At 45.1% G+C, this 551485-nt stretch overlaps 126 protein-coding genes across 126 annotated transcripts; 60 read left to right on the top strand and 66 right to left on the bottom strand.

The window, feature by feature from the left end:
- Positions 1-136: 136 nt before the first annotated feature.
- PVX_090285 (Pvstp1, putative) lies at positions 137-3339 on the top strand (the record flags this gene model as incomplete). Its single annotated transcript, XM_001615099.1, has 2 exons — positions 137-1646; positions 1790-3339. The coding sequence occupies 2 exons, from the start codon at positions 137-139 to the stop codon at positions 3337-3339; spliced, it is 3060 nt and encodes a 1019-aa protein (XP_001615149.1).
- A 2835-nt stretch (positions 3340-6174) lies between these two features.
- PVX_090280 (PST-A protein) lies at positions 6175-7422 on the bottom strand (the record flags this gene model as incomplete). The annotated part of the gene is made up of 1 exon (XM_001615098.1): positions 6175-7422. One exon carries the CDS (start codon positions 7420-7422, stop codon positions 6175-6177), a length of 1248 nt encoding a protein of 415 aa, XP_001615148.1.
- Positions 7423-11407: 3985 nt separating this feature from the next.
- Positions 11408-13102, top strand: PVX_090275 (tryptophan-rich antigen (Pv-fam-a); the record flags this gene model as incomplete). Its single annotated transcript, XM_001615097.1, has 3 exons — positions 11408-11705; positions 11898-11999; positions 12152-13102. Exons 2-3 carry the CDS (start codon positions 11931-11933, stop codon positions 13100-13102), a joined length of 1020 nt encoding a protein of 339 aa, XP_001615147.1. The 5' UTR covers positions 11408-11705; positions 11898-11930.
- A 3822-nt stretch (positions 13103-16924) lies between these two features.
- Positions 16925-17995, top strand: PVX_090270 (tryptophan-rich antigen (Pv-fam-a); the record flags this gene model as incomplete). Its single annotated transcript, XM_001615096.1, has 1 exon — positions 16925-17995. The coding sequence occupies one exon, from the start codon at positions 16925-16927 to the stop codon at positions 17993-17995; it is 1071 nt and encodes a 356-aa protein (XP_001615146.1).
- A 3662-nt stretch (positions 17996-21657) lies between these two features.
- PVX_090265 (tryptophan-rich antigen (Pv-fam-a)) lies at positions 21658-23479 on the top strand. Its single transcript, XM_001615095.1, has 3 exons — positions 21658-21974; positions 22142-22347; positions 22571-23479. The coding sequence occupies exons 2-3, from the start codon at positions 22174-22176 to the stop codon at positions 23375-23377; spliced, it is 981 nt and encodes a 326-aa protein (XP_001615145.1). The 5' UTR covers positions 21658-21974; positions 22142-22173; the 3' UTR covers positions 23378-23479.
- Positions 23480-26683: 3204 nt separating this feature from the next.
- PVX_090260 (tryptophan-rich antigen (Pv-fam-a)) lies at positions 26684-27978 on the top strand (the record flags this gene model as incomplete). The annotated part of the gene is made up of 2 exons (XM_001615094.1): positions 26684-26863; positions 27118-27978. 2 exons carry the CDS (start codon positions 26684-26686, stop codon positions 27976-27978), a joined length of 1041 nt encoding a protein of 346 aa, XP_001615144.1.
- A 2246-nt stretch (positions 27979-30224) lies between these two features.
- Positions 30225-31907, top strand: PVX_090255 (tryptophan-rich antigen (Pv-fam-a)). Its single transcript, XM_001615093.1, has 2 exons — positions 30225-30605; positions 30888-31907. The coding sequence occupies exons 1-2, from the start codon at positions 30429-30431 to the stop codon at positions 31689-31691; spliced, it is 981 nt and encodes a 326-aa protein (XP_001615143.1). The 5' UTR covers positions 30225-30428; the 3' UTR covers positions 31692-31907.
- A 4665-nt stretch (positions 31908-36572) lies between these two features.
- On the top strand, positions 36573-37541 carry PVX_090250 (tryptophan-rich antigen (Pv-fam-a); the record flags this gene model as incomplete). The annotated part of the gene is made up of 1 exon (XM_001615092.1): positions 36573-37541. One exon carries the CDS (start codon positions 36573-36575, stop codon positions 37539-37541), a length of 969 nt encoding a protein of 322 aa, XP_001615142.1.
- Positions 37542-39886: 2345 nt separating this feature from the next.
- On the bottom strand, positions 39887-40744 carry PVX_090245 (Phist protein (Pf-fam-b); the record flags this gene model as incomplete). The annotated part of the gene is made up of 1 exon (XM_001615091.1): positions 39887-40744. One exon carries the CDS (start codon positions 40742-40744, stop codon positions 39887-39889), a length of 858 nt encoding a protein of 285 aa, XP_001615141.1.
- A 3769-nt stretch (positions 40745-44513) lies between these two features.
- PVX_090240 (hypothetical protein, conserved) lies at positions 44514-45840 on the top strand (the record flags this gene model as incomplete). Its single annotated transcript, XM_001615090.1, has 2 exons — positions 44514-45130; positions 45357-45840. The coding sequence occupies 2 exons, from the start codon at positions 44514-44516 to the stop codon at positions 45838-45840; spliced, it is 1101 nt and encodes a 366-aa protein (XP_001615140.1).
- Positions 45841-46438: 598 nt separating this feature from the next.
- On the bottom strand, positions 46439-47329 carry PVX_090235 (hypothetical protein). The gene has a single exon (XM_001615089.1). It carries the CDS (start codon positions 47276-47278, stop codon positions 46820-46822), a length of 459 nt encoding a protein of 152 aa, XP_001615139.1. The 5' UTR covers positions 47279-47329; the 3' UTR covers positions 46439-46819.
- A 3399-nt stretch (positions 47330-50728) lies between these two features.
- PVX_090230 (early transcribed membrane protein (ETRAMP)) lies at positions 50729-53938 on the top strand. Its single transcript, XM_001615088.1, has 2 exons — positions 50729-52326; positions 53001-53938. The coding sequence occupies exons 1-2, from the start codon at positions 51945-51947 to the stop codon at positions 53054-53056; spliced, it is 438 nt and encodes a 145-aa protein (XP_001615138.1). The 5' UTR covers positions 50729-51944; the 3' UTR covers positions 53057-53938.
- Positions 53939-57344: 3406 nt separating this feature from the next.
- On the top strand, positions 57345-58350 carry PVX_090225 (hypothetical protein, conserved; the record flags this gene model as incomplete). Its single annotated transcript, XM_001615087.1, has 2 exons — positions 57345-58197; positions 58334-58350. The coding sequence occupies 2 exons, from the start codon at positions 57345-57347 to the stop codon at positions 58348-58350; spliced, it is 870 nt and encodes a 289-aa protein (XP_001615137.1).
- A 1160-nt stretch (positions 58351-59510) lies between these two features.
- Positions 59511-64581, top strand: PVX_090220 (hypothetical protein, conserved). The gene has a single exon (XM_001615086.1). It carries the CDS (start codon positions 59941-59943, stop codon positions 64045-64047), a length of 4107 nt encoding a protein of 1368 aa, XP_001615136.1. The 5' UTR covers positions 59511-59940; the 3' UTR covers positions 64048-64581.
- Positions 64582-65566: 985 nt separating this feature from the next.
- On the bottom strand, positions 65567-68046 carry PVX_090215 (hypothetical protein, conserved). Its single transcript, XM_001615085.1, has 2 exons — positions 66209-68046; positions 65567-66051 (listed from the first exon to the last, which is right to left on the bottom strand). Exons 1-2 carry the CDS (start codon positions 66891-66893, stop codon positions 65621-65623), a joined length of 1116 nt encoding a protein of 371 aa, XP_001615135.1. The 5' UTR covers positions 66894-68046; the 3' UTR covers positions 65567-65620.
- A 1872-nt stretch (positions 68047-69918) lies between these two features.
- Positions 69919-70776, bottom strand: PVX_090210 (hypothetical protein; the record flags this gene model as incomplete). The annotated part of the gene is made up of 1 exon (XM_001615084.1): positions 69919-70776. The coding sequence occupies one exon, from the start codon at positions 70774-70776 to the stop codon at positions 69919-69921; it is 858 nt and encodes a 285-aa protein (XP_001615134.1).
- A 3581-nt stretch (positions 70777-74357) lies between these two features.
- Positions 74358-75155, top strand: PVX_090205 (hypothetical protein, conserved; the record flags this gene model as incomplete). Its single annotated transcript, XM_001615083.1, has 1 exon — positions 74358-75155. The coding sequence occupies one exon, from the start codon at positions 74358-74360 to the stop codon at positions 75153-75155; it is 798 nt and encodes a 265-aa protein (XP_001615133.1).
- Positions 75156-76067: 912 nt separating this feature from the next.
- PVX_090200 (hypothetical protein, conserved) lies at positions 76068-76633 on the bottom strand (the record flags this gene model as incomplete). Its single annotated transcript, XM_001615082.1, has 2 exons — positions 76068-76438; positions 76573-76633. 2 exons carry the CDS (start codon positions 76631-76633, stop codon positions 76068-76070), a joined length of 432 nt encoding a protein of 143 aa, XP_001615132.1.
- Positions 76634-77120: 487 nt separating this feature from the next.
- Positions 77121-77961, top strand: PVX_090195 (adapter-related protein complex 4 sigma 1 subunit, putative; the record flags this gene model as incomplete). The annotated part of the gene is made up of 2 exons (XM_001615081.1): positions 77121-77489; positions 77703-77961. Exons 1-2 carry the CDS (start codon positions 77308-77310, stop codon positions 77959-77961), a joined length of 441 nt encoding a protein of 146 aa, XP_001615131.1. The 5' UTR covers positions 77121-77307.
- Positions 77962-78149: 188 nt separating this feature from the next.
- PVX_090190 (hypothetical protein, conserved) lies at positions 78150-79962 on the bottom strand. The gene has a single exon (XM_001615080.1). The coding sequence runs from the start codon at positions 79913-79915 to the stop codon at positions 78668-78670; it is 1248 nt and encodes a 415-aa protein (XP_001615130.1). The 5' UTR covers positions 79916-79962; the 3' UTR covers positions 78150-78667.
- A 1026-nt stretch (positions 79963-80988) lies between these two features.
- On the bottom strand, positions 80989-82168 carry PVX_090185 (hypothetical protein, conserved; the record flags this gene model as incomplete). Its single annotated transcript, XM_001615079.1, has 4 exons — positions 80989-81237; positions 81357-81562; positions 81726-81848; positions 82000-82168. The coding sequence occupies 4 exons, from the start codon at positions 82166-82168 to the stop codon at positions 80989-80991; spliced, it is 747 nt and encodes a 248-aa protein (XP_001615129.1).
- A 377-nt stretch (positions 82169-82545) lies between these two features.
- On the bottom strand, positions 82546-84670 carry PVX_090180 (hypothetical protein, conserved; the record flags this gene model as incomplete). Its single annotated transcript, XM_001615078.1, has 7 exons — positions 82546-82619; positions 82803-82852; positions 83059-83118; positions 83276-83360; positions 83477-83518; positions 83630-84043; positions 84166-84670. 7 exons carry the CDS (start codon positions 84668-84670, stop codon positions 82546-82548), a joined length of 1230 nt encoding a protein of 409 aa, XP_001615128.1.
- Positions 84671-85852: 1182 nt separating this feature from the next.
- PVX_090175 (eukaryotic initiation factor, putative) lies at positions 85853-87019 on the bottom strand (the record flags this gene model as incomplete). The annotated part of the gene is made up of 1 exon (XM_001615077.1): positions 85853-87019. One exon carries the CDS (start codon positions 87017-87019, stop codon positions 85853-85855), a length of 1167 nt encoding a protein of 388 aa, XP_001615127.1.
- A 1264-nt stretch (positions 87020-88283) lies between these two features.
- On the top strand, positions 88284-88694 carry PVX_090170 (hypothetical protein, conserved; the record flags this gene model as incomplete). The annotated part of the gene is made up of 1 exon (XM_001615076.1): positions 88284-88694. The coding sequence occupies one exon, from the start codon at positions 88284-88286 to the stop codon at positions 88692-88694; it is 411 nt and encodes a 136-aa protein (XP_001615126.1).
- A 759-nt stretch (positions 88695-89453) lies between these two features.
- On the bottom strand, positions 89454-98091 carry PVX_090165 (u5 small nuclear ribonucleoprotein-specific protein, putative; the record flags this gene model as incomplete). Its single annotated transcript, XM_001615075.1, has 1 exon — positions 89454-98091. Exon 1 carries the CDS (start codon positions 97479-97481, stop codon positions 89454-89456), a length of 8028 nt encoding a protein of 2675 aa, XP_001615125.1. The 5' UTR covers positions 97482-98091.
- Positions 98092-99030: 939 nt separating this feature from the next.
- On the bottom strand, positions 99031-100702 carry PVX_090160 (40S ribosomal protein S19s, putative). Its single transcript, XM_001615074.1, has 2 exons — positions 100309-100702; positions 99031-99972 (listed from the first exon to the last, which is right to left on the bottom strand). The coding sequence occupies exons 1-2, from the start codon at positions 100309-100311 to the stop codon at positions 99457-99459; spliced, it is 519 nt and encodes a 172-aa protein (XP_001615124.1). The 5' UTR covers positions 100312-100702; the 3' UTR covers positions 99031-99456.
- Positions 100703-102998: 2296 nt separating this feature from the next.
- PVX_090155 (tubulin alpha chain, putative) lies at positions 102999-104759 on the bottom strand (the record flags this gene model as incomplete). Its single annotated transcript, XM_001615073.1, has 3 exons — positions 102999-104168; positions 104320-104440; positions 104698-104759. The coding sequence occupies 3 exons, from the start codon at positions 104757-104759 to the stop codon at positions 102999-103001; spliced, it is 1353 nt and encodes a 450-aa protein (XP_001615123.1).
- A 6716-nt stretch (positions 104760-111475) lies between these two features.
- On the top strand, positions 111476-125070 carry PVX_090150 (erythrocyte membrane-associated antigen, putative; the record flags this gene model as incomplete). Its single annotated transcript, XM_001615072.1, has 2 exons — positions 111476-121532; positions 122109-125070. The coding sequence occupies 2 exons, from the start codon at positions 111476-111478 to the stop codon at positions 124694-124696; spliced, it is 12645 nt and encodes a 4214-aa protein (XP_001615122.1). The 3' UTR covers positions 124697-125070.
- Positions 125071-126023: 953 nt separating this feature from the next.
- PVX_090145 (hypothetical protein, conserved) lies at positions 126024-127951 on the bottom strand (the record flags this gene model as incomplete). The annotated part of the gene is made up of 1 exon (XM_001615071.1): positions 126024-127951. The coding sequence occupies exon 1, from the start codon at positions 127167-127169 to the stop codon at positions 126024-126026; it is 1146 nt and encodes a 381-aa protein (XP_001615121.1). The 5' UTR covers positions 127170-127951.
- An 807-nt stretch (positions 127952-128758) lies between these two features.
- On the bottom strand, positions 128759-130290 carry PVX_090140 (steroid dehydrogenase kik-i, putative; the record flags this gene model as incomplete). The annotated part of the gene is made up of 5 exons (XM_001615070.1): positions 128759-129067; positions 129204-129334; positions 129445-129535; positions 129701-130033; positions 130186-130290. The coding sequence occupies 5 exons, from the start codon at positions 130288-130290 to the stop codon at positions 128759-128761; spliced, it is 969 nt and encodes a 322-aa protein (XP_001615120.1).
- Positions 130291-133142: 2852 nt separating this feature from the next.
- Positions 133143-133866, bottom strand: PVX_090135 (hypothetical protein, conserved; the record flags this gene model as incomplete). Its single annotated transcript, XM_001615069.1, has 1 exon — positions 133143-133866. Exon 1 carries the CDS (start codon positions 133560-133562, stop codon positions 133143-133145), a length of 420 nt encoding a protein of 139 aa, XP_001615119.1. The 5' UTR covers positions 133563-133866.
- A 1999-nt stretch (positions 133867-135865) lies between these two features.
- On the top strand, positions 135866-142707 carry PVX_090130 (hypothetical protein, conserved; the record flags this gene model as incomplete). The annotated part of the gene is made up of 6 exons (XM_001615068.1): positions 135866-141043; positions 141190-141296; positions 141453-141725; positions 141943-142073; positions 142267-142423; positions 142584-142707. The coding sequence occupies 6 exons, from the start codon at positions 135866-135868 to the stop codon at positions 142705-142707; spliced, it is 5970 nt and encodes a 1989-aa protein (XP_001615118.1).
- Positions 142708-142808: 101 nt separating this feature from the next.
- PVX_090125 (hypothetical protein) lies at positions 142809-144248 on the bottom strand (the record flags this gene model as incomplete). Its single annotated transcript, XM_001615067.1, has 1 exon — positions 142809-144248. The coding sequence occupies one exon, from the start codon at positions 144246-144248 to the stop codon at positions 142809-142811; it is 1440 nt and encodes a 479-aa protein (XP_001615117.1).
- A 933-nt stretch (positions 144249-145181) lies between these two features.
- PVX_090120 (hypothetical protein, conserved) lies at positions 145182-146623 on the top strand (the record flags this gene model as incomplete). Its single annotated transcript, XM_001615066.1, has 6 exons — positions 145182-145383; positions 145560-145618; positions 145786-145907; positions 146065-146189; positions 146299-146356; positions 146557-146623. 6 exons carry the CDS (start codon positions 145182-145184, stop codon positions 146621-146623), a joined length of 633 nt encoding a protein of 210 aa, XP_001615116.1.
- Positions 146624-146911: 288 nt separating this feature from the next.
- Positions 146912-147736, bottom strand: PVX_090115 (ribosome recycling factor, putative; the record flags this gene model as incomplete). The annotated part of the gene is made up of 1 exon (XM_001615065.1): positions 146912-147736. The coding sequence occupies one exon, from the start codon at positions 147734-147736 to the stop codon at positions 146912-146914; it is 825 nt and encodes a 274-aa protein (XP_001615115.1).
- A 1615-nt stretch (positions 147737-149351) lies between these two features.
- On the bottom strand, positions 149352-159419 carry PVX_090110 (hypothetical protein, conserved; the record flags this gene model as incomplete). Its single annotated transcript, XM_001615064.1, has 1 exon — positions 149352-159419. The coding sequence occupies one exon, from the start codon at positions 159417-159419 to the stop codon at positions 149352-149354; it is 10068 nt and encodes a 3355-aa protein (XP_001615114.1).
- Positions 159420-167365: 7946 nt separating this feature from the next.
- PVX_090105 (holo-(acyl-carrier protein) synthase, putative) lies at positions 167366-168901 on the bottom strand (the record flags this gene model as incomplete). Its single annotated transcript, XM_001615063.1, has 1 exon — positions 167366-168901. The coding sequence occupies one exon, from the start codon at positions 168899-168901 to the stop codon at positions 167366-167368; it is 1536 nt and encodes a 511-aa protein (XP_001615113.1).
- Positions 168902-171101: 2200 nt separating this feature from the next.
- On the top strand, positions 171102-175541 carry PVX_090100 (hypothetical protein, conserved; the record flags this gene model as incomplete). The annotated part of the gene is made up of 1 exon (XM_001615062.1): positions 171102-175541. One exon carries the CDS (start codon positions 171102-171104, stop codon positions 175539-175541), a length of 4440 nt encoding a protein of 1479 aa, XP_001615112.1.
- Positions 175542-176145: 604 nt separating this feature from the next.
- On the bottom strand, positions 176146-178077 carry PVX_090095 (hypothetical protein, conserved; the record flags this gene model as incomplete). Its single annotated transcript, XM_001615061.1, has 1 exon — positions 176146-178077. One exon carries the CDS (start codon positions 178075-178077, stop codon positions 176146-176148), a length of 1932 nt encoding a protein of 643 aa, XP_001615111.1.
- Positions 178078-182069: 3992 nt separating this feature from the next.
- PVX_090090 (CW-type zinc finger domain-containing protein) lies at positions 182070-192302 on the top strand (the record flags this gene model as incomplete). Its single annotated transcript, XM_001615060.1, has 1 exon — positions 182070-192302. One exon carries the CDS (start codon positions 182070-182072, stop codon positions 192300-192302), a length of 10233 nt encoding a protein of 3410 aa, XP_001615110.1.
- A 1382-nt stretch (positions 192303-193684) lies between these two features.
- PVX_090085 (phosphatidylinositol 3- and 4-kinase, putative) lies at positions 193685-207782 on the bottom strand (the record flags this gene model as incomplete). Its single annotated transcript, XM_001615059.1, has 6 exons — positions 193685-193817; positions 194220-194324; positions 194430-194553; positions 194666-207252; positions 207429-207550; positions 207750-207782. 6 exons carry the CDS (start codon positions 207780-207782, stop codon positions 193685-193687), a joined length of 13104 nt encoding a protein of 4367 aa, XP_001615109.1.
- A 2361-nt stretch (positions 207783-210143) lies between these two features.
- PVX_090080 (ribosomal protein L7Ae-related protein, putative) lies at positions 210144-211388 on the top strand (the record flags this gene model as incomplete). The annotated part of the gene is made up of 1 exon (XM_001615058.1): positions 210144-211388. The coding sequence occupies exon 1, from the start codon at positions 210735-210737 to the stop codon at positions 211386-211388; it is 654 nt and encodes a 217-aa protein (XP_001615108.1). The 5' UTR covers positions 210144-210734.
- Positions 211389-212426: 1038 nt separating this feature from the next.
- PVX_090075 (hypothetical protein, conserved) lies at positions 212427-213178 on the bottom strand (the record flags this gene model as incomplete). The annotated part of the gene is made up of 2 exons (XM_001615057.1): positions 212427-212450; positions 212477-213178. The coding sequence occupies 2 exons, from the start codon at positions 213176-213178 to the stop codon at positions 212427-212429; spliced, it is 726 nt and encodes a 241-aa protein (XP_001615107.1).
- A 1435-nt stretch (positions 213179-214613) lies between these two features.
- On the bottom strand, positions 214614-217893 carry PVX_090070 (ran binding protein 1, putative). The gene is made up of 3 exons (XM_001615056.1): positions 216996-217893; positions 216429-216613; positions 214614-216056 (listed from the first exon to the last, which is right to left on the bottom strand). Exons 2-3 carry the CDS (start codon positions 216495-216497, stop codon positions 215253-215255), a joined length of 873 nt encoding a protein of 290 aa, XP_001615106.1. The 5' UTR covers positions 216498-216613; positions 216996-217893; the 3' UTR covers positions 214614-215252.
- A 1655-nt stretch (positions 217894-219548) lies between these two features.
- PVX_090065 (hypothetical protein, conserved) lies at positions 219549-221267 on the top strand (the record flags this gene model as incomplete). The annotated part of the gene is made up of 1 exon (XM_001615055.1): positions 219549-221267. One exon carries the CDS (start codon positions 219549-219551, stop codon positions 221265-221267), a length of 1719 nt encoding a protein of 572 aa, XP_001615105.1.
- Positions 221268-221946: 679 nt separating this feature from the next.
- PVX_090060 (hypothetical protein, conserved) lies at positions 221947-229313 on the bottom strand (the record flags this gene model as incomplete). Its single annotated transcript, XM_001615054.1, has 4 exons — positions 221947-222268; positions 222471-222919; positions 223127-223480; positions 223608-229313. 4 exons carry the CDS (start codon positions 229311-229313, stop codon positions 221947-221949), a joined length of 6831 nt encoding a protein of 2276 aa, XP_001615104.1.
- A 1530-nt stretch (positions 229314-230843) lies between these two features.
- PVX_090055 (hypothetical protein, conserved) lies at positions 230844-232122 on the top strand (the record flags this gene model as incomplete). Its single annotated transcript, XM_001615053.1, has 2 exons — positions 230844-230923; positions 231201-232122. 2 exons carry the CDS (start codon positions 230844-230846, stop codon positions 232120-232122), a joined length of 1002 nt encoding a protein of 333 aa, XP_001615103.1.
- A 438-nt stretch (positions 232123-232560) lies between these two features.
- Positions 232561-232971, bottom strand: PVX_090050 (Got1 domain containing protein; the record flags this gene model as incomplete). The annotated part of the gene is made up of 1 exon (XM_001615052.1): positions 232561-232971. One exon carries the CDS (start codon positions 232969-232971, stop codon positions 232561-232563), a length of 411 nt encoding a protein of 136 aa, XP_001615102.1.
- Positions 232972-234778: 1807 nt separating this feature from the next.
- PVX_090045 (hypothetical protein, conserved) lies at positions 234779-236375 on the bottom strand (the record flags this gene model as incomplete). The annotated part of the gene is made up of 2 exons (XM_001615051.1): positions 235703-236375; positions 234779-235245 (listed from the first exon to the last, which is right to left on the bottom strand). Exons 1-2 carry the CDS (start codon positions 235995-235997, stop codon positions 234779-234781), a joined length of 762 nt encoding a protein of 253 aa, XP_001615101.1. The 5' UTR covers positions 235998-236375.
- An 86-nt stretch (positions 236376-236461) lies between these two features.
- On the bottom strand, positions 236462-239106 carry PVX_090040 (hypothetical protein, conserved; the record flags this gene model as incomplete). Its single annotated transcript, XM_001615050.1, has 10 exons — positions 236462-236606; positions 236748-236830; positions 236984-237083; positions 237219-237335; positions 237515-237606; positions 237713-237772; positions 237964-238224; positions 238404-238712; positions 238838-238915; positions 239020-239106. The coding sequence occupies 10 exons, from the start codon at positions 239104-239106 to the stop codon at positions 236462-236464; spliced, it is 1332 nt and encodes a 443-aa protein (XP_001615100.1).
- Positions 239107-240645: 1539 nt separating this feature from the next.
- On the bottom strand, positions 240646-242790 carry PVX_090035 (hypothetical protein, conserved; the record flags this gene model as incomplete). The annotated part of the gene is made up of 4 exons (XM_001615049.1): positions 241461-242790; positions 241223-241339; positions 240950-241036; positions 240646-240744 (listed from the first exon to the last, which is right to left on the bottom strand). The coding sequence occupies exons 1-4, from the start codon at positions 242271-242273 to the stop codon at positions 240646-240648; spliced, it is 1116 nt and encodes a 371-aa protein (XP_001615099.1). The 5' UTR covers positions 242274-242790.
- A 1063-nt stretch (positions 242791-243853) lies between these two features.
- PVX_090030 (hypothetical protein, conserved) lies at positions 243854-246530 on the bottom strand. The gene is made up of 9 exons (XM_001615048.1): positions 246232-246530; positions 245832-246041; positions 245612-245678; positions 245236-245399; positions 244983-245081; positions 244757-244776; positions 244604-244647; positions 244433-244494; positions 243854-244274 (listed from the first exon to the last, which is right to left on the bottom strand). Exons 1-9 carry the CDS (start codon positions 246347-246349, stop codon positions 244243-244245), a joined length of 816 nt encoding a protein of 271 aa, XP_001615098.1. The 5' UTR covers positions 246350-246530; the 3' UTR covers positions 243854-244242.
- A 679-nt stretch (positions 246531-247209) lies between these two features.
- Positions 247210-248643, bottom strand: PVX_090025 (hypothetical protein, conserved; the record flags this gene model as incomplete). Its single annotated transcript, XM_001615047.1, has 1 exon — positions 247210-248643. One exon carries the CDS (start codon positions 248641-248643, stop codon positions 247210-247212), a length of 1434 nt encoding a protein of 477 aa, XP_001615097.1.
- Positions 248644-249675: 1032 nt separating this feature from the next.
- On the bottom strand, positions 249676-254775 carry PVX_090020 (hypothetical protein, conserved; the record flags this gene model as incomplete). Its single annotated transcript, XM_001615046.1, has 1 exon — positions 249676-254775. The coding sequence occupies one exon, from the start codon at positions 254773-254775 to the stop codon at positions 249676-249678; it is 5100 nt and encodes a 1699-aa protein (XP_001615096.1).
- A 1584-nt stretch (positions 254776-256359) lies between these two features.
- On the top strand, positions 256360-258066 carry PVX_090015 (trafficking protein particle complex subunit 3, putative). Its single transcript, XM_001615045.1, has 7 exons — positions 256360-256558; positions 256759-256856; positions 256988-257087; positions 257215-257397; positions 257511-257594; positions 257737-257818; positions 257987-258066. The coding sequence occupies exons 1-6, from the start codon at positions 256499-256501 to the stop codon at positions 257773-257775; spliced, it is 564 nt and encodes a 187-aa protein (XP_001615095.1). The 5' UTR covers positions 256360-256498; the 3' UTR covers positions 257776-257818; positions 257987-258066.
- PVX_090010 (hypothetical protein, conserved) lies at positions 257963-259078 on the bottom strand (the record flags this gene model as incomplete). The annotated part of the gene is made up of 3 exons (XM_001615044.1): positions 258614-259078; positions 258286-258415; positions 257963-258090 (listed from the first exon to the last, which is right to left on the bottom strand). Exons 1-3 carry the CDS (start codon positions 258698-258700, stop codon positions 257963-257965), a joined length of 345 nt encoding a protein of 114 aa, XP_001615094.1. The 5' UTR covers positions 258701-259078.
- Positions 259079-267091: 8013 nt separating this feature from the next.
- PVX_090005 (hypothetical protein) lies at positions 267092-270410 on the top strand. Its single transcript, XM_001615043.1, has 2 exons — positions 267092-267771; positions 268191-270410. Coding segments are annotated over exons 1-2 (2136 nt in total). The 5' UTR covers positions 267092-267770; the 3' UTR covers positions 270326-270410.
- Positions 270411-270667: 257 nt separating this feature from the next.
- PVX_090000 (hypothetical protein, conserved) lies at positions 270668-272703 on the bottom strand. Its single transcript, XM_001615042.1, has one exon. The coding sequence runs from the start codon at positions 272190-272192 to the stop codon at positions 270888-270890; it is 1305 nt and encodes a 434-aa protein (XP_001615092.1). The 5' UTR covers positions 272193-272703; the 3' UTR covers positions 270668-270887.
- A 2070-nt stretch (positions 272704-274773) lies between these two features.
- Positions 274774-278478, top strand: PVX_089995 (hypothetical protein, conserved; the record flags this gene model as incomplete). The annotated part of the gene is made up of 1 exon (XM_001615041.1): positions 274774-278478. The coding sequence occupies one exon, from the start codon at positions 274774-274776 to the stop codon at positions 278476-278478; it is 3705 nt and encodes a 1234-aa protein (XP_001615091.1).
- Positions 278479-279554: 1076 nt separating this feature from the next.
- Positions 279555-294117, bottom strand: PVX_089990 (hypothetical protein, conserved; the record flags this gene model as incomplete). The annotated part of the gene is made up of 10 exons (XM_001615040.1): positions 279555-279644; positions 279773-279850; positions 279999-285066; positions 285184-287579; positions 287697-289832; positions 289965-290161; positions 290365-290483; positions 290617-290729; positions 290850-292900; positions 293061-294117. The coding sequence occupies 10 exons, from the start codon at positions 294115-294117 to the stop codon at positions 279555-279557; spliced, it is 13305 nt and encodes a 4434-aa protein (XP_001615090.1).
- Positions 294118-294740: 623 nt separating this feature from the next.
- PVX_089985 (hypothetical protein, conserved) lies at positions 294741-297205 on the bottom strand (the record flags this gene model as incomplete). Its single annotated transcript, XM_001615039.1, has 1 exon — positions 294741-297205. Exon 1 carries the CDS (start codon positions 296886-296888, stop codon positions 294741-294743), a length of 2148 nt encoding a protein of 715 aa, XP_001615089.1. The 5' UTR covers positions 296889-297205.
- A 1587-nt stretch (positions 297206-298792) lies between these two features.
- On the top strand, positions 298793-300631 carry PVX_089980 (cdc2-related protein kinase 1, putative; the record flags this gene model as incomplete). The annotated part of the gene is made up of 1 exon (XM_001615038.1): positions 298793-300631. One exon carries the CDS (start codon positions 298793-298795, stop codon positions 300629-300631), a length of 1839 nt encoding a protein of 612 aa, XP_001615088.1.
- Positions 300632-301234: 603 nt separating this feature from the next.
- On the bottom strand, positions 301235-303843 carry PVX_089975 (hypothetical protein, conserved; the record flags this gene model as incomplete). The annotated part of the gene is made up of 4 exons (XM_001615037.1): positions 303424-303843; positions 303047-303307; positions 302662-302764; positions 301235-302313 (listed from the first exon to the last, which is right to left on the bottom strand). The coding sequence occupies exons 3-4, from the start codon at positions 302684-302686 to the stop codon at positions 301235-301237; spliced, it is 1104 nt and encodes a 367-aa protein (XP_001615087.1). The 5' UTR covers positions 302687-302764; positions 303047-303307; positions 303424-303843.
- A 4839-nt stretch (positions 303844-308682) lies between these two features.
- Positions 308683-311705, top strand: PVX_089970 (hypothetical protein, conserved). Its single transcript, XM_001615036.1, has 12 exons — positions 308683-309043; positions 309295-309376; positions 309548-309616; positions 309731-309843; positions 309956-310076; positions 310231-310301; positions 310435-310513; positions 310655-310715; positions 310834-310882; positions 310965-311035; positions 311163-311216; positions 311369-311705. Exons 1-12 carry the CDS (start codon positions 308992-308994, stop codon positions 311435-311437), a joined length of 891 nt encoding a protein of 296 aa, XP_001615086.1. The 5' UTR covers positions 308683-308991; the 3' UTR covers positions 311438-311705.
- A 193-nt stretch (positions 311706-311898) lies between these two features.
- PVX_089965 (hypothetical protein, conserved) lies at positions 311899-325629 on the bottom strand (the record flags this gene model as incomplete). The annotated part of the gene is made up of 3 exons (XM_001615035.1): positions 311899-321683; positions 322083-322302; positions 322615-325629. 3 exons carry the CDS (start codon positions 325627-325629, stop codon positions 311899-311901), a joined length of 13020 nt encoding a protein of 4339 aa, XP_001615085.1.
- Positions 325630-326558: 929 nt separating this feature from the next.
- Positions 326559-328215, bottom strand: PVX_089960 (hypothetical protein; the record flags this gene model as incomplete). The annotated part of the gene is made up of 2 exons (XM_001615034.1): positions 326559-326637; positions 326843-328215. The coding sequence occupies 2 exons, from the start codon at positions 328213-328215 to the stop codon at positions 326559-326561; spliced, it is 1452 nt and encodes a 483-aa protein (XP_001615084.1).
- A 2965-nt stretch (positions 328216-331180) lies between these two features.
- PVX_089955 (hypothetical protein, conserved) lies at positions 331181-333803 on the top strand (the record flags this gene model as incomplete). The annotated part of the gene is made up of 4 exons (XM_001615033.1): positions 331181-333099; positions 333233-333288; positions 333443-333537; positions 333744-333803. The coding sequence occupies 4 exons, from the start codon at positions 331181-331183 to the stop codon at positions 333801-333803; spliced, it is 2130 nt and encodes a 709-aa protein (XP_001615083.1).
- An 874-nt stretch (positions 333804-334677) lies between these two features.
- Positions 334678-336557, bottom strand: PVX_089950 (bifunctional dihydrofolate reductase-thymidylate synthase 1, putative; the record flags this gene model as incomplete). Its single annotated transcript, XM_001615032.1, has 1 exon — positions 334678-336557. One exon carries the CDS (start codon positions 336555-336557, stop codon positions 334683-334685), a length of 1875 nt encoding a protein of 624 aa, XP_001615082.1. The 3' UTR covers positions 334678-334682.
- Positions 336558-339862: 3305 nt separating this feature from the next.
- On the top strand, positions 339863-341739 carry PVX_089945 (RNA-binding protein of pumilio/mpt5 family, putative; the record flags this gene model as incomplete). Its single annotated transcript, XM_001615031.1, has 4 exons — positions 339863-340962; positions 341153-341239; positions 341437-341582; positions 341699-341739. The coding sequence occupies 4 exons, from the start codon at positions 339863-339865 to the stop codon at positions 341737-341739; spliced, it is 1374 nt and encodes a 457-aa protein (XP_001615081.1).
- A 738-nt stretch (positions 341740-342477) lies between these two features.
- Positions 342478-343903, bottom strand: PVX_089940 (hypothetical protein, conserved). The gene is made up of 2 exons (XM_001615030.1): positions 342979-343903; positions 342478-342852 (listed from the first exon to the last, which is right to left on the bottom strand). Exons 1-2 carry the CDS (start codon positions 343610-343612, stop codon positions 342551-342553), a joined length of 936 nt encoding a protein of 311 aa, XP_001615080.1. The 5' UTR covers positions 343613-343903; the 3' UTR covers positions 342478-342550.
- A 2173-nt stretch (positions 343904-346076) lies between these two features.
- On the top strand, positions 346077-352873 carry PVX_089935 (hypothetical protein, conserved; the record flags this gene model as incomplete). Its single annotated transcript, XM_001615029.1, has 2 exons — positions 346077-352568; positions 352823-352873. 2 exons carry the CDS (start codon positions 346077-346079, stop codon positions 352871-352873), a joined length of 6543 nt encoding a protein of 2180 aa, XP_001615079.1.
- Positions 352874-353928: 1055 nt separating this feature from the next.
- Positions 353929-354920, bottom strand: PVX_089930 (small GTP-binding protein sar1, putative; the record flags this gene model as incomplete). Its single annotated transcript, XM_001615028.1, has 3 exons — positions 353929-354425; positions 354663-354724; positions 354892-354920. The coding sequence occupies 3 exons, from the start codon at positions 354918-354920 to the stop codon at positions 353929-353931; spliced, it is 588 nt and encodes a 195-aa protein (XP_001615078.1).
- A 2196-nt stretch (positions 354921-357116) lies between these two features.
- PVX_089925 (hypothetical protein, conserved) lies at positions 357117-357380 on the top strand (the record flags this gene model as incomplete). The annotated part of the gene is made up of 1 exon (XM_001615027.1): positions 357117-357380. One exon carries the CDS (start codon positions 357117-357119, stop codon positions 357378-357380), a length of 264 nt encoding a protein of 87 aa, XP_001615077.1.
- Positions 357381-358196: 816 nt separating this feature from the next.
- Positions 358197-359337, bottom strand: PVX_089920 (prohibitin-like protein, putative; the record flags this gene model as incomplete). Its single annotated transcript, XM_001615026.1, has 1 exon — positions 358197-359337. The coding sequence occupies exon 1, from the start codon at positions 359106-359108 to the stop codon at positions 358197-358199; it is 912 nt and encodes a 303-aa protein (XP_001615076.1). The 5' UTR covers positions 359109-359337.
- A 2407-nt stretch (positions 359338-361744) lies between these two features.
- On the top strand, positions 361745-362602 carry PVX_089915 (hypothetical protein, conserved; the record flags this gene model as incomplete). Its single annotated transcript, XM_001615025.1, has 1 exon — positions 361745-362602. The coding sequence occupies one exon, from the start codon at positions 361745-361747 to the stop codon at positions 362600-362602; it is 858 nt and encodes a 285-aa protein (XP_001615075.1).
- Positions 362603-363401: 799 nt separating this feature from the next.
- On the bottom strand, positions 363402-367454 carry PVX_089910 (hypothetical protein, conserved; the record flags this gene model as incomplete). The annotated part of the gene is made up of 2 exons (XM_001615024.1): positions 363402-363458; positions 363525-367454. The coding sequence occupies 2 exons, from the start codon at positions 367452-367454 to the stop codon at positions 363402-363404; spliced, it is 3987 nt and encodes a 1328-aa protein (XP_001615074.1).
- A 3414-nt stretch (positions 367455-370868) lies between these two features.
- On the top strand, positions 370869-374801 carry PVX_089905 (DNA replication licensing factor, putative; the record flags this gene model as incomplete). Its single annotated transcript, XM_001615023.1, has 1 exon — positions 370869-374801. The coding sequence occupies one exon, from the start codon at positions 370869-370871 to the stop codon at positions 374799-374801; it is 3933 nt and encodes a 1310-aa protein (XP_001615073.1).
- A 704-nt stretch (positions 374802-375505) lies between these two features.
- Positions 375506-376162, top strand: PVX_089900 (hypothetical protein, conserved; the record flags this gene model as incomplete). Its single annotated transcript, XM_001615022.1, has 1 exon — positions 375506-376162. The coding sequence occupies one exon, from the start codon at positions 375506-375508 to the stop codon at positions 376160-376162; it is 657 nt and encodes a 218-aa protein (XP_001615072.1).
- A 313-nt stretch (positions 376163-376475) lies between these two features.
- On the bottom strand, positions 376476-378188 carry PVX_089895 (glutamyl-tRNA(Gln) amidotransferase subunit A, putative; the record flags this gene model as incomplete). The annotated part of the gene is made up of 1 exon (XM_001615021.1): positions 376476-378188. The coding sequence occupies one exon, from the start codon at positions 378186-378188 to the stop codon at positions 376476-376478; it is 1713 nt and encodes a 570-aa protein (XP_001615071.1).
- A 2925-nt stretch (positions 378189-381113) lies between these two features.
- PVX_089890 (RAD protein (Pv-fam-e)) lies at positions 381114-382315 on the top strand (the record flags this gene model as incomplete). Its single annotated transcript, XM_001615020.1, has 2 exons — positions 381114-381405; positions 381575-382315. Exons 1-2 carry the CDS (start codon positions 381292-381294, stop codon positions 382313-382315), a joined length of 855 nt encoding a protein of 284 aa, XP_001615070.1. The 5' UTR covers positions 381114-381291.
- A 2647-nt stretch (positions 382316-384962) lies between these two features.
- Positions 384963-385900, top strand: PVX_089885 (RAD protein (Pv-fam-e); the record flags this gene model as incomplete). Its single annotated transcript, XM_001615019.1, has 2 exons — positions 384963-385049; positions 385292-385900. The coding sequence occupies 2 exons, from the start codon at positions 384963-384965 to the stop codon at positions 385898-385900; spliced, it is 696 nt and encodes a 231-aa protein (XP_001615069.1).
- Positions 385901-387688: 1788 nt separating this feature from the next.
- On the top strand, positions 387689-389491 carry PVX_089880 (RAD protein (Pv-fam-e); the record flags this gene model as incomplete). The annotated part of the gene is made up of 2 exons (XM_001615018.1): positions 387689-388411; positions 388652-389491. Exons 1-2 carry the CDS (start codon positions 388325-388327, stop codon positions 389489-389491), a joined length of 927 nt encoding a protein of 308 aa, XP_001615068.1. The 5' UTR covers positions 387689-388324.
- Positions 389492-396145: 6654 nt separating this feature from the next.
- Positions 396146-396957, bottom strand: PVX_089875 (RAD protein (Pv-fam-e); the record flags this gene model as incomplete). Its single annotated transcript, XM_001615017.1, has 2 exons — positions 396146-396772; positions 396892-396957. 2 exons carry the CDS (start codon positions 396955-396957, stop codon positions 396152-396154), a joined length of 687 nt encoding a protein of 228 aa, XP_001615067.1. The 3' UTR covers positions 396146-396151.
- A 2147-nt stretch (positions 396958-399104) lies between these two features.
- On the bottom strand, positions 399105-399927 carry PVX_089870 (RAD protein (Pv-fam-e); the record flags this gene model as incomplete). Its single annotated transcript, XM_001615016.1, has 2 exons — positions 399105-399737; positions 399862-399927. The coding sequence occupies 2 exons, from the start codon at positions 399925-399927 to the stop codon at positions 399105-399107; spliced, it is 699 nt and encodes a 232-aa protein (XP_001615066.1).
- Positions 399928-402133: 2206 nt separating this feature from the next.
- On the bottom strand, positions 402134-402952 carry PVX_089867 (RAD protein (Pv-fam-e); the record flags this gene model as incomplete). Its single annotated transcript, XM_001615015.1, has 2 exons — positions 402134-402766; positions 402887-402952. 2 exons carry the CDS (start codon positions 402950-402952, stop codon positions 402134-402136), a joined length of 699 nt encoding a protein of 232 aa, XP_001615065.1.
- Positions 402953-405193: 2241 nt separating this feature from the next.
- On the bottom strand, positions 405194-406475 carry PVX_089865 (RAD protein (Pv-fam-e); the record flags this gene model as incomplete). Its single annotated transcript, XM_001615014.1, has 2 exons — positions 405937-406475; positions 405194-405823 (listed from the first exon to the last, which is right to left on the bottom strand). The coding sequence occupies exons 1-2, from the start codon at positions 406000-406002 to the stop codon at positions 405194-405196; spliced, it is 696 nt and encodes a 231-aa protein (XP_001615064.1). The 5' UTR covers positions 406003-406475.
- Positions 406476-415374: 8899 nt separating this feature from the next.
- On the bottom strand, positions 415375-416204 carry PVX_089860 (RAD protein (Pv-fam-e); the record flags this gene model as incomplete). The annotated part of the gene is made up of 2 exons (XM_001615013.1): positions 415375-415998; positions 416130-416204. The coding sequence occupies 2 exons, from the start codon at positions 416202-416204 to the stop codon at positions 415375-415377; spliced, it is 699 nt and encodes a 232-aa protein (XP_001615063.1).
- Positions 416205-420080: 3876 nt separating this feature from the next.
- PVX_089855 (RAD protein (Pv-fam-e)) lies at positions 420081-420341 on the bottom strand (the record flags this gene model as incomplete). The annotated part of the gene is made up of 1 exon (XM_001615012.1): positions 420081-420341. One exon carries the CDS (start codon positions 420339-420341, stop codon positions 420081-420083), a length of 261 nt encoding a protein of 86 aa, XP_001615062.1.
- A 1919-nt stretch (positions 420342-422260) lies between these two features.
- On the bottom strand, positions 422261-423225 carry PVX_089852 (RAD protein (Pv-fam-e); the record flags this gene model as incomplete). Its single annotated transcript, XM_001615011.1, has 2 exons — positions 422261-422985; positions 423173-423225. 2 exons carry the CDS (start codon positions 423223-423225, stop codon positions 422439-422441), a joined length of 600 nt encoding a protein of 199 aa, XP_001615061.1. The 3' UTR covers positions 422261-422438.
- Positions 423226-425027: 1802 nt separating this feature from the next.
- On the bottom strand, positions 425028-426763 carry PVX_089850 (RAD protein (Pv-fam-e); the record flags this gene model as incomplete). Its single annotated transcript, XM_001615010.1, has 2 exons — positions 425934-426763; positions 425028-425777 (listed from the first exon to the last, which is right to left on the bottom strand). The coding sequence occupies exons 1-2, from the start codon at positions 426027-426029 to the stop codon at positions 425028-425030; spliced, it is 846 nt and encodes a 281-aa protein (XP_001615060.1). The 5' UTR covers positions 426030-426763.
- Positions 426764-427802: 1039 nt separating this feature from the next.
- On the bottom strand, positions 427803-429666 carry PVX_089845 (RAD protein (Pv-fam-e); the record flags this gene model as incomplete). The annotated part of the gene is made up of 2 exons (XM_001615009.1): positions 427803-429328; positions 429580-429666. The coding sequence occupies 2 exons, from the start codon at positions 429664-429666 to the stop codon at positions 428702-428704; spliced, it is 714 nt and encodes a 237-aa protein (XP_001615059.1). The 3' UTR covers positions 427803-428701.
- A 3298-nt stretch (positions 429667-432964) lies between these two features.
- Positions 432965-434392, bottom strand: PVX_089840 (RAD protein (Pv-fam-e)). Its single transcript, XM_001615008.1, has 2 exons — positions 433977-434392; positions 432965-433700 (listed from the first exon to the last, which is right to left on the bottom strand). The coding sequence occupies exons 1-2, from the start codon at positions 434064-434066 to the stop codon at positions 433089-433091; spliced, it is 702 nt and encodes a 233-aa protein (XP_001615058.1). The 5' UTR covers positions 434067-434392; the 3' UTR covers positions 432965-433088.
- Positions 434393-437260: 2868 nt separating this feature from the next.
- Positions 437261-438438, top strand: PVX_089835 (RAD protein (Pv-fam-e); the record flags this gene model as incomplete). The annotated part of the gene is made up of 2 exons (XM_001615007.1): positions 437261-437314; positions 437488-438438. The coding sequence occupies 2 exons, from the start codon at positions 437261-437263 to the stop codon at positions 438436-438438; spliced, it is 1005 nt and encodes a 334-aa protein (XP_001615057.1).
- A 4335-nt stretch (positions 438439-442773) lies between these two features.
- On the bottom strand, positions 442774-443616 carry PVX_089830 (RAD protein (Pv-fam-e); the record flags this gene model as incomplete). The annotated part of the gene is made up of 2 exons (XM_001615006.1): positions 442774-443349; positions 443524-443616. 2 exons carry the CDS (start codon positions 443614-443616, stop codon positions 442774-442776), a joined length of 669 nt encoding a protein of 222 aa, XP_001615056.1.
- Positions 443617-445376: 1760 nt separating this feature from the next.
- Positions 445377-446509, bottom strand: PVX_089825 (RAD protein (Pv-fam-e); the record flags this gene model as incomplete). Its single annotated transcript, XM_001615005.1, has 2 exons — positions 446189-446509; positions 445377-446033 (listed from the first exon to the last, which is right to left on the bottom strand). The coding sequence occupies exons 1-2, from the start codon at positions 446279-446281 to the stop codon at positions 445377-445379; spliced, it is 750 nt and encodes a 249-aa protein (XP_001615055.1). The 5' UTR covers positions 446282-446509.
- A 3239-nt stretch (positions 446510-449748) lies between these two features.
- On the top strand, positions 449749-450387 carry PVX_089820 (RAD protein (Pv-fam-e); the record flags this gene model as incomplete). The annotated part of the gene is made up of 2 exons (XM_001615004.1): positions 449749-449832; positions 449977-450387. 2 exons carry the CDS (start codon positions 449749-449751, stop codon positions 450385-450387), a joined length of 495 nt encoding a protein of 164 aa, XP_001615054.1.
- A 57-nt stretch (positions 450388-450444) lies between these two features.
- PVX_089815 (RAD protein (Pv-fam-e)) lies at positions 450445-450618 on the top strand (the record flags this gene model as incomplete). The annotated part of the gene is made up of 1 exon (XM_001615003.1): positions 450445-450618. One exon carries the CDS (start codon positions 450445-450447, stop codon positions 450616-450618), a length of 174 nt encoding a protein of 57 aa, XP_001615053.1.
- A 2622-nt stretch (positions 450619-453240) lies between these two features.
- Positions 453241-454918, top strand: PVX_089810 (RAD protein (Pv-fam-e)). The gene is made up of 2 exons (XM_001615002.1): positions 453241-453442; positions 453580-454918. The coding sequence occupies exons 1-2, from the start codon at positions 453383-453385 to the stop codon at positions 454378-454380; spliced, it is 861 nt and encodes a 286-aa protein (XP_001615052.1). The 5' UTR covers positions 453241-453382; the 3' UTR covers positions 454381-454918.
- A 5517-nt stretch (positions 454919-460435) lies between these two features.
- PVX_089805 (RAD protein (Pv-fam-e)) lies at positions 460436-461945 on the top strand (the record flags this gene model as incomplete). The annotated part of the gene is made up of 2 exons (XM_001615001.1): positions 460436-461191; positions 461313-461945. The coding sequence occupies exons 1-2, from the start codon at positions 461132-461134 to the stop codon at positions 461943-461945; spliced, it is 693 nt and encodes a 230-aa protein (XP_001615051.1). The 5' UTR covers positions 460436-461131.
- A 1441-nt stretch (positions 461946-463386) lies between these two features.
- PVX_089800 (RAD protein (Pv-fam-e)) lies at positions 463387-464418 on the top strand (the record flags this gene model as incomplete). Its single annotated transcript, XM_001615000.1, has 2 exons — positions 463387-463661; positions 463792-464418. The coding sequence occupies exons 1-2, from the start codon at positions 463602-463604 to the stop codon at positions 464416-464418; spliced, it is 687 nt and encodes a 228-aa protein (XP_001615050.1). The 5' UTR covers positions 463387-463601.
- A 2795-nt stretch (positions 464419-467213) lies between these two features.
- Positions 467214-468296, top strand: PVX_089795 (RAD protein (Pv-fam-e); the record flags this gene model as incomplete). The annotated part of the gene is made up of 2 exons (XM_001614999.1): positions 467214-467310; positions 467431-468296. 2 exons carry the CDS (start codon positions 467214-467216, stop codon positions 468294-468296), a joined length of 963 nt encoding a protein of 320 aa, XP_001615049.1.
- Positions 468297-471218: 2922 nt separating this feature from the next.
- Positions 471219-472485, top strand: PVX_089790 (RAD protein (Pv-fam-e); the record flags this gene model as incomplete). Its single annotated transcript, XM_001614998.1, has 2 exons — positions 471219-471302; positions 471454-472485. The coding sequence occupies 2 exons, from the start codon at positions 471219-471221 to the stop codon at positions 472483-472485; spliced, it is 1116 nt and encodes a 371-aa protein (XP_001615048.1).
- A 2249-nt stretch (positions 472486-474734) lies between these two features.
- On the top strand, positions 474735-476040 carry PVX_089785 (RAD protein (Pv-fam-e); the record flags this gene model as incomplete). The annotated part of the gene is made up of 2 exons (XM_001614997.1): positions 474735-475296; positions 475414-476040. The coding sequence occupies exons 1-2, from the start codon at positions 475231-475233 to the stop codon at positions 476038-476040; spliced, it is 693 nt and encodes a 230-aa protein (XP_001615047.1). The 5' UTR covers positions 474735-475230.
- A 5290-nt stretch (positions 476041-481330) lies between these two features.
- On the bottom strand, positions 481331-481905 carry PVX_089780 (hypothetical protein). Its single transcript, XM_001614996.1, has one exon. It carries the CDS (start codon positions 481815-481817, stop codon positions 481494-481496), a length of 324 nt encoding a protein of 107 aa, XP_001615046.1. The 5' UTR covers positions 481818-481905; the 3' UTR covers positions 481331-481493.
- Positions 481434-482583, top strand: PVX_089775 (RAD protein (Pv-fam-e); the record flags this gene model as incomplete). The annotated part of the gene is made up of 2 exons (XM_001614995.1): positions 481434-481733; positions 481930-482583. 2 exons carry the CDS (start codon positions 481434-481436, stop codon positions 482581-482583), a joined length of 954 nt encoding a protein of 317 aa, XP_001615045.1.
- A 349-nt stretch (positions 482584-482932) lies between these two features.
- Positions 482933-484304, bottom strand: PVX_089770 (hypothetical protein). Its single transcript, XM_001614994.1, has 2 exons — positions 484234-484304; positions 482933-484046 (listed from the first exon to the last, which is right to left on the bottom strand). The coding sequence occupies exon 2, from the start codon at positions 483646-483648 to the stop codon at positions 483076-483078; it is 573 nt and encodes a 190-aa protein (XP_001615044.1). The 5' UTR covers positions 483649-484046; positions 484234-484304; the 3' UTR covers positions 482933-483075.
- Positions 484305-484438: 134 nt separating this feature from the next.
- On the top strand, positions 484439-486714 carry PVX_089765 (RAD protein (Pv-fam-e); the record flags this gene model as incomplete). Its single annotated transcript, XM_001614993.1, has 3 exons — positions 484439-484617; positions 484712-486599; positions 486676-486714. The coding sequence occupies 2 exons, from the start codon at positions 484439-484441 to the stop codon at positions 485913-485915; spliced, it is 1383 nt and encodes a 460-aa protein (XP_001615043.1). The 3' UTR covers positions 485916-486599; positions 486676-486714.
- Positions 486715-490338: 3624 nt separating this feature from the next.
- On the top strand, positions 490339-491332 carry PVX_089760 (hypothetical protein; the record flags this gene model as incomplete). Its single annotated transcript, XM_001614992.1, has 1 exon — positions 490339-491332. A coding segment is annotated over one exon (502 nt), but the record flags the coding sequence as incomplete, so codon positions are not given.
- A 2997-nt stretch (positions 491333-494329) lies between these two features.
- On the top strand, positions 494330-495670 carry PVX_089755 (RNA binding protein, putative; the record flags this gene model as incomplete). Its single annotated transcript, XM_001614991.1, has 4 exons — positions 494330-494416; positions 494566-494655; positions 494787-494850; positions 495043-495670. The coding sequence occupies 4 exons, from the start codon at positions 494330-494332 to the stop codon at positions 495096-495098; spliced, it is 297 nt and encodes a 98-aa protein (XP_001615041.1). The 3' UTR covers positions 495099-495670.
- A 2900-nt stretch (positions 495671-498570) lies between these two features.
- On the top strand, positions 498571-500852 carry PVX_089750 (60S ribosomal protein L15-1, putative). The gene is made up of 2 exons (XM_001614990.1): positions 498571-499596; positions 499808-500852. The coding sequence occupies exons 1-2, from the start codon at positions 499505-499507 to the stop codon at positions 500331-500333; spliced, it is 618 nt and encodes a 205-aa protein (XP_001615040.1). The 5' UTR covers positions 498571-499504; the 3' UTR covers positions 500334-500852.
- Positions 500853-501486: 634 nt separating this feature from the next.
- PVX_089745 (hypothetical protein, conserved) lies at positions 501487-503679 on the bottom strand (the record flags this gene model as incomplete). The annotated part of the gene is made up of 1 exon (XM_001614989.1): positions 501487-503679. The coding sequence occupies one exon, from the start codon at positions 503677-503679 to the stop codon at positions 501487-501489; it is 2193 nt and encodes a 730-aa protein (XP_001615039.1).
- An 894-nt stretch (positions 503680-504573) lies between these two features.
- Positions 504574-506252, top strand: PVX_089740 (hypothetical protein, conserved; the record flags this gene model as incomplete). The annotated part of the gene is made up of 1 exon (XM_001614988.1): positions 504574-506252. The coding sequence occupies one exon, from the start codon at positions 504574-504576 to the stop codon at positions 505990-505992; it is 1419 nt and encodes a 472-aa protein (XP_001615038.1). The 3' UTR covers positions 505993-506252.
- A 477-nt stretch (positions 506253-506729) lies between these two features.
- On the top strand, positions 506730-507791 carry PVX_089735 (adenylate kinase 1, putative; the record flags this gene model as incomplete). Its single annotated transcript, XM_001614987.1, has 1 exon — positions 506730-507791. Exon 1 carries the CDS (start codon positions 507096-507098, stop codon positions 507789-507791), a length of 696 nt encoding a protein of 231 aa, XP_001615037.1. The 5' UTR covers positions 506730-507095.
- A 400-nt stretch (positions 507792-508191) lies between these two features.
- On the bottom strand, positions 508192-509226 carry PVX_089730 (nuclear cap-binding protein, putative; the record flags this gene model as incomplete). The annotated part of the gene is made up of 2 exons (XM_001614986.1): positions 508881-509226; positions 508192-508746 (listed from the first exon to the last, which is right to left on the bottom strand). Exons 1-2 carry the CDS (start codon positions 509034-509036, stop codon positions 508192-508194), a joined length of 711 nt encoding a protein of 236 aa, XP_001615036.1. The 5' UTR covers positions 509037-509226.
- Positions 509227-510211: 985 nt separating this feature from the next.
- Positions 510212-510838, top strand: PVX_089725 (Coatomer zeta-1 subunit, putative; the record flags this gene model as incomplete). The annotated part of the gene is made up of 1 exon (XM_001614985.1): positions 510212-510838. One exon carries the CDS (start codon positions 510212-510214, stop codon positions 510836-510838), a length of 627 nt encoding a protein of 208 aa, XP_001615035.1.
- Positions 510839-511496: 658 nt separating this feature from the next.
- PVX_089720 (Protein kinase domain containing protein) lies at positions 511497-516344 on the bottom strand (the record flags this gene model as incomplete). The annotated part of the gene is made up of 2 exons (XM_001614984.1): positions 511497-513912; positions 514126-516344. 2 exons carry the CDS (start codon positions 516342-516344, stop codon positions 511497-511499), a joined length of 4635 nt encoding a protein of 1544 aa, XP_001615034.1.
- Positions 516345-519351: 3007 nt separating this feature from the next.
- PVX_089715 (hypothetical protein, conserved) lies at positions 519352-524907 on the top strand (the record flags this gene model as incomplete). The annotated part of the gene is made up of 1 exon (XM_001614983.1): positions 519352-524907. The coding sequence occupies one exon, from the start codon at positions 519352-519354 to the stop codon at positions 524905-524907; it is 5556 nt and encodes a 1851-aa protein (XP_001615033.1).
- Positions 524908-525091: 184 nt separating this feature from the next.
- PVX_089710 (hypothetical protein, conserved) lies at positions 525092-526594 on the bottom strand. Its single transcript, XM_001614982.1, has one exon. It carries the CDS (start codon positions 526442-526444, stop codon positions 525137-525139), a length of 1308 nt encoding a protein of 435 aa, XP_001615032.1. The 5' UTR covers positions 526445-526594; the 3' UTR covers positions 525092-525136.
- Positions 526595-527329: 735 nt separating this feature from the next.
- On the top strand, positions 527330-528454 carry PVX_089705 (arsenical pump-driving ATPase, putative; the record flags this gene model as incomplete). The annotated part of the gene is made up of 1 exon (XM_001614981.1): positions 527330-528454. The coding sequence occupies one exon, from the start codon at positions 527330-527332 to the stop codon at positions 528452-528454; it is 1125 nt and encodes a 374-aa protein (XP_001615031.1).
- Positions 528455-529363: 909 nt separating this feature from the next.
- On the bottom strand, positions 529364-532094 carry PVX_089700 (hypothetical protein, conserved; the record flags this gene model as incomplete). Its single annotated transcript, XM_001614980.1, has 11 exons — positions 529364-529423; positions 529581-529661; positions 529918-529993; positions 530132-530198; positions 530358-530483; positions 530639-530693; positions 530822-530895; positions 531147-531246; positions 531360-531490; positions 531774-531849; positions 532065-532094. 11 exons carry the CDS (start codon positions 532092-532094, stop codon positions 529364-529366), a joined length of 876 nt encoding a protein of 291 aa, XP_001615030.1.
- A 2438-nt stretch (positions 532095-534532) lies between these two features.
- On the top strand, positions 534533-535424 carry PVX_089695 (hypothetical protein, conserved; the record flags this gene model as incomplete). Its single annotated transcript, XM_001614979.1, has 1 exon — positions 534533-535424. The coding sequence occupies one exon, from the start codon at positions 534533-534535 to the stop codon at positions 535094-535096; it is 564 nt and encodes a 187-aa protein (XP_001615029.1). The 3' UTR covers positions 535097-535424.
- A 286-nt stretch (positions 535425-535710) lies between these two features.
- PVX_089690 (GTP-binding protein, putative) lies at positions 535711-537621 on the bottom strand (the record flags this gene model as incomplete). The annotated part of the gene is made up of 1 exon (XM_001614978.1): positions 535711-537621. The coding sequence occupies one exon, from the start codon at positions 537619-537621 to the stop codon at positions 535711-535713; it is 1911 nt and encodes a 636-aa protein (XP_001615028.1).
- Positions 537622-539039: 1418 nt separating this feature from the next.
- Positions 539040-540016, top strand: PVX_089685 (hypothetical protein, conserved; the record flags this gene model as incomplete). The annotated part of the gene is made up of 2 exons (XM_001614977.1): positions 539040-539126; positions 539279-540016. The coding sequence occupies 2 exons, from the start codon at positions 539040-539042 to the stop codon at positions 540014-540016; spliced, it is 825 nt and encodes a 274-aa protein (XP_001615027.1).
- Positions 540017-541234: 1218 nt separating this feature from the next.
- On the top strand, positions 541235-543946 carry PVX_089680 (RNA binding protein, putative). Its single transcript, XM_001614976.1, has 8 exons — positions 541235-541488; positions 541790-541900; positions 542036-542133; positions 542293-542427; positions 542600-542727; positions 542980-543121; positions 543260-543333; positions 543509-543946. Exons 1-8 carry the CDS (start codon positions 541302-541304, stop codon positions 543717-543719), a joined length of 1086 nt encoding a protein of 361 aa, XP_001615026.1. The 5' UTR covers positions 541235-541301; the 3' UTR covers positions 543720-543946.
- A 349-nt stretch (positions 543947-544295) lies between these two features.
- Positions 544296-546118, bottom strand: PVX_089675 (hypothetical protein, conserved; the record flags this gene model as incomplete). Its single annotated transcript, XM_001614975.1, has 3 exons — positions 544296-545344; positions 545708-545776; positions 546019-546118. The coding sequence occupies 3 exons, from the start codon at positions 546116-546118 to the stop codon at positions 544296-544298; spliced, it is 1218 nt and encodes a 405-aa protein (XP_001615025.1).
- A 1532-nt stretch (positions 546119-547650) lies between these two features.
- On the top strand, positions 547651-548877 carry PVX_089670 (hypothetical protein, conserved). The gene is made up of 4 exons (XM_001614974.1): positions 547651-547855; positions 548052-548094; positions 548227-548411; positions 548636-548877. Exons 1-4 carry the CDS (start codon positions 547787-547789, stop codon positions 548669-548671), a joined length of 333 nt encoding a protein of 110 aa, XP_001615024.1. The 5' UTR covers positions 547651-547786; the 3' UTR covers positions 548672-548877.
- Positions 548878-551485: the final 2608 nt, after the last annotated feature.

Below are 551485 nucleotides of genomic sequence, written 5' to 3'. Positions count from 1 at the left end.
TTTTTATAGTGTATTAATTACTTCCTCTATAGATCAAAACTTATTCAGTAAATGATCTTTGTGGAAATACACACATTATCAGTGAAAATTTAAAGGGCGAGTAAGAAATAAAAGGGAAATAATAATATAATATATAATGGCATACGCAAAAATAATTAATTTTGAATCATTACCATTAATCAGTGATATAAAAAATAACGAACAGTATAAAAGCCTCATTACCGAATATGAACGGATATTTGTTGATTATGTTAAAGATATTGTTGAAAAAGACAAAAATACTGAGTCACGTATCAAATGTATTAAACTGAACTATAAGCTAGATGAACTGAAAGATAAATTTATAAAAGTTGTAAACTCTTTATCCAGTGAAAAAGACGCGGAGGAAAAATGGAATAATTTAGTTGAGAATATTATGTTAAAAAGTTTGGGTACGATGACAAATAATAGTTGTTTTAGAAGCACTAAATATCAATATAGTTCAGAAGTAAGGGAATTAAGGGAAACTATAGAAGTGCATTGTGAAGAGAGGGATAAGTTTTATTATGAATTGAAGGATAAAGAAATGAAAGAAAATGATGTGTGTAAAGAATTTATTCCTTGGCTCATGGAGAGAATGGTTACCTATGTAAATGGTTATTTATGGAGAAAATATGTTACACAAAGAAATAAAATTGATGAATTTATAATCGATGAATGTAGTATTGTTAATATGTTTGACAACAAATTTGACTGCGCAGGTTATTATTCAGAATTTCGTCATCATCTTCCCTATAGTTTGAGAAGTAAGTACCCTCCAACTAATAAATTTAGTACCGGTCAAGATTTCGAGAAAATTATTGGTACAGGTCAAAATGGCGAGCCAGTTAAAGTATTAAATTCTCAAGTAGGTGAAAGTGTAGACCCATTAATTTCTAGTCCAGGTTTAGCTAATAAAAGACAGACCTCAATATCACTTGATAAAAACAGAACATATGAAATTAAACTAGTTACAGAAGATAAAAGTAAACCTAAAGCCCAAATTGTTCAAGATCCAAGTCATGTACGTAAAGATTCAAGTGTTCATGCAACTCAACCCCAAACTGCAGATAATACACAAACTGTATCTCCCCAAACTATCCTTGGGCGCAGTGTGAGTTCATCTGACCCAATTCAAACTGTTTTTTTGGCACCGGATCCTGCAGATCAGGATAATTCGACCACATTTCAGTTCCTGGTTAAGGGAATACCACAACCTATTGCAGTACCATCAGCAGCAGCAGCTGCAGCTACAGCAACACCACCACCACCACCGCCACAACAACAACAACAACAACAACATCCAGAACCAGTAGCAAGACCATCAGTAGGCCAAGCACAAGCACAAGCACAAGCACAAGTACAAGTACAACAACAACAACAGCAACAACAACTACCACCACCACCACCACCAGCATCCGTTTCCGCTAGCAGTAGCCATGTTACTTCTGGTGCAGGACATATCAATCCTAAAAAACTACAGGGTGCAGCTCCTGGAACACACGCTAAAGTTGTAAACCAACCAGTAAGCGTAAGTAGAAATACTCAATTGAGCGGACAAAATAATCGTGGCCCAATAACTGGTATAAATATTCAAGGAACACAACAAGTTGTAATGGCAGAAGATGGTATTTCCTTAAGTGAAGTCGCAGCTATTGTCTTAACAGTCGCTGGCTTAGCTACAGCGCTTAACATTCTTGCTAAAGTAAAAATATGTGTATATGTATGCGCATGTGCACACTAAAAATATGATTTCCTGCACCATCGTTAGCTTTTAAAAAGGTGTTCACAAATGAAACTAACCTTTTATGCCATTTGTTCCCATTAACGCAGTACACCTCCTTAGGATCTCTGCTTGGAATTAAAAGAAAGAAGAGATACTCGAAAATAATACACAAAATAGCGGTAAAGCCTGCCCATGACAAAGAAAAAAAAAAGGATATATCATATGATAGTTTGGACGTACCAGTGCGAGACATAGAATATGAATACTTAATACGTAACCGTGACATCCTAAAAGGGTTACAAACGCCAAAGAAAAAAAAAAGTGGCTCAAAAACGATTGTAGAGATACATATGGAAGTGCTAGAGGAATGCAAAAGGGAAGAGTGGGAATTGATCAGGGAAGATTTTCTCGAAATAGTCCTCCAAGAATTTATGAAAAATGAAAGTGACACGTGTGAAAGTACCTCAAGTAACGATTTGATCGGGGCAGATTCACACAATAGCGATGAGATGTACATACAAAAGCATCTGTGGCATAGTTGGGAAGATGAACATAAGCACATCTTCGATAAGTTGAAAGAGAAAACGTGGTTCCATAGTTTAAAGAAGGAATGGAAAAGGGAACAAGAAGGTCTCCAAGAAAATGAGCTATCAGAATGCGACCAACTAAACGGGGAACAATATGTTCCCTTCATAGAAAGGCAAAAATGTGTATGGGCAAAGTGGGTTTCAAAACAACGCATACGCATGGAGCAGTACGCCGAAGTGGGATGGTTTGACAAACTGATAGAGCAGTACCAAAAGGAGACAAACCATTACGTAGAAAAAGCGACCAACAACACATCAGCACCAAAAGTGAATAAAACAAAACATGAGGCGGATAACCACGAATCGTGCGTACTTACAAAAAAGGAACTAATAACAAAAGTGTGGATGCTCATACTCATGATGGTTCTGGATGAATGCAAAGAGGAAGATGATCTGCAAAATAGGGAGTTGTACTTGGATGACCACATAGGAAAATGTTTGAAGAAAGAAAATGAGGAAACGTCCCAAGACATATCAGATTTGGACAGAAACTTTTTCGAAAGACCAAAAAAAAAAGAAACTGATGAGTACAAAGCAGAAATGTTTAAAAATCTCATAGAAGAAGCGATACACAACAAATTACACAAAAACGATCAGCGTGATGATAATGACGTAGAGGAGGAAGACCCCATGGAGAAATACAACACGGATACATACATGTTACACCTGAATGATGATCATACGAATTCGTTAAATGGCGAAGATGAGGAAAGTTTCCTAAATGGGGAGTATATAAACCCTGAGGGGAATTACCATGCTGGAAGTGAAGGGGACACCTCCTTGCCAAGCGAACAAGACCAATTAGGGGAAATCTTTAACGAATTAAAAAGCGAATCAAATGAACTGCAGAGCGATAACGGAATGGGGAAAACACATCAAATGGAAGTGACAGATTCAGACTCATCATCTGATGAAGATGTAGAGGGCAAAAAATATTTCATCTACAGTTCTATGCCCAATTCACCCGAAAAGGGAGGAGATGAAACTTATGCAACATACAACGGGTAAGGAATGGTAAAATGCAAAATGTAAAATGTCTAATTTGTAATGCTCCCTTTAAAAAGGTGACTGAGTGGAGTCCAATTATTCCTCCTCTTAAATAACCGTTATTCGCAAAAAAGGCAGCACTTATGAAGCGAAAGTAGATCACCACGCAGTTTTTTTATTTAATAATGACCATGGCATATGTGGTACTATACTTCCCTTTACCTACTAAATTAATCCCATCGTTCTACAAAGCAGAGGGGAAAAAATGGAGTAACAGTAAAAAGTTTTAACCCCAACCCAATGCAGTTGCAGAGAATGAGGTATAACCCACTCGAGGAGCCTCACTAAAAATAACATTTCGATAAAACATCCCAAAAAAAAAATCATAAGTTGAGGGGAAAAAAAAAACATATAAGAACCACAAAATGGCAAACTCTAATTTGTCCACTACTTATATAACAGTTCAGCCTGGCGCAATATTGTAATTACAAAAACTGTCTACCATTCGTTTAGAGGCGTAAATAAAAATTGTACCATTTGTGCAGGCATGTACTGTTCTAATGAGAGGAAAATCATGTAGCCGCTAACGTAGCCGCCAATGTAGCAGTGGAGGGCATTCTCAATGGGATAAAACAAATAAACTTCCTGGGCACACATTTGCAAAACGGGAACATTCAAAAATGTGGTGTTTCTCCCGGAAGCGTATCTTTTCCTAAATGTGAGCATAATATAACGTATGGGGTAAATCACAACCCTTTTTGTCCACATTTTTAAGTAATTCTAGCAGCATATATATATTATGGTAACCCTTACGTTATATAGAAACGTGTGAACGGATAGGGGAAACCCCCCTTTTAATTTTTCTTATCATCAGTTTGTTGTCAAATAGTGTATTCGTATGCACGTCAAAAGTGACCTTTTCCCTTTTTGTTACATTTTTTTACTGGCTACATTGTTTAGTAAAGTGCTATTTTTTTAGACCCCTAAGTAGGCATATTTTGAATATGCCCCTTCTTATTCCCCGCACTTATATGTTCGTCGTATACGAATGCATAGTGTAATAGAGGCGGAAGAGGACGTCCTAATTATTTATCAGATGAACCTGTTAGATTCCCCCCCAAACGGTCCCTACTTATATATACATATATATATTTTTTAATTTGATGTCCTCTTTTTTTTTTTTTTTTGTAATTTTGAATTAACTAAACCTTTTTAATCTTATTGTTTTTAATTCCATTTTAAAGGTGCATACTTTTTTATAAATGAGCCAACATGTTGGGTCTCCATGGGGGTCCATATTCCCGCGCGTTGAAAACGAACCAAACGTGTGTTCACTGCGTCGTAGTAAAACAAAATAGAAGAACTGTGCAACCGAACCGCTCACCGTCTTAGCTTCACATTTCTCCACACCATGTGCTAAATGGGCCTCCTGTGTAAGCATAATTTTGTTGTGAAATACTGTTAATCCATTTCTACGCTACTGAGAAGGGGGAATTCAAAAAGCTCACTCTGAGCATTCACCCCTAAAAAGGTAGATCACAGTGGTGATGTAATTAAATCCCTCAAAGATGTACCTTTTAATTCAGGCAAATATCTTCTCCCCTTACTCAAACGTACAGTCCATTTATAAAACAAAATAAACTGTTTAATTCTTTAACAAGCATTGAAGAAAATTCGGCACGACTGGACAAACACTACCTCCACGCTTCTTACTATCTGTCTTGTGGAGCAATAATGCCTGTGCAAAGTCAAATACAATTATATTTTAAAAATGTGATGACGCTTTTGCAAAACCTGCGTCGAATGGCCGATCGATGCGGTTACAACTCGTTATGACTATTCCACCGGTGATGCCAATTTTACCATTATGAAAAGAGTAACCTCCTTTAAGTATTAATAGATATATGAGTTTCCCCCTTTAGTTGAATGCGCCAGTGTTATAGGCAGTCATTGCAATATGGTGACACAGTCCTTAGAGGGGATCTAAAATTAGAGGTAAAACACAGTAAATGGAACCCTCCCCTAATTTGTCTCACTTATTGAAATGTAGGAAGCGCGCCAACAAGCCGCACAACAAAAGAGGTTTAATTGCAGAGAAAAAAATTAACTTCTATCTCCGTATGGTGCTGTACAAAACCCTAGGGCACGACAAAGTAGGGGCACCTCCACCGTTGTGATTCATCAGGTCGACTCTACTGAATCATAACGAGAACAACGAATAGTAATTAACATTTAGAACTAACAATTCGGCACTTCCGCTGAATGCCTCTCATTAGCGTTTCCCTTACACATTTTGGAAGCATCTGAGAGGCATCACCAAACAGTGCTGGTGTAACACCCACCGATTGGTAAAAATATAAAAAGGAAGATGTGCACATGAGGCACCACACCTAACTGTAAATTCTTTTGACGTCTTTTGCTTCATCCACGAAATGTGAACTGGAAGGCATCAAAAAATGAGCCAAACGGTAGAAGCGTTACTGCTACGCTATTGCTACTTCCACCCACCCTACATCTTCAAACGAACTTCTTCCCTTTTAGCATTTCTCATTTTAACGTTAAAGTTAAAGTATCAGGAAAATAACCCCCAAAGCACATCTTAAAAAAAGAAATGTGCCAATCGGAAGATTCCCCTTTTAAGGCATACAGTGAAGAGCTTAAAATGAACATAAAAAAAAAATTAATAATACACAATAAAAATGATCAACAATAGGTAACATAAAAAAAAAAAAAAATCCGAGTCACACAGAATGTTACTCCCGGAGTGGACACACATTCGGGTGATTATGAACACCCCTGTGTTGGTAAAAAATTGATGCATATTTCCTCAAAAAGGAAACGTGTACATTTCTTTCCTTAGAGAGAGGCGCTTCCCATGCTAACCATTTCAGATGTGCTGCTCCCCTCAGATGTGCTGCCCCCCTCAGATGTGTTGCTCCCCTCAGATGTGCTGCTCCCCTCAGATGTGCTGCTCCCCTCAGATATGCTGCCCCCCTCAGATGCGGCGCCCCCCTCCGATGACAGACCCATAATCCACTCGACGATCTTCTTCGAAACCCTCTCATTCCCGGGCTCCCAAGTGAGGATATGCTCCATATCCACCAGTGTGTGCATCTCCTTATTCTTTACATCGAGTCGGTTGTAGAACGATAGGGATCCTTCATAGTAGCACAAAATGTCCTTCTTAGAGTGAATAATCAGCACAGGAATGTTTTTAGGCATGTATTTTATATCATTGTCTAAATTGTCGATTGCTTTCAAAAGCTCATAGCCAAATCTACACGTGATGGCCTGCTTAGATTGAATTTTATCATACTCAATAAAATATTTAATATACGGATACATTTTATAAGGATACATGGCAATAAGTCTGACCGTTGGGATCCGATCAGCAATGAACTTGGACAATGGGAGACAAACGCGCTGAAATAAAAACGAATTTTTGGATGGTAGCTTCTCAACAGTTATCATTGGAGAGATGGAGATGCACCCTCTGATGTTTAGTCCTGTATTTTCATTTTGCGACTTTCCTAATATTTGTAGCATCCTTAAAGCGATACTTCCACCCAGAGATAAACCGACTACATAAGTGGGAAGCGGCTTCCTCCTCTCACATATCTTGTCCTCTCCAAATGGCAAACTACTACCCCCATCGTCAACAGTACCATCATTTAAGCTATCCTGAATGTTCCTAATGTACTGCATCACATCATAAGCGAAATCGTCAAACTCTTTTACATTATGGCAGAGATTTTCAAATCCATCTGATAAACCGTGGCCTTGTAAATCTAACCCAAAAACGGAATACCCATGTTTATTAAAATATTCTACCCAGCTATCTTCATAAACGTAGTAATTATTTTCATCCTTCACTATAACCTTATCGTTGCTTACTACCTCTACATTGGGTTTTAAAAAGTTTAGTCTCGCGTGAGCTTTAATTCCATGAATTAGTATTATAATGCCTATGGCGTTTTTTACTAACCATCCGTAGCTTCTTAATAGCAACCCATCTTTATTTAAAAACGAATCATGCTTTGGTGCCCCATCAACCCGAGTTCTCCTCAAGCATATTTCTTCATCGCGCGATGCATTATCGGCCATTATGTAAAGTAAACAAAAAAAAAATAAGCCTACGTAAAATTAAAAAAAGGGGAGCACAGTTAGAAGCAACAAATGAGGCTTCCTACTTTGCGCAAAATCAATTTAGACAAGCAGCACTTAAATGCGCTCCTCTGCAAAACTGTTTTAAAAACAGAATTGCAAAATTAACCATATCACGTGTGTACGAAAAGGTAAAATTATTAGGACAAACTGGCATTTAAACAAAAAAAAAAAAATTCAGTTCATCATAAAACGAAAAAACAGACGAATAAACAAAAATGGACAAAACATTTAAGAAATGCGACTTAGTATAACGTCACGGGAGCTCCTCAAAGGATTGTAAATATATACCTAATGCAATGGTGATACTTAAAAAAGGGGTCCTTTTTTCTGAGGTGGGAGACACACCTGGAATTACGCTGCTACCCAGTTCTATTCTTAATAATCACCCAATTGGGGTTGCTTAATCAAGGGTAAAAATGGAGTACCTTGTTATTATCTCAGCCCTGCTGAAATTTCTCCACAATATTTCCCTTACTTGAATAACTCCACTGATCACTTCTCTGAAGGTGGAACTTTTATTTTGTTCCCTTTCACCGTTTCTAGGTTTGGCGAATATACGCTAACACAGCTATGTGCTAGGATGAGGGCCTAAGCGCATCACATGCGTTGCTTTGCCTCCCCGGTCGCAGAAAGGCACTCTTGCATCTACTCCTACAGTATATTACCTTATTCGCAAGGTAAATAATGCTTCCTCGAGAAAAAGCTATATTTTAAAAATGCAAAATTTTGATATTTACGCGAAAGTCACATTCACATGGGGCTCTACAAAGGTCGTCTTCTAATTATCTACCCCGCTGGCAAAGGGGTTCTGCATCCGTCTTGCAAATACAAGCAAAGGTGGCCTTAATTACTCTGACTGGTCTTTAATAAAGATCGGAGTAGCTCACAAAATATAGGTAGTATAATAAGTAGAGGCCTCCTCGTAAATAGTTAACTTAGAAAAAAAGGAATTGTTAGTTTTGTTCTTATTATACCATTAATCCACTGCATAATGGCAAGTTATTTCTCCTTTAACGTTTAGTTTAATCCAAATCGCAGATATGTATATATTTTATATGTACATTGCTGCTCCCCCTTAAAGGTGAACAAACTGAATATTCTTGTATTGCACTATCATACCATAATCATTAGCATTAAGCTACATCGAAAGATGTAGGTCACGTTCAAATTGTAGGCGATGCGTTTAATTTATTTTATTTTTTTTTTTTTCATCAATGAGCACTTCATTATAGCACCGCACGAAGCGCGCGCATATTATAAGCGTTGCTCTCGTCCATTTTTTAAAAAAAAAAAAAACACTGTACATGAAAATTTTTAATAGTGATGACTCTTCCTATAATTACCAAATCGATCGTTTATTTTTTTTAAAATGTCATATTTTGCTAATCACAATTTGAATGAGAGTTTTGCGTACTGGCGCGAGCCTCTCGTGTTCTCTCAACTGCGTCATTTTTAAAGCCCATTAAAAAGGAAAAAATTTGAACATAATATATTTTTCGCCATTAACTAAAAAAATGTACATCGCATACGAGAGGGAGATTATTATATAATGTTTATGTTGCCAATTCATCGTTTTGTGAATCCTTCAGAATTGGCAAGTACATTATGCCATCAACAAATAGATTGGCATTTGTTCATGGGCGCGCATCGCGCATCCTCAGTGGGCATATTCCAAATGAATATTTTACTTCGTACAAACTGAACTCGCAAAGGGGCAATTAGCCGTATATACACCAATATGATCGGCAGAAAAAAAAAAAAATAATGTATGTATAATAACGTCATGTGTATTAAACCCTCTCCGCCATTCGTTCGCTTAACGCACCGTTTATTATTTAAAAAAATGGCAACGAAGTTTACGTTAAGAAGAAGGTTTTCATTCTATACGTGATGCGCTTGGGGTGGATTCTTCTCCTATTCCAAAAGACGTACACACAATAGGAGGCTAAAGAACAGCCGCGTTTTTTTAGCTTTCTCTTCCGTTGCAGTGAAGTCTTTACCAGTACGCTTTGGCATCCATCCCTTTAGCAATCTTTTTAAAGCACGTTTTTTATTCTAAGCAAACTACTTTTTTACACAGCTGCTAAAGTGAGGTGAACGTCTTTCACCCGCATTTCGCAGCATCGCTTCGTTATACATACATATGTAGATATATAAGATATATGTACACGCATATACTACATTTACCTTTTATTCAAAAGATTCGTAAAGGTATAATAATCCACATTGTGCGTAATAAATGTTCTAACCGAGGCAGGCGGAAGATCTCCCTATAATACAAGTCCGCTCTTTCGGAAAAGATGGTACATATGTGACGATGGGAGGTACCTATTTGGAAACGTTTGCCAATAACTCATCCTGGCTCTACAATCCTTCTTAAATAATGCCCTTCATGGCAGTATACATTTTATACAGCCATTGTACAATTCTCAATCTGCGCTCTTTTTTTCTTTGCGCAAAGTACCTTTTTTCTTTTGCCTTTATTTTTCCCCAACCGTCATCCATTCCCTATTTTAATCCATCTGCTCGCAAAATGAGCAACATTCACGGACGCGGAAAAGAAACAAAACAGTGCGTTGTGTTTCTACATTTATCCCCCCTTTTGGGAAGAAAATTCTCCCCCTTATTTAACTCATTTATTGTACAAGAAAATGACGCATAATGGGGAATAAAAATGTATTAACAAAGCGGAAATAATACTGTGCACAGGTCTATATATTAATTTTCCCCTCTACGTAAACAAAATAAGTGCCCTTTTTTGGCTAATTTTTTACTTAAATTGCAATAAGTAAAAGGACGCAGCTTTCCTCTTTTGTACAGACATATTTATTTCCACTTTATTAACAGCATGTAAATAAGATTTAAAATAAAAGGCGAACCGTGCTGACCCCAATTTGGAAAATTTTCCAAATAACGTCCATAATTTGACTTAAAACAAAAAAAAAAACATGCAATTTTTTTTTACATTTAATTAATATTTTCCGCGTAATGATTTTTCTTTCTTTTTTTTTTTTTTTTTGCGCAGAGGAATATTACTTAAAAAAAAAAGAATAAATCTATAATGATGAAACAATGCCTAAGTAAAAACACCAAAAGAAAACAAATAATTAATAAAGCAAAGCCATGTAAAATGACTTATTATTACTATGAAGAAGTTAAGGTTACATTTCATTCTCATTATCATCCTCAGTCCCGAGTTTTCTTTTATTTTTCCCATTTTAGAATGCCCCCATTTTAGTAACAAATATATGCTACAAATATAATAATATTGAAAAATTTTTGGAAGTTCGAAATTTTGCCGAAAAGGAAAAAAAACAAAGGCATAAAAACCATTTTTTATGAACATTCTCGTTAAATTTTCCTCCGCGTTTTCTTTTTTTTTTTCATTTTTAAAAATCACCTTAAATGTCTAATTTTTTTGTTATTTTTTATTAAATTGGAACATTTTAACGTATGGCTGGTCCATTTATCAGTAAACTACCATTCCAAGAACGACTCATACCTAGTTCAAACAGTGCAGTAAACTAAATTTTCACCTTGAAAAAATTAATTTTACATGTAAAAAAAAAACATATATAATATATATATATATATATATATATATATATATATATATATATATTTTCCTTATCCCTTAAGCCACCACCATTTATCGTTATTTTACCCAATTTTACCACCCATTAAAAGGCCATTATTTATAAAGTAAAAACTCCAGAAACGGGAAATTCAAAAAATAATCCTATTTAATTTAACAAATTGGTTATGGGAGTATAGTAAAATAATAAAACAATAAAGCGTATGGGTTTTTACCCTCTAACTTGCTACTCTTTTTAATTCTTTTTTTTTTTTTTTTTCTCCAAAAAGTAATAATAAAATAATAACAATATGATAAAAAATATACAAATTTAAAAAATTACCACCTGATTTATAAAAAAAAAAAAAAGTAACCAAATTTCCTTATGAAGACAATTTAATTAATTAACATTTTTGATCTAATTAATTTTTTTTAAAACTGTAAAATTTATACAAAATAGGAACTTTTGAACATTGCATGACAAATAAAAGTGCATGTATATCTATTGTTGAAAATATATTATTTATAACATTTTAATTTTCCATTATTTTTCCTAAATATTTTTTAATCATCTAAATAGCGCATTCTTATCCGAACATTTTCCGATTAGTTTTTAATTTTTGTTCTTTTTTTACTAGCTTATAGCGTAAGTAACCCCAATAATTTTTAAAACTACCACTAATTTGTTTAGCATCATTTTATTATATTACATTGTATTATTTTATTTTCTGTTTTTTTGGTTTTTTCTGTTTTTTCTTTTTTTTCCTTTTTTTTTCTCTCTATTGAATAAAAAAACACGAAGCATTCTTCTACTCTTCCTTTTAAATCCCCCACTCAGAATATCCATCCTATTAAACAAACCAAGATCAAAATGGTTTCCAGCGTATCTATTGCCGTCCTTTTGTTATCCTCGGCCCTTCTGAACAATCCCCTCGTTGACGTACGAAACGGAAGCTGATAAAGCTTTACTTTTTACTAAACCAGCGCGATGCTTAGATCATTTTACATATGTATAGTTACATGCATATGTTTAATCCACTCTTATGATGATTGAGTACAAATGTTTATATTTTCATTTTTCCCTCTTTTAAGGCTGCCCAAAAGAAGGCAGGAAAACCCAAGGGAGCTGCTGCTACCAAAGCCGCCACGGCCAAAGGTACAGCTGCCAAAGCTGCTACCGCCAAGAAGCCTGCCGCCGCTAAGGCCGAACCATCATCTAGTCAAGAAGCGGCCTCAACCCCCGCAGCTGCTGCTCCTGCGGCTGCCCCCTCTGCTGCCGAAGCCGTCAAAAAACCCAAAGCTGCTGCAGTAATTACCGCAGCTAAACCAAACGAATACGTAGAGGAATGGAGAGTTAAACCACTCGAATGGAAATTGAATGAATTTTCCAATTGGTTAAAGAAAGCCGAAGAAGACTGGAAAGAATTCCACGTGGTCCTTGAAGATGAAAGAACTAAATGGGTTGCAAATTTGGGAGATTTAGAAAAAGGATGGTTCGAAACCGCAGAAAAAAAATGGAACAACTACAACCCAGGTTTGGATCTAGAATACAAAAGCAATATATTAAAAAAAGCAAAAGTCTGGAAAGAGGGTCAATGGAAAGAATGGATTGATAAAAGTTTAAAGAAATACATTACAGACGACTTTAAAAAATGGATGGACGGCCACCAAGAAAACTTAAATGCAGCTCTTAGTGTAAACTGGGAAACATGGAAAAGACAAAAATTGTTAGAATGCAATTCGGTAGGATGGAGATTAAAGGAAGATAAGCACTGGATCAGATGGACCTTCTTCAGCCCAAACATTGATGATATTCCAGTACCTAAAGAATTTAAAGCACTTTACGAAAACTGGAAAGTAAGAAGAAAGGCAGAAACAGACCAATGGAAAGAATGGACCGATAGAATAGAAAAGAGAGTTATCTTTAAAGACACCCCTGCATGGACCAAATGGAAAAATGATAAAACTGCCGCCTTCGAAAAATGGCTAGCTGCCTTCACTAACAAATTAGTTGCTCAAAAGCAGTGGACCAACTGGGTCTAAAATATTCGAACACTTTTTAACTAACTTTAGGGTGGAGAAAATTACAAAGTGTTAAGAGCTAAATTAAGGAGGTTTTTGTGCCCCTAGCGAATGAAAAAAAAAAAAAAATTTGCTTGCGGATTATATTTACCTCCCCCTTCGAAGTGTAGAACAAAAAATGCACTTGAAATAAGTAGATGTTAATGTAAGAACTGCATATAAATTTGTACAAAATGAGTATAAAAAAAATGGAATACCTTTTTTTTTTTTTTTATCTTTATTTGCTTCCATTTTGCTGCGGAGTCAAAACGAAAAGGATGGAGGTGCACCCGGAGAGAGAGGGGAAAGGATAAAAATAAAGGAAAAGTTGAGAATCGTCTAATGTTGGAACAAATGGGAAACGCTAAATTAATTCTTTAAAAATATGGCAGACGAGCATTCTTTAATTAACATCTCTGCATAAATAATATACACTTTTTTTATTTTTAAATAAAACACCTTCCATCAATATTTTGCTCATTCAATGATTGTTTGTTCTTTTTTTATTTTTTTTAACTAAACATTATTGTCACTACATGGAAAATATTAATTTTTAAAATGATTATTCATTCCTAAATGTTTTTTTTTTTTTTTTTATGTTCAATATTAAACTTCCTTTTTTTAATATTTCTTTTTTTTTTTTTTTTTTTACATTTTAAATGTACCAAATGCACATGAAAATAAAAATATGCTATAAATTATTTTTTGTGAGTAATACTTTCCTATTTGTTCTATTCATATAATTGAAATATGTTTGTCTTGAAAAACTTTTTAGTATAACAGACGCTTATGTATATTTTCCCACAGATTTAAACACTTACATTAGGCTATGCTTTGAAATACGAAAATTAATTCAAAAAAAACTTTCCACAGAGGAGTGAGTTTTTTTTTTTTTTTTTAAACACCCACACGAGTCATCATATTTGCTATCATTGTTCGATGTAAACCGGGTATGCATAAGCAGACAGGTTTTCTCTACTTATATTTACATACTCTTTAAAAGAAAAGGCCTCCCCCCATACACTTTTTTTTTTATAAGAAATTTTATCCTCATCCTCACTTTAATTTAATATCCCTTCTGAGTACATCCCCCACTGCTTACGTTTGTGCGAATGAAGTCGTCATGAAGTGGGCTGTTCAAGCAGCGTTACGAAAATGTTGTACATACGCATGAGGTTTTATTTGCTAATACGTCTACATCTACGCAGAAGCGTAGGCGGAAAATGATTCGCATTTTTTCGGACGCCATGAAGAAAAAGTAGTGTGGTCTACGTTTTTACAATGACGTTCTCCTCCTTGGGGGATAAACCAAAAAATTTATTCCCCTTTGGATAATCTGTGAGACACGTTAACACATACCAGAAAAGTCAAAAAGAGAGACAATGCAAAAGTGAAGCCATTCAAATGTAAGTATTAAAAAACGAATCCGTAAACGAATTAGAAATGGAGATGTGTCATATGAACTGCCACAACCACCACAGAACTGAAATTATCCCCGTGAATGATCCATGCCAGAAATGTTCATTTGTTTTGATGTTTTTCCATCCTTTTAAAAAGGGAAGAAAAATTCTATCATGATGGATAGACAAAATGGAAAGAAAAAGAAAATATGCTATCCATCCATCGTACAAATATGCATAATTGCGTGAAAAAAAAAAAAATGAACCTCTTTCGATAGACCCCCATAATATCATTTTATTGACGCGTTCGTTTGGGACTGCTTCCTATTCAATTTGAACGAAAAATAAAAGAGACAAAAAATAAGAAAAAATATATTTTTTTTTAAATTGGAAAAAGCTGCCATTTTTAATATTTTTTTTAAACTTTAAACTCGTTATAAATTTTATTTTATTCTGTCCCTTTATTTATTCTCATCATACGAATGAGAGTGGCCTTTTTTCTCAGTTCATCCCTTCATCCATAGATTTTTTTTTTTTTTTTCCTCTTACCTCATTTAACACGTATAATTTTGCATAACCTCGTTATATGCTAAAATAATGTAGGCATAACGCGGTAGCACTGTCCCCGAATAAAGCCCCTTAACCTTTCGCATAAAAGAGAGCCCCTTTATTTTTATAGCATATAAGAAGTATACTCTATAAGCACTTATGCGTACAGTACATATTAATTATATGAGCAATGCGAGTATAATGCAGTACCCCGTAAAAAAAAAAAAGGAAGAAAACGTCGAAAAAGAACAAAACCGTGGCGGCATTGTATTCGTACTTACTGGTAAACAATACCAACTGAACTAATCATTTTAACTGAAAAAAATAATAAAACAAATTTTTTCTACATTTTCTGTAAAAAACGACTAAATATTTTTTTTTACAAACATAAAAATATATCCTTCATGTTACGACTTTTTGGGCAAACAATCGCTTATTTTCAATTTTTTATTAATATAAATTATTCTCATTTTTGATGAAAAAAAAAAAAAAAAAAAAAATGCAGGACGGATAAATATAAAAAAAAAAATTGTAAAAAATAGATAAAGATAGGTAATTATTCCCGTAATTTTCTTCATTGCAATTTATTTTTAAATTTATTAATTTATTACTTGTATTGTAAAAAATGGATGCAAATAGAGAAGACCGCGTCGTATTTCATGCATTCAATGTTTGGTTTTAATTTACATTTATTTGTTCCTGATATTTTTTGCATAAACTATGTATATTATGTATATATATATATATATATATATATATATATATATATATATATATATATCTTTGCATACCGTTTATATATTTTACTGCTTTCTTATTTTTCTGTCATTTGTTTCGAATGCCATCGCGCATGAAATTTTAATGAACGATTAATTGGCTTCTATTTAGCATTTATTTATTGTTCAACTGGCATTTAAATTATCCCTCGACTTGGTTTCATTTTGTCCATTTTTTGCTGCAACCCTGGAAACACTGCAAAAAGTATTCATCACAAAAGTATATATATATATATATATAATGCTATGGTTACTATTTGTTTTTGCCACCCGTCGTGCTAACCACAAATAAATCAAAACCATTCTAGACACCCATCCTTGTATATGCGTATATATTATGTATTCATTTGTGCTTCAGTATTCATAATCAAAAATAAGAAAGTTTCCCCCCCCCTCCCCACGTTTGTGTCATTTCATGCGGACATTGCTGCTATGGAATATTCTTCAAGCAGAAGTCTTAATTTTTTTTTTTTTTTTTTTTCATTAAATGGGCATATGAACTTCCCGGTTGATGGACAGATGAATGGATAAACAAATAAATAAAAAAATATCCGAGCGCATCCAGTACATCATATTTGTCCTTATGCAAACGAGTGGTTGCCTATAATACTAATATATATATCCATGATAATTAAATAAACCTTTAATGTAATTCCATTACTAAAGACGCGTCCTTCATGGTTTCATGCACGTCTCTCTGTTTATACATCATATACTCGCTTTTCCTTCTGAATAATGTTTCTTTAGTAAGCAAAAAAAGAAAGAAGCGTACAATGCTGGCTTCTGCCTCTGTATAGCAAGGGGGGAACCCACGTGTGCCCCCCAGCATATACGCACATGCATATAAATACATGCATATACGTACGTGCATATACATACATGCATACACGTAACACGTGTACACCGCTGCGCGCTCATATGCTGATCCATTACTTTTCCTCGCTTCTCAGTCCATACAAGTGAAAACGAACGAAATTAAAAATGGGCAAAATGGCTCCGTACAGCTGAAGGAAAAAGGGGGGGGCGTCAATCTCGCCCCCAAAGTAGGAACAAATATTACCCAAAAGAGGGATACTAAGATGGCTAAAAAAACAGTTACAAAGGTGGCTAAAAAAAAAGTTACAAAGGTGGCTGAAAAAACAGGCACAAAAGTAGCCGACAAAACAGGCACAAAAGTAGCCGACAAAACAGGCACAAAAGTAGCCGACAAAACAGGCACAAAAGTAGCGGAAAAAACAGGTACAAAAGTAGCCGACAAAACAGGTACAAAAGTAGCGGAAAAAACGGGGACAAATATTTCCCAAAAAGAGGACGAAAAAGGCCCCCCAAAGGAAGACACACAGGGCACCCAAAAGGCCGACGCAAAGGCCATCCAACAGGCCGACGCGCAGGTCTCCGAAAAATGGAAAAAAAAAGAGTGGAAAGAGTGGATAAAAAAAGCGGAATCCGATTTGGACATCTTCAACGCCCTCATGGATAATGAAAAAGAAAAAAAGTGGTACAGCGAGAAAGAAAAGGAATGGAACAAGTGGATAAAAGGTGTAGAAAAAAAGTGGATGCATTATAACAAAAATATTTATGTTGAATACCGATCCCTAGTTTTCTGGGTAGGTTTAAAATGGGTAGAATCACAATGGGAAAAGTGGATTCTATCTGATGGGTTAGAATTTTTGGTGATGGATTGGAAAAAATGGATCAAGGAAAATAAATCAAATTTCGACGAATGGCTTAAATCTGAGTGGGATACTTGGACAAATAGCCAAATGGAGGAATGGAAATCCAGTAACTGGAAACTTAACGAAGATAAACGCTGGGAAATGTGGGAAAATGATAAAAAATGGATCAAATGGTTGTACTTAAAGGATTGGATAAATTGTAGCAAATGGAAAAAGAGAATACAAAAAGAATCGAAAGAATGGCTTCGCTGGACGAAGTTAAAGGAAGAAATGTATAAAAATAAATACGGCGATAAGTGGAAAGAGTGGAGAACCGATAAAAGTATCGTCTATGATGACTGGAAGGATGACCTCGCAAAGAGGATGATCAAGAAGAAGCAGTGGCAAGTGTGGCTTAAGGAGAGGACTGCCCTTATAGAGAAGAGGAAAGCCGCCTATCCCGCCATCATGAAGGATATAAGATTTATTGAGTGAGGGGGAAAGAAATCACCAAATGGTTCATTGGGCAGCTGGTTAATTTTCTAGTTTGTTGCTGGGCATTTTTCTAGTTTGTTGCTGGGCATTTTTCTAATTTGTTGCTTGGCATTTTTCTAATTTGTTTGCTTGGCCAATTTCCTAATTGGCCTACTTTCCCATTTGCCAGTTTGCGAAGTTTCCTCCCCACCCGCACACACCACCTATGTAAGCACCTCCCAACCGAAATGATCTATGCAAAACTGCAGGAGCGCCATGGATGCAGAAGCAGCAGCAGCATAGCTGCAGTGAGCTATCTGAAGAGCGAACCACAGCACTGTCGCATCTGCACAGCTCTTATTATAATATGTTATCCATTCGAACATTTTACATTTGGCTTAAAGAGAAAAGACGGGTGTGGCACGAAGACTGATCACTGGAAGAATCCCCAAAGAGAAAACAACATATCATTTGTAAAAATTGACGTAGGTAGAGAAGACAATAGGAACAATATTTTTTAAAAGGAAGATTTCATCCTTCACTAAATTTTACGTTCCTGATGTCCTTCCAATTGTGTATATCGGTATATATGTGATTTTATGTGCATGTGTTTACGTCCCCCCTAGTTATACACGCACGCGGTAGACACATATGCTCAAGCATATGCATCTAGGCGTCACCAAGTCATCACAACGTTATTTTATATGGCCCTTCGAACAGAGGAAGGAGGAGAGGAGAAAAAGGAGAAGAAGAAGACCATTTTTTTTTTATCAGTACCCATTTTTTTGTATTTTGCCGAGTATGTTATAAATGCTTCTACTATGCTGAACGTTTGTAGCAGGCCAAATGGGTTAAGCGCACCAAACGGTTAAGCATATCAAATACACATGGCTCATATTAGATGTCTAATCATGATTTTTTTTAAACCAATATTCATCAATGCTTTGTTTGGTATATGCATTTATTTTTTTCATTATTTTCTTTTTGCACTACGCAAAAACGTCTATCCAGTTTGTTATCATAAAGTTTGTAAAAATATTCCCGCACTGCTTTTCTTTGAGTTTGAAAAATGAACACTATTACGTGTGGTGCTATATATAACAGCACTACAAAAAATTGTTGCCTTGTAATAGTGTCTTCCGTGTATATTCATTCGTGGAATTTTTCTACGCTTACAAAAGCAGGGTTATTTCATGCACTTAGTTCAGTTTGACATACGTACATACACGTATATATTTATATACACAATTGATGCACTTCTTACACATGTATCCTTTGTTGTTTTCGTTTTTTCCAATTATTATTTTTTTTTTTTTTTTTTTTTGTTTCCGCGCGTTTGTTAATTTTTAATTATCACCAATTTGACTCCTTCATTTGATTACATTTTACATGCTTAATCTTTCCACGCAAAAACTCGAATTTGTACGAATGCTGTGCTGTACATTTGTACATCCTTTTATCTTTCTGCCAAACTCAACACATAAAATATATCCCAAGTGACAAAAAAAAACCTCCCGTTTTTAATTCCATTTTGAAACAGTAATGCTTGAAGTTACGTGCAGCTGTACATACAAGTTTTACTTTACCTGGACTAATGGTTATTCCAACGCGAATTGGTAAAAATGGTGAGCAACACATATGCGTGAAATAGTTCGTCACATGGGTCCACCCATCGTATGACTAAAGCATGTGACGTACACATAACCTCCTCTCCTTTAATTACATCAGTTTTTTCCCCTTTTTACTTTATTTTTACTCATCAAATAGCTAGCCGTTTAATTTTTACATTTTAAAAAAAAAAAAAAAAAAGCTATCTGTTTATACGTTATACACAGGTTAGCTAGCTAATTTTATTTATCGTTTTTTTTTTTTTTTTTTTTTTTTTCCTTTTTTTTGTTCCACTGCATGGAAAAGAAGCAGAATTACAAACATTGTAAAAACAGTTCAACGGAATGGCAGAACTATCATTGTGTTCGCACCCCCATGTGTTGCCCTTCTTTTACTACCGCATAAAATGGGGGCTACATGCCGCAAAATATTTTTTAATTCTCTCCGTTTTTAAAGAAAGAGCCACTTTTGCAAACATCCGTACAAAGGAGGCATCACACCTGTGCGTGTTTCTCTATACATGATGGTGCGAACAGATCAGAAACGGATTTATCTGTCTGACGTAGCTCTGCTCGGTGATGCCCTCAAAGGAGCATATAACATATGGCTAACAAAAATGAGCAGTGCAATGTATGTGCGGGGCCTGTTCGCCTCCTTTTTTCCACCTCAATATGATACTTATTTTTACAAAGGCAAAAAAAAATATATTTCGACGTAATCATCACATTGATTAAAATAATCACGAATGGGTAACTTTGCACCAATTTGTTTAAGTAAAATGAGAAAATGTGAACATTTTAATGACCAACCTTTTTGCAAATAAGTAAAACATGCTTAAGTGAAGAGGTCTTCTCCCCTTCGCTAGGGATTCAACGCAAAACGGAAATTATAAAAACGGATTTAAAAAAAAACAAACATACAAACAAACACACGCAATGTACTGCTTAGCAAAAAAATAGAACACACATAGAGCGGTATCTTTTAATTTAAGAGTACTCCTTTTTGCTACCTTTCATTTTTTACCCATTTGCCTCGTTTAAGTAACGAACGAACACGTCATGTCAATTCTTCCCTTCAGCCTCGATTTAATTCAGCATATAATTTAGGCAACCCCGTGGGATTGGGCCATACATAATTCTATTTTTTATTTGATCGTTCCGTACGTACCCCTTTTATTGAAAAAACTACTGTTTTTTCTTTTTTTCTTTTTCTTTTTTTCTTTTTTTTTTTTTTTTTTGCTGACTTCCAATGTCACTTTTCTTCGTAGCAATGTAAATATCGATAAAAAAGATAAAACTTTTAAAATTATATATTTTTTTAATATGTACCTTAAAGTAAAAAAAAATTAACATTTGAACTGTGGCCGAGTTTTATTCCATTCCATCCTAGCGTACGAATTAATTATATTTTGCGTCTCAGAAGAATATGGTATTTTTTTTATCATTTTAAATAAGACGATTAATAAAACACAAAATAATATATATAACATATGGGTAGATAAATAAATAATGATGATATCCGCACGCTGCTTAGGCCTGATTTACTACCCCGCCAGCGTGCATAAAATAACGGCAACAAATTATTAGGCCACAAACGGATATGCCTACCTATATTTTGTACCCTTTTTCTTTGCATACGGGTTATAACGCGGCATAGTATGCATATTTATATCTTCACATACGTACGAAAGTATGCTTCTATCATTCTAAATTATAAATTATATATCCTAAATCATAAAATATAAATTCTATGTGATGAGGCCCTTTTTTCTTAAGTACTCCGCTCCGGTCGAACTTCAAATCTTTTCTCCTTTTAGCGAAGCGACAAAAAAATAAACGCAACAAAAAAATAAATATATCAATCAGTTGACCACGGTGTTATTTTTTCGCGATTTTATTTTATATTATTTATTATTATTTCTTGTATCTACCTGGATCGGTATCATCCCGTTTTTTATTCACTGTTATTGCCTCGTAGAAGAATACAAAAATTGGATAAATAAATTATGCGCATATCATTTTTTACCGACTCGCGTCATTTTTTTAAAAAAATTTTTTTTTTTTTTTTTCATTTCTACTTCAGTTCATGTTTATATTTATATTGACACTCGCATGAGAGAACCATTTTAGAAAAATAAAACATTTAGATGTAGATTGATTCTTCAGAAAATGCATTTTTTAGAATAACAAGAATTTCATTCCAGTTGAACTCTTCTTCTTTATTTTACGTTTCCTTGCCGTAGTTTTTTGATTTTTTTTTTTTTTTTTAAAATATAGGAAAATAGCAATTTTTTCTAGTTCTCTTTTATTTTTTTCATACATCTCATAAGAGAGAAGTCTTTAGAGGCACCGCCGTTCTTAATCGATTATTTTTCTTTCCCCCCCTACCTTAAGTAAGAAATTTAAAAATAAGTGCCCAATAAGATAGATGCAACGGGGCGATATGGAAATGTATTCCTTTCGAATACGCGTATAGAATTGTTTCTAATTCGGAGCAGTTATTCTGCTTTTCCAAACCGCTCACTTCGCCCATTTTGCCCCCCTCGCTAACCCCCTTCAGTTAACCAAACTAACTCGCCAAGAATAGCCACCATGGAAGCAGCTAGAGGTGTCAGCGGCCTCGTGCCAAGTTCCAACTCTCTCCAAGAGATAACCTTAAGGTACAAAGATAAACTCCTAAATATGGATAAGGAGCAGATGATCCTAACTTTGGGTGTCACCATGATTGCCATCACATCCGCCGTTGCCTTTGGCGTTCTTGCCACGGTAAGATAAAAAAAAAAACAAAAAAAAGAAAAATGTACATATACATATACATGTGCATGTACATGTGCAAGGGGGGATAGCAGCACTCCTCTGTACTCCCCCCCCTGTGAGTGTTAACCCGCCCGCATGCCCGGTTAGCTATATATGCCCACGCATCTCCGCATATGTGCCCGTGTACACCACACGTCCGTCCATTTCTTCCCCCTCTCCCCCCCGGTGCCAGCATGGAGATATCAATGACTTCCTAGGAGTCGAATCCGATGAGGAAAGCGAAAAAAAAAAAGAAATCGTAGAAAAATCTGAAGAGTGGAAAAGAAAAGAATGGAGCAACTGGCTGAAAAAATTGGAACAAGACTGGAAAGTATTCAACGAAAAGCTACAAAATGAAAAAAAAACTTTTTTAGAAGAAAAAGAAGAAGATTGGAACACATGGATAAAATCAGTAGAAAAAAAATGGACCCACTTTAACCCTAACATGGATAAAGAATTCCACACCAATATGATGAGGAGGTCTATAAATTGGACCGAGTCTCAGTGGAGAGAATGGATCCAAACTGAGGGAAGACTCTACCTCGATATCGAATGGAAGAAATGGTTTTTCGAAAACCAATCTCGTTTAGACGAATTAATTGTAAAAAAATGGATTCAGTGGAAAAAAGACAAAATCATCAACTGGTTAATGTCTGATTGGAAACGAGCGGAACAAGAACACTGGGAAGAATTTGAAGAAAAGTCATGGTCCTCCAAATTCTTTCAAATTTTCGAAAAAAGAAATTATGAAGACTTTAAAGATAGAGTTAGTGACGAATGGGAAGATTGGTTTGAATGGGTAAAAAGAAAAGATAACATTTTTATTACCAACGTTCTAGACCAATGGATAAAATGGAAAGAGGAAAAGAACCTTCTCTACAACAACTGGGCGGATGCCTTTGTCACCAATTGGATAAACAAGAAACAGTGGGTCGTCTGGGTAAATGAGAGAAGAAACTTGGCCGCAAAGGCGAAAGCTGCATTAAATAAAAAAAAATAATCACACAAAAAAAAAGAAAAAGCGCTCAAAATGAATAATGTGCGCACTACGCCCTTTTTTGTTCTGCCGAATGGACACCTTACCCGCTGCGCGACGGGTCACCGATAACTGAGAAGGCTAAAATGGAAGAAGTAGAAGGAGAAGAAGAAAAAGAAAAAAATAACACTTATAAGGAGGAATTACCCTTTTTTTCCACGGATGCCCATTTGCTCACTCCGAATTAGGCCACATGCTCCATTACTGGGAAGTGCATTTTTATCCAGCGTTAGATCAGCCCCGACGAGATGACACCACTGGGGGGATACGTTCCGGAACGGGACTGCAGCGATTCGCTCAAAGATTGAAAAGGCAGCAAGGAAAAGTAACAGCAATGGTAACAGCAACAGTAACAGCAATAGTAACAGCAATAGTAACAGCAATTGAAATGGTAGTACCCCCAGAGGGAAGACACACACTGATATGCCGCCAGCGCAGCCAACGCAGCAACGCAACAACCCAGCCAAACTCTTAGCGCTGTTACAAATACGGCTCAACGCGCCGAATTAACCATGCTTCCAAATCGACGTTTTTACGAATGGTTCATAGCTACATAAATATTCAAGTGCAACTTAGTATTTTTTTTTTTTTTTTGCCACTGTTTTATTGTAGCCCACCTTTTTGCGCGTGGAGAAATCGTTTTTTCTTTTTTTTTTTTTTTTAAATAATGTTCCTTCTTTGTCTGTGATTATACATATGTGTAAGCCCATGTGCGTTATCACGTACAAGTGTCAATACAAATATAATTATAAAAATGAACATAATACAAATAAATATACTATACTACCTCTTTGCATATTCCCCAGCAACATTTTCTCCCCCGCTCAAAAAAAAAAAAAAAAAACATTCCAAATATAAGTTATCGTGTATGTAGCCACTTTCGCGTTAATCATAACGCTGTTTAAGTACACGCATATTTTATGGGAATAATTTCTCACCTTTTTTTGAACTTCAAAAATGTGTGGTGGGAGACTTTATCCGAATGTTACAATAATATACGTTCGCTTTCCCTGAGCAGACAAGAAAAACTGCGCGCGCACTGCAGAGTTGCGCTTTTACGCATCATGTAGTAGCGGTGTAGCTTCATAATCAGCACGAATTAAAAATGAGGGATCGGCTTTGCCAATGGGGATTCTTTTTTTTTGTTCTGTGTCATCTGCTTGGAGAAGCGCACTATATATGGGTTAAGTTTCACGCTACAATCCTTTGATTTATCTCCTTTATGTTAAAATCGACATACACACAAATTCACCTTTGTCGTTTTTGTTACGCGTTCCTCTTTTACAGGAGTGATCATTCCCCACCCAGCAACGGAAATGCCCCCCAAATCACATTTACCTAATTTTTCTTTTTTTTATCAAAATTGGTAAATACGTACTGCACACATATATACATTTCTCCCCATTGCGATTACAAAACCTTTTTTAACACTTAAGCAACGCAGATGGGGGAAATGCCACAACGCGCTAAGCACAGCGAAGAGGAAGAAAGAGGGCAACATCCATCAGCCCCATCCCTCATGCGAAGGGGCACAACATATTGTGCTACTCTTTACCACTAATGATAACCTAACGAGCTGCACTTTTAACTTCTTATAGTGTGCCCATTTTTTCGAAATGACCCTCTCGATCATCACACACATGGCGCGTATCACTTTTTGTAGGCATCTCTCTATTCCCCCCTTTGCACATCTTTTCGGTAACGTTCCTTCAATTCTTTTCACCTTCCTAATACTTCTCCACATTTGGCCCATTTCCCCTTCACGAGAATGCATTTAAAAGAAATTCCCCCTGGTTTGTATACACTCTAAGCGAAGCAGACAATTTTTCACCAGAGAGATGCTACGCAAGGGTACATATATGCACATATATACATACGCATATACACATGTGTGCATTTCTTCTCGCAATTCTCCTGCCTTCCTTTCAGCGAGCGCGCCAACAAGCTGATCAACATTTTACGCAAAAAGGGCTTCTCTTCCCCTCAGAACAGTTCTCAAAAAATTGTAAAATGAAGAAAAAAACATATAACATAAGGGGGCAATAAATGCGGTAAATTGGTACAGCCTTCGGACAATAAAAAAAAAAATATAATATAATAAAATAAAATAAAATAAAATAAAATGGACAACTGGGTAAATACATACACATGGGGGGGAATAAACAAAAAAAAACTCTCCCGAATTAGACTAATTCTCTTCCCATAATACTTATAAGAAAAACCAAATATGAGAAAAATAAATAAAATAATGCTAAAAAAAAAGGGCCCCAATTTTAGTGCCCAATTTTGCCATCTTATAAAAGGTCATGGCATATGAAAATTTTCCGTTTCTTTTTCTCTCCCTCACTTTTAACAATTATTTTTGAGTGGAATGATGCCTAATTCGAGGTGTGCACTCAAGCGATACATGCACACATGGGGAAGTGGGTAAGTCATTTTATGCCTAAAGAATCAACGCAAAAATGCTTTTAACAATCATTTCTCTTAGTTTCATTCCTTTTATTTGAATAAATTTGTGAAAAAGAAGTGCCCTAATATAGGGCCACTAAAAAGAATACACATTATACGCCTTAATGCGCCTATCATCCAAGTTGCGAAAAAGGAATGCCAAAAGGCATAAGCAGCTACAAAAGAACCATTTTTTCTCTTTTCATCGCTCGTTAAGCCTACTCTCCTAAGTTTATTCGTAAAGATGAATTGGGGGAAGCCCTACGGGAAGGGAAAAAATAAGCCACATGAAAATTGAGCGGCCTGCCGATCAGCTGCTTTGCCAACTCGTTCGCATCAGTGAGCAATTTTTTTAAGTCACCTTTTCGGAAAATCAATCTGTTGGTTAATTGAAACGGTGACCTCGCGTGCGCCTTGCACATGTGCATTCGTTACACAGTTGCTTTGCACCCTCCTGAAAATCGCATAAAGCAGAATATATACCAGTTATACTTTTTTTTTTTTTTTTTTTTTGTTACTTGTTCTCTGCTTCCTTCCCGATCTGCCGCCCCTCCTGCTGCAACTTTCGCAGTTGGGCCGTGTGCACTTCCATGGCCCTGCGCATTGGACCTTCTTCCTAACTCGACACAAAATGGGATGCGCGGGGGGGAAAAAAAGTGGGTCACGCGGAACCAGCAGGCATTGCAAATCGTCGCAAATAATCTCAACTTGTGTGTACCCGTTTTTCCCTGAAAGCTGATATCTTTGGCGGTATCGGACTGGAAAGGGAAAATAGCAATCCGGCTACCCGCAAACGGAGCGAAACGTTCGAAGCTGGCCAACATGGAGCTAGATAAACACCAAAATGACAGCACCTCTCAAAGCAACTTCCTTTCAAAGTTAAACATACAGGGGAAGGACCACATCTTGTCGGACATTAGCGAGGACTTTTTAATGGCACTCATATACATCAGCCTCTTCATGTTCACGTGCTATATTCTGCTTTCCATGAGTTACTACCTGGTAAGGCCTAAAAATGGAGTCAATTCCCCCTCCACGGGAATCATAATTGGTGGACTGCTAAACAGGGCAATAAGTGGTGGAGCTAAAACGCTATGGGGAAAACACACCCATACGCCTTTTTCCCCACCCATACGCCTTTTTCCTCACCCACACGCCTTTTTCCCCACCCACACGCCTTTTTCTTCACCCACACGCCTTTTTCCTCACTCACACGCCTTTTTCTTCACCCCCTTTTTTTTCTCCCTTTCTTCCAGTCCGTTAATAAGAAAAAGAAGGACATGTACGACTCCATTGGAGCGGTCTACTTCGATCAAAAGCTGATAAAAAAATCGGAGGAACTAAAAAGGTACGCATGGGAAAACTGGATGGCCCGCTTAGAATTAGACTGGAAGCATTTTGACAACTCTATTAAAAGTAAAAAAGAAAAATGGCTAGAAGAAAGAGTGCATTCCTGGGAAGAATGGCTCAAACAAATTGAAGACAAGTGGGAGCATTACAATGCTCATATGGATATGTCCTATAAATTTTATATTTTCAAAATATCATCTGCATGGAATCAATCCCACTGGGAACAGTGGGCGAAGGCAGAGTTAAAATACTTTATCGATAGAGAATGGCACAACTGGGTCTACCAAAATGAACAGCATTTAAATAATTGGATTACGAATGAATGGTCTGAATGGAAGAACCACATAATTGCCGCTTGGTTAACCAAAAATTGGAAACTCAGTGAAAACGCATACTGGGAAAAAATGGCAAAGAAAAAGTGGGTCAAGTCTCTATTCAGAGTGGTCCGAAAAAACTGGCTCAAATGGAAGGAGCGAATTGATAGGGAATTCCAGCAGTGGGATGAATGGGTCGTTGGAAAGCAACATTTATACACGAACAATCACGAATGGGATGCGTGGGTTAAATGGAAGACAGACAAATACGCCTTGGTCAAAGAGGTGAGGAAATCCTTTGTCACAAAGTGGGTCACGGAGAAGCAGTGGAGGGCCTGGGTTGAGGAAAGGCACAATTTGATTCAGCAAGAAAAGTATCGAATGGGCATTTGGGGAGACCCGCAGATGGGGAGGACGGTGCCTACCTGGGGGGGTGGGCCGTCAACCGTCTAACCATCGCTACTGACACACGTTGTCATGACTACGTTGCTTCTCTCACTTTACTTCTCTCACTTCTCGCAATTCGCCTCTCCCCTTTTTGGTCACTCCCCAGCTAACTGCATTTCCCCCCAAGGGTTCTTCAAAATAGCGGAGAAACGCAAAAAGCGAAAAGGCTGTCAAATTTCCCGCTGACAATAACCCGGATGGTTATCCTAACGGTGACGCTGCCGAGCGTGGGCACATGCAGGGAGAGTAGCCACCTCTTTGGAATGCCCCAAACGGGTTAACCTCACAAGAAACGTTTCAAAGATATGCCCTCCACTCCTCATGCACGCACAAGGCCCCATCAAAAATGAGCACATTACAAACACTCGCTGTGCAACATGCAGCGTGCAAACATGGCCAGCGGTACGGAACCAGCTTCACTAACTAATTAATTCCCTACCGACATGACGTTTTCACAAAATTGATGGGACGCTCCTCCTCTTTAGTGAACACATCCGTGTGTTGTATCCCAAAATGTTTGTAAAAAAGTATTTGCCAAAATCGCCTTCTAAACAGCACCTCATCTGTCTGAATGTGCATCTTGAAAGCACGCGCCCATTGCATTTGCCCACCCGCACAGACGTACAACATACGCACGTGTGTGCCGCTCTGCTCCCCCTCATTTTTTTGTTGTAAATTTAAAATATATTTTTTTTTTTTTTTTTGTCTCAAATTAAGTACACATATGATATGGATAAAGTTGACTCCCCCATCTCCCCCCCCTAAATTTTCCCTTTTTACTAAAATTAACTGGCCATTACAAATTGCCATGTCAATTATTTTTCTACATTTGGGGGCATTCCTCTATGGACATACCCAAGGCAAACATGTCGAGTGCCTATACGCAGCTGCGCCGTTAAACGTCTAGGGGAGGGTCTCCCCCAATTAGTCTATCTCATTCGGAATGGAAAAATGTTTGTATTTTTTTTTTTTTTTTTGGAAAACGTACGAATTGGAAGAGAAAATATTTGTATATATTTTTTCCCCTCCCGATGGGTGAAAATAATTCTTTGGAAAAGGAACCTGGGAAGGACTCTTGCGTATGGTGAGCAGCCCATTCTGCAAATTTTCGATTCATCAAAAAGGTTATGATAAAACATAGCAGGATAGAACAAAAAGAATTACTTTTTTGCGTAGGCTCAACAAAAAATTTTCCTTTTTATTACTAGCCTATCCTGTCATGGCGGTTCCCAATTTTGAAGCGCATCAAATGCAAATATTTTACCTCTAAACAGTTCACCACATACCTTTTCATGGTTGGCCTTTTTTTCTTTAAATAACAGAACAGTTTGCACGAAAAAAAATTAAAAAAAGATGGTACCACCCCGCACAAAGGATTAGCTACCAAATGGGTGCCACAGAAAAGATGTCTTCCGCCCATTTAGGTACAAAACGGTGCCACCCACCGATGTGTATTCATCAGATGAGTTGATAAATATGCCTCGGGAAGAACCTGCCTAACGATTCAAATGGGGTCTATTCTAGATGTTCAAATGGCGACTAAACTGTGGCCCCGCGTAATGCTCCAAAGAAGGCGCTTAAACGGGTTCATAGGAAATGCAGTATGCAATGTTTATAATTCCTTCTGCGGGGCGTTCGCCCGTTTGTTCTTTTATATATTTATTTTTTATTAATTTTTTACATATTTATTATTTATTTTATTTTATTTTTTATTTATTATTTTTTTTTTTTAACCTCCGCGAATCGCTGCTACTAAAACGAGGGAACCACTTCAACCAAAGCAGATAACGCAACAAAAAACTTCAAAAACTCTCATCTGTATGCGCGAGGCCCATTTCGCAGAAGGGAGGTATTCCCCTGGGAGGGTATTCTTCCTTCTTCTCACCGCGCCGGCCCTTTTTAGGCTAAAATAAATAGGCACCTGAAAATAATTACTGCAGTGCCGTATTTTGCAAAAAAATATTTTTAAACCGGCGCATGACATCTGCAGGCACGACCTATACTCTTCTATTCTTCTAATTCTAATTATCATTCTAATTATCATTCTAATTACAATTCTGATTATGCTCCCAATTATGCTTCTTTTTTTTTTTTTATTGTAATCCCTTTTAGCCTAATTTTTTTTGCGTGATGCGATTAGCCGTACATTTATCCACTACCTTTTTTTACCTTCTCTCATTTGTCAAAAATTGAGGAAAAAAACAGGCCGCGCGTTTGTGCTCATAAGAAGAAAATTGTTATTTTATTTTTTTATATCAAATTTTTTTATAATCATTTTTTTAGATCCTATTTTTTTATATCCTATTTTTTTATATCATATTTTTTATATTGCATTTTTCTATATTATATTTTATTTTAGTCTATTTTATTCTATTTTATTTTGAATTTTTTTTGTGCCCAGAGCTCCCCTTGGCATCTGAACATTTTTCATTCTTCCATTTAGATGTAAAAGAAATATGGAAGTAGCTCCCGTAACAGAAGAACCCAGTTCGAATACATCCCTTTTCAACACATTTATTGAAAAGTACAAGGGTATTTTTTTAGCTCATGTTAAGAGGGAGTTCCTCATTATTGGAACAAGTTTTATAGGGCTCCTTTTAGCTAGCTACATTTTTTTAACCTACGTCAATTCGGTAAGGAAGAAAAAAAAGTGGCAGAAAAATAAAGCATAGAGTAAAGCACGTGCAGCCTTCTTTTTTATTATTATTATTATTATTATTTTTTTTTTGCGCCCATCGAATTAGCCTAAACGGGTTTACATGCGTAGAAGCGTTTGTAGCGGCGCGTATAGGGAAAATACCCCCCACGGTTGTGCCTTTTTAGGTGTCAACAGTACCGCTGCCCCCATGCCGCGTCAACCTAATCATCCTACCGTTACTTCTACACACTGAACTCTCCAACCCCCCCCTCCTCAGTCCGCCAAAAAAAAAGCCAAACAGAAAGATGAGCCCCCAAAAGAGGTAACTAACAAAGAAATGGAAGAAGAAAACACAAAAACGGATGAGTGGAAAGCAAAGGAGTGGAAAGCATGGATGGAACAATTAGACAAAGATGCAGAGATATTCACCACCTCCTTAGAACACAAAAAAGATCAATGGCTAGTTCAAAGAGAACTAGAATGGGGAGATTGGGTAAAATCCATGGAAGAAAAATGGAATCATTATAACGAAAAAATGGGTTCAGAATACTACTCCGTTATTTATAAAAATACCTCAGCATGGTCAGATGAACAGTGGGAAAATTGGATAAACACAGAAGCAAAACAATTAATGGAAATCGACTGGAGTGACTGGATTTCGGAAAGTGAATCCTATGTAGATGTCATGATGGTGAAGGAATGGATTGTTTGGAAAAATAACAAAATTATGGAGTGGATTATGAGAGACTGGAAATGTAAGGAAGACGAACAATGGGATGCTTGGGAAAAGAATAAATGGTCCAAATGGTTCTCCATAAATGAAAGGAAAAAATGGACTCAGTGGAAGGATCGACTCAGCAAGGAAACGGAAGAATGGACCGCATGGGTGGAAAACAAAGAAAAACAATACCTTGATAATGAAGACAGAAAATTAGTTGAATGGAAAAAGAACAATTACATTTTGTTTAACAAGTGGATGGAGTCCTTCATCAACAAGTGGATTAAGGAGAAGCAGTGGAAGCATTACTCCAACCAACCCACCGGTGTGGAGCCCCCAGCAGCGATGTCCCTGAGCAATTAGCCACGGGGAGTTCTTTCTGCTCCATGTTTTTACGTCTACTTTTTTTTTTTCACCTCTTTCCTTCCCTTATTTTTTTTTTCTTGTATGTGATTTTATCGTGCCATATGCCATGTGCGATATGCGATATGCGACATGCGATATGCGGCATGCCATATGCGGACACTAGCGCTGCTGTGCAACTGCGCGAATGAACAGAACCGCCGAACAACATCAACCGAAAAATTAAAAAAATTCCCAAAAAGGAATCCCCTTGTGGGATGCCAGTTGGGTGCTCTTGCTAGAAGATGGACGGCACAATGTGTGCCATGTGTACACTACTAAAAGGTGAAGCTCATATGCCATATGATAGGCTTAGGAAAAAAAAAACGCCATACTCTCAAGTACTCCCGTGTATTTTCCTCAAGGGGGTAATGTCACGAGCACAATTTAAAGGCACACCGTGGGCACTCCCCACATTTTGTATTAATGTGGGCCTTCCGCACCAGGCTGTTCCCCCATTTACAGCCGCTGATGAGAACCACCCCACATCACTATTGTTAGCAAAATGGCACTCTTATGACGACGTAAAAAATTCCTACCGTTGCGTCAACTCTTTTTTTTTTTTTTTTTTTCATTTAATCCGTTTGGTGTTAGCAAGATGGGCTTTTCCTTTCACACTTCTGTTGTGCTGCTCCAAAATGTGGTTAATAAGGGAGGCATCTCATGTGTGAGATAGCTGTTGGGCCAAGCAGACCCATGGGGGGAGGGGTGCCCAGAGGGTGTACGCCGCTCAATTTAGCTAACGAAGCGCGCACGCATGTAAGCATGCACACATATATCTCATACGCTCGTCCTATCGTATGCCCATTTTCCCAATGATGCATAGGAGGGGCGTGAATCCCCCTTTGCCTGCCTGAGAGGCACTTCAAAGTTCGCTCACCCCAAAAAAAGGAAAAGCACAGCTTATGGTGTGTATATAGCAGCTATACATGTAACAACTTATTTCTCTTTCCTTTTGTAGAAAAATTGTGATATTAGTGTAGCCTCATTGGAGCGCTTTTGAAGGAATTTTACTGTTCGGTGTGCGAATAGGGAAGGCACTACCAAACTTGTATGTATGGCCAACAACCCGGGTGGATGCACCTCTCCGAGTAACACTCATGCAATATTATCTCATGTACCCCTTTTGCAATTTTATACAAACGGAGGGAATATGTAGCCCATAAGGAAGAAAACAAAGTGCCCCTTTCGACGTTCAAACGATGGCAACTTTGAGAACACTTAACAGATTCTTTTTTTTATGAGTACCTTTAACTCCATATGGTGCTATACCATTAAGGAAAGGCACTTTTCGAAGAGGAGTATATACAGAGTGACCTTTTCTAATGGTGCACTCATGATGGGCACTACACCAGCGGTTTGCACCTACATGAACAGATAAATGTGCCTATGCGTGGTGCCACCTGGCGGGAACAGCGCGCCGACAACTTTTGCATGCACAAGTTTTGCGATTGCCCATTTGGGTGGACAGCCATTTTATTCTATTTTATTTTTGCAACTTTTAAGTGGTTATTTAAATTTTTTTTTTTTTCCTCCCTTTATATTTGTACAAAACTATGCTTTCATCTCACATGTTCAACATAACTATGTGGATGTTTTTTTTCGAAGGCATTAATGCCCCCCATCCGAATGCTAAATAGACTGGCCTCAAAAGAGCCATATTTTGCAGTGCCGCTTCACCGAACGTGAATGCAAATGAGCATCAGTGGAATTGGATAAATAAAAAAAAAAAATAAAATAAATAAATAAATAAGCACCACGCTACGTTTACTTTCACCGTTCAGTGGTTACCTTTTCGGAGGACTTACAAACGTTCAGGCGCATATTAACATACAGCACGACTTTGCTAAATGTAAGCAAATATTAAAAAAAACAGTTTTGCTCATTATGATCATTATTTGTTTGCCTCATTTAAAATTGGCTCATTTGGGACTTTCCCACCGGTTAATAAAAAAAGCAGTATTATATATTATCATCCCATTCACGTGCTATTATTATTACCGCGTATCTCGCGCACTGCTATTTTTTTTTTTTTTTTTTTTCCTATTATAAAAACAAAATGGTATTTTTTTAAATTATTGCATGCCAGTTCTTTTATCCTTTTTTTTTTTTTTTTTTTTTTTTTTTTTGGGGCCGTTTCGGGGCATATTTTTGCATTACCTTTTGGAGGAAATGACCTTTTGAAAAATGAAAAATTGGTACGTTATGCTATATGTACCAAGAGTGTACATATCGAAAATATGAACATTAAGAAGGCTTCTTTTTTGGCATATATGTACAATAGTATGGTATAAATAAATCAGCGCGTTTATATTGTTACATACATTCGCGGGATGTGGGAAGGGCGCCTTTACGCACGTCAGCCGTCTGTTACTTTTATAGGAGGCGCGCCAGGCTTAGTACTACCAGCAGTACTACTACTGACTGCTGCTGCCTGTATGGTGCCTCTTTTGTCAAAACATATTGACGGACTATTGATGAGCATACATACGCGCGTTCCTCATGGAAGCACACTTCCAACTCTGCATAAATAAATAATGCTACATCGCAATTTATCCCTCTGAGGGTGGTAAAAAGAGGGAACCCTACATACTGCTAATCAGTCAGAAATATAGAAAATGCCGAAATTTGAAAAATGAAAAAAAAATAATAAAATAATGCATCTTCTAAAAAGGCACAGGAAGGAATAGCGCAAAATAAGGCCTGCCTCTGAGTCGATTTTTTTTTTTCTACGTCCTTTTCCTGTTAAATCTGCTTAAATTAAATGAATAAAATGCAATGCAAATAAAAAAAAAAAATAATTATTATTATTTAAAAAAAGGCTCTCCTTGATGCGACTGGCACACATAATAAATTAGGTATATGTATCTACAAATTATTTTCATGTACATATAAAATATATGTATGCTCTTTTTTTTTTTTTTTTTTTTTTTTTATCCTTTTTTGCAATTTAAAATTTTTATTATTCACGTGGGTTATATTATAAAAATATATTTTGACATATAGGTAGTAGCAGTAGTAGTAGTAGTAGCATAGTGGTAGTAATTATACAGCCTCTTCTTTCTTCTTCTTCTTCTTCTTCTTCTTCTTCTTCTTCTTCTTCTTCTTCTTCTTCTTCTTCTTCTCCAATGGAATAAAAATGCAATAAAGCACGATACCATGCGAAAAGATCAGTGACAAATGCTCCCCGCGTATTCCGCTTCTTTTCTTCGAAAAAGTGAACATAAAAAAAAAATACGCAACTTCTCTGCAATGTATTTTATTATTTACATAAAATAGAATTAAATTTCTTTCTTTCCTTATTTTTACGTAAAATAAAAAAAATTCGGCTTCTTTCTTTTCTTATTTTTACGCAAAATAAAATTCAATTTCTTCCCTACTTTTATTCAATAAAAATTTTTAATTTCTTTTACAAAAAAAAAAATCGTTAAAAGTAAATAGCCAAAAATGCAATGCTAATATAAAATATAAATAAAATACTAGTTTTTATTTTTCCCTAATTTTATACTTTTTTTATTTTTTAAATTTATTCATGCTATAACGACAAAATAATTCATGCAAAATCTATGAAAGAAAAATAAAGGGAATTTTATATTTTTTTGAGAAAAGATAACTAGAAGAGACTACCATTTTTTCTGCCTTTTCAATTTATTTAATAATTTAAGTTTATTTTACCAAGCCAAGAAAAAAAATACCTGCCAATTATTTTCCTAGCGCTGTATATTTATTTATGTACCTATACAACATGTACATATATGAGCCCCCACGCCAAACGCTGAAGAAAAATGAATTCACCATTTTATAAATTTAAGTAGTACATGCCAACAAGAGTTTTTTTTTATAACATACATATAGCATAAGCGTAAAAAAAGCGTAACCTATTTCGTATACCGTGTTCCAACTTTGAAAGAAGTAGTGACCGAAAGAGTATTCCCATAAAATGAATCACTCTTAAGATCAAGCAAGCCGCAAATCCATTCACTTCTTAATTCCTACTCCGTTTGTTTTCGTTTTGCATTAAACACTTTTTTGAAAAAACGAAGGACAAATCATACGAGTAGCAGCCTCCGTTCCAAGTCTCCACCCCCTTGCTCTCCACGACGTCGCAATAAAGCATACAACCGCTATATGCTTATTTTCGTCTCCACGATAAGTTATCATTACATTCTGGTCAGATAAACGCAGCAGAGCGCTGTAGAGGATATATAGGCGGCATCACTTATATATATGTACGTACATACCTACTACGTATTGAAGCGCCCCCTCCTTTTTGTGCAACCAAGACGCATTTAGAAGCGCTGCTAACCTGCCGCCCTTTTGCCACATCGCACCCCCCGCATCATAATGGAGTCATACTACAAACAAGTGTATGATTACGTGCCCAGCACGCCCACACCTGGCCCCGTAGGCACCCACGCACCACCACCACCACAGTTACAGCCACAGCCGCAACCACAACCGCAACCACAACCGCAACCACAACCGCAAACACAACCGCAAACACAACCACAAACGCAACCACAAACACAACCGCAAGCACCACCCTCCAACGCCGCCCCCACAAGTACGCCCTCGGAAACACCTACCTTTACCCCCCCCACCGATGCCCCCATATACAATCCGGCACACAATCCACAAAACTTCACCCCTACTGGAGCTACAACCTTCACTCCAATTAGTGGCGCACCTACCTACACCCCCGCTGGGACCCACAATTACGCCTCCACAAATGCTTACAATCCCCAAATGAACTATGGCTATCCAATCCGAAACCCCCCACCCCAATATGCCTCTACCTCTCCCTTCGCCGCTCAAGTCCCCTATGGAAATATGCCTAACCAAATGATGGCCACCCAGATATACAACCCACCAGGAAGACAACTAATGAGAAGAACCAGAGCCCCACTACCAATGCCACCCACCAACAAGAACAACAGCAGCTTCTTCTCCTCCATCGTCTCTGCAATTATGTACCTATTCTCTTCATCCTCTGTCCTCTTCAGCAACATTGCACACCCACCACCAAACACAAACAACCTGCAATTTAACGCCCCACATGCAATTGAGTACCACCCAAGATTGCTAGACAAAACGGAAGAGTGGAAAGACAACGAATGGAAAAACTGGATGGGTAAATTAGAAGGAGAGTGGGTAGATTTCAACAACACAATTGAAAAGGAAAAAGGAAAGTGGCTCAATGGAAAGGAAAAAGACTGGGATGAATTTATACAATATATGGACAATAAATGGATGCACTACCACGATGGATTAGATGAAGAAGTCAAATCAGATATTCTGAAGAGATCCCTAACCCTAGACGAGATCGAATGGAAAGATTGGATCAAAACAGAGGGAAAAGAATTGATGGAAAAAGATTGGAAAAACTGGATCACCAACAATGAGTCCTACCTAGATGTATGGAGTGTTAAAGAATGGCTCAAATGGAAGAACCAGAGAATCGTCACATGGATTATGACTGACTGGAAATGTGAAGAAGATGAATACTGGTCCAAGTGGGAAGAATCATGGGCCAAATCTCCGAACATGCATGACAGAACCAACTGGCTCAACTGGAGAGAGAGACTAAACAAGGAAATGGTCCAATGGAACAGTTGGGTTATGATGAAAGAACAACAGATTAGGGAAAACCGATCCAACAACTGGTCCAAGTGGAAGAGCGACAAGCACGTCATGTTCAATTTGTGGATGGACACCTTCATCAACAAGTGGATCAACGAGAAGCAGTGGTTCGTCTGGGTCAAGGAGCGAAACCAGCTACGATCAAGGGGAAGATACCTGGCCTACAAGTAAATCCGCAGAGAAGGGGCACCATTAGCACCATCAGCGGCAGCAGCAGCACACGAGCCGGTGGCCACGGAGACAGTAACGAAACTCACTCCCTAACATCCCAATTGCGATGGAAAAACCGAGCGCGCACAGAAGGTAGCAAAAATGGGCACCGGGCCATGTAACAAAAGTACCAATTTTTTTTTTTTTTTGGAAAAAACCGATCCTTTTTAAAGAGCCCCCCAAAAAAATAAAACTTTTAAAATATTTTACCCATGTACCATCCTTACACCGCATGCATTTCTCCAAACAGCGTTATTTACCCTCTCCGTTCCTTTTTTTAATTGTGTATATTTTACATATATTTGTGTTTAAAAAAAAAGAGTTTGTTTTATGGACCTTTATTTCTTCCTACGGAAAATGATTGATTATTGTTTGAAACTCCTCCTTCCTCTTTTTTTTTTTTTTTTTCATGAGTATATAATGCTTATATATATGCGTTTATAAACATACACGATGCAGTTCCCCTTTTTTTGTCTCGGATAATGCATCTCTCTACATAGTAATATATGTATATACATATACATATGTATATATTTTTTCTTTTTTCCTTTTTCCTTTTTTTTCATCGCTATTTGCACATACGCATATCTGTGCGTCCCTGCATACATATATGTATGTACAGAATAGCCTTTTTTAAAGTTCCTTTTGATTACCACTTAAAATTTTTTTTTTTTTTTTTTTTTTTTTTTTTTTATATTGCTTATCGTGTGGGGCCATCACACCCCTCCCCCCTTACATGCGTATATAAAATGTGCACCGCCTCCCCTTACTACTTCCCCAAATGTTTCAGTATGAATTTTAAAAAAAAAACACACTGTAGATGCGACATGTAATCCTTTAATTTATAATAAGTTTAAGACTCGTGGTTCGATCGTATAATGTGGTGTCCTCGTGACATTTGGCTAGCGGGTCCTCAAGTGTGAAAAGCGGTCCGCACGCGATCACATCGGACGTCTGCAACTGTCTGTAGTGTACGTGTTATATGCACCCCTTCTGGAGGGACACCTCTTCGATCCAATTATTCCCTACGCAGCACACGCCCTTAAAAAAAAGGACATGCAACGGATAGTTCACCCCTCCTTGTGTGCTCCATTTCTCCAACTTGCGCGCGTGCAGGCACACCTCTTTACGCTCTATCACGTTAACACAATTTTGCACCACATAGCCATTATTACGAGTTAACCAACGTAATTGCTTCAAAAAATATCACGTGGCTTCCTCTCCCCCGTGGGGGGACAATTCGGAAAAATAAAATAAAATAAAAAAAAGTACCTACCTTAGCGACACTGCCTTAACACCGCCATGCGTAGGTAAGCCTCCCCCAAGTGGCACACTTCACTTAAATGCGCGAAGGGGTATGTTCACACCTACTCAAGTCCAGTTTGTCAAACATTATTTTGCACACCACATGGTGAGCATGTTGCAAAAGGAGCATTAACACAATGGGGCTACTCATCCAGGTAAAAAAAAAACCACCTATCCCCGCTCTTTAATTTAAGCACATGCCAAAATGGAGGCAACATGGAAAAGGATTAAAACCTGTTTAGAAGCCTCTTCCTGATCATAAATAGGAACAAACTTGCCTATTTTAACTTCCCCTTTGTGGTAATTTTTTTTTTCTTTTTTTCTTCACATGGGGCGCGCAAAAATATATGCACAACGCTACTGCGAAAAGAGGCACTCGCCGATCTCCAACATTTCATGAGCAATCGTGATAATACTTCTTCCCCTGTTGACCGTTTAAGCGGTAACAAAATTACTCTTGCGGTGTTCAAAATGGGGCACGTTTCCTCCCTGTGGGGAAACAAAACAGGTGGAAGCATGCCTCTCCTTCCACGTGAGACTTTTTAACTCACCAAAATTTTATTTTATTTTATTTTATTTTATTTTCAATTAAAAAAACTTTTTAATAAATAGTTGTCGAGTCTAAACAGGGGAAAAAAAAAATTATACATTCACTTCTTAAAGATGGAAACAATTCACTGAGCAGGGAAAACAAACCTAACTGGTAAGTGCATGCATTTTGGGAATTTCTAAAAACAACGCAAAAATGGACTCCACGTGAGGAGTTGCAATGCACATGGTGTATGTACTTTTCCCGTAAGGAAGTAAAAAAAAAAAAAAAAAAAATGGGGAAATAAAATACAGCAAAAAATAACAAATTGTTGTGATGTGGCGATATAACACACGTCTAAACTCAGGGGCTGACGTTTTTCTGCCCCCGTTTTCTTCTCCAAATGAGGGGAAAAACCTTGGCGAATCCCCATGGTGAGACCCCTTTCAAAACCTAACTTGATCGTTTCCCATCAAAGGAGTGACTGTTCCCTCCTCTTGGAGGGGCGCCTCGTCACATAGTCGTAGATCATGTCCCTGCCTGTGTCCTCCATATCGCTTAAAAAGAAGTTCCAAGAGGACTTCTTCGTTTTTATAAAATGTACATACTCATCAAGACTGCACTCTCCATTTTCCAGCAACTCATATAAAGATTTAAAATCTACAAAATCTTTTCTTAACAATTCCTGAGTCATGTAGGAAGAGATATGCGTCCATGCATCCTTTACATAGCTCTCCCTTAGATGTTTTTTTTTGGCCACATTTTCCAAAAAATTTTTTAAAACGTTTTGCATCATTTTAAATTTCTTTCTTTCATTTTCGTGAAAAGAATTATACACAATAAACATATCTTTGAATGGCACCGGGTCACTTAAATTTTTTATACTCTCGATTATATCCTCTTTCGTCATGTTTGCAGTAAAATCTGAGCCTTTGCAACCGAATGGAACCTCATCGTCCTCTATCACTTTATCATATTTGAGCGATTTTATTTTCTCGTAATTTGAGCTCGTCAATATGCTGTCCTCGAACACTTCCTCGCCAATTTCGATGTCTGCGAGGGACCCATCTGAGAGGTTCCCTGTGCTCTCGCTCCCACTGTCGCTGCTGATTTCACTCCCGAGGTCGATGCTTTCGCTGCTGCCTTCATTGCTGCTTACAACGCTGCTCAAGTCGCTGTACGAACCGCCAAGCGCAGCGTCCGTTCCGTTTACCCCTCTCACATTCTTCAGGTGGTCCACCATCCGTAGGTAACTGCTTCGCCTTCCGTTCCCCCTGGAATAGTTGTGGTGCGCATTTATTTGGTGCTGGGGGGGGTTAGGGATTCCCATTATGCTCTGCGGGGGGGGAAAAGAAAACCCGCCATGTGATGGTTGCACGCACAGTTAAATGAACAGCTGCATGCAGAGATGAATGCAAAGCGGAGGGGCAATCACGCGCACCGCTTCCCCCCCTCGGGGGAGGGGAGACTTACCTTGGAGGGGCTGCTGCTCAACAAACTAGAAAACAACGAGAGGGTGAAAAATTTAGACAAAACGTTTTTAGACCCCCTGCCACGGTCAATGCCACTCCCAATGCCACTGCCATATTCACAGCCATATTCACTGCCATATTCACTGCCATATACACTACCACCGCCGCTGCGCATGTTGCGCCTGTTTCCCCCTCTCTCTACAAAAGACTCAACATCGTCATCGTAAAACGTCTGCACGTGCCTCCCCTGATCGTGGTATATTTTGGGGCGGACAAAAAGGGACTCGCTAGAGCTGTAGGACATGGTCGGCAGCTTTGTATGGCCTCCTTTTCGCAGTAAGTTGCGCCTTCCTTCGTTAGGCAGTCCCTATTTCGCCGCCAAGTTGCCGCAAACGTTGGCTAACGTGACCCCTGTGAGGTTTTTCACCTGCGGAAGCTCCCTTCCTATTTCTGCAGTAGCGAAAGTGCCAAAGGGAAAAAATGCAACCGTGTCACGATGTGGGTCTCGCCCCGGTTGCAACTTTTGCGCGTAACAAAAAAAGGAAAAAAAAATTAATTTTAAAAATGAAAGGGGAAAGACTGTGTCTGCAGAGCCGCATCCAGATATGCTAACTACCCCCTGATGAATGCATACCTATTTTTTTCTCAAACGAGATGTCTAAAAAAAAGTGCCAAAAAAAGTGCCAAAAAAAATATACGCTGTGAGAGTTGCTCTATCGGCATGTCTCTCAATTTTGAAGAATGTCTCTTTTGCTGTTCAACTCTCCTTTGCAATTTTGGAAATTTATTAATTTAGACGTAGACGTAAATTTTCGTAGAAATTATTTGTCCTCTTCCAAAAACGAATTTTACTGGAACGTACCTGTCCTCCGTCTGGAAATCAGTTATTTTATTAATGGGAAAAAAAAAAAAAAAAAAAATATATATATATATAGCACCACTTTTTCTCCGGTTAATTAGGCACCAAGTCGACTCTTCCCCTTTTTTTTTTGGTGCCCTCGTTTTTTCCCCTTTTGCATTAATGAAGGGTCCAAAAGGAAGCGGGCCGCAGTGCATATACGTACTATATAGAATAAGTACCCCTTCGAATGGGGATGCTGATGCGGGTTTTTTTCTCTATTTAGATTTCACCTGAAACGACTTGATCCTCACGTGCAGCGTGTTTTCTTTTCCTACGCAAGTTACGCGGTACATTCGCAGCCTGGTTGCGGCACGTGCGCGGGCTGGTTGCAGCACTTTTTCGGCCACTTATTTGCCACCGCGCTGTTATTACCATTGCTGCTATGCTTTTTTCACTATATTATTTTATTTTTTATTATTTTATTTTTTATTTTTTTATTTTTTTATTTTTTTTTTACCTATTTTTTGCGGCTTTACCTCTACTTATGCTACGCGCGGGTTGCCACCAAAAAAGCGGGGCTCTTCCTTAGGTTAACATTAACGGGGGCGGTAAAACGGCAAACCCAAACTGTTCGCAGCAAAACCGAGGCGCTTCTTTCAACCTCCTTTTTGTCATTTTCACTTGTAATGGATTTTGCCCCTTCTCTACTTCTTCTGCGATTGCTGGCGAGCATTCACATACATGCAAGCACATGTACAAATGATTCCTGCTTCACTTTTGCTTACATCTAAGAAACTGGGCCTAACTCAAGATGCCCCCTGATCGCGCAGAATCAGTGGAGAGATAAAACGACGAACGAACGAACCATCACCCGATTTAGCACACAAAAGAGATACCCATAAACTCGATGGGGCAGAAAAACTCGGCGACATTATTTAAAGGGCATTTCTTCCCAGTGATTTAATAGCTCGTGAGAGAAATAAAGGGTTGCAACTTTGACCGATGCGGGAGACGCATATTTGTGTGGCCCCTTTGCTTCACTTCCTAAGCACAATTTTATTTGTCTCCATTAGGTTGCCTCTCCCTTTTGCCGCTTCGTTTGTTCCCTTTTTTTTTTTTTTCTCTTTTTGTTCAGCAGAACCCGTTTTTTCCACCAACTTAGTTGCTACTTCCTTTTAAGCACAAATCTGCGCGATGGGGAAGATCCATCGGCGCTTCACTTCTTCCTCGCGCGATTAGCAATAAAGCACGTCCCAATGGGTTTCCCCTCCGTAAAGCTCAGTTTAGTTCTGTTCTGTTCTGTTCACTTCACTTCTGTTCTTTTTTTTTTTTTTTTTTTTATCATTTCCTCCCCTTGCATAGTCATAAAAAAAATTAAATGCGCTATGACTCCTCCGCAAGTTAATGCACCCCCCTCCGGAGAGTCCCTCCCCGTTGGAGGATAAAAGGAACATATCTCCGAAAAAAAAAGGAAAAAAAAAAAATCGACTAAACCTGTGAGCGTAAAAATAAATTTCTCTTCCACCTACCGTGCGGCCTTTTTCCTCACCGCAATCGGTATTCCATAAAACATGTCCAAATGAACTTCACCAAAAAGGGACCCCCCGAATGGCATTACGGATTAGGAAACAATTCGCACAATCATTAAAATGGGGGAGCATCCCAAAAGGGTAGAAGCATGTCACTTCATCGTACTCACTTAGGAGAGCCAGTTTCCGTGCACCTTTTCTTTCCCCTTCAAAGGGCTAATTTTATGAAAAAAATGGAAAGTGCATTTTTACACCCCCAAAAGGGGCAATCATATAGACTAAATGGGGAAAAAAAAAAAAAAATGAAAAACGTTTTCCCTACTCGCAACATCAAAATAACATATTTTCCAACCATTTTAAAATTCGCCGCAAAATGTTAAACCAGTTCATCCGTTCTAAGTGGAAAACGGGGAGTTTAGCACCCCCTGCGAAATTTCTCCCTTTTTGCAAATAACGGTTTGGAGCGAGGCGGGGAAGAGCAAACAAAGAGGAAGCAACAATTTGCGGGGAAAAAAAAAAAAAAAAAAAATTACACACCCGATTGAATCAGCAAAGGTGTAGAAGAAGAAAAAAAAAAAAAAAAAACCCGCAGTAGAACCACCAGGGGAGGTGCCAAAAAAAAATCCCCTTTTCTCAGGGAAACTCTAACAATCTCTTCCTATTCCACAACGAACGAATCCCGCCTGTGTGTTACAGCCCTGTTGCGCATTTTCCGAAGGACAAATTTGTTTGCAACAAGGGGGTAAAATTGGGAGAAAATCCTTCACCTCGTTATTTGCCGTTTGACATTTTTTTATTTTCTAATTAGTATATTTTGCTTTATATTTTTTACTTTACATTTTTTACTTTACATTTTTTACTTTACATTTTTTACTTTACATTTTTTACTTCACACTTTTTATTTTTTTTTTTTCCGCGACATTTTTTTCCCTATGTTTCGTCCCCAGTAGCGCCCCCTTTGGCCTGCTCGAGGGGTCCCTCCGCGCAAACTTTGACGCGCTTTTACCCAAGTGTGCTGAAAAAAAAAAAAGCGCAACGTAACCAAACGAAACGTAACGCAACGAAGCGAAACGTAACGAAGCGCTTCCTTTACCCTCGCGGTATTCAGTTCGACCTGCCCGTTGCGTCTTTCCAGTCTTATTTGCCCCCTCACATCGAGTTCCCCAACCGAGCAACCCACCACCAGAAGAAGAAGGAGCAGCGGTGCAAAACCCTCCAGTAGCACATCCCAACTGAGTGACCGCCAAAGAAACAAAAATGATAGTCACCAAAATTGCAATTTTCCTCTTCTTCTTCCTCTTCTCCTTCCTAAGGTGCCTAAGCACCAACACACAGAGCAAAAACATAATCATCCTGAACGACGAAATAACAACCATCAAAAGTCCCATACACTGCATCACGGACATTTATTTCCTCTTCCGAAATGAACTATACAAAACTTGCATACAGCACGTCATCAAGGGGAGAACAGAAATCCATGTCCTCGTGCAGAAGAAAATCAACAGCACTTGGGAAACACAAACGACGCTCTTTAAAGATCATATGTGGTTCGAACTCCCATCCGTTTTTAATTTCATTCATAACGACGAAATTATTATTGTAATTTGCAGATATAAACAAAGGTCAAAAAGGGAAGGAACCATCTGTAAGCGGTGGAACAGCGTCACGGGGACCATTTACCAAAAGGAGGACGTTCAAATAGATAAAGAAGCTTTTGCCAACAAAAATTTGGAGTCATACCAGTCAGTTCCCCTAACAGTTAAAAACAAAAAATTTTTACTCATTTGCGGAATACTTTCCTACGAATATAAAACTGCGAACAAGGATAATTTCATTTCTTGCGTGGCCAGTGAAGACAAGGGAAGAACATGGGGGTAAGTAGCCTCCCAAGGGGAGAAAAAAAAAAAAAAAAAAAAAAAAAAAAAAAAAAAAAAGACCCTTTTACGCGTCCCCCATAAGGGAGAGACGCGTTTGTCTGCCATAACACCAATAAATTGGTCACTTCCCACAAACCTAAACCCTAACCCTAAACCCTAAACCCTAAACCTCCACACACTTCTTTCCACACCTCCTTCCCCACTCGCCGCTCCCCCCCCGTAGAACCAAAATCCTGATAAACTACGAAGAGCTCCAGAAAGGAGTCCCCTACTTCTACCTGCGGCCCATCATTTTTGGCGACGAATTCGGGTTCTACTTCTACTCCCGAATAAGCACCAACAACACGGCCCGGGGGGGCAACTACATGACGTGCACCCTTGACGTGACGAACGAAGGTAAGAAAGAATATAAATTCAAATGCAAACACGTCAGTCTCATTAAACCGGACAAGTCCCTCCAAAACGTCACTAAGCTAAACGGATACTACATAACCAGCTACGTCAAAAAGGACAATTTCAATGAGTGCTACCTCTACTACACAGAGCAAAACGCCATCGTGGTGAAACCAAAGGTGCAAAATGATGACCTTAACGGGTGCTACGGAGGCTCCTTTGTAAAACTGGATGAGTCCAAGGCGCTCTTCATCTATTCCACTGGCTACGGCGTTCAGAACATACACACGCTTTACTATACGAGGTACGACTGAGGGGGGTTCGAGAAGCGAACGTGAGGGGAACCTGTCACGAACGGGGATGCAGAGAGAAGCACGGGGCTGCACGATAGACGAATGGGGGAACTCCATCGACCCCTCCAAACTGACCACCCTTTGCCGCTTTCGCGGAGGGAGCTTCCCCACTGCGTGAGCCCCCCAAGAGAGGAAAGCAGACTTACACAAAAAATGAAAAACCAAAGTGACGTTAATTCCTTTTCTTAAATGCGAAGGGGAAACATGTGTGTGCATTCTATGCAGATGTAGAGCTTTCACTTCGGAGAGTCCGACTCTACCCATGTCATGTCTGGTCATTATAAACCAACATGGTGTTACTCATTTTGATTTTTCTCTTTTTTGAGCGTTTCATCGGCATGAATTTCTTCCCCTTTCACGTCCCATCACAACAGATATTACAGAAAAAAGGGGGGAAGGGTTAAAATGGCATCTTCTTAATTCCCCTGCACGGAGGACACGCCCTTCTGGAGAGTTGTCCTAACGACTTACATTCTTAAATTTACTTCTTAATTTTGCTTCTTAATTTTCTTAATTTTTTCCCTCCTTTTGTGGTTCATCGCAAAAATGTCACAACGGACGGGGAGAAAAAGTTTATTCACGTGAAAAAAGAAAAATGAGTCAACGGGCAGAAAAGCAAACCCTAAGTGTTTTGGCTTAAAAGATACAAAGGCACAAATTTGCTCAAACGGGGGGGGCCTCTTTGTGGAGGTTCCCAACAGGTCACACGGAACAACACGACGCAGAAAGGAACAAAGAAGAAAATGAAACAGTAAAATGAAATAGCAAAATATAATAATAAAATAGTAAAATAAAATAATAATAAATGATAAATAATAAATAATGATATAATAAAATTGCACCCCCCTGGTGGCGCGCTGCCCCCTCGCGACGGGCACAAACAAATCGCATCTCGTCAACTGGGTCCAGAGACCCAATTGACTCCCCTTCAGTGATCCATCTAGCTATCGCTTTGTTCCCTTTCCTCTGAATTGGGGTTCTCACCTGCGTGCTCTGAGTCCTCTACCACCTCTGCTTCCGCGGAGTGAAGACCCTCATGGCCCGCATTATCGTCTTCGTCAACTTCCAGGCCCATGATACTCTGTTCAACCTGTCGTAAAAGGAAAAAGTGGAGCGGGTAAGTTGGTGAGGCGCAAATGGGCGGGGTGGCAAATCGGTGTGGCGGCAAATCGGCGTGGCGGCAAATCGGCGTAACCGCGTCCCCCCCATGGACACGCCCCTTTGCATGCATTACCCCCATCATCAGGCGAAAACTGATTAGGTAAAAGAACGTGTACACGATAACCATGACGGCAAAGAGGAGCCCTCTCGTGCTCATATGGGGCATTTCCACGGTCCCCATCCTCCTAAAGTGGTCACTCATCCCCCCAGAAACCAATGAAATTACTCCCCTCGTCATGGCTGCACGGGTTCAGTAGGATTAGCCTTAGTAGGTTAAGGTTTTTTTTTTTTTTTTGGAGAGTTGGGCGAGACTGCCTTTCCAGTTAAACGTCTTATCGTTGCAAGTGAGTCGCGTGAAGCGCGATCGAAGAAAAATTATACAAAAAAAAAAAAAAAAAAAAGGAAGAAGATGGGAAGGGAAAAACACTTGTTAGCGCAAATTATTTCCCCTCTCCCCCTTTTAAACGACTAGAGTAGAGAATAACGGGAACCAATCTCTGCAGGCTGCACCAACGTATACAGGGTTGTCAAACGGAGCACCTAATTTTTATTAAAATGTACATTTGCGTTTCACTTCCCAAGGAGAGAAAATTGAGGACGCAAATAAAAAAGGAAGAACATCTACTTCGGTTTAGAAAAAAAGGGTACTTTATATTACTACTAATTTTTATCTGCTTGGGGAATTTTCTCCGAACATTTTTTGCTTTTTTTTTTTTTTTTGGCCAATTCTGCTTCCTACCCGGGGGAAACGACTTCTATCAGGGCGAGAGAATCGACTGAGGGGGAGAAATCTATATGATGGCACGCAATCAAACGAAGAATAAATTTACGCAAAGGAGCAAACGTGTACATAGCATGGAGTGGCACGAGGGAAAAAAAAAAAAAAAAAAAAAAAAAAACACAAATAAATAGATAAACAGATAAACAGATAAATAAATACATATATATATGGGTACATTTTTATGTGTTCTTTTTTAGTCGACCTGTTTTTTCTACCCCCTCGGTTGACTCTCACTACCACTCGACGCGCCACTGCCTCGTCAGAAAGTTTCAATTAATTCGCGCTTTTGTAATTCCTTCTTTTATGTACACCCACACCATTCCATGTTATAGATCCATTTGCGGGCCTTTTCTTTCGCTGATCTGTACGCCCGCCCCAATCGTGGTGGTGGCGGCGCCACTCAAAGTTGGCACTAAACAGTTTAGCGCACTTCGCCCACCCCGTTCAATGATTATATCCGCTTAGATTAAATCTCAAAAAATGGAAGTTACAACTTTTTTTTTTTTCCTACCTACCGGTGCTGACATGCGAACAAATTAAAGGCTCGAGCAACGGTTCGGCAACGCTGCCATTTTTCCGGACGACCCACCTTTCTCTTTTTTTTAAAACTACTCATGTAGAGGGTCATATAAATAACATTGTGGGTATACCCCCAGCAAAAGTGCAAACAAAAGTGCAAATGTCACAATTTAACATGCACATGCATGATCCGCGCGCGTGTTTCTTGGCTGGAAAAAAAAAAAAAAAAAATTCAGTGCCCTTCCCATCTGTACATCAACGCGAGGTATTCCCGTGGGAGACTCTCCCCCATCCCCCCCTAACTTCACCAATTTTATACTTCCCTACAGCATGCCAAAATTGCGATAAACACAAATGCGCCTTCCGCCCTTAACCCCAGTAGCGCTCCTGCCAATGTCGACTCCTCGGGGGATCAATTTGGGGAAGAACGCGGCACTTACAAAAAAAAAAAAAAAAAAAAAAATAATAAAATAAATAAAATAGTCCTTTTTTGATCCTTTTTGTTACTACCTCACTGCTTACCACGAATGGGCCGCTTAAAGGAACCCCAGCTTGAAAATCCCTCGATGCCAACCTGATGCTGCAATGGGGACCCTCCTACTCTGCGTTCTTCGCCCCCTGTCAGCAAACCCCCAATGCAAAGGAGTTTCTAATAGCTGCACACCTTCCCCGTACACCTCCCCTATGTACCCATCGCAAAATTTTCTCACACGATAGGATCAAATTTGGGGGAAAAATAATTATCTTAAAAATAGCAATAATGGGAAGTCCGCCTGGGCACATCTCACCGGATGGCCCAACGCCATGCCTACTCCTTCCCATTTTTTCTACCTAAATTAACCATTCCTTTTGCCAAAAAAAAATGTACCCTTTTATTTGCGCTAAGTAAATCATCTGCACATACGGCTTAACTAACCGCGTCGCCCAGTTGTTCCCTGTTGGTAGCGCTAGAATGGGTAGGAGTAGCCACGTAATCCGCTCAATCGATAAAACCGCTGCGACCACTCGATGGCCACGTGGGACCCGCTTCTAAAAGCAACGAACGAGCGAACGCCACACCGCGGATGCCTAAATGTTAGTAGCCGCTTTTCTCACAACATAGGGATTCACGTGCATGGTCGAGCCGTATAAAATATATTCCTTTTCATACCACCTTATCGAAAGGGGGGGTAGGTTAACTTCCCGCACACCCACGGCTATTGCAGCCAAGGCTTCGTTCACTACGCCGTTTTTTCCATTTGGTGGGGAGCCCAATCTGACTTACCGCTCAGCACATTCGCCCCTTGGCAAAATAAAATAAAAGAAGAGCCACAAAACAGAGCAGCCTCTCCACCTGCGCGATACACTGCAGGGAAGGCGTCTAAAGGGGGGCGCAACGCTCATGGCATATAAAACAGGAACACGCACACACATGCACGTCCCTCTTGCATGCACATACGTAACTTGGTCTCTCCCCAAGGTAGATTGAAAGTGCCGCCTCGCACCTTCCACAGTCGCAGCAACATTTCTTCCAATCGAAGCTGCAATGTGTTTACCCTATAATGGTACATTTTTAATGGCTTCTCCCGGTGGAACTTCCCCCGTGGAATTGCCAAAGCGTCGTTAAAGGGGCAGTTTACACCACCAGCGATGGTAGTGACACCTTTGCCTACCAAAGAAATGTGCCTCCTTCTCACTCGAGTGACCCATCCGAACTGAGCCCCAGCTCTTTTTAATTACCCTCCTCCGTAAAGCTAGCTAGCACAATAGCTTTCAAATAAACTGCTGGGGCAATTTCCCTCACCACCACCGTGGAACTCACCCCATCTCTATCGAGTCACATGACACTTAACGAAAGGCATAAATTTAAACACCCATCTGTGTTATAGCCCTGGGCCAACATGCAGCTCCTCCCCCACACAGTCACACCCCTACGTATGGATGCTGACCGATAAGTAGCATAACAGAACGCACCATCCATTTGGTAACCCTTGCAGTTTTTCCCTTTTCCTTTTTTTTTCCTTTTTTTTTTTTTTTTTTTCGTTCCCCCTTGTGACGTCCCTCCACCCGCATAATGCATAAACACATCTGGTATAAGTGATACACCGCATGTGGGGTAGCTGCTCGCGGTGACCACTGCCCGGGCATGCAAATGTACATACATACGCACATACATATAAATTATAAACGCATACGCACGTACATGCGTACATACTTACAAAGCGTGGCACCCGCACGGTCGAGGCTGTGTGAGGGGGGGTGCGAAAAGCAAGCACACAAATTGTGCTATCCCTCTCTGGGGGGGGCAAGGCGAAACGGTTCGCCGCTTATTAACCCTAAAGGGTTACGGTGCAAAGTGGGAGGGAAAAACTCCATGGGGGTATTCAGCGCGGAAACGGGGCTTTGCGGGGGGGGCGCCAAAAATGGCCCAAAAAAGGGTGCAAAAAATTGCCCATATTTTGCCTAAAAATTACCCAAAGTTTAGAAAATTTTATTGAAAAGATACCCCAAATTTACCGCCAAATTACCCCCAATTTACCCCAAATGGCGCAAAGTACAGCTAGCCAGAACAACTAAACATATGCAACGAAGGAGCGGGGGGAAAGGCGGCAAATACCCCCCCTAATTCCTACTCCCCCCTGCGCATCGCACATGCAATATATTTTGCGGAGGCACCGGGAGGGGAACAGCAAAGGAAGAGCGGCAGAGGGGCAACTTTAAATGAATGTCGCGACCCAAAAAAACGGCGCATACGGGTGCACCGTGCCATGTGCGCATACGTACGCATAGGCGCATGTGCATATAAACATAAACATAAACGCGTACATGTGCCCCACTACATACATACACGCACCGCACGTGCGCCGTGCGCGAGCTTTCCTGGGAAAAGGGCAGAGCCCCCGTGCGCATATATAATCATTTTTCTCCCCCTTTTTACTTAAAACCTTTGCTCACTAACGCAAATTTTTTTTTTTTTTGGCATCCTAACAAGTGAGCGATTCCTACGTATGCACTTGTGCGTATATGCCATGCGCAAACGTATACGTATACATTACATACATTACATACGTGTAGTATGTATACCCCCTTTCGGCTTAGAATTGCATTTTAAAAAAAAATTATTATATTATATTATATTATCACCCACCCACCGTGCAAGCAAATTGCCTCACTAAAAATATTTTCGAAAAATAGCAGCCGCTTTTTCCGCTCGATTAGCACATTCGCAATTTAATATAAAATCACGCTTCGAAAAAAAAAAAAAATATATTTTCATTTTTTTTTCCCCCTTGTTTTACCTAAAAAACTTTTAGAAATAACTAAACATTTTAGAATTGTATAAAAATTTAGAATTCTGATTTCTTCACAATTCATGCTATCCTAGTTTTTACGCATACCTTTCGTTTATTTCATTATTTTTTACGCTTTAATTTTTCGCCATAGTTTTTACTGCAAACGTTTGCGCGTTTTTTCCCCAACTCTTTAAACGCATCGGCATACGCACGAATATAATACTATATGTGCTAAACGCGCCAGCGATATTTTACCCTATCGTTTTATTTTTTACTAGAAAGCTTTGCGGCTGCCCTGAGATATACCTCTGCATCCCTGCACGTTCGCGAAAATGAAATTAGCCAAATTATTTTACTTCGTCGCCTTCCTCATAACCATCAAGGTGTTCGTCCCAGGAGTAAACAATGACGGCTTCGTACAAGCAAAGAGTGCTGGAGCTGACTCCAAATCTTTGAAAAAGCTCGACAATGATATGCTAAGAAAGCAAAGAAACCAAAAAATTATGATCATATCTACCATAGCAACTAGTTTAGCTTTACTGCTTGGTGGTGCCTTAGGAGGATATGGCTACTACAAGCAGAAGAAGAGCAAGGGACCCGACACCCCAATCATCACCAACAAACCCTTCGGAAAAGGAGACACCAGAAACTTAAGCAGATCACAGGAAGATATCTCCAAGATCCCACCATCATCCGGCCCCTCCAAAAATTACGGTTATTAAGCTTACCCAAATTGAGAGCGAGCAAAAAATATATGTGTAGAGAAAAAGTGTCATCTGCGCGTGCGAGTCACTTTTCCTGCATGTGTGGGGAACGTATGTGTGGTGAACTTATGTGTGGGGAACTTGTGTGTGCACGCCTGGGTATGTGTCGTTCGTTCGCGGTTATTCATCCGTAGAAAGTGTGCAAACGTGGCGAAAGTGTGTAAATATGTATATATATATATATATGTGTATATGCATATGGCTCACACGCGGAATCGCTCCATGCTTGCTTGTCGAAATGTGCTCGCCGATCACCCCACGCCCTGTGTGCATGAAATGCAAAGGAGGATAGCGGCGAAGGGTCCTTTTGAACTCCAAGGCGTCTTTCGGCACCTGCGCAAGTGAACGGAAAAAGGGAAAAAATAGCGAAAAAATGACGGAAAAATAACGAAAAAATGACGGAAAAATAGCGGAAAAAGGAATAACCGGGTTGATACATCATCGTTCCTGTGACATGCATTCTTCCCTGCACCTCTTTTTGTTCCACACTACACACAACATGGAAGAGAAGAAGGAAAAAAAAAAAAAAAAAAAGGAGAGAGCTGTTTTTTTTTTTTTTTTTCTTTTTTTTTTTTTTTTTTTTTTTTTTCAAGTTGTTACCTTTCTTCGCTAACCTTTTGCTAGGCATGGGAAATGACAGCATGAAAAATAAGAAAGATAAGACCCCCCCATCCAAATGAGAAGGGAACCTCTAGCCGAGCACGGAAGTTGCCAAGCAGCGAAAGACCGACGGAAGCAAGATTTGTGCAAAGGCGCTTCTCCGGAGTAGGCAAAATGTGCCAATATGGAAGATGAACAAGTAGGAGAAGCAGAAGAAGTAGAAGAAGATGAAGAAGAAGAAAAAAGAGAGAAAAAAAAAAGAGAAAAGAAAAGATAAAAAAAAAGAGAAATAAAAGAGAATAAAAAAAAGGAGAAAAAACAGCTTTTAACTTAATTTTTTCCCCGCCAATATATATGTGTCTATAGTGGTATTATAACATATACATGTGTATACTATACATGCGTATATTTATACCTACACATATACATACATATGTAGACGCCTTCACTTCCCCTTCGTGTGAGTTGCCCTGCCTGTTCTCGTTCGCCCCAAGTTGTTCGTACGTAGACGCAATATGTTCGTGAGTCCGTTGTAGAGTACGTTAAGTGTTCTTGTGTGTGTTCTGTAAAATAGTCCTTTCCGTCCGTGACCCGTGTGTTTTTTCGTGAGTCCTTCCGTGTTGCTCGTTCGCGATCGTCCGTCCGTCTGTCCGTCCGCTTTTGTTCCGTCCGCCTCTCTTGTTTCTGCCGCGTCCGTTTTCGTGTTCTTTTGTTCGCTTGTTCGCTTGTCCTCTCGTGTGTACGTCTGTGTGTTCGCCCGTTCGCTTGTTCGCTCGTTTGTCCGTAAGCCCCTCCGTCCGCGTGTCCGTATGCCCGTGTGTTTCCCGTAAGTGATTTTTTTTTCCTGTGCGTGTGCGTATGCACATGCATTGTATGTATGTACAAACGCCGAGTGACCAACTCTTTAAAAGCATTTCAGCGCTTGAATGTACATCAAGGGAAAATTAATTCTTACCGATTCAAAAGGGAAGCCAAAAGGGTGGTGCATCCCAACCGAGGCATTACGTTCCTGTGGGGCCTCACCCTGTAGCTTCATCCCAACCCTTTTATTACCCTCCTGTGGGTTGCCACCCCGTAGCATTCACCTACGCCCCACCAAAAAGTTTCACCTGAGCAATCTCGGGGTGGCGAAATGTGCCCAGAAGGGGACTCATAAAGAGGTGTAAAAGCCAAGGAGAGTAAAAGGTTACCATTTTGTATGTTCCTCTGCTCAGCTGGAGATGCCTTTAATAACAGCGGCATTTTTGCAACACGTTGGAGAGGAGGAAGTGGTTGTCTCACCCATCCACCAGGAGGTGTGTGCACCACCGCTAAACATTCGAATCATCCCATTGTGCCTATCTACACGTTGTGCATTTTTGCGAGCTCCTCTTATTAGAGAAGACGAAATGTGGCAAACTAATCCCTTCACTCTCAGCAAAGTGGCTACGCTTTTTATTTTTACATCCATTCGGGGGGACACTATTATACCCTTTCGCTTTTCCTCCCCATCTGGTAGGTCCCCTCCCCAAAAGGGAGGACATCTCTGCGCATATTGCACTCTCGACTAAAAAAAAAAAAAACCCCAAAAAAAATATATTCATGCTTTCCGCTTGTACCCATCACGCCATTTTCATCAACCGCGTAACCTTTTGTGGAACCCCTCTGAGTCAAATCAGACGGGGAAGGAAAGGAGAGGAGGGGGGAGAGAGAGAGTACAAACAGTGGAGGAAGAAGCAACTTTTTAATGCTCCCCAAAGTGTAACATTCCTCCCTTTATAAATGCATGCAAAATGGAGCTAGCAAAACCAGTGGGACTATTCACCAAATGCGAAACGAAATTTTGTCTATCGGGAGAGCAATCAGTTTCATCCGATGAATTGGCAAAAATTGATTCACCTACCCGCTTTTGTTTGTCCCATTTTTCAATCTCCCTGTTCGCCGTTAAGCAGCTAGCCAATCAGCACAGCTGCGTTGAACAATTTTTTTTTTTTTTAATATTCCCCAAATAAGCGGCAAGAAGGGGAGAGTAGCCAAAGGGAAGATGAATATGCGCTCATCTTTTTATGCTCAGCGTAATTTTCACAACAATGTGCATACATATGAATATATTTGTAATTTTTTTTTTTTTTTTTTTCTCCCTTTTTAATCGCCCCGCTGCTTTGCTGCAAATTCGGATGTTGTAAGAGCCCTTCTCCCACTCGCATGCGGATATGCACCTCTGTACATATGCCTATGCATACACACGCTAACGCATGCATGTGCGAATATGCGTGTAAGCAGATGAAAACACATTCAACCGCATGCATTTTCGCTCCCTCCCATTTGTCACTCACATCACTGCATGCTGTTCTGCTGCCCTTTGCCCGCGACCGCATTACACAAGGGGGAAACGAAAAAAGGTGAAGAACGCGGGAGGGGCAAGCGGAACGAACAGAACAAAATCGCCCCCCGCGGACCCGCTGAGGAATCCTCTAAGTACATGCAAATTAATTTTTCCGTGTGGCCCAACGCCGAACGAGCAAGCTACCATTTTTCACTTATTCAGTGCGCCCCCCAATACTGGCGATGAAAATACTTGCAAGAGGAAAGAACATATAAAGAAACACATATACGTTTGTATGTACAAGCAGGCACATGTACATGTGCACGCAAGTATAAAGATTTATGTTCATATGCATGCGCGGTTTTGCGCAGATATATATTAATACAACGCGCGTGTAGAGAGCGCCACTCGACCTGACAACAGATTTTTCTTAACTTGTGCGAGGGATGCCAAGTCCACTTGCAGCCCAATTCTGTGCCCGCTTCTTCCCCTGCCAATTGTGCCATCCACTTTTGCCATCCACTTTTGCCAGTCACTTTTGCCATCCACTTTTGCCAGTCACTTTTGCCAACCACTTTTGCCATCCACTTTTGCCAACCACTTTTGCCATCCACTTTTGCCAACCACTTTTGCCATCCACTTTTGCCAACCACTTTTGCGTATTTGTTTATATATCTGTTTTTATTTTCGCGCGCGTTTTATTTGCCATGCTGACCCATTTCTGCCATCTTTTTGAATTTTTTTCTAGCAACCCTCGCGTGTACTCTACTCCCACTTTTTTTCTCATTTGTTTTATCATTTGTTTTTTCATTTGATTTATCATTTTTTTTTTCATTTTTTTTTTCATTTTTTTTTCCTTTTTTTTTTCCTTTTTTTTTCCGCCCTCCTGATTGCCCGCTGCGCTGCGAGCTTCCCGCAACTCCGCGGTTTAAAACGTCACTTCGCGCAGCTTGCTTATTCGTCTTGACACGTGCCAATGGGCATGGCTCAATAGGCATTACGTGCATGATGTGAGAACATACATTTCTACAAATGTGATGATCTGTTTGTCGACGAGCCACCTTCTTTGTCGAAGCGAAAAATTTGTTAACAATTTTTAAAAAGAACATTTCGCGTTATATAGGAAGTATTTTTTTTTTTTTTTTTTTTTTCTGTGCAACGTGACGAAGCGCACCCACCCCGAGTGAGGAAGCGTCAACATAGGGAACCCCCCATGTGTAAGTCTATGCGTATGTGTAAGTGCATGTATATGTGTAGGTATATATGTACGTATATGCATACGCATATGCATATTCATATGCGCACTTATTCGTACGTGCACCTTTGAGAGGGCAAGGGCCACCTGGCCAACCCCCACACGCTTAAAGAAAAAAAAAACGCTTTTATCTTCTCAACAACCGAATTGGCCTGCGCGTAGACCACCTCATTCGGGTGTGCCCACGCATCCACAGCGTCTTCCACTGTGCTTTTTTTTTTTTTAAAGAAATATAGGCCCGCCATTTTTGCGGGCGGCGCTGGGTTCATCCTCTGCCCGATTGGCACGCCCACCTGTGTAATTAAGCTCGCTTCCACACATACGTACATGTGAGGAGCTCTTCCCTCGCCACGGCTGAAGATAAACATTTTAAGCAGCCGCCCTGGTCTTCGCACCAGCTTTCATCTAATTCGACAACTTTTTCGTTCAATCTGCCTCCCACACACTTCCTTATTTTTTTTTTTTTTTTTTTTTACGTTATCCACTTCGTGGATTTGCGGCCACCCACAAATTGAGCATCCTTTCAACCGCGGTGCTGCTTTCTTGCCTCCCAAGAAGCGCCGCCTAACCATCCGTTCATTTGTTTATTATATTTTTTCTGAACTTTTTTGTTTTTCGTGGCAGCTCCGAGTTGTGCTTCTCTGTTTATTTGCAGAAGCTGTGTTGCTGTGCGTGCGTCCGTTTGTTTGTTTGCCATTTTGCTTTCTTTTTTGCACCCTGTTTGCTTTCCTTAATATCTAGACCGTCCTGCTCGGCTGCACACCCTTTTTCGAATATCCACATGCGTACGCGAAGTCACCCCCCCATCATGGTTTGTGCCAAATTTGTCTTCCTCTTTTGTTTCCCCCTTTTAACCATCGTATGGCGGGATGTGGACGGCAGAGACGTCAATGAGGTTAAAATTGTAGTCGACCCGGTTGACTGGGGCGCGCCGGGGGAAGGGAAACGAGGCAAGGCGGACTCAGCAGACACAGCAGACTCGGAAGACACGGAGGAGGGAGAGGAGGGAGAGGAGGAAGAGGAGGAAGCGGAAGAGGAGGAGGACGAGCCAGATGATGACTCCGAAACGTCGGAGGGAGACCCCCCAGAGGGCGACCCAACTGCAGGAAACAACAACCAACAAAATAACATTGAAGATATAATAAACGATTATTACACAAATGTGCTCATCCCAAAGGAGTCGAAGGAGCAAGCCGAAATGGAAGAGGAAAGAAAAAATATGCCACTCATCACAAGGATTAAAAACTTCTTCATAAAAAAAAAGGAAGAAAAGAAGGAGGGAAAAAAACCATCAACCTTAATGGAATACATACGACAGAAGAATAAAAAAATATTGGAGCTCGAGGAGGAGGGGGCACGCAGATACACCACCAAAAATATTTACAAGTACCTCTTCTGGACCTCGGCGTATGTCCTCCTTAACGTGGCCATCGTCCCACTTATAACTTATTTTTACGTTTCCAAACGGTGTAAAGATGCCATTATGAAAGAGTATCAAAATAATAGAGACAGGCGGATTGTCCCCCACGGCTATGACTTTTCCTCCGACAGACCTTCGGTAAAAATTTCAGGCAATACGTTCCGCAACTGCAAGTATTACCTTCCTCAGCAGGGCGACAACTTCTCCTTCCTGGTCGGGATGCTCCGCGGGGACCCTTACGGTAGGAGGGAGACGCGTTGGCGTGCGCGTTAGCGTAGGCTTAAGTGTATATATGTACGCATATGAGCATTCCTACGTGCAACCTTTCCAGCCACGCATTACTTTACTTCCACCCCTTCCTTTTCCCCTTCCCACAGCGATTATCAAACTGTGACACTCCAAATTGGCACAAATCGAAGGGGCATCACAACGAAGGGGCTACCCTCTCCCTTCGGAAGCAGCCTGGATCCCACCACTTCACCCCCGCGTGTGTCCAAACAGCTGTTCACGTGATGCAATCGATGTAATCGATGTAAGTTGAGCCATCCATACAAGCTGTGCCAACCCAGCTGCCGCCGGCCACATACGCCTAAATGTACACCCCCCAATTTTACCATTAAAAAGTGCTAAGCAATTGGCGTTACTGACGAGGTGGCCCCCCGTCTGCTGACTGCTGTTTGCCGCCTCCCGTCTCCCCCATATGCACGGGGCGCGCATGGAGGGTAAAAGCTCCCCGTGCAGCAACGCCTCTCTATGTGAATCCCCAAACTGACTGATCAGTTAGCATTCCCCATTTGTTTCGTGTGGGCCATGCCTTTTCCGCAACAAACACTCTGCTTTGGCATCGCCCCCTCCCCCTTGCGTTGTTTACATGGTGACCCTCTCAATATATTTGCGTTTATAAAAAAAAAAAAACTTACACATAATGGCGATTTAATCTTTGTTTGTAATTTTCGTTTGTAATTTTCCTTCTCGTTGGCACGCAATGGTTGGCAGGTTGATCGCCTGGGTAACAAAATTTTTTTGTTCACTCTGCCCTTTTAGCAATGTGCGCATACCAACTTCCCCTCGCGGCGCATTTCCAACTCGACAGCTTCCTCCGCGTTCGTTCCACCCGAAGGGGCGACTAGCTAACTCCCCCCAAGCGCTCTTCCTCAAATTGCGTTTGCGCAGGTGGAAGGGGAAAGAAGCACGGTGGGAAATATTCCGACGAAATGTGCCGCTTAAACGTGCCGCTTAAACGCGCTGCCCACCCCGGCGTGAAGAAGGCAAAACGTTTCGCCCCCCTCGCAGCATAAACGTAAAAGTGACACTCCGCATATGAGCATGTACATTATGCAAATCGCACGCACGTACATCTTCGACGCGCCGTGCACAAAGCGGGTGGAAAAAGCGCAACGACGGCGCACTTGCATCGCGGTACTTGTTCGCCCCCTCGTGACGAATTAACCTCTGCTGACGCGCGACCCACGCGAAGTATTTGCAGCATAGCAACTTCCACCTGCGCGGAAATGGGGGAAAAAAAAAAAATAAAAAAAAAAAATCCCCAATGATATGCCAAACAATTTAATGTACAACTGCGAGGCAGTCAAACTTTGCAAAAAAAGATATGACTCCCAACCCCCCGGCGTGTTAAATCCGCACGAGGGACATGCCAAACGGGTGTTTATACACGCGCTGCTTAGAAGAAGAGAGGCTGGGTATGCATTGCATTTTGCTACATTTTGCTGTGCTCGCATCCAGAGTGACTCCCTCCAAGTGAAGCCCCCCCTGTGGGGACATGCCCAACTTTGCAGAGACGTGAAGCACATAACCGTTGTTTCGGGTGATCCACCTTTTCGGCCGACCACCAACCGGTAGGTTCTTCGCCGAACCGCTGCTTTGGTTCCTCTGTGCAGGCGAGCAACCAACCACAGCAGATTGCCCAAGCCAACCTGGCGCTGCGCGCTGCGGCACCCCCACTGCGAAGGAAGATTCTCCCAAAATGATCTTCAAACAAATTGCAGAGAAGGCCAGCCAAGTGCTGATGGGCTCGGACGCGGTGAGGCAGAGCGATTTAAAAGGGAAGGACCCAGCGGGGAAAGAGACCGAGGTGGGTAGCCCCCGCCAGTGCAACGGGGGTGACACCAATGGAAGAAGCACCTCTGTGAACCCCCAACGAGAAAAAGTGCCCACCAAAATGAACGACAAAAAAAGACTGCACGAGCGAGCAAAGAAAAAAGTGAATCTCTTTCTGAAGAGGTACAAACTGGAAGGACAAAAAAAAAAAAAAAAAAAAAAAAAAAACTCCCCAAAGTCGTCCACTTTACTACTTTCACAAAAAAAAAACAGTAAAGCAAAAAAATTGAAGAAAATGACCAAAATGAGGAAGATAAGGGAGGACTACCTAACCATCCATAATTTGCACAAAGAATTTACAGACAAGTACGCAGAGGAGAAGTCATTCCGGGAGACCACCAAAAGTTACCACTCGAATGAGTTGGCCAATGATTGTTCCTACGCGGTTTTTTTCTTTCGTCTTTTTGTGAGGGGGGAATACCTAAATGGGGAAACTCTCGCGGAAGCGCTGGCCAAGGACAATCGGAGGGGTGTAGAAGCGGCTAACCATGTGTCTTTTCCCCCCATGGATAAGTCTAACCCGGATCAGCACTCTCACATAGCGACGAAGAGGCTGAGGAACTCCGTCGCCTTTCTCAACGGAAGGAACACACGACTCCTCATGTGTGACTACCTAAAAGTTTTAATGAACAACATACAAAATGAAAATGAAATTAACGCGAACTTCCTCATCCTGGATTACGTCACTTCACATGAAACGAAGCAGCAAAGGGATTACTCTCACATTTGCAGCACGTATAAATTAAAGGGACCCACGAAGGAGGAGCAGTCCTCTTCACCCTACAGTGTCAATTGTGCAAAGGAAAGAGGTGCAAATGCCTCCTCGGGTGGGGGGCCCCTCCTGGAAAACGCAAAAAATGACCACATAGGCAAAAGTAAAGAAGAAAATGACGTACATAAAAATACGAACAATGGTAACAGCTTGGGTGACGCCACACCCAAGGGGAACGACTCCAAGGAGGGAGAAAAGCCACCCCATGAAAGGGAAAACAAAGATTGCGTCCAAATGAACGAACTCATGTTTAATAGAATTTTAAATAACTTCGTAACCGAACTGAGGAGCTTCTTCTTTTCCGTGATTGCCAAAATGCAGACAAGCCAAGTAGTCTCTCAGCTGGTAACTCGCTTCGCAGAAATTTGCCTCACCTTAACGCCCTACTACGTACACATAATCAACTGCATAGAAATTCTCTCCGATTTTGCTAGCATCATTCCGGTGAGGCATATGGACCACTTGATGAGCTTCTTCCAACGGAACAAAAATATTTTCATTGAAAAGTATAAAGAGTTTCAAAATTTTGTCATTTTTAATGACCCCATAAAAACGCAGTCGGTTGGAGCACGACTTATTGGCTTTATAAAAAATTTGCAAAAAAAAAATTGCCTAAATAGCAAGCAAAATTCCATGAATGTGTTTTTCCTTCACTTGCTACTTTCCGAGTGCCTGCCCATCAACCACCTGGGATTTTGCAACAGACAGTCGGCGAAAAATAATTTTCACCTTTTCTTTTACAACTCCCAGCAGCGTTGTAAGAATACTGCAAATGATGAGTCTTTAACTTTTAATAAATTCGAATTGGCCATCCAGGAAAATGTAAAAAATCATGCCAAAGTTAGGGAACTCATTTTGGCAGAAATTAACGCCCGCTGTTTGAAGGCGGCTCCCGGGGGGGTGGAAGCGAATCGAAGCGGAGATCGCGCGGATAACACAAATCGCGAGGATCACCGGGATGACCCCGCCAAGGGGGACTCACCCAGTGGGGATCTCCCCAACCACAGCGAAGAACGTGAAGACAAAAAACCGCTCCCAAATGGGAGGGACCCCACCAGAAAGCGCAAGAGGGACGAAGAGGACTCCCCCGACCAGCTCCCCCACAGTGACAAAAAGGATATGAAAAGGCAGAAGAGGAGCAAATTGACTGAAAGTCCAAATGATGAAAACAAAAACTATAAGGTGTACCTGGCCTACCTCTACCTCATTTCGTTTGTCCGTTGCCCCGAAATGTGTACCGCTCAAAATTGTGCACCCCTGGAAGAGGCCTACCACTCATTTAACCTCCTCCTGGCACATATTAAAAATTTGAAAAAAAAAAATCTCACCAGCGTCAAAATTGTGAGAGAGTACCTCTACAACTCGGACGTTGACCTTTTGGGAAACATACACATTTATAATCTGCTTATTCGTGACCAGAATTTCCTCAGCGTCTTCTTTTTTAACATCCTCCTCGTCCTCAACTACCTCAACGTCGAGCTGAACATTCTGACGCCCTCCACAAGTGAAGGCCCGTCCAGTGAAAGCAAAGCGGCTGATTCGAGAGGAAAAGAAACCAGCCGCTCAAACGTGTCTACTCATAATGTCGAACCCGGGAGCCAGTCTGCATCTGCCCACTCGTTAGAGGCAACGAAGAACAGCGAAGACAAAAGCGGCAACTCCCCATTTTCGCGCAACTCCTCAAGAACGTACTCGAAAAATGCCAAAGAGGGAGCATCCCACATGGGCAGCAACACCAGCAGTCTTAGCGCCAAGGGGAGAGACGTCGACTCCGCCCCCCCAGGTGTGGGAAGCAGCGGTAGGGGGGGCCAACATACCCCCAGGGAGAGTAAAGAAGGGAGGGACGGGAGAGATGCGAAAGATGCGAAAGATGCGAAAGATGCGAAAGATGCGAAAGATGCGAAAGATGGGCGAGACATCAACGCAAGCGACGCGAAAGCTAAGGATCACCAATCGGTCAGCGAACGGACAAAGCACACCTTCCATTCGTTCGTGAAGGACCTTTTACGTTACCTAGGGAACGCCAAAAGCTCGCAATTCTTTTTGAACCTCCTCTCCTCCGAGTACTGCTGGTACAGCTGGAAAAAACAACTCACCGGAAAACCGACCAAAGAAGGTTCCGAAGCGCCTTTCGAATTTAGACGCGTGGAAGACCACTCGAAGAGGAAGATAAAAAGCGAAAAGCATAAAACGAATCATAGTGGTGGCGTACTGCTAGACAAGGAACCTTTGGAGGACAACTCCTCCCCCGTGCAGAGCCTATTTCAGCTCGTGCACAACTTCGAGCTGCTAAATGAGAAAATGAAAAGTTACTATCTAGCCAATTTGAATAATCCCAATTTGAGAAAGAACCCGTACAAGTACACAAAACTGATTGGCAGTTGTGAAAGTGGCTCCAATCGGCAGATGCAGACAAGTAGGGAGGATCAAGATGGGAGGGAGACCAGCCACGTGGACGCCCCAACCGCGGGGAAAAGCGGCAGTAATGGGCAAGAGGAGGAGCAGAGGGGGCAGCCCCCCAAGGAAATTACCCTTGAAAATGGTGATGAACATGCCGCGGAGCTTGCCGAGCACGTAAAGACGTACCCCCAGAACCTGAGGGACATTCGCAAAGTGAACAACTTCCTGCTCGAGATTAACCAAATCTACCTGGGCAGACAAGCCGAGTTCTGGGAACTGGACGACAGCGACTCAGTCACAGACATGAAAAAGAAAAAAAACGAAGAAAAAATACTAATAGAAAAACTAATAGACAAACTAGAAGACTACAAACAGAAAATGCACATCGATAATGACCCCATCAACGAAATTGAGGAAAGTGAAAAAAGCAAAAATGATCCCGTCTTCAAATTCAGGCTAGCCAAATTGTTCATCGTCAAGTATATTGACCTGTACACCATCGTCAAGGATAAGGAGTTCTCCACGGACTGCGACTTTTTGTACAATTTGATGGTTCATATGGATAAGAACTTGGCCAAGAAGAAAATTCTGCTCAGCGCGGAGGTGAAGGCCGACGGGGAAGGGGTCGACGTGCAGGAGAAGGCGGGCGAAGAGGGAAAAGCGGATGGGGAGGAGAAAACGGATGGAGGGGAGAAAACGGATGGAGAGGCGAAAGCAGATGGAGAGGCAAAAGCAGACGGAGAGGCGAAAGCGGAGGGGGAAGAAGTTACAATGGAGGGCGAACCGGAGCCGAAAGAGTAACCGAACGATAGCGAAAAGGCATGCCCTCCGCAAATCTCAGTAAGCCTTTCCATTCTGTGTGAACACCCAAGACGCACACGGCAATTTTGCCTTCCCCTTAAATGGGAAAAAACAAAAGCGGCCCAAACTGCTCCCACAGCTACGCACATGTAAGGGTATGCACATATGCCATTTTTTAACTCTCTCATTTGAGGAACGTAGCAACAGCTCTCAAACGTATACCCTGTTTAGGGGGCACCTCCATGTGGTATGCGCGTTGTGCGTTACCTGTACAGGTGAGTACGCCACACACTTTTGCGCCTGCCCTGCGTGCTGCTCATTTTTTACCCCCGTGGTGAAATGTGCACACATAACTATGTAGCGGTTGGCGCCCCCCATTTTTGCCCCAACCGGGGATGCCCTCTATGGACATATTTTTTGTGAACCTCGAAAAGGAAAACTACCTTTGCAGGGACGTGTAGCCCTATTCCTTTCCACACAAGGTGTAGTTCACCCTGTGTTGTCATTTTGTCAATTTTTTTTTTCCCCCCTCGCCACTGCGCGATGCGGTCGGCACAAACGCTCGAACCGCTTTTACAAAACCAAAGCGAATTCGCTCCCTCGGTGTAGAAGAATCATTGTCTTTTTGAAAACAAAAAAGAGGTCCACTTCGCGTTTTTTACAAAGAGTGGTGTGATATATCTGCGTGCAGACACGTGTCGACAGATCTTTCCTCGCGCGCAGCCACGCATATGTGTGGCAGAATGTATGTATGGCTGAGTGTGCGTATGGCGGAATGTACGCATGGCGGAATGTACGCATGATTGCATGTACGTATGTACACACACAAACTTCACACACACACGGGGGCGCGCTACTCGTACGGAGAAATAAACAGTTAGTGAGCATACAGGTGCGGACGCGGTGTGCACAGCGATCTGTCTTGCCATTCTGCATGTCGAGTGGCCTCCGTCGATACGGTTCAACAGAGGCACACGTCATGGCACAAGTGGAAGCCTTTTATAACAACAAAATTGTAGAGAGCAAAAAAAAAAATCATAAAACATATTTACGCAGGGATAAAAAAATGCTGCATATATGTAGAATAAGTAAAATATATCTACAATGCATTTTCGCGTACAACAACTCATTGGTGGGCCTTAATTTTTGATGCGCCATCGGGGGGAAAAAAAAAAAAAATTAATAAAAAAAAAAAATGATCAAATGGGATGGATTAGCCAAAAAAAAAAAAAAAATGGCTACACAGGGGAATAAAATTATGAACGTTCATATGATAAAAAAAAAAAAAACAATTGCCATAAAACGGTCACTACTCACTACAATTTGCTTCTCCGTTTCCTCACCAATGCGTTCTCTCTACCGATCTCTTCATTTCTGCATCCGCTTCTTTGCCTTTTTCCAAATTCCCCCTCGGATGATTTACGCAGGTGCATATCTGTCCAATGTTCAGCCATCTATCTAGGTAGCTTAGCTAGCCAAATGTGTGCACTTTTTTTTTTTTTTTTTTTTCCCTTTTCGCCTGAACCGATCATACGTTCTCGCTTCTTCCCTTCCTCCCTTCCACGCGTCACCTTCAGAATTGACCACTTTTGGAGTAATTCTCTGAGACCCCCATTTCGGCGTTTTGCTTCACTTGACCTTCAATTTGCGAGTAATCATAGGTGGTTGGCATGCCGTTATTCTGCGCGTATATGTTTGGGTCATAAGAGTTTCCATTTGCGTACTTCTCGTTCATGTTTTGTGGAACCATTTCCTCCCCATACTCCATATTTTCCGGGTTTACATTGTACGGCTCATACACATTTTCTTCGTTATATCCCCCCTGTTCGTCCTCGTGTTTTACCTCGGGCAAGACGTCTGCGTTTATGTCTCTGCTGTGCAATTCGGGGGACCATTTTTCTAGCAGTGGTTCGAAGGAAAAGGCCCAGACGGTTGCGCACATGATCGCACCCAGGAGCAGTATCGAGAAAAAAGCTCCAAATCCGGAAAACACCATCAGTAGTTCTGCAGAGAAAAAAAAAAGTGGGGGGGAGGGATAGAAAAATCGCGCGGTGAAAAGGGAAAAAGTAAGTACCCCTAACGGTATACATATTTGGAGATATCCACAAAGTGGCACCCACGAAGAGTGCGCCAAAAGAGGCACCCCTTCCTGGGGACGTACCGGCCAAACCTGCCAACTTGAACAAAGTCAAGTTGGACCAAGCGAGCTCCTCATACGTTCCCTCATCGTGATAAGCTTCCATGTAAAAAAAAGCAGCTCCATAAATGAACAAAGCGAAGCTGTGCACAATGCTGCCAAAGTGTAACAGGGTCCAGTCTGACTTGGTTTGTTGGTATCTTGCCCACCATCTCATGCTCATATAAAAGTAAGCATACAAATACTGAACCAGTCTCAAAATGGAGGATAAAAGATCTAGCGTCACAGCTGCGGATAGTAACTTAGAACCCGCTCTGAACCCTCTGCACCACTTGCTGTTATCTGCTACGAACACTTGGAACATGGCTATGTACAAGGTGCCCAACAAATATATGGCCATCAAAATTGAAATGGTTAAATGAAATGCACTTGACACTTTTACACACTCTGGACCGGCATATAAATCAAACACAAAAATTCCTGTACCACCAAAGGCCCAGTAAAATATGAACATTAGCATTAAAGACACGCACTGGAGGAAGAACCCGGTTCTTAATAAATGGGAACTAAAATAACCTATGAAGGGGGTGTGGTTTTCCCCTCGAGGGCTTGGCGACTCATCATCTTGTCCATACTGATTTTCATATGGGGATGGGTACTGGGGCTGTGGCAAATAGGTGTCATCTCCTTCTACTCCGTATGTATACATTTTGTTCAGGCGGAAATTTGTACGTACTTAACTTTGTCTGTTTAAATGTAGGCGTGTTTGTTGTGGTTCTTCCCAAATGGCTATGCCAGCTGCCGATTTCAATTGCGCAGTTGGGGGGGATGGCAAACAATTTGCACACACAATAAAATAACGTTGCTCCTTCGCGATACCGCAAAATTTTCTACCTATGTGTGTGTAGACAAACGTTCGCGTGCGGGGGGACCTGCTGGGTGCGCGCTGTTTTAATTTTCACTCGAGTATTCCTTTTTTTTTGGGAAACATTTGTGCGATTGGGGAGCGCTGGAGTTAATTACGGGTCGCAGGGGGGGGGGGAAAGGAAAAAGCGCGCAAAATGGCACGAAAAAGGGGGATGCGAAGCGGCGACGCGAAATGGTCATGCAAAGCGGCGCATGCAAAAAAAGTGAACGCAAAATGGCGACGCAAAGGGGCGGAAAAAAAAAAAAAAAACTTCAAAATTCCTAACAAAACGGGGAATTAAAACTTAAAATAACATCAACAAAGAGTTCGCGCAGGGGACATGTCGCCGTATGTGCGCGCACGCATGTGTATGTTTAAAAACGCTCACACGCGACTGCATATACGGGGGAGGGGGGTAGCGGCAAAACACTCTGTCTGCGAAATGACAATCAGTTACGCGCCAAAAAAAAAGTGAGCAGTGCGAGGAACGCCTTCCGCGGTGAATGTTTTCTTTTGCGTATGCATATCAGTGGCGCTCGCTTTTTTAAAATTCGTTTGTTTCTTCCGCTGGGTCAAAGGGGGTTGCGCATTTGTTCGTATGTTCATATGTGCATTCGTTCATGTGCAATCTTCATGTGCGTTTGCGCGTTTGTACATTTGGACATTTGGACATTTGTACATTTGGACTTTGCACATTTGTACGTTTGTACATTTGTGCATTTATTTTTGCTTCTTCACAAAAGGGAAAAATTTTCCTTTTAAATAGAAATAAACACAAAGGGGAAAAGCGTGCGTTTCACAAGTTTGACGTTTAAAATGCCATCGCGCGGGGAAATGGGAAGGAAAACGGGCAAAGGAAATAGGAAAAAAATGGGAAAAACGGGAAAAACGGAAAAAATAGGAAACGAAAAAATCAGCAAAAAATGAACACATTCATGTGTACGCAATTCTGTGCGGAAGGAATTTTATCTTTTTTTTTTTTTTTTTTTTTTCTTCTTTTTTTTTCCGCCGAACTACAGTGACATCCCCCACGCGCTATGTATATGGCCTTTCCCAAGGGTAGAATTTTTTTTTCCACCACATCACGCAGCTTTTGTGAATGTACACACGTCTGCATATGTGTACGTAATGGTCCTCTTGTGAATTCCTCTTGGTTCCCCTCGCTCCCCCGTGCTGTGCCCCGCGTTTGTTTCGTCCTTCCCGCGTTTCTTCGCTCCTTCGCTCCTTCATTTTTTTGCTTTTTCCTTTTTTCCTTTCCACGCATGTTCCATGGTGCATCGGACAATTCCTCCCCCAAATGGGAAAGACGTTTGTTAGCACTTTTCCTGTCCCGCTTTATGTCCACACATGTCCGTTTGCGCTGTTCCTTTCGCTTCCCTTTGCTTTTTTTTCGGTGAAGCATTTCCAGGGGAAGGCCACCCATCCAGTCAGACGCCTCTGCAGTTATGCATACGTCTGCGTCTGTGTCTGCGCCTGCGTGTGTGTGCGCGTGTTGTAAGCCTGCCTCTACGTGTACCTCCGCGCGTTCGCACCTCCGCACATTTGCACCTCCGTATCGACGTTCCAGGCAAACTCTACTTAGCACAGGCCAACTTTTCCCATTTCGGTGTCCCCCAAAGAGGGGCCCTCACTGGTCGTCTGCTTCACCCCCTTGCAATTCTGCTTGCTCGCGCTGGGGGAAATAGGAAGTCAAGTTCGCAAACATTGTAGAGTACCGTTAAAGCGTCGCCAAAACGTTGAGGCATGGTAGACCAGTCACCAACATGTCGCCAGTGCGCTGCGGAAAAATTAAGTAAAACCCTTCTGGGGATAGAAAAAATAACGACGTGCCGCCCAACCCCCCTTCAGCCGCACCACATTTGTGTGTGTACATAATCGTATTAACATACAGGTAAATAAAAGGTAAAATAAAAAGATAAACTTTCGCAAAAAAAAAGTTGCACATAAACGGGCGTAGCTGCCTGCGGTCAGGTGAAAGGAGTAACCACTATGGAGGGCATCTCCCACAATCGCTCACATAATGGTCCCTTCCAACCACCTGTCACACACATTTGGGTATCCCCTCGCTTGCATACAATTCCTTCATACAGTACAATTTTGTAGAAGCTCCCTTTTCGTTCCCAAATGATAACTGTGAGCTGTATAAGCTCTGCGAGGGTGCACGTACGCATTCGTTAACATGTAAAACCCACTTTTACGACAGAACTGAACCGGGTCCCCAATTTATGTGACCCCCTTTGCACCTCCGTTAAGCCAAATATACGTAGCTAGCTGGTGAAAAAAAAAAAAAAAAAAAAAAAAAAAAAAAAAAAAAATCACTACTAAGTGTGCACAAGTCGGAGGGAGGCCCAATCAAAGCATACAACCTGTCACAGAGTTACATTACGACCGCGTCAGGAGGGTTAGTAACCCTGCCTCCTTGTTGTCTACATTGCTACATTACTGCTCTCGTAGCGCGGACTCTTCCCCTTTCGACTTGTCACCAGATGGAGCATATCCCCCACGTGAATCGCATAAACTCTTTAACCTCCTCCCCGTTGGGTGCTCACACACACCGCGCCCACTCGCTCACTCTCCTGGCGAAAAGCACACACTGGGTGAATCCCACAGTTGGCACTTTTGTCACGAAAAAAAAAAACTATTCCCTGTTCGAAAAGCTTAAAACAAAAAATAAAAAGTTTCCACCAAAAGGGGGGAATCGCACCAATTTTTTTACGTATGAATTTACATGCTCACGTGTGTACGATTTTAAGGCGATATTCACGCGGCGCGATTTTTTAAAAATTTAAAAACCTTAAAGAAAAAAAGTCGTATGGTTAAAGCAGGCCTACGGCACGCCAAACAGCTTCAGCCCAGCGGAGAAGACGTTTGACACGACGTGGCCGACGATGCCCGAGGGGGTCATGGGTGCAGGTGGGGGGTGGTGCACCACAGGCGGGGGTGGAGGCGGAAGGGCCGTAAAAGCGCCGTTGCCGTTCATGTTGTTGTTGTTATTGTTGTTCATGTTGTTGTTCATGTTGTTGTTATTTCCGTTCATATTTCCGTTCATATTTCCGTTCATATTTCCGTTCATATTTCCGTTCATGTTTCCGTTCATATTTCCGTTCATATTTCCGTTCATGTTTCCGTTCATGCTTCCGTTCACGTTTCCGTTCACGTCGCCATTCACGTCGCCATTCACGTCGTAGTTCCCGTTCTCGTCGGGGCTGTAGCCGTTGTGCAGGTGCTCATGATCACCTTCCGCGTGGTCCTTCTCGTTGTTATTGTGCTCGTCCTCGCTTTCGCTCTCGCTGGTGTCGTCCGTATGGTTATGTGAATTCACGTTGTTATTCACATGGTCAGCATTGTCGTGGCCATCCTCCTCCTCTTCCTCCTCGTCCGAGGAGATGTCTTTCACCTTCTCACTTAAAAGAATGAACGACCCATTTTTCACGTCCCCCAAATTACTCGTGCTTCCCTTCCCGACAAAGTGGCTACCCTTCGCATACACACCGTCGTCGTTGCTGCTGGGCGATTCCTTTGCTTTTAAATTGTCCAGGGGGGGGAACTTGATCGCTTCATCATCAGGGGCATTTAGCAAATGGGGGGAACCATAAATAATTTTCCTTTTTCGGAAAATACTTTTCCCATTTGTGTTGCAGCATACCAGGAGTACCGCCAAACTGGCAACCCTAATTATGTGCATCTTCCTGCAGGGTGATAAAAACAAATGTAAATTGTTTTTCTTTCTTTATTGTGCGCGTCTGTTGGGGGGGGTGACTGCCACGCTGTGGTAATTTTTCTTTCTTCCTTTCTTCCTTTCTTCGTTTTTTTTTTTTTTTTTATGCTTCCTCCTGTTTGCTATTCCACGTATGCACACATACGTGTGTGTAAACACATTGTGTCTATTTGTTTTTGCGGACGGGGGGAGAAACTCGGCTGCGCGAAGCAAAGATGGTCGTCTCTGATCAAATGCCAAAGGGAAAAACTGCTGACGGGCAACCGTTCCAGAAGGGCGAAGTTGTTTTTTTTTTTTTTTTCGTTTTATTCACCGGATTGCCACGCAGCGAGGGCAGAATAATTCAAAAATGAAGTTAACCATGGAGATATACCACACTGCGCATAAACATGCGGATGTGCACATGCCCATACCATCATGCATTCCCTCAGCAACGTTCGTACGCGCACCCACGCTCCTCTTGACGTTTCCCCCCATTTTGTAGAAAAGGCACCATGGCGCAGCGTCAAACGGGGGAGCGCACTGCCAAACCACGACGCGTTAAACATTTCACCAACGGTGCCATATAGGGAACTAACCTCCACACCATCAAAGGGAGAAACTTCCTTTTTTTTTTTACACTTTACCAAATTAAGAAAAACGGTTTCGCAAACTGTCGACTTTGTTAGCGGCGAGTAAATTAAGTACATGCATTGTACACATCAGACGAGAATGACTTTTTTTTTTACCCAAACAGCGGTTATCGCTTCATATTTCACGAAGGAATGCATTTTCGCACCACAACAGGGTTGCGCAAGTGGGACCATTTAACTTAACCATATTGTTTACCCCATCCTGTCCCTTCACTTTAAGTTGGCTAAAAATGGAACTTGGTTATGGGAGGCGAAAATAGTGGAACAGGGGAGAAAAAAAAAAAAGAAAAAAAGATTACACCTCACCAGGTCACGAGTGGCCCGCACACGTTGCCAACATCGTGACAACAACAATCAGGTCAATTTTCCACTCTTAAGGCAACGCGGCGATTACACACAGGGGGCTCCTCTCATATGAGGCAATTATCACCAGCAGGTAAATTCACCTCCACAAAATGACCCTTCCAAAAATCCCCTTTTTCGTATGAACCGTTCATGCAAAAATGGCAAAAAGTTCGGCATTCTTTATGAGCAGGCAAGGTATTTATTTATTTTTTTTTTTTTCCAAGCTAAAGCTTCGCTTGACTTTCTTAGCAGCACATCATTGGGGGACATCGACATTTTATTTTCCCCATTTGTGTTAAACAAAAGTGTGAGTGGCACTCCCAAGGGAAGGAAGAAGTATGCCTTTCGCGAAATGCCCCTCCATTTTGTGCTTCCCTCAACGGCAAAGTGAGATTTTTTTTATGGCTACGCATCTTTTAAGTGTTAAAAAATGTAGTAAATGTCCCGCTTCGTCGCCGAAGCTGCTCGTCTGTAGTTCTCACACGAGGAAAAAACTAGCAGGCACGCCTTCCAATTGAGACACAGTTAATTCACAAATGTGTCACGTCGTGTTGCTTCCTCCCTTAAAAATGACCTTCTCGCCACGGAGCATTTGTAAATCCCGCTCCTCCCCAGCGATATAAAATGTGTCTCCCCTTTGACAGCTTCCCCTTTTGTGAGTGTTCCCACGGGTGTAACATCAGCAAGACGGTAAAACATTTGGCGCTCATTTTTTCGATGCGTGATATGCACATAATGGAACGCGCGTGTAACTTTTATTTTTTACCAATCCGTTTCTTCCCCCCCGTGCTTTCTCCTTTATTAATCTCACAATTGAGCATACACACGAACGCGCATGTGCATTCGCATGTGCATACGCGTGAGCATACCCATGTGCATTCGTAAGTGTATACCCCTGTTCGCACTCATTCGCGTGTGGTTGCCCCCTCGCGTCGCCCATACAACGGCGCAGAACGATTGCGATTTGTTCTGGGGGAAAGAAAAAGGAAAAGTCTGTCTGTGCTGGTCGCACAACGCCGCGCGGGGAAGAGCGCCCCCCAAATGACTCCCCGGTTGGAAATGAAAAGAAGCAAAGTGGGCCAAACTTGCCAATAGCGATGGTGACAAAAATATGGGGGCGATACGAACGCTGCGGTGGGGGAAAAAAATTGCGTCGCGAATGGCTAACCAGGTGGCCGAATGGACAGGGGAAAAAAAGCGCAAAATGGCGCAAAATAGAGTAAAATAAATGTACAGAAAAAGGAACAGACAAACGAACAGACAAATGTACAGACAAACGCGCAGACCCGCGCCAACACAGCGGCAGTGCGCATCCCCTCGCTGGTGTGCTTTCCTTTTTTTTGAAATCTTCACCAATTTTTCAACGTAATTTGCGCCCCTAAACAAATCGCACATGTCACTCCCGGTAGACAGACATGCTGCAATTTTTTCATGCCACCAACTTCCTCCTCAGTAGAGAGAAAAATGAACAAAATGGAAAAGAGGAAGATGGAAAAGGAGAAAAAAAAAAAAAAAAAAAAAGGAGTAACACTCATTTGCATTTTTATGCGTACATTTATACCATTTAAAAAAAAAAAAAGTTATAAAAAATATTAAAATAAAATAACTTTTTAATCATTAAAAATGGTTAGTGTACGGCGGGGGTGCAATTGTGTATGCCGTCTGATGAGGAGAAGGCACTTCGCTGTGTTTTTACTCACTCTGGTTGGGTCCCTTGGCCAGACTAGTCAATTTTCTCTGATTAATGTAGCTCAACAGCTTACCAGCATTAGCGGCATAAATCTGACTAGCCATAGTAGCACCCTTAACCTCGGTTCCCACTTTTCCCTCCGTACCCTCCTGAACCTGTTCAATCTGTTCGTCCTCCTAAATCTACTCAGTGTGATCAATAGAATCGCGTCTTCCTACCGCGGTGGGGAGACAAACAGTCGTCATTACAAAATAGAAAAACATTTTCACGAACATGGACGTTTGCCCCTAACGGGTGGAAGTCTAACGGGGGGGGAAGAGAAAGAGGGGAGTTGTCCCACCTTGATATGCTCGTCAGATGGGGCAACCCAGTCATATGCAGTGCCCCAACTAACAACCCTGGGGAGGAGCCCATCCCAGAAGGGCTCAACAGCGCAATTGACCTATTTAGCAGATTCAGAAGACTTTCAAGGGGGGAAGTTTCAAACAGGGGACACACAACATGGTTACTACTTACCGAGGCATTTCACCCTTCTCTCTGGAGGGGAGACCTCAAAACTGGAGGAAGGTTCCATCCGCCATGGGAACGCACGCTCACTCCTTTCGCTGACCAGAAGGAAAAAAAATAAAAATCAAGATAATCCCAAGGAGTCCAAAAGGAAGAAGCAAAAAAAGAAAAAGAAAAAGAAAAAAAAAAAAAAAAAAAACAGAAAAAGGAACAGAAGAAGGAACAGAAGAAGGAGCAAACGGAGAAACAGAAAACGAAATAAGCGGAAAAACAAAAAAAGAGGCCGAAGGAGGAACAACAAACGGGGGAGAAGGCGCGAACTGAAGCGGGAAGCAAAACGGCAGCGAAAGCAAGAGCGAAAGAGAAACGAAAATATGAAAAAAATGAAAAGACAACAAAAAAAGATGAACCGAAGAATGGATGTCCAGGACATGGGAGATGAAGAGATAATCAGTGAGAGACGTCCCAAGAAGAAAAAGGCGAGGAAAGACGGCGACGACACGCCCAGGGTTACTTACATATCGGAGGATGAGCATGATGAGCATGATGAGCATGATGAGCATGATGAGCACGACTGGCACGACGATCATGGTGAACATGACGAGCACAGCCACGGGGGCCACCACAGCGAGGACGCGGAGGACGGCTTCGTCGACGAATACGCGTTGAGAAAAAACAGCAAAAGGGGAAAAAAGGGAAAAGGAAAAGGGAGACGCACAAAAGAGCCAAACAAAAGCGAAAAAAAGAGCTCACTAAAAGGGGCGAAAAAAAAAAAAGGACGAGGCAGTTATACGGATGACCTGGCGGAGCACGAAACCACTTGGGAAAATAAAAAAAGAAGACGATCAGCAGAAGGTGACAATCATGACGAGCAGGAGGACGACGAGGAGTATGAACCCAAAAGGAAAGTCCCGCGCAAAGACATGGACGACGATTACGAACACAACACGGATTATGAAAAATCGCTGAAAAACAAAAGCACAGGAAAAAAAAAAAAAAATCACCACGATGACAGCAGCACGGGAGACGAAATAGAAGAAAAAAAACACGAGTTGCAGGAGCTCAACGAGGTGGTCAGTGAGCTGTCCTCCAAAAAGGATCTCCTCCAAAATGCAGAAGACCACATGGAGGAGTTGCTGAAGACGATTCACTCGCTCGAGACGAAGAAGTAGTCAGCAGCCCCCCCCCCCCCCGCAGCGCCAAACTGGTCAACTGTGCACCCCGCAAAACGTCCGCGCAGCGCTTCTTCCTTTCCCCCAGCTTTAAAACTTCATAATTTTTTAGTCTTTAATTTTTAGCGAGCCACGCAAAAAAAACGAAAAATAAAAAACGAAAAATAAAAAACGAAAAAACGACCGAACATGCTTATAAACATGTAATCAACCAAATCATGCCGAAAAAAGCTTTAAATATCCCCCAACCTAAACTCTACCAACCGAACCTTTTAAACCTCCTTGACACTAAAAAAAAAAAAATCTCTCTCCTTGCTTCGTTCCCTCCAAATGGCGGCGTGGGGGTGTATCAATCCCGTCACCCGTTTGGCACGTCCCCCCGGAAGAGAGAACTCTTTGGAAACCTCAACAGTGCACATACCCCCCTGCACAGATATGAGCGGGTGCTCACTCTTTTCGCTAACCTAATTTCACACCCCAGGGGGTCCCATCTTGACTTGGTCCACCTCTTTACACACAGGTCCTTCACAGGGAGGGTAACTCCCAAGTACATTTACCACAATGTAGGTGGAGGCACACATTCTGTGTTGGGCACTACCACAAGGGACGCTCATTTTGATGGCATGTGGAATCTCCCCCGACAGCAGTCTACTACTTTAAATCAATTTTCTCCATTTCGACAGCATTGCAAGCAGGAGGGGTGGGGTGAAGGAGCTTCCCACGTTTTCCACCACCCGGTGTGCTCCTCTCTACATGTGCAGTAGAGCTACCCCCCACGTAGTCATCTGCCTACGTGTGATTCCTTTGCTATCACACAGGGGTGAGCTCCCCAATCGAAGGTAACTCTTCCTCCATTTGATGGCCAACTCGGGGAAAGTGTGCGCCATCTGCTCTGAATCGCTACTAAGCCCATCACGTCCCGGGAATACCACCCCCACCCTGCTCCCCCTCAAAGGCATTTTTCGTAACGATGAGCTTTATGGCCGAGAAGTAGCGCATCCAAAACTCGTTTTCGCTAAGGACCCTCGGAACCAGGTTGTACCGAATTCTTCGCAAGTTCCTATTTTCCTTCAAAAGGGATTGTGCCCACATGACCAAGTCGTCATCAAAGTGAAAGGGATCAATGCATTGCACTTGGGTCATCTTAAAATAGGTCTCCTCATCTGTCGTTATGTCTTTTATTTCTTCTATTGTTTTTTCGATGCCCGCGAGCGTCATGTCTACGTTCACATCTTGGCTGCCCCACTGGACGATTTCGTTCCAGGGGAACTTCACTTGGAACTCTGCGAGGGGGGGAAGGCGGCACAGTGGGTAGCGCGCTATAGGTAGCGGCACAGGGGGTAGCGGCGCTATTGGCAGCTGCCAGCACACACATGCACGCCTTTTTTTCCCTCTCGCTTTCCACCGCTCCGCGCACCTTTCTCAAATTGAAATTCACATAACTCGTAGTTTTTCCTCTTTCCGTGTTTGTTCCCCATCATTCGAAGGGTACTCGGACGCACGATGGGTAGCTTCTCCTCTGAGTGTTTTTTTTTTTGGGGGGGGAGTTCCTTCCCCACTACTCATAAATTTTAATGTACGAACAGTCGCTCAAGTTGATCATGCAAAGGAGGGAACAACCGTGGAGAAAGCCAAAAGAGGCCGGAAAAAAGGAACGAACGGGGAAAAGAAAAACCGATCGCCTAACATCGCGGCGAACGATGGTGAAGTGTACAATACTTCATTTCGCCAAAAAAAAAAAAAAAAAAAAATGCGAACAAATAGCAACATATTTTAGCAAAAAAAAAAAAAAAAAGGAGGGGGAACTTCTAAAAAGGCGAAACCTTTTATTTTATTCCCACTCCATCAAACGAACTTTGCGTCACATTCCTGATTTGAATTTAAGTCACCATTTTAGTTTCCCTGTGTCACCTTTATTACCCCCCGGGAGGTACTAGCTTTTTTTTTTTTTTTTTTTTTTTAACTGCACAACTTATGTATGAGAGCAGATCGATCGGAAGGAACATCGCGCAGGAGCGTATCGCATAGGGGTGACAAATAGGAGCGACGCATAGGGACTCCCGCCGCTTACCAACGCCGCCTACCTGCGAACTACTCAACATAGGAACGCCTCGCCCGCCGCTCACCCACCGCTTACCAGCGCTCACCCAACATGATCGAGTTCCTGCTTATGGTCAACAAGCAGGGGCAAACGAGGCTAAGCCAGTACTACAACAGCCTCAGCATCGAAGAGAAAACAATCCTCGAGGGGGAACTCATTCGGAAATGCCTGTCGCGAGTCGACTATCAGTGCTCCTTCCTACAGTACAGGGAGTACAAAATTATTTATAGAAGGTTGGATGCTCTACATGTGCACCACACTCCCACTGTGTACCAACGTGGGAGTTTCGGCACGTGCAAGGAAAAAAGAAAAAGTGCACACAAGAGCAAACCGCCGTCTCTTCCTTAACTTTTCCAATCTGCATTTGCAGAAATGCTGATGCACTTCCCCCCTCCACACAATTGCGCATACCGCCCTAATCCCCATTCCTTCTTTACACCCACCAGATATGCCAGCCTCTACCTAATCGTCGGAGTGACAAACCAAGATGTAAACGAATTCGCTATACTCGAAATGATTCACAACATTATAGAAATTTTAGATAAGTACTACGAAAATGTGTGCGAACTAGACATCATGTTTAACATTGACAAAACGCATTTTATAATTGACGAAATTGTGTGCAACGGTGAAATATGCGACATGAACAAGTCCAATGTCCTCCGCCCAATTCTGCTAATGGACAAATTCTCTCCAAAAATGTGAAATTAACAACCCAGACGTCTGCAGCACAGGAGTGAAGGGAACGTCCCAATCGCTGCCAACAAAATGTTAGATCACCACGTAAGTTAAAAAAAAAAAAACGAGCTAGCCAATGAAATGGCTAACCAAGTGGCGGGAAAAAAAAAAAAAAAAAAAAAAATATGAACAGGTCAGGTCAGGTGATTTTTTTTCCTGTAAACGCACACAACACACATGTACAGCGAAAAATGTGTGCGCATACCGAAACATCATACACATATAAAAATCTTTATATAAAGACAAATAAGCAAAAACGAGGGGGACAAAGAATAACTGCTTACGCAGGGGTTGAGTGGCATAACTGCGCCATTTCGTCACGCACATAATGGGGACAACATTTGTGTGTCCTACTATAGTGACGCATAAAAATTGCAAAAGTGGGAAAATCAGGAGGTGAATTATTTTATTATATTATGTTATATTATTGTTTTATTTTTTTTTTTATCCTCTTTCGCCTAACCACACAGGGAGGCACAAAACGTGTATATATTTTGCCACCCCATCATTGGTGATTTTTTTTTTTAAAAACGTTTTAACGGAATGTGGGGACTCACAGATGAAGCGCCGTCGAAACGGAGAAAAAAGTCAACCACGCCGTTGTGGCGCGCTACGTTATGGGCACTATGCCACTTCGCCTACACCGCTTCTTACCTCTACCGCTTCTCCACCACTACAACGTGTAATTTTCAACGAAGTTGCATAGAACCCCGTTTTGGCAGTACAGGCACGTGTGCATGTGAATCTTCAGCAGCACGGCCTTGTTTCGCGCTATGGAAGCTTCGCCGTATTTATATATAGGGAAAAAGTATTTGCGAATTTTATTTAGCTTGTTTTTAAATTTGCAGATATATATATTGTTCCTCACTTGGATTTCGTTAATAACTGAGCAGCTTAATTTTTTTTTTTTTTTTATTGTGTTGCTTTTTTGCTTTTTTGACTGATGCTCCTCATTTCTGGCTTTGCAACTTTTTACACGCCCCCCCTTGTTGGTGCGTTTTTCCCCCATCTCCGAAACTTTTTTTTTATCTCGATTTAAGTTAATTTGTTCCGTTTCCTTTTGGTTCATTTGTGCATGTGCAGAGTGGCGTGCTGCTGCGACGGACGTAGATTCTGCACTTGCTACTTCCTTTGAGTTGCTCTTTTTTGGGGGCGATAATTTCACAGGGGCATTCTTCCCAGGCGGGGAACCCGATGACTTTTGTTTTGCGTTATGGCTGGTGCTGGGTTTTGGTGCTCCCCTGTCTTTGACGTTTAGCTTTGTGTCCTTCGCGTTTAGCTTTGTGTCCTTCGCGTTTAGCTTTGCGTCCTTCGCATTCGGCTTTGCGTCCTTCGCATTTGGCTTTGCGTCCTTAGCGCTTAGCGTTGTGTCTTTACTGTTTAACTTTGCGTTTTTAGCGGTTCCTTTCGCGTCTTTTGCGATTGTCTTCACGTCTTTTGCGATTGTCTTCACGACCTTTGCGATTGTCTTCACGACTTTAGGGTTTCCCTTCGCATCCTTTGCGTTTTCCTTTGCGCTCCCTTTTGCGTCTTTTCTGTTCCCCTTTGCGCTCCCCTTTGCGTCCTTTTTGGCCTCTGCCTGTGTTGCCATTTCCGCTTCTCCCTCCGCAGGAACTGCTGCGCTTTCCACTACTTGAGCGCTCACGGTGAGACTACACTTATCCTTCGCTTCGGCTGACCCCGTCCCCCCGGACGATTTCTTACCACCGCTTTTGGTGTCATTTCCCTTCTTAGCGCTACTCTGCCTTTCAGTTGAGGCGTTTTTTTTCTTTGAGTCGTTTTTGCTACTCATTTTGACTTCGCTTCCCCCTTCTTCAATGTTGTTGCTACATGGGGGATTACTTACCGAACTGACACATTTTTTTTTGTTTTCACTTTTTTTCATTCCCGTTGTGGGTTTTTCCACCGCTAATTTGTTCATTAGCTGTGTGTGTGACTGCTATGTGGTGTATTTTGACGCCGCCCCAGCTGTTGTTTTTTTTTTTTTTTTTTTTTTTTTCACAGTTCAGGTTTTTTTTCGTTTTTTTTTTTCCTTCCCTTTAAATGGAGTAATTCCTTTTCTATGATTCTCCTTTTCTTTTAATCCTTAGCATTTTTAACCTTACCCCTTTTTCTACTAGCTCTTGTGAGCAGCTCAAATGTGGTATTGTTTCCCCCTTTCCGCAACCCAATTTAGCTCCCACTTCACTCAAAAAACTGAACTATGTACCGATGCTATCCTTCCTATCGTTTTTGCGACCGTGATTAGCTACAATTGTTTCTTTAATTTGCTTCTTATTGTTTTTTTTTGCCTAGTTCAGTGTTACGTGGTTTTTCCCCCCTTACGGCTTCCTATTCTGCTGGCTGCCTTCAGTGGGGGGTAAATAGATTAGTGCGCGTCGTTCAGTCGTTCGTTTGACGCAGCCACGCGTGTGTGCTATGTGTTATGTATTTGTTATACGTTTGTTGTGTGTTTTTTTTTTTTGGTGTTTTTTATTTTTTTTTTGTATTTTTTTTTTTTTTTCCCATATTGGCGTAAAATTTTCTGAACATTTTTGGCTGTTTACCTGCACAGGTCAGGTGCCAACTTTTTTTTTTTTTTTTTTTTCATTTCACAAATGTGTTAACATTTTGTATGCTTGGAGTTGATACGGTTCGTCAGTTCGCATTGGGGAAGAACCCATACGGGTGATACACCGGTTATGCATAAAGTGCGAGCGGAGTATACGCAGGGGTGTGCCAAAGAATCTCCAAAGGTTCACCCAACATGCCCACACACGCGCTTCGCCCATTTACACACTATGGTGAGCTAGCTCCGTGAACGTGTGGACGATGGAAGTAAAAAAGGGAACGAAGCAAAATAGCATAACGAGAAAAAAAACAAAACAAATAGCAAATTGCAGATTACAGACTACATATTACACATTACATATTACTCATAATGGATAACAAATGGTATCCGCCTCGCGACATATTTAAATACACACAATGCGCGCGAGTAACGGGGGGGGAGAGCTACCCCTTGCGCTTCTCAAAAATGTATATGCAATTTTTGAGGGCATCGTTCCTGCAGTTTTTCCGGAAGAGCGCACTGCTCTTTTCATCATAGGTGTAATTATAAGCGTTCAAAAAAAGGTCAAGAATTTCCTCCTCCCTCTTTTCATTTATCGTCCCCGTGTTGAAGGTGTTCGGAATGTCCCACGATAAAATAATTCCCCTGCTGTTTAGTCTGTCCAAGTTTTTGAGGAAAGTTTCTTCTTTTTTCTGCAGGCGGGAATGAGTCGGTTGTATTGTAACCGCAAGGTCATCTCTCAGCGCGCTAATCAGACATGTAATGTAGACGCATCTGCCTATGTGTGTATCTTCCTCCTCTCCAAACTCACCTTGGGGATGTACTCCCCCACGTTCAAGCATAATACGTAGTCAAAGTGGAGAACGCCCCTGCCAATTTCTGCGGCCTTTTTTATGGCTCTGTTCACGTCCAAGCATCTGTCCTCCTTCGCATGCTCCTTCCTATTCGAGTCGTTAACCCTGTTCAGTATTTCCGCTACGAAGTATTCATTCGTGGCGTCCAGTGGGAAGATGTCCTCTATCGGGGGGGAAAGAAAAAAAAAAAAAAAAAACAACCTTAACAGTGAAAAAAAAATAAAAAAAACAACCTTAACAGTTAAAAAAAAAAAAAAAAAAAAAAAACTACTCCATGTGTGCATGCTCCACTGCGCTGAACACTCACTGTGAACAAAAAAACACACCATTTTTGAGAAGATTGACCAGCTTAAAATTCCCGTCAACGCCCACTGCCCTTATTTTGTGGAAATTTAATTCGTTGACGTAGTGCCCGTAGCCACACCCTACGTCTATAACCGATTTGACTTCTGCAAAAGGGGGGAAACAGTTGTGCATGTGTGTGTATGTGTGTGGTTGGGGGATCCCTGCCCGTTAAGGTGTACACAAGTGAAGACCCCTACGTGGGGGTTACTCTAACGGAGCGGTGATATACCCCTCCAAAAGGATCGCTCTACTTACTCTTTTCCTTTAAATATTTTATCACTAAATTGGACAACATATAGTCGAAGGAATAATTCAGGTTAGTCAGCCAGTAGCCATTTTCGTGAATCCCCCACTTTACTGTAAAGCCTAAAAAGCGTAACGTTTCGCTCAGCAGCTTATGTTCATACTTTTTCACATAATACATATTTTTTTCGGGGGGGAGGCGGAAAAATTCGTAAAGTTGGCAAACTTCGTAAAGCTGGCAACCTCCCTACAGGTGTGCGGTCCACTCGCGGGGGAGGGCCACACAACGGTTGCCGCAAATCTGGGAAATCTCACAGCATGAACAGTTAAAAAGACTCGCACAACACAAAAAAAAAAACAGTGGAGCAGTGCAAATGTGTACCGATTAGAGTACCGCTTCGCAGCAGACGAAATGGGAAGGGGGAGTAACAAAAAAAGGGGAGCTTCCTCCCATCACCATGCCGCGCTTGAGGGAGGGAAAAAAAAACCTTCACCTGCCTATGCCATTAACACGTATGGTTCACCTCGGTGAGAACATTCCAGCTGATGCGAAAGAAGTCACTTCATATCCAAGTAGGGGTGCCTGGATTCCATGGCTTCGTACTTCTTCTCCGAAACGACGTGCACCAAATCTTGAAAAGAGAAGAGAAGAAAAAAAAAAAAAAAAACACGCGGATGACGGAGCGCAGTTGCGTAGATGGCATATCATATGGGCATGCAAGCGCGGACTTATGCACGAGTAACTGCAACGGGTCTGCATAGCTCCGCCGCTGAACGGCTCAACCGCTGAACCGCTCCACCGCTCCTCCCATTACATATCAAAATTAAAAGGTTCGAGAAGTGCACGTACAGGTGGGTAAAATGGCTTCGGGAAAAAAAGGAAAAAAAAGTGAACAGTTCGCTGCGTACCCCTGGAGGGTCACACCGGAGCAGCTTCTTCTCCCTTTGGGGGGATGCCCATACGTAGGTTTTATGCACTCTCTCGATGGGACAGTGGGGGGCTCAACACATCCCACTCATGCCTCTACACCCCACAACAAGAGTGGAGCAGCGTCTCTCCCTTTTTTTTACACCGAAGCTTGGCTCATCAACAGGTAGTACGCGGGGATGGCCAAAATCCAGAGGTTGTATCTGCAGTGTTGAGGGGCCCCGTGGAAAAAGGAGGCAATTTCTAATGGGGGCATCTGCAAAGGTTGGGAAACAATATGACGGTGGATTATACATGCCACACACTGGGAGACGCACCCGAGGAGGTAACTTCCCTGAGTTACACCCCCAATTAACTAACAGAAACATTTGGAGCAGGATGAAGAAGGTCTCCTCCCCCGGGGTCTTCTCCATCAGCAGTCGCTTGCAGTTTCGGTAAATCATTGCTGCGGTGGGTGGAACGAAGGGGAAGGGATGCAAATGGGCAGGCCAGGGGAGGCCAGGTGAGGCGGTATCACCTGTGAAGCACCCCTCCCAGGTGCGCCGGAGAAGCCAAGCCAACCTGCTGTGACCACCCGGTAAGCCACAAACGGTAGAGCCACAACTGCAAACGGGGAGAAAAAACAAATCGACGTGAAATGGGAAGAAGAGCGCAAAGGCGTGGATTCTCTCTTCACTTCGGAAGGAACCATCCGATTGTTTGCCGCTCCCCAACCTGAGTGCAACGATGCGTAGAGATTCAACTCCTGCTGGTTTTGCATTTCGACCAGAAGGTACAAAAATTTGAGGACGCCATAGGTGAGCGACGTTCGGAAGGTGTCTTCCCTCCGTCTCTCCTTATCGATGGTACAACCCATAATGTAAAAAATGATGGTCAGCATGAGGCAGTCGTAAATGGATTCATTTATCTGGCTGAACACCTTCAGTGAGGTGAACCCTATTCCGTTGAAAGCGAAAGAAAAGATATGTATAAGGTAGCATATATTGGAGAGGGCAAAAAAGATCACTGCCATGTGGAGGGCCTCCTTCAGGGCGCCGTGCGCTCGGCTTAACGACTCCTGCTTCGCTCTGTACGCGAGGGAGAGGACGCCTAGGATGACCACCAGGAGGAGGTGGATCTCGATCAGCCCTGCGGGGGGGAGGTGGAGATGTGGAGGGGGGGAGCGGTGGTGAGGCGGAGAGGTGACAAGGCAGAATGGGCGCGGCAGTAACGCCGCTTCAGCACCGCTTCGCCGCCGCCTGATTGCGCACCCTGCTCCTCGCAAGAAAAGTGGTTCCTCAAAAAGTGCGTGTTGTTCCTGAATTCAATTTTATAGGCGTTCTTCACTTGGCGCCCACAGGCCAGCAGGACGAAGCTCAACTGGGTGCCCTTCAGATGGTCACCAACGTCCCCCTCATAAACAAAATAGGAGTCTTTTAAATCCCCCGGGGGGATGTCATCAAAGGGGTGCAGAAACAAAGCCTTCTTCTCCAAATCGGCACACGTGTTTCCGTTCTTCCCATCCACATAGCTGTGCATCTCCTGCTCCGTCTGCTCCAAAATTAACAGCTTCGCATTGGGGATATAAAAGTTCGTAACAATGAACACCCCCTTCTTCCCCTTTTCCCACCGACCCCTACTGTAGCAGAAGTGAGCGTACACACTGAAGTCCTTGTCCTCCTTCAACCCGTATATGACCTTCCCCTCTGCGTAGAGGCGGCTTGCCTTCGTTCTTCCTTTAATACGCGAGGGGGGGATAAACCTGTGTGGCCACATCCCCCATGTGCAGCTTCCCCCCTCGCTTGGATGCACCTGCGGGCAACCATGTGGGGAGCTCCTCTCCAGGGGTGGGAACCCCCCATCCCAGGGCGAAGCCCACAGGAGGAGAAGCACAAGCGTTAGGAATGCCCCCTTTGGCATCGCCATTTTTCACGTCGGTGTTAGTTACTCATTGCATGGCAGGAAAACGAACACACAGGTGTGTACGCTGTAAAGCGGCGTAAAAGGGGGGCGCTGCCAACGGGTTGAAGTGCCCTCCATGCACGGGCTTCCCCACGGTGGAAAAAAAAAGAAAAAAAAAAGGAAAAAAAAGGGAAAAAAAAGGGAAAAAAGAGGGAAAAAAATGACCTCCCTGTGTAAGTCACCAAACGGCTGTCCCTTCACCCAGTGCGGGGCACGCGGGGGGATTTTTCTTCCCCTGGTTCGGTGCTTACGTAAGTGCAGATTAACCGCATGGTGAACGTGGTGCACCTGGACAGGTAACCCGAACGTAAGCGAGTGGGCAACTTCACCCCCCTCTCTGCTTGTCCCCCGTAAATGCCTCCCCCCACCAGCGGGCTAACTGCCCATTCGTTGACCACTCCCAACGAGCCAAGGGGGGACACACCCTCTTCTCAACGAACAAGCGAACGGGTTGTTTTTCTTCCCCTGCTGTTTGCATCGCCCTGTTGGCTTGCCGACGCGGGGAATGCCTCGGTGGCAAAGACTTTGTGACAAATCGGGTTGCAAAAAAGGAGAAGCAAAAAAGGAGAGGCAAAAAAGGAGAAGCAAAATGAAGTGACGCAAAATGAGGCAAAATTAGGTGACGCAAAATGATGAGGCAAAGCAAAGCAGTAATTAACCCCTTAGGGGGTTCCCCCCGCCCATGAACACCGCGGACTCATAACGAGGCGACGCTTCCACGAATGCAGGGCAAACCAAGGGGAGGCCCACCCGTTGGAAGCTGCCACAATGGGAATTAGCCCTCAGGGGAAAAAAAAATAAAACTATCAACATATTGGAAGCACATCTTTACACATTCGCAACACCGGGGAGGGTAGCTTTACCGGTGTTTGTCTCTTCACCGCATCGTTGTGTATACCGCGCAGGCAAGGGGCACAGAGCACCCCTCCTGCTTCCGCGACCGCTGCCGCGACTGCTTCCGCTCCGCTACTCCCCTACTCCGCCGCTCCACCGCTATCAGAGCAACTCCGTGATGTTCATGGGCATCTCGTCGATCTGCGTGGAGTAGTACTGCTCGATGTCCCGCAGAATCTTTATGTCGTCGTTTTTCACAAAATTGATGGCGACGCCCTTGCGGCCAAAGCGGCCACTGCGCCCGATGCGGTGGATGTAGCTCTCTCGAGAGTTGGGCAGGTCATAGTTAACGACGAGGGAGACCTCCTGTACGTCGAGCCCCCTTCCCCAAATGTCTGTAGATATAAGTACGCGGAATTTGCACTGCCTAAATTTGAGCATAATATCGTCTCTTTCACTTTGACTCATCCCTGCGTGCATTTTACAAACGGTGAAGTTAGCCTCCTGCATCTTCTTCGTGAGCCAGTCAACCTTCAATTTGGTGTTGCAAAACACAACAGCCTGTGTGATGGTCAAACTCTCATACAGATCTGCTAACGTTTCATATTTCCACTGCTCCTTTTCTATTGAAACAAAGAACTGTTTGATTCCCTCCAAAGTCAGTTCGTCTCTCTTTACTAATATTTTCACCGGCCTATGCATAAACTTGTTTGTGATTTCTAATACCTCCTGTGGGAGGGTGGCTGACGAGAGGACGATCTGCGTGTTGGGAGACAAGAAACGGTAGATGTCATAGACCTGTTCTTTGAACCCTTTGTTTAGCATTTCATCTGCCTCGTCAATCACCAGCTGTTTTATATATTTACATTTCAAGTGCCTCAAATTTAGCATGTGGTATATTCTCCCTGGGGTCCCACTAATGATATGCACTCCATTGCTTAACGCCTTTATATCGTCGCTCATTTTCTTCCCCCCTATGCAACAGTATATAGTTACGTGGATGTAATCTGCCAAGGCGAGACAAACCTTCTGCGTCTGCTCTGCCAGCTCCCTCGTAGGCGACAGGATAATCACCTGCGTTTCGCTCAAATTCCTATTAACGCAGTTCAGCGCGCCCACGGCAAAGACGCACGTTTTTCCAGTCCCACTTTGGCTCTGCAGAATGACATCTCTCCCGCTAAGAATCGGTTTGATGCCCCTCTGCTGGATGGCCGACGGCTTTTCAAATCCGTACGCGTAGATCCCCCTCAGCAGCCCCTCGTCAATTCCTATGTTTTCGAAGCTCGTGCATATTTCGTGCTTCTCCGAGCTTTTGTAGCTCTCCTCCATTTTGCGGCGCTGAGGGAGCGGTTGAGGGAGCGGTTGAGGAAGCGGCTGAAGAAGCGGCTGAAGAAGCGGCTGAAGAAGCGGCCGCAGCTACTCACTGGTGACCCAAATGTGGCTTATCTGCTCACTCGGTAGAAATGGGTTGTCTGTCAAAATGGCATTCTTTAAGGGGTCCTCTTCTTCCACCACCACCTCCACTGGGGACTCCTCTCTTTAACCCTCCTGCAGTGGGATGCTCCGTTTGCTCCCTTTGGACCGCTGACCGGGGAACAAACTCAAAATTTCGCCACTTTCGCGGTTGACTCTTCTTCCACTTTTCGGTCACTCTCCAAGTGGGAGAAGCACTGCTGGGAGGAGCAGTTGTTGGCGGGGGGTCCACATATCCTTCGGTGCGAGCGAGGTAGCTATGCCGCTAAACCACGTAGCCGCTATCTATGTAGCCCCTCCCGGTTTGGCAGCGGGCCCTTCAGGTTCGCCTCTTCCTTTTCGCTGATCGCTTCTTCCTCTTCCTCGTTACTCCCTCAGCACGGCCGCTCACAACATGATGTATGCTCTGCTGGCGAGCCGCTACCCTCGAGATGTCCCAGGGGGAAAAAAAAAAGAAAGAGAAGCAGGAAAGTAGGAAAGCAGAAATGCAGAAAAACACAAAAGTAGGAGAAGAGATAAAGCGCAAAAAAATGGCAACAATTGGGGGCCAATTTTAAGCCAACTTGGCGATTCGGGAACACTTCCAACTTTTTTGGGGCGCTAACATTTTCGCAACCTCGGTAGAGAGGCCGCGACCTAAAAAATCGCCGCGCGGGGAAAACTGCTTTTATTTCTCTCCCTTCCACGTTTTTTTTTCCCTTTTTTTTTCCCTCCCTCGTTTTCTTTTTTTTTACCCCTTTTTCTTCTTTTCTCCCCTCTTCGGCTCCGCGCCCCTTTTGACAAATCCTACGCAGTTGCGCTCCCCGCGAGAGAGGCAGAGCAGTCATTCTCCACTTCCCCCCCGAGGAGCAGCCCCAAGCGCGCACGCCTCCCTAGGCGCATTTACATAGACCCATAGCAGCACCTATCTGTATTAACCTGCGCCTATCTTTGTCCCTCTTCCCCCCTGTCTGTGCCTGTGCCTGTACCTGCATTTACACGCACGCACGTGCTGAGGTGTAGGCAGATAAGGGGCCCCCCGCAGGAAGTTGCTCAAGCCGCTCCATTTGCAGTTCAGCCGCCCCTTTGAAGTTCAGCCGCCCCTTTGAAGTTCAGCCGCCTACGTCACCGCTCCCCCCCCATGGCGCTGACCACGGACTACTCCAAGCTGGGCGAGCTGATCCACCAGTCGCCCGAGTCGCCCTCGCTCTACAACCAAGCCAAGTACCACACGCAGAAGCAAAATGACTCCTTCTACGAGATAAAGCGATTCATGTGTTTGGGAAGCACCATCCCCGACGATGCCCAGTACAGCGTGGACCTCTTAATCGACCGAGGAGACAAAAAATGTAGAGACGTTCTCGCGGAGTCCTTCAGGGTGGAGGGATACAAGTACGCCACCACGAACAACGACGATAACGTCAGGTTCGCCAAGCTGTTCTTTGACCACTACGCTAACATGTTTTACTGCATGCACCTGCACGGCGACGACAGGAAGTGCAACTCCCTCTTCAGGCACTTTTACGAGGCGGTGGGGAAGCAGACGCGCTAAGGAAGCGGTAGCGCAGGAAGAAGCGACAGCAGAACAAGACGCCGAAGCGAAGCAGACGCGGTAGCAGAACAAGACGCCGAAGCGAAGCAGACGCGGTAGCAGAACAAGACGCCGAAGCGAAGCAGACGCGGTAGCAGAACAAGACACCGTAACGAAGCAGACGCGGTAGCAGAACAAGACACCGTAACGAAGCAGACGCGGTAGCAGAACAAGACACCGTAACGAAGCAGACGCGGTAGCAGAACAAGACACCGTAACGAAGCAGACGCGGTAGCATAACCAGCCACCGAAACCGAAGCAGTGGCTTCTCCTCAGCGGTGCTCCCCACTGCGCCTTTATAGGTATGCCACCTCGGAGCTACCTCCCACGTACACCTCCGCTTCTTTTTTTTTTATCTTCTTTTGTAAAATTGAAAGAACCACAAAAGGGACGCGGTGCTCCCTGCACAGTTGGACTGTGCTCCACGGAGGAAGCCACCAACCAGGTTGGCATGTTTAAAAAAAAAAAAAAAAAAAAAAATAATCCCCAAATGGGTCCTTCTACATGCAGCAAGGGGGCATCCAAGTGCCCTCCTTCACACTGCTAATTAAGCAGCAACGTACGAGTGATGCACCCCCGTTTTTGGAAGCTCTCGAATTCGCCGGGGAAACGCACCGCACGCTCTGCGCGAGTTAAAAAAAAAGGGGGTAAACACTCCCGTGACTGCTCGACTGCCACGTTTGCCGCTCAACCGCTAAACCGCCGCTCCTGCCGCTCCCATCACGGGGCGACCTCCATCGCGAACTCGTACTCCTGGTCGCAGCCCACGTAGCAGTCGTTGATAACGTAGAGGACGACGTCGTAGCGGCCGGGCTGGTCGGGCAGCTCGAAGCTCACCTTCACGTGGTTCACGGCCTTGAGGAGGGGCAACTTCTTTATGGAGAGCAGCAGGTTCATCCGCTTAATGCCAATGACGACCCACCACAGCTCCTCCTTCTCAAAGGGGAGATACAACGAATGGGCAAAGCAGTTGGCAGTCGCGTCGGGGTGGTCTTGCACCAAGTCTCGCTCTATGGTCAAATTGAGGGTAGCTATTTCATTCACTTTGTAGCTCCTCTCCAGGTCTACCTCGTAGTGCACCTCAATAACTGGGAAGATGTTACACACGTTGGCAATTTCGCTTTTTTCCTTTTCAGTCAACCGGCTGAGGAGCTCCTCCCTCTGGTCATCCTCCGCATTAATCAAATCGTATACATCTGCCAGGTCCAACTCCTTCGCCTTTTTAATTAAACTCTCATCGAAGTGGGGCAACTGCAGCAGGTTGGACTCATCTGTACTGCTCATACTCTGCGTTAGCATTTGCGAAATCTCCATGACGAAGAGGCAGAAATTTAAAATGTTATTACTGCTAATCACGTCGATAAGCGCATTGATTAGGAGATACGTTTTTTGGAGGACCCTTTTCGTTTCTTCGACGTAGTTCACTGGAATGCTATACCGATTGATGTGTGCCAGGAGTATGACCAACGCTTTCAAGTGGGGCGTAAAATACATCGGGTTGGAAATAAAATTTACCAAATTTATGTACTGCTCTTTTTTGTCATTTTCACCTGACTTGTTCAGGCGATTTGATTGTTCATCTGGGTCATCTCCTGGGAGAAGGCCATTTTTTCCCGTAACTGATTCGCTACTTATGGAGAGCTTCAAAAACTCAGAGGTGACCTTCATGTTGCACGTCTGGGCAATCTTCACGCAGAGGAGCACATCATGGCTGCTGATTTTTACCACCTGGGGGATGACGCTGGCGAGGCAGACGATCTCGAGCACCCTATTCTTTTTCAGCCCCTTGAGGGATAAGACGTACTGGTTGAAGAAGTGCACCACGTGGTAATCCAGGTTGTAGTAGGACGCGATGATGCCGAGGTTGCACGGCTTGATGGAGGCGGAGCCGCTGATGGGGGGTTCTCCTCCTGCGGGACCGTCCCCCCTGTGCGTGGAGTGCGTGTCCCCACTGCGCGCCTTTCTCTCCTGCCTGGACTGCTCACCCGCCTCGATCGCCACGCAGTTCGCGAAGGAGAGCAGCTCCATGTTGCTCTCGATCAGCTCGGAGAGGTAGTCAGAAATATGCTCATTGGACACCCCCTTCAGCCCGTAGTAATTCGGGTTCTTCTTAACTCTCCTGTAGAAGAAGGTCCACGTGAGCCAGTCGATCGCATCCTGGTAGCTCTCAATGGTACTCATCACAATTTCGTTGTTCAAAAAATTTGGCAAATAATCCTCCACATTAGACTCTACAGTCAGCGGCTCGTAAATAAAATTTTTATAATAATCCTTTTTCGTGATGTACGTGTAGATGTAGACGAAGGATTTGGAGTCTTCCCCCTGGCGACCTGCATAGCTGAGCATCTGCAGGACACTTTGAATGGAGTAGTCCTCCTCCTTCCCATCAAAGTGCGTGATGATGGTGTCCAGCAGGATGACCACATTGCCATACACATTCAGCCGGTATACATAGTCGTGCGCCACGATGAGTAGCTGTATGGCCTTCTTGTCGAAGAGGCCCTCCACTAGCTTCCTCTCCACCTCCCCCATGTTGGTGTGTAGGAAGCCCACTCCCTGCTTGAGCAGCTCCACGAGCATCCGATCCTGCAGGTGCTCCTGCAAAGTGTCCGTTCCGCTGGGCCCCCCCAGGTTAGAGACAAATGAGTACCCATCGTTACACGCGGAAAGGATCAGGTCAAGTGCCAACGTTTTGCACATCCTATCCTCCGTCACGAAGATGATGGCGTTTTTCCTCTTCAACTTCCGCACCGTTTGGTACACCTGCCTCTGCATGGAGAGGTACCTGTTCTGCTTGTTCATGATGCTGACCGCGTGCAGGTAAATTTCGATGGGGATGCTCCTCACGCTGGAGAGGAAGTTGTAGTAATCGCTCTTCTTGCACCCGATCCACTCCCCCACGTCTCTGCAGTTGCTGATGGAGCAGCTGGACAGGCACACGATTCGGTTCACCCCCACGTTGTCCTGGATGTCCTCCATGCTGAGGTTTTGCATCAGGTTGAGGTGGCGTGTTGGGTCGGGGGCGGCATCTCGCGCCGCAACGGAAGCGGCATCTCGCCCCCCATCTGCCGCCGCCCCCCCCTGCGGGTTGCCGCCAACCGGGCGCTCCCCTAAGTTGAGCTCAACAAAGGGGGGCAGCCTCGACTTGGCCTCCGACGAAGCCGCGCTGCCCCTGCGCCCCCGCTGGGCCCTGCCCAGCTGCAGCTGCGTGGCTATGTACCTGACGCGACTGATGACGACCTCCATGATGGCCCCCTGGGCGCTGTCCAGCAACTCCATGTGATCAAAAAGGTATAAATTAATCGACTGGAAGATTTTCTTCCTCCTCCACTTTTTGGCCAAACTATTAAACCTATCTGGGGTACACAGAATGATGTTGTTTTTCTGCAAAAGTTTAGTGTCGACCTGGACGTCGCCCGTCAGGATGGCCATCTTCAATCCGAAGTAGCTGGCAAAGTGGGTCCAATTCTCGAACGTTTTCAAAACGATTTCCTCTAACGGAGCTACATACACAGTTTTTATAAAATCCACCGGGTTGTTATACGCAACAGAGGCGATATTCCTATCGCGTACAATTTTGTGAAGATCTTCCTCCCTCTTGAGGTACCTCCTAATGAAGTGGTGCAGCTCCTTTACGCATCTGACCATCCTCAAAATGGCGAACTCGGCCGGGGTGAGGTAGTACCTCCCAGGGGAGCTACAAACGATGACGTTGTCACCAGTTTCGTATAATGAGGGGAAGACCTGCGTGTGGACTGGGTTAAAATGAGCCATATTTCGGCTGAGGAAGAACTGCTTCGCCTCCTCAAACTTGAGGGCGTTCACCGGGAGGGCCTGCAAATCTAGCAGCGGCGTAGAAAAGGAAACCTTCGAAGGTAGGATGATATCCTTCAGGTACAAATTGATGGTACTCTCGCATTCTAACCATTTGTCGGACACCACCTTAACGATGTAAAAGGGGTTTTCGTTGATCGGCACGAAGAAGGTGAGCAGGTGATCATCCAGCGCATCCGCAGAGTGGCCCCCGTCCTCTTGGAGGAGCTGACCAGACGCATTAACCGCTTCCATACTGGCTGAGCTGCCCACCCCCCCCCTCCTCAAACTAAACAGGTCATAGTGCAACATGCTCTCACTGGAAATGTCAAAAACGAAGAGCCAAAAGTGCATAAAACTCCCGTGGTACTTTGGGTTGTAAATGAAATCTGGGGTAACATTCAACTCGACCTTCAACATCCTATGGTTGATCGGCTGGATGTACGCACTCAGCTCAATCTTCGGAAAGTGGTGCACCAATTTGTATACATTTTTTGCAATTTTTTTGTTCTTAAAAATGGTTACATACTCATTCAGACTCATGTTGAGGTAATTCCTAAAGGTGATGTTCTTCTTCTCCACAATTTTGATGAGCTCATTGCTCAGCAAGCCAAACTGTCTCAAAGGAGACATGGTGGCCCACATCTTCCTCTCAACCATTTTGCAAAACTTCAGCGTTAGAGCAGTTAAGTGGTAGGAGTTCTTCTTCAGGGAAATTTCGAAAAAGGCGCGAAAAAGCCTCAAGGCGTTCTGCTGTATATAAATCATATCCGCGTTAATGACATACCCACTTAGAGTCACATTTGAAAGGTACAACTGCAGAAGGATGTTTATCTTCGTGTATGGGATGTTTATGGACTCTTTCAAAGGGATGGGTAGCTTTTCCATGATGAGGGACAACTCCACCTTCTCCTCCTCCCTCACGAAGATGTTCTTAAATTCGTCACTCATGCCAAACAGTTTTAATAATTCCGTTTCGTTTGTGTGCCTATTTAGCTTCTTATTATACATATCTATCGAGCGGTAGTCCACGTAGTAGTAGCTGCTGATCTTCCCCACGTAGGTGCTGCTCACGGTGTTCAGCTTCCGGTTGTATTTCACCAACTCGTACTTCTCCAGCGTTACAAAGGCGGAATAGACGATGTTGTAAATTTTTCTGTTCAATTTTTGCATGAACAGGTCAGGCGAAATGGTGCCATCCTTACCGCGTTCACCGCGTTCACCGCTTTCCGAAGAAAGGGAGTCCATCTGCTGGTCGTTCCGCCCCAGGACCCCGTACAGCCGGGGGTTCTTCACCATGCGGATGTACAGATACGTGTAGCGGAACCAGTTCACGGCCTCCTGGAAATTCTGCACATTCCTCAGAACGATCTCCGCGTTTAGCACATTCACAATGTTCCTCATGAGGGTGGACTCAATGGACAGCTGCTCATTATTTAGGGACAAATACAGCTGCAAATTCTTGTGGTCCGTTATGATGATTGCCTTTCCGCTCCTATCGTACTGAGGTCTTCCTGACCTTCCCACCATTTGAAGCACATCCATGGGGGATAGCTCATCGAAATCCCCCACGCTGATGTTATACACACTCGTCCCCTTAATGATGACTGTATGTGCGGGGAGATTAATTCCCCACGCGAGGGTACTCGTTGAGACCAACACTTGTAAGTGCCTATCGGAAAATAAATCCTCTACCAACTTCCGGTCCGTCCTCTTCATCCCCGCGTGGTGAATGCCAAAGCCAAAGGAGAGGATCTCCTTCAGCTCCTCATTCACTATAGCTTCCTTTTCGGAGAGTAAAATCTCACTTGATATCTTTTTCCCCATTAGGAACTTACCCAAATTGTCGCTCTTAAGAAACTTCTCCATCAGCATCTTCGCCGTTCGGTAGGTCTCCTTCCTGCTGTGCACGAAGATTAGGATTTGATTTTTGCCGGCCTCCTCTAGGACCTTCTCGTAGGTCAGCTGGTTCATAAGGGCGTACTTCTTTATTCCCTTTTTCTCCTTGATGCCGATGTAGTGCTGCTCCAGCTGCACTGGCCTGAAGGAGCGGTCAAAGTAGAACACGCCCGTGCGCAGGTCCGCGCGCAGGAACAGCCCCACGTCTTCGTAGTTCGGCAGCGTGGCGGACAGGCCCACCAGCCGGATCTTCTTCCTCCGCACGGTTAGTTTGTCCTGAGCAGGAGCGTGCAGCGCTTCAGGCGGCGCTTCAGATGATGCACCCTTTGCCTCTACCGCTGATCCTACCGCTGATCCTACCGCTGATCCTACCGCTGATCCTACCGCCGACCCTACCGCCGACCCTACCGCCGACCCTACCGCTAGCCCCCCCCCGTCGTACACCAGCGCGTTGTCCACGTACCGGTTGACCCGGCTGATGATGCTCTCCAGGACGTTCCCGCGCACCTCGTTCAGCAGGTGAATCTCGTCGAAGATGATGAGCCTGATCTTCTGCAGCAGGATCTTCTCATCCCATTTCCTGCTGATCACCTCGAATTTCTCTGGGGTCATCACGATCACCTGGCTCTCCTCAATCTCCCTGCTGCTCAGGTTGACATCCCCTGTCAACTCGCTCACCTTTATGTTTAAGCACTTCAGTCTCAGGGAGAAGGACTGCACCTGCTCATTCACCAGCGCCTTCATGGGGGAAATGTATATAACCTTGAAGCTCTTCCGGTCGATGCCCCCACTCCGCAACCGGTAGCTCCCAATCACATTCAGAATGCATAGCAAGGCAATGTTCGTTTTACCTGACCCTGTTGGAGCGCAAATGAGCATATTCTCCTCGTACCTGTTGAGGGCTACCTGGTGCACCTTAGACTGTATGGCGTTCAGTTTGCTAATCCCTACGCAGGTAAAAACTTCTTGTGCCCACTCGGGGAGCTCGGACACACTCACGAGGGGAATCTCCTCCGGATTGGTAAAATAATTCTCCTTCCCCTTTGCCTTTTCACTATCGAGGGACCCCTTCGCACCGCTACCTCTACCACTAGCACTCGAGATGACAATCTCATCGTAATCCTTTTTCTCCACGCGGGTGCTGTCCACTGGCAACACAACCTCTCCGTTGAATAGATCTGCTCCCTTCTGTTTCATTTCTAACTTCTCTAGGTCAATGTACTTGGCCCTAAACTGCTCAGCCGCTTCCTCGTCTTCTTCGCGGCCGTCCGGGCGGTCCCCCTGGGGGTGCTTCACGCGTAGCTGCTTGTTTGCGGCGGACTTGGCGTTCTTCGCAGGGGGGTTCGCGTCCGCGTCCACTTCGTCTGCTTCCTCCCCCTCTTCTGCTTCTTCCTCCTCGTCCGCCTCTTCCCCCTCCTCCCCCTCTTCCCCCTCGTGGATGAACCCGCCCCCCTCGCGCGCCTGCTGCTCCTCCTCCGCTGCTTCCCCCGGCGCGCCGCGCGCGTAACTCCGCTTGCCGAACAGCTTGTCCGCCTCCCTCCGCATGGTCTTGGCGAACTCGCTCTGCCGGTTCCTCTTCACAGCCTTGAAGTTGGACAGCTCCTCCAAAATCTCCTCCCCCTCCTCGCTCTTCCTCATCTCCTCCATGATCTTCTTCTTCTCCTTCTCCGTCTGGGCTTGCCCAAGCATCGTGCAGTAATAAACCTTCCACCTATTCTTAATGAGCAACTTTGCCATGTAAAAATGCTCGTATTTTAAAATATGAACCAACCTATTTTCGCATTCTTGCATGTCATAGATCCCTAGGACATCCAGCACTTCCTTCTCCTTCTCTAGACAGAGGGACGGGTCTGTGAACACTTTATTTAGCTCCCTCTGCAGCCAGTGAGCGTCAATCGAATTGGTCTCCAACTCGTAGTCCTCCTCGTTTTTTCTCTTCTCATCTGAGTCTTTTTTAATGCCTTTAAGGCTCAGGTGTTTTTCTTGCTTCTCCTGTTTTTTCTTCACAGGGAAACCCCCCGGGGTGATGACCATGCCTCCTTTGGCGCTCTTCCTCCCGCTGGTTCCCTTCCCCGAGGTGGACTGCCTTCCGGGGCGATTCTTCTTCCCCAATTGGGGTTTCTTTTTCTCCACTGATTTTTCGCCAGAGGGGTCTTCCCCCGCGTCTTCCTCTTCCTCTTCCTCATCCGCCTCGTCTTCCTCCTCTTCCTCTTCCTCGTCATCCTCATCCTCCTCGTCTTCCTCCTCTTCCTCCTCCTCCTCTTCTTCTTCATCCTCTTCTTCTACCTCCCCACCCCCGTACTCATCGCTCAACTCGTTCGTGCTGGCCATGCCCTCCTGGCTCTTCACACTGTCCCGCCCCCTCGTGCTGCTCCGGTAATCCAAATACTCGTCGTCCTCCTCAAAGACCACGGCGACCCCCTCCTCCTCGTCCACCTCCTCCAAAACTTCCTTCCGGTTGAAATCATAAATTTCCCTGGCGAAGTTGTTCATCTGGAGAAACTGCTCATCACTCATGGAGCTCACCTCCAGCGCCTCTTCCACTTTTTTTTTTTTCTCCTCACTGCTTATCTTTTCGTTTTTTAAAATGAAAAGGATCTCATTACATGCACTGTTAATAATATCCCCCGTGTGGTCTCCAATGATGCTTCGAACCAACCCCATCACATTTGCAAACATTTTTTCCGTGTATTTCGTGCTCGGCTTGTACATAAATATATCCTGAAGGTTAATATTTAAAACGCTCCTCTCTTTGATTCCCCCACTGCTTCCTCGTCTCACTCTCTTCCTCTTCTCATCGAAGATAAGATCCTTTCTCTTGTTGCTTCTCCTAAATGCTTCTTCCCTTCTGCTGCTTTGGCTAGTCGGCTTCGTGTATTCTACCTTGTCTCCCATCTTATGCTTCAGCTTCCCCACCAGACTTTCGCTCTCCCCCGTCGGCTCATTAAAATTCGGGATGGGGCCCTCCCTCTGGAGGACCAGGTTAGAGTTCATGCGGTACTCGAACCGCTTGTACTTCTCATATTCCTCCGCCATGGTGCATTCGGGGGGGGGGTGCTACAACGGGGTGGTCCCTCCGTAAGAAGCGCTGACTGGCAGCCGATTAAACTTCTCAACCGCGGCGTCACTGGGCAGCGCAAGGCAGCGCAAAGTTGCACCCCCTGAGCAATGCGGTAAGCAAGCGTGTGCTATTGTATGTGCCTTTCCTCCGCAAAAAGGGAGGAAGTAGTGCCCTCAGATAGCGATACCCTCAATAGCGATGGCCTCAGGTGACGCTCCAAATGGAGCTGCCCTAAAATGCCCCTCGAACAAGTAGTCACCGCGGGCGATGCTCCCCTTTCCATCCCCACGCGCGAATAAGCAAAGAGGTACCTTCAAATAGGCCGCGCCAGCTGAACGGAAAATGTTTGCTCAGCAGGCACGTAACAACTGCTCGTGCTTCACCGTTGTGTACTCTCTCACGCATGCGCTGCTGCTGCGGCGGCTGTCACTGTTGCCATTCCCTTTTTGCGTTTACTCCTTCCGGGGGAGGAGTTCATATCGATTTGGCGAAACGCGGGGGAACTGTCAAAGGTGAAAGTTTATTCCCAAACGGGGCTCCTCTGCATCACGAAATCTGCGGCATGTTACCCTACGTATTATGCGCGCTTAAAAAAAAAAAAATTACCTCTTGGAAATGCACTGGGGTGGAGTGAGTCCTTCGGGCACGCCAACTGCCTCGTCCCGCGAATTGCCCCTTCCCGCGAAACGTTGCATACAGTGGTGCGAACCTCGCGTGGGTCAGCGCCTTCGTCGAGTTATCTCCTCCCCGTTTCGCTCACAAAAGCGGTGTGGCTACGTGCACGTCGTATATATATATATATATATATGTGTTTTTTTTTTTTTTTTTTTTTTCCAAAATTGCCTCCCCTTCGCCCATCGCGGATGTACCCGCCAAACGGAAACACATGCCAACATGGGTCAGTAGGAACAAATTGAACAGCCCAGAGGGAGGCGAAATTTCGCTGACGTGGAAGGGAGCCACCTCTCCAGTTATTCAATGGGGAGAGGCATAGGACAACGGCTCGTTGCAAATCGTGGCCACATTGGACCACGACGCGCTTCACCAACCACATGTGCACGCCTTTAAGAAGAGAAAACTACAAAAAGGCAGGTCAAAGCGCGAAGGAAACGACGCTGTGTGGAGGCCACCCAGTGGGACTCTTCCTCCCAAAGGAAGTGAAGTAAGTATTTGTGCGTCTCCTTTCACCCTGCTGGGAACAGTTTAACTCCATGAGGAGATGTTAGCCCTGCATAGGGACGCCAACCCCCCGTCGTGTTTCACACAAGCGGTTTTTCTGTCAGCAAGGTGTGAAGCGAACTTTGGGGGGAAGGAGAAAGCATTTTTCTTCCATCCTTCATTCCATCCTTCATTCCATCCTTCATTCCATCCTTCATTCCATCCTTCATTCCATCCTTCATTCCATCCTTCATTCCATCCTTCCTCCCTCTCTTTTTTCTTTTTTTTTTTTTTTTTTTTTTCGCCTGACCGTTCAGGCAATTTTCCCATTTGTGCCGCGCACCCAGCGCGCTTCGCTCAATTTTTAAAAAACTTAAGGCATAAAAATTAAAGCTGCAGCTGTCACTATCAGGGTCACACAGCTGGGGTTCTCTCCCCGCATGTTGCCGTGCCCTTTTCGCAGTCGACGTGAAGTTGCTTAAGCAGGGTGGGGTACCACAACATTGAAGTGTTAAAAAGGGGGAATAACGCACATACGTGTAAATTCACAAGGGGGAAAAAAAAAAAAAAAGAAAAAAGAAATATAAGAAATGTAAGAAGGAAAGAAAACAGTATGGTGCATCTCGCTGATAATTGCGCCTATCCAGGGGCAAGGCCTCCTCCCACACCGATGCAGCAGCGCGGGGGGTTCTCACATTCGGCGAGTCTGCACACGTGATGCAAGTTCCACGTGATGCAAGTTCCACGAGATGATTCGCGTGGTCCCTCTTCCTCATTTGCCCCTCCCCCCAATCACTCCTTATCCAGCTTGTAGACCTTCTTGTTGATGTACCTGGCAAAGTTGTTGATGGCATTTTCCCCCTTGGTCGTGAGTCTCCTTCCCTTTTTCTTTGGGTTCTGCTCTACATAGCCGAGGTTTTCTAGCTGCTGCAAAATTGACCTTAAGATCTTTCCGCTAGCCAAACTGGTGTGGTTGGGGGCAACACCTCTTCTCTGCTTGTAGCTGTAGTGCCTTCTGAGGAAGCCAACGCCAATGTCTGGGCTAAGGTACAATTTCCTCAAGATGCTCGACGCTTTCACAAAATACCAGTCCTCATTTAGGGGAGCCAACTTTCTTCCCTTTCCTGTTTTAACGAAGTTACACCATTTTGGGAAGGTTATTTTGTTGTGCAGTTTTAAGTAACTTGCATATGCCTTAATAAACAGCTCGGAGTCTACGTCCTTGATGCAGTTATTCGTTCTTACAAAGGGCACTGGCTCGAGTAGCCTCTTGTTTACCACTCCTATATCTTCTGTGAATTCTTCCGCCTGTAGGGAAGCAAAAATGGGGAGGGGGGGAGAAAAAGCCACATGGATAGGAGTCACACGGTGCGTAAACGCGGCGCGCCGACAGGTGCCTCCTTCTCACGAGGGGCTTCCAACTTCCCATCGTTTCACTCGCCACGGCAACTCCCTTTTTTGCCTCTTTGAGCGCTTCGGTCGCTCCCCCTTCTGCGCTACGTAACGGATTCGCGCAACTGCACGGTACACTCAAACGTCGCGTTGGCGCGCTCGCCCAGAATGCCGCTCCTAACTCCCGCATGGAGAACACAGAAGGGGCTAATCCAAATGGGAGTTGTTCAATTATTTCATTTTTCACTTTACCATTTTTCCTCAATCGAATGCAAAAAAGATGACAAATTTTTGTACGTCACTCCGTTGGGGACGTTAAAACAGTCGCTGGGGTATCTTCCACCGGTTGGCAGATTGTTCCTCCTTCCTCTAAACGTGCAGCTTTGCGAGCATATACATGCGTAAACATGCGTATGCATACGTTTACATACACGTATGTGATATTATATGCCCCTTTTAGCAGCTGCGGGGGGGGGGGGGGGAACGAACACTAACGAATGGCTTGCGAAGCAGCAGTAAAGTTAGTGAGTGAGTGAGCGAGTGAGCGAGCGAGTGAGCTTCCTTTTTCCGTTCTCGCGAAATGTAAAATTTACTTCACGCGGAGGATGGCAGTTTATCTTTGTAGATCTTTGTAAACACTTTTCATAAAAAAAAAAAAAAAAAAAAAAAAAAAGCGCAGCAGAGCAGAGCAGATTATATATTGTGCTATTTTCGCATACCTCGTGCAATTTTTTTTTTTTTTTTTACTACTGTTCGAAGGCTCCTCGGGGAGGGAACGCAGTTGTGCCCGCTGGCAAAATAAAGCATATTCAATCGCCGCATACGTTTGTACCTTGCGCATATGCCGTTTGGAGGAAGTGCCCCTCGAGGAATACATATAATATATATATATCCCGCCCACTGTGCGGTGGTCATTTTTTTTTCCTTCCCTTTTTTCTCACGCGGAGAGTTCATCCCCAGTGCGTTAGCCGCCGCCATGTTTTTTTTTGTTGAGGGATATAACACGACCGCACCGCTACCGCTAACCCCAACGGCAGTCACAGTTACGCAGTGTGGTTGCCACGACGGGGGGAAAGGCCAACCACAGTATGCTCCTCATCACGCGTAAAACACTGCTTAGCAATGCGGTGAAGCGAGGGGGCGTTTTATTAGGTGGTGATAATTGCCCTCCCCCTACTTCTTTTTCTGCTTCTTTCTCTTCCAATTTTTGCCCGTGGCTGGCGCACCCTTATGGTGCACTTTTCGTTGCAAGCGCGGATACGGCATATCGTTTACCTCACCTGCGCGAAGGGACCTTTTTCCCCCCTTCTTATGGTTTGCGAGTAGGTAGTCATCAAACAGTTTATCTTCCCCCCTCATACGTGTTTATCTCACGTTTGGCTTCTTCACCGCATAGAGGAGTGGCCTATATAAAAGCCTAACGTACGCGGACCTCTCCCGCATAGGAAGAGAGTGTACCGCCCCCCGGTGGGAATTTTATTTTTGAAAACCCCTCACAACTCCACAACGCGGGTATGACGCCAGAGGGGGGAGCGTTGCCCCTATACGCCGCATGCTCAGCACATTTTTCTTTACGGCATTTTTTTTCGCACAAAGGAGATTATACCATCCTGAAAGGAAAATGGAGTGGTACCCCTCGTTTTTTTTCCACTTGTTCGCTCTTTTTCCTTTTACAGTCGGGAATATGCATTTCTCCCTCTCCATGCATGCGCCAGAAAAAGGGCTATAATTTTTTTTTATACAAATTTCGTCAACATGGCATATGCCCACTTGTGTAGATAATTAAGGGAAACAATTTTTTTTTTCATCTTTTCATGGCAGTCACCCATAAAAGCGGCACTGTATATGTTTCCCCATTTTGACATACAACAATAGGTTATGCGGCGCGTTCTGTGGGAATCCCCCCCGTTCCCTTTTTTTGTTTCCCTCGAAAAAAACTGCCAAAAAAAAAAGATACATTTTTACCTGAACAGGTCAGCATAAAAAAGGGAAAAAAAAATGACCAATCTTTGCGTATTTACCATTCCTCCACGGGGGCCGCTCCCCAAATTGGTCACACGACCGGTGAATGTTACAAAAAATGGACTCCGCACTTGGGGGAGAGGAACGCCGGTTTACACGCTAGAAAAGAGCTCGCCGAGCGGGCCAGAGGGATGGAAAAAAAATGTAATCATAGCCAAATGGCGTTCCTCATTTGCATGAACGGCAATGTAAAAATGAACCTCCGTAACATAATTAAAGCAATTTTTGACCAATCACGGGAACAGGTGGACCATATGGAGCTGCTTTCCTGGGGTGGAGAAACACATCAACCACGCCATCCACATTTTGCGAAGCGTCAAACGGGTGAGATCTTCCCATTTGTTTCCCACCCCGAATGACGCATGCACACCAGTAACTTTTGCAATACTTACAGCACTGCTCTCCGTTCAGGGCGCCTTTTTGTAAAAAATGTAAAAGTGTGAAATGGTCATTCGAGTTCGCCACAGTGTTTGCGCTAAAAGGGTGTATTCATTGGGTGCGCGCAGGGGGGATATAACTGCACGGTATATGTCAGCTGGCATTTGGCTTTAATCCTGCCGTCCGCTGGTCGGCGGCGCCAGGGGAAATCACGCACACGGCTGTGCATCGAAATGTGAATATCCACGTAGTGCGGGCGGTCACGTGTGGGGCGCACTTCTCCGCTCAGTCAAGCGCGTTAAAAAAAAAAGGAAAACACCTCTCCGCAGGTACAACGCTGTGTCGCTAACGCTGTTGTGCCGCTTCGCCGGTACACCGATTCACCCCCCTGCTGCCACACCTCCATGTAAAGGCGCGCAAATCAGCAAGCAGGGAGCACTCTGCGGAGCGCACGGTTCTTTTTTTTGTTTTTTTTTTTGTTTTTTTTTTTTTTCCTTTGAGCGCCCCAGTGTGAATACTTCTACACACTTCCGACGCGCAGCTCATTCGTAGCCCTCGTCTTCGCCTTCTCCCTCGTTGGTCTCGATGCCGACCTCTTCGTAGTCCTTTTCCAAAGCGGCCAAGTCCTCCCTGGCTTCACTGAACTCCCCCTCCTCCATACCTTCTCCAACGTACCAGTGTACGAACGCCCTCTTAGCATACATGAGGTCAAATTTCTGGTCCATTCGAGAAAACACTTCAGCAATTGCAGTGGAGTTACTTATCATGCAGACGGCTCTCATCACTTTGGCCAAATCTCCCCCAGGGACAACCGTCGGTGGTTGGTAGTTAATACCACATTTGAATCCAGTTGGGCACCAGTCAACAAACTGAATGGACCTCTTAGTCTTAATAGTCGCAACAGCAGCATTGACATCCTTCGGCACGACATCACCCCTGTACATTAGGCAGCAAGCCATGTATTTGCCATGACGAGGGTCACACTTGGCCATCATAGAAGCAGGCTCAAATGCAGAGTTTGTAATTTCCGAAACGGACAGCTGCTCGTGATATGCCTTCTCAGCGCTAATGATGGGGGCGTAAGACGACAGCATGAAATGGATACGTGGGTAGGGCACTAAGTTCGTTTGAAATTCAGTAACGTCTACATTTAAGGCACCATCAAAACGGAGAGAAGCCGTCAACGAGGAAATGACCTGAGCTATTAATCTGTTTAGGTTTGTATAGGTCGGCCTTTCAATATCTAAATTCTTTTTACATATGTCGTAGATAGCTTCATTATCTAACATAATCGCTACATCTGTGTGTTCTAGAAGAGAGTGGGTAGACAGAACCGAGTTATATGGTTCCACCACAGCTGTGGAGACTTGAGGGGAAGGCCAGGAGCAAAAATTCAACTTCGATTTCTTCCCGTAATCTATGGCTAGCCTTTCTAACAAAAGACATCCCAGACCACTTCCTGTTCCTCCACCCACGGCATTGAACATGAGAAAGCCTTGAAGCCCTGTGCAATTGTCCGCCAACTTTCTCACTCGATCTAAACAGACGTCTACGATTTCCTTCCCAATTGTGTAGTGCCCCCTGGCGAAGTTGTTTGCTGCGTCTTCCTTGCCGGAGATTAGCTGCTCTGGGTGAAACAGCTGGCGGTAGGTCCCCGTTCGCACTTCGTCCACCACCGTGGGTTCCAAGTCCACGAACACGCAGCGAGGCACCTGGCAAAAAGGGGTCAGGCGGTAAGCGGTAAAGCGGTGAAGCGGTAAAGAGGCAAACACGCGTCAAACACGCGTCAAACACGCGTCAAACACGCGGCAAAAAGTGGGGCAAAACGCGACGCCGCGCCCCCGCAACTGCTCCCCCGCTTACGTGCTTGCCCGCGCCCGTCTCCGAGAAGAAGGTGTTGAAGGCGTCGTCTCCCCCGGCCACGACCTGGTCGCTGGGCATCTGGCCATCCGGCTGAATTCCATGCTCCAAGCAGAACAGCTCCCTGAAGTGAAGCCGCGTGGGGGAAGCGTTTATAGGTGTGTATGTATGTGTGTAGGAGCGTGTGTAAGCGCGCGTAAGGATGCTCTGAAGCGCGTGTACAGGAGTAGACGCGCGCGTCGCTAGTCCACCCGCGCTGCGACGCAAAGTTGGGAACTAAGCCCCGCTCGATCAGGCAACCGTTCATCGGCACGCATGCGGTAACCAGCACGGTTAGAATTTTTATTTTTTTATTTTTTCTCTTTCCTCTCATCCCATTACCAACAAGCGTTTCCAATTTGAATACCAGCCTGACCAACGTGAATGCTAATAACTTCTCTCATTTTTGGAATGCGTTAACTGCATCGGGGGGTGGGAAGCAAAACGGGTAGCATGATGGGTGTGTGTGTGAGGGGGGAAAAAGGGGCAGGCATCTATCAAAGTACGTGCAGCAGAGGGGAGCACCCCGTAGGAGGACACCCATTGGGTTATCTCCCCCTCAAAAAGGTGAACCCCTCAGTAGGGCACGCCCGCTTCTACACCCCCACGTGAGTCCTGCAGCGCTGCAGGGCCGAGTGAGCCCAGGGGTAGAAGCGAACTCGCAGCAACTGGCTCTCTCAGAAAACACACTGGAGAGAAAGTCCACGGCGTAAGGTCGCCTAGCAGCCCAGCTGCCCAACAGCCCGGTTGCCTGCTGAGTGTGTGCTCGCGCCTGAAGCCCGCCCCCCAAACACACTCACGCGAAAGGTGAGGCGAACTGTAAGGCGAAATGTAAGGCGAAATGTAAGGCGAAATGTAAGGCGAAATATCTGCTGCAAACTCTACTGCGAACTCCCCGTACCTCTTCACAAGCAGTGGAGGGGATCACAAAGCAGCGCAGGCGAGGAATGGCGAAAGGCGACTGAACTCTCTGCGGCGGGGATTTAATTGCCCAAGGGATTCTCTATATTGCATGCAAGTAGTTTGTTTTGTTTCTTCTTCTAAACGTGAAATGAAGAAGTGAAGCAGCAAAGCAGTGAAAAGGTGAAGAAGTGAAAAGGTGAAGAAGTGAAGAAGTGAAGAAGTGAAGAAGTGATGAAGTGAAGAAATACACCTAATGACAAAATGTTTAATGCCAAGAGGAAGAAGAAAAAAAAAAAAAAAAACCTTGGAGAGAAAAAAAAATCACAAAAAAAAAAAAAATAAAATACACATATGATTTACGCGCACATTTATACAAGCCAAACGTATGATGCACCTTGATGGCTGTTTGTAAAAAAAAAAAAAAATTCACTCGTGGGAAGAAAATGATCCCACAGCGAACTTTAGAAGCTCTTCATTTCCTCCTAGTCGAAATGGCGCAGCTGGGCATCGCTATCAAATCGCCAAAGACAGATGTGCACTTTGGCAGGTAGCCACAGGGGACCTCCCAAGCGTCCCGCTCCCCGAAGGACGCACACACGTATGCACATATATATAATTTATGCATTAATTTATACATTAATTTATTTATTTATTTATTTATTTTTTATATATGAAGCCACCCGCGCGACGCGGAGGGACGATTAGCCAAATGAGATGGTAAAAAAAAAAAAAAAAAAAGGCAGGTGCGCAAAAAGAGGGACATCCAAATGGATAACTAACGTGATGGAGAAAAAAAGGCGCACGTACTCCCACATCTAAGTGCACATGTAACCGTCTTTTTTTTTTTTTTTTTTTTTTTTATATCGCCTTTCCGTGTCGCCATACTGCTAATTTGTTTGCCTACCCAGGTTCCTAGAGACAAAGGTTATAGAGCTAAGCGCAACGTCAAAAAGGGATTTTTTTTTTGCACACTTAAGGGTGATATATATGAAGACACACTTTTCCCAGGGGTGGAAATGGAGCCGCTTTTTTTTTTTTTTTTTTCTTAATAATGATATTTTCCCAATTATGATAGCTCGCTGGGGGAGGTGCTTTCCCTTTTGCAATTTTTTCTTCTCATTTGTGCACCCCTCGGCAATTTTCTTGTTTTTAAAAAAAACACGATGAGGAGAAAGGAAAGGGGTAGGGGAAATGCCAAAAAATGAATTCTCATAAATACGTGTGGGGACGCGGTGCACCCGGAACGGCGGAACGTTACAAAGGGAAAAAAGCAAAACGCAAAAATGGTAGGTCACATATGCAAGCGCCATATGGTAAGGTTATAACAAAACAAACGCGCGCTCCAACTTTGCCTCCCCATTTCGGGGGACCTAAATGAGGGAAATTATTTTCTCGCTGGATGTGGGAATAGCCAAATGGGAACTCACCACGCGGACGTATTCCCATGTGCTATCTAATTTGTTCCATTTGTTTTTTTTTTTTTTTGGGGGATCCCTACATTTTATCAACCTCAGAGCGTGTCCGCTTCCACACTTGGCTAACAATTTTATAGGAAAGGTCCCCCACCCCTCCAAACATAACACGGGCAGTGAGTACCATTTTTCGCATTTCTCCACGTGGTCGCTTTTGCAAAAAAGAAAATCTGACGTATGCGCCCCATTAAGGAGTGCAAACTTATTGACCGTTTTTTTTTTTCTTTCTTTTGAACGGGAAATTGGTTGACCTGTCCAACGGAGTTCCTCTTCCCCTCCCCTGTTTGTACCATTTCGAGTGCGCCCACTTTTAGCCAAGTTATTCAAATGGCTTCCACACTGGAGTTCGTTGCGAAATGGCGCAAATTGTGTTGTGCGTATTGTTGGACGTGCTCTACTCATTTTTTTCCTTCTTTTTTTCCTTCTTTTTTTCCTTCTTTTTTTCCTTAACGTTCGCACGAACAAACGGACGAATGGTTAGCAAAAGGAAAGAGAAAAATCATCCCAATTGTGAAAACAGCTACTTCCAAAACGAAGTGTTTCATTCACCCCTTCAAATGACTACGTCACTCTATCAGCTGCCCCATCTCAAATTGTTCCCCTCTTGTCCATCACCTCAGTTGCGCAAAACAGCCAACATTTTTATGAACGTTCAGGTAATTCTCTAAAATTGCCTTACCGAGCAAGGTAAAAATGGGAAAAGAAAAAAGAACAACTTTTACCCATTCTGGTAAAACTACACAACGAAATGTGTCCATCAGGGGAAAAACCGCACTTTGTAAAATGCTACCATTTGAGAGGCCCACAATTTGAAAAGGCTAACTCAAATTTGCGCGAAAATTGATCGAAAAGGGGCCTTTCCGCTGGCTAGCTAAAATGCAACACTTTCGTTAAAAAAAAAAAAAATAAAATAACCATGAAGGTTTTCTAAGTGGGTACTTTTCCGATAGGAATGTTGCACTTGGTTGACATGCAACTGTGTGTGACTTCTTACCCCATATGAGGGCACCCCCACGGGAAAACACACCACTGTGCTGCGCTTCGCTCTGACATGGGCATTTTAAAAGACCCATTTTATTCGCCCTTCCCAGCTGCGACAACATCACAAGGGCGCAATTCGAATGGAATAAAATGCTTTCCCTATTTGGGGCCTTCTTTCAATTCTCCACCCCCCGTGAGGGCAAATCTTACTGGTCATTTATCTCCCCCTCCGGTAGGCACTTCCACACAAAAACGGAGTGACCAAAGAGCCCCCGCTGTGCAACCCATCACACTTATTACATTTTACATATGTTTCGCTACCTCTTTTCACTATTTTGAGTAGATCAACACCAATGGGGGGGATGGGTATGGTTCACCATGCGTGTTCATCCTCATGAGAGGCGTGTCCCATTATACACAACCTACGCACACAGACGGGGGGAGGATTAAAAGAAGGTTTCCTTTTCCTGTACACAAAAATGTGACATTTTTTATGAAGCTTTGGCTTGGGGGTGGGCACACATTTTCCTGCGTGTGTTACCCCAGGGAAACATCTCATCTGGGTGTCTTCCTCCACCTGCCATCCTTGGCTCTACTCCATTCTGTTTCCCCCGTTGTGTTATGTTGCCATCTTTTGCCACGTTTTTTATTTTTCATTTTTTCAGTTCATTACCGTTTCGCCTCCTCCCTACCCCCGTCCATTTTGTGGACGTTCCCATTTTAAGGTGATAAACATTTGAGGTAAAGCGTGGTGGACGACTAACCAATCGCAAGCCAATCCGGCACATGCCTGTACAGCTCTATGGACGGATACACGCCGCTTTACTGGCAAACGTAAGGCAATTTCTACCACTCCGCACATTCCTATGAGTGTTTTTTTTTTCTTTTTCATTCCTAGTTCAGTTCCACCTGTGGGTAACTGCTTCGCATTTTTTTTTTTTTTTTTTTTGAAGGGGCTGTTGTGGTGCTCATGTTGCCCTCCCAACACAACGAACTTTTTTTTTTTTTTTTTTTTTTTTTTTAACGGGCAAGTGCACACTAACCACTTCTTTTTAGGAGTATAAATAAAAATGATTTCCCCAAACTGGAAAAACGCATTGATGCGTGCTATTCCTTATGGATACCTTTTTTACGTTTTTTCCATTTCATCGGAATAATTTTTTTTTTTTTTTTTTCCGCGTCTTTTTATGTCCAGAAATATATTCCCGTGTTGTACGTTTAGACATACTCTTTTTTGTGCCTTCCACAAATTGAGAAGTTCGAAGGACGTGGGGGCAACTGGCATGGAGGGGGAACACCTGCATGAGATATATGCTCGACGCTCACCTTGGCAGGTGTCCCCCCTCCCCCTTCGGGTTGCCCCTTCGGATTACCCTTTCGCCAAAGGAACGTAACATAGTAAGCTCCTTCTTTCGCATCGCGCGAAAGGGGAAGTAAACCACCGTTCGCCTTCCCCCCTTAACCGCTTTGTCACTCGATGCATTTTTCCACCTCCCATTTGGGATGTACCATCTGGTGGGATCCAACTGGGCCAGGGAATATCACAAAGGGGGGTCTCTACAAACGGGTGAACTCCCACACAGGGGAAGGCTCCTCCAAAGGGGGTAATTCCACTTTCCATTTTTCAACCCCATGCCACTGCACAGGAGAACTACACAGTTGAACCGCACAGCGCCTGAGGGGATGAATAACCGCGCATGAGCCAACCTGCGGGCCAAACGGATGGAGACTCCTACCTGTTGATTTGCCCCCATTTTTAAAGTACATTTTGGTCGGACCCAAAATTCAACTCCCAGCAAAGCGGCCTTCTCCACAGGAGGGACAGATCGCCTGTAGGCCCACCCCACTCTCAGCCATCCGTAGAATACACAGCTCTGCCCCTCCCCATTTGGGTACAAGGCGGGAATGACCACTTATCACACATCTGACTGGTTACCTTACCCCCTCCTGCAGTTCCCCCATCATGCATCTCCTTCTTTGGCTCGCCACCCCCTGCCTCATTTCTTTGCCCCCCCTCTCGCAGGCCCCACAAACAACAGCCATATGCGCGTTCCCCGCGAATTAACACTGCTGTGTTGCTTCTGCACGTGGGAGGTAACTATTTGTGCGTATCACCACGTATCATTGCATATCTCTGCGTATTCCTAAGTATCACCACGTATTCCTAAGTATCACCACGTATTCCTACGTATTCCTACGTATCTCTATGTATCCCTACGTATCTCTATGTATCCCTACGTATCTCTATGTAACCCTACGTATCTCTATGTATCCCCGTGTATCCCCCTGTTCGCGCTTCTCCCACCCCGACGGGCGCGCATAAACCCACCGAAGGAGGGCCTTTTCTTTAAAAAAAAAAAAATTCACCGTCGAAGTTTTCCCCGAAGGGAAGCAAACCCACTTTCTGACGATCACCCCTTAACAGATGATGCCAAAAAAGAGGAAACAAAATTTTTTAACAGAAAAATAACGTATACATTGAGGCAAACAAATCGGGGGTGCAAAAAAAAAAAAAAAAAAAAAAAAAAGTACGGCTGGGAGGTGCGCATGGTGGGGGGGAGCTACGCACAGAAAAGCGACGAAGGGTAAAAAAGTTGCGGCGGGGCGACGTCATCCGACTGACTGTGACCGTGACTGTGACTGCAACGCTGAGCCGATGCGACGAAATGAAAATCGACGCAAGCAACAAATTTTAAGTTAGCAAAGTAACGGGAACAAGTTGCAAAAAAAAAAAAAAAAAAAAAAAACTCAAGAAGTATCAAAATTGTAGCGTTGAAGGTTTGGCGCCCCCAATTGGAAAGGCCCATTTCTTCATTTTGTGAAACTGTTAAGCACGTTCGAGTTCGGGGAAGGGAGGAAAGGTAAGAGGAGCTTCAGTTGCAGGGGGGGAGGACCAACGGGGAAAGCGACAGCGGAGTGGAGCGGTCACTGAGCAGTCACTGAGCAGTTACCTAGCAGTCGCCGCGCAGGACGCACCCAAGAAAGTGCTCCCCCCGACAGCACAATCCCCGCTCCTCCAACCGGGCGGCCCCTCCCCCAAGGAACGCCGTGCCCAGTCGACGGAAGAACAAAACTGACGGGCGAGCTGGTGAAGGCCACGCCACACAGGTTATGCCTTCCCGGGATGCTCCTTCCAGAGCAACCTACTCCCCCCACTGAATGAGAAGGTCCCATCAAACGCTTCTACGTTAACCCCCTTTGCCGAAGGACCCCTTCAATTTTACACCGCAGCAAGCCGAAGGGGAATCACTAAAAGTAGAAGGTGGAAATTGAAGGTAAAAATTGAAGGTAAAAATTGAAGGTAAAAATTGAAGGTAAAAATTGAAGGTAAAAATTGAAGGTAAAAATTGAAGGTGAAAGTTGAAAGTGAAAAATGAAAAATGAGAAATGAAAAAATAAAAAAAGAGATAACCCTATAAAGATAAAACGAAACGGGAAAACCAACTGACCTCCAAGGGGAAGTTCCGCACAGAGCTCAGCTGGTCCCCCCTCGGAGGAGAAGAAAAAATAGAAGAAAAAAAAAGAAGAAACAAAACGTGGGTGAACCAAGCCGAAGAAGCAGCGACAGCATGTGAATAGCCGAGCAGCCACTGCTCTCACCGGCGGCAAAACCGATCCGTAAAGAAGTCACTCCCCTTCCGGTAGTCACTATAATAAACCCCAACAGGGAAAAAAAAAAAAAAAAAAAAAAAAATGAACGGTTCAGTCGCAACCCTCGATGATACAAACCCCTCTTTTTAACCCCCATACTTTTAACCACTCGTATGAGAAAGCACAAACATTTTAATTTAATAATGGACAGCGTAGGGGGGGACCTGCACTCCGCCGCCAGCCGGGATAGCGGTAGCCACACCGGAAGTTTGACGAGCGAGCGGAGTCGTCACGCAAGCCGCTTCCCCAGCCACACACCCAAGGGAGGAGAAGCCCCCCAAAGGCGTCCACAAGAACCGCCTCAGAACGCACACGCGCACAGCCACCGACGTGTGCTCAAGTGTGTGCTCAGAAGAGGCATTAAAAGAAATTCCTCGGGTGCCTCCACGCACAAGGAGAAGGACGCACACACGTCGGAAGCTTATCCGGTGGATGAAGCGACGACGAATTGTATACCGAGTGGGAGGAACGGGAAGGATCACCCCGATTGGAAGAACTACAATAAACAGGCGAAACAAACAGTCGATGTGGCGACCCACTCCACGGCGCCACAACAGGCACCAGGCTACGTCAGCGATGAGAAAGACCATGTGTTGCCGTGCGCCGAGGGAAGGGGGAAGCCGAAGGACAAGCAGAAGAGGAGAAGGGGGAAGGCGCGCCCCCCTGCTTCTGAAGTAGACGCGCATGCGTCGTTTGCGGCCAACAGGGGGGGTGATAAACCCGCCGATGAGGGTTGCGGCGGTGAGGACAGCAACAGTGATGGTAACAGCGGTGATGGTGCCGACGATGGTGCCGACGATGGTGCCGACGATGGTGCCGACGACGAACATGGCAGGCACCACCCCGACCGCTTACACCCCCCCCGTGGAGTCGACCCGAGCGAGGAACGCAGGAGGAAGCTGAGCATTCACATAAAAAAAGTGAGCCAAGTGAACAAAATTCTATACAACCTAAATTGCTTCAACAAGTTTAGCAGCCTTGATTTTAGGAAAGGGATGCCACAAAAGAAGAAGCAAAGTGAGACGGAGGTGGTAGAACCCAGCTTCACCTCCGTAACCCCTCTCTCGAGGAGTTCGCAGAAGGAGAGCCCCACTTCGCTCGTCACCTACACGCTCCACCCGAAGCAGCTGCCTCTGCATAAGGAAGGAAAGGCAAGCGGCAAAGACAAGCGACCGAGTGAGGTGCGTCAACCCGTTCGTAACATCCATAAGGGGAAGGACGCCACCGCGTTAGGTAGAAGCTACCCCGCGATTCACGCGGCGTGCCACCCCGATGGTGAGCCAAGTGCCGAGGACTCGCCCCCCCTCAACCAGGTTAGCACCAACCAAGTTAGCACCAACCAAGTTAGCACCAACCAAGTTAGCACCAACCAAGTTAGCGGCAACCAAATTAGCGGCAACCAAGTCAGTGCCAACCAGTTCCACCGCGACAGTGACTGTGAGGAGGATGCCGCCCCGGAGGCGCGCCCCGGGGCGCACTCCCAGCTAGCCAAAATTAAGCAAAAGAGGCTAGAACACAAAATGCATCTGAAGTTACCGATTCTGCTTGACATAAAGGATTTCCTCAAGAAGAAGAAGAAGAGGAAGAAAAAAAAAAAGAAAAAGAGGGAAAGCGGCGATAGTGAAGCGGGTAGCGAGGTGAGTAGCGAGGTGCGTAGAGAGGCGGGTAGCGATGCGGATAACGGAACACAAGCAGACCTTCCCACCAGCCGCCACATGCAGGTCAACCAGGAGGAAGAATCCCCCCAAAATGGCAAATCAAAAAGGAAGGGTAGCAAACACAGCACTGCCTTAACGAACGGAGAGAGGATGCCACGTCCAAGCGAACGGTATGAAGAACCCCCCCAACAGTTAGTAACCCCAGAGGGTATCTCCCCATCAGTGGTTACAAACCGAAGCGACTGTGAGATGGATGCCAAAGGGAGCGGCTTGCCAAGTGGAAGTGGTGAAGCTGAAACGACGACTCTACTACTCATGCCTGCGGTAAACACAACCGACAGGAATAGTAAAAATTTCTCTAACAGAAGGAACACCACCCGCAAAAAGGAGTGCATCTCACAGGATGGGAGGGAAGACAAGCTGGTGTTCACCACAGGAACGAGTGTGGCTAGCCAAGCACTTGGTGGCAGTCAAAAGACAAATAAACGAAGACCTAAAGGAGGAGAGAAACATCCCCATTTGAGTAAATGCCAAGAGGTAGGCAACCCAGATGGTCCGTCGGAAGGTATTTATGAAGAACCAAATGAAGACCCCCATTTTGAGAGTGCCAAGCGGGATAATGGCTCACGTAGGGTGTTGCCAAAGCGGGGGAGTCAACCAAGTGTCTCCGTAAGTGATGATGATGATGATGCAGCTGGTGAGTCCACATCTAGCGAGTCCTCCCCATCTAGCACATCTCCTCCACTGCTAAAATGTAAAGTTACTTCAAAGAAAAAAGCGAAGAGGGTGATTAATCAGGAGAGGGAGAGTGCTGGTGCCCCTCGGGGGGGAGAACCCACGCCAACCCCTTTGAATAGAGCTAGCCAAAAAAAACGGGATCAAAATGGCACCGTTTTTAAAAATGCCAATGATTCCATAGGCGGGGTCGAATTCGATGCTTTGGCCGCCCCACACATTAACGGTGGAACGAACGGAGGAGGGGAAGCCACGCAGAAGGGTGCGAACAAACGGGGGGGCAACAAAAAGAGGAGGAAGAGCAAGCGCCCACCCCCCTCCAACGGGGAAGACAGCGCCAAGGGGGGAGGCCTCACCAAGGGGGGGAGTAACCAACCTGAACCGCCCCAACTCAGCAGGGATGAAACGAACCAGCCGCGTATCCCCGTAAGCACCCCAGATGATCACGCGAGGGCTCGCCCCAATGCGCGTGCTGCATCACCCACGAAGAATGTAAAAAAAGCAGACGATATTACGAATATGAAAAGGAAAAATGGAGCGGAAGATCAGCTGGAGGAACTACCACCAGGGAGTTGCGACGAATTAACTAATGTAGAGCACCTCACCAATGCAAGTGGAACCAAGAAGAAAAAAAAAAATAAAAAAAAATATAAAAAAAAAAATTGCACTGAAGAGGTGGACCCAAACGAGGGGCTTAAATCTACCGTCCAGCTCGTCAACCCAAATGAACAGAACGAAATGGGGGAGTCTCCCGAGGGGGAGACACCCTACCTGCTTGAAAAGGAGGAGGAGAAGGATTCACCTCCCATGGGGAGTGGCCCCCCCCAAGTTGAACCTCCCTTCGACGAAAAGCGCAGTCCCAAAAAGGGGGTCAAAAAGGGGGCCAAAAAGGGACCCAAAAAGGGACCCAAAAAGGGAGACAGAAAAGGCTCAAAAAATTCTCTTACGCGGAAAGGCAGCCAGGGGGGAGAGGAAGCGGCTCTCGATTCAGCGTCCAGCGCGATTGTCGAGGAGGTGGACCGGAGCCAGTCGGGAAGTACCCCATTGGGTAGTAGTCAGCCGAGTAGCAACCAAGCGCACGCGAACGAACTGCCCCCCAACCAACCGCTTCCCCCGAGGAAGGGGACGCACCAGGAGAAGCAGCGAAATAAAGACCCGGCACAACCCAATCAGATTGACGCAAACGACGCAGCCGCCGCTGAACCCATCATCTACACATCCGTTAGCTCGTTTGCCAACATGATCATGGACCCACTTCCCATCAGCCATGGGTTCCTCACCCCCAGAAACTTATGCATTGTGGATGATGCAAAACTGTGTAGATTCACAAGCGAAGGGAATTTTTATTCCCAAAATGGTTTGGCGGAGGAGGAGGAGCAGCAGCAGAGCAATCTCTCTCGGGGGGAGGAGTCCTTTGTTAATGTGCCCCCTGCTCGTGATGGCCATTTTGAGGGGAGGAGTGTGCACGTAGGAGAGGGCAGAAGCAGCCACGGGGGCGGTAGCCAGAGGAGCGGCAGCCCAAACCGCTACAACGGCGACGACCGCGACGACCGCTACGACCTCTATCATCACGACGAGGGGGACTACTCGGTGGACATGCTCAGCGACCACGTGAGCAGCTTCGTGTCTAGGGACTACCCCCACTATGCAAACCACGCCAGTTACGCTAACTACGTAAACTACGCAAACCACGCGAACCGCCTGGGCCGCGCCAACAGGGCGCTCCCCCAGCGAACTCGCAGAAAGGGCTTCCCCTCGAGACACCTAAATTGGAACTACCCCTACGGTTCCACCACGGCCTACGGGGAGGATCTGTGGAAAAGCGAATATGAAAGTGCCAGATTCAACAGGGAACCCTACTTCAACGGGTTTAAACGTGGCTACGCGAATTACATGTTTCGCACGGGGGGCTGGGGTGGAATGAGCAGCGTCAGTCGAGTGAGTGCATCCCACCGCGTCAGTTGGTATGGCGGTGCCCACAACTTTGGCCACCCGAACAGAGTGGACCGCGTGAATCAGTGGATGTACGGGCACGGAAGCTTCTTCCCGGTCAGACAATACGACGCACGTAGGGGCAAATATCGTCGGCTAGTGCAGCAGCATTGGAGATACCCCCAACAGTATAGTAGGTTCCCCCAACAGTATAGTAGATTCCAGCAGCAGTATAGTAGGCCTCCTCACCAATCTGGTCGGCCCCCTCACCAGTATAGTAGGACCCCCCCGTATGGAAGGCAGCACAAAGTGAAGCCCCTCCCCAGTGGCGGAACCGATTGGAACAATTACACCTACGTAGGCAGCAGCGTTATGGGAATGCACGAGGAGGACGTGGCCTCTGTAGAGGCATCTCTTGTTGCCGCGCCGGAGGAAGCGGGGGGCTATGCCCCCAGTGTGCATGACCATCCAAGGAGAAACACCAGCAGCATTTCTCACAGCAACGATATTGACTACAGCATTTGTACCTCCGCCAGGAGTTCCTACAAACCTTATAATAAAATTAGCCCCCCTCAAAGTGACTACCATTATGTGCATGCAAAGGGAGCCCCATCTGAAGACGCCAGAGGGATACATCGCCAAATGAAACATGAGCAGTTGCTATGCAGAGATGTGGGCTACTTAGGAGGGTACAACCTCGGGGTGAAGGCCCCATGGGATGGTCTCCATTACGGCAACCACTTGGTTGCCCCTTTTAATGAAGTGGGCCTCTCCCCGATTGGAACCACCAACAGAGGGGCGCAGCATTACACCGACTGGGGCAGTCACCTCGGCGCGAGCCGCGTAAGCGTAGGAGGTAGCTTCCCCCCTGGGGGGAACAACCCCCCAGGCGACGAACACCTAATGCCGAACGCACAAGGAGCAACCCCCCACCTGCACCCAGACCGAACCCTTTTCCACCAAACCATCCAAGTGAACAAAGAAAAAATGAGCTTCCTCTCAACCCCCAAGTGGGACATCTACGCCAAAATGCAAACAAGAAAAAAAAAAAAAAAAAAAAAAATTTCCGATGAGCTGTACACACAACAGAGCATGTGCCATGCAGATGGGTATTTCTGTTTGTCAAATGAGATGGACAATCTTAGTGCCATGTACCCTCGTGAGTATAACCCTGTTGTGAGTACCTTTCATGGCTCCTATGGCAACCCCTCCGGCGCCTTTTACCACCACCCCCCCTATGGCGTCATCTCCCCGATGGGCATCCCGCTACGATATTTCCACTCCGTTAGCAGCGCGCCGCACTTGGCTAATCTGACCAACGAGGGGGACTCCCGCGGTGAAAATTGTGCAGCCTCTCAGCATGGGGTGCAGCAGTATGGGGAGCAGCAGCATGGGGAGCAGCAGCATGGGGTGCAGCATCATGGGGGGAGTTCTCACGGGGGCTACCCGCAGGGAGGACCTCCTCCAGACCAGCCACACACCTCAGAACGTGCCAACCACCCCCCCCCGGGGTGCACAGTTAAACCAGAAGAAGACACCCAACCGGGGAAGAGGAACCCCCCCAGTATCACTCTGCCTAATGGAAGTAGAGCAGAACGAGCAGAGGTCCCCGAGAGGCAGCATCGAAGTGGAGACCAAACAGATAACGAAACCAAAAGGGAGGCAATCCACCCGAATGACCAATTGGCTTATACAAATGAGTGGAAAGAATCCCCATCTGGTGATGACTGCAGAGTGCCTACCCAAGAGGACCTACCGAACAGCTACGAAGGCACCGACAAGGGGAGAGCCCCCCCAGTGCAACCCCAGAAAGGGAAGAAGCAAATGTCTGCCCTTTCGAACATCAATCAGCAGGATGAGGATAAGCCAAACGATTACAACGAAATGGTGAGGAAGTACAACCAACTTAAAATGTGTAGCCGTGGAAATGGCTCATTGGGGAGAAGTGATGAGGAGGACTGCTCCCTAGGCGCGTCTGCCATGGGTGGGCCCGTTTGCGTGTTCCCCAAAGTGAAGCGAAGGAGTGCCAAGCAGGCGAAGCGGGCGAAGCAGCAGAAGCAGGAGAAGCAGCCGGAGAAGTCGGAGCATCCGGAGCAGCCGGAGCGGCCTGCCAATGGGGAGACCACTCCCATGCAGGATATAGAAAACGAGGAGGCGGACCCCCGAGAGTGTCCCCCTCATGACGCGGAGGGCTCCTGCGGATACGGGCCGCAAAACGGGCAACAACTGACTGATAAGAGGAGGAAAAAAAAAAAAAAAAAAAAAAAAAAGAGGCAGAAAAATGGAGAGGAGGCGGCTCCAAATGGGCAGGCCGCTCAACATGGGGAGGTGGCTCCAAATGGGCAAGCGGCTCAACATGGGGAGGCCGCCCCAAATGGGCATGCCTCCCAACGTGAGAGGAACCAAAGCTGCGTCACCATCAGCCACTACGATAAGATAATCGCGCGCAGAAGTCTCCTGCCCCTCCGAAACGGGAGGAGAAGTGTATCCCTAAATATGGATGACAAACCAAGGGTGCATCTGCTGCCCCTCCTCCATCGAGCATTTCAGAGGGGCAGCGCCGTTCAAGTGGGTCCCCCCCCCATGACACTTCCCAGAGGTGATAAGGGAATGAACCCACCACAACACATCGCCCTCCAGGAAGACCTCTCCCTCCTGTTGCGAAAAACAGAAGAGCTACTAACCGATCTGCTGAAGAAGGTGAAGCCGTCAAAGGACATCAAACGGACGAAGCGAAAGATCTTTTCCCTCCTCTCTAAGCTCATCAAGCATTTGTTCCAGTGCGACATCCAAATATACACCGTGGGTTCTAGTGCCTACGGGGTGGATTCTAAAACGAGCGACCTGGATATTGTCATTCAGGCAAATCTGCACAACCCGAAGTATATCCTCCGCAGCATCTACGACTACATCGCGCAGATGAAGAGGGAGCAGGGGGGAGCGGCGAAGCAGGGGGAAGTAGCGGAGAAACAGGACGAAGCAGCGGCGAAACAGGACGAAGCGGCCGCGCCCCTAGACCCAGCCGAATGTGCCTTCTTCGACGACGTACAGCTGCAGCTGGTAGACTCCGCAAGAGTGCCCATCCTGACGTTGAGGAAGAATCACATCGTCTGCGATGTGTCTGTTAACACCAATAACTCGCTGAAGCACACGGAATTCTTTTCGAGCATTTTAAAAAGATTTCCCAATTTAAAAAATGTCATGAGGATACTGAAGCTCCTTCTTAAGGTTAGGACCCTACCCTCGATGAAGCAGGGGGGACTGCCCACCATCCTCTGGATGATGCTGTCCGTTTGTTATTGCAAACTCCCCACGGAGAGCATTTCGTTTAGTAGATCTGTTGAGAGCTGCCCGGTGAGGAAGGCCCAGAGGGGCGTGAAAGGCGGCCAGAGGAACGGCAAAGAAGTGGGGGTCTCCATCGGCCCCGGCGCGCCGAGCTCCGCTCCCACGGTTAGAAGTGATCGAAGTGATCGCTCCGCTAGCGATGAAGCGGGTGCACTGCCCCCCTGTGCCGCTCACCCGTCGAGGGATCTCTCCAAGGAGAGACGCGCGGACCACCTCGAAGGAAGAGACCCACCAGATGAGCCACTCTACCCCCTCGAAGGAAGAGACCCATCAGATGAGCCACTCTGCCCCCTCGACGGAGAAGAAGATCAGCTCCTAAACGGTGGGTACTACCCCGAGGGGGGGGCAAACTGCATGATGGGGAAGCAGCCCATGGAGTGGAGCCCCGGAAGTGATACGGAAGAAGCAGAGAAGAAAGGCAACCAATCGGATGCCCCAAAGAAGGAAGATACCAACAAGGGGATCAGTGGAGGAGAAAAAAATGAGAGCGAATGGTCAGTCGACGTACAACAGGAGAGGGGACTGAATGGTGTGGAGACTTCCCTTGGTTGGGTCTCTCAAAGGGGTGAACTACGTGGCGGCGTTATTAGAAACCCAGGGGGGGGAAGTGCCCCCCAATCGAACGATCCAAGTAACTCCCTTGATTGTAACCGCACCCCTGAGGGCCGCCTACCCGGAGGACTCTCTCCCCACTCAGCTGAGAATGACGGTGAAAGAGGAGAGGCCCCCCCCTGTGGGGAACCCAAATGCAAAGTGGAAGAAATGCACATCGGCACGTCGAGTTCGTCTCCCTCAGTGTGCAGCAGCGGGGTGAACGCCGCCTCTTATGGGGAACCCTTGGAGGGGGGTGAGAAAGGGGCCCAACAGGAGGAGAGCAAAGAAGCGGGCCAACCAAGACAGACGTGCGAAGCGGGAGAAGTGGAAGAAGCGGACCACCTTTTCAGCAAATCGTGCCTCCTAGTGGAGGAGATATTTTCCCAAAACGAGGACGAAGAGTCGAGTGCCAAATCGTGCTGCCATCACTACGCGGAGTTGTCTAGGCAAAATTGGGGAAGCAGCAAAGGGGGGAGCGACAGTGAAGGAGGACCCGATCACGTGCCGCTTTTTTCGATCCACTGCCCGGAGCGACTCCCCCGCGGCCACCATCCCAACTGCTTCGACTCATTCGACTGCCTCGACTGCTCCCTTACGCAATCCACGAGGGGAACCCCACCACACACACACCAGCAGAAGCGGAAACGAAACATCCTAAAGGTGATTCACCGAAATGGTAAAGTCCTCTCCCTGTTCGAGCCCCCCATGGGAGTCGCACCGAGTGACGAGGGAAAAAATGAAGAACCTGCAAAGTGCGTAATGAACTCTCAAAGTGGAGGAAGAAATGGAGGAAGAAATGACCCCCAGAGGGACACCAGTCCGGGGAGATACCAACCTGGGGAGAGCAACAGCGCAGTCATAGCAGTCAGTCCAGTCAGCCCAGTCAGCGCAGTAAGCCCAGTCAGCCCAGTCAGCCCAATCAGCGCTGTAAGTGAGAACCACCTGATGGCGCTGGCCCCCCTCTTTTACTCCCTCATGATCCTCTTCAACGAGCTGAACTCCCGAAAGAAGTTAACCAAAACGATAAACATCATCGATGAGGAGAAATGCCACCTCAAAAATCGGGACGAAATTAACCGAAGGCTGCTGTCGTCTGTGTGCCACGGGGGCGTTTGGGACGAGCTGCTCACTCTCTACGACCCCATTTACAGCTTTAACTACGACAGGTACATTAGCTGCCAGTGCGGCGGTGTAAGCGGCGGTGTGAGCACTGCGAAAGGGAGCCACATGTACAGAGAGAACTTCGGGCCGGACACCCACCAGACGAACGAAATCACGTCTTCAACTTGGCCCAAAAAAAAAAAAAAAAACACAAGTGAGTCACTCCTTTCAATGCTCGGGGAGGTAACTTCGTTTTGTAAAGCGGACGGGAAGAAGCAGTCCGCCAAACATGAGAGTGCATCGAATGGTGCTGTTCATTTGGTGAGTGTAGATCGAGCCTACTGTGATGGCCACCCACATTGGGATCTTCTCCCCTCGAACGAAGAGGAGGAAGGTCCCTTCTTTGGATATGCTTTCAAGACGTGTGGTGCTGCCCCCCCAGTGGATGAAATTAAAACCGGCGAAAGGGTTGCCAGCGGGTGCTCCATCTCGATCGAGAGTAGTAGCAGTGGGAGCGTCATCGGAAGTGTCGCCAGAAGCGTCGTCAGAAGCGGCATCATACGTGGCAACGATCGGCACTCGAGCAACTTGCGGAAGGAGCAAAATCGTGAGGGCGATTCTTTCAGTAGGGAGAAGGGGACCCCCCCTCCTGGTGGAAGGGCCAGCCGTACGGCAAATATGGAAGTGGAAAGTGAAGTAAAAAAGGAAGCAGAAAACGAAGCAAAAAATGAACTACAAAGCGACCTAGATGCAATAGAAGGAGAGGGCGAGACGAACCCGCCCCTTCCCCACTGCAACGTCACAGGTGGGCCGCCCCCCACGAGGAACTCACATGGGGATGTGGAACACCCTAGGCTGCTTCTCGCACCCCCCCGAAATGGTAACACCGAAATGGGGGGAACACTTGGGGGGGGGTATATCCCCAGCGTTTTTAAAGCCCCCTCTCAGGGACCACTTCGCAAAGGAGATCGCCCCTCCATCAGCGAAAATCCCCCAACGAGAAGGAGAGAGCACTACATGAATGACGACGACGTAACGACAGTCAGCATGGATGCAGTTCGTCCGAGCGGTGGAAGAGGTTCCCACTTCTCCGCGAGCTGTTCGAACGTTGCCTGGGGGGGTCTCCCTCATTTGGATGTGCATAACCCCACCGCTGCCTCGTTAGGAAGTTACTTTAATGGCGTTCTCTTGGCGAACTCCCTCTCCTCCGCGGACACCAGATTGCCTAACAGTTTAGATGCAAAACTGCGTATTTGTGATGGGCACCTCCACGTATGCCCCCACCAAATGAGCACCTACATGAGTCAACACAGGTGCAGTGTCACATCAAATGAGCAGAGTGCAACCCGCTTCAAACCCAACCAGAATAAACACCCCGCAGATAACGGTTTGGCGAAAAAGGAAAAGAATAACCGAGCGGGTAATCGCTTAGAAGGGGGGACAACCACCCAACGGACGGCTCTTCAAACCAAGAAAGGCACGAGGACATTCGAAAAGAAATACGAGCAACATATAGACTTGGCAGGAAAGGTCAGCAGCGCCACGTGGTTGATCTACCTGTATGAGCTGAAGCGGGCTAGCTTCTTCATTAACCATTACCTGCACCACCTGCATCTGTTCATTTGTTTTAAGAGGCACTTCAGTGGGGGGGGCCAGGGGGCGCCCCAAAATGGGGGGAAAACCACTCCAAGTGGGCCGCTAACCAGCACAGCTAAGCGGCAAACCACCACTTCCATACCGCAAACCACCGCATCCGTGCCGCTAACCCGGATCGCCAGAAACTACGAGGCCTTCCAAAAGAAGCAGTGGCTCACCATCAGGGTAACCCCTAGGGACGAGCTGCCGCATGCAGAAAAACAGAGCCTGCGAAGGGAGGCCCTCTTTCCGAACGCCACCTTTCCGCTGCTCGGCCAGACGGAGCCGCCCATCATCGTCGACAAAGGTAAAGGTGCCCAATTGGATCTACCCAAGAGAGAGTCACCTCAAGAGGGGAAGAAAATCCACAGCGATGAAAAGGTGCAGGTCAAGGAAAACACAACACTCAGCGAAAGGATGGAGCAGACGAACCACCTGGACCCCAAATGGCAAATCATGTTGAAATGCATTTTGCAGAATCTAAAATGCTGCATCCATGCGCTGTTCGAACGGACAAAAGGAGAAATATATGTGCTTCCCTTCCGTCCTCAATTGGGAAGTTCGCGCGTGTGCAGAAGCAGTAGGGAGGAGGTAGTACCTCCCAAGGGGGGGAACCACCTCAAAGGTGCAGAAAGGGAACAACGAGCAGGACCATATGAAAACATAAGAGAAAGCCCCGAAGAGTGTAGCCACATAAACGCCCTTCCAACGGATGGAGAAACGACTAGCCAAAAAAGCACCAAAGAAAAAAAGCATAACCACGAAGAAGAACCTGTAGAGGACCCCACAGATGAGGAGAACCAATTCGCCCTTGTCCTGATAGAGGGCAAACTGGTGTTCGTTAAATTTGTAAAAATTTGCATTGACCGAAATAAATTTTGGGACGAAAGCTTTCTCTGCAGGAGGGACATCAGGACAGTCATCCACGCCAAGGCCCTGGATGTGCTGTTCATTTCGAACAGGGTGATTAGGGCGGAGGACGGGGGGAAAAGAAAAAAAAAAAAAAAAAAAGAAAACCAAGATGGTAGTGGTAATGGCAATGGTAGTGGTAATGGCAATGGTAATGGCAATGGTAGTGGTAGCCGGGCTCACCCCGACAGTGACGCAAACGCCAGTGGAAATCTCGAGAAAAGAAGCCCCCCGTCCAGCGATACGTCTCACTTTGACCAGATGCTGCTGGAGGATAACTCCTTCGAAGAAGACGAGCGTTTTTCCAAGAGGGACTCCACGCTGAGTGATGATTGCCCATGCACTGCTAGTGAGAACGTCCAAAAGGAGGCGCCAACCCCCGGGGGGGGCATAAAAGGAGAAAAACACCCTTCGAATGAGCCCAAACGAAGAACGAATCATCCACCCGACGGGAAGAACCACTGCCTGGTGGAAAACCCGAGGAGGGCCATGAAATCCTGGGATTATAAAAAACAAAAACGGAAGGCAAAATGCAGTAATTTTATTTACAACTCGAGAAATGACTACCTTGGCCTTTTGGTGGAGAAGAACGGGGGAGGCAGGCACAGGATGGTCAGGAGGGGGGCAGGTCTTCCGGCTCAAACGAGAGAACAGTGCGAGTTGCCCAAGCAGGAGGAACCGCTCAATCAGGAAGAGCAGCCCAAACAGGGAGAGCCGCCCAAACAGGGAGAGACATCCAAACAGGGAGAGACATCCAAACAGGGAGAGACATCCAAACAGGGAGAGACATCCAAACAGGGAGAGACATCCAAACGGGGAGAGACATCCAAACAGGGAGAGACATCCAAACGGGGAGAGACATCCAAACAGGAAGACATCTTCCTCATCAACCCGTGCAACTTCGTAACTCGCGTGAATGTAAAAACAGTGTACCTACCCCGCAGGGATGTGAAGGACGAACTGACGGACACCATTTGCGAAAGGGCCCACCTGAAGGAGAATCAAATGAGGAAGATTTTCAGGCTGCGCCAAAAGGGACCACCCCTCTCGGGAGCGAAACGAAGGGGATGCCAAACGGGCTGCCAAGCGGACTGCCAAGCGGAAGAACCACCAGCAGAGGACGATGACATATGCTGCGTACGAATCATCCCAAGAAGTGAAATCATGAGATACAAAGAGCTAATCCGGATTACCAAAAACAGCCCCTTTTATCATAAGAAGGCGAAGCACATTTCGAACCATGCAAACCCCCCCCTGCAGCAACCTGTGAGTGTGTGTAACTTCTGCCAGACCAGGGGAACCTTTAATGTGAAAACGAGTCACTTTACGCTTTCCCACGTGGACACCGACGTTGCGGAGAGCATCACCCAGTTCCTCCGCCAGTTGATACATGGGAGGTGCGTCTCCCCGCAGTTGGAGGAGTAGCCTCTGGAGAAGTAGCCTCTGAAGAAGTAGCATTGGAGTAGTGGCATCTACCGCAGTGGCAGCGCAGTGGGGACTCCTCCAGTGCGTACAAGGGGGACGCCCCACATCGCCGTTGTAATTAATGAGAAAGCACATCTTGCATTTTTTTTTTTTCTTTTAACATTTGTTTGTCTTCCTTTTTTGTACGCGTTTGTTTGTTCTTTCGACCGTGTGGTATTATTTTGTTGTCTTCACCTTTTCGCCGTTTGGAGCTAGCCACGTCACCCCCTCTTTTTTTTTGTTCCCCCGTTTTTACTCACCTCGGAGGAGGCAAACAGGATTACAAACAAATGCACAAGAACGATTAAAAAAAGTGCCATAAGGGGCTAACCTGCTAATGTGTAACTTGCCTACCGCAATTGTATGCGTGAAAAATGCACACATGATTGTTCTCCAACCAGCACGCAAAAAAAATAAAATAAGTATAGCCCCTCAACACATTCAGACGCATCAAAACGAAGATATACCGAGGAAAACACCTTGTCGTAGCATCCCAGTGGGGGAGAAAAACCGCTTCGTTGACGTGCCCCATAAGCTTCACCCAAATTAGGGTCACTCGAAATTGCCCCAACATAAAAGCGAACGTGTCGGCAAAAGTGCCCAACGGGGTGGGGCAAATCTCCAATCGGAGAGGTGAGCTTATTACTCCCCCTCGGCTATTCTATTCTGCGCGGCTACCCGTGAATTTTGCCTCCACCCCTTCGTACCGTTAAAAAGAGTTTTAAAAAATGCGAAACCGCTATTTTAAGTTGGGTGCTTCAAAATTGGGAAAAAACGGGAGTTGCAAAAATGCGCATGCACATGTGGGGCGCACACCACAAGTACCCATGTGTACGCATAACTGCATGTACACACAAGTACCTATGCGCACGCGCAACTTCACTCGGCTCATGCTTGCCTTAAACAGCTCCAATGAGGGAAATGTTTATCACTTAAAAAAAAAGATACTCTACAAATAACTTCACATGTGTACACCTGCCCCCTTCGTTTCTTTTCCCGTTTGTGTGTTAACCCAGTGGGGGCGCTTCCAGTCTGTCGGCGGTTCGCCCGCACCTTTGGCGAAAATGACCCGTCTGCTCATAACGTTTGCACACTTCTTCAAACAAATCGCCTGACCGTTCATAAGGTTTGCAAACTTTTTCGCCAATATCACCTGACCGTTCATAACTTTTGCGCACTTCTTCACCAAATCGCCTGACCGTTCATAACTTCTGCACACTTCTTCACCAAATCGCCTGACCGGTCATACCCCTCCCACACAATGAAAGCTCCCCTGCGCAGGGCCAACTCAGAGGACGCGCTTGTTGGAGACCAAATTCTTGATGTAGTAAATGGTGAAGAGGGATAAAAAGACGAGCACAAACAGTTTAATGAAGCAGTAGAGAAAAGCCTTGTTGGTGATTTTTTTCATTTTCTCAATATGCGTCATATGTTTGGAGGACAAATACTTCAACTCATTCTTTAACCTCTTCGTTTCGGCAACAATTTTGTCAATATAATTGGTGAAGTCTTTTATGTGTTCCGATTTTAACGAGGGGCTTTCTCCGAGCCCAAGGGCAACCGTTGTGAGTTTCTTTCCCATCCATTTGCTATTTTTCAAAGTGATTGTATAGACCCCAATTTTTTGTGTGTAAAAGTAAAAAATTCCTTCGCTTGCCTCCTTCTTGTAAATTACCTCTCCATCCGGATCGGTGATAAAGAACAAAATTTTATTATCATCTGATTCGTTATTGGAGTAAAATACTCCTCGAAAATAAGTGTTCAAACTGGTGACTTCTTCAAAAAGATATTCCTCCGAATTTCCTTGTATTTCAAATGTTAACAATGTAGATGGCTCAAAATTTTGCATATTTTTATTCCATATATTTGTCAAGTCCTCATCCCCCTCCAGAATATCTTCGTTATCAAAATATTGGTAATCATTCGCATCAGGTTTCATTTCGTTGTAATTTCCACTGTTCAACTCGCCAATTTTGTTAAACTCTCCACTGTGTGTTCCTCCCTTGCCATAGTTAAACAGATTTTCATCACTTTCAAAATCCTCGTCGTGAAAATTCTTTTCAAATCTGTTCAGTTCATCCATAAAATTGTCTTCGTCTTGGCTGTTTTTCATGTCCTTTATATATTCATCAAAATGGCTATCTTCTCCTTTTTTGTTTTTTTGTTTTCCTTGTTCCGGTCCTTTGCCTTGTCCCTTGGGAGTGCCACCTCCCCCAGGGTCTTTCTTCTTCCCTTTCTGACTGCCCTTTCCACTCATACCATCATTTTTGTTCGCTTCATTATTGCCTCGCTTCCCTCCTCCTCCTCCCCCTTTGGCGTTCTTCGCATTCCTGTTATTATTTCCCGTTTTGCTATTTGACGCCACCTCATCTATGCCCACGAGCACAAGTACCACCACCAGCAGAAGCAACGCCAGGGGGGGGGAAGTACGCATCTTATTTTCGTTTCTCTAAATGTGGGTGATGACTCCGTGCGAGCTTCGCTCGTCCGTGTGCATTCTTGGCGGGGTGGGGGTAGCGCGCGTCAACTCAGACAGGGGGAAAAGCTCCCGCGTTGCGCCGAGGCAGCTTCCGCTAGGGTGGGAGAAGTGCGCCGGACAAGCTGTGTCGCGGTGTACCCAGGTGGGGGAAGTACGCCCGACAAACTGTACCGCTGGTAAAAATAAAGCTGAACAGCGACAAATAAAATAACCCCCAAGTTTGTTACTCCCGAACGATGATGGGTCGAAGAAACCCCGCAGAGTTGACGCTCGCCCACAAATTAGAGGAACTCCCCAAATGAAATTTTTTACTCGGCTGTAAAATTTTGCACAACATTTGCCTCGCTCAGAGGCTGCTCGTCAGGAAAGGAACAACTCGTGCGAACATACGCTGCGATAGAATGAGGCCACCTCACACCCTATGGTGGGAAGATGCCATGCATATAACGCTGCTACACAGCGGGGTGGTATTCCTTTACACGCGCAGGGGGCCAATTCACAACGCGCTGCTAGCTAACCCCTGCAGGAGTGAGCTGCCAAAATCCTCTGCTACGCGTTCGTGTCGCACTCGGAAAAAAAAAAAGGGGAAGAGAGGCCCGCGCGACAATACGCTTACATGCACGCAAAGGTGAATATACAAATAATTTTACATACACTCGCACGTTTATATTTTTTTTTGCGCGCATATACTTTGCCTGCTTGCCGTGCCGAACGGGGGGGAGAAATGACAAATGCTCGATCAAAGAAAAATTGTAACGCGAAGACAACTGGTCGCACATGTACACATACACGGCGCTGGCCCGCGCGAGGGAGTGGGAAATGTTTCCAGGCGCACTGCAAAAGAGGCGTGTACCACTCCGCAGCATCTCCACCCGGAGGCAATCGCACCTCACGTGGCTATTTAGCTTAAAGGAGAAAAGCGACCGCTTCGGGTGCACAGCTAAGTTTGCCCCAGGGGTGCTCCCCGCAGAAGCGAAAAAGGAGGAAATTTTTGACAAGAGGAGAGTTATCCTATTGTGTTTTCCCATTGCGTGTCCCTATAGTGCGTACTTCTTACATGCCCCCCACACGCGAGGACTCACCGAGCAACACCCATCGCCGAGCGCCTTCGTACGCATAGGCGTTACCACCTTTTTTTTGGCCCCCCCAGAGTAAATAGGCGTAACGCTTACGCAAAGGAGAGTTAAAATATCACGATGTGCGTAGCATCCATTTTGGCTCCTCCCACTTTGGAAGCATTTATCCCCCAAGCGGTGAGGCATCCGCCCGAACAAGAAGATACGGTTGGACCCGCCACCCTGCAACTGAGCACTTACAGGTTGATTGCCACGCATAGGGGGAGCTACAAAAAGGGAAACGTCCCAGCGGCATTACTACCATTTCGCCTGCATGTATGCCCTTTTCAAAGGTGCAAACAGGGGAACTAGCCAAATGGAATTACTAGCAAAGGTGTGCACTCGTGGATGTAATGGTTAAGCGGGTGGATAAAAATGGGGGGAGAAAAAAAAAAAAAAAAAAAAAAATGCATCCATAGGTAAGCCAAATTAGTCAGATTTTCTCGCCTTCTTTAACGCCCTTTGTCTAACTGCCTTGAGAGTCATGAAGGACATGGTGTCAAACAGCAGCTTCGGAACGGCGTTGTAGAGGCAGGTTTGCACTCTGTGAAGGACATAGGGGGAGGATATAACACTGCTGAAGGTGCTATTCCCCTGTTTCATCCTTTTAATTGCGCTCTTTGCGTATGCATCCGCCGTTGGGACGAATGCACTGGGCTTCCTTATCTTGGACAGCTTCGTCACGATGAATAGAGGCACGTGGCACTGCACCTGGATGTTCTGTTCCTTCAACTCGACCTGCCATTTGGAGAGAAAAAAAAAAAAAAAATTGCCATAAAATGAACCCCACTAAGTGCTCAAATCAATGTGCTAATTTTACACTTGCACTTCGTTTCGCCATTCCGCTTGTCCTTTTAATTTTTCTTTGACGTACACTTAACGAATTGGCGAATGAGCAGATGGCCTCCTTCACCGAGGCGTACACTGCGTACAGGGGCGAGGACTGCAGGGTGGCCGCGCCGCTGGACGTGTACAAAATGAGTCCCTTCTTTTTCCGCATCATTCCTGGGAAAAAAAGAAAAAATACATATGCATATGCATATTATATACAAATGTATATACATGCATACACATGTGTATACACCCGCAAGTGGCAAACGCCTGCGCTGAATTACCCGGCAACACCAACTTCGTCATGTAGTAGGATGACAGCAAATTCACGTTCACCAGCTGCTCTACCAGGTGAACGTCCATTTCGTGGAAGTACTGCGGAGGGGGGGAATCAGCCAAAAAAAGGAAAAAAAAAAGAAAAAAAAAAAGTTTCTCTTCACTATGTGTACTGCGCGCCTACGTTGCGTCTACTTTGCGCATATATACACCCGTGCTATCGCCACGTCTGTTTCCTCCTCCACCGCTGCACGCCGCGCTTACCAGGGGGTGCGGGTAGGAAGCGCCCACATTGTTGATCAAAATTCCGACATCCAACTTTTCGATCTTTTCTTGAATACCCCTATAGGAGGTGAAGCTATTTGCATTATAATCAAACGCCGCATAATCTATCTGCCCCTTGTAGCTCCTGTTCTTCTGGAGTAGGTCCTCCTTCATGCTCTTCAGCGCATCCTCGTTACGACTTATGAGGAATAAATTTACATTTTCACTTATCAGCGAATATGCCAAGCTCTTTCCAATTCCGTCCGTGCACCCAGTGATGATAACCGTGTCGCCATAGCTTCCCAGTCTTCTGGCAAATACTTTGCACTTGAGCTAAGGGCAGGGGAGGGAGAAGCGCGCCCACGCACGTACATGCGGTTATGTGGATCTGTGTGTATACGCCTACACGTATGCACTGCTGCAAATTTTGCGGGGGGAAAAATCCGACTCGCCCAGGCAGAGACACACCGCGAGCAAAAACTTACACAATTTAACAACCAGTAGACGAGGCACAAAGCATGTTTTAAAAAGACGACTAAACCAATGTACAGGAGAGGCTTCACAAAGAGCGGAGGGATGTAGTTTATCATTCTAAGTACGTTCCTTTTGCTTGCTCCGTTTTTTTTTTTTTTTTCCTCCCTCGGTTTTAGCAAACTCTGTGATGTCGCGTTGGTGAATTTTTTTCTGAACAGGCAAGGTGAAAATGTTGCATAAAAAAAAAAAAAAAAAAAAAAACATACATACATACATACATACATACATACATACATACATACATACATACATACATACATACAAATTTTGTTCCCCCTTGTGACTCCTTTTTTGGTCCTCCAAAAAAGTTAAGCATATGCAAGGAAAAACGTAGGGTTGAAAAATCTGCTAACGTCGGGAAAATACACTTCCATACAAGAGTTTCTCTATACGAATCGACAAACGCGATGGGTGGGAAAGTTTAACTACGTGAGGTATATTCCTTTAGCGCAATTCTTCGATCTCTCTGTGAAAAAAGTATAAAATGTAAAAAGGGTAAAAAAAAGGAGTGGAAACAAAAAGGGGCAAGACTACATATAAACATAGAGCAACATTGCGTAATGACTTTCTTTTCCAACTTAAAAAAAAAAAAAAATGTTAAGGACGTTTCCCTGGTGGAGCAATGCCATGCACACAGTGACAAATGGGGCAGAAATTACGCACGCGTATACACGCGGATAATAAGGAGTTCCCCTGGAAAAGGAAATCTCGTATCATCCGCAACGGGCACACGTACGCCATTCGGCACATAGGTGAAGCTACCTGCATGACCCTCCCCCCCGTTGCGGGTGTTTGCTCCTGTGCATATATATACATGCGCATATATGTGCGTTTATTTTTAAGCGAGGACTTGGCCCCCTTTTCGTTGCCACCTCATAGAAAGTTAAAAACCGTTTTGCCAAAAGGTGCTTAAACGCGTTTGGCAAATGCGCCCAAGTTTAGGAAAAAAAAAAAAAAAAAAAAGGAAAAAAAAGAAAGCAAAATAAATCATATACATTGTAGAGCTCACCACACTCATTGCTGGGTCTACAAAACGCTGCAGCGCGATGGTGGCAAGCACGTCCCCAAAGCGGCTCACTACTGTAGGGGCAACTCACAAATGGGCGTCCGACGCGAGTTTCCCTCTTCTTCTTCGCTTTCGTTTCATCTCACATGCTGAGGTTTAATTTCACTCGTGCGTTTTATTCACCCCAATGGGTCACACACTTCCAAAACGCGGTTTGATCTGCACCCCGATTAGAAGTTTACGCCGCTCCTACTCCTGCTGCATAGGCTTTGCACCCCAATCAAGCCGCCATCCCCACCGGTGGACCCACTCACAGTTGGCCACTCTCATCGGTAGCCCCCATCAGTTCGTCCAACAAATAATTGGTTAACTCCAAATCGTCATTATCATCGTCAGCGGGCAGGACTTCTATTGTTACGTTCCCCAGGTCGTTTTTTACTCCTCCTTTTTGACCTTCTTCATGTATCCCCCTGGATGCCCCGCAGAGGGAGCACAGGACGAAGGTAAGAAGGACGCTACAAAGGCTTAGCTTCATTTTTTTTTTTTTTTTTTTTTTGCAAAGTTATCTGGTCACTTGAGAGAGTAGACCACACAGACTAACACAAACGGGGGAGGGAAAACCGAGTGGAAAAAGTAAGCGGCAAAATAACACCCCCACGGAACCGCTCAACAGAGAGAGCCAAAATGTAGAGGCTACCGAGGGTCTTGTTCAGTCCGATTAGGAATGACGCAAATGAGTTGTTGATGCCAGGGAAAGGTCAAACGAGTTAACGTAAAAGTGGGCAAAATGAAGTGGGCAAACTCGAGAGGTCAAAATGAAGTGGGCAAACTCGAGAGGTCAAAATGAAGTGGGCAAACTCGAGAGGTCAAAATGAAGTGGAAAGAATAATGTGGGGAAAATGTGTGCAAAATAATGCGGGAAAAATAATGTTAGCAAAATAAAGTGGGCAAAATAAAGCATACCAGTGAAGCAAACAAAAATTAAAAACAAAATTTAAAACATCCGGACGCGCGTACGAATCTTGGCTTGTACGTACACCGCCAGTTGTGTGCTGCCATAAGCTGGGGCCCACATGAGCAGTCGAACAGACACAAATGCGCCCTCATGCAGGGGTGGGGGGCTAAAAGGGGAAAGCGAAACGGACAGGAAAGGAAAGTAAAGGAAAAGGTTGCGCAGCGCGATTGACCTGGTATATCATTTGTCACTGGCCACTGGCTACCGTCTTGTAGGGCTACTCCTTTTGCACACACGTGTGCATACTCCCCTGACTGGCGAACTGCCCATTTCCGGGAACGCATTTCCGCCCCCAGTGTGCAAACGCGTAAAGGGGGAAGTTCCCTCCCCTGGAAGTTTTGCTGTCCATGCGGGTAAGCGGCCTTCCTCCTCCTCTTCTTTTGATTTGTGGCTTCGCCCTTTGCAACTTCGTGGATTTGCAACTTTGTGGGGTTACTATTTCTTTAATTTTTTTTTTTTTTTTTTTTTTTTTTTCGCTTGTTCATAAGAAATGTGCAGCTAGCCAAGCGACTCCGCTTTGGTTGTCTCCCCCCACAAATCGAATGGCAGTCCTTCAGTTTGTGTTTGTTTATCGTCTTGGGTTTTCCTCCCCTCCTGTTTTTCTCTGGACAGCTCTACCCTTTCGATTGGACCACGTTTGTTCAGTTCGGCATTCCCCCGGAAAAAACGAGTTACATTTCTGTGCACACCCTTCGGAGGTTGGCAGCGGTTTTCATTTATATATATATATGTACATATCTTTTCTTTTCTTTTCATTTCTTTTTTTTGTCGATGGGAGTTCCCACGTTGGACGCAAACATACCGTCGCTCTGAATGCAAAAAGGGGATGGTCCGAGAGGGAGGTAAACCGTTTTGCCTCCTGCGCGGTCCCCTTCCCAATGGCCACTTCACTTCGCAACATCCGTTTCGTCCGCTAAGTCCACTTCGCCCACTTCGTCCGCGTCAGGCCCGGTGGGCGCGTCCCGGCCACTCCTCGCTGGGGGGAGCATTTCCTCCCCCTTGTTTTTCACGTGGTCAATTTTAAACAGTCTGAACTTCCGAATGTTAATTTTAAATCCCTCCTGTTCGATTTTCAAATTTTTTCTTTTTTTGAAGCTTCTATCAAAATTGAGCATTTTCCTTTTTTTTTTTTTTTTCGCTTCATCCAGTATACCATTTTCGATTGCTCTCTTGATTTTAATTTGAATCCCCTTCTCATCATCTTCGCTCGCGCTAGTCTCAGCATCTGCGGTTGTTTCGGAGTTACACGAGTAGTCCCCTTGGCTTACGTCATCACTTTCCATAACTCTCACATTGGAAATAGCCATGTTTCGTTCGCTCAGCTTCTTTTTTTGAAAGCGAAATGTGTTCGTTTGCCTTGAGGAGATGCGCTTAGGTATACTCACGTATACCCGCGTGCCCACAGGAAAGTGGCAGCACTTGGCTCACACGGACACTCCTTGCGAACCTTTTATCTGTGCCTCCCACGCGTCTTCAGTATGTGCAAACGTGAAAGTGCACACCAGGCAGGCAAAACAAAAACGGCAGGGCGAAAAACACACCAAGTGAAGTAATGTCATCCAATTTGTTACCCGAAAATGGGAACAATTTATTTTTAAATCCCTCCAATGTGTGTCTTCCCCTAGGCCGTATAGCAAAACAATGCAGTGAAGCTAAAGCAAAAAAAAAAAAAAAAAAAAAAAAGGTACATCCTATTCCTGTCTTTTTGTTTCATCCCCGAAGGGTAAAAAGGCTGTGTTACAAAATTGAACAGCGCGATGCCAATGAAAAAAAGGGGAAAGGAAAAAAAAAAAAAAAAAAAATATTAAGAAGGCTACTCCATTTTTGTTAAAATGGACACCACTCAAAATGGGCCTGGTTTGTGGTCACTGAAAAGGGAGGGGAAAATAAAAAGCCGAGGGGGGGACCAGTGAGCGCAAAAGCATGTGTGGGGTAAGCGGTCAGGCGGAAAAGGAGAGAGGTGAAAGGGAAAAAATTTTAATGTCAAAATGTGCAAATTTTAAATGCCAAAATGTGCAAATTTTAAAAGGGAATATGCGAAAATGGTGAGTCTCCACCCTTGCGAAGCAGCAATTCGCTGAATGGACGTGCATGCAACTGCCCGTGAGAACAAATTAGCCCCCTGGAAAAGGGGTCCACCCCGCGCGGCAACCGCCGAACAACAGCTTGCATTAAAACGAGGCCACTTGGTCCCTCGCCTTGTGCGCCCGTGAAAAAAAAAAAAAAACAACATAGAATGAAATGGTGAGTCAAAGAAAAAAAAAAAAAAAAAAAAGCCGATTGACCAATCGAAATGGCCAACTCCTTCTTAAGGTTTTTAATTCGAAAGAGACCTTCTCCACTCTCTCCTCTTTTTAAAGACGAACATAACCCATGATAGTGCTTACAAGTACAGACAAACTGCAGCGCGGGTAGAATCATTTTTTAAAATCAAATTGGGGAAAAGCTGCTCCTGCGGAACGAGGCCATGCGAGGGGGCGTCCCCGGCTGATTTCGCGTCGTGGTGTGTGTCGATTTGTTCTTCCCATTTGTGGTGTCCACAGGGGGGAGGGCGAAAAAGGAGAAAAAGGGAGAAAAATGAAATTAAAGGGGTTACTTCTTCACCGTTTCGCTGCCCTCCCGCCACGTGGGGAACACCAAAGGGTCTACATTCGAGGGCACACAAACTCGCGTAGACAAACTGGCGCACCCCTGTTCCTGTGCACAGGCACGTGCTTGCAATCATGGCGGTTTACTCCCCGAAAAGGCAGCACAAACGGGCAGACACATGGTAAGTGGTTATACTCGTTCCGATAGGATGAGGCACATGTAGACAGGGGGGGTCCACTCTCTTTCTTTTCTTCTCATGGGATTAGGCCAGTCTCACCGACTACCCACGTTGAGGGGTACCCGTGCGACAATAAAAAAAAAAGAAGTCCCCTAGATGAAGTTATAACATGCCATTAGGCCCATCCTACAATCCTGCGTGCAAAACTAGTAACACGTATCTCCCCTCACATCTGCCATTTCGACGAGAGGGATTTTTTTTTTTTTTTTTTTTTGGCTTCTTCCCCTACGTAAGGTTATCCGTATGGGTCTTCAAATGTGCGCAAGACAAGGGGGGGGTCCCCTTCCGCCATATGCACAGGGGAACTCCTTTTATGCTTCTCTACGTTTGTCCATTTTGCAGAAGTGAACGCTTCTACCCTTTGGGGAAGTCGCGCCAAAAGATGAATTGCAATTTTTTCCATTTGGGGCGAAACTGGTCTGCACGGTCTAGACCGCCACGCTGGCTGCCGTCCGCACAGGCCTTTTTTCGGCGGTCAAATTGGCCCCGCGAGTTCGCAGTTTGGCCAGCTTGCCATTTTTCGCTTCTTTTTCTGTTAATGCCGCTCCAAATTCGTCGCGTCCACCCGTTTTCCTCTCCCCCGTTCGTCTACACAATTGTGCATATGCACATTCGGGAAAGACATTTTCACCCTTTGGGGGGGTAGAAGTGCGCTACTGCCGCTTTACACTTCGCTGGGCCAAATTATGCCCTCCATTCGGAGCCTCGCAAAACAACGGAGACCACGACGAGCAGAATAACCCCTCACACGAGAGCAAAGCAAAGTGATTTGGTGAGGACAAAATGAAGAAGAAAAATTTCAGCGAAAAAATGAACTCCTTTTTGGAGAGCAAAAAAAAGAGGGAGGAAAATTTATCCTCCGTGGAGGAAAAAAAAAAAAAAAAATTTGACAAAAGTAATTTTACAGAACGGAGGAACGACGAGTTGGCGAAAAATGCTGTGCATGTAATTGCAGGCGGGGGGGGGATACACCGGACGGACTACACTAAGCAAGTCATGCGATGTGTAGAAGCGCACGCGGAGGGGAGGAGTGGAGCAACCCCACAAGGGGAAAACAAATGCGATGAGCAGTACAGTCAAGCGAACGGGAGGGAAACACAACAGAAGGGAAGCAGTAATAGGTATAACTACACAAACAACGTGGTGACCATCGAACGGAACAGCCACACTGAGCCAACTGTCGGCAAAGAAAGCGAAGAATCTTATGTGGGACGGACGGACGAACTCTCCCTACACAATGCCATCAACCACCCAATGGAAAAAATGAAGAAGCTAAGGATAAAAACCACGCACAGGTATTTGAGCAAAGCAGAAGATGCGTCATACAAATTGGTGAAGGACTACCACAGAGAGGTTGACAAATGCATAGAGGAAATAAAAAGCGAAACGTTTTTAAAGGCAAATTTGCTCAAAAGCGAAATGGAGAGCATACTAACCCAGGTGGAAAGACTCACACAAGAAGCGTTGGACTTAAAGTGGGATGGAGATCCACCACCAAGAGGAGAAAACTCACAAGGAGAAATGAAAAGGTACCACTCCTACGTTACACGCTACACACATTTGATGGAGTCAAAACTTTGTGAGAAATTCATCCCAACAAATGGCGAAGCGGTGGAGGCTCTCCCGATGAACGACCCCCCCAGCATGAAGGACCACTCGGAAAATATAAAAAAAAAATGTATACTAAATGAAATAAAAAAAGAGGTAGACAGGAGAGGAGAAGACATCAAAGAGAAATGGGAATGTGTGCAAAATTTATTCACCAAATTGAACGAAAAAATTAAAAATTTTATTTCCCATTTTGAGAGGAAACACGAAATGGCAACAAACAAATTGAGTGACAATACGCAGCGGATGGAATCCCAAATGAAGGAAAAAATATTCTACAGCACAGAGGAAGCTTCCCAATTGGTTGGCACCGAAATGGAAAGAGCGAAACAGTTTTTCCTGGACTTCCTCACCCACTTTAATGATTACGTAACGGAGACGTATAATTATGTATACCAAAAGTACCATCGGTGTGAATGCGTTTTCCGCCGAGACATCCTTCGCCAGCAGAGCTACCGAGACGTCTGCTGCGTCTACGCCACCATCTCGAAAAACTACCTCCACGGATTACCCGCGGATAAAGTTTTTAACCGCCTCATGGCTACGCTGGAAGGTAACTACAACGCTGTGTACGCCAGGAGGGTTGGCCTCCCGCCCGACCAGTTCTTCGCCGGCTTCCTAGCCGCGCCGCAGGGGGGGGGAGCGGCGTATGGCGAAGCGGCGGATGGAGATGCGGTGGATAGCAATGCGGCGAAACTCCACCAGCGACACTGCGCAGACGTCTACCAGCGGCAGAATCAACACTATGAGGAGTACCTCCAAAGGTACGAGGAGATAAAGGCGGAAGTGGTCCGCTACAGGGAGGTCGTTCTGCACACCTTCTTCCACTTGGACAACTTCGCCGCGGCGACGGCGGCGGTGACGGCGGCGGAAACTGCGGCGGAGACAACCGCGACGGCTGGAGGGAGGCCGCTTCTCAGGGAGGCCCCAAAAAAGGCCCCCCCCAAATGGCGCAAAAAGGAGAAGGGCGCTGGGAAGGAAAACTTACCGCCAAAATGGAATGCCCAGGGAGAAGTAAAAAGGGAAGACCGCCCAGAGGGGGAACCCAGTAAAGGGAAGCACCCCAAAGAAGGTAACCACAGGGAAGGCAGCCACAGGGAAGGCAGCCACAGGGAAGGCAGCCACAGGGAAGATGACCCCATGGAGGGCAACCCCATGCAGGGCAACCACATGGAAGATGACCCAAACGGAGAAGCTCAAAAAAACGACGAGCACAGCCACGAAACGATCCTCGCACAAATCTGCAAACACAAAAGCGCTTTCATAAAATGCACGGAAAACATTCTGGCGAATTACAACCTGATGAACTTGAGGGACGACTACTTCATCCTCTCCTTCTTCTCCATTTTGGAGACCTTAAAAAGTGAAATCCTGATGATGAGCTCCCACGTAGAAAGTGAAATGAAGGCATCTATCCACCAGTGCTGTGAGCGGAACCGTCTGTTCCTCTGCCACTTTGATACATTGCTGAGGGAATACAACTCCGTTGTGAGGAGGTGCCTGAAGTGTAAGGACCACCTGGTGATGCTCAAATTGATAGCCGATAAAGAAGAAGCGAAGAAGAAATTGGAAAGCTGCGCATCACGCGGGGAAGAGGAAGCTCGCACCACTAATGAGACTCTCGTTGCTCAGTCGAAACGTCTATGGGGGGATTTCTTCTTCGCCGCTTTGAGCAAAGCTAAGGTGATAGGCGCAGAAGGGGAGGCGCCGTCTGCTCGGAGGGCTAACGAGCGAAGCGGCACAAATGATACACCCGGTGAGGGGAAGCACACCCATTTAAAGGGCCAACAAAAAACAACCCCCGATGAGAATGAAAAGAATATAATTAGACAGCTAGTCGGGCCCAAACACACATACATGTATGACGAGGACACCATTTGGCACCACACCTACATCAGCTATAGGAGTAACATGATGGGGCTGCTGCACCCTGGCAGGGATGTAGGAGCTTATCTCCAAAGGAGCGTCAAAGGGAAGGCACGCCCTGCCAAACAAACAGGGAAAAAGGCCTCCCACGAAGCACATAAAAAGGAAAGCACCATACGGTCAAACATTGCGCAAATTAGAAGGGAGTACATTCAGCAGAAGGGGGAAGCGAACAGGGGAAGTCACCCTAATGAGGAAGTTAACCCCGGTGGGACTCACTCTGGGGAGACAACCTATTCACTGCCTCAAATCACCACGAAGTCCCTACCCGATGAGCTGCTCTACAATGAGGACCTCCTAAAAAAGTTGTTCCAGAGCTTCACCTCCAGCTACTACGAGCGCTTTAAAGAAACTCTCTTTGAGCACCTGCTGAAGGCCAAAATGAAATCCGAAAGAGAGTGCACCAAATGGTGCCAACAAATGGGGGTAGACTCATTCGAGGAGCAGCTCCGAAGAGACGATGAGAAAATAAAAGAGGTGGCCGTCAAGCTGGAGGAAAAATTTAAAACAAATAAAGAAGCGTTTGAAAACGCTTCCCAAAAGTTGTCCCTGCTGGTGAGGGAGTACGAGCAGGTGACGAAAGAAGACTGGGGGGATTACCAAAAGTTTAAAGACTCCATAAGGCAGGTGGAGCACACGCTCGACGGGGGGGGAAGCGGCGGCGGCAACGGTAGCGGCAACGGTAGCGGCAGCGGCAACGGCAACGACAATGACTGCGATGATGCGCTCCCCAGCAGGTACGCCCACCTCGTGGAGACGCTCAAAGCCAGCTTCAAATCGCTCAGGGAGCACCTCCTACGTGGCGAGAAAAAACTAAGGGCGGAAATTAAAAGGGTAGAAACGTACTCCACTATGCTCATTAGGACCGGCCAAACCAACGTCGATTTGGGGACAATTGAAACTGTTTTGTGTAACTCAAATCATCTTCTCCTTTCCGTTCGCCAGAAGAGACAAGACGTCGAAAATGCCTTTAATGCCAATGTGTATATCTTTAATAACAAATTTAGGGCCATCTCCAGCAGAACCGTCAACAGGGGGACCCCATCTGGAACGGCACCACCTCCAACAGACAGACAAATGATTCACTATTTAATTGCAAAAGAGGAAATAAAAAACAACCTCCTCATTTTTTATCTCCTCGTTTATCAAATCAGGGTGTGCATGGGGCAGTCCGGCGGAGAAGGCGAAGAAAGTGGGGGAACGCCACATCCCGGGGAGCGCAAGGCGGGGCAGCCGGCATACACGTTTAGGCAGTCCCTCAAGGTGGAAAGGTCGCCCCGGGGGGAGAGGGCGGCAAAAGCGGCGAAGGCGGTGAAGGCGGCCAGCCTTGTTAGTGCAGCAAGCCCCCTTAGCGCGCTTCTCCCCGTTAACGCTGTGAACGGGGCCAAGTTCCCCAATGGGGCCTCACCGCAGACCCCCCAGGACAAATTCCCCCGCGTGCAGAACTGCATCTACCAAATCGGCACCTTCCGAAAAATACAAAAAATATACCAGCTGGACTTAGCACGGGAGGACTCCCTTGTGAGTAACTTTTTCCTCTCTCGCCTGATAGGCCCGCAGCTGCCCCACTTGGTGTTCTGCAAAGGTACGGGTATGCAGGAGAGCCCGGATGACTGCCTCACCTTTGGGCTCTTTAACAACCGGGGGAAAGAACAACCAGGGGAGAAAGGGATCGACCAACTGGGAAAGCAACCGGCCGCGGAGGGGTCTTCCTGCGAGACGGTTCCACTGGAGAAGTGCCCCCCTAAAGCGGACCCTGGGGACGAAATTGAAACCAGCGCCTCCAACACAAAGCCGATCGTCAGCAGCGCAGAGAGAGGCACACCCAGTGGGGGGAAGGTAAAACGGAGCGGCAAGGGAACCTCCGAAGGGGAGAAGCTCACTCGGATGAGCAAGGAGACAGACCCACAGGAAGGGAACCGCGGAAAGAAAGGCGAGCTTCACATCTCGAATGATCACCCCCCTGATGCGTCCTCCTACGGAGAGAATGAACTCTTCCGAAAGGAATATCTCGATGTGAAGTTCTTTCTCTACACATGTGCGTATATCATCCACCTAATAAGCAACGTCATCCAAACAACTCCACCCAAGGGTTCCCCCAAGGGTCCCCCCAAGGAGAGACAGCCAACCTACAGCCACTCGCTATTCATCTCATACGACCTCTCACATGCCATATATAAGAGTAACTTATTGATAGATAAGATAGAAAATAAGAAGGTCCAAATGACCGATCTAGTGGTGAACAAGAAGGCCATGTCCCCTTTGGTATTTTGTGCTGACCATATCTCCCGCAGAACGGAGCTCATTCACTTGTTTAAATTTGAAAAGGAGACCGTGGCGAAGCTGTTCGAGAGGACTTTCGCTCAACTACGCGGTTTGCATTTCGTCAGCGGAAATGATACGCATGTTAGGAAGATACACAGCGAGGTAGGGTTCAGCGCAGAGGGGTGCCCCGTTTGCGGTGGGCTGGCGGAGCACCTCTCCCCAGTTAAGAAGCGGTCGTGAATGGCACTCTTGTGTGTATGCCCCTCCTCTGTATATTCCTCCCATGTGTATACCCCCCCACACACCAGTATGCGGACGACCTGACCACCCTGGCCACCTACTTGAAAGCCCTGTCGAAGAAAGCCGCCTACTTCACCTTCCGCTGCATCTATAAGCGCCACGAGGCGCTCTCCACGTAAGGATCCACTTCAAAAGGGGTGGAAATTTCACCTGTAGGCAGGCCCCCCCCCCCCGTAGAAATGTTAGAAAATGTCACTCCAATTCGCACCGCCTATCTTAGCCAAAGCGGTCGCCTCACCACACCTAAACGCCATGTCCTTCCACCCCACAGCGAACGAATAAACACCATGCAAAAAAACCTCCTGCAAGCATTTAAAGAGTTAAATGAGAGGCTCAAAGTTACAGACACCGGCGAGAGCACAGCTAGCCACGTTGCAAAGAGGAAAGAAGCCATCAAGTCCCTATTACACTCATACGTTGCAGCGATAAGGGGCATGCTAACCAGCCACCTCAGCTACCTGCACGCCAACCTGAGCAACAACGCCATTTTCTTTGTTCACTTGTTGAGTCTCTTGCCCGCGGGTCCTCCCTCGAGTGGAAGCGGGTAAAAATGCGACAAATAGTTTGAAAAAGAGTAGCCATTTGATGGGTGGGGGAATCCACTTATATGCTCCCCCCGAGGGGCGTCGCTCCAGCTGGCAGAGCAGCAAATTAGCAGAATACCTTAAAGTAAAGCACTCCAGTGGAAACGCAGATCCCGTAGTTGCGCGCCAATTCGCTCTGTCTTAACCTGTTTGACCCTTTCTGCCACCCATTTTTAGCCCCCACGGTGGAGACCCTCCCCCAGAGAAGGCGAACGGAAAAGGGGCGTCAAACGCAAGAGCGGCAAACGCAAAGGGAGCGACCAACGTGGCCTTCCTCAAAATCCACCACGTAGACATCTCCGCTGACTGTACGTGACTGCCGCGCTCCTTCGCGAAAAGGGGGCCAGCGCAGATGAAGGTGTACCCATGCGTGCAGATGCGCATGTCTGCTCGTCCACATGTGCATTAACATTCGCAATAGAATTAATATTCGCAATAAAATTCATATGCTCATTCGCATTCGCATCCCCATCCACTTATTACTTGCACCCACTCGCCCAGACGACCTGAGCGACATCGCCAAAAAGATCGACAAGGCGTACGGCCCCACGGGCCACCAGGGCCAAGCGGACAGCGGCGCGAAGCGGAAGGCCGGCGCGGAGGTGCTCTACCTGCCCTACAGCGAGGAAAACCTCTACGTTGCGAAGAAATTGGAGAAGTGAGCATTATTTGGAAAAAAAAAAAAAAAAAAAAAAAAAGGAGACGGGGAAGAAATGGTTACCCCCTCCCTGTTGCAGTACCGATGGGGAAGTACGCACGTTTGACGCTTCCCCGTTTGACGCTTCCCCGTTTGACGCTTCCCTGTTTCCCCTTTGCAGCAAAATGGACAAGTATAGGGGAAAGCTGTACGCGCACATGGCCGAGGCGCTAGACGGGAAGAAAAAGGAGGTGATCAAACTGATTTCCAGCGATGTGAAGGAGCACCGGAGGTACTACGAGTGAGGTGCGCGGCAAATGGGGGCGAAGTGGCGCCAAACCGAATGGCAAACTGCATGAAACCGCGAATGCCGCCGCGAATGATGTGCTGGTGGCGCGCCCCGGGGCTAGCCCTCGTGGAAGACGTCGCGCGCCAGCATGGTGTAAAACTGAATGAGGCTGTAAATGTGGCTGATCTTGTGCGTGAGCTTGTTGTTTAAGTTTATGAGGAGGTCCACCCCGTAGAGGTTAAGCCTATCCATGTTGGTCTTATAAACGTAGAAGGCAGCTTCGCCCTCGGAGGGATCTTCCCTCACATCCTGATTCGACCTCGTGCTGATGTTATTGATGAGGGACAAGTCATTAATTTTGGAGAGAGGGAGAACAAGGGAGCCGCTACTCTTTTTGCTGAGAAAATGTTTAGATACATCTGCCAAGTTGTTAAAATTGCCATGGTGTGGGAAGTACTCCTCCCTGGTCTCTTCATCCTGCTCCTGTTGGTTTTCCATCCGGTTGGCCGTCTGCTTGACTGTGATATTCTCCCCGTGGGTATCACCCTCCAAGGAGTCCATCCCCCCGGTAAAAAACTTCTTACCATCCGTCATTTCTAAAATGCCTACTTGGGCCTTAAAAATGGCCTCTAAATTTTCGGACAAGTTACAGTCAAAATGGACAACTTCGTCCAGCTTGTTTTTTATTTCAATGGGGGAGAGATTCTCCCCTGTGGGGAGTGCATTCACGTGTGCCTGACCCGAGTGGGAAGTCTCCTCCTCCTCCTCATTAGGGTTACTACCCTGGGCATCCCTTAAAAGGAGCTTCGACTCAAGGATTGCCTTTTCAATTAAACTTTTATTTTCTATGCACTTGATAAAAAGGGGAAGGTATTTTAAAAAAGTGAAAATATTTTTTTTTAAATCGTTTTCGCTTTTTTTGGACTCCACCAGGAGGTAGTAAATTTCGTCCGTCGTCAGTTGGGCGCTCGGCCTGCCGTCGTCGCTCAGTTCGTTGGCGTCGTACACGACTTCGATGCTTTGGTCGTCCACAACTTTCACGTTTTTGATGAAGCTCTTTAACTCCTCAGTGTGTTGGTTGTTTCCACCAGTTTCATTTGCGTTTCCCCCTCTTTCATTTTGGTCTGCACTTGTTTTATTTTCCTCTCCACTTCGTTCATTTTCCTCTCCACCTCGTTCATTTTCCTCCACCCCGGGTGGGCTGGCGCCCCTCCCCGGCTCCTCGCAGCCGGTCTGTCTCCCCCCACCCCTCTCGTCATCCCTCCTCCTATACGCCTCGAACTCATTCAGGCTCCTACTCAAAAGTACCAAAAACCTCCTCTGCCACAACACACACACGTTTAAGCAGAGCAATTTATTTTTATTGGTCGGCTCGTTTTTCTTAAAATGTTTCTTCAGTATGCACTCCACCTTGTCCTCAAATATGTCACTTATGCTATCAAAATATTTTTTATATTTTTCATCGATGAAGACGTAATTGTCTCCTTTGCTGCTTTGCCCTCTGCTCGTTTCGTTGGGGGTAGTCCAGCGGCCCTTCTCCCTTCCGTGGTACTCCATTTTTTCTTCTCCTCCGTATGAGTGTATGCGTGTATGCGTGTATGCGTGTATCCGCGTATCCGCGTATCCGTGTGTGGGATGAAGTGGGGGAATCCCGCACGGTGGATACTCCCCCCAACAGTAACAATCCGCTTCCACTCGGCTAACCTGTGGTGACTCCCACGGACTGGCAACTTCCTCCCCTATTATATTTTTTTTTTTTTTGCGCGGCTAATTTGGCCTCGCCGGCGTGTGTACATACGTGCGGCGTATGCTTCCCTGAAGGAGGTTACCGCTGCGCTAAGCTATACGAAGCTGCGTTTTTCTACGCTCCGCGATGCCAGCCGCAGCAACACTGCTCGGTATTTCCCCTCGCGCGCGTCACAGCATGTTGGCACGCAGGCAAATGCGCAGGTACATCAAAATGGATACCCTTGAGGGGACTCAAACGGGAGAAACGAAACGTGCAATTTGTTTCCTCCTCGAACAAACTCTGACGGTGATGATGCTGAGAAGGATGCGACTGCCAGCCGTTCGCGCAGTTTTCCGTCGCGCAGTTTTCCGCCTCGCAGCTTTCCTCCGCGCAATTTTCCCGCGCACGATTTTTCGCACGGCAAATTTCTCCTCCGCTTTTGCGCCTCCGCTTTTCCACCTCCACTTCTCAACCCCCGCGTGTCTACTGCGCCAAGGGGACTTTCGCGTCGGGTGTGCCTGGGCCCTTTCTTTTCAATTTTTACGAAAAGTGAGTCACCAGAAGGGAGGGAGCGGCCGCCCTTCAGAGTAATCAAGCAGTTATTCCCCTCATTTGGGTACTTTACGTAATTTTATTTTTTTTTTTTTGCACTTTGTGTAAGTTTATCCTTTTTGCACTCCTTTGTGTACGTTTATCCTTTTTGCATTTTTTTTTTTTTTTTTGGCGCTCCCCAACGAGCAAGAACACAAGCGACGACGACCATGGGCACCGCCGGAAGAACCCACGTGCGCCAACTCCCGGTGGGCCTGCCCGCAACGGAAGCCAAACAGGGCGACGACGAGGAGGAGAAGGAAGCGGGGGAGGCAGATAAACGGGGCCTCAGGGAAATCATAACGAGGGTTTACGTGGGGGACTACGAGGACTCCAAGAACATCCTGCTCCTCGGCAGCATCGGCATCACGCGTACGGCGGGAGGGACGCGGTGAATAGGCAGAGTGGTGTCACGCCGAATAGGCAACATGGCGGAGAGACAATCATACCGTCGAGCCGCACCTCAGTAGCCAATGCTGGCGCATCTGCAGCGTTGGCCAATAGCCAAATGCCAACAACCCGGTGAACCTAAACCCTCCCTGCCGTAGACATCATCATCGTGAGGTGCACCGAAGAGTATCAAATGGCTCGGATAATTTACCCACATGTAAGTCGGTTGCGCTGCAGGCGAGTGCATCTACCTCCGGGGGGTCGGCAGCTTCACTGGGCATGCCTCACTCCTGTGGGCTCCTCCACACGTCTTCCCCCCACACGTCTCCCCCTTTGGGCACCTCCACACATCTCCCCCCCACACGTCTTCCCCCTCTGGCGCAGAAATTCGAGTACTTCATCATCGACCTGGAGGGCGACTACAACTTCACGCAGTGCACTCATTTGAAATTCCTGCTAGACGAGATCCTCTTCGAAAATGGCCAAAATAGGGTCTTCATCCACAGGTACTGAGCTGGGCAGCGAGGAGGGGACGGGCCCACCCCGCGAGGTGATCTACCCACCATCACCTAAGAAAGGAACACCCCTCTAACGTTCTGCACGCGGAGCAAAAGGGAGCTACACACCGCGCCGCCCCATCACAACCTTCTGCCACCCCTACAGCTACATCTCCCTGGAGAAGATCCTCTCCCTGCTGGTGTTCTACATCGCCACGACGCTGAGCCTCGACGTGGAGGACGTCCTGACCTACGTCAAGAGAATCGTTCCCGATTTTTCGATGGACACAGGTGAGCGATGCATTCATATGGTTGCTACTATCACAAGGTGCGAAGCAGAATCACCTTGGTATGCTCATCCCCCTCAGTTGGCACCCCCTCACATTGTCCCTTCGTGCAGAAGAGAGCGACAAGATGTATTACTACACCAAGAGGCACATGCTGACCTACTACCCAGGGTGCAAAAAAAAAAAAAAAAAAAATTAACAGATAAAAAGTGTCGGACGGAGACTTACATTCGTCTCTTTTTACTTACAACCGCGAAGGAGTGCTCACAGTGCAGTTGCGAAAAATGTTTCCCTTTTTTTCCCCTTTTTTTTCACGTCTTCTCCCCTTCTTTTTCTCACTTCTTCCTTTTCTTCCTTTTCTCCCCCCCCAGGGAATGCACCAGCTACCTCGACGTGCGGGACCAAAAGGGGAGCCCCCAAGTTGCTCCCAAAGAATGAAGTGCTTTATTTGGTCCTGCGCGAATGAAGTTGCCCAGCGCGCAAGCAGTGGCTTTAAAAAAAAGGGAGTTTGGGTAGGGGGGCCCTGCGCGGGCGCGCACCATTCGAGGGAAGCACCATTCGGGAGGCGGGTTGGACCAGCGGAACGGCGTCATCCGCGCTAACCAGGCAAACCGCACCGCCACACCAACTTCACCACCACACCAACGTCACCACCACACCAACGTCACCGCTACTCCAACCGCGTTACCGCTACTCCGCTACTCCAACCGCGTTACCGCTACTCCGCTACTCCGCCGCATAACCCGCGTAGATCGCCTCGACCGCCTTGACCTTGGCCTTTATGTAACCGTCCAGCTTGTTGCGCTCGACGATCTTCCACTCCTCGCCCTGGAGAAGCCTGGCAATGTCGTCGCGCACCCTGTGCCGCAGATTCCGCAAGTCGTTTTTTATTTTCTCCAACAAATCCTTCGCCTCTTTCCTTTTCTTTAACTTTACATCCTCCGTCAGTGGAGGGATGTGCAACAAAATCTGCTGCCCGTCATTAGACATGGTGGGGTTCCATGTGTTGTCCTTCATTTTCAAATGGTAAATGATCCTCTGCGCGTCGCTAGCCATGTACGGGAGAAAATAGATCACCCTGGATGATTTCACAACCACTTGGGCTAAATCTGAGAGGCTGAAGGTCTCCTTCTCTTTCGAGATAACCATGCTGTTAAAGAAATCTACACTTAAATTATTTTCATATATTTTTTTCATTTTTTTTTCAAACGCTTTAAGAATTTCTTGTGCCTTCACGTCATACGATTCGTAGTCTACCTGCGTGGGGGTGGCAGCCCTTCCTCGCTCGTCTCTCTCTTCATCACTCCGTTTACTCCGCTTCGTCTCGTGCGCTTCTTCCAAATGAGCTTCATTTTTCCCACCAGATATTTTCAAAAAATTTCGAAGCTTCTTCGTCTCTTTGTCCACTTTTTCTTTTTTCTTTTTGCTTCCAAATGGGCTCTTGTGCACATGGAGGGGGGGGATGAACCGGGCAATTGGGGGGAGCACAACGAGGCGGTAATAATTTCTGGGGCTGCCAACCCGAGCTGCTTCCACGAGGAGCTTCCTCATTTGGCTGCAAACACGCACGCATACGTTTGTGCGGCTCGACATGCACGTCTACGTTTTGCGGTTCGCCACCGCGGTGCTTTTCCCCAAATGGAAGTTCCAACACCAACTGGGGGAGCCTCCACAGAGGGAAGGAGGCAACGGGGAGATGGAGAAGAAAAAGAAGAAGATGATGAAGAACGTGGACAAGGACGACGCAGCCCGGGCGGATGCGCTAAACACCCACACATGTGCCTACACTTGCGTGTATTCTCGCGAACGACTGTAACACATAGGGGCTACCTCCCTACGCGCTCGGGGAGCTCCCTCAACTTGGGAGAAATTGGAAGAGCGAAAAGGTCTGTTTCGCCCCGCAAATCGCAGTGCGCCTCTGTACCGGATGCGAAAAAATCGTTTCGATGCAAAGCAGTTGGAGAACGTGGATAAAACTACCCTCGCTGGTGGCCCCGCGTGGGGGGTTGACAGTAAACTAGTTGAGCAAGCAGAAGTGAAAAAAAAAACACTCGTGCAAGTTTGTCACCCTTGTGGAAAAAAAAAAAAAAAATTACAACGTCAGCTGCTTCCCCTTAGTAAGCTACTTCCACTTGGCGCAAAAGCACCCGGGGATGGTACATTAACCTTCTTTACATCCTCAAAAGTAAAATGCTGCAAGCGTGTATAGGTGCATTCATTTGAGGAAGCGACGTATGCTATTATTGGCAACTTGGGCAACCTGGGCAACTCTGCTACCCCGTGGCACAGCGCACACGCAAGTCACCCCTAGTCATCTGGTCTGTTCCGCAAAAAAAGATTGCGCTGGATAAACCCCCTTGTGGAGAGGCGCGGTCCCCCCTGTCGTGTTTCTGTCTCCCTCCAAATAGTTGTCCCACTCGCATAAACAGGCACTTATGCATATACCCTCTACAGTGCAACCGCGAGTCAATTGTGCTGCTGGCGGATGGCGGATGCACTCCCCTTGGGGGTATTATCCCAAATGGGCTGCCGCTTCATTTCGCCACGCACACACACCCGCTGGGGAACCATCACACCGAAAAAAAAACAAAACGAAGCCTCCATTAACCAACTAATTAACTAATTAACTGTTAAAGCGTTTCAAAAGGGGTTAAATGCGAATAGGTTAATTCTTGCCAAACGTGAGTTATTAAAATGGAACAAAAAATGGAAAAAAAAGAAAATAGAAAAAAAAGGTCCTAACGCACCAACAACAACGAGCCGTAACGCCGCAACGCTGCAACGTCGCAATGCCGGGACTCACGCACGCGCAGCTGCTGACGAGCCAACGGAGCGGGGGGGCCGTCCAAATTGAAAAAAAAAAAAAAAAGGACCCTCGAATTAGGCGGCGGGTTTACAACTTGGAAAACTTCAAAAACAAACTTCAAAGGCAAACTTCAAAGGCAAATTTCAAAAGGCAAACTGAAAAAACTGCAACTCCGCCAAACGGTCGGCCGGCTGCCACCCCAAAACGGCACACAAAAAGGGGCGGCGCGTCAATAGGCATCTCCTTACCGCGCGGTCACTCTTGAGTAATAGCCGCTAAGGGGTGGCACCTGATAGGGCAATCCTCTAAGGCGCAATCCTCTGCCGCTCACCCCTCACCGCTCGCCGCCGCCCCCCCCCGCTACATCGACGGCTTGCCACTGTTCGTGTTGTAGAGGTAGAGCAGGTTGGAGAGGATCTCCTCGTTGTCCTTGATCATCTTGAAGTTCTTCTCCTCCTTCTTGTTGTAGGGCGAGTTGATCCTCCTCTTGCGGGAATTCAGCAGCCCGTTCTCCAGGCAAAAGTTCCGAAAGGACTCCGCCTCGATCTTGGCCTGCGCCAGCCCCAGTTTCTTTACACTGAACCCCTTCGTCTTAATGGAGTTATTAATAATGTATTGCACTCGGTACAACTTCTTTGCGTGGTCATAATAAATGCCCTTCGGGAGAGACTGTTTTATCAAGTTAATGTCTATGTCTCCTCCAGAGGATCCACCTCCACCGGAGTTGTTCTTCTTCTTACCTCCATTACCGCCACCCTTCCCCTTCAGCATCTTCGATTCATTGTCGGACAGAATTCCCAAGGCGCCACCACCTCCTCCCCCAACAACAACACCGCCAACAACACTCGTGCCGTTGTTGCTGCTTCCCTTCGTTTTGGCCTTCTTCTTCGAGTAGCCACCCACACCTACTACACCTGCGCCGTTGCCCCCTACGGGGCCATAATGAAAGGCACCCAAATACTTGGGATCTATTTTCCCATCCACCAAGTGGGGAGGACTACTACCCGCATACTCATTTGCATTAAAGCTCTCGTAGTTTTCATTAAAGGGGTCGTTAAAGTTCCCATAATTCTCATTGAACTGATGAGGGTCATTATAATTGTCATCGTCATAGTGCTCATTAAAATGCTCATTAAAGTGCTCATTAAAATTGTCATCATCGTAGTAGTAGTAATCTGTGTTGTTCATAAAGGAGTAGGCCATGTCTCCTTTTTTCTTCTTCTTCTTCCTCGTGTTGTAATCGTTCGTTTCCTTTTCGGGGCTCTGGTACTCCACGTACTTGGAGTTGTCCGGGGTTTCTTCCTCCCCCGCTGCCGCGGCCGCAGTGGTCGCCGCTTTGTTATTATTATCCTCCTCCTCATGGTGGTTGCCTTCTGGGGCGCTCTGCTGCTTCCTGCTAAACAGACTGAGATACTTTTGAAAGAACCCGGCCGAGAGGCCCTTGCTCAGGTCCTCCTTCTCCCCCACCTTGTCGCTCGTCACCACGCCGTTGCCGTTTCCGCTTCCGTTTCCGCTTCCGTTTCCGCTTCCGCTTCCGTTTCCGTTTCCGTTAATGCCGTCTTCGTTCGGTTCGAGGTGGTCTGCTCCTCCCTTCTTATCGTCGCTGCTGCCCTCCGCTGGGTCGTTGGTGCCCAGAAGGCTCGCGCCGATCAGGTTATTCAGCGTGCTCCCGCCCGCGGGGCTCAAGTCTTCGTCATCCAGCGGGCACGTGCCGTCGCCCTGTTCACTCTTCCTGGGCGTGCGCTCCGCGTACTGCTGTTGCAGTTGCAGTTGCAGTTGCAGTTGCAGTTGCTGCTGCTGCTGCTGCTGCTGCCGCTGCTGCTGCCGCTGCTGCTGCCGCTGCCGCTGCCGCTGCCGCTGCCGCTTCTGCTTCTCCTCCTTCTCGTACTGAACCATGATGGACCGCAGGTAATTCTCGTACTCGCTGTTGGCGCTGCTGGCGTTCCGATTCCTCCCCTTAAAGTAGGCCAGCCCCCCGGCCGGGTCCTCCCCCTCGAGCCCGTTGCCCGAGCCCAAGGTGCCCACGCCCACCACCTGGTCCGCGACCACACCAGCGGCACTGCCCACCCCTTTTGCCACATCATCTCTCTCCTTGGCGAAGTTTAGAAAATTCTGAATGTCCTGAAAAAAAATGTCTGGGAAATTGTTGCTCAGCGCGGACTCTCCTCCCTTCTCGCCAACGCCGTTCATCCCCTTGTTCGTCTTGGGCATGCCGCCACCGGTGGAGGTGCCATCGCCTCCACCATCATGGTTCTTCTTATACATGGTCAACGCGCCCAGTACTCCATTTGGCGCGACCACTCCATTGGCCGCGACCGCTCCATTCGCCGCAATCCCTCCATTTGCCGCGGTCGCTCCGATCCTCCCCCTCTCTGCGAACTCGCCATTCTCGCTGGAGTACTTGACAAACGCGGAGATGCTCTCGCAAATGCTGCCCCCGTTCAGTAACAAACTGCTGCCATCCTCGGGGTCGTCCAGAAAGGTCCCTTCGCTCCCCTTTCTTCCCATAATGTCCAGCGAATTCACCACGTCGATTAGCGGCACGTTCTTTCGCTTCTCTCCGTTTACGTCCTTCCTCATGAGCGAATGGAGCAACAACTCATTCTTATCGAACTGCTTCTTCCCCTTCTTCCGAAGGGCATTGAAGTAGGGCAAATTATTTTCATTGTCGCTCTGCAGCAGCAGCTCATTCTTAACGCCCTGTAACATACTGTACACGTCTGCGCCTTCGCCGGCGTTGCCCTTGCCCCCGAGCCCCACGTCCATGCCTGCCTCGCCTGGGACGGGCCCATTCTCCGTCTTCACTCCGTTCAAAGTGGCCTTAAAGGGGTCGTCCTCCTTGCCGTCCTTCCTATGCAGCATCTTCAGCAGCGTCTGTAACTCGCACGGCACGGCGCCGCAGCTGCTATTAGTGCCGTTGTTTGCTGGGCTGCCACCTGCCCCTGCCCCTGCACTTTCCACCAGGTCGTAGCCGCTACCGTTCACTTCCGCGCTCGCGCTTTGGATCTTCTTCATAATTTCCTTACTGAGCACACTTCGGAGGGTCTTCAAATTGTCCGCGTTCTCCAACGTGGGGATGACGTCCCCGGCGGCACTTCCTCCCCCTCGGTAGTAGTCCTTCAACTCGCCATTAATTTCTATCTTATAATTCGCGTCATGGTTGGGGCTACTCCTCATGCGTTTGCTCCTCCTCGCGGCGAGGGTCTCTCCGCTGTCTTCGCCGCCATCCAGCGTGGACTGTAGCTGCGTTTGTGAGTGCAGCTGGGGCTGCCCCTCCTCGGTGTCCTTCACCGCGCTGCCGTCCGCCTTGCCACTCTCAAAGAAGAAGCCGTTATCAGGCCCCACCGCGTCCTCCAGGCCATGGTTGTTATTGGCCCCCTCGCCCTTCTCATTGACGCTCTGGTTTTCCTTATTCTTCGTCACGAACTCCTGCAAAATGGAAATGTCAATCTCGTTGCCCTTGTCGTTATTAAGAAAATTCAGGGTGCTGGAGGCCGTGTTGTTCCTCGTGGAGTACCTGTTAACGCTCGCGCTCCCCACTGCACCGCCGCCGACGCTGCCGCCAATTCCGCCTCCCCCACCGCCCACCGCTCCATAGTAGTTGTCGCTCGAGTCCTTACTCGACCCGTCCATGAACCCCTTGCCGTTCCTCTCCACGCCGCTCGTCTTCTCCTTCAACCGGTTCAGGTTCAACGAACTCGTCTTTAACTCCTTATGGGGGGTGGCGTAACTCGTCGCGCTGTTATTGGCGTTATTCGCGCTGCTGGCATACTTCTTATTGTAAAAGTAGGAGGAGCTGACGTACACAGGATTAAGCCACTCAGTTTTGACTGGTATGTTTCCCACGTCACATCGGTAGAGAATGCACTGCTTCCTCGCCTCCTCCAGGGTGTTGTAATGAATCAAGCTGAACCCCTTGGTCTTAAACTTTCCATTTTCCTTCCACTGGCATCTCCAAAGCTTCCTCGCAGAGTCAAAGTATACCCCTGTTGGGAGCGGACCCATAGGAATCATAGAATCCTCGTGGGCGTTGCTACCCAGAGCACTGTTGCCCAATCCACTGGGGCTCAACGCATTGTTGTTCATGTCGCTCTTATTGCTGCTACACAGATTGCTAAAATTTTTCACACTGGAGAGGTTATTACTCTTGGTTCTCTTACTGCCGTGCTTCCTCTTCTTAATGAGCGAGATGTCATTATCGCTCGTGTTCTTCTTATCCTCCTGGTCTCCGTAATGGTCGTAGTATTTGCTTCCCCTTCCGAAGGTCGTGTTGGAGACGCTCCTCTTCTCACCAATGTTGTGAAACTTGTCCTTTCCCGTCAGCAAGTTTTTGTCGCTCATGAAGTAGTCGTAGTACTCGTTGGGCTTGATTTCCCTCCTGCTCCTTTCAAAGCCGAACACCTTGTGCCCGGTGCTGGGGGACCTGTCCAGGTACGCGTTCGCGCCGCCGCCGACACCTACAGCCTCATTCCCCTGCCGGTACGGATCGCCACTCCCGCCCAACGCGTAATTCGCGTCGTAGCCGCCAAAATCCAGGCCCTCCAAATTGTTCAGACCACCCTCCGCATCCCCGCCGATGTTCAACAGGGCGTTGTACCCGAGGGCCCCAGACCGTCCTCCTCCAATTTCATTCAACCCCAAGTACGCATCCCGTCGGCTACTTTTCACTCTCTCATAATTCGGAATGCTCGAATATTTCAAGTTCCCATTTGTCAACAACGCATTCGCGGACGAATCGACCAGCCCCTCCGCTCCGCCTAGAATCAAATGGTCCACGTAAAAATCTTTATCTATTCCTCGGCTGTTCCCTACATGGACGTTCATATTTATGTTCCCATTTTGCAGCGCACTGCACGCATCTTGAGAGAGCAAGCCGCCTTCGTACAGGTCGCCCGAGGCAGCCACGCCACCGCTGATGCCGACACCGCTAATGCCTACACCGCTGATACCAACACCGCCGAGCGCGTGGCCATCTGCCGACGCGCCGCCCTTCCTGGCATCCCCCAAGTGGTTCATATTCATCAAGTAGTCACTAAATGTTACGTACTTCAAAAACGTCTCATTCTGATACTGGAAGTTGTCGTCCCTGTGCAGGAACATGAAGGTGTGGGGCTCGTGGGGGAACAACGTATATAATATTTCCGACTCGTGTAGATTCCTCGGGAAAATGGTGTTACTGAGGAGAATAAACTTTTTGTAAATAATGTCGTGCACCATCGATATGTACTTGATCTTGATTTTATTTTTCTTCTGGCAGAAGTGGTTCATCAAGTTGCTATTGTACGTTTTTTCTAGCAACTTACTGTAGATGTAGCTCTCGTTTTCACTGTTTTCGCGCGACTTGCGGGACTTTTTGCCGCCTTCGTAGTTGCTGAACAGGCTGCCCACCTTGTGCTCGCCCTTCCTCAGGGGGGAAGCGGCGTCGCCTCCACTCACGCTGTCAGCCACGCCGCCATTCACGCTGCCAACCACGCCGCTAACCACGTTGCCGCTCCGCGTGCCCCTCAACTTCAACGGGCGCATCACCCCGGCCTTCTTCCCCTTCGCGCTGCTGCAATTGCTGCCGCTATCCTGTATTGTCGCGTTCTCATACAGATTGTAGAAAAACCACCAGTAGGGCTCTATCAACCCGTTCTTGTTCATCAGCTTGTAGAGCATCCTAGTCCTCCCCTTGTTCCTGTTCCTCAGCTTTCTCCTGGACACGTACTCCTCGGAGGAGCAGTTATCCGTCGACTGCGCGTTGCTGCTGCGAAGGTGGTACTTATGCTTCGACGTCAAATGGGATGCTCCGCTAAAATCGCTGGCATTCGAGTAGTACTCCTTGTGGTTATTCGCACTCCCCACCTTGTTGTTGTCCGCCGACGAGCTGTAGTACTTTATGCTGAAGGGTTCCCCCCCGGCCACGCTTCCCCCGACTTCGTTGCTGCCAGGAGCGGCACCGCCAGCACCGGAACCACCCACTGCCATTCCAACTCCGCCCTTCGCCAAGGCAAAGTTCTTTCTCTTCTGCCGAGTCCTCAACGCTAGGGAGGTGTTATCCAAGTTGTAACTCACCTTCTTTTTATTCCTTAACTTGCTCTGCAGGTAGCCCTCATTTTCGTACTTCTCCTTCTTGATGAACAAATCGTTGTAGGGGTCGTACACCTGCAGGTGGTTGCTGGGGTCGCTGTCCGACGAGTGCTTGGCCTTGGCCTCCTCCTGGGCATGCTCGTTGCTGCCCTCGAGGGTGACCTGCCCGTTCGCGTTCCTTCCGCCGACGAAGCCGCTGCCGATGCCGCCCAGCCCGCTGTACACGCGGCTGTACCCCCCCCCCGCGGCGCCCGCGCGCAGGGGGCTGCCGTTCCACGCGTTCTCGCTCTGCTGCTCGCCAGGGCCGCCCTCCATCGTGCGGCTGACATCCACCACGCCGCTACGCTCCACCGCGTCGTTGCAATCTACTGCACCGACACACTCCCCCGGGGGGAACAACCCCTGCGCCCCCTTGGGCGTGCCCTCACTCTCGGGAACCGCGCAGCTGTCACACAAACTTATGGGCTCCGAAAACTTCTTCATTCGGTACATGGCCTTGTCCAGATCCAGCGTAATAACCTTCGTGTTCAAAACGCCAATGTACAGACTCACCCTCAGCAGAACCAACTTGAACAAATTGAAGATGCACTTCTCGGTAAATAAACTTGCCTGGTAATACTCGTGCAAAACACACAACACATTGTCAATAACCTTATTCTCGTAGTCCACCAGATACTTCAGCGTTTTTTCATTCGAATCCTTCTGTAAGGCCAGGGAGTAATTATACTTCTGCTGATTCTTCCATTCCCGGCCTTTACCTTTAGGCTTCCCCTCCATAATTTTACACACATAATATTCGTACGCAAAAATGTCCGGCACCCACCTTATGCCTATCATGTACCTATTAATGCATTTTATATTGCTCTGCAGCAAGTACTGTATGTACCCCTCCGCAATTTTGTGGTTCTTCCTAACGTAACGATCAAACTTGGTAAACTTAATAAAAACGAACTTGTTCAATTCGTAGATGTAGTCCGGGATGTCATCCACCATTTGGTCTTCTTCACTCAAGTCGTTTACTATAATTACGTCGTTTTTGAAGAACTGGCTGTTCATGTAGATGTTTTCAAAGCAGTCGTATATGTATGAGTTTATGTACACGTTGTTTCGTATAAATTGGATGATTTTTCTCCTACAGTTGAGGGTCATTTGTTTTGCCTTTCGCTCGCCACTTTCCGGGGCTGCCTTTCGCTCGCTACTTTCTGGAGATGCCCTCTCAGCGTGGATGATTCCTAGCGCGCTGCACTTCTTCTCCATCTCCTCCGCCAGGTTGCGCTTCGCCGTTTCGCCGCCGCCAACGCTGCCACCGCCGCTACCACCGCTACCAATGGCGCAATTCGCCTCCCCCTCCAACACCTCCTGCTTCACTACCCCCTCCTGGGCCGCATAATCGGAGCTCAACAAATAGTCGCTGTGCTCCAACTTGCACATCCCAGGCTCGGCGTCCTTCCCGCTGCCGCCTTCCCGATCCTGCTGCGCTTCGTTCTTCGGGTTCGCTTCGCCACTCGCGCTGCCCCCCTCGCACACGGGCGCGCCATTCTCGTCCTTCCCCGCACTGCACGCACTCTCCGTTGGCACCTTCGCCACGGAATCGCTATTCGCCAAAGAACCGCTGTTCTCCAGTTCGCCGCTCACCGATTCGCTCTTCACCTGGTTTGCCCCGTAGAGGGCACTCCTCCCAACACCGCCGCCATTACTACTGCTGCCGCCGCTGGTGGCGCCCCCACTAAGCATGCACCGCATGGTGTTCTCGCCGTCGCCGTGGTCCATCCCGTCAAGCGAATCGCCATCCACATCCACATCCGCATCCACGTCCACATCGACATACTCGTACTCACTCATCACATCCTGCACGTTCTCAAAAATGAAGATCTTGGACTTTACGCACATCTCATACTTTATTTTTACCAAAATGACCAGCTTGTTCCCCGTCGAGTCGTCACAATTGGGGAGGACCTTCCTCATGTCATCCATCTTATGCAGGTAGTATATTTTTATGTTGCTCAAAAACTTGATGTACTTCTCCGTGTCTGTGTTAAAAACGACGTTGTCCAAATCGATGTTGAGGTACTCATAAGTGCAGAGCTTCTCATCGTACAGATTTTCAGAACTGTAGTTTTCGTAACTCAGCGAATTCATGTCTATGTTCTGTAGATCGTTGCCGTCGTCATCCTCGTAATTTTCACTAATTAGCAGTTCACTGTAGAAGGGCTGTTCTCCTGCGCGAGGGTTTCCAGCCATTCGTCGTTCGTCACTTAGCCGCTCGTTGCTTTTGCTTGCGGAGCAGTCCGAGCTGTTCTGGCTCCTCTCGCCGCTGCGGTTGAAGAGGCTGTTGTCGCTGTTTTCGTTCTCGTCACTCCGCTCGTTGCTGCGCTCGTTACTGCGGTCGTCACTGCACTCGTTACTGCGCTCCTTCCCGTTGTGATCTGCGCCGTCGCGGTCCTCCCCGTTGTCATCCTCACGGAGGCGACTGCTACACGCGCTGCTGTTGTTATTGTTCACATCATCGTCATCATAATTCTTCGTGCCGAAGTTGAAGAAGTTGCCCCGGTAGCTCTCGCAGTTGGTGCTGTTGTTGTAGTCCATGTTCTTCTTGGAGTCACAGGCGTCGTTACTCTCGTGCTGGCTGCCGTTCGGGCAAACGCTGCGGCCTCCGCCGTTGCTTCCCTTGTGGCTGTCGGCCTGCGCCCCATCACAAATTACATCCTCGTCCGCTTCGCCGCGGTTCTCCTTACAATCATCCGCTCCCCCCCCGGCGCGCGAGTGCACCTCCATGCCCGCCGCGCTCCTCATCTTCTCCAGTTTCTTCTCCAGCTTCTTCTCCTTCTTCCTCAAGTTCTTTCTCAAAATCTGGATGTACTTTTCCGCAATGAACTTGGCAAGGTTGAACGAGATGTTCTTATTCACTGGCACCTTCTTTACTATGTTGGCTTTCTTCGTAACTTTGTTGTACTTCAAAATGAGGAAATGTGGGGGGGGTCCCTCGAACCGCAGAATGTAGGAGTACCGGGGGAAGCCTCTGCACGCTGCGTTCGCGCTGTTACTCCTGCTGCCACTGTTGCCACTGCTGCCATTGTAGCCATTGTTGCGCCTCCCTGGATTTCTAAAGCCACTGCCTCCGCCGCTGCCACTACTACCATGACTGTTGACTTTGTTATAATTGACGGACAGGGAACTGCAATACCGTGTGCAATTGTCACTCAGGGGATGCAGATCTTCGTTTATGTTCTTGTCGGAGAAGAAGAAGCGACTGCTATAAAAATTGGGCTCAAAGGGAATTTTGTACTTTTTTATGCTTTTTCTGGTGCACTTGTTGTCGACGCTCGTGATCTTTATCTTCTTCAAAAACACGTTGTCGTACGAGTTGGTTCTGAAAAACAGGTTGTTCGTGTTGCACTTCTTGAGCTTTCCTTGGCACGGCTTTTCGCCCGAACGGCCAGCGTTGCCCTTGCCGTTGCCGCTGCCGCTACCATTGCCGTTACCCTTACCGTTGGCGCTGCCGCTGCCATTGCCGCTACCATTGCCGCTACCATCGCCGCTAGCGCTGCCGTTGCCCTTACTGTTGGCGCTGCCGCTAGCGCTCCCGACGCTGCTATCGTTCCCGTTGCTGCTGTCGTTCCCATTGCTGCTGTCATTCCCGTTGCTGCTGCTATTGTTGTCATCATCGTAGTGCTTATACTCCGCGTCGTAGTCGTAGTTCATAAAATTGAGGGACACCCGCTTGTAGTAGTACACGCTCATGTCGTCTTGGCTCTTGTGGTCGCTCTGGTTTATGTCCCCGTAGCTATTGCAGAAGTAGTAGTTGTAGGTGTTCAGCAGGATGTCCTTTCGCTCCTGCTCGAACGACGCCTTCATCTCCTCGGGGTTGAAATCGCTTATTTGGGTGCACATATTCACGTTAACTTTCGCGCGCGTGGGAGTTCCGCCCTTCACGCCGCTGATCAGGTCGGCGTTCGCGTCGACGTACGTATCGGCGTACGTGTCTGCGTACGTGTCTGCGTACGTGTCTGCGTACGCGGTCCTATTGGCATTTTCACTAAAGTTGGCGACGGCCCGGCCACTCGCGGTGGCCTCGAGCTGCGCGCACGCCGCAGGGTCCATGCTACTCATGTTCTCGTCACCGCTACGGCAATTTTCAACGTTTGTATTTAAATCGTCGGACGATTTATCGTACACGTTATTATTATCGATTGCAGTTTTAACATGCGCCGTTTCTTCTGCATTCATATTCATGCTCATTTCATCTTTGTAGCATTGTATTGTGCCTTCTTCCTTGGGGCCTTCCAAATTCATTTCATTTTTCGTGTTCCGTATGTGTACGCAGGGTAACATACTACACTTGAGACTACAATTAGTCATTTTGGGGGCTCGATAACGTCAAATTTCGGTTGGTGCATGTATAGGTTTTAACAATACCATGATATTAATTCGACGCATAAGGGTGTACGCACACATAAATATGCTCATATAAATATGCTCATATAAATATACTTACATAAATATACTTACATAAATATACTTATACATATATGTGCATACATATACATTTGTGCTCCTTCCCTTCTGCCTGCTGTTGTGACAAAATGTGGGTGCCTTTTCCATTAAAGGGAGCGCGTAAAAAGACACACAAGGGAGAGATACGTAGATATGCAAAAATAAATTAAAAAAAATAAATTAAAAAAAAAAGGGAAAAAAAAACGATGGGCTCTTCAAAAATAAAATATGTACCACTAACAATGTTTACTTAACATTTTAAAAAGAATGCGTAAAATAAACAGTATAATTTAATTAAGTTGGCAACAGTCGCATGCACAAGGGTGTACTTGCGTCAGCTGATTTGCCTGCACACGTAGGCGTATACATGTAGGCGTACACATGTAGACGCACACATGTAGACGTACACACATATATATCAAGCCGTATATATGCGTGCACACGAATTCACACAAACAGATGCGCACATATACACATATAGATATGTACATACGCACACACAAACTCACACAAACACACACACACACTTACGCAATCCGTGTAACAGATCTACGAGCTTAACGTAACGACAGGTATTCGAACGAACAGAACGGGGTTAATTAGGGGGGAGTATTAAAAAAAGGTCAATGGGTTCAAAAAGCATTTAAAACCTTAGTAGAGTAAAAATATCAAAAAAAGGGGAATTAATAAACAAAATGAACAAAATGAATAGGATAAGGGAAATAAATAGGGCATAATGACTCATATCTTTTTGGTTAATAAATAGGGGAGCAAAGTAGAGCTTTCAAAAATATAACTGCATGAGGCATATTTGATAAGCATTAAAAATTCGAACGTACACAAACATCGGCAATGATACAACAAACAGGTTATTAAAGAGTTAACGCTACGAGGGCCATTCGAGGCGAGAAAGAAGCGCGCTTCTCGAGTGGGTTAAGGAACACTCGCGGGCAGGAACGCACACAGGTATAAGTATATATATATATATACGTACACACATACACGTCGCACATGCACCTCTGTGGATGTATATGCAAGCGCGGCGCACACGTATACACAAATTTTACTATGTTACTGCGGGCGCCTTCAAACGGGTGACTTCAGAAATTGTAATTACGGAAGGTGAACAAACAAGCAAAAATGTAAAAGCGCATGTGATGAGGTTGTTAATTCGAATTTTCACATGACTGAGTGGGCAAAATGTTTCACTCACTCGCTTTTTTCTGACAATAAAGCGACTACGTTGTGCGTATGAAACGTTGCGCGGGTGAACGTTGTACAGGTGAATATTGTACGCGTGAACGTTGTACGGGTGAGCGTTGTACGCGTGAACGTTGCGCGACTTAACACCGAGCCATGTACACGAACACGATATGTACTGTCACGTAATTCTTCTTAAAAACAAAACTTCGATAAAACGTAAAATGTGGAGAAACACATAAATTATATCGTAATGCAAGTATGTGGGAATGTGGAAAAAAAAAAAAAAAAAAAGGCACTTACACTACAACATACCAACGAGTTCAAAAAGTTCAAATTGTTTAGCAAACGAATACGCAATTATGTGTACATATGTTTGCTTTTATTTACATATGTATAAAATTTGGCTAACTGAATTAAAAAAAAAAAAAAAAAAAGGCTAGCTAACTATTTTTTTTTTGACTGACAAGTCATAAAAAATAGTGAGCAAAGCATGAACAGTATAAAAAAAAACAGTCAAAAAAAAAAAAAAAATTATGAACAGGCAATGTTGTTTTTTATGTATGCATTTATGTACATGTAACACAGGTGGTATCTATAACAAGAATAAGCAGTTAAGTTGATAATTGGGGGTGGTTGAGAAAATAAATAGGAAGAAAAGAAAAGTTTTTAATTAATAAAAATTTACAGAATTAACAAAAAAACTTAAATGTTTAAAAATTAAAACCTCCTTTGTTTTCTTTAATACATTATGTATTTCCCTCTTTCTCCTTTTTGTAAGTATGCAAACGAGTATTCATATATTATGTACACGTATACATGCACGTACATATATATATATATATGCATTTACGTACTATATATGTATACTCGCCAAAGCTGCTTTGACTCTTTCAAAAAATTTTCTACATTATGTGTTAAGTACGCATTCTGTCCTCAAAAAGGGGAAAAGTATGCAATCCAAAAATAACAAGCCAAATTTGTTCCACGCGTTTTAAATGCTTTGTTACAAAAAAAAAAAAAAAACGAATGAAGAAAGAACGAACACTTTCGCAAAAAAAGGAACAATTCGCGCAAAAAAAAGGGAACAATTTTTCGCGTATATAAAAGTGAACAGTTATGCGTATACAAAAATGAATAACTTCGCTTAAAAAAGATAAGCAACTTCGCTCGCGTTTAAAAAAAAATATATGCATATAAAACAATTCTCGTATGTATTTTTGAACGAAGAAAAAAGGAAAAAAACAAAAAAACAAAAAACGAAAAACAAAAAAAAAGAGGCCAACATGCACTCTCTACGTATAAGTTCACTCATACGTGCGTGTGCGCATTTTTCTTCTTTTCTATTTTTGTATTTTTGTGTTTCTGCATTTTTGTATTTCTACATTTCTGCATTTTTTGCCTTTCGCTGGTATCTACATATGTGCACATGTGCTATTTTTTTTTTTTGTGGGTGCATAAGGGCTTGCACAAAAGTACATATGGTGGTGCATGCGATGAAGTGATGTGCTTTGTGCATATGCAGATAAGTAACGTACACGGGGAGGAGTGTATAAAAACGCAAATGCATACGTGACAGATTACATATGCGTATTGCTAATTTAAACAACGCGTATGCGCACTTACGAAAAAAAAAAAAACGTACACTACGTGAGGGTATGAAAGAATTGCTGCTGTTACTGCTGCTGTTATTGCTGCTATTTTTGCTGCTATTTTTTAAAGTGAAAATTTTGGAAGGTTAAAAAAAAAACGCGCATGAATTAATTAACTGCACTCCACACGCCTTTTTTTTTTTTTAACACTTTTTTTTCTGCGTGCCTTTTAAAAATTTTAAAAAAAAAAGTAACCATAAAGCAGGTGATGGTGATGCAATTTACGCACAAGGTGAATTTTAAACGGGTTTTAATTAAACACAAACTTTTGCAAAACTTACGATTTTGAATCTTGTGAAGGGAAATTCACTAATTTTAATTTACAATTACGCACAAAATTAATAAAAAAAAAACAGCATCCTCAGGTGCTTTTTTTTTACATTTACATAAATACGAATGGGAACACACGAAATTGTATACGCATACGTAAACCGCGCACGTTTATGTATACTGGTAGAGGTCACAGTTATACACGTGCTTCTTCACTCATTGCATACGTATTTTTTTAAAAACTCAGTGAACAGGTTGGGGGAAGAGGAACAAAAAATGCATTAAACTGCGAAGCGGTTTGGCGCGGTGTGATGCGGCTGGCTGCTCCCTGCCACGACGCAGTATATACTTGTAAAAAAAAGGACGAACAACGTAGTTGTAACAAAAGGGGGGGGCATATGCAGCGGCACATATATTACTTAGGAGGAGGGTTTATATCACTGCTGACTGCTTTTAACACCCCAAACGTACGCGTACGTCAGTGGGGACGTGATAAAAACAAATCTGATTTGCAGTTAAACCAAATATCCATTTACGTGAATTATGTGTTTGATTAAGTAAAACAAATTGGACACACATGCGCGCATACATATATGCATAAGCGAGGTCGCATGTATACACACGCATATGTGTATAAATACTTTAATTAAAGGAACAAAATAAAAAAGTTGAATTCAGTTTTGCCTCATTAACGAAAGCGCGAATGGGCATTTGTGTGAACAATCACAAAAGGTGTTTTAAAAAAAAAATTAAAAACTTTGTGTGTAAAAAAAAAAAAGGAAGGAAGGAATTAATTAAAAGTACTACATATGTTGTGCATGCGTTTATGTATGTGGCTCATTATGGTGTAAACACGAACATAACTTGTCATTGTTGTGCTGTCGTGAAGTACACTTGCAAAGCCGCTTAATGTTTTAATGCATGGGGTTGAATACAGAGGTGCGAGCGTGTATACACGTAAGCATGTGCGAGCACGCGCGTCAGCGATCACACGTCAGCACGTACGTGTACACGTACATGTAAATGTAAATGCAAACGTAAATGCAAGGCAAACGTAAATGCAAGGCAAACGTAAATGCAAGGCAAACGCAAATGCAGAGCAAGCGCAACTGCAGAGCAAACGCAAATGCAGAGCAAAGGCAACTACAAAGCAAACGCAACTGCAGAGCAAACGCAACTGCTAACGCATAAACGTGCGCGCTCACGCACAGAGGTTTACATGTACATACATATGTCGCATGGCTCTTGTGGGGGAGGCAAAGTTGCCATGAATAATTTTTAATTCGTGGAACAAGTTTACAATGAAAAACGTAAAAAAGGCTAATAAAAAAAAAAAAAAATGAAAGTGCGCATAAATCGTTGCTGTGAATTTTTTGTAAACAACACATGCTATGTGATGTTAAATTAAATTGCATATATGTACACGCAAGTATACATAATCTACATCACGCATATGCGAACGTACATGTATAATGCAACGTTTGCGCAAAAATTGTACGAAGTAAACGCGAGTTCTCGCAAGCCCTGGGGCAAACGGCTTAATGTATAAAAATTTATGTTCTCTTCTCTCGAGCGCGCGGATGAAAAAAAATTGCGTAAAACGGCGCGCGCGGTGCGGTGAAGCGGGGGGCGGCAAAACGGTGAAGCTGCAAAGCGGTGAAGTGGTAAAGCGGCGAAGCGGCGGAGCGGTGAAACACATTTACAACTTTTTTTGGCCGAAATTGTACATGTGCACAAATGTACATATCTCTCCCTTTGCGCATATACGCATTGGGGTACTAGGGGGGGGGGAGTTGTGTAAAAAAAAAATTAATTCGTGAAAATGGCATGACTTTGAATTATACGCAAAAAAGGGGTACTTTAAAAAGGGGTACTTTAAAAGGGGGGCGTGGAAGGAAGGCAGAGGTTCGCCATCAGGAACGTCGCAAAAGAGATGTATAAGTTAAAAGTGCAGCTATAACTGTACGTACAAAGCAGTTACTCACAGGTACCCTGCGCTCGCCTATATGTACGTGCGTGTATCATATCTGCACGTACACGCGGAAGTATACACAATAACTGTTGCAGGGGTTATGAACGGTTAAGGGAGTTTTACACTATACAGAGGTGAAACTTTACACTAATTAGGCAGTATATAAAATAAAGGCACATTTGCGGGGAAGTGCTTGAAGGCAGTCGTACACAGGTATATATATGTAGAAATTGTACGAGCCCATACAACTATAACTATGTATAATATTTAGATAAACACAAATTCATGACTCTGCTTTTCGCGAGGGTCAAAATTAGGCTTTGTGAAAAAAAAAAAAAAAAAAAGCAAAACATCGTTGCAACTTATTTTTTTCCTCTTCAGTACAACATGTTTCTTTAGCGAAGTATTAAACTATAAAAAAAAAAAATTGTAAATGTGATGTATCTTAGGGGGTAAAAGTTACATCTTTCTGTTCACGAAAGAAACAAGTGGAGGGGAGTAATTGCAAGTTTCTAACTCTGACTTGTGCGCAGTGTACGTGTATTGCATGTATACGTTTGTGCTTTTTTCGCTTGTGCTTTTTTTTCACTTGTGCTTTTTTCGTTTGTGCTTTTTTCGCTTGTGCTTTTTTTTCACTTGTGCTTTTTTTTCACTTGTGCTTTTTTCGTTTGTGCTTTTTTTTCACTTGTGCTTTTTTTTCACTTGTGCTTTTTTTTCACTTGTGCTTTTTTTTCACTTGTGCTTTTTTTTCATTTGTGCTTTTTTTTCACTTGTGCTTTTTTTTCATTTGTGCTTTTTTTTCGTTTGTGTGCTGGTTAAAGCTTTTTCTCTCGTTTGGCCGCTACTCGAATGTACGTAATTGTTACGTTACGTGGCGTCACGTCACATCGCGTTGCTGTTGTTAACCTTCTTTTCTTTTTTTCATTTTTAACAAGTTTGCTTTTTTTAGTTACAAAAACCACAAGCGTGACTTCGTTAATTTGTTTAATCAATCGGTGAATCAGTCACTCACTTAATCGGTTAATCGGTTAAGCGGTTAATCCGTTAAGCGGTTAATCCGTTAAGCGGTTAATCCGTTAAGCGGTTAATCCGTTAAGCGGTTAATTTTTTTTTTTTTTTTCTGTGTTAACCTTTTTCTTCCGTTTGTTGCCAACGGTTTAGTGCAACTTTTTTTTTTTTTTTTTTTCACGTGTATAAACGTACATATGTACATCTTTATGCTTCACATAAAGTGAGCACACGTTGGCACATGTGCTCATCATGTGAGTAGGAGGAGTTCCTTTTTTTTTCACTCCCATTCCAATTTCTTTTACTTGCTTATTTGCTTTTTCCCACCTTTTTCTTTTTCCATTGATGTTGTTTTTTTTTTTGTTTTTTTTCAATTGCTTACATGAACATGAAGGTGATTTTTTTTCCGCCTTTTTTTCTGTGACACATTTCGCCTTTTTCATCGCCTTAACTTTTCGTTTGGCTTTGCCACGCTGTTCTTCCCGCCTGGTGTAGGGGTGTAGGGGGCGAACAGAACGTGAGCGCAGTGCGCCAGCGTGGATGTATATACGCATATGCACATGTACGCATATACACATGTAAACATATACACATATACATATGCACATATGTACATCCCAACGTGTACGCTCATTTTTGCGCCCCTTCGAACACTCGGGCGCCCGCGACGCACCTCCGCTCAACCCCCACCTTGCAAGCGAGTGAGGCCCTTTTTTCCCCCGCCACTTGGTTAAGCGGCGCGCCGTTGTGTACACTGCGTCGAGCGTGTACACCTACGTAGGCATATACGTACATATGTGCATATAAAAAAAAACCTGCAAGGTACGCCTTACACTATGCTTTTTTGCCTTTACGTAATCAGCAGCATGTGCATGTAGGAGGGAAAAATTATTTTGCAGTCCATCCGTATACCTTGCCTTTCCTCTTAACTACCGCGCAACTTTATTATTATTTTTTTTTTTTTTCTACCTACTTTTTATCTTTTCACCACGACAACGCTTCGGTGTTCACCTTTCGGCTTGTTTTTAGCCAAATCTTCCTTTCAGACCCTCCTGCGCGCTGTTCCCTTGGCTTTTCTGTTTATTTTTCCGCTTTTTTCTCACTCAATAAAGAACACAGGGGGGGGGGCGCCTAAGCACACGTGCGCAAGCGCATGCGTATACATGTGTACACCTACACAGATCTACTCCTCTGGGCAAGTCCGCATAATTTCCTTCAGCGACACCCCAACCTCTGTTTAAACTGCCCAAATAGCGCATCACGCAGGGTGAAAAAAAAAAGTTATATACATATGTACATGTAAGCACAAATACACGAAATGAACAAACCGCGCACACGCATTTGGTAGCGGTGCTGTGCCACGCTCTCTAAGGTGCACTCAGCCATGCTGTTCTTACCCGCCCCCGCATGCAACACCATTCTGTGCAAACCGTCCGTGAAAAAAAAAAAAAAAAATCCTTCCCAATTTGCGAAGATGCAGGTTTATCTTTTTTCTCGCATTGGCCAAACACACGTGGTGCACAATGTGCTGGCACATGCGGAGGGGCACAGCGGCAACGGCTACCTATACAGAGCACCTCGCGCTGCTGCACACAAATGTTTAGAAAAATCGGCGAGCTAATCTTTAACTTGACTGAACGTGACGTGCGTTAAAACTGCAACCGCGCACGTTTCCCTTTTCGCCACGCACCCTGCTCCGCTCCTCCGCGTCACACGTTCGACCCAACCGAAAGTGCCTGTGCATGGATCAAGTACGTGCAACTTTTGCACACCGTGGACTCATCCTTTGTAAGATTATGACTTGTGCAGGTTATCCTTTCATCACTTAGGGATAAAAAAATATTTACTATGCCCATTTCGTTGGCTATTTGCCTTGCCTGGTCATACAAAAAAACGAGGGGCTTCCCATACTTGTCGTTTCTTACTTCTATATCGTTCATGCTTAGGCCGTACTTGGAAATGGAGCTTAAACCGCGCCCCATGGATTTCAGGATCGCTTCTTTGGCTGCGAACTTTTTGCTCACGTGGATGGCCAGCTTCAACGTGCAATTTGCGGTGAGCTTCTGCACGAGGCTCTGCGTGGGGTCTTCGCGGCAGTCCTCAGGGCAGTCCGCCTGCCGATCCGCATGACAATCCGCATGACAATCCGCCTGACAATCCGCATGACAATCCGCCTGACAATCCGCGTGACGATCCGCGTGACGATCCGCCTGACAATCCGCGTGACGATCCGCCTGACAATCCGCGTGACGATCCGCCTGACAATCCGCGTGACGATCCGCCTTCCGATCCGCTTTGCCGTCCGCGCCGCCCAGTTGGTCACTCCCCGCCGCTTCCCCCCCCTGAGCCAACTCCCGCAGCTCGAGCGAGCTCAAAACTTTCCGCAGGAAAAACGCCCCACTCCCCTTTTGCAATATTTTGTAAATCCTATTCACATTCAAAATGTCCGTGCCAAGCCCAATGACGTAGTGGGAGTAAAATGTGTGTGTGTAATGATGAAACTTAAGATACTTACCGATGAGGTCTTCCTCTACGTCCATAAATGCGTTGTACTCGTTGGCATTCTTTACGTGATCCTTGTTCGTCAGGTGTATTAATCCGTGGAGAACGTACAGGGGCAACCGCTGGTGGGCGCAGAAGAGGGTGCCAAACAGTTTGTTCACGCCTCGGGGGCGCAGCTCCCCCTGGTCACTCTGCTGGGTGTCGCGGTTGGCCAGCGTGGACTCGCCCACTTCGCCGTCACTCCCATCGCTTCGATCGCTCCCACCGCTTTGATCGGCCAATAACCCGCGCTCGTACCTGACCCGGGCCAGCACACACTCCCTGCTTATATACGCGGGGCACAAGTAAATGTCGCCGGACCTCAGGCCCCCCCCACTGGCGAAGTCGCCACCAGGAGAAACGCCTTCCCCACTGTGCACACAGTGCAACAGCGAAATGACATCCGTCGGCTCATTCTTTCCCCTGTGAGTCCTGTTCACCTCCTTCATTTCTTTTAAACTCACAAACGTTATGTTCAGTTGAAAGTCTTCAAATCGCATTAGGTGGATGAGTTTCCTCACTTCCTTCTCGAAATGGGCCAGGTCGATGGGTACTTCCGTCTGGTTATTTACAATTTCGAGAAGGCCATTTCGTTCGTAGTTTCCTCCCCACATGGGGTTACTCCTCATCACACTGCTGCTTATCTGGTTAAACATCTCCTCGTCGTTCTCCCCAATCAGGTGCATTTTACCTGACCTGTTCATGCAACTTGCGTTTTTCCATTTGGACTTTCTCCCAAGGGGGCATATTCTTCCAACTGCTTTTTCGGGATGGTGAAAATTGTGAATGTAAAAAATACGCGTGACTAATTTGGGGTCCTTTCCCCGCATTAGCTTTGGCTTCTTAACTGGATGGAGGGAGATGAGACCTCCCAGGGGATTGTGCACCCTCGCTTTGGAGCAGTCCCGATAAAGACAATTGAAAGGTGCCCTTCTGGGTGAAGGACAATCTGTTGATGTACATGGGGAGATATAACTCCCACCACCGGGTGGGTGCCCCATCTGGATGCAACTTTTTCTCTTTGCCATCCGTAGTGAGTGCACCCCGTTTGGGACCATCTGCTTCTTCACAAAAAAGAGCCAAAACAAAAATAACAATTTTACTGCTTTGGTGAAGGCACTGCTTATTTTGTGGGCAGCAGAACCCGGCATTATTTTTCGGTCCGATCTTCTGAGTTAAGCTTCAGGTACTTCCCTGCACGGCTACACATATGTACTCGTGTGTGTTTATACCGATCTGTTTTTAGCTTTTAGCTCTTCTCCGGTGTAGATGTGCCAGGGGCGTTCACAAACAGGCCTCACATAGGTATACCCCTCCCCCCCCTTTCCAGCGTAAATGCAGGCACACCTTGGGCATGTACAACTGAAGTGCAGCGCATGCGTAAATCACTTTAGAGGGGGGGAGAAATCCTACTCAACTTTTGGCAATCACGTGTATCGCACGCGTATCGCACGTGTAACGAGAAAAGGAAGCGGATTGATGGTCATACCCTTTTGCGACAAATTGAGATATAATTTTTTTTTTTTTTTTTTTTTTTTTTTTCTCCCTCTGCTGATATGTTGCACACGACTTCACAACGGGGCAACCCACCAGCACCATTTCGTTGCAACGAAGGAGGTCACTCAGAAAAGGACCCACACCCGGAAGTGAACAGGTGTGAAGTCCTTCCTGGTTGCTCCCTTACGATTGAGGCACACTTTTGGAATGAAAAAAAAAGGGGGAAAAATACTCTCCTCAGGCTAACCTCCATCATAAAGAAGCTCCTCATTTTTAATGATGCACCGTCGGGGAAGGACCATCCGGGGTGGCAAACGCGGCAACACCCACCGCGGAGAGGGGTAGTTCCACACTGGTGTATGTGGGGAGGTACACACCCCTGGGGGTGACAACACATGTGTTAAGCAGCTCATCGGGTTGACTTCCGTCCAGATGAAGCTCCACCGCATGTGTGAACCTCCCCCACGAAACGGCGTTCTCGCGAATAAGCAGCAGAGCGTATCTTCACCCCGATGTCACTCCAGCACAGTGATGTACATCCACCCTTGGGGGTATTTTCTTTTTCATCCTCCATGGGGGCAAACATGTGGGCGTCAAAAGGGGCTGTAATGCCGAGCGAACTGGGAAGGGGTAGCGTACGAATCGAGTTGACCACACCGCTGCACAAGCCGCTACCACACGTGCGAAATGTTGAAGCGCCCGAATGCTTGCATGCGTGGGTAGCGGCTTGAGCAGCGGTGTGTGACTCCTACGCCGGATGGGGAATATCCACTCATTTGCGGCCTCTCCTCTTATGTCTGTTTGGGAACTTTCGGAACGTCACCCATAGGTGCAGTTGTGTGCAAGGGAGGATAGACATAACGAAGCGCAGCAACAATTTTTTTTTTTTTTTTTTTTTTTGTTTCAACAGTGTTGTTGACACTTCAGTAAGGCTTCCTTATTTTTTTTTTTTCTTTCATACTCTGTGTCTCTTCACTTCCAAGCGATGTTGCCCCTCTGCTGATGAGAAAGAAGCCACTTCGTGCGTTATCTGTGATTGGGGGTCGGGGGGCGATAAACATGTGCACACAGGTTTGTACGCATTTGCGCTTGCCCTTGCACTTGCACTTGCACTTGCATTCGCTTTTTTTTTTTTTTTTTTTTTTATGTTGCTCCACATTTTGTTCATTTTTAAGCAGTCTTTTTCGCCGCTTGCCCTGTTGCCCCTCCCGCACAAGTTTGCAAAAATTGGCAGACACAGATGACACGGGGTAGACTTACACCGCGAGCTGCGCAACGGCGGTCTTGCTGAATCCGAGGGGAGTAACACACCCACCAGAATTTCCCTAACACGTGTAGATAAACACTGCCATACGTTGGAGTTCTCCCCCCCTCTCCCTTTTATTTCCATTCCAAGCGAGCGGAAGGATGGACCGGCGAACGGTTGGCCTCCAGAGAAAAAGGGATCCCCCGGAAGAGGAACACCAAACAGACGTGCTCATCGTCGGGGCCAACACAGGGGGTCTTCTACTCTCACTAGACCTCGCACGCAAAAATGTAAACCACTTGGTGATCAACTCATGCGACAGGAACAGAAAGGAAGTAAACGCAGAAGACATAAGTGAGCAATATTTACTCTACCCAAGAACGCTGGAAATTTTACAAGACTTAGGTATCCTCTCAGAGGTACTAAAGAGAAGCTTAAAACTGACAGGAGTGAGTTTCTACGTTGGGAATAAATTAATTAATCAAACGGACAAAACGTTCTTTCAAAACTGCAATGGGTCAACAGCGTACATGTTAAGTATAAACAAGACCACGCTGAATAACGTCCTGCGGAGGAGATTGGCTTCCATCAGTTCGCACGCCGTGCAGGATGGCACCATCCTGTGGGGGCTCAGTCAGAAGGGGTTCTCCGCGTGCACAAGGGGAAAGGGGGGCCGCAAGCATAAGGGTTCCGCTGCTAGGATGCACGCACATTTGGACCATCAACAGGGAGGACAAAACGGGAAGGGGAGAGGCACAAATGGAGGGGGAGGCACAAATGGACGGAGAAGCCGCAGCGACGTGAAGAAGATGTACACCCTGCCCTCCCTCCTTAAGAGAAGGCAAGGCGAAGCGAGCGGCCACCTGAGCGGCCACCTGGGCGGCCACCTGGGCGGGGAAAAAAAAAAAAAAAGAAATTTCACCCCGAGGGAAAGCCAACACAGCTCGACCAGCAGCGGCAGTAGCGGCTGTAGCGGCTGTAGCGACCACAACGAAAAGTACACCAATTGGTTGGACAGATACAGAGTTCGCAGCTCATCGAGCGACACGGGCTCCAGTTTTTCAACCCCCATGCATGGCGACCACTCTGGGAACAGCACCTGCGAAGATGGCTTCTTCCAAGGTTGTTCGAGGTCCCCCCTAAATAGACTCCCTCCTGAGGGCCATAGGAGAGCTACACCCACGGCGCATGTGCGGTTGGTAAAGGACACCAAAGGGGAAACAAAACAGCACACAGGTAGCTACGTAGAAGTGCCCCATGATCGTAACAAACCTGTCTGTGGAATGCACAGTACGGCTGAGCCTATAGAGGGAAAAAAATCGTGGAGAAATGGGGTTTTTTTTTGGGGGGAAAGGGACAAGCATGGCTCGGTGGAGAAAGACGCACAGGACGACTCATCCGGGGGAAAGCCCACAAGGGATGCACCAACTAGGGGTTCACCAACGACGGATGACCGACCCAAAAAGCCGCCGCACTGCTCAATTAGGAGCAAATTCATAGTCGGCGTTGATGGGAGAAGATCCTCCATCAGAAAACTAGCAAACATAAAAATGGAAGGGAAGAAAAACCAGCCAATCGAATACATATCTGTGGATGTCTGCGCCAAATGGAACTTCAGCATGAGTCACTACAACTTGAGCCTCGTTCAGTCGGAGCATGGCTTGGCCACATGCTTCCCCATTCTCACTGACATGCGAAATATTTACGAACAAAATTTTTATTGCAATGATGAGGCATTCGCGCACGTCATTGAGCGAACCAAGGAGGAGTACACCTTCGGAAGGGACCCCCCCCAGGGTGGCTCTTCGCTCAGAAGGGGGCAGTCCGTTGGGAGAACGCCTCGTTCGTTTGGGGGGCAACCCTCGGAAGAGCGGGGCGCAACGAGCCGAGCAGGGCAGCCAGGGGAGGCACGCCAGCCAAGGGAGCCGCGTCAACCCCATCAACCAAGTGAATCACGTCAACCCCATCAACCAAGTGAATCACGTCAACCCCATCAACCCAGTGAATCACGTCAACCATGTCTACTGCGAAATGGCCTCCAGGGGGAAACTGCCAAGGAGGCTCCTCACCAGAGCGGCAGCGGGAGGGGGGCCGATCCGGGGGGGGATGAAGACCCGGCCAATTTGGTAACAGGCGCCACCTCAGAGGGGGATTCACGAAGGGAATCGAAAGAGAATCCACGGGGAGCCGCGCAAGATGAACCTGTGCAGGCCCCCATCGGAAAACATCCACGTGACCCCCAGGAAGGGGACCAAGAAGGGGGCCAAGAAGAGAGCCAAGAAGAGGGCCAAGAAGAGGGGAGTACAAACTGGCAGAGGATAAGTCACCACCCAAGTGCACCCCCCCCATGTGAAGGCACGCCCAATTTAATTACACCAAGTGGTGCACATACAGGTGAACCTACGGAGAATGGGACTGACCGGATTGAATCCCCCTCTAGTGGCACGTCAGAGTTCCTATCCTCAGGGGAACCTCAAAATGGGTACGTCGAACGGGGGGACAACCAATCGGGGGGGGACGCTCCACAAGGGGATACTCCACGCGGGGGGTCTGACAACTCCTTCTTTTCAGAAGAAGTTTCCATTGAAGAGGACTCCTGTGGGGGGGGCGAAGATGGAGCACCTGAGGGGCACCCCTGTAAGCACTACCATCTTAGGGCTAAGACTGATGGGGGCAAATGGGGGGAAAGCCACGTGGCAGGTACGGACAGCGGGGATCCCTCCAAGCACAGCGATGAGAATAAAGTTGAGGGGAGAGATTCATCTGCGTGGGGGAGCCACTCCTCTGCCGCGAGCCACTCACAGGAGAGCAGTGATAACACTGTGGGAGCAAAACGACACGGCGAAAGTGCTATAGGAGGAAATCCAAACGATGGGGATGCCTTCCCAAAGGGGGAAGAAACCAAATGGGCGAACGGACACATCGGGGGGGGAAGTCTCCAAAGTGAGGAACGGTGGGGAAGTCCCTGGGAGGATGGCCCTGAAAGGTGTGCCACGAGTGGAACTCCCCCGAAAAGGGAGCATCCCCCCAGGAGCAGTCGATCGAGCGACCCCTCGATGGACCCCTCGAGTGACAACAACGCGAACGCGTTCTCCGACGCAGTGAGCAACAACTCGGGGTGCACCGCCCACCGCAGTTCCCCGCTGAGCATACGCAGGGGAGGCTACAACTGGCACCTGACCATATGCAGGCGGGCAAAAAAACAGCCACACGAAGAAGCGATTTGCCTAACGAAACAGACAAACAAATTGAACCACATGCAAGTGATCCATTTGATTGAAAAAATCTTTCCAAATGTAAAAATATTTTATATGTATAATTTGAAGAGAGGAATACATAGAGGGCAAATGTGCCAGGAGTTTTATAAACAGGGGATCATTCTAGCAGGGGAGGCCAACTGTCTGCATAACCCCATGTTTAGCGTAAGCATCAATCTGACTGTGCATGATGTGTATAGCATTGGCTGGAGGTTAAAATATCTGCTGCATTACAATTCGTCCCCCATCCTGGTGGAGGCATACCAGAAGGAGAGACAGTACGTTTCGCAGAAGGTCCTATCCTGGAGCAGTGAAATTTTTTTTTTTTTTTTTTTATTAAACAATTTTGCAAGTTCCTATTTTGCCTCCTTCCTGAATTGCTGTGCCAAGACGATTAGCAGGCTCACTTCCACTGGTAACCTTTTGGATAGCTTTTACAAAAAGACTTTTTTGCTGCAGAGTGACTACTACAGATTAGGCCTTGTACACACCTCCGCAAAACTCACAAGCAGGCACTTCATGTGCGCAGACCGCCCAAGGAACTGCGTCTTAAGGTGCATCACCCTGGAGAGCAACGCCTATGAGCAGAACGACGCTGTTCGGTTGTACGACTACCTGGGGGGGCATACACATACCTTACTTTTGTGCATACGGCAAATGGACTCCTCCCGGGGTTGTGCTTGCAGGGTGGGCCCCCCAGAGAGGTGCCCCCTTCGTATCAACCCGTTTTCCTCCAAGGGGGGGGAAGGAAGCTCCCCCTATGGCTACTCCCGCGATGGTTACTCCCACTGTGGATACTACCACCGTGGCTACTCCCACGATGCGGACACCTTTGACAAGCTATCAAAAATTGGCAGACTAACTTACAGCGCCATGGCCAGGGGGAGACGCGACTCGCCGCTCAGCATCCTCTGGGTTGTGTGCGGCGGTCAGAAAAACGAGTTCGCGCGCAGACACTCTATCGTCAGCGCGGGCACAGACACGAACGCGAGTATCACCATGAATGGAAATATTCTCTCGGCCATCCTTTCTACTGTATGCCCCCAGATGATGCACAGAGCCACCCTCCACAGCAGAGACTCCCCACTGAATGCCCTTCTTACCAAAATCAGGGCCACCAACAACCTGGGCAGGCAAACCATCCTCTACGATTTTATGGGCGACTTCCAGAAGCAGCTAAACATCAAGTTAGCCGCCCCCTGCCGTTTCAGCGATTTGTGTGGGTCCGGATCAGCCATGTATATTTTCGTTCGCCCCGACATGCACATAACGCACATGAATTATTTGAACGACGAGAATGAGGTTACTGCTTTTGTCGATTACGTGTACAGCTTCTACGGCTGAGGGGGCGGGGTAGCTATTTGGCACGCCGCTTCAGCGCCATCGTACAGATGAGCCGTACATGGTGCCAATTTTTGTGAATTTCCCCCCCCTTTTTATACCGCATAATCTCGTCAGCGCCGATTTGCGTGCGCCTCCTGACAAGCGAGTGATGACTTTTTTTTTTTTTTTGCCCCCGCCGCCTCCCCCTGCACACGCATAGCTAAGACGATGTCGTAATTTGTTCCCCCCTCGGAAGGATACACCCCGCATGGAGAGTACCACGGACGTGTTAAAATTCAAGACGAGGGCGCGAAAAAAGGAAGAATAGCACATTTTTCGCGCCTCCCTTTTTTGGGGGCATCATTTACCCTTTTTACACACACATAATAAAAACGTTTAGTTATTTTTAGGCAAAAATTTGACAAAACAAGAGAAGGGGATGTTACAAAAAAGGGCTGAATGAACAGATCATTTGCGCACAGTGGTACACATTCTTCGCGTACAAAGCGCTGCTGTCCATACAGCAGAGGGAAAGGGATTGGAATGTTTAAAAAATTAACTGGGGTTACACTTTCCCCTTTTTTTTTTTTTTTTTTTTTTTTTTTTCCTTTCACCCCATTTTCAGTTACGCATAATTTTTAATCTTTTCCATCAGTTTCTTTTTATTTTTCGTTTTCAAATTTTCCTTGTACTTTTCCTTATTTTTTTTTTTCCTGTACATGTACTTGAGCTTGCTCTTCGCGTATTCCTTGGTGTACTTTTTTATATGGGGCTGCCACGTTTCGGACAGCTTCTTGGTGGAGTCCGCGGAGAGGCATCCCTCCGAGTCGCAGCTGGAGTAGGCCGTCAATTCGCTCGCCTCGTCGCCGCTAGCTTCATCACCGCTTCCTTCATCACCGATCGCCTCCTCACCAACCGCTTCGCTGAGGATGCCCTTTTCTGAAGCGGCACCCACCTGGTCGTCCCGCTTGCCCGAGCCGATTTTGCCCTCCGTCTCTTCCTCACCACAAACGGGGAGATCATCAGGACGGTCCTCCCCCTCATCCTGGGTCTTCTCCTCCGCATGGCTGCACTTCCCATTTGTGGGCGCTTCTTCACCCTCCATGGGGCTACTACCCCCCCTGCCTTTGGTCTCCTCCTCTTCCTTCTCATTTTCCCGCTGATCCTCCGCTACCCCTTGTGCACTCCCCATACCACTGTCATCCAATCCGTCCGACCTTTTCTCCAGCTGTTCACTTGACTTCTCCCTTTCCGCGTTGCTCTCGTAGGCGTCTTTGTACTTCCCTTCAGATGAGAAGGGGTCCTCCCCCTGGGTGCCCACGCTGCGGGGGGTTTCCCCCTGCGTGCTCTCGCTGACGGCGCTTGGGCGGTTTGCTTCGAAGCGGCGGTTTGCTTCGATGCGGCGGTCTGCTTCTCTGCGGTGGTTGGCTTCACTGTGGTGGCTTTCTCCACTACGATGGCTTCCTCCACTACGATGGCTTCCATCGCTTCCATCGCTTCCATCACTTCCATCACCTCCATCACTTTGGTCACCTTGGTCACCTTCGCCGCTCCCGCCGCTCTCACCGCTCCCCTGCTCGGGGCTGGCGAAGCCCGAGTCGGAGCCATCATTCTGCAGGACGCCCATCAAGGCCTGCTCATCGCAGCTGGAAATCAAATTCTCGTCCAACGCAAGTTTGTCGCTGCTCAGCGAAATGACATCTTCATACACAGGGAAGTCCTCAATTTTTATTTTGTACTTTCTATAAAAGTGATTAACGACGCCCCTAACGTCTCGATCGAAATACAGTTTCGCATTCGCATGCTGAAGGGAAACGATTTGAGGGAAATCAATAACAGTTATCCTCTCATCATCATCAATCAAAATGTTAAACTCATTAAAGTCCCCATGAATTATATTCGCCTTGGCAAATCTGATGATGGTGTTTATTAAAACGTCAATTATCTTAAAGGGGTTGCTAACTTTTACGTGTGATAAGGGATACCCATTTACATATGACATGAGAATCATGTGCCTGTTCAGGTCATACGGTTTCGGAACAGGGAAGTTACTTTCATGCAAAGCTTTTAAATATGCATACTCCTTGGTGGCAGCTATTTTGGACAAGTAGAGCCAATTTCGGAATTTTTTTTTCCCATAATAGTCCCTATTATTTTTGATGGTTCTAAATGATATTCTCCCCAGTCTGTGAATTTTTAAACACAACAGATTTCCACTCGTATCTTTACATATGTAAATGTCTGATTCTTTCCCAACGCCTATTTGATTGCCTACACTTTTTAGGATGCCTCTATTTATAAATGCTCTTAGGGCTAGGAAATCATACCCTAAATAGGTTAGTTTGTACCCATCGTACTTTTTATTTTCATGGCTGATCAGCTTGTTCTTCAGCAACTTCTTCAGCACACTCGTTATGCCTTCCTTCCTCAAATTCGCTATGCTTGCTATTAACGACACGGGCAGGTACTCGTGGTTCCGCATGCCCATTTCTATCGCCGTCAGCACCCGGTACTCATTTTTCGACAAAAAGCAGAAGCACGAGATGTCCAGCTTCATCGTCCTGGGGGGGGCCGCCAAACATGCGCACTTCGCGGGGGCGCTATTCGTTCGTTCGGAAGTTTTTTTTTTTTTCTTTTTTTGGTTAGAAAAATCCTCCCAGGAATGTTCCTCCCCCTTCTATGTGACTGCTAAACCACCCTGCTTCTCTATCTCTCTCCCCCTCTCTTGTTTGCTCCGTACTTTTAATAATTTTCCACAAATCGTTCGCAGTCTGGAACACCGTTACGCAGACGTGTTAGCGATGGAACAGCTTTACAGCTCGCGGGGAATGTGCAGACGAGGGCCCCTCCTCCTTTCCTTCCCTGGCACATACACGCAAGAGGGGGCGCAGTGCGGGTGGAAAAACGCCTTTAAAGAAACATTTCAGCGTTCTCCAGCCAACACTTCCTCGCTGATTTTATTTCCCCTTTTTTTTGCCAATCCTTGCGTGAAAAAATCACGTCGCTTCGAGAAGGCAAACGCGCAAAAAATGTGGGAAGCCACCTTTGGTTAAAATATAGCTACAACCTTTGGTGATGCTTCTCTATTTGGGGGGAAACAAAACAGCAACTTCACAAAATGTTGTTCTGTTCCCGCTAAATTGGTACCTACGGAAGGTACTTACTTACAGTTTGGAACTTTTCCTTTAACTTTTTCCTAATTCGCAATGTGTTGATATGAATTTCGTTCTCCTTCGAACGCGGCTGTATTTTTTTTTTTTTTCCCTCAACGTTGTGGCTTAATAATTTTTTTTTTTTTTTTTTTGACGTTCTTCTATACTATATATGATATGAGAAGGTTATGCAAATTTTATTTTGAAACCTTTGCAGGGCACAGCAGAAAATAAAAAAAAAGAACTATTTTGTTTGATCAGTTTGCTCGTTTTGTTCGTTCACTTTATTGGTTTTGTTTTACGCAATTTGTTTTTCCCTCTTTCGCTTTTCTTCCCCTTTTAATCCCTCAACTGGTGCCTCGCCAAGTGTTTTGTTTTTCAATTACGTCGTACTTTTTTTTTGGAAGATGAGGCAATTTTGGAAAAAAGGGGCCTGGCCGTCAGCGCAAGCTTAGCATACGCGCGTGAAAATTATGCTGCTTCATATGCGTACCCTATGCATGACAAAGCTACCACATGTTCAGCTCGTTGTTCCCATTTTAATTTTCCTTTTTTTGTATGGCAACACGGAAGATGAAGGGGAATATGAGATGAGGCCTAATTGGGCCCCCGGCAATTTTTTGTTTTCCGTTTGGCTTAAACTTCAGGTTGGCCTTAAATCTACTACCACAAGGTAGGCCTTTTTCATTTCCCCTTTTTTTGGTTCAGTTCCGCAGTTTTTTTTAATCTCATTTGGTCCAGTCCGCAGATTTTTTTAACTCCATTTGGTCCAGTCCGCAATTTTTTTTAACTCCATTTGGTCCAATCCACAGATTTTTTTAACTCCATTTGGTCCAGTCCGCAGATTTTTTTAACCCCATTTGGTCCAGTCCGCATTTTTTTCCCGCCTTTTTTGGTCGAGCCGCATTTTCCACCCCCTTTTTTCAGTTCCCCATTTTCTTTCATTTTTCCCCTTCCTTGGTTCCCCCTTTTTTTCGCTTTTTTTTCCCTTTTCCCCTACATGTATGAGTCAGCGCATCGTCGTYTTAATGATGAAAAAGTTCCTGCCTTTTTTTTCCAAAGATGATATGAAAAAAAAAATTATATTTCCCAAAAAAAAAAAAAAAATTGCCTGAACATAACGTTTAAAAAAAAAAAAAAAGCCAAAAAAAAACAAAAAAAAGCCAAAAAAAGCAAAAAAAAATATGAACAAGCAATAATTTTTTTTTTTTACCTTCAAGTGTTCCTAAAAGCGAAATAAGCGAGCATACAAAAGCATTGTATGTATTATGTACGTGCCGCATTACGTTTAGGGCTTACGCAAATATATTTCCCATATGTATGCGCGTAGGCTGACGTAGGTTGTACGTGTTACTCATACTTTTGTACCAACTGCCAATAGCGAAGCGAAAATGCGCGAGGGGAGCTTCATGCCGCCTGCGCGAAACGGATAAGCATTCAGCGAGTGGATGGTGACAAACCGAGAGCGAAGGTTGGAAATGGGAAATAGGGCAGGAAAAACTGTTATTGTGAGTTGTGCCCAGCGAGTTGTGATTTGCCACTTGTGACTTGCCACTTGTGACTTGCCACCTGTGATTTGCCACCTGTGACTTGTCGCGTTCCTTTTGCATTTCCTGGCCGCACTCCCCAGCTGCGCTGCGAACTGCAAAGCGAAGCGGAAGAAGCCAACATGCCAACCAACGAACAACAACAAGTGAGGCAGCCCAAAAGAGAGAGAAAAAGTCAACCCAAGCGAAGCGGAACAGAAACGGAATGTACTTAAGAACAATTTAACTAAACCTGTAGGCCGCTCCATTGTAGCTCTTTCCCACACTCCAGTTAACGAGGACAGGAAAAAAAAAAGAGAAAAAAAGAAAAAAAAAGAACAAAAAACAGATCGCCAAAAGTCGACAAAATTTTATCCTCCGTACAGCAACTTGCAGACAGCTCAGCCATAGCTCCGTCCACATTTTTATCTTTTTACATTTTATTACAAAATTGAGTTCGCACATATGCATACACATACGCGTAACTGGTTAAGCAAACGTTTATTTTTGATGATTACGCAGAGGAGTAATTTTTCGTAGGGAAAACCCAACATATAAGAAAAGCTCATTACAGAAGGGGGTCCCCGTTAAGTGCTTATTCAAAGCGTAAGAGAGAAGCTCTGCAGACAGCAGCTCCTCCTCTCTCTCCCCCCCCCCCCTGTGAGGAATAATCAAGTGTTTTACATAACTATTTCAACCTTTTTTTTTTTGTTTGAAGAAATTACATTTTTGCCAGCGCATTGTACAGAAGAGTCGTATTTGCACACGTATAGCCACACGGATATATATCGCCATACCACCACGCGGTTGTCTAATGATAAATGGGAAAAATCCACAAAAAAGGGGGGTGCTTCCTTTTAAGTAATTTTTCCTCTTCATCATCAGATGACTTCACTATAACGTGATTATGAGTTTGTTTGTAAGCGTACAGTGATAGGAGGGGCACATTAATCTTTCCACAGCGCATATGTACATACGTATACATCTGCAACGTTGCGTGATTGTCCCAGTTCCTTAACTTCCCTTTTAATTGCATTTTGTTAGGTGCAAGTGTGAGCACATGTGCAGCCGTGCTTACCTCCGTGTTTACGTTTCTGCTAAATTGCGTGCAAGTGCTTTTAGCGGAATAAGGCGAAAGATCCACTTTAAGTGAAGCCCCGCTTGTTTTACCGAAACGTTGTAGTTTTCTTCATCACTGTGGTGTACCTTTGGGCGCGCGTCCGCATGCTTGTGTACGTACGTATTGTTCTTCTGCCCGCATAGTTGTTCCATGGTTACACTGTTACATGGCTACATGGCTACGTTGTTACGTTGTTCCATTTTTGTTTTATGAAGCGTGCGCGTTGCTAGTACGTGAAAAAAAAAAAGAAGCACAGTTAACGTGATAGCTCACAGAACAGAAGATTCCCACCCTATCCCAAGGCGCGCGAAAAAAAGGCACCCATCAGAAGAAGAAGTGGAAGTGAAATTGGAAGCAGAAAGGACGCCCTTTTTTGCCCCATTTTTTGCCTTTCCTTTTTGCCTTTCCTTTTTGCCTTTCTTTTTTACCTTTCTTTTTTGCCCCCTTTTATCGCCCACCCCTACACGTCGTACGTATGCCATTTCATACGGTGATAATTTCGCCCATTAGCACAATTTCGAAATGACAAGTCGAATGACGAGTCGGTACGCAATAGAGAATATCCCGCACACAACACACAGAAGGCAAAACAGAAGCGGCATGCCAAGGGAAGCCTAACCCCCCCCCCCTTCAGTACGAGCCATTTGTGTAGCACTGGAAAGGAAATTTATCACTGGGCTATCACACTTATGATGGAGAAAACAAAAAAAAAAAAAAAAAAAAAAATTTTTTTTTAAATATTAACAAAATAATGATTAACAATACTAAGGAGAGCACCGATCTGTGTACCCCTGAACAAGACAACTGGGTGCAATGTGATCGGTGTGAAAAATGGAGGAAGCTTCCCGCCTACATTGACATGAACAACTTGCCCAAAATATGGTACTGCAATTTGAATATGGACACCAGGTATAATTCTTGTGATGTAGAAGAGGAAGTAGCTACTAACAATTCAGATTTGGGAAAACACTTCCTTGCAGGGCACCTCAATTTTGCCCATGTTGCTGCTAATATGGAAAGGGGTCTACACGCAGACGGTGCTATTCTTGCCGAAGGACGCAGCAACGGGGTTACTGCCATCGACCCCAGTGCTCGCGCTCATCATATGGAGGAACATTTTTCAGTGGGGGAAGAATCCTTCCACCCGAGTAGTTCCCACGCCGATGTTCCTAAGGCGTATGATGAGCCCAACGCATTTGTGATCAAGGGATCCCACCATAGTAACGCCATCCGTAGTAGTAGTAACCATGTCAGCAGTAACCATTACAGTGATGGCAAATTTTTCTCGTCCCTCCCCGAAAAGGAGGTTCCCCTACATGGGAAAAATATTCCCCCGGTGGCACTGCGCAACCCTGGTGCGTTCGCGTTTGGCAGCTCTGAAGATGTGAGCGGCCCTGACTGTGAAGGCAAAAATGCCCATATGGGAAGTAACGATAAACGTGTGGACGGCCATCTCGGCATGCACACCATACAGGTCAGCACAAACACGAAAGAGCAGCGCGAAAAAGAAGGCACGATGTTGCCGAAGAAGCCGCTCAAGCGGGAGGAAGGGGAAAAGGGAAGTGGAAACCCAAGGGGGAGCAACGCAAATCGCGGCGTGGCCCCCGTCCCCAACCATGTTAATGTTAATGCTAATGTGAATGGCAGTTATTTGAAGCAGGCTAAGGGGGAAGACCGACAGCGCCCCCCCGGCGGCAAGCCAGGGAACGGCGCCCCGAATGTAGCCACGAAAAATGGGAAGAAGAAAAATAAGGACACCAATAAGGGCGCCAATAAGGATACCAATAAGGGTGCCAATAAGGATACCAATAAGGGTGCCAATAAGGATACCACTAAAGGCACCAATAAAGGCACCACTAAGGGCACTAGTAAAGGCGCTAATAAGAATGCCTACAAAAATGCCACTACGAAAAGGCGGAAGGACCTGCTAGCGAGGCACAAACGAAGCAACAGTGATGGGGAGGTATATGAGAGCCAAAGACGCAGAGAGGAGTGCCCCCTGCACAGGATGCACGCGAGCGACACGGATATGAACGCAGCGAGGAAGGTAAATAGGTACAAGAATTTTAAAAAGAATGTAGGCAGTGGTGCCACCCCCTTTTATTCCTTTATGCACTCTATAGTTAACATAAACTTGAAATATAAAGTTAAGAAGCCTTCGGGGAAGGAAAAAAATAAAAAGAGGGGAGAAGAAGATCCCCCGAGGGGAATTTCGACCTGCGAAGTGAAGGAGAAAACGGAAGGTATCGGTGGCGATGGTGATGAGAACCGGGCTAACGCGCCAACAGATAAAAAAAGTGCTAAGAAAAAAAAAAAAAAAAATGGCGACACAGATCAGGGGGCAGCCAGCAGCAACGTGGAGAGGAAGAAAACGCAGAAGAAGAAAAACGACCGCGCGAATGGTCAAGCGGATGGCCAACCGAATGGACAACCGAATGGTCAGGCGAATCCCCAGCTGAAGGATGACCCGCACAGCGCTGTTAACCGGAATAGGGGGGTGCCACACGAGGGAGGTAGCCTCCAGAATGATAACTCGGAGAAGGCGAATCGCCGCTTCATCAAAGGTGAAGAGGAAGCAGAAGAGAGGAGCCACCTACACAATGGGGTTCTCTCCCACACGAACGTCCCTCAGAATTACATGAGCGTGCCAAGCAAGTCGCCCGATTTAGGAAAAAACAACACACCCAAGAAGGAACACCACGATGCACACTTTGGGAGTGCCCCTTCGAATGACCAAGCATGTTACACCTTCCAGGCCGAACCGAATAATGTCGTCGCGAGGGATGCAGGTAACTCCGCCGGGGGAGTACACCCAAGCAGTAGCGGCAGTCAGGCGGTGAACGGAAGCAACACGCCCATCGCCGCCAAGGCCGCCAACTCGCCCAATGCCGCCAACTCGCCCAACGTCGCTAACTCCGCCAATGTAGTTAACTGGGTCCAGTGTGAGAGCTGCAAAAAGTGGCGAAAGGTCGACGCACACATCAACATCAGCCTGCTGCCGGACGAGTGGTATTGCTCGCTTAACTTCTGGAGCAGATACAACAGCTGCAGTGTGGAGGAGGAAATATACGTTGAGGAAAATTTAAACTCAGAATTAGAGCCCAGCTTCAACCAAGCACAACAACAGGGGGTAGCTGTGGAGGAGGAAAGCATCCCCCTTCTGGAAGGCCCCCCAAAAGTGGACAAAAAGGGCAAGCGAAATGAAAAGAACCAACTGAGCGAACGGACTAGCAAGAAGGATCATCCCACAAAGGGGAGTGCTCTGCAATTCTCAGAAAAAATTAACCAAGCAGGGAAAGGAAAGGCAAATAAAAAGAACCGAAATGGGAACAACCTCATCATTAGCAATGGTGACGTAACCAAAACGAGAGAAAAAAAAAACACCTTGCCGAGTAAGGCAAATAAAAAGGCAGCCAAAGGAGACGATTCTTTTGTAGAAAATGTGGTAAGCAGCAATTTGGGTCATTTCCATAGTAACCGCTTCAACGAATATATGACGAATGGAAGGGACAGTGCTGCCCGGTTAAGTGGCGAACATGAACTTCTGGACGCTCTAAGGACAGACCAGTTTTATAACCCCATGCTTAAGGACAGTTATAATATGCCATTGAGCTGTCTCGATGTGGGTTCTCCCCCTTTCGGAACAAGCGGGGCAGAGTACAATTCCGCCAGCGGTGGTGACATGCTAGTGGGCTTTGGGAAAAGGGCCGAGACGCAGGGAGGGAAGGAAGCGAAGGGAGCGAAGGAACAACTGTTTAATGGCTTGCCGCGCGCAGCGTCGGGGTCGCATAATAGAGACACCCGAGTGAGTTCGAAAAGGGGGAAATCTTATAAAAGAGAACCGCAAAGTAGCAGTAGCTTCCTCGTGGAGAAGGAAAATGGCTCCCTCGAGGGGAACCGCTTCTCGGGGAACCTCTCCGCGGGCAACCCCATGGACTTGCTACAGGGTGCTAGCAAATACTGGCATTTGCTGAACAACGGGAAATTAAGCTACTACTTGAACAACGCCAATATTGTTAAGATGTTTCACTCTTTGCCAAAATATGACTACCAGGGGAATGGGAGGGACGGCACAGTCAACGAGGAGGTCTTTCCAGAGACCCCCCTGGAGGATCAAAACGGAGGCAGCATCGGTGTTCATTCGGGTGCTCATTATGGGGCTCATTTCGGTGCTCATTTCGGTGCCCATCCAGCTGCCCACTTGCCGCATTACTCCGACCTGTGCTCAGAACCGGGGAAGACGAAGAGGTGCAACTCGCTTGACGTGGGGGACCGCTCCAATGGAGTCACCCCCACCGAGGCGAACGCGGACAACCCCGGGGAGCGAAACTACCTTTCGGACAGCGTCCTCCAAATAAGGAAACGAAAAAGGGACTTCATGAGGAAGAATAGCGAATACGCTTACGCAGGTGGAGTGGCCAAACAGTGGCACTTTCTGCATCACAGGAGTGAAGATAATCACCGAGGAGGGACCATCCCTGGAGATTACTCCTCCCAGAGATATAGCCCTTCTTGTGAAGGCATAAAAAGTGAATACAGATCCTCCTACCCTGGGGCACGACCTGCTGCCTATGGGAAAAGGGTCGCGGGATACCTTTCGCCCCTCGCGAGGAACACTCATTGTGTTAACCGCCTGGAGAAGTTGAACACCGCCGTGGGGGGGTACCTAGGCGGTCATGATGAGGGAAGCGGGGAGGCCAGAGGAGAAACCAATTATCGTGAAAACGGCTGCGAATACCGCTTCGAACCCCGCCTCGAACATCGCCGTGGTGATGGTCCCCCCCGGGAGGACACCAACGATGAGGCCGAGCTGTGCGACATGCTGGTGCGCAGGCTGCAGAGCGATAAGTACAAGGGGACCGTGATTAACCGAAACAGCGTGGACCTTGGGGTGGGGCCCTATGGGACGTACGGAAGGAGGGGAGCAGACAGCGACGCTGTGGAGGTGAACTATGATGATAACCACCAGCATAGTAACACCGGCGGAGGTGTAACCAAGGGAAGTGCCACCAACCCAAATGAGGATGCACAAATGGGGAGCAATTTCGAGGGGGAAAAAATCCCCCAAATTAACCGCTTCCATCACAACCGGGCGAAGAACAACAGAGGAGACAGCCATTACGATGCGGTGAGTCTGACCAACCAGCTTAATGGAGAGAAGGATGAAACAGTTGTGTCCCACTACCTTCGTTACAGTAAGGGTGGCAAACAAGAGGAGGAATTGGAGGGCATGCAGAATTATCGTCTCTCCAGTGCGAACATGCACAACCGAGTGGGTGGGATGGACCCCAGCTGCAGACCATTTGAAGATTTCAAGTCCCTACCAAGTGGGGTAAAGACGAATAATGCCTTTTTGGGAAGCTCAACCACATTCGAAGGAGAGGATAAAAGAGCTAGTCAACACTCATACGAGATGGACCACTTGGCGAATGGCTACCCGGAGATGTACCCAAACCAAAGGAGCAGTGACAACCATTTGCCGAGGATATTAAAGAGCAAATCGCTGAGCAATTTTGAGAAAAGGCCCTACTTCCATCTGGACAGAAGTGAACGTAGCCTTCTTCCCATTAGCAGTAGCAACATGAGCATACCGAAGAGCAGCTCCTACAACAGAATAAACTCAGGGGACTACTTTGATTTGCGTCGCGGGGAAGTTGCCAGTGGTCACTACCTGCTGAAGAGGAATGCCATGGGCAGTGGGGGGGACCACTCCATGAGGGACATCTTCCTCAGTAATTATTACGCCAAACTGGAAAGTGAAAAAATCGATACCTCCATCAAAAGCGACATGAACAAATTAACTTCGGATGACTATATGAAGATAGGGGAGTACCTCCGGAGGGGGAGAAGGGACCACGCCACGCAAGGAGATTATGCTTGCTTAAGAAGTGGCAATAAGGAGGAGGAAGAGGAGGAAGAGGAAGGGCGTGACATTAAGGGGTCCATTTCCCCGAGTGATACCTCCTTTCTTAGCAGCAGCTACTTTAGTAGCCTCCCCAATGCGTACTCCTTTGACAAACTGATGATGAAGATCCCCCGAAGTGAAGAAATGGGGGAGAGCAACCGTAGCCACCCCAGTGAAGCTGACCTGGGGCTGGGATATGCCACCCTCCCGCACATCCCCACAGGAACGAGCATCCCACCGAATGAGAGTAAGCAGCTGAAGAGGAACGCCCAAGCGAGCGCGCAGAAAGGCGCCCTCAAGGGTTCCTTCATCCAGGGCAGAAGGGACGCCAACAGTAGGAAAACTGCCAAGTGTGCCACTCAGGGGAAGAGGACCTCCGACAGTAAGGGTAAAAATGCCAAGATGAAGAGCAACGAGGTGGGCGGTGTAGGGGGCGTCGTCGGGGGCGGCGGCGGAGGCCAGCCAGTGAGCGCCTCCACCAGGAGGAGAGCGGCGGACAGGGGCCCGGAGAAGGACCGGAAGAGCAGGGAGAAGCAGGAGAAGCAGGAGAAGCAGGAGAGGTTGGAGAGGCTGGAGAAGCTGGACAAACCGGAGAAGCAGGAGAAGCAGGAGAGGCCCGGCAAGCAGGACGAGCACAACGAGTACATCACGTTCAGCATGGACTACAACGAAAACAAGAACATCATTAAGGAGCTCATTCGAAATAGAGGCAACCTGCTGACCGGTGCCATCCCCAAGGGGAGCACACTGTCCGGGTCGTACCCCGGGGGGCCTCTACCCCACAGCGAGTCCGCCGAAGGAGGGCAAATAAAAACGACCATATTGAACGCCAGAAATTTGAAGAAGCACATCCTGAGCAACCGTGTTATTATATACTCTAAAGGAGTAGCCCTCGCATATAACGTTGACGAAATTAATGAAAATAGCATTTTCTTTTACAGTTTTGAAGAGAGTAACATTACTGGTAACTTAGGTAATGGCTCCCCTCTCAACGGGGGAGTCACTAGCATTGTGGCAAACCACAACGGTGGAGGTACCACCAACATTAACAGCAGCGCAAAATACAAAAAAAGCCACGACGATTTTGCCAAAGATATACAGAAGCAAGCCGCAAACAATAATATATATTTTAACTACGCTCATAACATTAATTTTAATGAAAAGAGAAGTGCGGAAAAAAGCAAAATGAAAAAAGTTACCACCTCTGTGTTTAATTATGATTATAAAAAACTAATTGAGCAAGTGGGCCTTTTCAACGACAGCGTCAAATTGCAGATACCTCAGCTGAAGTATAAATTTAAAAGGTACGCCCATCTCGAGGAGGATAAGAATGATGGGAAGAAGGACGACGAGTGTAATGCCACGGAAGGGGGGTCTCCTCACACGAGAAGTGACCCCAGCGCGGTGAATGCCAAGCTGCACAGTGTAGCCACCCCCAGCACAGGCAGCACTGCCGACGTGAAAAAGAAGGAGAAGAAGAAGAAGAAAGAGAAAAAGGAGAAGAGAAGTTCTCCCAAAAACGGCGGGGATGACGAGACTGATGGGGGAGAATCCACTGGAGAAGCTACAGGAGAAGCCGCGGGAGGCGGCCTCGACGGTGTGCAGTTAACGGACTACGCCGAGGGAGAGACACCCCCGGGCAGAGGCCTCCTCGGAGAAGACCCAATCGGAAAAGACCTCCTGAGCAACCACCCGGCGAAAAAAAAACCAACCGTGCAGAAAACGCCGGAGGAGGGACCCCCCGTCGGAGTGCCTGCAAAAGAAGAGAAGGGGTCGAGGAAAGCCAAACAGTCCTCCCCACTTGGCAAGAAGCCCTGTCGGCAGGACGCGCCGAGTGGGTTCCCCTCATTGGGCGAAACTGAAGATGCAGCTCGAAGCAGTCGCCCCGGGGACCTCGCTCCCCCCGTGAGCAGCGGCAGCAATGGTGCGAATGGCAATGAGGAGGCATGCGAACCGGGGGAGTCCCATGTGCCGCCTAAACACCGCGATGGTGAGAACACAGCGAATGGCTGGACCGACCCAGGCGTTAAAGAGGACAGCCCCGCCAGCCAACCCAAAGCGAACAAAAAGACGAGCAAAGGGGTGCCCGCGGAGAGAAGCCCGACCAGTAGGGAAACGCCTCGAAATGATCGAAGCAGCAAGGAGAAAAAGCCAAATGAGAAGAGCAAAAAAATGGTGCCACCTAATGCACATAATAATATGGACGAAGAAACTTCAGTAGCCGAGAAGGATAACAACGCTGTGACGAATGAACCGGTGGCTATTGTGGGAGAAGCTGAAGATGATCCAGAGAAGAGGCGCGATCTGGATGCCCCCCTTGGAAGAAGCCCCAAGGAGAAAGGCGGGAAGAAGAAAAAGGCCGCAGTGAGGGCAGCGCGAGGGCCGGCACGAGGCGAACAGGAAAAGGAGGGGCAAAGGGAGGGGCAAATAGATGACCAAAATGGAGACGAGGTGAAGATTAACCCCAGTGGGAAGGAAAACTCTCGGGGTAGCAACGATGGCAAATGCCCCCCTTCTGACGAAGAAGGAGAAAAGGCGGCGCATAGTAACCACCAGGGGGACACGCATAGCGAGGGTGACATGCACGAGGGCGACCCTGCTGGCAAGATGAAGAACAATCATAAAAGGAGACAAATAAACCGAACAAGTGACCTGAAAAAGGAGCAACAGCCAGACTGTTTGAGCGCCCCTGTCGAATCTTCCAAAGGGCGAGATGAGGACAAGAACGATTATAAAGGTGAACCAAAAGAAGTACAGAGGAACGACTGTGGTCGTGAGGACGGTAGCAGTTCTGCTGAGTTACTAGAAAATAAAACCTCCGGTGATATGATGGAAGGGGAAAGCGAAACAACGGGTGATCATCACAAAAAAGTTCATTCTGTGGAGGGACCCCCCGTTAGTGTGAAGAAGAAAAAGAAAAATTTAGATAGCGACAAGGATAACCTGGGTGGAACTTCCCCCCCAGAAAGTGAAACAAACGTGCCAACGAAAAGGAGGAAGACAGCCGACGAGCATATTGAGCGGCCAGATGAAAAGGATAACAAAGAGGAGAAGACCACTCCCCCAACGGACAAATTAGCAGCTGTCAAAAGGGACAGTGAGGAAGAAGAAGAAGAAGAAGAAGAAGAAGAAGAGGCAAAGCAGAATTGCCGTTCAAAAGACCCAGACGAACGAAGCAGCCATAAGAAGGGACACTCCCCAGACAGGGAAAACCTAAAGGGGGAAAACAACACCGAGGGTGTTCTGTGGATTCCTTTGCAAACAGAGAAGCTTCTTCACCGTAGGAAGTCTCGCGCGAAGAAAATCATTTATGATGACGATGAGGATGAAGAGTGCGAAATGAGTCCCCAGAAGAGCCCCAATGGGGTACCAACAGCAGCGGCGGGAGAGGATCCTCGTGGAGGCAACTTGAAAAATGAGGAAGTCGAAACGGATACGTCGTGCCATAAGGAGGCTAATAAGAGCCACCCAGAAGGGGTAACACGACAGGAGGAAAGTAATCATCCGGGTCATCGTGAGAAAGGTACTTATCGCAAGCGCAAACTAGACGAACCGCTGAAAGGTGACAGCCGATCGAGTAGCAAGGGGGGAGAGCAAGTGGTGCATCCCCGGGATGAGACGGCCCGTCTACACAAAGTGAGGCATTCCTCGTATAGTCCCATCAGAATGGCCGACCGTTATGATGAAGAGACGCAAAGAAGAGACCAAAAGAAAGAGCACACATCGATGGTACCCAAAAGGATGCAGAAGGAGGAGGAGGATAACAACGAATCACCTGCGACGAACAAGAATGATTCTTTGGAAGAGGCAAACGAACGGGTTCGCCCTCACGAGCGCGGCGAAGGGGACCCCAGGAGTTACAACAAGAGAGCGAGGGTACACGACTACAAGCACGATAGAGATGATACCGGAGCGTGGCAGCACAACGGCAGGGGGCATTATGCAAAGGGTGGTTATGAGCAGAGCGAAGAGAGGCGAAGTGTGGACGGCCGGGACAGCCGAATTTCGCCCTCCCCCTCCGTCGACAGGTATGGAGATGGGCAGAGCGGCGGGCACAGCGGTGGGCAGAGCGGTGGGCATAGCGGCGGGCACAGCGGCGGGCACAGCGGCAGGTATAGTGATAAGCACAGCGGTGGGCACAGCGGCAGGTATAGTGATAAGCACAGCGGCTGGTACGACGGCAGGCAGAGCGGTCGGAACAGCGACCGGCATAGCGACCGGCACAGCGACAAGTACAGCACCTGGTGGAGGGATAAGTACTCTGGCAGGTACAGCGGCAGGCACATCGACCGGTACGGCGATAAGCACGGCGAGAAGCACTTTGAGAGGGCTGGAAAATTCGTCCTCTACGCGAAGCACCACTCGGATATGTACGACCGCAGGGACAAGGGCTACGCCGGGCACAACGGCAACCCCCCCAGGCACGAAACGTATACGAGGCATTTCAACGACTACGATCACCATGGGCGGTTTGAAAAGCACAACAGTCTGTATGAGAAGCAGGACGTGAGTGGGAAATCGGACCGCTTTGATAGCCGAGCGAACAAATATAATCCGCGAAGTGAAAGAGTTGAAGAAACTTTTAGGAGACATGATGGCGAACAGTTTAAAAACGTTAACTGTGAAAAGAGGCATCAGCATACCAACACGACCAGTCGCAACAGCAACCGAAGCTCTCTTAACCGGACCAGCAGCCATGTGGAAGATGCGGAGAGGAAGGAGTTCCCGAATGGCAGTTACAAAAGGGAGAGGGAGGAACGGGAGCGACTCGAAGGGAGAGCGGGCGAACAGGAAGGCGGCAACTACACAAGGTACGCAGAGAAAAAAGGGCGGTACGACTACGCGGAGGGCGGCCACCACAGCGGCTACGATCGGGGCTACGATCGGGGCTACGATCGGGGATACGATCGCGGCTACCATGGTGACCACTACGGCCATCACAACCACCAGAACCACCACAATCACCGCGATCACTACGACCACCGCGATCACTACGACCACCGCGACCGTCACGACCGCCACTATCACCGCCACGGCCCCCCCAGCAATAAACTCCTTAACAAGAGCTACCAAAATTAGGGAAGCGCGAGGAGCGGTCAAAGTAAAATGAAAAACGGGGACTTCTCCTAACCAACCAGAGCAGCTTTAAATACAACGGTGGTTCTGTGCAGCTGTCCAGGGAAAACGGCTCATCAGTAGGTTAAATATAGTGTCGATTAGGGACCATTTTTGCGTCCACTTGGTGACCCGTTTGGCTAGTGCTATGCGATACAGATGGGAGGAAGGTTCCACAACTGGAAAGGGTATAGAGGCATTCCGAGCGGTGTTTTAAGCTCCGTGGAGCCGAGCAAAAAAAGGAAAAGAAATTCAGCTGCACTATTCTAATGTATAGACTGAACGAAGGGTACGTGAAGCGGTGGCCAGAAAAGGGATACCTGGGCCATACGGGTGCGGGCAGCATATAAGCAGTGGCGCTGCAGAATTGTGGAGCGGAAGAAGAAGAAGGGCCTGCTCAGCGGACCCGTTTATGAACCGTTTAGTGGACCCCTTTACGCATTTTTTAATGGAGCTTTTTTCAGTGCACTTATCCGAGAAGAACCTTTTACACAACTCAGTGCAAACGTGTACGCAGTGGTGGGGGCGACCCAACGGGGGGACTCACCTGTCAGTTGAAGCGCACACGAAGTGTGCATATTATGTGCGTTCATGCCTACATATCCAGGTGCGTCCCCCCTCGGTTTCTCTTTTTTGTTTCATTTTTACTTTCCCATTTTGATCATCTCACTTTTTACTTCGTCTATCCCCCCTGCTGCGCTTTACTCAGTTTGGTTTAACTTTTTTTTTTTTTTTTTTTTTTCTCCCTTTTGTCTGTATTTGCCACCTTTTGAGAGGGTGCATAATGGCTTGTGGATTCCCCGCATGGTGTGTGCGAGGGCTGCAATTTTTCCATTTGGCATTCTCCCTCTGCCGGGGCAATTAACCTCTTCTTTTAATTACGTGTATGCAAAGGTGCGTACAATATTTTTTTTTCATACGTTGTGTGTACATATGCACGTGAGTAATTAAAATTTTGACTCTTTCCTCCCCTTGCACGTTTTTGTGCGTATGCACGTTCCTGTTGGGGGGGGTGTCCATTTGTTTTTTTTGCTACAGCTTTACGCCACGCACTTTACATGCCTATCATTATGTTCCAATTTTGCTTTCGCATACGCGTTCCTTTTTAAGAGACAAATAAAACAAAAAAAAAAAAAAAAAAAAAACACCGTACGGATGTACCAAAATTAACTTGGAAAATTTTGAAAAAGCTGATGGGGTGAAAGCAGCATCTGGCATGTGCTGTACGTACAGGTGAGGGTGGCACTTGGGGGGCGGGCGCCTCCTCCTTCCCCCATTGGTGACCATGACCAACCAACTTCTGCTCGCCTACCCCGCGTTACTACGAGTGGGCTACTCTCCAACGCTTACTGAATCCCCTGCTGGATGTTCTGAATGTAGTCGTACATAATCGTCGTGATGTTGTTGTACGCCTGGTGGATTTTGTTTATCATAAAAATGCTGGCGTCGTTATCGCTTTTGTTAAGTTTGAGGCGTTTCCTAAGGAGGAGGGGGGAGGGACAGGCAAAATTATGTAGGCGGGGCGGGGCAGCGATGGAGCGCCGTGCCGCGTAAGGCTGGCCCCTCTCAGTGCATTTTTTCACTCTGCAATTTTGCCTTTCCGCATTTTGCATTTTCGCATTTTGCCTTTCCGCATTTTGCATTTTCGCATTTTGCCTTTCCGCATTTTGCATTTTCGCATTTTCACATTTTCGCATTTTTCCATTTTTCCATTTTCCATTTTTCCATTTTTCCATTTTTCCATTTTTCCATTTTTCCATTTTCCATTTTTCCATTTTCCATTTTCCATTTTTCCATTTTCCATTTTTCCATTTTCCATTTTTCCATTTTCCATTTTTCCTTCTTTTTTTTCCTTTCCCCCTGCGCTGCTCAATCCCTCACCTGAGCTTCTCCACCGTGTTGTACTTAAAGCAGTTGATGTCCGAGTGGGAGAGACTCAGAATGGACGAAATGAGCCAGTCGCTCTTTTCCCTCAGCAGCAGGTACCTACGCGGTGCACGAAAAGAAAAAAAATAAATAAATAGATAGATAAATACACTGTGCATGCTTACATACGGAGTGAACGCTGCGCGGTGACGGGGCTTCCCTTACCCCTTGACGACCAGCTGAATGTAGGTGAAAATAAAATACTGCTTCTTCTGACTTTTGATGGTGAGCAGCATGATCATTTCTCTCGTCAACTTAAAGGGGGCCAGTTCGAAGTTTATGGAGATGCCTAAACGGGGGGGGGGCGAAGCACGCAAGCGGGGGTGTAATTGTGGGTATGCACACGCAGAGGCAGCCGCCAACAAGCCAACACCGCCAACACGCGAACGCCGCCACCCTACCCGGGTAAATATTCAAGATGTAGCCAAAGTCAATGTGGATAATATTTCCATAGTCGTCGAACAGCAAGTTGCCGTTGTGCCGGTCCTTCACTTGCAAAACAAAGGACAGGAGGGAGTAGGCGGCCAGGGAGCAGATGAAATTCTTCAAGGCGTAGATATACGTGTTGATGTGAGAAAACTTCAGGTGGTAAAATTTGATTATGTTTTTATACTTCCTTCCTATTTCATGTCTGCTTTTTGTATTTGCTAATACTTCTATAACTGCCCCGAAATTTTCGAATTTTTTTTTTTTTTTTTTTTTTTTTTTTTTGCTGGATGTTTCTACCCTTTTGGAGTTCCCGCTAGGGTGTTCGGGCACGTACGGAATTATGCTTCGCTCCAGGTGTGTTTCCCCCCGCAGAGGGGTGTTTAGATCGGCGCGGTCGGGGTTGCCTCGCGGGATGGTGCTGTTCTGCGAGGGGTCCCTTTTGATAGGGTTTCCCCCGGCGCGCTCTGTTTTGCTTCCTTCCCCTTTGGGGTGATCCTTTTTGCTCTTCCTCTTCCTGAAGAGGCGGAAGGAGAAGGAGAACTTGCGCCCATTCTGCGTCTTTCCCTCGTTCGCCCCATCCGCGGCGCCGCCCTCATTGCGGTCCCCCCCGGCTCCCCTCGCATGCACATTGCCATACTTATTCGTCACGATGTTGTACGGAAATAAATTATAAAACGATTTATAATCACTCAGGATGTGAATGAAAATGTGAATAATTTGTATAACGAGTTTGTCTTGCCTCACATCATCATTAACTTTGTATATGTAGGACACATCTTCGCAAATTCTGTTCGTTTTTGGGGGGGTGAAAAGGGAACTGTGTGGGGAAGGGAGGGTGCCACCACAACTGCTACCGTGGGTGTTTTTTTCTGGCAACTCGCCGCTTCTCTTTATGGAATCGACGCTGGCATGTTCGTAGGTGAGTGCGCTCCCCTTGTGTTGCTCACTCGATAGGTAGTGACCATGTGGCCTTTTTTGGGAACCACTCGTTGCAGCCTCCGGGGTGCTTCCCCCAAGGGGGGCGTCTCCTCCGCTGATGAGCAAGCTGCTATCGCTCGGCTTTGAGGGGGAGTCATATGTGGGTCCATTAACGGGAGCATCATCTGTGGGTCCATCCGCACCGCCACCCAAAATTGCCATCCTGACGCTGGGAAGGGACCACATGCGGGGGTGCGTTCGTTCTGCGCGCACGCGGTCCTCTGCCAAGGTCTCCCCCGCGTGACGACCCGGCATACTCCCAACTGCGGTTCCGCTCATGGTAGCACTCATCGCGCCACCCACCACGCGTACATCCCGCCTGCTTGTCTGGAAGGTCAGCAGAATGGGCGTCCTCGTGGCGGACATGAGGATCTTCACCTCATCGGAGACGCCCCAAACGACATTGCTGCTGGTGAGCAACTTCACCCTCTGCACATCCATACCGTTTAGCAAATTCTTAATTTCCATTTTTACAAAGTCCAGTTGAATATTCCTCTCCAACTGGGCCGCCCTCTGACTAGTGCAAAAAATATTGTTGTGAAATCGGCACGACTCCATCAGGGCCTTCCTACTCTTTTCCCCCAAATTATGAAATAATAATTTTTTAATGAGGAAGCATTTTAAGGACAAAACGTGGGGCTTCTTCACGTAACTTTGGTATTTAAAAAAGATAAAATTATTTATGTTGATGCCTTTTTGATTTTTGCCGCTAGTCATGCCAGTGCTGCTAATGCCGCCAATACCAGTTGTGGTGTCCCCGTGTTTGTCGCTTTTCCCTCCAGGGGGGAGGCTCCTTTTGCTCTTCTTGGGGAAGAGAAGCGCCAGCAGGGTTCTCACCAGGTTCGTCCTGCGGGCGAACACCTCCGCGTTGAACAGCACGCACTGGTGGTCCATCTGCTGCTCGTCTAGAGTGCTCACAATGTGTTGCTCGTCTAGAGTGCTTATAATGTGCTGCTCACCCAACGTGCTTATAATGTGCTGGCCACCCAACGTGCTTGCAAGGTGCGCTTCCCCCCTGGGCTCCCCATCCAGCAAGCACTCATTGTCAATGTAGGTGTGCAGGTTCAGGAAGAACTGGTAGAGGAAGCGGAAGGACTGGAGGGAGAAAAACAGGATGAAGAAAAAAACGCGGTTCCCCAGGTCGACCTTCAAGTACTCAAAAAGCTGCAAATAAATACAATTCGTGATGGAGCTCTTTTTGTACCAGTAGACCAAATTGCTGACGGCCACCGTTCTAAGGAAGAGACCATACTGCGGGTGGCAGTACAAAATTTTTATAATATCATTCAGGCTAAACTGATTGCAATGGAGGAATAACACATTCGAGATGGGCACGTAGGCCAGCTTGTTCTTTCTCAGCAGAAATAAATTATATTTATTCATCGTCAGTTTGTTGCTTATGCTCACTTGGATCAAGTACTGGTGGAGGGCATTCAGCAGGTCCCTATACCGATAGAGGCATAAGAAGTTGGCCATTTTGTGAATCCCATTATTTGCGAAATTGATGACCTTCACTATGAAGGCAGCGTACAGCTTGGGGTTGCTGTGCAGGTGCCTCTTAATATATTTCGCTACCATAAACAGGGAGTACTTATTAATATCGTCGTTCACTTCCCTCACGTCCTTCACTTCCACATTAAAGAGAGAATTATAAAAATGCAAATTTAGGTACACATATATATATTCTATTTTTTTAAATAGCTTGTAAAATGTAGACAAATTGTGCCTGTAGTAGTAGGAGTAAAGTGCCTTGAGCAACCCCCTGCCCACGTTTATCTTGTGGCCGCAGATTTCAAAGTGCCTCCTATAGCACACGTTGAAGTTCGAATGCAGGGAGGTGTAGCTGAATATGTTGCTGATGTAGCCACTGATTTTTTTCTCCTTATAATTATTGTTAAACGTTATGAATAGGTGTTTTATCCGATCGAGGTTTTCCTCCTCCAGGTCCCCAAGGTCCATTTGGAGCAGCCGATTCATGTTGCTCTTTTTGATGCTCCTGGATTTGTGCTTCACGAACAGGTTGTTTATTCGGACCGGTTCGCTTGAATGATAGGCAGTAGAAATGTTTCCCCTTTCGTGGGGGGTGCTCCCACGGGGGGAGGGGCCTCTATCCCTCCTTTTTCGCCCAAAGAAAAAACTGCGCAAGTTCCACTTGGCCTTCCCACGCGGCTTCTCCCCATCCGTATGCTCCTCGTCAATCCGGTACACCCCATCGTAGTGGTAAAGGGCGCTGCCGCTCGTCGATCTGATTGCTTCCCTGGGGGGTCCCTTTTTCGTCTTCCCCTTATCCCCCTTTTTCTCCCGCTTCTTCTCCCGCTTCTGCTTCTTCTTCCCCTTCTCCTTCTTCCTCTTCTTCTTCTTCATCCGGGCCAGCTTGGCCTTGTAGCTGTCCGACAGAATCTTGTAGTTTTGAAAGTAGTTAATCGGCGGCTCCTTAACTTTGCAGCTTTTTTTCGAAACGTTCTTGTCCGCGAACAGGTAGTTGTTTACGGACAGGTTCTTGGGGCTTTGGGGCGCTTCGTGCTTTTTCCTTCTCTTCAGGAAGAAGGCCATCCTGCTCACACTCTTCTTCTGCTTCTTCTGCTGCTGCTTCTGCTGCTGCTTCTTCTTCCTCCCGTTCCTGCTGCTGGCTTTGTTCTGCCCCCTCTTCGCCCTGCTCCCCCCGCTGCTGTCGCTGCTGCTCTCGGTGTCGCTATCGCTGCAGATGTGGCTTCCATTGCCTTTGCCGCTGCCCCCGCGGCTGCCCGCGCCCCGCTTCATTTTCTCCCCGCCGTAATTCACACGGGTGGCTTTGCACGCACCGACGTCCTCACCGCGACCTTCGCTGTCCCAAACGCAGTTCTCACCGCAATCCTCCTCAGGCACATCGCGCGTACTGAGGGAGCTGCCCCCATTGGCACTCGCCTGGTACGCGCTCCCCTCCGCGTCCCTCCTCTGCTTCCTCTCCGAAGTGGACGAGACGTTATTCCGATTGCTTCCCGAATGGTCCACATGCTCTCCATGTGGGTAACTATTCTTCTTCTTCGTCTCGCTATTTTCCAAGCACACGTATTTTATATTATTAAAAATGCACATATCTGTGAAGAGCTTACACTTATACAGGTTAATGTAGATACTCTCCGCCAGGTACAGAGTGCTCATTATGATGAAATCCAGGTTAAGGAGATGCCTCGTGTTGATGACAATTTCGTTTTTTACCTTGGAGCTATGCGCACCGCTGAGTTCCCTTTTCCTTCTGAACGGGGTGTAGGCAAAGAGGCAGAACCTCCTCTTCTTCATGTCCTTATATTTGCATTTCAGCTCGTACATATACATGAGGCAGTTATAGATAAGGTTGCAGATGTGGATGTACTTGTTTATGCACATGCAGCGCAGCTCCTCCTTCAGGTGGTAGTCGTAGAGCCTCCTCTTGTTTCCCTTCTGGTAGTTCAGCAGGTACTTGTACGCGTTCAGCAGCTCCACGTCCTTCTCCCGCGCCCTCCGCGAGCACAGCTCGTCCGTGTCGCGGTGTTGAAGGAGGTGGCTGTGTTGAAGGCGGTGACTCTGCTGCGCGTGGTGGCCTCCATCCCGAGTGCCACGCCCCCCACCCTCGTCGCAGTTTCCACCCTCCTGGGCATTCTCCTCATCGCTTTCATCAACCGCGTCGCCCTCCCCCCTCATGTTGGCGCCCCTCTTGGGGGTCCGCGAAGCGCTCATCAGGTTTCGCCCGCCCCAGTCGCTGTTGTTCCCCCCGCAGGAACTACACCTCGCATGCTCCTCCGATTCTGCAAAATCGTCACCAAAGGAGTAGCCATTTGCCGTTTTCTTCTTCAGCCGTTCCTTCCCCCCCGCTGCCTTTTTGTTGCCCATCCGGGCCACTTTATTTCTGAAATAGGAGAGGATCCCTCCGGCGCTACTACGCGTCTCATTCGCATTGTGATTATTGCGATTATCATTTGCCGTTTGGGTGCCCTTCTTACCTCGTCGCGATGTTTCATTTGTGTGTGCGGGGGTGGCTGCCTCCCTAGCGAGCTGGCTATCCTCCCTGTGGAGCTTCTCCCCCGAGGAATGGCCCCCCTTCTGTGCGTCAATCTGCTGGAAATGTTCATCCGTTGGATTTACTCCAAAATGAATTTCTTCCTCATCCGTTTTTATGCCCCTCTGCACATTGGCGTCATTCTCAAGGGGGCCTGCTCCACCTGCATGCTCCGCCGAAGTGGCCATCTTCTTATCCCCTTCACTTTTGTAAAACATTTCGAAATACCCCCCTTGGGGTTTCTTCCCTTCCCTGTTTGAGTCCATCACTGTGGGGGCGTTCTCTCCACTCCGTTCCACATCAACATGTGGGGGGTCTTCCCCATCACTGCCATTTGCGTGGTTAGCGGCCTTGCTTGGCTTCCTCTTTCCAGGGGGGCTCTCCCCGCAAACAACTCCGCTGCTGTGACCGCTAATAACTCCACTCGGAGGATCCCCCCTGGATGCCCCCCTCGGGGCGGTCTTCCCCTTCCGGCCGTGGCGCACCCGCGCCAAATCCACGGGGAGGGCGTTCCTGTCGTTGCAGCCAACAGAGTACTTATTCGCGCAGTTGACGCAGTAGATGTCCGGGAGAACGTTTTCAAAATTGTGGAAAAAAAAACTCAAAAATAAAATTCCCTTCTGGAGCAGTAGCTTGTTAAAATTAAAGATGTCACTGACGCACAGGGTGCCCACCTGGTTCCTCAAGCTGACCAAGTTGCTCTTCCTCTGCCGACACCTGCTCATCTCAAAAATGTACACATTAAAGAAGGAGAAGAAATTACGCATACTGCAATCGTAAAGGAAGTAGCTACATTTGTACTTGGCATACATATCGATTAGGAAGCTGTAGGTGTGGAAAAAGCTCGAGGTGTAATTGAAAATCCGGACGAGGGACAAAAACACGATGCATAGGAAATGGTAATTCATCTTGAGCGCTTTGAAATTATACAAATAAATGTTATTCATGCTCTGTATGTGTAGGCTGTCGTAGACATCCCTAATTTTTGCATTCGCGTGGAGGTAGCAATTAAGGAAAAGGGAAATGTTGGACAAGTCCTTAAAGCAATCCAACAGGTGGAAAATGCTCTTCATGCTGGTCTCAAAGTGCTCCCGCATGTGCTGCTTGGTCTTCTTCTTGAGCAGTTGCTTCACCTCTTTGAACGCGTCTCTGTAGATGTACTCGTCGTGCTCGCTCACGCTGCTGCAGCTTTGGTCGCGTTCGTCGATGCAGATGTCGCCGCTGCCTCCAAAGCAGGCAAACTTCTCATCGGGCACCTTCTTATAGTTGTGGAAGTACGAGTTGGCGCTGCGGTAGCAGCTGAGGTGGTAGAAGGTCTTCAGGTTCTGCAAGGCGTTCAGGCAGTTCGTCAGGCGATACATGTAGCCGTCCCTGAAAACGGCCTTCATCTCCCTCGCCAGGGAGAAGGAGCTATAATTTACGCTCAGAAGGGCCCGGCTGAAGAGGAGGCAAAACTCCAGGGTGACCACCAGGTAGTTACACAAATAGGGGATGTTTAAAAGGTAAATGTACAGAACTTTTTTCATTAGGTAATGTTTGTACTTCTCCAGCAGGCTGATCTTCCTCTGCACCATTTTGTTTTCCCCGAGATTTATACTGCCATACGTGAGCGACAAATAGTTCGTGAATAACAGCAGCAATAGGGTATTGTTAATGAGGGTGGTGTATCTCTCCAGGACGTACTTATGAGGCATGCCGCTTCTAAATAGGTTCCTTTGCATTTGTAGGTTGCTCTCTCTTATGTGCTCATTCACGTACCGCTTAACCATCTGCATGTCACTTTCGAGGAATTTCCTCTCCGTTTTGCTCAAACGAGAGAGTCTGCAGAGTCTGCAGCGTGCTTTCCGCTTCTCTTCCTCGTCGGACGCGCTCCCCTCCGTGGAATCCCCCCCCGCGCAGTCGCTGTGCTCCGCCGGGACAGCCGCTCCCCCCCCAAAGCGGTCCACCAGGTAATTCCCCACCGAGATGCACTTCGCAGTCATCTTGGCCAGCATCTTCACAAGCTTGTAGAAGACCAAAAAGTAATAATTGAAAAAGGCGTACTTGTAGTTATACACGCAGAGGATGGTGGAGAGCGTGTAAAGGACGTATACATATTTGTTCTTGATGCTGAGCTTGCACACGTTGGTGTTTCTCCCTATGGTGGTGCTTCTCCCCATGGTGGTGCTTCTCCCCATGGTGGTGCTTCTCCCCATGGTGGTGCTTCTCCCCATGGTGGTGCTTCTCCCCACGGTGGTACTTCTCCCTGCGGTGGTGCTTCTCCCTATGGTGCCGCTCCCCACAATGGTGTCAAAGTTAACGCTGTAGATGCTCTTAAACCGCTTGCCCTTCTTTCTGAAGATGTTATAATAAAAGTAGAAAAAGTAAAATTTGAAGTTCTTCTTAATAATTTTCGAAAATATATAAATGTAATTATTATTGAGCGTATCAACATTCAAGTTATTAATGTTGGTGGATAGGAAAACGCTAATCACAAAATTGATGACGTTCATGTACTCCTTGATGTGTTTCTTGTGGTAGAGCACCCGCCTGCTGATTCGAATGTCATACAGGTTGCAGATGAATGTGTTTCCTCCGCGGATTTTCTTTAGGACCTTGAAATAGTTCGCGTCGTTGTTGAGCGTCTCGCTCCGCATCGCGGGGCGGGCGCGCTTCGTCTGAAGCGGCGGGAGCGGTGGAAGCGGCTCCCCCGGGTGAAGTGCCTCCCCCGGCTCAGGCGACTGCCCCCGCTGCCGCGACTGCCGCGATTGCCGCGATTGCCGCGATTGTAGCGACTCATCACTGCTGTTCGCGAAGAACTCGCTAAACTCCTTGTTCGTCTCGAAGAAGTTGGAGTTGACTTTCCTCCTCCTGCGGCCCAGCATGCCGTAGTTTGCGCGCCCCCCGCTGCTCCCCATGGACAGGAGGCCGCTTATCGGGTGCAGCCCCTTCAAGGCCGCCCGTCCGCTGCGGCTCCTCTTGGGGGCGCTCCTCGCCCGGGGGGGCGACGCGTCTGGCAGCGAGGTGTGTGCTGGTGAACCGTGTGGTAGCGAGGCGTGTACTGGTGAACCGTCTGGGTGGTCTCCCCCCTTCAGTAGCTGCGGATGTGGCTGCCCCCCCTCGTCCTGCTCCCTATGGCGGTGCCTCTTGGCATACTTGTTCACGCAGAAAATGTAAAACTCATAGTAGAAATACGAGTAGAGGTTCAAAAAGAAGCTGCAGCAATTTAGCATCTTAAAAAAGAGGAGGTAATTTATGGTAATATACAAATTGACTTTATAAATGACCTTTATCATGCCGCTTTTCTTCTTATCCATAATATTTTTGAATTTTTTTTTTTCCTCGTAGACCATTTTGGAGAAGGCATAATCCAGACTGCTCTTTTCGAGGTTCTTCAAAAAGCAAAACAGAAACCCTCTGTCAAATAAAATGTTAAACTTTAATTTAAAAATCTGGTCGAAAATAAAATAAATATAATTCCGTATGATCTTATTGTAGCTCATTATGTTCATTTGCAAAAAGAATGTGCTGAAGATAACGATGTAGTCGTGAAACTCTCTCATGTCGTTTAGGAAAGTATACACTTTAAAATGAATTAATTTCTTTACATGTTTGTGAATGTACTTATTTCTGAAAATGGCTTTATCGAGCAGGAGGTACAGAGTGTAGAGGATGCCCTCCTTCCTCCTCATACTTTCTACGTAATGCATGATGAGGATGTATAACTTTTCCACGTCGCTGTTGGTTACCTCCACTTGACCACTGATCTCCGTTCGATCCTCCTTCACCGATTTTATAATTTCCATTTTACACACACTGTGTATGTTGCTCCTGTTTAAATATTTGATGCTCAGCACGGGGGTCAGCTCTGCGATTTTGCTCTTAATCAAATCTGCTTCACTCCCGGGGAGGTAATCCCTCTGGTAAATTTCGCAATAGAGCAAGGTGAAATATAGCTTGTAAAAATAAAGAGACAACATCGTTACGTATTTGTTGTACTTCCTCACGTCTTCGTACAGGTAGTGGAAGGTGTTGCTGAAGAGGTGTGCCTTCAGCCGGTCCATCGTGCCCGTCAGCACCTTCAGGGCTGCCCTGCGGCTGCTCGCTCGCTGCAGTAGGGGGTACTTACCCGGTGTGGGGGGCCTACCCGCTCCTACCCTCTTCATTTCCCGCATCACCTCTTCCTCCACTCGCGCGTACTCCTTGGCCACCCCTTGCAGCAAAGTTCTGCTCACTGAGTTACCCCGCACAGGGGAGGCCTGGCCTGCCCCGTCTCCCTCCTGCGAGGCGGGGTCGCTCCTGCCCACCTTTCGACCGAGCTCCGCCGTGTTCGCTAAGCAGTTCGGAGCTCCGCCGCCCCCTTCGATTGCGCCGCTTCCCGCTTCGATTGCCCCTCTTCCTTCTTTTATTGCTCCCCTTCCTGCTGCGCCTGCTCCACCACCAACCCGCAGCACATCCGCGTGCGGCAGCGGCCTCCGCTCCACGAACGAAATTAGCAACAGGAGGAGCGCCGAAATGTACTTGTATACGTGCACATGCGGCATTGCACTCTCGAAAGACTTCAGAATGAGCAGGAAGAAGCGACTCATGTGGTCACCAGCGTCGTTCCTGCAAACGCAGTAATTGTAATTTATAAACAAAAAATGCAGCAACGAATTTCCTTCTTTTTTTTTCCTCCTCTTGGGTCTCCAATGTCTGCATCCTTTACTGGCCAGAAAATCCTTAACGATGCTTTCACTTTTGCTTAGCCGTTTTACGTCGGTTTGCCCCAAGGGGCCCAGCGAGCGGACGGAAGCATCTCCCCCCGGGTGGACACACAGATCATTCGGGCCCGGCTTCATCTTCTTTATCTTCTCCTTTATGTTCAAGCTGATGTTAAAAATGACTTTCCTATTCAGCTGATTCTTCTTCAGTAAGAAGTACTCATTAATGCAGTCATTCAGATTGTGCAGAAATTTTAAATTAAATAAAAAGCTCAAGTAGTAATGCTCATTGTCAAAGTAGGAGGTTTTGTAATTTAAGATTTTCCTAAGGGAGGTGTAACTGGAGTAGCTGTGCTTCTTCTCTATGCTTGAAAGGACAAATGTTTTATTCGTGAAAAAGAAATTTTTTTTTTTTTTTTTTTTTTCACTGCCTTTTTTTTTGCTACTATACAAGTTAAACATTCGATTAAAGGACGCCACGTTCTCGATCAGGTGCCTCTTCTTCTTCGTCAGGTGGCTCCTCACAAACGAGCTGAAGTTATGCTTGAACAAGGGCTTATACGTAAACATATTGTTGCAGTAGTAGTGCAGTTTGTTTATGTATATGCCTAGGTAGTTGTTACAATTGCTCTCCACATCGTCTTGGGCTTTCCTTTTTTTTCTCTTTATCAGTTGGGATAGGAGGTGCTTCATCAGCAGCGGGAAGTAGGCCTTGGTGTAGACTTCTTCCCTTCCTCGGGCGGCTCCGCGGCTGCAGCGGGGGTGGCCCCTGCTGGGGAGGCACCCATTGGTGCTGCTCTGGTTGGTGCTACTTCTGTTGGTGTTACTTCTATTAGCGCTGCTCCCGTTAGTGTTGCTTCTATTGGTGCTACCCCCATTGGTGCTGCTTCTATTGGCGCTGCTTCCATTGGTGCTGCTCCTGCTGGCGCGGCTTGGCCGACCCAGTTCGTCCCTCACCTCTGCGCCGTCCGCCAAGTCGCTCGCGCTCCCAGACGGCAACCCCCCAGGGTGTGCTTCCCCCCCCAAATGGGCCCAATTCAACTTCACGTAGTTATTCACCAGGATGACAAAACTGTTCTTTTCGTTTACCACCAGATTGGCGCTGCTCAGGGGGGCTCTCCTTAAGCCACGGTCCCCCTGAACATCCAAAGCATCACTATGATCATACCCAAGTTGGGGGTCCTCATTCTGTTTGGTTCGTTCTGCCCCCTCCAAAGAGATCTCACGAGGGGAATTATCCTGCTGCCACCCGATGAGGGCAAATCCGTCTGCTTTCCCAGTATACTCCCCCACCACCGTTTGAAAAAATTTACTTAACTTCTTATCATTCCAAAGGAGGCACCTCAAAATGGTGAAGGCGTAGTGCCCCACCGATGAAGTCCCCATCACATTTCTCAACACCACGTTGAGGAAGAACACCGAAAGGTTTACAATGCGAGTGACCTCCATCTCTCCGATTTGAATACGCAGCATTTTTTTAACGAGGGGGAAATTGTTACCTCCCAAAATGGTTCGCACCTCATTTGGGGTTACACGCAGGAGGAGGATCACCACCGGGTATATTTCGTATAGGTGAAAAATGCAGCTGTTGAGCAGGTACATGTGGGGTGCATTGACAGTAGATGAGCTGCTGCTGAGTAGGTGTACGTGGGGCGCACTGACAGTAGATGAGCTGCCGAGCTCTCCCCTTCTCTCCCTCTTTTGCTTCTTATCAGTTCGATTGATTATGTAAAAAAGGGTGTTGCAGTAGTACTCGTAGAGGTAAAACACCCGGCCGTAGGTCATCATCTTCGCCATCACGGGGTTGCTCTTCCTCTCATCGGCTCCATTAACAATGAGGAACGCTTCTTCCATCGTCGACGTGGCCACCCTCCCGATCGTCTCGTGCAAATAGACGGTTAAGTAAATTCTGTCCTTCTTCACTAGGAGGATTTCCACCAACCGGAGGAGCTTCAGAAATACGAATTGGCTGACCGTTTTGCTGTGCATGAGGAGGATGCAGCTGTTCTCTCCATTTTGCTCATCATTTGTGGGGTTACTCCCCTCGGGGGGATTCGACTGGGAGGTTTCACTCCTCTTTAGCCTCATCAAAGGGGCATCTTCCCCCTGAGGGTGGAGCAGGTGACGCTCCACGGTGTTCCTCACCACACTGAGGAGGGTAACACTTGAGAAGGGGCTCTTCCGATTATTCAAAATGTACCTCTCGACGTGTTTCAAAACTTTGAGCTTCCTCATAGAGTCGCACACAAAGGAGAGGAAGTTCTGGTAATACACCAACAAGGCAGTGGCACCCTTGCCCTTCCTCCCCAAGTGGTGCACATATCTACTCATAAAAACCTCACACACGTGATACACAAAATCGTAAAAACAAACAAACAATTTTTCCCCCTTAAAATTCTCTCCTATATTACCAAAAAAAAAAATAATTAAAAAAATGAACTTGGAAATGATGTATAACTGTTCTTCATTTAAAACTTCATAAATTTTGTGCTTGTAAATGTTAATTAGGAAGGTTAATAATATTTTCAAATGATTAAGCGTTAGCAATTTTTGGAGCTCATTTTCCTTTTTCTGCAGTAAAAATTTCTGTAGCGTCACAAATGTGCGTACGTGTATGTGCTGGATGAACAGCTCAAGGGAGGTATCCCCTTTGTGCTTTATACTGAGCGATAAGAAGTAGGAGACGTGAGTGATGATGTAACTAAACAGAAGATTCAACTTGCTCAATTGGAGAGAAAATTGCAATTCGGATTCCTTCGCATGGGGGGGTCCTCCCTCCTTCTGTTCTTTCCTCCCTGCGGATGCTCTTCTTTGGAACACTTCCCCGAGGTGGCCTTCGAGCGACGGGAGCAGACTCAGGTACAGCGCCAGCAGGTTGTTGCGTCTGCAGGGGGGGGGAACAAAAGCGTTGTTTGGAACATTTATATGGGCACTTCTACACACGTCTACACAGTTATGCACACTTCTATACACTTCTACACATTTATGCACACTTTTATACACTTCTACACACTGCTGGCGGGTCTCCTTCCCCTCTTGGGGCACCCACTCGGCGCGTACCCCAGGTGCCTCTCCTCCAGGGAGTTACACAGGTAAAAAATCAGAGCCGTCTTCTTCCTTCCGCCCATCCCGCAGCGGACCACATACTTAAATACGTTCTCTATGTTGACATCCTTCAGGGCCTGCCACGCGTGGGAAAAAAAAAAAAAAAAAAAAAAAAAAGGTAAAAATAAGTTACACTGTTGTGACACCCTGGAGGGAGGAACCCCCTAATGGGAACACATCACTCGCAATAACCGCTTCGCTACATAATCATCAGCGTAGGAAGACCCCATGTGTAAACCCAAGTTGTCTCATTTTTCTACTCAACGTGCATATTACTCTGTGTCTTTCCTCCAGTTTGTGCTTCCCCATGATGGGATGGTCTCCAATGTGTTCGCTCCTTCGTGGAGAAGTGCAACACAGGGAGGAGGGCTCTGCTTCCTTTCTTCCTACTTCGTCATCCAGTCGGACGAATTGACAAACACAAAAAAAAAGAGAAAGGGGGGGGAGCAACACACACAAAAAAAATTATCAGGAACAAACAAAAAAAAAATAAAGTAAATAAAATAGCGTTAAATAAAATAGCGTTAAATAAAATAGCGTTAAATAAAATAGCGTTAAATAAAATAGCGTTAAATAAAATAGCGTTAAATAAAATAGCGTTAAATAAAATAACGTTAAATAAAATAGCGTTGAATAGACGAACGAACAAACGACTGGCTCATCAAATGGCGCGCGAGAGTTCCTCAGGCGACGGCAAACAAAGCGGTGAGGCGGACCGCGGCAAAGTGACAAAATTGCAAAGTCGCAAGTTAACCAAAAGGGTCAGACGGAAACGCGCGAAGGGGCGTCACACAAAGGTGGGCAGGCGGGGCCCATCGGGGTGGCAAACTCAGAACGGAAAAAAAATCCAGCGTGTGCACATATATCTACAACTATCTCTCTATATATATATTCATACACACACCTATGCACACGCGGTGGGGGGCAAGCGCTCACCCGCGAGGGGGACGGGCGAGCCAGCGAAGCATGACCGCACAAACGTAATAGCATAATCGCGTAATCGCGTAATCGTGTAATCATATAGCTTATCGAAAGGTAACACTAAGGACCCCTCGACAGATTAACAAAAAAGAACTGTCTTATGTAAAAGTGGCAACCCATTTACGGATAACAACAACGCGGCTGCAACGTCTTCACAAAAAAAAAAAAAAAAAAGTTGGCCAGCTGCAAAAAAAAAAATGGCTGTTTATGTGCCTACTTCTTCAGTTATTAGCTGGGTATTTTCCTTTTATCTTCCACATAAAACTGCTTTGTCTCCTTTTCATTTTTTCCTCCTATGGTAGTTACCCACCGGGTGATACAACGTGGCAGTGAACAGATCCGCGCGTGGGTATGCATGTAAACAAACCCACACATGTGCAAATGGCCATTTGACGACAGCTGCGTCCACCGATGTTGCTTTCCACCCGTGTGTTCAAATGAGTACGAGCGGGCACACACACACACACAAACACAACGGATGAAGTAACCCTCCTTCCTTATCTTCTTTTTCTTCCTTTCTGTACTTCTATTTTTTTTCTATTTCTCTTTGATATAATTTGCCAAATTGTAAAAAAAAAAAAAAAAGTTGATACCGCTTGGCTAAAGCATTTTTGTCATTTTCCCTCCTCCAGTTGATTCTCAAACTTTACCCCTGCACGTAAGGGCTGCTTTCCACTAAGCTGGTTGCACGTGGCAACTTCTGCAGCATTCGCGCGGGGGCATAGGGAGGTGCCTGCACGTGCGTATAGGCATACGTGCAGGCGTGGTACATATGTATGCCCTGTTGGGCCCCACGCCAAGCACATGACATGCATAAAGTACGCACAAAAGGGGCGCGAAGAACGCGGGAAGTTTGCGGGAATTATGCAAATTGGCGGGTTTCAAATTTTCTTCATTTCGGTGGCGTAAACTGGAGGGGGGAAAAAAAACAAAACGCTCTGCTCTGTGCACGTTTTTGTTCTTTACCTGTTGGGGCGCATTTGTCAATTGCGAGGAAAGGCAAAATGGCCCAAGGGGGAGAAAAAAACGAACGATATCATCGCTATATTTTTATTTATTTTTTTTTTTTTTCCTTTTTTTTTACTTCTTTTCCGTTGCGAGCTGTCATTTATTTTTTCGCGTACGTGTATGCATACGCGCGCATCCCCCCTTGTGTCACTTTTTTTCCCCTCCCTTTTTTTTGTGGCGGGCGCGTAAACTATTTCCCACCCCACCCCGCGTGTATGTATGCAGCTAAGCTATATATATACATATGGGCATACATTTACGTATTCATTTATGTGGATGCATTTTTTACGAACTTTTTCCCCCGAGTGGGCAGCTTTTCCCCCCAGTTGCAGCTGCAAACTCGTCGCATTTTTTCCTAAACAGCATGCAGTGTCCGTCCTTTGGGTGACCGCCAAGTTGCTGTCGCCCTCGCGCCATCGTTACGTTTAAAAGGGTTACGCTTTTTTTCTGATCACCGCCTCAATTTTCCCCCTTTGCAGAACTGCCGTAAGTTGCTCCGTTGTGGGGGGCCTCGCCGCGTCGTTACGCAGTGGGTGAATCAGAGGTTGCTCTGTACATTACATTATGTATGCATGTATGTATGTTTTTTTTTTTTTTTTTTCCGCGCGACCGCATCCCCTAGGCAGCATTCCTTATGTTGTACCTTCCCCAGCGCGCGAACAAAACCTTTTCGCGCTTTTTGAGGCAACCGCCAATCGGATGGCATATGCCCCATTGTGCCAACGCGTAGGCAATTACGTACTTGCAGAAAGGCGCAAGCGATAAGTGTTTTTTGCTTCCAAATTTTTTTTTACTTCTTTTATTTAAACCCGTTTTTTTTGGGGGGAACCCCTACATTAAGTGAAGCAGCGGTTTGTTACGGGCGGTCCCCTGCAGATCATCCCATTCTGCTAAAGCGGCAAATGGGGATAATACCCGCATATTGGTGATCGAACGGGTGAGGGGACGACGTGACATTGTTGGGCCGCGGCGCCACTCTCCTCAAACCTCAAACGCGACGTGTTTGCTTCCCCCATTTTACGCATCACACGACGGGCTTCCAACCGAGGCGACCTCGCATGCGTGAGCACAGAAGTATATACACATACCCATAAGCAGAGGTAAATACGTATACACATACATACGTGAATATACCCAACGTGGAAGGCCTTTTCCCAGAACTCCCCCCCCGTCGGCAGTTCGAAGTCCCAACGTAGCACTGAGGAAGCAGCGCGGAAGGCACACCGAGTAGGACCAACCACGCAACAGCGTTTGCCCATCCGCTACGCCAAAATGTCCGAAGGAGACCACAGCGACAAGGAGAGTTTAGCGGAGGAGCGCCTGGAGGAGGGGCAGCAGGACGAAAGGGAAGGCAAGCCGAAAAGGAGCTACGACAAACTGGTGGAAGAATTAAAAATCGAAAACAGCAACTCGTACATCTCAAAAATTAGCGAGCCATTATTAAAAAAAAAATATTTTAAGTATTTTCTTAAAATAATGGATTATGCGTATTATGCCAAAGTAACAGCCATGCATATTATAAAAACAAATGAGCAGATAGAGGAGCGAAAGAAAAAAATTTTGAAAAACAAATTCGTCGTTATAGGGCTAACCCAAGTTGTTAAAGCTATTAGGAAAGGACTCGAAGGCATTGTTTTTTTGGCCATCGATGTATTTCCAATTGATATTATATGCCACATGCCCGTTTTCTGTGAAGAGCATAGGATACCTTACACCTTCGTCACAACAAAGAATAAGTTGGCGCGTGTGTGCAAACTGAAACGATCAGTCACCTGCTTGTTCCTCCCCAAACCTGGCATCGACATCGACCACTTTGAGAGTGCCGTCAACGAGTTTAGCGGTAAGAAGAAGATTAGCAACTACGCCAAGCTGTACGAGAAGATGCTCTCCGCTGTGAAGAAGAACCATCCGTTCTTTCAGTCGTAGGGGGTGTATTTGGTAAGAGGAGACACTACCGCTTTGCGGCTCTTTGCGGTTCTTTGCGGTTCTTTGCGCTTCTTTGCTGCATTTTTCCGCGCCCTTTTTAACCGCTCCGTCGGGCGTCGCCGCTAAAGGAGTTAGCTCCCCATTTTTAGCATTTTCCTAATTTGACGATAGCTTATTTGCACAACCCATTTGCACGACGTTATTGTTTGCCCTCTTCGCGGCGGCCTCTTTTTTTTTTTCTTTTTTTTGTGCGTAATTCAACCGCTTAACCCTAACGTGTGCTAAGTGTTGAGGGGTTTTACCTTACCGTCGTGCGGCCCACTCAGGGGGCCTCGCTGTGTTTGCAGCGTTTGCCACGTCTGCCTTACGCGCCACACGCATCTCCCCAATCGTAAATGATACCTTCACACGGGGGAGTTTTTAAAAATGGAGAAATTATCAAATTGTTGAAAAGTTTAATCTGAAAAGGGGTGCCAGTTGGGGCGAATCTTCACGACCGACTCAGCGCGCTTCCGCGCGGATGCGGGGAGCATTTCACCCGGTGCCGACGCGTGAATGGAGAAGAGACAAGTGGGAGGGAACCTCCACTTTGGATGAAGACGCCTCTTTTTCCGCTTCTCCAGGGAGCGAAGTGGCAACGCCGTTTGGGCGTTTCCGTTTGCATTCGCGGGGTCATTTGTAGGGGGGTTTCCTACAGCTCCAGCAAGCCGTTATATCCCCCCCCGGTGGAGGTATCCACAAAAGCATATCCACACATGCATACACATTTACACGCTCTTGTGTGCATTTCCTTCAGCGAATGGCTAGCTGAGCAGAAAGGCGATCGCGAGCAGGACGAGCACGCTGCAGAAGCTGCGCGAGTCGGACGACTTCGCCCCGTCGTCGGTGTGAGAGTGCGCCTTACGAACGTTCCCATCGTTTGGGGGACCCCCGTTTGGGAGACCCCCGTTTGGGAAACCCCCATTTGGAAGACCCCCATTTGGAAGGCCCCCATTAGGAAGCCCCCCATTTTGGAGTTCCCCACTCGCGGGCTCACTACTAACTTGCGGAGCGTCCCTCCTGCTAAACTTCTCCAAGTAGTTGAGGACTTGAAAGCTGCCGTCGCGTCCCTCGCTGGCCAAGCTGTCCGACGTGGAGGGGAGGAAGTAGAGCCAATTTTCGGAAAATATTTCATTCTGTTCCTTTTGCAACTTTTTAATTTCGTTTATATTTTCAATTTCTTCCGTCAGGGTTTCATTTAACGAGGCGATGTTGTTCAGCAGCTGCGTTTTAATGTCCTTCAATTTGCTCGTCTTTTCCGTTATATTTTTTACAGACTGGAGCCAGGTGTGAATATCATTTTGTAATTTTTTTGAATTATCCTCCAGTAGGTTAATTTCGTCGTAGCTTTTTTTTTCTTTATTTAATTTCTCGTTGTTTTTTATTTCGTTTTGCACATATTTGGCCAGACTCTCTTCACTCGTTTGGTCCCCCCCAGTATGGGTATCCCCCAGTGCGCCATCATTACTGTGTACACTTTCGCCTCCACTTGGTTTTACCTGACCGTATGTATTTCGATCTTTGCTTTTTAAACTTTTATGTAGCATTTTTAGCTGGTCCATATGCTCCTTGAGCTCCTTCCTATGATCACCATTTTCCATCCCTCCTGTGTGCACTTCTTCGTGGTGCTTAATTTGTACCTCTGATGTTTTGTAGGACATTTGCTTGTTCCCTGCCAGGGTGTCCTGCTCCTTCCCCCCATCATCCTTTGGGGCCTTCACCTCAGGGGTGAACAAATAATCGTACAGCATATTCCCCTTGCCACTTACATTTAATTCGTTGCATTTGGCTGGGCAGCTCTGGAAGAGGGTTTTTATTACCAAAAAGCACGAGAGGCAGAAGAAAACATTCATCATATGTGTGCACAGGTAGGCGGGATGCCAAAAGATTGGGAAAAAAAAACACAGCGGGGATGAAGAAAAAAAAAAAAAAAAAAAAAACAGAGACGGGGTCAAGATACAGCCCTACAAATGCACACACTCGTGGTTTGCAAAGGAGAGGAGTCCTCCCCGTCCGGCGCCGCAGTCGAGGAAAATACAGCAAGGTAAAGCATTCACGGGTGCGGAAGTTCACTCACTCAGCCGCACATCGCAACGATCACCTGCCGCAAATCGCAACGCTCACTCTGCCGCAAATCGCAACGATCACTCTGCCGCACATTGCAACACTCAGTTTCCGTTCTGTTGCAAACGGCCACCTTTCCGCTTGTCTATACGTGTGCAACATGCGTGTGTGTTTTGCGCGTGTGCCTCTCCATGCACATGAGCGATTTTTTTTTTTTTCTTTTTTCGTTACGTCTTTTTTTAAAGATGCGTTTCCCCCCTTCATGTTATTCACCCTATTTTAAAAAGGCAGATTAATCGGGCTGCAATTTTCTTTTGCACGAGGTGCCCTTCTCAGCGCATTTGCCTTCACGCGGGTGGCGAAATGGGCGTAGCCGATACGTCGTTTTGCACATGCGGGGGGAAAAAGAAGCAGTAAATTGAAGTCACCCTTTGGGGAAAGGTTTTTTTTTTTTTTTTCTTTTAATTTCGCGTGAAGGGAAAGTCCACCCTCACTCATGCGTGTTGCCTTCGTTCCTCCTATTGCATATACGTCCATGTGATCACGAATGTACCACAGCATGTTCGCACATATGTGAAGTCTACCCCTCGTTCGCTTTGCACTTGCATGCAGGTACTCCCGCATGGCAGTAACAACTCTATCAGGAAGGGGGTACGCAAAAGACGCTTCACAAACGCATTCACGGCGCTTCCAACGTGTTCACCGTCATATGTGCCACGTTAGTGACTACGCCGCCTCATATCTCACGAGAAGCTTTCCAAAAAATGGAGTCCCCCCAGCAGTGCATCCTCTTCGCGACGCACACATGGGGGCCCCCTTAAAGGTAAAATGGCATTTATGCGCTTAACAAAGTTTGGCACATGGCACATGCAGGTGTAGGCCTAAGTTGTTGTGTAAAAGGTGACATTTGAAAAGGGATACGCAGATGAGTACGCGCAATGGGGGGGATTCCCATAAACACGCAATTACACGCAGTTACACGTAGTTACACGCACGTATGCATCGCTCAGAAAGGTGTGCAGATGGAGCTATAAAATTATAGACTTAAAAAGAAGGTGTCTGCCTACACACATGCGTAAGGGTGTGTACATTTTTTCGAAATGGGCCGCAGCTTTCCCCTGGCAGGTGTACAAAAATGAGTGTGCTTGGTTTGAAAAATGGCGTGCGCCGCGCGCTGTTATGGGAAGGAGCCTCTCGGCATTCGCGGCATTTGCGACATTCGCGGCATTTTGCGACATTCTGCTGCATTTGCGGCATCTTTCGACATGTTGCCGCCTCTTTCGGCATACGATTGCACATGTTGGCAGTTTATCCCACTCGTTCATCCCTGCCGACCTTCAGTCGCGCAGGACGGCTGCTCGATTCTCCAGTACAAAAAAAATATATACAAGGGTGTATATATGCTTTTAAAAAACTTGGTGGGGGGAAACACACACGTGCACGCACGGGCGCACAAGCGCCTACATAATATATGCCTACATGCATGCCTACATACATACATGAGCACGCCGCGCGCGGTGGGACGACCTGTTGTGGCACAAGCAGACCTGCCGCCCTTTAAAAGTGCAAAAGTTTTATGTATTCACTTGGGGGAACTCCCCACGCGGGGGAGAGGGGCCACGTCTGCGTTGCGTGTGTTCTTCGATGTCGTCAGCAAGGCGTAAGGGGTATATGCACTCAAGCGTCTGCAGGGGGGACAGCAGCTTCCACATGCGAACATAAGCCACCGCTGCACCCGCGCGGAGGACAAACCCACTCGAGTCAGTTTTCTCGCTTGATGTTCTCTTCCTCCTCCTCCTTCTTCTTCTCCTTCTCCTTCTCCTGCTCCCCGCTTTTGGAATCTTCCTTCGACTTTTCCTCCCCCTTCTCTTCCTCCTTCTGCTCTTCCTTTGTGTCCTCCTTTTTTTCCTCCTCCTTTTTCTCTTCCTTTTTGTCCTCCTTCTTCTCCTCTTCCTTTTTCACTTCCTCTTTCTCCTCCTTTTTCACTTCCTCTTTTTCCTCCTTTTTCACTTCCTCTTTTTCCTCCTTTTTCTCCTCCTCTTTCTCTTCCTTTTTCTCCTCCTTTTTCTCCTCCTCCTTTTCCTTTTTCTCCTCCTCCTTCTTCTCCTCCTTTTTCACTTCCTCCTTCTCCTCCGCGACCTTCCCCTTGAGCTGCCCATTATCATCGAGCAGCTTCAAATTCACTTGGCCCGCCTCATCAAACTTCTGCTTGAACAGCTTGGCCGCCTCCGCCGTGTTGAATTTTAGGGCGAACTGCTCAATTTTGGGTTCCTCCGCAAAATCCTTGACGGTCCAAGCGTAGATCTTTTCACTTCCTGCGTTGGGCACGAGTTTGCAGTAGGACTTATTGGGGTAGATGTAGTGGTTTGCCACAACCTTTAGTGTTTTCTCCTGCCTTAAAAGAAACCTGATGATTCCTTTTTTCTTGTGTAACAACAGTTTGGATTCCCCTAGTCCTCTTTCCTTCCACTCGCCTTCTACCCACCTGTACAATTTGGACCTCCCTGACCAGAACAGGCTTTCATCTTCTTCACCCGTCCGTATCTCCACCTCTTTCAGTTCGATCTGCACAGGGGGAGGGAAAAAAGATGAGTACACGGTGCACACAAAAGGGAAAATATACATGTAAAGGGAAATGGCCTCTTCTTCATGTATACACACAGGTGAGTAGAAGCGGCGGGGAGGGAGCACACAGATTGACCAAAAAAAAAAAAGGCAGATGCGGGTCAAAATCGGGGAGGCGTATACAGAGTAGTGGCAAGCGCATAGGCAGCGATAAAAATCTTCTGCCTCGCATACCGCCATGTAGAAGCAAACAAGTGGTAGGAGGTGTACGTTCTCAATTGACCCAGTTGCGCTTTCGTCACGGTATGTTCAAGCAAACAAATATGCTCATCTTCTTCTTCTTTTTTTTTTTTTTTTTTTTTTTTTTCCTACCTTTGGAGTGTTCCAATTTCCAGTGGTGACTTCCTCCTCGGGATTGTAATCGTTCTTGTCATCTTCCATGGTTAAAGAAGAAATCTTCGCGTGATTAACAAAATGGGGAAAAGGGGAGTTGACGGGCGGCTTAAAGAATGGCCAACGGATTTCGTTCACAACACGAAGCGTTCCTGTATGCTCTTCTATCAGGCTTTACAATGCATGTACATAAAATTGTAAGTGCTTATTAAGCAGGGACGACGCAGGGGCGATGTAGGGACGACGTAGGAACGAAACAGGAACGAAGCAGCAACGAAGCAGCAACGAAGCAGCAACGAAGCAGCAACGAAGCAGCAACGAAGCAGCAACGAAGCAGCAACGAAGCAGCAACGAAGCAGCAACGAAGCAGCAACGAAGCAGCAACGAAGCAGCAACGAAGCAGTAACGAAGCAGTAACGACGTAGGGTCGAAGCAGGAGCGTAGTTTGCTTAATATACGTTTGGGGGAGGGGGGTAAACGAATAATGCTCTCTCTCAAGCACGCACTTTTTTCTGTTTTTTTTTTTTTTTTTTTTTTTGTGCTTACTTTTTAAGCTATGCGACAGAGGGTAGGGGGGGGGGATGGCTCCTTGAACACGCCAAAGTATGTGGGCAGGCACTTCGATGAACAAACCAAAGGGGGCGAGCTGTGAGCTATGCTCTCCTTTGCAGTTATGTTTTACGAACAAAAGGAGCACACGACGTGGGTAGCAGCGCGCTTATGCACGTATGTACAGCCTATTATTCAAGCGCAAAAAAAAAAAAAAGGGATGGATGCATTATGGGCAAATGGGGGGCAAATACATGTGGGGAGATGCTGCGATGATGAATGATGGGCTTCTTTTCGAAAAATGCTTCTTCCTCTTTGCAGTTTTTTTTTTTTTTATTTTCGTCGTATTTTTTGAAGTATTTTTTTATTTGCTAATATTTTCACATTCCCGAGTTGTGAAAATGGTGAGTGGAGAAAATGCATTCGCTTCTACCCGTAACAACATGGCGCAACTTTTGGCTCCTGCGCTTTGCTAATTTTTTTGGCATCCAAAAGGGTTTCCAAGTGAGCACGCACAAATGTATGTGCATTACATGTGCATATGTATGTGCATATATATCCGCACTCGTGTATGTATATCATTTTCGGCGGTGGTTCCTGGCGGGGACCATGCCACGGGCTACATACATGTAGCGCCGCACATGTACAAGGCACGCATACGTGCAGGTATATATATACGTACACGCATACCTTTACACGTATGCACATCCAGCCGCGCAACTGGAGTTCTTTGCAGGGCTTGCTGTGACGCGCCCCAAATGGAAAAAAAAAGGAACCGGCTGCCAACCAGGAAGCCATCACGTATGCATTTATGTGCCCACGTATCGGCGTGCTCACGAATGTATGCCCCTTTCAAGTGGCATGTATTTATATATTACCCCCCTGTGATGGTGCCAAAAAATTTCCCTACTTTTTTTTTTTCGCCCCGTGGCAAATCCCTTAGGGTGTTATTACCCTTCCCCCATATGAAGAATGTAGAGGGGGGAAGCTGTGCAAACGCCGCAGTTGCGGTTAAGCGGGAAGAATAGCTGAGCCACATTTGTGCAGCCCATTTGGGGCCCTCTGATTCGGCATCACCCCATTTTATCATTTCGCTTCTTTTCGTTTCTTTTTTTTCTCATCTGCCACGGCATCGATCTCTGATAGTGGGCGCAAGGAACCCTCCACGTTTTTAACATTCCCATTTTGAAGGAACGGCTTTTTCTGCTTCGTTCACTTGGTTCTTTTTCGCAACTCTGGCAGTATCACGGTGTAGGGGGAACGAAACGGTGGTGCACGTGTAACTTCACGTTAGAGGCATGCTGCTACATTTTTTCCGCCGCTTAAATTGCGATAGATGCAAGGCAGCTCAATTATTACTCCCCTATTAAGTCAGCCCCCCTACGCGGTTTACGTGCACATGTCAGGAGCCATATAAACGAACGCATTACGGTTTGTATGGCCACGAAATAAAAAGGGGTATTCCGAAGTGATAAGCGGTACGCGTGTGTGTGTGTTTATAAAGTGCCCTTGCACGTTAGTGGGCTGAGGAGACCAGGCTTCCTTCCAACATGATATTTTCCAACCCATTTTTACACTTCACACATTTAGCGATTAATTGGACTTCCCCGCACCTTGAACTTGTTCAATGGGGAATAATTTCTGAGTGGTAAAGATAGGAGGAGGGAAACGCTTTGTTCGTTATCTCGCCAGTGCGTCGTACACACAGCTCGCGTTCCACCGGTTGGCGGTTTTAATTTCCTTTTTTTTCTTTTTTTTCGCTTCCGCTTGAACGTAAACAAGTGGAGGTGAACGGGGATATTCCCCTCGAGCATCACGCTGAAGGAACGGCCTTTTTTATGGCGCAAAAAATAGGCGCGCACGTAAAGGTAAACACATGTCCATTAGAGGGAGACCAATTATATGGCCAGTTCTCTCGCGATGCACCACAACAAATGTGCCGCTCGAAAGTGATTGTTTTCCAGATAGAACAAAGCTCATGTTGAATCGATCAGTTTGGTGAGAGAACTGTTCCCATGCGTGTCACCACACTGTATCAGCTGTCAAAAAAGCTTATGCGAAATGTGCACGTATTTATATTATGCACATTTGAACGCGTTGGCGATGCGAATGGCGCGAAATAAGACGACATGTTTAGATCACCTCTTAGCGAGCGCATATTTTTAGCTCCACGTAGGGTGAAAAAAAAAGGAGGGATGTCACCCCCTTATTATGCGATAGCATGTTCGGCCACACTCTGTTGGCAGTTTTCACTTTTGCTCATTAGAGCTTGGCGGGAATTTTATCAACCAGCGGTCCACTCTTTCGTTTTGCTTTCTCCTTACGTTCATTTGTTTGCTTCTTCCTTTGTGTCCTTCCATTTTGCACAGTCCACTTTGCAATCCTTCATGATGCATGAAAGGGGCTTGCCAGAAATTTTCTTTTCTTTTCTTAAATTCACCTGACTGGTCAGCTGCTAACTTGTTTTTCTAGCTAACCAATTTGTAACATTTTTTTTTTTTTTTTTTTTTTTGACAAATTTCCCATTTCACCTGAACGAGCAAGGCAAAAATGAACACATCAAATAGCGATTTGAAAAAGGAAAATTTATGGGACGGCCACGATGTGAGCTTACACAAAGGCGATACGAGCCGCAACACGTATAGCAACAATAGTGGCAGTAATGGGAAGAAGACGAAAAAGAAGAAGAATGAAAAGTCGAATTTCTTGGCCAATGAATACAAGGACACCTTCCACGTGGAGGGTCTACCTACGCGTAACAATAACGTGAATATATATTATGGCAATGAGGAAGACGTCAATCACAGTGCCATCAACGACGACGATGACATTTTTGGGAGTGGAGGAAACACTTTCCTTAATAAGAATTTAACAACGGTCAATTTGAGTGACATGAAAAGGGGAGGAGGGCCCCCCCATGGTACAAGCAACTCAAATGGAATCGCCAATTTTGATGGCAGTTTCGGTGTAGCGGCATACAGCGGATATAACCTAAGCAACAACACTGGTAGCCCCCTCAACCTTTCGATTGCCCAGGGTGTAGCTAATCAAATGGGAAGCGCCGCGAACGAGAGCGGCAGTCGAGGATATCACAGCAATAAGAGCGGCATGTATCACCAGAGGGGCCCCCTCGAACAAGAATTCAATGCCGGAGATGTGCACGAAACGCCCTTGGGAAACGTCCCGAGCGGAAAAATGAACATAATTAATCTGAGCGACAACGAAAATGACGACGACTGGGGGGTCGAAACCGCCTCGAGAAGCAGCCTTGAGGGCGGAGGAAACAACTCGTTTGACCTGTTCCCCTTTTTTAAAAGTCTGAACCGAATCAGAACAAAGCTCTTGTGCTACTACGACGTGGACAGCGACGTGATCATATACAGGTGCATGTGCGCGCTGCTGCCTTACCTGAAGGTGGACAAGTCGTACGATTCCATGGACAGCTTGGACGACATTGAGAAGAACGCGGGAGAGGCGAGCGCCGGGCGCAGCCGCAGGGACCAGCGCAATGGGAGAAGTGGCGTCAAAGGTGGCAGCAAAAGTGGTGGCAACAATTACGGTAGCAATGGCGGCAGCAATGACGGCGTCGCCAGCGCGGACGAAAACGAAGCCGACGACGAGAACGCGAACATAAGAAAAATCAGCAACGTGAATGACGCCTTCGACTACTATGACAACAAGCTGAGCATAGAGGGGAACCCAGACCTGTATGGATTTGTGTGGGTGAACATCTTCATTTCCTTCACCATTTTTTTTCTTTTCAACTGGAAAAATATCTTTTTCGGGGACTCCCCCGATGGTGCCACCTCGAGTAGCGAAGAAACAAACAACCAAGCGTACGTCACGCAGAACAAATTAAACATTCTGTACACCACTTTAATTTTTTTATATCTCTTCAATACGCAAACGCCTTTATTAATATACGTCACAAATTTCTTTGTCACGAAAAGGGTGTTTCCCATCAGGTTATCCTTTCTCATTTCGCTAATGAGTTATAACAACGTAATTTTGTTCCCCCTCATTTTGTTATACAAATTTACCTTAATAAATACGAGCCTTTCGTTTGTTCTCTTCCTTTGCAGTGCCCTGCGTTTTTTTATTTTTGCCTACTACATGATGTCCTCCCTATTTTATATACACAAATACACCATCCGCACTTTTCGCAACAATTTTTCTGATAACGTCATTTATATGTACTATGGAATTTTTTGCCTGTCCTACCTTTTGTTATACCTTCAGTTGAGGAACTACATATTCAGTTATTTGTGACAAGTGCGTCCCATTTGGTACACGCTGCGCATATGGGAAGTGTATACGTTTGTACCTCCCCATATGTTTGTGATTTTTTGGGGGGGCCGAATTGGTGTGCCATTTCTCTTCGCTTCGCTTCTTTTTTTTTGTCCCATCGCAACAACATAACGTTTCCTCTTTACGTAAAAGTTTGACAAAATTGTAAAATTTTTTTTAAAAATTTGCAAGTTAATCATGCGCTCATTTTGCGAAAGGGGGAAAGGACAAATGGGGGGGTGCACGACAGACGGGTAGAGCGGCAGAGCGGCAGCTTCGCGGTAACTTCGCGGCTACTACACGTGACAAAAAAAAAAAATAAATAAAAATAAATAAATGGACGGGCTCCATCGAGCTAGAGGCAAATTGGGGGAATTCGTGACGCGGACGAGCCGCCAACAGAGCGGACGTGGCGCGGGTGGGATTCACAGCTGGCGAATCTACAAATGTGTATTTTCACATGAAAGTTACAAAGGGGAGTGCAACGGGAAAAGCCACACTCACGCACGGAGCAAGGTGTAGGAAAAGTCAAACGTGTGGGGATGCCAAACTGGTGAGCGGGAAAGGGCGTGTTCTTCTGCTTCTTTATTTTGCTTCCCTATTCTGCTTCTCCATGCGGTGCGCTTCGCTATCCTGCTCTGCGACGCCCGACTTTGACCTCCTATATGTGATCGTCGTCGAACAGGTTGACCACCTCCTCACTCTCCGTAATGACGTCGTAATTCCTGTAGTACTTCCAGTTTTTGTACAATTTTAAAAGGACGAACAGGAACGCGCACAGCATAAACCAAACGCACAAAAAAAAAATAAAAATGGGAAAGTAGCTTTTCTCGAAGCAGTAAATTTCGATGGTCAGTATGGTCAGCGGGATACACGCGTCTGCTTCTCCCTTCGGGGAATCGCTCACACGGGAGTCGTCTTCGTCTCTTCTTTTCTTTTCATTCAGTCGGAAGTTCTGAATGACACGGTCGATGTCGTACACGCTGCGAGGATGGGTAACCCAAAACGGGGGAACAATCATAATGGGGATGACGCTTTACTAACAAGTGGGGTACACAGGAAGGGGGCCCTCCTTTTGCACACTTGAAAAATGCAAATGGAGTGTAAATCACCATGAAAAGGTATGCCATCCGACGAGTGGGCCAAACTGGAGTGACCCCCCTCCGCGCCGCTCAGTTCAGTTACCTCTCCTTTTGGGAAGTTCCCTGAAGGTAGCTTGTTCTGCCAGGGTCGGGCGGGACTTCCTTCTGCGAATACTCCAAGAGGAAGGAATTATTTACACTCTCTGGGTGCACCTGGCCATTTCGCTCATTCGGTTCGCTCGTTACAACTGCTGCACTGTGCTCCACTCCATTAGTGCCTTCTCCGGTGGAAGCACTCCTGTCATCAGTCGAGAGGGTAAACTTTAGCTTTTTTTCCTTTTCCTGATTAACATAGATATTACAACTTGGGGAAAATTTAAAAATAAAATTCTTTTCCACTTTGGCCATTTCTTCAGGGGATAAAAGGAATTTATGGACCTCAATGTTCGCGTAATTGATTGCTCTTCTGCTGGTTGGCTCCACGGGCGTCTTCTGGCCGTCCTCCAGGTGTATGTCCTTCGTGTGTACTCTTCCCCAGAAAATGAGGTCCACCTGTAGGGGGGGAAAAAAGGGGGGAAAGAGGATCAATCACGCGGTCACAATGGCGCAGCCACGATCACGTTGCCACAATGACGCTGCCACAATGACGCTGCCACAATGACGCTGCCACAATGACGCTGCCACAATGACGCTGCCACAATGACACTATCACAATGGCGCTGCCACAATCGCGCTGCCACACTTCCCCATCCGCCTTACCCCAAAGGAGCCGCTCCCATCGACGGGCACCGAGTTGTGCGGAAAGACATCCAGCAGAACCGCGTCCCCCTTGTTGTCGCCGGAAAACTCGAAAAGCTCGAGCTCGAAATAGAAGCAAAAGCTGAAGTTTTTATTTATGTCCAAATTTGCAGTGAGCGCGTAGGAGCGAATCTCCAGAGTGTAGCTTCCCTCCTCCAGGTAAAGGCTAATATTTTCAAACGTGTTCAGGGCGTTTTCCTTCAGACTGACTTCCATCTTGCTGCTGCTTGAGATGGTTGTGCCCTTTTTCAGGAGCTTCATTTGGAAGCTGGCTAGCGAAAAGTCGTAGCCTACGTTCGCTTTGAAGTAGCTCCCCTGAAAGGAAGGAAAAACAAAGAGGATCACATTGGTAGGGTGGATCTAATCACTGCGTGGGTACGCCGCACATAAGTGAGGTGGCCATGCAAAACGCGTGGGACCGCTCCTCCACAGCATGCCACACCTTCCGCACAACCACGGGGAACGAAAAGGAGTCCTCCTTGTGGGCGCTCCTCAAATTGACAACATCCGTTTCTATCCGAAGGTACTGATGAGAGGGGAATTTCTTCTGCTCAAATTTTATATCCTCATACAGTTTCGCCTTAACAGATAGGGTGTCAAAAATATTCTTCATACACTTCTCCACAGAGTTCGCCTGGGCATACGCATAGCTGTGCACAGGGTTGTAGAAGTCCAGGGGGTACAGACTCACCACTAGCTGGAAGTAATTACACAAATAGCTATTCGTTTTGATCACCACTTTGAAGTTTCTATCAACTCGGTACAGGTTCAACATGAACTCCTCATCTTCGTTGGCAAAGAGGGGTGAAACAAAAAGGGGGCTATTCTGTGGGGGATCTTTCCTGCCATCTCTATCCTGGTTGGCTTCCCCAGAGTGGTTCAGAACGACCCTAACATTAAACACATTTCGCACGTTCAAAAAGGAGTTTACAAAGTTCGTTGGGGGGTCTGAGAAATTCCCAAAGGGGGTGCTCCCCATGTCGCCAATTCGATTTGTTGCCCCCTCCTCCGAGGCGGCACCTTCACCCGTTGACTCATCAATGGGGAGGCAAAAAATCTTCAAAACGTAGCCACCATTTGGGATGGTAAAGAAGACTTCTTCCTTATACCCTTTGAGGAAAAATTTTCCAAAAAGATGAAAAAATTTATTTTTATACTTCGGGGAGACTATATTCCTCCTCACTGACGCATCATTTTCGGGGATGTCCACCAGATTGACTTTGTTCAGAAGGGGTTTATATGGGTACGTTTTGCAGACGTCACTTTGGGGGGACCCTCCAGGAGGGTTACCTACATGGGTTATTGCATTCCCCAACTTCTCCGCTTCTCCTTCCCCGTTTTGGGGCGACACAATCAGTATGACCAAGTCAAATATGACGTCTTTTATTTGCTCCCTCTGCAGGGCTGGAAAGGCCAGATGTATTTCGTACTCCCCCTTGTACAGGTCAATCGTAATGACGGTTTTATGCCCACTGGAGATGTCAAAGAAGGATCGCTTCGAAACGATGTTGAGGTGGAATGGGTAGGCAAAGAAGTGATAGTGGGGTTTTATCTCTACGTACACTTGGGCGCTCTCTTCTATGCTTAAATTAAAAAGCGTGTAATTCTTTTCAACCGTTTGGCTACTCCTGTGCGTATCATTCGAGTGTCCCCCCTCTTGGGGGACCTTCCCCACTTCGTCCGATAGGCATATATAAAAGCGCTTATAAATTAGGGCATTTTTTGCTTCGCCTTTTTTCACTTCCACGCTGGAGATGCTATTGTCTAGGATTTTAAAATTTTCATTTTTTATAATTTCTCGCCAGAAGTAGGTCAAATTGTGCAGCTTCTCTCCTCCATGGTGCAGTTTTGCTTCCCCGCCGCACTTGGGTTCCTTCCCAAAGAGGAAACGGACTTCCTCCCTCAATAGGGCACCTCCCCTGGGAAGGATCGCTCCAACTTCCTTCTTCGGCAAGCCCACCTCCTCCCCGGTGAGGTACCCCCCACTTGGCATGTCCTCCCCGTGCGGCCACACCACAGACAGGTTGGCGAAAAAGGGGCCCGACCCCCGTTCATACTCAAAGATGTACAGACCCCTGGTTAGATGCACCGATAGGTATATCTGCCTCTGGTTGAAGGAAAAAATTTCTTCTCCTGGGGGACCCCCTTTCTTCGTTACTTCATCGTAAGTGATTCCTCCCCCGGAGAGTAGCCTCTCCGTGTCTGAAAATTTGTACACACTCAGTTTTATGTCTCTGTTTTCCCTGTACATGTACATATCAAAAAGGAGGTCATCGCTGGCTAGGAAGAGGAGCACATTGTTGTTGACCAGTTCGAAGGTGTAGTTTGCGCTCTGGTTCGCGACGGGCAGGTCGGCGTTGCGCAGCGAGATGAGCGCGGAGCGATCGTTGCTGTGGGTAGGCGATTCGCCAGCTTCGTCACCTTCGATTACGCCACCTTTGCCTACACCGGCTTCGCCTATGGCAGCTTCCCCCACGCCGGGGGGACCCTTTATAAGCAGGTTATTCAGCAGGAGGGGCAAGTTCACCGTGGCGTAGGACAGGCCCTGCTCGCCCCACTGCCGAAAGGCCTCCATCTCGCTCGTGTAGATAATATGCAGGTAGGCGTACGTGCAAAAGTTGTTCCTTAAATCGTCGTTCACCTCTTCGTACAGGTCCACATACAGCTTGAAGAGCTTCCCCCGCTGGGAGGTCTCCCCCGTGGAGTTGTTGCCCACCGGGGGGCCGCCATTCACCACGGGAAGAGTCATCAGAATTTTATTCTTGTAGGTGTAACTATCATGGTACTGCAGTTTACTGTTGGACGTGTCCTGGATGGCCAACTTATAGGGCAAATAATTCTTTGCAAAAATGAGTTCTACCTTCAGGAGGAAGGTAGCTGCGGGGTCCATGCTGGGCACGTGGGGGAGGATCACCTCCTTTACAATCCTTTTGTTCGGATGGAGCAGTAGGAAGTCCCTCTTGAATAGGTAGTACGCGTTTGGGGCTTGAAACCAGAAAGTGTTCTTTTCCTTCACTTGGGTTTCGTTAGCATCCGTGGGGAGATCCGGCCGACTCGCTTCGACGTAGGAGCTCAGGTCGTACACGTCCTGTGCGTTGGGCGAGGTTCCCGCGGGGGGCGCCTCCGCACTTTGGGAACCATTGGCGGTTCCTTTGGCGGTGCTATTGGCGGTGTCATTGGCGATGCTATTGGCGGTGTCATTGGCGATGCTTGTGCCGGTGCCTGTGTCCATACCTTTTCCTGTTCCCGCCGCTTCCCACGCCGCTCCCCCCGCCGCCCCTGCGGCGCACCTCTCCAGCAGACTCAAGTGGAAGACGTACACCTGGAGGTAGAAAAACGCGTTGTCCTTGCGGTCGTTGGGCGCGTTAAACTCGAAGACAATTTCGTACTCCCCCTTCGTGAAGGACTCGATGTACAGCTGGTTGTACCCATCGTAGAGCTTCCTCTTGTTCTGATCGTACAGGTAAATATACACATAATTCTCGCTGAAGCAATTTATTTTGACAATGGAGCCTTCCTTTACGTAGATGATGAGGCTATGCTTCTTATACTTTGGGATGAAGCAAAAGTTGCTGAATGAGTAGGAGTCGTAGCCGATGATCAAATCTGGGATGTAGTTGACCCGGCTAATCATGTTGTGAGCAGCGGTTGTGAGTCCTACCTCCTCTGGTTGTTTCTCCTCCTCCTCCCATGTTAACTTCGCCTTGGTCACCAGGTCAATGTCGACGAAGAAAAAACCGCACAGCTGCTTCCCCGGGTAGTGCATGGTGGAGGCGATCAGATAAATGGTGAAGGGGAGGTCCCCATGTTGAGCCGTATACTTAGAAACGGTCCTAGAATTTCTGTAGACGTAATAGTAGGAGTTTTTCCCCATGATAGGTTCCACAATGACAAAGAAGAGGTCCACGAAGACGGAGTTATTTATCGTGACGAGCAGCTCGTCCACCCTCTCCGTGATGTGCCTCTCGTACAGAATCACAAAATCGAAGTCTTGAAATATCGGGTTGTTCAGCACCCACCTGTTTTCGTAGATATTCTGGTACGTCTTCACATCTGTGTCGAGGTGGTCTGCCCATTTGGAGAGTCCTTCCACAGTGGCGGCACTCTCCCCATTAGGTGGGCTAATCAAATTGGTGTACTCCTCCCGGTGCTTCTTACTCTCCGCCCTCAAGTGGTAGTAAAACAAATCCGTCACCACATTCATGCTGCTATCGCATTTGTGTTTTTCCTCGTACAGGCTCAAGGGGTAAATGGTCAAACTGACTTCGTTCGAATCGCAGATCAGGTTATACCCATCGACGGTTATCCTCAAATGGTAGTCCCCCTTGGGCAGGGTGCAGTTTATGTAGGCCACACTGTGGAGCGGGAACTTCTTCCTCCGCAGCAGCTCCCCATCTGTATAATTACCATCTGTGTAGTCCCCCTCAAACGTCTTGTTGACATGCACATGGGGGAAGTGATCCATCTCCTTCGCCATGTAGTTAAAGAGAGTGTAATCGTTTAGGTTATTCAAGTAATACGTGTTGCAGACCTTCTCCGTGTGGGGCGAATCCCTTTTAAGCAAATTGAGGTACACGCTATCCGCCTTGGATGTAACAACCAAATTGAAGAGACTCTCCTCAGCGATGGTTATGCTCACTTGCTTTTCCTGCTCGAACAACTTAATCGGGTCAAAATTGAAAATGAAGTTATCGTTCAGCTCGATCATCCGGCCGTATATGACGAATTGGTCACTCGGGTTAGCGGGGTTAGCCGTGTTAGCGGCGGTGCAATTCTGCGTCGAATCGTTTGGGCACCCTTTTGGTGGGTATCCCTGGACGGGGGGCTTCTCCCTGCTTCCACCGCTTTCTTCGCCGCCTCCCCCCGTTTGCACGATCCCACTCGGGAAGAACGTATTGTGCATGCACTCCCTGGTGAAGTGCTCCCGGATGAAGTCCACCATGGTGTACTCCGCTGCATTCCTCACGATGGAAAACTCCATGCTGAAATGAGCCCCATCGGGGGTAATGGCTAGCCCCCCTGGGGACCCCCTCCCCCTAACGTACTTGACCTCAAATTTGTACACGGAGTTATTCTCCAGCAGGGCGTGCAGGAACAATCCATTTTTTGCCCTCACACTGTTGACACACCCCCTGGAGCACTCCTTATCCAGATGAGCCAACCTCAAAATGTTATTAACAGTCATGTTGTTGAGATAGCTCTTCCCCAACGATAACTTCTTCAAATTCATGTGGAAGTTTTTCTCTTTCGTTATATCTTCTGTTAAACTGGAGTAGAAGCTTATACTGCCGTGTTCCCTAAATTGGGTGAACAACAGGACTGTGTAGACGACCACTGCTCGGTTCGATGGCAGATCGGCATGGGACTCCTCCTTCTCCCATTCGAACCGAACGTAGTAGTCCTCACTCGAAGCGTAGTAGTAGTTGTCCTTCACGATGATGTAATTTTTGTGGTGCGCCGGCAGTTTGCTCTTTTTCTCCTCCACGATGGGTCTATCAGAGTAGAGGCCTTTCACCACATTGGCGTGTTTCACCGCATTGGTGTGTTTCACCACATCGACCGTTTCGCCACTACTCAGCTGACCAACCGCGGCCCCCCCGTGGTACCTCCTCACCAGGCCGACATTCAACTCCAGCATTACATTCACACACGCGCTGAAATTTGGGCCCCCCCCCGCCTGAATGACAAAATAAAAAGTTCTCATTTCCCCCGGGTGGACACTTCCATCCGGTTCAACACGAATAAGAAATTTCACTTCATCATGCGAGGCCTCCTTCTTCAAAAGTAAAATGCTCCTCTCTCGGTACTCGTACAGCTGCACCTCCTTGACGAACAAACTGTGGAGGTGAAAGTTTATGAAAAACTCTTCGTTGAGAAATTCGAAATACACGTAGTTGATGTTCCACCTTAGGGAGAAATTATTTGAGCAGTTGATTTCCCGCAGGGGGTTAAAAAAATTATGACTGTTCAGGTAAAACGGGATGATGTTGCTGCATGCGTTTGTCCCGATGCCGCTTTGCTCTCCGAGACTTCTCCATCTGACGCGGCCCTCCCCGCAGGGAGACAGAGCGTTAAACAGGAGGAGCAACAGGCAGCAGAGCGATAACCCCGCCCAGCGGGCAAGGCGACCATTTTGCCGGGGATCCATTTGGGGTGAGGCGCCCATTTTTATGGGGATCCATTTGGGGCAGCTCCCCCACAGCTGTGCCGGCGCGATCAGCCAGATCACCTGACCAGCTCGCTTAGCCACCTCACAAACTGTGTCAGCTTTGCCAACTGGTACAGCTTCCTATCTAGTACGGCCTCCTTACGGCTCACTTTGGCCTCGGCACGCAGCTGCGCGATGGGGAGGCCAGGCAGAGAAGCGCTCCTCTCTCACCCAAACGTGTGCCTCCTCGCGCGGGGACATGTACCATCTGGGCGGGGGCTACCTTCGCGCGTGTTCAGCCTCATCATCCTTGGCCGTTCTCCCAGGTTGCCCCGCTCCCGGGCATTCATTCGTGCGTATCCTCTACAGGCATGCAGCTTGGGTAGGAGCCGCAGCTGGAGGGTACAACTTGGCAGAGTAACCACTTGGCAGAGTAACCACTAGGCGGAGTAACAACTTGGCGAAGGAACAACTTCACGTGATGGTATCTCAGCTAGATGACCCACTCTCAGATTGGCACCCCCAGCAAGAGAGCGAATTTCATTTTTTCCCCTAACGAAACGGTTCGCCACTAGTGCCCCGCCCCGAGCAATGCCCATCTCTACGCGTGCGGTAAGTGGCGCCAAAGGAGATCAACCGTGGGAAATATTTTTTGGGTACTCCCCACGAGGCGTCATCCGGAGGGGGTCTGCCTAGATACGCATGTGCTGTGCATGCAATGCGGTCAGGTTTGTTTTTCCCTTTTCGCTGTGAATTTTACCCTCAGGTGGGAGCCGCGGCTAATATGCGGCCAGATCGGTGCGCGTCCTCCCTCCCCCAACTTAGCCGCGCGACTCCCACTCGAGCGCTTCCCACAAACACATACATAATACCTTTCGCAGCGAAATGAAGTGGACTTGTCGGTGGGGCATTCCACTAAAGAGTTACACATATGCTCCCTCCCACCCCACGTTGCATTTTTCCCCCCTCCTGTGCAAACAGGCCCAAGTACCACAAGGAAGCAACGGGTTAGTCTTGCTTTCTCCATCACGACCACTTCTCCCTCCAAAGTGCGAATAGGAAAGTGGCCGCACGGTGTAGGGAAGTACTTCTCTTCCTCGCGTGCACGGAGGTATTGACCGTGGTTTATATGGGATGCCCCTCCAAGCGTGCCCATAATTTTCTGCAATAGGGGGACTTCCGCGTGTGCCTCCACCTGTACGTACGCACGAGAAGCAGCCTTATGGGACATTTTCTTTTAACGCAAAAAAAAACACAGACATGTATTTGCTTGACCACGCACAAATATCACCCCACCATGCATAGGGATTTTACTTCCTCGCATGTAAGCGTCATCTCAGAACGCGCGCCGAACGACGGGCCAATCCGAAAGGACTCCCCCTTCCTACAGCACCTTCACACTTCGCTCAACTTCATATCACCCGGAAGTTAAAACACGTGTAGGCAAAGTTACTCAAGGGAGCTGCGCTGCAGTGTGCATAGCTGCCTGTGTCAGCCCTTTCCCTGTTGGTATATCCGATGGCAGACCAGATGGAAGACCCGCTGGGAGAAGCCACGTGCAGATCTGTGGAGCGCATTTTTGACGGCGTCTCGTTTAACAAAAGTGACAGGTAATTCGGCGAAAAGAAGGGGAAACGCGAGAGGGGAAGAACTGAAAGAAAAAAAAGTAGCCTACGTTGAGAGTTCCCCCCTTTGTTGTCACTTCAAGTTGCTTTACAGTGTGTAGTTACGATTGGGCAGTTGCATCTGCTTCGCTTTTTTTTTGTGCCATGTTGTGATTGTTCCTACTCCGGCACGGATTAATCGCCATGGTGAGTAGCTGCTTCCACTTGATTGTTAGGCGCTCCCCCCCAACAATGCGTAACCTCTTGCCGCTCCCCCCCGCAGGAAAAAGCTCCAGTTCGAGGACAAGAAGCTAAACCGCTTCTTCGAAAATGGGATGCTGAATTACAGCCTGGTGGAGGTGGTGGGCGTGCCGGGCAGCGGAAAGACGCAGTTCGCCCTGACCCTCTGCGCAGAGCTCCTTTTAAAAATGATCGACGAGGAAAGACAGGCCATCGTTTTTTACGTGTACTTTAACCGAATGTTCCCCATGCGCAGGCTGGAAGAAATAATTGAGAGCAAGTTGGGGTCGAGGAGGAGACGTGCCCAGGGGGGTGCAGACAAGGTGCGAAGAGGCAACGGGGCGTGTGGCTGCTCCCAGGGGGGGAATGAAAAGAGGATGGAGCAGATGGAGCAGGTGGGAGAAGTATGCACAACGGAGGAGGTGAGCCCGGCGGAGGAAGTGGGTAACCGTGGTGAGCTAGGCCAAACGCACCCAGAACACGCGCAGAACTTCCCCGCCAGAAGCGCCCTGAAAAACTTGTACATACAAAAAATAAACGACGAAAGGGACTTCTTCCAGTTAATAAAAAAAGACATACACTACATTTTGAAGCACCACAAGATTTCCCTCCTAGTGGTAGATTCACTAAACTCTCTCTTTAATGGGAATGATCACCTAGACGCTTACAGAAAGTGCCAGCTGTTTACAGGGGTGTCTCAATCTCTAAAACAACTGGCGTATGAAAATAATTTTTTTTTATTAGTACTTAACAGCTGGCAGCCACGGAGGGACTACATCCATTTTTCCTTTAACATTTTTGACTATGTAATTAACTCTTCCTTTTCCAACACGATTATATTTTTGAAGAAGAGGAAGAGAAGTAATGAAATTGATCGCAGGATGACCATCAGGTGTTCGGAGTTTTTACGCAAGTACAAATCGATGCGCTTCGAAATTGGGGACTCGGGGTTCAGCGCGTCGTGAGAGGAAGCGGCGGGTGTGGGGTGTGTCGTGAGAGGAAGGGGCGGGTGTAGTGCCCACGTTAGAGTGCCCCTTTGACCAGACGCCGCTCATTTGTGCGTTCGCTGCCCATTCGTGCGTTCACTGCTCGTTCGCTGCTCATTTGTGCGATTGCACATGCACGTTGGGTGGACCCAGCCAAGTGGGTGTTGAAGCCATTTACACATCCATCGCGTTTTTAAAATGGAGGGAAATATCCCTGTGCGTTTTTCAAAGGAGTCGAATGCAGGGGTGCGCGGCGCAAAAAGGGGGAAGAGAAACAACAAGGTGAGTAGAGACAAAGCGGAGCAAACACGGGGAAAAGGGAAGGCAGCCACAAGGGGAGGCCGTCACAACAGCAAGCTTCCACAATGGGAAACCGCCCCTCAACGCGCACACGCTTCTACCCCCACGCGGATGCGCTCAAATCGGCAGGCGCTTATTATTCATGATGTAATCGGCCAGCTGCTTTATTCCCGGGATTTCCAAAATAAAACTGAGGGGGGAGTATTTCACAAAATTAACAATGTTGGGCAGGAAGGAAAAAAACAACTTGTATATGCCATAGCCTTGAAATAGGAAGCCAATAAATGTCCTGCTCATAATGATAAGGCAGAATCCGAAGAGGAAGCTAGCCGTTCCTCCAATTTTTTTTCGGTTCAAAAAAAAGCGCACGATTTTTGTGGTACCAACTAAGAAGTATAAACCCAGTAAGAAAAAGACATTAGAAATACACAAAAAAAATTTATCAAAAAATAAAAAGACTCCAATAAACCCTGATGCTATTCCTAAGAAGAAGAGTAGCAGTCCTGCCGTTTTGTTTTCATCTAACATTTTTTTTTATATTTGTTTGTACATTTAGGGAGCGGAGCGGGGGGGCGGTTGCGCTTTTACTTTCTTCCTTCAGCTTTGCTTGCGGGAAGGCTGCCCTATGGGGTGGGGAAGCAACCCTATGATGCGTGTACCTTCGGTAAAGCTGCCACACAGCCGCTTCACAACTTCGCTTGAACTTGATCACGCTCGCGCCCTGCCTGCATTACCGCCCGCTATCGCTTCTTCCGCCCGCTATCACTTCTTTCGCCCGCTATCACTTCTTCCGCCCTCCACGTCTTCTTAATCCGGAATGTGGTCTCTCCCCTGCAGTGTGGCCCGGCTCGCCTCGGACGTGGGCCGCTTCAAGTGCGCTTTTAAAACGAGTTGGCAAATCTTCGAGGGCATTCCCGCGTCAGCCCTTCATCATCGGAGCGTACGGAAAAGTCCTAATCGTCGTGTCAGAAGCGTCTTCAACCGTTTGACGTATTTTGACCCGTTTGGCGCGTTCCCACGTGTTGGTTTTTCGGCTGGGAGGCTGCTTCTCCCCCGGGGGGTATCCTCTTCACGTTTACTATACAACAGCGCGATTACCACGCGGGCGCCGCGCTGGGAAAGCTGCAGAACGGCGGAGTGGCCGCTTGGCGAATGGCGAAGACCCTCGGGCGGCAATTATCGCGCGAATGGGGAAAAGGGTACATGCAGGTACACGTGCATTTATGCAAATATGCATATATATATACATATATGTATATGTTTATTTATTTATATTTTTTTTCCTTTCTTTTTGGCCGTGGCGCGCACTTCAAACGCCCAAATGTGAGTCAACTTCATCTGGCGAATCGCCATGCAGAAATTGCTGCGCCTCTGCGCCCTGTTAGCCTTTTTTTTTTTTTTTTTCCTTTTTTTTTGCCTGCGAAAGGGGCCAATTCGCGCACGTTGGGTCGGCACCCGCGCTGTGCTGCAAGTCGCTCACAAATTGGCAAACGTACGAACACTAATGCGTTGTAAACACAATTATGATTTTTTGCGCGTGAATAAATATGCGTACTAACTGTATGATTGCCATATTAAAGCAGCGAAACAACAGTTATGTCAAATTTGCAAGGGAGCGGAGGGGGGAGAAACATCCCCCTGTTGGTAAAGTTCGGACCTGCGACGCGGGGCAAAAGCGCCGCCCCTCGCAACGCGCGAAAAAAAAAAAAAACAATCGCGTAACGTGCCCCAACGTATGTATATGAAAAGATGTACACATACACATTCTGCTTACGTGTGTGATTGCCATGCACCTTGGCCCCTGCGAACGGCTAACTGATTGTAAGTTGCCCCATCGTGCTTCTCCTCAGCGCATGCCAAATTTGAGTTACACACAGCGAAGATTTTCCCACTTGCCAAGGTGAAGAGGCGAACTTTTCCTCTACGTGGTGTGCATGGGAACTACTTGAGCGTTTTTATAACTACGTTAGGGAAGGCGGCGGGGAGAAAAAGGCAAAAGGAAGAAGTGCACGTCGCTCGCTATACGCATGTACAGATTTCCACGTCCACACGTGAGGCAATATGCAGGGGCCCCCGTCATCAGAACTCTCTTAACAAAAAGGGGTGACCCGTTTGTCCGTTTAGGTGTGGCTCGGTTATACGTCAGCAAAGGCGCAACGGGGGTACGCGGGCACAACGGGGGTACGCGGGCACAACGGCGGAACAACGAGGGAAAAACGAGGGAACAACGAGGGAAAAACGAGGGAAAAACGAGGGAAAAACGAGGGAAAAACGAGGGAAAAACGAGGGAAAAACCGGGTCATTCCTCCCCCATCCACTTCTTTTCACCCACCCCTCACATGTGTGACCCCCCGAAGAACAACCCCTTAAGAACCGCATGGCGCTTCTTCAAAACGTGAAGGTGGTCAGCGTATTCGAAGATGTAAAGGCAAACGTTGTCCACCCCAAACCGTCTGATGTACCGATAGACGTCCATCCTGCTGCTGACGGCGGAGTTTAAAAGGCAACTCTCAACATGCTTTAAAAACAAGTGCTCAGAAAAATTAAACAAAATCCTCTTGTGCTGTAGGGTAAATAATGCATACAATACATTTTTGTGATTATAAATGTTTTTCACTTTTTTTATTACTTCCCTCTTCCCATCGTCTGTTAATTGTTCCCTTCGTAATGCCGCATCATTTAAACGCACCATATATTCATTCATATTTTCGGACGGTTGGCTCTCCTCACAGTTTAGCAGCTTTTTCTGGTGACTTTTGCTGCTTCGCACGTTGAGTACCTTGTCCATCAGGAGGCTTCGACCTGCGAGGGGAGGGGAGAAGGAAGGAAGGTAGAATGGTTAGTGTGTAAAGAAGAGAGGCCAGTGAGAGCGCACTATAGGTAGATTGGTCCACAAAAAAGGCGGCACATTTATCTGCTAAACCGCATCGGTGGGTGGTCACTCAAATGGGATAACTCTTGTGTGGACAGCACGTTTGCACAAACTCCGGGGGTGAGAAACCTCCTGTCTGACTCCCCATTCGCAGAGGCAACATTTATCTACCCCCCTCTCCTTCCCCTTAATGGGCAGCCAGACGAGGGGCACATGGCTGAATTGGGGGGCGGAGTGGCTTCGAAAATGTCGCACACAACTCCCTTCTGCGAAATGGATTTTTTAATTTGGGCACTCTACGCAGGTTCATTCGTCTGCTCTTCACGTGGCTCCTTTGCCGCTCAACTCTTCACGTGGCTCCTTTTCGCCGCTGCCCTCTTTGCCTACCCAAAATGTGCAAGTGCTGGACATGCGGGGGATATCTGCCGCAGTTAAAAATGACGTCCACGTAAATCCTGATGAGTCTCTCGAAGAAGTCCCCCTCTTTTGCACCCTGAAGGTTGCCAAGTGGTGTGTTTCCACTCCAATGGGGAAGCTTCCTCTGGTCATTTGCTTCTTCCGCCGCCTCACTCATTTGAGTATTCCCTATCTGTGATCCGCGTATGAAAAATTGGGGCACTTGCCATGTTGACGCATAAAGACGAATACCCTGGGGGGTTCGAAAAATGCCCCGCGCTTTCATTGCCGGGGGGGGAGCGGCCAAACTGCTGACGAGAGTAGGGGTGGGCGTTCCAGCCGTAACCCCAGGTTAGAGCGGCAATAGAGCGGCTAACAGTTCGCGCTGCTCGCAGATACGTCCACACGAAGGGCACCCCCACCTCCGGTCTGGCACAAACTTCCCAGCTGCACTTTTCCCTTTTAGCCTAATCCATGTCGTTCTCAGTTTATCGTTTTTTTTTTTTTACGCGGTGGGAAAAAATGGCATATACGTTGCAACCATGTAGGTGGAACAGCGCCGCAACGTTACTGCAGCGTGACGCAAAATAAGGAAAAAAAAAAAAGGATCCCAAAAAAGGTTAGGAGTCCCCTCGGAATGCTTCCAATGCGCAAGAGTATACCCATTCGTACATTTGCAGAACGGACGAGATGCATTTCACAAATAGAGTTACATACCTCCAACTTTCACAAAAAAAAAAAAAAAAAAAACTACAATGCAGACCGTACGACAAAGTCGCTCTGCTTAAACTTCACCTTCTTGTTTAAGCTTAATTTATTTTCCAAGTCGTCAATAACTTTGGTGTATTCTTTGTTCTTCTTCCTGAGTGCGTGTAGCTCTTTCTTCAAAAGTATTCTGCAGTTGGGGGAGTGTGGGGGGCGCGTGAGGAGGTCGGCGGTGTGCAGCGGGGGAAGCGGGGAAGCGGCGGGGCAATATTTGCTTCTCCTGTGCTTCTTCCCCTGTGCCTCATTTTTTTGCCCGTTTTTCCGAACGAACATGTCCAAAATGGTTTTATTTTTTCGCCTGAAGAAGTTCTCCAGGAGCTGCGCCTGCTCTTCGTTTTTCTTTTGCATGTCGGCCTGCCCAGGGGGGAAAGCAAATGGAGGAAATGAGAGGCGGTTGATGCGCGGGTCTTCCCCAGGAGGTGTACTCACAGGGGTGCATAATACGGCCGCCCCATCACAATCGCAATCGCTTCAACCAAAGCAACGCCGCGCTGCTGGATCCCTCACCGTTGATTCCCCCCCTTCAGGGTCAACCGGCCCGACTTCTCCTTCCGTACTCGCCACGTCCAAACTGGATGCAATTTTTTCCCTTTCCGTTTCGTATCTCCTTATGAGGGAGGAAACAATTGAAAAGTGCCTCGCATCAACCTGTGCGTGTATTACTGCAGAGCGGTTCGCACAGAAGCGAGCACATCCGACGTGCCACACATGAGGATGCTCCCCTTTTGGGGAAAAAACCCACCTGCACAAGTTGTTCGTGTTTATCAATTTATTTGCCAAAGAAATGTTTTCCTCCAACACGTTTATGCATTTGCTTGAGCTCACGGTGATGTCGATAAGGCGCTGCTTGTCGTTATGCCTGACGGGTTTGCAGCGGAGGGGGGTAGTAAGATTTTTATGCTTATCTGCGCAGATGTGTCTGCCTATGCAGTTCCACCCTTGGGCATCCATTGATCGATGTGTAATCAGAAGGAATAACCGCCCTTTTGCTATCATTCCAGGTGTTCTTTTTTTTTTTTTTTTTTTTTTTTGACTCACTTCAACTTTTGGAGGATCATCTTGATGGCCCTGATGTGGTTGAGCAGTTGGGTCTTCTCATTTCGCAGTCGCTCGATTTGCATTTCGTAAATCTGCCTTGCGGTGGGGGGAGACGTCAGAGGTGGGAGGGGACAACGTCTACAGTGCCCCCGTCGATTGGAGCCACTGGACTTGACCCTCACATTGCTCAGTGCCCACCTTGATCTCATTCTCCAGCTTCAATTTCCAGCTGTCGATTTTCAGTTCCAGGTCGTGCACCTTCCAAGGGGGCGGCGGGGGAGAAAGGGGATATAAATGGGGAAACAAACCACGTACACGTTTTGGCGCGTTTTCCCACTCTTAAAGGGGAACGTGCCGATGAGTGGCAAGGGGGAGTTCAAATTTGCTAGGCAAGCTGATCATCGCGAAAACTGCTCATTGCTCATCGCGCACACTGCTCACTCCCCTACCTCTCGCTCCTTCGTGCAGAGGTTGCCCCTACTCCGCTCGTACTTCTCCCTAATAGAGTTGTAGCTCCTGCTGGCCTCCTCCAGCGCCTTTCTATTTTCGATGAGGAGGCTGCTGAACCTCGTTTCGCTTTTCTCTTTGAACTGCTCAAATTTGTAATTGGAGATGTACCTCTCCGCGATGTAGTTTTTGTAAAGCTCGTCCATCATCTCGAACTCTTCCCTTTGCAGCTCCGCCTTCCTCGTCTTCTGGCTTTCTTCAATCTGCGCGAGGGGGGGGGGGGGGGTGGCCCAGTTATCCGGTGCGTAGCTGTTGTGTAGCAGTCGTGCAGCTGGCGTGTAGCTGGTGCTTATCGAGCCGCTTGCCCAGCCGTTTTCCCATCCGCTTGCCCAGCCGTTTTCCCATCCGCTTGCCCAGCCGTTTTCCCATCCGCTTGCCCCACCTGGGTGTAAAACAAATTTATGTTGTGGACGATGCTGTTCCGGTTGCCCAGCAGAATCTCCCGGTCTTCCTCAAAGTGCAGAAACAGCTTGCTTATGTCCTCCTCAAACTGCCTCTGCAAGTTGGTCATATTTTGTTTGTGAATGTCAACCAGCATACTGAGCTTCCCATTTTTTAGCTCCTCGATTTGGTCGAAAATGGCTTCCTCCTCCAGCTCGTCGTTCAGAAAGAGCAGCAACTTGTCATTGATGTTTTTGTTAATCTCGTGGTTGTTAATTTCCTCGTCTATGTTTTTCTTCAGTTGCTTCAGCTGGGGGGAGGGCATCACCACGCAAAAGTGCATTAGTGTGAGTAGGGCACCTACGAGCATGCAGCAGCGGGGCCCCCTTTGAGTCACCCCGACCACGCCGCTCCTCCACTTTCTCTCCGACGCACCTTCAAATTTCTCAGCAAATCTATCCACCGCAAGATCGTGGGGGGCTTATGGTTTAGCTTTTCACTTGGCGCGCTTTTCTACCAAAAAAAAAAGGGCAAATAGTTATGTGTACCCACCGCTCATATGTCAATTGTGCACACCATGCATGCTTCTCGCTGTGTTGTCATGTTCTTGGACGTACCGAGGGGGCTGTCTTTTTGTTGAGTGCGCCTGGGGCTTTCTTTGACTTGCTCGCATCTTTTTTCTTCTTTCCCTTATTTTTTATCATTTTATTTTTCTTTTTTCTTTTTTTCTTTTTTTGATGCCTCTTATGAAGCGAAAAACTTGGTGGGAGACTTCCTCTCGTTGGAGGGGCAAGCTTCCCGCGAGCTCCGCGTTTGTCGTGCCTAGCGTGGCTGCCTCCACCTGGCTGTCCCCATGTGGGCACTAACGTGTAGTCACCCTCACACGACTGTATTTTCGCGCACGTGCTGGTCTACCCATCTGCACACGGGCAACTGCACAGATGTGGGACTCTTTGAATTTCCCCCTTGGACTTCCCTCACAAAGTAGCCCGCATTTTTGCCTACCGAGGAGGAGCGGCGTAAAAACGGCAAAACCACTTAAAACGTTCGTAGGGGAGTGGAAATACTCTCCCCATTTTCTCCAAAAAATGCCAAACGGTACATGCCGGTCGGTCACTCCTTCTGTCTTGTGGATTTCTTCACTGCATGTGCACACACACACGCGCACTATACGCTGGGGTCGACGCAATGCACCCTTTTTCCTTGCGCCCCTGTGCATCCCTCTCAAACGCAGAGAGGTGATCCAAACAGGTTCATCAAAAAAAGATAATTATAAAATTAAGCAAAATTCTTTAAAAGAGAAAAATTAATGAGCACTTAAGAGCAAATAAACTGAAAGAAAAATATTTAAAAAAAAAAAAAAAAAAAATCTCACTCAACCCTCCCCTCCAGGAGCAGCACATGCCCCTGAAGCCTTAAAAGAATTTACCCATTCGACACGTACATGCGTTTAGTTTACATATTAAAACAAAAAAAAATTTTAAAACATTCACATTTACGCGTTCGTGCATGCCTGTGGGAGGGGTCGCGCCTCTTCGGGCACAGGTGTTCCTTCCAAAAGGGCCAACAGCTCTGCCCACATGTGCGGGTAGACACATGCGCAAGGCGACGCTTGTCCTTGTACACATGCATATATGCACATGTGTAGATTTAACACCCCCCCCACGAGGGGAGACACTCGAACTACACACGACAGCATCGGAAGGAAAAAAAATACACGTTCAAAAGGTTGAGTTTATGTAAAGCATAATTTTACAAAGAGAAAGAGGCTTTCATTTCAGTAGGAACTTAAAAAAAAAAAAAAAAAAAAAGCGTCCGTCCACATGTGACTAGGTACACATACGTATGTCAGCCCACTGTAACGGCTGCTATACTCATGTGGCCCCCATATAACACAAGTAGGAAGATCTGAATTAGGGGAAAAAACTCAAACACTTCAGTTGGCTCGCGCTTCAAACTGGGCAAATTAAATGCTTAAAAATGGTTAATTCGAATTTGATGACCCTAATTTGGCATGAAAAAAGGGGATCAAAATAGTCATCAAGTTACCAAAAAAAAAAAAAAAAGAGATAAGGAGAGAGAGAGAGAGAGCTGCGAATCTCCCCGTCTATGAGAACCTGCTCGAAAAAAAAGTATGAAAAAAAATGTATATATTGGAGAGTTCTAAATGGCCGGGTGGCCTAACGGGTGAACCACTCTCGTGGTCACATCGCTCCCACCTCCCTGCACCTCCATTCCCCCACTTACATTTTAATTTGAACTGATCCGGACAGAGCCAAATATTTGTACGCGTAGGACCCCTTGGCGATTATGGACAAGGCCACTTGGATGAGCTTCAGTTGCTGCGGAGGTTCACGGATGGGTACGGAGGTGAGCAAAGAAAGGGACATACATAGCAAGCGCGGAGAAGCGCCATCAGCGGGTACCTACGTACGCATACGCTGCCATGCTCGTGCGCACACATCGCCTAATTGTGCATACACTGCCATACAGTGCGCACACGTCGGCTACTTTGCAAACGCGTGGCCGCCTTTCCCCTTTTCTCACCCCTGTGAAGTCCTCCAGGGACAGGCCCGCCTGCACCTTCACGTTGAAGGCTCTGTTGATTAGTCCCGTGTTGGCCAGTTGTAACTCCTGCAAGGGGGTAGCGGCGGGGCCATGTGCGTGCGATGGTGTATGTATTCGCATCGGTGAACACATTGGTATATCGGCACACACACTGGTATATCGGCACACACACTAGCACATTGGCACTCTGCTATGCACTGGTGGGCGCCCACCCCCAACTGCGGGGCGGGCTCTCACATATTGCAGCCTCACATAAGTCGCCACTTCCTCAAAGTCGGTGTCGCCCAGGGAAATGAAATCAATTTTGTTCGAGATGTAGGGGCGGTAGAGGGTGCAGTGCTGCTTAAGAATGTCATCAAACTTTTTTTTCTGCGGTGCGTGGGGGAAGGGGGGGGAGCACATTAAGGGGAGAACGTGCGAAGGTTGGAGTCTAGGCACCCTCGCGGGGAAGGCACATCTGCATAGCAGCGTATGGCACACGCGCACACACCTTGGCGCTCATCCAGAAGCGAAAATACTCATGCACGTTGAGGGGGGAGGGCTCCATCTGCTGGTCCGTGCGTATGATTGGAATTTGGCAGTACAGAAGCAGCTTCGAAAAGCGCGGGAAAAGCCACCTGACTGTCTCGATCCACTTGTCGCTACGCGCATTGGTCACGATGAATACGGTGTGCGACAAGGACATGGCCAAATGTATTACGGAGCAAGCAACTGACTCAAAGTTGCATTTTTTATTTAACTGAATTTCCTTCTTCAATTCTTTGATGCCCTGCTTATAGCTAACTGCACACCTGGTGAGTAAAAAGGATCTGATCCAGTTGGTCGGAATGAGCGTATCATCCAAATCAAAAATAATCACTCGCTTGCACTTCTCTAGGTACATTCCGCATGTGCCCTTCATATTTCTCTTCAAGAGCTGCAAGGCAAACGCAGTTTTCGGTATGGCTGGTTGGTAAATGTGTTTTGCCTTTTCTTGTACATCATTCTTGGCAACCATTTGATAGGTTAAGTTTCTCCTCCCGTTGTCGCTACCCCCAATGGTGTTGTTAAAATGTTTGGACTTCTCCCTCAAGTCGGTGATATCAATTGGGATGCCAAACACTTTGTTTTTATACATTTTCAATTTGGTGTCGTTCGTGAAAAGGAAATTAGCGTTGTACTGTGGGAAGGGAAGAATGCTCAAGTGGCTACTGATGTCCATGCCGGAAAACGGTGGTCGCTTGTACCTGTTCTTCGCGTCCACATTTCTGGGGATCAAATTCTCGTTCGCGTTCGACGGGATGATATCGTGGGGTAAATTCATAATTACTGCGCGATGCTTTTCTCTGTGGGGATCGACGTTGGCGTTGTTCGCTCGGTAGTCCACCTTGCGCAGGGATGTACAATCGTGTGTATATAAGCGTATATTTAAATATATATATGTGCACCCGCCCAGCTGTGGCTCTGCCCACGTTCACTTGCTCTACAACAACGGGGACGCCCTAAGCAGCTACAGGTTGGCGCCACCGCCAAACGCACTTGTCTTTGACGCGTCTCGAGGGGGTGTATCCTCGCGGCGGTTTTCAAAAAAGGAAAAGTACGTATTTTCGTGTATATTTGTGCACGTATTTTTGTGCACATATCTGTGTGCGTATTTATCGATGCACTTAAAATACTTAAAGGGCGCCTTTTCGAATGAGCATCAGTTGGAAATGCTTGCGGGTGCTTAAAAGAGGGGAATGCGGAAGCAGAAAATGTGCCCTACTAAATGCGAATTGGTTAATTAATTGGGCGAGTTATTTCCGTCAGTAGGGGGGAATATGCACATAAAAGTGGACGTCAACATGGGCGATGTTTCTTTCCTGTTTGCTCATTTTTGCTCGTTTTTGCCTTTTTTTTTTTTTCGTTTTTTTTCGCTATTTTTCCCTCTTTTCCTGTTTTTTTTTTTTTTTTTTTTTTAAATGGCTTGTTCATACATTTTGCGCTTTTTAAAAAAAAAATATGAACGTTCATACATATCTGTTGCGAAAGTACACGTACATGTATACAGCCAAAATGCAACTTCGAGCAAGCTATAACGTTTGAGTCAGCAATACTTTCGCATAAGTAAGAATTTACCTACTCGCGCGCTCACGTCTCGTATGTCGTACTGGCAGACATTCCGTGTCTTTTGTTCGTTCCGTTTTGCGTATGTTGCTTATGCCTTCTGCTGCTTTGCCGTTTTGCCGTTTTGCTGCTTTGCTGCTTTACCGCTTTGCTGCTTAGCTGTTTTGCCGCCTTTATGCGTACAAGTGCACACTCGCCAAGTGGGTCCCAGTGGAAGTGCGAAAAATGCGGACACAGGCGGAAAGCGAACGAAGCGAAGTGAAACGAAACAAAACATAACGAGGCATGATAAAATAACGCTAACCGAGTGGGGAGCTATGCTGCGAGTAGCTACACTCGTGTATACGCGTTTTTTTTTTTTTTTTTTTCTTGCCTATTCATACATTTTTTCACGTTTTTAAAATGTCTGACGTTAAAACATATGCACACGCGGATGCCATTTTTACGTACACTTTTGTGTGCCCATTTTTGTGCCTGTTTTTTCACATTATTTTGCACATCTGTTTGCACATTTTTGTGCATGCAAAAATGAGCGCTTTATAGACGCAGGGGGGACAAAATGTGATAACAAGCAAAAGTCAGAAATGCCACATTTGAGTGTTGTTTTTCTGCTTTAGTGATCCCTCCGTAAGCTACCAACAGAGGGGAGGATGAAAAGGCGAAGCGCACGGGGATGGTGGTAAAAAGAAAATTTGGCATAAAGGGGGAAAATACGGCGTGAAAGAACAAAGAGAAAAAATGCTGTCGCGCGAAATGAACTAAGCGAACCTGCATCACGCCAACTTAACCCCATCAGTCGTCCAACAAAATTATTCACCCAGAGGTGAAATCCCCCGATTGGCGCTTTGTCTTTTCCGCCCTCGAGAAAAATCTCAATTATGTAAAAGAGTTAAACCAAAAAAACAAAAAAAAAACAATTAAAAGGGCAAAAAGACAGAACGGTTACGCTAAATAGGACATCCAATTGGTACGCGCAAACACAAAACAAGCAAACGCCGCACGTTTGGGGAGAAAAAAGGTGGTTCCTCATTTTTTTTTTTTTCATCTTTTTTAACCTTCGCAAAAAAAGAGAAAAAATAAACAAGAAGGCGAAATTTACAATTGGAGCCACGTAAGTGCATGCGCACACACCGGTTACAAAAAGAAGGTGCACTTTAGTCCCTCTCAAGGTAAAGGCCCCCTTCATATTATATGTTCCCTTTTTGCGCGTCGGAGAAAACTGAAAATAAGCCAGGAAAATGCCAACGTGATATGGTCTGTGCTAAGATTGTTACGGCGAAAGAATGCTTCCCACCGAATGAACGTTGGAGGGTATTCACACATGCGTACGCTCGTGTGCACGCCTGCTTTCCCGCGTCTGCATATGTTGGTGAGCACCTATTAGGATGCACGCGAGGTAGCCCAGACCCACTACAATCCCAATCGTAAGAGCTACAACGCTGTAAAGGTAAAATGCAAAGGGGGAGATTGCATGTCAGATCCATTTTCCCATTTAATGCAACCTCCCAGTTGTTTATGCTTTCCATTTGGGCCTCTCATTCGGGTTACATCTGAGCCGTTTGAGTCGGCGGGATTATTTCCTCCGTCAGGTACTTGATGAAGTGGAAGGAGGGGGAAAAACAAAAAAAAAAAAGGCATGAATGTATAACTAAATAATGCACCTTTTGGGCGCACTTCAATACGTGGTGAGGACGTTCCTACCTGTGAGGTTAGCGTCACCGCTATGGAAGAAAAAAAAAAAAAAAAAAAAAAGTAGAAATAGACTGATGAAGAAGCAAAACAGGGTCTGCCACACAACGTGTACCCCGCCTTAATGCGCACACATGAACAGAGAGCAAATTGGACGAGCCCCACATTTTTGCAGCTTCATAGAAGAGTAAATCTCCTGGCACAATCTTTCGAGGGGGGATGACTCCCCACGTTTTACCTCTCAAAATGGAATACTCCAGGGAGTACCTTCGTATGTACATGTTGAAGGACTTGTTCATGGCGGTGGCAGTTCTGAAGTTGATGATCGACTGGGCGCCTAATTTCATCGCGTCAGCGGTGGAGAGAGCGTGCATGCAAACGTGGGTACATGAGCAGCTGTTCGTGCATTCGCGTGAGTACTGCAATTGTGTATGCACCGTGCACCTTCTCTAAAGGGGACAGGGGTGCACCCTCTCCCAGTCGCTGATCACCTTTCCTCCACTTCAACACAAAAGTTGCGTCGTCCTTCACAAAGAGGAGCAAAATTCCGTCATTACAATTTCGGTTTCCCAATTTCCAATGTTCCAGTATTTGGGAAGAGAATGTCTCGGCGCTGACTCCATAGGGCAGGCGCTCAATCAGCGCAACGCCTAATCTGTGGTTCAGAAGGAGGGGGGGTGGAGAAGGTGCGCTGGTAAATCATCCGACGTGGCCCTCGCATTTTTCGCATTTTTCGAATTCTTCTTATTTTTCCCATGTTAACACGTTCGTATGCTGCGCATTTGTCTGCCAGGTTTGCCTCCAAATTGGTGAAAGCAAAATTCACAGCACACGCGCGGACACAACTGGGGGGTGCGCGGGATTTACACGTAAGGGACTTCTCCTCTGTCTGCGCAGTGGTGGCTGGAATTGCGTCTTTGGTAGCTCAAAATTTCTGCGGCCATGGGGGGGGAGAGTTGGAATGGTTTGAAAAGGAATTTGCAGCGGTGGCAATAGTATAGGCAGCCACGATAGTGTCAAACGCGCAGACGAGTCGACATAAAAGTGACATGATATGTGAGCGGCACCGCTTTCCTTCTTAACGCACCTTCGAGCTTGTCCGCCGTGCTCCGAGACAGGATTTTGTTCGGGTCGCACACGTAGGAATAGTTCAACCCATTTCGATTGCACAGGGAGGCGTGAATAAAGGGGTTCGGGAAATTTTCCAGAGTTACGTAAAGTGAGTATGGCGGCTTGGACAGCACATCATCGTTGTCCCATGGGGTGTCGACGTTAAGAAAGGCTCTTTTCAGCTTGTCTAAAAGGGAAAAAAAAAAAAAAAAAAAAAAAAAGTGTATTGATAGGGTTAGAAATGGAAACCCTATGTGATGTTGTTTTGTCTACATGCCGTGTTGGACATACAATGCTGTGAAATGTTAAAGCATATGCGTTGCTTCAGTTATGCGGCGCTTCCCCATTTACGTGTGTATTTGCTTCCTTCCCCTTACCTTCGCCAGAGTTGCCAAACACAAAGGGGGGGTTTTCTATAGCAATTTTGGCAAGGGCCGCTAATCCGTGCAGCAAGAAGCAGATGAGGGGCAGGGCAAAAAAGTTAACTCGACTCATTTTGGTGCATGCAAAGTGTACGATGTGTTTTAAAAAAAAAAGGGTGAAATGAGGTTGTGTTTTTTTTTTTCCCTTTGAGATAGCGCGTGTGAAGTATTTCCCTTTTTTCCGCTATTTTGGCAGACTTGTTCTTTCCTTCTTCTTCATCCTCTTAGGTGACCGATCGGTGGAGGCGCAGCATATTTTTGCGAGTTGATGGAATCACATAATATATTTGCGCGTTGATGGAAGCTTACGGGGTGCGGCTCACACAGGTATGAACGCGTGTGTCTACGCGTTTCGCCAATCTGTAGAGAGCAGCAGCCTGTTGGAATTTTATTTCACTTTACGTTAATTTGCCGTATTTTTATTTTATTTCCCCCCCCTGAGGTGTACCTACACAACCCCGCGGGGGTCCCTCTTTGTGCAAAATCATTTGGCCGTTTTGTAACTGTTTGGAGTTTTTTAAAAAGGGTAAAAAAACGCACCAAAAATGCGCATCAGAAAAAAAAAAAAAAAAACAGTAACAATAGCAGTAACAGTAGCAGTAACAGTAGCAGTGACAAATTGTGTACACATACGTGCGAACAAATGGAAGGCACTTTAAAGCGACATGGGGACGGGTGGAAGGTTCACCCCAAAGATGGGCGCGCATAAGAGGTGACCCTTCTCTCCCGCCGTTTCGTAAATCCAAATGAAGGGAAAGACCAACCAGGGGTGCAACACACTGGGATGAGAAACCCTACGTGAAAGACGCACTTAGGATGGTTTAACCGCAGGGGGTTGGCGCCCACGCGGAGCACATACGTGTGAGAAATCACTTGGGCCCGGTCCCTTTTTTTTTTTTTTTTTTTTTTTTTTATTTTCCCCCGCTGAGCCCCCTACTTCTTCTTCCTCCTGTGGGCGCGCTTCTTCCTCCCGCCCACGACAATTTTCGGGTTGGTCAAAATGGCAACTTTGCCATTTTTCAAAGTCGTCCGGTAGGTCCAGTCGTTCACACAGTCGTCATAGAGGTTGTCTCCACTAAAGGGGTCCTTCTTACTCTTCTGCGATTCGTAGAGCTTTTTCTGATGAGTTAAAAATTGTTTCCTCCCCCCGATGAGCAATTCATCTTCCCTAAATATTTGCAACTTATCTTGGAATTTTTTTTTGGAAGAATTTTTTTTTTTGGGAATGCTATAAATGGTGTTTTTCGTATTAACCCTAAATTGGGGGATTTTCACGACTAGCTTTTTTAATTTATTATCCACTACGACATTTACTTTCCTCAAATTATTATTTCCACACTTGGAGCAGAAGAGAAGGGAACTTTTTTTTATAAATGTGTAACATGATGTGCATATATGTCCCCACAATTTTATGGAATTTATTTTGTACCCATCCATGGTGATTACATTTAATCCTATTTGGTACAGAACATTTTGCATGGCATAATCTGTCGTTACACATGCTACTTTTGGGGTGAATTTTTCTTTCATATTTACGTCTGCATTTTGCGTGTAGTAATTATTTATGCTTATCCATTGGGCGCCCTCTTCTTCTTCCTCCTGCTCGGCCGCCTCCGCCACCTGCACGACTTCCTCTTTGATCGTTTCGCACCCGCGGATGCGTCGTCGCGCATCGAGTGAGCCGTCTTCATGGGCGCTCCCATCCGAGTCGGATTCGACGTCGGAATCACCCTCGTGTGGACTTCCTCCCTCCTCTGCGTCACTCTCGTGTGGGCTTTCTCCCCCGTCGAGCATGCCGCCCCCCCCCGCGGATTCGCCATCCTCCCGCTTCAAATCGTCCATCCCTGAGTCCGCCTTTTCCGGCTGCGCGCTGCTCGCGGTGGTTTCATCGGCCTCCCCCGAAGCTGCTTCCTCCTCCCCATTTGCTGCTTCATCCTCTCCAACTGCTGCTTCATCCTCTTCAACTGCTGCTCCCTCCTCCCCTGTGGCTGCTCCCCCCCTCCCCACGTAATCAAACTCAACTTGGTCGTACTTATAAATGGTTTCCATAGGAGCGGCATTCAGCTTGGACACATCTCCATGCATACGGTGCAGCATATACGTCAGCGCAATGACGTCTATATCTACCTCACTCAGTGAGTCGAAGTCCCCAGTCATTTTGGCAAAATATTTTACAAAATTCACATCCCTCTCTTCCGCCCGCGCAACAGTTAGCAGAGGCATCATGTTGTTAAGTCTCCTCCTGGAGTTTTCATCTTTTATTTCTTTTATAACTCCTTCGGTAACGTAGCAGTCGTAGTTTGTGAACAATAAATCTTTGCACTTGATGACGCTGTTCGCGTCCAAAACGTATTTGTGCTTGCTCATCGTTCGTCCCGCTGCGATAGGGGTAGCATGTATGACCCTTTTACAAATGCACAGGTGTGGCGCGGCAAAGCCACTTCTCCTCTTCTTCTTCTCCCTTCCGCGACGCAGGGCTAACTGTACCCGTGTTTACTTACTTTTGCGGGGCATGCCCACGTCGCTCCTTCGCCTCCTCTGTTGCTTTCTCTTCGGTTCACTTCCTACCCGGTTAGTATGCTTACTATGTACGGCGGCACTACGTACATACGTAAGTCCTTGTCATGTTTCCCCAGCTAGGCGTTTATTTTTTTTTTTTTTTTTTCTCTTTCTCCACAACAGTGCTGCCCCTCTGTTTGACTCTTCTGATGCGTTAAATTGGAAGGACGTCAACTTGGAGGGTTACACGGCGCAAAAAATGGAGGAAAAAAAATAAAATAAAAATGGGAGAAACACAAATGGGGAAAACAACTTCTCACTTGTGATGGTACCAAACTGGTCGGTTGTAAGGAAAAGTACGAAGCGGTATTATTTATTTTTTTCTTTCTTTTGGGAGGCCCCGATGAGGCAAAAAAAAAAATAAAAAAAAAATCGCTCCAATTGCGGCACTCGTGGAAAAGCGAAAAACGGAAAATCCGAAAAAACCGAAAAAATAGCCACTTAAGGGAAAAAAAAAAAAAATCACAAAGTGGAAGGAAGGCATACGAGCTTCCAAAACGCAACGCGGAACATTCATGGGTATGCATACGCATGCTAACAACGTCGTAATTGTATAGCCGCCCCCCACGCGGTTAAAGGGAAAAAATATCTTACGAAAAAAAAAAAAAAAAAATTATCCCCATTTGGAATTCCTTGGAGAAGACCAATTGGGCCACATTCCGTACCACCGCGTGGCAAAAAAAAAGGGGAAGCTTTTACCGCCCATTCCCCCCATGGATCACTCCACTGGGGAGTATCCCCTCGCGGCGATTGCGTTGGGGAGGAAGTTTTCCCAACGGGGAGCCGAAAGTGCAGCCACCCCTTTCGCTAATTCTCCCCCGTTTCCCTCTCGACGCACCCTCACGTGAGGGTGTCCACCTCCAACAAAATCAGCGAGTGGTAATCCCCACAGGCCACATCCAGCAGCGTTATGTTGACGATATTTTCCGACAAGTTAAATCCCAAGGGACCCTTCCGCTTCGTATGATGATAGGTGAAATAATTCCAGAGGCAAGACCTCCTCCTTTTAAAAACTTTAAATTTTAATTTTACTTGTTCGCAATCAACCAGTCTGCCACTCTCATTTTTCTGGTTTAAAAAATTGTCATTTATTTTGTCTATAGCTTGCAGTATCATATTTCTGAAGAGTTTTTTTTTGTTTACGCAAGTGGAGCTTTTGCGCCTTTCCTTCGCGGGGGGGCCACTCTCCTGCCCGTCTTTCTTTTCGTTTTCCCCTCCAACTTCTCTTCCCTTTTCCTCTCCGTCACCCTTCCCATTCGCGTTCTCCCCGCACATCTCCTCCTTTTTAGCCCCTCCCACGATGGAACAGGCACCCATGACTGCTTGGTTATCCCTTTCCACTGCTTGCCCACTCGCCCGGTAGTTATTACAGCTGCTACTACTCCTGCTGCTGCTCTTGTATGAAAAATGCTTGCCATCATTTTGTGTGCTTTGCGAATGGTCCAGTTGCTCTCCCGGTGTGCCCCACGCGCTGCTTACCTGTTTTGCTTTACCAATGGGGTAGTACTCCCCAGGTTCTTCATACAGATGGGGTTCTTCACTTGGCATCCCTAAATGGGCTCCGCTTTGCGGGTTGTCTTCCCTCTTCAGGTCTCCCTCGTTCGAGGAACTGGACAAGCTATCCTTCTGTTCCTTGCCAGAGAGGGGGGCGCCTGCCCTCTCCTCTTTGTGTGCCCCTCCGGGGGCTCCCTCCTGGTTGCTCTGTTCGCGGTTACTCTCTTCGTGGTTACTCTCTTCGCGGCTTCTGCTGACGTGGCTACTGCTGACATGGCTACTGCTAACCGGGTTGCTCTCTTCGCGGCCGCTGCTGACGTGGCTGCTAACCTGGTTGCTCTCTTCGCGACTGCTGCTGACATGGCTACTGCTAACCGGGTTGCTCTCTTCGCGGCCGCTGCTGACGTGGCTGCTAACCTGGTTGCTCTCTGCGCGGCCGCTGCTGACGTGGCTGCTAACCCGGCTGCTCCCTTCGCGGGCGGCGGAAAAGCGGTCCTCCGAGGAGGCGCACTTGCCGCGCGCCGCCGTGCCCCTCCGCTGTCCCAAGTTAAAGTGGAAGATGTTGCGGTTGCTACTGCTGTTGCGGTTGCTATTGCTATTGCTGTGGCCGTTGCTGTGGCCGTGGCTGCTGCTGACCCGGTCGCTGGACGACTGCACGTAGGAGATGGACTTCCTGTTCCTGCTGCTGGATGTGCCACAGTTGGCAGAGTTCAGCTTGTAGGCCGCCAGCGAGCTCCTGTTGGCACCGGCGGCGTCCAAGATGAGGGAAAACCTCTGCTGGTCCACATCATTGTAGAGTAAGCTACAGTTGGTGACGCTTTTTTTAATCTTCCCATGAAGGTGCTTCAAATTCAGCATCTTATTGTGGTAGCTAATCTGGTCGGAGTGCTTCTTCCTCCTGGATATGTTTAAAAAATTATGTTTTTTATTTCGTAGGAGGACCTCATTTATAAGTTTGTTCTTGTGCAGGCAAACTGGGATGCTCGTCTGCTTGCAGTTACTCGGCAGTATAATGTGATGAAAGTCGGACTTTCCAATGATAAATAAATTCCTCTCGGGGATTTTGTTTCGTAAAACGTCTAAGGAGCATATATTGTTTATGTAATCAATTTTTTTTTTGTTTAAAATGCGATTGATGGATGGGGAGGAGGTTAAAAAGATGGCAAAGTTTTTCCCCATGGCCACTTGAAATATTTGCAGCAAGTCCACTCGGTTCAGGTTGTTATTGTTGCTGAGGAGGAGCGGCTGCAGGATTTTCCGCACTCGGTCGGTTCCGCTGACGGGGGACGCACCGCTTACACCGCTAACACCGCTTACATAGCCGCCGCGTCCGGGTGAGTCTTCCGCCTGGCCAGCCGCTCTCCCCCCCCGACCGCCAAAATCCAGGTAGTAATTACTCCCATGGCTGTACACATTGCTAACGTGCAGGGAGTTATTTATCAGATAGACGTTATCCCTCGGGTGGATGCCCTGAGCGGTAACGTCCCCTTCGCCTCCTCGGGGTGGTCCGCTAATCAAGAGAATGAGGTCTGCGTATTTGACGTAGAAGATGTTGTCTCCCCCCCTGGTTATGACCTGCTCAGAGTAATACTTCAATAAATGGGAGCCTTCATTTTTCAGAAGAATGTTGTACCTGAACTTGTCTCCCACTTTTTCCCCTCCTCCTGCAGAGATGGCGCTTCTGGGTCCCCCCCGCGAGTCGACACCCCGCTCACCAGTGCTTCTTTCGCCGACGCTTCTCTCATCGATGTAGGTAATTGGCGCAACGAATGCCGTGTGCGTGCTGGAGGAGGCGATGCTGGAGATGTACAAGTGGCTCAAGCAGCTTATCTTCGTCACTCGGGTGATGTTCCTGTAGTACTCGCCGCCTCCGCAGCATGGCAGGACGTAGGAGCATTTTTTTCCTCCCCCGTCTCCGTATGCCCCTGCTTCCGCTTCTGCTTCTCCGTCTGATCCGCCTGCCCCTCCTCCCTTCTTCTTTCCTTTCTTCCTCTTCAAGTAGCCCCATATGTAAACGGACTTGTCCTCCGTCAGGCAGAGGCTGTGGTACTTCCCCAAACTGACTTGCAGGACACTCTTATCTTTTATCTTAACATTTCTGGGGACGTTCACAAGTTTGTTGCTTTTCTTGTGTCTCCCACGTTTGTCCTTATGCCCGTCTTCCCCTTTTACGTGTAACCTCTCCTTGGATGTAAGTTTTTTTTTTATGTGTTCTCCCCCCCTTTGCACCATTTCGCTTATCCTTTTCAGGTTCATCATGCCCACGTGAATTCTGCCCCCACTGCACGTCTTGCACACATGCGCCTCTTCCTCCCGCTCCTTCTTCTTCATCTTCTCTACCGCATAAGAATTGTCTATCTGGCCGAACTTGTTCCAGCCCCAAATCCACAGCTTCCTATTAGCATCTATCACCGCGCTGTTATACGCCCCACAGTTGATGGAAATAACTGGGTGTGCAATATTTGCATATGTCGTTTTGGATGAAAAGAAAAATGTGTTCGTTCGTCCGTAGCGGGGGTGGCTCTTCTGCATCCCTCGTTCGACAATCACCAGTGGCAGTAGGAACGGCCTGCTTGTGTGGGATACCTTCCTGTGGTACCCATTGGGTAGCCCCAACTGCGCCTTCTTGTTGCACCCGAAGGTGAAGACGAACCCATCATATGTGAGTAGTAACGTGTGGAATGACCCTAAGCTTATATCCTTCACCTTATGCTTATGCCCAAAATGCTTTAAGGGTACTAATTTATGTATGTAGGGGGAGAGCACCGTTTTTTCTTTCTTAATAGGGGAGAAAATGGTCCTCCTTGCAGCAGCGTCTTTTTTTTTTTTTTTCTTCCTCTTCTTCTTCTCCTCCTCTGCATTGTGCTCATCTTCGAGGTCCCTTTTCAACGTTTTCAATTTGGTCCTTCTATAACACGTGTGGACTGACTTGTTCGGATTCACACCGAGCTGTCCGTAGCAGTTCAGCCCCCACAGACAGACAAACCCATTTTTGCTAACCACCCCAGAGTGGTACTTGCCGCAGTTTATTATCTCTGGGTTAAAGAAGAGGTGGTCCTCCCCCTGCTTGTTCCCTCCATCGGCTAAGTGGCTGTTGCTGTTGGGGCTGTTGCTCGTGTTCACCTGGTTTGGGACGTCCGCCTGGTTTGGGACGTCCCCCCGTTTTAGCACTTCCTCCCGTTTTAGCACTTCCAATTGGCTTCGCACCGCCACCTGGCGCGGGGTCCCCGCTTGACCGCCACTTCCCCCCGCCACGTACTCACCCGTTTTGAAAAAGTCGCTATACTGGCGGATCCTCCTCTGGTAGTCCTTGTCCTTTTCATTTTCAGAAAAGAACCTTTTCTTCTTCTCCACTGCCCCTTCCTCGTACCTGTTCCTCGTGAGGTAGTTCGTGTCTCTGCTGGGGTTCACCCGGGTGTTGCCTGCCCTGTTGCAGGTGCTGCTTCTCCTCCTGTGTAGGAGTAGCTTCCCATGTGGCTCCTCCTTTACAACGCGCTTGCCATTTTGCTTATTTTTGTCTTTCCCCTCCTCACTAGTGACGCTCCTGCGCCTCCTTCCACCGCCGCTCTCCGTGCGTCTCTTTCCTAGCAAGTCGTGCACGTCCCCTTTGCTCATGCTCTTCCCAACTTGCTCATCAATTTTGATTTTCTTAATCGTGGAGATGCTAAAATCGTTCGGGAGTCTCGTCAGGATGTCGTTGTATATTTCGTTCCTCCTCAGGGTGTTATACGACTGGCTGTTGTAGAAGGAGGAGTTGATGTTCCTCCGCTTCATTTCCCTCGCGAGGTTGTTCCGCTGCTTCAATTCCCTGGCCAGGCTGTTGTACCTTCTGCGCCTCTCCGGGGTCCCCTCCGCTCCGCCGCCAGCAGCTTCACCCCCGGCAACTTCACCCCCGGCAACTTCACCCCCGGCAGTCTCCCCCCCACCGTCGTCACCGCCAATCGTTTCATCACCACCCGTTTCGTCGCCACCCGTTTGGAGGCCCCCCCGGCGGCCCCTCTCACTCGCGGGGTACCTCTTACTAATGAGGACCGTGGAGAAGTCCACGATGCCAATTTTAACGTTCTCCTGGAACCCTAGCTGCCCAAAATGGTTGTTCCCTAAACAGATGAGTATCTTTTTCTTTTCCGTTTCTTTGTTATGGTCTGATGAATACTTGGAAATGTTTGAAATGACCTCCCATCCTTCCTTCTCTCTTGACAGCTTTTTTCTCTTTTTGTTTAGCATGGACAGCTGCTCCAGGATGCTGAACTGAGACGCGGTCTTCTTCTTCGCGTCTCCCGCGGAGGCTTCGTCCCGCGTCGCGAGGTCTCCCCGTGTGGCGAGATCACCCCGTGTGGCGAGGTCACCCCGAGTGGCTAGTTCATCACTGCCGCTATTCACTTCTCCCCCCCTGCGGACGCCTTCGTTTGCCTCCCTCTTATCCCAATTTTCCTGATCGCCCATTTTGTCACCCTTTTTGTGCCACTCTGGGACCTCTACCCCCTTTGCACCCAAACGCTATTGCCCCTCGGTCCTGAAGCTGCAAAGTGGATGCACCTCCCCCCTTGCTGCTTTGTCGCTTTAGCGAGGTGGTTAGCAAAAGCTTCCCCGGTGTGAAATGCTGCTAAAGGGGGTTCTTAGCGGGACGGGGGAAGACACAAAGAAGATGACCTTAGCGTGTGTGCATACATACACATATATATATTTACATATATATATTTACATGTATGTGCCCCCGCTCGTATTGCTAAATCGCTCAGCTGCCCCTCTCCTCCCCCAAATGGAACAACGCGTGATCGTTCTTCCCGTAAAAATGTTCGCGCAAAAAAAAATCGTTTCCCTTTAGCTTTTTCATGTCACCCAGTGGCTGCGGCGCGGTGTCCCGTCCACTCGGCCTGCTTCGCCTGACTGGACTTAACTTTTTTTTTTTTTTTTTTTTTTTTTGTTTCGTCCCAACTCAGCGAACGTGGTGGAGGGCACTTTTACAACGTTAGAACAGTCCCGCTTCCGCTTACTTCTGTCACCTGTCATTGGTCACTTTTGCCGACTGATCAGCTTCGCCACGTTTGCCATTTTTTCGCAGCTGCCACGGAGGAACGTCAAAAAAAAATTTCACTTTATTTTGCGGCGAAGTTGCAGTCGCCACTTTGCCGCCTCCGTCTGCTGTATTTTTTTTTTTTTTTTTTTATCTTTTGTTTACTCTGCCAAAGTACGCCGCGCGGGAGGGGTGTAGCGATGAGTAACACACGTTAAAGTAGCATGCCATGCAGGTCTTTTTTTTCCTTTTTTTTTTAGCCGCAAATTTGTGTTTTTGCAACTGGGGCGAACAACTCCGCTTTGCGTTTCGCAAAACGAGCGGTAAAGATAAACAAAAAAAAAAAAGAACAATTTTTTGTAAGTTAAAATGGGCACACATTTAGATGATTCACCCACTGTGGGTAATATTTTTTTTTCCTCGGTGGGGTGGACCCAACCTATACGCTGCCAACGGTACATGCATCGGGTATGACTCTAAATGGACGCATTGGGCAGTTTGTCCTTACCCATTTGCGGCAACTCAACTTTGGTGCCGGTCGAAAGGAACGCTTCCTCTCTTCCTCTCTTCATCTGTTTGCCGCCCCTTTGGAAAAAGGAGTAACGAAGGAACAGCTCTGTTGCAGCTCAGTTACAGCTCAGTTACATCCGCAAGGGAGGGAGTGCCCTAGTTGGCCCTTTTATACTCAGCGCAGGTAGCGCCGAAGGGTGCTCCCACAATGGTTCGGTGAAAAGGCCCCACATGGAACGGCAAAATGGGACGGCAAAATGGGAGGCAAACTGGGGAATAACATCAGCAGAGGACATAACGCACACAGTGAGAATGACCGCTGGAGACTCCCCGTGGTGCTCACGGCCGTGCCCGGAGGCAATTCGAGAGGACACTTCAAAAGCACACGTGCGCTATCTTTGCAGGGGGGAACATTTTTCTGTTCATTCCCAGCAGCGCCGTTAACAGGGGCGTGAGGGCGCGGCGGGGCTGGCAAAAAATTATTAAAAAAAAAAAAAAAAAAAAAGGAAGCAAGCAAAAGCAAAATAAGGAAAAGCAACAAAAGGCAAACCAAACCGAACAGAACCTATGCGGTGTTACCAAAGCGGTATTACCAACACGTAGGCGCGAAAATTAAGCCGCCCTCCCGCGTTCCTCTCCAAAATGTCGAAAGATAAATACCAAAAGCAAGGAGATGCCATCTTTGCCAAGCTAGAAAAAGTGGTAGGTCTCCACGAAAGGGAAGATTTTCCGTTATGATCATTTTTCACCCCCCTGGGGAAGTTGCATACGGGAGGGGCTGAATACGCCTCGGTGAAATGGCTCCCCAAAATGGGAACGAACACCCCTACACACCTGACAGTCGTTTGTACCTTTCCATTTGCACCAAACGTCGGCAACACAATTCACCTCTCTTTTTGTAGAACTCAGAGCTGCTCTCCTTGACGTATGGCGCGCTTGTGAGTCAACTCTTAAAGGACCTCGAACTGGTGGAGGAAGTTAATGAGCAGTTGGAAAAAATGTAAGTGGGTCACCTCGACCATCTGCATAAACGCAAATGCGTCCAGCCAGTTTGCCTGCAGTGGGAAAGGGGTTAGCTAACGATCGTTGAGCAACGCTCATTTTGCATTATCACCTTTTTACTCCCCTTAGGGGAAACAACATAGGCATACGACTGATCGAGGAGTTCCTGGCAAAATCGGACATTTCGTTTTGTGAGGACTTCGAGGAGACCGTGGAGGTCATAGCTAAGGTGACCATGCAGAGGGGCAGCAATCAGTTAAGGCGAAGCGGGGGTGACCGCTTAACTTGAAGAGACCGCTCACCAAATGAGCGTTACACACCCTCACGCACTTTTCCGTGGCCCCCTCCCCATGCAGGTGGCATTCAAGATGTTCCTCGGCATAAGCGGGAACGTGTCCTGCGTAGACAAAGAGACGAATGTGTATTCCATAACCTTTGATCGAAACCCGCTAAGCGATTTTGTGGAGCTCCCCAAATCTCTGTCGTCCCTGAATTATTGCAGCCTGCTGTGCGGAGTCATCCGGGGCGCCCTCGAGCAGGTAGGCTCTCGCCGCGGCGAAAGAGAGGCGAAAGAGATGGAGATTTTTTTTTCATTTTTTTTCTTCCTTTTTTCTTCTTTGCCTTCACCTTTTCCCGTTCCTCCCCCCCGCAGATCCGCATAAAAGTGAACTGCTACTTTGTGAAGGACATGCTGAAGGGAGACGACTACTACGAGATTTACATTCAGCTGCTGGAGGTACGCGGGAGGAAGTTGCACGCGCGGTTTTTTGCCACACCTGTGGTGTATTGTAATTTTAAAATGTATTCCGCCAGTGGGCCCAAAGCTTTTCTCGCACAACTCCCCCGCCCCGCTTGCCTATTTTTTCCCCTTTTTCCAGGTTATGAAGGAAGAAATTTTAAATGACGAAGAGTCGTGAAAAGTTAACATGTGAGGAATTTAAAAAAAAAAAAAAATGATTGGTAAAATTTAGCACAAATTGGCCCCCATCATTGGAGAGGCAAAAATAGACTTCACTCATTTTGTTTCATAAGCATTTGCACAAAAAAAAAAAAAAAAAAAAAAAAAAAACTCTTCCCATGCGTTTCTTATGCGCTTCCCGTGCGCTACTTCTGCTGCGCGTTTTTTAGTTCCTCGTAGCAGCTGTCAAAGTAACCCTTTTTAATTTCCACCAACTTGATTATCTTAAACGGAATTAGGATGTCCCCGCAGTTACGTGTGTACGGTTGGCTGCCTTCGAAAGGGGGGGAAGGGGCGCATCAATCAGTGCGACTATCATTCCCAGATGTCCAGCACGAACAAATTTAACATGTTTGCACATGGGAGACACAGCGCAGTTTTAACGGCGTCTGTTTTGTGACGAACGTTCTCTCCCTCTATCTCCACATGCAGACCCATTCACGTGCGAATGGAGGCATCGCGCCCCTACCTGTGTAGCGCTCTTCGCAGTCGGTGAGAAATAAATTGTACTTGTCCACGTATGCCAGGGCGCCAAAAAACTCCCGGCTGTCATTCACCGTCACTTTGAAGTTTGGCCCATCGCAGTTGTTCATGATCATCTGCGGGGGGGGGAAATGGAAAAAAAAAAAAACGCACATTGGGTAGGGCTACACAAATAGGTGTAAACAAAACTCGCGTGAAAAGCATCCCCCAAGGGGAAACCCCAAATGACACAAATGTAAAGGAACGAAAAAACGCATCGACGGAGCAACGTCGTAGTGACCATTCATGGCCACTGCTACACTTGGCAGCTTTACCTCTAGCAGCTCCCTGGACGTTTCTGCATCCCCCTTCCCCTTTAGTAAATCACTTTTATTTTCGACAGGGGCTGATGAGAAGTTCATCTTTCCCAGTCGTCACTGTAACCGCAGTGGGTCGAACAAGCGAAAAGGATAAAAATTGGTCATGTCATTCCCGCTTTACCACCTTGCTAAGAGCGTTGGAGGGGGGAGGTTGGGACGAAAAAAAAAAAACAACCCAGTTAGCGTAAAAATGGCGAGATAATATCAATCATGTTGGAAAAAAAAAAAAAAAAAAAAAGAAAAAATTTCTTCCTCCTCACCTTTTCCACGGCATAATATTACATTACCACATCAGTGCGCACGCGTAAAGTTATGCAGCCGAGCTACGCAGTTTTGCGGTGCATAAGAAGATGCATACTCTCCTAGTGGCACACACCCCGAAAGGCTTATGGCTGAATGAAGAAGAATCATTCGTCACACGCTCCTTTTTATTGTCACTCGTTTTAACCTTTTGGAAGGACAGAGCGATTGGGTGAGGAAACCATTTTAATGGCCTGCGTGGAAGCTACGCACCATGGGAGAAAAAAAAAAAAAATCATTCCGTCCATCTTAAATTTTTATGATAAGAATGTTCTACAAAGGAGTATATACACCTTTTGCCATTGTGCTGTTGGCACATTTTCGGTGAAAGGGAAATTGCCCTAATGCGGAGTAGTGTCCTCCGCTGTTTTTATTTTATTTTTTCCACTTTCTCTTTGCTTTTCCCACCGCTCATCACTGCAGTTAAGCGTACCTCATTTTGGACACCCGCTTAACCAAACGTGCGTTCCCACTTGCAGTGTTCCCTTCCAACGACAGGCATATACACTGTGTTGTGCTCTTATAGAACAGCGGGTTGGCGCTAACACGGTACCCTCTACAGAAATGTGCGCATTAACGTGTGCAGCTGTGTGAAGGTCTGCATACTTATCAATGATACGCACCGTTATACTCCGGCTTGTACGTTCCATTTTTCACGTTTGAGCTGTCGCCCCCCATTTGAACTGCCAAATGTATGTGCGTGCAAACCTACCAATTGGTTCACTTCCACGGGGGAGGGGTGCACAGTATAACTCCTTAACGCGTCATTTTTTAATCTCCTTCTTTTTTTATATAAGCATGTGTATGCGGCCCACCTGGTTCCCCTTTTTGTAAAACGAAGCAGCGCAAGGAAGGAATGTTAAATATGATCATTACACACAGGTGAAGAAAAAAAAAAAATAAAAAAAAATTCCGGTCAACATTTCCATATTGTAATGATCAATCAATGCATGCTTATTGGTTTGGGTTTTTTTTCAAACCACTTAGTTGACGTACGCGAGTGGGTTCCTCTGCCTCACCCTTCATTTGAGTATGGGTGTATTGCACATGTGCATAATCGCATATGTGCGTACATGTACACACATGCGTGCGTCAGCTCGTTGCCTCTTCACTTGCTCGCGCTCCTTTTCTCCCCCTAGGCAGCCTACCTCTATCCATTTCGCCAAACAGAAGAGAAAAATATGAAAAAAAAGAAATGAAAAGATGAGAAAAAGTGAGAAAAGAAAAGAAACGAAGCATAACAAGAGTTACGCAGGAATAATGCCATTTTAACGATGTGCGTCATTCCGTTCGCAGGATTTTTACGTGTGTAAACGTGCGTTTATATAACCGTTGTCGCGTGTAAATGTGGCCTGCGAAATTTGCTATTGCATGAGTTGCGAAGGGTGCATTCGTTCGTTTGCTCCTTCGTTCGTTCGTTTGCTCATTCGTTTGTTCACCGCTCCCTTTGTGAGAAACATGCGTCATTTATAAAAGAGCAACGCATTTGTTGTGCTCACATGTGGTCCCTTTCTTTGGCCTACTCAAACCATTAAGCTCTTTTCGCTTGCGTTGTTATGTCTTAAAATATATCTTTCTTTTGACCACTAAAAAAAAAAATGTTCAACCCAGTTTTGGCAGTAATATTATGTAACTTTTTTTTTTTTTTTTTTTTTTCCCCTTGCACTTGGCATTTTTTTTTAAATAAATGATACTTGCATTTGCCGCTTTTTCATCCTTTTTGACAATTCGATATGCTATGAATTACACAAGAGTAGTGTCACTACAAGTGCGCAATTATCCACGCATAACACACATGTGCGTTTATAGAGCCTTGCGCGAGAGTCCCCCCTTTCTTGGCAATTTGCTAATGGGGGAAAAGTTCTGAGAAAGAGTACTACCCAGCAATGCCCGCTCAGTCGCGCACTGCAAATTGCACGTCGCAAATTGGAAATTGCAAATCGCGCATGCAAATTGGAAATTGGAAATTGCAAATTGCACATTACAAATCGCGCAGCAAATCCCAAATAGCCGCTCGCCCATGCGAACATAACACTTTTGAAAACGCACACCTCTGTGTACATATTGCCCCCCCTTGCTGCATTAAATCCGTTAAATGCACGCCTGGAAGAGTCCGCTGCGAAAGTACACGAATTGTGCCAACTGGACCAATTACGTGCGCCCCACGCGAACTGCACAAACTGTGCGAACAGGAAAGGATTTACACGCATACCTGCATTATGTAGAAACGCGCACCGAATCAGGCACACGGATGACAAGCGGATGCAAACCTGTGTGAAGCAAATTCGTGCAAACTTGTAAATCAGTTTCTCCCCCTAAATGAACGAATGCTTTCTTAATTGCGAAAGTGACACACGAATGGTTTTTGAATTGCCATCCCCCCCACACGTTTAGACATGTTTGGTGCATGTTATGTGAACACTCCCGCGGCTTCACCCCAGCAGAGGGTTATTTTTTGCTAATGGGTGTATAAACATATATACGTAAATGTACATGTATATGTAAATGTACATATATATGTATATACATATATATGTGTACAAAACGTTATGCGCGCCTTTTTAACTCACTGAATATGCTCACCCAGCTTGGCGAGTGACCTTGGGGCACCGCCTTTTTTTAAACCCACTTAATGTCTACTGTTACGCCGTATGCTATTCATGCATTGGCTTAAATTCTTCCTTTCTTTTTTTTTCTTCCTAACCGTTAATGTGTTTGGATAAATGTGCCCCCAAACGATTTTCCCCCCCGTGCTGTGCCTTTTTCGCTTAATGAGGGAAGACACTCCAAAAAGGCTGCTATGTACACGCGGAAAAGTACTTCTTTATAGCGCTTGTTCGCGGTTGGCAAAGCGACGTACGTGTTTTACCGCAACAGCACGGAGAGCCCCTTACGACTGCTCTGCCGTTTTATAAATTTTTTTTAACTTTACTCAATTATGACGCACGGTGGTCGTATTTGAAAAAAGCATTCGCCTATACTCGCTTCGTACCAACCACCCAACCCTTCCTTCTCATTTTTACACATGATCACATCGCACAGGAAGGCTATGATTGACCCCCTTTTCCAGCATGAGTGTACATATGCATACTGTGCAGTGAGCAAAAACTGCCTGAACAAGTCAGCTATACTTAGTTGTAACTAGCCAATTTATTAAAAAAAAAAAAAACAGCCAAAAGGTAATGTTACTTTATTGCTTATCGCCTTTTCGCGCATTCATTTATGTATCATACTTTTTCGTAACACCGTTAACCATCCAGCGCGCCCCTTCCGAGTTGTGGTTGCCCCCTTTCTCAAAATAGGCATAAATGCGACATAAGAGCAATTTAGGGGCATATATACTATCATATGCGCTATCATATATACATATACATACCTACATAAACACGAGTGGTGCCTGCGAGTAGCCGTGCCCAAGCGCGCGCGAACAATGTCTTGGTTTGCCCAACGAGCGAATGGTCACAAAAAAAATAAAAGTTCGCGTTCTACATCAGGATATACGCTGCTGTTGATTTGCGGAAAGCATGAAGTGACGAACGATTCACGCGCGTAATGCATGTTGGTTGGTTACTTTTCACCATGGCCTACTGAATGAGCGAGTCGTTAAGCGGTATGAACTGTTCGTGCTTTTTATTACCCCTATGAAACTTACATAACGTACGCAAAAACTTTTTAACTATACGGACGCGGATCGTACAATTTGGCGCATATGCTCGCGTGAAAAATACGCATTACATATTACTGTGCTGCTATTCCTATACATCGTTTTTTGAACTTAAGCGGAAGTTTTTTTTACAGGCTAGCTGTGCGCAAAGTAGTCGCCATATATAGTACGCCATGTACGTACGCAGTATGTCACGTATATATACGCAAACATGTACATATGTACGCAAACGTTTAGCATATATGTGAACATTTGTTCGTTCATGTAAAAAGTAAATTTACCCTAACGTGAATTTTTTTGGCACATAAAGAGCGCTGTACGTACGCAGTACTGCATATATGCATATATATACATATATATTATATATATATTATTATATATTATTATATATTATTATATATAGATATATACGCAATGTTAGCGTGGCGATTTCGCGGCGCCCGCGCGGCAATACGACCGTCCATATGAAAATATTTCATCATTTTGCCTGAACAAAAAAAAAAAAAAAGATGCAGTTAACTTTTTTTTTTTTTTCAGAGCAAAAAATTCATATTTGTTTATTTATTTTTTTTACTACAGCTTAGTTTAAAAAAAGTACAAACAGAAAAAAAAAAAAAAATAAAATAATTGCTATGTTATTGTTATATATGACTATTTACTAATTTCATTTTTGCTAAGAAAGATTTTTAATTGTATAATTTTTTTTTAAGTTAACATTTATGTCAATAATTTGCTGATAAAATTATACATATGAATGTATATATATATATATACATACGTAATATGTACATTTCCTGTGATAAACGGATTTAGCGAACGTACAAAATTGTATAATATACGTTTATACATTCACGTATATATGTATATGCGTATATGCATAAATGCGTATATGCGTATATTCGTATATGCGCGTAAATGTATAAGCGTATAAACGTACAGTGTAGCATATACGAAAAACGAAGAAAACGCAAAAGTTTGAGAGAATTTATTAATCAGAAACATTTTTTTAATCTTTTGTTTTTTTGTGTTTTTATTTGTATATATTATATGTTTATATTTTATAATGTATGTAACAAACATGTACTTATAATGCAATCGTTGCAATCTTGTATTTCGATCATTTATACGTACATGCACAAGTCACCCATTTTTAATCAATCAAGTTAATTATATAATACCCCCTCTCTTTTTTTTTTTTTTTTTTTTATCGTTAATCTGAGAGGGTTTTTATATGTAGAAAGGGAAAGCAATTCCTTTTTCATTTCCCTCGTTTTCCATATTCCCCCCGCCGACGAGCTTTAGCTCTACCGTTCTTTCCTCCCCCATCGTTGTTATTTTATAACTGCAATTGTTATATTATAATGATTATAATTCTTATTGTTCCCACGTTTGTATTATTATTGTAATTATTTTACTTATTTTACGTTATTTTTTGCCTCGCCACACCTGTTTGCGCAGGGGTGTATCACCTACATATCGATATATGTACTCTCGCGTGTGTCTATATGTGAGGAAGTACACCCCCACGCAACGCCATCAGTATAATTAATTTTTTTGCCCATTGTCACTTATGTGTGACGTGCAGAGTTGTCACATGTTTTTATGCCCCAACTGCATCTCATCGTTTAGGCAACCTTCTGTGTATGTTTACAATTACGCTCAGTAAGGCTATGCCGTACGTCTCCATGCGCTTATGTACTTATTAATTCTTACGCAAGTGAGACATATGATGATGTATATAGACGCGTACGCCCCCTAGCCACCCACCTATCAGCCAGTCTATCTACCTACCTATCTACCTATCTGTATTTTTTTTTTTTTTTTAAATAGCTAATTAAAAAAAAATTAGTTTTTTTTTTTCCTTTTTTTTGTACATTTTTCTTATCAAGGCGTGCAGAAGAAAGTTTTTTTACATTATGTGCATACCTGCATAGCAATCTCGTGACTGCTTTTTTTACGTTCGAGCGAGTTGCTGTGCATGTCTATATGCACATGTGAGTGTGCGTGCCCACGTGTAGAGCAAAGAATTGATTACTTTAGTTCTTTGTTATGTGCGCGTCTATGTGTTTGTATACACATATGTAATGTACGTGTTTACGACGCGCACTGCACGTTTTATTTGCTCTCTTCGCGAAGTTTGCACTGCGAAAAGGGAGAAGAAAAAAGCCACCCCCCTTTTTTTTTTTTTTTTTTTTTACCCACCCCCTTTTTTGTGTGAATTGAGGTTTTAAAAGAAAGCCCACGTAATAACGCGTTCGGAGTTGGCGGTCGTTAAAGCTGATATGTTTGCCACTTAATTTTTTTATTTTGTGGCCCGCATTAGCACTTGTGTGTAGACAAAATAGCATCTTTGGGTACGCACATGCGCGTGTGAAGAATAAACACATTTTGCGTTCCTTTTACACCAGCATATTTGAATGAACAGACGACGCGTTGTTGTGACGGATGTTTTTACATTAACGATCATTTTTTTTTTTTTTTTTAAACGTGAAAATCATTTCGTGAGAAAAAAAAAAAGCGCATACATATAGAGTTCACGTGTGCGTCTGCATTTGAGATTTATTTTTTGTGGTCGTGTGGAAGTCGTAAGGCTGTAGCTCGCAGTGTCCAGCTGGAGTGAACCGAACGGCTGTGAGGGTGAAGGCGCCAACCGTGTGTGGCCCCCGTGTTGCACAAGCTGCGTATGCGTGTATGTACGTACGCACGTATGTATGTACGCACGTATGTACGCTCGCACGTAGAGACGACTTCTCCCCCCCCGTCGCATACCCACACATACGTAGGCCAAAATGACAATCTCAGTACTTAAGCATAGTGGTGCCCCCTGTGTGAGAAGTAAACAAGTGATTGTTTCAACCTAGCATTTATTTATGTGTGTGAGACATGAGTCAACCTACGCCGTAGTTACAATTCGCGGGTGAAGGGAAAAAACAAACAAAAAACAGTGCAAAAAACAGTGCAAAAAAACAATGCAAAACAAACAAATAAAACAAACAAACAAACAAATAAATAAACAAACAAACAAACAAACAAATAAATAAATAAAACCTTTTAGCGTGTGACCCTTTGGCAGATATATTATTATACCATGGATTGCTGAGTGGATATATTTTATTTCTGAGAGTTGCTAAACAAAAGGCCCACGAAGAAAAAGGAAAAAAAACATACATAATTGCTAAGTGCATGAGTACATAAATACATTCATAAGTGCATACATACATAAGTACATACGTACGTAAGTACATACACGACATATGCGTATACTTACGCAGTGAATACCTTCACAGAGTGCATACATATATTACATATGCCAACCTAGCAAACGACTGAACGAGCACACGTTACTTACAGTTTGCATTCCCCCATGTGAGTCACCATAATGCCACCCCCCCTACTCATTTTGAACCACTCGAAAGAGCAGATTGAGCAGTAAAAGCATATTTTGAGAGATACATTATTTTTTTCGTAATCATCAAGTGAATTAACTGTGCCACAGTTTGCCAAAAAAAAAAAAAAAAAAAAAAAAAAACGAACGATACATCTTATACTTATACATGTGCATAGATGTGTACATTCATTTGTAGCATCTGAACTGTGTGATTAACACGCCAAGGCACGGATACACCTTCGCACGCGCGTTTGTTTACTCGCATATTTAGGCGCGGAAGTTGTGCCGGAGCGTGAGCTGAGTTTTTTCCATTTCGTGTGAATAAGTGAGAAGTAAAATAAGCAAATAAAATAACAAAGCAGCCGCAATCGCAACCGCAATCGCAACCGCAGCCGCAACCGCAACCGCAACCGCTTTGCAGCGCGCTGAGTGTGTGACGGAAAATGACCCCCCCCGCGCAGCGCAGCGGAGAAGCGACTTGACGTGCACGCCGTGAGAGCAGCGCAGAACCCACGCACCTCGCGCCCTGGGGGGTCACTGCCTATATACATATGCGTTTACATACATACGTACATATACGTATACACATATACATATACGTTTACATATATATGTACACGCTGCTGGAACGCTTCCCTTGCACACAAAAAGGGAACATAGAACTTTTGTTTATTAACGAAGCGAAGGTTCCCACCACGGGGTGTTTCCTTTTTTTTTTTTTTTTTTTTTTTCAACCACCCGTGTGTAATGCATACATGTTTACATAGTGCCCATTTTTATTTTACTATTTAAATGTTTCATTTTTTTTTTTTAAATGGGATAAAGCGTTGACAAGCTTATCTAAGAAAAGAGCCTCTACGATTTTATGAGCATCGCGAAGGGAAAAGAGAGTCAAAATAAAAGAAAAAAAAAAAAAAAAAAAAACCTTTTACATGAGTGTTTCGTTTGCGTATACCATATCCACGCCTGCCCTGCTGCATTCACTTTTTTTGTTTCATTTCGTTTATACAGTGCGAGTTTATACCTGCACGTGAGTGAGCCCATTTTGTGCAGGAGCAAATCGCAGGGTGAGGAGTTGCTTCTACGTACCCCTTCGCAGTTGTGCAACTTGCAGGGGGAGAGCGCTCTTCTATTTTTTTACTACTTCCCTACAAGTGTATTTGCGTGAGTAGTTACAAGTAAAGGAGTTTAAGCCACCATCTTTGGGAGCTGCGCAGAGATTGAATGCATGCCTACATGGGTGCACTCCACATATGCATGTACATATACATTTACATTTGTGTGTTGTCTGCCCGTCGGCGCTCACTCTGTGGCAACCCACGCAGGTGTGGCAAGTGACTCCACGATAAGTACGCATCATACCCCTGGTGCAAGCGCGCGCGCGGTATGTGTTGTACCCCGTTCGTGAGTTTCAACGCACCCTTTATTTACCATTTTTTTGTTTTTTTTTTTTTTTTTTCGCCCTTTGTTTTTAAATAAATTTTAATAATTAAACTTTAATAATTAAGTCATTTTGAAGACGACGGGAGGAGGAGAACTCGAAGGAGAACTCGAAGGAGAAGAAGAAGCAGAAGCAGAAGAAGAAGCAGAAGCAGAAGAAGAACGCGAAGGAGAAGAACGCGGATGCACATTTTTTAAAGTGAAGTTCGAGGCCACACTTGTGGAGTTTGTTTCCCCCCCTATCCCTTTTTTTATTCTCAACCCCAAGTGTGTGCGCATCGCATTCGCGTGGACCGCGCCTATCCACTCATCAAGCAATCAGTTACGCACCAGCCAGGAGGACCTCTCACCAATCACCTCTCAATCAATTTCGTTGCCTATTTATTGTACGCACAAACGCGACTATTGGAGAGGAGCCAATCAGTGCCCCGTTAACCCCACGCCGGAAGAGGACATCCAAACGGGAAAAAAAAACCAAAAAAAACTAGCTAAACAGAGCAAAAAAATAGCAAAACAGAGCAAAAAAAATAGCAGAACGAAAAAGCAGCCAGCCACCATGGTAGACGTGTACAAGAAGCCAAAGAACATGTCCATAGGGATGTACTACGGAAAGGACTACGTCGGCAGGAGGAGAAATAATAACTACTACGGGTACAGCAATAAGTACAGGGGGTATAACTACTACTACAAGCTGCACAATTATAGGAAGGGGAACCACTACGAGGCGCAGCAGGGGGAAGTGGCAGCGCAGCATAAGGAGGAGGTTCCTGTAGGCGACCCCGCGAAGGAGGCCAACGGGCCAGGCAAAGTAGAAGGAAAAGAAGAAGGAAAAGCAGAAGGAAAGGCAGAAAGCAAAACGGAAGGCAAGAAGCGAAAGGCAGAGAAGGAAACGGAAAAGGACGAAGTCGAAAGCAGAGACAAGAAAAAGGAAACCGGCAGGAAAAAGTGCATCATAAAAATACTTAAGAGACCAATCGAGGCGGCGAGCAACGAAGAAGGAAAGGGCAAGGGCGCAATGGAGGAAGCGGAGCAGAAGGAGCAGCAAAAGGAGTCGCCGAAGGAGCCGCAAAAGGAGCAGCAGAAAAAGAAGAAGAAGGAGAAGGCAAAAGAAAATGAGCGGGAAGGCGCCAAAGATTGCGTCGAACAAAAGATCAAAAAGAAAAAGGAAGGCGAAGGTGCCAGCGGGAAGGCCAAAAAGGTGAAGGACGGGTTCAAATTTACGTCCACGCAGGAGCTGTTTAATTTGCTGCTGAAGGATGTTAAGAATAACTCCCATGATGAGGAGGAGGAGGAGGAGGAGGAGGAGGAGGAGAAGGAGGAGATGGCGAAGCCGGCGGAGAAGAAAGGCGCCACCACGAGTGTCGATCCCGCGAAAGGACCCTCAGAAGGCCCCAAAATGGAGAGCGAAAATGAAAATGCGAAGAAAATTACCAAAAGGAGCAAACCAGATTTGTCTAAGAAAGGTGCCACGAGCGCAGCGGGGGTGAAGGAGAATCAACCCGCCCGTAACGACGACCCGGCTCAGCAGAATAACCATGAAGAGGAAAAAGCTGCAAAGGAAAGTGAACCGGGGAAGAGCATCAAGGGAAAGGAAGCAAGCAATAGTGGTGACGCACCAAAGAGCGATAAAATAACCGAAGCAGAGGAAAAATGCCCCAATGGTGCCAGCAAGAATGGCGGTGCTGCCCAATCGACGAAGGTTACAGGTGCCAGTGGGCACGTTAAAGAAAGCGCCAGTACGGTAAAGGCAAAAGAAAGCAGCAATGCAGTAAAGGGGAAGAAGGGCCTGGCCTGCGGAAGCAATAAGTACTACTACCAAATGAACCTCGGAAGCAACATCAGCAGGGGGAGAAAAATTATAAAAATGATGAGGAATGCCGAAAATGGGAAATATTATTACCCTGGTAGCAGGAAGGACCTAGCTGCAGGTGCCGATGGCTACGCAGGAGGAGTTGCAGGGCATTATGTGAAGTACGCCACGTCCAAATATCCTAATTTTACAACCAGCTGCAGTTTGCTAAACCACGCGACGAAGATGGAGCTGTGCAAACACAACAGTTTGAATAGCAGCCTGCTTAACAACTTGAGCGGTGGCATGTGTGCCGGGCAAAGGAATGAGGACTGTAGGAGGGCAGGCAAGAAGGAGGAGGAAGAGGGGTTCTTCGCCGTGCCTATATATATGAGGTCCCCCAAGCCGGAGCAGATCCCCATACCGGTGTACCTGTCGGGGGGGGCCGACCAGGTGCCGGCGCAGGAGCGAGCGCAAGAGGTGCTGGGCGTGCAGGCGACCGGCGAAGCGGCCAACGAAGCGGCCAACGAAGCGGTCATCGAAGCGGTTAACGAAGCGGTTAACGAAGCGGGCATCGAAACGACCAACGAAGCGACCGCCGAGGCGCCCCCCCAAACGGCGAACCTGCAGGGCAGGAAGTCCAAAGGCAAGGGCCAACCCAAAAGCGCAAAGGGAGCGCCGAACGGAAATGCACACAATAATAGGGAGAGCCAGAACGCGCAAAACTTTACGAAGAAAAACGTAGAAAAAAAAAAAAAAAACAAAGCCTTCCTGAACAAGAACTACATGATGCCGTTTAACCAGGAGCAACAGAGCCATGCCAACAAACATAGCTACGACTTTTTGAATGCAGGAAATGTGAAGAGCAGCAACAAAGTGTATAATGTGCACTCTTTGCACGCGTCCTATGTGAAAGGCGCGAACTACAACGGCTGCAACCTGCACGGGAGCGGCAGCGGGAAGAACGTCAAAATGGAAAAGTATTTTCACAACAAGAGGTACAAAGTTAAGGCGTACCTGAGCGACAACAACCAGAGGAGCAAAAATTTGAACCCCCTCAAGGAGGTGAAGATTGCAGTGTACTGACGGGGAGTAGCGGGGAGAGAGAAGAAGAGGGACCGACCTCTCCGTGCGCAGTTGTGCGCGCCGTTATGCCTTCCCTCTCTCCTTGCATATTCGCGACGATGGCAGCGTAGACGGCTCGCCCCCACTGGGCCTACACGTCCGTATGCGCCACGTTATTACCACGTTACCATGTTCTACTTTTTTTTTTTTTTTTTTTTTTTTTTCCATTTTGTTAACGCTTACGCGGCGTAGCTGAGAAAGACTCGACCGAACAGGAGGCCTATAAAATAGGGCGTTCGCCCACCGCGGCGACGCAAGCGCGTTCAACGGAGCGAAGCAGACACTGGGCGGACAGCCCAAGTGGAGCATGTACACTACTTACAATGCATACGTGTGCGTTCGCGCAGCGTGTTTCTAAGTTGGCAAAGGGGAAAAAAAAAGGAGTGGGTGCGTGCACCTAGGGAAGGGGAGAGGTGAAAGCATCCAACGAAAGGGAGAAGTTAGCACACCTTGCGAAGGAGCAGGTGAATGCACCTAAGGTGGGGCAACGGCGGGCAGGCAGAACTGAAAGGGTCACCGCTCCCTACTTGCCCTGCATGGGCCTCGAGCGCGACGTGGTGATGTCCAGGATTTTCTGCACATTGTTTATGTACTTGGTAATTTGCGCGTTGAGGATTTCCCAGTGGGCCTCGTCGAAGTGCCTCAAGATGGTGGTCTTCATTTGAACGCTTTTATTTATCTGGTCGATCTTGGCGTCTATAACTCCACTTCCAATAGCAGCCACGAGGATTTTCTCAATTTTTAAAGTGCTGATGTTTAGCTTTTCTGAGATGTACTGGATGTTTTGCACTTTGGTTTCTTTAAAAAGGGAGATGATGGAGAGAAGGTAGATTTTATTTTCCGCAACTTCCAAGTCGATGCTATATTTGGAAAAGAACTCCTCCCCGTAGTTATTTTTAAACGCTAGAAATTCATGAATACTATATTGGTAAAATATGGTAAGTAGGTGGAAAATGGGTTGGTGCTCAGGAATGTTCTGCAGGTTTTGAATAGCATCTAATGTTAGCAGCTGGTGAAAGTAAATATTATTATTCAAGTTAATAGCATCTGCAATAAGTTCTACACTCGCATTGACGGTGGTGGGGTGGTTCAACACTTCAGGTGCTTCCTTCTGGAAGTAATACACGTGTTTGTTTAGATGCTTAAAGGATTCTTCATACTTTTTCAGCTTCTTCAACTCTTGGGCGATGATCAAATAGATTTGCCTCTTTTCCCTGGAGCTGATGTTCCACTCCTTAATCCACTGGTCAATGAATTTTATGTAGGGGAGAATAAAATGGAAAATATTATTTTGAGAGGAAAACTGCAAAATGGCAATGAAGGTTGGAAACCTAAAGGAGAAGTTAACGCTGAAGGAGTTATACAGTAGCTGCAAAATTTTTAACCTCAATTCGGGGAACACATTAAAATTTTTAATGGCCATAATAAAGTTGTTCGTCGCATTGTTCAAATCTTCGACGGTCTTAAATTCTAATTGCAAAATGGATATGAGGATTACAAAGTATTCTTCCACTTCTCTGTAGAACTCATTAAACGTTTTCACGCTTTCCTTATTATCAATTATAACTTTTATTTTGTTATTTTTCTTCGTCTCCACTAGGGTCTCGAACACGAGGTCGCTCGCCGATAGGAGTAGGGAGAAAATTTCCGATCGGTTGTTGCTCTCCGAGTCCTTGTCCTGCTTCTGGTAAATGTTCAGGAACTTCTTGAAGAAGACTTCGTACTCCTGGATGTTCTTCTGCTTCAGGATCCCCAGGATCCAGTCCCCGATCGTCACGGCCGTCACCGTCCCCGACAGGTCGTGCGTCAGCTGGATGTACACCGACATGGTGATTAGCGGTGGGGTGGCGGGGGAGCGGCTGGCAACGTTAGCGAGTTGGCCTTTTCGCTTCTACAGGCTTCGCTTCTTCACCGCTTCGCTTCCTCACCGCTTCACCTCTGTGGTGAACCCTCCAAGCGGCGCGGAGAACAAGCCTTCCTCCTGCCCGTACGCTCACCAGCGCAACAGATTATCTGGAAAAAAAAAAAATTCACCAGCGCGCCTCCGCAACGAATGTAAAATAATATGCCGCGCGTTATACGTGGGGGTGGGCCTTCCTATTTATTAAAAAAGCAACTGAGCTGCGGATAAAATTTCTTCTCATCTCGCGTCACCCGAACTGAACGTATGTTTTACCAAACGAGGTGGCTTCGCTGCAACGCACGCGTATGCTATTGGGATTGCAACTGCGATCGCGATTGTGCCTATGCCGCTGCGATGTCAACGTGTTTTTTTTTGCTACAATTGATCCTGCGCAGGGTTGGAAAGAATTGCGCCTCTCTGTTCTTTTTCTTTGCTTAAAAAAAAAAAAAAGGCCCTTTGGGTATTTCATTTTTTTTGACTTTATTTCCCCTTTTTATTTTGGCATATATCACCTCCCCACGTTTCAAAACGTTCCCCTTTGCCAAATTGGTGCAGTCGAAGGGGGGTAAGAGGAACGGGGCGAGCAATGACGCGCACTGGGGCAAGGCGCAAAAAAGGGGTGAGCGAGCAGCCAGGCATATACCTACTCACCCATCAACAGTGCATACATATGAGCGCGGCAAAAATTACTCCTATTATTTTTAATCGCTGCAAAAATTTGATGTGCTCTTTGGCAAGATGCGAGGTCCGCATGAAGAGGCAACTAGCCCCTCCCCCCTCATTATCGTGCCAACGCGTACGTTTTTTTTTTTGTTGCCCCCCATTTAAAATTTTTCCCCAATCTTACATTTTATCATTTGCCCTTTTTTCATTTTCCCATTTCTCACTTCCCCTTTTGGTGAAGTGCAAGTTGCTCACCTCGCACAGTCAGAATAGAATCCGAAGAAGGGGCCCTCGGCGCCACTCATCGTGCATAGCGTATGCGGCGACGTTTCACGCAGACCCAGCTTCGCTTTCGTCGCGCGGGGAGTGGTCTCCTAAGCAAAAGGCACTCCCTTTTGTCGTTCGCAATTCATTTTTGCAGTGTATTTATTTTTTTTTTTTTATGTGCCATGTTTACCCCCCTAGTGTTCTCCTTTCCTGTAGTGTAATTCTACACGCCAGTGCTAATAAGCGGCAGAAGGCGAAGGCACCTGCCGAGACAAGTCTTCGTACCTATGTGCGTAGGGGAATGCCCACCGGTACCCGCTCCCATCCCAGGCGGCGCCACCACGTGGACCAAATTGAAAAGCACACTCATCGGGGGGTCATCCCATTTGAATAGCTTCTCTCACGGCATTATTTAGTGTTTCTTTTTTTGCACATGTGAGTACGTTTGAAGAGGGATTTTCTCCCCCCGTCGTCGTCTCAACAGGAGGAGCCCATTTTGTTACACTGTCGAGGGGGCGCCGAGCAATGCGCGCAGACGAGGCACCACGAGATGGTCCACGTCACCACGAGATGGTCCACATCACCGTGAGATGGTGTACATGTCTACCAAGGCGCGCATCGAACCGCTTCACCTCGCCCACGTGTTAGTGCCTCCTTCCACCCACGTTATTTCCCCCCCTTTGTGTTATTTCTGCACCCTACGTTAAGTACGCGAAATGTGTGCACATCAACAGGGAAGCGATAGGGAAGAAAAAAAAAAAAGGAAGTGAAGAGAGGGCGAACGGAAGGAGATATTCAAATTAGCACTTCCCCCCCGCGTAATTCGCTGTAGGGGCGTCCCCCCCCATTTTGTTTGCCCCCTCTAAATCTCCACCTCTGCCATTTTGAATGTTTAGCTTCGCAGGAAGAAACGCACCTGCGCGAGTGCCTATTGAGGAATGCACTTCCCCGTGGCATTTTTTCTTTTTCGCATTAAAGTAGACCCCTTTTTACATTGGCTACGCATTTTGCGTGTACCCATTTAACTGCTCATTTGTTTGTTTGTTTGTTTTGCTCCTTTTCCCCGTGCGTGCACTCAGATGAGAACACGCAAGAGGGAGGATACGCTTCGTTAAAAATTTACGCCGCTGTGGGGGAGAAACGCGTATACACGCAGTGTACGGGGTAGTGCGAATAGGAGTCCCCTAGTAGGGCGTACGTAAGAGGGGTGACATCCTGCCTGTCTATGTGTGCACACTTGTAGTGCAGTCCCTTTGACTTTTTTTTTTTTTTTTTTTTTTTTTTCGTATCCCCCTGTGAAGTTTTTTTTTTTTTTTATCACGCAGCAGAGGCGTATGTGTAGCTGTGGATAACTTAGCGGAGGAATGTAAACGGGATTGTTTCTCCTGAACAGGGGGAATTCCTACACAGTGTTTTTTTTTTATTAAGTGCAGCTACAACTGTGTGCCTGCGCGAGGCAGTTATACCTGACTGGGTTGGCCGCTGAAACTGCGAGGGGGTCACCCAGCAGGTTTTTCTTCCCCGTGAGCACGTCCCACTTCACCATCACCGCATCGCCACCGCCACCCCCCCCACGATGGAGAACGGGCTGTACTGGAAGCTGAAGAGCGAGTGCCTGCCGCTGGACGTGAGCAAGCAGCTGGAGGAGAACGACCTGGAGGGGCTGCTGAACTACGAGGGGCTGCTGCAGGAGATAAAGGCGGAGAACTACGAGTTGGTGAATTTCCTCTCGAAAGAGGAAAATTTAAAAAAAATAATCAAGTACATCACAGAGGAATCCGAAGATAAAGGTAACTACGACAGATCGTATAAGTTCCCCTACAAGTGCCACCAAATAATAAATGCAGAGAATAAGCTAATCACAGATTCGCTTGTCTATAACGACAAGTTGATGAAGCTCTTCTGGAGTTTCGTTTTGAAGAAAAACCAACTGAATGAGGTGTTATCTGGCTACTTTAGCAGGTGTGCCATAACGATATATAATAAAAATACAACAGATGTGGTAAACTTTTTGAAGAGGAAAAAGGAGCTTTACTTAAAAGGATTCCTCTATCATTTCTACTCGAGAAATATAACTGAGCTGTTTAAGGTGCTGCTCTTTGTGAAGATGCCATACCTTTGCGTATTCGATAATAAGGATATCATGTATTTCATTTTGAGCAACCTGAATGGCAATTTTTCAAATGAAATGTTTATAATTTGTGATCGGGAGGACAACATCACCTGTCTGATTAGAGACATCTTTGTTAGAAAAGCAGACATTTATTATTTTAATTATTTTCTTATAGACTTATCTTCTCAATTGTCCTTTTCTTATTTAATAAAATGCGTTTTTTCCGAGTGCCCCTACACCATATCTGCTGCCATAACGATCATATCAGATTTGCTACACTACACCGTTTTGGGGAAATCTTATAACACCATAGATTTTTATGAGTGCCTTGAGTTGTATACGAAAGAACAAGACCAGAAGAGCAAGCAGCTTAAACAGATGGAGGAGTGTAAGTACATGAGGAAGAAGAAGAAGAAGAAGAGGAAGTCCAATAGGGTCATTGATGAGGAGGCCGTTTATAACTCCTCCAAAGCTCACGCTAGTTGCGTTAACCAGGTGAGGGATTCCGAGCAGATACTCATGGGCGGTTCGTGTAACGTGTATGACCAGTATGGGGTTACTGGGCCATCCGCTGGTATCCCCCCTGTGGGGATGGCAGCCGGGTTTGCCCCCCCTCCCAGGAATTACCCCCATGGGGAGACGCCTCCAGATGTGGACAACCCAGAGGAGGAGGAAAAGAGAGAAATTGAGAAGAGCGAGTTGGCTAGTGAGAAGAAGAGCGAATTGGAGAGGGACACGGGGGGTAATCTGGTGGGTAGGGAGCCAGGAAAGGTCCCCACAAACGTGGGCCCCAACCCAGGTGAAGAATTCTCTGCAGATATGTACACAGATAGGCAGCCAAACCGTGTGAATAAAAAGATAAAGGAGGAAATGCAGACAGTTGGGGTAACCCCGCAGGGGGGGAGCGACCGGGAGAAGAGCAACACGATGCATGGTGTGGCGGAGGAGCTAAGCCAGGCAGGGGAAGACGCCCCCTTCGGTGTGCAATTTGGGTTACACGCAGAGGGGCAGCTCCCGCATGGCGAGGATCCCGCTGGAGGGGGGATTTTCCAGAGCGGGGGGCTCCCAACGGGGGGGGAAAACGGGACAATGGGTGGAGGAGACATCCCGAATGGGAGCGGTAGAAGCCGTTCAGGGGGCCTCCTGCGAGTGGGCGAGAATGACCAAGGGGAGGCTCAAAAGGGGGAAAGCGGTGAGGACGCCCAAAATGGTGAGGACGCCCAAAATGGCGAAGACACCCATAACGGTGAGGACGCCCAAACGGCCGAGTCCCTTCTCGCGCAGCAGCACGCCGTTTCGTACTACTACTCATGCGGGGGGGGCGGCCAGGAGGGGGACCCCGAGTTTGTAATGGGTGCCAACCAGAGGAACGAGCGAGCGCAGCTCTCCAATATGCACACGTATGGCAGTAGCGCCCATAGCGCGGATGGAAGGAACAACGGATTAGCAAAATACGCAAAGGAGGCAAAAAACGAGCGGAACAGTGACAATGAAAATTGCTTCTCCTACGGATCGGATGCATCCTCCTCCGATTCTTCAGATGATGAACATTACGAGCATCTAAAAAAAATAAAATTTGAAGATGTCCTAAATAGAATGAAACGAATCGCTAGCAACCGAGTGCACGTGAAGGAGGACGGCGAGGGCGGAAGCATCAGCAGTGGGAGAAATCCACTGAGTCGCACCCAAAGTAATGAAAAGAAAAAAATAAAAGAAGATATCTTTGGAATTGAATCAAACAGCTGTGCGGATAAACACCTCAGCGGAAGTGCCAATGCAAGTGCAAATGCAAATGCAAATGAAGAACCAAACTTTCAAATCTTCGAAATGGAAAAGGAAGGAGAGATAAACATCCCCCTGAATAAGTGGGTACAGTATCTGGAGAATGGGACCTTCATAGATATATGCTTTTTTGGCTATATAAAAGACATTATGAGATTGTATATAAAAAATATAAACAAAAATAAAAGCAAAAACATGCTGGGGTTTACCACCTTGGAGATTATACAGTTGATAAAGACTCTCATAAAGACAAAGTCTAAGAATATTCTCACCGAAATTATTGATGAGGGCTTTTTTGACATCTCCATTGATATCTTCTTCAAGTATAAGTGGAATAACCTGTTGCACATTTCTGTGTGTGATTTGATGCAGACCATCATTTTTAAGGAAAATGAGTACTCCTACCTTCTCTACTACATTTTAGCGTTAACGACATTTCTGCCCAAATGTCTGCGCTACTTCGACGCTGTTAGACGATGTAGAAATATTAAAAATAAAAAAAGGAGAAAAAAAATCGAGAGCTTAATAGATTGTGGGTATAAGGCACACCTACTTCATATTTGCCAAATTTTGAGCAACAAATCGTTGGAAATAAAGTGGCTTTCGAACTTCCTTGTCACCGTCTCGGGGTGGAATGATATCATCATTGAGGAGCTAAACCACTACTCCTTATACTTTAACGATGTGAATTATGGGGATGAGAAACGCGCGGAGGAGGCCGACCATGGGGAGATAATCTCCAACGGGTTGTGCAACCAGGCGGACAACTCCATGACGCACCACCACTTGAATAACGTCGGGGGGACCGGGGGGGCCGGTCGGGAGAACCTCATCAGCGGTGATGCAGGTGGGAACGCAGACCGGTGCCTGAACAGAAATTACCACTACGATGAGGAGGAGGAGGAGGAGGAAGACGAGGAGGACCAGCAGGGAAGCGGCAATGGTGGCAACGGGGGCAGCCGCGGCAATGTCAATAGCGCCGCTTTGCAGGGCGAGCAGCGCGAACCCAGGTCGGGCAGCCACGACGGGAGTGAAAATTGCTTTAACAACTACTCCAACGTAATAGACATCCTCTTCGATGAGCACAAAACGGATTACATGAAATACGAGGATGAGTACCACGAGAGTAGCCCCAACTATGGGTTACCTTCCAATTGCGAATTTGGAAGTCTCGATCCGCATGGAGAGGATATGAACAGGCTGGATGACAGCTACGGCAAGCAGGGCGAATACGGCCTGGGGAGCTACAAGGGAGGGTACGAAGGGCAGGAGGGGCACCACCAAGAGGGGCATCCCGAAGGCGACCCATTTGCCAACCCCGCCAACAGCTACCTGTTCGACCGGGGCGACGGCAACCCGAACCGCGGCGACGACCACCCCGAGTGAAGAGCGGCGCGTTGGGCAACTCGGAGGGGTAGCGCCGCCCCTCGCGCAAGCGCACACGTGCATGTACATACGTACGTACGTACGTATGTGTGTGTGTATGTGTGCAGGCGTGGCTTGTCCGAATAAAGCGCCTACTTGGGAACGACCGGGCGCCCCGCTGTGGTGTGCAGGTTGAGCCACTCACGTAGAACTATTCACGTTGAGCTGCACACCCTGAGATGTGCATGCCGAGGCACATCCCCGCGCTTTGCACCGCCAGCAGATGGGGTGGCCAGCCCAGTTGACGAAACAGGTCCGCATTGTCACCTCGGAAAACGAAATTTACGAAAGGCCACAGAGACAACCCCCCCATGTTGAAGTGGACACATGGGGCCATTTCCCGTGCAGCACATTTGCATGCATTCTGTTTGTGAAGTTTCATTCCACCCCCAAATGGCTCCCCCTCTCTCTCTCTTATTTTTTTAATGTGCCTCACGGGGAGATTATCTCACAAACGTAGGTCCTTCATTTTATCGCTGCACTTTGTTTTCGCGCCGCTCCATTGGCATAAAAACGGAGAAATGTATATGCACATATCCATATGTACATGTACATGCTTTTTTTTTTTTTTTTTTTTTTTTTGTGCCATTTTATAAAACAAGAAACGCAGCACCCCATCCGTGAGCGGCCATACATTCCCCCTTTTTACGTCACGCATGCGGCCCGATGTCGTTTTTCTCCCCTTTTAACATGCCATTTTTTTTCCCCTTTTTCGCACCCCCATTTATTTGAGCCTTTTCACGTGGCGCAACTCCCGTGTCTTTCCCCCTCCCCCAACGGAGCACAAAAGCGACAACTTTGTTTAACGCCCTTGTCGAGGTTGTGCACATGTCCAGTGAGGAAAAAAAAAAAAAAAAAATAATAAAAAGTAAAATAAAGCAAAATAAAATAAACACTGCAATGTGCAACGTGGGCATACAAAAAAAAAAAGGCTCACCTTCTTGGAGGTACGCCGAGGGGACAGTCCCCCTCATGCAGTAGCATATCCACATGGAGACACGCGTTAGTAGATCTCCACGCACACAGGCACCCCCCGTTCAGCCATTTCTAATTTCGTTGGTCGACTTGGAAATGTCCTCAATGATAATCTGGTTCTTCTGATTGAAGATGCTACTTTCTTTCTTTTCCTGCGCGGTGGATGGGAGGCGCGTTTTATGTGAGCCGTTTTTATAAGTGCGGCGGGTGAAGGGGGTTCCCCTACGAACCGCCAGTTAGCACCGCCAGTCCGAACCGCCAATCCGCGTGGCCTTCCTACCTGCTTGAACGAACTGAAGAGGACGCTGAACCTCTTCTTGTTCTCGTTGAGGATCTCCTTTATCTTGTTATGCTCCTTCTGCGGGGGGGAACGGACGACGAGTAACCGGTGAGTCGCCCGCCTGAGCAGCGCCATTTGCGGAAAAGGTACATCCGCCGCTAAGAAGCTTAGCCGCCGAACCGCTCAGCAGCTCAACCGCTTAGCCGCTCAACCGCGACACCCGTACCGTGGCGAGCGCGTCGCTGGGGGCCGGCCGGTAGTGAGAAAAGACGATGTACGAAAAGAGGTTCCGCTCCGTTTTAATTAAAAACAAAAAAGAGTTGTTAAATGACACCACCCCATTCCTGTTCGCCCTTGTGATGAAGAACTTGTTGTAACTCCCGTGTTTTAAAATCCCACACTTGGGCTTGACATCAAAATTTACTATTTCGTCCTTCAAGTGGCTGCTGCTGTTCAGCTGGTTGTGCCTAACCACATACGCGTCGAAGTATGCGTCGCTCGTGTGATTATAAAAAATGTTAAGCTTTGCCTCTGCACATAAATTTTCATCAACGGTGATGTTTAGGTACTGCCTGGACACGTTCATGCAGTTGAATGCTTCTACGTTTATGCGGTTCCGCTCGAGGGTGGCGCGTCTGCGGGGGGGTTCGCCCTTAGAGGATTCTCCGACCACTTCGTTTGCTTCATCTGCTTCGTTCGCTTCACCCGCTTCATCCGCTTCGTTCGCTTCTCCCGTCCTGCTTACCAACACCTCAAAGGTGCAGTGGAAGGGCAGAAGGGCCAGCAGCTCCAAAGACAGCACGAGGCGCGCGGCCGTGTCCTCCACAAGGTGGACGTACAGGTAATCATTCAGCAGCTCCTCACTCACGTCGAAAAGGAGCGCGTTCGTTTTCACGTCCATCCCGGGTGTCTCCCTGCCGCATTCACCGCCGCCTTCGCCACCTCCACCGCTACCCCCGCCCTTACGCACATTTTTCACGTTTTGTAAAAATATTTTATAGTTATACTTCCCCCTTTGCACATTCCTGTGGAGCGCACTATTTTGCCCCGCCTGCTGCTTCCCCTCCTGCTTCTCCCCCTCCAGTTGGCCCCCACCCTGGGGGGGAGTTGCCCCTGCCCGCCTCTTAGCCTTATCTATGTGCACCTCCACACACGTCTTCGCCTTGCACATGCTTTCGATGAATACCTTCCCGTCGTAGTGCACCACCTCGTTACTATCCGTGGCGCTAATGGCTGCCCTACCCGCTGCCCCACCAGCTGCACAGGGGAGAACCCTCTCGCGCCTCACGTCTTCTTCCACGTTGTAGTCATTAGGTCTCCATAGCGCCTTATCGCCGGGGGGATGCTTCTCAAATTCGGCGGCATCTGCGTCTTCCGATTTTAGCTCCCCTTCCAGCACGTCCGTTGTGCCCAATTCGCTTGCGTTCAGCGTGAAATGGCTTCGTTCGCTGGCTGCAGAGGGGCTGCGTGAGGTGTGGCTGGATGGAGATTGTTCGGATGGGTGGGCCTCCCCATCGCTCACTTCGGGAGGGTTATCTTCCCCATCGGCCACTTCGGGAAGGTTATTTTCCGCTTCGACCCCTTCGGAACGCCTCGTGAAATCTCCACCCACGCGGCTGCCAATCCGCAGTGCGTCCACACCAGAATGGAAGTTGCATGATGTGCTTACACCTGGGTCTTCTCCTTTTTGGGAGCGCTCCTCGCCGCGATTCCCCTTTTCTCCCGCTCTCTTACCCTCACCTGCAATGGGGACGCACCGCAGCGCACCCGGAAGCCTGCCACTCCTCAACAAATTGTTAAAGACAAAATCGTACTCGTAAGTAATCATCGGGGGGACGTCCTCACGAGTGGCATCCCCCCTGCGAAGCGGCTTCATCACCACGAGCACCGCCCTCCTAGAATAAACTTCTTTGCAAAAGTACGTCATCATAATGGTGAAGTGCCTCCTCATTTTTATTTTAAAGTTTTCCTTATTCATCATCTTTAGGTAATTCCGTTCGTTGTTGAGCAGAACTCGCTCCGTCTGCATCGAGGTGAGGCAGTTCCTCTCTGTGTCTCTCTCGTCTGTTCCCTCTTCCGCTCCCTCTTCCGCTCCCCCCACGCCACCTCTTCCGCTGCACGCCTGGCTCGGGCCCCCCCCCTTGAACCTACACTTTACCCTCACCTTGCAGTCGAACGGGTTGAACAGATTTACATTAAAACTGTACAAACAGCAGGAGTTGTAGAAAACCAGCTTTTCCTTTATTCTCCTCTTCACCGTGTACGTTCCGCTGATGCGGTAGAGGAAGTCCCCGTGGAGGTTGCTCCTAACGATGGCGTAGCATTCTTGGGATGTACCCACCGTCGGTCTGTACTTTAGAACAATTCTGCCTACATCTTCATGGTTTACTGTGAAGAAGTTCTTTCTGTTGCTTAGGTAGATGCACTTCAGTTCGTGTTTCTCCTGGTCCGATCCGCTCCCACTGCATGGGTTGTCCTTACAAATGGGGGCATCTTTCCCGTTTTTTGCATCCCCCCTGTGGATCTCCTCCCCCCATTCATCATCATACGTTTGGTAAGCGCGACCTGTGTGGGGGGTACCTTGTTGGAAATTCTCTCCCTTTAAAGCATTTCCTCCCCCCTGGGGATGTTTGACCCCCTCCCCAATTTCGTAATGATAATTCCCAGCACGGGGGTCCCCCTTCTCTTGCAGCAGATGAACGTATCGCTTATCTTCGTCATTAAAATGGAAGTGCAAATGGAGGAGGCAGGACTTTGACAGGCAGGTGGAGAACCTCCCCACCTCCAATTCGCTCCTCAGCCTGGAGAGCAACATCAAAATGTAGTAATTTATTCCCTCATTTCTGTTGTAGATGAAAAAGAACCCTATGTTCTGGGGCCTGTAGGGGATGTCCACTTGGATGTACTTCTTGCAGTAGCTGATCAGCTCTTCGAATATTTTCTTCTCGTTGGGGGGGAAGGGCTTGCGCTTCGGGGCAGCACCATGGTTGGGGGGCACTTCCGCTGAGGGCGTCCGGGAAGGGGCCTCTTCATTGGGGTAATCCGTTGAGGGCTTCCCACGGAGGGCCTCTTCCCTTGGGCCACACCACTCGGAGTCCCCATTCTGCGGGAAGTAAACATTTTGGAGGTCCCCCCGGACGGTTGGGTGATTCTCCCCTAGAGGGGCCCCCCCGCTGGACGCCCCCTCAAAGCAGTTGGGCATTTTCGGAGCGTACCTAATGCTGTACACGTAGATGTCATTCCTGGGCACCTGGACCTGCGTCCTCTCGATGTACTCATTCATGTAGGCGAGCAAAAAATAGTCCTCATCCTGAGTGCCATTATTTTTCAAGACAATTTCTTTGGTGACTTCCTCTCCTACATTTGTTTCTAAAAATAAGATTTTTAGCGGTTTGTTCAATTCCACGGTGATGTTGAGTTTGTACCAGAAGAAGTAGTTCGCAAAGGGGAAGGAGGCGTCCCTCGTTTTTTCTTCTGCACCACCTGAACGGAGCAGCTTGTGAAACTTGAAGATGATGCACCCCATGTATTCACCTATGTGTGCACTGGTGACGAAGAAGGTGTAGGCCTTCCTCTCTTTTGGGAGCATTTTTATTTTCTTCCCACCAAATAAGATTGGCAAATCTGAGAAGACCTTAAATTCACAGTGGGAGTTTAGCTCATTGTAGATTTCCACCTGCGCAGTTTTTTTCATTCTATTTAGTAGCTTCAAGTGGATGGTATCTTTCGGGTAGGGCTTCATAACATTTGCCTGCACGTTTATCTTTATCCGATCCTCCTCATCATTCACATTGTACAGAGTGATGCAGCAGGAGCATGTCAACCCGATGATAGAGTAACAGCTAACTTCGTATTGGGCAAATTCCACGTCTTTTCCTATTTCTACATATTCTGGGCAGCTAAAAATTTGGTAATCTACCACGTTGTTATTTTCGTCGATCACATCTGAGAGCACTCGCCTGTAGGTTACCACCCCGTTTGTGTAGTTGTACAGAGGAATGGTCTTTTTGGCCATCAGAAAGGCACTCGTCTTGAACGTGATGGACAACGATTGGGTATTCCCTGCGTCATTCACGTTGGCTACAATTTTGTACACTTTGTAGAAAGGGTCGAACCATTCCTGCTGCTCCTTGATGTGCAGATTGCGCAGCTCCTCATAGGATAGGTGGTTCCTACCTCGGGGGGCACCCCTCTGCCTCACCAGAGCGCAGTTGTATTCGAACACTCCACTAGTCTGCTCAGCTATCTGAAGTAAGCACATATAATTGACATCCCTCTTCACCATCTGGTGTAGCTTCTCTACATTTGCGCCTTCAGAATGTGCGGCCTTCTCCACGTACTTCTCGGCGTCAAGCACTCCAAACGTTGCAACCCCCCTTTCGATGGTCACCTTATCTTCATTATCACACAGGATATAAAAATTGTCCCCCCCATGTTGTATACCCTTCAGGTAGCCCCTTACGTAGGCCAGAAAATGGCTCTCCTCCAGGTGGTTCAAATTACACAGGATGAACTTCACACAGTGGAGGAACTCCCTATTTAGGGGGCAAACTTCCAACTGGTATGAGAAGCTGAAAGTTTGGGACCTCATCTTTATGACCTCCTCCTCCTTCACATTCTTTACGTTAAAGAAGCAGTTGACTTTGCATGCAGACACCACGTAGTTGCTCTTTTTGTCATTCACGTTGAGCAGGAGGAAGCAGGAGTAACTCCCTTCTGCAAAGGGGCAGAACTGCACTTGTATTTTTTTCCTTTCATTTTGGAGGCAGCAGAAGTGGGGCGGCGCGCCGCTCAAGTGGAAGCAGCTGAAGTGGGTCGGCGTGCCGCTCAAGTGGCGCCTCAAGTTGGCACTAACTAAGGAGCACACCGCGCATTGGCTGTTCCCCCATGAACTCACTACGTCCGCTTCCAAATTTCCCCTTCGCTTCTCCTCCTTCAAATCCTTCCCATACACGTGGTACAAATACGAACGCACCTCCACCTCCTTCCCCGTGTTGTTGCACAAATTAAATTCCAGGCATTTCCTTTCGTACACTTTGCCCCTCAAATTAAAGCACTTTACTTCGCTATCGTTTAGCATAATATTTAGCTGCGACGAATTGGCCGTTCTCATTTTGTTAACCTCGCTCCTGGGTACTCCATTGTGTAGATTAGCTTTTACGTTCTTTCCCTCATTTTGCTTCCCCCTTATGCTCGCTCCTGGGGAGGTCAATTCGATTTTCCCCTTTTCGTCCCGTTCTACCAGCTTGATGCAGATGTACTTCTCGCTGTGCTGTTCGTCCTGCAGGTGGTTGCTACGGGGGGGAAGTGCGAATGGGGGTACAAAAAGGTGGAGGTGTTTCCTAGCAGCTAGCCAAAGTGGATTTTTTTTTTCCCACTTTTTAGCCATGACGTGTGAAAGAATGGCTTACCCTTCCGCCCGCAGCACCAAAATGGAGTAATCTTCCCCTGGGGTGGGCCTACCCTCGCCGCTGGTCCCCGCGTCCACCTTGTCGGCCCCGTCGGAGGGGCACTGGCACTCTTCCGAGGAGCAGGACGAAACGGAGCAGCTGTCCTCCAGGTGGGGTTCCTCCCCGTCGCACATGTCCCCTTTGTCTCTTTTTTTCTTAAATGATGAAAGCTTAATGCTAGTGTGGTAGCTATAGCTCAACGCCTGTTCGTCATACCCCCTGTCTATTTTTAATTTTATTTGTTCCGCCTTCAGGGGGTCAATGCAGAGGTGGTTTCTATCCAGTTGGTACTTGTGGCAGCCAATGAGAAACACCTCATATTTGCATTTGTGGCTATTTAAATTGTACACCGTGATGATTCGCTCGTTTGCCAGGGAGTGTCCGTCGCCGCAACCGGTTTTTTCGCCCCCCCCATCGGTGTGTGGGTTGGCTTTGCTTTGGGGCGGTAGTGGGCTCTTACCTGGCGGCTGCTTCAATCCCGTTTGCTGCTTCCCCTTGGTTGGCGGCTGCCTCAATCCCGGTTGCTGCTTCCACTTCTTGCGGCCGTTCACAACCTCGTCAGTTATCAAGCCCAAGTCCACCTCGTACGCGGGGAAGTCGTCCAGGATCAAGTAGTAGCCGGGCAAATAGCTCGGCAGGATGAAATACAGAGAGGCCAAGAACAGGTAGATGTGGAGGTGGTTAAACTGCGCGAGCACCCCTCTACTGATTAGGCTGCTCAACTTCATCTCGCTGAGCATTATGAGGAGAATTTCCACGTTTGTGTTGTAATCCCTTTTTGACTTGCATTTCACTTTAATTTTGTTCTTAAAGAATAGGTAATAGGGGATGTGCGAAATGATGGTGTAGAGGACCATCACTAGGTCCTTCAATTCGTCGATGCCTTTCACTTTTTTCTTTTTTTCGGCCTCCTTTTTCTTCCTTTTTATTTCGACCTGGAAGTTGATTCTGCTCATCTTCGGGTTTTTCCCAACTGGGCTTGGGGTGAAGCTCGGATTGCCACTTGGGGCGAAGCGCGGATTGCCACTTGGGGTGAAGCTCGGATTGCCACTTGGGGTGAAGCTCGGATTGCCACTTGTGGTGAAGCTCGGATTGCCACTTGGGGCGAAGCGCGGATTGCCACTTGGGGCGAAGCTCGGATTGCCACTTGGGGTGAAGCTCGGATTGCCACTTGGGGTGAAGCTCGGATTGCCACTTGGGGTGAAGCTCGGATTGCCGCTTGGGGCGAAGCGCGGATTGCCACTTGGGGCGAAGCGCGGATTGCCACTTGGGGCGCAATTGGTGCTTCCACTGGGGCTTCCTCTCCTGCGCGCCCCCTCCGGCTCTCCCCCCTTCATCGCCCCATTCGTGTGGGACAACTCCTCGTCGCCTCCCCCCCGGGCCTCCCTGAACACGTACCGCTTATCCTCCACCTTCGCGTAGTGCACATTGTTGTAGTGGAAGTAGAGCCACTCGAACAGGATGCACTCCGCGCTTTGGAAGTGCACAATTCCGTTTGGCGCGTTTGGGGCGGTTTGCTTAGCGGTCTCCTTAGTGGGCTCTTTCTTAAAAGGCCTGCTGGGCGTGCGCTGCGCGATCGGCGCGCCGGCTTCCCCCTGCGCCGCTTCTTCCCCCCCGGGGGAGCAGAAGCCGCTAATTTTGTTGGCAATTTTCTTCAAATCGATGAAATTATTTTCGTAAAAATTGAAGTAGTTGATGGCGCAGCAGGGTTTGTCCTTGGCCGTCCTTTTCTTCACATAATTGGGCGAATATTTTTCTCTTCTCTGGGGGGTACCTTTATCCCCATCAGTGGGATTGCCATTACGAGTGTTTATAGATTGTCCTCCTGTGCGTAGCGTAGCAGTACCGCCGCTAACAACCTGCAGGTTGGTCAACGTGGTGACGTCCTTTCTCCTGGACCTGCCCTTCTTTTCACTTAAAAATGAGACGTGCTTGTTCACCTCCCTGTCTTGAGTATCTAAAATTACAAGGTAGCTAATTTTACACATTTTTATATTTTCGTTTAGCTTGTTTTCTATGCTGTAGAGTTTAATCCCACGTAGAGTGACCAACGAGCTGATGTTGATCCGGCCAAAGAACTTCCTATTTAGTATCTCCAGGAAGATGGTAACCCAGGAGTAGCTGAATAGCCTTACGTGCGTTTTAAAAATTCGCTCAAAGTAGAATACTTTTTTATTTCCGTTTAGCAAAAATGACTCGACGTCTCGCATGGAGAGGTGACCCGCGCTATCACCATAGTCCTCCTCGTCCTTCTCTTCAACGTGGAAGTGGTCCGGCACGTTGGCCAGAATGTGGGGAAGGTACAGATCCGCTGGCAGCAGGTTTTCGTAAAGGAGGTGGTCCACTGGGAGGCATTCCTGAAGAGGTGTGAAAAGCAGCGGGGTGATGAAGTGGCATGAAACGTAGCGGGGTGATGAAGTGGCATACAAAGTAGCCGGGTGATGTACGGCCAAACGGAGCCTCCCTGTGCCTACCTCCTGCAAGCACTTCCAGAGGGCCTTCACATGTTTCGCCAACCTCTCATCCAGCAAGTCCTGTCGCTCCATGTCCTTCACCACGACAGCTCGGTGCCTCTTAACCTCGGCAATAGCATTTTGCAGATTTCTATTTGGGTAGGTGGCGGAAAAGAGGTCGAACAGGAGGTCCACGAAGAAGAGAAACAAATCGTTGGTGCTTTCAATCACCTGGGGGAAGGAACTTTTACCTAATAGCATTTTTTGGAAAAACACGAAAAGGTAATCTCCAACGATTTCGCTCAGTGGGTACACCCCCTCTTCCTCATGGTAATACACATTTTTGATTTTCCCTATTTTGAGTCCTTTGTATATATCTCCGTTGGTGCTTCCCCCTTTTGATTCCTCCACATTTTTGCAAAAGAAGGAGAGGAGTTCGTTTTGCTTGTCAAATGGGAGGTCTGTTGTGTTCAAATGTTGGTGCAGGCTTCTCTCTAGGGTTGCGCCTTTGGTGGTCTCACCGCTGATCTCACCGCTTGTCTCACCGCTGGTCACACCGCTTGTCTCCCCGCTGATCTCACCGCTTGTCTCACCGCTGCCCTCACCGCTGGCCTTGCCCAGGAGGAAGTCCACCCCCTCGTCGATGCTCACGAAGAGCGGAAGGGCGTACTGGTGGTGGTCCATCACGCTAAGGACGATGCTGGATTTGAATGTCAGCCACCTGGACGCTTTGCACTTGAGCTGCACGCGCAGCTTCTTCACCCGTTCGTTTATTTCATTTCCGTCGATGAAGTGGAGGGAGATGGAAAAGCACTCTGCGTGGGGGTTCTTCAGATGCGAATCGACCCTCACGTAGTGGTACCCATGGCTGTATATTCCGAAGGAGAATGAAATGCACTCATTCAACTTGTTGTGAGTTATGTTTATGTAGGTCACGTCGAACTGGAGCTTCGGGACGTCGCACCGTATGAGCATGTAGAGGGCGAAATGTGTCTCCCCTTCTGCTGCTTCCCTTTGCTCTTGCGCCTCTTCGCTGTCGATACCGTGGGGGGGACCCACTGGGGAGGAAGAGATGTCCAGCACGTCCACGTACCTCCCGCACTGCTTGAAGCCGCTTAGCTTTATTTCCACCGTGGTTTCTTCGTTTGGCTGTAGAATGCCTCTCTCCCTGCTGGGGTGCACTTGGTACTGGCGCTCCTCCGCGGGTTCATCCGACTCGGGCGATTTGGTTGCGCCTCCCCGTTTGGCACTACCCCCTATGGCGCTCCCCTGTGTGACACACGTTTCGGGTGCTTCCCCCCGCTTGGCGCTACCCCCTATGGCGCTCCCTTTTATGTCACTCCCCACTCTCCTCGACTTCCCCGCCTCTCCCCTCCGCTCAGCAATTTGCTCCCCACCCCTGTGAGCGCCCCTAACCGTGTAGAGTTCCCTGCGCTTCTCCTCATCCAAGCGGACTGCCCACTGCACAGGTTGACTCAGCACATTTCTAATTGTCAGTCTCTTCCTCCTCTCTCTCGAAAAATATGTTATGTAAGCTTCGTCAGCTTTCTGCGGGAGCAAATCGGTGAAAAGGAGAAAAGGGGGAGACACGTCCAAGTGCCCTTCCTCAATATCTACGGTGATTGATTCTTCCTTACATTCGTATGCAGCTCTATTACAGTGGAGCAAACTATGTAGTGTAATTTCTTTCGTGAGCGCCCTCGAGGAGTAGCATTGAATGTACAAGGGGAGGAAGCACTTGGATGGCACCACAACTCTGTAGATGTTTTTTCGCTCCCTCTTTTCATTAAAAAGGATTTGCCCTTTATTTTGATAGCAGGAGGACACCAAATTGTGAAGCCTTAAAAAATTGCTGTATTGATATTTGGCACATTCATCCGTCAGGAGGTCATCATACTCTTGGTTGAAGGTCCTCTCCACCGTTAGGACATTTTCTCTTTTACTGGCATCCTTGGACTCTTTGCCGGTACTCTCGGAGAAGGTCCTTTCGTTGTTGTGGCCCATTTGGATGTTTAGAAAGCCCACAGGGGATGTGTCTAGGAGGATGGCTTCCTCACATGGTCCTCTGTTCGCTATTTTCATTTCGTAGCACTTGAGCTCTCCTCTCCTTTGGCGGATGCGCAGCCCGCCGCTGATGAGGACGTTGGAGGGGGTGCCCTGCGGTTCGGGGGGGGGGGGGCAAATTGGGAAGTGACAACGTGAAAATTGCAGTGATGAATGGGGGAGTAGCTCCACTCCGCCGCGTACTGGCAGCTCCCCTCCACCTCTGCGAGGCCGCACCGCGCTCACCTTGGCACTCAGGGGGAGGAGCAACTGAGGCGCGCCCCTAACGGCCAGCACAACCTTGTCCTTCATTTTTTTACATTCCTTCAAATTGAGCAGCACCGATATTTTGACCTTCTCATTCTTCTTCACGTAGTTATGCTTCGAGAGTAAATTCACGCAATCGGGTTTGTAGCTGCATCGGAACACCACAGGGGAGTCTCCTGCGGGGGGTACAGCAGTGGATGTGAAATTCAGCAGGACAAAAAAGATGATTAATCGGGGTGACCCATGAAAGATCCACCTACAACGAGGGTGCCTCTCCCACATTTCTGGGGAGGCAATTTCGAGTAGACGCTTCCCTCGTGGAGGCACTTGGCACTTGGCACCTCGCGCGGGGAGATTCACTCAGTCGAGGGGCACCTACCCGTGTTGATTAGGAAAAACTCTTTCACATAAGTTTTGTTTAGAAGGACGTTTTCAAAGTTGAGCTCGGCGGGGGTCACTCTGTAGGAGCACTTGTTGGCGATCCACTTGCAGGTTAAGCTGCGCAGAGGGGGGGGGGCAGTTCATCTGGGAGGCGGCTCATCTGGGGGGCGGCTCATCTGGGGGGCAGCTCATCTGGGGGGCGGCTCACCCGGAGGCAGCTCACCCGGAGGCGGCTCACGCGAAGACGCACCTTCTGTAGAGCCTGCTCCCGTCCAGGTACAGCCGAATGGCCTCCGCCACGCTGGTGGCACTTTCCGTGGCAACAAACTTGACGGGGACTATTTTGTGCGAATTGGGGGGTACCTAAAGTGGGTGTGAAGGAGCGGTTGAGAAGGGGAAGCTAAGAAGCCGCGGTTATGAGGGGGCAGCCCAAAACGCCGCTCACAGATGCACCGCCACTATGCGGCCCCTGGCCAGGCTTACCGAGATCTCCGCGTCCAACTGGACGCACGCCCGGTTGCAGGCCATCCCCACGCGCAGAGGGACGTTGAAGGGGTTATACAAAACGAGGTGGCGCTCGCAAAACATCCCGACGTCCTCATCGTGGAAGCGAAAGTGGAGAGTGTGTGGGTGGACGAGGATGTTAAGAAAGACGAGAGTCGCCCCGAGAGTCACCTCCCTCTCATGTGAGTCGTTAACTGTTAGGGAAATTTTCTCTTGGAACGTTTTGAGGAGGAAGAAGTCGTTGCATGGGTCGGCGCACAGAGCTGTAGGTGTGTTTCCCTCCGGTGTGGAAGTGCCTCCACCGGTTGGCAAATTGACGGCCTCAAAAAGGGGGGTAGACACTCCCGTTTGGCTTCGAAAATCCCCATCGCTAACCGCATCATGATGAGGCTCTTCCGCTGTTGAAAACCGCTTAACGTTCAGTTTGATGATTCCCATTTTGTGAGAGTCCCTATGAATTACCAAAGGGTTGTCCCCCTCAGTCGTGACGTTTTCACTATGAGTGAGGGCCACCCTTACACTGCAGTGCTTGTTCCTGTTAAAGACGGCAAACTTTCTCGTGTACTCCTTTCCCAGAAAGATATTACCATACTGAATGACCCTTACGAATTGCACTCTCTTCAGTTCTTCCTCATCTAGCATGTCGAATTGTAACAAGTAGGGTTGCTCCTCCCCTCCTTGGGAAGGTTCCCCATTTTTTACTCCCCAATTTGTGGTCTTCATTTGGATGTATTTCTTCCTCTCTCGTTCGTAGACCCCCTTCTCGATGCACGTGTTGGAGATTCTGTCCACTGGAGGGTTATTTACGTATATAAATTTGTCCGTCATAATTTTGGAGAGTTTATCTGTCCCCCCCTTTATTATTTTCCCACTTTTGTCAGGAGAGCCTTGACTTTGGGTCCCACTTCTGACTGACTCGCTTTTCTTCCTCTCCTCATACATGAGCTTCAAAACATCGTTGTACTTTTTTTTATTTTTTTTTAAAAAATTGATAAACCTTTCGTTGTACTTATATTTGTCTAGCTTCCCATCTAGTTGGTAGTAATTCCTGCTCACTTTTTCGAGTTCTAAATTGTGGAGGATCTGCTCATATACCTGGTCTCGGTCCTGTTTGGAGTCCCCCTGTGGGGGAGTGTTCCTCTTCAGTGAGTCTCCTTTTGGGTCGAGCAGAATGGAGGATGTCCCCTTCCGTAGTGCATTAGCAGACGTGATGTTCCCCCTCACCAGAAGGACAAAGAAAAACAGATTGTTGCAAAAATATATGTACATGTATTCTTCCACCATTTTGAGGCTGTCACACTGGAGCTTTAGCGATAAGAGTGCCTTCCCCTGGGGGGGGATTACCCCCTCCTTTTTGCTTAGTGTCAAGTAGGGGATCTTCGAAAGGGTGTAGCTAACCTTTAGAAATTTATTCCTGTTTGTTAGCTCGAGGATGACCGTTTTCCCCTCGTTGGGGGCGATGCTGCCGTAGCTTAGGAGGTAGGTGCTGGGGAGGACGCAGGGGAAGGTCAGGCAGAACGCCGCCCACAGTTTAACCTCCTCGTCGCAGGGGTGGGAGTCCCCCACTTCGGTTGAGCTGTGTGGCAGTTTTGTTGAGAGGGGCGGCAGTTTGGATGAGCTATGCGGCAGTTTTGCAGAGCTGCAAACCTGACTGGTTGATTTGTGCTCCTGCTTTGCAGAGCTGCAAACCTGGCTGGTTGATCTGTGCGCCTGCTTTGTAGTGATGCCAACCTGGCTGGCCTCGCGGCGCGAGCGCCCCACCCGCAGAGACAACTCCACCACGACGGGGAAGTTGAGCAGGTAGGCCGTGTCCCTGCTGAGTCTGTGCAAGAGGCCGGCGTCACTCTTCGACTGAATCTCAAATGTGACCTCTTGATAGGACAGCCTTTCAACTGGGTAGCCCTCCCCCCTGCAGAAAGTGACTCCTATGTGCTCCTCCCCCTTTAGCCTCTTCTTCGTGATGGCGAATAGTTTCTCCCTTTCCTTTTTTTCTCCTTCGCTTAGGCGTTCTTCCTCCTCAAGGAATACATCTGTGGGGAGCGGTGGAAAGGGTACCAGCTGGGGGGGGGGAAGACGCGTCTCACTGTTGGTATTCACGTGGAGCTCGTTCCTTTACATGTCATCAGCATGTTGTGTGTGCATGTGTGTAGAGGGCCATCCTCTAACGGTGCACCCCCGCATAGTGCTTACCTCGGCAGATCCGGCCCAGGTCCAACCCTCTGGCTGCCGCAAACGTTTGGAGCTCCTCCTTGGAGTAAAACACATGGACGGCATCCACTCGGGGGGTGCAAAATATGCCGTAGTTGTTTTCATTTTTTATTTTCCCCTGGTACTTTTTCCTACTCCCATAGTACAAGCAGTGGAGATTTAGGAGATTCGTTTTTTCATTTTCGAAGAGGAAAGACGTATGGCTGTTGGTGAAAATGGCCAAGACGTTGATGTTCCTCTGCTTCTCCACGAAGTAGCTATGTTGGTTCGAAACGACTATGTACTCCCTGTGCATTTTCCCCTCCACTTTGCTGCTGACGGTGATGTTGATGGTCTTCGTTTCTCCCACGTCCAGCTCGAGGGAAGACTGGTCCAGCCGAATCAGCATGTCTTCAGAGTGGCAGTTTCGGCGGTGCTGTTTGACTGAGTTTTCCCCGCTCTGTGCACTCTCCGCCGGTTTACCATCTTCGCATTCGTCTGCATTTCCACCTGGCGAGTCACCCAGGGACAGCGTAAAGGCGCCCCTCCTCGTACCCACATTCTTCACCCTCAAGGCAAAATGGTACGTCCGATTGGCGTTGCAAACTCCAAAGTTTATCACATCGTCGTAGGCAAACACGGGGATGCTCTTCTTTATGTAGATTGGAATGCTCAGCGTGGTATATTCGCTCTGTATAGTCACGTAGGATGTTGCCTCTACGTTGTTAACTACCTCCAGGATGTCTTCTTGCTTCCCACGTTTGCTCTCTTTAAAATTTACGTCCGCAAAGGAAAACTCGACCAAAATTTGCTCGCTCGTCCCAGGAGCCAACTTCTTCTTTTTCAACCCCTTAATTTTGAGACACTTGGAATCGCATTCGCATATCTTAATGTTTTGCGTCTTCGTGCAAATGTTTTTTATTTTCAGCCCCTTCCTTTTTATTACTTTTTTTTTGTTTTCGAGGAAGGCTTCCACGCTGTCTGCACCCTCGTAGTGGAACTCCAGAAATTTGGGCTCCACGTCCACCAGGTCGAACGTGTTTTGCGTTTCCCCCGGCATGGTCGCTTGGGGGGGGGGCCTCACGAGTGGAACGAAGTTGACCGCACAAGGGGGTACCTCGCCGAAGAGCATACCAAGCTAACCGTTTCGCAAAACTCACATCCGTTGCGACATCACCGAGCCGGCGCGCTGGAGGGGTCCTCTCCCCCTACGTGCGCTCTTCAGAGGAGGAACCAAACTAGACGCTACCTTCCATTCCGAAGGGTTTATCTCGTTTTTCCCTTTTCACCTCTTTTTATTGCTTCTTCGCGGACGAGATTGCATTCGCGCGAAGCGCTTCAAGTTTGGGTGTGTGCACATGGGAGGGGGAGAAAAAAAAAAAAAAAAAATGCAGCGGCGTGGCGGTGCGGTGAGATGCGATAAGAAGCGGGTGTATCGAACTAGGCGCTCCTCTCTCGGGGGAGAAAGCCATTCCCGTGCGGGGGCTAAAAAGGTGAGCAAAGTGTACATCCACGCTTCTCTACGAGTGTGCAGCGCGGAGACGGTGCTGCTCCTGAGTGGGCCATCCGCGAAAAAAAAAAATAATAATAAAATGAAGCAAAAAATGAGGCAATAAATAAAAGTTAGCGCAAAGTGGACATAACCCATTAACTATTGCCGCTCCCCCCTAACCGCCGACCTCACTACGGACAGACGCGGACGTAGACGGGGACCCGCACGGCGTCCCCGCCCTTTGTGGCGTTCTTGTACCTAAAGGCGATGCTGACGAACCCGAACCACTCGCCCTCCTTGCTGGGGTCAATTTGGAGGTAAATGGAATACTTGGAGCTGACGCAAAATAATTTGTCCTTAAAGATGGCGAGGATGGGGAGGTCGCCATCGATAAGCACATCCACGGTGATGTTAAATTTGGTGTGATTATAAATGTCCATTTTGTACCTCCTGTTTTCTTCCTTTCGAACCACTCCAAAGTTGATCCACGCGTTTTCCTTCATTTTCCAGTGCTTCTTCTTATAGCAGTAGTTTTTAAATATGTAGTCGAGTAGGTATGGGCTCAATAGTGGGGGGGATTCCCTTTTGCCTTCGCTGTTCGGGTTGCCGGTAGAGTTTAAGTTGCTGTCTAGCTCGGCTGCGTTTACATAATTGGTCAGTTCGTAGCTGCCCTCCCCAATTTGCTTCTCCTCCGCGGGTGGCTTCTCATCCCCGGGTTGGTTCTCCCCCCCCCGAGTGCAGGCCTCCTTCAGCCTGACCAGTTCATCACCCCTTTGGTTTAAAATCTTGTCAACGTTATGGAAGGAAAATTTGTGGCAGAAAATCTTCCTCCTTCGGTATTCTTCAATTTCTTTTGCGCTCTTAAAATTCTGGAAAAATGGCAAATACTTATCCTTATATATATTCCTCAACGTTTCGATCGTTTTTTTTTTTTTATATAAGTTAAGAAAGAAGAAGAAGCTCCTCACTTTTTTTACGTCATCTGAGAGGGACTTGATTTTGCGTGAGCTCGTTTTGATTATATATATGAGCACGTAGAGGAAGACAAAGAAGTTAACCCTTCTGAACATGATGGCATCTTTTCTTTCGTGGCAATTTGCGTAGATGTACTCTTTTAGGGTGAGCATTTCTTGGCCCGGGTGCGGGGGGTCCCCCATTCTTTCTGATGTATCAGCTCCAGCGTTGGCTTCCACCCCCTTAATAGGGACAGGGGCGATGTCCCCCTTTTGGGTCTTTTCCCCCCCTTTTTTTTCGCTTACCTCGGTGCGCTCCTCACTCCTGTTCCTCTTCGCTGGCCCCTCCGCTGGTTCACTCGCCGGCTCATTCACTGGCTCATTCACTCGCTCCCTCACCGGCTCACTCGCCGGCACGTCAATCTTATGCTTGTACCGCTCAAACAGCTTGACGTCGACCTTGTCCAGGTAGTTCACCGTGAGGATCCAAATCAGCTCGCACTCCTTCTTCGAGTTCAGAAACGTTTTTATTATTTTTAAATCTTCACAAAGGTTAATCACGTCAAATAAGGAAACGCAGTTGGAGTACAGACTGACGTCTCGAAACAGATCGACGTGGTTGTTCGCAGCTCCGCTCTGAATGTTTTCCACTTCTTCCTTTAACTTGTCAAATAAATTTACATAAAAATTGTACAGAATTTTTACTGTTCCTAGGACTTTGGATGATTTTCTCTCTTTCACCACGTCGCTTTTTTGTGTGTGGATGGTCAGAGGGGTGTTTTTTCCGTTTGGGGTGCCTTCCCCTTGGGTGGTTACTCCCTCTTTGTTATTCTCAACTCGAGGACCCTTTTCCCCCACCTTGTGGGTGTCTTCCTCCCCCCCTGCAGTTGGTTCTCCCTCTCGATATGCTTTTTCCTTCCCTTGGGCTTTCGCTTTCACCTTTGCTGTCACCTTTGCGGTTTCTCTTGCGCCTTCTTTTGGATTGCCTTTTTCCTTGGCCCCCCCTTCCCCTCCATTTCCAGCCTGGTAGACATTCGTTGACTCCACCTTGGCTGCCTCCCCGTGTTCTCCCCCCGGGGTCTCCTTTTTTTTTTTTCCTTTCTTGTCCATTTTGCTTTCCCCCTGTGGAAGGGCACAACCATGGCCGAGATTGGCGGCGCCGTCCGAGTCGCTCCTCGAACTGCTGCTGCTCAGCTGCTTCTCCTCTTCATACTTCACATGCTCGTAGATAACAATTTTTACACTCTTGCTTCTTAACTCCTCTTCGTTCTTCTTCCCGGCATTTAGAAAGGCCTTGTACAATTCGCTCCCCGCAGCTGCATCTGCATCTTCCCTTTTTTTGATCCGAATGACCTCGCATAGGGGTTTGAACGCCGGGGCTTTCATCCTGTTCGCTACATCAAAGGGGGTCGCGGCGGAGGAGCTCACCCAATTAACGATTAAGCAGGACAAAGGGGAATTTTCCTTTAACCATCCTGGAGAGCTCCCCGAGTGGCATCAGTCATGTCCCCTTTTTTGGGGGCGGGTGAAGACGCGATGTTCGTGTCTCTCCTTACCCTGGCGTGAAGCCTTCACAAATGGAAAAATGCCCAGCCGAACTTACAAAAAAAAAAACACTATCAGTGGAGGTACCCAGAAGCAGTCCCAATGTTAGACGCTGCAGAGCTGGAGATTACCCAACGGGAGATCCACTTTTGGACACTAAAAGGAAATTGCTTCTTTTTTTCGCGAGGATGCCCCCTTTTGCGCGAAAAAAAAAAAAAAAAAAAAAAATATACATATATATATGTATATATATACATATGTATATAGTTCCTGCGCGTATTCTCCAGACAGCACATGCGTGAAACATCTGCGCCTTTGCTGCGTCCCCCCAAATTTTCACCCCACGAGTATCCCCTTTAAAACGTGGATGTCATTAACACATCGAGGGGAATGGCCACAAACCGTTATGTGGACACGAAGGAAAAGGCCTTAAACCGCTCGACTTTTTTCCACAGCGCGCCTTTTTTTTTGCTTCATCATATGGAGCATCTGTTTCTCCCGCACCCCCGTAGGAGTGGTGTGCTTCGACCCAAGTAGACTTTACACAGGGCAGTCCCCCGGAGGAGTATCCCCTATGGTGTTATGTTCGCCTACATGTAACCACATGTGTGCCGAAATTCGTTTCACAATTTGTTGGCATGATTTAAGGGCAGTTTTTCTTTTCTTTTTCCTCCTTATGCTGCTCGGACATGTTAACTTGTTGCTACACATATAACGTTGCTAACCCCCCTGGTGGGGTGGAGAAACCGCATCATGTTGGCTTCCATTTTTGCGAACCGAATGGGGAATCACAAAATGGAGCGTTACCCAGCCAGGATATGGGGCTGGGAGGGGCGAACAAACGCACAGGTGGGCCTCTCCGCAGGGGATACAAATCATCAATCGTTTCACACCAATCGGTAGCGCGGACGAAGGTACATTCACGAAACGTGTAAGAAGAGGAAGCGTTTTCCAACAAATGTACCTTCCCCAGTGTTTTCACAAAAAGGGAAAAAAAAAAAAAACTTCTTTCGGTCATGCGTTGACGTGGCGAAATGTGCAACAATTGAGAGGTGGTAGAAAAAAAGAAAAAAATTCATCACCGGTCACCATCGTCATCAACACTATGGAACAGTGTCGCGCCAGGAAAGGACCCTCTTCCTCCTGGCCAAGGGAAACTTCCCTAAACTTAGTGGTAAGCCCCCCCCTCCCCTTCCAACAAAATAATACTGCACTTGTATGGAAGAGGGCCCCCCCCAAAAAAAAATTAGCCCCAATTTTTGTAGCCCACACTTTGGTAAAAAAAAAAAAAAAAAGAGCACCCAACAAATAGGAAACAAACAAATGGTAAGTATACGCAAGATAGGAGATCATTCCAACTGGAAAGGCAACCCATAGTTTGCGCGAAAACGCAGGAACGTACGAACAAATGACTCCAATCATAGCATCCTTTAATGCGCACAGGAAGAGGAAAACTCGACAGAAAAAAAAAAAAAAAAAAAATTCACCAAAGCACGTCCTCCCATATTGCAATCAAATAACATAAACAACAATGAACATCTAATTGACGACGTGGGAAAAAAAAAAAAAAAAAAAAGAGAACCAATTTTACATTTATGCCAAGACACAACTGGAGGAAGTTTCTCATAATTGCAAACGCCGTTTTGTAAAAGGCATGCAAAGTGGAAGGAGCTGCCCTCGTTTTTACGCAACGCTGGGGAAAAAGGCGAACTTAACTTTAGAGCCCCTCTTAAATATACTGCAAAATGGAAGACAGGGGGCCTCCCAAGGGGGGGAAATATCGCCACTACGGTGGTAGGGGAGGTGGGCGTCACCACCGCGATGATTGGCACAGTCGACATAACCATCATGATCATAACCACCGAGATCATAACCGCCATGCCCATGGCCATGACCGAGACCGCCGTGACCACGGAGGCAACAGACACTTCTACCGGGGGGACGGTCCCCCCAATGGCCAGGACAACCCAGTGGAAACGAGATACAATAGCGAAATGGCCAAGCGCAATGAAAAGAAAAAGGACCAGTTTGAAAGGTCACGCTACCATTACTATAATAGGCGTGCCGATGAAAACAGCTATTTTGGCGAGTCGCAGCACGTTGCCAAGACAAGCGATAAGAGGAAGCACTCCCCGGACAGAACAAGCGACCATAGTTATCACACTGGTAAAAGGACAAGGGAAGGAACCAACCAGGGGGAGGAAGAAGATGTAAGCAGCAGGAACGACAGCCATGTGAAACGTGTTAATACTGAAAGGGAGCCCAACCCGCATGAAAAGCGTAGCAGTGATGAAGGGGGGAGGAGGAGGGAGGAGAGAATGAAAAGGGGACACAGTCATGAGAGGCATCTGCAGCAAGGTAACGACGAGGAAGAAGACTGGGACGAATGCGAAAGTGAGGAGTTTGGAAGTGATGAAGAGAGAAGTGACGGGGGGAGAAGTGACGAGGAGGGAGGCTCCGAAGGGCGAAGCGATGGACCCTCCAGCGACGGCGAGGCGGTCAAAGCGCAGGGGCTGCTGAACGGGTGCCGGAGCGTGAAGAACTACAGACGACTGAACAAAATAAGCGAAGGGACCTACGGAGCAGTGTTCCGGGCACAGAACAAAAAGACGAAGAAGATAGTAGCGCTGAAACAGCTGAAGCACTTTTCGAGCATGCGCCACGAAGGGTTTGCAATCACATCCCTTCGGGAAATAAACATACTCCTCCAATTGTACCATGAAAATATTTTATCCGTAAAGGAAGTAGTGATAGGCAAACACCTAAATGACATTTACCTAGTCATGGAATATGTAGAGCATGAATTGAAAATTCTCTTGGACAACAAAACCCCGAGCTTCTCCATCTCGGAACTGAAGTGCCTACTGAAGCAGCTACTCAGCGGTGTTGATTACCTGCACACCAACTGGGTCATGCACAGAGATTTAAAAACGACCAATCTGCTGTATAGCAATAAAGGCGTCCTAAAAATTTGTGACTTTGGAATGGCGAGAAAATTTGGCCATATAAACAACCACAACATTACAAAGAATGTTGTAACGTTATGGTATAGAGCCCCAGAATTGCTCTTAGGAGAAAGGTGCTATACAAATAAAATCGACATATGGAGTGTTGGCTGCATTTTTGCTGAAATGATTCTTAAGAAGCCATTATTTATTGGGGAAAACGAAATTGACCAGATTTTAAAAATATTAAGTTTGCTAGGTCTACCAGATAGGGAAGACTACCCCGAATTTTATGAATACTCTTTTATTTCGAAAAATAAAGAACTTTTTAAAAAAAAAAAAATCAAAATGAACGTCACCAAAATACGCTCCCATTTCCCCAATGTTGCCAACCAGTTCTCGGGCCTATACTTATCAGATACTGGGCTGGACTTACTACAACAGTTGCTGCATTTTAACCCCAAAAATAGGATCTCCGCGGCAGACGCTTTAAAACATCCCTACTTTAAGGAATTTCCCAAACCCCTTGACATAGGCGATATGCCCATCATCCCAGACACCAATAAGGTTATTCGGTCGAAACAAAAGACTAGCCAGTATAAGCTCATCGGCCAGAATAATATACGCTTCCATTCGTAAAAAAAAAAAAAATAGCCAAAAAAGGGGGAGCTAGCCAAAGTTGTGCTACTTTCACCTGAACGGTTCATAAAAAAATGGGGAATTTCCCCGCACACACGAGGGGAAATCATTTCAAACGCGTCATTTTTTTTTTTTTTTTGTTTATTTTTTCAAGGAATGTATGCATGCGTGTGTGCATACGCCTGTACGTGCAGGCAGTTTTGGCTATTTAGGCCATTTTGGCTATTTTTTTTTTTTTTTTGCGCCCCTACCGGAGATTTCCATCCCGTGTTTCCCCACGTAGACCCATTTGTTCAGCTTGTCCCCAATTTGTAGTGACCAATGTGCGAAATGCTAGTCACCTTGATGAACACGTGGGCACATGCTCACATGCTCACATATGCTTCTTTCTGTTTGAGTAGCGAAAGTGACAAAAAGGTGCGCCTCTCCGCAAGTGGAACTGTTTTGGCGCATTGCTGTGGCTATCCCGAGGGATGCTACCCCTTTTTTTTTGTTGTTTTTAAAATGTGGCAAAAGAATGGGGAAAAAAAAAAAAGCGTGACAATAGTAAACTTCCTCAACATGTTGACATGTTGGTGGTGCTAATTAGGGGCGCAAAACGGATCACAAATTGGCGTTAAAAATATGGTCGATTTTTATCCGCCTACAATTGTTGCTGTTCGTCCCGTTGTATGAGTATAGCAAATGCGTGCATTTGTTACTCAGTGGATGGCATTTGCACGGCACATCTCCATTATGGTAACTTCTGTGGGGGGGGTTCTCCTCCCGAGAATCTACCCCTGCATGATCAGTTAATATGCCGCTTCTCTGGTGAATGTCACTCCCCATGTCGTCATATATGTGAAATTTGTTCAGAATTTTTCCCCCCTTTAATTTTGAATGGGCGTTACGTAAGTCGCCACAGCTGCCACGCGGAGGGTGCTCGTCCCGATGATTCTTCACTCCATTGAGCAGTTCTCCAGCAGCATACATGTCTATGTTCACGTGCACGCCCTGCCGCAGCTGCCTACCATCCGAATGGTCACCCCTCAAATTGCTCTTACAAGCACTGCGAATATGTTGCGTCCCATTTGAAGCACTCACGTGGACGTGCTCATTTTTTCCCATTTGAGCAGAACAATATTGAAGGGGGGTATTCACTCTCTTAAGTGCGCATGCTGCACTTGTGTTGTATGCCACGCCGCTTTTGCTGATATGATTTGGATTTCCCCAATGGGGGAAATGACCCCTGGGAGGTTGATTCTCCACGAGTTCTTTAACAAAGAGATAGTCCGCCGGTTCGGCTTGCATATTACCCCTCGTGTGGGTTCTCCCCATGGCACTTTTGTATGGACGTTGCCCCATATCATCGTAGTGCCTAATCCGTTCTGCACTGTTCAGGTGAATGGTTCTACATCTTTTGGCCTTTACATCCGGCCCCACAACGGAATTAGCAGCAGTGGGGGCACCGCTGCCCGTGATCACGACGCTTCTGCTTGCTTCGCCGAAAGCATGCCGGTGTGCTTTCTCCAAAGTGACTTGCTTCTTAAGAAATGCCAAATGTGCCTCATCATTTTGGTCCTTCAAAACAGAGCAATCCTTACATATATAAGTTTTAACTTTGCTGACGTTGTTGTAGCAGCAGAGGCTGTCCTGCACATCTTGGTAGCTTTCGCAGCAGCAGCAGAGGGTTTTGTGTGCCCCTTGGGGGGTTGCGAGGTTGACACGCTGGTGAACGTGGGGGAGTGATGAGAAGTGAAGAGAAGTGATGAGAAGTGATGAAAGGTGACGCAACGCGATGAACCTGATGGGAGACTAGAGGTGGTAACTCAGGGCAAACCGCCTCGCACCACTTTGATCCTCCTTTTAATTTTTCGCCTCGTCAGTTACTCCCTCTCGATTACCCCCGCCTTGAGTGGAGAAAGAAGCTGCACATTGCCTGCGATGTTCACGAAAAGGGCACGAAATGAAGTGGAGACTGCAAATGTTCTTTCTCGGGTTGGTATGCACAGGAGAGCGCCCCCGCCGCTGAGGCCCCACTTTTAGCTTACCTTCATTACGTCTTAGCAGATTCATCAACTTGTTTTTAATTCCCTTGGAGGCGTTCCTATGTATGTGTGGCTTGAGTCTTAAGTCCACGCCCTGCAGTTTGAGCTGCGAGTCGATGGGGGGTGGTTCAAAGGGTGAAAAAAAAGGAAAAAAAAAAAAAAAAAATCATCATCATTATCGTAATCATCACTGTCGTACTCATCATCATTATCATCCCCATTTCGCATGCACCACTTTGTAGAAACAGGAAGAAGTGGGGTCTCACAAACGCGCGAGGAAACCCCGTTGCTCATTTTCATTTTACAGTTAGCATGCCTGACAGAGTTACAAAACTGATGTTGATTCTTTCAATTTTCAAGTACACTATTTCTACGTCTATGTTTTTACTCTTGGGTGTGGGGAAGGGGAAATAATAAAAAAGGGATAATCTCCCGAGAAGGGGTCCTCACAAGATGGGAGACATCTTTTTGAAGGTACTTTCACCAGCGGTGGAACCACCCCATGAAGGGGCTGAAAGAGGTGCCATCAAACGTGGCGGTCAAAATGGGATCACCTTTAAAAAGTGATTAATTTCGTCGTTCTTTATTATGATGTTTCTAATTTCAATTCCTGCATTCATGTTCATGGTTAGGAAATTCTTGTCGCATGCTGCAGGTGGTGTAAGTCGAAGAGGTGGAGTGATGGGGGGGGGGGCCAGGGTACTCACTCTAACCGGTCATTTGTTCGACTCCGCTTCGCCCACTTGAGGTGCCATTTGGACGTACGTTCAAAGTACTTCCCCAGAAACATCCTCAGAATGGTGTCTATCATTTTAGTGGAAAAAATGCACAAGGGGGGACTCCCAGAAAAGGAAACACCGTTAGCATGATCGAAACTGGGGAGGAGGGGCACACACGCGCTCAGGTACAGCGGAACAGAATAACCTGCCACGGGTTTTTTCTTCTTTTTTGCCACGCTTAAGTCGGCAATCTTGCCGTTAAGTAGGTTTGAAACGAAAAAAAAGATATGCAAGCATGCATATAGCAACGTTTATGTGTATCCTTATACATATTTATTGAGAAAAATTTCAAAAATATATTAGTAAACTTAAAGGAGGAATTTAGGGTCTTTTCGACTGATGCCCAAAAGGAGGATGCGTTGAGAGCACTTTCGAGGCTTCTCCTTTTTTTTTTTTCCACTTGTGTGTATTTTATAAAATGTGAAGRAAAAAAAAAAAAAAAAAAAAAAAAAATACGCATAGGGGTGACATAAATCAAATTTGTCTATTTTTTTTTTTTTTTAGCCCGCTCTTTCCATCCCTATGGCTTAAACTTATGCGAAGCGACCAATCAGCTGAGTCTGCGAAAAAAAAAAAGAAAATAAAAAATAAATTAATAAAGGGGTTAATTTTGGGGTGAACTGGGCAGGTCAACACAAATGAGGAATTTTTTTCTATTGCCTCTCTCTCCTTGAGTGCTGCAAAAAAGGAGCCATCATTTTTGCGGCTTCCATTTCGCTCCACGCCGTGACTCTTCCCCCGTTTAGACAGCCCGCGTGGGTGAAGCGCGGCCGGAAAAAACGCAACACAGGGGTGGACGTTTACGCGGTACTTAAGCGTTGCCTTTTCGGGGCGTGGTTAGGCGGCAGCGGTCGACAGGGATGTGTAATTGAACGGAAGTGTAATTGAACGGGCGTATAATTTCATGTTTGTGTATGTACTACTTAAACGTACGCTCTTGTGCCCCTCCCTTCTGGCGCAGAGAGCGGCCGGGCCCCCCCACCCGTCGCCACCACTGCACAAAAAAGAGAGCTATTTTTTAACCCCAAAATAGGATGCAAAAATGAATGCGTCTGAAGCGAAGCCGTCCCTGAGGTACTCCTCGAAGAAGAGTTTTTCTTACGAGAAGGAAGTGTCCTCTACAAGTAGGGCGCTGAGGGGAGCGCGTCTTTGTGTTTTTCATTACTGCGTTCGCATCCCGTTTGGGAAGAAGAAAAAAAAAAAAAAAAAAGAAAAAGAAAGGAAAAGAAAAGAAAAATACCTGTTAGGCAGAATGAACATTTCCGCATAACCGTCTGCAAAAAGGCAAAATCACGTGGCGCCTCCACCGCTCTCTCCCCCATTTCGCAGCCCTCCAAATAACCAAAAACCGGGACGAGATAATAAAGAACAAGGTGTACTGCCCGATCGAGCTGAAAAATGTGTACAAGTTGCTGGAGGATAGCGACCTGCTGCTGAGGAATGTAATGCGCTGTAGCGGTGGTGTAGCGGTGGTGTGGCGGTGGTGTGGCGGTGGTGTGGCGGTGGTGTGGCGGTGGTGTGGCGGTGGTGTGGCGGTGGTGTGGCGGTGGTGTGGCGGTGGTGTGGCGGTGGTGTGGCGGTGGTGTGGCGGTGGTGTAGTGGTACCGTAGCGGTGGCGTAGCGGCACCGTGTGCGCCCCTTTGTGGCTGCCCCCCTTTGTGGCTGCCCCCCCGCTGCTCATTACGTGCACCCCCCCACGGCAGAAAAACCTCAGCGCGGAGTACCTCCTCGAGCACAACGGCAAGGTAAACGAATTCGTGTCCCTCTGCGAAAGCTACAAAGTCAACGCGAGCAACCAGAGCAAGCCAGAACTGAAGAAAACGTATAACTCGATAGAGAAAAATATACACTACCTAAATAAGCACATCGAAACGGCTAAGAAGGATAACATTCTTTTGAAAAAAAAGCTGAAGAAGTCAACAGACCCATTATTCATTTCCACTCTGGAGCAAAAGTACAAGCAAGTTTGCCTAGACATTGAAACTAGGAAAAAGGAAATCAAGTTTTTAAAGGACAGCATAAGGAAAAATGAAAAGCTATTAGATTCTAATAAGAGGAAGCCCAACAAAATAGCCTTGGAGAAGGAATACAGAAATTTGCTAAGCCAGCAGTCGACGCTGTGCTCCCGGCTGATTCAGCTGCAGAATGGGAACCGCCTCTACGAGGAGAACATTTGCAAGTAGGTCCTCCCCCAAAGGGGTTGCCGCGGGGATGCTCCAAAAAGGCAGCCCCATCTGCATCATGCGCACAGTTATTTTACGCGCTATTATATCATTACACTGTTTTGTTGTCTTATCGCTTTACTGTTTTTTCTTCCTTTTTTTTTTCCTTTTTTTTTTCTTTTTTTCCCCCCTCTGCAGAATCAACGCGCAGCTGGACGAGATAAAAAAGAAAATGAACGAACTTAACATAGACAGGAAAAGGGAGGACGACGGCCTGGCGGGCGCCGAAAACGACGCGTCCAAGGAGAACCTCGAGAGACGCATTTTCCTCCTCAACACGAAGAGAGACGAACTGAAAAAAGAAAAAAATAGCCACATCAGCAACTTGAGCAACACTTTGGCAAAATTAAAAAAACAAATCTCCAATTTGGAGGAAGAAAAAATGAATTTGCTTAATGAAGAAAAAAATAATCTCGAAAAACACAACATTTTGAAGAGGGCATTAAATATAAAACTGCTAAAAGGTAATAGAGGTGGGGATGGGAAGGTTAAAGCTACGCTGCTCAGAAGGAATGCCCCTGAGAGGGGAGAACGTACACATGAACGAGCCACTGATGTGGAGCTTATGAAGAGGGAAGGGGAAACTACTTGGGCTGGTAACGACCAGATTGAGGAGAAAAATTTTATAGAACAATTGCTGGAGGATGGAAATGGCCGCGAACTTCCCCATGAGGAAGTTGCCCACACGGCACTGCCGGGAGAGAAGAAAGAAGACACGCGTGAGGGGAAGAAAGAAGACGCACGTGAGGAGGAGAAAGAAGCCGCTCGTGAGGGGGACCACCTCTCGGTGCCAACCCAGTCGAAGAGCCTCCCCCAAGGTAACAAAAACGACTCGCAGAAAATAAAAAAAAAGAAAAAAAAAGTATTTATCCCGGAATTTGAAAATGACATACTTTTGAAGCTGGAGAAGCAGATCACGGAGAAGCTCGGGCGTAGTGCAAGGGAGGGGGTGGCTGAGGAGGTGAAGGAGGAGGTGAATGAGGAGGTGACTGAGGAAGTGAAGGAAGAGGTGAATGAGGAAGTGACTGAGGAGGTAAATGAGGAGGTAGATGAGGAAGTAACTGAGGAAGTGACTGAGGAGGTGACGGAAGAGGTGAATGAGGAGATAACTGAAGAGGTAGATGGGGAGGTAAATGAGATGGCTGAAGAGGTGACTGAGGAGGTAAATGAGATGGCTGAAGAGGTGACTGAGGAGGTGAATGAGGTAGATGGGGAGGTGATCGAGGAGGTAGCTGAGGAGGTGTCTGAAAAGGTGAATGAGGTAGATGGGGAGGTGATCGAGGAGGTAACTGAAGAGGTGGAAGAGGTGATGGATGAGGTGAATGAGGAAATGATTGAGGAGGTAAATGAGGAGGTAAATGAGGAGGTGGCTGAGGAGATGATTGAGGAGGTAAATGAGGAGGTAGCTGAGGAGGTGATGGAAGAAGTGGCTGAGGAGGTGATGGAAGAAGTGGCTGAGGAGGTGGCTGAGGAGGTGGCTGAGGAGGTGGCTGAGGAGGTGGCTGAGGAGGTGGCTGAGGAGGTGGCTGAGGAGGTAGCTGAAGAGGTAGCTGAAGAGGTGACGGAAGAAGTGGCTGAGGAAGTGGAGGAAGAGGTGAATGACGCAGAGGAGGGGCAAGAAAATGTGAAAGACACACAAGGAGTGGAAGCTGTACAGGAGGAAGAAGTAGAAGCAGCACAGGAGGACGTAGGAGCTGTACAGGAGGACGCTGAAGCTGCCCAGGAGGACGCTGAAGCTGTGCTGGAGGACGCAGAAGCCGCGCAGGAAATCACAACTGGAGAGGCACAAGACGCTCTTGGCGATGACGACGCATGTGGCAGCCGCCATGACGAATTGAATGATGACCCCCCCGAGAGGCACACACCGGTGAGAAAGCCTCCAAATAGCGAACCCCCCTCCCCGCTGCAAAAGCGGAGCGACGATGAAGCAAGCCAGGCGAGCATCGAAATGAAGGAGGAAGAAGAACAGTTGGGGAGTGGCATGGGGAACGAAACGGACAAATTAGACGGTGCTGATGAGGAAGTGCTTAGTGAGGATGGTACAAATGGTGGGGTGGAAAAACGGGAAGACGCGCAGTCATGTCGAGGGGAAACAGGTGAGGAAAGCAGCGAGTTGCTCCAGACGGGCCAGATAAATAATGGTGAGGGGAGGCCCGGTGGGGAGGAAGAGAAAACCCACGAAGGGGAGGAGCAGTAGACTACAACGAAGGGGAGGAGCCGCAAATTCCAACGAAGGGGATGCGAATCACCTGGATGAGGCCAACCACCCCACAGACGATTAACCAAATGAGGAGTTTGACCAAAACGCATTTTGCTTCCAAGCGACTGCGTGTACATTCTCAGATCTACCCCATTTCAGTGGCCTAAATGGGACTTTAAAAATAGGCGGGGGGGCCATCCTACCCACATTTGGATCACACCCTTATGCCGCGAACATCACATCACATCGCATCGCAGCACATGTGCAAATGTACACACCTTTCCACATGCCTACATGAATCAGCACAGATGGTGTTCCTTCCTCTTTAAAAAAAAAAAAACTCTCATCACTGTTTCGTGGCCCTTTATAATGTCCTTTTAAAATGGCACTTCTTTGTGCTCCCCGGGAATATCTTTTTTCTGTTCGGGGGGGCCATCGGGGGCGCCACCAGGAGCCCTCTTTTGGCTCTTCCACTTTAGCAGCGTTTATGCAAGCACTTCACCCCTTCGGTGAGGCATACGCGACTGCGACTGTGATTGCGACTGAGACTACCCCTCCCCCTGCGTGATGGATGAGCGGCCATGGTTAGCTACTGTGCCTCCACCCGTAAGGCTGAGCGGTGTGCTCTTCCTCCGCAGGGGGTGACACGTTCCCCATTTGACCCACGCCGCATGTTTTCTCCACGCCTTCGAAATGGCGGCATGTGGCATCCAAACTGGGGAGGAACAATTTTTTGGACTGGTCTATCCCCCCAGCCAGTGCCCTCTCCACGTGAAAAAAAAAAAAAAAAAAAAAAAAATAGCAAAACGGAACTACGCTGTACGAGCGAAACGAAGCAGGACAAAGTAGCATTTTTAAATGAACACCCAGGCGACGCATGAGTCGAATTGTTTGCCCCTACCGGTTTCTCCTCCGCAGTGGCGGTAATAACGTCGCGGCAGTAGTAACGTCACGGCAGTAATAACGTCAGGGCAGTAATAACACCGTGGACCTTCGCGTAAAGCATTTCATCTTCGCCCCACGCGACATCTCTGTAGCGAATCTGCCAAAGTAGATTTTTTAAAATCGCCAAAATTTGAGCCCCCCCCCCAAAAAAAAATCGCCAACTTTTCGTTTGCCTGCCCTCGCAACCATGACCAGTTATCGGAAGGCCTACCACGCGGGCTCCTGGTACTCTAGCAGTGGTAATTCTGCACGCGTCTCTCTGCAAGATAGGGGGGAGCGTGCCTCGATGAGCTGAGCAGCTAAGAGGGGATGTGGGTCCGGAAGGCATGCCACCACATGGAAGCCACACACAGCGAACGTTGCTTCCCCACCCGGATTGACTTCCACGATTGCAGCGGTCCATCGGTCTACCACTTCGTCGCTTCTCCATTTCGTCACTTCTGCATTTCGTCACTTCTGCATTTCTCCACCGCCCTGCCCCCCACCGCAGGCCGCGCGCTGAAGAACTCCATAGACACTCATTTCGAGAGCATCAGCTGCAAGAAGCAGAGCGTGAAAGCGGCCATCTGTCCGTAAGGCTGCGTGCACGTGGCAGTCCACACAGTTGCCTATGCGCGTTCGGGCAGACCGGCGCAACGCTGCCATTTGGCATCTACCATTTGCTGTTTCATCATTTCGTTGTATTTCATTATATTTCTTTTTTTCCTTTTTTTCTTTTTTTTGTTTTGCCGCTCCCCCCCCAGACACGCCGGATATGACTACGCGCTGCAAACGAATTCCCACGTTTACGCCTGCATCAGCGTAGAGAATGTGTAAGTGGGTCCTTTCGCGCCCCGTTGGTGTGGGTATCTTTTGCCGGGTGGCCATCCTACCGAGTGGCAGCCACCTCGCAGGTGACACTTCCCCTCCTTCCCCCCTCCCCACAGAAAGAACATCTTCATCCTTGGCCCCAACCACCACATATACAACAAGGGGTGTCTGTTCCCCCACGTGGAGAAGTACGAGACTCCGTTCGGCTTCCTGCAGATAAACAGGGAGGGTAATGCCGTCACATCTGCGTTGGTCACCTGTTGGGGGATTTGGCTGGCCGATTTGGCTGCCAACCCGTCTGCCTCTCCGCTCGCACTGCCACACGTTCTCCCCCCCCGCAGTCATTTCGGAGATCCTGCAGAACGACGTGGACCACCTGTTCGACTTCATCGGGGACGAGGACGACGAAGAGGAGCACTCCATCGAAATGCAGTTGCCCCTGATCAAATACATAATTAAGGAGTAACCCTTTCGGCGCGGCCGAGCGGAAAAAAAAAAAAAAAAAAAATAAGAAAATAAAATAAAATAAATACATGTAGCAAATGTAATAAATGCATCACATGGAAGGGAAACACGCAGACAGCCGCCTCATAGCCCTGCATTCCCCCTCCCGCAGAAAGGACATAAAAATAATCCCCATATACGTCGGCTGCATCGGGAATGACATCCAAAAGATAGACCGCTTTTGTAGGCAGCGAGGCCGGCGCGCAAGGAGAAGCACCACGCGTTAACGCCAGCGTTGGTGCTAATGCGAATGCCAACGTTAATGCTAATGCCAACGTTGATGATGAGGTTTTTTTTTTTTTTCCTTTCCGTGCAGGCAACCCGCTAAAGAAATACTTCCAAGACGAGGGCAACCTGTTTCTGTTTTCGTCTGACTTTTGTCACTACGGAAGAAGGTAGTTCAGCGCACTTCACGAGGAGGGCCTCCCCACTGTTGGGAATTCCTCCCCCGCTTCGCTTACCGCTCCGCTGTTATTGCTTCCGTTTCGCTCACCACTCCGTTGATATCACCCCCCTTTGTTCCCCCCCTCGAGCAGATTCAGCTTTACCAACATTCTGCAAAAGTACAACGACACGCACATCTTCAAGCAGGTGGAGGTACTCTCCCTGAGGAGGCGCAAATGACGTTTCTCCCTCGCACGTTTGGGGGGGGAGGTACCCCTGGGAAGTGAACCAATCTGTGTGCCTTTCCCCTTTTCCCACCGCCCCTTTGTAGAACATGGATCGAGACGCAGCCAGCATAATCAGTCGCCACGATATAGCAGGTGAGTCTGCGCGTCCCCTTTGTGAAGGACCTCCTCCTATCTGTTTGCCTCTTCACTTGGTGCCTTTTCCCTCCGCTTGCAGACTTCATTGAGTACCTGAACAAAACGCACAACACCATCTGCGGGTCGAATCCGATAAAGATGATGCTGCAGGTAGGCGCGCCACGCGGGTGCATCCAATGGTCTGTTAATCTCTCGTCTGCTAACCTCTCATCCGCTCATTCGCTAATCTCTCATCTGATCCGTCCGCTCATTTTCCCTCCATGCGCCCCCCCCCCAGCTGCTCCAAGACCTCCCCGGAAAAGTGTCCACCAAGCTGATGCACTACTCGCAGGTAGGCCCTCCCCACCAGTTGTCCTCCCACCGTTCACGCGATGGGCCCTTTTGCATGCGGCGCCGCCATAATTGGCACCTTCTCATGTGTCACCTCCACATGGGGTATCTCCACTTCTGTTCATGCCTCCACCTGCGCACCTTCCCCCCCAGTCGAACCAGGCGAGGAGCGCGAACGATTCCTCCGTGTCCTACGCGGGGATGGTGTCCTTTATTAATTAATCGAGCCCCCGCGCTTCCATATGTGCATCCCTGCGGAGGGGCAATTTTTTACAAGTGGGCACCCGCGCGGAAATGCACAGACGCTCAATTGTGTGCCCACTTGCGGGAAAAAATTCAGTCGGCCAAAGGCGCCCCATTAAACAAACCATGGCTTGTCTTCCAATCGGATGATGCAGTGGCATTTGCAACAAAGTTGTGGGGAAAAAAAAAGGGCAGATAGAAGGAACGCGAGATGTGCGTCATGCGGGTGGGAAGCGGTACATACGGCACAAAAAAAAAAAGGAAATAAAAAAGAAGCAGTTCCATTACATACACAATCGTAGAGTATACCCTTTGGGAGAGACCCCCCCCGGTGGTGGCTACTCCGACGAAGGCGTCATCCGCCGCTCGCACAGTCAAGAGGGTTTATCTCTTCGTTCGCTCTTTTTTTTTTTTTTTTCCCCCCAACTTACTTCCTCATTTCACTTCCCTATATTTAGATTGTGCGTGAACGATATGTGCGTTATATTTTGCACGTCTCGCTTTTTCCTCCTTTTCAGCTTCTTCTTTTTTTGCTTCGGCTGGTCAGCTTCCCCCCGCGTGCGCCGCGGTTCCGCCTCACTTTGGGGGGTTCCCCGTGGGGCGCGGCTGGCCCGCTGAAGTGCACGTGCCTGTTTGGCATCTCCCCCAGCGGTGTGGGGTTTACCCCTCAGGGGGGTGCCGCTACCTACCCGTTCAGCAGGACGCTGTAGGGGGGAATCATCCCCTGGGGAGACTCGGCTGAGCACATCGAGGAGTGTCCTCCGCATGGCAGTACCGCTACGCTGCCGCAGCTCCTTGGAAAATGGGCTCGTAAAAACACTTTTCCAAAAAAACGTTGGGTAGCTAAAGGAGAAAAAGTTCTTCAAGTAGGCGCTGGTCCTGTTTTCCCTCTGCTGCTGCGCATAGTAGCGATAGTACTGTCTGGAAATTAAAAGTCCCCGACTGGGTTCGAAGCTGAAGAAGGGATTAATGTGTTTATTTAATGGGTAAGTTGAGTCTTGGTTAATCCTCGTGGCCGCCTTACTGCTATGCTCCAGCTGGTGCTCGCACTTGTGCTTCAGCGTAACAACGATGCTGTAGAGGTTATTCAAGGGGCACAGCAACTGCAGGTTGTTTTTTAAAAGACTCTCCAAAAAGGACAACACATTTAACGTCGTGGAGGAGGAGTGTTCCGATATATTAATATTTTTCAAAAGATAAAAAAAGATGCTAATGTAATTGTAAAAATATATTTTTTTTATTTTTTTTAAAATATACTGTATGTTTTTTTTTTTTTTATTTTTTATTTTGATGGCCGATATGTTCATGAGGAAGTTTTTCGTCAGCAATAACTTCAGCAGGTAATTCACGTTAATGTAGATCTTCGTCTTTTTGATGTCAAGGTTATATATGTAGAGGAGGAAATTCCTTTTTTTTTCGCTCGTGGGTATGTACAGGCTGCGCGCGGCGGCGAACGGCTGGAGTTCGCTCAGCCCTTCCCCCCCGTGCAGCAGCGCCCGCAGCGCGCCGTCGCCTCGGCTGGGCGGACTGCCCCTACAGCGATTGGGAGGACTTCCCCTATTACCGCGATTGCCTCGATTGCCGCTACTGCCGCTACTGCCGCTACTTCCGCTACTGCCGGCAACGCTGAAGTAGCGCCACTGCCTGCACACGTACTCGTAGCACTGGGGCACGACGTTGACGAAGTAGTTATAGTCCAGCGTCAGACTCAGGCTTGCAATTTCGATGGAGAGGTTCTTGATGATCTCCCTGCGCCTCCCGCTCAGCTTCTGCTGCTTTATCTGCTCGATGAACTGCACCAGGTTGTCTATTTGGCGCGTCGCCCCATGTCCGCGGTTGGCATCGGAGCGGTTCGTATCTCGGCCGGTGGCATGTCCGCGGTTGGCATCACCCCCCTCTCTGTCGCCGTCGGAGGAGCCCCGCCGAGAGCCCCTCCCCCTCTTGTAAAAGTGGTAGGCGCTGTACAGCAGCGCGTGCGCCCTGTTCCTGGCGAAGTGGTTCGAGCTCACCACGCGCGCAGCGTTCCTTTCGGTGAAGGTGACTCTTCTTCCTTTGGTCTCTTCCACTAGGAGGGTCTCCCCCCCCTTCCTCTCACCTCTGTTGGTGGAGACCACATTTGAGGGGTCAACCCACTCGATTGTCTCTCTCTGTCTGCGCCTCTTCCTCTGTCTCCTCGCTCTCTCCAAGTGACAGCAAGCATGCACGATATTCAGGCTATTATAAATATGCTTGTATTTCATAACCCTCTGTTTTAGCAAGTCTATATTTACATGCACACACGTTTCCTCCTCATTATATTTGGTAAGAATGGTGTGGCTGTTTCCTTCGAAGGGTTTCTTTTCTACCCCCTCGTCTTCTTTACTCACACGGATGTTATCTATTAGGATGAGCACTCTCTCGTAGAAATCGGAAAAGCTCATGCTGACCACATGCACGTTGCTTTTTAGCAAATCAAACAGCTGCCTATACAGGAGGACGTTCTTCACGTAGCTGCAGAACAGGTGGGAGGAGTACTGGCAGTAGAGCTTGCTCTTGAACAGTCTATACACGCTGTAGATTTTTGAAGCGTTTCTTTTCCTCGTCAGGGAGAGGGTTCTCCCCGGCCCCCGGCTCGTCCTGCCTGCCGCCATCGTGCCTGCCGCCATCGTGCTTGCCGCAAACGTGCCTGCCGCCATCGTGTCCGCCGCCATCGTGGTGACACTCTCTGGCCCGCTTCTCCTGAGTAGCCGCCTCACCATGCTGCCGCTCCTCCTTAGGGGACTCCCTCCCCATTCGCCCGGCTCATCGGACAAACCCTGCATATGCCACCCCTCCGGATGACTCCCCTGCATATGCAACTTCTGCAGATGGCTCCCCTTCCCGCTGCGCTCTTTCCTCCCCCCGCGCACCCGGCAGAACCCTATGCAGCGCTTCCTCCGCGCCAGGGACTTCCCGTCCAGGCACTGGAAGGTGAACAAGTTGAAGAAAATTTTGCTAAAGTGAATCCGCTGATTCATCTGCACGAGGGTAGTGGCCTCCCCCGACAGGTCCTCGAACTTCAGCAACAGGTTAACACTCTTAATAAACAATTTGACATTGACCAGGTCCTTCTCGCTCAGTCCGTAGAGGTTGTTCACGTAGATGACCCCCCCCCTCGTGTCCTCCATTCGGGGGAGCGAGCCATTCGTGTGATTCCACTTGGGCGACGCCCCTATTGGGGACTCCCCCACCATGTGCCTCTCCCCCTTGAGGAAGTGGAAAAAGTAGTCCAGCGAAAAGACATTCTTCAAAAACTGGGACTCCCTCACTCCATTCACAATCATGTTAGCATCATTATTTTTGTTGAGCACCATATCGCAGTGGTGCTTCACGAGGTACAGTTCGTAGTACACCTGTTGGGTTTCCCCCATGCCAGGGACAACCCCTTTAACTCTCCTCCTCTTGAGCAGGAAAAAGGAAAAGGAAAAGGACGAAATGAGGTTACAAACCAGGGAGAACTTCATCACGTGGAAGTTTTGATACATCTCTGCGGTTTTTACCAAGTGGAGGTAGTTCCTAACCGATTGGTATCTTCTCATCTGCATGTCATCTCCCAGCTTGAGTAGCAACTGTAGGGACCCATTCATTAAAATAAATTTTGGAAAGAAAAAAAAAATACATTTCTCCCCTTTGAAGATCACGTACCTTCTCTTAACAAAAAAGAGGTGTCTGCTTTGGGCTGGGTTAACAAAGAAGGGGACCTCCAAATTATTATAAATGTGGATGCTCCCCTTCTTTCTCATCACCTGCTCGTTTATCTTCTCTTTGTAGCTTTGGAATGCTCGTCTCATGGGGTTCCTCTTCGTGAAGGCCACGGGGTCGGGGTGCACTTTGGGTAAGCTATTGCATGCGTGGAGGGTGCGGTTGTCCTCGGCTGAGCGGAGCCTTCCAAGGGGGGGTTCCCCTTCCGAGGTGGCTTCCTCAACAGGTGGGGCTTCCTCTTCAGGGGTCTCTCCTCCGTCTTCTTCTTCCCCCCCCAACAAGAGCGGAACTCTCTTAATAAAAACGTAATACGTTTTGTCCTTCTCCACCGTGGCGATGTGAAAGAGCTTCTCCTTCACCACCGTCAGGTGCTGGTCGTTCTTCATTTGAATATGAGCGTACTTGTACGTGTAGAAGTAGGTGGAGCAGTTTTTGTGGATCCTTAGGTACTTCCCCCTCACGTGTTTGGTCTTCACCACCCGGGGGGCCCCCCTCCTCTCGAGGGTCTTCCGGGCCAGGACTTTCAGCGCGCGTGCGTAGTTAACCAGTTTGGCTCTTCCCGGGCGGTTCCCTTTGTTGAGCGGCATATCGATGAGTGGCACTTCGTCCAGCGGCACTTTGCTGAGCGGCACTTTGTTGAGCGACACTTCGTCGGGCAGAAGTTGGCCTGCGCCCCCCGGCTTCCTCACCTTAAGGCTGACGAAGTCCCACGCGCTTTTGTTCTTTATGGTTAGCTCCTGCACGCTCATGCTCTCCAGCAGGTGGGTGCGGTCAGCGCGGCTGCTCTCCGCCTTCTCTTCGTCAAAGAGGGCGGCGATTTTCCCGAGGTAGCCGCTTCGTTGAGGGTGCCCACCTGGTGCGCCTCCCCCCGAGTCGTCCTCGCTCGTGGGGGAGAAGCAGGAGTGCTCGCTGAAGTTCAGGTCGTCGCTTTGGTCCGAGTCGTGCGGCTGCCGCTCCCGCTCCCGCTGCCTCTCCCGCTGCTGTGTCTGGCGCTCCCCCTCCAGCGCGTCCTGCGGCTTGGACTTGACCTCGAAGGAGTACTTGGTGAGGTTGACCAGAACGAGGTAGGGAAAGAACTGGACGAAGGAAATGCCAAAGCAGTGGAAGCGCACGTGGTGGACGCGCACCGTCAAGTACTCCTCGTTGAGCTGAATCACCTTCGTGTAGGACCTGTTTACTTCGTAGGAGACGGAGTCGCCGCTCGCCGCCTTGTTGTGGCTGTTGAGGGCGAAGCGGTGGTTGAAGCAGTAGTTTTTGATGCGCCCCTCGGTGGGGTCTTTGCCACCGTCTCTGCCTCGGTCTCTGGTTTGGCCATCGTCTCTATCTTTTTTTTTGCCCTTTTCTTTTCCCTCTTCTTCCCCTTCCCCTTGGCTCTTCTTTTCCCCTTCTGCTACCCTCAAAACATCCCCGTCCGCCGCGAAGACCCTCTTCTCCACAACCGGGGGCAGCAGAAGGAAATCCTCCTTGAGCGCGCCGTACGTTTCCTTCAGACTGTACTTCTTAACTTCGCTCTCGAATTTGAGGTCGTCCAGACAGTCCTCCTCGTCGTTCAGCACGTAGTACTGCAGGGCGTTCCTCGTGTAATTCACAATGTTGTGCTTGCTCACGATGGCGATGGTGTAGGTCTGCTCCCGCATGTAGATGTACACCACGAAGTAGAGGCTGTGAAATTTGACGATCTCAAAAAAGAGGATTTGGGGCGGGGGGGCTGCGTTCGCCCGGCCGACTGGTTGGTCCGCCGGTTGGTCCGCCGGTTCGTCTGGCGGTTGGTCTGCTGGTTGGTCACTCGGTTGGCTTGCCGCTTGGCCTGCTGCTTGGCCGCCTGGCTGACCGCCTGCCGCCGCGAACAACTCCTGCCTCACCTCCGCACGCGCGAAATACGCCTCATTGTTCACCCTGAAGAATTTGATCCACTGGCGGTAGAAGGAGAGACTAAAATTCAGAATGAGATTGTCTAGGAAGCAAAAGTGATACACATTAGCGAAGTCGAAACTGGGCAGGCTGTAGGTCTTGATTCTTCCCTTTTCTCTCTTCAGCAACACGTTGATGTGGAAGGGGGTCAGGTTAATTATCTGCATGCAGTTTTGGATCGACAGGACGTGAACGTTCTTTTCTACCACTTGGACGACGCTGAATAGTTTGGCGTACTTGGCTTCTTCCGCGGGGGCTTCTCCCTCCAGGTGCACTCCGTTTGGTTCGCCCTTCACGCGTAGGTCTTTTGCCCCCCCCTTCAGGTGCACTCCGTTTGCTTCGCCCTCCTGGTGTAGGTCTTTTGCTCCCCCCTCCTGGTGTAGATCTTTTGCCGCTTCCCCACACATGCGCCTCTTCACCAGGAAGAAGAAGCCGCAGTAGAGCACATGCACTCCGTCGTGCACGTCCCTAAAGACGTACCTCCGCAGCCTCAAAAACTGGGAGAACTTCATTTTGTTGCTCACGTACAGCTTATCCCTGTGCATCTTCACCACGAGCTGGATGAATTCGCACCTCTTCATAAAGTGAAAGGGGACGCTGAAGGCACTCTGCTTCTCCTTCACCACGCACGTGTTGATCGTGTTCGCCTTGATAAACTTTAACTTCAAATGGAGAAATTGCTTTGCTTTTTTCTTCCCCCCCCCACCTCCACTTGAGGGGTTATTCTTCGGTAAAGTGGAGTCCCCCTCTATCGAGGCGACGTCCCGCTTGAGGTACTCATCGAACAGGATCTTCACAAAAAAGTAGGGGTACACTCTGATGCACTTTTTGTTCTCATGGAGGCCCACGTCGATGTGTAGGTAGTTCTTCTCGTTGAGGGTTTTCTTGTGGTGTGGGTCGTGCAGCGAGTGGGGGTGGTTCCCCCGGGAGGGGTAGTCTCTCCCAGAAGAGAGGTAATCTCTCCCCATGGAGGGGTACCCCCTCCCCTTGAGAAAAACCTTCCTCCTCAGGCTGGCATCCTCCACGCTGTAAATGAGGAGGACAAACAAATTGGCACCCACAATGAGGCCGTCCTGCCTCCCCTTCACCAACCCGACGTTCTCCTCATACTCGTAGGCCAAATTGTAAGACGTGTAATTTTTTAAAATTATAAATTCCTTGTTCAGCTCATTTGGGGAGGAATCCAAATTGCGCAGATCCCTGATGGTCTTTACCCTCTCGTTGGTGACCTGACTGCTGAGCATGCACTCATGGTAGGCAAAGTACGAATGGACGAAGTGCTCATTGAAGAGGAAAACGAAATTCATTATGCTTCTCCCCAGATAGATGCGAACGTCATTTTTTATATAAATCCAGAGCTTCTTCTTTTTCCTCTCATCCATGTTGTAGCTAAATGACAGATCGAATGGATCTACAAAGGGAACCTTCCTCGCGTTTTTAAATAAGCTACTGCTAAAGTGTGAGACTTCTATGCATAGCCCATTCATCTGTTTCATGTTCAGCACCACTTGTGTTTTTCTGGGCTTCCCCTTTCGGCTTCTACTCCTCAACGTCAGCTGGTTGTTTACACAGTTTAGGGAGAACAGCTCGTGCAGGTACCCCAGAGTTAGGCAGGACACCTTCAACGCGTCCACGCTGATGTGCAGCTTGTTCGTCGCTCGCGTGCCGCGTTTGATGCCGCCCCCACCGCCGACTTTGCTTCCTCGCTTGCCTCCTCGCTTGCTGCCGCCCCCCCCCTTGCGGAACTTGGAGGAGATCACCACCCCCCGGTAGCTGTACCTGCACGTGTACACCTTCCCCTCGCGCAGCTGCCTCCCCAGGTTCTTCAAGTCCTCCACCAGAAGCTTCAAAATTAGCAAATCGTTGTTGTTTACGCCTACGGACACGTTGCTCACAATTAGGTTTACGCCGTTCTTCGTCACCTGCACTTTTGGGGGGGTGGCCATGTTCCTCCCGTGCCGGTCTGCTTGGGAGTTCTTTAAATGGGTGTCCCTCGCCTGGGGGGTGGTAACTCCGCTGACCATTCTGCGGGTGTCATTCGTGCGGTCTGCGTTGATTGCCCGGTTTGCTTGGTTCTCCTGCACAGGAGCGTGTCCCCCGCCGCTTCCCCCAGATGGCGCGTCCTTCGAGGAGTTACTACTGAGGGGGCTGCTCCCCCCCCGCTCGGCGGCGTCCCTCTTCGAGACGAAGGGAAAGCGGCTAGTCCGCTTCCACGCGATGTTCCCCCGTTCATCTGTTCCTCCCTCTTTTGATGTGCGACTCCCATCCAGGGCTGCCAAACTGGGTGTTAAAACCTCCGGGGGGAGATTCTTCCCCCCCTTATCGCCGGACTTCACGCGTAAAGACTCTCCCCGATTAAGCGCATAACTAACGCGCGTGTAGAAGCAGAGGATGTTCATAAACTCCACGACGGTGTAGAGGCAGAACTCTCGCAGGGGAATCACACTGATATGCGGTTCGTCATGGGATAGGAGCGAATCTCCACCCATGTTGCTCTGTCCGTGAAGGCACTCGGCTGGCATTGCCCCGCCACGCCGCAAAACAAATTTCCGAACGCCCATCAGGCTTAGGTACACCTTGTGCTGCTTTTCCTTGTGCTGCTTTTCCTTGTGCTGCTTTGCCTGGTTGGATGAGCTGCTCACCTGTTCCACCCGCAGGGCATTTATCGCGCCGTGGGAAGTTAGGGGGGCGTGCAGGAGGCCGCACCTCACCTTGAGGTGCTGCGTGGATATGTGGAAGTGCGTTTTGCTGACGTGCACGAGGGAGCCTCTTTGTGCTTCCTCCCTTTTGGGGGGGTTTTCCCTCTGGGGGGTGTGCGTCCCTCTCTCTGTCTGCTTCGATCGTTGCGTATGCATCGATTGTTGTGCCTGCTTCGATCGCTGCGCCTGCTTCGACCGATGCACCTCGCTCCCCCGAATGGCCCCCCTCCTCTTCCGCTTCTTCCTCTCAACGTCCACCTTTACACTCGTGCTGACCACCCAGTCGTAGAGGAACACCCTCCTCCTCAAGTTCCCATCGGAATTTTTTTTTTTTTTTTTCTGCTTCACCAAGTAGACGTTTTTCCGCCCCTCCCCCCGTTCGGTAGTTACGTAGGATGGCTGGTGCTTCCCCTCGGGGGGCTTCCCATAAATGGATTCTTTCTTCCCTTTGCTTCGCTTCTGCGTTGCGGTGGAAACGGCTTCCCTCTTCCGTCTGTGTAACTCGTTTGCCCTTTCCTCGGCAAACACTCTGTGGCTGTCTTCCCTCTGGTGTTTGGCTCTGCTTGGTTTTCTTTTACCTCCACTGTCGATGCGTCCACCGGGGTAGGCATGTCTCGTCTTTTCCTTCAGCAGACTCAAATCGTGTAGGATCTCCTCGTCACTCTCGTTAACGCTATCCATACGGTAGGTACACGCAGACAGCAGATGAACATTCAAGTTAGCAAAAACTATTTTAAAGTGGTAGGAAAGAAAAAGGTTTTTTTTTTTTTTCCTACCCTGAGTTGCATCCCCATGTTGTTTCGTCTGACTGAATCTCCCAACGGACAGCAACTGAAACGCTCTCCCCATTTTGGACGTGCTCACAATTTTGTAAAACTGAACAAGGGTGTGCATGGGGAGGAAGAAACAGACGTCTCTAAACGTGTGCTTGATGGTGAGGTTCAACACGGGGTCTCCCTTCACAGAGTGTTTCAGATGCACAATCAGTTTGCCATTTGGGGTAACCTCCTTCGCGGCGATCACTTTGGCTCTCCCTTCTAAGAACTCTAATGCACTCCACATGCAAGCAGCTCTTCTTTCAACAGTGGCATCTACACATCTGTTGACGAACAGGGTGGTGCCACCCTTCCTCTGCTCTTCTTTAAACTTCCTTTCGTAATAGGCAACATTGGTGAGGTACTCCCTGAGCAGCTCCTTCCTGTTTGCACCTGCTCTCTTCAAAACGGTTGCCACGTCAGTTGGGGGAGGAGCACATCGTTTTGTTCTCCGTCTGTTTAGTCGTTTCCCTCCCGTTCGAAGTGGCACCCCTACTCCTTCCTCTCTCTCCTGTGTGCGTCCTAACCCTTTAATGGCCATCCGGTCACTCCTCATAACAGGGCTACCTCTCCGCTTGCTTAGCACCGTTTGTGTTTTCTTAACCCGGTCGACAAGTTTGTTCTCTCCAGTTGGGAGGCTTCTCCTGATGAGCATCACCCCGTTGTTGCATTGCTGGCCAACCGCCCTGACCCCCTCAATGCATTTTACCCTACTACTGCTACTCCTCCTCCTCCTCAAATTGCTCGCTTCAAAATTTTCTTTTTCTTTTTTTAAAAAAAATATGAACATGTTCATACAATTCTGGTAGTTCCGCCTCGACAAGGAGTTAAACATTTCGAACAGGTACACCTTCCCCTTCGCATCAAAATAGTCGTTGCTGCTGAACAGGAGCAGTTCCTTACACTCGTGTAGGTACCTAAAACGGTGCGTCTTCTTCTGTCTGCTTCCTCCGCTCCCCTTCCTCGTGAGCTCCCCCTTGAGGCCGCCTACGTACGCCCCCAGGAAGGCGTTCTGTCTGCCCGCGTGGAACAGCAAAAATATATTCTTCAGTTTGAAGCGCACGGATTTGAGCAGCGCATCTGTAAGGGGAGCCGGGGGGGGATCAGCACACCGCAGCTTTGACGGATGAGCACACCGTCGCTTCGTCAGATGGGCATACCGCCGCTTCGACGGATGAGCACACCGCCGCTTCACCAGATGAACATTCCGCCGCTTCACCAGATGGCCGCTTCGCCGATTGGCCCATTTGCCCACTTCCCTGCCAGCCAAGCGGATTCCCCTCTTCTGAGCTGCCTTCTTCCCCCCCACGAAGCGGCCATTTCGTGGGTCGATCCCTGGGCTGCTACCCCCCCGGAGCGCACCCGCCCCTTCTGCGGACTGCACCTTCTTCACCCTGTGCTTGGCGTGCACTCTGCGGATGATTCGCGCGAGTGGCTTGCCTGGCATCCTAGGCCCTGTGCGATTAGCTGGGCACTCACTTCTTCCACCCAAGCCGTACCTGCGCAGGAGGCGCTGCGCCTTGACGCCCAGCTCCACCACGCACACGTATAGATTAACCAACGAGATGATGTTCCCCTCGTTCAGGAAGACGTTGAAGGAGGAGTTGCCTCCGACGTGTCCATCGCCCCCCTTCTCTCCCCTACTGCTATACGATTTTAGTACCGCTTTGACATACACTTGGTGGGGGTGACTTCCCCCCTGCGTTGGCGAAGAAGAGGATGTCTCACCCCTGAGGGTGTTTGCTTTCCTCTTTAAGCATCTCAACATCTTAAAGAGGAGCCGAGCCTTCCCTTTGCGCCTCGAACATGTTATGGAAGGATAGAGCAAACGTGGGAATGGGTGGCCCGCTCGTTGGGTGCAGCTGGGTGGTTCACCGGCTCTCCTCCCCCCGCTTCTACCCACTCTGCCTCCGGTCCTCCTAACGATCTTCACACCTCCTCTACGCAGTTTAGCAATTCTACCCACTCTGCCTCCAACCCTCCTAATCATATGCACACCTCTTCTACGCACCTCCCTCGCGGGGAGCTCAAACCTCACTTGGCTCCCCAGGTGCAGATAATCAGCCTGAAAAATGAGGAACTTCTTCCCATCCTCCAGCCCTTTCAAGAACAAGTGGACGTCAAAGAGCTTACCTCGCGTGAGAGAAGCCACTTGCAGGAGTTGCCTCCTCTGAGTGGTGCCTTGGCAACTGCGAGCAAAAACGAACGTCCCTTTTTTTATTTTCAGCAGCAGTTTTTCCTTCCCCTTCTTCTTCCCCTTCTTCCTCAGCATCCTCAGCTTCTTCTTCCTCCCCTTGTTAGCCGCTTCACCTGAAGAGTCAGCACCCCCACTTCGGATGATCCCTTCCCCCCCAAGTGGACGCACAAAGTAGGTGCAGCTCCAGGTGACCCTGTTTACATCAATGTGTGCTTTTCTCACTTGGAAGAGACCTCCAAACGGTTCGTACCACATGGGTGGGTTCTTTCTTCCGTTCCCTTCCACTGGGTGGACCTCTCCCGCGGGGGGTGCGCCCTTGGTGAGACTTCCCCTTGTGAGGCTTCCCTTGGTGAGGCCACCCCCAATGCGCTTCTCCCCTGCGCCCCGTTGGTACCCCCCATGGGCATACTTGTTCCTCCTGTTTATAAAATCTCTGACCTCTTCAGCTGCGCTTCTACCACTCGTGCATCTATCAAGCGGAAAACGGGTTCTAAAAAACGGGTTCTGGAAGTTCTCCTTAATCGCTTCGATGTACCCTTTTAACAAATTTAAGAAGCTCACATGTGAAGATATGCGAACCCTGTGGATGTTCAGGTAAATCGCCATGTTGAGTGGGTCCGACAGGATCAAATTGATTCCCTCGATCTTCACGAACACGTTTCTTCTCTTCGGTTTGCTCGTTCCTGCGTGGGGAACGCTCCGTGGGGGGGGGTTACCGATCGGCTGTATGTTCACCACTTCGGTCGATGCCTCTCTCCAAATTAGGCTGCGTTCCGATGCGTGGTGGTGTGAACCAATGGGGGGGGCCGCCCCCGTAAGGGAGGTCCTGGAAAGCGCTCGCTTCTCCACAGTACCGTCTTCTCCTCCCAGATGGTTCGCCTCCCCTGTGCGTTGCTTCCCCTTCTTCACTCCCGCCCCCCCCACGATGTACCTCACTACAGTGGTCTCCTTTACCAACATGTGGAAGGACAACTTACACACGTAGAAATGGCGCCTACCGCGCGTGTTGCACCCTCCTGCGAGTCGTCGTTTTGTCCTTTGGTGGGTTCTTTTGCCAAGGTGTCTTTGCATGGGAGGAAGTTGGTGGGCCTTTCCCCCGGGGGAGGTTCCCACGGATTCTTCCTCAGCGATAGCGTTTACCGCTTCTTCATCCTCAGCGATAGTGTTTTGGGCTGCCACCTCTGCTAATTCCTTTATTGCTTCCCCCCAGTGCTGCCCGCCCGACTCCTTCACCGTTTCGATGCTCACAAGGTGACTCCTCAGCTTCACAACAAGGCAATTTGTCCCGATCTTGAAATGCCTCTTCGCCACACCCAAGGAGAGTCGCTGCTCCCCCCCGGCCATGTCCCTCTTGTCCGTGAAAAGAAACGAGCAGGTAATTCTCTTTGCGATGAAGTAAAAGAAAAGTCTTAACATTTTCTTCGTAACAGATCTGTAGAAGGTGTTGTTGTTCCTTCGCATCTGAAGAAGGTGAGATTCGGATGGGAAGACGTTTCTGAGGGGTCCCTTTGTCAGATGATTGGTCCCTCCGTGATAAGCTTCCCCTGTTTTCACTGCCCACAAATGGACGTACGCGTAGTAGGCCACGTTCAGGAAGACGTCGTGCACGTACAGGTCCAGCCTCTCCAGGGAGCATGCAACTACGTGCTTGTTCTTCACGCCGTGTCTTTTGAGCTCCCCCGAGTGGGTCAGCTGGCACTGGTGTTTCAGCGTGAGCGCGGGGGGGCGGCACTTCCCGTGGGAGGAGCAGTTAGGATCAGAGTGACCATTCGAGTGAACCCCTCCAATGTAACTTCTTTCCCTCCCTACAACGCCCCCCGGGATGCGCCCGCCACACGGCCTCAACCTTACGAGCTTCCTCTCCCCCCCATGGTCAGCAAGCGAGTACACCCTGACCCCCCTGAGGGCTTCAAACCGCAAAGGAACCGCACGGATGTTAAAATCACCAAATGAAGAGAAGCCGCATACGGACAGTTTGTTCTTAAGGAGGTAGTCCCTTTTCTTCTTCGTGGCAAAAAAGTGAAAAACGATCCTCTCAGATGTGAACTTGAAATGAACTGCTTCGACGTACCTGTCTGTGCCTTTCGAGTGGTCCAGCCGGTTCGACCCCGCCTCGTCCGTCTGCAAAAAGCTTATGGCATTCGATATTTTTTTCTTCCGCTTCTTCTTCTTCTGCTTCTTCGCATTAGGTGTTCCCTCATTGCGCAGGAAGAGGAAGAGGTTTACGCAGCGGCAGGCAAATCTCAACTGCACATTAATAAAAAAATTTAATACGTAGGTAACGCTGAAGGAGGAGCTCACATAGCCGTCTTCCTCATTCGTCTCATTCGCCACTTGGTCGTTTTCAAAAAAAACTTCCAGAGCCCCGAAGAGGAAGTTCAGTTCTTCTTGCATGGACATGAGGTCCTCCTTTGCGTGGGCTTTCACCGTCGGTTCGTCTTCACTGCTTTCTCTCCCCTGCTGGTAACGAAGAGGAGTTCCCCCCGGTGGGAATTTCCCCCACGGGAACTGCTCCTGTGGGAACTCCTCCGATGAGAAGTACACAGCTTCGCTCGTGCTGCCGCTCCCCACCTGCGCACTTTCCCGGCGGTCCCCAAACAACCCCCTCAGCAAATTCAAAACGTCGCTGTTCAGCTCGACGACCAGCGAAACGATGGAGATGCTCGCCCTGTACAGCTCGTTCCTGTCCAGGGTGAAGAACAAACAAAAGGGAAAGACCAAAATGTGGGTGCTCCCCTCATGCTCCAGATAGGCATATATGTTTGCTATTCTATAGGCTATGTTTACATGATTGTGGGGCGTCTCTCGCTTGTTCTTCAATTCTTTCATTAGGTGAAAGCCTCGACGTGTCCTCAACTTCTGCACTGCCTTTCTCTTTACGTGCACGATGTTTTGATTTGTAAAGTGCAGGAGCGTATGGTCCAGGCAAAGGACCAGCGTGGGCGCGCGCAGCTTCGTTAGCTCCACTTTGACCCGCGTAACCTGCGCGTTTACGTGAATAAGCGGCGGGCGGGGGCGCCCCCGACCGCTGCTGAGTATATTGCTACCGTGTGCCTTCAAACTGTGTACATTGCCACCGTGTGGAAGGCTGCTGAGTAGATTGCCACCGCGTCGAATGCCACCGTGTGGCTTCCTTCCAGTGCCCCCCCCCAAATGGTGGTGCAGCACGAAGAGATCCCGCTCCAGCAGCCCCCCCACCAGCGTGCAGAACCGCTCCACCCGACGGACGACCAGGCTGACGCACTCAACCTGCAGACCTACGTTGTAACGACTTGGTTTACTCCCCCCCCGTCCGCACTTCCTATGCACCTGTAAGACGAGGCACTGTCTGCTCTTCCCCCTTAGAGGCCCACCGCAGCCACATCTCCCATGGAGAGCGGCGGTCACACTGGCGTACTCTTCACACGTGGAGTCTAACAAACCATTATAAATAACCTTCCTGAACGCATAACTTCTTTTCCTGTTGAAGCGAAGCAGCTCCTCCTTGGCTCTGCTCACGATGAGGGACAAACTTGAGTGGGGCTCGGTGATGGAGAGGGAGTCCATCGAGCAGGTGAAGTCGTTCACCGTGAGGGTCTGCCCCGATCGCTTCGACGTTGTACCCTCGGATGATCTTCCCTCTGGTGCGGTTCCCTCTGGTGTTTCCCCCCCCTGTGCTGAAGCGCAGCACGCCCGCCGCTCCCCCCTGAGCGCAAGGGAAAGACCCACATTTCTGCAGCAACAGCAAAGGGAGTCCCCCCCCCCGCTGTACGCGTAACTCACTTTGAACTGTTCCATGTGAAGGTCCAACTGGAGCAGTTTCGTTTCCCCGGCGACGCGGGCTCTTCCTCTTCGGTGCTGGCCACGCGGGTTCTGGGCAGTGGCGACCTCCCTAGGGGGTGGTCCACAAGGGGGTTGTTCACAAGAGGATTGCCTCGTATGGGAAAACCCACAAGGGGATTTCCCCCCCTGGGGATGCCCACAACGAGAGTGCCCCCTTTGGGAATGCCCACGATGAAACTGCCTCGTGTGGGGATGCCCCCCCCCCGCAATGCAGACGTACTTATACAGAAACAAATACAAACTGTAAAGCCCATCATTCGAAAGGGCGAGCTGAATGCCCGGGGTGACGACGCTGAGGAGGTACCTCTGGCTGCCCCTGTCCTTCGATACGACCCACAGCAGGTTGGTCTCCTTCAGCAGGCACTCCCTCTGATGGGTGACTTTCATATTATAAAAGAAAAAAAATTTATATTTAAGCTTGTCCTCACGAATGTCGCTCCTACCGATGTGCTGACTCCTTCCATCTTGGTAAACACTAACCTGACTGATGCCCACGTTGAATAGGTCCTCGTAGGTATTCCCCTGCAGGGTGTCCCCACCATTTCGAATGAGCTTCTTCCCCTTTTGGAGGAGGTTCCGACTGAGTGTCTCTTCCCTCACGTGGCTTCCCTCTCTCTCCCTGCTCCGGATAAAGCTACAGTTGTCCGCGTGAATTTCGCTCACATGTACAGAGAGGAAGATCCTTTTCTTTCCATTCGAGAGAGAATCTTCAAAAATGATATTTACGTTTCTTACGTCAAGGCAGAGGATGTGTTGCTTGGCCATTTTGGAAAGGGTTCCTTTGAGAAGGCGCAGGAGGTTCCTCTTTAAAATATTATGAGTGATGTACTGGAGGAGGGAACAGGCCAACTTGCACAGCTTCGTTTTCACGACGTTCAGGTAGAGGACGCCCAGGAGGAGAGCCACCAGGGGGAGGCTCCTGCGGGTCTCCAAGGATTTGCATCTATCATCACCGCTGCTCCGTTCACCATCGTTTTTAGCGCTACCCACTGTGCGGCCAACCATGTTTGCCTTCTTTCCGTTCTTTCCCCTTCCTCCTCTCGCAGACTCCCCCGAGCGGACGCCCTCCTCCTGCAGCTTCACACTCACGAAGACGTTTTCCACCTGCGCGGTCAAGCCGCTGTAGACGTGTGCATCGCGCACCCCGCCACTTCTATTACCGCTTCTGTTGCCGCGTCTGTTTCCGCTCCTACTGCCGCTTCTATTGCCGCTTAGATTGCCCTCCCCGCTGGAGGGGACCCCCCAGTCGACCTCCACCCTACCGACGTAGCAAATGTCAAAGCTCAGTTGGTGTCTCCTCTCCTTCAGAGAGTCCAGGTAGGCCAAATACGCACCGAACGCTCCCTTCTCTTCACGGGGCCGCTTCCCCTTCGATGAGACTTTCCCGTGTGTGCCGCTTTCCCTATGTGGCTTCCCCCCCGGTGCGTTTCTCGCCAGGCCATCGAGGAGGCTAACCGTGAAGGGGGTCAGTTCTAACTCCTCCAAAATGAAATGCTTAATGCTGTTCATGCAGATGCGCTTCACCCCCTTAATGTGCTTCCTAATTCCCAGCTTGTGTAGGAGGTACTCCAACAGGTGTAGTAGCAGCGCCATGGTGTTCGTTCCCTGTTGGTAGGTCCCACGTGTGTTTAATAATTTCTTGGGGAGACTTCCCTTTCCCCTTGGGCCTACGTCACCCCTTCGCCTCTTCGCTGGTCCCTATCTGTGAGGCTTCTCCCTTCCTACCTTCGGGGAGCAGTTACGCATTGGGCGTTTCGCTCTTCCTGCTCGGGCGCATTTGCTTTCACAAAAAATGGGGGGCAGTCGGGGCACTAGTAGCTGCAGTAGTGTCTGCAGTAGGGGAGAAAAAACACGTGTTGGGATTATCCTCACCTGCTCTGCTTGCTCCCCCCCTCTGGCTGCTCTCACGTCACACCTACAGCGCCTCTCGCCCTCTGCGCGCTTCTTACGCTTCTTACGCTTCTTACTTCGCTGAAAGGGCGCCCCGAACGGAGAACGAACATCACAGCTGGGAGGTACCTTGGCATGCTTCTATGTGTTGTAGCTTCGGCTCAGACGCGTACAGGTGAGGGCTTTCAGGTGAGGGCTTTCAGGTGAGGGCTTTCAGGTGAGTGCTTTCAGGTGAGTGCTTCCAAATGAGTGCCTACCGACCGAGCCACTCTGCACGGGGTGTCGCTCGGATGGGGGCCGTTCGCACGGGCAGTAGCGCGATAATGTACACAAAAAAAATAATAAAATAATAATAAAATAAAAACCCTCCCTACGCGTGGTGCCTCTCCCCCTTGACAGTGCAATGGGGTGGAGTGGACGGTTCCAGCGCGCAGGGTGACTAGGGCAGTCGGAGCACTGAGACAACTTGGAGGGGTCGTCCTTTTGCAAACCATTCGTTAAGCAACACTTAACTCATGTGTAAGGAACACCTCTCGGGGTGGTGACGGTTGCAGACGCGGAGGTATTGCATTCTCTTTGTTCCACCTGCATATGGCACCAACGCACAGCTGTCCGATGGCGCGACTGGCCAGATGGACGCATAAGCGCTTCTCACCGTCAAATGGCACACATGAATCCGCCCTGCAGATGTGCCCTTCCCCCGTAGCCGCATCTCCGCCAGGGGAGTTTGCAACAGGCGCGCAGGGGGGTGCTTATTATGGCTGCACGTGGGGGGGTTCCCAGGTTGGCAAAGCGGCAAAAAAGGAAAAAAAAAAAAAAAAAAAGGCAAAATGGAGGAAAAAAAAGGAACAAACTGCCAAACAAACTGCTGGAACAAACTGTGGGAACAAAAAAAGGAAGCGAGTGGCGGGATGGTGAAGAGACCCAAAGGGCGGGCGCGACAAACTAAGGCGAACTGCGCTGCAACAATGCAGGCACTACTACACAATGCGAAATGGGCCAGAAGGAGGAGAGCGCGGTACCTTCGGCCATCTCACTGCGCGGGTGCTCGGTCGAGGCGACTGCACAGTGGTGAGTTGCTGCCTCGCGCGGGTTTCCTTTTCCTCTTCTCCACAAGTGAGAACATGCAAGTGGGCCAAACAAATACACGCGCATACATACATACATATATATATATATATATGTATATATATGTATATACTCATACGCACACGTATTATGCATGTTCAGCTTTTGCCCCCCCCCCAACCTTTCTGCTTTTCCAGCTATGCAACATGTGGGTACGTCGCGAAGAAAAGCCGTTCCCTCTTTCTACCCATGCACTTGTGCCATCTTCACATGCAGGGGATTTTTTTTTTTTTTTTTTTTTTTTCATTGGAACCAAAAAAAAAAACCATGTGCGTTAATTCATTCCCGCGACATGTAACCGTATGGTTATTCTTCTTTTGGTTGGCATCCTTTTTTTTGAATATTCCCCTTCAGCCATTTTTCATTTGATAGATCCTACATGAGAGAGGGGCCTTCCGCAGTTGGGTTTGCAAACATACAAAGGTTATAAAAGCGCGAACGAAGCAAATAATTTTTACAAACTGCAAGCACAGTTATGTGAATGAATGCTCACCTTCCTGGGCCTTCCCTTTTTTTTTTTTTACCCTTTTGCTGCCTTGCGCGTATACACAACGCCTGCGGCTAAAGGGGAATTCCGTTTGACGCGGTTTTTATAGCTGTTCTTGGCTGCCCCTACGAAAGAGGAGGGGCTATGTGTAGGGGAGGGGGAACTTCTTCCGTGGATGTGAAGTCACCCCCAAATTGTGGCTGACCTTTCCCCCGTCCTCTTATCATATATAGGACACCACCTCGGAAGGGCAAAAATAGCCGTAGCGAGAGAGCGCCATAGCGGTAGCAATAGCGATAGTGAGCGCCTTTGCGACTTTACCTTCACAGCGGCTATGTGATGAAGACACTGGGCCCCCTCGCGCAGGCACACCTATGATGCAGCGCTTCTACTCTATGCACGCGTGCAGGCAGGTCAGGGCCCCCGCGAGCGTTCCTCAAATAGGGGGAAGCTTCTAGCCTGTTGCTACGTCCAGCCATTCGATCCGCGGGTCCGAGGAAACAGCGAAGAAGACCTCCACGTGGAAGAAGTCGTGACGTTCGAAGTGGCAGGGGAAAGTGCGCCCAGCTGAGCTGATTCGCCCCGCGCCCTCAAAAAAGAAAAAAATAAATAATAAAAAAATTAACATAATCGCACAATTGCGTAGAAGAACACGATTGAACGGGTCCAAATGTGCTCGACTAGTCTCTACTAAGTTCGTCTGAGCGACCCCATTAAACGCTTTAACAAGCTTTGTGGCTTCTACGCTTCTACGCTTGTACGCGCGCCCCCCCGAAGCAATGTCGCGTCGACCTGCACGCACTCTCCACCCGACTAGCCCCCCGCTGCGCTGCCGCCGCCTCTCCGCCTTCGCGCGCCCCATAAATCGGGCCGAAGAGAAAAGCAGGCGCGGCGAGGCGCAGCTGGGCGGGTCAAAAAATAGGCAAAGGGGAAGGGAGCAAGGAAGGAGGAAGCAAGGAAGGAGGAAGCAAGGAAGCAACTGAACAACCGAACAGCCGAACCGCTAAACAACCAAACCAGCACCCCAAGTGAGCGGCCGCCAGGCGAGGCACGATGAAGCTTCGACCGAGCAGGGTGGTGTACAGGCTCATCTCGACGAATGAGCGAGTCGGTTGGAAGAGGTCCTTCGTGAGCTGCCCCCCTGTTGGGAAGCCGCTTAATGTGGGCGGCAAGCAGGTCACCACCCCCCACCAGGGCAGTCTTCTGCCAGCCTGGAAGGAAGAAGGGAATAGCAATTCCATCCGAAGAGTAACAACCAGCATTGGTATCGGTGCCGAAGTGAACGTCTGCATCAGCGCCGAAGTGAACGTGTGCATCACTGACCGGTTTGGTCCCCTCTCCCACGCGCTCCGAAAGGGAGTACCCCTAGGGGTAACCCAGCTTTGCCAAGCCAAGGGGAGGAACCCCCTTTGCGCAGTATACGCGAGGAAGAAATTTTCCACAAAGGTGCCGAGGGATGATAAACAGGCGAGCAACAACGACTCCCTCAAGGGGGGGGCAGCCACAGGGGGAAATTCCCCTCAAGTGTGCAAAGCGGAACAAGGGGATCACCAAGAGAAGGCAGAAGAAAGCCCTTTCGAAGGTGATCACTCCCCTGCCCACCGCGCTAATAACACCACTTTGCAAGGGGGGGAAGACTACACAAACGTGATCCAAATGATGAAAAAAAAAAAAATAAAAAACAGCGAAAAGGAGAGGGGAAAAATTGCAAAGCTGTGCAAAAAAGGATCCAACGGAATGAAACTAATTTATACCTTCATAAAAAAGGCAGGAGAGCAAATAAAAATAATAATCGTACAGCCATCCATACTAAAGATATATTTTGCCGATTTAAGGAAAAACATAAAACACACAGTGGTGTGGGTGAAAACAGGAGTTCTGCTATTCCTCACGAACATGAAAATTTCCAAAAATTTAATTATAAAAAGGTTAAAGGGACACAGGCTGTCGTACTCAGAATACAAGTTGCTAATTCGGACCATGAATGACATGTTCAAATTAATTCCCTTTTCTTTCTTCATCATTGTGCCATTTGCGGAGTTTTTACTTCCCCTGTTTTTAAAAATTTATCCCAATTTATTACCCTCCACTTTTAAAAATAATGATGATAATTTTGTTAATATAAAAAAAAATTTGTATGCAAAACAGCAGCTAGCCAAATTTCTGCAACAGCTAATTGAGGAGAAAGAAAAACAGCTAAATGAAAATATTGGAATTGACTCGGAAAAAAAAAAAAAAATTTTATTGAAATTTCATCAACAGCTAATTAGTAAAGATGAAAAAGATGTTAACCCCTTTTTAAGTGTAGGGGACACTTTAAAAATTGCCAAAATTTTTAAGGAAGATTTTGTATTAGATCAAATGAATTTAAAAACGCTGCAAACCATTTGTCACCTGCTGGGACTGAAGCCTTACGGAATGCATTACCACGTCGTGCTCCAACTCAGGCACCATTTTTTGCGCCTGCAGAGGGAAGACAGGGAACTCATGTACGAAGGGGTAGACAACTTAAAAAAACACACACTTATAGAGATATGCAAAGATAGAGGAATGAATTTTAACACCTCCGAGGAGGAGATGAAGCTGCAAATTCAGCAGTGGTTGGAGCTAGCCAGCATTAAGGAAGTCCCCTACATTTTGCTCCTCTACATCCGATGCGTTGTCGTTACACATGCCATCATGGATATACAGGATAAGGAGAAGGTCGGCACTGCGGCCATGGAGAGAGACGCCAAAAATGCCACCCTTGATGATAAGCAGAAACTTATACAGGAGGCCAAGGAAAAATTGGACGACTTAAAAATGAAGGAGCAGGAAATTAAAAAAAACATTAACAAGGAGACGAGCGAAGAGGAAGGGGAGGTCGCTCCCCCCCACAAGGACCCCAAAATTAAGATAGATTTCCTCAAGAAGAACAAGTACCTGCAGAATGAGCTGAACCTTTTGAAGCAGATCTGCGACTTGCAGCACACGTAAGGGGGGAGAGGGGGTACCCGTTAGCGGTTACCTTTGCAGCGTCGCGCCGGCCATTTCACTGCAGCCAATCCACCTTTCCGCGCGGCGCACCCACTCACGACCCGTGTTCACCCCTCCTTGCCACCTTAGGGAGCTGAAGATCGCCTTCACGTCGCTGACCGACCTCGCGGAGAAGAAGCAGACCTGTAAAGGAGCATTCCGCGCAGCACACGTAGCAGCGCAGATGCCGCTTCGTAGATGCCACTGCTTAGACGCCGTTGCGCAGAAACCGTTGCGCGGGGTTCGCTGCACACAAAATTGCTTACACACATGCGCGTCCGCCCTCCCCCTTTCCCCCAGGCGACATCAACGAAGTGATAAAGAAAATGTCGGAGAGGCTCCTCGACATCGAGAAGCACATCAGCGAGTTGAATGCACACAAGCAGGTCGAAATGGTGAGCCACACACATACACGCTTTGCGTTTCGCGGAAGGAGGAAAATAGCGTGACGGCACGTGGCTGCCCATCGCTGCCTACCGATTCGCATGCGATGGCGCGGCATTTTGGTCGGCCCCACTTGGCAAAAGTGAAATGCGCCATTTTGTATGCCCCCCGCACTCCCTTTTTGTTTTTATTTTTTTTGTGCTTCCCCCCTTCGCAGGATGAATATTTCTACCCAGAAGAAGAAAAAACCGACGACGTCGTGAACATAAAGAACTGAATCGAAGCGGAGACGGGCATCCGCCATGCGCACTGAGCATATGCACACATCACTGTGATGTGTTCCCATTTTGTTTCCTTTATTCCTTATATTTTCTTTTTTTTTTTTTAATTTTTTTGTTTGCACAACCATTTGAAGGTTAAAATGGGGTGACGCCCTCTGCGTCGTTTCAACGAGGTGCCGACGCATATGTTTATCTTTTTCACGTTCGCTGTGTGTATCACCTGTGCAAGCGGCACCCCCCGGCGCTAGCAGCGGGGGCGAACAGAAGAAGAAACAAAAACTTAGAATTCGAATTAACTCTCGTCATTTGTACTAAGCATTTTGCAATTTTGCCTTTTTTTCTGCAAAGCAGGCGCGATTGGGGTTGCCTCCACCCTGGGGATACAACGCCATGTGTATATGTCCCTACGTTTGCATAACAAGTTGGAGGGGCTGCCGATTTGGCAAGCTGCTTAGCGGGAGTAAAGGGAAAAAAAAAAAAAGCAGGGGGAAACACAAAAGGGATGCCCCTTCCATCAGCGATAAGGGCGTGGTTGCCATTTCCGTTTGGGGGAATTGTCTTAAAGCTCCCTCTTGGTGTGGCGAAAATTGCCCGGGGTTATTTCGCCCGCTCGAGCGTTTCGTTTTGCACGAATTGGGCATCACGGTTTGTCCATGCGATGTATTTGCAAGGTGGTCCTTTTTTGGGGGGTAAAATAAGGCATACTGGAAGAGCAGCAGAATGCCAGGATGGCAAATGGGCCAAATGAAGCGGCGAGGTTGCCCGCGCGGCGCCACGCCCAAACCGCCTGAACAGCAATAACACTTCGCTAGCTAGCTATAAAAGTATTTTTTTTTTTTTTTTTTTTTTTTTTTTTTTTTTTTTTTTTGACGAGCCTAGGCGGCCATCTCCATGGCGATTTTATCGTGGTGCACGTAATTCTCTATTGTGAAATCCGAAATGGTAAAATCCTCAATGTTCTTCACCTCCGGGTTCAGTTTAAGCGTTGGGAACGGGTAGGGGATCCTGTTCAGCTGCACTTTCAAGCTGTCAACATGGTTGTTGTAGACGTGCGCGTTGCCCAAAATGTGTATGAACTGTGCAGGCTGCAAATTGCACACCTGCGCAATCATGTGTGTGAATATGGAATACGAAGCGATGTTGAAGGGGACCCCAAGACCCAAGTCACAAGACCTCTGGTACATAATGCATGATAGTTTCCCATCGAAAACGTAAAATTGGCATAAAATATGACAAGGAGGTAAAGCCATTTGATCCAAATCTTTTACATTCCATGCACACAAAATAATTCTCCTACTTGTTGGTTCATTTTTTATTAAATGAATAACATTTTTTAATTGGTCTACACCTTTATCTTCGTAATTGTCATGCATATTTGTGTATTCAGCACCGAAGTGTCTCCACTGGAAGCCATAAATGGGCCCCAAGTCATTCACTTCTCTGTGGAATAATTTCCTGTTGTCGAGGAACTCCCTCGTTCCATTTGCTTCCCATATCCTCACGTTTTTATTTAACAAAGTGTTTCCGTTTGTTTCTCCTCGAATGAACCAAAGCAGTTCCTCAATTATTCCCCTCAAAAATAACTTCTTTGTTGTTAATAGGGGGAAGTATTCACTTAAATTAAATTTCATCATGTAGCCAAATTTGCTCATCACTCCCACACCTGTTCTGTCTCCTTGTTTGTTTCCATTCATGATGATGTCGTATATGATGCCTAGGTATTGGTACTCTGGGTGCTGCTTAATCTTCAGGCTGTTGTAAATTTTAAAATCTTGCAGGTGCTCCGGGTTTTTCTCCCCCACTTTGTTGTTAAAGCTGAAGTACACGAGGTCGTCTTCCTCTGCCTCGGCGTTGTTCTTCTGCCACGGGCACGCGGCGGGGCCCTTTCCCCATTCGCCCTGCTGTGCGGTCCCCCCATTGGGGGAGCGGCAGTTCGGGGCGCTACATTTCGGCGCATTGCAGTTCAACGCATTGCAGTTCTCCGAAGCGCTGTCCGCAGTGCTCCCGTTGGAGGCGCCCCCGTCAACTCCCCCCCCCACCTTGCTGTAAACCAAAAAGTCCAGAGTGGTGCCCTTGCTGTTGTACACCTCACTGACGGACGTCACCCGAAACTGGCTTTCGTCAAACTCGGGGAAGAAGACGTCACACGGGTAGGCGCCGTTGATCCTCGTGAAGTAGATCTGCTTGATTAAGTTTCTACTTAGGCATTCCCTATAAACTTGTGCTCCCCCAATGATGAAGCATTTGTAGTACTTCAGCTTCTTTAAGAGCAGCAGTAGGTCATCTATGCTGTCAATTATGAAGACCTTTTCCTTCACGTCTTCCTTTGTTAGCGTCTTGGAAAGCACGACGTTGATTCTGTTTGGGAGCGGCTTGTACTGCTTGGGGATGCTCTCCCAGCTGCTTCTCCCCATGACCACGACGTTTTGCAGCTTGTCGGCGTTGTCACCACCGTGTGTGTTGTCACCACCGCTTGTGTTGTCACCCCCCCCCTGTGAGGCTTCCATTCGTAGGTACCTCTCCCTCTTCCACTTTAGCTTCTCATACTTTGACTCATCCACGTAGGTCGTCACCGAGCTGAAGTACTTCATATCGACGGAGTTGCATTTCCATGGGAGAGTCCCCTTATTGCCCAGACCCCTAAAGGTCCGCGGGCTGAACGGTTCATTCTTTGTCCCTTCACTGGTGGGGGCGACCTTGCAGCATGCGCAGATGGCGTAAATGTCAAATACATCTGAAAGGTCCTCCATGGGTTAAGCGGTTACTCCTACTTCGTTATGTGGTGGGGTGCGCGCAGGTGCCGCGTAGGAATCAACTGGTGCGGTGAAAAGAATGCATACACCGCGATGCGACGCGCCGTTATATAGCTCCACTGGGTGTGATGGTGACTACGGTGCCCACTCCAAAAGTGGACTCCCTATGGAAGGGTACAAATTTTGCCTCAACAAAAATGTTCGTGTTTTGTTAGGCGGTGGAGCAAGAACCTATTTTACACTACGTGATGTAAGGTAAAACTGCAAAATGGGGAGTGCATATTTTTTTTTTTTTTTTTTTTTTTTTTTTTCATACCACTTTGGGAGAAAGCCACGCTCGTTCAGCCGTTATTTGCTCCCGTTTGTGGTTCACCCTGAATGGGTTTTTCTTCGCGGCGACAAAATTGCGCTTCGCGAGCGTACTGCCGTCGAAATAACGGGGAGAAAAACTGAGGCCACATTCGAATTGTCGCTCCGCTCGCTTCACATGCGCAAAGTCGAATACTTCCAGAGTTGCCCCTTTTTTTGTGGCCCTTTGTGTGCGCGTTCAAAGCGGAGGTGTAATGAAGTCCGACGTGCCATCTGGTCACGTGGGGGAGGAGCGGCCGCTTTTAAGCGAGTGGCAAATCCGCCCCAGTGAGGGATTTCCCCCAGTGAGCATTTCCCCCCAGTGAGCGTTTCCCCCCCGTGAGAGTTTCCCCCCCGTGTGCGTTTCCCCCCCGTGAGAGTTTCCCCCCCGTGTGCGTTTCTCCCCGCTTGCTCGAGAGCGAAGATGTGTGCATATAACTGTGATCATTTTTTTTTTTTACCTATTCGCTTGGCTGTTCACAAAAATGCTGCAATGCAAGTGGGTCACGAGCTAGCTTCTGAATGGGAAAGGCGCAGCAACGTGCCGCTTTAGACAATTGCCATGCGGAAGGAGGGGGGGAGAAACAGGGGGGTTATAAAAATGGGCACACTACATACCCCTTTTTTTTGCGTGCCGAATGATTCCCGTTTTTATGCCAATTTTTAATGAAAGGTTTTGCTTCTCACCCTGAGGAAGTTATTATATTACATTTTATTTTTTTATTTTATTTATTTTTTTTTGTCCCATGGGGGGAGCCCCCTCACTCCGCTTCGTTCATGTGAGAAGAACAATGTCCTGTTGGAAAAGCATTTGCAGCCAATTTTGTGAGCAGTTCCCCGCCCATTTGATGACCCAAATTTAGAAGAAGAAGAAAAATGTTCGAGGGGGATACAATTTAATGTGTTACATGGCAAACGTGACTGTTGGCTGGATTTCCTCGCGCGGGGGGGAAAAGGGAAAAAAAAAAAAAAAAAAAAAAAAAATGGGGAAATTCGAGCAAAGGGGGAGTTCCCCACATATGGATGCCCTTCTTCAAAAAAGAGGAACTGCCCCTATTTCTCTTTTGCTTCTTTCTTCGATGAATTCCTTCTACACACTCGCCGTTGTTGTTGTCACATGGGGGGGGAAGCCCCAAAAAAGACGACAGGCGTGTAAACGCGCACACCTTCGCGAGCTTAACCGTTTGTGTGCATGCGGGTTAAGGGCAAAGTATACATGGGGACACGTCCAATCAGTGAGAAGTTACTTTTTCGCCTTTTTTTACGTCTTTTTTTTTTTCTTCGCCCCTTCCTGCCGCTCTCCCCCGCTAAGGCGCAACTCTGCAAGTGGGGAATTCCCCTCAGGTGATCCTCTCATTCACGCGAATGCAAATTTTTTGTTCTTCCCATTTTTCACATTTTGGAAATAAAAGTGCATGCTGAATTGGCAGTATATAGGGAAAAAAAAAAAAAAAAAAAAAAAAAATTATTCCACTGCGCTTTCTCCAATGAAAAAGGACAAAACACACCACAGATCACACAGCACACATGGCACATGCACGTGGGGTTCTTCCATGACGTGCTCGTTCGGACAACTTCGGCAGGCCCCACCTCCGTTCGAAAAACCGAGCCTGACTGGGGGTGCTCGCAGAGAAGGGGGAGCCTTCCCCAGCCATGTGTGCATGCGATTTATGCAGGGCATAAAAACTGATGCGGTCAGGGGCGGCCAGGTTGCTTCGGCCCTGGTGCGGGCTCCCGCTGTTTTCTCTGCCGTTAGGCTGGGGCCGAGGGGCCAGAAGTTGGTCAAACAGTAGCGAACATGCAGCGGCTACACAGTGGAAAAATAAAGCCACACTGATGCCACAGGGAAGTTACAGTGAAGTTACAGTGATGTTGCAGCGATGTTACAGTGATGCCAAGTTGCCACCGCATTGACGCTGCTGCAAAAGCCCACGTTGCATGCCCCTTCGAAAAATAGAGAAAGTCAGGTGAGTCTGCAGCGAAGCCTGAGACGCAGCAATTGACTACAAATTTTGCGCCCATTTTTGTGCCCATTTTGAGGCGAACCAGGGGATGCGGCTCCCATGCGCATGGCCCAATGCTCGACCCCCCGCATTACCAACTCTCCCACAAGAAGAGGTGACCCATTTTGCCGCCTGCACATCAGTTAACCCTGACCGTTACATGATAAGCTTTGAACTGTAATCCAGGCATGTCGTGACCTCATTGCGTAAAAGATAATTTCCCTTTCATTTCATTTCATTTCATTTAATTTAATTTAATTTAATTTAATTTAATTTAATTTAATTTGATTTGATTTGATTTGATTTGATTTGATTTGATTTAATTTTTTTTTTTTTTTTTTTTTTTTTCAATCCCCCATAGTGTACATTCCCCCCCTGTCTTAGTTTCACTCGCGTTCCTTCGTGGGGAACCACCAACGAGCGCAGCGTTTGTCTTCGTATAGCCACGTTGTCCAGCTGGCAGACCGCCCCTTGGGCATCTCCTTTCGTTTGCATTTATCCCATCGCGGGGGAACAAGCCTCCCCATCAGAGAAGTCTGCCCAGGAGAGAAGTCTCCCCCGCAGAGAAGTCCCCCTCGTGGGCTGATTCGCCCCTCTGTGGGAATGTGTACACATACGCCCATGTATATTTGTATGTGTTTGTGAGGAGCCCACTCGTGGCTGCAGATCTGCCCTTTTTTTTTATTCTGTTTTTTTCTTTTCCCCATTGGAAGGTCACTGGTTGGCCAAGTTTTGCCTCCAAGGAGATTCACTCGCCCCCCTCACCTGTGCCATCAAGGAGATTTCCTCTCCCCCCTCACCTGCGCCACCTCCCCGTTGCGCGTTTACCTTCGGAGCGCCACTCCTCCAACTCCGTGCGATGTCCTCCTCTTCGCCTCCCCCTCTCCACCAAAAGTAACCAGGCGCGACCGCAACTACACGCAGTGCCCCTCCGCCGGCTTCTCCCAAAGGATGGAGTCTGCCTTCCTTGATGAGTCCCTCCCGAGCGATGAGCTGAACCACATAATGATTGAGTTTCCCCTAAAGGATCAATTGGACTACCTGCAGAAGCTGCATTCGTGCTCGATCACCTACGAGGGCAGTCCCGCTGCCAGCGCGGAGGTGCTGTGCCTGCCGACGCCCCTCACGGGGGAGCACTTTGCCTTTCTGCTCGAGGGGGGCGCAGCTGATTTAGACGTCACGGAGGGGAGCTCAGCAGATGAAGGCGCCGCAAATGTAGGCGAAGATGGTCCAGACGCCACGGAGGGAAGCTCAGCAGATGAAGGCGCCGCAAATGTAGGCGAAGCTGAATGGTCGTTAGGCAGTGAAAATCTCGATGCCGCTACCCCCCCCGCGGGGGGGAACGCCGGTCGGGAGAAACTCATGCGCGACATCCTCTTCCTGTGCTTCCACAAGAACGGGTGCGAATACATAATAAAGAAGATGAAGGAGAGCGAAAACACAGAGGAAAAAAGGATAATACAAAAATCGCTCCTACTAGATGCAGCGTCCCTATGCCCAGACGTCTACGGAAGTTACGTTGCCCAAAGTGTATTCGACCTAAGTGATGATACATATAAGGAGCGCTTCACAGATGAGTTCCTCAAACAGACCAGCTTCCTCTCTCTCCACACATATGGGTGTAGACTCATACAGAAGTCGCTGGAATCTCTGGGCAATGAGTACAAGAGTAAAATTTTTAAAGAGCTACAGAATGACTTAATTACCTACATCTGCCATCAAAATGGGAACCACGTGATACAGAAGTGCATCGAAGTGTTGCCATCTGGACACATAGACACCATCATAAGTAATATTGAGGAGTACTTGCCTTTTTTAAGCTCCCATGCGTATGGGTGTCGAATCGTCCAACGCATTTACGAAATTGGGAGTGCCAACCAGATAAACAGGCTCAATGAGAAAATTGTGAAGAAGATACATTTAATTAAAAACAGGTATGGCAATTACGTCATTCAAAAGTGCTTTGAGCACTCGGACGATGCAGTCAGGTTCACCATCACCGATGAGATTGTCACCGATATTTACAAGTTGGCTGCTCACAAGTATGCCTGGTAAGTGGGCTCACCGGATGGGCGTAAAGTGATCTGCTGGGGGGTGGCGGTGGTCCCAAGGGGGGGCCCACAGACCTGTGCAAGAGTAGCAGATCGTATCAATATGCTATCGTGTATAATGCCGCCAAAATGGACTCCTTTTTTTTTTATTTTTTTTTTTTTATTTTCCCCTTCCGCCTCCCCCCCGCAGCAACATCATCGAGAAGATCCTCCTCAAAAAGGAATACAAATATAAAAAAAAAATCATCAAGAAAATTGTGAGTGACATTTCGGATGGGTAGGTGACGCAGCGTTGCAGCGGGCGGTGTGCCCCTGGGGGAGAGACAGTTTGGGGGAAAGCACACTCCCCATTGGGTCCTCCAACACGTGATGTGGCCACCCCGCACTACACTAGTACGCCGCCTTTTCACTCGCTTCACCACTCCTCCTGCCAACTCTAACTACCTCACCACGTGATCACCCCCCCCCCCCCAGGAACGACAGCATCATCGCCATTTGTAAAGACTGCTACGGAAACTTCATGATGCAGAAACTGCTGACCACGTGCAGGCGGAAGGAGAGAACCGTAATTATCAAAACGATCATAGAGAACGTCGACAAGCTTAAGGACGAGACGTACGGTAGGGCCTTCTTCAACCCCCCCCAGGGGGGGTAGAAGCACTGCTCACATAATTGCCACTTGTAGACACTTTTTCCTCCCCCCCACCTGCACATCGCCATCCCGTTCATTTTACAGGCAAGTACATCTTGAGAGCGATCAGCAACCTGGAAACGTAGAATCCTAATTCGCTTGACGAGGGTCCTCAGGGGACCCTTTCCGCACGCCCAGAAAGGGTAGAGGCGAGGCGGAATTTTTTTTTTTTTTTTTCCCCATCATATAGTGAATATGCATACAGAGTGGTACGCGCCCCCTGAGGCATGGGTCGACCCACCGTCTCTGTCTGCACCTTTGCGGTGATTGCCCCTCTTTTGGTGAGAGCTCCATCCACTGTTCATTTCAGCCGCGTTGACCTTTCATTGCGACTTCGTTCATCCCGACTTCTTTCACTTATGCGCCCTTTTCCCCAATGAACGCCCGCCCCACCTTAATGGTGCCCCCACTACAACTGGCATCTCGCAAAAGAGCTCTCCACGTCTGCCTTCGCAGTTGTGTGTTTAGCATCTATTCGTTGGGAAGTTGCGCGTCTAGCATCCATTCACTGGGATGTTGCCCGTTTAGCCGCTCCCAACCGAAGTGAGGGCGGCAGTAGACAACTCACCGTCCTAGCGGTACTTACATTAAAGCAACTTTTCGTTCGTCATTTGATACTGTTCAGTTTAGGTGCAACGGGGGGGAGAGAAAAGGAAAAAAAAAAAAAGAAGTAGATGCACGTGGGTGGTGGTCAACAGAGAAGGCACCCCCAAACGGGTAGCCCCCGTAGCGCATTCAAACGAATGATGGGAATGGGCGCGAGTTCCTCCCCGGTCTCACCTCATCGCAAATTGATTTTTTTTTTTTTTTTTCTTCTTTTTTTTGCAAGCGTAATGTGCGAAATGTGCAAAATGGCTAGGCTCGCTAGAACCGCTTTACCAGCGCATGGCGCGAGAGCTACTCCACCGATTCGTCACAGGAGCCTTCCGAAGTGAACTTTTTGCAAACGCAAGAATAAACAAGGAGGTATTTTCTGTCATCCTCTATACCATTTTCGTTGCTGAATCTGAACCCATTTACTCTCGAAACATTGGAAGAAGGGATCAATTCCATGAGCCTTTTTCCGTCGAAGTTTGCGCTGTCGTAAGAGAAGGGGACGCACATCTGGTACGTCTTGGGGCACCCTGTTTCTCTGCAGGAAATGTTGATGTTGGGCATCTGCACCCACTTGAGGTTTTGCTGCAGCAGGTTCTGCTGGTCTGCACGGGGGGTGGCAGCGCAGGGGGGAGCAATGCACGGTGGATCAACACATATTGTAAACATATTATAAACACAGTGCAACCACATTGTAGCCACATGCACATTGCTCAGAATCTACTGCCTACCTGGCTGGGACAAAGAGTCCACCTCCTTTATCGCCCTCTCATTCGTCGACTCGAAAAAGGTGAAGTGATTTGAGGGGGGCTCATGTAGGTTGTTCTCTTCGTCCATTTCATCCTCAAATGATTTTCTCCAGTTGTGTGGTGAAACATCACTGAGGTGTCCTACCCCTCGGGAGCTGCTTCTGGACTTTTCTACTCCGAATCGGCTCTCCAGCTGGTCTTCCACTTCGTCTTCCACTTCGTCTCCCAGTTGGTCTTCCATTTCGTCTTCCACTTCGTCTTCCTTTTCGTTTTCCACTTCGTCTTCCACTTCGTCTTCCACTTTGTCTTCCACTTTGTCTTCCACTTTGTCTACTGCTTCGTCTCCCTGCTTGTCCTCCAACTCGTCTTCCACGTTGCCCTCCCCCTGCGTATCCCCCTTCTCAACTGCGCTGAATTTCCCCACCTCCGTCGGGTTGCTCACCCCCAGGTGGTGCTGCACATTCTTGCTACTCGTCTTGTGCCCCCCCTTTCCTTTGTTGAGCACACGGATGTTGCACTTGGCAACTGGGAAGAAGACCCCCCCGTGGTCATGACCAACTAAAGTGATGAGCGCCCCCAAGAGGGACAAAAGGAAACCACGCGAATAGCGCACCATCGTTTGTATGAAAGTATGAGATATCGTTTGAAGGGGCCTATATCCCTGTGTTTTTTTTTTTTTTTTTTCCTCTCTGTATGGAATACCTAATGGAGCTGATCGTCTACATGTGTACGATTCGTTTCTAGTAATAATCTCACACCTTTAGAGGTAAGATGGCGAAAAGGTATGCGCGGGGAGGGGGTAAAAAAAAAAAAATCTGTTAATCGGTTAATCAGTTAAGCGGCACCTACGGGGGGGCAGCGCACACACATACATGTAGAAGTGCTGCTCATCGCTCAACTTTGCTTCATTATTGCATGCTTGCACGTTTTCCAAAAATTGAGAGGGGAAATAGTGTCCGCTGGGGAACCCAATCTGTGTGCGCCTCAAACGTGATCAAATTTTTTTTTTTTTTTTTAATTTCATTGTATTGCAAATTTTATTCTGAACAGGTCAGGGAAAAAAAAAAAAAAAAAAAAAACTCCATACAGCTAGCCAACTTCGCAACTGTAGGATGTGTGCTTGATCTTTATGGGTGCCATTTTTTGATCATTTTTTTTTCCAGCTATGAACATTTTTGCTTAAAACGGGTAGACCGTAGCTTCCCCCTTTTGGCAGTTCCCCAAATGGGAAATTAAGGGGATACCCTCTTTTTATTCTTCCCCCACGTGAAGGGCGTTCTCGGGGGGAAGCGCGACATCCGCCCCCCTGTGTACACATGTGTGTAGGGACATGTGCGTAAATGTCCAAGTGCGTAGGGACATATGCGTATATGCCCATGTGCTCATATGGCTATGCGTGGATGCGCCCCCGAATAGCTCCACAAAAGTTGTGTCACCTCAGCACAGGTTCGTAAAAGTGAAGGAATCGAATGAACCGACGGGGAGGGACAAAACAATCCTCCTCTTAACGTTACTGTGGTAGTTATTTTTCACAGGGGTGGGCAAAAACGACCAGGTCAAAACGAGAAAAATAATAAAAATAAAATACAATAAAATAAAACAAAATAAATTCCGCTCACCGGCACATGCGACAATTTCGAATGAAGCTTTTCAGTTGTGTACCCACCAAGGATGCCTCCCTCATCACATGTAATCCTCCACCCTTTGTGAACATGTGCCTTGTGGTGACACGAATGATTAGCTAACTGAGCGAAGATAAAGACACATTGCATTATTTCCCTATGCACACGGAATTGCTCTTTTTTTTTCTTTCCTTTTAACTGTGAAATGGTTACCCCCCAAGTGCAGAATTTACGATTTTCCTTTTTCTCGATAACGTGGGGCCTCCCTCTTTGGAAGCTTCCCCCGACACAACTGCTCTGGTGGTTGTTTCAGTGCGAATGCTCCAATCGTGCTCTATCGAATGGGCCAACAAAAGCGGTTCTTTAAAAAGGAGAGACATCACGTCAGTGGATATCTGATGGTGTAGACTACTGTTGTCACTACACACAGTTTATCGGGACAAGTACCCCCACGGTAAAGCCCTTTCTTAATGACCCCCCACTTGGACAGTGTGCCCTTCCAGACGAGCGCGCTTTCTACATCTCGTGTCAGCCCTTGCCACTTTTTCGTTCATTTCGCTGGAGAGTTACAAAAAGGAAAAGAAAAAGAACATCCACGTGGAGGTTGTCACTATGTGCACTATGTACTGTGCTGCCGCAGCTCCTTCATCCTAAGTGACAACATTGCGTAAAGAAAGTCAGATGCGCACGCGCGCGGGCATGATTCACCCCCCCTCTAACAGTTTTCCTTCAATTGTGCTAATCGGGATGCACCTTTCGGAAGCTGCTTCTGCTTCGCTTTTTATCCCCTCGGTGATGTAACGAAATTGTTTTATTTATTTTTGTTCTTTTTTTTTTTCCCCTTTTTCTTTCTGCTAACCGTTCAGGCGTTCCGCCCAGCAAATGCACAAACTGGGGCAAAAAAAAAAAAAAAAAAAAAAAAAACTCCCAATGGACACTTTAATGCGAACAAATCTTTCAGTAGAGAAAAGGAACCAGTTTAGAGCCCACTGAGGGAAAGCCATCTGTAAGATCGCAAAAAAAAAAAAAAAAAAAAAAAAACACAGAGCGCCCCTTTGGGATTTTACGCAGTTGAAACCTTACCTCTTCTTAACACGATACCAATATAATGAAAAAAAAGGAAGCGGCAGAATCTGAAGCGACTTTCAAATTTGTGCCTGTAGGAAGTGGAGGATTTTTCAGCGCTTCGGTGAGGGGAAGTCCGATCGTCCCTGTAGGTCCTTTTTTATGGCCTCGTTCAGACGTGGTAGAGGCGCGACAAAGCAGACATGCGGCCCAGTGTGCCGTTCGCTTTTTCTCCCCGCGATGTGCGCAAAAAAAAAAAGGGGGGGATGGTACTACATAGGTAGTTGCGAGCAGCTAAGGGGCAGTAGTTAGTGGCTACCAGATCGATAGGCACTTCACCCCCGGAGAAGTGGCGGCAGAAGCGGTAGCAGCTGTGGCAGCCGCTGGAGCAGAATGGAGGAGAGGCTGAACCTGTACTTCTACCCCCTGCAGAGGCTGAAGATCTATGGAGAGCCAAACAAGATAGAGGTGGCGCTAACCCCGCTTAAGCACACAGACCGAGGAAAGGAGGAAGGAATAGCATCGCTAAATTGCAGGCCGGTGGAAAACCCACACATGGTGTACGACGCGCTAAATGCTAACATACTAAATGAAATTAAAAATTTCCACGCGAACGATAAGGTGTACCATGTGGTGGCCTCGACTGAGCATTCGACTCGGGGGAAGGCGAAGGGGCGCGACTGGGATGGAGGGGGAGACGAGGAGGAGAACGAGGAAGGGGGGGAAGAGGACGATGGGGAGGACGCCGAGGTTGAAGACGATGAGGATGATGTGGAGGAGGAGAAGGAGGAGGACGACGATGGGGAGGACTACCGTGACGACTGCTACTACACAGATGCGGACTCAAATCCGGATGAACATGGCGAGGCTCCCCCAACGCGCGCAGATGGAACGCTCCCCAAGAGAGGGGACAACTCGAGTAAAAGTCAGACGCACCGCTGGAGCGGGGCAGTCGGCGACAGGAAAAGGGCAATACGGAGCTGCATCAACTTCCTGCGCAACTCGCGCCATTACGAGAGGGAAATCCGCAGAGACCACACCAGGGTGCGGGCATCACTAGACGTGGTTAACACCCTGGCCACCTTTTACATAGACAAGAGCATGCACCTGGACAGCAGGTACGCATACGACCTTCGCGTCAACGTCAAGTGCCCCGTTTTGGTGATGCCCGGCGGGTTCTACAATAATGAAGTGAAGCTGATGGAGGCGCAAATTGGCGAGTGTGTTTACGATCAAGCGGCGGGGAGTGGTCTGCCAGGGGGGAGTGGTCTGCCAGGGGGGAGCGGTTTCCCTGGGGGGAGCCCCCCCCCCGGCGAGTACCTGCCCGTGAACCTGAAGCTCCAGTTCGACAACGAGGTGACCATCGTGCCGACGAACCTGTCCACGGGGAACTACGACGCGAACGAGAGGGGACTCCTGCCCACCTACTACAGGTACTCACACAAGCTGGGGCTCGCCAAAGAGTACAACCGAAAGCGCTCCTATCGAAACGATTATAAAATTGAAGGGAATCACCTCCTCTACAAACTGGACAGAAGCTTCACCGAGTTGAGTCAAAAGGAGTCCATTGCTGTCAGCAAGTATTTAAAAATAAAGGAAATAAAAACGGACACGAATAATATTAACGAGTCGGTTGTGTATGCCCGGAATGACGTCGGGCTGGTCATTTTCCAGGTGCAGTACGCTCCGGGGGAGGGGTTCCCTTGGGGTGGTGCGCAGGAGGGCCCACTCTATGGGGGAGAAGAACTCGACGAGGGAGAAAAACTCGATGAGGGCGATTGGCACACCTCCCATATATGGCAAAGGAACAGGTGCGCTGCGCGTGAGGAGGCGTTCCCCATTTTGGACTACAAGATAAAAGTGGCCAAGGACATCCTCCTGTTTGACCGGCTGATGCAAATCTGCCCGAGCACGTGGTCCTACGGGAGGTGCACCCTGCTGGGGAATTACAACAGTTTGTATTCCTACGACTTAGAAACGAACCTACTAGAAATCGTCGAGTTGAAGAAGAGAGGGGGGTACTTCAAAAAATATGATACTGCTCTCTGCCTGTGCTACCTCCAAGATGATAACACTCTCCTGCTGGGATGCCGCAGCTTATATGTGTATGACAAAAGGGAGAAATTCCTCACCCGGTTTAACACAAGCAGTAGTGGCGTCAAGAGAGTGTCCAAGAAGACCATCGGGCAGAAGGCACGAGATCATTTCTTGGCTGGCATTCCATTAGAAATGAAAACACAGCAAGAAAATGCATTGTATGAAGATAAAAATAGATCCCATTTTAATAGAGGCTACACAGCAGTTGCCAAGAACCCAGACTTCCCCTTTATCGTTGCATCTGTGAATGCTTCCTTTAACGTTATAGAAGTTTGGGATCTAAGGAACCAATTTGAACCCGTCTTTCTCTTCCCATTAAACATTTCTGAATTCACAGAATCTCATTTTAGACACATCGAGTGGATCTCCATCCCCCCAGGTGGACACAACGGCTATGAGCAGAGGACGAGATACAATTTGCTTACCTTTTCTTACTATGAGAGCTTGGTCTACGTACGGAGGATTTCAATTCGTGATGACTTTACGGGCTACAAAGATTTGGGGATGCAGGCCTATACAAATGGGGCCCTCAGTTTTGCCTACAACTACACGTTTGGGGGGAAGGAAGCCCTGGGGGGGGCAGCCTTAGAGAGGACTTCCAACCTGGGGGGGGCACCCTTAGAGGGAACCTCCAACCGGGGGGGGGCAGCCTTAGAGAGGACTTCCAACCTGGGGCACCCCCCTCCTTCTACCCACGCAGAGGAGGTAAACAACGCAGTTGCTTCTTCCCTCGGTCAGGACAAACGGGAACACGATTTCTCTCTGGATAGATTGTGCGCCCAAGGGGGGAGCGCCACTCTCATGGGGGATAATGGCAAGCAACCCGCGGAGTGCCCTCTACAACGCTCGCATAACGATGGTGATGAGGAAGCGGCCCCCCAGGTGGAGGTAGCTCCCCAAGTGGAACCCCTCCTCGCAAACCACATGCACCTGCGGGAGGACATCCCCTTCAACCACATATTCAGCTACAAAACGGTGAAGATGCACGTGGAGGAGTCCCTCCTGGTGGACACGGCCAAGTTCACCCCCATGCAGAAGAACAAAACGGAGTCGATCAGACTCATCTCCGACCACGCCAAATACAGTTCCATCAACAGCAACATGTATAATTTATTTTTCGGGGTCTATGGGATGAAATTCGTGCAATTGTGTGTGCCGGTTTTGTACTGCAGTGGAGAGGCTGAGGGGGGCGCTCTCAGGGGGGCACTTCCCAGAGGGGCACCTCCAATAGGGGCACTTCCAATAGGGGCACTCCCAATAGGGGAACACCTCGAGGAACGCTTCTACTTCGACGGGAAGAGCACCCGGACGCGGAAATATTTTGTGAAGAAAAAAAACACAGAAGGGAGGGGACCCCCCGTGAAGAGGCAAGAAATCGTGGGGATCAAATTTGACTACGTTCAGTTCATTTTGCACACGAACTCTGGGGGGCAACTGTTCTGCACGCCCGTCAACTTGTGCGTGAGAAACCTTCCTCAGGAGCAGGCGAAGGGGTGGCTCCCCGTAAATCGGCCCTACGCGGCGAGCACCTACCGCAATGAGGGCCTCTCCGCGATGCTCGGCGGGTTCGCCGACCTGTTGCAGAATAGGCGGCGCGGTGGGGAGGAGCGGCGCGACGCGGACACGGAGCAACGCCCTGGAGAGGCGAAGCAAAACCCTGAAGAGACGAAGCAACACCCTGAAGAGACGAAGCAACGCCCTGGAGAAACCCCGCCGCAGTCTGCCGACTGGTCGCCAAACCCACACATCTACGGCGAGCAGCAGCAAGACGAATTCAACTTTCTCAATGCAAACGATTTAGAAGGGATCATGTCAAACGGGGTCGACCGCGTAGAAGGGGGTGTCCATTCCCCCACGGTGGAGGAAAAAAATAGCAAAAAAAAAAGCCAAAAAAAAATAGAAATGATGGATGCCGAGCAGCAGGGGAAGTTCACCCCCCATGTTGACTTCCTGCAACTGAGCAAGGACAATTACGAAATGTTAAAGCACACAGAGTCTCCCTTCCACAACGTAACTTACGAGTGCCTAAACCACTTGTTCAAGCTAATGTGTCGAGACAAAATCCTAGTCGTGCAGAATAATAGAAACGCCATAAAGATTTATAGCTTGAGGAAAGGGTTCCAATTAAGCAAAACGCTTGTCTTCAAAATTAGGGGGTGCCTTGAGAGGGAGCTCTCTTCGTCTAACTCGCCGTCCGCCACCCTGGTTGAGGAGTTGCCTGACCATGTTCATCAGAAAACGGGGGAAGTGAGGGGTTTACCGGTGGATAGGCAGTCTTCCTGCTGTGACCCCGTCGGGGGGTCTCTCACAACGCCAGATGCAATTCCCCCGCAGGGTCGACACGGTAGTAGATTCCCCGCTTTAGGCCCCTCCCCTGCTAACTGCAACGAGGAGGAGGCACCTAATGAGGTGAACAGATTGACCAACCAGGATGCTTCTTCGGGGGAAGAAGAAAAGGAGGAGGGGGTACCTGAACGCGCAAGGGGAAATCGGGAGAAAAGCCTCACGCAGGACGTCACGCAGGGCACCGCGCAGGGTATAACGAAGAGTGTCACACGAAGGGACCCCCCCGGAGAAGGCAACATCCGCAGCTGCGCCAGCGGAAAGCCCCCCAAGCGTGCGCCGAAACAGTCGGACTTGATCATCGAGCGGATGCAGGAGTGGACCCGGGGCGGCAACCCCCAGAGGGGAAGAAACCCCACCAGTGGAAGCACCGCGGAGAGGGGACAACAAAACGGAAAAGGGAACAGAAAAAAGAGCATAAAAAAGAGCAGAAAAAAGAACAAAATATACGAGAAGAACAAAAAAGTGACTCCCTCCCAGTGCCGCAACAGTGAGACCCTCTGCTCGAAGCACAGCCTTTACGAGCTCTTTGCAAAATATAATGTAAGGGACGAGTTTAAGCACGACGTCATTCAGACCAATCTTGTTCCCAATTGCAGTTACGTTAATGTAAATTACCTGAACAAGACATTCTTTAGGGAAAGGAAATATGCCTTCTGCACTTTTCACCTGAACAAATTTTTTTATGTGCAAACGGTGGCCGACTTGACGCTGTCTGCCTATGGGCTGACTGACCAGATGAGGAGCCAGTTTGTGAGGGACAGCCGTCCGTACGTGACCTACTCGCCCAATTTGCAGCCCAGTCGGATTCTCAAGGGGGCGCCCGAGAGGGTGGGAAGCGGTGGAGGAGATAGCAGCGGAGGCAACGGCGATGGGCGCGAATTCCCTAACCACAGTGAGACACTCTTTTACGAACAGAGCGCCTTTAACCTTCCGGCACTGCTGCTAAACCTGCTGGGCGAGAAGGAAAGCGTCACTCACAGCTTTGGGGAAGCGAAGGAAAAGCGTAACGGCCACAAACGTAGTAACAACGTAGAAGAGGAGGAAGCACCCCCCATCGAAGTGGACCCAGATTTCGACCAATTCGGGCAGATCACCAACTTTTTGTCCCCAAATGAGGGCTACCCATTTGACGCGCTGGGAGAATTAAACGGACACGTAGAGGAAGGGAACGACTATCATCAACCGAGCGAGCAGCAAAGCAGTGGAAGCAATGTGGACCCCTTTGGTAATTTTGTGCAGAATGAGGGGGCAGAAGAAATTGGCGATTTTAAGAAGTCCCCCCGGGGAGATCTACCACAGGTGGGAGCAGCCACCAAACGGGGAGAAACCGCCAAGGGAAGATACCCCCTGTCGGTCCTAACACACGCGCACAAGATGAAGGAGCTGCTCTGCCTGTACAACCAGGGAGGAGTGCAGCACATCCTGGATACAATGAAAAAAGCAAAGTTGGGAAAAAGAAATAAAAAAAAAAAAAAAAAAAAAAACGAAAAGCGGGTGAGGAAACTCTGCGAGGATGTCTCCAAAGAACTGAACAAATGTGTGGCCGTAAAAAACTTCCTCTTTTACGACGCGCCCATTTGTTTCTGCCTGTATGGAAATGACCCGAATAATAAAAGGCAATACAACACCTACATAAATTCGTATACGTTCCTTTTCAACGTGGTACGATTCTTCGGCAACAACGCTGCGGTTGGGGATGAAATTGGGCGACTCTACCTACATGGCTGTCTGTCGTCTGCTTGTGAAAAGGAAAGTGCTGAAATGGCAGCCCATTGCTTAAGTGAAGAGGGCCACCAGAATGGGAAAACTTCACTCAAAGGGCAATCTTCCCCTCAGGTGGATGAAACAGCTGAGGGGGGGGACCCCTTCTGGGAGGATGACCCCTTCGTGCGACTGAGACGTGCCAGTCGTATTAACAGCTTGGACAGCAGGGATGGACTCCCCAATTACGACCACCTGCTTCACAAATTCAAAAGGAGTGGCCTACTCTTCATGAGCAAAGACATCACGTACCAAACGTTCCAACACATACTGCAGAATGAGTACTACATCCCTGTGCCGAAATATATGAAAAACGACATCAAAATGAATGAAAAGAATTTCCAGTGCACTCCAGTCAGCTGCTTCAAAAATCATGTCATTGGGTTTTACAACAAAAAATTATCGGACGTATACAATTCCATCGATTTTCGCGATTTAAAAAAATTTGACATGCACCAGTATGTATACCACGAATACTTTAACCTTTCGGGCATTCAGACGGGCACCTCTGGAAGTGCCACTTTGGATAAGTACATAGACCATGGAGAGGGGAAGTGTAGCAATTCAGCTGCTTTAGGTGGTTTTAAAGGAGGTTACAAAATGGACTGCGCTTTGCTGAACAAGCTGTATAAGTTGTGGCCCAGTGAATCCCACAGCTGCGAATCCGGGGGGGATTACTTGGTAAGTTAAGTTATCATCACCACGTTTGGTTTATCCCCCAAAGGGAAAGAAAAAAAAAGAAAAAAAAAAGGGGGGAAAGAGTTGTACCCATTTTTTTTCATTTCGCGCTGCTGAAGTTACACCAGTGTAGCTACACCAATGTGTCCACTCGTGTGTGCAAAAAGTGGTCACCAAATTTTGCCTGCACCGTTCAGGTGTATTTTACCCATTTTGTTCATTATGGAGGGAATTTTTTTTTTTTTTTTTTTGTGCAGGAAATGATGAAGACGCTGGAAAATAGGAAAAAGGCTATCTTTCACAAGTAGTTTTTTTATCATCTGTAGAGAAGGATTAGACACAGGGGAGGGGGGTTTCTTCGTGTGGTTAGCTCTCTCCATGTTACGACAAAATTTGTGTAGCATTCTTCCCAGTTGGTTTTCCCACTTCGATAAAGCCCCATGGGATGGGTTACTCTTCCATGGTCACCATGTAGCTAGCTGAAAAATTGCTTATCGCATCGCATCGCAAAAGTGAGCACATGGAGATACTTCGCATGGCCCATTTGTTTGCGCTGACTTCCCCGTTTATGCCCCTTCCTCTGCGGGAACATTTATAGGAATATGATTCGCCTATGAGTTGGCACACCATTACGCGTGCCCCCTTTGTGCACCTCCCCCCTCTCCCTTATTTTGCTATTTCCTCTACGCCTTGAACACCCCCCGTCGTAGACCCTACACAACGCGCCCACTTTGATCCTCCCGTGAGTGCGCTTTTCACACACGTTAAAGCTCATTCCGTTTGTCAAAAATGAAGGGGTGCCTAAATTCGCTCCAGGAGCGCGCCTTGCCTGCAAAGGTACGCACTTGTGCATACGTACGTGCGCACAGGGGTACCCCCCTTTCCCCCGATTGGACATTCATCCTCCTTTTTAAATAAATTAGACAAAGATTGTTGGTTTAAAAAAAAAAAAAAAAATAAAAAAAAAAAAAGGCTAATTTTTTTTTTTTTTTTCATAATGTACTTTAAACCTTTTGTTTCTGTACACATAAACATATGGGCTATATATGCATGCGTCTGTGCATATACGAACGCGTTTTGATATGTAACAAAGTGGCTGTAAAATGGGTGCGCAAATCGCATGAGGGGACATATGGGCGCACGTGCATGGGTGAACGAATGCTCATGCGCAGGTACATACATATATACACACGTTTAAACAATGGGGGGAGTGCTACGTTGTGGAAGGTGGGTGGCGGTCGGGCCCATTAGCGCCTAATCCTCAGCTGATCCGCGGCGCTGTCAAACCTGGCGTTGTCTATCGTTCTGGCCGCCTCCTCCGTGGTGCCTCGGCTGCCCCGCTCACCGCTAAAAGGCAAACTCATCACGTCAGAAACTGCGATATCCACTTGAAGGCCGCTGCGTAACCCATCCTTCTTATGACGCTGCACATGAAGAGCTCAACTGGCCTCACCCCCGAATTCCCCTTCATGTTATGCACAGTCAGGTTGGAAAATAAATTTAAATGTTGCCTCAATTCATCTTCGCTAGCTGCATCAGGCTTGTCGATTTTATTCCCCAGGACAACAAAGGGGACGTTACTTAACTCTTCCGTTTCGAGGAGGTGCTTTAACTCCTCTCTTGCCTCATCAAATCTCGACCTGTCCGTTGTATCGATCATAAATACCACAGCGTCCACCGCTGCGAAATAGTCCCTCCAGATTCTCCTGGCCGTTTCATGTCCTCCAAGGTCAAATGTTTTGAATCTTATTTTCCCCACAACTAGTTCTTCTGAATGGGGGTGCAGCGTGGGTACGTGCTGGGCCACCCGGTCGTCTTTTAGCATGTGCAGGAGGGTTGTTTTCCCGGCGTTGTCCAGGCCTGCGCGGGGGGGAGGGGCAGATGAGAAGTGCGCGTGAAGAAGCGATGGCCCATTTAACCTCTCCTCTCTCACATTACTCATCGTTTAGCGTTCATTTTCGTTGCTCAATCTGCGCAACGGTGGGCGCTTCTCCCTTCTGGGGAGGCCTGCCACAGCGCCCGTTCCGCTTTGCCTTAAACATGCACACGTGTACATATGTGTGTGCGCACACCCCCTCACGAGTGTAGCGGTGGTACCTAAAAATAATATCCTTGCGCTCTTCTGTGATAGGCCCAAATGTGCCAAGATGTCCCTAAACCTGAAGGGGGGAGGGAGACGCGCAAAGGTATGAGACGTGTCGGATGAGAGCCGGCGGGTGAGAGGATGTGACAAGCGGTCATGCTGCCCAACGCGCAAACGCTCAATCGAACGAACAAGCGGGGGAACATCTTTTTCCACCCCCTGCTCATATGCCTTTGCGCCCACTTCATGACTAACCAATTTATGATGAACATTTTTAATTATTCTCATCAAAAGGGTTGTATTTCTCTCTTCGTCTGTTATCTTGATTTTTTTTTTTTTTTTTTTTTTTTCCTTCTCCTTACAACATGTATTATTGTCACTTAAAAAAAAATGTAAAAATCTATATGTATATGCTATATGCATACACTTGTACATGTACATAAAACCAAAAAAACAAAAAAAAAAAAAAAAAAAAATGAAAAAAAGAAGAAAAAGAAAAGGAAGAGGAAAAAGAAGAGGAAAAAAGAAGAAGAAAAAAGAAACAAAAACTTTATTTGTCACATTACAGAAGCAAAACTTTGCTTTTTGCTATTTCCTTGTTATGCGGGTCGGGGAAACTATTCAGCGAAATTGAAAAGGCAAAAAAGGGCAAAAAAGGAGGTAAAAAAAAGAGGTAAAAATTTGAAATTCACAATTGCTAAAGGGTCATATGTCAACCATGTCAAACGTGAAGTTAGAAATCCACATCGACCAGCTTGCGCCCTCTGCTTCTTCACTCGCCAGCGCAGTTCGCCAGCGCAGTTCGCCAGCGCAGTTTACCAGCGCAGTTTACCAGCGCAGTTTACCAACGCAGTTTACCAACGCAGTTTACCAACGCAGTTTACCAACGCAGTTCGCCTCTCACTTTTTAGCGTTACAAAGCGCTCGCATGGCGTGTTGCAGCGCAGCGCGCATGTGTTGGAGGTATGTATTATTGTATGTACGAAAGTGTTAAGTATGTATAATGCGTATGCGCTGGTAGGCGAATGGGGTATATGTACTGCTATGCGGCGTGAATGTGCCCGTTCGCATGTGCGAGCTGGTTAGCCACGCGCATTGAGGTATGCATATGCATATACGGCTGCGTATCCATGCGTACCGTATGTATACATATACGTGCCCGCGTTTAACCTGTTCACTCTTTTGCAAAGGCGGCCGCTCACTTTTTTTTTTTGCCTATTTTTTACATTTTCAAACGCGAAGGAAGCAAACATTTGCCAAGTTATTTTCCCTTTACGAGTGAAAAAAAAAAAAAAAAACTTTCGCGCGAAACTCTCGCGTTAATTATGCATACCAAATGGGTTGAAGCGTATGCCGACATTTATGTGAAACTTTTTTTTTTTTTTTTTTTTGTTTCTCCCCAATTGTCGCCTCCCCCGCGTACAATTGCTAGCTTGCCAATTTGCCATTCGGAAAAGAGCAAAAAAGGAAAAAAACAAAATACAAAAAAACAGAAAAGAAAAAACAAAAAACCGATTGTATGTCCTGGCCAGGTCCCCCCAGCACATTTCTTTCTCCGCCTCTCCGCTTCCCTTACACGGAAAGCGGACACGCCGATTGCACATGTGTACTTTCGTTTTACGCGAATTTACACCTGCTCATACGCGTGCGCGTGTCCACATGTGCGCATATTTCTTCCCACTCTGTTGCACTTAAAAAGGATAAAGGAACTCTCCTTCCCCCCGTTAAGTGCTCCTCGCATTTGTGCAACGCAAAAAAAATGAAACCCCTGTTCGCAAGGGCCATTCCGTATGCACCTTAAGGGAACCCCCAAATTGCGGAAATTACAGAAGTTGCTGAAGTTGCCGACTTGTGTGCATACGTCCATGTATTTATTTTCCCCCGTAGCAGAAAAAAAAAAAAGAGAAGAACGAAATTACTCTGCGCAGTTTTTTCCCCTTGAAGTGGTACACTCCGTATGTGATGTGCCCCCCACCCCTCCTCCACAAATGGGAAATCCTTTTTTCCCCTTCTCGTGTTAACCCCACTTTGACCCGCCTCAGTTTCGTGTTGCCTATTTTTCACGTGCACACGTGTGATGGTCCCTTTTTTTGCGTCACCAAAGGGGGGAAGCCTGCCAAGCCAGAACTAGCAACTTTTTAATTTGGAAAAAAAAAAAAAAAAAAAGACATTTGCCGCATCGGAGGAATGACAAAAAAAAGGGTGTGATGTGTGTGAAAAATAAAAAACATATTAATGTATGTTTGTTCTCCACCGCGAAGCCCCCGCTTTAAGCAGCGTATAAACATGACAGCGCAGTCGTAACGGCATAGCTGCAACGGCATAGTCGTAACGACGCTCTTGGCTGTCCATTTACCCCCCTGCGGTGTGTAGCAACGCGTAGCAGTGACGAAGCAGTTCGCCAAATCATATTTACGAAGCGTGCAGGACGCGAAAAAGCGCACCGTCTTGGGCCGACCCAAAGAACGATGGGGAACTTATTACTAAAGGAAAAGCCAGTTGACCTTTTTAGAAAAAAAGGAGACATTTTAAACCTGCGGAACTTAAAGGCTGTGCACGTCGAGAAAGTGTACCCTCCGCTAAAAAAATCCAAAAAAATTTCCGTGTGCAGATGTTGGAAATCGAATAACTTCCCCTATTGTGACAATTCTCATCAGAAGTTGCAGCAGCAGGGGGTGATTTGCGGCCCATTTCTTTTAGAAGTTCGACGAAGTAACAATGCGAATGCGTAAAAAGGGGGGCAAAATGGAGACTACCTACATAACGGTGTGACAATTTTTGCGAAACGAAGAAGTTTCCCCTTTTGTTGCGCTTAAATTGTGTTTTGCCTGAACGGTTCAGGTGAAAATGGAAAATGGGCGACATTAACCAACAGGCGCGAGGGAAGAAGTTCCCATAGGCTCCAAATTATTACTGCGTGGCGCAGCATGATATGAATTAATTTAATTTCATTTATCTTAATTAGAAACTTTGGCAAGGAAAATTTTCTCCTTTTAAATCTTTCCATTGTGTTGTCACTCTTTCTTTTTTTTTTTTTTCCAACCCGTCGCATCATTCAGAAAAAGGCTCAACCGTTTTGCGGTACTGTTGCGCAACGTGCTGACGTAGGAGAGTGGACCCCCAGCGTGGAGGCATTTAACTGGGTGCTGACGAAGGCTCAAAATGGATCATCACAAAATGGATCGTCACAAATTGGATTTGCAGCAATTCTGTGTGCGCAAATCCCGCTGTAATTTTACATTGTAGGCGGGGGGGAGAAGTTGGACAAAAATGCCCATTTCGCAAAGTGGGTGAATCATATGAACCAACGGGGGGATTCACCACTTGTGACGCTCGCGCAGTGGGGGCGCCAGGCGTAATTCAACCCACCTTGCGTAATTGCGTCACATGATAGGAAAAAAGCACACATGAACATTTGCACACGGCTAGCTATGCCCAATTTGGTAACGTTTGTCGTTGTTATGTATACCGTTAATGAGTGTACCCCCGCATACGCGAAGCCTTCCGCGGAACGTTGCGCTATTTAAACGGGGTGACCTCTTTTCTCTCTATTCTACCCGTTCAAACAGGATGGAGACGTCCAAAAGAATTATCTTGTGAAAAACGGAGCAGTCGTAAAACCTGTCCATAATTTGATCAACTGCGTCCTCCACGGTAACGTGTGGCATAGGGTCCTCCTCTTTATTTTCCTCTACTAACGTATCCAAGTGATAATTCTTCACAACATTCATAATGTCCAAATTCATTTCCCTTTCGATGTAATTCGTGCTGTAATTAACCCCGAAGGAACTAAATATTTCGATGATAAACGGAATTTTGGGTTTCATTTTGACTTGCAACTTTACGCGGACTTTCTTCTTATCCAACGTCTCGTACACACGTGTAAACTTCTTTTGAATTGGAATGACTCTGATTATAAGAACTTTATATTTCAACGGATTAAAGAAGAATGTCATCAGGTCGTCATAAATGTATGGCAACACTGTGGCGTCATTTTTGTTTTGCACTAAACAGATATACCCCTCTGGCACTTTCTTAAATGTGCAATAGAAGAACAGGGAAGTGATTACACACAAACTTAACAGTTTGAGACTTTTTGCACACCACAATTTTATCTGGTCATGTGGTTTCCTCTCGTTTTCGTAAAAGGGCCCCTCCGCATTGCGCGCCAAAGCGACATCATCGTCATCATAGTTGTGGTGACCAAACTTTTGGGCGAAATCTGCATTTAGGAAGCTGACTTGTGTTGGGGCTTCACTTGTGTATTTATTAATTCCATCTTTTATATGTCCTGTGGAAAACTGTTTGTTCTTATCGCCGCCCTTTTTTTTTGTATTCACCAGCTCTGCTACACTGTGTGCACACCATTTTGTGCCCATTTGATGACTGCCTCGTTTGCGCCATTTTGCATAATTTTTGAAGAGGAGGAAATTCCCCTTCATTTTGGCTGCAAAGGCCATGGGGGGGGTGACGCAGTCGTGTGGGGCATCCCCCGGGGGGGCTCATTTCGCGTTGGCGTTTGTGTAGCTCACAGTGTATGTTATAGTGTATATGCGAGTTGATGTGCTCGTTTGCTGAGCGGCATAGCAGGAGGTACCGCTTCTCTGTTTGGCTAAGTTACCACAACATTGGCTTCTACCTCGCGGACATTTTCGAAGACATTTTTTTATGACTCACCGTTTTGAAGTCAAAAATGTAAAATAAAAAAAATGCTTAAAAAAAATATGAACAGGTAAGGTAAAAATTTAGAAAAAAAAAAAAAAAAAAAATTTAGCTTGCTCAATTCTCAGTTGCCATTTGTTCATCATTTTTTAACCTTTTATAAGAGGGAAGCCTCGATAGGGAGAAAGTTACAATCGGAGTGGACTGTTCCGAAGTACGCTTGCGTGTACATGTTGCCTATTAGAGCTTTCCTTTTTCCTTTTTCTTTTTTCTGCAAATTGGTACATATATTATATGCGCATCTTTACGTGCACACCGTATGGAGGCGTCAAGTGGGAAGCGTTATTTTTTCTTCCCTTCGAGGCGTTGGCCTCGTCCGGTCGAGCGAACGGCCCTCACGGGGGGAGGTAACCACGTGCAGTTAGGAACCATTTAAGGAGAAGAGAACTCTTTTTTTTTTCTCAAATAGATGGGGAATTACATTAAATTCGATAAGCATGGGGAGTGAGGATTGGGGAAAAGGCAGACTCAGCGGGTAGGAAGATGTCAACATGGCCTAGCAACACACTGGGCGAAGAAAAATCCGCCCCTGCGTACGAACAGAAAGAAATGATAGCTTTTTTTTTTTTTTAATCCCTGTATGCAATTGCAGCGGGGGTGTAAATGGAGAATCACACTGGGGGCATTTCCCCAAAGAAAAGGCCTGACGATCACTTCAACTAGTTTGTCCTTTCAACATGCGAAAATGTGCACACATTTGTTCAGAGGGTGCAGATAATGAGGAGTCATGTCAGCGTAGGTAGGGATGTTTATATTTCTCTTAGGAGTGTCCGCATTTTAAATCGCGAAGAGGGTGGGGGGAGCGTATCGCTGCACGCACTGTTACACATCACATTATAACATCCGCATTTTTACGTCATTTCGATTTCTTTTGCTCGCCCCCTTGTGGGCATCCCCCAGTTGAGGAACCTTCCCTCTGACAGGGCTGCACGCACATGGTCAGCATGGCCCTTTTTGTGCAATTCGCTAGTGCATTCTTCTCTTCGCTGCTATTATACGATCATACAGAGGAGAAAGAAAAAAATGGAAAAAAAAAGGAAAAAAAGAAGGAAAAAAAAACGCATACTCTTTTATGTTTACAAAAATGGCTTTAAAAAGGGGCAACTACAATTCGACGAAGCAAACGCTCGAAAGTGTTGTGACCATTTATTGTTCAATCGGGCATTTTCGCGAAGCCGTTCAAAGCGGCATACCTCTGCGTACTTTTTGGAGTCCCTACCCGCATGTGCACCCGCACGTGCGCACCGTACGCAAAAAAAAGAAAAAAAAAAAAAAAAAACGCATTCGCTGTACGCAATTTAGATTTGCGCAGCGATGAAACGAAGCGCGAAAAAGTTTACTCTCCTTTTTTTTTCTTCGCGAATGCAACTCGTTCCCCGCATTGTCTTTATTTTAGCGACCATGCCAGGGGGCACCTCATCCCGCTTTGTATTCCGCATTGTATTCCGCTTTGTATTCCGCACTGTATTCCGTGCTGTATCCCGCATTTTATCCCACATTTTTTAACTTTTTTTTTTTTTTTTTTTTTTTCACTCTTTTCCGTGGCTCTCCATTTTTAGTTCCTTTTAGAAAATAATATTTTTCCCGCAAAAGGAGTACATGCGTACATTGCAGGATCATTCGTGCAAAAGGCATGCGGGCTTGCACGCCTTTTTCTTCTCATTGTGAGATGGGGAAAAGAGCGAAAAAAAAACGGGACAGGGAAAAAAAAAAAAATGACTGCCATCTGTTCACTCATCAATCAAGGCAAGCACACAACTGCACGAGTTCGTTTGTTCTAGTGTACTGACGGGCGCGCGCAAAAATAAAAAACAAAAAATAAAAAAAAACAAAAATAAAAAAAAAACGAAAAAACAAAAAAGCATTGTGCACATAAATGTACATATGCATACGCATGTGCATGCTCGCCCCTCGGCAGCTATTCAATTGCGGCGCGTAACCAGGGCGGGGCGCAGTTTTACGCAGTTCACGCGTTGAGCCTAAAGGGGGGGCCAACTGCGACCCGCGCGCGGTGTGTACGGTGCGTATGTTACTTATGGTGACTTGCATCGTGCGGTTCCCCGTTTGTCATCTTGTCAATTCCACCTCACCGCTACTTCACCGCCGCTTCCACGCCGCTTCTCCGCCTCCCCCCGCGCAACACACTTAACCATTGCGCGCAAGCGACGCAGCCCCACTGGACGTTTAGAAGAAAGCCCGCACCGAGACCCCTCCTATTCGTGTTACAATGTAACGGCAAGGGAAGCGGCAGAAGCATCGCGCGAGACAGACAAGCAGAGCTAGAAGCGGAGACATAAGCCCAAATCAGTTGAGACGGACCAGTCGAGCCGAGGCAGCAGAGACTACAAGCACACGCACACGCACACGCCGCAAAATGATCAACCTGGACATTGCCAATCTGAACGATGTGAATTTAATTTTAGAGAGGCTTGAGGCACACGACAGATTTATCGAGGCCAAAATTGAGTTGTTCGAAGAAATTGACAAGGCGCCCCCCAGCTACAGCGTAGGTGCGGACCTCGCAGGGGACGGCGACATCGGCGATATGGGCGATAACGGCGATATCGGTGACATAGGCGATATCGGCGACAGCGGCAAGGGGGGCACCTCGGCTGTCACACCGGCTAGCTTACCCGCTAACACCTCGGCTGTCTTATCCGCGGACACCTCGGCCGGCACGAGCAACACCACCGACTGCAGCAGCAAGCGGGGGCCGCCCAAAAACGCGATAAAGAAAAAACTGCCAGAAGTGATAAACAGCAAGGAAAAAAAAAACATCCTCACGAACGTCATCAACATACTAAACTACGTATTCCCAGATTACGAATTTAAATTTTTAAGTAAATCAAATTTGAAGCAAATGAAAAATATGAACACGGTCATAGATAACATAAACTACAATTTATTTTACGTCATTGAAAATATATATCGCGGATTTAACAAAAGGGTTTGGAAAATTTTAAAAGAGTTGATCGATTTTAAGCACTGCGATGTGTACACGTATTTGAACGACACAGATAATGACCCCTATGTGGATAAGGAAAGCATTTCAAGTTTTAATTATTTTTTTTTTGCGAAGAAAAATAAACGGATTTTATTCATTTCGTGTATTACCAAGCCAAAATATAAACACCAAAATGACGAAGACTTTAACAATATCTTTTTAGGCATTCAGGATGAACCCTCCATCAATAATCAAAATGCCTATGATGAGGAAAATTCGTCGGCCTAGCGTAGCGCTGCTTCCGCCGACTCGTCGCGGTTGGGAGGAGGGCACATGGTCGGCCGCCACCTCCTTCCACCAGGCACGCAGGAGTTCAGGCGGTTATTCGAGCGGCGATTCGAGCGGCTATTCGAGCGGCTATTCGAGCGGCTATTCGCGCGGCTATTCGAGCGGCTATTCAAGCGGCGATTAGCGGAACTGTTCAAACGGCTAATCGCGAAGCTGTTCACGCACCTGCGTGATGAAGGAGACACATTCAAAAAAAAAAAAAAGTTAAATGAAAAGTGCACACATATATATGTATATGCGTATATATTGCCCTTCGAGGAAAACATTACAAATGTGACAAAACCGACTCGCTGCTTCTTTTTTTTTTTTTTTCGTCGCCTGGGGGAAGGGAAGCGCAGCGCGCGAGTGAACCGCTGCCTCCTCGCATACGTCTCGTCAGATGTGCACCGCATGTGTGTGTGTGGGGGGTAAATTACTCAAATGGGCGAGAACACTCAGGTCAAAGCGAACCCTTAAATGAACCACTAAATGGAATTTTCCTCCCACTTGCCTATCCCGCCCTGTCACCTCTTATACATCCGGCATGTCCACTTAACAGTCGCAGTTGTCCCTACAGTGGGTAGAGGGACCTCAACTTTTTGATCGTCCTGCGAAAGGTGCGCAAATGGGGGGTGCAACGGTGGAGGTGCCATGTGGGAATGAGTGTAGGATGTGCCAGAGGGGTCCCCACCTAAAACTGCCGCTACACCATTTGTTGCCCCACCCGCTGGGCTAAACGGCTCGACCCCTCCATCGCTACTCACCTGTAGTAGACCTTGCACTGCTTCTTCCAAAGTTTGTAAAGCTCCTCCTTGACCTGAAGTGGGGGAAAAAAAAAAAAAAAAAATAAATGAAATAAACTGTATCGCGGCGGTGGGCGTACCGCTAATGAGTGATGCTTTGCCTGACTCTCCCTCCCCATTACGTAGTCCTGGAAGACGTCGCTCGCCATGCAGTTCATATTCTTGTTAATCAAATTGCCAATGTAGTCATTTTTGATGCGCTTCTTAATCTTGATGCGCACGTCTTTGCACAAATCGGAGGACTCGAAGTGCTCCATCGAATTGAGGGAGTCGGGGCTTTCGTTCTTCTTCTCCTTCTTCCTAACGCCCGAGGCTTTATCCTCCCCAATATCTGCATAGCTGGGGGCGGGGTGCGGCAAAACACCCGCCAAGAGCAAAGTCTCAATCATCCTAGTAATCTGCTTGTGTGTCTCTTTGCACACCTTCATGAATTTCCTTTTATCTAAATCGGCATATTCCTTGTCTATATTTTTTGTTTTTAAATAATCACTTGGGTAGAGGATGGTGGGGCTAAGAATCCTCAAGTCGATGCACATCTTGATGGTGATGATGTCCCTCAGCTGGGTGAACGAGACCGCTGGGTCCTCTACAGTAATTTCTTTCACATTCGAATTAACAATAGATAGGTGGTATATCTTCTCCAGCACCTTCATCCCCAGCCCTTTGCTCTGCATCGGGGGAAATATTAAAAACTGCGAAATTCTGTTTCGGTCAAATTGGAAGGTGAAAAAGGTGTAGGTCGTGGCCAATCCGAAGAGATAGAAGTAGTAGAGGCTTTGTTTTTTATCTTCGCCTTTAGCGTCCCTTTTGGCTTTGCTTTTTTGTTTATCTCTCCTTTTGTCTTTGCTTTTGTGTTTGCCTTCATTGTGGGTTTCACTTTTGGCTTCACTTGTGCCTTCATTTTGGGCTTCATTTTTGCCCTCACTTTTGCCTTCACTTTTAGCCTCATTTTTGTTTTTACTCTTTTTCCTCTTCTTTTCTCCATCCTGCTCATTTACGTCTTCCACCGGCTCTTCCTCCTTGAGGGGTATTTCCTTCCCCCCTTCAGCCGCGGACCCCTTTCTCCCCGTGGTCTTCCTTTCCCCCTTCACGTCGGTTACTGCTTGGGTATTTTGCACTGCCCCCCTGGCTGCCGCCTCCCCCTTGGTTGCTGCCTCCCCCCCGCCTTTCTCCAAATCGGAGTACAAATAAATGACATCATGATTTTTATGAAATGCGTAATACTCCTCTTCGTCCTGACTCCGCACATCCTTCAGAGTGTTTTCAATCGCTTTGATGACAATCTCGCTGGTAAGGACGTACTCGTTCTGATCGAAGACCGCTTCTGTGTGGCCATCGTGGTGACTCTCTTGAGTGTTCTCCCTTTTATTGCTGCTCTCCTTCTTCACCCTTCCTTCGGGTTGCTCCCTCCCGCTCTGCAGGTCATTCGCCGCTTCGGGGAAACACTCTCCTACGCGATCTCCAACACGATCTCCTACACACTCGAGTGTCTGCTCCCCTGCCGCTCCTCCCTGACCCTTCTTCCTCTTCTTCACCTGCTTCTTTTCCCTCACCGCAGCTGTCGCTCCTCGCTTGTGTTTCTTCTTATTCCCAGTCTCCACATCCTTCCCCATCGGGGGAGACACTTCCTCGTTGCTGACTGCAACACTTGGGGGGGCCGCAGCCTCCAACTTGACACTCGGAAGAACACTCACATTAGCGGATCGGTTCTTAAGAAGCTGCACGTTTAAATTCTCGATGAAATTATTTTCTGTGAACTTCTTCTCCTCATCATGCTTAAACACTATGTAGGGCAAAATGACACTCCACCGGTAGTCATATTCTATGTTAGAGGCGCTTTCTATAAACCAGTGGTAGAACCACTCCACCTTTCTGTGTAGCAACTCAAAGTTCTTCTTAACTGTGTAATCGTACTTAGCCCCGGGGAGTTCTTCTCGCACGTTTTTCTTCCTTCTGCTGTTCGTTCCTTTCTCGTGAGGTGCGTTCCCCTGGGGGGGTTCTACTGCTTGGTTCGCGGAGCCGCCCTTACCTGGTGAGGCTCGCTGGTTTGGCGATCCCCCCTTCTTTGGTGAACTTCCTCTCTTTGGCGAACACGCTTTTTTGGGCGAACCTCCTCTCTTTGGAGGACTTCCTCTCTTTGGGGAACTCGAATCGAGCGGCGCCGCCGACTCGCTCGCCGCGCCCATCTCGGGGGGTACAGCGGCGGGTATAGAGGCGGGTACAGCGGGTGACACAGCGGGTGGCACAGCGGCAGGTATAGCGACCGTTTCAGCCGCAGTTTCTGCCGCATTTCCTGCCGCATTCTCTTCGACAGGCACAGCCGCGCCCCCCCGCGCGGACCCCCCCGAACATTTCTGCCTCTCCAACTTCCTCCTAGCGGGGGTCTTCTCCTTCAGGGAGTCACCCCTCGCGGCGAGGCTGTTCCTCCTCTTGGCCCTCACGACGCGCAGGTATTGCCGGTAAAGCTTAGACATGTCCCGCTCCGTAACATGTTTCGTGAAGTTCTTCTTTGCCTTCTTCAATTCGACCGGGGAGTTATCATTTCCGCAATCGGCGCCATCAACTACAGGATGTGTGGGGGGCTCCTTTGTCTTCTTTTCTTTTTTTATCTTTTCCTTGCTCGACAGGGACTCCTCGTTGCTCCTCGTGCACGAGCCAACCAAGGAAGTTTTCGAGTACCTCTTCTTCCTAAGAATTTCTTTGTTAAATTCGTTGGACGTTGTGCTGCTCCCACAGTTATCATCATGGATGACGTATTTTGGCGTGGCAGCTTCGTTCCCTTCACCCTTGCTGTCATCCTCACATGGCTCATTTGGAAGTCCCCTCTTTATGTTATGATTATCATTTTGATTTATGCAACTGCTGTTAATTTCTCCTCCTTTGGAACTCTTCCTATGCTCACTCTTTGTCTCCTTAACTGAGCTCCCCCTTTTGTGTTTACTCCTGTCGGTTTTGGGGGGGCTACAGGGTTGATCCTTAGAAGGGGTGTTCTCATTTTGGACCATATCTGCAAAGCCGTTTTGGTAGACAGATCCATCTGTGCCTCCCAGGTTCGCTTCCAGCTTCTCCCCCGGCTTCTCCCCCGGCTTCTCCCCCTCCTCTTCTTCTTCCTCCTCCTCTTCTTCCTCTTCCTCCTCTTCTTCCTCCTCCTCCTCCTCCTCCTCCTCGTCCGCATTGCTGACACTTTCTAACTTAAAATACTTCGAAGAGAAGCCACACTTCCTAATTTGCAAATAAATATCATCACTGAGTCTTTTTTCGTAAATGATAAACCCGGGGGGTTTATAAATCTGCTCTTGCGTTAGTGCGGCACTTTGTTTGGCGCCGCTCGCTTTGGTCTTCTCCTTCGCCCTGCCCTGCGCATTTCGCTCTACCGGCCCTGCCCGTTCTAGCGGCCCCACCACTTCTACCCCCTCTACCCCTTCGTTTCTCCTAAGAATCCGCAGGAACTCCTCCTCCGTCTCGATGAACCCACCCGGGTAGGGCGTCGTGATGTACAAATTCTGCAAAAGCATCAGCATGATGTAGTTGGAATTTTCATACTGGTCACTTATGGACCCGCTCAGCTTCATGAAAACTTCGTAGTTGTCACATGTGTAGTAGAAGTCTATTTTGAGGCTGTCGAACCCGATGACCTGCAGGGGGGGGGGGAAGTAAAGTGGTGGAAGAGGCGAAGCGGTGGGGTGCTCCCTCTCGTGCGCGCTCGGCTCGCCCGGCTCGCCCACCTGCTCGCTGTCACTAAAGAAGTGGTGCGTGAACAACGGCTTGAACGAATACGTGTTGTTAAAATAATCTCGGCTCGAAATGCAGGGGTGAAAGGTTATCGAATTGATGGCATTTATTTTGGGAATGCACGTGTACGTATTTATGGAGGGGAAAAAATTTAAAGACAAATTCTGCAAATCAGTGGCACAGTTCTTTATACAGCTGTAATACTCCCTGTCGATTTCTTCATTTTTGCTTTCCTCGGCGCTGGCCAAGGATAGCTTGTGGCTGCACTTGGGCTTCATCTTAGCTGAGTTGTTGGCAAGAAAAAGGCACCCCTTTGGTAGCTCTGCTTGGTGGGGCATCCTTCAGGTCACTCTACTTGGAAGGCACCTTGTGCGCTTTTCTACATAACTCCCGTGTGCAGGTGCCCACATGTAGACTTACACCCATGGGCGCACACAACTGTGGCTATACAAATGGCAGAGAAAATGTTCAGCAATATAAATACACATATATGTGCACCCATATATATGTACGCTTGTACGCTTGTATGCCAAACGCACAGTGGATGTACTCGACGCTCATGTTAGCTCTCCACATCCGCACACTCACTGCATCCCTTTAAGAACACTACGTGGAGGAGGCAAAGAAAAATGAAAGGCGCATCTCCCCGTTGGATTGTGCTAATCCAGCAGGGAAGTGCCAAATGGGCTTTGTCCCCTTTTTGCAAAAAAATAAAAAAAAAAGGAGAGCACTGCGCACCACGAGGGTAACTTAAAAACGGAGTTGGTGACATACACGTTCCATAAATTGCTGCTACCCCGGTCTGCTCCTTTCCTTCCTTTTTTTTTTTTTTTTTTTTTGCATCTCTAGGGAAATCAAAAAGGACGGGTTACACTAAATCGCATTCGCAGCTGCTACTGAGATGTGCGTGCACGTCATTTTGGGAGTATTGGCTCGGGTAGCAAAAAAACCTCAGGGGTGTGCCAGCGGTGCGCATTCATTAGCGGAGTCTCAAAAAAAACACTCCGGGGTCATTTACACGTGGCTCACTGTAGTGATGTACGGAAAGGGGGGAGAGAATGCCCCTGCATATGCATACACGAAATACACACATAAAAAGGTAGAAACGTACAAACGTACACACATACACACGCGTGAACAATCGGCTAGTCGCCGCATATCACAAGACTCCCTTTCGCGCAAATGCGACCTAAGCGCGGGCAACAGCACAGTTGTACACTTACACTTGGATCCTTTGCAACGCTTTCTTGCGTTTCAAAATTCGTCTCCCCCAAAATTGCGCGTGTTTAACTATGCTCGTCGTAGCAGCAAAGGCGGTGGTATTTTCTTCCCTTACATATGCCTCTTTATGTTCATTTTTGCGAGCACCGCACGAACTGCTTGCTTTTGAAGAAAATGCACCTGCCACTGTCGCAATTGGAACTGCTTTTCATCACGCGCACTGAAATGACAATGCAACTTGTTTCCCAACTTACGGCTTGGTGCTACAGAACAAGAGAAGAGCATGCGTCGAACTCGGGCTCCCGTGAAAACGCTTACACACACATACAAATGTATAGCACACGGATGTGCAACAAATGCGCGTACGACAAATGGAGGAAAAAAAAAAAAATGTGCTCACATTAAACATTTGCACAATGCTTAACCATTCGCATATGCCAGTGCGCACGCGCAGCCGTGTAAAACAAACGAGCACACAGAACTACGCGTATGCACATGCCTGAACATACATATCGGTAGGCACATGCGGGGGGATGTTTTGCCGCTCAAAAATGCAATGAGGCAGATTTAAGAAATTCTGGTGCATGGAGCGAGTAGGGCAAATGAACTTCATGCGCAATGCCTCGCAGGGCAAAATGAAAAGCGAATTTTTAAGAGCGGCAAGGCGAGAAATGGGGGAAAAATAAAATAGCAAAACAGGCGAAAGGGCGAACGGGCAAAGCGTCGAACGTCACTTGGGCTTACTGTTCCCTCCGCGCGACAAAGTAGTAAAGCGCCCCTTTCCAAATGTTCCTCAGCGAAAAGGCGCCTTCTTTACGTTCGCGCAATTTACGAGCAAAGAACGGGATTTTGCCAAAAAGTGAACAAACTGGGGCCAATGCGGTAAACTCGCCAAAGGGGCGAATTCCGGTAAAGGTACGCAAAGGTATGCGAAGCGAAGCATAGCAAACCAAAGTGAACACAGCAAACCAAAGCGAACGCGCAATTTAGCTCACGATGAAGCCGCGCATGTTGGCATTTCAATAAGGGCTATGTTCGGGTAAGCATATGCATGTTCGTATGGGCGTATGCTTTAACTGCGGTTGGTAAGTCCCCTCCTCAGCGGAGTGTGCTTTCCTTCGCGCAATGCGTTACCCTACTCGCACACGCCGCACCAACAGTTGCATAATTTTACACCAAGGCGATTATCCCCCGGGCTGATGACACTTGTGAAAAATCGGCACGATTTTATGAACATTCCTACACATTTTTTTAAGCATGAGAATGAGCATAAATGTTGAGTGGTTTAACGTTCGTGGAAAATTGCGCAAACAGGACAAACAGTTTGAAAAATAATAAGTTGTGCCTTTCTAGCCATAACAATTTTGTGCAACTTTTTTTTTCACGCACATCAGAAAAAAAAAAAAAAAAAAAAAAAGGAATACTTTTACAGCTAAATTGCCACTTTTGCAGCACTTTTAATGCTACCAAATATTTGAAATTTCTCTTTTTTTTTTTTTGCCTGAACGGTTCATGCAAAAGAATCAGTCTCATTTGCAACTTAATTTGCAATTTTGTTGACAATTTCGCTGTGCTTTCGGGAGGAGTCCCAATTAGGTCCTTTTTCGTCAAAACGGAAATGTATGCAACATGGTTGTGTACACTTTCGTGTCAAAAGGGGAGAGAATTAGGAAAAGGATAACATCAGAACAAGTTATGAACAAAAAAAAAAAAAAAAAAAAAAGCTAGTAGTGCACTGCAATTTTTTTTTTTTTTTCCCATCAGTTCGTATTTTGTCAGACTGATAAATCACCAAATTGTCAAACTGCCAAATTGTGTTATTCCATTTTTAATTCTCCACTTTAAACACACACACATTTTGAATAATTCGGCAAGGGCGCACAAACTGACGCGAACTTGCGAAATGGAGAGAAAGAAGGAAGAAAGAAAGAGAGAGAGATAGAGAGCTTTCTTAAGCAAACAGTTTTTTCGTACAAAAGACCTGCAACTCACCCCCGTATGTGTACTATTTTATTTTATTTTTATTTTTTCTTTTAAAGGTCAACTTTGTGAATGACTCTTTTAAATTTATTTTATGCCATATGATCCTCACAGAATTGTTTTTTTTCCTCCTTTTATACCTTTGCATAGGCTAAAAAAAGTGTGAGCGAGAAAATTGGCATTCACGCAGTATTCCTTATTTGCAATACGTTACGCGGCAATCCAGTGTGCTACAATGTAATATGGTGTGACGCAGTGCTTCGCAACCCGCTCTTCTTGCGCATACTTCGCATCATTCGCCCCCTTTGATGCACATGTTCGTGTGCTCCTGCGGGGACAAGTGTTTTCCCCAAACTCGTCGCTTTGAGTATGGCAGCTGTGAAATGTGCACTTTGTGAAGATGCACAACAACAACGATAACGATAACAACAACAGTAGCAACAACAACGATAAGGATAACTTATCATTTCGCGCGGTTACCCCAACTGAACATGCTGCTCTCCAGCTCCGAATCGAGCATTTTCAGCGACACTGATTATGACGTTAGCAGTGAGGACGAGTGCAACTACAGCAACGCAGATGAAAACATAAAGAATGTGAAATTCTTCAACAAAATAATCATCAAACTGTTTTTAAAAAATAGAAAGTACTATGAACAGGTAAAAAAAATTGCACTTAGCTACATTAGCAAAATAGAAGACATCCAATTTTCTCATATTCAAAATAGTGAGCAGGGAAGCAATGAGCACATATACAATTTTTATTTTGACACGTACGATGCGATTCAGCATGGGGAGAACAAATTGATATATTACATGCAAAGTAGCTTCCACAAATTTATCGATGTTATGAACAACTACTCCATTCCCTTTTTCTTTCGACTGGTCTTCCTGAGTTGCTATTTCGAATTTCTGTATAGCAGGGAGGCAAAAGAGGACGTGAGTGATAGCGACCGTGGGCAGGGGAGCAGCCATTCGCCTACCAGTGATGTGGAAAATCAGAGGGAAGCCGCAGCTACCCAGTGGGTATACACAGACGGTTTGGGTGAAAACAGTCGTGGTTGCGATGGGTACGTTGATATGTTGACGAAGAGGGAGCATAACGAAGCGGCCGGCGAGGATGGCCTAGGCGAGGGGCTGAACGCGGCTGCCGAGGGTGGAGGTTTAACCGAGGGGATTAACAATGAGGGGGGAAGCTATCAACATGGCAGCACGTCCTTAGAATCGAATGAAGACCAACGCGCAGAAGACCCCTCGCTGTACGACTTCATAGTGTACAATTTCAGCAAAGACAAAAAGGTTATGGAAGAAATCGACGTGTACAGTGCGTGCCTGATAAAGGGAATTATTTACTCATACAAAAATTACGCCTTTTTGAAAGACGCAAACACGAAAGCCAAAATAAATAACTGCTTGAAAATGATCTTCGACAAACAAAATATAAAAATTATGTGCCGAGTGGCAAACGTGCCCTACCTGCATGATGTCCACATTAACTATTTGCAAGAAATACGCAGTAAGCACATCGGCAAATTCGTAAGCACAGAGGGGATAATCACCCGGGTGGGGGAGAAGAAAATTTTGGAGGAATGTAAAAAGTACAGGTGTATGAAGTGTGATAATATAATTAAGAAGAAGGCCATTCCCGAGCTGTACTACAACACCCAAACGGTGTTTAAGTGCCCCAACACGCAGATTAACACGAACATACCCCCTTGCTATAGAAACGATTTGATAAGCGAAGTGGGGAGGAAGGAGGCCAACATGAGGAGGAAGTATATGAAGGAAGACCCTGTGCAGGAAAACAGGACGGGGGAACCAACGCCGTATGTTAGAGGCGACTCCAAGCATGACAGTAGAAATGGTCTCCACGGTGACGCTAATTATAGCTCGAAGCGCAATGCCAACAAGAGGACTGCCAAGTCGAATGCTGCCCACAATGGAAACTGTCATGGTAAGAACCCATACATTGAAAAAAAGTGTAATGGCACAAATTTCGAATTCCTAGAGAGCGAAGTTAAACGGGTAGATTACCAAGAAATCAAAATAAAGGAAACGAGCAAAACGAATATCCCCTACTCCATTACGGTGGTCCTTTTGGAAAACCTTGCTGGGAAGTATCACCCGGGGAAGAAGGTGATTATAAATGGCATCGTCCTACGGAGGTGGAAGAAATTGTACAAGGACATTAGGTGCGACTCGGAGCTATTCATCGAAGCAAACAACGTCGAAATTAAAGAACTGGAAGGTTCCAGGTGTAAAGAGGTAGCACTGGACGATGAGTTTGCCAAGTGTATTAATGCCCTAATGAATGAGGCGCAGGCATGCGGGGAGGGTAGCGGCACGGACCGAGAAACGAACGCCGATGTGGATGGGGATGACCCAGCGGGAAGCCCCACATGCGATGAAGAGGGAAGGCCCCTAATCTCACCCCATCCGAGCAGTGGTCACTCCATTGGCACAAATGCGAAGGAGGACACACAGGAAGGGGCGCAGCCTGAGAAGGCCTCTGGAAAAACCCCCCCAAGTGGTAGCAAAATGGGAAGGAAGAAAAATAAACTGAACGAAAGCGCGACGGATGCAGAGATGGACGTGCCAGAAAGGAGCCTGTTTGAAAAGTATTGGCTCCTCTTCAAAAACAACAAGCTGGAAGGAAAGAGACACATGTGCGATAGCATATGCCCCAACTTGTACAATTGCAAGTTGTCCAAAATATCGGTGCTGCTGGTCCTAATAGGGGGGAACAAAATAAATGAGTATGACTCCTTTTACAATGAAAATAATAAGTGGAAGAAGTATTTCAACCGCGGTAATGAAAAGGCGGGGACGCGGGTGGACCGGAGTGGCGGCGGGGGAGGCGGCAGAGGAGGCGGCGACGACGACGATGATGATGAGGAGGATGAAGACGAGGAGAAGGGGGAAGGGGACGGGGAAGGAGACGACTCCTCCAGTTGCGAAAACGCACATGCCAGTAAGGCGAAGAAGCGAAAGGGGGACAACACCAAAAAGGGGGGACGCACAAATGGCGGAAAAGAAAGCGCATCGAGGAAAGGAAGGAGAGAGAAAAAAGCAAAGCACAGGAAGAGGAGAGGAAAGAATTTCTCTTCCGACAATTGTGACAAGAGAACATTGTGCCATTTGTTGCTCGTGGGGGATCCCGGAACGGGAAAATCGCAGCTACTTAAGGAAGTACAAAAAATAAGCAACATTTGCATGAACGTGTCAGGTATGTTTTGTACCACCGCTGGGTTGACTTGTGCAGCCATAAAGGAGGGGAACAATTTTATGCTAGAAAGTGGAGCTCTTGTCCTGGCAGATAATGGCGTCTGCTGCATTGACGAATTTTGTCTAATGAAGAACGAAAATAAGAATGCCATTCACGAGGCAATGGAACAGCTAACCATTTCAGTAGCCAAGGGAGGGATCGTAGACAAATTAAATTGTAGGTGCACTATTATCGGTGCGTCTAACTTCGAGTTGCATAAAACGGTCAAGGGGAATTTATCTTCTTGCGACAATAAGGCGCTCATTATTAACCTTTCCTACGCGCTGCTGAGCAGGTTTGACATGGTCGTGATAACCGAGGATAACAACGAAATTGATTCTAAGATTGCTGACTACGTGTTGGCACAGGATGTGCAGTCGGGTTGCGCCACGGGCGGTTTGGTGAAGGAGGGGCCCGGCTTGTGGGGCAGCGCTGGTGGGGAAGTCGGGTGGTGGGGTTCTCGCCTAGGTAGAGCGGCGGGAGCAGCGGCGGGAGCAGCGGCAGGGGGAGTAGCCGCGGCTGGGGGAGCGGCCCAAACAAACTCGGCTGCAATGAACAACCAGAAGTGCCCCGCCAAGGGAGCGGACCACGCGAACGCCCCCGAAGAGGAGGAGTGGGCCGGCGGACAGGCCTTCAAAACGCCCCAAACGGAAGGCGCCAAAATTATCTGGTCCAGCGAAAAGCTGAAGGAGTACATCTACTACGTGAAGAATAACTGCTCCCCAAATTTTAATAAAAACTCAAAATTAATTTTAATAACCTACTATTCGATGCTGCGTAAGCATAATAATGGAGATAACGGGACGACCATTAGGACGTTGGAGAGTTTGATTCGGCTAAGTGAGGCGCATTCGAAGATGATGCACAACGACACGGTGTCCTCCGACGATGTGATTAACATCGTTTTGTTGTCAGAGCTGAGCTTGCGGGGGTATAAAATAGCCGTCAAAACGAACTCCAATAATATCCTCATCGCTCGGTCGGGCATACTGGACAATTTAAACGATTCGCTTCTCTTTTATAACAACATGCACAGGACGTTTTACTCCCTGGACGACGTTTTGTTCTACGAGTCGTTGTTCAACTATTTTAAGAAGCTCCTTTTGGAGAAGCTCGGCTTGGTGGAGCGCGACGGGGGCATCCACCGCATGGCGCTGTAGCGGGGGAGCGATGGGGCGGCGCGAGGGCGGCCCATTATTTTGCAAACTTAGCCCAATTTTTTTGCTACCTTATTCCCCTTTTCCTTCACCTTTTGGCAAAACTGCGTCGCGCCCATTTGAAGCCCCCTTCGGGGACTTGCCCCCTAACGCGCGCGTGTCGCATGGTTACTTCATTTATTTGCGCTTCGCTGCGTCAAACTTGGCGCGCTCCCCTTTTTTTAATAAATCCAACTGATGAACAACCGTAAGCACCCCCGTTTACGCCCACTTTGAAATTATTCACTTTGTCACCAGTTTGGTATGTACCTTCGTTGAGGGGATTACCTTGGGCTATTCCGTCAATCAAATTGGAGAGGCATTTTTTTGCCACCTTGTTAGCATAGCTAATTGGGAATTCTTTTTTTTTTTTTTTTCAAATTTTCTAAAGGGGAGATAAGGAGAGAGTTACCAAAAGGGGGAAAGCACACGAAGGGGGGTGTCACATTTGCCGCGGGGGTGGGGGCATCTATTTGTGGCCCCCCGAACACGCACCCCAGGGGGAGAAGCATCCCGAGGGGAATAAAAAAAAATACACATATATATATATATATATGCGTCTGTTTGAGTACGTATATGTACGGATGTGCGTGGGGTCCGCTTAATTAAGCAAAATCGCGTGCCTCTTCTGCCGCTCCTGCCGCTGTACCGCTGTACCGCGACCCAAAATGGACATAAAGGTGCTGGACGACGAAGTGATGCTGTCCGACGGGCGGGTCATAAGGATGCCCGTGAAACCGGCAGAGGAAAAGGAGACGGAGAAGAGCAAGGGGAAAATAAAGGTAGACAAAGTGCCAAACGTCTGGGGAAGCAGCGCGGGCGCAGGAAGTGACTACTTTGATCTTTACCGAAAGCAAAGGAATCAAGAAAATGAAAGAATCGAATTGATAGAAAAAAAGTGGAAGGAATATACACAAAATCAAATATTCCAAAGTAAGCGCAAGGAAAAAATTGAGTATATAGAAAAGAAAAGTTTAAAAAAAAAAATAAAAAGACAAATGAGGAAGAACAAAATTAGGGAGCTGCGAAATGGTAAGAAGGCTAAAGTTCAAGGGGCGAGTGGCGAGAAAACGGAAAAGATGGCCGACCAGGCGGAGGAAGGCTCTTCTCCCCACGATTGTAATACTTCTAAAGAGGCGAATCAGTCTGCCTCCCCCCAGAAGAAGAAACTGCACAACCGGTCACCTACGCCTGATGAGGAGGAGATGGTCAAATGTGATAAGGCACAATCGGGGGAGGACGAGCCTGAGCAGTTGGGGGCCCCCCACCCGGTAGACACAGACCCCTTTCTCGTGGTTAAGGAGGGGGAGGAGGAGCTGTTCTAGGTGTGTGGCGGCACGTTTGGAGTGTTCGTAACGGTGAGGGGGTACACGTCCCAGCCAGCGTATGGGTCAAATTTGTGCATTCTGTAACCCCACGTGGTGACGTTAAAAAAGTGTTAACATAAAAGAAGGGGAAGTCTTCAACTGTGGTCAACAAATTAGAGGGAGGAGCCCCCGAGTGGCCACGCAGGAGCGCCGTTTCTCTTTTGCAGCGGTTTTATTTTTTTCCCATTTTTTCAGTTTTTTTTCAACTTTTTTCGTTTTTCCCCCCCACGTGCGACCACACGTTAACCACGGGAGCGCACCCCGTTTGTGCTCATCCCACTCGGCAATCCGCTCGGCGAGCCACCCCCCTCAAGTTGGCCACCACCTTTTTCTCCACCTGCATTTGCCTCTTATACGCCAAGGCAACTTTGAGGAGCCCCGCTTCGTCCAAGCTTCTGCCTAGCAGTTGAAAGGATAGGGGTTCATTAAACTGCGGGGTAAACTCCCCCGTCGGAATTACGACGCTGGGGAGTCCCGTGATGGACGCCACGACTGAGAAGATTTCCTTCATGTAGTTGTTGTATCCCTCCGTGGGGGGGGGGATTTCACTGGAAGGATGTGCAATGGGTGCACTTCTTAAAGAATGCTTCTCCTGCGGGGCATCCTCTTTTGGGTGGGGATCCCCCCCATGAGGGGTGCCCTCCGACTTCTTCAAATTGTTCGACCTTGGCAGGGAGGGCAGCAACAGGAAATTGACTTGGGCAAAAATTCCATCAAGCGCTTTGGTTAACCGCCTCTTAGCAGCTGCGAAAATGTGTTGTAAAGACCCCCCTTGGAAGCGCGACGAGATGATGGCCCCGCCTATAATCCTCGTTAGCACCTTTTCGCTCATCAGAGTGGACCTTACATGAGCAACAAAATTAGATTTCCCGAGGGCATTCTCTAGATTGTAGTTGACCCCATTAATCCTCATCAAGTTGCTATTCGCGATGGTCATGGAGTGGAGATAATACAAATAGCAGTAGTCACTCAGTCCCTGCAGGTCTGTGCTCACCAACGTTCCTCCCATGTGTTGGATGTTCTGCATGACGTGCAAATAACTTTGAAAGGTGGGATCATCTATGAAGTAGTTTTTTAAAAGCTCCTCACTTAGGTAGCCAAATTTCATATTTTTGAGTGGCCATTTATTTTCTTGAAAGTTGGGGGAAGCTTCATACCTTTTTAATTTGCGATGGAATTTTTTTTCTTTCCCTTTTAGAGTTGTCAGATCGTTTTTATCCCCTCCGGAAAGGACATCCAAGAGGATGCTGCAGTCATACACATTGTTAACGATGAGTCCTACCACATCTGTTTCTTCATTATAGGGGATAATGCCATAGCGGCTTATCCTTCCATAGGTGGGTTTCATCCCTATGCATGCACATAAAGCGGCTGGGGTTCGAGCAGATCCCCCTGTGTCTGTATTTACTGAGCAGTGGATGATTCTAGAACCGATACAGCTAGCCGATCCGCCAGAAGAGCCACCACAAGATAGGTCACTTTCATTGAAGGGGTTCTTTACACCCTGCCCTGTGCAGGACCCCATGGCAAATTCGTCCAAATGGGTCTTCCCCACAATTACAGCCCCATGTTTTTTTAACCTCCTCACAACAGTGCTATCATAGGACGGTTTGTATTTTTCTAAAATTTTGCTTCCACATGTGGTTGGAATGTTCTTTGTGCAAATGTTGTCTTTTAAAATGATGGGTACTCCAAACAGCTTCGGTAGTGCCTCCAAATCTTTACACTCTTCATAAATACGTTGCAGGTTTGTTAGCTGCTCATATATTTCGTCGCGACTGTAGAGGTAGCAAAAGCTGTTATACTGATTGAGGTCTCCCTGGGTGACTCTCTTCAGTATGACCCTTTCCAGCACGTTTGTAATATTCTTGTGTGAAAAGATTTCTCTCCTAATTTGGTACACCTCCGAGGTGCTGGTCTCACTGGAGCTGTCTAGAAGCGGGGCCAAGTGTGTGCCCTTTTTGAATTTCTTTTTACTTCCCATGGGTGTACATTTTGATGGGGGTAAAATGTACCAGGAGGGTGTGGCCCGTCTGAGCCGTCTGCATTTCCGCAGGTGGGTTCCCTCCCTGAATGCCTTATTTCCCCCCACAGGGAGTGCTCCACCGTGCCGCTTAATAGCACATACTGTTGGAACGTTGGTAGTAATGACCCCCCGCAGCAGAAGGAGGAACGTGCACAACAGTTTTGTGTTCACTTGGGAGGGCCTCCGCGATCGTTGGCGCTTCCCCATTTATGTGTAGAGTGCCTCTTCCTAAGCGGTTGGTTGGTTCGTTCGTTCGTTGTAATGCCACTTTGCATTGTTGCCAGGGGGGGACTGAAACACGCCTGCCTTTGTTCTTCCCAGAGGATGCTTGTGCACTGGGCTGACCCCTTTGTGGAAGCGGTTTTGGAAGGCAGGAACGCTCCATTGGGGTACGCATGCAGTGGGGGTGAAAAGCACAACTGCGTGGACGCACGTTTCACTTCCAAGCGGAGTTGCATCCAATTGTTTTTACACTCCGTTCGTTCATTTTGTGACTATGAGTAGGTTAGGATTTTCCATCCATTCATTCGTTCATTCGTTCATTCGTTCATTCGTTCATTTTTTATTTTTTTTTATGGCAACTTTTGTGGCGGCCACGCGGAGGTGAGCCGCTAAACCGAGGAGCTTTCCCCTTGTGGCGTTTCGTTAAAGGGCCGGAAATCTCCACTGCCTCGAATAGCTATGTGGCCCGCAAACGGCAATGTAGAAAAGTGTGCCTGCTGCTCCTTTGGGATATTCTACAAATGAAGAATCGAAGTGGGGGGAAGCCAAACTGGGCCAAACTACAGCAGTAGTAAATAAAACTCGTCAGGATCAGCCGTTAAAATATTGCACTTTTTTTTTTTTTTTTTCCTTCCCCGGTTAAGCAGTTTGCACATGTGCGGTGTTGTGTAGGCCCCCTTTATGATGCAGCGGGATGGCCACCTCGCAGGTTCGCCATTTATAAAAAAAGAGCCCCTTCAAACGGGAGCTGCGTTATACACATGGTGTTGCTTCAAATCAGGGCTGCTTCAAACCGGAGCCGCTTCAACCCTGCGCAGTTCGCCTCGCCACAGCCCTAGCGTAGAAGCAACACCATGTGAGCAACGCTGCTGTTTCTATTTTGCCCCCCTGATGGGGAAGTGCTCACATAATCGTGTACCACATTTGGAATGGCAATTCTTTTTAGTGAGAAAAGGTATCCTCTCGACTCTGTCCCTTTAGCGTGTCTCCCTCTAAAGCGCCACCTCGCCAGCCTTCACAACTTCTGCGTGTGTTATGAACACCAAATGGGTTGATCACGAAGGAACAGCAAATAGGGGGGAGGCCAATCCGCGCGTAAGAAATCCCCAAATGGTTATATGGGTAACGTTAAGAGGGCGATATATATATGCCGCTTCTTCCCTCACCTTTCTCCTTCCACTGGGTGGAAGCGATTAAGAAGATGGTAAAATTAGGAAGGAAGAGGAACTCACCTTGGGCTGCCCAGCATAGACGGTGATACCCTCCCTGTGGAGGTGGCAAGTGGGTTTTTTTTTTTTTTGCTTTTCCGTGAGAATGTAACATAACTAAGTGAGCCCATTGTGTGACTGTAAACTGGGGGTGAGTCAAGTGGAGCGCCTCCTAGGTGATTTTCCCCCCTTTGGTAACCCCCCTTATCGAGCTGCAGCGCATACTCCCACCTTCATTTAAGAAGGCCAGATGTTTTAAGAGTATCAAGGGGGGGCGGCCAAAATAACGCTCTCCCTTTTTCTTCAAAGCTGCGTAACACCCCTTTTGCGCTTTCACTCCAGTCGGCGAAAAAGATGCCCTCGTTTTTTGCGTCATCTGGATGGAGGGTGTAAAATAATTTCGCTTGAAAAATGTTGTAGATTTCACTCGGGGGGAATTTCATTACTTATGGTTCGTAAGAAGATGCGTGGGAGCTCTGCAAGTGTGCCCATTTCCTTTGCGAAGTGTTGCCCAATGGAACGATTCCTCACATTGCATTATGAAGAGGACCCTTTTTGGGGAATCCCCTCACATCATTTTCCCTGCTACTGCGGGTGTGTAATCTGCAAACTGGTGGAGGGGTAGGTCTCCTCTCTAAGGTGAGCCCAAAAGTTTGCACTTCTTCTTAAAAGGGCGTGCCGGTTGGCGGTGTAACAGAATAGAACGCAACATTTATCACCCATGATGGAAGCGTTTTAGAGTTCCCGTTGGGAGGGGGAAAGCTCCCATACGCCTACACTAACCGGGGGGTAGAGATGCACTGGGGACCCCTCCCCCATCACACAATCGGCTCGCATGACCCCCCTACGGAAATGGCTGCAAGAACAATTTCACCTTTGCTAAGGTGCGCGAAAGAAAAGTCGTCCCTGTGGGGGCGCGGGACTGCTCCCGTTTTGTTCCGCTCATTCATTCTGCTCATTTGTTTATTTTTTCTTTTTTCTCCTGTTTTATTTTATTATTATTATTTTTTTTTTTGCCCTCTCTTCATTCCCCTCATCCCCAAGCACACACATCGCAGCGCGATCAATTTATGCTTCAACTTTTTATGACCGCTTTTGCCGATCGTGCGTTCTATTTATCCTTTCACGTGATGCAATTTCGCAGCGGCAGAGCTGCGTCCGCTGATCCAGGTGAAGGGAGGCAGTTCTCCCGCCCGCGTGCACGCCGTTTGAAAAAGGATGATTCTGTTGCACCTTTTGGTGGAATCTTTTTTTCGCCCTCGCGGAGGTGTCGTTTTTTTGCCCTCACAGAGACGTCATTTTTTTGCCTTCACAGAGGCGTCATTTTTTTTTTTTTTTTTGCTGCCCACCAAGTGACACACTGCAAAGCACGAGGGGCCTTCATTTCGCTCGACTCTCCGTTCCCACTTTCCCATTTTTTTAAAACCTTTATTAGTCACTTGGGCAATTTTTTAGAATTTAATTTTTCGACCCATGGTTGCGTTAAGTAGGTGGCACCTGAGTTACGCTCCTCCTCAGAGTTGACCCCAGGGAAAGAGCTCCATCCTCACTTTTGAAGAGAGTGCCAATTGGGGCAGCCTTTCCCCCACAAACCACTGCAGCTGTGTATGTACATGTAGAGGCACACACACATGCGGCATATGATGCAGGGAAGAATGCCACTTGGGGGGGACTCCAATGACGAGCGCTTCACGAGATGTTTCTTACTACTCTTTTTAGTCACCCTGCTGTATGCACGTTCGCTGGTAGGGGTCGTTTTGCAAATAAACTACTCTTCGTGCGTATTGCGTCTGAGCAGTTCATTTAGAAGCATAAGAAAAAATGTGCACATGCATAGTTTTGTTTTGCGGTCAATAGTACCACGTGTAAGCAGAAACGTTGTGGCTTTTTTTTTTTTTTTTTTTCCCTTTTCAGCACCAAAATGGCTCGGTAAAATGCGTAAAGTTGGGAGGGCCCCAATTTTGTGGGCAACAAAGCAGGGAGTTGGCCGAAGTGGTCACCAAAATGAAAGGCGCCCTTTCGAAAACGCTTTCCCATAAAGAAGAAAATGAAAGTTACAAAAGGTGTAGCGCAGTTGGAGCAACTAGCCAGGCAGACAGTCTGGGCTACCCATTCGGGTGTTCCAAAGAGGACCTTTCCAGGGAACTCTCCATGGACGAAATAAATAAACTAATCAGCTCATGCATTCTTTTTGTAAGCAGGAAAAAAGCGTACATAGTATTTTACCATTATAATAATTACCTAAAGGGGATGTTTCGAGATATGGTCATCAAATTATCGAAGCGATTTGAAGACCTGGCATCCAAACATGGGATGTCGGAGGAGGACCGGAAGAAGCAATGGGCCCAATGTGAAGAGGCTCTTACACACGAACTGATACATATGGATGATGCATCTACCAAGGGGTTTTATTTTTTTGTGAAAAAGAGAGTATTCTACCTAGACCTGAGGGAGTTCCTCATACGCTGCAAGGATTTTTGGTACGCCACCATACACACAAGTGAAGAAAAGTGGCTGCACATTTTGACGCAGGCGGCGGAGAATTGTGAGGCCCTCGGGAAGAAGCGCGCTGGTGGTGTCGTCCAGAAGGGCCAGACAGCAGTTAAGCCGAAAAAAATAGCAGCAGGGGTGGCGAAGAAAAAAGACAAAAAATAGGAGCTTCGTCGAATGGGTGGCCTTTCCACACAGTGTCCACACCGCAGGATGGAAAAAGAAAAAAAAAAAAAAATGGCCCCCTCCCCCCCTTATGCATAGCATAAACTGTTAACACCAAAATGCTACATAAATTTCGTGACTCGTTCAAAATGGGAGGAGCGCTTACATTTGGGTACCCCCTGATGGCTATTTTTTTTTTGGCAAGCTAAACTGCATAATATATCTCATTCGCGTTTGCCTTCCCCACTGGGTGGTGTACGACCTTATGTGAGGAGTACTTAAGTTGCCTCCAGTTGGGTCAGGGGCTTAAATTAAATTTGTGCGTTCTCCTAAACGATTGGCATTCACACGGATGGAGGTTACCCCTCTTAAACGTGCGTGCAGTGGATTAAAATGAAAGCGCCAACTGATTAGCGGTGACATTTTTGAATGCTTGACTGTCCCTACTAACATATCTCAGTCGTGTGTGAAATGTGTGCCGCCGACCGATGCGTCATTTAATAGCCCCCCCAAAGCGCATGCACGAAGAGAACGCAATGAGGAGGCACCCAAATTTTGTAAATCAAAAAGTTGATCATATAGTAAACTCTTTTTAGCACTCATCATCTGAGGAGGAGCACAGCACGACGTCAAGAAGGGCGTCTGCAAATAGGAAGAAAAGGGGTAGCTACGGATTGTGCAAATGAGCTACCAACTGTGTACATCCCTTTTGGGGTCATAACACGGAGCTTCGAATTTAGCCCCCAATCATTTGAAGGAGTACACACAGATGCGCTTACGCCTCATTATGGCAGAGCAGCACCAACGTGTTTTTCCAGTTCACCCCGTTACTTTTATTACGTAGGAACGAAACATGCAAAAGAGAATCTCGCAGGGGGGTTGCCTCCTTCGGTGCTACAAATTGAATATGCACCCCGTACATATGTATACTATTTACGCATCGTTTAATGCTCTGTTTTTTTTTTTTTTTTTCTCTCTTAGCCAATAAGGTGTACCCAAAAAAAGCATCCGTAAGCATTCCCGGGGGACAACCTTTTAATTGCTCTTTCAGTGTGAATTTCGCAACGCATTTCAAAATTTGATGAAAAAAAAAAAAAAAATTGTGCATGCTAAATTGCGACAACGCGGGTGACGGACCGATTAAAGAAATAATCCGCGCGCAAAAATTGCCCGACTGCTCACCTTACCATTTTGTATTTTGCGCAGAGCACTCTTCGCACGGGGGCACATAAATCCGCGGCGAGTCGGGACGCGCGTGGCCGATCTTTTGGAGAAAAAAAAGAAGCAAAAGAAGAGCGCAGAAAAAGAAGAAAAGGAAGAAAAGGAAGAAAAACGCCAACTCCGCAAAATAAGCGAAACACTCACAAAGTAGCTGCCAAAATGAAAAAAAAAAAAAATGTAGAGCGCAAAAGCGCAGGAGGGGCAAAGTGGCGTTGGCATTTTCTCCCCCACTACCACGGTGAATTTTGTGAGGCAAAAAAGCTATGCGTAGAAATATGTGCCAATTTTGTTCTAGGGTTATGCGCTTGCGGGGCTTCGCTCCTGCATGCAGCACGTTTTGGGTTCATACAGCCGTGGTTGCACTCTGCGGCGAGAACACCGGTGTAGGGACAAGCAAAAAAAAGGATATATCTGCCCGCGCATTTAATTTATACGCTGTATGAACCTTTTTATATGCCGCGAAGGGTTCCTTCCGTCGCTCTCGTTTGCTCGCCTATTCTACCGTTGCAACTTTTGCAGCAGCAGCTACCCTTGCTACCGTTCCTACCTTTGCTACCTTTCCTATTTAACTGCTCGCTCTTCCTCATACGGCTACCTCGAGGGAAAGGTTGGAAGAAGCTCGGTTGTATTTTCTCGCGCAATAATGCGTTACTGGTTTGGAGGCTGCTTGGTTTATTTTATGGCCTTCATTTTTGGCCTTCGATTTTCAACCTTCATTTTTTAGCCCTCATTTTTTGGCCTTCATTTTTTGGCCTTCATTTTTTGGCCTTCATTTTTTGCTTCGCACATTTTGCTAATTATTCTTTTCAGAGGTGCGCGCATTTCCACCGTCGCGAAGAGGCAGGTGCCCTGTCGCTCCTTTTAAGTAGCCGATCCCTGGTCGCGTCACGCGGGAGGTTCGTCTGGGCACCTCCTTTTGGCTACCTCCATTTGGGCACCTCCATTTGGGCACCTCCATTTGGGCACCTCCATTTGGGCACCTCCATTTGGGCACCTCCATTTGGGCACCTCCATTTGGGCACCTCCATTTGGGCCTGCTTCTACCGCTCTGCAAAAAGCGCCGCAGGGGGGGCGACAAAAGTGTTAACCTACCCAGGTGCGGGTGCATATTCACTCCTATGTGTATGTGTACACCTATGCTATGCGGACCTGCTGACTTTCGCATGGTTTTGCCTCCTCCCCCTTCTGACGCAGCAGAGGAACCATTTGCGCGTTCTCTAAAAAGGCGTCATGCAGAGAGCAGCCACATCGCCACCATATCGCCACCGCACCGTCGCCGCATCGCCACCGCACCGTCACCACATCGTAACCACACCGCCTCCTCACCCGTGTAGCGAAGATTTAGTCCAATTGGGAAGGTCCAAATAGGAAGTTGTAAACCCTCTTTGGCGTGAAGGCCAGGCCCAGATTTTATTTCTCCGAAGAAATGTCGATAAAGGCAAATTTGAGGGGGTGCGACCATTTTTCGAGGCTTCTCCGCTCCCTACTGATCCTGCTGCTTTGCATGCTGCCGGTGAGACGCTCACTAAGAAGAAGCGGGCTGCACATCGCATATATGTGTAAATATGTAATATGCATATATGTAATGTGTATATATGTATACATGCATATACATGTTTCCCCTTCGGGGGAGCTAATTTGTTGTGAGCTTATATTACGCGGGTGCGCACGTGGAAAGCTTGGCAAACTAAAATGTCACCCACACCTCACTTATCGCTGCGCGTGAATGCTTTTTTTTTTTTTCCCCTTTCGTAGATAGGAGAGATCCCCGCAGAGCAGCTACCCTGGGGGGAAAGCCGCCAAGAACGGCACATTAAAGGCGATCCTTTTGGGAAGCACTTCCATTTGGGAAGGTTTTTAAGCGAAGACAGAATTGACATAAAGAACAACCTAGGCAACCTGAGGGACTCATTCGAAAGCTACCAGCCACAGACTCCACTGGAAATAACCCGAGATGAATTGAAAAAAAGAATGGCACACTGTGGAAGCTTGTTTGTTAATAAGAAAAGAGCACATGCAGCAATTTATGTGTACATTAATTATTTAAGGGTTAAATACTACAATATGATAATGGAGTTAAAAAAGACCTTTCTAGAATTAGCATCTAAAAAGGAAGTACCGGGAGATCTCCAAAAGGTGTATTGGAGACAATGTGAAGATGAGCTCTTACGAGATTTGCAAACAATGGAAAACGTCTCTGATAGGTACTTCCAATCACTGATGAATAACAATGTAATTTTCGCAGTGCAGTTTAACTGGACCTTGGGTGCTCATGAGACCTACTGGTTTTCCGATATGTACGAGAAGGAGTGCAAGTGGAGGAGGATCCTCTCCGACAGGGCCAATAATTACATACTGCGTTGAGGCGAGGTGTTAATTGGGAAGTGATAAGGCAGGGTGGCTTTCTCAGAGGGGGTGCATTCTTACCAAGCATGCGGCCATATACACAAACAGTGTTGTGGTTTGATTCAACACGGAGCGGCGTCGAAGGGGATGCTTTTTAAGGAACCCCTCTTCCTAGTTATATGTGTGCAAATTGTATGTGGGGTAAATATATGTTTTCCCCCTTTTTCGGAAAAGCGTTGAAAAGAGGGATGGGATCCCCCACCCTGCCGGAAGATACCTCTCTACATTTTGGCGCTTCTCAATTTGTTCATTTACGCTCATCGGTATCCCCTTTGGGGGGGATTATCCCCCCGGTGCTTGTGCCACGTCGTGTGTACATATATGTGTATATAACATGTATGTGTTTTTTTTTTTTGCTATCACCTTTCACTACCACTTGGCGCGATTTAAATTTTGTTTTACGTGCGATATGTTCGAAGATGTCGTGCACTCCTATAAAGCTGTGCATCCTTCCGTTTTGCGAAAAAAAAGCTACAGGGTAAGAACTTATCCCCCCTCCCCCCTCTTTTGCTTTCCCTTTGATGAATTATCATTTTTAAAAATTTTTCTTTTGGCCTTTTTCTAAACTTATGTGCGGCTCCTTTGAAAGGTCATTCCAAAGGTGGCGTACTTTTCCAGCAGGAGTTCCTCAGAGGGAGGCGAAACGGCGACGGTGCATTGGGCAGCCATTCCCATTTGCATGTACACAATCATTGCCATTCACATTCGTATCCGCATCTCAGTTGCGTTTACTTTTGGCGGAGCAGTGAAACGGCGCTCGACTACTCCTCCTGTGAGCATACTACCCAGGCGCTTCTTTTCCGCCTCTACATCACGTGCGCGCGTCTACATGCGGCTAATCGTCGGACAATTGGCGCAAAAAAAAATAAAAGCACCAATCTTCACATGCTACGCTGGAATGTAGCAGCCTGCCTAACACCCTATAACATCCCTAAACAGTTTAACCGCCACGTAAGCGCTATTGCACATGCAGGTTCGTTTAAGTTGGGTTGAAAAAAAAAGGGGTACTTTTTTTTTTTTTGTGGCACTGGGTTTGTCCCAAAGGAAAGGCCTCAAATTTTTGGACGAGCAGAGATAAAACACGTGTCTCGCTTCACAAAATGGTTCGTTAAAGGGAAAAAAAAAAAAAATAATTGCCAATGGTGATAGCTAAACTGTTAAAGCGCATTTTGCATACACGTATATGTACGGTACGTATTGTATATATATTTCTACCCAGCGGCAGTGCGTACATATGATCGGACGGACGCGTCCTTGCAGAGTCCATGCAGAGTCGAGTCCAGTCCAGTCCATGCGCCATGGAAGAAGCATTCGAGGCATTTTTTATCCTAATTTGAGAGAACTGCCCGTAGAGGGAGAAGCAAGAAAATGATTTTACTTTTCAAGTGATTAACTATTTTTGCCCAACCATATTGGAACGATGAAATTTTTTTTTTTTTTTTTTTGGGAGTTAAGGATTTGTTTAATTTTTTCAAGCGCATGCAATGCAGTAGGTAAATACGCCCGTAAGAATATTATATATAAAATGATAAAGCAAAAAAATGAGTACTGTACTACTTGGCATTAATTTTATTTTGGCGGATTTTTAAGCGAACGTTCCGCGAAGCATTTTTGCAAATCATTATAAAACATTAACCATATTTTTTTTATTTTTGTAACCTTCATGGAGTGCGCGTTTTCTTTTATATTTTTCTCCTTCCATGGGTGATATACATATAATATATATACAATATATATACAATATATATACAATGTATATATAATATATACATATATATGTACTTATATATATCCCCCTAAATGGCGCTTTCTTAATTCGAACCGTTGCATGATTTCCTTTGAACTAGGCGTTTATAGCCATATCAGGGGGGCAAGACCAGGGCGAGGATATTCGTTCCTTGCGAATTCTTTTTAATTTTTTTTATATACGATTGTATTATATGAGGATAGGATAACATATACATGTTGCGTTGCCCTATTTTATGCTGTCCTGTTTAATGCTTCCCCCCCGTTTGCTTCCATTTCGCGTTGCATATGCGTAAATATACCTTTAATGCGCATATGCCGTAATTTTTATCCTTTATTTTGCATGGTTCTTTTTTTTCGTTTTGATGATCACATGCCATTCCTGCTTCCGAAACGGGAAGAAGGGGCTCTCCCGACTTGTCATTAGCATGCATAAGTGGCCGCCTTTGCAGATATACCAACATGCACGTAAGGACGCACGTACGTACGTATGAGCGTATGAACGTGTGCATGTGCCTACCTGCCCACACGTTTGCGCGCCTTATAAGTGCCTTCTTTGTCGCAACCCTTTGCAAGTGAAAGTCCCGGGTTGAAGGGAACCTCGCATCAACCCTTTAGCCTAACCGATTAACCAAAATGATGGCAACGTTTAATTTGAGGAAGTTGAATTTTTTAAAATGCTTCATCCCCTCCTTGTCCGTTCTTGTGAACGTCTTCATTCTGGTAAGGCAAGCGCGCTCGAAAAAATTGAGCTGATGGGCCACCGATTTTTTGTTCGCCCCAAAGCGGGGGTGCCGCTTAATGGGTGTCTCGTAGTGGGCGCCGCTTAGTGGATGCCTCGTAGTTGGCGCCTCTTACCGGGCACCGCTTACCGGGGCATGCGGATAAGCGTGGAACTACCCACCCCTCCAAATGAAGAAGACAAGCAAACATCCACGCTGTGCGTCTGTTCCTTTTATGCAGGTCTCCGTTGTAAAAGAAGATGCTGCCTTCGGGGCTGATTTCTCAAGTGGGGGGAGCGAGGAAAGGAAACTACCCGAGCTGTCTCATTTTTTAAATGACCAAAATTCAGTATACAGTTTATTTACCATGGACGAGCCCCAAAGTTTTCTCGATTTTAAAACGTCCCGTGGGACCTCAGCCAATTCCGCGAGCAATTCGTCAGTCAATTCCGTGAGCAACTCGTCTTTGAGCTCCAGGAGAGACTCGTCTGTGAGCTCCTCGAGCGACTCGTCTGTGAGTTACACGAGCAATTCGTCTGTGAGCTCCTCGAGCGACTCGTCTATTTATTCTACAAGTGAAAGTCTCAACAGGAAGACCTACCCATCGAAGAGGTGGTACTACCTGGAAGGCTCAACGGAAGATGAAGTTAAAAAGCAGATTAAAAACTGCGGAAAACTTTTCTTAAGTAAAAGGAAAGCCCAAAATGCTCTGAACATGTATGATAATTATATGAAGAGTATTTTTTACGAAGCTGTATCGAAATTGGAACAAATGTTTTACAGAATGGCAACCAAGCATGGTATGCCAGAAGAAGTGCAAAAGAAACAGTGGGTCGCCTATGAAGAACAAATAGATAAATACTTAGAAAAAATCGAAAGAGCCAATCAGTTTCTGTATGATGTTTTGATGAAAATAAATATATTTGGTGGGTTAGCATTTAAATCCTTTTTCCCTATGCATGAAGAGGTAATGAGTGTTACTTTTGTCGAGTTTAAATGTAAGTGGGCCAATTTTCTCGTAGAAGAGGCAAAGGCGTATAAGGATAGGGAAAATAAGAAGATGGAAAAAAAAAAAAAATAACTGAATTGATTCACCTGTAAAGGAGGATCCCTGGAAGTATATGCAGGAATGTGTGCTAGTAGAGAGATCCAGGGGAAAGTAATTTTTTTTTTTTTTTTTCCCACACAAGGTATATAGTTATGCGCACAGGGGAGCGGGGGGAATATACCCTTATGAACGTACCATTCGCAGAAAGGGACAACCGATTGAGCAGAGTCATATGATATAAAAACCATTAGAGGAAATAATCCAGAAAAGATAAAAAATACATATAGCTTTCGTTGTTGTTTTTACTTTTTTTTTTTATGTATATCTAGGAACATCACGAGAGAATAAAAAGAGTATAATAAATTTCTTTCATGTTGTTTCTCCAGCATTGGGGAGCACACACATATGTGCATGCTGAGGTGAGGAAGTGTGCCATTTCGGTGCATGCTGAGATGAGGAGTGCGCCAATTCGGTGCATGCTGAGATGAGGCGCGTGCCATTTATATGCACGCTACGTTTTTGAAGTGTTTTGTTTCACCAAGTTACGCCAAGTTTCATTTGCTTAATTTGTTAATTTGTTATTTTCGCAAATTTGGTCATTTTCACTAATTTGGTTATTTTCACTAATTTGGTTAATTTCGTTAATTTCGTAATTTCGCTAACTTCCCCATTTTTGTTTTTTTGTGCCTTTTAAATTCTCTCCACTTCGTCTACCCCCGTTAATGAGATGTGACAATGTGGCACGCGCCCTTACGCCGGTAAGCGGGCGTGCGCTGTGTTTGTTTTACATTTGAGTCATTTTTTCCTCGTTCCTATTATCATAGAAAAAATTTCAACGTTTGTTATGAGTATTCATCTTTACAATTACATAATTTTGTGGTTTTTCCAAACATGCCTGCAGCTGTTCTCGCGTTGTGCTTGTCAGCTTTGTGGCATCTGCCCGCGAGTGATTTTTTATCGGTACTTGTTAATTCTGCACTATACAGTTCTGCATCGTACAGTTCTGCATCGTACAGTTCTGCATCGTACAGTTCTGCATCGTACAGTTCTGCATCGTACAGTTCTGCATCATACTATTCTGCATTTTTTATTTCCCATGCTTTTAAATCACACTTTAGTTTGAGGAGTCGGGATACACATCCCCATTTGCAGAGGCGAGCGTGCATATTCGTTTCATCAGATGCGTTTTGCTTTTACTATGATTTATTTACCGTATTCTTTTTTTTTCCTTTTTTTTTTTTTTTTTCTTATTTTTTTATTTTTTTTTTTGTGTGTGCGAGCCCTTTTATGCAATACGCCCTTTTAATGTTTTCCCCCTTTAACCGAGGTCGTATTGTAAGAATGACATGCTACGCATATATATATATTCATATATATGTACGCATAAACGTAAAAAATCGATCCTACAATTAGATACTTGATTTATTGGGATAAATATTTTCGCTTTATTTTGATTGTGCGTGCTGAGAGGGGAGAGGGAGGGGATTTTATCTCCCTCTGGTGAATAAAACTGAGCTATATCGATGGAGTACTCTGGATGATGGAGTGCTATGGATGATGGAGTACTCTGGATGAGGGCTTACTTTGGGTGAGGGATTACTTTGGGTGAGGCCTTCTTTGGGTGAGGCCTTCTTTGGGTGAGGCCTTCTTTGGGTGAGGCCTTCTTTGGGTGACCTCTAAACGTACGTATTCTTTTCCTAACAAGATGAGATGCATAAACGGGGCTAAAAATAATGTGAAATAATTTCCTCCCTTCGAGGGTAATCTTTTAGGAGATGTGGCCCATTCGCGTTTGGCGCCCTTGTGCGGGGCGTTCTTAAAGTGGAGTTTTCGCTCCGGGAAGTGAGAGGCTCAAGGAAGCGTTAACGTGGCATGCTTCATGTGTGCAATGTGGTATACATCCTGTGCGGGATATGTACTATACATATACGCATGTGCGAATCGGTGCTGCGTGCAAGTGCACAACTTTGGAAGGAAAAAGCAGAAGACCATTTGGAGAATTTTTTTTTTTTCCTTTGGAATGTTAGCTCTTCGTCAGGTTATGCAATGGAACATTTTTACTTGTCATTTTTGGGTAACTTTTTTTTTTTTTTTTTCTCTCCTTTTTCAAATGGGAAGGTCTCCCTCGAAAGGATAAAAGGGGGAAAAACAATTTATCCCTCCATCGATTTATCCTTCCATTTATTAAAAGGGGGAATAGCACAAATGTGATAAATTACAAAAGGGGGAAATTCCAACAATGCTAAATGTGGGTATTTTGAAAAGGTCATCTTTGACGAAGTGTAAGGAGCAGTTAACCAATGATGCTACAAATGGCACGCCTTAGAGTATAATTTACTGCACTTTGCTTTTTTGCGAATATAGGGCTAGTTAATAACGCAAGGGGGGATTTCCGTGAACTTGGGGCAACATGGAAGCTCACCTTCACTTCAGTGACGTTTTGTCATGTCCCCAATGGGAGCCTCTTCTTTTCTACTTCTTCTCCTTCTTCCCATTTTTACCATTTAACGTAGAGTGTTAAACAATTTGTAGGTGCACTATGGAGCTGGAGAAAATGCAAAGGGTGTAAACTTAACGGAGAGCAGGATAGCGTCACTAGTTAGTATTATTTGATTTACTTCCCACCTCGAATTTGTCACTTCTGTTTGTTGTGCGTCCTTTCCCTGGCATGTGTGTTGTACACCCGTTTCTTTCTTTTTACTCATTTTGGTGAGCATCCGGAGGGGAATGCGCAGTATATTTAGGAACATTCCAATGAACGCGAATTTGTTCTTACTTCATCTGTAGGGGGGATAGCACCGATTTAGTCATTCGCCACATTTAGCTATGCTTCCTAACTTTGCATAAGTAGTGCGTTCAAAGGGAGGGTTAATAATCGAAGGCGTTTGCATCGTAGCGGCGTTCTCCCCCGCTCTCCTTAGAACTGTGTATATTCGTATGCACAAATTGCACTCTAATGAAATGACTCAAGTGGTCAATTTTTGGAGGCTTCACTTGTTATCGTCGGATGGAAGATTTGTATCCTCCTTCCCTCAAGTGAATGCGCAAAGTTTGTTCCTTTAAGGGTTACCTATCAGTGCTATTTTCAAAGTGTCACCTTGCCATACGACTCATCAAAAATTACACAAATATATTTCCCCCCCTGCGTATATATACACACGTTTATGCATATATGTCAAGGAAGGCATATAAAGGAGAACTCCTTTGGGCCCTAAACTTCGAATGGAAGATTTACTTTTCGAAAGGCACAAAATTTGCTATATTAAAAAAAATTGATAAAATCAGAAACGAGTTGTTCGTTAAATATGCAACCATGCGAATGATAAAAGCGGGCCGAAACAAATAAGGTAAAAAAATAAACTAAAAAAAAACACTTCAAATGGTTTAAAAATTAACAAATCCTTCAGGGGAACAAATGAAATGGACATAATAATTACACAATTTTAATGTGCTAATATAAATGGAGGCACCTTTTTACGTGCTAAGCTGGCCACAAAAAAGATCCACACAACACTTTTAGTAAAATTAGAAATATGTTATCATATTTGCATCCCTTCGACGTTTTAATATTTGGAAAAAGCGTTTTTTATTTTACTATATTGCATTTTATTTATTGCTCAATGTTCTTATTTAATAAATGAGCGGTTTTTTCCCATGCGTGGGCTCAGTCCTTCACCCTTTATGCTTAACCCAACGTAGGTAACACTCAGCGGGGGGGTGAAACCCTTCAATTCAGAGTTATACGCATAATTGCTCATTCGTTACGTTTTTCCCTTTCCGGGGTTGCTGCTTTCGGAATGGTCCTTTTTTTTTTTTTTCGATTTCTCTGCAAAAATACCATCCCATTTTGTTTGGCTCCCCACAAAAGCAGTTCGGCAAGGAATTGCATAAAGTGCCAATGCTGTGAATGAAAATCCGGTCGGGAACAAACACACAATTTTGAAGAATTCCTGTTCCCATTTATAACTTTTTTCCATTCTGTTGAATTACCGAATAGTAGATTTTTCGCGTTGATCCCATAATTTCTTTTTCTCATCTTCTGGCATTCCACATTTTGAGGATAACTCGACCAGCTATTTCGATAAATTGTCCTTCATTTCGTTACGGTACCTTTTTTGGGCCATATTGTAACCATGAAACGTTTCTTCATCTATCGCGCTTTTGGGTACAACGGATATATAAGGCTTTAATGTAGTTTATATAGGTCCCTCCCATTCTTCGGCCTCACATTTATTCTTTGCCATGCATGGTGCTTTAGAAGTACTAAGCTTGCCATTTTTACAAGCAATCTTTAAGTTACTTGACGGAATAGGCTTATTAGCTCCAAGAGCCAATTCGTTTGACCACCAAGGGAGGAGTGCTCGCTTCTAATTGTGGCAGTGCACGCTCACTAGCGATGCTACCATTATTTCGCGAAAGGGTTAATAAATTAAAAGGGGAATTTTTTAAATAATTTTAAAGAGTTACTTTTTAAGAGGAGAATATAAAGCCCTTTCTCCTATCCGTTGGGAATATTTCTCACCAGTATCATACCATTTGAGAGAATGAAGCTTCTGCCACATTGAATATCTTCAAAATTTTTTTTTTCAAAAAATTCAAAAAGAAAAGGGAATAACAAACTGAGGAAAGCTTTAGCAAAATATTCGTAAAAATAAAAATTCGTATTAATTTGGAATTCCTCAACGGAGAGGATAATTACGGCACAAAATGGTTAAAATAAAAATAAAAAAAAAAATAGATAAAATAATAAATACCCCTATGGGGTATATCAAAAGAGGAAGCCCTTTATGCTATTTAAATAACTAAAATGAATAAGGTAAAAAAATCACAAAAAAAAAAATATATATATAAGTAAATATATACATGCGCGTAAGTGCATAATGAAAGGAGAATCGCCACACACTTTTGCACACAAATGGTAAAGCTACTTTCTCTAAAAGGAGCAAGAAACTCTCATATATGCGTTAACGTAGAGACATTTCTTTTCATACTAATATATAAAATACGCGCATGCGTAAAATTAAAGCCGCGCAAATCAGGTGAATGTACATAGGGGAAAACTGCAGCTGTAATGAACAATATATTTAGCAGGATGGATCGAGAAGAAAAAACGTATAAGTAAATAAAAATAAAAATAAACATTTATGCTTTTCAAAAATGAGATTAAAATTTATGGAGCATCTACTTTGGCTATCCCTACGTAACTTCTTAAACATTTTCGTAGGATTGATATCCCTCATGTGTGTAACTATGCAAGGTGCTCCGTATAGAAAAAAGCGCTTCTGTGAGATCCCACAATGTTTGCTTCATGTGAAAAATGTTTATTTAATATTTTTCAGGAACAAACTCTCAATGTTTGTGTGCCAGTAGCAGCACAGTACTCTTCCTTTTTTTAAATAATACCCTCTTTTGCAAATGCCCTTATAAATAATAAATAATGAACAATGAAATAAATAAAACGCACAAATATTCACAAATTGCAAATAAAAATAGAAATAAACTTTTTTTTTTATAACTATACTTTAGAAAAAGGAAAAAATCTTTTCATTAAATTATCTCCAAATTACTCTGCTCACTTGGCACTACATAAGTATATTTCCATTGCTGTAACTCTTAATTTAGCCTTAAAGTGGCGAATCACCTTGTTACACATATGTACGAAGCTATTCTACACTCTACGTATACCTTTTTTTTTTTTTTTAAATAGTCCCCTTTAAATGGAGATATATCCCTAAAGAAGCGGCAGATAAAAATTTTCTGTCGCATTTTTCCCTTTAACCGCTCTTCTGGGTAAGTAAAAAAGTTCCCCCAATATAATTTGTAATTAGTATTTCTAAATTTCAGAAGATTTGCTTCCTAACTGGGGATTATAAATATCAATAAGGATATATAGGAATGGTTATTTTACCCGCGAGTATATTCAAGGGCACTAATATCTTTTTTTTTAAATGGAGCAAATTATTTCTTTAAAAGGCTAGCGAAATTTTAGGGGGATAAAATGCCCACATCGAATTTGTAGAAGTAGAACAAAAAAAAAAAAAAATATATATACCTATTTAAACGTACTTTAAGAACGTAACAAATTTGTGAGTCACCCCCTGTTTCATTTATTCCACTTTAAGATGAAGACCTCCATTTGTAATTTAAAAAAGAAGTCATAACTTCTGCGTCAGTATTTGCGTATTTATTAAGAGGCACGCAAATTTTACAATGTTAAAAAAGTTTTATCAACGTAGGAAACTTTTTTTTTTTTTATTAAATGTGTGGCAATACGAATGACAGAAAAGACATGGACCGAAACGATGTCGCCCCTCTCACGAAAAAAATGTGTACAGAAAAAATGTGTACCAAAAAATTGAAAAGGCCTTAACGGATGATACCCCTAACGTTTCATTATAAAAGAATGCACATTGGGTGATAATGCATGTAATGTGAAGCATGGGTATTTCACGAGAAAAATAACACAAATTAACATTCCATGCATCTGCTCTTATGAAGGTACAAACATAGAATAATCTTCTTTTTTTAACTTTTCTTTAGAAAAAAAATTCTGTTTCCACATTTACGTCTTCAATTGGTACCTCTTTCGTCCCATTAAAAATACTTATTCATTTTTTATTTTAAGAAATTCCATTTATAATTCTACTCGCTGTCCGTTTTCTTTCGACGCCACTCGTCAAGTTACCCGATTGATCATTTTGCACCGCTTCGGTAATTTTTCGCTCTCTCTATGAAAATTTTATTCCATTTTTTTTCACTCTTTTTTAAGGCTTTATTCCATGATGTAACGTAGTACTTATAGAAGTCCCCGAAATCAGCGACACTTGCACTACACGACATTACTAATGAATTATAACGTGGTTTATGAGAATCCATTTTTCTATTAAGTTTAGATTCAATGCTTCGCTTACATTCATTCCACAACTTTCTTGTCTCTTTCTCTGGTATTTTATATTTTTTTGATAAACCATTGAGCGTGTTTGATAATCTCTTCATCATTCTTGCATGCTCCAAGACATATAATTTGTTATATCCATCAAGCAAATTAACCATTTCTCTATTGCTCACTTGACCATAATTAGGTTTTTCTCGAATTAAATATTCTTTCCTACTTAATGATGATAACAACGCGGCATTATCCGCATGCTTTGGAAATAAATTATCTGCCAAAAAATCATTATAAAGTTGACGAGTTCTTTTATTCTCCGATAAATCATTGTTATAAGAATCATTCATCATTTCGGATAAGTGTCTTGGGAAGGCTCTAACATCTGGTGATGAAAGGGCTTGGTCACTCGAAGGGGTAACATTATTCTATAAAAGGTTTAAATTAAAAAAAAATAAAAAATTGCACAATTTTAATGAGTTGCTATTTTTTGAGGTGAAAACATATTATATTTTTTTTCTCATCTGTTGAGGTTGCTTCTTCCTACCAACACCACAATGTTCAAGAGGGTAAATAAACAAAACACAGCTCTGGGGGCGCTCAACATTTTCATATTTTTTATTTTTAATATTGAAGATATATAAGTGAGGATAAGAAATTCGATTAAGTTTTTTTATTTTAAAAGGAAAGGTGTTTCAAATAGGAGTATGATTAAAAAAGCAATAAGTTTTTATGCTGTGTACAAAGGAGTTGCTCGTTTTATATTATAGAAAAAATAAAGTAAAATATATTAAAACAGTTATAAAAATAAAAAAAAATCGAATATTATACAGATAAAATGATTAAATAAGCAGCTCCTAAAAAAAAAAAATAAAACGAACTAGCCAAAAGTGAATCATTACAGCTGCGTTTCGTATCCATAAGACACACAGAACAAATCGTCCCAAACGCAACGTTGTTAATCGTACACTCATAAAAATTATTGATGTGAATAGCTAAAATGATCTGCTAATAAGAAGCTGAGCAATAATTGATAATTTTAAATTTACAAAAAAAAAAAAAAACATCCTTTGTTATATAAAACAGAAAGAACTCAAATAAATACAGTCAAATAATTTTTTTTGCTTAGTTTTCTTCAAATGAATAAAAATATGTTCGCATTCTGTTAAATGCATACTAATATGTGAACATTCGTGTTGCTCACGGTGAAGTAAGCATGACTTCATTACTACTTATTGCACTCCATCGAAAAGTAATATAGTATTTTAAGCTCTTTCAATCGTATTCTTTTCATCTGGAAGCTGTGATTGCATGTTTTGTTTTACGAAAAAAAAAGCGAGTCATTATGATTTGTTTGCATGAAACCATTTGGTGTTTATTAATACATTTTATAATTTTATTATTTTTTTTATTCTTTTTTATTTTTTTTTATTTTTATTCTATATGCTCTTTTCATATGTATTTGTTAGCAAAAAGGCTAATACTGTTGTTCAATTAAATTTTTTTGTTCTGAAAAACACCAATTATATGGTGCTGTTAACCTTGTAGATGATTACCTACTTACGTTCGAATTAATTAGCATCACGTTGTATGTACATTCATTTTAATTAAAAAGGGGGGAAAATCCGTTAATTATTCATTCACACTTACAATGCTGAATGGCAGATTAAATTTTACGTACCCCTATGTGGGAGCACTTGAATAAAAAACTTCCATATGTTTATACTTTACACAAGTTAAAATTGTTTAAGGAAAAAAAAAAAAGTTGTAAACAAGCTTTAACGGTAAAAAAAAAAAAAAAAAAAAAAAAAATTCCAGCTAGCGGAAAATTGTTAACTTCTCTTTTCGTATATTTCGCTTCTCGAAATATGTGTTGTACGTATTAATAAGGCGACATAGGCGTTATCCATAGCCCATGCGTATATTCACAGATTTGAGTTATTCTAATTAGAAAAGGCACAAATGTTTTTTTTTAAAAGTTACAACGTAATAGATCGAAATGGTGTGAACACCTCAGGGATGTTGTTTTGGGTGCCTAAGATTTAGCACACATCTTTTATAACTACGCATAACGGACAGATACCAACTTCCATTTTAAAGAAGTAAAATAATAAAATGTGCCAATTTAGCCATCCTATGAGAAGTAAAAGAACTGGTGAACCTCCTTTTACGTTTATTTGAAACTAAAAGTGGACACCTTTATTTTTAACTTTGTTAAGGAATCATTTTCTTATGTCAAATTTGCGCTTTCTTCGAGCGGCAAAAAAACGTTGCATCAAACCGGTAAAGGGGGTTATCTATTAAATGTTTGCCCATACAAATAACAAAAACGGGACAGGCGAATGGTAAACATAACGTGAAACAAAACGATGTCACCCGGATTACGAAAAAAATGTGTACAAAAAAAAGTGTACAAAAAAAATGAAAAGACCATATAGGGTGACCCCTCTTAAGGTTGCCCTCTAAAAGTGGGTACACTTCATTTCAAAAAAAAATTTTAAGCATGTATGCTTCTTCACATGTTAAAAATAACAAAGAGGAAGGGTTAGATACATCCACTCTTTTTTACTGAGGAAAATATGGAATCATTTTTTATTTCATTTTATTATTCTCTTTAGAGATTTTTTATTTTTCCACATTTACACCATATATTGGCACCTTTGCTACTCAATGAAGAATACACATTCTTTTATTTTAGCAATTTCGAATATATAATAATTCATATTAACAGTCTTTTTCTATTCGTTCTTGATAGGCAAGTTATGCCTTTTGTTTTTGGCTAGCCACTCCATATTTACTCGCTCTCTGGGCAAAAATTTTATTCCATTTTTTTTCACTTTTTTGTAAGCCTTTATTCCATGCTCTAACATATTTTCTATAGAAGCTTCTGAAAGCAGAGACATTTTTACTACTCGACATTACAAATGAATTATAACTATTTTTAAAAGAGTCCATTTTTTTATTATGTTCATATTCAATGTCTTGCTTACATTCTTTCCACAACTCTTTTATCTCTTTATCTGGCATTCTATATTTTGTTGATAAATCATTGAGTGTATTTGATAAACCCTTCAACGTCCTTGCATGCTCTATGGCATATAATTTGTCAAATCCATTAAGGAGAGCAACCATACCCCTATTGTCTATATCTTCATTGGTAGGTATATTAAAAAGAACATACTCTCTTTCACTTAATTCCGCTAATAACGCGGCATTATCTGAATATTCTGCGAAAAGAAAATCTGCCAAAAAATCACTATTAAGTTTACGAGTTTTTTTATTCTTCGATGAATTATTATTATTGGAATTCTTTTTCACTTCGGATAGATGTCTCGGGAAGCCGCTAACAGCTGATGATGAAAGGGCAAGGTCATTCGAAAGGGAGACATTATTCTGCAAAAGGGTTAACCGAGGTGAAGAAATAAAAAAAAATTGCGCAATTCGATGAGTTGCTATTGTTTAAGGAGAACAAATATTCTATTATTTTTTTTCATCAGTTGAGGGTGTTTTTTCTAACCAACAACACAACGTTCAAGAGGGTAAATAAACAAAATACAGCTCTAGGGGCGCTCAACATTTTCATGATTTTTATTTTTAATGTTGAAGGGAGATCAAATGAGGATAATAAATTCGATTCAGTTTTTTTAATATAAACCTTTTTATATTTAAAGGGAAAAGTGATTCAATTAGGAGTATGTTAAAAAAAGCAATCTGTTTTTATGCTGCGTACAAAGGAGTTACTTTTTTTTATATTATAGAGAAAATAAAATAAAGTAAAACAGTTATAAAAAAATAAAATAAAAATATAAAAAAATCGAATATTTTATAGATAAAATGATTAAATGAGGATTTGTTAAAAAAAATAAAACCAACTAGCCAAAAGTGAAACATTACAAATGCGTTTCGTATGCACAAGACAGATAGAATAAATCGCCCAAAACGCAACGTTGTTAACAGTAATCTTCTAAATTTTGGTAAAGCAAATAGCTATAATTATCTCCTAATAAAAAACTAAACAATAATTGACAATTTTAATTTTACCAAAAAAAAAAAAATATCCTTTGTTATATAAAACAGAAAGAACTCAAATAAATACAGTCAAATAATTTTTTTTGCTTAGTTTTCTTCAAATGAATAAAAATATGTTCGCATTCTGTTAAATGCATACTAATATGTGAACATTCGTGTTGCTCACGGTGAAGTAAGCAGGTCTTCATTATTACCACTCATTGCGCTCCATCGAACAGTAATATAGACTTTTAAATTTTTTCTATCGTAATATTTTCATCTGGAAGCTGTAATTGCATGTTTTGTTCTACGAAAAAAAAAATCAAATCATTATGATTTGTTTGCATCAAATAATTTGCCGTTTATTAATGCATTTTATTATTTTATTATTTTTTTTTTTTTTTAATTTTTTTAATTTTTTTATATTTTTTATATTCTTTTATATTTTTATTCTATATGCGCTCTGTAAATGTATTGGACCGTTAAAAGATTAAAACGGCTATTCAATTAAATTTTTTTGTGCTGAAAAAAAACATTTATATGGTGCTATTAATCTTGTGGAGGATTATGTGTCCACGTTCGAATTAATTTGCATAATGGCGCATGTACATTCATTTTTATAAAAAAGGGGAAACATTCGTTAATTATTCATTCACGTTTACAACGCTCAATGGCAGATTAAATTTTAAGTACCGCTCTGTGTATGCACTTGGCTAAAAAAACTTACGTATGTTTATTCTTTACACAAACTGAAATTATTAAATGATTAAAAAAAAAAAAAAGCTGTAAACAAGCTTTAACGGTAAAAAAAAAAAAAAAAAAAAAAAAATTCCAACTAGCGAAAAGTTGTTAACTTCTCTTTTCGTACAGTGGTTTCTCCAATTATGGAATGTAAATATTAATGAGGCGATATAGGCGTTCTTCATCGCCCATGCGTATGTTCACATATTTGAGTAACTCTAATTTGAAAAGGCATAAGCGTTTTGTTTTAAAAGGTCATATGTACCAAATCGAAATGGTATGAACGCCTTAGTGACGTTGTTTAGGGTGCCAAAGATTTAACACACAACATTTATAACTAAGGACACGCAGACGGGTGCCAACGTTCAATTAAAGAAGTAATATAAAAAAATATGCCCATTTAGGCATGCTCCAATATATAAAAAATTAGTGAGCCTCCTTTAACATTTATTTGAAACTAAAAGTGGGATCTCCATTTTTAACTTAGCAAAGGAATCGTTTTCTTATGTAAATTTTGATCTTTCTTCTAGCGGCAAAAAGAAGTTGCATCAAACCGGTAAAGGGGCTTATATATTAAATATTTAGCAGTATGGATAACAAAAAGGGGGCAGGCAAATGGTAAATATAACGTGAAACAAAGCAGTGTCGCCTCTCTCACGAAAAAAATGTGTACAAAAAAAGGTGTGCTAAAAAATATGAGCACCAAAAAAAATGAAAAGGCCTTAAAGAGTAACACTCCTAAGGTTGCATTATAAAAGAATGCACACTGGGTGATAGTGCATGTAATGTGAAGCATGGGTATTTCACAAGAAAAATAACACGAATTGTCATACCATGCATCAGCTCTTTTGAGGGTAAAAGCATAGAATAATCTTCTATTTTTAACTTTTCTTTAAAAAAATTTTTTTTTTTCCACATTTATGTCTCAATTGGTACCACTTTCGTTCCATTAAAAATACTTATTCATTTCTTTTTTAACAATTTCGAATATATAATAATTCATATTAGCAGCGTTTTTCTATTCGTTCTTGATAGGCAAATTATGCCTTTTGTTTTGGGCTAGCCACTCCATATTTACTCACTCTCTCGGTAATTTTTTTTTTCCACTTTTTTTCACTCTTTTTTAAGCCTTTATACAATGTTCTAACATAGTACTTATAGAAGTCCCCGAAATCAGCGACACTTGCACTACACGACATTACTAATGAATTATAACGTGGTTTATGAGAATCCATTTTTTTATTATGTTCAGATTCAATGCTATTCTTACATTCTTTCCACAGGTCTCCTGCCTCCTTCGCTGGAATTTTATATTTTGTTGATAAATCATTGAGCGTGTTTGATAATCCCTTCAACATTCTTGCATGCTCTATGACATATAATCTGTCAAATCCATTAAGCAAAGCAACCATTTCTCTATTGTTTATACTACCACGGTTCCTTTTGTTATGAACTAAAAACTCTTTTTCACTTAATTCAGCTAATAACGCGGCATTATCTGAATGTTCTGTGAAAAGAGAATCTGCCAACAACTCTTTATAACGTTCACGAGTTCTTTTATTCTTTGATGAATCATTATTATTGGAATTCTTTTTTATTTCGGATAAGTGTCTTGGGAAGCCGCTTACAGCGGGGGAAGAAACGACATGGTCATTCGAAAGGGTGAAATTATTCTGCAAAAAGGTTAAGTGAAAAAAAAAAAAAAAAATATGCAATTTTAGTGAGTTGCTATTGTTTAAGGAGAACAAATATTCTATTATTTTTTTTCATCAGTTGAGGGTGTTTTTTCTCACCAACAACACAACGTTCAAGAGGGTAAATAAACAAAATACAGCTCTGGGGGCGCTCAACATTTTCATGATTTTTATCTTTAATGTTTAAGATAGATCAAGTGAGGATAATAAATTCGATTTAATTTTTTTAATTTAAAAGCTTTTTAAATTTAAAGAGAAAATTGTTTCAATTATGAGTATGTTTTGAAAACGCAATATATTTTATTGCTGCGTACTAAGGAGTTGCTTTTTTTTATATTATAGAGAAAATAAAATAAAGTAAAATATATTAAAACTGTTATAAAAAAAAAAAAAAAATAAAAATAAATGAAAAAAAAAATAATATATAAAAAAAAAAAATTGAATATTTTATAAATAAAACGATTAAATGAGAATCTGTTAAAAAAAAAAATAAAACGAAGTAGACAACAGTGAATCATTACAGCTGTATCTTGTATCCATAAAAGACAGACAGAATAAATCGCTCCAGACGCAACAATGTTATGCACTCATAAAAATTATTAATACGAACAGATAAAACAATGTGCTACTGAATGTTAAGCGATAATTGATAATTTTAAATTTACCAAAAAAAAAAAAAAAACGCCCTTTATTATTTAAAACAGAAATAACCCGAATAAATACTGCCAAATAATTTTTTTCGCTTAGTCTTCTTCAAATGGATAAAAATATGTCCGCATTTTGTTCAGTGCCTACTGCTCATATGTGATCGTTCGGGTTGCCCACGGAGGAGTAATAATAGCTTCATTATAGCTACTCATTGCGCTCCACCGAACAGTAATATAGTATTTTACGCTCTTTCAATCGTACTTTTTTCATCTGGAAGCTGTGTTTGCGTGTTGTTTTTTAAGACAAAAAAAATCAAATCATTATGATTTGTTTGCATGAAACCATTTGGCGTTTATTAATACATTTTATTATTTTTTTTTTTTTTATATATTTTTATATATTTTTTTATTTTTTTATATTTTTTTTTATTTTTATTCTGTATGCTCTTTTCAAATGTATTTGTTCGCAAAAAGGCTAAAACGGTTGTTCAATTAAATTTTCTTATGTGCTGAGAAGAACCATTTGTATGGTGCTGTTAACTGTGTAGAGGATTATCTGCCCACGTTTAAATTAATTTGCATCGTGTTACATGTACATTAATTTTAATGAAAAAGGGGAAACATTCGTTAGTTTCTAATTCACACTTACAATGCTGAATGGCAATTTAAATTTTAAGCACCGCTCTGTGGAAGTACTTGGCTAAAAAAACTTACGTATGTTTATTCTTTACACAAATTGAAATTATTAAATGATAAAAAAAAATAAAAGCTTGTCAATAAGCTTTATCGGTAAAAAAATAATGTAAATAAAAAAAAAAAATTCCAACTAGCCAATAATTGTAAACTTCTCTTTGCGTATATTTCGCTTCTCCAATTATGGATTTTAGGTGTTAATAAGGCGGCATAGGCGTTCTTCACCACCCATGCGTATGTTAACATATTTGAGTAACTCTAATTATAAACGGCAAAATGGGTTCGTTTTAAAAGGTCTTACGTACCAAATTGAAATGGTAATAACGCCTCAATGATGTTATTTTGGGTGACTAGCATTTAACACAAAAACTTTTATAGCTAAGCATAACAGATGGATGCCAACTTCCAATTAAAGAAGTAATATAAGAAAATATGCCTATTTAGGCATGCTCCAATGGATAAAAAATTATATGGAGTTTTCATTTACTCGGCATTACAGTCGACACCTTTATTTTTAACTTAGCAAAGGAATCGTTTTCTTATGTCAAATTTGCGCTTCCTTCGAGCGGCAAGAAGTTGCATCAAACCGTAAAGCGGTTTAGCTATTAATTGTTTGGCCATACGAATAACAAAAACGGGACAGGTGAATGGCAAAAGCAACATGAAACAAAGCAGTGCCGCCCGGTTCGAGAAAATAATGCGTTCAAAAAAAGCGTGTGCGAATTATGTGAAAAGGCCTCAAGAGGTGACGACACTCCTAAGGTTGCGCTCTTTAAGTAGGTACACTTCATTTCAAAAAAAAAATTTAAACATGGATGCTTCTTCACATGTAAATAATAAAAAACAGGAAGGGTTAGATACGTCTATTCCTTTTTACTGAGGAAAATATGGGATCATTTTTTTTATTATTCTCTTTGGAGTTCTTTTATTTTTCCACATTTACACCTTAATTTGGTATCTTTGCTACGAAATGAAGAATAGACATTCTTTTATTTTAGCAATTTCGAATATATAATAATTCATATTAGCAGCGCTTTTCTATTCGTAATTGATAGGCAAATTATGCCTACTGTTTTGGGGTGGCCGCTTTATATATATTGGCTTTCTCCTCAAAAATTTTATTCCATTTTTCTTCACTCTTTTTCAAGCCTTTATTCCATGCCCTAACGTATCTCATATAGAAGCTTGCGAAAGAAGAAGCACTTGATGTATAGGACATTACATATGAATTATAACTATTTTTATAAGAATTCATTATTGTATTATGTTCAGATTCGATGCTTCTCTTACATTCTTTCAACAACTCTCCTGCCACATAGGCCGGTATTTTACATTTTGTTTGTAACTCGCTAAGTTTCTCTGATAATCTATTCATCATTCTTTCATGTTCTATGGCATATAGTTTGTTAAATCCATCAAGAAGGGAAACCATGTCTTTATTGCTCACATTTTCACGCAGGGTTTGATTTTTATGAACTAAATACTCTTTCTTACTTAATTCCGATAGTAAGGCGGCATTATCTGAATGTTCTGTGAAAAGAGAATTTGCCAAAGTCCCATCATAAAGTTTACGGGTTAGTTTATTATCCGAGGAATCACTGCTACTGGAATTCTTTTTCACTTCGGACAGATGTCTTGGGAAGGCGCTTACAGCGGGTGAAGAAAGGGTAAGGTCATTCGAAAGGGGGACATTATTCTGCAAAGGGGTTAAGAGAAAAAAAAAATATGCACAATTTAATGAGTTGCCACTGTTTGAGGCGAACAAATATTCTATTTTCTCTCTCATCAGTTGAGTTTGTTTCTTCCTACCAACAACACAACATTCAAGAGGGTATATAAACAAAATAGAGCTTTTGGGGTGCTAAACATTTTCATATTTTTTATTTTTAATATTGAAGAGATATCAAGTGGGAATAATAAATTCGAATCATTGTTTTTTAATTTAAAAGGGTGTTTAATTTAGGAGTATGTTTAAAAAAAGCAATCTGTTTTTTTGCTGCGCACAAAGGAGTTGCTCGTTTTATAAAATAGAGAAAATAAAATAAAGTAAAACGGTTATAAAATTAATAATTAAATAAATAAAACAAAATAAAATAAAAAAAAAATCGAATATTTTATAAATAAAATGTTTAAATGAAAAGCTGCTAAAAAGAAAAATAAAACGAACTAGCCAAAAGTGAAGCATTACAACTGTATTCTGTGCCCATTAGGCAGACAGAATAAATCGCCCCAAATGCGCGACGTTAGATATGCACTCATAAAAAGTATTAATACGAACAGCCAAAATAATGTGCTACTGAAAGTTAAGCGATAATTGACAGTTTTAAATTTACCAAAAAAAAAAAAAAAAAAACGCCCTTTATTATTTAAAACGGAATGAACTCGAATAAATACTGCCAAGCAATTTTTCTTGCTTAGTTTTCTTCAAATGAATAAAAATGTGTTCGCATTTTGTTAAATGCCTGCTACTTATGTGTGATTATTCGGGTTGCCCAGGGCGGAGTAAGCATGGCTTCATTACTGCTTAATGCGCTCCATCGAACAGTAATATGGTCTTTTAAACTTTTTCAATCGTAATTTATTCATTTGGAAGCTGCGATTGCATGTTTTGTTTTACGAAAAAAAAGCGAGTCATGATTTGTTTGAAAGAATCAATTTGGCGTTTATTAATACATTTATTTATTTATATATTTTTTTTTTTTATATATTTTATTATTTTTTTTTTTTTTATTCTATGTGCGCTTCGCAAATGTATTCGCTCGCAAAAGGGCTAAAACGGTTGTTCAATTAAATTTTCTTGTGTGCTGAAAAAGCAATTTATATTATTCATTCTGTTAACTGTGTAAAGGATTATCTACTCACGCTCAAATTAATTTGCATCATATCGCATGTACATTCTTTTTTATAAAAAAGGGCTAACATTCGTTAATTATTCACTCACACTTACAATGCTCAATGGCAGTTTAAATTTTATTTATGTACCGCTCTGTGACAGCACTTGAATAAAAAACTTACGTGTGTTTATTCTTTACACAATCTGAAATCATTAAATGATAAAAAAGTAAAGCTGATAAAGTAAGTTGGAAAAATCTTACGCAAAAAATGAAAAAAAAAAAATCTCAATATGCACAAATTCGTCCCAACCTCAGCTGTAAGCGTAAAGCATATAATATAAAATTCGTATGTAATCATTGTACCGTATGATAACATGACAGTCAATTTTGCAATCGTAAAAGAAAAGTTATAAATGAGGTTACTACTTTAGATGGTTATATTTTAAATAGATTTTAAAAGGATATCTATGCTGTAATGTTTCCGCTTACTTAATGAGCCATCACACTTCTTCTTTTGAGCCTCTTCACCAAACGTGCGCAATTTAAATTCGGTCTGTGTGCAGATTAAATTTACCATAATGAAGGGGATAATATTATTATTGTAGGCGAATTCGTACAGAAAAATAACCATTTGTTTATTCCAATGATTAATCATATTCTAACAAGGTACATAAAAAAGTAAATAAAAAAGAAGCTTTTGCTTTAATTCAGCTATGCCTGAACTACTCCCATCGGTTAGCAATGCACATGTGCATTTCCGTTGTTGCAACTTTTAAATTATGTCCTTAGAATAAGGGAAAAAATACTCAGCCACGTAGTTGGCAGTATATGGGAATCCGTCCCACATTCTACGAACACAACAGTTTTTATTTATTTGGTACTTCTACAAAGCAGACCAATGCTTTTGTACGAATTTCATAAAACTTTATTTATTTTACTTTCCTATTAATTTAGTGCCACCTGTTTGATTAAAAAAAAAAATTCAACTAGCGAAAAATTGTTAACTTCTCTTTTTTTATACTTCGCTTCTCCAATTATGGATGTAAATATTAATGAGGCGACATAAGCGTTCTCCACCGTGCCGGCGTATATTCACGGATTTAAGAAATTCTAATTGGAAAAGGCAAAAACGGCTTCTTTTAAAAGGTCTTACGTATCAAATTGAAATGGTGTGGACACCTAAATGATGTTATTTTGGGTGCCTAGCATTTAACACACATCTTTTATAACTACGTATAAGCAAGCAGATGCCAACATCCTATTAAAGAAGTAATATAAAGAAATATATGCCTATTTAGCCACCCTATAAGAAGTAAAAAAACTGGTGAGCCTCCTTTTACATTTACTCGGCATTAAAGTGGACACCTTTATTTTTAACTTTGTAAAGTAATCGTTTTATTATGTCAAATTTGCGCTTCCTTCGAGCGGCAAGAAGAAGTTGCATCAAATAGGTAAAAGTTTTGATCTATTAAATGTTTGGCAATGCGAAAGATAAAAACAAAACAAGCGCACAATGAGCAAAATAATGTTGCACTTCTCACGAAATGGATTTTTTACGAAAAAAATGAAAAGGTCAAAAGAGGGTGACACTTTCAAAAGGTTGCACTAAAAAATAGGCATACTTGGTGGCTATACATAAATTTTGAAGCGTGGATGCTTCACATGTAAAAAAAAGGAAAAAAATCAGTTTATCATCCTAATTTTTCGCATTCGTAGAAACAAACCGAAACAAAGACGGAAACAGTTGGCACTTTTCCCGTCACAAAAAAATCAAATGGACATAAAAATTTTCACATTTTTATGTAAGAATGTCAATGTAGAAAATACTAGATGGTGGCCACCATCGGAGAAGGAGCACGCAGCACATCAGTATATGTGAGGTGATAGGAAAGTATTTTCACACGTGCTATACTGTTGCCTTTTTTAAATATAGGAAGGGCCATTTTTCGGACATTTCTCGGGCAGATTTGCCCTTTTTCAAAGCGAAACCAATCATAGTTCCTCCTTTTGAAGCTAAGCACAGGGGGGTTTTGGAGCTTCCAAACGGCATTCCAAATCAATATATGGGCGAATGACTGTGCGGCAATTTGTTACCACTGAGGATGTCACTGGGTGGAAAATGCTTTCTGCCTTCACGAGCTGTTTGCTTCCTCAAACGGTTCCACTTTCACGAGCTGTTCTGCTTCCTCAAACGGCCTCACTTCCTCGAACCGCCTCACCTCCTCGAACGGCCCCAAACTTTTCCACCACGTGCGCAAAATGGTCGCTCCATTTCTTTTCGTTCCTCTTTATAGCATCATGCCAAATTTTAACATATTTCTTTAAGTACCTATTAAAGCGTATTCCCAGCACCCAGGACTTGGTCAAGAAGGTGTCACAGATCTTTTGATAATATTCTTCCACTTCTTCCAAATCGTTGGCTATTTCTTTTTTACACGCATCCCACATTTTCTTTTTTTCTTCCACTGTCACTCCACATTTCGACAATTCATTCAGCTTTTGTAATAATCTTTCCATCATTATTTCACATACGCGATTAAGAAATGTATTATATACATCGAGGGAAAGAATTATTTCGTCGGAGGTTAAGAAAAGCATCTTCTTGTAACGCCTTGGTGTATTCACTTGATGCATTTGCGAAGGTGAGGAGTGACTCTCTTTTTGACGCCCCTGCGGCGGTTTTGCTTTGATATCATTGCCGTTCTCTTGGTTTAATCGAATCCTGGGCATGTATTCATTTTCGAGGGATACAAGCAGAGGTAATTTTCTCGGCAACTTTCCCGCCTCCCTTTGTGTGGGTTTGTTTCCATATGATAAGCTTATGAGATTCTACAAAATTGTTGAAAATTAAATTAGCCAAAATATTTTTATGCATAAATTTGGAGAGCTATTTGCAGGGAGAATTTGTTTTTTTTTTTAAGTGAAAATTCTTTTCTTACTAATGGAATAATTAGCAGAGCAAAGAAGAGACGTGCAACGCTCGGCATATTGAACATCTCACTATTGCTATTCTTTGCAACATCAGATTAATGTTATGTTAGAGGGTACTAAAATTTTTTTTTTTTTAAATAAGAAAATTTGTGCATCATAGCCCAGTTTAGTGCTCTACTCAGGATGGTCAAATTGATTAAAAATATGCCATCAAAAAAGGATATACATTTTTTGTATAAAAAATTCCCAAATGAGAAGTCAAACTAGGTTAAACGTGAACCAGGAAAATAAAAATGATGAAATATTTCTTATAAGAATAAATCTGCGGCGATATATCGGTTAATGCAACAAAGGGTTTTGTTTTAACAGTGTACTTGTAATAGGTGGAGGATATGACCACATCTGAAGATAACGCAGCTTTCCTTAAAAAAAAAAAAGGACAGAAATTCAAAGGAATAATTTTCCTAAAAATGACATTTTGCTTTCGTCATTTTGTATAGTTAAAAATGGGATGAAAAAATCACATACAATATAACTGTATAACGGATTTGAAGAAACCTCAATTTAGTACCCCTCCCTTTTTTGCAGCGGCGGTGCTACTTATTTTTGCGACGCGGTTACGCATATAGAGATACACAAGCTGGGATAAATAGCTAATGTGAAAGTAAATTATTCGAATGAAAAATAAAGGAATATTTTTTTCATATGAGAAATGATTTTTTTTTCACTTTATTTGTTAGTATAAGTAGAAAATGTTGCATTTGTTATAAATTAATTATTTTTGATGCTGCTGGGTGTTTTATAATTTTTGTTAAATATTTTTTATTTTTTTAATTGCTCTGAAATTTTTTTAGTGCCCTTAATTTTTTTAATGCCCTTAATTTTTTTAAATGCTCTTAATTTTTTTAATTTATCTTAACTCTTTTAATTTATCTTAACTCTTTTAATTTATCTTAACTTTTTTAATTTATCATAATTGTTTTAATTTGTCATAATTGCTTTAATTTATCTTAACTGTTTTAATTTATTTTAATTTTTTTAATTTTCACCCGCAACTGTGTTTAAAATGCTGCACGAGCAGAGTCACCCACATAGAACGAAAAATAAAGATTATTTTAAATTGATAAGCCGACAAATTGTGAAAAAAAGTTGCTAAATTAAGTTAGCACAAATAGAGGGCTACTTATGCTTGCTTTTTCTTCCTATAAGAAGTGAATAGGCCACCTTCCATTCGTCATGATGGCGATTCGTCAACTGTAATGTGAAGATGCACATGTTGGCGTCATAACCGTTTTGCATTAAAATAAAGTAAAGCAAAATAAAGATAAAATTTTAAAAGTCCGAAAATATCTATAATAAGCAGAAAAAGCCTAAACACTGAAATGAAGGTTCAACGCTTCAAATGGTGTCAAAATAAAAAAGAAATTCCTTTTATTCATAATTATATCTTAAGAAAAGAAAAAAAAAAATCTTAATTTTTGCATAATCAAATTTATAGCGCCACAGCTGTATGTTTAAGCACGTAGAACTTATTAAAAAAGGGAAATCCATAATTTCAGCTTAATATTTAAAAAAAACTTAATAATTTTTGTAAAATAATTTAAGCTACCTCTACTTTATTAGTACTTCCGCTTTTTTAAGGAAGACGCCGCATTCGCATAGGTCGTCTTACCATATAATATGCTACTTTAAATGCACCATGTTAAAACTTTATGAGAATATAACAATAAGGAATCTGTGTCTTGCCCTAGTGAATGTATTTATGCAAAAAAAAAAAAAAATATGCATTTATTTATTCATTTTACCGATTGAATGAAAGCTAAAAAGGTGACAAACAAAGTAGCTGCTAATTCACCGCATGGTTAATTACTTCCAGTGCTCATCCTTTTAGAAGCGCATTTCCATTAGGGTAATTCTTAATTGGGTTTCAAAATAACGGATAAAATACTTAGTCCGTCGTTAGACCTAGCAAAAAAATGATCTTACATTTTGCAACATACGCTTTATATTTTTTAATTTATGTAACAATTTTTTTGTATTCATTTTGTACGCCCAGCATGCATATGTATGGTCATAGGTGAACATATTAACTTTCCCTGTGGTGTTTTACCAACGAGTGGCAGTGAAATGGCGAGATGAATCCGCTCACCGTCCAGGCAAATTTATCAATAATCATTTGAAAAGAAATCTTTCTGCATGATCGCATTTTGGATATGTCTACAGAGGAGACAAACTAAGTTGTCAATTAACGTACCCGCTATGTTATTGCAGAGCGTTCATTACATTTTTATTTTTTTTTTTAAGTGTTGCAAAAATGAGCACGAAATGGTAGCCCATGAGTCAGGGGTGTCATTTTACATGATTGGCGTGAGTGTTCATAACCCACGTATAATTCTTCAATTACATATTTCGAAATTAAAAAATAAAATCACGTGTTGTGCTAATATGCGTCCTTGGAGGAGGAAGAATTGGATAAGCACTCCTCCCTCGGGGTTATTATCCAAATATAAGGATCTCATTTACATTGTAAAAAGAATAATATTTGGTATAATAAACAAACATGCGTTTACTGAAAGGCTTCAATTTGCATCCTTCATCGGTGAATCAAGCAGAAATAAATTCATCGCAAAAATGTGTTACTTTTTGAAATGTGAAAATGGGACAGGTTATTTATCCACCTGATTGTAGAACGAAAATGGGTACTCCCGCTACCCCTACTTAACAGAGCATTTTTTTTACAAAAAAATGGGAGGCTCATAAAGATGTACTTACATGTTTTATGGGCCATTTTGCTAATGCATGTATTTACTAGGATACACAATTGTCACAAAAATAAAATAAAAAAAATTATAAAACAAAATAACAACTTAAATCGTAGAACGAATTTACGAACCTCATGTGCGAATTGTAAAAAATGCGCTTTAATTATTCATTTTAGAAGTTTACAGTTTAACTTTTATAATTAAAAAAACCTTTGCATGTATTCCCTCCCAGAGAGAATAATGACATCGCGCGAGCACACTGATAATGTATAATGGGAACCTTATACGCATCATAGTATGCCAAAAATGAATTCCCGAAAGTGTTATATAAATGTGTTTAAAAATTATTTCACCACCTAAGCGTTAAAAATGCATTATCTGCTTTTATTTACCATTTGAATATGTAGGATAATCACTTATGGCGCAAAAGAGGTATGTTTTCATCTCATTTGTCGTTTTCACATATAAGCTTACAACCCTGGTGGTATTGATAAAAGGGGGAGAGCTTGTCCAAGGGATAATATTAGCGGTAAATTAACCTCACTTCATGCGTAATTATATTTATACATTTACGAATATTTATATAAGTACATGGTAACACACAAAGGGGAAGAACAATTTGATAAAATGCAATAAAAAAAAAAAAAAAAATTCTGAAAATTGGATGATGCATGTATAGTGGTGTATGCCTTTTATACTGTGGAGATAATAATAAAAGGCTCAGTATATTGATGTAGCGTAATGCATGTAAAGTTGATGCGCTTCCAATAAAATTAATTTTTTTCGTTTTTTTTTTCTTATATTACTCATTTGTAGGTATTTATATTCATTACCTGTATGTAATATGCCGTTTTTTTTTGCTTACCAGCTGCATCCTCATCGTGCAACACGATGATAAATGGAAATGTGCATAAAGATGGAGTTCATTTTTTTCGAGCAAATAAACTGTCATCATATGAAATGCAAATATGACGCAACGGGAGAAATAGTTTGAAACAAAGAATATGCAAAGTTGCACATAAATAAGTAGACAATACAAAACAGTCAAATTAGCTGCTTTAAATATGTTTCCTATCATGTTAAAATTTTTGCACGAACTGCCCTCACATATGTGCATAACAATACCCAAGTGTTAATTATTGAAAAATGCTTAATTTTTACACAAGAATGAGGAGAAACACTAGAAAATCTTCTCCTTCCCTTTACAATGTTGCATGTTCTTAATACATCATTACATTTATGTTAAGCAAAAAGAAGAAAACACTTCAATTAAACTTTGCATTCAGTTTTGGCGAAAAGGACAAATCGCTTTTGAGGGACTACCTACGTTTGGAAGTAGTGATAACAGTTGCTCTATGGTACATTATTTGTGGGCGAAAAGTGAAGCATTTTTCAAACACGCGTAAAAAATTATGGGCACATAACACACGCATGCATGCATGAGTATATACACACACATACATATGCTTGTATGTGCAGAGAAAAGGCGCATTCCGCTCGGCTGTGGAGATATATCCCGCCGTTAATTTTAAAAAATCGAGCGACCCATTAACATTTGCGCGCACACATAATTATTCAAAAAAATGAAGATGGCCCTTAAGAAATTATTCCACTATAACGTAACAAATAGGTTGGAAATACAAACACATTTCACCTGTTCCCTCATAACGTTTTTACCCCCATAAATATTACTTCATTTAAGTTAAAGGTCTACTGCAGATTATCCTTATTGTACCCATAATGTTTTATATATTTAATTTTGGCATAGCATTTTCACCATGAGTGCGTTAAAAGGCTTAAATGCAAATTTTCACACTCTATGAAAAGTACCCACTTTGCATTTGATGCATTTTTATGGCATAATCGCAGGGGAGATACACTGCCAAGGGGACGCATTGAGCTATTCCTCCCCCCGCTTATATCACTGAATTGAATAGCGTTACTTTAGAAAGGAAAGAAAAGAAAATCCCACTTTATGTGAAGAGCTGCATGCAAATTCTGCGAATATTTGTACACTAGGTTAATGGCGTTATTTTTCCTATTGCACTTGAACGTTTCTAATTCTAGGGTAGACACAATGTGGCGAATTCTTAAACTGAAGAAGAACAGGTGCACTTCCTTTTAAAACTACACAATTGTAAAGTTTGCATTTGCAGGCTTTTGCAAAAAAAGGGAATGGTAACTTTTGCCATAGTTCTTCTCGTTGCACCTTTTAAAAAAAGGCACACACTCAAGTTATTGATAGGCGGGTGAAATAAATGCAGTTGGTGGAACACCGAGCAGAGTTGTAGAACGTCAAAATGTGGCACTTCTGACGAAAGAAATGCCTTTCAAATAATTTAACAAAAAAAAAAAGAAAAAATGAAAAGGACAAAAAATTCACATATTTTTATGTTATACTATGGAATCGTGCGACCTTTATGAAGCTACTTTTCCGATAGAGGACGCACAATAAGACAATAAAGGAAAAAATTTCAAACCAATCTTACACCATTTTTTAGGCAGAAGGAACTCCCTCCTTTTCGATCATGCTGATTCGCTTCTTCTCCGTGCCACTGGGAAGATTGACCCCCTGAAACTGTTTAACTCTGGAAGAAGCTTTTCGCCGTTTTTAAGACTCCTTCTACTTAGTTGTGTTACGCCTTCCCATCCACTTGTCAAAAAGGTTAACGTGTGCTAACTTTTCGTGAAGCGGCGGCGAAGCGCTCCCCTCAGTGAAGTTAGTAAAACGCTGCCTTTCCCTTTCGCGTCCTCTGCAAAAAAATATCACCCCACTTTTTCTCATTCCGCCGTATAGCCTCTTCCCATGACTTAACATATTTATATAAAATCTTCTTAAAGCCAATGTTCATGGCTCTATTTTTTACCATATAAGAATCGCACATCCTTTTGTAGTGGTCATTTATTTCGTTAAACTCTTTCGCAATACTGTCCTTACATTCTCTCCATAGCTTTATTTTATCCCTCTCTTTGATTGCATTTCCTGAAGCTACCTCATTAAGCTTCGCAAATAATTTGTTAATCAATTTGTTGTAGGTGGCGCTGTGTACATTGTTGTAGCCTCTGAGGAGTGTCTCCATGTCACCACTGCTTATGAATAAATTGTACTTCTTAGATGAAATTATTTTTTTTAAAACTTGTATTTCTGTCAATAGGCAGCGGTACTCATCCTGCGTTATACAGCGTACTTTCGTGATTGGTTTATTATCATGTGCGTGATAATCCTGTAGAGTGACTTGCGTAATGTAGTCGTTTTCTAGAAATGAGGGTTCTCCTAGCCCTCTTTGGTAGGCTTCCACTCCCCGTTGTAGCGATGCGCTCCCATTTAGGACACCCGAGTTATGCTGCCAAATATTGAAGAGTTAAATTAAAAAGGGGAAGTTTATTCAAGTGTAAAGAATTACAATGTTAAGAAGCAAAAAAAAAAAACGTGTTTTCTTTTTGCACCAATTGGAAGGAAAGAGCTCATTCATACCGTTAACATAACGTTTGGCAATGTGAAGGAGGAGAACGCAACCACTGGGACAGCCAACTTGTAGAAAATTTTCATTTTGCAAATTTGAGAGAAGGCAGGAGCAGCGCAAAGCTGACGCGATTATTACTTAATTAAAATAGTTTTATATTTTAAAGGCAAAAATAATGCTACCGCTAAAATGTTCAGAAAAAAAATATCCTTTTCGCGCAGAATAGCGAGTGAGCTGGTTGGTTAATTTTTCACAAATAATAATGTTAAAAGGGTCGAACAAATCAGAAGTAAATTCAGTGCAAAACGCCCAACACATAAGGTTAACAAATAGGTACAAATATAAGAAAGGAAAAAAACAATTTCGTGAAGAACAAAAATAATTGCAACTGTCCTTTTGCACGAACGAAATAGGCACCGCAACACTGTAGTCGTTTTACTGGCGCTAACTTATGCCCAATAAAAAAAATTGCGCCCTTTTGTAAAAATAGCCAAAATGTATACGGCTAAAAAATTAACATTAATTGAACTGCATAAAATTGTGCAGAAAAAATCGATACTACTAAGCGGTGGCGATTCAGGAAGGATCATTAAACAGGAATTAGAAGAAAAAAAAAATTAAAAAAATAATAAAATAACTGTTTAGCGCCTTTTTTGAAAAACCGCTAATTCTCACACACCCCACAGAACAGCTATTGCTATGCACATGACCGAACGATCTGAAGGGGAAATTATTTTTGTGCCTCACAATTGGGCTGAAAAACATCTTAAAAATAAAATAGGCACACACAGCTGCACATTTGCCCAGTGGTGTGAAAGCCTTTTTCATTAATTTATTTATGCGTCCTCATATAGGAGTATATACATATGTGCCAATTGTCATTTCTTTGCTCGCTCACTCTTTTACGAGAAGGGATTTCGCCATACCCGCTCTGCCCCCTTCATCTTAGTAGGCACATGTGTAGGTGTTACATACCGCATGTGTATCTGGGTTGTAAAAAATAGGAAGAATGAAGGCACCCCCAACATTATGAGCTGCGTAAATGTACAGTGTTAAGTTTTGTTCCCCCACATGAGAAAGATTTCATGCAAAAGAATAACTTTTCACGTAGGACGGTACGCAATTTACTAACCATAAAGTGCGTAAATAATTTAAAGAACTCAGAAAGGTGCAGTCCTTATGGCAGTGAATAAATTACAAAGCATGGAAAAAGCACACAGGCGTATACACTGTGCATGATGGTATTTGCCGGCTGCCCGCACGAGAAGCGCTCCACTATTTGTCATAACCCTCTTCGTTAAATAAAAGCATTTTTTGAAAAGTTTCACTTGTAACATTACAGCAAAGGCAAATCGGGAAATTGTTCAAATGGTTACACTAAAAAAAGGAAAAAAAAAAAAAAGAAAAAAACTAGCTTGCTCGTAAAAAGATAACACTTCTACGAATTAGAAGATGATTATTTTTACAACTTGCTGCGAAGATTCTTCAGTGGTGAATTCGAACCTGGGTCCTCAACTAATCATCAGAGAAAATTCCATTGCGGAAACGTTCGAATCGGCAAATAAATTGTTGTATGTTTTTTTCTATTATAACGACAAAATTCACATGTATCTTTTCAATAACGTGTATCAAACTTTGTTTTGTTCTTTAAAAATACCCTATTGATATGTTTAAAAAAAAAAAATATATTAGTTGCACCAGGAACGCAAGTATAGTGTACTATCAAAACATGCAGCCCTTTTAACCCCAAAAGGACTCAACACAATGCTTGAAAAAAAAAGAAAAAGTGAAAAGGGCGAAAAGGTATAAAATTCCAGGTGTACCAATTATTCATCTAAAAATTTAATAAAATGATTCATTCGTACGTACGCAAAGGGGGTGTAGGTCATTTATATGATCCACTCTAAGCGTGTGTCCATGCTTTAGACAGTTTTCCTTTTGCGTAATGGGAAAAAAGAATTCCTTTTTTTTTTTTTTCAAAATTTTCTTTTAACAAAATTTCCATCCTTCATGGTAACACGGATGTGTGTCGTACCTGTAAGGTCATCTTAATCACACGCGTTTCGTATCTTTTTAACAAAATTTAAACAACTCATCATATTTTCGTATTCTACAAATTTGACTTCCTTCCCCGTAAGGTATTTTCCACTGGTGTCCCACCGTTCCGCAGTTTTGCATCTTCTCAGCAAAAACGTTACTCCATTTTTTTCACTTTTGTACCTTTCTCCATGGTCCGTAATTCAAAAAATTGGCATAACATATAGTAAACAAATTTTTAGCATATTTCTGCGTTGTGCTGAAGGTAAGCACAAATCTGACTGTAGTAGTGGTTGGCCTGGTTAAGATCCTCATTAATTTTTTCACCATTCTTTTCACCATTTTGCTCACCGTTTTCTTGTGCGCCCTATGGCGCCATTTGTTGAAGAGCCAGAATCAGATCCTGATCGCCAGCATGAGACAATTTTATATTGCATCTGGATAATGGGGCTCACGTTGATGTCCATCCTTTTTTTATTAATTTCTTTACGTCCTCTTCCATATGGCTACCTTAAAATTTAGTAGTATGTTTGTCCTTTTTTTCACCCGTAATTTATCACACCATGCAGCATGGCAATTTTTCCAAGGGAAGGCACCTCGGGTAATGATCTGGGCATGGCGCCCAACTCTCACTGTGGCAAAGCATCCCCATTTGATAAGTAAGTATGCGAAGGGGAGCTGCCAAATTGTATTCATATGCTACGATTGCGCTGTGCTTATAATGACGCCTGTTAGGAATGCATTCCATTTTGTGGAAGTATCCTTAGACATGCGAACGCCAAGTTGTTAAACAAATTGGTAGCTTCTGAGGTGAACCGATAATCAGATTGGGGGATGTTCCTTTTGCTCTCGTTTGGTTCAATTGATTTGCCAGGTTTGAGAGATGACATAAAGGAAAGAATCCCTTTGTATGGCGGGTTCTTCCCCGTATACCTCTTCAAAGGTGCATATTGTGCACACCAAACTGCTTTTTTTTTTTTTTTTTGAAATTTTCTCGTGACATGAGATAAAAAAAAGAGTAAAGGGTGTGGTGCGCCTTGGTAGACCCACGTCATATACATTACAGTTTTGTAGAATTTACTCATCTTTCTACGGAAAGATCAACATGAAGAACAATTGCATGTTTATACTACCAATGCAAATGTACAAAAGGGAAAGCGGAACTCACCTTTTTGCTTAGACGTATGCACACGCATAAAGGGAGTAGTTAAAAAAATGCTACTTTTTTTTTGGAAAACACGAATTTGTTTTCCAAAGTGGAAGAAGAAAAAAAGGTCATAGATATTTTTATTTCCATACATTTTATAACGCCTTAAGGAAAAAAGACATTAAACCATTTAACAAAATGTGCATTTCTCATTTGATAAAAAATAATGAAAACACAAAAAAAAAAAAAAAAGGATTCATTCCTATGAGTAATAAAAGAGCAAGACCCATTTTTATTGTATAATATGGCGGTACCAAATTGCTCCCTCCATTTTTCCTTTAATGCAATTACTCCTTTGAGAAATCAAAAGATAGGTGCTTAATAAACCTCCGACTGTGATGGGATAACCTTCAACCATTGCAATCCTTTGCGTTTTTATTCCTAAAGGATATCACCCCTGCTACGATTAGCTCAACCGTCTGGTTGCTTTTCCGAGTCCTCTTCCTCTAACACAGAAGTGTATGTAGATGTGTACGTAGACGTGTATGCAGACGTGTAAACAACTGCATGCGTATAAATGCCTATCAGTGCAAATTCCATTGGTGTTATCCCCCCAAAGCGGTTAGCCTACTTTCACCACTTTGATTTTATAGCTTTTCATCTTTTCAAGGAACGATTCCGGCTTCACTAATTTATGTTTTTTTAACTTACCGGAAAGAATTTTAGTCCATTTCTCTGCCTTTTCCTCCATCAGTGAATCCCACGAATGACTGCAATTCTATAGGAAGTATTCAAATTCTAGTAGCCATATTATTTTTTCACTCAACAAATTGCGGAAACGTTTTTCCCATTTAGTTTCATTTTCCTTTAAATCTTTTAAAATTAATGGGTAAGCATTATCTAAAATTTTTTGTTGTCTCTTTTGGTCCATTCCTTCATTTGTTGCTGCCTCCTTAAAAGAATCCCATAACGATTTTATAAATTTGCGGTACTTCCTTTTCTGATCCTCATTGTAATAAAAATATTCAAGGGATGCCATTTTTTTATTTTGAAAAAGTACCCCCCCGGATTTAGTTAGATATATCTTAGGCGAGCTTTTATCATTTGTAGAACCATCATCCACATTACATGCACATGAATCTTTTTTTACAGATTCTGGGGGATACGCAACAGGTTCCTCCTTACAACCGATGCTTCCTAAAACGAATTCTTTTACCTTTTTTGCAACTTGGCTAATATTTTGAGATTTCTCAGCTCCTTTATCGCTCAGTTTGTTGAGCGATTTTGCCGCGGCGGTGTTCCCCCCATTCGAGTTACAAGAGGTGTCCTAAAAAAATGGTTCAGAAATTTGTGCGGCGATGTATAAATTATTTGTTTATACCACTTGGTGGTATTATTAAAAATATGGAAGGTAAACAAAATGATGGGGGGGAAAAAAAATGAAAGATCTAAAAAAAGGGGGTTAAACAGTGTACATTTCTTACCTATAACGCAGCAAGGATATAAAAAAACAGGAAAATATAAAATCGTGGAAAAACGATTTTTTTCGAATTAAGATACTTCGACATTTTTCCTTTTATTATTATAGAATTAATATATAGGGTTATAACCGCATTTTCTCATTTTTAACTATCAAAAAGGGGATTGCATTATGTAAAAAGCGCCTCACTAAATGCAACAGTTGTTACTTTTTCGTATCCCCCAGGATGAGAAATTTTGCAATCTCGGCAATGTATTCTAAGATAGCAGAAGTGCATAAGTAAAATGTTAATATTAAAAAGGATGAAATGAAACACAAATTGGAGAAAATAAAGCCGAACTGGGGGGATACAGAACCCAGATGGGAGAAAATAGAGCCTATCTGGGAGAAAATAAAAACGAAAAGTAGAGAATATAAAAAGTAGATAAAATACAAACAGAAAAAACGTATAGCCTTTGCGATAGAAAAAAAAAAATAAAATAACCACGTCATAATATGCACAAAAAATCAGCTTTAATTAACCGATCTAGTTGCACAACTTATAGAACAATACAAAAAAGGTGTTCACATGTAGGTACCCAAAATATAAAGGCACCGTTAAAAAAAAAAAAAAACAATCTACCCAATCTACACTTTATGGATAAGAACGACACAAAAAAGAATAAAAAAGAAGCACAATAAAAGGATTTAATTTTACATTATAATGTTTTAAAACGAAAAGCATCCCCCTTACCAACTATCACGCTTGCATTTCCCATTCATGTTGAACGGTCAAAAAGCAGAGGCCCTTAGAGTGCTTCAAGAAACGGATAAAATAACCCTTTCAAAAGCAAAGAATTTCATAATGCCCTGCGGGAACACTAATGCGTACATTTTACATTCCCATTTTATTGCAAAAATATTTCCTATAATTGGTTTTACTCTATTTATGTGCACATAAAAAGAATAATCAAGAAAAAAATATATATAATGCCAAAACATTTCCTTAAACATATGTTAACGCTACATTGGTTGTTTTCATAATTAATAGAAAAAAAATTGAAGACCCAAAAAAAAAGATAAATAAACCCCCGCATTAAAGGGATAATATATGCATGCCATATCCGCAGCAGATAAATAAAATAAATTTACTCTTTTTTTTCTTTTAAAGGTGCAATGCAATGCGAAAGGATGGGATAAGAGCAAAAATCGTGGAAGCTCTCCCCCCCCGTGTATTATGTAATACCAGAATTGTAAAACAAAAGTGGGGCAAACAACAGCCATGGTATATTTATACATATATATTTATATATATTTTTATATTTACATTTTTATGAACAGCGTAGACTGTACGTGTTGCGCAGAAAAATCAATAAAAATAAAAAAAATAAGAAAACGAAAAAATCCTACGAAGAACAAAAAAAAGAATACAACGTTTTTTAGCTATCCAATATATGTTATCCAAATGGTCTCCACATTTTTCCTTATAAAATAGCCACACTTTTAAAAAAAAAAATGACTCGCTTTTAATGAATCAGTTCATTTGTTAATAATAGCAATAATCCGCTTACCACATTTCCGCTAATTACAATAGGAGGTAATACGAATAACGTTTTTAACTCTAAAAGGTTTTTGTTCATCCTCATTAGCGTAATTATTTGCCTCTTCCTCTTTGGCCTATTGCAAGCAACGTGGGTTGTATATTGCACGCATATGATTTGTTAGAATCCTATGTATTATATATATATATATATCAATGTTTATTTTATCTGCTAACTTTTTGAGTTTATTCTTTTTTCTGTTTTTATCCTTTTGATTTTCCTCCGTACTTGGATCTCCTTTTTTTTTTTCCATGTTATATTTTCTTAGCTTGTCTGTAAGAATTTCAATCCATTTTTTTTCATTTCTTGCTATCAATTCATCCCATGAATCATTGCATTCTTGTAAAAATCTTTCAAATTGAATGAGCCATATTATTTTTCTCTTTAACAATAAAAGAATACGTGTTTTCCAGTACCCTTCATGTACCACTGCATCCTGTTTAATGGAAGGATAACAACTGTTAAATATTTTCGTTCGATCTTCATCACTCATTCCTTCCTCTGTTGCTGCAACTTGAAAGGCCTCCGATAATGCTTTTACTAATTCATTGTATTTCTCTTTCTGATCTTCAATGTAACGATAAAATTCAACGCAGGCTTTTTTTTTGTTTGTAAATATGGCACTTCCGGTTGAAGTCAAATATATATTTGGAGGAGAACAAACATGTTTGGGACTAGCCTTTGCCTCACTTTTAAATGCGTCCTTTTTTCCAGGTTTAGGGGGGTACTTAACAGGTTCGTCATCGCCAAGGATGTTGCCAAAAAAAAAGCTTTTCACTTTTTTTGAAAACTCTGCAAGGTTTCTACAACCATTTCTTCTGCTTTTTAATGGACATTCTGGGGAATTGAAACTTTTCCCCCATTTTGTGCTAAAGGGGGTATCCTACAAGGGGTCATAAAGTTATACGTGATGTATGTACATGTATACTCAGCAACATTTTTTTTTTTATTCATTTTTGGAATTTTCATCATAGGACAATCATTCAAAAAAATGGAGAAAGAAATAAAAAGACATTTTCAATTTTTTTTTTCTTGTATATGCTGATGCGCTTCTTACTGGTGGCAGGACATAAACAACAAACAGCAGCAGCCAAATTAGAAATGGGGAGCAAAGCCGTCTTTTAGGGCTACTGACTTGTGCCATTTTTTGTTTTACTACCATCAAATGAATGGCTCATAATAGTCTTTATGAGCTTATAATTATTGAAAAAGTGATTCAACGAAATAGTGAAAAAAAATTTCCTTTTTCTGAAAATTGAGATAATTAAATTTTGGAGACTTCTACGAAGAAGGAACTTATGCAGTCCCAACTAGGTTTACAAAACGAAGAAAAAAAAAGCGCAACATAATAATTTATTGCTAATCCATTTTGTATGCGTAAAATAGAAAAGTTTATTTGTGCAACTGTAGTGTTACTCTATCGAGTGGCCCAGGCGATTAAGCAGAAAAAAAGGGGGTTAAAAAGGGAAAGGTTTAAGGGGAAAGAATAAAGCGCGAACGAATAATACAACGAAATACGAATCATTTAACATAACAGAATATACAAAACAGTGAAATATAAAAACAAAGAAAGACCAGAGGACTGAAGAATGGGCCAAAGAGTTGCAACTTTTGCCTTACAAATGAAGCCACAGAACTGCAAAAAAGCGTTTACAGCATTTCACGAAAAAAATAAACGCACCATTTAATAAATTAAAACAAACTGCGCATTCTTCATTAACAAAAGTGACACAAAAGCGTAATAATTGATAGAATTATTCTAAGTGTAAAAAAAGAAGAAAAAAAAAAAAAAAATTTCAAATATATTATAATGTTAAAAAACGAAATTTATTTGCTCATCCAATCTATCAGCAAGCTCGATCTACAGTAAAGCGCTAAAAACGAGGGAGTCCAAAGTTGCCCCAACTAGCTAAAATAAATTTTGCGTTCTTAAAGGAATTGACTACAAAAAAATATGACCCCCGTGTTGGGTTTGCTTCTTCCATTTGGCCCTATGCCATATAGCAATATAGTAAACTACATTGTTATATGCTTTGCTTTGCTGTGCTTTTATTTTATTTTTGACTTATAAACTTGAAAAATCCAGCAAAAGGTAAAGTGTAAACACTCCCTTATATATATCTTAACAACATTTTGGCTGTTTGATAGCTTATAAGAGAAATTTGAAGATAAAAAAAAAAAAAAAAAAAAGTTAAACGCGCATCCGTACCATATAGATATATGGCATAAAGTAAGAGGGTGAATAAATAAAAATATGCACTTTTTTTTTTCTTTTAAAAAGGCAGTTTTGCTTCGAATGAAATTTCACCAAATGAGACATACCAAGGCTGCCATGCAAATAACAAGCTTTGAAGCTTTTATTTTTTCATATAGCCAGCCTTATACCAAAATTGTTAAAGAAAAGTGGAGCAAATAAAATAAGTGCATATTTGCGAAGTGTACTATATGTATGTCACAAACAAATTTACAATAACAACTAAAAAAAAAATAAAAAAAAAAAATACAACATTTTTTAGTTGTTTAATGAGATAGCCAAATTGACTCCCCGTTTTTAACTCTAAAAAATTTCTGTTCATCCTCATTAGCGTAATTATTTTCCTCTTCCTCTTTGGTTTATTGCAAGCAACGTGGTTTGTATATTGCACGGAAATGAATTGTTAGAATCCTATGTATTATATATATCAATGCTTATTTTATCTAGAAACCTTTTGAGTTTATCCATTTTTCCGTATATCTCATATTCATTTTCCTCTGTACTTGGCTTTTCTTTTTTTTTTTCCCCCATGTTATATTTTCTTAGCTTATCTGTTAGAATTTCAATCCACTTTTTTTCATTTTTCTTTATCAATTTATTCCATGAATTATTGCATTCCCGTAAAAGACTTTCAAATTGAAGGAGCCATATTACTCTTCTCTTTAACAATAAAAGAAAACGTTTTTCCCAATACTCTTCCAGCGTCGATGAATCCTTTGAAATTAAAGGATAGACAGAGCTTAATAAATTCATTCTCTCATGATCACTTAATCCTATTCTTTTTGCTTCTTCATGGAATGCCTCCCATAATGCTTCTACAAATTCATTGTATTTCTTTTTCTGGTTTTCATTGAAATAGTAATATTCAATGGCGGCTTTTTTTTTGTTTGTAAATATGACACTTCCAGTTGGAGTAAAATATATCTTTGGGGCTAAACGAGCTTCAATGGAATAATTCTTTACTTTTTTTTTAAATACATCCTTTTTTCGAGGTTCAGGGGGATACTTTACAGGTTCGTCATCGTAAAGGATGTTGCCAAAAAAAAATTTTTTTACTTTTTCTAAAGCCTCTGCAAGGTTTCTACCACCAATGTTTTTTTTACTTATATGGAACCTTGTAGCCGTGATTTGATTTCCCCACTTGGAACTATAAGCAGTGTTCTAAAAAAAAAAGGGCCATGAGATTAATCAGGGACATGAATTATATAAAAGGTCTACATATTTAAAATATTGCTCAGATTTACTTTTTCTTAATACGTTCAAAAAAATGGGAAAACAAAATACTCGCGATATCTTTTTAATGCTTTAAGTGCTTACTTCTGTTAGGGATAGCGGGATATGAACGACAAAAAACAACAGCAAAAAGAAGAAACCTGAAAAAACTCTATTTGCATAATTGCAATGCTGTAACATGTTTAATCTTGTTATTATTGGGTGATCTGCAAAATCGCGAATATTATTTTCTTTTCAAATTTTTAAATTATAAAAAAAAGTGACCTAATTATGTTAAATTTGTTTTGTTAAAAAATGCGCCCAATATTATTTTTTTTTTTTTTTTTTTTTTTTGCACGCTCCAGAAAAAAGAGGGTATATATTTCGACACTTCTTATATAGCGAAAAATAAAAAGGAAAAAATGATTAGCTTGCTCATTCTGTAGGACAAACGGAAATGCACATAATAAGGCACTTTAGCAGTATAATATATGCTGCTCTAAAAAATGGCACAGGGGGGGGGTTTGTAACTAAAAATAAATCCTTCAAAAATGGAAGGCCTTAAAGCGGCAAATTCTAAAGCGCAAAGAAAAATATAACTCGAACAAATAACACAACAATGCAAGGAAGCGAAAAAACGAAAAGAAAGCTTCAATATTAATAAAAGCTATAAAAACTTTCCTGTAGAACCACCGCAAAAGGTTAATCGGTAAAATTAACAATACAAAACCACGTCAGAGGAATATGGTTATCTCCAAATTAAACGAATTGGCTAACTTATGAACCATAAAAATATTGCATACAAACATATGTAGGAAAAATGAAGTGCAAACAAAACGATTAAATTAACATTAACTTTGTTGTTTATATTAATTAAAGCATCTTCCAAAATGTAATTTTTAATTGTTATTTTAAATATGAAAATAAATAATTCCAAAAAAAATAGAAAAAAAAAAAAAAAAAAATTTACAATACAACACTGTGAAAGCCAAAGTGTTTTTTCTGAACCGAGGACTTAATTCTCGTCATCCCATTCACTTCGAGCAGCCACCAGTGGGTAATACAAGATCCCCAAACGAGCTTGTAACAATTTTTCCATCGCCGAAAAAGCCTAAGTGCCATAAAAAAATATTTTATTTCATGGATCACGTTGTACTTATAAAGTTAAACAGTAAAATATTTCTTCCTTTGTTGTTGTAACAGAGGCAATTTTTTTTTTTTTTTTTTTACTTTTATTTGTTTTATGCTGTTTTTTTTGTTTTTTTTTATTTTCATCTGCTTTTATTTGTGGCATATAGGCTGTTAAAATCAAACGAAAAGGAATGCTTAAACGATTACATAAGCATATCCTAGTGGCGTTCTCAATTTAGGCCGTACAGTATAAAAAAAAATTGCAATAAATAATATTACTGCAACATATGAAGTCTTTCTTTGTTTCCCCGTAAAGGTGGATATTCAAATTGTTTACGAATGAGCGTAAAATAAAACGTAGGGAAACCCACCCCCACTAGGGGGTGAGTTCCTCCTGTATGATCTACGAAAGCCTTATCGGTCAGAGCACACTCTCCTTTTTTGTGTAGTAAATATATATGCCACAGTTTGATGAGCATACTTGTGGCTATGTAAGTTGAGAAATCCCCCCTGATTGTAGCTATAAGATGGCTTCTAAATGATGCAGTAATGGTATCTTCTTTTTTTTTCTTTTTTTCAATTTGTTATGAACACTTGTGTGGTTTGCTCAGTGAGGGGGTTGACACTCTCAGTTTATTTGTAATTATATGCAGATTTCTATTCGCATTTTTTTTTTTTTTTTATAAGTTTATTTTGTAATTTCGTTTATGTATTTATTAAAATGCGCGTTTATAAACTCTCTTTTTTTTTCAATAACGTCTCGAAGACATCTTAAGAGAAAATGCTCTCTTGCTAAACTCGCCCGAAAAACTGCTGCACCAAGTGAGGGGAAGTTTTTTCTTTATTCTTCACCTGACAGAATTGATTATCAGTTTGGGAGGAGGCATAATATTAGGGAATTCCTTTACTTAGCAGCCTCTTCTCCGGACAACGCCTCAAAGGCTGACGCGCACATGTAGATGCGCATTCACGAAGTGGGGGAAAGGCGCATACTGCTATTTTCCCATTTCCAATGTGCATATCATCTTTTGCGTAGAAGTGACGAATTTCACTCCAACGTGGTTTCTCTTTCGCTTTTCAAAAATGTTTACAAACGTGTTAAATAAGATGGTTGGCAAGAATGGGATGCCCCCTGTTTGTAGCATCTTTGAAGGGGTTACATAAACAATAGTGGGCAGTGAAATAAGCGAACGGACGGGGGGGTAACTCCAAAACGACTAGTCGATTGGAAAAATGACTCAAAGACGAATAGGCACATGCACAAACAGGCGAAGTAGGAACAAACTGCAGAAAGGAAGCTACAGATGCAGATACAGGTGCAGATACAGATGCAGATACAGGTGCAGATGCAGATGCAGATGCAGTGCCTTTTCTGCGTCGCTACCTAAGACTAATTTGTAAAAGAAAAAAGTAACAACATTGAACGAAAGCGGCGAAGAAGCCACTTCTTGCAATGCAGCAATGGATATATGTTTTTTTTAATTATACCATTTGGATTGCCAAGAAGACGCAAACTCCATTTCAGTTAACGCTTAATTCAGGATAACCACAAAAATAAAGCAAAAAAACAAAGCAAAAAAACAAAACAAAACAAACAAAGCAAAACAAGCAAAGAAAAACAAACAAAACAAAAACAAAACAAAGCAAAAAAACAAAACAAAAAAGTCGAATGCTGCTCCTTCCTCGTGCTCTAAACGTAGGAACTACTGCGAGACCATCCTTTTAAACTATTTCTCCCCCTTTTACCACCTTGGGTAACTCTCTACATTGTCCCTTAGAATTTTAGACCATTTCACTTCAAAACGTTTTAAAGTCTCCTTCCACGATCTGCTGTAATTACCCAAGAATTTAAAAAAATTTATGTTCATCACCTTCCCTTTAGATAAAAATATTTCAAATTGCTCTAAAAAAAATTCGTCTTTTGCTATTAAGCTATCAGTTATTTCATCATCACACTTTTTCCAAAACATCAGTTGATCATCATGTGGAATTCCTCTTCGCATTGCTAATGTGGCAAAGTCTTTCCACAGTAGGTCCATCGTGTCATTATACAATTTCTTCAAATAATTGTTATAGTGAAAGAACACCAGCCTTGTTTTTTTTTTACTTACAAACAAACTAAGGGAATCTAGTAAACTATTCATTTCTTCTCTTGTTAATACTTTGTTACTCAATTGCATATCATCCATCGTCGATAGAAAGTCTTCATATTTCTTTGTGTAAAAAACGTGATTATTATTTTCGTAGTACGCTTGATTTGCTTGTGCAGAGGCACTGTCGTAGTAGTACGAGGCTGCAGAAAGGCTTCTGGGGCAGCAGCTCATCTGCAACTCCTCCAGCGTTTGGCCTTCATATTTGCAATTACGCACCTGTGAAAGTGGTGAAGCCGGCATGCGCATAAATATATTCATGTGTGTGTATGTATGTATGTATGTATGTACGTATATATATGTATATATGTATATGTATACGTATGTGTGCACCCTCGCGATGCAGTTAGGACCTGACAACGCCGGCTCGCCCTGCCTTTTACTATCACCGCTGTCAGGCGGACGAGCCACCTTGGGCGGTGAAAAAGGAGAGCCTATCACACAATTATTAAATAAACATGTTCCCTTACCGATAAAATTCCGATCCACAGAAGAAACAACGCAGTGGTGAAGCCCCCCCGTATGAGAATTCTTTGCCAAGTGTGCGTCCTCGCCATGTTCACTTGATGAGCAGAGAGGTGTGTTGAAACTTTTTAATAAGCACCTTTCACCAGCACGGCGTTACTAACACAGCGTTACAAACACAGCGTTACAAACACAGCGTTACAAACTTGTATATTCGAGGACAATTTATTTGGTATTGAAAAATCCGCCTTTCTCGCAAAACGAAAAAAAAAAAAAAAAAAAAAAAAACGCATAACGAAGAATGCCTAACGCGGAATTGCAGAAAAGAGGGTAAATTTGAGAAAACTAAAATATGTTTAAATCTATAAGCGAACAAAGTATGCAAAAGAAAGTGAACAAAAAAAAAAAATCTAATTGACGAAAAAAAAGAGCGAAACAGCGGTTATATCTGTGCAGGCGCAAAAATAGCTGCTCCCAACCTGCAAGCAACGAATTTATGCAACCAAAAAACTATTTTGTAAAGAATCTTAACCTGTGCCACATATATGTTAGCAAAAAAAAAAAAAAAAGTAGCACCAAATGGATGAAATGTCAAATTAGTAAAAATCTCTAAGTCAGCAAAATTAAATATGTTCAAAAGAGAGGAAGAAAAAAAAATAAACAAATTCACCCCCTTAACCATTTGAACAGGTGTTACAACTTGTATCGGCCTATCAGATTACGCTAGCGCTTCACGGATGACCCCCACCTGCTTCGTTCCTCCTGCTTTGGTACAATAACCATTCTGCCCCTTTTTCTGGCATGAAGGCAGGTCCGGCCCCCACATTTGTTGCTAAAATGAGTTACCAATATACACGCGCCAGCATGGGTATACCGTATATGTATATATGTATGTATATATATATATATATATACATTTACCAGTTTGTAGGCACCTACATTGGTCCCTTATTCACCCCCGGTGACTGCTAGCATTCTTCCTAATGACCACCTAGCACCACGATCTTTATCTGAAGGGTGAAAACAATTCAGCAGCCGCGAGTTGCATTTTTTTTTTAACCGCTTCGTCACCTTTCGGTTGCGCTCTTGACGTGTCGCGGGTTCTTGGTTGGTCACCTGCCCACCGACTCGTAGGTTGGGGACCACCCCCTTTGCTTACCACGAAAGGGGTTAATTTTGCATGTATCATTTATGAAGATGTCACAAAATATAAGCTTAAATTTAATTTTATATGTTCATTTTCGTTTTGAGAAATCGCAGAAATATTGGAGTCAATTTTTCTGAAAGAATAAGTTGCATTTTGCCCTTTAAATTCGCTCGAAAAATGAGCGCGAAACGTACAACGTTAGTGGTAGGAGGATAGAACTGCCAAATGTGGTAAGCAAAAAATGTGACTGCTGCCCAGCGGGGGGTGCAAAAAAGGGGAAGAAAAAAATATATACCTATGTAAGCACATACCTATTTATATTATTTGTATGAATGAAAATGCAGCTTCCCCCCCCGCTGTGCACATTTGCGGCTGACTCGGAGTAATACCAAATGAGCTACCCTTTTTTTATACCACGATGTACATTTTGGGGTGTTGTATTTGCTCCCTTTTTAAGGTGAACGTTGGAGGTTTTAAAATTGGGTCAGCATGAAAGCATATTGGCCTATGGTTAAGTGCCCCACTTTTACCACATCTCAATTTTTTCGAATGTTATTAAATGTTTGACGTTACTCATGGGTAGGTAAATCTGAGCAGCTTATGGGTTCGGCTCGCCATTTTGCTGCTCCATTAAAGGAGGCGCGAAGTGGGCTCAACTTCTCTCCCTGATTTAACCCCCCTGAGCGAGGGCCAATTGAGCGAAAGGTGCATAATGTGGGGCCCAAGAAAAGGGGGCGCAAATACGTGGTACTTTTATATTTTTGCAGATATTTTTATATATAAAAATATATTGCTTTCTTTTTTACCCTTAACAAGGAACCGCAACGTCATGCATAACAATCTTTGAGCAGTTAGAGAAGGGTGTGATTTAGCCCCAATTCGTTAGCATCACCGGGGATGAGGTGATATACGCATTTAGAGATTTTACCATTCTGCTTAAGCTGCGATTTGTAGCGTGTGTATAGGGCACATGTAGCTATTGTAATTTGAAAAACCCTCCCCATGGATGGTCTCACCTTCTAAAACTTCCAAAGTGTTTCCTTCAAAAGTTAGGGAAACACTATCGATGGAACGGTTATAAAGTAACATCAATTTGGACTTAAAAATGTTTCACGTTAGAATGGTGGTCTCTAAAGTTACACAATTCGAAAATTTTAAACGACAACAAAAGTAAAGGCAGGGGAGCATCTCTCACCTACGTTCGTACATACGGCTGGATATATATGTATATGTATATATGTATATATGTACATATGTGTATGTGTGTATATCTATATGCATATAATATATGCATATATACGGTTATATATATGATGTGCCCGCTCACGAGGCGTGTTAAGCGCGCCCCCACTGTGCACACGCACGCATGAACTACTTTGTAGGTATCCCTCACCTCACACTGTCGTAAAAATCGAAATTCGCCTATTTTGATGATGAAAAATTGTCATTTTCATCAGGCTGAATTTCGGGAAACTTGCACTGAACGGATGGTGCAAGAAAAGCGCAGATAGGGGCTTTACGCTTTTCCATTCTTTGATGGAAAAATAACAAAAAAAATATAGGAGCAAATGTGACAAGAAGTACATAGTTATACAAATTATTACTTGTGCACATGGCACAAAATTTAACAAATAAAATAAAACAATTCAAACAATAATTTACAAAAATGCAATCGTATTTTTTTTTTTTTTCATTTTCGTAATTTTTGGAACCAAACAATCTTAAAAATTATACTCTTTTAATTAAAAGACCAAACAAATATCCTTGTGTTAAATTCTTCTCAGAAGTAGCATTTTACACAAAAGTATTTTCTTGTTTAAATCATTTGACAGGTAATTTGGGGGAGATGGCAGGTAGCACATATCTGTGACTGCGGCTGGTAAGGTAATGTTGCATCGTTACATTGTTTTGGTGCTACATTAGGGTTTTTTTTTTTTTTTTTTTTTTTTTCCTTTCTCCCCTTACTCTATAACTTCCTAAATTGATAGTTATTTTATTTGTTAAGTTTAATAAATTATATACCACCCCTTTTGAGGGGTACTTCTCATCAATTCGCTCTTCCATTTGTGGCTATTTTTTTTTGTTACGCCTATTTGTGCGTTCGGTGGTGCGATCGCTGGCGCGTTCGCTGGAGCGTTCGATGGTGCGTTCGCAGACACATTCGCTGATGCGCTTGATGGTGCGTTCACTGGCGAGCTCCTGGGTGTGCTCCTTGGCGTGCCCCTTCGTGTGCTCCTTCTCGTGCTCCCTCGTGTGCTCCTCTCACAGGGTGACCCATAGGTGAACCTACTGGAGCACAATAGAGGAAGCCATTAGAGGACCCATTGGAGAACCCATTGGAGCGCCCACCTGTGCAGCCTTTTCCCATTACGCTTTGTAAGTTTCTATCATATTCTTCATAGCCTTGGTCCACTTCTTCTTATTATCTCTTGTTAATTTTTCACAGGACCACATATAGCTTGAGAGGAAAATTCGGAAACTTAACTGCAACATTAATTTACTGTTGGCCATGGAAAAGAAGCGATTTTCATACGATTCGTCTAGCGTATCTAAATCGCGTGTTAGGCCTGAATGACAGTCCATTAAGAATTTCAATCGTTGCTCATCAGGCATACCAATTTTTGCTGCTGATTCTGTAAAAACTAGCCATAGGTGATTTATCATCTTATTGTATTTACCCTTATGGTAATCATTCACGTAGTAAAAAACAATGTAGGCCTTTTTTTTATCGGCAAAAAGAAAGCCTGTGTTGCACGACAGTTTCTCTATATCATTTCTGGTCAGTTTTTTTGATATATCCTTCTCTTCACATCCGAATGGCAAAACTTTGCTGCTTACATATGGCTCAGTAAAGCTAATATGTCTGCTTCTTTGGGATAAATCTTCATTTGTGTAAAGTGGCAGTTCGACAAGCTTTCTTGGGCGCGATTGTGGCTGCGATTCTGGCAGAATGCTTAAGTTGTTGAAGCAAACGGGGTTCTAAAAGGAAGTAATGGGGGGTTAGCAGTATGTACGCGCAATGGGTAGTTGAGCGGTAAAAACTGTTTATTATACACTCTCGCGCGTATGGGTCGCACGAACGAGTGAGACCGCATAAACCACGGAGGTGACTTATTCTGTGCTGTTCAAAGGAAAACACTCATTATTTTATTTTTATTTCATTTTTATTTCATTTTTATTTCATTTTTATTTCATTTTTGCTTAATTTTTATTTCATTTTCGCTTAATTTTTGCTTAATTTTTATCGTTTCTTACTAATAATATGGAGATAATTACGAAAATAAACGACATCAAGATGAGGTATCTTACAGAGCATTGGCTTTTCGAATTTGCATTTTTTTTCATTTTTTTTTTAAACGCGTGAGGTATTTTGTAAAATGAAAAAAAAATAGAGGTTATGTTTTGTAGGTTTTGTGAATTAGTTAAGATAACTAAAAACAAAAAGTAAAAAATTCGTTGATTAAAAAGTTACGTATTTGGGTTCTATATATTTAGGGAAAAATACATAGTTCGCCCTTTTAAATAAAAAAAAAAAAAAAAAAAAAATTAGCCAAGGGGCCAACAAGAACAAAGAAAAAAAAGAAGCAAAATATGCAAAAGAAACTGGGTGGTACACGATGATTGGCACTGCTATACTGCCATTGGTATTTTTTTTTTCCCCATCGCAGTTTATCCCCCTATGCAATAGGGCTGTAGGAAAAATATCTGCATGCTGATCATGGTTGGTGTCATAGTGCATATGCTTATTTTCGCGCGGAATAAAAAATATACAGCGAACGAAAAAAAATAAAAAGATAAAAAGGTAATAAAATACGCGAAAAAATGTGAAAAATAAGGGAAAAAAAGTAGGCATACACGGGAAAAGAAGTAGTCTTGCATGGAAAAAAAAGTGGGCTTGCATGGGAAAAATAGTGGGTTTGCATGGGAAAAAAAAGTACGCATCATATTGGGGAAAAAAAAGTACGCATCATACTGGGGAAAAAAAAGTACGCATCATACTGGGGAAAAAAAAGTACGCATCATATTTGGGAAAAAAAAGTACGCACCATATTTGGGAAAAAATACGCATCATATTTGGGAAAAAATACGCATCATATTGGGGAAAAAAAATTATTTATAGATGGGGAAAAAAATTATTTACAAATAGGGCAAAAAGTGTACATGTAAATAATGCCAAAAGTGTTCCCTCATGGCGAACAAAAATCGATAACATTATACGATGCTAAAAGGAAAAAATGAAAAAGAAAAAGCGCTAATCGCATAATTAACAGTATTATTATAAATGATAGGCCTGCGTCAAAGAATCTGTAGGAAAATGCGGCAACTTTTAGAAACCCCTAATTATGCAACTGTATCTATGTACGTAACAGCTACGGCTGAGAATAAATAAAATGCTTAATAGAAAAATGGTACCTTTAAATTTCTCATATTCTTAATTCGTAAAAACCACACACTGTTTAAGGTTATCTTTAAATAGTTAGGACTTTGAAAAGTTTATAATAGAAAATAAAAAAGGTAAATATTTCATCCTATCAGCAGAAAGTAATAAAAAAGGGCAATGCTTTTTTTTATTTTATTTTTTAACTCTGTTTTGATTTTAGAAAGGCTGTATAGGCCAATGAATGAGCTACGTTCCCTTCGATAGGCTACTACCTCATTTGAGGTCCTGCAGATTGGCGAAGCCAAGTCGGCCCATTATCCCATTTTAAAGAAAAAAGAAAAAAAATTCTATTAGCTATGACACTTCGAAACCCAGCATGAATTCTGCTACCATCAAAGTGCAGGCGGATAATTAGCGGTGGAGGGGGGAATCTCTCTCTATACATTTACATATACGTTTATATATGCATACATGCCATACGTATACGAAAATTATGCTGCCATCATTCTTCCCTTTCCCTCCTTAAATCTGTTTCGTCCCCTGCTGCACGTGGCACTCGGTATTGCAGCCTTTTCATGGGTACACGTAAAATTGAAGTGCAGAATTATCTGCATATTGCAAAGAAGCGTATGACTGCTCATACTTAATAGTGCTGTAAAAGGGGGCAGTTGTAAAGCGAAAACTTTAGCGCCCCTGTACAGGTTAGACTACTAGACAACTATAACACCTTTGTTAAAGCGAGTGTGGCGTAGGGATAAGCGTCGCATGCCTATACTTACGTGCGCACATTCGCTACCGCTTTACCAGTGGAACGAACGTGAAATGAACATCGTTGCTTCGATTAAGAGGGCCGATTGCAGTGAAATACTACGAGTGTGTCTTCCTGGTGAAGAAGGAAGTGCGCGAATGGCTTGTAACGAATTTAGGGCGTATCCTTTTCTGTAGAAGCTGCAGTCATGGTCACTACTAAATTGCGCCGTTGAGAAGGGGCCTAATTAAACCTTTGAAGAAGACAACTACGCTCACCACTCCATTTGGCAGATTCGCAGAATCATTCCATCACCTACCCATTGATCGCTCTCACATGATCGTCAAATAGCTTTTTATTCTTTTCGCAAAAAAGAGGGAATCCTTATGATAGAAAGGTGAACCCAAGTGTTAAAAAAAAAAAACATATAAATGTATGCATACATGTGGGTGTATATATTGGCCTATGTTTATCTAATCCGTTTAAATTACCCCTGAACCTACTCACACATTTTTGTGTAAAAATAGATTGCGTTGATTTATAGGCGTCCACGAGGGGAGCGCAGGAAGTATCCAACAGGCACATGTGCATTTTTTATACCTGTTGGAGAAAATCATCAAATAGTTGGCATTTTTTCTGAGAAAAGGTAAACTTCCTCTTTTGCGCATATTATTATTATTTGTTTTCACTGCGTTAACGTGGCTAGCGAATTACTCCTCACGTTTTATCTTCGCATTTGAATTAATTAGCTGTTTTTAATTTATTGCTAGCCTTTTTTTCTCTGTTTCATATTTAGAAATACTTCCAAATGGTATTTCTTCTAAGCTACAGAGTTGGCAGCCGGGGCGGTCGCATTGCATTGCGTTGAAATCGATCGAGTAGACTACAACTTCATGTTTGTGTGCACTTTCGCGTATATAAGGATCGCTTGTACAGTTGGGAGTCTCTGTTTTATTTTATTATTTTTTTTTTTTTATACCTTTGCTAATTCGAAATGTTTGCCCCGTATTTGCATACCCCATATGCACCTCGCGCTATAAGCTGTGCACTGCTTATTTTCCTTTTTGCAGGGCGTATTTCCCCCAATTAGACTTTTTTCATGAATTTTTTTGTTTTTTTTTGTTACCTAACGGGGTGCAATAAAATGAGAAAAATGCTACCTTTCGCGAGCAGAGGGGGGGTCACTTTCTGCCGTTTTGCGCGTAAGTGCACGTGCGCATGCGTAGTTGCACCCATTTGTACATATTAAACGTTGCCATGTTTTGCCCCCCTCAAGTGCGAGAAGTACACGCCAACTTCACGTGAAGATCAATTCTTTCCTATGTGGACCATTTTTTTAATTAAAAATATGAAAGTAAAGACATACCCTGTAAATCAACAGCCTTCTTCCTAATTCACAATGTGAGGAAAATGATTAAATTTAATCTGCTCCGATTGACAGCTATCCTGCTGTTGTCATTTCAGGTAAGTGCTCTGATATTCAAAAGAAGTGGCTGCCCTTTTGAGAGAACATGATGTGACGTGATAAGACATTTTTTTTTCTATTTTTTTATCCCCATTGGGGAATATCTCATCGGTTATCTTCTATTATGTAAAGACCCCCCCTCGTGTAACTAATTTTTATGACATTTTTGCAGAGCTCCCTTTGGAAATCAAAAGCATGGCGGTTGCCCAAATTGCAGCTCTCCAGGTACTTAAAAGATTTTTCCGATTGGACATTACATGGAAGGAACATATTCTTCAAAAGGAATGTTAGCGAGTACCAGAATTGGCAAAAGGGGGTAAAAGGGGAAGAGAGAATGTTAGCAGGAAAGGAAGAAGAGAAGCAAAAACGCCAGAAAGTAGAACGAAAAATAAAACGTAAAAGGAGCAACGAAACAAAGAAGGTCAATCAGGAGGGCAAAGAAAAGGACCCAAAAAGGGTTATCCAGGGGACACCCAAAAAGGGAAAAATAACTGAAAAAAAGGAAGAGGCAAATGAGGGCGAAGACGCAAAGTGTATAAATAAGTATAAAGCGGAAGACAAAGCCAAGGATGAAGAAAACCAAGACGGAGACTTAAAACTAGGCGAAGGCGAAATCCGAAGCAGTAAAAAACCCAACGCAGTGAGCCATCGATTGCCTTTCGAATGCGAAGAGCTTCACATTCCGGAAGGCCTAAATATAAACCAGGCGATGAAACGCATTCACTCCGTGCACTTTATTTTTATAAGCCAAAAAAAGGCGTGCACTATATTTTGTTGTCACTGTAAATACAAGAAGGAAATGTTTCACCATATGGTAGACGAAATATGGGAAGCATACAAAGAGACCGCCTTAAAAGAAAGGGTACCAGAAGAAATTCAAGTGAAGCTCTGGATGGGATGTAAAGACGAACTTATGGATGATGTGGAATATATGGAACAGATTTCTAAAAAACATCTCTATCCGATTGTTAAAAAAAATGTTATAGTGAGAAGAAATTTTGACGAATTTGTGAAGCGCTTTAACATATGGTGGGATGCCACTATGGAAAAGAAGAAGAACCTGTGGATGGCACTTTTGAAAGAGAAAATTGAAAGTTACAAATCGGAAAGTATGCCAACGTAGCCAAATGGAAAAACAAAATGAAACATGTTAATCGTTCGTTTTGAAAAAGTGTGCGTAGGTACGTGTGTATGTGGGCACGCATATACATTTTTGGTAATTCGGAAGGGCGAAGAAGTAGGGGCGTTAGTAATGGCGCGGAGAGGGAAGAAAGATTATTTGTACTCCCTCCACACACATACAAACGCATACATGCAAACATACAGGTATAAACTCATTTGTCCCTCCTCTAGTGTGGCAACCCCAAAGAGGAAGGAAATGGGAAAATAACTTTATACCACAGTGTGTCTATTTGGAGATATCTTATCCGCTCCCTCTTTATTGTGAATGTGTGCATCCTCAAAGTGGGTCCCCGCGTAGGCACTACTTTACGTTGGATGTTCCAATTTTACAACATTCCTATAAGGTTGATTTGTTTCCTTTGTATGGAGTCTCTTTTTCCTATGTGCAGTATGCATACCTTTTGCGCTGTTTTCCATTTACCCCTCGTTTGGTTCACCAATTGATGGCGTATTCAAAGTTTAGCTATTCCCTTCCTACATACATAATTGCTACTGCCAGTGATTCTATTATTTGTCTTTGCATGCTTCCCTTTTTCGTAGTATAACTTTTGTTTGTTTAATAAACCGCTTTAATTCCCGGGAAAACGTTCCCGCTCAACCGTTTGGGCATCCCACTTACAATCCATGCGTCGACAAGAACGAATTTATAAAAGATCCCCCTCTCCATATGTACGTATAAGGAGAACCTGCTTGTTTTTATCTGAAACAAAGTGGGCACTTATCCATGCAGTGCAGTATAGGTGTCCTCCCAGGAAGTTCATAAACGGAGATGCTTAACTTCATATTTAAGGAGGTTTCCCCTTATGATAGCATTTTAGCATTATTCTAATTTTACCGAATGGTGAAGCGAGGCCCTCATGTGCAAAGAAAATAAAAAAAAAAATCGCCTTACAAATTATCCCTTACCTTTTACAAAGAGGCGAATAACCCAAAGTGCAGTGAATCGCTTATGCCAATGCGCGTAAACTATCATAAGCGCTCACCATATTACGAAAAGGAGAACCAAAATGGCGAATTAATGCGACTAACTTATTTTCAGACGCAAGTATAATTAATTCGCTGGTTAAATGTATACATAAGCTACATCGCGCGAATGTCCCAATTTATCCTGATGCAATTAGTGAGTAAGCAGAAATGAAATTCCTTTTCACTATTCTTCAATGAACGATCAACTAGGGCACGTAACAGTTAAAAAGAAAATTAAAAAAAAAACAGAAGAGGAAGCTATATTTCATTAGCAAAGCTACATTTCAAAATTACAACACTGCAAATGGATAAATAGGAAGATACCCTTTTTCGCGTAATGCTCATATCGCTATAATATCAAATATTTATTTTTCCAATGTTTTTACCTTCACGCTATATAGAAATCCATGGCAATTGTTTTTCCCGTAATTGTGCTTCTCCCAATGGATGTTAAATTTTAATTGCTTCTATAAATTTGTGTATTTTCGGCTCGTTCCCTTCCGTAAATTAGGCCTCATCTCGGGTACGTATTAAAAAGGATAAAGTGCATTAAAAAAATGGAAATAAAAAAAAAACACATTTTTTGATAAACTTTATAGCTTAGCCATGTTTCATTTGTAAAATTGCGTAACCCGTGTAATATAGCAATTTAAACCAGTTTGATCTTTTCGCCTGTATCTCCATGCAATGGCTAATTTTTTTTTTTTTTTTTTTAAGTCTCCTTTATGAACATCTTGAGTGTGGATCCACTCCGAATTGAAAATTTCCGCACCTCGGCGCATTCCTCCCGTGCTTCATAAAATTTATGTACAGAATATGCGAACGTTAACTTTATTCTTTTACATTAACAAGTCGAAAGTGAGAGAAAAAAATAACCCCTCAGAATATGCAAATAATTTCGGCCATGCTTATCTCCAATTTAAAGGCATTCCTTTTTTTTACTCTCTTTGAAATATTTCCTTTTACATTATTATGCTTCATTGGACCATAAAAATTTGCACACATTATTTGAAGAAATGGGAAACATAAGCATGCACTTATGTGGCCTTAAGGAAGCACTAACTGCAGGAGAATAAATTATACATTTCAAAAGTGCATACACATTTTTTGCATTACAAATTTAAAAGGAACCCATTTATTTTTATTTTTTTTTGATGCGATTTTCCTAGAAGTGCATAATATCTCTGATTATATATTTTCATTTTAGAATGAGCATAATTAAATGTTTCTTGAATGAACCTCATTTTGCATAGTACTAGATGCCCCAAAGTAAGTATAATTTTGCACACAAGGGAAAAAATGAGCGCACTTCTCCGATCATTTTGTTAGTTCGCCGCTAATGTGCCTTAAAGGAGATTAGCACATGTATGTTATACAGTGGGAAGTGTTTTTTTTTTTTTTCCAATGATGTAAATGGAAATGTTCGTAATATGATCACTATGCGTAGCATTTCAAATCAGCTTAGCACGCCATGTTATAGCGAACATATCAACTGGGTAGTCTCCATGGGTTGTGTCGTGTGTTTGGTCGAAAGGGGGGATGACCCCAAAAAGAAAGCCATATTGTAACGTTTAAGCACCTGGGAATCAGTCCTAAGATAATTCAAACAAACATATTAGGTATATAACATAAATTAAAATTAAAGAAAATCAAAAAAAAAATTCTTCTCCCCTGATAGTTGCGCAATTCCAGTGTGACGATTTAAGAATAAACCTTTTGTCATTTCGGAAGTGAAATCATGGGTATTCACACGTGCTCGTTCGCTTGGTGCATATACACCGAAGCTGTAACAAGTAAAAAAAAGAAAAAGAAACTATGTATACCTAAACTCATTTTTACACATATTCCTTAAAATTAAAGGATTATACAATTTAATTTACCAGATAATAACAAGCATGCAAAAAAAGGCAAAAATTACGCGCCGAAAAAAGCTACAATGTTTTGTAAATATAAAATAAGCTCAAGGGGTGTGTTCATCAAAAGTAAAAAGTTTATCCCTTCATATTGAACACTGTGCCTGTTGTTTTCTCATCAAATTTTTTGGATTAAACTGTACACGGGGAATATGCTGACCACTCTTCATGAAAAATCGCACCTCAGAAATGTGAAGAGCTGCATAACGTTTCCCTTTCTAGTAGTGCAAATAAAGGGGGAAAAAAGGTACACTTATAAAGTGACATTTAAAGTGATCAATATAAAAAATTTACGATTTACTGTGTGTCATAAGTTTTTTTTGTTTTTTTTTTTTAAATTCGTTATGTTCTCCTGTTCTGCTGCACTCAGCAGTATCACAATTTGTGCCTCGTTAAAATGTGCTCCATTTTGGAGAAGTGCTTTCCCAATATGTTACGCAGGATCAATTATTTGTTAACTCATCTGCAGTTGTTAGAAGCACTTTGTTTTCATTGGAATAACCCCCTGATGTGATAGGTGCCACAGCTGCAGGGCAAATGTACCCACATGCGTACATATTTCTACGTGTGATCCCTTCCACTTTTCGAATGTCCCTCCCTAAAACAATGTTACGGAATAACCTTAGCGAAGGTACTCTCTGATTTTTCGTTGCAGCTGCTCGGATTTACACAATGGAGCGGTCCGTCACACGCCGTTTCTCAAAAATTTAAGTAATTACATAAAAGTAATGATAGGGGGCATATGCCATTTGCATTAGCGTATGCATTCTTGACGATCCCGCGAATGAAAGCACCACGCGGAGTGTCTCTCGTCTAGTTTAAAAATCTATTTTTCACTTTGATATTACGAAATAGGTTATGAAGAAATGCTTAAATGAGGGTAGCAGTAGTTCATGCCTTTTCATTTATCATCAAAATAATGACAAAAAAAAATAATAAAATAAATAAATGGGAGCAAATTAAAGGTAGCTCATAAGCTAAACATATGATAACATGCATAAGGACACAGAATTTTTAATAAGTGAAATAATTCCAAGGCCTACAAAAATGCAACGTTTGCAATTTCGTAGCATGCGATGAGGTGGTCTCTAAATAAGATGTTTACACAAAAAAAAAAAATAAAATAATAAAATGAAATAAAAAAAAAGATAAGTAGGGCACCTTTGGGCACCCCCTTTAATGGTTATTCACATTTTATTATATCCCTTTTCAGGTTTTTATTTCTCCTCTTCCTGCATAATGTAACTACAATGTAGTGTTGCCTCTTCCCGGTAATAGCACTCACACTGCTAGGGAGAGCACCGCCCTACGGACGTCTGCAGAGTTGCTGCGTCACCGCTGCCTTTCCGCTGCCTTTCCGTGCCGCTTTCCCCCCAAGTAAATGCTCAACACGGTTACTAATCTTTATAGTGGTCTAACCGGTAAAGCAAAATCTTGGACCACCTATCCACGTGGTGCTTCATTATGGTGTTCCATATATTCTTAGTGCGCTTCATAAACAAGTCAAATTCAGATAACCATATGATTCTTTTTCTCATGAAAATGTAAAAACGTCTTTTGCTAAATTGGAAAGTTTGCTCTATTTCTTCTTTGGCCGCCTCATTATATTCCATTACAAATTTCAAACGATAATCGTGTGGCATTCTTTTATTCTTTGCTAATAACATAAAATTTTTCCAAACCTCGCTGCACATGGCTTCAAATTTTTTTTTAAATCTTTCATTATAATGATCAAATGTAGTAGTTGCTTTTTGCTTATCTACTTGCGCAGCCCCGCGTGTAGTCTGCTTTTTGATCCCTTCTTCATTTGCGGCTTTACTCCTCTCATCTTCCTGCTTCCCTTTATAGTCACTTACATTCGATTCTGACTTTACCTTACGTAACTTATGTGATGCCTCGGCTAATTTTCTCCAGCGGGTGCCGCTTGGTTTCAGATTTGACAATGCCATAATACTTCGTGCGCGAAGTGTATTCTACAAAAGTGGTAAAAGAGTCAGCACACGGAAAAAAAAAAAAATTACACTACATTACGTTGCACTACACTACATTGGATTGCACTACAATGCAGCACAGTGCAGCCAAACCAGCAATACGCATCTACCCAAAGCAGAAACGCATTTTTCATTTTTCCTAAATCATGTGAATACCTCTCTTCCCAGTAATACTACGCTGAACAGTGCCCCCAGGAGAAGGAAAAAAAATCTAGACCTGCTAAATTGCAACCCCCCAATTCGTACCATTTTTTTGGAGCAAAATATTTTTACAAATTCGTATTATTAGCCAATCGCTTTTTTAATAAAGCATAAAAATTAAGCTTATAGTAAGGATGTATACAATTTCTATGTCATAATATTTTTAATGAACAGCTAATTTGTTACATTCTATCATAAAAATAAAAAAGAGAAAAACTTAAAGATTAAACCTAGTCTCTATTGCTGCAAAGAAAGAAGAGGGTTTTTTTTTTTTTTTTTCTATGCCATTTTGACACTGTCAAATAGAAAAAAAGGAACAAAATTAAAAAAAACTAAGAAAAAAACAGAGATAAAAACAATTGTTCAAGGTGAATAAAAAATTACAAGCAGATGTAGAAATAAAGCAAAACAAACAAAATTAACAAAATAAATATTAATCTATAAAAGAACAAATTAGAAAAAAAAAAAAAAATGGCAATAAACAATCCTACGTTAAGGGTACACCCCCGTTGCGCAAAAAAAAAAAAAAAAAAAAAAAGAAAAATGAACCCACCTAAATTGTTATACAACTAAAATAAAATTAAAATGTTTAACCCGATAAAACCAAAATTGGCACCTACAAAAAAAAGCCTCTATATGATTCAGCAAAAATAGGGAATTACTTCTAACTAGTTATATATACAGAATGATCGAACGAAAAAAAAAGAAAAAAAAAATTGCTATATATATAGAAAAATGAAGAAGTCATTTTTTTCTAATCACTTGTAATTCTAAAACACACTGAATCATTCACAGGATAAGCAACATGAATGCGCTAGCTCGTGCATCCTTATGCTTAAACTTTTCTTAAAAAAAATTCCAAACTTGTTAAGAGTCACTATTATTTCTTTTTAGCCATTCCCAAAGCGTCAGATGTGTTGAAATGAAGTTAATCCCTTAGTAGAATTAAGCATTCCCCCGAGTTGTTGCTGCATCTGCGGAGATCACCACCAGCGTTACGTGATCGCTCTGCGTTTGATTATCCTTACGAGGTGTAAAAGGCAAATTGAATGTGCCCCTACACAGGTGTATACTCTTACGTGTGCATGTTAGTATGTATGCCTGGCTACCCTGCGAGTGCACCCTGTAGAGTGATTCGCATCCACAGTGAAATAGCGAAAGGGGTTACAAAAGGGAATTTTGAAAAGGGGAAAGCGGCAGCTCACAGCTGTTCGTTCACCGTTTTACGAATCGGCAAAAAGGTGGAACGGCAAATGGTTAAAGGGAAAGAGGAAAAAGTAAAAAAAATGACCATGCGAGGGATGGAGAAAAAAAATTGACAAAAAAGAATCATTAAAAAAAAAAAAGATTATATAGGGACATCAAAATTAAACATGCTCAATTGTATAATGCGAAAGCATCTCCTTTTTAAATTAATATATCCTCACAGGAAAAAAAATAAAAAACAAAATAAAAAACAAAAAAAAGAAAAAAAAAAAAAAAGAGCGGATCTCACATCTACTAAAAATGAAAATAAAAAAAATGTTTTCCAACATATGTTAAGCCACATGTTAGTAATTATGGGGAAGGACAAGGCGGGATTTTCCGTCTTCGCATAATCACATTTGTTCGCCTTTGGCCCACGCCCCGCGTACTGCGCTGATTTGCCTCTCCTCTTTAATAAGTAGGGTACACGCGTGAAGGGGTACCCACTGAAGGGTAGGTTTGTTCTCCTCTCTTCTGTTCTCTTCTGTTTTGCTTCCTTTTCGAAAGGTTGTCACCCGTTCCCCACCCAGTGGCACAACCCTCCTCGCGCGCTGTTCCGTCTGCTACGCTTCCGACACCGCCCTGACTTGCGATTGGATTATTTTTTTTGCCAAAATTGTAGTCCACTTGAGCTCACACTTTTTCATCTCCTTCATCCACAACTTTTTGAAGCGAACAATAAATGCTTCAAGTTCTGAATACCATATTTTTTTTTTTTGAATAAAAGTGTAAAATTTCTTTTCAAAAATTTTTTCCATCACTTCCAAGTCTTTTGTAAGTCCCGGGTAGAATTCCATTAAATGCGCCATTCGTTCTTCTTCTGACATTCCATTTTTTAATGCCTCCTCTGTAAATTTTCGCACTAACCTGTTCATCATCAAATAGTATTTTTTTTTTAAATACTGGTTATAGTAGTAGTATATGATATATGTCTTCTTTTTTTTTATCAAAATAAAACCACCGGAAAGGAGCAAATTGCGTAATTGCCACTTTTTTAATTTTTTGCTAAGGTCTGATCGTTTGCACCCGAATGGGAGTTCGCCACTGCTAGGGTCTTCATCTGTGCCGTCATCGTTTTCGTTCTCACTCAGATTTTCTTCCAATTCGATTTGTGCGTTGGATTCTTCTACCAACTCTGAAGCTTCCGATAAATTTCGTGGACATCTACCATGTTCTGCTAATTCGGGTGAGGGAGACGCTCTGGACGAGCTACTAATATTCTGTAAATAAAATGAAAAGAGTGTCAAATGGAAGGGAAAAATGTGCCATTACATGCCTTAATTTTGCAACATTTTTATCTTCAATCGAGATTAAGGGTAATTGTGAAAAAAAAAAAATTTCATGTCATATTTTTTCGAAAGGAAAATTCCCTTACGAGCAATACACCATTTAGTAGGATCAAACACGTTAGGAAGAAACATCTGGGGGGTACGAAAAAAACTTTTTTTAATTCGAAACGGTTTGCCATTTTTCCTTTTTTGGCTTACAATTCAGCTGAGTGATCAATGTAGAATCGCTTAATTGTTTTATATTTTTTAATATACAAATTTTGGGAGGCGTAAATTGTACATCCTATGCGCTCCTCAAATGGCACAACAATCGAGTTGCCAATCACGATTTTAAAAAATAAAAAAAGCTATTAAAAATTTAGAAAGAGGATTGCTATATTTTAACAGTGGGTGGAAAGAATTGCCATAAAAAAGAAGAATTCATTTTGTAGAAAATAAAAAAAAAAGGGGAAATAAATATATAAGCAAATAAAAGCAGCCAAGCAGATAAATCTTAAACGGTAAAAAGAGTTGCGAACAAACCAACGCATGATCTGACAACTTCCGCCTGAACACGTGAAGCACCGACGTGGATTTAATCCATTTGAAAAAATATACCTAAAAATGGAATGATTCGGTTGAGGGATGTTCATCGGGGTCGCCAAAAAGAAAAAAAAAAAAATACATACATGTATATACATATATACATACATATACATATTCCTATGTACGTGGCGCAAAAAAATTATTGTACCTTTTAAAGTACATAGGAATAGAAACGCAGTTTGGACTCACACTCATTAGAAAAACTTGGGAAGGACTAAAATACATCTTTTTAAAAAGAAAAAAAAACATTCCTTTTTTTGCTAATTTCGTTTTAGAGCTGCCATAATTTCAATGCCTCATCCCGTTGTGTATATTGACCATGTTAGAACTGCCCTGTCACTTTTACATACATCGTAATTGCCAGCATTAAGAGGACGCAAATGTAGATTCTTTTCCTTTTTTTCCCACTCTCCCCTTAATGAATAAAAACAATATCCATTCAAATACTTTATAACTTAAAGGTCTTTTCCCTTTTTTCTGTTCATTTTAACCCCTTTTATTTTGTTCCATTTTATGAACTCACAAATTTGTAATTTTTTCGCGAAGGCTTACAATGAAAAGGATTATCCAGAAGGGTAACATTTATTTCTTTTTTTCGACGAATAAAATTAATTTTTAATATATTTCATTTTGATCTTTTTTTCCAAAGTGCCTTTCCAATGAGATTACTATTTTGCGCAGATAACTTCTTTATCCTTTTTTCTAAACACGGTGTTATACTCCCACCGGTGGAAGGTGTGGGTTATTCTAAGGGGCTATTACCCCCACAGGCATAATGACAAATTGGCAGTTTTCTTTCACAACTGTGTATATATAATTTTTTGCCCCTCTATTTTAAATCCACAATTTGTATCAAAAATGTAGATGGGCTGCCCAATTTAGAGGCATTCATCTTTTCCTCACTGGGAAATCGAGCGTTGATTTGCATCCCATTTTGGCATTCCCTCCACTGAGCATTTCGCGCGTGCTGTCTACGAAGTTATGATGGAAAATCGAAATGGTTCTTTTTGCAACCACGCGTGAGGGCGGCCAGGGGTACATCCATGAGTGCAACCCCAAAGATGCATAAACCTCGCCCCCCACTTTCGTCATTCGAACGATCTGCACATGTAAATATATCCATTTTAATTATTCCCTTTGACGGTTGTTCTTTTAACTTTTTGGCACCCCTTTGAGCATTTTTTTCAAACTGCCCACTATTTAATAGCAGTAGTGTGAAGAAGCAAAACGTATTCGCTACTCCTGCTCGTGATCGATTAGGCAGATTTACTGCTGATGTGGATGTTAAATAGGCGACATTTTTTTTTTTAATTTGAATATGCCTGTTCCATATTTTGTATATTTTATGCGAAAGGGTGTAATTTAGGGTTATTGCAAAAGAGGGGTATCCCTTTTTTTTTTTCTTTATTTCCCCTTCCATAAATAGAGCAATATTAGGATAAAAAAAAAACAGATGCATGTCCCTTTTCGTGAAAATGGCAAAAACGTAACAGAACAAACTTCACATGCATAAGTTATATCTAAATTGATCTTTGCAAAGCATGCAGATGTTACGAACGAGGTGATGCCATTACTCCCCTCATGGTACACGTTTTTCTTATCCCCAATTAAGTTTCACATTTGTTCCTATTTATTTCTAACTTATGGTGAATCCAAAAAGGGTTCCTCCTAGACCGTGTCAAAGTTCACGAAGGCGCAAATCACTGCAACTATTTTAGGAAGCAAATTTTCGTTAGCTTCTCACCCAATCAGTGCGTGGCGAAAAGGCTGTTAGGATTCCCATTGCATTGCGATTATAACCAAGCACATATTTTGTGTACCTGCTTGGGCGTGACAAAAATGGGGCACTTCCCGTGGAGGCCAATTTACAGTAAAGGTTGCTGCTTCCACGTAGCTTGTTCGTAGGTTACGCGAAAAGAAAAAGATAATGTAAATGAAAAGGAACCATATTGGTTGTCCCGACGAATCGGCTGTCCCAACGAATTATTCGTTTAGCAGTCGAAAGAAAAGTGGCATATTTGCAGAACCAAAGAGCGCACAGAAAAACGCCTAATGGTTCTAAAATTTTAGCGGTAATGTGAACATTAATGGTAGTTACTATTAAGTGAAGAAATAAAACCGAGTGTTTCAAAAAAAAAAAAAAAACTTTTCCCTTGAATATTTGCAAAGGTTTATACATGAAGGGGGTAAAAGTGCGAATTGTATATGTACGAGTGTAGCTATAACGTGTTGCCTGTCAGCCAAACACGACATATGCGTCTTTTTTTTTTTTTTTTTTTTTTTGCAACTAATGAAATAGATGAACGCGAAATGAATGTAGTTTTTTTAAATATGATGAATTATACATTTTGGCAGTTTTTTTTTGGCCATACGTTTTGGCTATTTTTTTCTAAAATAACAGGGTAGTTCTGGAGGTTGTATTTTTATTCGTGAACAGCACAGTACAGTACGCTACACCGCACCACTTCATTATGCCCTCAGCGGCAACCATTTCGTGGAGGTATTTCATTCACATTGGTTATTCTAATAAATAAAATACCTTTTCAAGTGAATAAAAATTATGTAAAAAAAAAAGAAAGCCTTGAATCTAGCTTGCCCCCCTCTGTTTTACCCTCCGCTTCATCACATTTTAAAATAACTAATTTTTTTTCTCCGCTAGTTGGCCGTTCGCCGACTCTATTACATCTCAGGTACTTGTCATTATTTAGATTTTTTTTTTTAACTTGGTATGATGAGGTATTTTTAAAATAAAAACTACATCCATCTATCCTATTTGGAAAGAATTAACATTATATATTTTTTCTTTTTTTTTTTGCTTGTTTTATTTGAAGGAGCAGATTAATTCTTTCGCAAAGTGCAAAATTATCTGCGCATTTTTGCTGATCATTTGTTTCATTATAGGTTTATATACGTAAATACGTATATACATTCAACTGTTTGTTCATTTTCGCGCTTCTGCTCACCCCCTTGCGGTAAACTTCTACCAATTTGAAACAACTGAAGAAATATTCCTATCGAGCTGTCCCCTATATGACTCTACTAAGCAGCAGCTCACAAAAAAATGGCGAAATTTTTTAATTTAAAAAAATTCGGGTTGTCAAGATGCATCACGTCGCTGATCGTTCTGGTGAACATCTTCCTTATGGTAAGTGAAGACCGCTCACAAATTAGGGTTCCCTTAAAGTTCTAATTGCCATAATCGTGTGCGCCGTAGTGCTATACGTATAGATAGCCACACTAGTGCATCTCCTCAAATGACCCCTCTTTTTTTATGTTGAAACTTTTGCAGGAAAATGCTTGCATGTGGAGCCCCAATAAGAACGAAATATCCAAATTGCAGGCACGTGGCACGGGCCCAAGGCAGTTAGCAGAATCGTCGACAGACGTAGAAAATTCTTTCTCCACTAAATTGCACCAAAAGGAGAAACACAACGAAATTGAAGAAGGAGAAGAAGAAGCCAGCATTTCAAATACCTCTAAGCTACCATTCGGATGTAAAGAGTCAGAAATTAACAGAAATCTAACCATCGATGAGCTAAACAAACTAATCACCTCCTGTTTATTTTTCGTAAGCAATCAAAAAGCCTTCGTCGTATTCCACCACTATACAAATTATTTAAGGTCCTGCTTCCACAACATGATGGATGATTTGCTATATCATTTTTCAAAATCAGCAAAACAGCATGGAGTGTCAGAATAATACAAAAATGAATGCTGGCAACAGTGTAAAGAGGAACTTACCATAAATTTAAACGAAATGGAATACATTTCCAGAAATGAGTTTTATCTCTTCCTACAGAAAAAAATCATTTCTGATTCGGAATTCTTCGCATTTTTGGAAAAATACCAAAACTCCTGGTACGCCATAATTGACGGGTATGAAAAAAAATGGACCACATTTTTGATAGACAAAATAAAGGCCTACAAATGAGAGTAGCGCATCGAAAAGGAGGAGGAGAAGAAGAAGGAGGGGAAACGGAGAATCCGCTAAAGGGAAAATAAAAACTGAGAAGAAGGACATACTAGCGAAAGAAACCACCTCGGAGGAGCGCCCCTAAGAAAAGTTTTATACATGTTTTTGTTCCCTGACAAGGTACCGATAACACGGGGGTACCCCATTAAGGATGATTCGAGGGGGAAATGCCCGAAAAATCAGCACAGGGAAAAGGGCCATCCATCATGCGTTCACCTCATCTTCAGCTATAGCAAAATGATGGTAGAAAAAAATCCGCTCCGTTAGCATTATCTGCCTGTTTTACAAATTAAATGATTTTCCTTTTAATGGTCGAGTATTATCTGAAAACTTTGCCTAAATGGAGAGTGTAAACACATTTGTATTTTACTTATATCCGTTTAACATGCTTTCTTTAATTTATCCTACCATATGTGTACGACAATTTGTGTGATTCTAAGCTGTCCGTTTAACACCCACTTTGTTTTTGTCCTTCATTTGGTTAATATGCAAACGCATGTAGCCTCTTATGCACTTATACGCATTTGTATAAACAAAACTAAAACTGATACATTTGCTTACCCTTCTGTAAATATTAATTTGTTTTTTTTTTTTGTCAACTTTGTAAATATCAAAGAAAATTTTTCCGTTTTTTAGAATCATAAAATAGATTCCCATTACAGTTACGTCATTTCAGCTAGTACCTCACCACTCGATGGTTTTACTAAACATATGCGGGGTTTAAAGGCATATTTCGATCCATTACATATGTACATGTATATGGTATAAAATGCTTTCCCCCCTGAGAAGGTGTCCTTCTCCGTATATTTATTCCAAAGGAGAAATAAGGTCCGTTCGTATAACTCCCTAACTGCGATTTGACAAATGATGTAAGAATGTTGCGTAGAGCAGCCCTCCGTATGTAATTTACGAAGTAGTACGCATAATAGATATACACCTCTGAAGGTTTTATAATGAGTGAAAAAAAAAAAAAATATATATATATCACTCTCCCTCACTGCTTATCTATTTGTGGCCATTTTCACCAATTAGGGAGGAATAAAATGCATTTTATTATCTTCACAATATGCTTAATCGCTCAACATGTGGAGAAGCGCCAAGGAAGTACACTACTTTTCATTGGCTGGAAACACTCCCTCTTTCTGGCTGTTTACATTGCCACCGCCGTAAGGCTCGAACAAAAAGAAAATAAACATTTTTTCGTAAAACAAGCCCGCAACGGATTTTCACTTGAAAAGCATTAATTGGCAAACTAAAATGGTAACCAAAGTTTTAATACAGCTATATGATCATTAAAAGGAAGCAATTCTGCTTTCCCCCATTTGCAGATTTGTATTTAGGACATTCGTAAATTTTTATTTCATTTTTTATGCCATTGAGATGATTAAAGTGGTACGTGCATTATAATTTGGGGGTTCAGAAGGAATACCAATACATACAATGCGCTGTTGAAGTGAAGCATACAGAATGGCAAAAGTGTTTTCCTTTTTTATACTTATTTTGTAAAATCCGTATTTTATAATTTTATTTGCAAACAATTCATATATATGCATGCGTTTATTTTTTCGCATATTATTTTCTTCTATATTTATAATTAGTAAACTTAGTTTTACATATTTGTTATAACTAATACGTACACCAAAAATTTAACGTTTTTTTTTTTCCTTTAGCTTTAAAATTACAGGGACATTACAAAATGTTATGCAATAAATTATAAAGCAGAGGTTTACTTTTTTTTACGTCCTTTCGTAAAAAAAAAAAAAAAAAAAAACGTTAAAAGAGCATTAATGTATCCAAAACGGTGGATTTTTCTTTAAAATATAGATTTAATAAAAAAATTCGTTTTTAATTCATAAATGGTAGCAGAATGGCTTGTATGATAATTTCATTTCGAATCGTCACCTGGGGCGATTTTAAGACAGCCAAACGGTGTCCTATACATATTTTGATGAATTTTATATTATATTACATTCTGTAAGATCAGTACGTGCAAAAGAATATTTTCATTAATAAATAAACTCGTTTTTTATTCTATTTTTTGGAGCCGTTTGTCTTTCTAATGTTAAAATTCATGAGAGACAAAATCGGTATCCATAATTTTATTTATATACAATTCGCGTTAAATTTTTAGACAATAATGTTTATTTTTTTGTATCAGTGAAAAAAAATACAAGCATACATATAAAAAGTACCTAATGACATTTTTTCGTAAATCCTTTAAAAGAATGTTGTCTGTGTTTTTTTTCATATGAGGAAAGCTGTAATCATTTAATTAGAGTTTTTTTTTTTTGTTATTTTTTTCATTTTATTTTATTTTATTTTTTCTTATTTTTTTTATTTTTTTTTTTTTTTTTTTATTTTTTTTTTTTGCTATTTTTTTTTCTGCTACTTTTTTTTTGCTATTTTTTTTTTGCTATTTTTTTTTTGCTATTTTTTTTTATTATTTTTTTTTTTTTTTTTTTGATATATTTTTTTTTTTTTTTATATTCAATTTTATAGTTTACATTTTAGTTGTTTGCCTTGATACCATCCTGGTAATATAGTATAACTCCTACTGATATTTTATAAAGAGCATTTTTTACCATCTTTTTAACAAAACAAACTTTTTTGTGATAAAAAAAATACCAAATTAACGTATTTCTGGTATATAAATTTAAAAATATAAAACTTTTCGCAATTTAAAGTTTTTTTTATCTCAAATTTTATAATAAAAAGCTTCAAAATGTTAAATGCTCCAAGAGTCGTATTTTCCTTCTTCGCTCTGTTGAATGTTATCGTATTGGTAAGGAGCACTTTCAAATTATGCGAAAAATAATACATTTTCATTGCATAAATGGGAAACTCATTAGAAATGTATAATGACTTATTTTTTCTTCCTTTTTTTATCATAATTCCTGAACCTTTTTTTTTTTTTTGTAGAACAATGCTGGAATGCCAAATGACATTGTTGGCTCATCACAATCTAAGCTTAACATAGTCTCCAGATCTCTAGCTGCGGTAGACACAAGCAAATGTGATTTTACAGAATTATACAAATTAGATAAAGGTGAAAATGATAGTTATAAACGTTCTACTAAACCTATGTTTCCAGGACAAGATGAAGAAAAACAATTGTTAGTAGAAGAAAAAATGCTAAAATCATTGATTGAGTCATGGAGCAATTTTTTAGTAATAAATGATAAAGACATGTACACAATACTGTATGGATATTGTAATTTACAAAGCATAAAATATAATAACATGATAGATAGATTGTTTAAGAAGCTTAATGATTTAGCCATCCAAAATGATGTTCTTGAAGAAGAGAAAGTAAAATTATGGAATGAATGCACTAAGGCGATTAGTGGAAAAGCTAAAGAAGCAGACAAATTGTTTGAATCCGTTTGTAATTCACACTTGAAAAATACTTTTAAAAGGACTGGGTCGTTCAAGAGCGACTTAGAAAAATATAATAATTTGTGGGATAAAATTATAAAGGACAATGAAAATTTATGGGGTAAAACTATTGCTAATAAATTAAAAACTTGTCCAAAAAAGACTCCCGTAGAAGAAGCAAAAGAAAAAGGGGAAACTAAACCAAAAGCGGGAGCTAAACCAAAGGCGGGAACTAAACCAAAGGCGGGAACTAAACCAAAGGCGGGAACTAAACCAAAAACGGAAGAAAAACCAAAAACGGAAACGAAAGCAGAAACGGAAACGAAAGCAGAAACAAAAGCATAAGAAACACCTAAGAAAGAGAATTATATAGAAGAAAGATCAAGCAAGGGGCTAGGGAATGCATGAAATAAACGCGGCTTATTAATTACAAAACGAAAAATGATAAGCGCACTGCTATGAAAAGAATCCTAAATAAGGATGACGGAAATTATTTAAGAAAGGAAAATTTTATCTTCATTTAATAAAAAACTGAGGTAGTAGAAATAGCATTTGTTTTTATTTTATTTATTTATTTTATTTATTTCATATTATTTTATTTATTTTATTTTTTCCCATCTTACATCTAATGTGAGCGTTATAATCTTTGTTGTTGTCTCAAAAAAGGCACCTCCATTCATATTAATACATTAGGAATTTTTTTTTTTTTTTTACGCATATCACATCTCCATTGTTTTTATATAATAAATTCATTAAATACGTTTAACATTTTAATTGTATAATTTTTACCATAAAATTGTTTGTGAAGCGCTTAACTTATTTTCTATGCATGCCATAGAGCTAATTCGATTACTACTACCTTTTCATACACTGGTGTTAATAAATACTTCCTCCTTCGAGAAGCATATCGAATTGAGAAAATCCAGTCACTTAATTGTTTCAAGCTTGGCGCTAAGTTTTAAAGTAAAATGCTAATAATGGCGAAAGAGATTCGATTCTTAGCTCTTCCACCATTAAGTGATAGATGCGTGTTGGCATAGCTACCCATTTAGCAGCGCTTACCAATTTACCATTAAGTAGAATGTGCAACACATTTCGCTGAAGTACGCCTGGGAAATTCTCTACATTTCTATATACATGTTCCACGTGTAAAATGAGATAGGTCCTTCTATGGCATGTCAAATTTCAATACATACATGTATATAGAGTACCCCTTGAGGGAAAGGAGCCTTTGCGAATGACGCTTAAAATTTGGAAAGCACACAAAGCGGCAATGGTGGTAGGTAGCCTATTTATGAGGCTTCGAAAAAGATATCATCACAATTTTGCTTATTTAGTCAATCAATTTAGGGAACACAATAATAATTAATGGGGTAATGTTAAGAAATTTCTCTAAATATATGAATATTATATTATTTGGAAAAATAAAGGATCGGCCAAAAATAATGGCAGCAAAATTAAAGAGGTCGTTTAAGGGTGCCATCTATATACGTGTGCATAATATGAATTAACTGCTTCACTGTAACTCTACGTAGAAGTATTTCCCCGTTACATCAAAATTTCCCCTTCGACTTTTACTATTAAAGGTTTAAATAACTACTTGGTGCGCGTATTTGCATTATACAACAAATTTTGGCGCAAAATCGCATACACCTTTTTTTCTTATTTAAATTTTTGATGTTAATATTTTTAATCGTTTAGCACCAATTTCAATTTTTAAAAATCACTTAAGTTGCGTGTATGCTAAGTCGGCATAGCGCTAATATGACGCTTCATTAGAGAGGGGGAAGCAGACCAAGTGCTACTCTCACACTTGCCTATGCCATCATTTTTAATACCTACTTTTAAGCATGCTACATAATGGTTGTATTCCATCATGTATCCACACTTTTTATAACTAAAGAAATGCTCGTTACGTATTATTATAATTAACAAATTTAAGCATTTTTTTTTATAGCCACAATATGGCAGCTGAACGTATTATGCACTAAGTAGAGATAAACGTTCATCTCTCCTTCGGTTTGTTGAAAAAAGTGACAAATGAGAATGTACATTCTTGGCATTATAGCGGTTCATCTCAGCATATGTTTCTTTTAATTACACGTTAATAAATATTCCCACAGCTTAGTAACTTCCTTTTGCGTAAAGCAGATAAAAATGTGCATTTCACTACGTGTCATTATTATAATTAATGAGTTAGAATTATAACGACTGGCAAAGGGGTCTCATTTTTTACATTAATATGAATGTTCATGCAGTGCATGCTTACCAGTTTAGCATATTATAGATAATTTTTATTTTACTTTGCCAGGCTGGATAGTTAACCAGCTTAATCTTTTCAACATTTTTAAGTAGCCGTACATCCCCCTAGTGTGTTAAATGTGGCGGAGTCAAAAGGAAGCCTTAATGCGAAAATTAATGCTACGTTTAAAAAATATATAAATGTGTATATGTATGTATATGTAATGCCAAAAATTCTCCAACCTGATATGTGCATGGCAGAAAATTGGTACTCTGGAGAGCTTGTCACGCAGCGTGCTCATATGCCATAACTATCCTACAGAAGGGATTAATAAATTGTATGACTGGCAGTCCGGAAAAATAATATATATATAAAAATATATGTATTTTTTTTTTTTAAAAAGATGATAATTTATGATATTCTTTGAAAATTATTTTTTTTTTCAATCTTTCTAACGCTAAAATGGTTAGAAGTGTCTCCCTATTTCATGTGAATATGTGCTACTTAAATAATTCTATTTTTTTTTTTTTTTTCTTTAACTATCATGCATTTTTGCAAATATTTATAAATAATTTAATTTGTTTTTACTTCTTAAATGAGATATATTTTATTTTAATACTCTTAGGAAATTAATTTACCTGGGGATAATATGAATCATTTGCGTTTCACGAATTAAATGTCATTTTGGTTAGAGTTTCCCTACATGTGCATTCCAATTGTAATGCATTATCTATTTTATTATTTTTTTAACAAATTGCGCAATTCCATCACTGCAGGTGTAAAATACGAATTGTGCGCCCTATTGCTTGAATGGCATTTTTATTTTTTTAAAATTTCCTAAGTCCGTTCGCTTCCTCTTTCCATTTCAAAACATGCCAAACAAATACATTTTGTAAAAATTACTAAATAAAGTAAAATCGTATGAATTGAGCCCTCATTTTATTGTTACCAAATTGTTGGTGAGAATAATTTCAAGGTGTTCAATGTGCCTCTAATTTTCTTAGCCTTGTTCCTTGTGTTAAATATTCTCCAATTGGTATGAAATATTTTTAAATTGTACCTAAAAAATTGCATTTTTCGCTGCATAAAATGTGATGTCCTTTTATATTATAAATATTTCCCTTCCCTTTTTATTTAATTGGTTAACAATTTTACAGAATGATGGTATTACATAAAATGGTGGCGATTTTGCGCAATTAAAAGTGGGATAATTCCGAAGATGTTTAGAAGAAATGTCGCCTCTGATAAATTATATCGATACAAGAAATAATTTAATGACTGCCTGTATGGACAGAAATAACTCCACTGAAATGGAAAGTGCAGGACAGAATGAGGATCATTTCTTATTATCCGAAAAAAAGAAAAATTAGACGATTAATCGTATGAAGTTATTTTTTTTTTCCTGCGTTCATAACTTTTTGTCAAATGTGTATTATACATAAAAAATACAGCACTTGGCAAAATATAGCAAAGTGATGAAAAGGTTATCAAACAAGCTTAACCTCTTTTCGCCAAGTTGCGAATTTCCAGAGGATAAATTATGAGATGGAGGTGAAGATGCAACTGTTGAAGGGTACACTAAATTGACTGAATGTTATAACAGAGTGCATTTTGTACTTAAGAACATGCGTATTTTACCATGCGTATTTTACCATGCGTATTTTACCATGCGTATTTAACCATGCGTATTTAACCATGCGTATTTAACCATGCGTATTTAACCATGCGTATTTAACCATACGTATTTACCATGCGTATTTACCATGCGTATTTACCATCCGTATGTTATATACATATTTTATTAACCCATATTTATTCATGCATGGAAACTCTTGAGAAAAATGGAAAAAAAAATGGAATAATATTTTTGTAGATGGAACTAAATACCCTCTATGGAAGGCTCTAAGATCTAAGAGAAAAAAATAAATTAACAGAGAATTGACAAAAAGAAAAGAAATTAGGCGTCCACAAAAATAAATAAAAGGAATCCTAAATATTTAAATACCGCTAACGATTGATTAAGCAGGGAAGATGAACTAATAACTGCATTAATGTTAAAGAAACGAAAAGATGTCAAATTGGGATAATGAAAAGGGTCCTATCTCTATTTAGGAGGCGCCATAATGATATAAATGTATATACGTATAAATGTATGTTTTTTTTTATCCATCCTAGTTACCAAGTGCGTTTTTTTTTTTTTTTTTTGTAAAAACATTTAGATAGTAAATTACAGCTCCAGAAATGCAACCCTTTGTGCAGTTTCAGTTTGGTTTATCATTCATTTGTCTTTTTTATTTTTCCAATAATTTGCATAATCAGTTGATTAGCAGTATGTACATTCCTCTTTCAGTTATATAAAACGGCACCTCTTAATAGGCATAAAATTAAGACAGTGGAAGTTTTTTTTTTAAGAAGCTAAACGCTCAATTTTAGTTTCCTTGCCTAAAAAAAAACATTCACTGTATGCGCCCTTTTGGGGATACATATTCGTCGAATGTCACTTCATTTTTATAAAAAAAGAAATCTGCTTCTGTCCACAGAAGTAATGATAAAAAAGCTAACATATTCATAACAAAAATAAACCGTAAGGTTATTCTATAGTGGCTACAAATTTGTAATCGTATGAACCTTTTTACCGGCGCATAAGTCTGGTTCTCTTACCATTAGTTAATTCATTTTAGTAATTTATACGTTAGGGATAGAATTTTTGGCAAAATTCCGTTGACATGAAGATAAATTCCAAACATGTTAAAGAATGGAAGAGATGTATACTGGAGTCATCTTTCATTAGGGTAAAAACGAATATGCCGGTTTTTACGCATTTCAAAAAATCGGGTTGGTGTTTCCTCCTCATTGTTTTCATACCAAATATGCACTTTACGATTGAAAAGGGAGCATTCAGAAGGATGAACACGTAAAAAATGTTCATTCACTTGCCAACTCATTCGCTTGCCAATTCTACCCTTTTTACATGCGCATATGTTGCTTTGGGGCAGCTCCCCACTTTCCAATTTCTAAAGTGCATATTTAGTCAAGAAATGAGAATACAATACTTTTGCCGAATCACCTTCCGTGGTAGAGACAGACACCTGGGATTCTATCATTTCGTGAAGACCCATTTTTGCTACATGAACGTGCATTTATTGTGCCATTGCTTTTAATTTTAAGAAAACGCTTAAATTGCAAATTTGGCAAATACCCGTATAGCACAAAAATGGGGTAACTTTCGAGAGCGCCTTTAATAATGGGCCTATTTTTACTTACATTCGTAAAGCAGTTAATTCGCATTATTTTTTTTTAAGAAAAAAGTGTATATTTTTTTTTTTTTTTGCGCCTTTAATTTTATATATATATATTTTTAGCAAATTCAAGCCTCATATTATCGTAATTAATAAGTTCACTCTCATTTTAATGTACACTCCCTTTGAGCAGTGGAATTACAAATTCGCATAAATTGAAAGTACAATTATTTTGCTATTTTTTTTTTATAGAAATGGTTTTATAAAACAAGAATAAAGGTTGTGCCGAAATGGTGAAGATGTGTATTATGAAAAAAAAAATTAATTTGTGCACTTAGGAAAAAAAAAAAAAATATATTTATATATATATGATAACATTTGAGTGCGTCGTCGCATTTCAATTTGACTGCGTGCCAACTTTTTTTATAACACCTATTGCCTTATTATTTCGTATTTAAGATAACGTTGAGATAGCTTAAAATGCGCATAAACAGCATAGCTGACGCATTTTCATTATCACGAATAGCACAAAAAATGGACGTTGTATTTTTTTTTTTTAAATAAATACCACGTTAAGCACACTACGATTAATATGATGGATGACCACAATGTTAGGGGTTTTAAAAATTTAAAATAATTCGTTTAATCATTTTTGATATTTTTACGATGAAATGTTTGCAAAATGTGAATGCATTGCAGCGTAGAAAAAAAAAATGTGAGAAACACCTGTAATTATACCAATAGGAATAAAAAGGGTGTTTTGTGGAAAAAAAAAAAAAAAAAAAAAAAAAAATTAAGCAAACACCACTGTCGAGAATTAAACGTTATAGAATTTTGAGTGAATCTATCACTTCGTATATAACATCCTTTGTAGAATGTAAAAAGGCACTTTTTTCCTACACAATTGTTTAATGAGTTTGTAACTCTGCATACAATACCCAGTGGAAAAAGAATAACTTTTTTTCAAAAAAAAAAGTAAATAATTTTTTTTTTATTTTAATATGTTCCCCTTATTTATCCTTGTTCTATAAGTGTAATTTTTTCGGAGGTATATAATTTAGCCATAAATAGTAAGCGAAAATCGTTTTGAATTATGCTTTACTAAGAGCGAAGTCTCATTTTAACATGCATAATAGGCCATTAATTTTTGTGAGATCGATCCGTTGTAGTGACATTAGTTACGTTGAGGTGCTCTAATTAGTGTTATTATCACTTTTTAATTTTACTGTTTTTTTTATTAATTTTACTTTTTTTTTTTATTAATTATTTATTAATTATTTATTAATTTAATTTTTACTGTGACTTATAGAACGGTTGGAATTTTATAGACCCTTAGAGTCTGCTGTTCATTTTGCAAAAATAGGTGCCCTCCTTCATTATTCATTTTTACGCATTTTCACCCCCTGCTGTTCCTTTTTTTGAGGGGAAACGCCTTTTCTCCCATTAATACCTTAAAAAGCTTATTGCAAAATTGAGCGTAAAGTTTTGCCTTGCACGAATTTACACTATTATAACATTGCTATAAAAAAGAGCGCAGAGCGCGTAGGCCTTGCCCTGAATAGTGTTACCCTTTTGATTTAAAAAAAAAAAAAATTCACCAAATTATAACTCCAAAATGTCGAGCGTGTCGAGATTAGCACACTTGTTGTTCGTTCTGTTGAACGTTGTATTAGTAGTAAGAAAAATTTTAGCGAAAAAAAATTTCCCTTTTTTTTTTTTCCCATTATATATCATTAGCCCCCTTTTGCATATTAATATACATATTCACCTTAAATAACTTTCTCACCTTTTAATAGAATGAAATGTACATGTCAAATGGCAGTTCTGAAAATCACTTACAGCTGGCAGTAGTATCCCCAAGACAGTTAGCTCAGGTAGCACCTTGCCAAGCAAGTAACAGTGCAGTGGAACAATTAAAAACTAACTTTAGAACATTGAGTTTACATAAGTTCCTTGATTATGTATCTAAAACAAAGGACTTTCCATTGTCATCCAAATTAATGGCTATAAGATTAACTATAAATGAAGTCACTTACTCATGGATAAACAAAAAAAATATAGATTTTGTGCTTCAGAGTTTCAATGAGCTACAAATTGCAGAATATAAAAACTTGTGTGATAGATTGTCAAAAAAGCTTAATGATTTGGCCTCTAAATGTGGAATGCCAGAGGCAGAGAAAACGAAATTGTGGAATGAATGTCAAGAGAAAATTTCCAAAGATATGAAAGCAGCTGATGATTGCTATAAAAAAACATGTGACGTATACGCGACCAAAAAAAGAACATCATCAGGAAAATTTCTTGATTATTTATATAAATATGTTAGTTCGTGGGTGACATCCATTGAGACAAATGAAAAAAAATGGATCGACACCTTTAATAAGCACTCATTAGATTTTAAAGCTGTGCCCAAAAAGGCAAAGGCGTAATTTGGCAGGAAGCGCTAGGAAGTGCTGGGAAGTGGCAAACGGTGACAGATAAAAGAATAATGACGGGCGAAAATAAGTAGAACAATTTTTTTTCAAAGCTAAAACCCACTACGTTCGAATGAGCTGAAAGGGATAAAACGGTATATTCATCAATTCTGAGGAGCGCAAAATGCGCTGAAAGAAAATAAAATATGAAAAAAAAAAAAGATATAAGCGATTCGTTAGTGGACTTTGTTTATGTGGATATACATTTCATCTGTCATATGGTGCCATGTTTTGCGGGTAGACTCGCGCAGAGCGATTGAATTGCTGCATTCAAAAAATGAGCACAGAGACTTCTCCATTCAAGTACGCTTTTCACATATATACGTGAACAATAATTTTTTTTTTTTTTTTTACTATCATTTAATTAATGGCAAAATATGCGTTCTGTTTTCTGTACGTAATTTTATTTAACACACTTATACTGTGTTTTTAAGTAAAATGTGCCGATTTTTTTTTTTTTTTTTTTTTCACTATTGCATATTCGGCAACGGCGAACGAATGTAAGTGTCATGTGCACTGTAAGAGCGCGTAAGCATACAAATGGCCAATTTTTACATCATTTTGTAAAATTGTTCTTTTATTTTTATCCTTATTTTGAAGCGTTAAAGAGATAATGGCCTGTAGCTTTCTACTTATTTTACTTTTTTTTAATTTACTTTTTTAAAATTACTTTCGGCTTAAATGGGCATTAAAAATGGGAAACCTCATGCGGTACATTTGTGCTCCATTCTTAGCCTATGCAAAATGGTGTTGCAATTTCTGCCTATTAAGGCAAATTATCAAAGGGTGATGTTTTTTCTTCTAAGAGAAAGCCAAATTAATACAATGCTGGGGGAATAAATGTTTTTCCCCCCAAGGGGCGCAAAAAAAGAAAAAAATATATTTAAAAAAAAAAAAGAATGGCATTACAAAGCTGCTAATAGATAAAAAGGCAACATCCCCTTGTTTAAATAAATCAAACAACCAAAAATAAATTTCATAGGACTGACTTCCCTGCTGTGTAGTGGCTAGTTGCAACGTTTGACAGATTAAGTAGCAAGAGAGAAGAGCTATGTAAATAAATTTTTTTTCACTTAAAAAAGGGTAAAAAATGGTTATACTTGTTCAGGACTGACCGTTCCATCTGGTTCTTTCTACTGCGATTTTCTGTTGGCAGAAACTTCGACTGTTCGCTTGGATGGTGAAACTGTTCAGGTGCATAATTAAAACTGTGCAGTTGAATCGGACTGCAATTGCGGGGTTGCTCATCGGAGGCAGTTGTAGTTGCTTGTTCTGCGCTAATTTTATTGTTATTTTATTATTTTATTTTTTTTTTTTTTCACTCTTATCGGATTTTTTTTTACCTTCAGCTTGCGAATTACACGCCCCTCCTCGAATTGTAATTTTTTTTTTTTTTCGTGTGCAATATATCTATCATCCTTGCAGCGTTATAGAAATGTAAGCGTGCCCCCTCTTTTCGCTTAATACAACATGCCTCACAAATAGTGTTCCTTTTTTTTTTTTTTTTTTAAACAACTGGTAACATTCTTTTTTTCATTAAAATGTGTTACAGTGAAAATTCGCTCAAATGTCCCGCTTACTTATGAGGCTATCGAAAGGGAGAGCCTCAAGATGTTCGTCAGGGCCAGGGCCGCATTTTCCCTGTTCGTTCTGTCTAGCGCCACGTTAGCGGTAAAGCGCCACCCTGAATGTGTAAATGTATGCACATGTATATACACATATATATGCACATATATATACATTCGTACGAAGCAGCCCATTTTTGCGCCCCCACATTTTGTGTAACCCCTAAAAACCGTAGACCTGTTCTGCCTTTCCAAATGGCCACATGGTGCGTCCGCTGGCGGTGGGAGCCCCCGCGAGGAAACTAGCCGAATTGGCTCACGGCACAAAAAAAAGGGATCCAAGCAGCGCGAAGCGGTGTAGTAAGCGGGCTGCGCACGAACACACAGCTGAAGCATTATCTATCGATTCGGATGACGATGATTTTGCCTCATCAGAAATAAGCAAATTAGAATCGTTAATAGAATCTAACAGTTTCAAATTATTTATAAAAAATAAGTCCATGAATACACAGCTTAGGGATTACAATGGTATATTAAGTGATAACCGCAACGAAATGATGAAAAAATTGGCAAAGAAACTGACCACATTGGCGTCACGGCATGGCTTCCCAGAAAAGGAAAAGGAGAAATTGTTGAATGAATGCAAAGAGGCAACTAACCATGCCTTTAAATTATTGGAGGATTATTATAAAATTGTTCTTAACAGATATTCTAACAGATGTATAGCACTTCGCAAGAATTTTCAAGTGGACCTATGGACCTACGTGCTACTCTGGGAAAAGGCAATATTAAACAAGGAGAGGAAGTGGTGCGATACGTTTACACGGAGGGTAAGCAAGTATAAAAAGGGGGCCCCCAAATGAAGGGCGCCTAGTTTGTGGGGGGGGACCAACTGACGATTGGGCCTAACAATGGGCAAGAATTTACTGGAAGATTCGTTGAAGGCAAGTCTCCCAGAAGAGTTGGCATAAAGATGCAAACGATTTGTCAAGGGGGCAAAAAAATAAATAAAATAAAAATAGTATAAAGATAACACTTCTACACCCCAATCGCGGAAATGATAAAGGCATCATCCAATTTATTTCGAATCACCTCACTTGCGAAATGCTCCCCCCTTTTTTTTTTTTATCACAGGGAGTACCTTAAATGACAGCATTGTTATTTGTTCCTGAAGAAATTAAAAATTTTATATTCTTCAGGTCTTCCCCCTGCTTAACGTTTTTCTTTCTCTCAAAAGAGTTGCATCATTTGTACTTTTGCTTTATTTTTTTTTTGCCACTCGAGTGACCACTCTCTGCACACCCATGTAAGGCTGTCTCTGTAAACTCATTACACGTGGCCGCTACCCATCGATGCTGTTACTATACCAAAGAACGGTGCCTTTTTAGCAAGCAAACGTAAAGTTAGGGGAGGGAAGTTATTTGCCTCTTATCAAAGTGGCAAAACGTCACCACCCTCAGTTGGGGAGATCTCACGAGGGGTGCTTACCCTAATTGTTTGCTTCCTACCTGTGGCATATTATATATAAAATCACTTTTCAGATTCCCTTTCGAAATGGGAAATATTATGCTGACCAGTGAAAAGGAGAAATGTAAAGCTGATTCATTTGCGTTAAATTCTGGGGAAAGAACAACCATTTGGGGGATATAACATTCTAGTAGCGTGTAAAACTGCTTGGAGGAAAAGGGAAACTTTTCCCAAGTAGCGTTGTGCCTGCCACGTTGGCTGCATAGTTGTCATTTTATTTGTGCTAACAGGGCAGATAAGGCGAAACGATAGTCACAAAAATAAGTAGATAAATAAATATATATATATATATATAATGTTTGAAGTGCTCCATTTGGGAAGCCCCCCACTCGAAGCGCAATACACTACAATGCAGAACCTCACAGGAATACCATCATAGGCGTAGTTGTAAAAAAAAAAGGGGCCGCTTCACATTTGATCTCCGCGAAGGAACCATCCAATCTGCAAAGTTACAACCTCATTCGCGAACCGCAAGACAGAATGTGATGGAGATAGGAGAAGCGTCTGGGAATTGTTATTCAACACAAATTGGTGACAGCAACGCAATTTTTGCCATCTCCTTACCCATCTGTGTAACACCAAAATGTTAATCACTTTTTCGTTTACTATAAGATCTGTTCGCGTAATAGGTGGCCAATTATTTATGTCAATTTGGATTTCACCTAATTAAAAAAAAAAAAAAAATTCTTTAGAGGGACATTTGCCTATAAGGAGTAACACACAAATGGGGTTCCTTCGGGCGGCCCATCGAAATGGCAATTTGCGCAATTTCTTCCATCCGTTTGAAGTTAATGAGTTGGAAGCGCCGTACCTTGTACCTCAGTTACTTTCTCCGCGGGCAGCATGCGCAACAGGTGTGCATGTAGAAAAATCGTGCGTCCCCATGGTTACTTGGGCGGATTAAAATGTAAAAAAATATCTTTCCACTTTTTCTCTAAGAATTTTTTTTTCACCCATTAAAACAAAAATTTTTTTAAAATTGCGAATATATAACATTGAAGAGGAAAGAAAAAAATGCGCGCTTTGAAAACGCCTTTTTAAAAGCAGAGCGCACACATAATCTATTTTTTCTTACCAAAGAACGATTGCAAGGTGATTAATTCTATTTGGCACTAAAATTGAGATGCAATTCTTATTGTGCATATTCACATATTAACACAAAATGGAAAAATATTGTTTGCGACGAAGGGTGAACCACCTATGAAATTGTAACGGCATAAGATGCAGTACTGCTTAGAGCGAAATTCGCGCGGCGACAATTTTTTTGCAACAGAACGGATGCTCAGAGGAAAAAGTTACCCCTTCCATCATGCTGTGTAATTTGCCCCTCTAACGGGTGTAACCTTTTCCCGAAAGAAAACATTCGCTGAGGGGGGCAAAAAAAAAACGAGTGAATCACTCAGCCGCTATCAACGTTAAAAATGCACACCATTTCATTTATGTAGATGAATAACTTTAAATGATCTTTCGCGTGGCTCCTTCTTTACGGGGAGGAACGGTGTGAGGTTTCCGCGAAAGGAAACGCTTCCCTCTAACGCAAAGGACTCACTTTGGCGATTTCTGCCGGCCCAGTTTTACGAAAAGGTGTACCCCCTATAAGCGAGCGCCTCGCACCATCACGTAGGGGTAAAACGCGCACAGGAAATTGTTGGTGAGTTATGCAAAAAGGCTGCACTCCGGTTTTGTTTGCCCACCTGTTGCGTCATATGTGATTGGTCCGTCTGGAGTAACCATTAGTTGGGTCCTCTGTCACTCTGTCCTGTCAGTGGTATGCTCCCTCGTCCGGTGTACTTTTTACTTATTCACATAAATACAACCGTTTTGCATCGCCCTGGTTGATGAGTAATTACCCCCCTTTTAGGCGAAAAGGAGGCAGCCATTTGATTTACCCAAAAAAAAGATATTAGTAGAATTATTTTTTTTATTTTATTAATACGTCACATTTATATGTTTTTCTACCTGCCTACTCCAGTTGATCCTCTTTTGCGATTCTTTATCTAGTCCAAATAGTGTAAGCCTCTCCCCCTTATTGCGCCAAAAAATATAGCCCCTTTTTAGAAGCACTATTATTGTAAAAATGCATGCAATAGGAAGGCAGTTATTTTACCGCCCAACATAGTCTGCAGGAAGAATGGCAGCTATGAGTAACATCAAGACGTTCTATGCAGCAGCGATTGTCTCCCTGGGGTTGCACGTTCTGTTGAGTCTAATCCTGCAGGTAAAAATGTGTGACGATTGGCGAGGATTATTTTTTTTTCCACCTAGCAGTACACATATTTTTCTTACACACTTAAGTTTAATCTGAGCACATCCTGTACCACTTTAATTAACAAACTGCAGAATATAAGTAGCATGTCTATGGGAAGGTCATCTCCACAGCCGGTCTACGCAGTCTACGCCGCCTCCACTGCCATTTTCACTTCCACTGGCTCCCCCAAGACGACTAGATGAGGCGTCATCTCCCCGTTGCGGCAACCACACCACAAGGACGACACTGAAGGACTGTGCGAAGAAAGAGAAGGACCACGCCACACTGCCATACATGTGCCAGAGACAAAGCCTATTATCAATACTGCTGCTGCAAATGTTTGAAGCTAAGTATTACTCAAATAGGTTTAAGCTGCTGACCAAAAATGACGTGCTTATTCAGTTCGAGCTCTGCAATAGCTTTCTAACAGACGTATACGAAAAGGTGATGGAAAAATTGGCATTCCAGCTGAATAAACTAGCAAAAAAGTACTACTACCCCGAGAGAGAAAAGGCCCTACTGTGGAATAGATGCAAAGAAGGCATTCAGAAGAGCTTCAAAGAGGTAGACGAGTATTACGATATATATTCTGAATACTACATGCACAAACGTGTAATATTTGGGGTGAGCTTTAACAGAGTTTTGCAAAGGTACATCAAAATGTGGAAGGACGTTTTGCAAAAAAATGAAGATTTGTGGAATGACACCTTCGCGCAGAGCGTGGAGGAGTACAAGGCGAAAGATAAGCAGATGAAGAAGGAGCAGCTGGAGAGCGGAACCAAGGTGGAGCGAAAGGGTGTGGCGGAAAAGGGGGAGGCAAAAAAGGGAGCGGCGAAAAAGGGGGAAGCAAAAAAGGGGGAGGCGAAAAAGGGGGAAGCAAAAAAGGGGGAGGCGAAAAAGGGGGAAGCAAAAAAGGGGGAGACAAAAAAGGGGGAGGCGAAAAAGGGGGAGGCGAAAAATAACTAAACGGAATTTCATTAACGCCAATACGTAACCCTTCCTACTGACGAGTAAATGGCGAAACTGCGATTTTCTCAATTTAGACGAGTAAACATCCTCTCAGGGGAATTAAAAAAAAAAAAAGTGGCCTTCCTATCTGCACAAATGGCCGCGTGACGGACACCCTACAATAAAGTTCGCCCTACGTGAGCCACGTCATGAGAATCGTCTTCCCAGCATTGCAGCTTCGTCAGAAGTATCTACCTTTGATGCGTAAAATGTCTCTTTTTTCCTTTTCATTTGTTTCGCTTAAATCACCTTTTAAGCATTCCCTACGCCGGAAGTGCCTATTGGGGGGCAATTTCATTCTGGTTGTTATGCATTTGTTTTTGTCTTTGTCATAGCCTTTGTTTTTTTTTTTTTGTAATTCTTTCTTTGGCGCATTTAAAAATTCAGTGAGCACTCCTTTTATGCAACTTTGTTAATCATGTAAATTTTGTGCCCTTCGAAAAGGGCGAAAAATTGATATAAAAAAAGAGTAATTCCTTTAAGTTGCAAGCGGAGGTCTTTTCCCCCTAAATGCGCCTTATCATGGGCATCTCCCCCCCTTGCCACTTCCAAAAAATATGCATAAACAGGCACACACGTTATTTTATTTTTTAAATGAGAAGTAGGCATCTGCCCGGTTAACGCGTCATAATTTCTGCACATTCGCGTTAGCAAGAATAAATTACTTCCCCGAAAAGGGCACACAAATTTGCATACATACTCATGGGACGACGGAACTTCCATAATATGGCAGCCGATTAATATGTGTAATCCTCCATTAAGGAAACTCCTTGGAGGTAATGTGAAAGGAACAGTAGCATGCCTGCAGAGCGAATATTTTATAAGCAGGCAGTCCTATGCAACTTCGTGGGAAAAAGGATACGCGAACGTAGAGGGGGCTCTCTCACGAGCAAAAATATGAATTTTAAAACTTCTAATTGGGGGAGTAAATTTTTCTTCATAACAAAAAAGGGGGGAAATAACTCATTTGGTAAGTTAGCATACGTTGCGATATGGTATTTATTTGTTTATTTTATGATTGCCTCTTCGGGTATTTCACTTCTTTTTTTTTCGAAAAATGCACACAGATGAAGAGGGAAATAATGGAATGTTAACATAATTTTCATGCAACTGCAGTTAGCACATCATTTGTTATTTGCTTCCCATTGTGAGGCAAATTGGATTTTCAAAAAAAAAAAAAAAGGCACAGCATGTTCATCAAAAAAGGAGAAGAGCTGATATGTCATTCAGGAAGGAACCTTTTCACTGCCTTCCAAACCGCTTACTCTTTTGGAGAAGGACAGGTTGGCATTTCTTTGCTCCGTTTAATTGGACAAGGGTATAAGCGGTGGGGAAGTCACTTGTATAATACGTATATGCGTACATACCTACCTACACACATGCGTACAATGTTGATGCCTTCCCGCGTGGCGCCATACGCATAGCCCTGCCTTCGTGGGAACCACCCATTTCGACGCGGCGATGATTCACGTTTCTCCTCTTAAACCATAGCTGCAAAAGGGAAAGGTAATTTTGCGCTTCACCTTTTCATACGTTTTTCCCTGAACGGAGGTCCCCTCCATTTCCAGCCCCTTCGCGCATTCGCTTATTCGTAATATTTGCGCGAGTTATATATTTCCATTTGCACAAAGGGAAAGAAAAAAAAAAAAAAAAAAAGCTTATCTGGGAGTGGCCCCATAATTTTGCTCAAGCCGCGAATGACTGCTACATTTTTTTGAAGAAATGCATATGCCATGTTGTATCACGCATCGCGCACCTCGCACCTCGTCCGTTTTATTTAATTGTGCGAAATGCTTTCCCCGTTGAAACGTCGGCCAACGTTGTAGGCGACACCATGCCTTATAGCGCACTGCATATTTTCCCCGTACAACTTTTTTCCAATCTTGTGAGAAAAAAAAAAGATAAAATGCGGTGGAAATTATTCAACAGAGGAACTCCTCCCCAAAGCTGCTAACATGTAAGTGCAAAAATTTCTTTACAAATTAATAAACGTATTAATTCAGGTAAATGCCGGTTGGCGAGCGTACATACTAGCGCCACACCTCTGTTTATATTTCATTTTTAAAATGCATTTTCCAAAATGTGGGATATGATGAATTTCCTATAATCCTAATTTGCAACCCCACCACGTCGTATTTTTGGTATACGCGTTGCCGCAAAAAAAAAGGAGAAAAGGAATAATTCTTCTTATAAAAGGGAAATCCTTCCCATTTTAATTTATTCCATTCAGTTACAATATTTTTTTTTTTTTTTTTTTGAATGTACCATTTTACTGACCCTTACAGGGGAACAACATCACCATTGCGCAAATGGTAAAAACCTTTGGAGCTGCATATTGCGGAATATGTCGAATGGGGAAGTATCTCCGCCGACTGATTCTTAAAAAAGATAAAAAAAAAGTGCTCTTCCGACATATCTACATTTTACTGCTTCTTTTTAAGTGTTGCTAGATTGTACTTTTTGCTTCATCATTTAGCTTTTTTTTTTTTTTTTTTTTAACAATTCACTTATGATGTTAAGCGTTTTACTTACATTTTAAGAGTGAAATGTTTTAATTTTTTAATCAAATTTGTTTCGTAACATTGTGATACATCAACTTTGCATCTTCATTAACGACGTATAAGAGGTGGTACCCTCTCGCCTACAAAAAGAGCGCCAAAGGAAAAGAAAAAAAATGATACTTTTTTTTTCTTTTAACAAGTAAAGAAGTATTTTTTTCCGCATAGAAAAGTACAAAATATGGCATAAATTTGTTTCCTTCTTCATGCCAAGGGACACTGCAAATATATTTTTTTTTTTTAAACTTTCAGTGCACATAAAATATAAATTTTAAAGCAGCCTCTACTAAATGAAGAGGTTACATTTTCCCCTTCTCCAAAAATGTTACAAGTGAATTATTTCTGGCGGGTGAATGTGTCCAAAGTGATTTCCCTTTTTTTCCTGCCACTATGGATCGCCTTATTGGTAAGTTTGAGCCATTTTTATAAACACTAAAGGGGAGAACTCGTTGACGGTGTAAAGTAGTACCTCCTTTAAGCGTACATAAAAATGTGCGTATTTTTACTTAATCGGATATTTCTTTTTTTTTTTTTTTTTTTTCCTTCCCCTTTTGCAGAAGACTAACTTTGTTCTGTACGAACGTGCAACGCTGAAGGCAGGTGTGGGGGCCCCCCCGAGAGAATTATCAACCCTATCCGAAATTGTACAGCACTATTACCCAGAGGCTCAACTGAAGGGGGGAAGTAAAGCAAACAAGAGGGAGGTTGCGGCGATAGTACAAGAAATGAAATCATTGGAAAAATCAAGAAGCACTCTGAAACGTAAAGTCTCAGGTAAAAAAATAATAATGCATAGCTTTAACCTTTATACGCAGTTTTTAACAAAAATAAGAAAAAAAATGATGAACAATTTATCAGACCAGTTATCGCAGCTAGCTTCCCAAAACCGAATGCCCGAAAAGGATAAAAAGAAATTATGGGAAGAATGCCAAACTGCAATAGATAAAGAATTTGAATATGTGAAAAATTCCTATGCTATGGTTGGTGACATTTATGCCAAAGCTGAGTTGATACTTGGAATAGGCTACTCAGATTTGCTGAGCAGATACCTTAAAGTGTGGAAAAGCGTCTTATATAGCAGTGAAAAGAAGTGGAGTGAGGCGTTAGTTGAAAGAACGAAAAAAGGTAAATACTCCGCAGGAACGGAGAAGTCGGATTTGAAGAGCGGCGCCAAGGGGGAGGAGAAGGGGAAAGCACCAGATAAGGGGAAAGCACCAGATAAGGGGAAAGCACCAGATAAGGGAAAAACACCAGATAAGGGGAAAGCACCAGATAAGGGAAAAACACCCGATAAGGGAAAAACACCCGATAAGGGAAAAACACCCGATAAGGGAAAAACACCCGATAAGGGAAAAACACCCGATAAGGGAAAAACACCAGATAAGGGAAAAGCACCAGATAAGGGAAAAGCACCAGATAAGGGAAAAACACCCGATAAGGGAAAAACACCCGATAAGGGAAAAACACCAGATAAGGGAAAAGCACCAGATAAGGGAAAAACACCCGATAAGGGAAAAACGCCCGATAAGGGAAAAGCCCCCGATAAGGGAAAAGCCCCCGATAAGGGGAAAGGGAAGGGGAAGAAGTAAGCCTATAACTACTGCCCACATGCCACCATGAAACACAGTGAATTGGCGCGTTAATTAGACGAACGAAATAGTAAAATAAACGTGCCCTCGTGGGAAAAGCAAAGCGAAAGTTCCTCTACAACGTGCAAGCAGCAAAGTGGTAGATGCAAGAAAATTTATTCCGCAGTGCGGTAGAAGAGTACCCTGCGTCTTGCTCCCCACCACAGGGGTGTCGTATAAGATATACCCACGCTTTTATTTGTGCTTCAAAAGTTTTGCATCATTACTTGGGCGTATATTTTTTTTTTTGTTAACTTATTTCCAGTGTCAGAAGCGTTTCACTCTTTTTTGTTACAATTCAGTTCGTTATTAGTTGTCCTTTTTTTTTTTTTTTTTTTTTTTTTTTTGTTGTAATTTGTTGCGTTTGTAATAAATCCAATGCGTACGGTTTATATCGCCGATAGAAGAGGCCACTTTTTGATTTTCCATAAATGCAGAATTGAGCCAATTAATGCAGTTTATTTTGTAAAATAAGAAAACTTTGTCTCAATTTTGAAAAACAAAAATGAGAAAAAAAAGTTACCCACATGTGCCGCCTGCATTGCGTATACATTAGTTCCATTTGGGGTAGAATCTTTTTAAATTTGAAACTTGTAACTTATAACTTGTAACTTATAACTTGTAACTTATAACTTGTAACTTATAACTTGTAACTTATAACTTGTAACTTTTTTTTTTTGTTATAAGCATATCCGTGCCAGTTAAATATACTCAATAAGGATAGAATCAAGTACCTCCATCGGAACGCGGCAATAACTCCGCGCCAGCATGCAGGTCAATTTACGAAGAGCAAACTTGCTGTTTTGTTAAGGAGGCTGTTATCCATTTGGGAAAATGTAAAATCATCTACAAATGAGCAACTCCTATGTGGAATTGTTACTTCTTTGTGCTCTCCATTTGTGGAGACGAATTATATAAAGCGGGGAGTCAATATCTTTGCACGTGGGGAAAAGGTCTTTTCTCAGCCGCATCACCTGCATTCCTTGTAGGGTCAAAGTGCGTGAGATTTATGTGCAAATGGCATCTTATAAAGAAAAATATAAATATTAACAGCTCCAAGTGGGAAAAAATTAATATAAAAAAAAAGAAAGAACAGTGTGAAAAATAATTTGCTCATCAGTGCAGCTATGCGACTCAGCTGTTTGTCTCGTATGTTGGGACCAAATTGAGAATTGCAATGTGGCAATAGTGGAAATGTTGCAGTGCGACTCATGCAGAGAGTACAGTTCAGCCGTATTGGTGGCGCACCAGTGTTTTTTTTTTTTTTATCACCTTTTTCGCTTATATTTAATCATCCAAATGGTGTTTTTTTTTTTTTTTTAATTTTCCCTTTTTCAAAGTTGGTAAATTCATCTTTATGGCATGCTACAATGAACGCGCTCACATGACATGCTATGTGGTTAATCTTACAACCACGGTTGCCACATGCTTTTTTTTTACACAAAAATTGAAATGTGAAATATATATTTTTTTCTAAAATGTAGCTAAAAAAATAAAGTAAAATTATTTCTACTTTTGTGCATGACTTCTCCTGATCAGTTGGCCAGTTTTATTTTACTTTTGCATTACAACGTAGTAACTATTTTTTCTTTTTTTTTATCATTCAGTAATTTTATTCTCTGCACAAATATATCAGCATATGTGAAGTTTATGCCAGTTGCGCCCTTCCAACTGATGTGATGGTACACTTAGATGAACATGCCTATGCGCATTAAAATATGAGCAGCTTATGGAGGCCACTACATTTTTCATTAAAATGAATGAACCTGCGAGGTGACCTACTTAACCTGCTAATATATCCACATCTTCTGCAAAACTAACACATTGTAAATGATTTTTTTTTTTATCGCGAAAAATAATTAAATTGAGCAATCAGTTTTAGCTTTTTTGCTAACATATACCCATTTGCTTAAGTACGTATAAAAAAATATAGAAAAATGATAAACGCCGAACATTCTTAGATGAACAAATTATTAACATCATATTACTGATAAGTAATAAAATAATTATATAAAATACGAAATAACAACATCCCCGTGAATAATACCGCCAAAAAACGCTTAAAAAAAATATACGCTTTATTTTGATGCACTCCTGCCGTGCAGTTATATGGCAACAGCCCCCTTCCCAGTACGAAGATAAAATAATCAATTTAAGGAAGCAATAGAAAAAAAATGAAAAATCCAATTTGCATTGTTTATTCGGCTTCCTTCTCTATTTTGATTAAAAAGGTTTTTTTTTTTTTTTTTGGTAAAATTAAAACTGTAAATTGTTGATCAGCTTTTTATTAGCAGATAATTTTGGCTATTCGTATTAATAATTTTTATGAGTGTACCATTAAGAACGTTTCTTTTGGGGGGACTTGTTCTGGCTGTCTTTTATTGGTAAAAAACGCAGTTGTGATGATTAACATTTTGGCTAGTTCGTTTTGTTTTTTTTTAGAAGCTGCTTATTTAATCATTTTATCTATAAAATATTCGATTTTTTTTTTTTTATAACAGTTTTAATATATTTTACTTTATTTTATTTTCTCTGTAATATAAAACGAGCAACTCCTTTGTACGCAGCATAAACACTTATTGCTTTTTTAAAACATACTCCTAATTGAAACAGTTTTCCCTTTAAATATAAAAAGGTTTTAAATCAAAAAAACTGAGTCGAATTTATTATCTCACTTATATATCTTCAATATTAAAAATAAAAAACATGAAAATGTTTAACACCCCCAAAACTGTATTTTGTTTCTTTGCCCTCTTAAACGTTTTGGTGTTGGTAAGAAGAAACAAAGTCATCTGATGAGAAAGAAAATAGAATATTTGTTCGCCTCAAAAAAAAGCAACTAATTAAATTGTGCAATTCTTTTTTGTCACTTTGGTTAACCCTTTGCAGAATAATGTCTCCCTTTCGAATGACCATGCCCTTTCATCACCAGCTGTGAGAGCCTTCCCAAGACACTTATCCGAAGCGATAAATGATTACTATAATAATCATTCATCATATAATCATAATGGTATACGCGGTTGTCCTATATTTTTGACAGAGCATATTTTCAAAAAACATTCAGATAATGCCGCGATATTATCGGAATTAAGAATGAAAGAGAATCTGATTTATGAAAAATTTAGCAATGGTCGAGTGAGCAATAGAGATATGGTTTCTCTGCTTGATGCATTTAACAAATTATATGTCACGGAGAAAGCAATAATGATGAAGAGATTATCAAACACGCTCAATGATTTATCAACAAAATATAAAATTCCAGCGAAGGAGACAGGAGAGTTGTTGAGAGAATGCAAGCAAAGCATTGAGTCTGAACATAATGCAAAAATTGACTCTTATAAAAAACGCCATGATTCATTTGTATCGTCGAGCAATGCAAAAGCTTCTTCTTTCATGGGCTTCTATAAGAAATACGTTGTAACATTGCATAATGCATTAAAACGTAGTGAAAAAAAATGGTATAAAATTTTTGCCGAGAGAGCGAATAGATATGGAGCGGCTGCCCCCAAACAATAGGCATAGTTTACCTACCAAGGGCAAATAGAAAAAAACTGTTAATATGAATTATCATATATATGAAATTGCTAAAAAAGGAACGAATAAATATTTTTAATTGAAAGAAAGAGGTACCAACTTATGGTGTAAATGTGGGAAAATAAAAAAACTCCAAAGAGAATAATAAAAAAGAAAAAAAAAAAAAAGATCCCATATTATCCTCAGTAAAAAAGAGTGGTTGTATCTAACACTTCCTGTTTGTTATCTTTTACATGTGAAGAATCATCCGTGTTTAAATTTCTTTTACTGAAATGAAGTATACCCACTTTTAGAGTTCAGCCATAGATAGGAATGTCACCCTATAAGGCCTTTTCATTTTTTTTGTACACTTTTTTTTGTATACCTTTTTTTTGTACACCATTTTTTCGCGAACCGAGCGACATTGCTTTGTTTCACGTTATGTTTGCTATTCGCATGTCCCGTTTTTGTTATTAACACCGCCATATATTTAATATATAAGCCCCTTTACCGATTTGACTAAACTTCTTTTTTCCGTTTGAAGAAAGCGCAAATTTGACATAAGAAAACGATTCGTTTGCTAAGCTAAAAAAAGGAGTTCTTCACTTTTAGTGTAAAATAAAAGTAAAAGAGAGGGTTCCTAATTTTTTTGCTTCTCATGGGATGGATAAATTGGCACACTTCTTTATTTTGCATAAGTCAGCAGTATGCACTTTTTCGACATTCTATCGCTGATAATTTCTGCGCATTAGGGTTAAGAGTGCAAATTCCCCAGACGAAAAATGTTCACATCTGTGCAATATGTGTATTTAGGGGGAGATCTTCATATAGGGAAAAAAACAAATTGAAGGTTTAGAATATATGCCTCTTCGGGGATGCACCGTTCCCTTCCACGTTGCAATAATGAGGGTAAAATGTTGAAGCTTGTGACTCTTCGAAATGGCAAGTATGCAATTTGTTGGGCTATTCTATATGCACCGTTTTGTGCAGCTAAGAGGACACCATTTTGTGTTCTATACAATCATAACGAGTATGATAGGGTATTATTTATTTTTTTTTTTTTTTTATGTAATTGGATTTGCCTTTAAATATTCACACATGCAATGAGGAGATGATAAATATATGCTGTGCCTGTTCTCCAAGGGAAAATATCAATATGGTTAATTTTCACTCTGACCTTTGGGGCGTTTCTCCTTTTTATTTTGTTAGCATATGTAGCAAGTGCGCTAATGTAATATCACCGTATATTCTTACGCGCTAGCAAATGATGAGTAGGGAGAAATACCCTTCTGTGGAAAATTCTTCCCCTGTTAAAAAGGATACACTCACGTGCGCAAAAGTGTGAGCAATATTTTTATGCACATCTAGAAAGTGTCATTATTTGGAAAGAGTAAAAGGGGAAATATGGGATTGGGCGACTCGACGACTCGACGACTCGATGATTTGACGACTCGACGACTCGATGACTCGATGATTTGACGACTCGACGACTCGACGACTCGATGATTTGACGACTCGGCGAATCGACCACTCGACCGCTCCTTTAACATTCTTGCTAAGCTTAATATTGTAAAAATTAAAGTAATAAATAAAACTGCTCTTCCTCTTGGATATCTGAGTTGATATATTTCCCCATCCTTTTTTTTGTTAAATGTGAGACTGCTTCTACATTTTTTTTTTTTTTTTTTGCATGTATGAGCGACCATGCAAACATATTATCACTCGTGTAGTAAATGCTAATCATAATAAGTTACCTACCTGCAGATTGTTGGTAAAACCGTATGTTAGCTTATTGGCTAATTTAGCCACACGTGTGTTTTATCACCCTTTGGAAGCAAATACATTCGCTTGCAACAAAACGCACAGAAAAAAAAAAAAAAAAAAACATAACAAATCGATTAACATATACAAAATGGGTATTTTATTTTTATGCTGACAAACGAATTAGCTGAAATATCCTTCAATTGATTTAGCGGTTATCAAGCGTTGCAAAAAGTTTTCCTTTTTAAGTTATCATTATAGCGCGGTTATAACGTGTATCTGTACCTTGCCTATCCGCTCATTAGCTTACATTGCCACTGCTGCAGAAGGGAGGAGCAAAATTAACGACTGTTCAAATAAGTACGAAAAATGATTACGCACATGTGCAGATCGTTTGGTTTACTCTTCTTCTCCTTCCTCTTCTGCTTCTCCTCCTTCTTCTCCTTCCTCTCCACTTGCACGCAGGGAGCAAACGTGAAGAGCTTCCGTTGTGCTAATTCGAACTACTCATTTATGGCTCTTTCGCAATAGAAAACACATTGGCTACTTTTCCAGCAGGGTTAACCCTCCATTTGGCGTTGTTAAAAAGTTAAAATTGCGTCCATCTGTGTGTGAGCAGCTCTAGCTATGCGCACTTGTGCTGATCCGTTCATCGAACAGTGTTATAATGTGGATGCGCTTTATTTTTTTCTACTCCGCAAGTTACTTTTAGAATCATTTTAGCATCCCGCTTTATTTAATTTATTTTACCCTCTTGATATCGTTGAAGGAGAGAAGCTTACACCCTCTGGTGCAGTATATCCCCCCGAAACACACTTTTTATTAACACGTAAAATAATACATCTAACCTTTGCTGACAGGATTGGAAGTACCATTTTCTCATTTTGTTTTAAAGCATATTCAAATAAATGTACGCCTCCATTTCGATAGAACTTTCCATAAATAGAAGCCACAAGCTGTTCAACAAATCGACGGGAGCATTTCCACTGCTTACATATTGGGGGTAGTCCCACTTGCAATGAATAACTCTTTACTTGACATGAAATAGCCCCCTTTTGACGATATGAATTGGTGCAAAACGGTTAATCTTGCCTCTATAAATGGGCATGCTTTCTTTTGCATAATTTAACTACGTTCCTTTTTTATAGAGCACCATTGAAATGCCGAATGGGTGTAAATTCATCAAAGAAGAGTGGCAACCTTTCCGGAAGAACAAAAAAATGTGCAACGGAAATAGTATGATCGAAGGCGTAATGTGAAGAGGGAGGCGAAAGAGCTATTCACACACATATGGACGGTTAAAATTGAAATAATTTGAAATATCCTGCTGATTAGGTTGAGCGTTGGGTGCGTGACTCTTTGGCGGCAGTCTTTCCCTGTCAAGCGTACGAACGTGTTGATAGATAACCGCTTTAGCTCATGTTTATTTTTTTGGTTAATCCTTTTACTAAACAGTTTTCTCTCCCAAAATGTTCCATTATTTTTTGGCCCAACGGTGTGCTAATCCCATTGGGTACCCCCTCCTCAAGTTCGCAGCACGGGCTCTTTGGGTTAAGAAGAGACGACCAATTTGGTGCTTTTACTTTGAACATGCTGGGGGGGTAGCGGCAAAGTTGGGGCAGACTTAGGGAAAACGGCTTACGCTCCACTTGCGCGAACCCACTCTATCGCCAAGTGGACACCTCTTCCTAGTGAACACGCCGCAGCTGCCACCCCCTTCCTGCTGACACAATCCCAAGCAACGAAAAAAACACGTCCCATGAAAGGAGAACTGCACAACTGCTCCCTGATGCCCATGGCTTTACTAGAACATATCGACGTCCTCCTCTTTTTTGCGAAACGGCATTATGCAAACTTAGGACCGTTCGCTCCCAATGGCACAGCTGTGCTAACGGGATACGCAAATGAGAATGCTCCAATAAAAGGGTAACCCACATGGAGACACAACCTGAGAGAGCATGTGCATTCACCATAGTGATGCACTTTTTTCTTTCTTTCCAAAGCTTCAATTTTTTAAAAATAAGCTTATGCTTGTACATTTGGGAAAGAAGTCCACCTCCCCCCATCTATTCCTTTCCTTACGCAGCTGCACAACCTCACAGGAATAATCTCATAAGTATACACCTCAGAGGAGTCATTTAAAATGCGAACAGGGGGAAGCGATCACGGGGCCAGCGGTTACGGGGGGAAGGAGGGACTTCTTTCCAACACCTTACATTTTGACAAACGCATCATCTTTTTTGAGCGTCCCTTACCATGCGGCGTGCTTAGCGCGTCCGCCCTGTCACGCGTGGAAGTTTAGATGACCGCACAGTGCAGCTGTGGGCGTGCCTACATCGGTATGCACCCATTTAAACGAGGGGTTTCCTTCTTTTTTAACTTCTTTTTTACCATCACGATGTAGTAAAAAAGGGAGGAAAACTTCTTTACCTGTTCTTTTTTTGGTTCGTTTTTCCCCAATCAGGGCATCCCCCTCCCTTCCCCTTTATTTTTGGGTCCGGCACTTGGTAGCATCCTTTTGAGGGGCCTCCAAAATGTATGAGCACAATGGGGAGAAATGGATGAGGGGGTTATTATCCCGCTTAGCCATGAACTGGTTTCTCCCTCCCATGATGCATGTCGAAGAAGGTCCCATTTTTGTCACTACCCGGCCGATACGAATGTTCTTTTGGGTATTCTCCCCCCAAGGGTAGCCGCTGCTCACATCCCCAGGCAATTTAACGCAAACTGGAACGTTAGGTACATTTGAGGGGGGCTCAAATGAGCTGTACTGTGAAATCCATTTACTTTACCATTGCCACAAAACGGCGCATTAGCAAAAATGATTAGCAAAAAAAAGAAGAGGCACAAATGGGGAGGAAGCGAAAAATATGCAGCGAATTCGTACCTTAACGGGGATCCCCTTTTTGCGAAAAAAATTTCCAGAAAATCGAACTTTTGCGAAATGTTTTATTTTAAAAAAAAAGTCATTTTACGCGACTACACTGCGTGAGAGGCGCATAATGCTGCATTAGAGGCCCATCGGGTAAAATGCGGAATAATATAATTATTTGTTTACATGCGAAAGTTGGGAGAAATCATAGCTACGTGGTGGGGAAAAAAAAAAATAAAAAAATAAAATAATAATAAAAAAAAATAAAAAATTTAAAAAATAATAATAAAAGGAACATTCAAATGGAATTACAAGGCATCTGCGCTACTTCCCCTTTTAAAATTACCATTTTAGCGGACCTTGCAAATATTTTAATAGCAAAAAAGTATGGCATAAGGGCGTGATATGCTGGCAATATGGCAATGTGGCTATATGGCTATATGCTGCCCCACCTTTTATCCGCTCCCACCGCATGTGCTCCACATGTAAAATTAAGCAATAATTGGGAATCGAAAAGGGTCAATTTGAGTTCCCTTGCTTGCAGTGGGGGCTAGTTGCATTGCTCGCTCGCGCAGACACTTGCGACGAATTGTTCTTTTGCCTATTTTCCAATTTTCTTTCCAGTGCTTTTTTATTTTATTTTATTATTTTTTTTTTTTTCCTTTCCATTTTACATACCACGCGTATTGTTTTAGCAAATTTTATCCCCCGCGGGAAGAGTAAACTAGTCGCTAGCCCCTTTGTATGCCCTAAAAATGTACGTATGTACCTAAGTACTTATGTATATGTATGCATTTTATTTTTTGGTGCTTCATTAAGGCAATTATATTTTTTTAAACTCATTCGGGTAGCCATTTATTTGTTGAAAGTCCGCCTCAGTTTGATTCGCCGCGTGATAAACGCTTCGTTTGCTTCGCTTGCCTCGTTTGCCTCTCCCCCGCTTCATTTGCTTTGTTTGCTTCCCCCCGCTCCATTTGGGCCGTCCCAAGTGGCTACAAACAGAATGTTGGATATCCCCCGAGTCGTGTTCTCTCTGTTCGCCCTGTTGCACGTTTTGGTATTGGTGAGGGCACGCGCCCCGCGGAGGCATTAAAAAGGAAAAGAAAAAGAAAAGGAAAAATAAAAAAGAAAAGAAAAAGAAATACATAGAAGCAGAAATACGTAGCCATCGAAATGCCGAAAGACTCTTTGCTCTCCCCCCAAAATTGCCTTCTTTTTTTTTTCCTTTTTGCCCCATCTGTGCGACATCCCGCCTGCAGACTAATGCCAACCTTTCGAGCGACACTTGTTGGCCAGCGCCAGCTGTAAGTGCGGCCCCGAGACAGATGGCCGAAATGAAGTTTAACCCAAATGAGTCCGCCAACCCACCAAGGGACGTACATATGGATAGCGAAGAAGATCTATACACCGATGCTAAAGCCCCCTCCTCCACAGAGAAGAGCACAGCTGCTTCGTCCGATGATGAGCAAGTAGATATCTCTGAAATGCTAAAACCGCATACATTGTTAGTGCCCAAAAAAGATATGGAAGAACTGCTTCTGCATTTTAAAATGGTTCAAAAGTCATGCCACAACAATCTGCTGGACCGATTGTTAGACAAGCTTGAGGAGCTAGCTTCCAAGTGTGGGATGTCTCAGGAGGAAAAATTAAAATTATGGACCAAGTGCCAGGAAGAAATCAACAAGGAATTTCAAGAAATAAAACACTTTTACGATAAGCACTGTGCGTCCAAACTGAACTTCTCCGTTGTGACGATGCATTCCTTTTCTGAATGCCTAAACAGGTACGTCACTCTAAGTGCAGACGCGATTGTGGCAAATGAGAAGAAGTGGAACTGCATCTTTTCCCAGGCGGCAGAGGGCTGCAAGGGGGGGGCCGACATCCCGCAGAGTAGCGAGCAGGTGAGCACCTAATGGGTGCATCGTGTGGGCAGATGGGAAGACTTAAGTGGAGACCACAACTGACCACAACTGACCAGAAATTTCCCCCTCCCTTTGCGCCCACCATGTGCCGAGCCAACTCCCAAAAGGGAAACCTTTTCGTCTGTGCAATCGCAGCTGAGCTGTCAAAATGGAAGAGCAAAAAAAAAATGCAAGCCCGTTTGGTGTTCCCCTAGATTGGTAATATTGGTTTCTTTATTCGCTTCTTTGTGCATTTGTTTGTTCATTTGTTCATTTGTTTATTTATTTGTTTATTTGTTTATTTATTCACTTCTTTGCTTATTTGTTTATTTATTTTTATTTTAATTTTATTTTTTTTGTTCCGCTTCAGTAATGTGCGTCGCGGGTTGGGGCACACCCCAGCCGGCACGCGCGTTACATTTTCTGGCCTTCCTTTTTTCGTGCGTCCCAACTGTGTCATTTGAGTGTAGCTAGCTTTTTTTTTTTTTTTAAAACAAAAGAATCTCACATTTGAATGGTAATTGATAAACCCGAGGGGGGGTCCCTCCTCAAGGGGATTAAACTCCGATTGGGACACTCTCCCCAACTAGGGGAGTTCGCAGCTTTGGAGTTAAGCGCCCATGGGGTGTGAGTCGTATCCACGACAAACGAAGAACGTGAAGGTGTTAACGCGTCGCAACAGTTTGATGATAGCGTGTAGAGCGCTTCACGAAGAGCGAATGTGTAGGTTAGGGGAGCCGCCTCGCAGAAGCCGTCGCAGAAGCCGTCGCAGAAGCCGCCTCGTAGCCGCCTCACAAACGCAACGAAACCCGATTTGGGATGAGAGCCTTTCCCCTTGAAACTCTTTACGAACGACGATGGCGCGGCTTCCATAAAGGGGTGTGGCTCGGGAAAGGAGCGAGCACAACATATAAATATGCATATAAATATACATATACATATATATGTATATTTGCTAACACTCGTGCATACGTTTTTTTTGCCGCCCTGGCCGCGCGTTCGCCACCTTTGGCGAAAGGACCTACTATATACTATATAATACCCCCTTCCGCATGCGTGCGGGGGGAGGCAACTCATTTAACCCAGCCCCTTTAAAAAAAAAAAAAACTGCCAAGTGGGCGTTCACTTTGGAATGAGTGACCCTCTCTCCCGTTATGCAGTTACTGCTTTATTGCATCCTCCTATTTTTTCTGAAACGATTCCTCTGTAGCGAGCCTACAATACTGCGCAATATGCATGGAGAGGAGACCCCATTTTTGCCGCTACGCTACGCTATCACCTGTGCAGGCAAAATGAATAAAAATGTAGCAATCAATCTAATGGCGCCTCCAACACGCAGAGATTTGTATGTATAGTAGATAGATATCCTACGGTTTGGCTAGCTGTAGCCCGGCAAGTTCTTCTTCCATCCTGTGGCTGTATTTTATGCCTACAGTGGAGTGAGGAGGACAGCTTTCGCTGCCTTTCGTTCGTTGCTATGTTAAAAAAAAAAAAAAAAAAAAGAAAAGAAAGGAAGAAGCATTTCTGTATGTTCTTATCTGCTCATTTTTGTATTTTAAACTGTTTATAATTTTTTTTTTTTTCTATTTAAAAAATAAATCTAATTTTTAAATGATTTTCTTTTTTATTTGAATTACTAAGCTTCAAATAATTTTTCTTCACCTGTCATACCGCGCAAATTTATAGCGTTTTTTTTTAACCTTTGGATTTTCAATTTTTTTTTCTTTTTTTTTTACCGCCCAAAAATAATAATAATACCAAGTGGATATTTTTTTTGTAAATCACATAAACGAACATAAGCTGTGTTAGCTTTTAATATATTGCCCCCACCCCTGTTAGACTTCCACCGCAAGTGAGCTTGACGAAGATGTTGACCGCGCCCCGAGTAGTCTTCTCTGTGTTCACCCTGATGAATATTGTGCTGATGGTGAGGCGAAAAAAAAAAGAGAAAAAAATTAGCAAAAAAAAGAGAATAATTAGCAAAAAAGAGTCACCTTCAACTGACGCAGAAAAAAGGACAAACAAACCCCTCTTCTTCACCACACAGTGCAAGTAGACCAACTCTCCAAACACATCACTCCTTTTTTTTTTTCCCCCTTTGGTGATTTTCTTCGCAGAATGGCGACCTCCCAAACGGAAGTGCATTATCCCTAGGAGGTGCAGGCCAGAAGGGCCCGAGGCAATTATCCCAATTCACTTCTGACTCAGATGGTCACTCCACCTCAAGTGAGCTGAACAAGAAGAAGAGCAACAACGGCAAATGTGCTGGCAGCGATTGTAGCGACTGCAGTGATGGCAGCGACTGCGGCGATTGCGGCGACTGTGGCAATTGCAGCGAATGCAGAGAGTGCAGCGAAGGCAGCGAAGGGGAACAAGGTGAATCCCCAGATGGGGCAGCTTCCTGCTCAGTAAAAAAAGAACAACAGAAGAAGACGCAGAGGGATGATGAAGATTATGATGATGATGAGGAGGAGGAGGAGGATGACGAAGAAGAAGATGATGATGAAAGTAATGAAGAAGAGAGTCATGAAGATGATGAGGAGGAAGAAGAAGACGGAGGGTTAGACATATCAGGTATACTAAAAGAACATATGTTTGTTGTGCCGAAAGAAAAAGTAGAGCTTCTATTGGATGAGTGCAATCGCATACAGAAATCCGATTATGAAAGAGCGCTGGATAATTTATTCGGGGAATTACATGACTTCTCTATCCAGTGTGGGTTACTAAAGGAGGAGAAAATAGCCTTATGGAATGAATGTCTTGAAGATATAGCCAAAGATTTAAAAGATATTGACGATTATTATGATGAAATTTATGATTTTAATATGAATGCAGAAACTGTGGTGACTGTTTCTTTTGTTTACTCTTTAACTAATTTTCTGAACCTGTGGACCACTACCATAGAAGGGATCGAGAAGAAGTGGTGCGCCCTTTTTGCCGAGAGGGCTTTGGATTATAAGGATGCCCTTCGAGAGGCTAAACTGCGCAAGGCGGCCACGGCGGAGCCTGACTCCCAGGAGGGAGCAGCGGGTTCTTCCGCCTCGGGTGCAGCGAGTACCACCTCGGGTGCAGCGGGTACCACCTCGGGTGCAGCGGGTACCACCTCGGGTGCGGCGAGTGCCACCTCAGGTGCGGCGAGTGCCACCTCAGGTGCAGCGGGTACCACCTCGGGTGCGGCGAGTGCCACCTCAGGTGCGGCGAGTGCCACCTCAGGTGCGGCGAGTGCCACCTCAAGTGCTGCGGCAGCGGCGCCAGCCCAAGAGGAAGGAAAGGACTCCCAGGAGGGGGACAAGGCCGATTCCCAGGAGGAGGGGGCCGATTCCAACGAGACGAAAGAACAATAAACAGGTGAGCAGCTGCCCAGAAAAAGTTAGAGGCCGCCCAACCAGATGTAGATCAATTGGTTTGAAAGCTTACACCCGACATCGCGCCCCACTCAGTGAAGTGCTGGCACGAGTGCGCTGGATGTTCGCCCTCACAGGAGAAGCCGCTCTTCCGTTCGAGCGGACGAAGCTGAGATGTTAAAATTGAGCAGAAGAAGTGGGCGAAATGCGCCAAGTGGGCCACATTTTGCCGCCGCTTGCGAAGGAACGAACTGCCCCACACTTTTGAAAAAAAAACAACAAAATGGACTTTCCGCAGATTCGAAAATGTGCGCTGTTTCCAGCACCACAACGCCGCATCGTGCATATGGGTATCTTCACGCCAATGTGCCGCTCCGTCCCCCTCTGGAAAATGTCCCCGCGGCTGAAATAACTCTTTTCCCGTGCATCCCCGTAGTGTCACTGTTTTTATGTTTGTCTTTTTTTTATTTTTTGTGCCTTTCATCATGCCGTGATACATGTTGAGGGGGGACCCGCCCTCACTGATTTACTCCGCCGATTAGAGACTAATTTTTTGGGCTCCCCCAAAAGGGCAGTCGCAGTTAAGGCCATTTTCCGGACTGATTTTCGCAAATGGAGAGCGGCGTTCGCAAATGGAGCGCGGCGTTCGCAAATGGAGAGCGGCGTTCGCAAATGGAGCGCGGCGTTCGCAAATGGAGAGCGGCGTTCGCAAATGGAGCGCGGCGTTCGCAAATGGAGCGCGGCGTTCGCAAATGGAGAGCGGCATTCGCCAAGTGGAACCTGATTTTTCAAAATGGAACCGATTTTTTCAAAATAGAACCAATTTTTCCCTTAAACGTTTGAGCAGCGTCAACCACCCTGCTGGTCGTGCCTCCCTGGTACTACCCCCCTCTGGCCCAACCGCATGCCCCCTTCTGTAAAAGGGAAAGGGGCAAATCTTTGCGCGCAATTTTTTTCAACAAAATTGGTGCGTATAAGTTAGGAACGTAAGATGACTTCCAACCGTTTCCTCCATTTCGCCTCATGTTTGCCGCTTCTCGTTGACTGTTTTCTCTTCATTAGAGGAGGGACGACACTTGAGTGAGGGCACATAAAAGGTAGTCCGTCTCCGTTGTAACTCCCCCCCCTACATGCACACCCCTCTCCCCTTGTGCATATCTCCCCCCACCAGTTTTGCTTCCCAATTTTTTCAAATCAGATAAGCGGTATAAAGATGCCCTTTTATTTTGGGGCGCCGCTCCGAACAAATGACGCGTATGGGCTAAATGGGCCACTCAACTTGAAGGGCAAAAATGGGGGTGTCTCCCATTTGGGCGTTAATTTGTCTCCTCACTCCTCTTAACAGCGTCGGTGATGTTCCTCCTCCCACTTGGAAACCAGCAATTTAAATTAAAAACACCCGTTGGGCCCGTTTTGTTCTGCATGTGTGTAAAAATGAGCCTCACATGAACAGCCCAAATGGGCATACAAAATGGTGTGTAATGTTAGTCCAGTTGAACGGGGCGCCAAAGAAGGGTCATCTTAGCGAGGGCACGTTTCCCCCCGAAAGGTTAGGGAAAAGAGCAGCAAGTGGGTTTACCTCGTGGGGTTACCGCGTGGGGTTACCGCGTGGGGTTACCGCGTGGGGGAATACCGCTCCTTTTTTTATCCCGAGCGAACGGAAGGTTAACCTGTCTGCCCTTCACTATGCGACGCGTTGGGGACCACCTCTTTCGGGGCGCAGAAAAATGCAAAACGGTGCACAGAATGAACATTTTTGCCTCAACTGTGTGGGAGGTAAAAACGGATGGACTGTGGAACGTACTCAAAGGGGAAGTTATAGGAGTGCCCTACTGAGAGGAACACACCACATGGTTGCAGGGAACGCGACTTCTCACTTCAGTAGGTTAAACTGTAAGTGAACGAGTTCCCTCGATAGGCTCTCCTCCCCTGTTAGCTGTCTCCCATTCGTCTTCACTTCTTTGCCAGGTCAGGCCAATTCTTTTCATCCTGCCAAGTGGTCATCACTCCAAAGGGGGAAACTTCCGTCGATTTGCTAAGCGGTAGGTATGTCGGGGTCCCTTTCTTATATGCTTCTCCGTGTGCATATATTTTTAAGTGCCCCCCTCTCCCGTTGTAATTTCCCCCTAGTGTGACTCCGTAAAAGTAGCAGCTAATCGAATTGTTGAGCGCTGAAGGGGAGGCTGCCAAACGTTGCGCGCCTCTCCGTGTGTTCCTCTCCAAGTGGTAAAAAAAAAATGTAGAAATTGACCAACCGATGTGGCAAGCATGTTGCCCTCCTAATTGAGATGCCTATTGGGGGGCGTAAATCGGTTCACCTTTGCGCGGGGGTGTGGATTTTTTTTTTTTTTTTTTTCCGCCTCTACGCATGGCGGCACATTCTTAAGGGAAAGTCAAACCTACGCGAAAGTGCTAAGCAGCTTATCGAAGTGACCTTTTAAAAGAAAGCAAAAGAGCAGACAGAACCGCTCCGCCATGACGATGCACAAATGGGGAAATTTAAAAGGTTGTTCAGGCACACGCGCCAAGAGAAGCAGCAACACAGGTTCCTCATTTCGGTGGATTGTGTCGAATTAAAAAATGATAGCAACATCCAAGTGGCATATGAGTTGGAGAGAAACTCCAGAGTGATAACTTCGAGGGAACAGGCACAGCTACGGAATGGCCGAGCACATTTTAAAAACCCACTCGTTGTGGACCTTACCCTATACTGTAAAAAAAACAAACAGTTTGGGAAAAAAACGTACTCTTTCGTCTTTTACGAAATAAGTCGAAATGAAGCAGTCGTGGTGGGAAAGACTCAAATTGATTTCAGTCAGTTTGTCCCCACCTCGAGGGAGCTGTGCAACGTTGCATTTGTCTGCTACGCCTCCTTGGCCATTTTAAAGGGCTCACTCAACTGCGGAACTGCTCACCTGACGGTACGTTGCGGCACCATGGGGGGAGGGGCACACGACATCACTGCGGAGTTGGTAGAAATTGGGGAGCAGTTTCACCCCACTCGCAGTTGTTCGCTGCCGCAAAGTGGTCGAACGAACGGGGATAGCGAAGATGATAGTGATGGAGGTGTCAGTGGGAGCATGGATGAGAGCATCCTCTCCAGCGAAGAAACGAACGGGGGTAACACGTGGGCGGACAGCAGCACCAACTCAGAGGAGGCACACAACTGGAGTGGCAACGGCCATAAGTATGATCGCCCCGTTTGCTCGCGCGATAACACCATTGCTGCCTTAAAACGGTCCATAAATAGTTCGCTACAAAAGTTGGCTCGCCTGAACGGCCCCCGCTGGGCCCACTGCGCCCACGGGGCCGGCGAGACAGCAGCGACGAATGCGACTGACGCGACTGTGCAGGTGAAACCGTCGAGGGGGGCCCCAGGGACACACACAAGTGGGGAAAAAAAGGCCACCCTGAGTGGAACCCCCCCCCGCAGAGGGAAAAACAAAAAAGATGCCAATCACCCCACATTGGAAGTACAGTCTGTCATCCGAAATATGGAGAAGGCAATAAAAAACGGAGAAGTGATACGAAGCATGAACAGGTCCCTTTTTCAACAAAGCGGTGAGGAAGGGGTGACTGAGGGAGGGAACACACAAAGGAGTACACAGGTGGAGACGCGGCGATACGACGCGGTTAGCAAACTGAAGGAACGTCCCAACGGGAACGGAGTCAACTCTACGGGGGGGGAAGCGGAATGCCGTTCGAGAGCAGAACAAAATGGCCAAAGTAGCCACCCCAGTAATTACAACATGGGCTTCGTCACGGAGAAAAAAAACTGCCAAGATGGGGGGCTAAGCAAGACGAACTGGTCACTTGGGAGCAATCTAGCGCATCTCTCTGGGGAACGAGATAACCACTTTGAACCCTCCATGGTGGCACTTCGCCAATTACTCCTCATCAGGGAGCAATCGGCACACGAATGGGATGGGTACCACCATGTGGGAAGTTACGCCACACCGTTGCGTCCTCCACACGATGGCTGTACCGTTTCGCGAACAAGGGAAGAGGTCTACACAAAGGGGCTCCCCTGCTGGGGGGGGAGAAACTGCAATAACGCGGCACTAAACGGGGTGCACGCATCTGACCACATAAGCACACACTTCGCAAGTAGGCAGTTACCTATCGGAGCGCCCACCAATGGGGAATGCCCCCACTCGTACGCCATGCGAGAAGATGAAAATTTTCTCCTCCGCTCGGTAAATGGGAGAGGCCTCAAAGGGGGTGAAATGGAGAACCTTCTTACCCCCCTCGGTGGGGGCTTCTCCCAAGCGGTAGATCACACCTGGAGGGGAGTCACAAAAGAAGGCATACACACAAGAGGTACCAATCTTGGCGGCGATTTCGCACTGAATGTAGTACCCAATCGATTACAAGGGGAACAATTCGCATCTCAACATGGCTACCTCTTTAAAAAAAACCTAAGTGAAGAAGGGGCAACACCACCACATGGTGATCACCCAGATGTGCACAGCAACGAAAGGACAAATGCTCATTCGAAAATTAAAAAAATCTCAAGTGAGGAAAATAAAAGTATAAACGAGTTGGTCACGATTCGCAAGTTGGTGGAGGAAATGCAAAATGTGCAGCTCGTTATTAAAGAATTAGCCGGTACATCGGTCGGTGGAGGTCACAGAGGGGGGGCGAGCAACCATGGGGATCCAAACGCCACTGAAGAGGCACACTCCGAAGGGAAAAACACCACTCCCCTTTGTGCTCCCTCCCCCCACGGGGAGCCAAACAAAGAGAGCGCAACGCATGATGGGAATGCCTCAGTTCATTGCTTATCCCGGGGCGACGCGGAGAAGTACGAAGAAAAAATTGCCAACCTTGTGCAGGAACTGATGAACACTAAACTGCTCTTGGCGCAGAGTGAAACAAAGCGGGAGGAGGAGATTAACGAGATGAAGCGGCGGTGCGGCAGTTAACTACGCGTACTTTCGCAGGTGCAGAAGTGACTTATCAGTGGGTGAAGCAGCACAGGTGTAAGCGGAGGCGTGTTCAGGCGATGCCCCTCCGAGCTGCGCGCACAACAGGGAAAGAAAATGTGCCCACCTACCCCCTTAAGCACTTCCCCATCTGTGCAACACACAAACGAGTTCGCGCTATGTGGAAAGGCACGCCTGTCGTAGCTCCAGCGTGTGGAACATCACTTTGCGAAATTGGGAAGCGACAAATGGGTAAAGACGAAGAAGCGGGAAAAGGGGAAAAAAAAAAAAAAATTCACATGAGCATAACTCCCAGTGCATATGTATCCTCTGCGTCACATAAAAGGGTTAAAAAGGATATGTACATAAGTATAATTTGAACGGCGCGGAGGGGTATGCATCGCGGCAGTTTGCTGCTCTCCTGGAGGTGTTCCTCCGGCCAAGTGGTCAACGAAGTAGGGAATGGGGAAGCACTTTTCCTCAGTGCTGCCCAGATGGTACAACACAACTATGCATCCATTTTTGCAAATGCTCTCCCGCGTTCGCCATTTTCTGTAATGAGTCCCCCCTCCACCCAGATGGTTTCCCCCTGTTGCCCACAAGGGTAAAGCGGTATGTGTGCCAAGTGGGCACTTCGTATGCATGTGCGCATTCTGCAAAACGTGTTAAGTTAACGTGGTTTTTTTTTTATATTTTTTTTTTTCGCCTACAATAAAGGCCTCCACTTTGAACGCAGCGTGGGTTGAGGAACACGCATACGTACGCACATATGCGCATAAGCGCATGTGCAAGCACGTGAAGTGGTAAAATGTAACTCGCTTAGGTGAACGCCACAGTGGCCCCCCTCGCCCGGTCACACCCCACGGGTTATACTTTTCCAAGTGTTGACATTTCTTGTGCCAATTTTCTCCGTAAAAAAAAATTCTTCAAATAAAACCACGCGAGGAGGTAATGCTGGACTGACGATGTGAAGAAGTTTTACATTTATATCATTCCCTATGTTTGTTACATTTTTTTTATTTTTTTTTTTTTTGGGGGATACCTGCACGCACGCGCGTTCATGTGCCCTTGGGGCGCCGCTGAGAATAGCACTTTGAAGAAGCAGCAAAAAAAAAAAAAAAGTGCGGCAAAAATTTGCCTCCACTTTGTACATAATATATTTTTTTCCATTTGGATGTTTGCCTAAACCCTTCGTACGGAAATATATATGGGCACAAAGATGACAGGATTTAAATTGCAAAAAAAAAAAAAAAAAAAACATGCAAAAAAAGGAAACAGTGACGAACCCACACCAAATTGACATGCATTCCATGCGTACCGTACATTTCGTGATTATCGGAATGGCAGACGTATGTGAGATGATATATTTATGTGCTTCTTTACCACCGCTCTTCCCCTCACAAAGAGGACTAATTTTTACCTACCCGTTTGTACGCGAATGCGCTTGAGAGAACGCACAAGGCAGCAAACGATCGTTGACCACGTATAATATACATACCAATATGCACATATGCCAATTAAACGTACGTGCGTGAAGTTTAACAGCTTTTTTTTTTTTTTTTTTCCACCGGCAGAGTGGTGTTACTTTGCCAGCTTGTTTCTTTAAAGCGCCTCTACGCTGTGTAGCTCCCTTCCTGTAGCTTCATCCTTTTAGCAGAACTTTCTCTCGCGAGTTAATTTCTCCCCCCACATTGAACGCTGAACCATCCGCTCGTGGTTTACGCCTTACGGTTTACGCCCTACGGTTTACGCCCTACGGTTTACGCCCTACGGTTTACGCCCTACGGTTTACGCCCTACGGTTTACGCCTTACGGTTGACGCGCCCTCGCTGCCAAGCGCATAGCACATATTCGTATTCTTACGCATAAACCTCCCCGCACGAACAACCGCACGTACTTATGCGCGGCCCCAGACGAAATGGAGTCGCCGAAAGATGAGGCCCCCGAGAAAGTGGAGGCGGAAGCCACGAACAAGGAACAAAAGGGGGGAGCAAAAAATGAGAAAAAGTCGGGAAATTCAAAAAAAAACAGAAGGAAAAATTCTATGAGGAAAGCCAAAAAAAAGGCATCCCTATCTTCGAAGAATGGGCAAAAGAATTACAAAAAAATGCAAAAGAGCAATCCTGCCAGTAGCCCCAATTCGTTGCCCATTTGTCCTCCGCCTCCCCCTCCTCCTCCTCCACCACCTCCCCCTTTAACGAGAGATGGGGAGGACAGCTATAAATACCGAAACAGTTCCAGCATGGGGTTATTAAACATGTGCCCAATTCCAGGAGGTTCTGTTGGCGGCATGGCCGGCTCGATTCCCCCCCCAAATCATCAAATGATGAGTCATTCCAGCTACCATCACAGTATGCACATTGGTCCCCCTGGCACGGGGCCCCTACCTCCCATGACCTCAAGAAATGGTCCACACAATCCAAACATAAACATAAAAACGGCAAACGTCAATCTGAGCTGCATATCTAATTGCAATATGCACATGAATTCCAATCTTCAGTCAAACATGTATTATAGCAATACGTCCAAAAAAAATTATAAAGTGAATAACTTAATGGAAAATGAAGCCTACATGTCAGGTCCTACGTTAAGACCCGCTCCCCATCACCAAAACAGCAATGCCATGAGCATTAATGTAGAAAAAAGGAACATGCTGATGTCCAATAGTTATATGCACCAGAGTGGTGAGTATACCTATATGGACATGCAACAGCAGCAGAGTGGCAGCGCGAAAAAATCCCTCTCCCCTCCGAGCATCAAGCAGAATTACGCGAATATGCCCCTCTCTGCCAATCCAAATTATTATGTGTACAAGCCCCCGGGAGAAGCGGGTACGAGGAGCGCCTGCCCCGTTGCCACGCCGAGTGGGCGCGCTTCTACCCCTGCATGATTGGATACTTATGTTTGCGCGCTTCTAATAACTCCTACTTGCTCGCCTTGCCCCTTTTCGCAGCTCTCTCCAAGCCCCCCTCAAGCGAATACAGCGACGATAAACTACTGTACGCGAGTTACCCCAACTCCATTGAAGAAGGCAATATGCCCAAGTATTATCAGCCCAGGGCGTTTGGCAGTGATCCAAGTAATGCAGCGATTGGAAAACTCGCCAGTCATTCGAACGAGACCCCCTTTTTTTGTAGCAACTAAAATGGGCACTGTTTGAAAGAAGTGAACCATCATCACGGTGCTCATTTTTTTTTTTTTTTTTTTTCTTCCCACGCAGACATCAATATGTGGGGAGGCGCCATGGGCGCGTCCATCCCCAATGCCCCATATGATAGCAGCTTATCGAATATGAAGTACCCCATGTGTAATAAATTTTTCTTTCCTTAGCGCGCATTAAAATTGTGCGAGTATAGTGCGCCTGCGTAGGCCGTAGCCCAGCGGTTTGTAGCTAACCGAGTTGTTATGTTTATCCTCCATGTTTGCCCCTACTTTTCCATTACGTTACCTTTTTTTTTCTCCCTTTTAGATGACCAAGGTTCAGACAAAATGAAGTTCAACAAGTACAAGGACAAAATGGGGAGAATGTCCAACCAGCCCTTTGACAGCAGGCCGCACAACATAATCGTCACGAATGTGAGTTTTTGCCTTGTGTGCATTTAATCGCTACCGCCCATGGGTGTATATTTGTGTGTGCCAGTGCAGTTTACGTGTGAACGCATGCCCACTCGCATACGCGCACGCACACACACACGAACGTATGCCCATATTTTACCCTCCCGCAGATCCCGAAAAACCTAAGTTCAAGGGAAATTATGGAAACCTTCAGGTTCATGGGGAACATTCTTCGAGCGGACATTATGTTGACCAGCAAGGTAGGCACAGTTTGAACAAGAACAAAATGGCTACAACATTTTTTTTTTTTTTGTGAAAATGACCAAATGGCTAGCTGACTTTGCACAAACGTTTTCATTTTTTTTTTTTTTTTTTTTTTTCCTCCCTGCAGGGCGAGCACTCAGGCTGCGCATGCTTAACCTTTCCGGACTACGAATCGGCCGCCTTCGCAGCTAGTAATAAATTAAGAGCGAACGATTTTGCAGAAAAAAGCCATTTGAGGGGAGCGAGAGCACTGAGGAAGTTGCGTCGCTCGTTCGTGAGAGTGTATGAGTGACCCCCAGTTGCACACAACTCATGTGCGCTGCCCGCACAATGCTCGTGTGGAGTTCACCCTTTGAAATTGCCCCTTTTTTTTCCCCCTTAAGGCCGTTATGATGGTGGCATGTTGAACAACCAGAAAATAAAGATGTTTGTAGAATAGGGTGCGGCTTGCGGAAGCTTGCGTGTGTGTGTGCATGTGTGCTTGTGTGTATGTTTTCGTGTGCATGTGCGTATGCCATGGCGTGTCTGTACGTATGCCTTCACATGTCTGTGCCTATGTTTGTGCTTGCTGCATGGGCACTGGAAAAAGCGCCGAAGGTGCATGTGATTGAAGCCGGCCAAATCAAGAAGGTGAATTGCCCTTCCCTGCAGCTTCGTGGAGGTAGTTTTTAGCCCACCCTCCCCCTCTTGCGTGTGGCTCGGTGCAATAGTGACGATGGTGTGTATGTGCGAATGTAGGTACGTGCTCCCATACAGGTAGACGTGTGCTCCCGTATAGGTAAGCGCGTGCTCCCATACAGGTGGATGCGTATGCCTTCGTATTTACACGCCTATCGTTACGTATGCATGTTTGTGTATCCCCCCAGGGGCCGACAGGAATGCGCGCCCTCGCTCTGAGTCGCCGAACACAGTTAACCCCCTCAACCATGTGCTGTCGCGTGCGTATTTTCTTTCCCGTGTGCCTCCACGCATGAGCATCCGCATGTGCACACTTGAACACGCCAGAACAAACGTGGAGATGCATCTCCCTGTGTATAGTAGACCCCCACCCCTCTATTCACGCACACGTGTATGTAGCATGGTGCATATGTTTATGCGTTTGTGCGTTTACATGCATGACTGTGGAGTGGACAGAATTGTGCCTGTTTCGATATTTTATTTTTTTCGTACCTTTTGAAGAATTAAAATAAAGGATTGTTCTTTTAACCCCTCGCGTCTCTACCCTTTGCATGCCTACCTCTCCTTCCCCTCCATTCACCCAAATTATACTCATGTCTTTAAAAGACGCCCTTGTTAATTGCGAATCGAATTAGTACATGTTCCTTTCCTGCGGCCTTTTGAATTTTGCCCTTTTAAATTATTTGATGCTTTTTAATTTTCCCCCTTTTTTTGTATGCATGCGTTGGTGGGCAGTGGTAGCGGTAGTGGCGGCGGTTAGTCGGCAGTGGTTAGCTAGTCGCTGTGTGTAGCGGTTAGCGGATTGAACTAATCGACCTGGTGCGAAGTGCACGTGCAGCTGCTGGCGGGGCGAGGAGAGGCGCCAGCATGTGTTAACGCACCTGTGCTTTTGTTCCCCTATCATGGGTGCGTACCTACACGAGTTGGCCTATTTTTTTCTCCTACCACTGAGCAGCGAATGAACGTGCGCGCGTACGGATTTGGTGAGCACACTTGGGAACGGTCCCGCGGCGGTGAACGCGGGTATGTGTATGCATGCATATATGTAGCGTATGTATGCGTACGTATATATGTCCGTGCATACATATGTCTACTTCGCGCTCCGGTCTTGCGCCTGCTTGAAGGGACGTCCAGTAGAGAAGCGGTAACCTCCTCTCCCCCATTTTTTATTTTACGAATTCGACACTTTTAAAAGGTGAATTCCTTTTCTTTGCCTACTTTTTTCCTATTTTTTTGCCTATTTTTTTGCCTATTTTTTTCCTATTTTTTTTTTTTTTTCGCACCCCCATCGCTGCTGTTCACCCTTTGCACTTGTCCTGTGTGCCCATTCCATTGGGAAGATAAGAGGAAGGCAGAGTGCCCCTCCAACGCGATATAAACCCTTTCATTAAAATGTACAACAGCTATGCGGTGCCCCCTGCAACTGTAGCCATATTGCAGAGCAATGAGCGAATTCGTTTTTTGGGCAATTTACAATGCAGTGTGGATAGCGAAAAAAAGGAGGCAATACAGGGGGGAAACAAAAAAGAACATTAAAAAGCGGTATCCACGTACCAGCATCCCATATGACGATTATTACTTTCACTTGTGCTCATTTTTTGCCTACTGTAGTGATGAGCATATGTCTGTTCTAACAACGTTTTTTAATTTTTTTATTTTTTTTTTTCATTTTTACGGTTTTGTTTTTCCCCACTTTGTTTGCTCTTAATTTAATAAGCTTCTCTAATTTGTTGATCCAACCGTGGGATTGAAAAGAGACCTTTTCCATGTGGTACACGTCCCCTTTAGCGAGGCTTCTTTCCCTTTGGATGCTCCCCCGTTTCATTATATTTTTTTTTTTTCTTAACTTTGCTAATCAGCGCAATTGTCCCTACGCACCTGTTTCGATTTTTCTTCCCAGAAACTGCACAAGCGTGTCAGTTGGTGGGTGCTGCTTTTTTGAAGGGCCTCCCCTTTTGAGCAGGGGGATAGTGCAACCTCAAGTGCGCACTACTACGTAAACCATAATTATGTACAGAGTTTGTAAAGGAGGGCACCTCACATGGGGAGGGTTCTATCCCTTTTGTTACGCAGCGCGATGGTAATGGGCAGACCCACATCGCTGCATCGCCTTATCATTGCCACTTGCGGGGAAGCCCTCCTAAGAATAAGCGTATACCTGCCGTACAGTCATATATGTGTACAATTATACGTGTGTGTATGCGCAAAGCTTATTTGTTGTGACCCCTTCCGAGGGGACTCTCTCAGTGGCAAAACAGTATGCAGCTCGCTCATCGATGGTGGTCAGCGTGACTGATTATTCTCCGCTGCCATGTTGCACAGGGGGGTTTTTTCCCCTCCAATTTGTTCCTCGTTCAATCGTGTTGGTATGTACTGCGTTTTAGTACGCCGTAAAAAAGGCCTATCGAGTGCGCTCATTTAAGTTTGTGCAGGTTTTACCCAATCATCCGTATGGCTGCGTTTTTTCGCTTTTTTTTTTTTTTTTGGTAAATGTGGCCACCTCCGCGATTTTGTTGCAATATGGTAAACCGCTAACAACGCCATTTGTTTAACGTGCTGTCAACGTGTTGCGCTGTGAGCGGCATTCACGCGAAATGGAAAAGGAAAAAATAAATAAATAAAAATAAAAAAAATACCAACGCCATCGCTCTAGCTGTTATGCGAAAGTGCCACATTATGAACGCAATTTGAAAATGTAAAAAGGTAGATTAAAAAAAAAAGGAAAAAAAAAAAAAAGGGAACCCTCCTCTCACACAAATCAGTGAGATGGGCGGCTAACATAAATAAATATAAAATGTTCTTTAACTCTGTTGGCGGGGGGAGGTACACTGCGCAATGCGCAAAGGTGATCGCAGGTGAAACGATATCGTCGTCGCGAAGATAGGTATGCCCTCCCCCCAAAAGGAAGGAACATACTGTGGTGCTTCCTCCTGAACAGGCACAGGTGTACATAAAACGTAAAACAAACATAAATAAAATATCATCAGGAAAAGGGGGAAAAAAATGTGAAGAGAAGTTCAAAAGAGTTTACGTAGGAGTTACTTTTTTTTTTTTTTTTTTTCCCCTCTGTTTCGCATCACGCGGTGAGGATTACAACTACATATATACATGCATAATATGGTACATAAGTAGGTCACCCCCGCCGCCTTCCGCGCGGAAAGAAAGCAGTTTGCCCCCAATGGAAAGAAGCCATTATGCATATAGGGAGCACATGCCGCATATTGTTGTTACGAAAAAAAAAAGCAGCAACGGGAGCAGCAGTGCAAACGTATAATGCGGCGTGGCTTCTTTTTTTTAAATGTGCCTTACCCAGAAAGGTGAAGGCGCACCGAACAGGCTACCCCCTCCCATGAGGGGTTTATCCGCATATGGATTGTATTGCAATGCATTGTATGCGTAGCAAAATGCCGCGCGGCAGTTTCAAAAAAAGATTTTCACAATACGCACAGCATACAAATATATGGTGGGAAAAATGCATTTTTTTAACCGAACAGTATACGTGCATATGTAACTGTAACGCGCGCAACAGCTGTTGACGCAGGGAGGCATTTCACCATATACATAAATATGCATAAATATGCATATATATACATATACATACGTATGTATTATACCCACCTTGGCAGTGCCAACAGGCGGCGCAAAAAATAAACAAAAAAGTTTCCCCCGTTTTATTTGCGCAAAAAGCAGAATAAAAAAAGAGCAAAAAAAAAAAATAATAGTAAAGAAATAAAAAAAAAAAAAAGATAAAAAAAAGGATTTTTTTTTTAATTTAAAAAGCCAAACAACACTCCGCATGGCAGAGCAAGCCATTTCTCATGTCAGCGCTCGTCGAAAGGTGAAAAGTGAAAAGTAAAAGCGATAAGCAGATTGCGGCCAAAAGAACGTTTGCCTAGGGGCCACGCGCAATTCTGTATACATATACGTTCATACATACGCTTGTACATATACGTAGCACAGCAAACGCGCAATAATATATGCCATACGCGTAGTTGGTACCCGCGGCGCAGCTGGCCCCCGCTTGGCGTTTAGCAGATTCGCTTCGTATTTTGCGAGCCGCGAAACCGACCAAGTGGGATCCCCCCAAAGTTATCCCCACTCGCAGATTGTACCCAGAAGAGGTGAAAGATTAAAAAAAAAAAAAAAAAAAAAAAAGAGAATATCAAAATGGGAGCATACAAGTATATTCAAGAAATATGGAAGAAAAAGCAGTCGGATGCGATGCATTTCTTGCTCCGTGTTAGAACATGGGAGTACAGGTAGGAGCGTTTTCCCCTCCCCACGGAGGATTGGCAAGCCGTAAAGGCGGCCCATGTAGATAACCCTAATGTGGTCCTCATCCCCTACACTCATATAAATGCTCATTTGGTTGATGAAACTCACCAAGGAGTTGGGCGGAAAAAAAAAAAGTCCCTGCCCTGAAGTCACCCCGTAATGTTTTCTTTTTTCCCCCTTTTCGCACCTTCACAGGCAACTGCCAGTAGTGCACCGAGTGTCGAGACCGAGCAGGCCCGACAAAGCCAGGCGACTAGGCTATAAGGCACTCCAGGGATTCGTCATATACCGAGTGAGAGTCAGAAGAGGAGACAGGAAAAAGAGAGTGAGAAAGGGAGTAGTGCACGGAAAGCCAAAGCATCAAGGTGTTCATAAGCAGAAGTCTACCAGAAACTTAAAAAGTGTTGCAGAGGGAAAGGTAGGAAAAAGCATCTGTGGAAACCTGAGGGTTCTAAATAGCTACTGGGTTGGACAGGACGCTGTGTATAAATATTATGAGGTTATTCTGGTTGACCCTATGCATAATGCTGTGCGAAACAACCCCAAAATCAATTGGATTTGTAACCCAGTACATAAGCATAGAGAATTGAGAGGACTGACGTCTGCTGGTAAGAAGTACAGAGGACTCCGTGTAAAGGGACACCTGTCAGCCAAGAGCAGACCTTCCATCAGGGCCAACTGGAAGAGAAGGCAGTTAATTAAATTGAGAAAATGTAGATGATCGCTCGGTATGTAGGTGCCTATGTGAGGGGTGGAAATGCAGCGGGTGCGAGGCGTAAAAGAATGGGGGAGCAGTGAGGAAGGGAAAGAAACCGAAACGAGACCAGCCCGAAAGGTACCCAGAACAGATGCGTGGCGAAAGTGCCAACGGCGATTGTAAGAAAAAACTCCCACCCGCATTCCCTATCTTTAATTAAAAGTTTTTTCAAATTTTTTTTCCATGCGAGAAGATGGCCCGTTTCGGTAAGCCGACTGACCCCTGCACGCGCGGACATGCGCGCTGTGTTTGTGCAAATATATGCGCATGCATAAGCACACAGACCAGTGCATGTACGTATGTATCTACCTATGTGTGTAAAGACCACCCCGGCTGTGTAAACCCCCCCCTTGCGTACACCTGTGCGCTGCGTTTCAGAGGGGCCACCTCCTTTTTGTTACGTGTACGCATGCCTTGCCTGAACAGAGACCTTCGCCACTGCCCCCGCTCGAAAAATAAAAAAACGATTTTTTAAAAACACCAGCATGGTAATGCTCACACGGGGGACTGCTCACACGGTTGACTGCCCACACGGTTGCCTGCCCACACAGTTGATTGTGCAAAGGGGCGCGCACTTTTCCAAACTTCTCACCCAGAGAAAGTGCCGAAGGTGCGGAAAACGGAAAAGGAAGTGATGACGCCATAAGGGAGTCCCACAAATGGCAATCCCAAATTGGGGGCTTTTGTTTTTCCCATACGGTTAGTCACACCACGCTGATGTGAACTGCAGAGCCTGCATCGATGATGGTGCCGTAGCCGCTTCGCCAATGGAGTGTTACCCCCCCAAAGTGGTGTAAACAGGTGGGGTGGAAAGGCAACCCTCAGGAAGCAGCCCAGCTGGTCTGTCCGACTGACCACCACAACGGAGTAGTCACCTCAACTTGTTCACAAAAAAAAAAAAAATATATGTTACCCAAACGGGGAGGGTAAGGGAGTTAATTCGACTGGGTCGTCACTTGGGCGGAGAAATACACCGCAGGAGGGGCGACTCGGCAAACTTGTGGAAACCCCAAAACGGCTGCGCGAAGGTAAAATACGTGTGAAGCGCTGATGCGGAGGTTTGCAACGCAGCCGCAGGGTGACCGCTGAGGGGGCCACTTTGCCGTGCACACCCCCCTCAGTCGGCGCAAAAGTGCAAGAGGTACTGCAGCAGGTGGGCGGAGTTCCAAAATAGGGGGCTGTACTTCTTCCTTCGCACGTTGAAAAGGCACAGTATCAATCTGTCGATGCTAAAAAAGACACTCATCTCTTTGTAAGGCACATTTTTTTTGGCCTTTAAAAATTCTAGCGACTCGCTGACGTCCCACTGGAAGCCCGTCTCAGAGTAGGAGAGCTGAAGGTAGCACACATCCGCGGCGTCATCACAATGGTGTAGGTGTCCGTTGGGTTGGGCCGTCACTTGGTGCTGGTTTGCCTCTGCCTCTGCCCCTACGCCTGACGCTATTCTTGCCGCTAATCTTGCCTGTTGCCTCCCCCGCCGCACGCGGAGCACAAAGTGAACGTTGATGTCTGCCTTTCTTAAGGAGATGTTTGAAACGCCTGCAAGCGAATTTGACTTTCTTGTGTGTTCCCCCCCCGGACGGCGCTTCCCCCGAGGGGGTGTACTCTCCTTATATGTGTACACACCCGTCACGAACACAGCTTGGTGAGCTTCTTTCGAGGGGCTCATCAGTTTGCTTAAAAAATTTGCACAGGAATACATAGCACCGTAGTCGACGTTTCCCGGCATGGTACATTCGTATTTCAAATAAAAGAGGAGAAGCATCAATTCGGGATCTTCCAGGTGGGGGTTCTTAAAATGGGTTCTTTTTACAGCCATTTGAGTATCTCCCCGTTCGTTACTGCAGTACCAATTTGCAAACTCATGAAATAGGTGAACGGCATTGTACCGGTACTTGTGGTAGGTTTTGGATTTTACTTTTTCATTCAGCTGGACTAGGACGTCAATTAGCTGCTCGTCGGGGGCAGGGGGGTCCCCTTTTCCCCCCCCCACGTCATGCGCTTCGCCCCGCTTGTCTGCACTTCTGCCTGCACTCCTGTCTGTACGCCTATAAGTGACACTCCTCTCCATGTGCATATCTTTAAACAGGGGAATATTTTTCATGGGGGTGAAAAACAACCCCCTCGTGTTGTACTCCAGGAGGACATAAAAATACCTGTTCGTTTTATTTTTTTTTAATTTCCTCTTTTGGTAAGCTTCAAAACTGTCTGATGTGTATAGGACATCCCTCCTGCTAAGTTGCGTAGGGCGATCCTTCCTATCCGGGGGGGAGTCCTCCCATTTGTCTTCTCCTTTCAGGTCCCCAGTTGGAGGGGGCAACACAGAACTGTATGCTTTATCGTCGTTTGGTACGTCTACTTTACACCTTTGCTTCTTTTTCTCCCTTTTTATTTGCACAAGGATGAATGCATCCCATGTGATGTGATCCATGCTGATCATTTCGCAGTGTTCTTCACTTGGGTTCCTGCTTCGACATATTTTTGGGTTCCCACTTTGGCTTCCATAAGAACTCCTTAACCCGGGTTCCCTCCCATTGGGAGGTTCCCTTTCGGCCCTTTTCCCAAACAGCAGATGCACACTGTGTATGTCTGTGTTGAGGTGGTTCTCCCTCACAGCTTCCACGAATTCGTCCCTATTTGCTACGTTCATTCGTTTGTTGAGGAATGGGCTTAGCGCTCGAAGGAGCGGGTCTGTCGAGTCACCTTGTAGGGTTGCCCCTAGACATGAGGCGCTTCCCGGGGTGGCGCCGGTGACGAGGCAGGTAGGGACGCCACTCCCACCCCAGAAGCTATTTCTTCCACCATCCCCATCATCCAAGTGCCTCTGCAGGTGGGCCTCATAATGCTCTATATCTGTAACCTCCTTGCACCGCCAGCACCTGATTTTTATATCTGTGTACTCCTTGCCCAAGCAGCTATTCCGCACGTGGGCCAATTTGAAGTCCTTTATGTTTTCCCTGCACATGGGGCAGTAGTCGAATTTTTTTAAAACGGAGTCTATACACTCCTTGCAAAACATGTGGCCACATTTTGTTCTCACTGGCTTGTACAGGATCAACATGCATATGGGGCATCGGAAGTTATCATAATTTTTTTTTTTTTCTATTATGACTATAAATCTCTTTTCCTCTATTTTTTTCGTTATGGGGAATAGCTTGCTCATTAGGATGTCCACCTTGGTCTTTATGTTCCACCTGAGTTGCTGCATGTAGTCCGCGTCAGTTTGCATTTCACTCATCGTGGCGACTAGGCTGCTGCTTTGGCCGCTGTTGGCGGTGCGCCTGGGGTAGGGCCGCGGCAGCTCCCTCATGGTTCGGCGAGTAGCGGCAACTTCGTTCACGGCTGCTTCGTTCGCGGTTGCTTCGCTGGCGGTTATGCTCAACGAACCCCACTCTACACGCGCCGAAATTCAACGGAGCGACTGCTCGCCGGGGGAAATCGCGCGCTTAGGGGGCACACACAGGTGTGAAAAAATGTGTGCACATATATGTATACATATATATGTACCCCCGTGAGTTAAGCGGCGGGGAGACAAAAAATAAAAAATTAAGGGGAAAAGCACAGGTGTCAGTCTGAACTGAGCTGCTTCGCCTCACCGTACAGTTTAGAGGACCTCAAGAAGGAGCGGCAACCTGCGGCGGGGAAAACAAAAAAAAAACACAAAAAAAAAAAAAAAAAAAAATATTTACATATTAACATATTGTAAAAAAAAACGTATGAACAGATTTAAAAAAAAAAAAAAAAAAAGAACAAATATAAAAAAAAAATATGAACAGGTCATAAAAAAAAAAAAACACAATTAGGCAAAAGAGCCAAACCCGGCGAACGCGAAGTGAACACAGAAAGCGCAACACAGCACAGTACGGTACACAACATGACGAACTCGCGATTTCGCAATTTTACCAGTTCGCCCTGCCACCACTTCGCAAACTTGTAGCGTTTTTTTTTCCGCACGCTCCTTCAGTCCGTTTCGCCTTGGGGGCCCTCGAAATGTGGGACGCCGAAGGGGCAAACTCTGCGGTGTAGAGCAAACCTCTGCAGTGTAGAGCAAACCCTGCGGTGTAGAGCAAACCTCTGCAGTGTAGAGCAAACCTCCGCGGTGTAGAGGCAACCTCTGATGTGTAGGGGCAACCCCGTGGGGGAGGGGGCGGATGTTCAGGTCCGCTCGCACACACACCATAGAAGCTGACTCGCGCGAAGTAAAATGCATCTCCCACCTTTGAAGAGGCTCCTACCGAGATGTTTAATTATTCTCCTTTACCTAAGTGGGTCACCACATCGGGGGGTGCAGCTGGAAGGTAGAAAAATAGGAGCCCCGCAGAGGCAAGCGCCTGTGCATGTAATCAATCCGATAAAGGGCGAAATCACACACCACTCGGGAAATCTCAAATTGTTAAAAAAACTGAATTTTATTTTTTTTAAAAAGAAAGAAAACAAGTATGAAATGAAAAATTTGGAAAACGTGCCCCTGTTTGTTGTGACCAACGAATTTGACGAGGCGATTTTGTCCTTCAGCTTGGACTACAGCAGGGGGGAGCCAACCGGGAGACAAGCAGAGGAGGAAATAGAGAAGCATGTGGGGAAGGAAAAAAGTGGGGAGGTACCCACAAATGGGGAAGCACTCCCAAAGGGGGAAGCACCCCCTAGTAACGCCGCTAACCCACGGGGAGGACCCCCGCCCGCCCGCGGGGACAACCAACAGGACGATGTAACGCTCGAAAAAAATGGCCGCGAGGGGACGGAGCTGTTCCCCTTGTTAAAAGTTAACCAAAACAAACGGAGAGAAATCAATTTAAAAAACATACAAAACAATGACGCCGTTGGAATTTTTTTCTTCGATTTGAAAACTGCAGAAGCGTACAGAGATGATATATTACACCTGTTTAATAAAAATTTAAAAGAAAAAAAAAACAATAAGCTGTTCTTTGGGTCTAAGATCAAATCAACCAACTTGAAACATTTCCTGGAGCTTAAAGACTCCCACAGCAACACAATCGATTTTGTCTTAGTCCCTCATTACGACCAACTCCAACATGTGTTAAAGAATAAAAAGGTTTTTTATGGCACCCCTGTGTACTACATCAATAGGGTAACTCTACAAAGATCGGCGATTAAAAAGCGTTTTTATGAGCTGTTTTTTCGCCAGAGTTTGAAGAAGGATATCCGGGTGGAGTTATACCCAAATGTGTTTCTAACATACACACTGGATGGGTCCAATGACGGTCGTGCCTCCCTCATCATACAGCTAGAAACGCGAGACAAGAAGAAGTACGTACCCATCTTCTTCTCCTACGAACAAGCTAGCCAATTTTACAAAATCTTTTTGGATAAATTTAAAGGCCATTTTCACGAATACTGTCTTCCCTCTCCGAGCATCAAGTTGAACTCCTTTGAAAATTTATTAGCTCTCTTAAAAATGGCCAACGAGGGGAAGGTACATCCTTTTTACAACATTTTTTTTGTGCCCATGGGCAGCTCCCCTTATGAAGAGAAATTGCCTGCAGAGAGGACCAACTTGCTCTCCTTTTACACGAAGAAGCTTTTCCAGAGAATAAATTATGACTTGTTCAGGTCGTTTAGGAAAAACTTGAATTATTTAATTGCGGATTATTTGTACGATTAGGGGGTGAGGAAGTTATGCCAACTGGAGTTGGTGGGGGGCATATGACTCCGCCGAGGCTGTAGTGCCAAACAGGCATAGCCCATGGTGTGCTAGTACAAACTGCCGTGTGCAGTTTTATCTGCTCAGTGGGAGAAGCGAAGCGATTGGAAGAAAGAAAGAACAGCCCGTTTTGCATCTTCCCCTCTTTGACGGCGCTCTCCCCCCATGTGGTGCCCCACCCTGTGCGCGTCGCATTTGCGAACTGTGTGGAAGCTCTTCTCGAACATATGTAGAGGTGCTTCCCTGCGGAGTTCGCCTCCAAATGGTTTCTTTTTTTTTTTTCCCTCCGCGTCGAACTTTTGGGCGTTTTGATGCGACCCACGTTGATGCACGTTAAGCCATGTAGATGCACGTTAACCCACGTAGATGCACCTTGAACGCATCTGATTTTTCCCTCGTGTCGCACGGTAGGGCGCAGCGGGGTGGAGAGGGACACTCGGCCAGGTGCGGTCACCTCGGTAGGGAAACGAAGTATGATTATACCATTCTACGCAGAGCCCCCTTGGAGGTTCCCCCCCCTGTTCAGCCCACCAAACAATTCGCAGATAAAACGTCCACCTTTGTGAAAGGCTCATATTTGCTTTCACTTCAACAATGTGGTTGACTGAGGGGAGTGCCCTTCACTTCTCACCGCAGAGCGAGACGAATGGGTTCTAAAATCCTTCCTCTTCCTCCTGAAAGAAGGTCCCCCCATTTTTAAACGCACAAGTGAGGCGGCTCAAGTATAGATGCCGTGCTGATTGCCATGGGGTAGGAGCAACTCCTTTGCTCATTACTGCGCATCCTTCCAACTGTGCTAACCGCTGGTGTAGCTGCCGCGGCGGGGAGGACGTCACTCATAAGCGCATGCACATGTGCGCAGCGAAACAGACGCAAGGGAGGAGGAGCCCTCACAGGAAAGCGACCCTAACTGAGTTAGATGCGTGAGGGCAAATCTGCCCACGTACAAAAATGTAAGCATATGCACGCCTTCTCGGAAGAGTACTAGCAAAAGAGGAATAACCGCCTGGCCAACAGAGTAACCGCCTACCCAACAGATCACCCGCCTGCCCACCAGAGCAACCATGAAGGCAAAGGGCCCCGTGAAAATCGTTCTGTTCGGCGCGCCCGGGGTGGGGAAGGGCACCTTCGCGGAGATCCTGTCCAAGAAAGAAAAGCTCAAGCACATAAACATGGGGAGCATACTGAGGGACGAAATAAAAAATAAAACTACCATAGGGAGAGAAATTCACAAAGTAGTTACGAGTGGAAACCTAGTCGCAGATGAGTTGGTCGTAAAAATAGTGAAGGGCGAAATAGCCAAGGTGACAGCACAGGATGGCCACTTTAAGGGGTTCATTTTGGATGGCTTCCCACGGAACTTATTGCAGTGTAAACAGCTAGTCGAAATTACCAGCATAGATCTGTTCGTCAATATACACATGCCGAGGCACATCCTCCTTAAAAAAATTATGGGGAGGAGAATTTGCCATGAATGTAACAGAAATTTTAACATTGCCCATATTCGAGACGACCCGTATGATATGCCTCCTATTCTTCCCCCCCCCGAGTGTGAAAAGTGCAAGGGTAACCCAAAGCTACAGAGGAGGAGCGATGATGAGGAGGAAATTGTTGCCCACCGACTGGACACGTACGAATCGACCAACTCGCATCTCATAAATTTTTTTAAAAACTCGAACTGCAACCTCGTCGATTTTGAGATACAGCGGGGGCTGCGCGACTTCGACAGCTTCTACCGCGTCGTGGGGCAGCACCTTTAGCCCATCGCTTGGCGGCGTTGGCGGTGCTAGCGGCGGGCCCCCTCCCCCCGTGCAGCGCGCAAACGCAAAGAAGACATAAAACGACCATTTGGGTTTCCCCTTTTGAGTTATCTCCCACTTGGTGAGGTTTTAAAAAAAAATACGCCAGGTGGGTGCCACCTTTACGCATTTTTGAAACAAAAAAAAAAAAAAAAAAAAGGCTTGCTGTGTGTGCACCTTGGGGGAGGGTTAGAAGAGGGAGGAACTCAGGACGCTCAATGTGGGGTGCACAAATGGAGAGGCGGCTCTGTGTGGGGAGCGGTCAACTGGGGGGTCTTCTCTTTCTCCCACTGCTACACAACCCCACTGCTGTACAACCCCTCCGCTGCTAACCCCACGCTGCTAACCCCTCCGGTGCACATCACGTTCGCCTCTTCCCGCCCCTTTTCGAGTGAAAGCTGTACAAGCCGCCACTATTTTTATTCCTGTTATACGCCATCATGTGCTGCACATTGGGGTAGAGGGTAACGGTGGGCTTGAGGTGGACGGGCCTGTTCACCCTAAAGTCGCCCGGCTGCGAAAAGCTGGGGTACAGGGTGGTCCTCTGCTTCACATTCCTCTCATAGTACGGAGCGGCACTCACGCCGACGTTGTTAAGCTTCCTCTTTTTCGAAATGAAACTACTGTCAGCTAAATGGTCCAGGACTTGAGGTCGGTCCTCGTCATAGTATTTATTTCTCTCGTCTCGCTTCTGAACCCCCGTTTTTCCCCGTCCATATTTTCTCCTTCCGATTATGCCCAGGTCCTCATCCACCCGTATGATTCTGCCGTCGAGGATGGAGTTGTTTAGGAAGTTCACGGCCTGCGTGTAGCCCTCTTTGCTTCTGTAGACGACGAAGCAGAAGCCGCAGGGCGACTTCTCCGTGCGGTGCAGCCCCATGATTATGTTTTCCACGTTTCCCGCCTGGCGCATGTGCTGCGGGGGGGGAGAAGTGGGGGGGGAGAAGTGAGTACGGCGATGACGGTGTGGCGACGTAGCTGTAACGATGTAGCTGTGGCGACGTAGCTGTAACGCCGCGGGCCTACCCGGGACGAGCGCCCCCTGCTTACCTCATAAATCTGCTGCTCCGTTGTATAAATGGACAAGTTCCCAATGTACACCGTCTTGGAAAACTGAATTTTGTTCAGCCAGTCCTCGTAGTCGTTGCAGAGAGCCCTATCGTAGTACTTCCTCTTCCTGTAGACCTCCTCGTACAAGTGCGACATGCTTTTAAATTTCGCGTTGGGGAAGGGCGGCTCACCCGAAATGATTGCCTTAGGGGGAGGGAAACAAAAAGGCGCGCTGGGTGATCTGCCCAGAGGAAGTTTATGCAGACTTAAAAGTAAAAACGCATACGCAATTGTTTTTATTTATATGCATGTTATAGTAATACATGTATATCTCACAAAATGGGGGAAAAAAATATAATCTGGGCAAGTGCGTCACTTTAAAAAAAAAAAAAAAAAAAAACGACTGCGTTGGCTGAGGGGAGGAAATGCCTACTTTACAGCTCCTGCGAAAGGGCAGTTCGTATGATTGGCCTTTTTTTTTTCCCAAAAAAATTACTTCCAATAGTTACCCCCAATGGGTGAGGCAAACCCCGCAGTGCTGTAAAGAAAAAAAAAAAGGGCCCTCCCCCGCTGGAGTAACGCTTATACGTGTAGTGGTACCTGCCGATGCCAACTGGGGGGAACAAGAAACTGCCATTCGGGCATACATATAAATAAACCTGTGTGTTTCTCCCCTCCCGTGCGAATGAGATTTGCCCCGTTATGGTCATCCCGTATAGCCATACTGTGTAGTCACCACCCCGAAAGAGCTCGCACGTTCAGCCCGCGAGGGGAAGGAGAAGCATAGTGGGCGACGAATTTGCTTGTGCGTAATTGGCCCACTGCAGCTGCGGAAATATTGCCCGGGGGTGGTTAAAAATGTGGGGAGCAGGAACGCAAAGTAAAAAAAAAAAAATAAAAAAAAATAAAAAAATATAAAATTGAAAATATATAATTTAAAATAACCCAAACGGACGGAGAGGGGAGAGCAACCTTTAGCCCCTTCACCATTCCGCTCCCCGCTTCGCCTAGCTGCACAGGGCAACCCAATACAGCAGTTCAAACTTACAAACATTTCTGCATTTTCGCGAGAGGGAGAGAGCGTGCTGCGCATAAGTTCGCAGAGTACACCTGAAGTGGTTCATTCAGAACGGAAGGGAACTCCTTTGCCTGTTTGTCAACGCGTGCAGGTGAGGCCACCCCGTGTCCACTTCGCTTTCGAAGAAATTACCTGACGAAAGGGGAACTCCAAACAGCAGCTTTGAGACCTCCCCCATTTGGCGAGCAAAACGGAGCGGTTTCCATTTGGCGAGAACGCTTGACCACCCTACTGCTAACCCCCCGCGGAGAAGATGAAGGGCGTGTCGATCAGGCAGCTGGACGCCATAATCATCCTAGATAGCGATGGGAAGCGAATCGCGGTAAAGTACTACAATGACCAGTTCCTACCGAAGGGAGAGAGCAAATTAATTCACAAGAGCCCGAGCAGAGATTCGATCAGCTACCCATTCGAAGACACGTATAATAATCTACGCACAGTGGAGGATCAAAAAATGTTTGAAAATGATATTACAGAGAAGGCTAGGAAGCTTGGTGGGAACTCCAGCGAAACGGAAGTGCTAATCCTTAGTAAGTTCACTGTCCTTTATTTGCTAATAAACGATGTGAGCATCTACATCGTGGGGGACGAGGGAGACAATGAAATCATTCTGCATGAGATTATGCAGACGGTGCAACAATGCCTTGAAAGTGTAACCAATAATCAAATCGGGAGGAAACAACTCTTGGAAAAATTAGATTCCATTTATTTAATACTTGACGAAATTGCCGATAGCGGGATCATCATGGAGACGAACCCGAACGTTATCATTAACCGGCTGTACATGCACGAGAGCGACTTGCAGGAGCACACCCCCCTCAACCAGGCCATCTCCTCCGCGAAAGAGAACATCATCCGCAGTTTGCTCAGCGGCACGTAGCGAGCGGTAGCGAGCGGCGCAGAGCGGCAAGAGCTGCACCAACCGCGGAAGAGAGCACACCGCTCTCCTTTTTTTTAAGTGACAAAAATTTTTAAGCGCCCTCCGCCCCTATCCCATTTGTGGCCACGTCAACAGGGGGGGACGCACCGGGCAGCCGCGAAGGCAACCGCGAAGGCAGCCGCGAAACGAGGTTATCAAAAAAAAAAAAAAAAAAAAAAAAAAATATTAAATCGTGGGAGGAGGCCACAAAGAGAAGCTACCTCTTCTCCATGCAGGGCTAACTAGCTTGGCAGTCCCCCTCCTAAAAAAATGACCCAGCAGAAGGGGCAAGCACATTGCACGCCCGCCAATTTTTTAACTTCACCTTGATGAACCTTTTTACACCGCCTACCCAACGGACCATTTAATTCGTCTGCGAATTTTCCCACCCACATGTGCCCACTGGCCCCGTTACAACAGTTCGTCCTTCGGTAGTTAGCCCCTTCTTCCCTCTCCCGCGCGTTCGCCAAATAAACCGCTGGGCGTGAAGCGTGTGCACGGGGGAGTCAGCCAATGGGATGTCAGCCGGATGTCAACCGCTTGTTGGCCAACCGCTTGCTGGCCAACCGCTTCCGCTCAGTGGGGATACCTCCCTCCCCAGAAGAATTTCCACCCGACGTCATAGCTTTCTTTTCCGCTCCCGCTTGGCATCCTCTGCATCCAGCTTGTGTTTTTTCTGCTCCTTCAGTTGGTTCTCTTCGTTTCTGTTTGGGTTGTCTCTGCTTCTGCGTTTATGCGGTTCGCGGTTTCGGTCGCGGTTTCGGTCGCGGTCTCTCTCTCTATCGCGTTCCCTCTCCCGCTCCTTTTCCCTGTCCCTTTCTCGGTCGCGCTCCCTCTCCCGCTCCTTTTCCCTGTCTCTCTCTCTATCTCGATCTCTTGCCCTCTCACGCTCCTTTTCCTTTTCCTTTTCCCTGTCCCTTTCTCGGTCGCGCTCCCTCTCCCGCTCCTTTTCCCTGTCTCTCTCTCTATCTCGATCTCTTGCCCTCTCACGCTCCTTTTCCTTTTCCTTTTCCCTTTCCCTCTCTCTATCTCTAGCTCTTTCCCGCTCCTTTTCCCTGTCCCTCTCTCTATCACGCTCCCTCTCCCTCTCTTGTTCTCTTCCCCTCTCCCTCTCCTGTTCTCTTCCCCTCTCCCTCTCCTGTTCTCTCCCCCTCTCCAATTCCCGTCCGGTGTCCCTGCGCTTGTCGCGCTCCCACTCCCTTTCCCGCTCCCTGTCTCTTTTCCTGTCCCTCTCTCTGCCGATGTCTCTTCCGTTTTCCCTGCCCATGTCTCTTCCGCTTTCTCTCCCCCTCTCCGCGTAGTCCCTCTTGTACCACTCCCTCTCCCTGCTCCTATCGTGCCTGCTCCTCTCCACCCTGCTCGTGCTGTCCCTAATTCTGCTCACCCTTCCGCGGTAACTATGAGAGGGGTACGCCCCCTCCCGAATGGACGAGCGCCTGCTCCTTTCAGAGCTCTCCTCCCGTCTCCACCGGGTGTCTCCGCGGAAGCTACCATCCCGATGGGTTCCAAATTGGCCGTATCGTGGATGCTCCTCCTCCAGGTGCTGTTCCTTCACTTTATAATTGTTCCCTTTTTTCCCCTTGGCGTCTGTTACCCTTTCGCGATCTTTTAAGGGAGGCTTTTCCCTCTCTACAGGTGCGTGGCGATGATCAGTTTTTTTAAAAGCGTCACCTGGATGAGCACGTGCACTTAGCTCGGTCCTACTTGAATGGGTTGGCGCGTCGGGGTTATATCTGTGTGGGGGCGTGGCCTCCCTTCTGCGTCTCTCCTTGCCGTTCGCGTGGTGCTCTTTCTGCTTGTTTGCCTCCTTCGCAGTTCGCGCCTTTTCTGCGTTTCGTTTGTTGGGCGCTCCTTGGGTCTCGCGGTTATCCTGCATCTGCTGGTTATCTCGCGTCTCTCTCGCCTGCTGGTTCTTCTCCGCTGCGGGGAGGGGAAGGGGGAATGGCGCAGATGAATGGGCGTGCGCTGGGGCGGTTAATTTACACGGGAGTGGTTGCAGATGGGATCGGCGGATCGGCGGACGGGCCCTTCCGCAGAGCAACCTACCCGTTGGGGGAACCGGGGGGTGGCGCCGCCCGGCCGAGGCGGCAGCGGCGGCGGAGCGCAAGAGCACCTCGCCATATCGGCTGTAAAAAAGAGCCCTCCTATAATTCCCCACATTAATGAACCTAAAATTCTCCTGCACCCTCCTGTAATTTAATCTGGAGGTGTCTCTCTTTTTAAAATTTTTGGTCATGAAACTATGAGCAGCTTTAATGTTGCTTCTTTCGCTTATCCTTTCCGGCAAAGGGTTGGTGGTGAACCAGGGGTGGTGCATAGCCTGCAGAGCGGATAATCTCTCAAAGGGATTCCATTTAAGGAGATTCTTTATGAGATCTAATCCTACCTCTCCTACACCAGGTATGCTTCTAATTGCATTTTCCACTTCGCTCTTTTTATTTTGATTCACCTTATTAATGTTATTTGGGTGCAACGGATTTAAGCTTGCCACATTCCAATTGGGTAGGTGCCTCAAAAATTTAATTTCTTTATTGCTGGGGGTCCCCATTTTATTTACAATAATTTTGAGGATGTCAGTTTCGTTATCTGCCGAGAAGATGGGGTTGCTCGTGAGAAGCTCAGCCAAGACACATCCACAGCTCCACATATCAACAGATGATGAATAGCAATTTGATCCTAGTAACAACTCAGGGGGTCTATACCAAAGGGTAATAACTCTATTGGTCATATGGGAGGGAGTTACATCTGTGTGGAATCTGGCTAGCCCAAAATCGGCTAGCTTTAAGATTCCATTTTGATCGATTAGCAAATTGGCTATTTTGACATCCCGGTGGATGATACTATTTTTGTGGCAGTAATTTAATGCTCTGAGTAGCTGCAGGAAAATGCTCTTCACTTCTCCTATGGTGAATAGGTTTCCGTTTTTGTACCTCTCCCGCTGGGGCCGCTCGTCCCTCAGCAGCTCGCTGTACCCCGATAGGTCGAACGGCACGTACTCGAACACCATCCAGATGGACGCGTTCGCCTCGCCCTTCCTGCGGAACGAGGCAGCGGTGGGTGAAGCCACGGAGGAGGAATCCGACGAAAAAGATGATGACGATGATGATGAGCGGGATGATGAGCGGGATGATGAGCGGGATGATGAGCGGGATGGTGAGCGGGACGATGCTGACGATGCCCCGGGGCTGGCGCCGGGCGACGGGGCGCGCTCGCCCCCCGCGGCGGAGGCCTCCGAGGGGGAAACCGACCTGGCGAGTGACGTGCGGGAGGAGGCGCGCCGCCGCCCTTGCTGCGGTTGCTGCGGTTGCCGCGATTGCCGCGATTGCTGCGATTGCTGCGATTGATTCAACTGCTTTAGCTGCTTCAGCTGCTGCATCTGGCGCAGCCGGTCCGACGCGCCGGGCCCGCAGGGAGGCGCCGGGAAGTCCGCACTGGGGGGGAGCTTGGTGTAAACCACCCCCATCAACTCCACAATATTCTTATGCTTCAGAGAATTCAAAATGGAGATTTCCCTAATGTACGTTTTGGCCAGTCCCTCTTTGTTTCCATTTATTTTTAATTTCTTTAAAGCCACTCTCCTGTTGTGTGTGATGTCCTCGGCCATCCACACGTCTCCATAAGCTCCCTGCCCTACCTGGTGTACTTTTGCAAAATTTTTTACCTTCATTTTTACCTCTCCTTTAAGGGAACTCATTAACATTTCGTGAATCCCTTGGCCACACTTCTTCGTTTCCACTTTTGCATTCCTCAGTTTTGCTTTCCTCGAGATTTCTTTCCTAATTCGAATGACGCTGCTCCGGGAGAGCTTCGCCACGGTGCCCTCCTTCGTGTGTGTACTGCACAGGCCGCTCATCAGCTTCCCCTCTGTTAGCTCCTGCGGGTGTAGCGCATACGCCGCCAGGGAGGAGCTCGGCGTGTGAGCGACATCTGAGGCGCGGGGGTTCTTCTGGGGTGCCCAGTTACGGCTGCTCTTGCTGGAACCGGGTTCATCGGCTACCCCGGTGGGAAGTGATACACCGGTGAGAAGCGCTACACCACTGCCGCCTATCTTGCTACTGCCCTGCATGCCAGTGGGCTTGACCGCTCCCCCCTTGGCCCCTAAACGGGTGAAGCTCGTTTCTTTTTTGAGGCTCTGCGCTTGGTCGGGCTTTCCCAAAATGGTGCTTGCGTGCTCCCCTTGGGTGTCCTTACTGCTGGCAGCCCTGTTTCCGGAGAGGCTGCCCCTGCTGTTGGACGTCTCCCTGCTGGTTACGTTCGCGAGGTTGTTCGCACCACAGGGGGGTGCGCTAAGTGAGGGGCCTCCACCACCCAGGGGGGTGGTCGGGTTGGTCAAGGTGGTAGGATTGATCGGATTAGCCGCGCTCACTCCGTTCGCTGCGCTCGTGTCCATCGAACTGGAACCCTTGGTACTTCCCCTTCGGACGGCCTCGGCAGCGTCCGCTTCGCCGCCGGCATTGGTTTGGCCACATCGCGTGGTGTACCTCCCTCCTCGTGTGCCACCAGTTCTGTCCCCTCCCCCTCTGCGGCTTATCCCCCTCTTCTTCCTTAACACCCTGGGCACTTTACTCATACGAACCCTCTTGGAGCCCTCCAAAAACTCTATTTCCTGGCGCCCCTTCTGCATAATCTTTTGCAAAATCTCGGTCGTCACATCCTCACGATGACCCATCCGCCAATTGGGAAAGTCGCTCGTCATGTACATCTCCCACAAGTCGTTTAACCTTTTGCTAATTTGTTTCCTTTTTTTTTGCCCATCTTTTCTTGAGTGCATTATTTTGGAGAGTATGTTCTGTGGGTCTACATTAGGTGGGCCTCCCAGTGGCGCCGCTTCGCCTTCCTCCGAGCCCCCCCCTTTGGTTCCACCCCTCCCGGGGCAGTTGCACTTTTGGCAGTGCCAGGTAGACGGGGGCGTCTGCTCTGGTGAGGAGGAGAAGAGGGAGGAGGGTTCCTCCGTCTTCTCCGCCTTCTCCGTTTTCTCCACCTTCTTCTCCGTTTTCTTCTCCGTCTTTTTTTCCTCCTTCTTCTCCGTCTTTTTTTCCTCCTCCTTCTCCGTCTTCTTCTGCTCCTTCTTCACCTCTTCCGTCTTCTCCTTCTTCTGTTCCTTCTTCACCCCCCTGGGGCCCCTCCCAAACTGGTGCAAATAACTCAGGAACGATTCTTCGCCGCCCCTCTCCCTTTTCGCGCTCTCATTTATTCTGCTGAACACCTCCCGCACCTCTTCATCCCCCAAGTTGTCTATGACCTCCTCGTACGTCTGCCACAAGCGCTTCTTAATTTCCTCCTTTTTCAAAATGAAAAAATCGTTTAGCAGTTTTTTTTTGAAAAGAGGAAGTTTGGAGAGGAAGGACGAGGGGCACTCGCCATTTTTTAGGAACTCCTTTTTTATGTCTAACTCTAGGGTATTCGTTTCTAGGAAGAAATTAGTTTTGCCGGAACAGAAGTGCGTCCCTGGCCCCCCCCTGAACATTTCGAGGAAGGGGTCTCTCCTCCGGTGGGGACTGCTTCCCCTCCGATGGGGGCTTCTTTCCCTACGGTCTGGACTTCTCCCCCTCCGATGGGGACTTCCCCCCCTTGGACCTGCGTCCTGACCGCTCTGCTCGTTCATCCTTCTGGTGGACGAGACGTCACGTCCGTGGGGAGGTGAGTCCTGCGCACGGTGGGGTGAGAACAAACCGTTTAGCCCTCTTGCGGCACCGTTATCATAGTGGCGAGGGGGGAGAAATGGGTAGTGGCAAGTGTAGGGGCAAACGTATGGGGGCAAGTTTGCACAGGAAAACTTGCACCGGCCAAATGACAAAGGGACGCTTACCCTCACTCGCTAGGCCCACCCGTGCACTTCCTTTCCCTGCGAAACTCACATGGACGGGTTCGGCCCCCCTGACTCTTCCCGGGAACGCCAAGGCAGCCCCCACCAAATGAAGACCGCACAGGGGTGAAAACAAAATGGCTTGCCAGCGACTGGGGGGAATGCCAATCGGGGGGTGGCTTCTCCTCTCGGGAGGTCAGATGTGAGGACGGTAGTTTTGGTATGCGGTGGGGGGTCGTGTAGCAACGGGGTGGAGCCGCAGGACGAAGCAGCGGGGTGGAGCAGCGGGCCGAGGCAACTACGGGTGGGGCGTCCCTCCACGCAGCACGCACAAGCGACGAACGAGCGGTTACTCCGCTGCAAGCAACGCGCAGGGGAATAAGGAGCCCATCGCGCGTTCGCCGCTGCGCTCAGCCTAACAAAGCCGTAATGATAAAAAAAAATTAAAAAAAAAAAAAAAAAAAAGGGACTAAAAAAATTAATAAGTAGTGAGGGAAGAACATTAACAAAAGAAACCATTTCGAATGTGTCACTTTACCACCCTACTACTACTACTGCTACTATGCCTGACGGAGAAAATGCAAAGCATCGCCATTCAAAAAAAAAAAAAAAAAAAAAAAACGCACGAAGAGAGAACCCCATTTCGTGGCGGCATATCATCATGCACAGGAATTACCAAAACATTTTGCAAAAAAAAAAAAAAATAAATGTCTCCTATAATGACCAACAGGTAATCTAAACAGAAGGTTGGCGAACTCATCTCACCTGATACGCTGCAATTTGATTCATTACACTTTCGGAAGGAGAACAGCATAAGAGCTCACACAATGGCATCATCCCTCAGCTGACTTGTTCATGCAGCGCCACCGCGCAGATAGGACTGCGTATGCTTTTTCATTTCTTCTGAATATATCTACAGTGGGAGCGTCACATGGGTCGAAAAGTCCACCCGCTTAGTGAGGAGGTGTCCGTCAAATTGAATCCATGGGGGGGGAAGTGAGTCGGTTGGCCAGCGCACCAGTAGATGGTCATCATCGTAGCCAAGCCTGGTGAAGCAATGCATCATCGTCTGATCGAGCAGCCCACCACCGGTTCGCTGCAACGGGGGAGAAGCAGAGAGACGGCCCTGCTTGTGCGTACCCCCAGCAGTGGACGCCTTCCCCCCAGAAAGCAAAAAAAGGCGCACGCGAACCGATTAAGAAGAGACCGCTAATAAGGCATACCCACTCCATATTTGAACCCGCCTGAAAAGCCTCGAAAGAATTACCCTGTAGGTAGAGTGCCTCTCGCTAGATATGTTTCATTTATTTTTCCCTTTCTCTTGTGGGGTGCTGTCACCCACCCTAATGGACCAGATGTAAGCCCCCTTGAAAAGCACAACTCGCACTGTTTAAATGGAGCAGGCCCGCATAGCTTCTTCTCCTCTTTCCCCGAATGAGGGACGTCTCTCAGGGGTGACCATACATCTGTGTAGGGACACTAAAATGGTGTGTATATCTTTACGATTGAAATAAATTAAAAAAGTGACCCCAGGGGGAGGAGGAAGGAAGGGGTACCCTCTGGTAAAGCGAATTTCGAAATACATTTTTTAAGCGAATTAGCTTCTCCTTTGGGAAGCATCAACCCTTAAAAAGGAGGAAAAACCTTCGCCTTTCATGGGTTCGAAAAATGTATAAACGGGTGAGGGAGAGACAAAACTGGCACTGTACACTGCGCATTGGAATGTAACCTTCGGAAAAATAAAATAAAAAAATAAAATAATAAAATAGAATAAAAGGGAAAAATAAAATCCCACTGTACACATTTTAAAGGCCCCATTTTGCTTCCCCCCCGTGGGGAGAATTCATTTGTCTTTTCTTCATTTTTTTTGTGTATTCTGCTTCGCGCGTTTATCGGAGCTCGCTTGTTAGTAATGGTGTGGTGCATCGCTCACGCAGAGGGGCTCGTCTGCATGTGCGTGAGCCTACCCTTGGAGTCACTCCGTTGAGGCTTTCCCACGTGCTCTCCCTTAATTTTTTTTTTTTTTTTTGTCGCTCCCCTTTGGAGTAACTCCCACTGTGCTGAGGGAAAGCGGCTATGACCACACAGCCTTTCCCCTTTCAGAGGACCTGCCATTTGCCTCCAATTAAGTGTCTTCTGAAGGGGGAAAGGACTGGCCCCCGAAGGCGCCGCACAGGCATAAAGCGGCTAAAGGGAAAAGCGAAGCATACGTGTAAAAATGCATTTGGAATGCGCTAAGTGGGGGAAATTAAAAAAAAAAAAAAAAAATATAAATATACAATATATATAAATATTTATGTCGAGAATGTGCAAGGATTTTTTTTTTTTTTTTTTGCCTTCTCTCCCGCATGCTCCCCCCAAACAGTGTGTTCTTCAAAATTTTCTCCAAAAAAAAAAGAAATACACAAAATAAGCGCATCATTTTGCATGCTATAATGTAAGAAGCACCTTTGGGGACCAGCTCCAAGTGCTAATTCGTCAGTTTGGGTATCGAAAATGTAAATTTTATTGCTTATCATTTTATTTTGTAAAGCGGCCCATGTGACGTATCACTCTCTTTTCACATCCTCACGTAAGGTTCAGCTGAAGGAAGTGGGAAGGAAAAACAAGCAAAAAATATATTTTTACACCCTTTTGCTGCATTCACGTCCACACCCGCTGCGCAGAGATGCAGGATAACAGGGAGGAACCCAACATGAGTGAGCCCCCCAGGGGAGATGCCCCCTCGAGGATAAACAACGATAGGAAGAAGAAAAAAAAAGAAATAGAAAAATGCACAAACAAAATTACCAACTTTTTCAAAGTCGTAAAAAATGGCCAAGTGCCAAAGACCCTCCAGACACAGAACCCCCCCATCAGTGAGAGCAACCAACAAGCCGACGAACGCACATCTGGCATAGGTACCATCATAAATATAAATTCTCTAGTGAGGAGCTCCCAAGTGAAGGAAAATGTGCACCGCACAGGTGACCAGCATGCGGTACTCACTGATGTAGATGCAGGAGGAGAGAGGACAAATAAAATGGAAGATCCCCCAAAAAAGGAAAACCCATTTTATTCCTCCTCAAGCTTAGAACACGAAGTGACAAACAGGATGAACCGCATCAGCGTGAACCCGTCTGCTCAGATGTGTGGCATCACCAATGTGAAGTCGATTCTGTGGAGGGACGTCAGTAGGGTGCCGACCGTTGGAGCGACGTTGAGGGGGAAGCAGGGGGGGGGCGTGCAAACTGGTGAGGAGGAGAAGCAGTGTGGTGAGGAGAGGCTGTGTGGTGAGGAGAAGCTGTGTGGTGAGGAGAGGCTGTGTGGTGAGGAGAAGCTGTGCGGTGAAGAGAATCTGTGTGGAGGACCCCCCCATGGGGAACCCCAAGACGGGGGGAACAAAAACAAGAGGGGACTCAAAAGAAAAAAAAATGACTCAGATGGAGAGAGTAGCTCACCGGATATGAGCGTAACGGAGGAGGACTGTACGGATGACTTTCCTGGGGAGGATCAGTCGAAGGGACCCCGCGTAGGCCTTTCTTCTAGACCACCCACAGAAGGGAATGCCATGGAGAATGCTCACTTAGAACCCAATAGGAGAGACGGCAAAGAGGGAAATGTGGGCTCCTCCTCCCCTAAAGAATGCACAAAGGTAGTGAAGGCGAGGAAAATCTCCCTCGTCAATTTTTTCGGCAATGATATTCAAATAACTGTGAATGTGAATGAGGATAGTGCGTCCGGGGGTAGGTTCAGCAGTGAGGATAGCGACGGGAGCGGGTCTAGCCTGGGCTGCACCGGGAGGTCCAAGCCGAGGGGAAGCGGTGCGGGAGGCGGTGTGAAAGGGGGGGCGAAAGGTGGAGCGAAAAGAGGTGCGATAAGTATAGCTGATGGAGATACACCCGAAGGAGAAACTAGTGGAGGTACACCTAAACGCGGCGCCGGTGGAGTCACACCTAAACGCGGCGCCGGTGGAGTCACACCCAAACGCGGCGCCGGTGGAGTCACACCCAAACGCGGCGCCGGCGGAGACGAAGCGGACAGCCTCAGAAAGCCAAACCCGTCGTACAAGAGAAACTCCATTTCGGACGGAGAAAGATACAGCAAAAATAGCGGTGCAGTCTACGCGAGGAGGAAAAAAAGGGAAAGGAATAACCCAGATGGGGGTGACGGAGGGGAAGAAGGGGGGCAAGCCAGTGATGAGTGGTCCCAAAACGAACAGGCCAACAGCCCCGTAACCCCAGGAAGGAAATACTACGTAAAGGACACCAAACGGGTGTTAAAATCGGATAATGAATTCGAATTGGAGAGAGCCAAAACGAAGAGGGTTCGGATTGGGAGAGTCAGTTGCGTGGGGGTGGGTGCGCGCACGGGGATTGACGAAGACGCCCAAGGGGGTGCAGCCGCGGGGGGAGGGCGCAACAACTTTTCCAACAGGGCTGGCAGGAAGACGTGCCTGAATGTGGGCTTTGTTAGCGGGTTCTGCGGAAAGGGGAGGAAAAGCTGCGCGGGTGGCGCGGGTGGCGGTGATGGGGGTGATGGGGGTGATGGGGGTGATGGGGGTGGCGGCCACGCGGTTGTCAGTGATGACGATGACGATGATGGCCCCTCTGGCGAACCCGAGTTCCCCCCCGCGGCGCACCCAGGTGACACGTGGGCGAAGCACGAACAGAAGGAACAAAAGAGGAAGAGGAAAGACGGCGCGCTTGGCAACCACTTCGAAACGAATCTATACCAACTGAAAAATAACGTACAGGAAAAATTAACCTCCATTAAAAATAGCTTCAGGCTAAATGATAATGTGAGCGATATCCTAAATGAGAAGAGGAGGATCAAAATTCTTCGCGTTTTAAATAAATACTACTTTGATAGGGAGTACAACGACTACGTGGGGGGTCAGCAGGGGAGGGAAGGTTCACCGAGGGGCGTCACGCAGAGGGGTGTCACGAAGAGCGGTGCCACGCAGAGGGGCGTCACGCAGAGGGGTGTCACGAAGAGCGGTGCCACGCAGAGGGGCGTCACGCAGAGGGGTGTCACGAAGAGCGGTGCCACGCAGAGGGGCGCCACTGCGAAGTGCCCCTTCGCAAATTGCTCCCTCCTGAGGGACCACTCGAGCAAGCCCTTCACCTTCTTCATCGCGGGCAAGTTCACCCTCTTTAGCAACTTCGCCCTGACGAAGAAGCTGAAGGATGCAGGGTACGGGATCACGAGCAACTTGCGGAGGAGCAACTCGTTAGTCATTGGACACGATTTGAGTGAAGACTTTGTAAAAAAAATGGCAAACTTTAATGGGCGCATCTTTGGTGAAGAGGCTATTCTGCACCACCTAAATGTAGAGGTAAAAAAGCGCATTGATCTTTTTGCACCGATAAATAAAAATAACGCAAAACGGTACAAGTTCCTAATTAACCAGACTAATGTAGATAATGCACCCATAGAATCGATTGCGAGAAGGGTTCTTCAGTTTTGCAGAGCCATACGGAAGAACCTGTCTGAGAGTTTAGAGGCCTCTCATGCTGGGTATAAGACTGTGCTGCTTTCCAATTTGACGAAACGGTTAAATGACTTTTTTTTGTTTTTGCACTTGTCTAGGGGGAAGTTTCACTCCGATATAAACTCCCTCCTGTATTGGTACAGTAGGAAGCACCACGAGTTGGTTCTGCAGTTGCGAAGTGGTGAGGAGGCGTCCCGCCTAGTGCACCCTCCCTGCAAAGAGGAGGCGGCGTCCCGTTTAGTGCACCCTCCCTGCAAAGAGGAGGCGGCGTCCCGTTTAGTGCACCCGCCCTGCAAAGAGGAGGAAGCGTCCAGTTTGGTGCACCCACCCCACAGTGATGAAGAATCGTCCAGCTTGGTGCACCCTCCCCGCAGTGATGAAGAAACTTCCCAGTCGGTTCCCCCGCCCCACAGTGATGAGGAATCGTCCAGCATAGTGCACCCACCCCACAGTGATGAAGAATCGTCCAGCTTGGTGCACCCGCTGCGCAACGACGAGGAGAGCTCCGAGTTAGTGCTCTTCGTGCGCAACCTCTGCGACGTTTTCTCCGCGTGCTACATCAGTGACGACTTGCTGACGTGCGGCCCCAGGGGAGAGTGCGTTTCGGACGGGGGAACCAGGTCCCAGGAGAACCTGCCGGACAGCCAAGCCAGCTCCCCCCACCAGATGATGTATCAGGGTGGAAGCAGCCAGTCAGAGGGAGACACCCCGGAAGGGAGGAAAGGGGGCACGTCCCCTGAGGAGAAAATACGCCCCCCAGGGGGGGACCACGATGGGGATGGGGATGGGGATGGCGATGCCTATGGGGATGGAGATGCCTATGACGATTACGATGAGTCCTCCCTGGAGTACCTGTCCCCGGAGGACTACTTCTCCCAGACGGACGAGTCAGGCGAAGCGTCCAACGAGGAAAGGGACCCCAACAATGACAGCGCGAATTCGTTCGAGAGGACCATCGCGCACAACATGAAGAAGAGTGAGAAGCTAAAAAATGTGAGCAACTTGTGGAGAGTCTTTTTTCGACCCAATAGTCTCTACGAAATTGCGGGGCATAGAAATGAAGTCCTAAAGTTGTACAGAATTTTGAAGAGGCTCTTTCCGGAAGGGGGTGTAGAGGTACCCTCCACGAGTGGAAGGTCATCCCCTAAGGGAGGTGGTCAGGGAGGAGGGCAAGCAGGTCTCCAGGCAGGTCGCCAGGCTGATCGCCAGGCTGGTCACCAACCAGATGACCCATCAGAAACGCACCACGAACGGAGCAACATCCTCTTCTTAGTGTACCCCCCCAACTGTGGAGTGAAAAGATTGGTAGAACTCATCTGCTACGCATGTGATTTATGCCCCATTTATGAAAATAAAGTGCAGAAGTATAAAAATATAAATTACTTTTTTAAATACACACATGGGTTGAAACCTATTTCTATATATAACGCTAATAAGCTAGACAAGAATTCCCTAAGCGAATTGAATGCTCGCAACGATGTGAGCATCTGTATGTATGAAGATAGGAACTACATAATGAATAACTTATGCAATGTGTCCTTCCCCCTCTTGGATAACATAAGTCATGTGCTCATCAAGTTTGGCTTTCCTTCCAGAGAGGCCTTATTCTACAGATGCTTTTCTGTTTGTTCCTGCGTTATTAAAAATTTAAGTAAAAAACTTTTTAGCATATTTTTTGAGACATGCAGGCTGAAGGACTTTTCCTACTCGATTGAGAGTGTCTACAGCAAGATGCACCTCGTGGCTTCCTATGTGAATTATGTGCAGCGGGGGGGGCATGCAATTTCGTCTACTGGGCAGGACAGAGGGGCGAACGCGGCGGGCGAAACCGCCTTTAGCTTCCCCAATGATGTGTTGCGGGAGTACATAGCCAACCACCTCATGAACCGCTTCTTCATGAGCAACTACGACGAGGTGGACCGCGCGCTGCGCGGGGTAAGCGGGTTAAGCGGCGGCGTAAGCGGCGGGTTAACCGACGAGTTAACCGATGAGTGCACCGCTCCCTTCGAGAGCCCCTCCTTTGGGGAGCCGCCCCACCGCCGCAGCTGCTCCGCACAGATGATGAAGAGGCTAAACGAAGACTACTACTTCTTTAGAGGATTCGACGTGGAGGACATCCGCACGCTCGTCCACGACTGGTACGACAAGATGTACATACAAAACGAAAAATTTATTTTCGATTTGACGATGAAAAAAAATAGCAACCTTCTGCACGAGAGGAGCGACTACTTGCATATGGATGACGGGGCCAGGCGGGAGAGAGAGCGCCTTCTCATTAGGGTCTTGGAGCTTTTCCTGTACGCCTCCATTTTGGTTAAGTCGGACGACGTCAGCATAAATTTGATTGCCGTCGATATGGCGGTGTACTGGCGGAAATACCTCTTCCTGAGTCGGCCCTTCCGCCTGGCGTGGCGCGGGGAAAGCGGGGAAGGCGGCAGAGAAAGCGGCGGTAGGGCAGACACGCGAGGCAACCGGGGGGGAGCCAAAACCCTGGCGGCACGGCAAAGGGGCGACTGGGCCGCCCCCCTCACCAGCGGAGGCAACAACGACTTCATCAACGAGACGAAGCTGAAGGACCACTTGAAGGGGAAGATGGAAAAGTGCAACAAAGTATTCGGCGAGAAGGTGAAGAAGTACCGCGGGCTGATGGCGCACTTCGGGTGCCCCTTCAACTTCTCCTCCGCCGGGGTGGTGTACGACCTTCTGCAGAACAGCAAGGTGGCCAACTTGGCCCCCCGCAGGCGCAGCTGAGCGGGGCGAAGCGATGGAGCGGTGGTAGGAAGGTGAGAGGCGGAGCGAAGAGAAGCGGTAATAGGAAGGTAAGACGTGAAGTTGTTAAGCCAATCTGTTATGCAAACCGATATCCACCGCTATCCACCGCTATCCACCGCTATCCACCGCTATCCACCGCTATCCACCGCTATCCACCGCTATCCACCGCTATCCACCGCTATCCACCGCTATCCACCGCTATCCACCGCTATCCACCGCTATCCACCGCTACCTTCGCTTCCACCCCCCCCCCCTTCTGAAAAACCAACGTGGAGGTGTGGCCCATCTTGAAGCTCCTGAAGACCTTCCCCCGGGGGGTGAACATAACGTTCTTCGTCCAGCCGGGGGGGCCCTTCGAGGAATTCCCGCAGGCATTCATCATGCTAGGGACATACCCCAGTGACTTATAAACGAAATAGGAAGAAGAGAAATCGACCTTCTCCACGAGGGATAAAGAAAACGTATTGGCAAAGTCGCACGTTAAGTACCTGTCATTAACGCGGAGGTGTAGGAAGCCACTCTCCTTAAGTAGAAAGGAGCCATTTTTAAAGAGCCAATAAAAAATCCTATTAAGTAAAAAGTACTCGGCCTTTTTATAATACTTTAGGAAGATATTCCTATCGCTATGGAGCTTTTCCCTTTGGAGGTTCCACTTGGTCTGTATGAATTCATCTGATGGAAGGACAAATGGGAAGTTAAAGATAATCACGTCAAATGTATTGTGGGGAAAATGCTCTCCAATTTTTTCCACGTGAACTTCTGGAACGTAGATACCTCCACATGATTCTAACATTTTTAAATTCTTCGAAAAGATGCCGCCACAGCTTTTGAGCAACACATTTGGGCTCTCCTGGGAGGTGGCCACTACTTGACTTTGGCGCAACTTCCTCTGCAGTAGGGTACTAAAGGATAGGTTGCCTTCACCTACACATAAAATTTTTTTCTCTTTTTCGTAAATGACGTCTGCTATAATTAAATTGGAGTGGTCATTATTCTGTATGCAATCGAACAGATACTCCTGGTACCTCCCTTTGATGTATTTTTCCTTTCCATTTGCCAACTCCTTTTTTAATCTGTTGTAATCTGCCTTTATGCTCTCTGCGTAGTGGTTTACGCTTTGCTTGTTCGTCAGTTTGGTGCGCAACGCGTCTTTTTCCTCCCCCTCATGAAGTGTTTCCTTGCCGATGTGGTACTTGCCTATGTGGTACTTGCCGATGTGTATTAATTTTTCGAATATCCCCGGCTGCTTCTCCAGGTGTTGTAGTTTGTTTACTCTGTGGGGCGCTCCGCTGAAGTGGGATTTGCCTGCCTTGGGGAGGAGCACTTTGCGCCTGCCCCCCCTGGCACATGTGGGGGGAAAGCGGCCCATCATTTTGGGCGCTCCCATGACCGCGGGGGGAGAGATGCGAAAATGAAGTGATTGGGGGGACTTTAAGCATAACGGATGCGATTGGCCGCCATTTTTACGGGGAACTGCCCCTCCCCCGTGTACTACAAATGGTATCGTGATTGGCATTGCCAGCAGCCAAGTAACCGCTTAAACGACCTGGCGCACTGCCTACCTGTTGATGGAGCGATTCACAAACGTGGGGGGGGAGGGGCTGCGTGACATTTTATGCGCCGAGTGCGCGACTCGCCTTGCCCATTTTCACCGCTCACCCGCTACATTGCGCGCACAGAAGGAAAAGCAAAAAAAAATTCCGCACAGTGGTATAAATCAGATATGCAGTGTTCGGGCGCGCCACGCGCAATAGCCATTTTTGTTCTCCCCTCTCACAATTTTAAAGAATGCCAATCTGATGGAGGTGAAAAGCGCCCCCCTGATGATGTCACACGAGACGCCAGCGTGAGCATACTCTGCAATGACGTACACTCAATAGCGCAATTGCGACTTTCCAACGCGGCGGATATACGGGTGAAGCCAAACATATGTCCATTCAAGGCGCCTAATTTGGTACCCGCCCACGGGAAGCGGCACGGAGCGGCACACTGGTTGACTGCGCCCTTCCGTCCGCCCCTCCCCATTCCATTTGTTTTGTGAATTTTATTTTACGTTACTTTATTTTGTTTTTTTTTTTGAATTATTTGTGAATTCTCTGTGAGTGCTCTGTGAGTCATTTATGAGTTACTTTTGAGTTACTTTTGAGTTACTTTTGAGTCATTTTTGAATTATTTTTGAATTATTTTGAATTTTTTGAATTTTCCTTTTTTACCGCCCCGCCCAACGCGGAAGAGAGTCCTCCGGCGAACGGGCAGTACCGCTGTGAATGCCGCTGTGAATGCCGCTGTGAATACCGCTGTGAATACCGCTGTGAATACCGCTGTGAATACCGCTAACGCCGCTAACAACACCGCCAACGCCGCTAACAACACCGCCAACGCCGCCAATACCGCTAACACGATGAGCGACGCGGACTCGCTGTCGTGCTCCCTAACCCTGGAGAGCGACGAGTACGACGAGGAGGAGTACGACACGAACCTGAGCAAGCTGCTGGAGAACAAGACCCTGAACTGGATCTTCGTGGGGGGCAAGGGAGGGGTAGGAAAAACCACCACGTCCTGCTCCATAGCGGTACAGCTAGCCAAAAGAAGGGAGTCCGTCCTACTCCTCTCCACAGACCCAGCACACAACACAAGTGACGCCTTCAACCAAAAGTTCACCAATCAGCCAACCCTCATTAACTCCTTCGATAATTTATACTGCATGGAAATAGACACCACCTATTCAGAAAACACAGCATTCAAATTAAACAAAACAGAATTCTTTGATAATATCATTCCAGAGCTGCTGCAAAGCTTCCCCGGAATTGATGAAGCATTATGTTTTGCAGAGTTAATGCAATCGATAAAGAATATGAAGTACTCAGTTATTGTCTTCGACACTGCCCCGACGGGACATACCCTACGACTGTTGGCCTTCCCAGAGTTGTTGAAGAAGGCATTAGGCTATCTAATCAACTTGAGGGAAAAACTGAAGGGGACTTTAAATATGCTGAAAAGTTTCACAAATAATGAAATGGAATTGGAAGGAATTTATGAAAAAATTAATCACCTGAATGCCATGTCAATTAGCATTCAATCAAATTTCCAAAATCCTTTAAAGACCACCTTTGTATGTGTCTGCATCCCGGAGTTCTTAAGTGTATATGAAACGGAACGTCTAATACAGGAGCTGACGAAGAAGAATATCTCCTGCTACAACATAGTGGTGAATCAGGTCGTGTTTCCTCTAGACTCCATGACGGTAGATGTAGCCCATTGCGAAGGTCTACTGAAACAGATTAAGGACAAACAGGTTCAAGAATCCTTTAGTAGCCTTGTGCAGAAAACCAAGGAACTGGAAGATGTGTACATATCGAGGAGGAAGCTGCAGTCAAAGTACCTCACCCAGATCAAAAATCTCTACGGAAACGACTTTCACATCGTCTGCATGCCCCAGCTGAAGAGCGAAATTCGGGGACTGCAGAACATCTCCAACTTTTCCGAAATGCTCTTGGAGTCGAAGGAGATTCCCATATACCGTTGAGTGGCGCGGTAGCGGGGTGATGAGCGGCGTGATAGCGGCACGATGAGCGGTGAGGCAGACCTCCCCCCCTGCAGTTGAGAGGCGCCACGAGTGGTTAAGAGGAGTTAACAAGGGGTTACAGCTACGGCTACCGCTACGCTAAGAATGGCTCCTCAGCTTCGCCAAGCGAATTGCAAGAGGGAAGAAGTGAATCGCGCAGACCGTTCGGTTAGCATAAAAAATCAAAGACCCTGTGCCACACTTCCGTGCTTACGTAATGATTACGGTTGGCAAATCCTCCTCACGCAGAGCGACCGTGCGCGTCCACATGTGCATATGTATGTACTCACTCGTACACACTCGTGTAGACCCGATTGTACTCCCCCTTCTGCACGCATGACAGGGAATGGCACAGCGGGCAGAGGGGCCAAGAGGTGAGAAGTGGGACATGCGAGGTGCCCGTCTTCTCCGTGGCGTGTCGAAGTGGGACATGCGGGGTGCCGTGCACACAGCGTTGTATGGGCATACCTTCACACGTTCATATGATCATACCTTCATACGTTAATACGTGCATACGTGCACATATAATTATATACGCTTAGGCGAGTGTAGCTGCACCTCTGTACATGCACACCTGCACACGCGTGTGAGAAAGTTTTTTTTTTTTTTGTGATGAAGACGAAGCAGATGCAAAACTTCTTCGAATTCTCAGACACGTGAACACTTAACGAAAGCATCACTCTTTTACAAATGCGAGAAAAATGACAAAAAAAAAAAAAAAAAAAAAAAAAAAAAAAAGAATAGTAGCAGTGTGGGGGGTGAAAGGACGTGCATACATAATACACACACATTTTTGCGACGTGCACAGATGAAATGACAATGTACACACCTCCACATGTGTGTGAAAAAAAATTAGGTGAAGGGGGAAACTTAGTCCGTGAGTCTCAGTAGGAGAACATTCGAGGCTTCAGCCACGTCCTGCTCGGGGCACTGCGAGGGGGGAAGCGGTGGGGAAACACACACGGTGTGTGAGTGGTGTGCGAGTGGTGTGCGAGCGGTATGCACATAGCATTATGCAGTTGCATATGTACACATTTGTGTGCACCCTGGGGGGGAGCCAAAAAAAGAAGTGACTCCGCCGTCGTACCTGCTGCAGATTTTTCAAATTTTTAATCGCGTTGGAGGTTTTAACGGCTTCCAAAAACTCGGGCACTTCGTCTCCATCGTTCTGCTCAGGCGCGCGGGGTGAAAAAAAGAGGAAAATGAGGAAAAGAGGAAAAAGAGGAAAAATTAGGATAGGCAATCGTTGCGTTTCCCAAGTGAGTATATCTGGGCACATTTCATGGGCCTTTTTTTTTTTTTTTTTTGGCGTGCTCTTCCCGCGCCCCCTCTACGTGGAACCATCACAACGGAGAAACAAAAGTATATATATACGTATATACATGTATGTGCATATGTGTATGGGTGTGCGGCGCCCGGCCTACCAGTATGAAATCCTCCAAGTGGTAAATGGCCTCCAGCTGCGTGTACAGCGGCTGGCTATCGTCGTACTTGCGCGGCCTGCGCGGGGCCGGGGAAAAGGGGAAAAAAAAGGAATGAGTATATGGGTAGGCAAACACACGGGTGCCGGGGCAGACGCGGCGTGTGTTGATTCGAACTGCAAGCATCACTTTGCGCCTCGCTTCCCTCAGTCATTACATCTCGAGCAAATTCACGAGCTGGGTAATTCCCCCCAATTTTAAGAATTCCTTCTTGTACTTCTTGTCTGCAAAAAGGGGAGTGAGGAGCAAATGGAGGACTTTGCAGTGGAGTAGCGACGTGGTGGAACTGCGGTGCGGGGAAGCACATCCGAGGCAACTCCCCTGCGGTGGAGGTGGCCCCTCCGGGGAAAGGCCTACGCCCCCACGTGCTCAGTTGCACTCACCCAGAACGAAAACGTTTCTACACGTCTGGGCGCAGGCCGCCTTCATGCCGTCAATGTTTGATTTCATCCCGCTGATCAGGTAGGGCAGGGCGCCATTCTCAAACATCGCAATGCAGTTTTTCACATCTGCGGAGGGGGGAAGGAAGGATGCATGTGGAGAGTGAGAGCCTACGGGGGTGCTGAGTTCGTCGGCGTGGGAATTGACCCTGCTGCGCTTCGTATATGGGACTTTGCGTGTATGCATGTATGTTTTGTTTTTTTTTCCTCTCCCGGCTTCTTACTGTCGACGGACAAAAAGGATAACGCCACGACGGCCGCGTGCACTCTGTCCAGTTCCTGTGTTGCAAAGAAGGCGAAGCAGCGTGAAAGGAAAACGCCTCAGCAGAGTGAAGGGAAAACGCCCCAGCAGTATCTTTTGTGTACTTAAAAGGACGCAGCTTTTTCGCCCCCTAAAAAGTTATTACGTGAGATTTTAGCAGATTTATAAAAACGGGTATTCCGTCGGCTTCACGAATGGCGTCTTTGTAGTGGGGTTCATCTGGGGAGGAGCGGCGCAGAGGAGAAGATGAGCGGATGAGCGGATGAGCGGGTGAGCGGATGAGCGGGTGAGCGGATGAGGAGGAGGGACAATCATGCGAGGGGTCTCGAATGAGTCCTACTGTAACGACATCCAAGCGTGCTCCGCTAAAACTCCTCAACCCACACGCGCACACAGATGATGTATCCATTTGGAAGTAGAAAAAAAAGGGGACACTTTGTAAATGTATTTTTCTCATTTATTTCGCGTACTCTCTTTACTGGCCAATATGGCCAACTGCGTCGCGGACAGTGCGCCTATCGTTTTGGGGTCAGCCGCCCAGGGGTGCATCCTATCCTCTAACTTTTCAATCTGCAGGAGGGGAGGGGGTGGGGGAGAAATGTGCTCTCATATGCGGACGTAAACGCGCAAAATTGCGCAATAAATGCATACAGTTGCCCTTTCCCTTTTGGGATTGCCCTCACCTCGCACGTGGACGAACACAAATTCACGAACTCCTGCACGTCATTCTCGTCATATGCCTTGTCGAACCGTAGAATGTCATTACCTAAAAAATTAGCGACGTTGTTTTGTTTCTTTTTGTTTCTTTTTGTTTCTTTTTGTTTCTTTTTGTTTCTTTTTGTTTCTTTTTCGTTTCTTTTTCGTTTCTTTTCGTTTCTTTTTGTTTCTTTTTGTTTCTTTTTGTTTCTTTTTGTTTCTTTTTGTTTCTTTTTGTTTCTTTTTCGTTTCTTTTTCGTTTCTTTTCGTTTCTTTTTCGTTTCTTTTTTTTTATTATGCGTAAAGAAGGCCAAACCGTACGCCTACAGTGGACTCCCACGTGACGGAGCCCAAATAGAACAATTCTTGCAGATGAGCAACGCTCAAAGGGAAGAGCTTACTTGTAAAGGATAATAATTTTCTTATTGTCTTTGACCCCTCTATTCCAAATTCTTGCAGTTTATTTTTGTAAAGCAGCTTGGGTGGGGAAACGAGCGCGTGTGTGTGGATGTGTGGATATGTTAATATGTAGATGGGTGTATATGCTCACGTATATGCACTTGTGCTCACGCATGTGCGCTTGCGCATTCGGGGGTACACCCCTGGTGAACGCGCTCTCAACACACTTGGGGGCAGCCGCTCGAAGCGCTTTCATACAATTTGAATAGCAGTTTTATTTCTATTTTCCTTACATCTCTTCCTGCACAGCATTGATTTCCCATAATTTCTTTGGGGGTGTTAAAAGGCAAATTAATGTTTTAATTAAACCTAAAACATAATCACGTGTGCTGCTGCTACCTGTCAATGGGTGTGTTTTTTTTTTTTTTTTTTTTCCTTTTATTGGGTGTGTGTGTGGGAAGTATCTATGTCCCCTTGGGTAATAAATTCAATTAAACGAAAAAAACTCGAATTAAAAAATTTATATCACATTTAATTATAATTTTATGAGTAAATTCATTCTTTAGGGGTGAACATAAGAACAGTATATGCGTCAACTGTCAGTGCGTACATATATACGTAACAATTTTTTTCGTTTTTTTTTTTTTTTTTTTTTTTTTGCGGTTTGGCAACGTTCACTGTAGATGTTTAAACAACGTCCCTTCGTGTAACAGCAACTATTTTTTTTTTCTTATTTTTGTGCTTTCCAAAGTCCCCATATTATATTAAGTAAAATTAAGTAAAATTAGGTAAAATTACGTAAAATTATGTATAATTAGGCAAACTTGACGAACGATGCCCGCTCGAGGGGTGCCTGTTTTGTAAATTTATTTTTGAACCATTAACACAGTGGCCAACTTTGCACACTCCTAACACTTTCTGTGCTTCAGCCTTTTTCCTTTCGCAAAATTTTCTGCCATTGTCGTGCAACTCTTGCGCAGTTCTTCGGCAGTTTTTCAGCAGTTTTTCGGAAGTTTTTCCTCATTTTTTCGGCAATTTTTCAGCAGTTGTTTTCAATTTTTTTCAACTTTTCCTACAAAAATTCCCGCAACCGTTCCCGCAGTTGTCCCCGCAGTTGTCCCCACAGTTGTCCCCGCGGTTGTGGGGGAACAACTGCGAAAACACTTTTTCGCGCGGGTGGGATGCCACTTGCTTAGCATGAATGTGCCCAGTGTACTCTTTTTCAAAGTACACAGGTGTGCCACTCAGCAAATTAAGTTTCGCAAAATAACCTAATTTTGCGCTGGTGGGGAGGGCGCGCGCGGACCATTTGCACACTCTTATGCTCTCAACTGGAAACAAGCAATTTTGGCGCAGCGCACGCGTGGTACATGTTCATATATATATACATATATACCTGTACGTGGCATAGCAACATCGTTCACACCTTTTTCCCTTCACCTTTCGACTGGGAAATGCTCGCAAAGTACACGCAATTTGCTGCTTTTTAACATGCGTCACCATGTTCTTTTGAAAATGTTTCCTCCTCTTCCCCTTTTTTCGCTTATACAATGTTGTGCAGCAGCAGTTTAGCTAATTTCCTCTTTTCCGTTCGTGGAAAAGTTCGCTAAAATGAGCGCTACGATGTGTACATATGAAGGTGCTCCTTTTCCCAAGAGTGGGTCAATTTAACAATTTCGAGCAAATATTTTGGTCAAGCGGAAAAGCAGCTCTTTTTAGCTAGCCCGATGCAATTTTTTTTTTTTCTCTCACATTTGACAAGCCGTGTTAATACTTTTTTTCTTCCAAATAGCAATGTCAAGGGGAGACCCACGTTCCATTTGGTCATCCGATCATCCGGCCATCTAACCATTCGACCAATTTGTGCAACCCCCCTTAGAATTAAACCTTAACTATGTTTCACAAAATAAATAAAAAGCACGAGAAAAAGCAAAAGGACAGTGGCAAGCGTTAAATTGCTGCCCCTAACTTGGAAAAAACCACGTCAAACTTTGTAGACATTATGAACGCGCCCAAACAGCGCAGAGAGCAAAAAACGGACAGTTCGAAGGAGCTAAAGTTTGACCGCATCGCGTAGCAAACATTAAGACGTAATAATGGTTAGCCACCATCCAATTTGCATAAAATGTGTGAATGAAAAGGATTAAGCTATTTTTCCATCGCGAAGGAGTAGCTAAAATGTTGGCTGTTCAGGAGAAAATAACAAAATTGTTACCTGACCGTAAAAAAAAAAAAAAAAAAAATCTAGCTATTTTCAAAAAAGGCCACCAACCTGTGTGCATACATATAAAAGCATACACTTTAGCTGTTTACTTTTTTTATTTAAGATTTAGGCTAAAAAAAAAAAAAAATTCACGTTCTATGCATAATTGCTCTGCTCGCAAACGAGTTCCCCTTTTTAACGTCATAACAAAACTGTTTTTAACGATTAAAAAGCTTCTTTAAACATTTTCCTTTTTTCACTCTCTCACCAAGTACGAAAAAGGGACCCCTTTTAACGTAAGACATATTTATACTCATTTCATGGAGGGGAATCCAACCACGTAGCCCTACGGAAAGACGACCATTTTGAATAAATACCCTTTTTAGTCTTTAAAGTGTGCACGTACATTTAAGGCTCAACACAACTGCGCCGCGTCGAAGGGGTGTTCTTCTGGTGGAAGCATGATATTGTCTCTCCCAGTTGGCCCCTCCCGTTTGCCTCCCCCGTTTGCCTCCCCCGTTTGCTTCCCCCATTTTTTCTCTCCAATTCGCTTCCACCATGCGAACTGTCCTGTTCAGCGGCCCATTCATCCCTGAAATTAACGTCGGGTACAACGTGCAGGCGAACGGGGTCAGCATTAACTTCTTAAAAGACCCCTTTTGCTTCAGGGACAAGACGATGGAAATCGTGAATTCTAAGCGGAGTGAAAGGGGTCCCAGTGAAGGGGCACTTCCAAATGGCGAAAATGAAGAAGCGGTGAACCCTGTGATAACCGTGGAAGCGACAGAATTGCAGGGATACGTTTATGAAGGTGGCCGAACGATTGGGGAAGCCGCGCCATATGAGGATGGCTTGGCATATGAGAATGACTTAGCACATGAGGATGACTTAGCATATGAGGATGGCTTAACATATGAAAACGGCTTAACATATGCAGGTGGCTTACCACGCAACAGCGCACGCTTCCCGCATGACGAATCTGCGAACAAACCCGGGGAAGTGAAGAATGCCCCTCTCCATGACGACAAAATGAAGTATACTCTGAAAAGCGCAGAAAGGGAAAGGCTCTTCGAAATGCCGAAGCTTGATATAAAAAAAAAATACACAGTCCAGACGAATTAATACACCTCCATAGATATAGCAGTTAAAAAATTAAACTACGTTTGTGTGGGGAGTGTCCCCTTAGATTGAAAACATGGCCTTGTCTACAAGCAAACAAAGTGACCAATTGTCTGATGCGCACAGGTACACACGAGAATGTGTGTGCACAGCGGCGCTTAAAAGGAATGGGCGCACATTTGGGGGAGAAGGCATTTGCAAGTGTGCACCTGTGCGTGTAATACGCTTATAGGCAAATTAGCACCTGCGTATGGGGAGGGGTATACCTCGGCGTTTAAAAAATGGCACAACAAATTTTAATGCATGCGGTTAATGCCCTTTTTTTTAGGAGAACAAAAAAAAAAAAAAAAAAGAAATGAATGAATGTACAGACAAACGAATAACACCTCACGTTCGCGCTTTCCACACTTTGAACTCTCGTCAAAAAGGAAAGCGACGTGACCGGTTAGGGGGAGTTAAAAATGGTTGTTTAATGGCTGAACAAAAAAAAAGGGCGTCACCTAGTAAGGAAGCCACCTAGTAAGGAAGTCCCCTGCTCGCAAGGAAGCCACCTAGTAAGGAAGTCCCCTGCTCGCAAGGAAGCCACCCATTTGCGCTTCCGAGGGGGCGGGCCCCGATCATGGCTCCATCGTATGCTTCGCTAAAAAGTCGGTTAGCTTAAAGGTCACTTCGTTGATTCTCTGCCGCAGTGGGAGTAGCGAATTTTTGTCTTCCGTCGAGATGAACAGGGCATTTTCTTTAATATCTTTCGGGAGGTTAATTTCATCCCAGGTAGTTAGGTCCGCCTTGGTGACAACATCAATCCAAGGTCTGAAGGGAAACAACCCCCTGAGGTAGTAGCGAATATCTACCTGTGATTTGATGGAGGAGAATTTATGGTCATCCTTTTTGAGAGGGTCAAAAATGTACATAACTGCTGAAGGGATATTTTTTAATGAGGAAAGGGAGAGTTTCTCCATGAGGTTTCTTTTCTCTTCAGGCCGATTAATTAATCCTGGAAGGTCCATAATTTGGGTTGTGAATACGTCATTTTGGCTAGTAAAGGAATAGTGGCCTAGATTAAATTCCTTGGTGGTGAAATTATAATCAGCCACCTTAGACTTTGCATTGGTGACAGAATTGAGGACACTGCTCTTCCCTACATTTGTGCACCCTATGATGGAAATGGCTGGTTTGGTAATGTCTATGTATTTAATTTTTCTAACGCATTTAATGTACGAATTGTAGGCATCTAGCCATTTTCTGCCTGACTGTAAGATGATGTTCAGATCTACGATAGCTTCGTTCAGTTTTGAGAAAATTTCTCTGCAAGTTTTTAGGTACTTCATTTGTCCTGCGTATGTCTTCCCCGTGAGAGTTATTAACTTTCTAATTTGTAAAATGTTATTAAGGACGTCACTTAACGAGTTGGCTGCTTCTCCCTCTTTGTAGAAATTTGTGATTGCATTTTCATACAGGCTGTACTGAAATGGGTGCAGATACTTCTTTAAATTTTTGTGTACATTGTAGATGTTATTCAATGGTCGAGAGAGCATCTTTGTGTATAGGTCCACCTTAATGCAGCATTCTTTGCAGATTCTTTTTTTCGTGTGTTTTTCTTTATTTATGTTGTTATAAATGCTGGTGAGTTCTAGCTTTATTTTGTCCTTTTTGGTTCCCCTCACGGAGCCTGCATTTTTGGACCCGCCTTCCTTATCCAAATCGACGTACGGTTCTGCATTCACCGTTTTTCTGTCAACATTTTTAATTAAATATAGGTTTCCCTTTTCTATAAACTTTAGGTACAGGAGAGCGTCTTTAATTACCTTTATGTTGTCCTTAAATTTGGGCAATTTCTGAAAGATGTTCGCGACGTATGTTTTGACGTGGGTCTTTTTTTCCCTCTCTTTGAATATACTGCTGTAGTCTTGGGTATCTTCGAATTTCATTCTTTGGATTCGGTTCGGGTCATCTTTGACTAGCAGGTTGTTGTTTTGTTCCTTCACGGCGTCGCTGCTGGGTTGGGGGTCCTCCCCAGTGTCGCTCTCCGAGATGCTGCCAGTGATGTTGTTGGCAGTGTTACTGGCAGTGTTACTGGCCGTGTTACTGGTCGCGCTACTGGCCGCGCTACTGGCCGCGCCACTGGCAGCCTCGCTGGACGGAGGTGGGTCCCCCCTACCAACACCTGACTCACTTTTATTCAATTTGAAATGCTCATAAATGCGGGAAAAGCCGTAAAATTTTAGGCTTTCCACGGGGGTACATTTATCCGTTTTGTCGCTTTCTTTCTCGTCCGTCATGCGCAAGGGGACGTTCCATTGTTTCCTCCCCCCGTTTATTCCTTTTACGCATTTTACGCATTTTACACATTTTACACATTTTACGCGTTTTACGCGTTTTTCCTTTTTGCAATTGTGAGAGAACGAACGGGCGTGCTCCTTAACATAAAGCAGGGCGTTTCCATCGATTCGGTTTTGTCTCACAAGGGAAAGAGCTACGTGGTAACAAATGGTCGCTGCTATTAGGATGGCCTTGCACACGGTTATCATTTTTTTTTCCTTTTTAAAATTGTTCACCCTTTTTTCGTTCTCTCACCAACGGTTTTGAATGCGACAAACTTTTCATTGGCCTCTGCCTCCCCCCTTTCTGTTCACTCGTCCCCATAGCAGTAGATCCGTGCGCACGTCCGAAAAATTCATGCGTATGGGCACACCTCCCACATGCATATGCGTGTGCGTTCACACACAGGAGTGTATATCACACGTTGGGGGAAAAACAGGACGTTACATTATGCGGTCTTAACGCTCACGTTTTTGAAGCTCCCATTTTTTTTTTTTTTTTCACCCCACCCTTTTTCCCGCTGATTTACATAGCTACACTGCCAAACTGCAGTGAGGGATGTACGTACATGTATGTATAACTTGGGGGGGGGGGAAAAAAAAAACATGCTGGGCGATTTTTCATTCGGCGAAGAAATACATCTTACGGCAGCAGTGAAAAGCATCTAATTAGCTGCGCCATTCACCTGTGGATCCTCGTGCGTCGTGGTTTCGCCATTTGGAGAGAGCAATCGGGGGGGGTAAACTTGGGGATGGCAAATGGGGATATCAACATAGAGATATTAACATGGAGATAGCAATTTGGAGATAGCAATTTGGAGATAGCAACATGGAGATAGCATTTTAAGAATCGCCGCTCACGATCTGCCGCTCCCAATTTGCCGCTTGCCAGTGGGGCCTGCTGGAAAAAGCGCATACCGTTGCGTACGTACACGCCAATTTTTCCGCAGATTTTTTTTTTTTTTTTTATGCATTCAGGTGATCTGAAAAATGGACCAACAATTTTGCATTCGCCTGAGTATTTTTTGTCGCGCGTCCGTTCGTTAATTAACCCATTTGTTCGTTCATTCGTTTGTTTCGTTTTTTTTCTCCCTTTTCACGTTTTTCGCGTTTTTCGTTTTTCCCCCTTTTTTTCCCTTTTTTCGTTTTTTTCCCCCCTTTTCGCCTTTTTTTTTTTTTTTTTTTGCGCCTTTCCCCCTTTGGTCACCTGGCAAGGCACACTTGTGTGTAAAACAGAAAGCCCCAGTTGAACGTTTGGACGCCAAATTTAATTACAACTTTGAGGAGGCGGAACAAGCGAAGGGAAGCAATAAAATGGACCCTCAACTGTACTCACGATTGAGGGATTAACATGGTACATGAGTACACCCGCCGTGCGTTGTACATCATCTGCGCGTTCGAACTATTCCCGTCGCTGTGAGCCATCCTGGGGCGCGAACGCATTCCATTTGAGCAAGCAAAATTACGTAAAAAACGCGAGGCAGGGCAAACTGGGGAAATAGACCAGAGGGAACAGCCCGGACAAACCAGAAAGCTGGAAAACCATAACAATTTTCCCTTTTACGCTTTCCCTTTTTCGCGTTACGTTTTCCTCGCCCGCCGCCCCCCTCCTGCGACACCCAACCAGCATGGGAAACACCGTTCCGTATAACTGCTACGAGCGGTGGGGGAAGAGGACCCCGGATGGGCCCCTCTTGAACTACGATCCGCAGACAGTAAGCAGGCGCGCGCGATTCAGCGATTCAGCGATTCAGCGATTCCGTGTTTCCCCGATTGGCTCGCGTTACGCGAAATGTTCCTACCAATTTTGTGACCATTTCTCCCCATTCTCCCCCTTTTTTTTTTTTTTTTTTTTTTTTTTCGCTAGCCAAACAACGGATCGCTAGCAACCCTGCTCGAAAACTTTAACTACGAATCGGCGGAAGAGACATACAACGGAAGTGCCAAAAAGGGTCACACACCAAGCCAAGTTTACCAGGGGGGGGGAACCCCCAACAGCAGCGTCAACACGAATAATAGAAGCTACAACAATAGCGCGAACATTAACAGTAATGCAAGCTATAACAGTAACGCGAACTATAACAGTAGCGCGAACTATAACAACACAAATCACATAACCCCCAAGGTGGTTAGAAATGCGAGGAGGAGACCCACGTATTCACCAACGGCGAGGAAAATAAACCTGGAAACGGAAGAAGAGGAAGAGGAGGATAAATTATCAACAGACAATTCAGATGAGCACATTTCAGCCAAAGATATAAAAGAGGAAAAAATAAAACAGTACAGAAAAACGTTAACAAAAGTTGTAAAAATAAAGACAGCCATTTTTCATGAAACTGTTAAAGTTACTTGCTCAAAGGATGGAAAGATGTTGGAGTGGTACAAGGGAAAGGCAGAAGGGGACGGGAAGAAAAAACCAATTGGATCATTTTCTCTAAATAAAATAACTTCAGTACGAACCAAAGTAGACAACCTCAAGTCGCTAGAAATAGCAGTGAGTAGCGTTAATATAAGTACCTATTTGTTTATTTTCAAAACGAGAGAAGAGAGGGAAAGCTGGCAGAACAACTTAGAGTCGTTTAGGAAAATTATGAGCATGAAGTAGCGCGTACGCGGAGTGGTGCTCTCGGATGTGCGTCGAAGAGAGGGGGAACCCTCTCAAAAGGGTAAATAAGGAGGTAGGCATAGCTAGCTGGATGGATAACTCCCCCGTCGCGCTCCCCCGAATTTGATTTTAACTCCTTTTTTCATTTTAATTAGCATAATTTTGCGCTCACAAAACACGCGGCGAAAAAAAGAAAAAATGTGCGGTAAGGAGGAGGAGAAGCAGAAGAAGGGAAAAATTGCGGAGAATCCTTCCATTCCATTCCGTTACATCTTTTTTTTTTTCTTTTTTTTTTTTTCGAATAAGCGTTTGCCGCGACCCGGCACGGAACAGCCCCTTTAGCTTTCTTCCTCTCGTTTTATGCCCTTTTCCTTTTTTTTCGTTTCTAAGTTCGCGTAATTTTTTAGTCCCCGACAGCCCCCTCCCGTCGGTGTTATTTCCCCGCGTTCCCCTCGGTACGCGAATTTGCATGCTCGTAAGAAGTATGCACGTACGTATATTTGGATGTGACGGCATGCACATTTAATCGACTCTCTCATAGTTTGCACGTCACCGTTTTTTTTCCCTCTTTTCCCAATTTCTGCATCAGGGGAGGGTTTAAAAAAATGGGAAAAAAAGGAATCACCACTGTATGATGCATCCGCTTCTTTTTTTCTGCGCATCTATTTTGTGCTTTAACTAAAAGATGCTTTTCTTAAATTGCTAACAAAACACAAAGGAGGGTGCGTAAAAATAGCAGCATCGCTTCTAACAGGTGGGTAACGACATAGGGATGTCAAGCAATTCTTTCATTTTTTTTTTTTTTCTCTCCTGCATGTAAAGGTGGGTGCACACATGGTTAAGCGGCATGTCTACTTTACATATCTCCGCGTATCTGCGTATCTGCGTATCTTATCTTACTGTGCGTTTTTATTTTTTTCTCTCTGCTCACCGGAAGGTAGGCAGCGTGTTCGGATTTACCTCTTGAGTAGCGCGGGGAGGAGGGTCAACCTGGAAGTCGAGGCTCCGAGCGAGAGAAGCAAATCGAGAGAGGCTACGCTAAAGAAGCTACGCGAAAAATAACTTAAAAAAAAACAGCGAGGAGAGCGGCTCCCTTGTGCATACCCCACCTCCCACATCACACCCATCAATCGTCTGACACTCTACGCTTGTGCCCACGCACACACGAAGTTATGCCCCAATTAACATTATATGAGAAAATACATAGAGAGCAAATCCGCATGTGAAAGAAAAGCGCGCGAGGGTATATAATTCATCTCTGATAGATAAAAGGAGCTCTGCAAAAATGACTCCCAATGACCTTGCGAGTGAATCGAGTGACGCTGATGGATCTTCCAAAACGAGGGAGTCCCAAAATGATGAAACTGAGAAAAAGAACATAGACGATGCTTCCAAAGGCAGTGAGGTGGAAGACAATTGTGAGCGAAGAGAAAAACGGGATAGAAGTTCCTCTCGCGAGTCGTACAGGCCAGGTAAAGCGCGCCGATGTATTGCACACACATCTTCGTTTGCATCTACCTACGTGCATATGTGCCACATACGTATGAGGAGTGTACCCCACGTATGGAAATGTTAGGCACTCTCTTTTGCCACACAAATGAGCACACCTAAATGGTTGCCAGGCATCAATAATTCACCAGTTGTGTGTGTGCCTCTACCTGTTCTTTTTCTGTCGCAACTTTTGTTAAATTTTATTTTGCCCCTTTCCTCGAGTCTACATTCCCTTTTTCATCAAAATAAAAAAAAAAAAAAAATTATTCCTGACCTGTTCAGAAAAAAAGAAGCTGTGCTGTTGTCACGAAAAGGGCACCTCCAAGTGCTCCAGCAAATCCGGGAAGAGTGGCTCAACCCCTAAGGTGAAGAATTCGGACACGCTAAGCACAGGTAGGAGCGAAAATTTTACCCTTTTTTGTGATCGCTACCGCGGACAGGTGGTGTGCGCGTTTGTTCTCCCCCCACACACATATACTTGTGCGCGCACAGACGTAGGCAAACCCATGTATTCCTCTTCACGCGCAGCCTCCACAGGAATCAACGAATGTGCAAACAGCTCGGAGAGCATAAATGAGCCCTTTAAATTTTTTATCGGTGGTATTCCACAGAACATCTCAAATAAGGTAACGAGCGCCCCCTTTCGATAGGGCATGCCATGCTTGCTCTTTACTTCTACAGAATGGACCACTGCGTCACTGTTTGTCCGTCTACTACGTGGCTGCCCGTTACCCCTCCCTCATGCGCACTTTCGCGGTGTAACTTTTCCCTCCACCTCTTCGCAGTACCTAATAGAATACTTCGAAAAATACGGGCCCGTGCAGAATGCGGTCATCGCGCAAGACCACGAGACGAAGAGAAACAGGGGATTTGCGTTCGTTACAATGTCATCTCAAATAAATAAAGATAAAATCCTAATAGTATATAGAAATATAGAATAGTTCCTCAAATGAATAGGCGCAGATTACGCAGCGTTGTGATGTGTATTTATATGCACGCAGGGGCGGAAGTGTGCACATGCATATGTGTATGTGTGCGTTTTATTTTATTATTTTATTTATTTTTTTTTTTTTTTTTTCCGTTCCCCTTCAGGACACGCATGAATTCAACGGGAAGAGAGTGGACGTTCGCGAGGAGCATAACACGACCCCCTCAGACATCCAGCGTAAAATATTCGTAGGAGGACTGAACTACTACTGGACTAAGGACACCCTGGAGAGGTATGAACTGCTGCGTTAAAGGAGGGGAGGGATAACCTTTTCAAAAATTGCACCTCCTTACGCGTAGCGATGAGGATGTGTGCCTGCATAGATGCTCATGAACGAGCTGACAGACGGGGGTGTAAAGGGATGTATCCCCCGACACCTTTCTATTTTTCCCTTTTATCTTTCCCGTTTATCTTTCTCGTTTATCTTTCCCTTTTTTCCCTTTTATTTTCCCCTTTTTCCCCTTTTTTTTTCACCCTCGCGCAGCTACTTCTCCGCCTTCGGCGAAATCGATGTAGTTCAAATTGTGTTGGATTCTTCGGGCAGATCCCGATGTTTTGGCTTTGTGGTCTTCGCAAATGAATCATCCGTGGCCAAAGTTCTGAAGCACAGGCGGCACAAAATATACGTAAGCGCAGGAGAAAATATAATTCCCGGAGAGGACCAAATAACTGCGCATGGGATAAGCAGTCCCATTCCGTTTTTCGCTAGCCATTCTTTCAAACCGCCTTTTCCTTTTCGTTTCTGCTCCCCTTTCCCCTCTTAGGACAAGATGGTCGAGGTTAGAAAAGCGGAGCCCAAAAAGCCCAAGATGGCCATGAAACGGCAACACACCAAAAGGTAAGCGCGAAAATGAGTAGTGGATTTTTCCCGCTCCCCTACGGAGGAAACGCGCAGTGAAAATTGTAAACGGTTCGTGCGTGTACACACACGTGTGAGCACGCGTGGTAACGCTTGGCACAATGTCACTTGTTCCCACTTGCGCTTGCTTCCCCCCACTTCCCCCCCCGTGCAGCCGCTCCAAGTTCGCGCACCCCCCGCCATTCATGGCGCCCTTCCCCTGCAACAAAGAAACGATGGCGCACTGGGCTAACTTTATGTACAACGCTTGTGGAATGCCCTTTTTATTTAACCACCGATTTCAAAACATGCCGGATTTTTACCCGAACTACGGCTTCTATCCCAACCCGATGGAAAACTCGCATCCGCCAGATTATAACAACTAGCTGCCGCGATGTTGTGACGTTGCTGTGATGCTTGCGCAGTTACACCTTTTTTGCGCACCTTCAGTGATGATGGTGGTGTCTCTTTGGTGGTTCCCTAATTTTGCCGTTAATACCCATTGTGATGATAATTTTTTTTTTTTTTTTTCTTTCCTCAAGAAAGGGAGCCTTTTAATGTACATTGTTGGCGATGCATTGTTCTTTGCAAAGTGTCTTAATATTTTACATAAATGGCAAAAAATGCAAGAAATGCAAAAAATGCAAAAAATGCAAAAAATGCAAAAAATGCAAAAAATGCAAAAAATGCAAAAAATGCAAAAAATGCAAAAAATGCAAAAAACTGCAAAAACGTGGTATTTATTGTAATGTAAAAATGGCTAAAAAAAGGGGTAGAATTTTTCTTACCAACAAATGGGGGGACAAAAAATGGACGCGCGTAGGGGTGTTGTGCCGGAATGGACGCCGAGGCGCTGGGGGGGAACAAAAAATAAAACCAACTCAAACGCGCACTTAAAGTTAAAGTACAAAATAGGCGGATCTCCTATTTCAAGTCTCCAAAAAGTGGGGGCGAAAAATATTTCACTTAACGCAAAAAAAGGTTTTTATGTTTTTTTTGCTTGGATGAGAACTTGAAGACTTCTCTCTGTCTGAACTAGGGCAGTTCATTTCTTCCTCCTCCTTAGAATTGTTTTTCTTTTTTTTGTCATTTTTGGCCTGAAGGTCATTTTTTCTTTTATTATACCTTTTTTTTAGGTTTAAAAAATTAAAAAAGGAATTGATTTTCCTTTTTTTGTCTTTCGCCTTGTTCTCGTCACTGGGTGACGTCTTTGCACTTTTACGGCTTTTAAAGAACCCGTAGGAACGTGTATTATTCTTATACGTAGGGGATTCATTTTTGCTTTTTTTCAATTCGTTCCTTTTGGGCTTATTGCCCTGGTTGTCTGCAGGGTGAGAGTTGGGAGCGCTGTCCTCGTGGTCACCAGCGCGGTTATCATCACTGTCCCTATCCTCTCCATTACTCATATCCTCATTAAGATCCCAAAAACTCCCATCGTCCAGGTCGTCACCACTCTCGTCAGCAGCGTCCCTGTTTGTAGGGCCACCGCCTAACCTTTGCATTAATGATATGCCCCTCCTGCTGGCATCTACTTCCTCCCCTGATTTTTTCGAATTTAGGGAAACTATTCTCTCCGCAGAATAGCTTTTCTTGGATATATCACTTACCTTTTTTTGCGCAAAAAATTTACTTTTTGAAGAATATGCACAACTTTTCATTCGCAAAAAATCGTTCAGGTTCTCCTTGTTACTTTCATTCACTTTATTAGTAATGGTCGAATCTTCTTTATGCGCAAATGTATTTCTGTAGTTGCTTAGTATAGACAATTTCTCCCCACTTTTGCTTTTGAAGCTATCAGGTGGAGTCTTGGTCTTACTGTTCCAGGTGGAACGATTGCCAAATAATTTTTTGTTCAGACTGTCGGCTATCGATGCGTTGGATATGCTAAATTTATTTGCTTTATCTACATCGTCCTTTTCCTCGGTCGCTTCTTTCTTTTCTGGCGGGAGGAAGTTGACATTTTTTTTCACCACATTGTCGTTTTTCCTGTAAAGCATTAACTCGGCAATTTCTGCGCGGGAAAATTGATGGAGAAAATGAACGAAAAAAAAAGTGCAAAAAAAAAAGCAGTTAAAATGAAGAAGTAAAAGGGATTTTTTTTTTTTTTTTCGGGGCCCCGCGAAGCCTTGTCGAAATTTCCTTCACCTCGTATGTACGTATATGTGGATACATTTGTGTGCGCACATGGTCGCGTAAGAGGCCGCGTACATGGTCACGTACATGTAGGCGTACCCATACGCGCTCGCTCCAAAGCGTGCATCCATGTGTATATACATATATTATGCGCAAAAAGAAAAAAAAAAACGGGCTAAACGCAGCCTAGACCACGCATAAATTCCGTTTCGCATATATGCATGGTAATTTTTTCCTTTACTTAGTTGCTTTTCCCTTATGGATGAATGGACCTTGGGGTTTTCCGCAATTTCCTTTTCATTGTTAAGCCCTGAAAAATCGGAAAAAGGTGTTTTTTTTTTTTAGAAGGCAAAGATGCCACGCAGCTGGCACAAGCGCTGATAAGACAATAAAAGCACAGCGTTGGTGACTCTGTGAAGACATCGAGAGGGTTAAAATCGGTCCCTTCCTTTTGCAAGAGAAGGGGCGAGTTTATCTGGACAAAGCGCAACGTATGCGTAACAAACGCGTAGCTACAAACGCTCCCTACGCGTTGTAACGCATTTTGCATACCCGTGAAGGGGGATCCTTTTAATGGCGCACTCCTTGTGTAATTCATTTTCTTATGTGCGGTTGTGCGCTTGCGTTTGGAATTCCTGTACTCGCTCAACATTTGTTAAAATGATTTATCTACTTGGGGCCATTTGTTGAAAGGGGTGAGGCGCTATTGGCCTTATTTTGCTATTTATTTTTTTTTTGTAGGGAAAAAAATAAATGCAAGATATGTAACGAAAAAAAAAGTGCGCAGTTGCACAAATGGGGAGGGGGGCTGCTGTGGGGGGAATAAAATAAAAGAATTAAGCTTACGCAAAAGCACACGCATGTAGGAATTGTTTGCACAATTTTAAAGTTACGGTTGTGCATAAAATTTTCCCCTTTTTTTTCCGTGCAAACATTTTAAAAAATGGAACTATTATGTTAGCAAAAATGTTATGTTAACAAAAAAAAAATGTGAAGGAATAGACAAACATAATGTGAAACAGCCTTATTTCTACAAATTGCGAAAAGGCAGGTGTCCACTTTTGTGTGTGGGATCCCATTTTGCTGGAAACATGTTGGGTCATGCGAAAGTTTAAATGTTTACATCTCAATATGACAGCAACGTCTTTTCTTTTTGAAAAGGTGAAAAACGTGGAAAGGGAATTTTCCTTTTCAGACTTTCATTTTGCGCTTGAATTTATTGCCAAATGTGGACCAAGGGGTTGTAAAAAAAAAGAAGAAAAAAAAAAAAAAAAAAAAAAAAAACTCATTTTTCCTCCACAAATGGGGGTCAGCTTATGAGTGAAACAAATTACATTATGACGTGCGTTTCTCCTCATTGCCAGTTCACAACGCCGAATGAGCATTTTTCCATTTTTTCGAAATTTGGGGTTAAAATGAAAGTAAATTTGTTCGCCATCTGATTTGATGCAATTTGGTTTGTTCATCTGTTTGTTTTTTTTGAACGTGTTGTCCAAGTGACAGTTGTTAAGTAGATCGAACGCCGCGCAAAGCGCTTTTGACTTCGGGCATTCTGGCCCCAGACCTTATTCCTTTTTTTCTTTTCAAAGACGAATTTGTACACTGTTTTAATACTTACGATGGACTGATCTTTCAGAAAAGACTTGCAAAAAAAATTTCCTCCACTTTTAACATTGTCAGTATAAAATTTTTCATTTCCTTCATTTGGCTAGTAAGATGTGAAACTACGACTTTTCCCACTACAATGGCTATTTTTCTTTGAACAGAGGCAGGAGTTATGGGGAGGTGTCCCCCTTACGTTAAAATGAGCATCACATATGTAGCGGATTGTTTGTTTATAAATTTTATGACAATGGTGGCGACGAGGCCTTACCCTTTCAGAACCCCTAACATGAAGTACTTCCACCTCTCAAGAGCAGGGGCACTCACAAGGGTTTTTTTTGCTATTTTCAAAAGTAAAATTTTTTTTTGAATTTTTTTTTTTTTTTTCCTTATTTTTCACTTTAAAAATTTGGGATATTAATAAACCCAACGAAATGCATAGCAGCCCATCTTGTTATTACCATTTTGTTACCATTTAGTTGGCCTTTTTTTTTTTTTTTTTTTTTCTTTGCATCTTTTTCCCCTCTTATGCTTTCCTAACAAAAGAATAACATTTTTTCAAACCTTCTTTTCCAAAATCTTACGAATGCGTAATAGATGAAGGTTGCCAAATCGCAGGCATTCTTTTTCTTAAAATGATAAAAAAAACTATGCCTGGGGGATGGAACTAAATAAATCATCACTAGATGAACATTTTTAAGCTTACCATTTTTTAAAGATGACAAAACCAAGTGAAAAAAATGACAGCAGATTGTTTAGGAAGCTGCTCCACGAGAAATTGACAAAGGTTAACCAAAATGAATTTCCCCCCTTTTCGCAATAACAGAACTGATTAGGAAAATGCAAATATATGCCTATCACGCAACGTACAAACACGCGTGTTTCAATTTTGAGTCCCTACTCATGCGTCTGTGCGTGCATACACATTTGACAAAGAAAAAACCTTTTTTACACGAACCCCAATTTTGTTTTTTCCTCCACAGAACGAAATGGATGACGCTTTTTTTTATTGTAAGCAAGTGATAGGTAAGGGGGAAATATGCAGTTCGCATAGAAAGCGTAAACGTGAGACCCCCACCTGTACATAAAAATATCATGTGCGTATGTATACGTGCTTCTCATTTTTATTCCCCTTTGGCATTATTTTTAACGACGTAGGCATCGCAGCGGGGATACTCTCTGGAATTTTGCGCATTAAAGGCATTTGGGGATTTCTCTTTTTTTTCATTTTCCAGTTTCTGACGTCCTTCGCCCTGTACAACAAAAAAATAGATGAAAATCATTTTATGGACAATTATAGCATCGCAACGAGCAACGTATTTGTTGGGCTTTCTGCATTTCTGGTATGTGAAAAGGGGCACAAAAGTGTGCACATGTGAATACGTGCGTGTGGACATATGTACATATATACATATTTTTTTTTGTGTATATATTTACGTATTCATTTCCGTGGATGATAAGCAAAATGCTGAATCTGCTGTTGGGGATGAAAACTCATCCCCAGTTGTGCAGAATTGCAGATAAAGCAAACATCATGTACGTTTCATTTTTTATTTTTTTACCGAAGGTGTCATGGATAACCATCAACACGTTGTTAATTTGAGTGAGTTGCATGAGCGCAGAAGTGAAAAGAAACGGCAGTGCGAAGTGGCAAATAAATTTTTGCGACAAAGGAAAAGAGCTTCATTAACATGTCGAACACAACTGGAAGATGCTACGAAAGCGTTTCATAGGAGCAAAATTGGGAGCAATGTTACACCGTCAAAATTGTACCTTTTAAGCATATCGCCTAGCGTACACAAAGCAAGAGTATAGAACTACGTTTTTTTGAGCGAACTGCCCAAGTGAACATCCTCCCATTTTGCTTGAATGGCGAATAAAATAATTCCGCTCAACATACTGCGGTTTCTTGTTCCCCCGAAGTAACATCTCCCCTTTAACAATGTAGCAATTTTTTTTTTGTCACATTTTTAGTATAAATTTTAAAAGAAATGTAACTGATAGATTTTTACAAAATAAAGACAGTGGAGGTGTGCGTCTTTCATTTTAGCAAAAGGTATAATTTCACCTAGTGTACTCACAAATAATTTAACAAGGGGGTACAACACGATGTTACTTCTTTTCAACGCGCAAACGTTTTTAGTCATAACAAAATCGCTCTTTTAAACGTGAGCAAGACAGCTGTGAGATTGCTTAAAGTGCCACGTCTCGCATCTTCAAGTAGTTCATGAATACATTCACATGTAAAGACAAAATGTTTTAAGAAATACAGTGAAACTGTATTTTAAACGATGCTGTGTAGTACGAGGCGTGTAAATATGTTCGTAAGCCCCAGTTCATCGTGCTGAAAAGGCAAATTATTTTGTGCTCTCAGAAAAAAACCAAAACTGAGTACAGTTAACATTTGCAGTTTTGCCAAGGAGAAACTACAACGTTTAGCAAGCTCTAAAAGATAAAAAGAAGGTGTTTAACATATGTAAGGCAACCGTTTGTTCTTTTCCACTCTTCACATTTTGAATTCCTGCATCCCATTTGGTAAAATTTAGACAAAATAGAAGTTCTGTGTTCACTCAAGAGCGAGATAAACTTATAACGTACACGTAAGCATGTGTATCCATCAAAAAGTTTATATGCATGACTACGAATCGTTATTCAACTTATGCGAAATATGCGCGAACGAAGGATAATTTTTTTCGTATATAAAGAATTTGTTATGCGAGACGTTAACGAACGAATTTTTTCTCAAACATGATATGAGAAGCGTCTCTCTCAACATATCAAAAAAGCTAATTTGAATTTTTTTTTTTTTTTTTTTTTTTTTTAACAATAACGCAACAGTTTTTACAATTTAATGGCGAATTAAAAAATTAACACCTTTTCGAGGTACACCCCATCACATATTTATAAAAATTACACTGCATAAAATGTCAAAGTGAGTGAATGAACCCTGCACGCACACGACAATTCAACCTGTTTGATGAAAACGTAAATTTATATTGCGTACATGTGAACATATTTTTGTCGCGTTGCATACCAATTATATGCATGTGTATACTCAATTTCATATTTGCAAAAGACAACAATTCATGCTAGTTCAATGAATCCCATTTGCACGTAATTTCCGAAACAGCCACGCAAAATTACTCACATTGTTAAGAGGCAAATGGCCACTACTCGCTTACATATATACGCAATGTTTTATATATACATGTAACCAAAGCTTAAAAGACTCAACATTTTTGCTATTTTACCTTTTTTCTTTTCAAGCTGTCACCGTACACAATTATTACAACTGTCCCGCAAATACGTGCGCTTCAAAATAAGACACAAAAGGGCAACACAATTGTGCAAAGCATTTTTAGTATTATATCCGTTGTTAAAAAATACAGAATTTCTGTTTAAGGAGTTGAGCTGTGTACCCATTTTTTCTTCAAAATATCATTTAATTTTTTACAACCGCGTTTATTTTTACGCATCTTTATAAATGTCGTAGCGCTGTTAAGCCTTTTTCATTAAAATTAAAATTTTTACCTCTAGATACCAGAAATGAATAAGTACATTTTGTCCAAAGAAAGGGTAACTTTAAAAGATACACATATATACATACACATGCGCGTGTACCATTTGTTATGTTAGTATCCAAAATTACTTCATGCCCTGTCTACACTCACACAAATTTTTACCTTTTTAATCTCGCCTTTAAGAGGTTGGAAATAGAGTCCATATTTAACGAATTTGATAAGAATAAAAATGGATTAGATGGGAAGCAGCTAATATATTTACTAAAATCGATTGGCATATACCTGAACAAAGACGAATCCGCGGCTTTATTGGACGGTGAAGCAAACATTTCCTATATTTTTATTACCCCCATTTTGCTCTTTTTTTATGTATTTTTCTTAACTTATAAGTATTTTTAATAGTTCATACTGTACATTATAACGTTTAACAATACATTAATGTTGTAATTTATTTTTGCTCTTACAAAATGTAGAATGTAGGATACACGGTAACCTAAATTTAAATAATTTCTACGCCATTATGCAAGAATTTTACTATGATGAAAATATTGGAAAATTGCTATTAACGTCACTGCAAGCTCATACAAGGGAAAGCACTAAAACGATTACCATTGCGAAGCTGAAAAATTTGTTGATGACGTTGGGTAGGAGACTAAAAGTGTCTATTTGTGTCCATATACATAAATGCGGTTTAATGCAGCTCCTCGGGTGCAAACGTGTTATGTGTTACATTTCCAATTAAAGAAAAAGGAAACAAAAAAAATTCATTCCAATACAGGCACCGGTGTGAGGCTGACAGAAGATGAAGTAGACGCCTTTTTAAATGTAGAATTCAATGCGAATAAAAACAAGGACATATCATTTGATGATTTTATATACAAGTAAACGGAAAAGCA

This window comes from Plasmodium vivax, chromosome 5 (genome assembly GCF_000002415.2).
Source record: "Plasmodium vivax chromosome 5, whole genome shotgun sequence".
Taxonomy (NCBI): Eukaryota; Apicomplexa; class Aconoidasida; order Haemosporida; family Plasmodiidae; genus Plasmodium; species Plasmodium vivax.
Note: the sequence above shows the minus strand (reverse complement) of the source record. Positions and strands in the feature narration are given on the sequence as shown.

Bases quoted from the DNA above. Each gene is read 5' to 3' on its own strand.
- PVX_090265 (XM_001615095.1), top strand. From the start codon at position 22,174: ATGGAAGCAGCTAGAGGTGTCAGCGGCCTCGTGCCAAGTTCCAACTCT. The intron at 22,348-22,570 runs GTAAGATAAAAA...CCCCGGTGCCAG, and splicing joins CCTTTGGCGTTCTTGCCACG to CATGGAGATATCAATGACTT.
- PVX_090255 (XM_001615093.1), top strand. From the start codon at position 30,429: ATGGAAGTAGCTCCCGTAACAGAAGAACCCAGTTCGAATACATCCCTT. The intron at 30,606-30,887 runs GTAAGGAAGAAA...CCCCCTCCTCAG, and splicing joins TTTTAACCTACGTCAATTCG to TCCGCCAAAAAAAAAGCCAA.
- PVX_090235 (XM_001615089.1), bottom strand. From the start codon at position 47,278: ATGACGAGGGGAGTAATTTCATTGGTTTCTGGGGGGATGAGTGACCAC.
- PVX_090230 (XM_001615088.1), top strand. From the start codon at position 51,945: ATGAAATTAGCCAAATTATTTTACTTCGTCGCCTTCCTCATAACCATC. The intron at 52,327-53,000 runs GTTATTAAGCTT...ACCTTTTGCTAG, and splicing joins CGGCCCCTCCAAAAATTACG to GCATGGGAAATGACAGCATG.
- PVX_090220 (XM_001615086.1), top strand. From the start codon at position 59,941: ATGATCTTCAAACAAATTGCAGAGAAGGCCAGCCAAGTGCTGATGGGC.
- PVX_090215 (XM_001615085.1), bottom strand. From the start codon at position 66,893: ATGTATACATACGGAGTAGAAGGAGATGACACCTATTTGCCACAGCCC. The intron at 66,052-66,208 runs GTACGTCCCCAG...TTTTCTCTGCAG, and splicing joins CAAGTTGGCAGGTTTGGCCG to AACTACTGATGGTGTTTTCC.
- PVX_090190 (XM_001615080.1), bottom strand. From the start codon at position 79,915: ATGAACAAATTAGCGGTGGAAAAACCCACAACGGGAATGAAAAAAAGT.
- PVX_090070 (XM_001615056.1), bottom strand. From the start codon at position 216,497: ATGGAAGATGACAAGAACGATTACAATCCCGAGGAGGAAGTCACCACT. The intron at 216,057-216,428 runs GTAGGAAAAAAA...CCCCCTGTGCAG, and splicing joins GAAATTGGAACACTCCAAAG to ATCGAACTGAAAGAGGTGGA.
- PVX_090030 (XM_001615048.1), bottom strand. From the start codon at position 246,349: ATGAGTCGAGTTAACTTTTTTGCCCTGCCCCTCATCTGCTTCTTGCTG. The intron at 245,082-245,235 runs GTGATCAGCGAC...CGATGAAATTAG, and splicing joins TGTGTTGAAGTGGAGGAAAG to GCGCCCAGTCGATCATCAAC. The intron at 244,495-244,603 runs GTAACCCGAATG...TTACCTTTACAG, and splicing joins CCGACTCAAACGGCTCAGAT to CGTTGTAGCTCTTACGATTG.
- PVX_090015 (XM_001615045.1), top strand. From the start codon at position 256,499: ATGTCGAAAGATAAATACCAAAAGCAAGGAGATGCCATCTTTGCCAAG. The intron at 256,559-256,758 runs GTAGGTCTCCAC...CTCTTTTTGTAG, and splicing joins TTGCCAAGCTAGAAAAAGTG to AACTCAGAGCTGCTCTCCTT. The intron at 257,595-257,736 runs GTACGCGGGAGG...CCCTTTTTCCAG, and splicing joins TTTACATTCAGCTGCTGGAG to GTTATGAAGGAAGAAATTTT.
- PVX_090000 (XM_001615042.1), bottom strand. From the start codon at position 272,192: ATGTCGGTGTACATCCAGCTGACGCACGACCTGTCGGGGACGGTGACG.
- PVX_089970 (XM_001615036.1), top strand. From the start codon at position 308,992: ATGACCAGTTATCGGAAGGCCTACCACGCGGGCTCCTGGTACTCTAGC. The intron at 309,377-309,547 runs GTAAGGCTGCGT...CTCCCCCCCCAG, and splicing joins GTGAAAGCGGCCATCTGTCC to ACACGCCGGATATGACTACG. The intron at 309,617-309,730 runs GTAAGTGGGTCC...CCCTCCCCACAG, and splicing joins TGCATCAGCGTAGAGAATGT to AAAGAACATCTTCATCCTTG.
- PVX_089940 (XM_001615030.1), bottom strand. From the start codon at position 343,612: ATGGTGCGCTATTCGCGTGGTTTCCTTTTGTCCCTCTTGGGGGCGCTC. The intron at 342,853-342,978 runs GTAGGCAGTAGA...CCCCCCGTGCAG, and splicing joins GGACTCTTTGTCCCAGCCAG to ACCAGCAGAACCTGCTGCAG.
- PVX_089840 (XM_001615008.1), bottom strand. From the start codon at position 434,066: ATGAAAAAAAATGCAAATTCGAAAAGCCAATGCTCTGTAAGATACCTC. The intron at 433,701-433,976 runs GTAAGAAACGAT...ACTTCCTTTTAG, and splicing joins TAATTATCTCCATATTATTA to AACCCCGTTTGCTTCAACAA.
- PVX_089810 (XM_001615002.1), top strand. From the start codon at position 453,383: ATGTTAAATGCTCCAAGAGTCGTATTTTCCTTCTTCGCTCTGTTGAAT. The intron at 453,443-453,579 runs GTAAGGAGCACT...TTTTTTTTGTAG, and splicing joins TGTTGAATGTTATCGTATTG to AACAATGCTGGAATGCCAAA.
- PVX_089780 (XM_001614996.1), bottom strand. From the start codon at position 481,817: ATGTATTTCTTTTTCTTTTCTTTTTTATTTTTCCTTTTCTTTTTCTTT.
- PVX_089770 (XM_001614994.1), bottom strand. From the start codon at position 483,648: ATGAGTTGCCTCCCCCCGCACGCATGCGGAAGGGGGTATTATATAGTA.
- PVX_089750 (XM_001614990.1), top strand. From the start codon at position 499,505: ATGGGAGCATACAAGTATATTCAAGAAATATGGAAGAAAAAGCAGTCG. The intron at 499,597-499,807 runs GTAGGAGCGTTT...GCACCTTCACAG, and splicing joins GTTAGAACATGGGAGTACAG to GCAACTGCCAGTAGTGCACC.
- PVX_089710 (XM_001614982.1), bottom strand. From the start codon at position 526,444: ATGCCAATCACGATACCATTTGTAGTACACGGGGGAGGGGCAGTTCCC.
- PVX_089680 (XM_001614976.1), top strand. From the start codon at position 541,302: ATGACTCCCAATGACCTTGCGAGTGAATCGAGTGACGCTGATGGATCT. The intron at 542,728-542,979 runs GTATGAACTGCT...ACCCTCGCGCAG, and splicing joins ACTAAGGACACCCTGGAGAG to CTACTTCTCCGCCTTCGGCG. The intron at 543,122-543,259 runs GTAAGCGCAGGA...TTCCCCTCTTAG, and splicing joins ACAGGCGGCACAAAATATAC to GACAAGATGGTCGAGGTTAG.
- PVX_089670 (XM_001614974.1), top strand. From the start codon at position 547,787: ATGACAAAACCAAGTGAAAAAAATGACAGCAGATTGTTTAGGAAGCTG. The intron at 548,095-548,226 runs GTAAGGGGGAAA...TTAACGACGTAG, and splicing joins TTATTGTAAGCAAGTGATAG to GCATCGCAGCGGGGATACTC. The intron at 548,412-548,635 runs GTATGTGAAAAG...TTTTTACCGAAG, and splicing joins TTGGGCTTTCTGCATTTCTG to GTGTCATGGATAACCATCAA.